The 407,500-nt window shown below is 39.8% G+C and overlaps 25 protein-coding genes across 48 annotated transcripts; 15 read left to right on the top strand and 10 right to left on the bottom strand.

The window, feature by feature from the left end:
* The first annotated feature begins 668 nt into the window (after positions 1 to 668).
* On the top strand, positions 669 to 11,914 carry rcl1 (RNA terminal phosphate cyclase-like 1). Of its 2 annotated transcripts, XM_058383222.1 has the most exons (9): positions 669 to 840; positions 1,892 to 1,963; positions 2,346 to 2,521; positions 2,610 to 2,684; positions 3,142 to 3,266; positions 3,549 to 3,674; positions 4,308 to 4,464; positions 9,887 to 9,990; positions 11,441 to 11,914. In XM_058383222.1, the coding sequence occupies exons 1-9, from the start codon at positions 717 to 719 to the stop codon at positions 11,592 to 11,594; spliced, it is 1,113 nt and encodes a 370-aa protein (XP_058239205.1). In that variant the 5' UTR covers positions 669 to 716; the 3' UTR covers positions 11,595 to 11,914. The 2 variants fall into 2 exon arrangements, 1 of the variants encoding a protein (XP_058239205.1); XR_009203933.1 differs by lacking the exons at positions 669 to 840; positions 1,892 to 1,963; positions 2,346 to 2,521; ... (2 more) ...; positions 3,549 to 3,674; positions 4,308 to 4,464 and adding an exon at positions 5,179 to 8,468 and having other exon boundaries at positions 11,441 to 11,477.
* Positions 11,915 to 12,061: 147 nt separating this feature from the next.
* On the top strand, positions 12,062 to 18,374 carry LOC131348369 (macrophage mannose receptor 1-like). The gene is made up of 6 exons (XM_058383224.1): positions 12,062 to 13,536; positions 13,975 to 14,031; positions 16,468 to 16,839; positions 16,987 to 17,322; positions 17,432 to 17,517; positions 17,643 to 18,374. The coding sequence occupies exons 2-6, from the start codon at positions 13,998 to 14,000 to the stop codon at positions 17,760 to 17,762; spliced, it is 948 nt and encodes a 315-aa protein (XP_058239207.1). The 5' UTR covers positions 12,062 to 13,536; positions 13,975 to 13,997; the 3' UTR covers positions 17,763 to 18,374.
* Positions 18,375 to 23,173: 4,799 nt separating this feature from the next.
* Positions 23,174 to 26,491, top strand: atp6v1g1 (ATPase H+ transporting V1 subunit G1). The gene is made up of 3 exons (XM_058383925.1): positions 23,174 to 23,362; positions 24,839 to 24,939; positions 25,485 to 26,491. Exons 1-3 carry the CDS (start codon positions 23,281 to 23,283, stop codon positions 25,656 to 25,658), a joined length of 357 nt encoding a protein of 118 aa, XP_058239908.1. The 5' UTR covers positions 23,174 to 23,280; the 3' UTR covers positions 25,659 to 26,491.
* Positions 26,492 to 28,764: 2,273 nt separating this feature from the next.
* On the top strand, positions 28,765 to 40,461 carry slc31a1 (solute carrier family 31 member 1). Its single transcript, XM_058383331.1, has 5 exons — positions 28,765 to 28,912; positions 35,616 to 35,733; positions 36,974 to 37,046; positions 38,889 to 39,057; positions 39,290 to 40,461. The coding sequence occupies exons 2-5, from the start codon at positions 35,620 to 35,622 to the stop codon at positions 39,489 to 39,491; spliced, it is 558 nt and encodes a 185-aa protein (XP_058239314.1). The 5' UTR covers positions 28,765 to 28,912; positions 35,616 to 35,619; the 3' UTR covers positions 39,492 to 40,461.
* Positions 40,462 to 40,778: 317 nt separating this feature from the next.
* cdc26 (cell division cycle 26 homolog) lies at positions 40,779 to 42,716 on the bottom strand. The gene is made up of 3 exons (XM_058383333.1): positions 42,563 to 42,716; positions 42,098 to 42,228; positions 40,779 to 41,526 (listed from the first exon to the last, which is right to left on the bottom strand). The coding sequence occupies exons 2-3, from the start codon at positions 42,176 to 42,178 to the stop codon at positions 41,347 to 41,349; spliced, it is 261 nt and encodes an 86-aa protein (XP_058239316.1). The 5' UTR covers positions 42,179 to 42,228; positions 42,563 to 42,716; the 3' UTR covers positions 40,779 to 41,346.
* Positions 42,717 to 42,971: 255 nt separating this feature from the next.
* prpf4 (PRP4 pre-mRNA processing factor 4 homolog (yeast)) lies at positions 42,972 to 49,004 on the top strand. Its single transcript, XM_058383330.1, has 14 exons — positions 42,972 to 43,160; positions 43,356 to 43,543; positions 44,066 to 44,252; positions 44,347 to 44,434; positions 44,516 to 44,595; positions 45,369 to 45,462; positions 45,569 to 45,663; positions 45,755 to 45,813; positions 45,898 to 46,021; positions 46,266 to 46,355; positions 46,607 to 46,729; positions 47,090 to 47,197; positions 47,430 to 47,548; positions 48,588 to 49,004. Exons 2-14 carry the CDS (start codon positions 43,381 to 43,383, stop codon positions 48,779 to 48,781), a joined length of 1,524 nt encoding a protein of 507 aa, XP_058239313.1. The 5' UTR covers positions 42,972 to 43,160; positions 43,356 to 43,380; the 3' UTR covers positions 48,782 to 49,004.
* On the bottom strand, positions 47,306 to 54,365 carry rnf224 (ring finger protein 224). Its single transcript, XM_058383332.1, has 3 exons — positions 53,726 to 54,365; positions 51,515 to 51,728; positions 47,306 to 49,644 (listed from the first exon to the last, which is right to left on the bottom strand). Exons 2-3 carry the CDS (start codon positions 51,722 to 51,724, stop codon positions 49,363 to 49,365), a joined length of 492 nt encoding a protein of 163 aa, XP_058239315.1. The 5' UTR covers positions 51,725 to 51,728; positions 53,726 to 54,365; the 3' UTR covers positions 47,306 to 49,362.
* A 7,652-nt stretch (positions 54,366 to 62,017) lies between these two features.
* On the top strand, positions 62,018 to 64,791 carry si:ch211-202f5.3 (uncharacterized). 2 transcript variants are annotated; one of them, XM_058382921.1, is made up of 2 exons: positions 62,018 to 62,187; positions 62,818 to 64,791. In XM_058382921.1, exon 2 carries the CDS (start codon positions 62,954 to 62,956, stop codon positions 63,254 to 63,256), a length of 303 nt encoding a protein of 100 aa, XP_058238904.1. In that variant the 5' UTR covers positions 62,018 to 62,187; positions 62,818 to 62,953; the 3' UTR covers positions 63,257 to 64,791. The 2 variants fall into 2 exon arrangements, with proteins under 2 accessions (XP_058238904.1, XP_058238903.1); XM_058382920.1 differs by having other exon boundaries at positions 62,018 to 62,281; positions 62,818 to 64,790.
* Positions 64,792 to 66,672: 1,881 nt separating this feature from the next.
* On the bottom strand, positions 66,673 to 90,619 carry pisd (phosphatidylserine decarboxylase). 6 transcript variants are annotated; one of them, XM_058382917.1, is made up of 9 exons: positions 90,501 to 90,612; positions 87,965 to 88,035; positions 86,526 to 86,680; positions 75,414 to 75,579; positions 73,066 to 73,302; positions 72,233 to 72,371; positions 71,990 to 72,139; positions 70,732 to 70,892; positions 66,673 to 69,518 (listed from the first exon to the last, which is right to left on the bottom strand). In XM_058382917.1, the coding sequence occupies exons 3-9, from the start codon at positions 86,597 to 86,599 to the stop codon at positions 69,288 to 69,290; spliced, it is 1,158 nt and encodes a 385-aa protein (XP_058238900.1). In that variant the 5' UTR covers positions 86,600 to 86,680; positions 87,965 to 88,035; positions 90,501 to 90,612; the 3' UTR covers positions 66,673 to 69,287. The 6 variants fall into 6 exon arrangements, with proteins under 6 accessions (XP_058238900.1, XP_058238899.1, XP_058238897.1 ...); XM_058382916.1 differs by lacking the exon at positions 75,414 to 75,579 and having other exon boundaries at positions 90,501 to 90,619; XM_058382914.1 differs by lacking the exons at positions 86,526 to 86,680; positions 87,965 to 88,035; positions 90,501 to 90,612 and adding exons at positions 79,498 to 79,940; positions 81,936 to 82,090.
* A 940-nt stretch (positions 90,620 to 91,559) lies between these two features.
* Positions 91,560 to 100,368, bottom strand: wu:fi75a02 (uncharacterized). 2 transcript variants are annotated; one of them, XM_058383786.1, is made up of 9 exons: positions 100,028 to 100,368; positions 98,565 to 98,864; positions 97,463 to 97,795; positions 94,565 to 96,200; positions 94,231 to 94,287; positions 93,800 to 93,998; positions 93,575 to 93,711; positions 92,403 to 92,474; positions 91,560 to 92,286 (listed from the first exon to the last, which is right to left on the bottom strand). In XM_058383786.1, exons 2-9 carry the CDS (start codon positions 98,833 to 98,835, stop codon positions 92,028 to 92,030), a joined length of 2,964 nt encoding a protein of 987 aa, XP_058239769.1. In that variant the 5' UTR covers positions 98,836 to 98,864; positions 100,028 to 100,368; the 3' UTR covers positions 91,560 to 92,027. The 2 variants fall into 2 exon arrangements, with proteins under 2 accessions (XP_058239769.1, XP_058239770.1); XM_058383787.1 differs by having other exon boundaries at positions 91,560 to 92,283.
* A 2,764-nt stretch (positions 100,369 to 103,132) lies between these two features.
* On the top strand, positions 103,133 to 106,735 carry LOC131348005 (uncharacterized). Its single transcript, XM_058382518.1, has 3 exons — positions 103,133 to 103,291; positions 104,315 to 104,446; positions 105,587 to 106,735. Exons 1-3 carry the CDS (start codon positions 103,289 to 103,291, stop codon positions 105,794 to 105,796), a joined length of 345 nt encoding a protein of 114 aa, XP_058238501.1. The 5' UTR covers positions 103,133 to 103,288; the 3' UTR covers positions 105,797 to 106,735.
* A 2,362-nt stretch (positions 106,736 to 109,097) lies between these two features.
* On the bottom strand, positions 109,098 to 119,516 carry tmem150ab (transmembrane protein 150Ab). Its single transcript, XM_058383970.1, has 8 exons — positions 119,102 to 119,516; positions 117,644 to 117,886; positions 116,301 to 116,348; positions 114,939 to 115,025; positions 114,765 to 114,832; positions 113,431 to 113,558; positions 113,170 to 113,347; positions 109,098 to 111,249 (listed from the first exon to the last, which is right to left on the bottom strand). The coding sequence occupies exons 2-8, from the start codon at positions 117,706 to 117,708 to the stop codon at positions 110,939 to 110,941; spliced, it is 885 nt and encodes a 294-aa protein (XP_058239953.1). The 5' UTR covers positions 117,709 to 117,886; positions 119,102 to 119,516; the 3' UTR covers positions 109,098 to 110,938.
* A 538-nt stretch (positions 119,517 to 120,054) lies between these two features.
* Positions 120,055 to 129,880, top strand: slc25a46 (solute carrier family 25 member 46). The gene is made up of 8 exons (XM_058383525.1): positions 120,055 to 120,519; positions 123,508 to 123,550; positions 123,647 to 123,704; positions 124,434 to 124,511; positions 125,333 to 125,433; positions 125,885 to 125,941; positions 127,446 to 127,503; positions 127,673 to 129,880. Exons 1-8 carry the CDS (start codon positions 120,264 to 120,266, stop codon positions 128,258 to 128,260), a joined length of 1,239 nt encoding a protein of 412 aa, XP_058239508.1. The 5' UTR covers positions 120,055 to 120,263; the 3' UTR covers positions 128,261 to 129,880.
* A 9,479-nt stretch (positions 129,881 to 139,359) lies between these two features.
* Positions 139,360 to 150,422, top strand: wdr36 (WD repeat domain 36). The gene is made up of 23 exons (XM_058383926.1): positions 139,360 to 139,663; positions 140,056 to 140,083; positions 140,361 to 140,461; positions 140,935 to 141,052; positions 141,606 to 141,738; positions 142,202 to 142,256; positions 142,349 to 142,481; positions 142,982 to 143,157; positions 143,409 to 143,529; positions 143,632 to 143,697; positions 144,122 to 144,205; positions 145,223 to 145,377; positions 145,469 to 145,583; positions 145,666 to 145,831; positions 145,917 to 146,025; positions 146,157 to 146,236; positions 146,595 to 146,702; positions 147,567 to 147,664; positions 147,760 to 147,902; positions 147,983 to 148,099; positions 148,787 to 148,868; positions 148,984 to 149,171; positions 150,175 to 150,422. Exons 1-23 carry the CDS (start codon positions 139,508 to 139,510, stop codon positions 150,322 to 150,324), a joined length of 2,682 nt encoding a protein of 893 aa, XP_058239909.1. The 5' UTR covers positions 139,360 to 139,507; the 3' UTR covers positions 150,325 to 150,422.
* A 3,971-nt stretch (positions 150,423 to 154,393) lies between these two features.
* On the top strand, positions 154,394 to 177,744 carry camk4 (calcium/calmodulin-dependent protein kinase IV). The gene is made up of 12 exons (XM_058383827.1): positions 154,394 to 154,525; positions 154,626 to 154,887; positions 161,596 to 161,674; positions 162,977 to 163,039; positions 163,769 to 163,851; positions 164,381 to 164,453; positions 172,357 to 172,447; positions 172,595 to 172,669; positions 173,175 to 173,250; positions 175,182 to 175,308; positions 175,489 to 175,641; positions 175,736 to 177,744. Exons 2-12 carry the CDS (start codon positions 154,772 to 154,774, stop codon positions 175,889 to 175,891), a joined length of 1,092 nt encoding a protein of 363 aa, XP_058239810.1. The 5' UTR covers positions 154,394 to 154,525; positions 154,626 to 154,771; the 3' UTR covers positions 175,892 to 177,744.
* Positions 177,745 to 179,680: 1,936 nt separating this feature from the next.
* Positions 179,681 to 193,222, top strand: kcmf1 (potassium channel modulatory factor 1). Of its 2 annotated transcripts, XR_009203965.1 has the most exons (8): positions 179,681 to 179,875; positions 188,512 to 188,679; positions 189,102 to 189,241; positions 189,461 to 189,562; positions 189,806 to 189,983; positions 190,102 to 190,387; positions 191,523 to 191,838; positions 193,076 to 193,218. XR_009203965.1 is itself a non-coding variant. In XM_058383841.1 (7 exons), the coding sequence occupies exons 1-7, from the start codon at positions 179,860 to 179,862 to the stop codon at positions 191,782 to 191,784; spliced, it is 1,152 nt and encodes a 383-aa protein (XP_058239824.1). In that variant the 5' UTR covers positions 179,681 to 179,859; the 3' UTR covers positions 191,785 to 193,222. The 2 variants fall into 2 exon arrangements, 1 of the variants encoding a protein (XP_058239824.1); XM_058383841.1 differs by having other exon boundaries at positions 191,523 to 193,222.
* Positions 193,223 to 196,276: 3,054 nt separating this feature from the next.
* ntrk2b (neurotrophic tyrosine kinase, receptor, type 2b) lies at positions 196,277 to 220,795 on the bottom strand. 2 transcript variants are annotated; one of them, XR_009203969.1, is made up of 19 exons: positions 219,816 to 220,795; positions 216,753 to 216,827; positions 214,143 to 214,214; positions 213,883 to 213,951; positions 213,638 to 213,783; positions 212,024 to 212,175; positions 210,166 to 210,298; positions 209,244 to 209,558; positions 209,133 to 209,144; positions 208,101 to 208,118; positions 207,968 to 207,999; positions 207,719 to 207,818; positions 206,736 to 206,924; positions 206,267 to 206,397; positions 204,975 to 205,147; positions 204,347 to 204,587; positions 201,558 to 201,716; positions 198,190 to 199,448; positions 196,277 to 196,404 (listed from the first exon to the last, which is right to left on the bottom strand). XR_009203969.1 is itself a non-coding variant. In XM_058383916.1 (18 exons), the coding sequence occupies exons 1-18, from the start codon at positions 219,986 to 219,988 to the stop codon at positions 199,263 to 199,265; spliced, it is 2,376 nt and encodes a 791-aa protein (XP_058239899.1). In that variant the 5' UTR covers positions 219,989 to 220,795; the 3' UTR covers positions 196,277 to 199,262. The 2 variants fall into 2 exon arrangements, 1 of the variants encoding a protein (XP_058239899.1); XM_058383916.1 differs by having other exon boundaries at positions 196,277 to 199,448.
* Positions 220,796 to 225,076: 4,281 nt separating this feature from the next.
* On the top strand, positions 225,077 to 237,757 carry hnrpkl (heterogeneous nuclear ribonucleoprotein K, like). Of its 5 annotated transcripts, none has more exons than XM_058383568.1 (16): positions 225,077 to 225,226; positions 226,755 to 226,868; positions 227,307 to 227,404; positions 227,598 to 227,654; positions 228,582 to 228,625; positions 229,782 to 229,854; positions 229,952 to 230,065; positions 231,123 to 231,251; positions 231,348 to 231,658; positions 231,863 to 231,907; positions 232,480 to 232,513; positions 233,007 to 233,022; positions 233,289 to 233,321; positions 233,419 to 233,486; positions 233,582 to 233,751; positions 236,902 to 237,757. In XM_058383568.1, the coding sequence occupies exons 2-16, from the start codon at positions 226,808 to 226,810 to the stop codon at positions 236,930 to 236,932; spliced, it is 1,284 nt and encodes a 427-aa protein (XP_058239551.1). In that variant the 5' UTR covers positions 225,077 to 225,226; positions 226,755 to 226,807; the 3' UTR covers positions 236,933 to 237,757. The 5 variants fall into 5 exon arrangements, with proteins under 5 accessions (XP_058239551.1, XP_058239553.1, XP_058239552.1 ...); XM_058383566.1 differs by having other exon boundaries at positions 225,078 to 225,226; positions 232,474 to 232,513; XM_058383567.1 differs by lacking the exon at positions 225,077 to 225,226 and adding an exon at positions 225,229 to 225,252 and having other exon boundaries at positions 232,474 to 232,513.
* Positions 237,758 to 242,536: 4,779 nt separating this feature from the next.
* LOC131348039 (guanine nucleotide-binding protein G(q) subunit alpha) lies at positions 242,537 to 253,219 on the top strand. 3 transcript variants are annotated; one of them, XM_058382591.1, is made up of 8 exons: positions 242,537 to 242,942; positions 245,345 to 245,525; positions 246,104 to 246,288; positions 247,215 to 247,369; positions 248,086 to 248,214; positions 248,307 to 248,436; positions 249,452 to 249,605; positions 251,731 to 253,219. In XM_058382591.1, exons 2-8 carry the CDS (start codon positions 245,390 to 245,392, stop codon positions 251,919 to 251,921), a joined length of 1,080 nt encoding a protein of 359 aa, XP_058238574.1. In that variant the 5' UTR covers positions 242,537 to 242,942; positions 245,345 to 245,389; the 3' UTR covers positions 251,922 to 253,219. The 3 variants fall into 3 exon arrangements, with proteins under 3 accessions (XP_058238574.1, XP_058238571.1, XP_058238573.1); XM_058382588.1 differs by having other exon boundaries at positions 242,537 to 243,074; XM_058382590.1 differs by lacking the exon at positions 242,537 to 242,942 and adding an exon at positions 244,183 to 244,335.
* Positions 253,220 to 253,346: 127 nt separating this feature from the next.
* LOC131348040 (guanine nucleotide-binding protein subunit alpha-14-like) lies at positions 253,347 to 264,175 on the top strand. Its single transcript, XM_058382592.1, has 7 exons — positions 253,347 to 254,753; positions 258,347 to 258,531; positions 258,895 to 259,052; positions 259,163 to 259,291; positions 260,482 to 260,611; positions 260,694 to 260,847; positions 263,147 to 264,175. Exons 1-7 carry the CDS (start codon positions 254,630 to 254,632, stop codon positions 263,335 to 263,337), a joined length of 1,071 nt encoding a protein of 356 aa, XP_058238575.1. The 5' UTR covers positions 253,347 to 254,629; the 3' UTR covers positions 263,338 to 264,175.
* Positions 264,176 to 266,807: 2,632 nt separating this feature from the next.
* On the top strand, positions 266,808 to 280,883 carry prune2 (prune homolog 2 with BCH domain). 6 transcript variants are annotated; one of them, XM_058382587.1, is made up of 12 exons: positions 266,808 to 267,000; positions 272,119 to 272,207; positions 272,570 to 272,776; positions 274,053 to 274,229; positions 275,368 to 275,470; positions 275,557 to 275,688; positions 275,767 to 275,853; positions 275,939 to 276,037; positions 277,149 to 277,235; positions 279,168 to 279,206; positions 279,350 to 279,391; positions 279,482 to 280,883. In XM_058382587.1, exons 2-12 carry the CDS (start codon positions 272,153 to 272,155, stop codon positions 279,507 to 279,509), a joined length of 1,056 nt encoding a protein of 351 aa, XP_058238570.1. In that variant the 5' UTR covers positions 266,808 to 267,000; positions 272,119 to 272,152; the 3' UTR covers positions 279,510 to 280,883. The 6 variants fall into 6 exon arrangements, with proteins under 6 accessions (XP_058238570.1, XP_058238569.1, XP_058238565.1 ...); XM_058382586.1 differs by lacking the exon at positions 266,808 to 267,000 and adding an exon at positions 268,895 to 269,222; XM_058382582.1 differs by lacking the exon at positions 266,808 to 267,000 and adding an exon at positions 269,249 to 269,579.
* Positions 280,884 to 281,564: 681 nt separating this feature from the next.
* pcsk5a (proprotein convertase subtilisin/kexin type 5a) lies at positions 281,565 to 304,865 on the bottom strand. Its single transcript, XM_058383838.1, has 37 exons — positions 304,521 to 304,865; positions 302,369 to 302,473; positions 301,994 to 302,107; positions 301,175 to 301,309; positions 301,016 to 301,092; positions 300,848 to 300,936; positions 300,597 to 300,769; positions 300,318 to 300,524; positions 299,103 to 299,203; positions 298,825 to 298,928; positions 297,850 to 297,967; positions 297,580 to 297,768; positions 296,843 to 296,979; positions 296,638 to 296,754; positions 296,422 to 296,524; positions 296,130 to 296,320; positions 294,914 to 294,998; positions 294,722 to 294,825; positions 293,976 to 294,117; positions 293,562 to 293,677; positions 293,376 to 293,478; positions 292,600 to 292,736; positions 292,219 to 292,419; positions 291,718 to 291,786; positions 291,568 to 291,610; positions 290,493 to 290,635; positions 290,122 to 290,322; positions 289,821 to 289,904; positions 288,249 to 288,447; positions 287,944 to 288,161; positions 287,043 to 287,282; positions 286,387 to 286,620; positions 285,579 to 285,753; positions 285,250 to 285,461; positions 284,061 to 284,161; positions 283,340 to 283,544; positions 281,565 to 282,684 (listed from the first exon to the last, which is right to left on the bottom strand). The coding sequence occupies exons 1-37, from the start codon at positions 304,710 to 304,712 to the stop codon at positions 282,194 to 282,196; spliced, it is 5,655 nt and encodes a 1,884-aa protein (XP_058239821.1). The 5' UTR covers positions 304,713 to 304,865; the 3' UTR covers positions 281,565 to 282,193.
* Positions 304,866 to 304,938: 73 nt separating this feature from the next.
* Positions 304,939 to 310,574, bottom strand: LOC131348704 (annexin A1-like). Its single transcript, XM_058383839.1, has 13 exons — positions 310,487 to 310,574; positions 310,173 to 310,245; positions 309,941 to 310,055; positions 309,145 to 309,239; positions 308,952 to 309,065; positions 308,771 to 308,861; positions 308,584 to 308,663; positions 307,228 to 307,284; positions 306,994 to 307,087; positions 306,348 to 306,443; positions 306,023 to 306,081; positions 305,196 to 305,318; positions 304,939 to 305,094 (listed from the first exon to the last, which is right to left on the bottom strand). The coding sequence occupies exons 2-13, from the start codon at positions 310,233 to 310,235 to the stop codon at positions 305,032 to 305,034; spliced, it is 1,050 nt and encodes a 349-aa protein (XP_058239822.1). The 5' UTR covers positions 310,236 to 310,245; positions 310,487 to 310,574; the 3' UTR covers positions 304,939 to 305,031.
* A 4,475-nt stretch (positions 310,575 to 315,049) lies between these two features.
* On the bottom strand, positions 315,050 to 334,777 carry tmc2a (transmembrane channel-like 2a). Its single transcript, XM_058383828.1, has 20 exons — positions 334,741 to 334,777; positions 334,624 to 334,659; positions 332,728 to 333,007; positions 324,962 to 325,117; positions 324,060 to 324,150; positions 323,884 to 323,965; positions 323,455 to 323,561; positions 323,092 to 323,190; positions 322,846 to 322,988; positions 321,665 to 321,812; positions 321,357 to 321,545; positions 320,318 to 320,497; positions 320,028 to 320,186; positions 319,299 to 319,427; positions 319,154 to 319,221; positions 318,329 to 318,568; positions 317,777 to 317,902; positions 317,597 to 317,675; positions 316,231 to 316,348; positions 315,050 to 316,123 (listed from the first exon to the last, which is right to left on the bottom strand). The coding sequence occupies exons 1-20, from the start codon at positions 334,775 to 334,777 to the stop codon at positions 315,921 to 315,923; spliced, it is 2,670 nt and encodes an 889-aa protein (XP_058239811.1). The 3' UTR covers positions 315,050 to 315,920.
* Positions 334,778 to 364,817: 30,040 nt separating this feature from the next.
* Positions 364,818 to 387,243, bottom strand: pik3r1 (phosphoinositide-3-kinase, regulatory subunit 1 (alpha)). 3 transcript variants are annotated; one of them, XM_058383498.1, is made up of 15 exons: positions 386,925 to 387,243; positions 384,694 to 385,323; positions 375,081 to 375,176; positions 374,566 to 374,640; positions 374,345 to 374,476; positions 372,941 to 373,142; positions 372,486 to 372,568; positions 368,455 to 368,561; positions 368,235 to 368,329; positions 367,956 to 368,136; positions 367,577 to 367,845; positions 367,314 to 367,490; positions 367,144 to 367,218; positions 366,880 to 367,050; positions 364,818 to 366,488 (listed from the first exon to the last, which is right to left on the bottom strand). In XM_058383498.1, the coding sequence occupies exons 2-15, from the start codon at positions 385,025 to 385,027 to the stop codon at positions 366,299 to 366,301; spliced, it is 2,187 nt and encodes a 728-aa protein (XP_058239481.1). In that variant the 5' UTR covers positions 385,028 to 385,323; positions 386,925 to 387,243; the 3' UTR covers positions 364,818 to 366,298. The 3 variants fall into 3 exon arrangements, with proteins under 3 accessions (XP_058239481.1, XP_058239482.1, XP_058239483.1); XM_058383499.1 differs by lacking the exons at positions 372,486 to 372,568; positions 372,941 to 373,142; positions 374,345 to 374,476; ... (2 more) ...; positions 384,694 to 385,323; positions 386,925 to 387,243 and adding an exon at positions 370,693 to 370,914; XM_058383500.1 differs by lacking the exons at positions 372,486 to 372,568; positions 372,941 to 373,142; positions 374,345 to 374,476; ... (2 more) ...; positions 384,694 to 385,323; positions 386,925 to 387,243 and adding an exon at positions 369,583 to 369,860.
* Between the last annotated feature and the right edge of the window lie 20,257 nt (positions 387,244 to 407,500).

The following is a 407,500-nucleotide window of genomic DNA, read 5'->3' as shown; positions in this document are numbered from 1 at the left end:
ACTTTGGCTTTATTTATTTATTTGTTTGTTTGTTTGTTTGTTTGTTTGAGGCGGAGGATATTTGATACCTTACAAAGTGCATCTGGACGTCTTGATAAAATAAAATAAATTTAAAAAAAAAATGCAACATTGGCGCCACCTTGTGGTAACACGTGGTAGTTACAGCACAAATTGGTTAATTCATCTATTTTGTCCCTCGCGTCGCTCTGTAGGAAATGATCTTTGACCCGCAACTGAGCAGTTTCCCCACCCGTATTCCGCCTTGTGTACTGTTGTTGAACAGTCATCTGTATTGAAGAATAAGAGATTTAAATTTTATTCTATAGACTGGAATATGAATATAGATATGCATTTAATATCAACTTTGTAAACTTTTTATATCCATAGCCATATAAATCAAAATAATTTATATATGACATAAAAGTTCGGGGAATTTAAAAAAAATAATGGAAATAAAACAAAAACATTAATGAATAAATAAATAAATAAACAATAGCATATTTGAAACAAATAAACAAACAAACAAACAAATAAAAAAAATACATTTTACAGTTGCTATGGCGACGTGAACGGTCTCCGCCAAGACCGTTAGTGGGTGTTAATTATCAGCCAATCCAAGCGCACGGGGGCGTGGTTTGTTTGGAATGCGGGTGGAGAAAAAAAAAGCAGCTCTCGTGAGACACACGTGGGTTTGGTGCCCGTGAAGCGACAGCAACATGGCCAGTCTCACCTACGAAGGCTGTAATTTCCTCAGGCAGAGGCTCGTGTTGTCCACGCTGAGTGGGAAAAGGGTGAAAATACGAAACATCCGATCCAGAGACGACAACCCCGGGCTTCGAGGTGAGTTTAACGCACGAGCCGAGCGCTGTTTGTGCTGTGACGTCGTAGAAAATGTGCAGCGTTTCTGCTAGCTTAGCCGTTAGCATTGCGTAAACATCAGGAGTGGAGTGCGCTTGTGTCACTGACCTCCGATAATGTGACAGATCTCAGAATTACACCGCGATTATGACTTCGTTTTCATCACGTTATTGATTATTCTTCACTATAAAGTATAGCTTTTATCTTATTGATGTCGTGAAAGTCTCAGTTTTTTAAAGAAAACTTCCCAAATTCCCCCCAAAAACGTGTTTAAAGCTTTCATATGAAATGCAAGAAAAGCCCAATTACGCAGAAACATAAAAAAAATATGCAAAAAAAACTGACCAGACAGCAGAGTTGTTTATTTGTTTATTTTGTTTGCATGCCAACAACATTCAAACGTTTTATTTTGCTTTTTTGTACAACTATTTTCGTCTACAGTTATTGACATATTGGTTCAAGCTTTTTCTTATTTATTTATTTATTTACTTATTTATTTATTTAATATAAATATCTTTGACGTCATTGCTGTGACGCAGTCGAGAGAAAATAATAAAAAATTAAGGTGAGAGTAAACAAAAACCAGTGCAGAAAATATAATTCAGAATGCCACCTCGGTTCAGAATATTTTCTTCAATCATTGTGATTTACTTATATTCTTGAACAAGCTGTGTGTCCCATGTCCTCCATTATAACTGTCATTTGTGCTTTTGGAGCTTCTCCCACTTTCTTGCAATTATTTATTAATTTTTTCGGGGGAGCAAAACCGGTCTGGAGACTGAGTGTCATCACACAACTTTTGTTTAAAGTGGTTGTGGTGTGAAAAACGGTGCACGGGACCATAATCAGGATTGACGCCAGCTTTCAAATAGTTCCTACTTTTTGGATTAATCATTGTATCGATTATAATGGAGTAGAGAAGGATTCATCATGCGAAGTGCACATTGACGTATCTACAGGATGCTTTAGAGTGATATTTAAAGGTGCAGTATATTATGTTTCATTGTTTTAATAACGTTTCCTCTCTTCTCAGATTTTGAAGCAAGCTTCATCAGGCTTCTGGACAAAGTGACCAATGGAACCAGAATCGAAATCAACCAAACGGGTAAGTCTGAACATCACCAGAGCTTCTCGCATACACGCTTGATTCTTGTGTGTTTTTGCGTGTGGCTGAGAAAAATAGAACCTGATATGGTCTTTTGCTGATGTAGCCCTTTAGGTTTGATGCTTTTCTTCTCACCACGGTTGTGGAGTGGTTAGTTGAGTTAACAAAGTCTTCCAGTCAGCTCAAAGCTGTTCATCTAGTACTAACGACCATGCATCGGTCAAAGTCAAAGCTCAGAAGTTCCTCATTTTGGAGTTGATGTAAAGCTCTTGAGCTGTGCCCTGTGTTGCTGCTGTTACATGATTGGCTGATGGACAATCATGCTTAATTCCTGCTTAATGAAAATGAAGATGCAAGATCTATGCTCGTGTCCTCCACACAGGAACAGTGTTGTTCTACCAGCCTGGTCTGCTGTACGGCGGCTCAGTGGAGCACGAGTGTAACATTCAACGCTCCATAGGTTACTACCTTGAGGCGCTCATCATGCTGGCACCGTTCATGAAGAATCCACTCAAAGCCGTCTTGAAGGGGGTGACGAACGACCCGACGGACCCTTCGGTGAGTAACCATGCCCACCATTACTTTTAAATAGACGATTACGTTTCTGTTCTGTTTAACAAGTCTGGGGGTTTTGTTTGTTTTGTAGGTGGACTTGCTGAAAGCTACTGCTGTTCCTCTGATGAAGACGTTTGGTATCGATGGTGAAGGTCTGGAAATAAAGGTAGTGAGAGTCTATAATGTTTTGCATTTCTGACTGTTTGTGTCGAGTATTTTAAGTAGATTACTTTGACCCTCACTAAATGTCGCGTTATGTCACATTTTCCCTCTACTTTTATCTAAGAGAGGTTTCTCTTAAATGGAGAACTTAAGCCAGAAGTTTAGACTAGTTTATAATCATTCTTTAGGGCAAGACTTATTTTTAACCTATAGTGTGTGAGATTACAAGATCAAGAAAAACACACACAGCTATTCAGCAAGCACTGGACCAAAACCGGAGTTTTTTCTGATGGTTATTAAATGAATTATTATTCATTTATTAGAAAAAAAATGTGCTCTCTGATTAGACAGATGCATAACCTTATGTCTACCCCGTCTGTACTAAATTTGTTTTGTTGTATGTTTTATTTTTTTGATTGTATTCTCTTGTTTTGTTTTGTTTGTTTTTCTCTCTCTCTCAGGTGGTCAGGAGAGGTATGGCACCCGGAGGAGGAGGTGAAGTGCATTTTTCTTGTCCTGTACGACGAACCATCAAACCTGTGCAGCTCACAGATCCGGGCAAAATCAAGAGGATCAGAGGAACAGCGTATCCTTCACAAGCAGATGTGCACAGCTGGGTCAGACTCAAGTGTTGCACAATATGAACCGAATACTGGCTTGCGGTTCTGTTGTTGCAAATCATGACTGGGCTTTGCTTTAGGGCTGAATGATAAAATAGAGTTTGTAAAGCTGTGGCTTCATTTGAATTGAAATTATTTGCATTTTTAGATCCGTATTTGCCTCTGCTATTTTTTTTTTTTTTTATTTAAATAACTGTTTTGTCCATAACCTTTTCTTTTTATCTAAATCCTTGACCCTCATATGCCAGATACTCGGTGCGTGTGTCTCCTCAGATGGCCAACAGGATCGTAGACTCGGCTCGGAGCATCTTAAACAAATTTATTCCAGACATTTACATTTACACAGACCACATGAAAGGAGCCAGTTCGGGGAAGTAAGCAATAAGCGCTTGTTTTTTCTCTCTCCTGCCACTAGATGGCGATGATGATGATGATGATGATTCGGTGACTGAAATATTCCAGAGCTGCTATGTGTTACTGGTTTAAATTATTAAATAAATACATTAAAATAACCGATACAAGATAATCACATTACGGGTTTTGTTAGTAAGTAAAATGGAATACGAGACCCGATATTTCTATTTGCGTACAGCACACAGGATTTACGTAAAAATCTGCTTTAACTCATTAGTAAGCAAGAGTGTATATTTGTGTAAGATCAATACTCGGATGAAATGAGATCCTTCTTGACTGCATGTGCTTAGTAAAAAGACTAAAATAAAAATAAACAAAAAAACATAATGCACAAAATACGCTATTAAAAATCAGCCATATTCATGTACATACATGGAATATCACTTTTATGTTTTTCTTGATAGTTTGTTTTTGTTTTTATTAATTAGGTAAATATTTAGCCTTTAAGCACTTGACAGACACAATTTTTAATCTTTTGTTTTTAGTTACTACAAGCTCGAAAATGTATTTGTTCACCGATTGCCTGATCGGATCTCTTTGTATTGGCCGTACGCCATGTTGAAACGCTTCTCTCTTTATTATTTAACGTCCAGGTCTCCGGGGTTTGGCTTGACTTTGGTAGCAGAGACCATAAACGGGACGTTCCTGAGCACAGAGATGGCATCGACCCCGCAGGGACAGGGAGATCCGGTGCTTCCTGAAGAACTGGGGAAGAACTGCGCCAGACTTCTGCTGGAGGAGGTCTACAGGGTGGGTTCTGACGCTGACTCTAAGGGACGGGTATCACATCGTATATGCTGTCTTTAGCCTTAAATTTGGTAAGGTCACTGTATGTCATGGATTTTTCTGCTTTGGCAAAACCATGGTGGCTGATTTAATAAGGAACAGAATATGATGCATCGAATATGACTGGTGGTGATCTTATGGGAGAATAATCATAAATCCCCCCCCAAATAATCTGTATATATGGTGAATCTGCCATAGAGCAAGAAACACACGTTCATGAGCTTCTGCTTTTTCATATTAGTCCACACAAACACAGGAAGTGTTCCTCTGTCTCTCTCTCTCACACACACACACACACACACACTCTCAGGACCATGTGAGTCGGGTTAGAGCCATAAATCTGGTGATGTCTTTTTGCTTTTTTTTCCAAAGCAGATTTTTGTTCAATTCAAACAGATTCTCATTGGTTGAACTCGAAGACACGAGGTTATGGGGCGAGCCGGCTGCTGGCAGAGATGGTTAATATTTGATACGATGGGATCTCGGACACACTACAGGACCACCGGTCGTGTGTGTGAGCGAGCGAGTGTGTGTGTTTGCTTTGTGGTTAATCAGTGCCCTACGGTCAGTCCTTGTAGTAAACAGCTTTTGGACACACACACACACACACACGCATAAAAACATGTGCTTGGCTTTTTAATGGAACAGCTAATATAAATCAGACGACTTTATGTAAGTTATTTTGTCATTTTTCTTTCTAGTCGTGATCTGAGCGTGCGAATGGGGGCATTTCTGTAAGAATTGGATTACACAAGATGTTTTTTTTTTTATTTGTGTATTTTGTCGAGTTCTCCATTATTTTGTGAGAATTTATTCGGAATTCGCAGCAATCGACCACAATTGGTTCTATCTCCTTTTTTGAATAATTTATGCAGTGTTTTTTTTTTAACGGAAATGCATGGCCTTTTAATGGAGTTTAACTGTAAATGTAATACTACGGCAAACAGGAAGAACCTCGGCTACTACGAGGATAGAGATGTACTTTTGCATTTAATTAAAGGTCTAATCCAGAGGGATTAAAATGACTGGCGTATCTCAGACTCTAGCGCATCGGATTATTCACTCCATCCGTGTTACGACGAGAATGATGGTTATAAACGGCGGGATTTCCTGATATCTTCCTAATGGCCTCCTTTCTAAACGCCTCATAAGGGTTTTTTCCTCCCCCAAGCACATTTAAAACCATTTCTGTGGTTTGTTGTGCTGGCAGAACCCGTAACGATTCAATGTAGGTTTTTATAACAGAGATTTTCACTTTTATGAAGCCATGTAAAGAATAATCCAGGAAGCCTTTTATTCTAACCGTGTATTTCATTTGGAAAAACAATGTTCTCTGTGTTCAGTTTGCTTCTGGAAAGTTGTCACTTATCAAGACTACACTGTATAGCGTCTTAATAATATGACTTTTTAAACCTTTATACATATCATACGTCTTGTGTTTAGAAAGTTATACACTATATTGCCAAAAGTATTCGCTCACCCATCCAAATAATCAGAATCAGGTGTTCCAATCACTTCCATGGCCACAGGTGTATAAAATCAAGCACCTAGGCATGCAGACTGTTTTTACAAACATTTGTGAAAGAATGGGTTGCTCTCAGGAGCTCAGTGAATTCCAGCGTGGAACTGTGATAGGATGCCACCTGTGCAACAAATCCAGTCGTGAAATTTCCTCGCTCCTAAATATTCCACAGTCAACTGTCAGCTGTATTATAAGAAAGTGGAAGTGTTTGGGAACGACAGCAACTCAGCCACGAAGTGGTAGGCCACGTAAACTGACGGAGCGGGGTCAGCGGATGCTGAGGCACATAGTGCGAAGAGGTCGCCAACTTTCTGCAGAGTCAGTCACTACAGACCTCCAAACTTCATGTGGCCTTCAGATTAGCTCAAGAACAGTGCGCAGAGAGCTTCATGGAATGGGTTTCCATGGCCGAGCAGCTGCATCCAAGCCATACATCACCAAGTGCAATGCAAAGCGTTGGATGCAGTGGTGTAAAGCACGCCGCCACTGGACTCTAGAGCAGTGGAGACGCGTTCTCTGGAGTGACGAATCGCGCTTCTCCATCTGGCAATCTGATGGACGAGTCTGGGTTCGCCGGTTGCCAGGAGAACGGTACTTGTCTGACTGCATTGTGCCAAGTGTAAAGTTTGGTGGAGGGGGGATTATGGTGTGGGGTTGTTTTTCAGGAGCTGGCCTTGGCCCCTTAGTTCCAGTGAAAGGAACTCTGAATGCTTCAGCATACCAAGACATTTTGGACAATTCCATGCTCCCAACTTTGTGGGAACAGTTTGGAGCTGGCCCCTTCCTCTTCCAACATGACTGTGCACCAGTGCACAAAGCAAGGTCCATAAAGACATGGATGACAGAGTCTGGTGTGGAGGAACTTGACTGGCCTGCACAGAGTCCTGACCTCAACCCGATAGAACACCTTTGGGATGAATTAGAGCGGAGACTGAGAGCCAGGCCTTCTCGTCCAACATCAGTGTGTGACCTCACAAATGTGCTTCTGGAAGAATGGTCAAAAATTCCCATAAACACACTCCTAAACCTTGTGGACAGCCTTCCCAGAAGAGTTGAAGCTGTTATAGCTGCAAAGGGTGGACCGACGTCATATTGAACCCTATGGATTAGGAATGGGATGTCACTTAAGTTCATATGCGAGTCAAGGCAGGTGAGCGAATACTTTTGGCAATATAGTGTATGTTTTTTCTCTGATTGTGAGGGAAACAGAGTCTTGCTAAGGGTTATTCTCTTGACTGTATGCTCTAGAGAAATCTAGGTCCAAATTCAACACAAAAGCTCCATCAGATGATAGTAAATGAATTTCCAAATTCTCCATATTTTTCCCTATTACTCTCTATTCTGGCCTTCTCTATTATTATTATTATTATTATTATTATTATTATTATTATTATTATTATTATTATTATTATTATTAAGGCTTGTGGGTGTGCTGTGATAGGAAAATGATCAACGATAGGTTTGTTTCATCTTATTAAAGGTTAAGTTTTATCTTCTAATTATTAATCTTGGGTTATGTGGATAGTTTGCGGTACTGTTATAGAAAATTCCGACCAATCAGATTTCAGGATTCATCAGCACCGTCGTTAAATATATCCTCCTCCTTTCCCAATGGTTTATAAACTCACTCTTTGCTTCTATGACTCCGCTTATACTCTCAAAGCAGTTTTTAGAGACTTTGTTGTGTTTGTAAATATTGGCACCCCGTACCTTTTTGCCGCTCATTCACTCACTCCAGCATTTATTTTTTCTGTTTTTGAGAGGGTGCCGAGTTATTTCGCCACTTTCTAAATGACGCAGGTTGATGTTTGTCCTCTCCGTGTGTTTGTGAACGTACTGGCAGTGTTGCCCTTTTTTTTCCCCCCTCCAGATCCATTTTGTGTGTTTTAACTGCACTTATCTGCATCCTGTTTGTCTTTCCATTCTTACCATTCAGGTTGTTTTCTGCTGTCTGGTTCTGGCCTGTTACTGTCAGAGAATTTTTATTATTATTATTATTATTATTATTATTATTATCTTTTAGACCGTCCCATGCCGTGATGCAGTCTCCACAACGGAGCTTGTTGTAAAAGGCGGCTAATTGAATTTAAGCCGAGGAATCTATTGAATTCTCGGAATCATGGCTAGGGTTTTTGTAACGGAGGTTAAGTATGTACTTACAGAACATCATATTATACTCAACGTATTTTATGTGCAGCTGTAGGGAGGAGGGATCTTGTAACTCAGGATCTTTTGGGACTTTTCCACCAGCTTGTTTGGACGTGCTATGCTCTGGTGTGCCTCATCAGCATAACGCTGTGGTGTTATCGGATATCGAGCCTCAGGTCTCGGATAATGTAGTACATTTGAGGAGTTGTCAGTTCCGCCAGTGTTGGCTGAAGAAGTGAGAAGCAGATAATAAGGAGGAGCACTGGAGGGGTGTGTAGATTTCCAGTCTTTGATTACTGTAAGTATTTAGTAGAGTTGAAGTAATCTTTGTTTGCTGGGGTAAGTTTCATTAAATTTATCAAGCTAGATTGTGTTTTGTAATTTGATCTCGGGAGCGTTTACACACATTCAAAAGCTTCTGAGTTTGGGTGAATAAACGGTTCATTTCAGCCCTGATTGTTCGGATTTAAAGCGCATAATTGGCGATAAATTATTAGAATTTTGTATAAAGGTTTCGAGTTTAAATCTATCGTTTATCGCCGTAGTCACGAATTCAGCAGGAAATTTTAATGTGGATTTTCACAGTCGATCCAGACCTAATCCATAAATGAAAGCAAGTAAATAGCCATTCAGGTAGAACAAAAGTAATGGCACCTTGTAAAAGGATGGGAAGTTAGTTCTTGAATTTGATGCTCTGCAGTGGCTGAGCGGCGTTAGTGGATGATAAAATGCATCTGATGCCCACTGATTAAACTGCTTAATGAACATAACACTCATGACTGATGTAAATACAGAGCAGTTAAAAACTCGGATAGACAAACCATCTACTTCGGTATATTTCCGGTAAAATGATGCAGATTATTATTATGTTTATCTGATCTCTTAAAGTCTTGGGTTTTTAATGTATAGTTACCTACTAAGGTATATAGTTATAAGGAATAAATAAATGTGCGCTTTGGTTTGTTTTTCAGTGTTGAACAATTTCAGGATTTTATTTTCCCCTCCATAAGGTTTTTTTTTTTCCCTGAGGCAGTCACTTTTCAGAATTCTGTTAGTGAGGAATAAGCTCATGTCAACAACGCAGCCTCAGTTCCTTGATAGAATTATGTGATTGAGTCAGTCATGTGCAGATGTCCATGCAGAAACCCGAAGCGGGACACGTGAGCAGTCACAGCTGGATGAGTCGCCGTGACCCAACACTAAACCGAATGTTTGTGGTAATGGGGAAAATGCTGTTGCTAAGGAGTCCAACATTATTCCACTAGTAGGGAGTATCATGACTCTCATACTGCTCTTTAAAATACCTAGACGGTTTCGCTTGCTAACAAGCGAGGCCACAGGTTGTGTACTTCGCTGTAATATGTATACAAATTGCCGTAAAGCCATGGACGTGTTTTGCATTTGTGAGTGCAGTTGAAAATGGATTAGTACAGGTGAGTTAGTAGAATTTATATTTTGCACTGGAGCCTAATGTATTTGTCGCTTTGTGGTAAGATACCTAGTAAAAAATCTTCGAAAAAATTCACTCCTGACAGAAGTGCTTCTTTGTGTTCGATTTGTACACAGAAAACGAAGTCATTTTCTAGCTTTGGCTAGATTTTAAAGCTTTACTATTTATTTAATTATTTTTACTGCCAAAATATAATGTGTATCTTGTTTTTTGGTTGAAATCTTATGATGCATGTCGTCTTAGTGACTTCTTGTCATTATTTCCAGGGTGGCTGTGTGGATTCGACCAACCAAAGCTTAGCTCTCTTGTACATGACGCTCGGTCAGCAAGATGTATCTAAAGTTCTTCTAGGTCCCCTTTCTCCATACACGTGAGTCTTTCTTTCTCTCCTTGTTTCTTCCCCTATAAATTGACATGAATGGCTCACTCAGTGCGTTAAATATCCTCTTACTAAGACTTCAGTTTCCCACCAAACTTTGTGTCCGTATCCATCCATATCTTTTCACAGATATCTTTTCACAAACCTTAATCTTGCACAGTAGATTTTTGATTTGATTATTGTTTAGCTTTAGTGTCAGTCCAGTCAGGAGTTTCCATGGACGTCGGATCGACTCCGGCCTCCTGCGGACTGTGAACTGTCCATTTTCAGTTATCATGGTACCGGTGCTGTGTCCTAATCAAGTACAGTACTATGATAACTGAAGATTGGCGGTGCCAACACAATGCTTCCTGTGTCGGCGAGTGAGATCCTCATGGATACCTTCAAGCTGTTCCAGCTGTATTTGCGTAGATCGCATGAAACGCATCCAAAGCCGTTAACATTGTGTTGTAGCTAACTGACTAGGCGAGTCTCGTCTGCAATGTTAGCAGTGTTTCTGGTATTCTGTGTTGGGTGGCGCCTGCTCCCTCTATTCCCTCTGTCAAATGTTTTGAGTTTTTTTCCCCCGTGCCGCCCTCTGCTCTGCACACAGAGTCTCGGGTCATGGCCATTCCTGACGCAGAGAACTCGGCCCGGCCAAACGATCCATCCCTAATTGACGACCGTATAGACGAGAGCCTGCAGGCCTGTGGTGTGGAACATGCAGATGAAAAACAAGCGATGCATTATGCTTTTTGTTTGAGCTGTAAAGAGCAATAACCTCACCGTGAGAATGATCAGTTCTCATAGTTATATTGATTAACTCTGCTTTAGTATTTTCAGCACGTGAAATGAATTCATTTAGCTCGATTTGGTTATCTTAAACTGAACTCAAATCTCAATTTATTAGCACATTTTATATATAATATTGTACATACAATGAGAGCTAGGTTTAGTGTACCAGGAATTCAGTAGAGTTGCTTTGCATTTCATATTTAGGCTGAAGTATAGGTTTATTTATATAAGTTTATTTTTTACCCTCGCTGAACGAGCCCACTTTACGGAGTCAGTTCATGTACCATCTACCTCGTAGTGCTGTACTCAAAGCCGCCATCGATGAATTCAAAATCAGGACTAGTCAAGATAGAGTCAAGACTAAGCCTTAACAGTGCCAAGATAACAAGTCAAGATCTTCAGTCAAGCCCTCAAATCTTTTCACCTAGTTGGCTTCATCAGTGAATTGTTCAGATTAAGCTGATGTTCTCCACTTCTTGTTAAACATCATGTATTAACATTATTTAAACTTTCCAAGAAGACCAAAGTCCTATTTAGTGAGATCTGTACTAAAGACAGAGACACGGCCAGTCTGAGATAAGTGTAAATGAAGATTGAACCATTTACAGATTCTGTTAGTCAGTCATTAGTCCATGTCTGTAAACGTAGCTACTCTGGTGTCTTGCAGGATCGAGTTCCTTCGGCACATCCGGGACTTCTTTCAGATCATGTTCAAGATCGAGCAGCAGAAAGGAGACGAAGACGAGAGGAAAGGAGGAGAGAAAGTACTGATGACCTGCGTAGGCGCCGGTTACACCAACATCAGCAAGACGCTCAAATAGAGACTCCAGTCGCATTCGCACCTATGTCTCAAACTGCGTACTTCACACGTTTTTAGTTCCAGAACACCGGGTTAATTCAAACAGATCTAGTGTACACGAGGTACAACGTGAGGGAACACATTAATACAAAACGTTTTTGTTTTGTTTGAGAACTTGCCGTTCTACAACAGTACATAGAGTACAAAGGTTATCGTGTATATGATGTGATTTGAGACATAGACCCAAGAGTTTTATACATGTTTTTTTTGGTTGTTTTTTATGATAAATGTACAGTTTGTGATGATACCTTTACCAAAAAAAGACTCATGAATGTGTGTCCATTTTGTTTGTGTGTGGTCTCACTTCAAATCTCTGAGTATAAGCTGGGATTACTGTCAAGTTAACATCATACATTTATGGCATTTGGCCCATAACCAGATCCAAAGCGACTTCTCATCTCATTTTTTTTATACTGAGTGGTGATACTTTGGTGATCCTGTGAGTTGAACTTTTCAAGCAGTAGTCCATCCCTCCTGTGCCAGCCTCTCTTTAATTATTTTCCTACATCATTATGCCCTGTTGCCCACAACGCAACATGCAGAAGAAACCTAAAAATGCTTGCGCAAAGGCTTCGAATCCCTTGGCAGATCTTATGTCGCTCCAAGACTGGCTCATGGGGTTGGGCATACTTCTGATCAAGAGCACCTTATGCAGAATAGATTTGTGGGTTTTCACACATTAGAAAACTATCAAAGAAAGCTAAGCTGGGTGATTTTTGTCTAATGTACATATATCATCACCACTGGACATGATCAGCCTAAAACCTTCAATCTCTCTTTTTCACGCAATTAGTTACATTTCTTTGCATAGAAATGGAAGATTAGCGACAACGACGTACAGGCTTAGTTTTGACTTACCTTACTTTACCTGTATCCAGTACAGTAGGTGTGTGTTCAGTCAGCGGCGAGGCTCAGCTTTCAGCAAAACGTCCAGCCCAGCTGCCTTAAAACAACACTCAAAAGGACACTCTGAAACTTGCCCAAAATAATGGGCATATATTGAAAATAGACACACATATAGACACACTGTCTGTACTTACACTTTCTTTGTGGAAATTTAGTAGCTTTGATTCTGGTTATTTGTTATAAAGTATGATTTTGGTAGAGGGATTTAACAATAATGCTGGTGAGAATCGTTTTGTAAGCAATTTGACTCTGTGCCAGTTCAGTTTGAATCATACAGATTTCCCGATTGAGGTGTTATGTAATTAACATCTGACAGTATTGGAAAAAAACTAAACTACTTGGAGGAACAATGATGTGTGTGCACAACAACAAATCAACGGATAGTAGAAGTGTGTATTGCAGTGTACAGTATGGCAATAAGATCATTATTGCAGTGAGGAGTGATTACTTTCATTTAATCATAAAATACGTTTGATTTAGTTCACTCTCACTTTTACATCCTTCTGTATGTCACTCTGTGCATGAACATGAATGTCCAAAAAAGGACCACGAGAGCTGTATTATTGTACATCACCAACAGGGGGAGACATTTGGCCAGGTAAAGATTCAAATATGTTATATTGAGTGTCTCAGTAAGATGTTGGTCCACCAGGTCTTAAGATCACTAAGGTTTTCAATATTCCACCTTTTATGCCATTTCTCTCGTCACTCATAAATATAAACAAATATATGTCCCTAAGAATAATGGTGCAATATTGAGTGTTGGGTCCTGAGGAAGCTCCAGAGCATCTTGACACTGAGGTGTCAGTACTTCTTGGAATAAATTACACAGTGACTTCAACCGTTTGGACTGGTCCTTTAAAAACAGTGGCAGAGTGTTTTGCATTAGACATTGTGACTTGCATTAGACAAAGTGACTAGCTTAGAGTTTCACATACTGGAAAAAGCGCTTTGAGTGATTGCAAGGTAAAGACATTCATTTGAGTGCCTGGGTCAAGGTAGGTTTTAAATCTCTGCTCCGTTGTTTTGGCTATTTCATGCCACTTAATTAGGAGGAATATTTCGCCTTGTGTATTATTTCTGTCATTTAGATCAAGTTACTACAATCTGATTATTTATCTATTTGTTTATTTGACAGGGACAATGCTCATTAATATACAGAGAGAAAAATTTAATTCAGCCACAATCTGGTCAATTTTTCCATGCAACCTTGGGTTATTAAGTTACGATTAAAAAAAAAAGATGCACATGAAAAAATAATATAAAAGTATAGAACAATTAATGTTTTAATGAGAATATGCACGTAAAAAATGATCTGCACTTCAGTTAAAATAAACTCCATAACTGGTGCAATAAATGAATCTTGGATTAAATGTAATGAAAATCTGTTGGTTTGTTTTAAATCTATAATCATATGTGATACGGTATACTTGCAGTCTTCTTCAAGAAGACTTCAGTGATGCAGAGTCTCTTCATACTCCTGCTTTTCACAGGTAAGAGAGAAAAACGATACATCCTTTGGTTTCATCCAGTCACCTGAGCAATCAAGCCCTGATTTACTAAGAACCTGAATACTGTGCCATTTTTTAGTTCCAGCTGGATCAATTCTAAGCACAGTTACTCTTACCTTTAACGTCTGCAAGAGTAGCTGGTTGTATAGCTGCAGATGAAAAGAAAGATTTTAAGCCGGACAACTTCTTCTTCTTCTGCAATAGTGCTCGAGAGCTTGACCCACGGCATATATTGAGGAAGGAGTTAATACAATAATATAAGAGTTAATCAACAAATATATAATTGATATAATATTTGGGTAGTGGATTGAATACAACATAGCTGGGTTGTAATTCAATTACTTTTACCTGTATAGATTAAAATTCAGTATTGTGATCAGAGGTGCATGAATTGGTATTGAAATACTGTTTTTAAAAAATTGTTCATAAATATGTCAGGTGAAAACACAGAAATGACGGATTCATTCATAGAATTCATAGAAATTGCAGAACTGCAGTCACTGAAAGCTGAAATATCCTCAGGATCCTAAAATTACAGGACTTTCAGATAAAAAACTTATTCTAAGGTCATGCTGTTTTTTAGTTAAGAAGTAAAATGTGGATCATGTAAGCCCTATTTGGTTCTCCTTCTGTTGTGTATGTCTGTAACAGGTTTCACTGATTCATTGATTTTAAGGTTTCATAAAATTTGTGAGTTATCTCTTACACTGCTGAAGTAATGCTGTGCAGAACTATTTCTCTTGTATTTACTGTTCTGCTTTACTCTTTATCCTGCACAATGGATCATAAAGGGTTTATTATTTTCAGATTATTTATCTTTGTAACCATCAGTTGGATGGTTTGTCTTTGACATAATTATCCAGTGAACCTTTAAAGATAAAAGTCTTTGATGAACCTTTTTTTCCCCAAAATTTAATCCCATCAGGGCAGCACAGTGGCTTAGTGGTTAGCACTATTGCCTCACAGCAAGAAGGAAACCTGGGTTCGAACAGGCAGGGGTCTTTCTGTGTGGAGTTTGAATGTTCTCCCCGTGCCTGTGTGGGTTTACTCTATATCTATAGAGTAAATGTCTATAATGTATAATGTGTATAATGTCTATAATCATTATACTCAGTGAAAAAGGAAGACAGACAGGGTGTGCATGCAGATATCTTTAAAAAAATAGGAAATCAGCCAGATCTCCTGACAAAGCCCATTCAGTTTTCCCTGTGATTTTATTATTCTAAATGTTTCGGTCAGAAAGTTTGCATATCAGTCAGAAGTTTGGAGGGGAGTATGAGCTCAAACCTGTGATCTCAGGAAGGAAATATCTCCTGATTGGAATAAATGTGTCCTGATTGGTTCTCAGGCTTTATGAAAAGTCAAACATTGACTAACAGTTATTCTGTCCTTTCATTTCGTTTCTTTATTTAAGTTTTTCTAAGGCAAATTGTATGTTATTATGGTTACATTTGCCCCATGTATTAGGGTAGGGTGTAACAGTGGAACTCATTGCATTTATTTTCAATTCATGAATACTCTGATATTATAACAGAGGTTGAAATGACTATATGAATATGAATATTGGCTACAGCACAAAAGCTTTTAGAATTACAGATACTCAGATAAATGTGTATTGCAATCCATCCTGGTCTCCCCTCCTGGAAAATGTATTGGAAAACCTTTACATTGGAAACATCAAATAAACTATTCAGATCTGAAGTGTTTGTGATAGGATGTCAGTTTATAACACTCTGATTACTATTATACTGACTTTAACCTATTTAGGTAGAATAATTTATACATTTATTTATTTATTTATTGCTTATGTCCACATTATGCTTATTTAAAAATCACCCATAATTATATGTACAAAAATATAATGTTGTTCTTCGTCCAACTTGGCTGTCTTTAAGACTCGTCGAGAGAAAAGGCGAGGCTCAGTCGAATGTATGCACCTGAACACACCCTAGGCCACCTATTTCATTACAAAATTCATGTCAAAATAAAAGTGTAGAAAAGACATTGGAAATACTAACTCACTGTGAATGTCAGTAATAATAGTTTGCTAAAATGAAGTCATCATATTTAGAAATATTTAAAAAAGCAAATGCAAAATTTTGCTAAACTTTCCTTATTGAGGCTTGATGCCTTTTTGGCTTCTGCAGATTTAATACCTGCCTTCATTTGTATTAAATTGCACATCAAATTACTATTCCTGAAGGCACCTGCCATAGATAATGTTATGCATTTTGCACCTTCAGGTAACAACACACAGAATTTAATAATAATCCACGTAAATGTGAAACACGATCAAATTATTTTGCTCATCTGGAACTGTATGACATGGGACACCTCTAGCATCAATCATTTTAATATTTATATATTCAAAGCATATAAAGCACACTTAATACTACATCTTCATATTCTCATCCACAGGCATTTTCTATCCACTACTGTCTGTCCCTCGTAAGTTCTATCTGATTAAGGAGCCAAAAACATGGAATGAAGCACGGGCCTATTGTCAAGCCAACAAAACCGACCTAGCTACCATCGAAAGTAATGATGATTTGCTCCAACTTCGAAGTGTTGCAATGAGCCAACTATTTACTTCCAGTGCTTGGATCGGACTGTATAATGACATTGGAAGTTGGCGCTGGTCGCTTGACAATATGCCACTAGGAACTTTGAGCTCTTGGGCTTCTAAGCAGCCTGATAACCATAATGGAGAGGAACAATGTGTCTCAATGAAGGACGGGATTTGGTCTGATAGGCCATGCATAGAAACATATACATTTCTATGCTTTGACGGTGAGGAACAATATATTTAAGAAATTCCATGGTGCTATAATTATTGTTTTACTAGGTGTTAATTTTACAAAATAACTGAGGGATCCTTTTAAAGTGGCTCTGTGCCTTTAAAAAACTTTGACACCCATTGTTTTTCAATTCTGACAGACAAGAAAATCGGCAGTGAGAAGTATATTTTTGTCTCATTAAAGAAGTCGTGGAGTGATGCCCAAAGTTACTGCAGACAACAGTACACAGATTTGGCCAGTGTGAGAGATAATGCAGAAAGGTTATCTATAAAGAGCAGAATCCCCTCTGAGGATTTATGGTTTGGCCTGTTCAGAGACTCCTGGAAGTGGATAGACCAGGCCAACGTGTCTAGCATTCCGTGGAAAAGTGGACAACCTGATAATAACAAGAATAATGAAGACTGTGGTTGTTTACTCAATAATCAGGCAGAGGATAAACTCTGTTCAGACAAAATGTCCTTCTTCTGCTATTCAGGTGCAGTAAAACAGTATTCAGTCCCATATCTAGTTTACTTTTAATTGTTTTTAGAATGTAAGTTCATTGTGTGTGTGTGTGTGTGTGTGTGTCTTTGTAATACATTCAGTAATCACCGGACAAAAGCAAATAATCAGAATGAAGGTCCAGTCTGAGCAGGATGCGAATGATTCTGAGGCAGTCATCTTGGAGAAGGTGGGTCTACAAATTATTATGTCCAACACAAGAAATGCTTTTTCTTTTCTTTTTTTGTTGTTGTAGTATTTAAGTTACACAAATATCCTTTATTATTTAATAAGAAATCAGTTTCTGTTCTCCAGATCAAGGACAAGTTGAAGGAGCATGGTGTGGATAAGAATGTCACGGTGATGTGGGTAAAGCAACCGGATGGAAAGGTGTTTAAAAAGAAGAAAGAAAAGAAGTTGACACCAGGTTGTTAACAGTTGAACACTAACAGGACCGAGAGATTGTCAACTGGGTTGAAAACTGTATGCAGTTTTGTGATGCAGTTTTCTGCACACTCATTTATGAGTTAGTTCACTATGTAGACTTAGAATTGGCCTTTAATACAATTGACTCTAGGCTGATAAGATTAATATTATAATATAATATAAAATATTTTTCAGCATCTCAGTGTCCCTTTAATAATGACTAGAAGACAAGAGATATGTGCTTGTGTCTTTCTGTTTTTCCAAATATTAGCTTATAATTGATAAAAAAAATGATTACTTATTACTATTACTTAATAAGGTTAGGCTTAGGATTTATTCATCTTCAGATTTGTTCAAATTTGTTCATGGGCAGTGGTGGCTCAAGTGGTTAGGGCTCTGGGTCATTGACTGGAAGATCAGGAGTTCAAGCCCCAGCACTGCCAAGTTGCCACTGTTGGGCCCTTGAGCAAGGCCCTTAACCCTCTCTGCTCCAGGGGCGCTGTATCATGGCTGACCCTGTGCTCTGACCCCAACCTCCAAGGATGGGATATGCGAAGAAAGAATTTCACTGTGCTGTAATGTATATGTGACAAATAAAGGCTTCTTCTATTTCATATTGACATGTAGCAATTGTACAAGATAAATAAACTATGCTTAAGTGAAATATTGAAATGCATCTTTTTTTTCTTGCTCAACAAAAATTCTATCAAAACCGTTAGCTAGATCATATCACCATGAGATTTCTTTGTACTGTAGTTCATTACAAAGTAGAAATTCTGTTAAAATTTCTGTGAAAATCAACCATTTCTCAAAAATCATGCTGAAAAATCCTAGCTATTTATTGAATAGTTCATTATATTCTAACCCATAGCCTAGGTCGAGCACAAAACTTAGTAAGCCTTAAAATTTTAGATCACGTGTTTTTGAGCACAGAAGTCCAAATAAGGATAAGGTTCATTTTCTGTTTTCACTCCTTCTAACTCTACTCTTTCTCACTTCCATTCATGTAAATGTATTAAAATGTACAATACTCGGAATGGGACCATAGACATGCACATGCACACTTACCCAACAAAATAAAAGAAAAAAAATCTGTCAATAGGTAAATGTGACATTCTAATGGGTATTACTACTGAACATAACGTAATATTCTTGGTTAAGTTTTTAAAATGTCAAACACATTGCCCTGCTAAACAAATCTTTTTCAGTTTTACTGCAGTGCATTAGAATCATCCATGCAAAGTGTTTAGGCAAAGTACACAAGCAAATGCCTCATTGGACGAAACTCAGGAATAATAAATACTGTTTTGCATTTAGTAGCTCAATTTAGCTTTCTGTGTTTACACTTGAGTAACTAAATACGGTCTCTCACTGGACCTGCTGCATGATGCCATGGCCTAGCTCATTGTTCAGAGGCAAATTCCTACCCTGGCACCAACCTCCATGCAAACTCAACCCCTTTGTTGCGTAATAGACAATATATAGGCTGATTATCTCCTCATCGTGGCACCTGTTAGTGGGTGGGATATATTATATTATGTATATATTATATATATATATATATATATATATATATATATATATATATATATATACATTCTAACACATCAACGTTGAGGACAAAATGTTCACTTGCTGCATAATATATCCCACCCACTAACAGGTGCCACGATGAGGAGATAATCAGCCTTATTCACTTCACCTGTCGCCGCTCATAATGTTATGGCTGATCAGTGTATATTTTTAGCATTGATATTGCATTAGTTGTATAAATTACCACAGGAGTTTATATAGAAACATGCTTTCATACTACCATCCTTGTTTAATAGCATACTTAAACACTTTTTAAGTGTTTATACTGTATGTGGAGTAAGTAAGTGAGGAATGTGCTATAATATATATATATATATATATATATATATATATATATATATATATATATATATATAGTTGAGTGCAAAAGTTTGCATCCCCTTACTTTGAAATGACAAAACAATTAAAACAAAGAAATATATTGTCATCAAAACAATATTTAATGCATGTTCAGTTTTCACAAATATTCCTTAATCATCAAAAGTAACAAAAATGGTCAAAGAGTGTATAAAAAGAAACTGACAGTGAAATAATGGAAATTATATCAGTCCAAAAGTTTTCATCCCCCTTGAAGAAATGTTTTCTAATACTTTGTATGTCCTCCCTTTGCCTTTATAACCTCCTCCAACCTCTTTGGGTAACCTCTGAGCAGCTTTTGTATCCTCTCAGGTGTAATTTTAGTCCATTCTTCATGGCATATTTGTTCCAAGTCTACCAGATTGCTTGTCTGTCTGTCATGCACGGCCTTCTTCAAATCTATCCACAGGTTTTCTGTTATATTCAAGTCTGGAGACTGGGAAGGCCATGGCAAAACATTCACCTTACTCTTTTTAAACCATTCCTGAGTTGACTTTGCTTTGTGTTTTGAATCATTGTGTTGTTGAAGGATCTTCATTTTTAGCTTTTTGACTGATGGTGGAAGGCTTTGCTTTTAAATCTGTTGATACTGGGCTGCATTCATTTTCCCTTCCACTTTATGCAAGCTCCAGTGCCTGGTGCAGATATACACCTCCAAAACATCAGCGAGCCTCCACCATGTTTGACTTTGGTCTCATCAGACCACATAATCTTATTCCAAAACTCATTTGGTTTGTTCACATGCTCTTTAGCATACTCTAAGCATGCTGCTTTGTGTCAAGAAGTAAGCAATGGCTTCCTGCATGCTTTTCTCCCAAACATTCCAGACCTGTGCAGACTGCGCTTGACGGTGAGATGTGCACTTTTATTCCACTTGCTTCTAAGAACTTTTTCAGGCCCCCTGCTTTGTTTTGGATTCTTATGTAGCTCTCGCAAAAGTTGCCTAGCAGCTCTTACAGTTATTTTTCTTGGTCTTCCACTCCTTAGTAGAGTCTTAGTGTGTCCATGTTTCTTCCATTTCTGGATTATGGTCTTCACAGTTGGCACTGGTATCCCTAAACGCTTTGAAAACTTTTTATAACCCTCTCCAGCTTAATGAAAGTTTACCAACTTAATGTTTAGGTCTTCTGACAGCTGTTTCCCTGATCCCATTGTTGCTCGAAACTGCTCCTGGAGATCTACCCACTTGCAAATATAATATTCATGCCTATTTTAACACACCTGGTGCCACTCATCAAGCATTAAGTCTTGATGATGTTTTTAAAAGAATCAGACACCCATCTTTACATATTAAAGATAAATACCTAGAGGGTTTATCAAAGGGGATGTAAACTTTTGAGCTTGCTATTAAAGATAAATTTGGACTTGGACACAGCTATTTTAGCATTGAGGCCATACCATAAAAGGTTTTCACATTTAAATGATTATGGAAGGCTATTTTGAAGATGAACTGTACAACAGAGGCAGATGTTTTGACTATTCACCCAAGGTGTAAGGGGGATGCAAACTTTTGCACTCAACTGTATATATATTTTTTAGTTTTTACCAGTTGTTACTGTCATTCCTGTGGTTACTGGAAGCAGTCCTTTTTGTGGTCAAATTAAAATTAAGTTTGGTGGCTTTCTGCTAAACATGTCAGTATGTAAGTTTGAAAATATCATATTATACAGTACACAATTGTGCTAGTATGCAGGTATGCTAGTGCTTGAGTAGCATGCAAGTATGGAAGTGTTTTCTTCTTTTGTAATTATTTGTTATAGGTAACTGAATCCAATAACCAAATTCTTAGAAAGGAACGACTAAAGAGGAAGAAGTGTGATGCTATAGCAGCACAATTATATAACAGCACTGACGTCTTGTGGTGATGATATGTCAAGCGTCATGGCAGCTGTATGTTATACTGAATACTAGCATATCCTCAGTTATACACCTCACATACAGTATAAACACTCAATAAGTGTTTAAATATGCTATTAAACAAGGAAGGTAGTACGAATGCATGTTTCTATATAAGCTCCTTTGGTAATTTATACAACTAATGGAATAAAAATGCTAAAAATATACACTGATCAGGCATAACATTATGAGCACTGAGAGGTGAAGTGAATAAGACTGATGATCTCCTCATCATGGCACCTGTTAGTGGGTGGGATATATTAGGCAGTTTTGTACAAGTGTAAGCGAGTTTGACGAAGGGCCAAAGTGTGATGGCTAGACCACTGGATCAGAGCATCTCCAAAACTGCAGCTCTTGTGGGGTGTTCCCGGTCTAAGTGGTCCAAGGAAGGAACAGTAGTGAACCGGTGACAGGGTCATGGGTGGTCAAGGCTCACTGATGCATTTAGGGAGTGAAGGCCGGCCCGTGTGTTCCGAATCCAACAGATGAGCTACTGTTTCTCAAATTGCTGAAGACGTTAATGCTGGTTCTGATAGAAAGGTATCAGAATACACAGTGCATAATGGATCAGGGCTGTTTTGGAAGCAAAAGGGGGACCAACACAATATTAGGCAGGTGGTCATTATGTTATGCCTGGTCAGTGTATAGTAGGGAATGTAAATAAGTAGTTAACCGATTATAATAGCTCAGTCTACAATATGTAACATACAATATACAAACAGAAAACAAGTGAGCAAGTATGTTTCAAGTGTAAAAATATGATAGTATGCTAAAAAAGTCCTTGCTTAACGGCCTTGCACTTTGCCTGTATCTGTATCAACTGACTTGAGATTCAGTTTGTTTCTGCTGCAAGTGTGTTAGCATGCAAGTGTATAATGTTTTGCAGACTGTATAACAATATGGGAGAAGAAAGACAAAGCCCTTAATTTAGAACTTTTTTTTTTTTACTTTGCCTAACAAACCCATATTTTTAACAAAAAAACAAAAACAAAATGACATCATTAATCTGTTAATTATCTTAGCAAAGTATTATATTCATAAGACTAAAAATTAATTCAAAAGAAACCATCATACATCACCTTTTATAACACTGATCTTAACATATATTTGGAAACCCTTTCTAATGTCAGATCAAAAAATAAGAAACTTATGAAAAAAATATAAATTCTATTCAAATTTATGTAACTGCCCTTATATATCACTTTTTTTGTCCTGGTATTAATTTATTTTAATTATTATTTATTTTAATTTTAATAATTATTTGTTTTATATTTATGCTTATGTTTTTTGTTGCCTGACTTTAAACTGTATGACATTGTTTTATATCTGCCCTACACTCCTTGTTTTGTACTTATATGTCATGGAAGTAAATAAATACATATATATATATATATATATATATATATATATATATATATATATATATATATATATATATATATATATATATATATAATTGAATGGGAGTACACAGTGTAGTACGCCATTTTGAAATTCAAGCTCCACTCTGACCGCAGAGACGCTGGACCGGTCACGTGGTTCTACCTGACGTTCCGTCACGTGACGTACAGTCAGCTGATTTCCACGGGTTCTAGCGTCTACTTGTCGACCTTCAGTACAGCGGCGTATATTTTGGCCATCTTTAGTCGCGCATCGGCTTTTTATTTTCCTCCCAAGAACCATGGCGAGCCAGTCTCAGGGCATCCAGCAGCTGTTACAGGCTGAAAAACGGGCCGCGGAGAAAGTCGCCGAAGCCCGGAAACGTGAGTTGTTTTCGCGGATGTTTGTTATACGAATGAATCGACTCGGAGCCGATTTAGCTAAAGCTAGCGGGCTAGTTATCAAAACATGAACGACTGCAATGGATGACGCGCTTAAATTAAACATTTGTACACGTGAATGCTCGATATTAGTCTCAAACGCAGAAAAAACGACGATCTTTTAAAAGCAAAAGCATAAGAAAGAGCTTTGTTTTTTTAAGTTGAGGAGCTAGATGTAGAGAAATGACATACGGCGGATTTAGCAGCCTGGAACAATTCTCATTCTCAAATATATATCAAGTCGTTAATATATATTTAATAAATAAACCCAAAGAAGACGATTATTTAGTTACATTTCTTGAAATAAAATATTATAAGTGAGAGGATGCAAATGCCCTGATTAAATGAAAGGCTGGACACACACACACACACACACACACACACACACACATTGAGATACATGATTAAAGGTTAATAACCAAAATTTGTGTCACGTAAAAGGGATATAACATGTGTCATGATCTAGGAGCATCTATGAATCCTGTTAAATGTTTCTGTGAATAAATATGTTTTGTCCTAAGGGTGCACTAACTTATTGGGTTTTGTCCTGTATAAATTCAAATAAAATAGAAGAGAATATCTACATTGTATTCATACAAGTGCATTGAAATTGGTTTGATCAAGTGGTTAAGGTTGTTGATTGAAAGGGTTCAGGGTTCAAGCCCAAGCACTGGCAGTCTGGCACCGTTGGGTCCTTGAGCAAGGCCCTTAACCCTCTCTGCTCCAGGGGTGCTGCATCATGGCTGACCCTGTGCTCTGACCCCAACCTCCAAGTATAGGATATGCGAAGAAAGAATTTCACTGTGTTGTAATGTATATGTGGCAAAGACTACTTATAAAAAAAATAATAACAGAACATTAGAGGTGTAGCTTAATAGAGGTGTTCATGGACAGTTGAAAGTGTAGTAAAGGAAATAAAGAATAGTAAGTGGCATAGAGAAGTTTCAAGTGTTGTAAAGAAAGAGCAAATGAGCAGACTGAAACCTTATTTCTCCGTCGAATGTTTCACTGTCCTGTGATTTTGTGATATAAACTCTTGAGATTCGAGTATCTAAGTGACTTTTATTCTTTCCTTTCCCCAAGATTGTTTGATCATGAATTGGTCCTTTCCATTCAGTCATTTACAATTTGATTGTCTTAACTGTCTTTTCTTATTTTCAAAGCAATGACCATATCAGTTCCATTGACTCAGTAAAGCTCGAGTTACTCACTTCCCTGTTTGATTCCCCCGATTTCTGCTTTTTTTCTGGTGGAATATTTGTGCAAGAAAGGATGTTCCAGAAAAAACCCCACACATTAATGCATGATATTGTTTCCCTTATTTTTTTTTTTTTAAATATATAGTTTAACGACTAAAGTCTTGAGTTGTTGTTATTGAATTGAGTTTCACTAAAGATTGCATGCATGTTTTATCCTCAGGGAAAAACCGGCGCTTGAAGCAGGCCAAGGAGGAAGCTCAGGCGGAGATCGAACAGTACCGTCTCCAGAGGGAAAAGGAGTTCAAGACCAAGGAGGCTGCGGTGAGCTGGAACACATTAAGAGATTTTTCCATCCTCTGAAAAAGTGTAGAAGTGCAGGCAACCTGGAGTGAAGTGACCAGGCCCATTAGATTAGAATATTTTTCTAATTTATCTTTAGATTTCTTTATTGTTATGATAAAATTTTAAATTAATACAGACAAATATCACACACCCTGTTATGTTCATATCTGTATGATTAGTAAAATATGATATTTTTTGTTTATTTATATTTGTCCATTGTTTGTTTATAGCTATCTATTGATTCCTCTTTATATATAGAAGTTAATACATTTATTTAGTTGTATTTGCCACAATTTATTTCTTTCATTGTTTATATTACTTGTTAATTGTTATATCATTTTTATATTATATTTAATAATTTTTTCAATATATTTTTGTTTATATTATTTATTAATTTTTATATTATTTCTTAGATTGTTTGTTTATATTTATGAATTTATTAACACACTTATGTTTCTTATTTGTTTCTTTTTTTCGACTTATTTATTACCTTTTGAAAAACAATTATTTTCCATAAATTAAAGGCGCTGGGTTCCCACGGCAACTCGGCCGTAGAGGTGGACAGGGAGACCGCTGACAAGATGAGCCGCATCCAGAGCAGTTACCAGCAAAACCGAGAAGCTGTCCTGAGCAACCTCCTGAAGATGGTGTGTGACATCAAGCCAGAGATCCACGCCAATTATCGCGTCGCCGGATAAACCTCGCACATCCGTCCACCGTTTTCAAGAAGAAACACTGAGGCATAGACTGCCATTGTACAACCCGTAAAAGATGTTCCAGGCCATACCTACATGTTTAGTTACAGGTATCACACGTAACTGTAAAGCTGTCAGTTATACAGCTATCATCTGTTTACTACATTTCCAAAATAAATTACACCAGGTTTCTCCAACTCTCTCAAATTACAAAGGTTTTATTGTTTCTACTCGCTGTAGCGTTAGATGAGTTATATCTTATTTATATTGTTCGATGGTTACGGTGGTCCTGCAGTGCTTCAGTGCATGTCTCTGCATCGTTACACCTCTAGGATCAGTTTGGATGTGACACCATTACACGTGTCTGTCTGTGCATCTAGCTATGTTGTGTTGATGTGTATATTAATTATTAGAAAAAGTGTTTTTATCTGAATGCAGAATAAACTGGAAAACTACAGAACCTTGGAGTGGCTACATAATGTGTGTGCGTGCACAAATATCCATCACAGATAGAAGTTCCTTAACTTTGGCATGGTATAAAAATAATTTTGTCAAGAACACAAAATGACCGCAAATGAAATCTAATCTTATCGTTTTCCTCGTGCCCTGCGTGAGTAAGGCGGGGGATCTTCGTAGCCACTACAGGGTTCTGTTTCAGGATGTTTGTCCTCTGTGGAACATTTGTGACATACCTGTCTAGCTGAGAAATATGAATTCAGCTCGTTTCTTTGTTTTCCCTCAATGGCTTCTTCCTCCAATGTGTACCTCTGACATTCCTCTGTTCAGCCTGGCTGTGAAAGTACAGTAAATGATAATAAATGGTTGTGTGTGTGTGTCAGGGTGGTCAAGCTGGTCTTAATTTCAATTCCAAGCTCCTAAAAAGCCCTTTATTTTTGCTATAAATATAAAACCAGTGTGGTATATTAAATCTGAGATTTAAATCTTTTCCCCTTAAGATTTATATAACCAGTGTGGTAGAGGAGAAGAAAAACTGTATGGATTCACAGTGAGGAAAAATTGCATCACCCTTTCCTTAACAGAAAAAGAATAGGAATTTATTTTTAAATTTCTTTAAAATTTGACATTAATTCCAGTCACTATAGCTCATTAATCTATTAAATATTTAAAAATAAACATAAGTTTTTTCTGTACAAGAATATCACACGTAACATGTACTAAAATGGTACGCATGCGCTCTACAGAAAAAAGTGTCGTAAAGCTGTACACATGTGCAACAATAGTGCGCACGCGCAGCTTAAATACGGCATGATGTAAGTAGTCTTTCAGAATAAAAGTCGTCTTTGAAGGGGACGTTTAACAGGCAGCGTGTGCTACGTGGATCCATACTCGGTTTCATTAAGTACAGAAGTCAAAAACTCTGTATAAAACACATATTACAGTTATATATCAAATTGCTTATACATATTTAAATTAGAAATGAGGATCAATACTGAAGCTAAATTAAATACTGCTGTGGTACTACCAAGCAAAACATATTTAAACTAAATGTGAAGAGTTTTGAAGTAGCCTTTATTTGTCACATATACATTACAGCACAGTGAAATTCTTTCTTTGCATATCCCATCCGCAGAGGTTGGGGTCAGAGCGCAGGGTCAGCCATGATACAGTGCCCATGGAGCAGAGAGGGTTAAGGGCCTTGCTCAAGGGCCCAACAGTGGCAACCTGGCGGTGCTGGGGTTTGAACCCCCAATTTTCCCGGTCAACGACCCAGAGCCTGAACCACTTAAGCCACCACTGCCCTAGAATTATTTCTATAAGTAATACCGATAAAATTATTTATTCCACATATAATTATAGATATCCATGTTTGGGCATTTTAAACCTATCAAATTTCTCTCTTCTATATGTGCATAAAGAATTTTTTTTTCATTGTCTGTACCACCAATCTGATCTATTCTTGGGTCACAGGGAGCCTGTGCCTATCTCAGGCATCAGGGCAGGATACACCCTGCCAATCACACACACTACAGGCAATTTAGAGACTCCAATCAGCCTAGAAGGACTGTGGGAGGAAACTCACCAAGCACAGGGAGAACATGCAAACTCTACACACGCTCGAACCCAGGATGCTGGAGGTGTGAAGTGAACATGCTAACCACTAAGCCATTATACCGCCTTGTGCATGAAGATAGGTTTTATTAGTAGGTTTTATTATTATTTTCATAATTGTCCTTAGCAGGGATAATTAGATTCAAGTCCTGGATTCATTCTTAGAGAGATAATGCCCAAACTAATTGTTACATACACTATGTTACCAAAAGTTTTGGGACACCCCTCCAAATAATTGAATTCAGGTATTGTTTTTCAGGGGTTGGGCTCGGCCCATTAGTCCAAGTGAAAGGAACTCTTAATGCTTCAGCATACCAAGACAATTTGGACAATTTCCTGTTCCAACATGACTGCACACCAGTGCACACAGCAAGGTCCATAAAGACATGGATGCAAGAGTTTGGTTGTGAAGGAACTTCACAGAGTCCTGACCTCAACCTGATAGAACACCTTTAGGATGAATTAGAGCAGAGACTGCGAGCTATTCCAAAACTGGGACATCTGCCTTTACATGCACATGAATGTAATATGGAGTTGGCCCGCCCTTTGCAGCTATAACAGCTTCAACTCTTCAGGGAAGGCTTTCCACAAGGTTTAGGAGTGTGTTTATGGGAATTTTTGACCGTTCCTCTAGAAGTACATTTGTGAGGTCAGGCACTGATGTTGGACAAGAAGGTCTGGCTCTCAGTCTCCACTCTAATTCATCTTAAAAGTGTTCTATCAGGTTGAGGTCAGGTCAAGTTCCTCCACACCAAACTCTTGCATCCATGGACCTTGCTTTGTGCACTGGTGCGAAGTCATGTTGGAACAGGAAGGGGTCATCCCCAAACTGTTTGTCCCACAAAGTTGGGAGCATGAAATTGTCCAAAATGTCTGGATATGCTAAAGTGTTAAGAGTTCCTTTCACTGGAACTACAGGGCTGAGCCCAACCCCTGAATTCAATGATTTGAAGTTGTCCCAAAACTTTTGCAATACGGTGTATATAATAAATTGCGTTACAAGCCTCCTTTGTAGTGTGAGGACTTTTATTATGAAAAGGGAAAGTAGCTAGAATGTAGCTTGCGGTGTCTGGTATTTACTGAGCGTTTTACACTTCACACTGGGGGAAGGGTGCATGAAAGGATTTGGTTGTTTGACACATTTTTATTTTTTATATTAAGATATAATAACCAGGGATTTTCGAAAGGTAAGTAACCGTTAATCCGACTCATACTATTATAGTTAGCGTGTGTATATGTGCTTTTCTTTTGCCAGACCTTGCATTTGTTTGACCTCTGAACGTTATTAAGTTTATCTTACTAATGGAATTTTTTTTGACAGTTTAGGTTAATATTAGGGGGAAAAGATTTAAATCTCAGATAATAATTAATAAATTATTGGATTAATAAAAGCATAAAAATTTACGAATCGGAGCTACCGTATGATTTTTTATATGATATATGATTTTTTTTTTGGCATGTTATCCAACTTCTGTCCAAACTTCTACTTTAAACTGTGTTCCTTTTGTACTATAATTTTCACCAACATTTTACCAAAATAAATTCAGGTACAGATAAATTGTTAGAATTTACTCATATTAATTGCAAGATATTTTATTCTCGTTCTTGATTCATTAGCAATAAGAAGCCTCTCTGAAAGTAGATCCGGCTGCAAATCACCGGTTTAAATTCATGCGCTTAAGGCGGTTTCTATGGTAACTGCTCCTTCACAGACATTTTTGATGGCGGATGCTCGGCGTCTAATAAGTCTAAAAATACGTGTTGTTATATAACGGTATATATAACTTTGCTCTGATAGGACAAGGTCGTTTAATGTTTATGGATGGAGTCTCACTTATTCTGTTATTTATAGTCTTATTAACTTTAAGAGAAAAGAAATAAAGGAGGTTTGTTTCTAGCTGCTATAGTTTCTAGTGAGAGTAGGAACTAACTTCTCATGCAAGCTCCATATTGTGGTTATAAGAGGAATAAAACACTTCAGGACGTGTTGTTATGACATAACCATATCTTTTTAAACCTTTTTGCTTTTTACAGTCTGTCTAATCACATATTTGGATCAAATAAAGGACAAAATGTTTAGGATAAATATAGGCCTAGTGCGATGATGATGATGATGATGATTATATTTTCCACATATAATTAATCTGGACCAACATACCAATAAAAACGTGTCTTTGAAATAAAAAACGATCCATAATATACTAACTAAAGCATTAACCTCTCTCATATCCTTTTTTGTGTTTGGGTCAAGTGTGAGTCAAATTGAAATAAATTAATAATATAAGTGTAGGGCTGGGAATGAGTTGACTTTTGTGTGCTCATGTTAAATCCTGTCCTAATAACGGTAATTACAGGCATCCAGTATATGATGTATGCGCTCATGTGTTTGTAAGATGTGAAACGAACAGTTATAACGCTCTAACTGGACTGTGTTTTGGCAGTCAGAGTACTGAGATGTATAATTTGTCTGTTTAAGCTTGTCATCCATTTTCAAGGGTTCACTACACTGTAAATAGTATGTCGTAATTTGGTTGTTTATTGAATTTTGAAAGTTGGTAGTGTTCTTAGGCAACTCTGTTCCAAGGATAATGAGATGATGAGAACATTTACTCCACTCCAGTCAGCCAAGAACAGTCACAGTCTCAAAAGTCAAGTCAAAAAGGCTTCATTGATATTTCAGCCATATATAGCTTACGCAGTACACAGTGAAATGAAGCTACACCGATCAGGCATAACATTATGAGCACTGAGAGGTGAAGTGAATGAGACTGATGATCTCCTCATCATGGCACCTGTTAGTGGGTGGGATATATTAGGCAGCAAGTGAACATTTTGTCCTCAAAGTTGACGTGTTGGAAGCAGGAAAAATGGGCAAGCGTAAGGATTTGAGCGAGTTTGACGAAGGGCCAAATTGTGATGGCTAGACCACTGGATCAGAGCATCTCCAAAACTGCAGCTTGTGTGGGGTGTTCCCGGTCTGCAGTGGTCAGTATCTATCAAAAGTGGTCCAAGGAAGGAACAGTGGTGAACCGGCGACAGGGTCATGGACGGCTAAGGCTCATTGATGCACGTGGGGAGGGAAGGCTGGCCCGTGTGATCCGATCCAACAGACGAGCTACTGTTGCTCAGATTGCTGAAGAAGTTAATGCTGGTTCTGATAGAAAGGTGTCAGAATACACAGTGCAGGACGGGTCAGAGCTGTTCTGGCAGCAATAAAACAGAAAGCATGACTTTCCTGCAGTAGAAAAACTCTGACACTGGATACTCCTTCCATGTGCACATTTTACACAAACATCTAAGTAACCATGTCATGATTTTTTTCTTTGTTAAGCCGTTTTAAATCAGTCCATGTGTACTTTAGGAACAACGACAGTGCGATTTACTGCAAGAGCTGCTGTTAAAAATTAATAAATAAAGGCACTCCTGCTGATTAGAGAATGCAGCCATGCTGTGATATAAGCGTACTTAAAATAATTTGAGGATTGTTCGGGTTGACCAATGCAAAGAACAGATTTCAAGCCTATTTTTCACCGATTTCTTTTCTATTAGATGGCAGACCATCTCCAACTATTTCCTTTCTGATTCACTGACATGATTATCTCCAAGTTCGTAAATAAAAAGAACAGACACAAAGTTGAAAACATTCGCTTTGTATATCTTGTACTTCGCGTTCATCACACTTAACATAAATAAAGTCCTTCAGGCTCTAGAACCTATGAAAACAGTAGTGTTTTTTTTAAGGCTGGTATCATATTGTTTAATCCTCCGAAGCCTTCACTGGAGGTCTCCTGAAATCCTATAAGCCATGGCCGCAGAGATTACGCTTTAGCCAAGCAGAAATCTGCGTGCCAAAAGTCTACATGCTTTGTTTGAGAAGTCAAAACTATTTATAATTCCTAGAAATAAATACTGTACAAAAATGAAGAGACTTTCAAAAGAAGCGTGTTGTAAATGTTGTTATTTTTATTTTTTGTTAAAATGCTTTCACAACTTGATCGAGGTTGTGAAATTCATGATTACCGACAGCGGACGGATTTGTTTGTTTGACTTCCTACTCATGTCCCAAAACAGTTTGCTCTTTGTACCTCGCTGTGAATCACAGTAGAATCAAATACAACATGTCTCGCACTATGGACATTCCCGTAAAAATAAAATAAAGGACGAAGACAGACGCGTTTCATTCTCTACAACAGACTGGGAAAGAGATACAGAATCATTTGGCTGATTAACGTGTTCACAATTTCCACTGTTCACAGATCAGCTAATGTTCACTTTTCTTTTTCTGCCTCCCTAGCAGCATCGAAAATGATGCTAGCCGATCGTTCTGCTGATAAACGTTGTTACTACGGCGACCACTAGTAGGAACGTCCACTGACGACTTCGTAAAGCAGCGACTTGAAGTGATAAAAGAAGAAGTAAGGGAAGGGTCTAGCCGCTAGTTTAGCATTACTAGTTTTCAGGTTTACCCTTCCTACTAGCGGTGGGAATTGATATCCAAGGAATCCAAGGAATAAAACATGACCTGGCTTAGCATTCTAGGAAAATAATCAACGACCATCGGGAGGCAGAGACGGATGAAGTAGCAGTTGAACACTTTATTCAGAAGGCAAGCGAGACGAACTCAAAATAGGGCCAGGCGAAAAAACCTGAACAGGAACAGGATCAAATACCAGGAAAACGTGCATACCAAAAACAAAAGCTCGATCTGTCTAGCAAATAAACACAGGACATATTGTGTGTGTGTGTGAACAAAGGTGTACGTGATCAGTAATCACATGACTGTGAACGTGAGAGTAGGTGGGTGTGAGCGAGCAGAGCTGTAGCATGTGTCTGCCGTGTTTGTAGGCCGTGGTGTTCTCTAGGAAATAAACAGATTTTTTTAGTTTATAGTTAATATTGTGTGGATGTTATGTATAACCTGCGAAGCGACCAATCAGAGTGAGGAATTCAGGCACGCTGTGGTGTAGGTGAAGTCATTCCAGTTCTGATGCTGAGAATTAAACCGTGTTGTAGCAGAGCAGGTGTAATTTATTCTCGGTTCTCTTTTATTAAACTGAACTGATACACTGATCAGGCATAACATTATGACCACTGGCAGGTGAAGTGAATAAGACTGATTTATCTCCTCATCATGGCACCTGTTAGTGGGTGGGATATATTAGGCAGCAAGTGAACTTTTTGTCCTCAATGTTGATGTGTTAGAAGCTGGGCTTTGAGTGAGTTTGATGAAGGGCCAAATTGTGATGGCTAGATGACTGTATCAGAGGATCTCAGAGCAGAACTGTAGCTCTTGTGGGGTGTTCCCGGTCTGCAGTGGTCAGTATCTATCAAAAGTTGTCCAAGGAAGGAACAGCGACAGGGTCATGGGAGGTCAAGGATCATTGATGCACGTGGGGAGCGAAGAATGGCCCGTGTGATCCGATCCAACAGATGATCTACTGTTGCTCAGATTGCTGAAGAAGTTAATGCTGGTTCTGATAGAAAGGTGTCAGAATAAACAGTGCAGGACGGGTCAGGGCTGTTTTGGCAGCAAAAGGGGGACCAACACAATATTAGATGGGTGGTCATAATGTTATGCCTGGTTGGCGGTATTTGTCGTATATTAAATGACTTAGTTCCACTCACACACTCCAGTTTACAAGGTATGTCTCGCTTTCTCTCTACAGGTAATGTAATGATAAACACTTTTGACCCCGGACTGCAGCTTATCAGGGTCGTGTTATCAAAAATAATCACTCTGTGCAGAACATTTCTCCTCAGAAGCAGTTCCTAGAAGTAGGTTTCTCTGACAGGGGTCAGGAGGAGCGTGACACGGACGCTGGTCTGAAATCATTCGTCAATGCTTATAAAAGCCCTTCTAGAGCAGTGCTAGTAATTAAACGTGTGATTTGTGAAATTCCTCTTCAGGGTCTGCATATGTAGTGTGATAATGATCTAGCCCCTGGTAGATGTGTCCTTCCATCTCTTCATCAAATGTTTCAAGAGAGAAAAAAAAAAGGAAATGAGAATACAGTTACATCTTCCGGCTTAATCTCTGCTGTTAGACGTCAGAGTCAGGAGAAAGAACACGTGACCAGTCTAGTCATAAGGGATGGTTTTTGAAAGGTCACCCACACGCAAGTCACTCTGCATCTGCACACACCCAAGAGCCAAGTTCCATTTCTCTGTCTAAAGTACCGCTTCACGTGTTCGCAGATAGCTGCCAGGACCTCGTCACGGTTCCTAGCGAAAGTCGTCCAGGAGAGACCGCGACCTCGGGGTGAGTCGAACCTGTGACTGGGGCAATGGCTCGGTTATTGTTTTATAGGGAAGATAAAATGAAGCTGCTGAAATGAAACCGAATCTAGTACGACTGCATACTAGACATCATTTAAGTAGTAGGAATGATATTTCCTGTCCAGTATTGTGCAAGATTATCCTGTTTTTGTCCTTTATTTCTTTTGCATTTTGAGCACTTGTACACGATATTAAAGCAGTTTTTTTGTTAGAGATCTACTTCTATAAGGCTACACATACAGGATATATTGTTATTAGTACAAAGAATAGTTGTCATGAACCTGTGAGAATATTAAATGTTGTTGAGAAAACTTTGTCAGAGCGGTTGAACTTTATCATTGCGATGAGATATCACTACAACATTATACAGAAATGTGCTGAGCCCGGTTGTGTCAGAAATACGAGAATAACTATGAAGCTGGTTAAGAAGAAAGTGGAGAATATTATTGACTTGTGGCAGATAATAGCCCTTCACTACGAGTGAAACGATACGAGTACAAAGTACAATAATACATAATGACACAGGGTGTATAGAGTTTACTGGATCTATTCAGAGTCTAGCATATAATGAAACGCCGTGCAAAGCTGTGCCTTAGTAAGGATAAAGCGTGTCTAATTAACCGTGAGACCTCCGGTCAAGCCATCACACCTGTGCAGGGTTGCCAGGTTTCAGCAAAATGTCCGTTTGCACCTACATCTCAAAAAAACTTGTGCATTAGAGAAAGAGTGGAGGAAAAAGAGAGAGAGAGAGATAGAGATGTGGTTTTCGACTTTTTTGAACATTTTTCTTGTGAACTACAAGCTCGCTAGGGTGGCTTTTAAAGACGGACGACGTCCATGCTGAAGCTGATGTGCAGTACGCATAAAAGAATTGTTGATATTTTTTAATCCCTGTAACGTTTTTCCTGATACAAGATAAAGAGGGAGCTACTTTTTCAGAGGACTGAATGTGAAATCTTCATTACACTTGTCTTAGCTCGTGTAATTTAAGCTGTACTTTATGACCAGCCCCCGTAGTCAACGATACAGTACACCTCTAATATACACACTGTAATACACTACTTATTACATTACTCCTAAGCTACAAGCCTAATTGCACACTTTGAAAATGTGCCTCAGTAAATACATACAGTGACGTTTCAGAAACTGAGATTGACAATGTGGTTTTCTCCAGAAAAAAGGAAGCCCGAGGTTAGGATCTGTATCTTTTCATTATCTGCTCTCTCTGTCAATGCAATGTCCCTTTATTTTACCCCCCAGGCTAGATCTGGCCTATAGAAAAGTGAATTATTCTTCCATTAGGGCTCAATTTGTTTTAAATGGCCACACATTAGATTAGAAAGAGAGAGCAGAGTGTTTTGAATGTGTGGCCTGGGGGATGACGAGCGGAGGATTCGGCCGGTAAAGGTCAAGTGGTTGTTTTTTCTCAATTTCAGTCGAGTGTGTTTGTTGGGATTAGAGTTTGGAAAGCTTGTCGCGCTGCACCTAGGGGCAGGTCGTACCGATTAGCCAGCGTCCCAGTGTGATCTCTTACGCTAAAGCCGCTACGGCAGCAGAATCGATTGGGACGTCGGCATTGGTTTCTAAACATTGTCTCTGTTTTTTCAAATGCAGGAAGATGCAACACGATCACCAAAACCATGACATGCACTCCATGCATTCCACATCCACGCACCATCCGCCAGATCACACCATGGATCATGGATCTGGAGACCAAGGACACATGATGATGGTCAGTGAAGTTTGTTTGTTTTTTTTACTCACAGTATTGGAATCAGTGCGATAAGAGCTGTGCAATTGTATTAATGGTACATTGAACGAATAAATAAATAGCTTATAGGACTGACACAAAATATTTTTTGATGGCTGTTTTGGGAGGATGTAAGGATTTACACTCACCAGCCACATTAATGTGCACACCTTATCTACCTCTGCTCTTTCATGCAACACTCATCCAACTGCATTTCCTGGGAATCTCATACACACGTGATCCAGTGTGCAGCAGTTCTGCTAAAATGTAAACTCTGCATGAAAGTACGAGGTTTAGCGACATGAAGACCTTAAAAGTGCGACTTAGTAATAAATAGTAATAAATTAGAATTGAAACAGATTTTCACTGGTAACTCAGTGGAGCTTTGTACGGAGAATGCATAGAGTGTAATAACTAATTAATAACATGTAATCTTATACAAAAATAAAGCAGACCCGGGGACGAAGGGTTACTGTGATGCCGCGAAATGAGCAAGATGTGCTGATGAGTGCAAATACACCCATGAACTGCATTATATTTGTATAACAGTGTGGTTTTGGAGTGTGTTATTTGTTATTCTGCTCATACTGCAGCACTTTACAGACGTATCATTAATACCTTAAGGCTAATTAAAGGTAAAATTGCGCCACTCTTCTGATATCTGTTTGCAATAAATAATGAGGCATCATTTCTATGCATGTTTAATATTGAGAAACGTCCTTGAAACAGCGATCACAGTTCCTATGTAAAGTAATCACTTACTTTATGGCGGCTATAAACAATTGTTCCCTCTCCACCAGCATATCACCCCCCCCCTCTCTCATGAAGTTTACAGGGCAAAAATTCAGCTTGACATTTTGGCGAACAATTTCAAAGCCTTCTGTCCTGAACTCTGTGTTAAGAATCTCAAAGGAGCAGACAAAGTGTTGACAAACACCCCGAGTCTCCTTCTAAACATCCTAAATACACACTTTACCTGGACATAATCATCTGCCATACAGGTCTTCTTGTCTCTGTAATTTGTTACCATAGCAACAATAGCGTGAAGTTGGAGAAAATAAATCGACTGCTTCTAACTAATCACGTTTTGGGTATTGCTGTGATATAAAGGATAATAAAATATAAGAAGCTCCAGGTATTCAAAAATCTTTGGTACTTTATCAACATGCATTGGAAAGTTATTAATATTATCACTTCTGTCATTTTTTTTCCCTCTGTGCAGCAAATGACCTTCTACTTGGGTTACAAAAATGTCGAGCTGCTGTTTGCTGGCCTGGTTATCAACACCCCTGGAGGTGAGTCTAAACTACTAACTGGTTTGATTGTTGGTTGATGAAAACATAGAAGTCTAGTTAAAGGGCAGTCTTAAAGTTGTAACATGCTTTATGAGAGCTGAACTAAAGCTCCATATGAGCCAAACTTCTATTCTACTAAAGCTTCACATGAGCCAAACTAAAACTTCTTCTGAGCCAAACTAAAGCTTCACAAGAGCCAAACTAAAACTTCTTCTGAGCCAAACTAAAGCTTCACAAGAGCCAAACTAAAACTTCTTCTGAGCCAAACTAAAGCTTCACAAGAGCCAAACTAAAACTTCTTCTGAGCCAAACTAAAGCTTCACAAGAGCCAAACTAAAACTTCTTCTGAGCCAAACTAAAGCTTCACATGAGCCAAATTTCTTTTCTAAATAAAGCTTCACCTGAGCCAAACTAAAGCTTCACCTGAACCAAACTAAAGCTTCACCTGAACCAAACTAAAGCTTCACCTGAACCAAACTAAAGCTTCACCTGAACCAAACTAAAGCTTCACCTGAACCAAACTAAAGCTTCACCTGAACCAAACTAAAGCTTCATATGAACCAAACTAAAGCTTCATATGAACCAAACTAAAGCTTCATATGAACCAAACTAAAGCTTCACCTGAACCAAACTAAAGCTTTGTCTGAACCAAACTAAGGCTTCGTCTGAACCAAACTAAAGCTTCGTCTGAACCAAACTAAGGCTTCGTCTGAACCAAACTAAAGCTTCACATGAGCCAAATTTCTTTTCTAAATAAAGCCTCACATGGGCCCAACTAAAGCTTCATCTGAGCCGAACTAAAGCTTCACATGAGCCAAACTTCCTTTCTAACTAAAGCTTCACATGATCCAAACTAAAGCTTTATATGCTTCAAACCTCCTTACTTAATAAAGCTTGACATGAGCCGAACTAAAGCTTCATACAAGCCAAACTTCCTTTCTAACTAAAGCTTCATGAGAGCCAAACTAATCTTCCAACTGCTTCTAAGAATCAGAGCGAATCACTCAGTTGCTGTCGTTATTAAGTTACTTAAGTTCCTTATGTTCTTTTATTAAGTTAAATGTAGTAATCAGTTGAAAAATGAAAGCATAAAGCAATTCTTATTTTTGTTGTATTGCACTGAATCAAGACACACTGTATTGTATCGGATGATATCAGATTTGTATTCTGTATACTTTTCCATGCACTCCTGCAAGTTATCATTTTTAACATCGCTCTGTTGGTGTGGACTCTATTCTTTACTCACTTACCAGGTCGTTACATCACCTACTTTATACCTCCCCTCATCGTCTCCTTTTATCAGGCACAGCTGCCATATAGGTCAGGTTATAAGTGTTTAATTATTGACCGTAGTCCATTTTTTTGCTAGGCAGAGTAAGCTTCGCTCTCGCTTATCGATCAGAGGGCCACAGCTCCTCAGATACAGCCAGCATGGCGGCGGTACTGGGGATGTAAACGTCTCTGGATCATTGCTGAGATGAGAATAGGCTGTTGGAAACACGGATGAAGGCATAGAAACCAATTAACACACAATCACTGTACTTCTGTATACGCTGTACACCCATGCGGTGCAGTCAGTGCACACAGTATGTATAAGAATACACAGTATTTAAATAAACCAGAGTGACACGTTACGACAAGGCTGATGGTTTATCAATAAAGTCAGTAGATAGAGTTGATTATATGCAAAAAGGAAAGCTCTATTTTGACCACAGAGTGTATTTACACAATGTTTCTCATGAGTAAACTGACGGGATGGATGAGTTTCTCAGGTTGCACATTGGAAAAAAAAAAAAAAAAAGAACTACAATTTCCTCAAATTCTGAAATTTCCTCATCTCAGAGATGGTAGGTGCCTGTATCGGAGTGTTTCTATTGGCTGCTTTCTACGAGGGACTGAAGATCGGACGTGAGGTCCTGCTGAGGAGGAACCAAATCAGCGTACGCTACAACTCCATGCCAGTTCCCGGCACTGACGGGACGGTGCTAATGGAGACACACAAAACAGTCGGGTGAGTTTTCACACTGCAGAACGTTAATCTTTAGTATGCACGCATTCTCTTAAGATAAAATCCGAAAGACGCTCCCATAACGACGAACTCCGCCTCCTCCTATAAAATGTATCCTGTCCGAATCGGGCTTTAATCTCATGGCAAACGAACGCCAAAAGACAATACAGCGATAAAGAACTCATCTTGTGTCCATGCTGTTATAATAAGACCTGTTTTGTTTGTTTACTTTTAGACAACGGATGCTGAGTCTGGCACACGTTTTCCAGACGATACTTCACGTCATCCAGGTGGTGATCAGCTACTTCCTCATGCTGGTGTTTATGACCTACAACGGCTACCTGTGCATAGCCGTGGCCTTGGGAGCCGGCGTGGGTTACTTCCTGTTCAGCTGGAAGAAGGCAGTAGTGGTGGACATTACAGAACACTGTCATTAAGCCTCTAATCGGCCATGTCCTCTCTCTTTCTCTCTCTCTCTCTCTCTCTCTCTCCCTCTCTCCCTCCACACAAATACACCTATGGGAAAAAATGTAAAAGAAGAAAATGCACCACAAACATACCATAGAAATACATGATATGTCTTTGATGCTGTATCACTTTGAAGGCACAAAAGTAGTGTCAGGCTGCTCCATCAGTGACATTTTAAAGTCTTTCCCCCTGAATTATACTGAATTTTAGCCAATTTTACCCCATCTAATTACCCCTTAATGATGTGGACTCATTCAGGACCATCTCATGATCCCTTACAATCATACACCATTCTTCGCAGGACCTGTGAAATGCACAGCCTTAAATTCTACCTCTTCATTCGGAAACTGATCACATCTCTGGGCACATTTTGCCTTAAAACTGAAATGATTACGAGGAGGAAATAGTACATGGTGAAATACTACAGGATTTACTGACTTTAAAAAATTTTACAGAGTAAATATAGTGGATCTGTCTGGTTGTGAGACTGAAAATACACCACAGAGTGTCTTTTTTTTTTTTTTTTTTGGTAATCATAATAGCTGAAATTGCAGACACGATAATCATCAAAATGTTAATCAGTGACCGGTTCAGACAGCGCTGAATTATCGAATGCTCACGTTAAGAGAGGGAGAGGAAAAACCAGATCATGTCATCTGCCAAGCTTTGGCACTTTGTTTAAGAAGCTGAAACTGAAATTTACTCCATATGAGGAGAACGGTCCATACAGTCGTAGACTATCTGATTCTGATGCCAGTGTCTCCGTGAAGATTCTTGTTTTTTATAATTTGTATTTGAACTATTCTATTACTGTCAAGTACATAAAGTCTATTGTTATTTTAGTTACTGACATCACTTGTTTTTATGTAACGTTTAAATGTATGCAGCAGATGCAGTTGTGCTCTTTAGAAGTAATCCTATTAAATTAAATCTAATTTACGTCGCCTCCTGTTTTCATTGCCGCAAGCAAGCGATCCTTGTCCCTTCCCCGATGAAGCGTACCAGTCACGCCGCACGTACCACCGAGATCTGTTTTGTCAATTGGTTAAAAGCCACAGTCATAAAACAGTTTACAGGCAGTAAATACCCGGGACATGAAAGCCAGTTTCATCAGGTCAGGGTTTCTCAACTGCCTACGCTGTACATCTTCACGTTTATCCCTAACCAACTTGCGTGTCACCTGCACCTACAAGGTCTAAAGGTTGCGTTTGCTTCTTCGGAGAGGAAGACCTGAGGAAGATAACAGAATTGCATCAGCTATCAGGAAATGTTCATTTCAAAGCAGTGAGCTTTGGTACTGAAAACTTTCCCACAGTGTAAAAATTAATATCAACAATTAAAAGGTTCCCTTGGTTATATAACCCATTTTTATTATTTTGTGTTAGGCTTAGGTTATGTAGATATCCACTGTTTGGTCATTGTGGATAATGGTTGCTATAGAAACGACTGTATGTAAGACTGAGCTCAATAATATGATTTGAATTACAGCTGTACCCGATGTATCTTGAGAATCTGATTTGAGAATACAAGAGTTGTGGTATAAATTATACTGATGCCCACAATCAGTGTGTGTGTGAGATAAGTTATGTGAGGCAAGCTTTTATGCGCATTCCTTTTATTTCCTAACTATTAGAACTGGTTACAAAACACACATTAAGAACAGTTTGCCATGTAAAAGCTTTGTTGTGGAGTGCCTCTGGGTTTCATCCTCTTCAGGTAGTAGAAAGAAAACTCAAAACACTTCCAATCAACATGACATCAGTGCAAAAAAAAAAAAAAAAACATGCCAAAGGTCACTGTCACTGTATTGGGTTTGTTCATCGCTCAAAACTGGAGGTTTCCAAAGAAAGACGGTAGTGTGTTTGATTTCGGGTGAGGTTTGTATCCAATTCGCTCGTGAATGGTTTGCTCTCTGGTTTTCCCATCGGATCCTCCGACAGAGCTGCTCATCTCGCTCGGCGTAACTCCGACCACGTCCACCTCGTCTCGCTGTTTCTTTCTGCTCTGTAAGAAGCAAAGTTATGAGTAAAACAGAGTGGACACAAGGGGTGAACCTCATCCGTGAGAGGTCGCAAATCATGAGTCATGTTTTTATTTATTCAGTATCCACTTTATACAGGTTAGGATTCCTGGAAATACTCTGTGTGAGGTGGAAAATACACTCTTGACACCACACAGGTCATTTTAAAGTCTACATACTGGGATGGTGGGACAAAGGACAAACTCCATATGTAGTTCATGTTATTTAGTAGGCATTCGCAACCATCATGGGTGAGGAGGTTGGAATTGTCGACAGCTACAAGTATTTGGGTGTACACTTAAACGACAGACTGGACTGGAGGACCCACACTGATGCTGTATACAAGAAGGGGATGAGCAGTCACTACTTCCTAAAGAAGCTCAGATCTTTCAATGTTTGTAACTAGATAGATAGATAGATAGATAGATAGATAGATAGATAGATAGATAGATAGATAGATAGATAGATAGATAGATAGATAGATAGATAGATAGATAGATAGATAGATAGATAGATAGATAGATAGATAGATAGATAGATAGATAGATAGATAACCTCCAGCTCCTTCTTCACACTCTCAAACTCCTCGATATCATCCAGCTTCAGCTCCAAACGAGTTGGTTTTCGGCGAAGCATCGTTCTGTTTCTTGAAAAATATTAAGATTACGACAGACAGCCCATAACTCCTGTAAATACAAATACCAGAAATTAACTTTACAGTAATCTGCAACACAAACGTAACTTTATCAGCGTGTAATTGTGTTATTTTGAGCAGAATTATATTAAAACTCATCATCTGCTCCAGCGTGCAGTGTGTTAGATGGAGGTTAAATAGCAAGTTAGCTAGCTTAGCTCTCTATATTTTAACAGTACATATAGTTCTATTGTGACCATTTAAAACCAGCAGTAGTAGAAATGTCAGTATTTTCGAACAAATTGAATATTTTTAGTTAATCGGTGTATTTAACAATAAGAGGAAAAATGGGTATATTATAAACATATATACATTTGCGCACTTACCCAGGGTTGGCGGTTGTGTCTCTCAACCGGAAGTTTACTTCGGAATTCTGGGAAATGTAGTTTCTTGTTGTTTTGTAGTTCTCGGTACAAAAACGACGAATGTTGAAATTATCTACTTTTGACGCTTCTTAATCAAAATATGGGTCTTTTTGCAAAAACAACAACAACAACAACAACACGTTTATTCAGAAGAATGAAAAAAAATCTAAACAAATTACAACAAGCACAACTAAATGAAGTTGTGGGGTATTTTACATTCAACAGTTTTAAACGCAGTTTTGTTCTTTACCAGCTCTGTTAGGAATGAATCAAATTTAGGTTTCGTTGTGGAAATTTATTTATTTATTTATTTAGTATTATATTTATGTTTTCACTGTTCGACGCCATCACTACGACAGAAATGCGCATGACGTGTTTCCTGTGCGACCCCAAAAAATGGCGGCGGTTTCGTCGTGCACTTAGTTAGCTCACGAAATGAATTAAACCGAAATACTCTCATTTTTTAAAAAAAATAAAGATTTATTTAGATAAATATACAGATACTTATTTTTTAGAGAAGGTAGTCTGTCTTCCAGGGTCGCACCTTTTTTGTTTAGTGGTAAGTGTTTGCACTTCTTATTACGTTTCTTCAAAAGAAACATTTTTTTGCTACGTGCGTTTTGTTTTGGATGCGCGAGCCTCAGGAGAATTTAGATAAAGAATCTATTTCTATATCTAATCTTCTCCACATTGCTTTAAAAACAATATTTTTTTTGGCATTTAGTATTTTCCCATTCAAACTTTCTGACTTTAGTAAAGCAGCTGTGACATTTTGGACCATGTCGGATGAGGACGAAGCCCCTTTGGTGAAAAAGGCTCGAATCTTCTATGGCAGTATTGAAGAAAAGGAAAAGGAGCGTCTTTCTCGTGATGGAGCCACTTCAATTGGGAAAGATGCGATCAAGGCTGGAATTGAAGCTGGGAATATTAACATCTCCAGTGGTAAGTATCCCACTGAATCACATGGGAAGCTTTATGAAAAGCTTTGAGATGAGACCTTTATCAGGATTTTCTGGATTATGCACAGAATAAATAAGGTCTTGTGTAAATGAAAGAGATTATAGACATCACCAAAAACGGTGCTGGTGGCTCAGTGGTAGGTTTCTCGCCTACCATATAGATGGCCCGGGTTCGAACCCCAGCCAGTGCCCATACCCCAGCCACTGGATGCAGTGCCGGTCCCAATCCCGGATAAAAAATGGGAGGGTTGCGTCAGGAAGGGCATCCAGCGTAAAACCCGTGCCAAGTTGTTGTGTGGACCAGTTGTGGCAACCCCTCACACACGTAGGGAGCAGCCGATAGATCAACAACATCACCAAAAAAAACAAACAAACCCCAGATCATAAATGATACAGAATGTAAATTTCACTTCCGACATGATGGTTTGAATCAGTATTAAATCAGTAATCTTTTTGAACATGCCAGTTGTAATTTGTTTCTTAACTACTCCATGAACATTTGCAGGTGAGTCCCTGGAGCTGGAGGAGCGTGTAAGCGATAGGCAGGCTGAGGTGCTGGCTGAATTCGAGCGCAGGAAAAGAGCTCGACAGATCACAGTGTCTACTGATGACACGGAGGTCAAAGCGTGCTTACGAGCCCTCGGAGAGCCGATCACGGTGTTCGGCGAGGGCCCTGCCGAAAGACGAGAGAGGTGAGGATACTTCTCTTGTCTTGGTTTTTGTGTCTGTCTATGCTGATATCCTTTCATCGGTTAATTAAAAATGTGTCTTTTTTTTAAAAAACAGGTTGAGGACTGTTTTGTCAGTTGTCGGTCCGGATGCTTTGAAAAAATCCAAAAAGGACGAAGAGAAAGCAAAACGTTCCCAAGAGGATGTATGTACCCTCGCTTCACTTTTTGGTTGTTGCTAATATTAATTCCCAGGTTGTTAAATATCTGCACTGTTTCTTGTTCAGGCTCAGCAGACATGGTACCACGAGGGTCCCGATACACTGAAGGAGGCACGTATCTGGCTGGCCAAATATTCCCTGCCCAAGTAAGAACAATTCTTTTCCCGTTAAAATACCAAGAATGCAAGCCGATCGTCATACACTTCAACTGAAATGTTATTTCTGCTCATTGTGTTCCATTTTTATAACATAAACAGTGTTATGATAACTAATAGGTGTATAAACAAAAAATAGTTACTTAACTTAAACGTTTTCTAAATTTTTCTGCAAAGCTGCTTTGAGAAAATGGCCATTGTTAAAAGCACTATACAAATAAACCGATTTAATTAAATTAAAAAATTAATATGCAGGTTATAATATAAAATATTTAAGATAAGTAAATAAAAAATTTAATCACAAGGATGATATAGCATCAATGACCGATATCTTTATCTTTTAAAAAAATCTGTATTATTAATGTCTGTTTTTTTTGGGGTATTTCTTTCAGGTTTTTGTTTATAATACCTAACATACTACTCTAATGTACTGCAATGCACTAATGAGTCTTTACATTTTGAACCAGTTTTGATGTCACTTATATTACATATGCACAAAATGTATGTAATATGCTGTTGTTATTGTATTAAAATTACAAGAACAACTAATGTTTTATTGTTAACATTTATTCATATAGAACCATACAGACACTACCGGAGTCTCTGGAACTGTGGAACCAGTTTCTATTAGTTATTTGTGTATTTTACTCAAAATAACAAGCAAAACATCATCTCAAAGACTTACATCTCAATATCTTAAACTACATCTAATTTTATATTGTGTTGTGTGTTTTTTTTTTTTTTTTTTTCCTTCTTTTCCCCAGAGCTGTGGAGAGGCTTGAAGCTGCCAAGGCTCAGAGAGAGATTCCCGAATCTACACGCACCGTACGACAGCAAGAGCTTCACAAGACTCTCAGGGTGAGCCGATAATCCCCGCTCTCGAGAAAAGCAGCGCCTTAACACCACAGTTCTTTTCTTTTTTTTTCTTTTTTTTTTGTAAACACGTCTATACGCTTCCCAACAGAACCTGAATAACTTCTGCAGTCAGATTGGAGACGATCGTCCGATATCCTACTGCCAGTTCAGCCCCAACTCCAAACTGTTAGTCACCGCGTCATGGTGAGTTTCTTTGCTGTCGGGTTTCTGTCACACTGTCACACTGTCGTTGACGTCGTTTAAGATTTCCTGAACTGTACCGTGTCTGAATTAGGAGCGGTTTGTGCAAACTCTGGAGCATTCCAGACTGTAGTCTCGTCCGCACGTTAAGAGGTACGTTAGTAGTTTTTAAATTGCACTAAGCGGGTTTTCAGTAATTAAATTTTGAGAAATCTTCTGTATTCATTTTACTTTCAGGTCACAATACCAACGTCGGAGCAGTCAGCTTCCATCCACAAGCCACGCTCACGCTCAACGAGTCAGACGTCAACATGGCCTCCTGTGCTGCGGATGGATCTGTTAAGCTTTGGAGTTTAGACAGGTGTGTGTTGTGTGTGTTTAGGGTAAAAACCCATCAGAACTCTCCATGGCTGATTTCATAGAGTCAAAATGACTGTTTTTCTCTTTCTGTATAACTTCCTTTAGCTCATCTGCCACAAAAACGTTGAATATTTCACCACAATGATGTTTGCAGTCTCTCTATGTCTCTCAGCTCTACACACACATCAATCCTAAACACTGTTACACTTCTTCAGTAAAGATGTTATTCACTCTTGTCTGTGCAGCGATGAGCCCGTCGCAGACATCGAGGGTCACTTCGTGAGGGTGGCTCGCGTTACGTGGCATCCTTCTGGTCGCTTTCTGGGCACAACATGGTGAGGAAATCCTGACTCCAATGCAAAAGACTAGCCATTCTAGATAAGCAGATATATTATGTAAAATGACTAAATCTTTCTTTCTTTCTTTTTCTTTCTTTCTTTCTTTCTTTCTCTCTCTCTCTCTCTCTCTCTCTCTCTCTCTCTCTCTCTCTCTCTCTCTCTCTCTCTCTCTCTCCCTCCCTCCCTCCCTCTCTCCCTCTCTCCCTCTCTCTCTCTCTCTCTCCTTTCCTTCCTTTCTTCACTTCCAGCTATGACAACTCGTGGCGTCTGTGGGATCTGGATGTCCAGGAGGAGATTCTTCACCAGGAAGGCCACAGTAAAGGAGTCCATGACTTGGATTTCCATCCTGATGGCTCCTTAGCAGGAACAGGGTGAGGTTTTTAATCTTATTTACCATCTATGTATTGATCCTCCTAAAAATTAGTATAGTATAAAAAAAAGAAAGAAACTACCATTGCTACTAATAAATAGGTTTAAATGAACCTCACAAAGAGGAATATTGCCTCTCAGATATTCAAGATATGTCCATTTGCTCATATGTATATATTTATAATTATTTAAATGCACAAATGACATCATATGGACAATATAGACAAATGTATGTAATATTTCTCAAGAAACTTTCACACACAGAGCAGTCTAGTTTATTCTGTTTAGGTGAAAATGGTCAGAATTGTGAGGAGAATAGCTGTGAAGATTCATTATCTTTCTCCAAACTCTGTCACTGTCAGAGGTCTGGACTCGTTCGGGCGCGTGTGGGACCTGAGGACCGGCCGCTGTGTCATGTTCCTGGAAGGTCATCTCAAAGAGGTCTACGCAATCAACTTTTCCCCAAATGGGTAAAAACAACACGAGCTTTCAGTTAGGTCCAGAAAATTCTCGCTTTGAATGATTTCAGAAAGAGTAACGTGTGTGTGTGTGTGTGTGTGTGTGTGTGTGTGTGTGTGTGTGTGTGTGTGTGTGTGTGTGTGTGTGTGTGTGTGTGTGTGTGTGTGTGTGTGTGTGTGTGTGTGTGTGTGTGTGTGTGTGTGTGTGTGTGTGTGTGTGTGTGTGTGTGTGTGTGGGGTGCAGCTTTCACGTAGCTACAGGGAGCGGCGACAACACGTGTAAAGTGTGGGACCTGCGGAAGAGGAGGTGCATTTACACCATCCCCGCTCACCAGAACCTTCTGTCCTCTGTCAAGTTCCAGCGTAAGTGTTTGTAAAGTTTCAAATCTGTCCCACATTTCCACTTCAGTTCTTTGTTTATTTATATTTATGTCTGACCGTGTAAGAGTGGAACGGTGGAATTACCTTCTAATATTAGCAGTCATAGGAAGAGCAAATAAACAATAAAGAGAGCAGTTAGAAATCTGAGCACATGGCTGTGTTCTCTGCAGGGCCAACTGCATATTAAGTTCATGTGCATATAAAAGCAGACCTCCCAGTTTTGGTCTGGCTCGCAGTCTCCGCTCTAATTCATCCCAAAGGTGTTCTGTCAGGTTGAGGTCAGGACTCTGTGCAGTCCAGTCAAGTTCCTCCACACCAAACTCGCTCATCTATGTCTTTATGGACCTTGCTTTGTGTACTGGTGTGCAGTCATGTTGGAACAGGAAGCGGTCATCCCAAAACTGTTCCCACAAAGTTGGGAGCATGAAATTTTGTTCAAAATGTCTTGGTATGCTGAAGCATTAAGAGTTCCTTTCACTGGAACAACAACGCACGAATTCAATGATTTGGAGGGGTGTTCCAAAACTGTTGGCAATATAAGTGTACATTGTGGGATTTCATGATAACAGGAGATTTTCTCTATTGATGCTGTCTGATATGATGTCTAATGACAGGCTGCCATGATGTGGACCAAAAGTGGTGTTTTTTCCTTTTTTGTTTATTTATTCCAAAAATCTGATACTGAAAAACCACAAAATTTGATGTCAACACTTGTGGTCTAACATAAAATAGGGCACTATGTAGTGAACAGGTTGTCATTTTGGACAAATCGGATCACACAATGAGATTTTTCAGGAGCATGATCTCTCGAGAACGAGTTATTGTGAATGACCAGCAAAAAGACCAGGTTAGAGTATGGATTTTGATCTAAACAGTGACCTATTCTTTTAATCAATAGCTCTCTTCATGTTTGAAGTACATTAATTATAGAAAGAATTTATTAAATATAGTAATAAGAAGAACTGGAAGTTGAGTCTGCATCGAGCTCTGCTTGTTTATATCTGCTTGTTTTACCCTGCAGCTACAGACGGTCATTACTTGCTAACTGGTGCTTATGACAACATGGCGAAAGTCTGGACTCACCCTGGATGGTCTCCTCTGAAGACCCTGGCGGGACACGAAGGCAAAGTGATGGGACTGGACCTGTCTCCTGATGGACAGTTCATTGCCACCTGCTCGTATGACCGCACCTTCAAACTCTGGGTGGCTGACTGAAGAAGATACGGTGCGGTATTGTTCGAAGATGCAGGAGTAAGGTGGATTTCATAACTCCTGGTTGGAGAAAAATTCAAGTTTCTGAATCATTTTAGTTTTTTGGTTCTTTTTCTTTTCGACCCAAAAACCCAGATGTTAGATCAGGCTTACAACTTATTTTTATTCAGCCTTTTCTTTTATGTCCTTCCATTGACCGTGTGTTTTTATTAAAAACATGAATACAGTTCCATGTCTTTGTCTCGTCTTTGCGGCGGTGTCGAGTTGCAGAGTTATTTGATGCCACGTGATGGAGCACATCTCACACAACAGCTTAAAAACTGCTAATTAGACTCTTCTACTACAAGGATTTCCAGAGCAGTTCTTTGGGATAGTTAAGAGTTTGCTAAAGGGTTTCTACACTAAACCTTATCTTATAAGGAAACACAAACACAAGCCAAAAATATATACCTTTAACTTTTTCTTCTTTTGGAAGATTAAATCCAGTCTGATTTCATTTAGCTTCCTTGCCCTCGTATATTTTCCCAACACCTAATTACCCCTCATATCAAGATGTAGTTGTGTGTGCACACGTCCTCGTGGTTCTAACACCACCAGCAGCAGAAGCGGCAGTGTCTACAGCAGGGGCTGGTGTGGAAGCGAGGCTCGCTCAGTGCCATGTTGGGCCACGCAGACGGAGGCTGATCCGTGATTGGCTGCTTAACAAACGACAACTTGGTCTCCAGAGGAGCTTTCTGTGGGCTGCTTCGCTGGTTCTCCACCTCAGCTTTGACACCCAAAAACGCAGCCAGGTCCAGGTCCAGCCCCACGGCGCCTCCTCGAGGTACAGGAGTGTTCTGACGGCACTGAGGACAAGGGATCCACAACTACATGGTGGAAAGACAAGACACACCAAACACTGGCTGAATTTATTGTCTCTAATTTTAAATAGTCATTAGTTTAAATGTCTATAATTTTTAGTTTTATTATTCTTTCTACCTTTGGGTTCTTTATCAGAATTAATTCTATTCATTAGATAGTTAGATTTAGTAATAACACTATCTACACTATTGTCTCTTATATGTAAATATAAAGGAAATGAAAATATGTTTTTAATTTTGAACAGCCTATAGAACATTTCTATAGATCTACTCGTTATTTTTAAACCATTTGAGAAAGAACTGTAGATAAGTGGTTTGTTATTGCTAATTCTTTCTTATTCAAGAACAGGATAAAAAACACTTTATTGATCCAGTGTGAAAATTAGAGCATTGCATATTAACTGATACCGGACAAGGCACAACATACACAAAGGAGGAATATAAAAATATAAAAAGAGAATAAGAGAAATACTGAAAATATTGGAGAGCAGTTTTAAAGTAAAAATATTAAAGTGAATTTACAGCATTGTTATAATATACCGTAAAAGGTCAATTTAAACGACGTGCCATTTTTATCCATTTATGGTTACATTTACTGTTGGGAAACATCCACAAAACAAAATTAGTTCTAACTTATGTTAGAGCTGATCTCTCTCTCTCTCTCTCTCTCTCTCTCTCTCTCTCTCTCTCTCTTTAAAGGTAATGACAAAAAACATGCCAGAGGATGCTATCTTTATTTTCTTACTTTCTTGTGACTTATTTTCTCTCCTTATTGCTGTGCCATAGCTCTCTCATTCACACTATCCTGTTTCCCCCCCCCCGTAACTTACTTAATTTTAACTTAAAACTAAGCTTTTATTTCATCACGTATCAGGCCCAAGATTCACCACATCTGTGCTCGACTGTCATTCACCATCTTTATACAGTAAATACAGTATTTTGGTGTTTTCCTTACTTGTTTTAGTTATTACCAGCCACTAGAACGGTTCTTTTTTTATACACAGCTTACAGTCCTACATAAGCTTCATATCTCTTCAGCTTCTCATCACTGTGTGATGTCGTCCTATACTGTGCTTCTGCATAATGTGTGTATAGTGTATATGAATATTACTTCTAATTTTATATCTGTTGTTTTGCACCCTCATATGAGTATTGTTGTCATATCTGTAGCCGCCTTCTCTCCCATGCTCAAGGAACACACAGCTCCATTTCTAGTTAACGAGGACATATACACAGGCCGCGCTGACCGACCTTTCTGACCTGCTTTCCTTTCTCGAACTTGCCAGAAACATGGACATTAGATGTGGTCATTATATATACTATTTTAAGCTACTTCTAATTATGTGGTTAACTTTTGCCATAGCTGATAACCGATAATTATATTGCTCAAGCACAGATAAAGATGAATATATGTATATGTATATGAATATAGACTAAAATTAAAATGAACTCTGGATTATGGATTAGATTTGATTGAGTAACTTGAAGAATTAAAAATGATCTTTGGATTTAATGACTAGAATTAGATTTATGAAAACGAGTACATTTTTCAGAAACGTTTCAACACAAAATCTTCAAACTTCTCAAACCCTCCTTCCAAAAATGTTAACTTCTCTTCACAGGAAACTACAATACTGTATTAGACCCAATGCGTAAATATAAAACTCTTCAGATCTGCATTTTTGCCACGGCATTATTCATTTTTGGGGGTTTTTTGCAAAAAATTGTATTTGTTCAAACTTTCACACACTGCCCACAAATTTCCTAGTAAAATTCCAATCTGTGTTTTTCTCCTGTTTTTTCCACAAAGCAGAAAAATGTGGTCTCTCTTGCAAAATGTAAAATGCAAAGCTCTGGCTACCCTCTGGCTGCCCACCTGCTCGTTGATGACCGTATCCAGTCGTCTCAGACAGTCCTGACAGAAGGTATGGCCACAGTAGAGCTTCCGCGGAAGTCTCTCTACCAGGTTATAGGCGCTGTAACAGATAATACAGTCCAGCTTGCGGCTGTCTCTAGAAGACTGGGCTGCCGCGACCTCATCTTCCTCGGCTGCAGCGTCTGATGCAGCGACTACGTCCTCCATCATCCTGCTGAAAGACTATCTGAGCTTGTACTAGGAATAAGATCTCTTCTGCTTTATAGGTTTAGGGTTAGTTTAACAATTTACACACCATCTACCCCATCTGGAGGACCACCAGTCCACCACACACACGTGTTTATAGTAGAAGATGAAGATAATTATTCCTACAAGTTGACCAATTTGTTAGATTTACATGATAGAAGAGTTAATCAGCGTAGATACAATACGTATAGATTCATATTCACATATATACATATTCATATATTTAAAAAACCTATACGTGTTCATTTTTGTATATACATTTATATACCCTAAATATCTAGAATATGTACACACATTTATATTTATACTGTATTATTTATATAAATTTTGATATATTTACACTGAACAGCCATAACATTTATGACCACTGACAGGTGACGTGAATAACACTAATGACCTCCTCATCATGGCACCTGTTAGTGGGTGGGATATATTAGGCAGCAAGTCAACATTTTGTCCTCAAAGTTGATGTTAGAAGCAGGAAAAATGGACAAGTGTAAGGATTTGAGCGAGTTTGATGAAGGGCCAAATTGTGATGGCTAGACCACTGGATCAGAGCATCTCCAAAACTGCAGCTCTTGTGGGGTGTTCCCGGTCTGCAGTGGTCAGTATCTATCAAAAGTGGACCAAGGAAGGAACAGTGGTGAACTGGCGACAGGGTCATGGGCGGCCAAGGCTCATTTATGCACGTAGGGAGTGAAGGCTGGTCCGTGTGATCCGATCCAACAGACGAGTTACTGTTGCTCAAACTGCTGAAGAAGTTAATGCTGGTTCTGATAGAAAGGTGTCAGAATACACAGTGCAGGAAGGGTCAGGGCTGTTTTGGCAGCAAAAGGGGGACCAACACAATATTAGGCCGGTGGTCATAATGTTATGCCTGATTGCTGTATATTTCTACCTTTATATACCCTGAATATACAGCTCTGGAAAAACATAAGAGACCACTAACCAAATAATCAGTTTCTTATGTTGTTTTCTTACAGGTTCATGTATTGGTCCCCTGATTTGCGTGTGTTTTGGCTCCATGCTCTCCACCAGTTTTTCACATTTCTGTTGGGGAACTTTATACCACTCTTTTTGCAAAAAAGCAAACAGCTCAGCTTTGCTTGATGGTTTGTGACCATCCATCTTCCTCTTGATGACATTCCAGAGGTTTTCAATAGGGTTCAGGTCTGGAGATTGGGCAGTGGTCTCTTATTTTTTTCCAGAGCTATATATATATATATATATATATATAATAATTTAAAAAAACAGTCACCATTTGTTGAACTAAACTAATCAGGTGCTATATATAATTAAATCCAAAATAATTCTGGACATAGTCTTATAAATATGAAACGTTATCGGGTTTACACTACATGTATTTTTATAACCCTGTACTATTAAATTCAGCTCTGTTTATTAGCATAAAGAGATACAAAAATACAATGCGTTTTGGGTCAAACCGTCATCAGTGAAAAAATGATTATTTGTGAATCTTTTTGTGTAAATGCTGTTATGCTGTTATTATTATTATTATTATTATTATTATTATTATTATTATTATTATTATTATTATTACAGTTTTCACAGCCCAAAAGTTTTGTTTTTCTAACAAATTTGACTGAATATACAACCCATAATTTTTAAAACCCTGAGCCTTTGAAATTCTCTTATTGGTTCTACATTTGGGTTCCTTAACAGAATTAATTCTATATAGTAGGTACAGTGTGATTTAAATTACTTGTCATTAATTTTCCCAAAGACAAGGACCATTCTTCTTCAAATATTTGACCGGGACCAAAAGTGTCTTTTGTCTCATTTCACCAAAACATAATTCCAGTTATAGTTTCAATAAAACTCTGGTAAAAGTTTTTAGCATTAGAATACAGTTAGTCTATTCAGCATTAGTGGATTATCGCATTAAAACCATCATACCATGAAGGTTAATATAAAACCCTGAAACAATAGTCATCATATTCTTACCTCTCAGGATGTACAGACTGCTTGTAGATCCAGTCCCGGTGTCACAGAGCCGTGCATGTCAGCATGGACGCAAGTTTAGTTTCCACCATCAACCATCTTATCATGTTTTCCTCATGAGTCCCCATCCTGTCGTTCACAGCTGGATTATGATCGTCTCCATTCACACGAAGGCTTACAAACACTCGCTGAGGTCACTATTATTTCATCTGGCTCGGTCGTTGTTGTCCTTTCGAACCACTTTAGAGTCTTTAGCACAGAGGACAAAACTGTGTGCTTCCTCGTTCTTTAATATTTAAAGCCCACCGGTCATTGTGCACCTACACCTTACACACATGAGCGCGTACACACTCACATACACACAAACACAGATTTCAGTCTCTTACATATTCATTCGGTTGGAAAGCAGAGTAACGTTTTTCTCTTTTGACTTGGTTTTGAGCCACACTATGGATACATCAATTTAATATGAAATTGGAACAAACCCAAACCCGCTACTCGGCTGGTAATCACCATGGTTAGGAAAAGACCCATAAAACCTGATCCAATATCAGCTGGCAGGAGAGTAACACATGTCTGCTGTCTTATGTATCAGCTTTCTAAAGTAGGTGAAAAGCCAGCTCGTGTTACAGCAATGAGGCTGCAAATGCTGCTGTCTCTGTTAGTTGCTCTGCTCCCAGATCAGGTCTGATTCTCACTTTATTGCCTTTAAGACTAAAGCGATGTGTGTGGGGGTAACTGACTGGGGACCAGTACTGTCAGGAAGGAGAATGGAAGACTGGAGGTCTATCAACTTACATCCAGCACAATAGCGGCCCAGAAATTTGACCTTCGTTGCCTATGGACATCCGGGCTGTGCTCCATTCTGAAGAAATTGTGACTGTAACGTCTATGACTCTTACAATGGGAGCAATATACTGTATTTTCTTCCAAATAAAAATTTAAGCCATGATACTGATTTATTAGATTGAAGCCATTGGAATTTTCCTTCTGCTTCAGATTGTTTTCCTGCTGCAGAATGTCAACCATTTTAAAGACTGAACCTACAAAATATACATTTAACTAATCAGCTAAATGAGTAACTGTCTATTTAAATGAGAACATGGATTGAATTTCTTTAGAATTAACTTATAAAATTCAGAAAACTGTAAGGATCGTTAGGGTAACTATCATGCATAATGGCTTCATGCATAAAGACTTTCTAATGGATTTACTTATGTATTATTAATTGAATCATTTACTTTTGGTTGCAATGTCAATGAAAATAAAGAAACAAGAATAACATCTTACTTTTCATCTTCCCCTGATCTTTAGGAAATACAGATGATGCGACTTCCTGTTGAACTTCTTAATTATTTCACTGAGTGAATGTGAAACTACTTTAGTTTCAATAATCTATAACGGAAAACACACTGATGTTTCAAGCACAAGATGTTAGATGGATTTACATATTATAATGTCTTTAATTACATCTAGGAAACTAGAAGGTCCTGGTTTCGAACAGGCAGGGAGCTTTCTGTGTGCAAGTTCTCCCCGTGCCTGCGTGGGTTTACTCCGGGTACTCCGGTTTCTTCCCACAGTCCAAAAAACATGTACATTAGGTTTGATTGGTAATTCTAAATTGCCCATAGGAGTGAGTGTGAGTGTGTGTGGTTGTCTGTCTATATGTGTGGCCCTGTGATGGACTGGTGACCTGTCCAGGGTGTACTCCTGCCTTTTGCCCAATGTGTGCTGGGATAGGCTCCAGCAGTTCAGTTAGTTCATCAGAGGGACAGCATGTTAGATGTTTGGGGGACAAAGTTAGGGAGGCCAGATTAAGATGGTTTGGACATTTTCAGAGGAGGGAGAGTGAGTATATTGGTAGGAGAATGTTGGACATGGAGCTGCCAGGCAGGAGGAAAAGATGAAGGCCAAAGAGGAGGTATATGGAGGTAATAAATGAGGATATGAAGTGTTGAGGATGCAGAAGATAGGGTTAGGTGGAGAGAGATGATTCGCTGTGGGCACCCCTGAATGGAAAAGCCGAAAGAAGAAGAAGATGTCTTTTGTATACAATATTGTGAATGTTATACCAGTGTTAACCCAAATTACTTTAACGTTCCGGCCATGTTAGATTGGACATCCCTGTCCAAAATGGCGGCCTAGACGGTGAGATATTCAAAAGGGGCGGGGCTTGTGTGATTTACGGCGCGAGCTGTAAAGTTGATTAGTCGTAGTAGTTTAATATAATAAGCGACGTGTAAGTTATACAATTAGCATTTGAGCACAATTGCTTTAAATATTGTTTTCCAACAATCCGTTTCACATAAAATGTTATGATTATTCAAGTAATTGCTACAATTATTAACAAAAGACGATTTTTAACCGCAAGTATGAGTATGTGTGTGCTAATACCGCTTTCAACCACTAGATGGAAGCAGAGAGGCGCCTTTTATTTAGATTTTCTCCTCTAAATGCTTTTTTATTTTCAGTCAGTTTTTCATCTATTTTTCATCCGTAACACGCCAAATTATTGTTTACATCAATATAATGATCTTAGAAACAAGTTTCTGATTTCTTGAATATGGATTTAATATCCCCAGATTTTAAATAATCCAATAAACAGTACAGAATTTGTATGTTTTATATAGTTAGTGAAGAATGTACTACATGTCCATCCTTTACTTACATTTAAGGACATAAAACTATTCAAAAAAGTTAAAAGAATTTGTATTTGTCATTTACGTTTATATAAAAATTATTATTAATGATGACGATTCATCTCAAACTTATTAAAAAGCATCACAGTCTCTGAATGCACTTTTCACCAAGATTTGCAATACTATTTAATTTCCTTCCCATTAACTCAAATCCAGACACTCCTGTATCCGGCCCCAGTAATGACTCTTTGACTTGTATATCCTTAATTGCCTTTACGATTACAAGACATTAATATTATGAACATAATTTAGATATTAGACAAGCATGTACTATAATAACAATAATATTATTTACCGGAGCCATTTCCTTTTCCTCTTCTCAGCATAAACTAGAATCTAGGTCAGATGAATAGATCATTTCTCAATTATTCGGTGCATCTTACATAATGCAGTTTCATTTCTTCTCTCACTTTAGTCATCATTCATTGTTTTCATGTCTGCAGATGCATAAGCAAATGGTGCAGCATGTTATGACTTCCAGACAACTTTCATTATTTTTATTGACAGGAAAACGAGAATGGACTTCCTGGAGCTTATGTAAGTTTCACTCAGGTAAGAGCAGCTCGAATATTTCTTAGATGCTTGGTAGAAATGTGCAAATACCTACCACAGCCAGGACAGGGCACCACCACATGATTTGAAATTATGATCCCTCCCTCAGCAAGAACACCATAACTCATGGTGACACCTGATTGTTTCCATGCATCTACACCAGGACACATTTTTACTGTTCATTACAGTTACTTTAATTGGGCTGCTTGGAAATAGCTAATCAGATTCTTTTCCCAGATGCTACTGGGTTTTTCTGGGGGGGTCTTATGAGAAATGTTTGTGTGTTAAATAATCACTTTATGTGAACAATTCATGCCTCAAGCACAGGCACACACACACAGTGACCGCAGGGCTGTAGCACTTAACCTTTCATTGTCCTTTACCTCTTGTGTTTGTTGGTTTGGCCGTTACCATGGCTACCTCTTTGCTTTAAAGAGCGCCTCCAGCTCTTTCAAGTCTTTCTATCAAAAACACACAGCATGCACATAGAAACCAACATCTGCCCCTGTACAATAGTGTAATGATCAGCGAGAGTCAGGTGAAGCCAGTTCTCCTTTGAATACAGCTTTTTATACCAGATTAGCTCATACTCCTAAACCACATGTGATATACAGCGAAGCGTGATGATATATTTGACGAAATGTCTCAGTTTAATCATTCAGGAAATGTACCACAGTAGTGCAAAATAATACACAACCAATTTCCCTACTTCAACCATCACTGCTTGTCTCTCGAGAGGACACCTTTAAAGTTTCTACACAAAAACTTACAACAGCATTACTTTCTATTTATTTATTCGTCTTCAGAAACTGCTTTAACCCAGTCAGGATGGATATAGAGCCATGGAGCCTGTCCCAGAGTGCTAAAAATGATATAAAATGATATATTGTAGTATATTTTTATGCTGTTGCCTTTCGAAAATTAGTTTTCAACTCAGAAAAGTATCGGGCCAAATAACTGACCGTGGAAATGATGATGAATGATTTTTACAGCTATGAGTGTATCAGGAGTGTTACTGTGTACAGTTACCGCCTTAGATACTCTCTCTCTCTCTCTCTCTCTCTCTCTCTCTCTCACACACACACTCACACACACTCACACACACACATATATATATATATATATATATATATATATATATATATATATATATATATATATATATATATATATATATATATATATATATATATATATGTGTGTGTGTGTGTGTGTGTGTGTGTGTGTGTAACTAAGTAACTAAGGCTGTAACTGTACACAGTATGTATGACAGGTGAAGTGAATAACACTGATTATCTCCTCATCATGGCACCTGTTAGTGGGTGGGATATATTAGGCAGCAAGTGAACATTTTGTTCTCAAAGTTGATGTGTTAGAAGCAGGAAAAATGGACAAGCGTAAGGATTTGAGCGAGTTTGATGAAGGACCAAATTGTGATGGCTAGAGGACTGGATCAGAGCATCTCCAAAACTGCAGCTCTTGTGGGGTGTTCCCGGTCTGCAGTGGTCAGTATCTATCAAAAGTATCCTTTAAGTCCTGTAAGTCTTTTAAGTCCTCTAAGTAACCTGTAAGTATCCCATGGAGGCCCCACCTCGCAACTTACAGGCCTTAAAGGATCTGTTGCTAACATTCAGCAACACCTTCAGGGATCTAGTGCAGTCCATGCCTCGATGGGTCAGGGCTGTTTTGGTAGCAAAAGGGGGACCAACACAATATTAGGCATAATGTTATGCCCAATTATTTTAGATAGATAGATAGATAGATAGATAGATAGATAGATAGATAGATAGATAGATAGATAGATAGATAGATAGATAGATAGATAGATAGATAGATAGATAGATAGATAGATAGATAGATAGATAGATAGATAGATAGATAGATACACTATATTGCCAAAAGTATTCGCTCACCCATCCAAATAATCAGAATCAGGTGTTCCAATCACTTCCATGGCCACAGGTGTATAAAATCGAGCACCTAGGCATGCAGACTGTTTTTACAAACATTTGTGAAAGAATGGGTCGCTCTCAGGAGCTCAGTGAATTCCAGCGTGGAACTGTGATAGGATGCCACCTGTGCAACAAATCCAGTCGTGAAATTTCCTCGCTCCTAAATATTCCACAGTCAACTGTCAGCTGTATTATAAGAACATGGAAGTGTTTGGGAACGACAGCAACTCAGCCACGAAGTGGTAGGCCACGTAAACTGATGGAGCGGGGTCAGCGGATGCTGAGGCGCATAGTGCGAAGAGGTCGCCAACTTTCTGCAGAGTCAATCGCTACAGACCTCCAAACTTCATGTGGCCTTCAGATTAGCTCAAGAACAGTGCGCAGAGAGCTTCATGGAATGGGTTTCCATGGCCGAGCAGCTGCATCCAAGCCATACATCATCAAGTGCAATGCAAAGCGTCGGATGCGGTGGTGTAAAGCACGCCGCCACTGGACTCTAGAGCAGTGGAGACGCGTTCTCTGGAGTGGCGAATCACGCTTCTCCATCTGGCAATCTGATGGACGAGTCTGGGTTTGGCGGTTGCCAGGAGAACGGTACTTGTCTGACTGCATTGTGCCAAGTGTAAAGTTTGGTGGAGGGGGGATTATGGTGTGGGGTTGTTTTTCAGGAGCTGGGCTTGGCCCCTTAGTTCCAGTGAAAGGAATTCTGAATGCTTCAGCATACCAAGACATTTTGGACAATTCCATGCTCCCAACTTTGTGGGAACAGTTTGGAGCTGGCCCCTTCCTCTTCCAACATGACTGTGCACCAGTGCACAAAGCAAGGTCCATAAAGACATGGATGACAGAGTCTGGTGTGGATGAACTTGACTGGCCTGCACAGAGTCCTGACCTCAACCCGATAGAACACCTTTGGGATGAATTAGAGTGGAGACTGAGAGCCAGGCCTTCTCGTCCAACATCAGTGTGTGACCTCACAAATGCGCTTCTGGAAGAATGGTCAAAAATTCCCATAAACACACTCCTAAACCTTGTGGACAGCCTTCCCAGAAGAGTTGAAGCTGTTATAGCTGCAAAGGGTGGACCGACGTCATATTGAACCCTATGGATTAGGAATGGGATGTCACTTAAGTTCATATGCGAGTCAAGGCAGGTGAGCGAATACTTTTGGCAATATAGTGTAGATAGATAGATCTTAGTGCAGACATTAGAGTACATATAGTCATGAACAATAGATATCTACAGTATATATATGTAGTTTCTGGATTAGAGTTAATAGCTGCTTCAGTTACACTTACTGTTATCTTTGTTTACAATAAGCACTGTGGAATTTCGGCACTCTACAGGAATGTGTTAGAACCAGTAGGTGTACATTGACAGCACGCCGTGTCAGTGGTGTTCTTTAAGGTGATGTTGCCTGCATCAACACAATGTCTCACTTCGCAGTTCAGCATGTTGGAAGTTACCACTAATGAAATGAAACTTTTAATGAGCAATTTTATTCTAGAATTATACTACTCTGTTATAATCTTTCACCATACACTTTAACCTTAACGTCAAACGAGGTCCTTCATGTCAAACCGGAACAAACTGCAAAGAAGATGTAGTGTCACGTTAAACACTGATGTTTTTATTGTAATCCATTATCTGTTTCAGAATATTCTGACTAAAAAGTTATTATCAGGTTTTTAACCCTTTTGTGCATTCGTTGTTTTAAAACATATCCAGATTCTTTAGATTTTTTAGATTTGCAGGTCATAGAGGAATTTCATAAATTAAAAAAAGGATAAAATATTATACCTATTATAAATAAATAAGTGAATAAATAAATGAATAAATGAATGAATAAATAAAAAAAAATAAAAATAATAATATTTATTTTATTATTAATATTCATTTTGTTTATAAACAAAAATGACTCTATAATGCATTATTTATAATGCATTATATGTATATACTGTATGTATATATGTATATGTAATTTAGTTATGTTACATACAACAAATATTTGATGTTTGAAACAAAGATTTGATGATATAAAAAATCTTAAAAAAGCCAAGTCATAACACAATTTCTTTTTAAATTAATTTTGTAATTTTGTGTAAAAATGTGTAAAGATATAGCATATAGTGTACAAGCTGCATTGAGAATTTGATAATATATTAATATAAATATATTAAAATATTCAACAGAAAGCAACAGAATTTGGAGTAAAACGTTTTTTTTTTTTGGTTTACTTTAAATTATTTTTCCTTAAAAGAGGTTTCAATTTATACACACTGGACCTAAGTGTGGACACTGTGCACAAAAGGGTTCAGACTCTCTGAAATGAGAATGAATGAATGAATGAATGAATGAATGAATGAATGAATGAATAAATAAATAAATAAAGGCAGTAAAAATAAAAAATAAATAAAACAAAGGCACTTTTCATCATGTAGTGTGTTTTACTGTCAACTATAAATGATTAAAAGGTATTTCATTAGAAGTAAAGTACCACTTATTTATCATTAAAAGTTAATTAAAGGTACACCGTGTGCTCCTTCGCAGGTAGACATGAATGCTACAGATGTCAAAGAGGTGCCTTTAGTTTGGTGGACTTCGTTTCTGCAAGCACATTACAGCATTTGTTTTACCTGCAAATAAACATTCCAAAGGTGTGACGTGAGAAAAGTCGGGTTTTGTAGGTGGGGTAGTTTCAGTGACACCACACACACACACACACACACACACACACACACACACACTAGCCTTTCATATGGAATTCCTTTTCCGTATACAGCTGCAAGGCAGGTAGTTAAACATAACCACTGTTCAAACAGAAATCTGAGATAAGTTCTCCAGCTCGTCTATTCAGATACAAATAAAACCCGTCTACATGCATTGCATAACTCTTCAGAATCAAATCAATTGTGTTTATACCGTGTTTGTGTATCTCTGATTGTTTCCAGAAACACCTGGTCCTACACTTTGCATTCATGTCATGAAAAATACACCTGTATCTGGGAAAGGCGGAAGAGACATTCCTGAGCTGACCCCACCCTTCGTCTCACACTCTCTCTCACACACACACACACACACACACACACAGAGAGAGAGAGAGCTCTGCGGCTCTGGACAACAAGGGGCGGGGCTTCCGTCCCATTTCTTCAAGCTGAAGCCGATATCCACTTAAACAGCGACCTCTACACATCTCTGGCTCTTCAGGTATGCTGCATTAAGCCTGAGGAACAGGAACAGCTCACATTCTGCTCAGTGGACGGTGAGAAAGTCTTCTCGGGCGATTTGGATTACACTTTTACCACCATTTACTCTTTTGCACGCTCTACATACAACACATCAGCAGGTCTACACAGGTATGAAGTTTTGCTCTGATTTGTGCTCTGCTTTAGAGGTCAGTTTGTTTTGCCAGGATGTGTGCAAATCTCCGTCGAGATGTGGTTAAAGTTTATTTTCATGGACTCGGTTAAAGGAAACGTCTTGACATTTAGAAGGAAAGACTATGTGGAGTAAAAGAGATCAATATTGAGCCATATACAGAAGACTGAGCAGAAGGTAAAGTCGCTATTGCTAAAGGGGTTGCACTACCCGTGGTTCTTTGAATAGGGAAAACAGTAAACAAAGTTTTATTTAAACCAAAAAAGAATCTAGACTTAGGAACAAGCACAAGAAGTTAAAATGCATTGTGGGTCCTTATGACAATCAATATAAAAATAAAGAGGAACAAAACCCAAAAAGGAACCTAAAGAACTGAGAAGTTAGACCTGAGATGGTGGAATTGATGCAAACTTTTAAGTGGATGTAATTATGATACTAAATTTCATCTTCATTTTGTACTCATTTTAAATTCTATAACACATTAAAATGTGCTTTTACTCTTTTCCTTCCACAGACCACTCAGATACATCAGATCTGACAGCACTAACGGAGAGATCTTCACTCTGACTATAAATCGCACGTACTAGAGCGTCCCTTCCTTCACGTGACATTTTTTTCAATCGTAACCCTTCCATTTGGAAAATCCCGATATGAATCTCTCATTGGACAACCCTTATGGTGACGTCAGCATTCCCAGAGCCAAGCTGCGCTCGTATGACGACTCCAGCACGGTCATCATCAACCCCATGGCGCTGGAGAGCTCGTACAATGGGAACGCTTCCCAAAACCCGTACGGCAGTTTTAAGGTCTCGGGAGGGGACGCTCCATCCGGCGTGCCCGTCTACGGTCAGTCTAAAGGCACCAATCTGAACAGTAACTACACCGTCAAGGAGGACGAGGAGCAGGTGAGCCGCTGCTACGCTTGCTGCTGCCGCTGTCGCAGGAGGAAGTGAGGACGTCTGGCGCGAACCATGGATTTGCATTGGAAAGAGTAATGGAGAAGGAATTGCTTTCTGAACTGGAGCTGCTGGTTGAATTATTGACCGCCGAGAACGTGCGTCTTCCCGAGAACTCGCTGAGAAGTGAAGACCACGATATTAAGAGTTGCGAACAGAACAGTGTTAACACTATACAATGTATATTTGAGCTAAAATTGGTCTTAGCGTTGAACCTGATGCTTTTCTGTACTGAACAAATGATATTACAGTAATTTATTTTCGTCCCCTCTTATTAATGTTTAGGGTTTTTTTTTGATCAGCTTCAACATGCTTGATAACAAGCAGTATTGGTTATGTTATTCAGGTTTTTTGCGCTCAGGGATCCCTCAAGGAACCCCTCTGAGACCAGTCTGCTTGATCTTCTGTGCTTCTTTGTCTGACGGTGGAGGAATAAGACGAGGTTTCAAGTTGCAAGTTCATTCATACTCAAAAATGGAGATGTCCGGTTAGGGATAGAGATTAGAAATACACCTACTTCCTGACAGATCAGGACAGAAATTGGTGCATAGTAGTGTCTGGGAGCAGCCACTTAAAAACGGATATAGTTTAAAAAAAACAAAAACAAGGAAACGTTCTAAATTTTCACAATTTTTCTAGGTGACTATTTAAATGTAAGCAAATTTGGGACACTACACATAAATCCTTTGTAGAAAAGGTCAGATTTTCCCTCAAGTCTCTTCTCTTTCCGCTGAAGCTCACGTTCAGGTGTTGCTGCGGTGAAAATTTCCGATTTCTAGAAACTGATGTAAATATTTACTGTACAAGGTTTTACTTTTCCACCCAAAGCTGCGTATCTGAAATGTATTCGAATAGGGAAAACAGATGCACTACCTATAAATCAAGAGCCCTGAACTTCCCTGTTTGTTAAGATGAAACTTCATTAAAGTCGCATGACAATGAAGAAAAAGAAAGAGTCAAATTTTGAGTCATGGTGCAACATCCATAGGAATGAACTAACCACAGCTCCTGCACAGACATCCTAGGAATTAATATATTTATATATCAAAGTGACAAAATGGTTTCTTTTTCATTTCTGTTGAACCACCATCACCACCACCGCCACCACCATCACCACCACCATCACGGGTTTTTCAGTTCCAGCCCTGTGTGCAGATCAGACAAGAAGTTGCTGTGGAAGTAGGGGAAGTTTTTAACATCAACACCTAGTTACAACTGCTGGTAAATCATGCATGCATAAACACACACACACACACACACACCCCTGCTTTCCATCTGCAGAAAAGGAAAAGCATCATTAAAATGAGCTATTTTTATCTTTTCTTTCTTTTTAACAGATTATATGAAGGATGAAGTTAATGTGTCTTACAGGAGGTGCCTTATATTTAATTCCTAGCCTATGATGTTAATAGGCTAGCTATATTTGAAGTGACTCTCCCTGTTCTGACCAGATAGCTATACGTATAATTTATGGAATGTCAAATATCTTGAATCGAAAATGTTACACATTTACAAATTTTGGTGAAAACTGTGGATCCACATTATTGGTATTAAAGGTACAAGTGCTGACCCAGGACCGATTTTCTTTCCTTTCGTTCTTTGATGAATGTGCTTGCTTGCTAGCTACCCGATAGTGTGAACAAGCACAGCAGAGATGTTTCCAAATGAAGTAGCTCAGCTTGTGGACATTGCTGACACGGAGATCAAACCTGAAGGGAAAACAAACCGGCAGCGGCGGAACCGGTTTAAAAACAGACGAGGGAGCGGCCGCACTTCCTGGAATGAAACTCTCGGTGTCGTGCACGAATACTAGACTGACTGGTTTTGATTCTAACCCAGGGAAGCCTGCGTTCACTGTCAGGAAGCGAGCATGAACATGAAAGCAATAAATCCACCCTACATGACTTGCACATTAATCTCCATAAACGGTGGAAAAGATTTATTTACAATCAGATTCTTTCACAGGTACACTGACTTGATTTTTCCTAGATTACCCACAGTGCTTTGTGGATACCGGTGCCAGAAGGATTTCGCTCCATCTGTATACCTAAAGAAAGCGATGCAGCAGAGCTTTAGTCCTTTATTCTGTCCAGCTGTTTGACTCCTACGTCTGTACGGTCTGATCAAACAGATCGACTTCCGAAGATTTCGTGCTAAGCAGCCCCAGGAGCGGATAAAAATATTTACATCACTACTACTAGGTTGGATTAAATAATAAGTAAGAAAAAACAGAGGTTTTCTTAGGGGTTATAATTAAAATCTGAGGATAATTATAAGGTTTGAGATCGTTTTATTTCTCTAATTAAACACCATTGTTACTGTGCTAGTGATTAGGCGAGTGGGACACAACTGCTAACGTCTAACCAGAATTCTACACTAAACTCTAATCAATTCATCAAAACATTTTTCATTTCTATCAGGTTGGACTTTTGTTTTGTTTTTTTGCGGGAAAAGCTTAAATTTGTGTCTAAACTGTAAATTGTGCGCATCAAGAACCTCTCAAGACACACATCTATTGTAAATGACTGCTAGTCTCTGGTTTTAAAAGGCGTTTTAGGACTTTTCACATACATTCCAGGTGATAATAGGAGACCATCACAGCACACACACACACACACATATATATTATATATACATATATATATACACACACACACGAACACATGCCTTTGCTATTTGCAAAACATTTTCCACAGTATCTCAGAATTATTCTTAGCCGCCTTTCTATTAAAATGGACAAGATTCTAGGTAGGATATTAAAACACGCATCCAACTTCCTGCCTCTGGTTTTCCCCGAAACCAGTGAAACTCTCTCTCTCTTTAAAATAAAAATAAAAATAACCCTAAAGTGAAACTTATTCATATTCATGTGTTCTGGCTGTTTGTTAGATAATAAACTTTCCACATGACTGGCATTTCTCCTACGCTGATAAGATTTTTTTTCTAGACACATGCATTAATTGAACATACACAAGCTCACTTGTTGGCAGATTAAATGTTTAAATCCTGATTATTTTCTTAGAAATAAACAATTTTTTTTTATTTTTATTTAAATGTACATTAACAAATAATCATTTTTTACAAATTAAATTAAAAATTGTTAACATTTAAAAAACCCTGTTTAGTTAACCCATTTTGCAATTAAAACTTAATTAATAAATAATAATTAATAATTTGTGAAATTATTATATTAATTAATTTATATTTATTATATTTAATCTATTTTTAAAATTGTTAACCTTTTAAAAACCCTAGTTAATTAAAGCCATTTTGCTATTAAAAATTAATAAATAATAATATATTTTTTAAATTGTTAACCTTTTAAAAACCATGGCTAGTTATGAAGCCATTTTACATTTTTTTTAAATAAAAGAAATCAGTCCAAACCAGAAATAAAATCCAGACTCCAGAACTCTCTTTTTACAAATTTGCCAAAATTCATTTTTTTACTAATGACGTTTCTTACAGTTCGTCTATACCGTAGTTAAAATCTATGCAGTGTTGGAGTTAAATTATTCAAGTATTTTACATACAAATTGGCATGCAGTACAGTAGTGCAATACTGTGTAAATCTGCCACTCTAACACTGTAATGAACAAGTATTAAACAGATATTAAACATGTAATAAACCCATCACCTTGGCAGAAGAGATGAGAACACATCTTGGACCAGGTTTTTCTGATTAATTCGGAATTAGCCGATATTATTGGATGATATTAGTGTAATAAAGGGGAATTGAAGTAAAGGCATTGCAGGTCTAACGCTGTGTTCACACCAGCAGTGACACGTGAAAGGAAGTCGGTCATTTTTGAGGTGTGCTGCTGATTTCCAGCACAAAAAAACATTTAAAATCAAGATTTTCTTCTATCCATCCACCCATCCATCCATCCATCGTCTATACCCACTTATTCCTAATTAGGGTCACAGGGATCTGCTGGAGCCTATCCCACCACACATTGGGCGAAAGGCAGGGGTACACCCTGGACAGGTCACCAGTACATCACGGGGCCACATATATAGACAGACAACCACACAAACATCTATGGGCAATTTAGAATTTTTGGACTGTGGGAGGAAACCAGGGAGAACATGCAAACTCCACAGAGAAAGGCCCTTGCCTGTTCGAACCCGGGATTCGAACCTTCTTGCTGTGAGGCAACAGTGCTAACCACTAAGCACCATGCCGCCCTTTTCTTAGTTCTATACAAGTGCTATAAACTGGTGAAAGTTTCTGCTTCTACAAACTTGAAGTGTTTCATTTACGTGCCAGCAGAGATTACGAGAACATTTTATACACGGACGTTATTTGCTTTAAAGCTCATTTCTAGTTAAAATGACTTGATTTTGTATACATTCCATAGCTAATGTTCATATTCGATCCTTTATATGGATACAGATTCGTATGACTATCAGTAAGAACCATGGCAACAGGCCCAGAAATCACTGCTAGTGTGAACAGAGTAAAATATGGGCTAAACGTGTGGCAGTGACGCTTGTGGACTTCTCCATATCACAAAATCATTAACAAGCGACAAGACCGTTCGTGTGAGAAAAGTTCAACAAGTTCTGTCTGAAACCTTTTAAAATCTTTTCTGTGTTATTCATAAGACCCAATGGACTTTCACTTAAGGAACGTTAAAGGAGATAAAACAGGAATTAATGTGGAGACCAAATCAATGCTATATTTGAGTGAGCAGGTTAGTGACCTGAAACGTCTCTCAAACAAGTGGACACCTTTTTTTGTGAAGAGCAAGTTAAGAGAAATATTTTCCAAGGTGAATTACCAAAGCAAGAATTTGTAACGTCCGAATTTCTACTCATCCAAGCAGCTTCTTCAGTCCGAGGGAAGTTGGTAGGGATCTATGAATCTGTATCCTCCAGGGTCAAGGATCCTCCCCCCTCCCTGGATGATTAAGGGAACAAGGGGAAGTGAGAATGGGAGGAGGTGTTAAGGAGTAAGGGAGTAGGTTAGGATGTAACAGCCCCAGAGAAGGAGAGTGTATTGTAGTTGGGGGGGGGGGGGTGGCTTTCCTCGTGGACGTGTGACAGTGTGCAGAAGATTGGGGTCTTTGTTTCTTCCCCTCGCTCTTAAAGTTGATGAAGGGGGGAAGGTATGTCATGTTAGAAAGAAACAAGAAAAAGTCTGCTCCTTGTAACTCATAACAAAAATGATAAAACTCAATCTCGGTCTCAAACCATTGCTACAGCTTGTCGAAAAATCGAAATAAAGTTAGATTTGTCGTCATGTTGCCGATGTGTTATTAAAAAAAACCCAACTGCATTTCTCTGCTCTATTCATCCACTTGCACCTTTCTCTGTTCCAAAAGGTGTTCATTTGTCTGAGAGGTTTTGTGCCGTTTCATCTTCAGAGCTCCGAGCACAGCAACGCTGACCGGACGAGAACGTCGAGCCAAACGTTTGGATCGTTTATATTAACTGCTGTTTTATCTCGGCAACGTCAAAACTAAAATCTAACAGCAGGTTATTGCTCAGTTTTAGTTTCATACATGGAATAAGAGCTTGTTTAAAAATAAAAAAAATCAAAAGAGCCAAAAGTGGACATAGTCCAGGTGTGTATCAATCTCTACCTGTGCTACAAACCCCTGAAAAATCCATCCACCCCAGAACAAACTGATGAAAGGCAATATGGCCAAAAAAAAAAAGAAAAGAAACGAAAAGAGAGCGACAAATTTCACAAATTACAAACAGAAAAAAAAAGCATAAAAAATATTCTAGTAAACCAAATCCTCACACCAACACTTGATGGTCTAAGCTTAGCATGTTAACAGAGAACTTTACTTAAAAAAAAATAAAAACAAAATAAACTTCATTAGAAACACCTCTGAAGTAAACGTGACTCTAAATCACAATAACGCATCAGCGGTGCTGTGACTCCGCCCACGTCTCCGAGTCCACGTCATCGAGTGCGAGTTGTTCCTTCTTGTGCGCTGTGTGTTAGTTTGTGGAAACCTCCTGAAAGTCTGCACATTTCGGATCAGAGTGTCCCCTGGGCGAGAGCCGCCCGCTCTCATGTCTGCATCGTCCCCAGAGGTTCTCCGAAACGGATCTTTTGGCCCGCTGTGAGGTTAAAAGTGAAGTCTTCCGGGGCTTCGAAAAGCAGAACGATGGTGGAGCCCAGGTTGAACTCACCCAGGTGCTCCCCTTTGCGCAGACTCACACCCTCCTGGTTGTTGTTAGACACGTAGCTAAAGTCATTGTAGGAGCCTTTACTGTAGCGAGGGTTGTTTGTACGGAGCTCCTGCACAGGGAAGATCGAGATTTGGTTAAAGCTCCACGTAGAACTTAGAAAAACCTGCGCTTTTTCCAACATTTGTTAAAGATTAAATATGCAGATTGTACATGTTTACTTACACACTTATTTACTTATCAACACCAAGTATTTACATATGTAAATATTTACGTACATTCATTTTACTTACCTTTTTACACAGACACCGATTCACTTTAGTAATCACAGCTGCTGATTCATTGAACTTATTTTTGTTATTATTCTAAAAATACTATTTTAAGAAATTAGATGCATTTAATGCTATTCATACTTATTTTGCCATTTTCTTCAAATCTGCAAATTTCTTTTCATTTGGAGCAATATTTCTGGAGAATTAAATAAAACTTTATTTACTATTTATTTATTTATTTATTTAAATTACTTCTTTTTTATTTCCTTTTATTTTACTTTTTATTTTATATTTATTACTATCATTATTATTTGTTAGTACCATTTTTTAATATACCATTTTTAACAAATTATATGATTAATTTTATTTGTACTCAGATTACCATTTTATTCAAATTTGTACATTTCTTTTCACTTGGAAATGGTATTCGATTTTTAATGCATTATTTGAAAAAAAAAAATGTTTTGCTTTATTTATTTATTTATTTATTTATTCATTCGTTTGTTTGTTTATTTATAGGTTAAAACTGGTCAAATATTTTTACGTGAAGCAGTAAGAAGAGATCTTGGGGTTGATCTCTTTCTAGCCCAGACTGTAGACAGATCATACAACCTATCAGAGGCAGTGGTGTCAGGTGATTACACGCCCCCCATGACACACCCCCTGACACGCCCATAGAAACACATCACCAGCAGTGATTGAAGAGGTGCATATGAAATACAGGTGTGCGTGTAATGAAGGTGAATGAGGCGATTATTTACTCCATTATCCTTAAATTCCCTTTGACTGAGCTTGGATGTGAAACTAAACACGCTGTCCAATCAATCAAAGTACAAATGACCAGTAGAGTGTTTCAGATGTAGATCATAAATGCAGCTGTCTATCTGCCTCTCATTATCAAATTACAGACAGATCAGATTTCACCCTTCACCATCTGATGATATCACCAGCCGCCACTGAGAAAACACCTGTCTGTTAAACAGCAGCATGTCAGCAATAGGGTTTACACAGAGCACAGAAACGACGAGACAGAAAAGAGAACCGAGCTCTAACCTTGTCAAAGTAGATCCGGATGGATCCGACATTGGTGGCTCCGACAGCTGTTAGTGAAAAGAAGCCGTGTCTCCACTCTCCGCTTAACACAACGCGCTCGTTATGACAGAAGAGCTCCTTAATCCAGCGTGCTATGCCCGGGTTCACCGACATCAGAGAGCCTGCAAAATACAACCCCACCATTATTTTCTTCTCAAGTTGGAGTGATTTATACTACTGTGGAGATGCATGGAAATAAGGTCCAGAGAGGAAGAAGACCCAAGCAGAGGGGCAAAAACAGATGGTATAAGACATGGTACAGATTAACCACTTTAAGTAATCTTGAAAATGCTCCATGAACAGAAATGAATTCTGGAAGAGAGAAAGAAAGCAGTCAAGAAATTTTTTATTATTTTTAAATTTAATAGAACGAAATGAGAGACGTATTTCAATTCAAAATATTATAAACTAATGAATCTACATCCATCTTTATTAAAACAGGGCTTTAAACTACACTTAAGCCGAAATCTACTATCTGGACATATTCTGATCAGCCCCGTCTATATCTTTCTGCTGAATTTTCTGTTCTGCTCCATCTATATCGTTCTATTGAATTTTCAGATATTGGAAACCCAATATTTTCCTTTATAAGCAACTGGAAAATGATAGATATAGGTTTTCCAAGACAATGTAAATGTTCAGCATTCCAGATAATCCAAATAGCCCATAATCCACCTAGTGAGGGTGAGAGGACACAGGTAAACCCTGAGGAGAACCCGAAAGAGAACCTGAAGGGCAACTTGGTAGAGAACCGGGAGGAGAACCAGGAGGAATCTCATACAGACAAGCAAAGTGTAAATCTAAGTCCAGCACAGATTCCACTGTTTAATGAAATCCCTCATTTTACTGAAAGTCTGCACTTCTTTGCCAAAACAGCTTTTATTCATCACAATGATAATTACACTAATTCTGATACACCAGCACCACCTACAGGTAGTTTGATCAACCAACAGCACTGTCTGTTATTGTTTGGGGTGTTTTTACATTTAAACTCTACCATACACTGGAACAGTGACTGTACTGGTTCGATAGGGTTTGGATGCATTATTGAGTTCCTAACTCGCAGGCCACATGATTATGTTACCCCCGTGACCCATAAACCATTATAATGTACTGTATGAAATTTATAAATCGATTCTATGTGGTCTGTTTTGAATTGACTTAAAAGCTCGGCCACTACCCGGAATCACGCCATTATAGAGGAAGGTTTGAGCCTCACCAGGAAAGTGGCGCCTGTTCACGACTCTCCAATCGGTGGGCGAGTGGAAGCAATGATAATCTCCTGGTGCCAGATACACCACGCAGTGGTACAGCTCGTTCCCCTCCTTCGTCACCAGCAGGTTCTGAAAGTTGCCGTGGTCATCCTCGTCTAAACAGTGAACACCCAAAAACACGGCTATTAGAACTGACCTAAACAGCTCAAACAATTTAAAAAAATAGATATACTTAAAAATGTTCTCACTTCTGTTGATAGCTAAGCTCTCAGTCCATGGACATGGACCCAGAAAGGTCTCCAGAGAGTAGGTGACCCCCTTCACCTGCTCCACCTCACAGTTCTTTACACGGCCAAAGTGGAGGATTTTCCCATCGGCAGGACTGATCTGAGGATGTAGAGCATAACTAATGATTATTGAGTAATATTATCATTATTAAGAAACAACAGATTTCTAATTTTAACGTTTGTTTTTTGGACCCGTCAATCTCTGATCTGATGTGATGTGGGGCAGTATAATTGACTGAGGTTCAAGCCCCAGCACCGCCAAGCTGCCACTGTTGGGCCCTTGACCAAGGCCCCAAACCCACCATGTGCCAGGGGCGCTGCATCATGGCTGACCCTGCACTCTGTCCCCAACCCTCATGGATGGGATATGCGAAGAAAGAATTTCACTGTGCAGTAATGTATATGTGACAAATAAAAACATCTTAATAGACTGCATCAGGCTCTGGCATACTGGCGATGCAGAGAGGACGTCTAAGATGCTTGTGCAAAGAAGAAACCATCTTCTCTGGTTTTGCATCAGTACAACATTACAGAAGGTGGTATAGTTTTTTTTTTTGACAGAGTGATCGAATATGAGGAAGAAAAGAGAAATAAAAGCAAGTTATACTTGGAAAAAAAATTAGATTAGGTCAATGATCTCATTTAGCTGCAACGTACATGATATCGTGAGTGACCTCCGTTTCTTCCAAGGCTATGTTATGCTGTTTGTAAAAGCCAGCACATGCCTTAAGACTCCTTTTCAAACCAATGTTCCAATACTGACCTTCACACTGTTTACACACACGTCCACTTACCACACAGTGCGAGTCGCACACTGGCCGGGCCTGTGGTTTGAGCTTGCGTCTGAAGAACTCGCCCAGGTTCTTGTAATGTTGCAGGTCCTCCACAGCCGCCTCCTTCATGTTCACCCCAAATGTCCATATGTACAAACTATAAATGGGTTTCCGTAACCAGACGGGAAGGTCGACCTGGTTAAGACGGCCCCAGGCCCTGGAGAGCAGCCGTGTGGGTATGGTCTTGTATATGGTAACCTAAGTCAAGAGGTGGGTGATTAAAATTCTGAAAGTTTTTGAATAGATTTAATGTCATGTAATAAATAACTCCAATGAAAAGCATGAGACTGTAATAACAATCTGTTCTCCACTCACACTGGTGCTACTGTACTTAAAATAAAACTTACTTTTGAAGGAAATGTGTTCTTACATTATAAAGTATTTATTAGTGTAGATCATCCAGATGACTTTTTGGTAGGGTTTAAAGGAAACACAAAAGATTTATAATTTTGATTTATGCACAAAATTTGTCTAAAGTAGTACATGAGCATGCAATATGGGACACAACCAGAGTCCGCAATAGAGGATGGTAGCTGGCCAAAGTGTTTAAGTGGATTACGATGGTCAGCTTCAGCTCTAGTGGGCATAAAGGACACTGGAATTTTATAGCATGCTTCTGGAGGTAAAAATGATGGATTTAAGGTTTTTTGGATGGATTTAAGTATGAATGTGGAAAAGGAAATTATATTGAACTAGTTAGTTGTAACAGGTTAATATATTTCTAAACAAAATCCTGTTTGAAAAAGGAAGTTGTCCATCTCTCAATGTGTCTTTCTATATATCGATTTGTCTGTCTTCTGTCTGTTTCTTTCACTGGCTGTCTCTCGAGCTCCATCTATCGCTATTGAGTTGAACAGAAGCAGACAGAAAGATGCAAACAGACAAAAACAGATAGAGAGACAGAAACAATTACAGATGAACAGACAGACAGATTGAAAGACAAAGACAGGTGACGGATTCATAGAAATGCAGACAGACAGGTAGTAATAGATAGTTATAGACAGACAGGCAGAGAGAGAAAGGGGGGGCATGGAATAGAGAGTGGTATAGAGTGCACACAAATTTAGAGAGAGAATGATAGATGGTGGAGAGAGAGAGAGAGAGAGAGAGAGAAAGAGAGAGATGGTGACAGACAGACAGACACAATAGGAGGGAGGGAGCGAGGGGGAGAGAGAGAGAGAGAGAGAATGAAAGATGGTGGAAGACAGATAGAGAGAGATGGTGACAGACAGACAGATACAATAGGAGGGAGGGAGCGAGGGGGAGAGAGAGAGAGAGAGAGAATGAAAGATGGTGGAAGACAGATAGAGAGAGATGGTGACAGACAGACAGACACAATAGGAGGGGGAGGGAGAGAGAGAGAATGAAAGATGGTGGAAGACAGAGAGAGAGAGAGAGAGAGAGAATGAAAGATGGTGGAAGACAGATAGAGAGAGAGATGGTGACAAACAGACACAATAGGATGGAGATTGAGAGAGAGAGAGAGAGAGAGAGAGAGAGACAAACAGACAGACACAATAGGAGGGGGAGAGAGAGAGAGAGAATGAAAGATGGTGGAAGACAGACAGAAAGAGAGAGAAATGGTGACAGACAGAATGAAGGGTGAGAGAGAGAGAGAAACAGACAATGATAGATGGTGACAGACAAACAGAATTTGTTAAATAAACAGATAGACATACAGACAGAGACAGGGGCAGATAAATGTACAGAACACTTAAATGCAGAAAAAAAAAAATCAAAGATGAAATGGCTCGAGTTCACGAGATCACGGCAGCTTCATTCCATCTAACAGCAGCTGCATTTCATCCAGCGCTCTGATACTACACTGACAGTGTGTGCTTCAAAATAAATGTCGCACTAAGTTAAAGCAACAGCCTCAAGTTTCCCGATTTAATATCAGTGAATAAATTATCACAGATGTGTGAAAGCGTATCAGAGGCTGGGCCTGACTGGGAATTCTTTCAGATTAGTGAACAATGCTGTAAAAGCTGCCATGGCACACTGGTGAGGAGCTGGACAAAGCTTTCCTCAGTTCAGTAAACCTCAGCAGGACAGAGAGCCTTTTCACTCCGGCCTGCAGGGAGTGAATACGCAAGCAGCCATCTGCACTACATGCTCTCACCCTCAATGCACCCTTTGAACTGTTTAAAAGATTTCTATTGGCGATAGCTGGAATGTTGAAACCCATATAAGAATTTTTTTGGATGTCTCTGGATACCGATTTGATATACAGTTCATCACACACACACACACACACCAACACACAAATATGGCTTGTTTTAGCCTCAACGCCCTTCCGCTAGACTTACTCTGCTGGTTGGCCGCCAGCCCACCTTGGCGAGGGGCTTGAGTACAGCGAATGGAAGTATGTAGTGGAGGAAGGAGAGTGGCCATGACCGGAGTCTGGCAGTGGGCCGGGACATACAGCTCAGCTGTCCAAGGCGCCGCCGCAAAGCCAACTGCGGGAACTGCAACCTGTGCGACATGCATGACGAAGCCGGTAAGGCTCAGAGCGCAAACAGTACAGTACTTCAATAACAAACTACAAGAAGGAAAAGACCTGAGCAAGTATAATGCAAATAACAAGTACTATTCATGCAGCAGCTATTTAATGAAGCTTACCAGAATATCTATACATCTATATGAATATCTATACCGCTAAATGGATAGCGATATAGATATCTAAACAGTATCACATACTATTCATAAAATTATTAAGCACTAGTACTTCATAAATCAAGTTTAAGGTCGGATGCAAAAATGAGAAACAAAAGAGGGCCTGAATCATAACCTTGAGGGACACCATGTCGTACATTTCATATATTAAAGCTTTTAAGCAAAGTCTAAACTTTTCGCGCCATTGAAATATCATGCTCCTATTCTAGAGGTATAGCGTCACCAAAAGTAACGACTAAAGCTAACCACAAACTGATTTGGGGGGGGGGGGGGGAAGAGTAGGTCATTAACCACTTCCTGAAAGCAGATAAAAATAAGTCGCTTTACTCCTGCTTGAAAAAAAGACGCCATGATGTGCAACAACCATCTCTAAAAGAGCATATAATATACATACTCGAGACGTGAATGGAGTGAGAACGTCGTTTTTTTTTTTTTAATGGTCAGTCAAGCACAAGCACTTATTCTAGCTGTTTCCCGCTTGTTCTTCATCTGAAACCACTAATGCATTTTTTCCATTTTCGATGGCGTTACGGTCTGTTCAACCTAGATACATGTTTACAAATGGATCATAGCATAATGTAAAAGTGTTTACTGTTCGTTTTGTTACTTTCTCCAACCCTCTACAATCTTTTACACTGACAATGTTATCAGCTATCAAATGATTAGTAGAGTCCACAAATGTTCAAGCGCAATTTTTATTGAGAAATATTTTCAAAATGTAGGTCAATTTTAGGAAACGGACCTCACTGATCTCTAAATATTGGCATTGCATAATTAACAAAAAAAAATATCCATTAACCACTTCTACACAGTGAATTTCAAAGTGTTGCCACAATCTCATTACATTATATTAATAAAAAAAATGACCACTAAGTGAACCAGTCCTATTCAGCTTTGGAAACAGTGTGACCTTGTAAAAGGTTAGCGCAGCTGTAGGTAACCTCAGCTTTAGCAGCAGATTGTGTGGTATGTTGACGCACACTGAACGATGACACAGTTTGCAGCACCAGAAAAGCTGGCGTCTGTGCCTATCTTGGCCAGGGATAAGGTATGAAACGTAGTTTGTTTGCGAGAACAGAGATTGAGGGCACGTTAGTGGACTAAAACAAGATTACCCTTCAGTATGTCAGTGAGCTGGGGATTTTTGGAACCGAAAGTGATGAGTGAGCAGTACCGGGGTCGTCTGGGAGTGCAGTGAGGAAGCTATCTATAGGTGCTAATACACTGTCTATTCTAATCAGGATGAGACCGTGAGTAATCTCTGAATAGATTGGGGGGGAGAGAGAGAGAGCAAGAGAGAGAGAGAGAGAGAGAGAGAGAGAGAGAGAGAGAGAGCCTTAGCAGCGAATTTATTTTATGACAATAAAAAAAAAATCTATATTTCTTAGAATGTACAAGAAAGAAGAGTCTATTAACTCTGGCATTGCATAGCTGAGCTCAGCATACAATTGACTGCTAGTATATTTAGACAGAGCAGTGTACAATTAAGGCACAGTATATAAAGATAAAAACAAAATATAGTGGGCCTAAAGCAGACCCTTGTGGGACGCCGTATCCTAGATATTCAGGCTTCGAGGCTATGAGGTGAAATCGGGAAATTTTCAAGACAAATAAAAACCATGTTACATTAAAGTGGAAGCATACTGGTAAGGGGTCAGTGAAGTTCAAATAACTTATTCTTTTATATTTTAAGGAAGTCCAGACAGAAAAATGCAGAACTTTCAGGCCATGTGACATGACATTATATAACCGGCGCAATTTTAAGGACGAATACAGGACTGACCGCATCAGTGCCACCATTTTGGTTGCTTGTTTTCATATTTATTGAAAATAAGCCTGCTATCATTTTCCTCAACAGATCCAGCACATCATGCTGAACCATAGGTATGTGGCTAGCTAGAAAAAAACAAAAAGATGCTTATCTCAGCATTAGTTTGCTAAAGAATATCAACTCTGGCTTTCTATAAGGGATGTTTTTCCGCCTCCTCATGAAACGTTGCCTTCAATAGGCTTCTGTGCTCTCTCTCCAGATGTTTTCCTTCAAGTTTAAATAAAGTCAGCATTTCAGGGTCATCGGTCTAATTTCATCAGATTTGTCGAATGGAGTCATTTTAGACATTGATTCAGCCTTTATATTGCGGTTATGAGAAGAGAAGCCAGAAACTCAAACCGGAATTTAGCGACCACAAGATTGTGCTACAGTTCATGTAACCGAAACATCAGGATGAGACTCGAGAGAATTCCATCGGAAGTGCGATCTAATAACAAATAAATAAACGTTGAAAAACCTTCACTGATGTCGATACGGAAAGACAATTGTAGACTTCCAGTATCCTTAAGTATCATGTCACACGAGCACCTGGCCTTCCCCACCTTGACCTTTTCCCCAAGCCTCTTGATACGCTTGTTCTCACATATACAACGTTTTATCTGGTATTCCTACAGAGCCGTTGAATGAGCTTGATTGATTTTTCCACGCAGTGTTGCCCTAACGTTTGTCAGCGCTGGGTGATCCTTCCTGAGGATATTGATCTGTGTCGTATTGTTGTGCTATCTGTGTAACGTGATCTCAATAGAGGTACAAAGAGACACATATTCCACCAATTTAATTACCACAACAGAAGTAAACATGATTAACAGCCAAGTGAGATCAGGTGGAACGCTAAAATGTAAATCCCACAAATGCTATAAAAAGCTATATTTTGTAGCCGGTGATAGGATTGTATCAGGGAGTGCGTGCTTATTTCTGCAAAGAGTGCACTGTAGCTTTAAAACTGCACTGCAGAGGTTATCAGTAGCCATTTTTAAACTGTACCGCTCTTGTTTTTCCCCAATATTACATAACCTCACTGACTTCTGGAGGTAAATAAATGCAGTCCCGACATCTTTACATTCCTGGGAATATCGTTTCCCGAACGGCTCTACACGAGTACGGTTCTAAAGGTTTAATTTGGTATGCCAAGTTAAAGGCTTTTGTGCGCTACCCCCCATCCAGCCTGTCTGGCACAGCTGAGCACACTGGTATGAAGAGCACTGCAGCTTACTTGCTATTCACGCCACAGGGAAAAAAAAAAAAAAAAAAAAAAGCAAGCCGGGAGAGTCGCAGGCTTGGGTTAGCGTGTCTGAAATCGACGGCAAACGGAACAAAGACAAACAAAGATACATGGTGTCTCTCGAGAGATCGTTTCTCTGACTGTGCGTCTGCATGACTGAGCAGCTCGTTATGAGGAACAGATCATGGCTAAGGCATGGATGAAGGCTGATAAATTGTGCTAGCTCACATGCATTGTTCACACAGGCTTCCTGGCAAGATCTTAATAGTATTAGTGCCCAATTAGGCCAAATGCAGGAAGGAGAGCTGAGAGGACTGTATTAGAGTCAAACAACACACACACACACACTTTCTCTATCTTTCTCTCCCTCTCTCTCACACACACACACTAATTCACTGTGTGCCATCAGGGACATTGTTTCATCCCATTAGATCCCACCTGCTTTTGTCTCTCTTTGTTGACAATTATCCATTATTCCAAATTCACCCATTCAACCTCTATACACAAAAACCTTCATCCATCGACACCAAAGCCGTATTTCAGTCACATGCACACACACACACACACACACACACACACACACACACACACACGCACGCAGGCAGGCAGGCAGGCCCGTGCTCTACTCCATCATCACACTCTCTCCATCTGCCTCCTGTGGTACCTGAAACGGCTCTGATGGCTGATCTGAACGACCCCCGGAGCACCGGGCCCTTTGGCATCAGCGTTTCTATTGCCGCCCGCGGACCCCCCTGCCGCTCCTGCTAAGGAGGAGGAGCCGAGCGGTCGGAGGCGCCGGGCATCAACCCTGACTCTGTGGAGATTGTAGCAAGAGGACGGCCTGTGCAAAGCCCTGCAACATCTCACCATTTCCCTACTGCGCTCCGCCGCTGCTGCTGCTTCAGGCTCGGCTGACACATGATCACGGTAGAGAGATGCGCACCGCACGATGCTCCAGCGATCCTTCTGCTTGCTTTGCTTCTGCCGGTGCTTTTCTCGAGCTCGAAGCCCAGCCCTCTGAGCCGGTCACCGATCAAGCTGTGTGGCTGTGATTGGTCGGTTGAGCGTTAGGGCCGCCTCCTGTGGTGTTAAGCTCCTGAACTGATGCTGCTGGGAGAATAGTGGTTTGGAAAATGGGGGTGGGGTGAGTGGTGTTTTTTTGTTTTGTTTTTTTTTCAAGACTAGGAAGACACAATACGGTCAAGCATGTGCTCTTACTGGCCCCTGAACTCGCTCACCCCTGCTTAAACTCTCAAGCTAAAAACCAGAAGTCTTTTTCTTTAGCTGTTACATAATTAAACACAAACTTCTAATTCACACACACATGCAATCATCTCTATAATCACATTAAAATGCTTATCTGTAGTGCTGCAGGATCTGTGCCGCTGAGTGCAAAAGTTTGCACACACTAAAATATGCCTTTATGTTATAATTTATCCCCACAGTAACATTTTTTAAATAATAATAATAAGAAGAAGAAGAAAGTTAATATGGGTGTATGTGGTTCATGTATAATGTGTTCATCCATTTTTGCTTCTAAAATAAATAAACAAACAAACAAACAAGGTGTTCAAAACAGTTTTTGAAATTTAAAATAATAAATATTTTAAGTAATATTAATAATAGTTGTTTTTTTATTAAATAATAATAAATAAAAATGCATATATTTCCCCTTTTCCCACAATTTCATTTTTATTTTTAGGGATAAATTTAATGAATGATTTTTGAGGACCCGGATGTGTACCAGCTATTACCTCCTGGCTATATTAAAATTTGCTGTTACAATCTGATGTACTGCTAATTCAGATCATTGTGGATATATTTATTTATTTATCTATCTATAGCAAAAATGTGACGAAAAGGAAATCAAAAAGTAACTGAAAACCAAACCAAAGAAAAATCAGCAGGATTTTTCAGGTGGCAGAATTTATTTCTGAATATACTTGTCCCATCTTATTACATCTTTTTATGCAAACTAATAAGAGTACAGCAGAAAACAGTCTTCTAGGTAAAAAAAAACCTTCTAGGTTTTTTTGTAGTATTTATTATTTATGAAAGCGTCTATAACTTTCTTATTTTAGTGCATTCTGAACAAAAAAAAGGATTAAATAAAAAGCCGTTTTCTTTTACTTCCATTTTGAGACAAAAATGAATGAACACACAATGAACCTAACACACACACACCCACACCCACACACACAATCACGCAACAACTATCTAGATTAACCCTTTCACTACAGCAGTGGGGTTTCGTAGGATGTCTGTAATGGTCTTTTGTACCGTTATCTTAGTGATTATATTAATTCCTGATAGTTTCTTATAGTTACTAGTCTGCTGAGTTTAACTGCATGGGGTATAAAGAGCTAAAAACTGTTTCTATAAGTTTTAAGGGTGTATAAATGTTTACACTGGACTTTATCCTTAATATATCTTGAAATACTATATATTAGTAAAAACATAACTGTAATTATGTACTATAAATAATATGTAATATAAATAATAGCTTCACTTCTATCGCTCACCTGGGATTTCTTTTAATATTTATATATATATATATATATATATATATATATATATATATATATATATATATATAATATTTATATATATATATATATAAAACGTTTTATGTATTAAAATATATATATTATATATTTTTAAAACAGTTCATAACATTAGAGAAACAAAAATCAATCTAGGAACATTCTAGATAACTACAACTAGTGTTTGAGATTATAATGAACCTGATTTTAACCCACAACAGTAAAAGATAAGAAATCGAGCTATCACCCTACGATAGAAAACGTGGCTACTCATTTCCTTCTATTCTAAAAACACAAGTAACACCGTCTTCAGCCTTCAGACTAGCCGAGTATCTCTTCTCTTATCAAATACGCAGTATACATCATTTATATCATTTCATTTAAGAGCACATGATGATCTCTAACTACAGTCCTAAAATGTTTTCTTCTAAACAGATATTAACACCACCTACACATATTGCATCACAAGACAAATATACAGGTAAAAAAAAAAAAGGTGTTTTTGTTAAAGATCTTCGTAATAATAATAATAATAAAGTCTAATAGTTTTTAAACTTACTTTTACCAGTGAACTTTTGACGTAGGGAGAAAAGTGAGTTTCGGGAAGTCTGTTCCTCTCTTCCTGTCTGTTCACGAGAGAAGGAGGAAACTCAACCCGAGACAACGCGAGTCATCTGGACTCTGAACAGCTGTGAAAGCCCTTTAAATAGATCTCACATGACGTCATCACCCTACATCACCACCCAGGCCAATGAGTGAAGGGTCTCACTTCCTGTTTAGCTGTGGTTAAGAAGAGAGATACCGGAGGATCAGTGGGGTTTTAGGATCTATGTTTATTTATTGCACTCAATCACAGGAGATATGTTCGAGAGACAGCGTTTGCAGCACCAGTGTTTGTGGGGGTGGAAGGGGGGGGGGGCAACAAATCATTTTATTCAGCAGTGGATATCCTCACGAGCTCTGCTGTACAAGATATCAGGAGCTGGACAATACTTTGTCAGTAATGTGATGAAAATAAAATCCTCAGATATTGTACATCTCTAGATAATCACAGTTTGAGAAGAAAAATAGATGCTCATAATGTCATAAGTCTATTTCTATATTTTCGTATCGCGTCAATCGGCTCAAACATTTCCAGGATCGATCAATCTGGTTACTACTTTTGTTTAAAGCCAACTAAGAATAAGACTGTAGGAGTTTCATTATATTGTAGATTAACTCTTGCAACTTGTGAGGCATTTGTTTGCCTGTTTTGTTTGTTTGTTTGCCTACAAGCAACAATAAAAAAAAAAGCACAGAAAATGTTACTGAATAATTAGCAATAATTATTTTTACAAATCAAAGTGAACACGGTCCCAAAGATAAAATCATTTTCTAAAATTTTTGATAAAATAATAATCAGCCATAAAAATAAAAATCAGCCATTTTTCCCGTGGGAGGAATGTTTACGTTTGGTTACACGATGACTTTAACTAAAGCATCGAATTCAGGTAGATGCTACGGCTAAACCATATAATTGATGATTTCTTTATATCCAACTGAAATCCAATTTACATTTACGCTGTATCCAGAGCGACTTACAATTCATCTCATTTTATACACCTGAGCAGTGAAGGACCTTGGTGGACCTGGGATTTGAACTCACAACCTTCTGATCAGTAGTCCAACACCTTAACCACTAAGCTTACCTTTTTACTGATTGCACTTTTACCTGACCAGAAATCTAAACTGTGAAAAATCACACTAAAAAACTTCCATGAATTCAATTTCCAAGTTAAAAACCAATCCTTCACAAAAACGGTGTTTAAATCGTGAAGTAGGATGCGTCATGTTGAGCCAGTCCCACACCTCCAACACAAGCACTCGACTGCTTAAGTCTTCTTATCTTATTTTATTAACCAACTGTCCGCCGTGACTCGGGTCAACGGCAGGTCAAAACGAGTGACAGTCAACAAATCCATGCTGGAGGTACGATGTCTATGTCATGTAATTAATGCAAAATGAAAGAGATAAGGCTGACGCACAGGTCTGATAAGAGATAAAACGCACCGAACGGCTTTCCGCAAACAAAACCATCCAATCAGCTCGGCACAGTATCACTCCACTCTCGGCTCATTTTGGCAACCGGCTTACAGATCAACGATTAAAAACCAGACCGTTAACCCTTTCATGACTCCTTTTAACCCATTCTTTTATATCTATTACATGTTCTTTTGTAATTTGTTTATTTCTTTTTGTATATGGTTTATTCCATTATTGCAAAACAAGTTGCCCACAAGGGGGACGGTTAAAATCAGACCACCATTTTTTATTTTTCTTAAGAAATATGTAGATGTGAATCAGCTCTGAACCACTCCAATGTTTTATACACCACTACTTAATTATTTTTATTTTATTAAGCGATCCTAAACTGACCTCCGGATCCAAAATGCAATAGCAGATGTAGCACGTCTTCGGTGTTCCTGTTTGAAATTTCCACACGTTTAATCGATTTAAAAATGTTTAAAAATTGTTGTGAAATATTTTCTTTAATAAAGCATCATATAAAATCTTAGAACCTTTTTTTTAATTTAATGTTATTAAATAACTTCACACACAGCAAGTATTTTTCAGCAGTCATTTTTTTAAAATCATTTATTTAACCTTTTTTTTTTACTTGCTAACTTCAGGCACTTTTTAATCTAATTAAATTTCAATTTGCACACATTTCCTAAAATCTATAAAACTAGCTAAAAATCCAGATATTTTTAGAATAATTTATCCACCCATAGGTTACGATATGCAAAAGCTGGGCAAGATGACACAAAGATGAATAACTCAAAAGATGTGTTTGCCAACATCACAATAAGTGGGCCAAAGGTGAACTTCCAGCTACGAGAACGCTATAATCAATGGGGTAGATTTTCATTTCATGTAGTAACTCCACCAGCCAGGATGAATCAGTATACAGTAACTCACGTTTTTATACCAATACCCCAAATCTGATATCTTAATTAAACATCACTGAGAAATGATAGTCTTGTATTACAGAGCGGCTGTTCTGAAGCGACATTCAAGGCCAACAATGAGGGATTAATTGCCACAATTCAGCTCTGAATTAATATTGTATGAGATTATTGAACAGACTGAATGCACACTGATTAGAGGTAACGTAGGACAGTAAGTGAAATCAGAAGCTGTAGCATTAGGAACAGCAGGCCACGTTGACCTTCCTGCAAGGTCGATAAGCCGCAAATAACTGTTTATTTACAGCGTGCCCTAGACAACAATATAACAGACCAAACAGACAGGGACAAGTGGTTGCATCAGAATTGGTTTTGAAAGAACAAACCCGTTCTCAACTAAAACAAAAAAAAATTCATAATAGTGAGCAGTATTTCATTTGTTTCCATACAATGTAATGTAATCCTAAGATTCAGCACATCATCCGCAAAATGTTCTTCAATACAATATCGATTCGGTGATGTCTCCACCTTTTCAGATCATGTGTGACATCAGGTGTCCCATGATTTTAGAAAACCATCATCAGTCATGAAAACACGCAACAGATTAGATAAAGTATTTCTGTACCATCTGTCTAAATCTGCAACCATTTTTTCCTTTTTGAATTTTCAGATTCCTTGTAAACGTTAAACGAAAATGACCAACATGGCGATCTTAAATTCTCAAATCTGACTGGTCGGAACGAGTGAATAAATTTTCTGACTGTTGTTTCAGCTCGAAAGCAAATCACACGTCTATATTAATGTGATCGATACGTTATTGTTTTCTATAGAAAACTACTTAACACAGAATGGCACATGATCCTGATAATCTAGTCTTCGTCTTCTTTCAGCTTTTCCCTTCAGGGGTCGCCACAGCGAATTGTCTCTCTCCACCTATCCCTATCTCACGCATCCTCAACACTTGCACCCACTAGCTTCATATCCTCATTTATTACATCCATATACCTCCTCTTTGGCCTTCCTCTTTTCCTCCTGCCTGGCAGCTCTATGTCCAACATTCTCCTACCAATATACTCACTCTCCCTCCTCTGAACATGTCCAAACCATCTTAACCTGGCCTCCCTAACTTTGTCCCCCAAACGTCCAACATGAGCTGTCCCTCTGATGTACTCGTTCCTAATCTCCTCCAACCGTGCCACTCCCAAAGAAAACCTCAACATCTTCAGCTCTGCTACCTCCAGCTCTGACTCCTGTCTCTGTCTCAGCGACACTGCCTCTAAACCATACAGCATGGCCGGTCTCACCACTGTCTTGTACACCTTCCCGTTGATTCTTACTGATATTTTTCTATCACACAGAACTCCTGACACCTTTCTCCACCCATTCCAACCTTCCTGCACTCGCTTCTTTACCTCTTTCTCACACTCTCCATTACTTTGGACTGTTGACCCCAAGTACATAAACTCCTATCCTGATAATCTAGTAATGAATTCAAAAATAGGCAACTTTGCACTTTCTCAGTAACAACATTTTTTGTTAACAACTGCAAGAACAGCTAAAAATACTGACCTAGCTTATTTTGCTGACATTCCTCACGAGTTAGCGTAACTATAATCGAATAGTACATGTTATTCTTTAATTTATTTAGAAACTGCCAACTTGGTGTCATTGGTAAATAATCACACCACCCCATTGCTGATGATTTTCTTATAACAGCACATCTCTCAGCACATACGAGTCAAATTTTCTGCCTTTCCATTCACTCCATTTTGCTTACTGGGTTCACTGAAAAAGATTTGCTAACAATATACAACAGATTTGAAATGTAAAATGACCAAAATATTATGATCAATAAGCCTATTTCACATACTAGTGGAATCCCAGGCCAAGACAACTTCCCACTCACAGAAAAATATTATATCGTAACATGGCATATTCACCAAAAACCTGAGAAGAAGAAGCGAAAACACTGCACACACTGACACTCATTCTCACACACACACACTGAGCATTGTATCCAGAGACACTGGTGTAAAATTGAATGTTTGATGGTCAAGCCACACCTTCAGCACTACACACACTGTCAGTGGAGAAATCAGACTGCTTCAGCCTGGATATAATGATCACTATCAGAGCACTGAGAGCAAGCCATGTTCCACACAACATGCCCAAAACCGCAGCTGAAAACTATACAAAAGCCTCACCTGTAGCTCATTGGCAAGACGGGGAGGAACCTCGATCCCGAGTTTCTCCAGCTCCTGGACTTTATAGCGTTCATATTGATTGTAGCCGAAGTAACCGCTTCCGGTGGCAATTAAGAGAGGAAGTGTTCTCACACGTGATTGAAGACCTGGTGAACCTGAATCAAACATAGCCCGTGTGTTAGGTCAGAGGTCTTAGATGTTCATTATTTACCACACTCCAACAATAGACCTGTTAATAAAGACAATAAATCCATTCAAAACAATCACCAAGGTCCGCACTCATGCAGAAAACATTCTTCAAAAATGCGTCTGAGGTAATAAGGAGAATTTCATTCAAATGTTTTGTTTAGGTTTCGCCGATACTATATCTGTAAAGTCTTACCCTTGTACTCATCCTATGCCATCCTCCTATTAGTGACTAGCTTCGTAACAGTGAGATTTTAATCAATCAATCAATCAATCAAATCTGACCAGAGCTTTGACATCTGGTTGCGAGGGCACTAATTCGACCGTCCGTGATTTTTGCCTGTGCTTTCACAGAAGAAATATTTGAATGTTTTACTCTTTCTCTCAATATCATTATCTATCAACATAAGAGAAATCTGTACTAAGATCATAAGAGACCAAACTTGACGCTAACAAAAATACATCTTATTATATTTGTCTAATCCAAGTGTATTGTATTTGTTATCAATTCTATTAGTACATTTGCCTGACCTCTTAAAAAAATGAATATATAAAAAGTAAAATGTTGGATTATTTTAAAAGCATTAAAAGTCACTTAGAAACCATTAGAAATGTGTTTTTAGTGGTGTGTAATTTATTGTTCCCAATTATTTTTATTTTGAAACATAGCTCCATTCTGTTCTGGTGATGTTTATTAAATAACGATCTAAATACGTGTATGTTTTTGCAGGGAATTAGCTAGCTAGCATATTCAAATGCTTGCTAACTAGCTTCGTAACAAACAGCTAGCAAACATGTCCAGCTAGCAAGCTAGGCTAGATGATTGAGGCATGTTTCCGTCTAATTTTTAATTCCTTCATGCCTTAGAGGCTATAAGCAGGGATGAGGTAGCATAAATATTGTTTTCTGAAGTAATAAATTTTTGTACACGTCTGCTATAGCTAGCAAAGAGTAGGCTAATTACTACTGTTCCTTCCTGGTAGACCTGCTTGCGGTTGTATAAAACTACTTTACTATCCAAAAGCTACAGTTTAACGTCTTGTGGACATCTGCTGAAAACTGAACTATGATTTATTTTACCTCAGAAAGTATTTGTATTTAGGAGTATAAAGCTAAAGCAGTAGTAGCCATGTGCATGAACCTGTTATAAGAAAGAATCCATCATTTCCCATTTGCACAGCATTCATTAGAGTAGAAAGAGCACCGTAAGTGCAGTCCAGTCATTGTACCATGAGAAAAACAGTAATGTCCACCTTTTGAATAGCCGCGCAGGTGTACTTGTTGACTCCATCGGATTCGGTGAGCGTTTAGGAGCGGCACAAAACTGCAAACAAGACAAAAGCGCTCGCTTATTTTTTACACAGAACACAATAAAACCTGTTTTGTCGGCTTCATGATACACAAACAATCAAATAAAATAAATCTTCAAGTACACAAACAGACGTAGTGCTATAATTAGGTTTGGTATTTATGCAGCAATTATCAGAAACGTTAGTCAAGGCTGGGCAATACTACAGGTTCAACTCTGTTTTGTTAGAAGGTGTTGATTCATTTTCTATAAGAATAGCAGTTTATATTATATTAACATGCTTTTTTAATACGTTACACTTCTATAGCAACAACTAACTCGGGGACTTGTATCACAGACACTCCATATAACAAAATAAACAGATTAATACAGTGAGGTTTTCTATATTTGACATTTTTCTGTCTTATTAACTTCATAGAGAGGAATAAAAAGACGCTCTTTGTGGAACAGCTGTTTATATCGGTTATAACGTGGACTCGTTTGCTTCACAGATATTCAGCAATGCTAAATGTAATCATAAAAAGTTACATAAATTTGTTGCGATTAATACAATTGCTGTGATTTAATGATAACACATACTGTTACTGGAAAATAATCAACAGGTTACTGGGTGCTAACAGTTTTTTTTTTTTATTCCTAATATAACATTTACATTGTGGTAAATATTGCCAAAAAATATTTACTGTACTTTGTACATATGATTTTTATATATTTTTATAATGTTAAATAATTGTATTGTAGTAGATAAATAACAGATACCTTAATTCTTCACAATATTTATTTTGCGATAGAGGGTATGTATTGGAGAAATACGCTATATTGACAAAAGTTTTGGGACGTCTGCTTTTACATGCACATGGACTTTAATGACCTCCCATTCTAAATCTGTAGGGTTTGATATGACGTCGGTCCACCCTTTACAGCTATAACAGCTTCAACTCTTCTGGAAAAGCTTTCCACAAGGTTTAGGAGTGTGTTAATGGGAATTTTTGAACATTCTTCTAGAAGCGCATTTGTGAGGTCAGGCACTGATGTTGGACGAGAAGGTCTGGCTCACAGTCTCCACTCTAATTCATCCCAAAGGTGCTTTATCAGGGTTGAGATCAGGACTCTGTGAAGTTCCTCCACACCAAACTCGCTTATCCATGTCTTTATGGACCTTGCTTTGTGCACTGGTGTGCAGTCATGTTGGAACAGGAAGCGGTCATCCCCAAACTGTTCCCACAAAGTTGGGAGCATGAAATTGTCCAAAATGTCTTGGTATGCTGAAGCATTAAGAGTTCCTTTCACTGGAACTTAGGGGCCAAGTACAACCCCTTGAAAACAACCCCACACCATAATCCCCCCTCCACCAAACTATACAATTGGCACAATGCAGTCAGGCAAGTACCGTTCTCCTGGCAACCGACAGAGAAGCGTGATTCGGAGTGCTTTACACCACTGCATCCGGCGCTTTGCACTGCTCTTGGTTATGAAAATCTTGAAAAGCTGCTCGTCCATGGAGACCCATTCCATGAAGCTGTCTACACACTGTTCTTGCGCCTGATCTGAAGGCCACATGAAGTTTGGAGGTCTGTAGCTATTGACTCAAAAAAAAGTTGGCCAGATTTCTGTGCACTGTGCACCTCAGCATGCGCTGACCCCACTCTGTGATTTTACATGGCCTACCACTTGGTGGCTGTTGTTCTCAATTGCTTCCACGTTGTTATAATACCACTAACAGTTGAACGTGGAATATTTAGTAGTGAGGAAATCACACAAATGGACTTATTGCACAGGTGGCGGTGCCACGCTTGAATAGAATGAGTTCCTGAGAGCAACCCATTCTTTTACAAATGTTTGTAGAAGCAGTCTGCATGCCTAGGTGCTTGATTTTATGCACATGTGGCCATGGAAGTGATTGGAACACCTGTATTCAGTGATTTGGAGGGGTGTCCAAAACATCTGGCAAAAGTGTATCTTTAAGTATTGCGATATTTAGGTCATATCGCTTGACCCCTAGCTACATTATATGGCCTTAAGCTTGTGTACATCTGAACCTCACACTCATATTGCTTTTTGAGTGTCAAATCGAGTCTTCTTTGTTTTTATAACAAGCTCCACTCTTCTGGGAAAGCTTTCTACTAGATGTTGGAGAGTAGTTGTGTGGATTTGTGTTCATTCAGCTACATGAGCCTCAGTGAGATGTTGGATGGGAGGACTGGGGTTCAGTCGGGGTTCCAGTTCATCATGATCAGACCTAATCTAAGTGACCCCTGGACTGTCTTATCATCTTACACTGATTTCATCATCATCATCATCATCATCATCATCATCATAATCCCAACACTCAATCACAAGCAACACGTATACTACTTCCTCTATTACTTTCCCTTTTAAAACACGCCTCTACGTGACAGGCTATCATCTTTTAGTCTACCACATGTCCTAAATAATAGATTCCTAATCAAAACGAAACCAAACACACACTAATCACTCACCCAGTTTTTCTTGCAATGCTCGGCACACTGGAGAAACACACCTTGCACAAGGACGCTGCCATTTTTTCTCGCATCCACGAGGACGTCTGCGCAGATTCACTGATCTACATTTAATAATTTCCAGAAAGTCCTACGCCACCGTGAGTTGTAGATCACTTAATGTGCTTCGGCGCGACTATAAACACAACACTAGCGCCACCTGCTGTATAGGAGTATAGCCATTTTCCTAATGCAACACCACCTAGAGTCGAAAAAGAGGTACGGCGGGGTACCTAGAGGTACTCTATTTGTTAAAAACATTATAGAGACACCTGATCTAACTGCTCATGGGCTTTATTAATATTTTATTTGAGTATGAGGACAAGAAGTCCACTGAAAACAACGTTGAATAACTATAATCTAAGTTCTAGAAACCTTAGAATGGGATCTACGGCTCAACATTTAAATGGATGGCATTAGTCAGTAATATCAGGGTGTAGAAACGCATGTGAAGGTATATTTTATCGCTGAGTTATACCCCAATATGTAAACATTATGTTATTCAGACGTATCAGACCACGGGAAAAACAACTGAGAAAAAACACTCCAAATTTGGAAGGAAGTGTGAAACATAATGTGTCTAAAAAGCAAATTGTAATAATTCATTCTTCGCACACAAACAAATCTAGTAAAAAGTCAGTGTGTGAGTTATCATCATCTTTTACATCACGATGAGTGAAGACTTGCTCAGGTGTGACTGTATAATTCAATCTAAGTTAAGCTGTCTTTATACGTCACATACATTACTGCATGGTGAAATTCTTTCTTCGCATGTCCGATCCTTGAGGTTTGGGGTCAGAGCACAGGGTCAGCCGTGATACAGCGCCCCTGGAGCAGGGGGAGGTTAGGGGCCTTGCTCAAGGGCCTAACTGTGGCAGCTTGACAGTGCTGGGGCTTGAATCCCAATCTTCCGGTCAACAACCCAGCGCCTTAACCACTTGAGCTACCACTACACCAATCTGTGCATGATCTCCCCAGTTTTATTTAATTCATTAAAAAAAAAACACTCTTTAAAATGTGTAATGGATGATATATATGTAGTAGATTTATTTGAATCTTAGCAGCTTGCACTTTATTTCACACCACAGATGAGGTCCGGCATTAAGCAAATAAAACGATTTTACAGTCATTCACGGCAGACTTATTATTTTTACTTTGTCATAAAACACAGAAGGCAGCAGAACAATTACCTAAAGCTGAGATTTGCTGTTGATTTTACTATTAGTGTTTATTTTCTTTTTCCCACTAGACACTGTAGGTCTGCTACGGGTTCCTCAAGGGTTCTTCTTCGGATTTTAAGCTTTCTTAGCTTCCTAAACGGTTTCTACTTCTACTCTAAGTCTCTCTAGATGAGAAACCTTCTGGTTTTAAATGAAACCCTAAAGGGTTTTCCCCCCAGAGAGACGTGCCAATGAACCCTTAAGGATTTAAGCGGAATAGGATAAGTGAAGAAGTTGTGATTTGTGTTGATAATAACATGAAGCTCGTCTAGTCCTCCAGTCCTTGGCGAGTGAAGTAGTCCTCCAGTTCGCTAAGCCTCTGGAGCAGCATGACGTTCAGGTCGGCGTCTTTCTTTTTGGCTCGACGGGATCCCTTCAATCGCAGAGAACTCAGGTTGGCCTTGGCTTTGCGTTTGCGTGGTAGGGTAAAATCTGGGAAATCTAAAACTCGCTTTCGTTTCTGATTGCCGATGCAAACCAGCGTACCGTTCTTCTCCTTCGGCTCCTCGAAGATCGTCTCCAAGCTTCTGGGAGAATGGGGAAGACGCGAGTCATAAAATTCCAACCGTGAAAATCAAAATTAAATACAACTGGATAAACATAAAACTGGATAAACATTGAGCAAGTAAGCAGGAGTCCAGACCTGTTTGGAGTTGGAGATTTGTAATTCTTGTTGGTGTAAATCTCCTCCAGACTAAACTCCTTCTTCTTTAATCTGATTGAGGACAGATTTCAGATAAGATACAACAAAGTGCAACAGGGACTCAAAGGAAAAAAAAAAATCCACCCTCATGGTTTGACACAAAAATCCTTGCTTTAAAAACATGTATAATTGCTTATGGACAGTTTCCAGAAGAGAGAGAGAGAGAGAAAGAGAGAGAGAGAGAGAGAGAGAGAGAGAGAGAGAGGCAAACTACTAGAAAGATATGTGGATGGATAGACATACAGACAGATAGAAAGATAGATGGATATATAAACATGCAGACAGATGGATGAATGGACGGACTGGCAGGCGGACAGTCAGACAGAGAACAGAGCGAGACTAATAGAAAGACAGTTGGATGGAAAGACATACATACAGATAGAAAGATGGATGAATGGATAAAAGGATGGACGGACAAACAGACAGACAGTGAGAGACCAACAGAAAGATAGATGGATGGATGGAAGGATAGACAGACAGACCGACAGGTAGACAGAGACAGACAGAGAGAGACTAACAGAAAAATAGATGGATGGATAGACATACACATAGTTAGATGGGTGGATAGACATGCAAACAAAGATAGATGAATGAATGGATGGATGGACGGACAGACAGACAGACTGACAGGTAGACACAGAGAGAGAGAGAGAGAGAGAGAGAGAGAGAGAGAGAGAGACTAATAGAAAGACAGATGGATATACAGATGAATGGATGGAAGGAAGGATAGATAGACAGACAGACTGACAGGTAGGTAGACAGAGAGAGAGAGAGAGAGAGAGAGAAATAGGTAGATGGATTTATTTCCTTAATGCCATTTTGGCCTACATGAAATGAAAGGGCTGAAAATATTTAATTGGTCTGTGTATTAAAATAAATAATCTGTATAGAAAAATGCAGCAATTCATCATCAAGTGAGAGATTCGTTCATAGTTTCTTATATGTAAATGTGAACACTCATTCAAGAGCTGAATACAGAAGGGTTTCTGAATTTCATGATCCTCTGTCATGAGCTTCAGAATCACTAATCACAAATTTTCCAATAGACACACATATAATGAGTCTCAGGGTGGAGTCTTCCTTTAAATGAAAAGAATCAGACCCTGGCTCACCTCTTTGGTTTAGGGAGCCCCATCGGGGTGAGGTTTTTGTCCGGCTTGGGCACTGTCTTGCGGATGCGAATCTGAGAAACCCGTTTAGACCTTTGGGCTGGTTGCAACGAGGTACTGGATTCATGAAGCTCCTCCACCTAGAGGAAATTCATACCGGAGATACTAGAAACCTACACAGTAACACTTATGTTGACTCAAATCCTGTTAGAAAAGTGATGAAGGTACCTGCTTGTCCTCGGCAGAGGCTTCTAGAGTCTTAAGATTGGTACCAGTAATGGACAAAGTGGTCAGAGGTTCATCAGGAGACACCTCCAACCGCACAACCTCGACACTTGGGCTATATGGTGGAGTAATATCCGAGCTCGCCTCTGGACCGAGGGGAATCTTTATGAAGCGACATGGGGAAGGAGACGAGCCAGATTTCCTGTATAGATTAAAAACAACCAACAAACTGAAACCTGGCTCTTCATTTCTAGCTCAACACCGACTTGATCAATTCAAACACACAACAACTGAAAGTGATGATTTAGAGCAATCTTCTATCATGCATTTTTTATTATGCCGACTCGAACGGTTAAAGTGAAATAAATCAAAGAAGAAAAGCACTATTCTATTCTATTATTATTTGCATTTGTATTTATTTGCATGAGACCCACCGCGTTGAAGTGGTTTTCTTCCTGGAAGGAGAATCTTGGGTGAATTGTTGAGCGTAGCTAAAGATCAGCGTAAAAGACAAACAAGAATCAGGACAGGTCAGATTTCTCCAAAAATTTCAAAGCGGCATGCAGGCATAAGTCTCAATCTATACAAGTACGTTCAGGATGTATTGGGTGACTGATTTAGAGCTTTTATAAGAAATCTGGTCAATGAGGCGGAAAGTTCAGATAAATGCAATGTAGAGAAGATGATTTCGTTTAACACCAAGAGACAAGAAGGCGTGTGGGGTAGATCTGAAAAAGAAAAACAACCCGTATTAACTTGATCACTCACCTGTGATCATTGTCCAGTCCTGGTGGGCCGGTGTAATCAGCCAGGGGCCGAAGAGGAGGACATTTGGTCTGAGCTATAATCTGGTTCTTCACAGTACTGACCAAAGACGACGATGAGGATGTGAAGGAAAAACGAGAATGGATGTGTTGTCCGAATGAGGCCGGAGAGGACATGGCTAACACTGTGCTCAGGCCTGCTCTAGAGAATCTACCTTTTCTCATAACAGGCATGGGGAGATACGTGGGAGTGTGAAAAGGCTCTGGCATACTTAGCAGATGAAGGAGTGGCGAGGAATGGAGGTGCAAGTGGACACGTTGCTTGGAATTGAGCGGGTAAACGCGGTTTTCGTGTCTCACAACAGGACCCCAGGCGTCCATTTTTAATTTTGGATGGGGCACGTGACTGTTGTGCAGTGAAGGCCATTTAGAGATGGAATGGTGGTGTTTGAGTTTAGATGCATTTCTGTGGTAACTCATCAGAGGTAGGACATTCTTGACGGAGGATCTATTGGGAATCAAGCGGCAGGCAATGCCATCCAGGTGATTTAGAAGATTGCTCATACTGAGATTAGACTGGGTTCCTACATGAAGCAGTTTGGTCAGCCCATACTTCGGACCGGACACTTCTGAGCCAGTCCAGGGCAAAGGAAATCCCATACCTGAAAGGCAAGCCTTGTAAAAGTCCAAAGGTCCAAACACCACCGGGGTGACTAATGTGCGACGGGAATATGGGTAAGATTTTATCCTCACACAGGCCAGTGTTCCATTCTTTGAGGAAAACTGGGAACCAATAAGCTTTGACAGCTTCCCTTTTCCCATACCATGCTGATTTGTCCTCTCATCATCATCAACTGGACTGAAAGCAGCACCTAAAGGTAAATCCTTACTTAAACCTGGCATGATCTCTGAAAAGGATGGGATCTTGAACAAGGTAGGAAAAGATACAACTTCAGAAAATGGCCACTCATCTGTTTTGGTTATCTTACGAAGACCTTTTGAGGACGGGATCAAGGGAGCAGGACAAGTTTCAGGTTGGTCAGCGGTACTAAACTGGCCGACTAATTGAGACCTAGTTGCTATCAAGTCAGGTGGGAGATCTCTCAACAGGACAGACTTTCCTTCTGACTTACAATCGTCTGAATTTAAACTACTAGGACCAAGATTCTTGCACGAGTCTCCCTCCCCTGAACTTTTAAGAACTTCACTACTGAAAGAAGGCACCTTAATTTGTGCTGATTCATGTAAACACTGACCAGGAGAGTGACACTGAATGCCTGCATCCAAGCTCTCAAAAGACTGGGGCTTTGGATAACAAGGTGTCTCATTTTGGTCGTCTTTTTGGTTGTCCGTTTTACCGAGCAGCGTGTCCTGTTGCATGTTCAAGTCTTCAAAAGGGGAAACCTGTACGCGATCGCCAGCTCCGAAAGCTGTTTCCACCTGTCCGGATGAGCCTCCGTCAAGACCCGGGCGGTTCAGGAGCTCGATGTTATGATTACAATCATTGTTATGTGCAGAGAAATCAGTCCCTGAATCGATCCATGGTTGGCACACAGCGTCCCTACTTCCAAGACTGACTGATCCCTGAGAGGACATCTTGGATAGGTCACCATCTTCCTTTTCTTCAACCGAGTGCTTTTCTGTAAGAATGCAACAATGAAATACATCAACTGTCGTGCATCATTTCAATATTTACAAAGATCTTATTTGAGCAGAACCGTTTCACTGTTCATTGATCGGTTATGTGACGAAACGTTTCTCCAGAGAATAGTTAATGTATACTGATCAGGCATAACATTATGACCAGTGGCAGGTGACTGATGATCTCCTCATCATGGCACCTGTTAGTGGGTGGGATACATTAGGCAGCAAGTCAACAGTTTGTCCTCAAAGTTGAAGTGTTAGAAGCAGGAAAAATGGGCAAGCGTAAGGATTTGAGCATAGGGCCAAATTGTGATGGCGGATAGACGACTGGATCAGAGCATCTCCAAAACTGCAGCTCTTGTGGGGTGTTCCCGCTCTGCTGGTCAGTATCTATCAGAAGTATCCTTAAAGTCCTGTAAGTCCTTTAAGTAAAGGATCTGCTGCTAGCATCTTGGTGCCAGATACCACAGCACACCTTCATAGATCTAGTCCAGTCCATGCCTCGATGGGTCAGGGCAGCAAAAAGGGGGACCAACACAATATTAGACATCTGGTCATAATGTTATGCCTAATCAGTGTATTTCATAAAGGGATGGACATTACCATATGAATATTGTGTATCTATCTATTCAGCTCTCTTAAACAATTTTGCATTTGGTCAGTGGTTTACTAAAATTATCAAAAAAAAAAAAAAAAGGCAAGACTTCTCAAGGCTCGTCCTTTCTTGATGTTTATTTTGTCTATTTACTATATTACAGACACAGATGTGTAGTATGCCTTTATTGGAGTATTAAAGGTGCACTACACATCCTGGTCAGTCTGAAACAACTTTTGTTTTTGATTGGCTGCCACAGAAAATTATTAAAATGTGCTGCAAGATGCTTTTTATTACAGTAATAGTTAAATTCAGTCTATACGCCAAACCCTTGGAGTACTGGGCTTGTTATTGGGAAACAGTCAGGGAAGTAAATGGTCCATAATCACAAACAAGCCACCGTAGCAAATGTATAAAGAGCATATGAGTAAAGTAAAATCAAACTTTTGGTCTATTCTATGTGATATTTGGACCAATCAAGGACAGGGGGGAGGTCTTAGAACCAATGATGCTTCAGTAGTGAAAATCCTATTATTATCATATGTTAATCCATACGAATTTTAAAGTATTATCGTCATATTTAAGCAAATTAAAAATTCAGATATTAGAATAGAAAATGCCCATCCATAATTTATCTAGTGAGCAACTAGCAAATATTTATACCACAAGTGCTGGAAGGGGGAATACTCTGAGCAGTCAGTGTGCTCGAGCAGCCAGCAGTGATGTTTCTTCCCAGTAGGTTGACTTCGCTGTGAAGCAGGGCTAGACTTTTCCCATGTGCGGTGCCCTGGACATGCAGCTGCTCCATCCTTCGCTCGACTGCCCCAAGCCGCTGACTCAGGACACCGAGCGTGCCGGTCAGCAAGCGCTTCATTTCGTTTTGATGGGCCAAGAGAAAGCGCTCCAGAGGTCCCAGCTGCTCTCCTTTTGGACACTCGGGAGGAGCAGTGGACAAGGACTGCGTCGGTTTCCATTCCGCGGTTCTGATCACGTCCTCTACGAGAATAAACGAGAAATAAACAACAGTTGATCTGCCTGAAAATGATAACTGCTGCTGATTTTCATCATGATCTTTAAAGGGCTTTCACACACCAGGAGACTGCAGGCCACTCCACTGGTAACCATAGCAACAGCAATGCTAAGCACGGGTAGTACTTATCTAACATGAACTGCGTGGTTATTTTAAACTCCTAGGCTAAGTATCAATTAGGGAATAAAACAGAACAATGTGTGCTGCTATATGAAGATATTCCAAAATGCTCTGGTGTGATGCTTCTTCCTCTCCACCCCAAAGTTCATTCGTTTCCAGTATCTACTATAACTGGAAGCCTATTCTTCTTCTTGATGTGTCCATCCCATTGTTCTCTTTATCCACGTATATAATTATGCAATCACCCATAAAACCGCTATCTCAGATTACAACAGATAGAGATAATTATTCCCTCACCGCCCATTAATTTCTCTTCAAATTAATAATAAAATGCATCTCCATCATAATGACCACAAACATATTAGACTGTACCAAACTTACAATGCCTAAACAAGGCATGTTGTGAGTACATTTAATTCACATATGAAGCAGTCATGTATTTGTCTTGAGCAATTCTGGCTTGTGTTTTCAGGCTTGCTGCCTTAGTCTGCTTTGATTGCCCCTTTGCCTCTCTTTCAAAATGAATATAGATGTTTGTCACCTTTAGTATACTAATGATGCGGATAGACATGGGTGTATATATACATCCTGCTAAAAAAGAAGTACATCCATTACCTTTATCTGTGCCAGCTTCGAAATTAGTATTGATCCCCAAATCACCATTCAGTTCTGAAGAAGTCTGTTTAGCAGCATCCAGGAAAACAAAACTTGATGTCTGAGGTTCCTGAACCGAATACATCATTTTATCTTCCTTCCCAATCTCTGCTCTGGCAGATCCTCTGTAGGCCATCACCAGCAAGTCTTGATAGAGTGCAGACTGTGGGCAGGGACCAGTTGAAGCAACCTGCCGTGTTTCGTTAGGGTCAGCCAGAGGGTTGGATAACATCTTCAACAAGGACTGATGGGCCGGGAACACTAGGGTGGGGGGAAAATATGATATCATACATCTTATCATTACACTGTGTGCCTCTTTGTCTGATGCAACTTATGCCTGAGAGAGGATACAATATAAAATTTCTGATCAATAGCCTTAAAGTCTTAACCAATATGCAAACACACCCCTCTACCAAACTGCACCAATCTCATTTTTCTTATCCATTTTAGACAGTAACCATGTTTGCTCTCTACAAGCCTGACTTGCAGAATGACTCAAAAGCCAGACATATTGTGCCATTTTTAATCGCATTCTGTTTTCTCAGTTGTTCAAGTTGGTCAGCAGTACCAGACTGGCCGAATAATTGAGACCTAGTTGCCATCAAGTCTGGTGGAGTATCTCTCAAAAGGACAGCCTTTCCTTCTGACTTACAACTATCATCATCTGAACTGGCAGCCAACATTATAAGAATTCATAAAAACCATAAAATCCATTAAACCACTGAATCACCCAGTGTGAAATCTGAATCATTGTTTATTATCGGCACAGAATGATACAGTGCTGCCTCCCAGCGCCGGGGTTCGATCATAAACTCGGGTTATCATCTGTTTGGAGCTTCCTCATGCCTACGTGGGTTTCCTTCCTTCTCCCACCTTCCCCAAAACATGGCTGTAAGTAGGTTGACGATGTCAAATCTGCCTTTAGGTATCAGTGTGTGTGTAATGAAATAGTCTGGCTTCCCATCCAGTCTGTTTCATACGTAGTGTTCACCCCATGATCTAACCATGATGAAGTGCTTACTGGAGATGAATGGATGAATGAATGGATGGATGGATGGATGGATGGATGGATGGATGAGTCAGTAACTGATTATATTATATATTATATTAAATGTCAAACGTTTTAGTTATTCACTGCAAATAAACCCAAAGGACATGCAGTGCTCTTGCCAAACAATGCATGCTTGGCCTTCCTGTGAATTCTATCAAGTCTGTAGACTATAAACGTCACCATTTTGATGCAGTCATGGTTCAGGATGTTATTTGTCCATATTTTGTCGACATACAGAAGCTTTTTCAGTAGCAGGCTGGACAAAACAAGAACTAAATACTACAAGATTGCACAGGATGACTTGGCTTCACATATGAAAGTCAGCAATCTAACATGCACGAGAGGTTTTATTTAGGAAATAATTACAGCATACCTTAAATGACAGCCAATCAACGAGTCTTAGTCCATCAGTGCAAACTCCAGGACCAAGATGTTTTCTTTAAATTCGCCGATTACTTCTTGGTCCATCTCTCCGTCCTGCTGGATGTAAATTGCAACAACTGTTTCCGGCGGCGTCATGCGACCAGGGCTTTGGTGGACTTAAAAACTGGCGATTAAAACGTCTTATTTGTCCGTGAAATCTCGTATCATTTCTCGGCCCGTGTCTAACACGCACTTTAAAAACACTTTTAAAAACATGCGACGTTATCAGGCTATCGCACGAATAAGAAACCAGAGTCCCCGTGTTGCGGACGTTACTTCCGGTCCTCTCGTAGCTCGCATCCGATTGGTTGGTTTCATACAGCTGTCGCTTCTCATTGGTTGTTCAGAGTTCGGGTTCAGGCGAATCCACTTTTCTACACCATTTGGCCAAAAGTTTTGGGACACCCCATCCAAAACCATTGGAATTCAGGGTGTCGTTTTTCAAAGGGGTTGAAAGGAACTCTTAACGCTTCAGCTTCATGCCAAGACAATTTCATGCTCCCAACTTTGTAGGGAACAGTTTGGGGATGACCGCTTCCTGTTCCAACATGACTGCACACCAGTGCACAAAGCAAGGTCCATAAAGACATGGATGAGTGAGTTTGGTGTGGTGAGTCCTGACCTCAATCTGATAGAACACCTTTGGGATGAATTAGAACAGAAATTGTGAGCCAGACCTTCTCGTCCAACATCAGTGCCTGACCTCACGAATGCACTTCTAGAGGAATGGTCCCACTCCTAAAACTTGTGGAAAGCCTTCCCAGAAGAGTTGAAGCTGCAAAGGGCGGGACAACTCCATATTACATTCATGTGCATGTAAAGGCAGACGTCCCAGCTTTGGAATAGCTCTATCTAATAGTTCTATCAGGTTGAGGTCAGGACTCTGTGAAGTTCCTCCACACCAAACTCGCTCATCCGTGTCTTTATGGTGTGCAGTCATGTTGGAACAGAAAGGGATCATCTGCAAACTGTTCCCACAGAGTTGGGAGCATGAAGTTGTCCAAAATGTTGAAGCATTAAGAGTTCCTTTTACTGGAACTAAGGGGCCGAGCCCGGCCCCTGAAAAACAACACCCTGAATTCAATGATTTGGAGGAGTGTCCCAAAACATTTGGCAAGATAGTGTATGTTCAGTGACCAGTTTGTCTTTAACGTCTGTCTGAAACGATTGAATGACGTTGTATAATTTCTTTTCTCATATCTTGGAATTATTTTGTTTACATAACATGTAAAACTGTATTAGGCTACACATAAAATCAATCAAAACATGTTCATAATTCAATTATCTACCTAAATACCAGATTTAAATATTGAAATCTTTTTTACAGGTAAAACATTACAGCTACAAACCTTCACAGGTTCTATAATATTATTATATTATTATTATAAGTGCAGCCTGCAAATTAGGAACAACCAAAGGACCTATAAGAACTCTAAAGGGTTCTGGATAATGTAATCCTTGTCATTTCAGAGGAAACATCCAGTATGTTGAAGCATTTTGAATTCCAATTCAGAAATTTATTTATTTATTTAATGAAAGGGAAACATTAAACTAGGCCTATATGAGTTGTGAAAAATTTTAACACTTTACATCAGGTGTCTGGAAACACTTGCCTGATTGCAAAAGGCTGAAAAGACAGTGGGTGGAGTGTTGCGTAGACTGGAGTTATTGATCTTGTTAATAATCCTTAATCATTTCAGCAGCTCTGCTACTTCATCATCTCTTGTAGAAGTCATACAGAAAGGCGAGAGCAGACCACTCTCTGCAGGCAATCCTGAGTTGTGCAGTTTCTGTATTACACTGAGATGCACTGGGCCAGTAAACTTTCTATAGCTCCAAACGTTCAGGATCACTGGGGCGACACCTCAACAGTCTCAGATGGTACAATAATTGTCTGGCTTTGTGCACCTGAGCACGGATGTGTTGAGTCCAGGTCATGTCCTGTGAGACGTGCAATCCAGTGTACCTGAAGTAGCTCATTTTTTTCTCCACAGGGGTCTTGTGCACAACCACTTCCTTAGTTTTGCTGACTTTCAGAGAGAGAGAGAGAGAGAGAGAGAGAGATTTCAATATTTTGTGAATACAGTCATAATATTTTGTGATCAATTTATAATAAGTTAAGAACAAAACCCTGATACAATGAGCGAAAAAATATCAAAAAGGTTTTGTAATATTTGTAATTTTTATTAGTAATATACATATATATATATACAAATAAAAATTACAAATATTACAAAACCTTTTTGACATTTTTTCGCTCATTGTATCAGGGTTTTGTTCTTCAATATATATATGTGTATATGACAAAAACATTGTAATATTTTGCAAAAACGGTCAAAATACACTATATTGGCAAAAGTTTTGGGACACCCCTCCAAATCATTGAATTCAGGTGTTGTTTTTCAGGGGTTAGGCCCCGAAATCCGTGGGCACAGTTTGGGGATGACCCCTTCCTGTTCCAACATGACTGAATTAGAGGTCAGGACTCTGTGCAGACCAGTCAAGTTCCTCCACACCAAACTCACTCATCCATGTCTTTATGGGCCTTGCTTTGTGCACTGGTTTACAGTCATGTTGGAACAGGAAGGGGTCATCCCCAAACTGTGCCCACAAAGATGGGAGCTTGAAATTTTCCAAAATGTCTTGGTATGAAGCTGAAGCATTAAGAGTTCCTTTCACTGGAGCTAAGGGGCCGAGCCCAACCCCTGAAAAACAACACCTGATTTGGAGGGGTGTCCCAAAACCTTTGGCATTAGAGTGTATATTAAAAAGTCATATCAATCAAAAAGTTGTAAGATACAAGAAATAAAATAGAAAAAGTAATATGTGGTGAAAACACCTTGTACTGTATTAAGTCAGAATGGTGCATCTAGTTTATTCATAATGTTATGATATTTATAACAGAAATATCTCTCTTGTTGTGTTTTATTTTCATGTTTTAAGCAGTAACCTCCCTCAAACTTCTTAGTAGTACAGAGAGATTAAGGAGGGTAAAAACAGTTCCCATGTAAAGGAGCAGGTCCTGTTTGTGGTGTAAACGCGGGGTATTTATCCTCCATCTCCCTCTGGCGGAGAAACAGCAACAAGGAAGCGCAAATCGGAGCAGTTTAAGGCACGGACTTTGTGTCTTTTCTTTCCTTTCACCTTCTTCTTCTTATTATTATTAATCACTGATCTATTCAATCGAGCCGACCAGCAATAAAGCTACACGATGGTAAGTGTCTTTCCGGCAGCTGTACAGATGTTACTATACATTATCGAGGTATATTTAGTGCATTTCGCTTTTGTCTTTGTTTTCATATGGGCACGTTGACCTAGAGGACGTGACCAGGTAGACAACAGGACATGACTCCAGCACTTATACCTGGCTTGTTGGAAACGTACTTTACTCCTAGTTTACTCCTAAAATGAACATGGAATAATCATTAAAAGTGCTAATGGTCATTTAACGCGTAATAATAAACGTAAAGTAGGTGCACGAGACCTCTCCCGCATCCTTTTAGTGCCCTCTGGGACGCAAATGGTCTGTGTTGTGACGTCATTAAAACCCTCTCAAAAGGGGGGTACAAAGTGGTTTGTTTTTAATCTGAAAATGTGGCTTGCTTTATTATTGTTGACACTTTATCACGGACCACGATTGTAAACTTGTTCAACTTTCGTTTCAGATACATTTGTCTATTTATGAATTGACGATTAAATGTTTTATTTATTTAACATCTATATTTATATGCATTGCTTCTTGTTTAATTTTTTGTGAAGCATGTTGAGATTTAGACCCTAAATGGAAAGTAAATTATTATTATTATTATTATTATTATTATTATTATTATTATTATTATTATTATTATTATTATTTATTTTATTTATTTTTTTAAATTATTTATTTTATTTTATTTTATTTTATTTTATTTAGTGTACTTATCCAAATACATTTTTCCTAAAAAGTACTCTAGATACATAATTGTACTGTAATCAGTGCTTTTTTTTTTTTACCTTAGCTTAAAGCTTTGTTACAAAAGGTGCACCCTTCAGAGTGCCACCCCGGCGACATGGAATGGTACAGTTTCGTACCGTTTTTTTTCTGAGACCGATCTGAGTTAACACATTATATTATGCTGATATAAAACTCACTTTCAGTTTCCAGTTGCAAAGTGAAATCATTTTGAAGCGCAATGACACTATCTGTAACTTTAAACAATAAACTCTTGTTTGCTCGTATGTGCCACGCTATGAGTAGAGCAAATTAGAAGACACTCAGAGGGAGGTGGAGGAGGTGAAGGACATCATGCTGGACAACCTGAATAAAGCCGAGGAGAGAAAAGAAAAGCTGGAGGATTTGAACCAGCGGGCTACTGTGTTACTGGATAAAGTGAGCATGCTGTCTTTTAGATTTTCAATGACTGAATAAAAGATTAAGAAAATGTGTTAAAATATTCTGTCATTTATTTTTTTTAATGGTTATTATTTACAGAAATACAGATTGTATAAATAGAGAATAAAAAATAATAAGTAAAAAATCAAACACTAGCTCGGAAGTGTTTTAATCATCTTATAAAGTATAGCAGCTTTTCAAGTGTATAAGATGAAACTTACACTGGAGATTCCTTCCATAAATGTTATGTTTAGATTGTGAGGACTGTGTCCATACAAGTCTCTTTGAGTAATCTGTTACTACAGGAACTATAACATGTGTGAACAAATCTGTGATTTGAATTTCAGTCAGAAATGTTGTTATACTATATTAATCAACATCTTCTGACCAATCAGATTACTCAAAAGTGCTTGCTATAGTGTAACAACATACACTGACCAGCCATAATATTATGACCACTGAGAGGTGAAGTGAATGAGACTGATGATCTCCTCATCATGGCACCTGTTAGTGGGTGGGATATATTAGGCAGCAAGTCAACATTTTGTCCTCAAAGTTGATGTGTTAGAAGCAGGAAAAATGGACAAGCGTAAGGATTTGAGCGAGTTTGATGAAGGGCCAAATTGTGATGGCTAGACCACTGGATGCAGCTCTTGTGGGGTGTTCCCAGTCTGCAGTGGTCAGTATCTATCAAAAGTGGTCCAAGGAAGGAACAGTGGTGAACTGGCAACAGGGTCATGGGTGGCCAAGGTTCACTGATGCACGTGGGGAACGAAGGCTGGCCCGTGTGATCCGATCCAACAGACGAGCTACTGTTGCTCAAATTGCTGTAGAAGTTAATGCTGGTTCTGATAGAAAGGGGTCAGAATACACAGTGCAGGACAGGTGAGGGCTGTTTTGGCAGCAAAAGGGGGACCAACACGATATAAGGCAGGTGGTCATAATGTTATGCCTGATTGGTGTATCTAAGTATAATAACATACATATAATGAAGAAAAATAAACTATAGGGTTCCGGTACATTTGGTGCTTGGTTCCCTAATACAGAAAATTCAACACACTTGTTTTTCATGATCATCAGAAATACATACATGGCCACACAAACAGGAATTGTGTCATGTGTATCATTTGATTTTAGTCGCAGTCCTTCCAGAAGCAGTCAAAGAAGGTGAAACAGAAGAAGAGGAGGGAGTATCTGAAGAGTAAAGCAGGACTAATAGCCTTGATGGTGGTGCTGGCGCTGGTCATCATCGTCATCATCGCCATCATGTTCAGCAGCAAACGCTCCCCTGACACAAGCGTGCAGAGAGCCGCCATTACCCCTAAACCAAACATAACAACACTGTAGTAAATCCCTGCCGAGGACGGAAAACAACAACTGTTGGCCTTTAAATGAAAGTAAAAGACAGTCTGTATGTAACGTGAATAGTTGGACATTATTTAAAATTCAATCCTAAACATTAGGCCATATGCCGGAAGGATATTTTGATTGCCCGGGATACATTTCCACACACGACTCATTTGTTGTTGCCACAATAAACAGAACAATCCTTTTCCACTACAAAGATCTTTCCACACAAAGGGAACATTTATGCCTGTGGATAATTTTTGAGTTCTTGGTCAAAGTCAGAGAACCAGAATGACCAGACAAAATGTTATATAGGAATTTGGTTTTTAACATTTTTGAGTGTATAATCACAGGACACATACCTGCAGCTAGTACAAGCATAGGATATGTGGTTATTTAAGGCATTTTTAGATTGTAAATAGTGCTAAGTGTCCTATTAGCATAACCTTCTCTTTGGACTTAAGTGCTTTCTGTGTCCTAAAAAGTTCTTTAAGTATTCAAAGCTCATTCAGGGCAGCACAGTGCTGGTGGTAGCATGGTGGTGGTAGCTTTGGCACCTTACAGCTCCAGGGTTTGAAGATGAGTCTCAAGTGTCCAAATGGGTTTTCCGGTTTCCTCGTACCGTCCAAAAAACATGAGTGAATTGGTGGCTCTAGGTACGACTAAGTGTGTGTGCACTGATGGTGTTTCATCTAGTGTGTTTTCTCACCTCATGCCTTCTGTTCCTGGGTGAGGCTCAGGTTCCACCATGACTCCACCATAACTGGAGAAATAGCTTACCAAAGATGAATAAATCATTTTATTAATAACAGCTAATTAATAACATTATTAATTATAACATAACATTACAATAACATTATTAATAACATGATTTTTTTTTTAAGCTGCTTTGTGACATTGTTAAAAACACTACACAAATAAAATGTAATGAATTTGTGACTTTTTGTTTTGGTTAATTCAAAAAAAGGAAACATTTTTTTAAAAAAAGTGGTAAGTGAAATGAGAAAAATATTATATAACGATACTGGAAGATTTTTGCGATACACATTATGTATCATGGCCGGCAGCTAAACTGTAGTGTTTTACATTTTAAAAAATGATGAAAAACTTTTAAATTACATTAAAAAAAGGTTAATTGTAAACAATTCTAGTTATATAAATAAATAAATAAATAAATGTAATGAATTTTTAAAAAATTACATAAACTGATGAGGCATAACATTATGAGCAACCAACACAATATTAGACAGGTGGTCATAATGTTATGCCTGATCGGTGTATTATATATAAGTATAAAAACATATAATAATGAGGAAAGGCGAAGGTCCAAATTGTGATGGCTAGACCACTGGATCAGAGCATCTCCAAAACTGCAGCTCTTGTGGGGTGTTCCCGGTCTGCCGTGGTCACTCTATCATAAGTATACTTTAAATAATGTAAGTCCTGTAAGTAGGTATCCTTTGGCACCTATGAAGGCCCCACCTTATAACTTACAGGATCTGCTGCTAACATCTTGGTGCCAGATGCCACTGTTTTGGCAGCAAAAAAGGGGGACCAACACAGTATTAGGCTTATGGTCATAATGTTATGCCTGATCGGTGTATATATTAATATAATAATTATTCAAAAATTGCACAAGTAACGGAAAGGTTTTTTGTAAATCTGATGTTTATTCAGTAAAGACTCTGAGTTTCTCAGTGTGGTGATCCATTTCCATCCCTCATGCTTCCATACAGTGAAAAGTAACATCATATAACAGGACAAAGTTATTATTCTATCAGCTTTTTACCCAGACTAGAAGTAACAAAAAATTTTTTTCATGATCTAAAACAAAATCTGACACCTTTCAAGATTAGCAAGATTCAGGATTAGTACATCTTTTCCCTTTGCATCATCATTTCACCAGAGTGTTCAAGTTACACAAGAGTAGATTTCGTTTCTGCCGTTTGTGGTTTGGCCTGTTATAGAAAAGGTTATTATTAGCTAGTATGATCAACTTTCAGCAGTTTAACACAGATTCTGACAGAGGTATGTTGGCACTAGGGGTGGGCGATATGGCAAATTGATCATATATACTGTACATATGGGCAATACCACAGTGCTGCTGAATTCTCAAATCTGATTGGTCAGAAGGTGTATGTGTCCAATCACAGATTTGCTGTATATTAATCCAGGGATTTGTATAGCAGAGAATCGTACATAATTTAAGCCCAATAATAAAAACACATTTATTTTAAATGTTTGAACAGGAATCTCCAGTACATAGGAGAGTTTTCAAGAACGGAAATAAACAGATGTTGAAGGAGGATTGACAGTGTATAGTCGTTAAACATGTTATCTTGTCTCACAGTCGCTCCACAACAATGGTTAAAAAGTTGTTGTTTTGGCTTCTCCCTGATTGCAGCAGATCGTATGGTCCACATGTTTCGGTTTAGCACAGGATTTATGCCGGATGCCTTTCCTGACACAACCCTCCCATTTAATCTGGGCTTGAGAATTAACTCTTCAGTGGCTGGGTTAGCTTCCTGCCCCGGGAATCGAACCTGGGTCCCGGCAACAAGCGCATGGGATCCTGCCTCTCTGGACCACCGGGAGGCAAATGGTTAACAAGTAAAATGTGACTGCTAATAAATTTCAAAACTGCAAACTGCCGTAGTATAAGCGGGAATAAAACACTTTGTGATGCACTGTTATAGGAAAATAATAACTTGTTTATTTTCCTCTAACAACACACATAAAGATTTGATTTATTCCATATATATTATACTTAATGGATATCTTTATGATACACCATAGTGTAGCTAACAAATGTGCCCAATAATTTCAGAGATATTTTTTCCAACATTAAGAGCAAATTAGTTTCAGAGAGTACACTTTGTATTGCAAGTATCGTATCGTATCGTCATATCGCCCAGCCCCAGTTTGGCACAGTTCAATATTGCATTATTGCAGTGTCAGAAATGGCGAATAAATGAATAATAAATACAACATACTACAATACATTGGCATCGTCCATGTCGTTATAATCATCATCATCATCATCACTCCCATTTCTGGCTAAATACTAAAATACTGTATAGACTCAGGACATGTTTGAGCTTCACATTAGCAGGTTCTGTTATTTCTGAAACTAGAAAATATTCTGGAGCCTGTAGTGTCTCACATGGAATCAATGCTATGTTCTTTGTAAAATAAGAAATCATGATCAAGATATGAAACCGAAACAACAAAAGCGTTCACAAGCGCTAAAGAGTTTTCCTACCGAGCGTACAGTAACAAACACGACGAGAAACCGTGAGTGGACCGTCACGAATGACCGCCTCTACCTCGTCTTAGCACCAGGTAGTAAAATATATTTATTGCTAACAAATTAAAAGAAATATAGTGTATCTTATGTGTAGAACATAAAAAATAGTCGTTTAGAAATGCTTTTTAAATTCCGCTTTGAGGTGAAAAAAGCGATCGGATTAGCAGCATGTAAACGGTACGCGTCAATGTTTGGCTCTGACAGAAAGCGTGGCACCGTGATGACTTTCTTTCTTTCGTTTTTCATTTAATTTCTCTCTTCCGTAGATCTTTTCTGTTTTCGTTCGCCGTAGGTGGAGTTTACGGTGTACGTAGCGTCTGTTTTTTTGCTTCTTGAACAAAGAATCTACTATATACAGCTTGCTGGAAAGTGGCACAGGAATGCATGCCGTACAATCGAGGAACTGGAAAATTTTAGAAAATATTCCCATTTGAAACATGGCTGAACGAGCATGTTGTACAGAACTTGCGTTTCGGCACAACGCTCCTGAGCGCAACGAAATGCACGTAGTAAAATAAAGCGGGAACTTTTGATAAATAAACAATAAGTATTTCTGTTTTTCATTGCCGCCCTTCCTCGTGATGATGAAAAGGTTGCTTGATGGCTTTTCTATCTGAGTCACCTTAAGTTTAACACGAACGTACTGACCACCGCATCGTCCACAGTGGTCGCTGAATCTGAATCGTGTTGTCTGTTGTTGAAAAACTTATCGCTGTGCCAAACGACTCGGTTGATTCGACAGATGAACTTTCCGAACGAGAATCTGTTGGGATCTGTTTGTCTTGTGGAAGAAAAAACAGCACATCTGTTCTTCAAAATCAGCTCTGGACTAAAGCCGGCTTCACATGGTGCGATTTCAGCCGTCTTGTTGTCTCATGAAACTACAAAATCCAAATAAAACCGAATTCTGTAACCATCTGTGTGAAAAAATTCTCCATAATAATCGCCACCAGGGGTAGGCAATTATCTTTCCAAAAGGGCCATATATATATGTATATATATATATATATACATATATATATATATATATATATATATATATATATATGATCTGCTTTAGATCTGATCCCAGATCTGCTTTAGATGATAAGGAGACGTCTTTTGTTTCCGCTTCATCACCACCACTAACATACCCGTAGCTGTCCCAGGAGTATGGTGTAACCTCGCACCATCTTCCTGTTGGTTGATATTCGATCAGCATGGTAGCTCGACTCACATCAAGATTTTAATTTGATAACATGACATAAATGGTACTAAATCTGCTGTCGAGCACGTTCTCAACTCACAACAAAAAAAACCTGGGTGGAAAACCGTACAGTGTAAATCCGCCTCGGAAGAGTTGACTCGGTAATGAATTTGCTGGTTTTTGACCATATATTACACAGTCACAGAAGGAAAATGATTTATAATCATAGATGGTGGGAGTTTTTCCGTGCCACAATACCCAGCACATACTCTAATGACAAAGTTTTTTGTTTATCACTGTAAAATCTGAGGGTTCTTTAAATTTCTAACACTCTATAAATCTTAAGGTTTTGGTCCAGGCGTTATGAATGTGAATGAATGTAAATTTGTTTAACTATTCTATACAGCTAATGTTAACTAGAAAGGACCGTAACTTTTCTCTGTCATTATTTAGGCGTTATTGCCAGCGTTAATATATATATATATATATATTAAGGGTCAGAAAGCTGCTTTCAAGGAAGTATATTACTCATACATAGCTTTAGAACTTTTAGAACTCTACACTTGATCTATTGCTCTCTTCCAGCACCTCACGGATCGGTAGGATTGAGATCCGTGATTTACCTGAGCCCTAACCTCCGCTCCGTTCACTATAACATGGCCACGCTCTCCGGGGTGCAGTTGAGGTGTGTGGAGGTGCTGCTTCCTCCGGGTGACTTTATGCTGCGGGCACCGCAGCCCATGGGCACGCTCTTCCCTATGCCACCCATGATGACTCCTGAGCCAGAGGTGTCGTGTGGCCTGCCGTTGACGAGGGCGGCCATCATGGTGTCGCTGCTGACGCTGCCAAACTCATAGGTGAAGGTTCCGTAATAGACCAGGACGAGGACGGTGAAGATCCACTCGCAGATGGCGGCAGCGTGCTGCAACACGAAGCTCTCATGTATGAAGAAGATGCCACCTGGTTTAGGACGGGGAGTTAAATAGGAATAACCGGAAATCCTGAAAAGTCTTTACTTGTAGCTTGAAGAGCTTTCCTGATCCTTAGGCACATTTTATAATTTTAGATTTATTTTTATCTTTGAGGCACAATAAATAATGGACTAGTTTAGCTACAAATAAATAAATAAATAAATAAATAAATAAATGAATGAATCAATTAATTTCAAAAAACCTTCAGAAAATTATTTTTTTTTATTTTTCTACAGTCATGTGCAAAAGTTTGTACACCCCCAAACAATGCAGATTAGGTTTTATCGTTTTAATCAACAAGGACAAATTGTCTCTGTTAAAATTTTAACCATAATTTTTTTTTAGCAGTTTAGTTTGGATTTCTTTTCATTGTATTTCATTCATTTTCTTCCTTTCTTTGGTTATGTCCTTGTACACATGTTTCTTCTCTTCCGATGGTTTTTAACTTTGCATGACATCAAAATATATACACTATATTGCCAAAAATATTCGCTCACCCATCCAAATAATCAGAATCAGGTGTTCCAATCACTTCCATGGCCACAGGTGTATAAAATCAAGCACCTAGGCATGCAGACTGTTTTTACAAACATTTGTGAAAGAATGGGTCGCTCTCAGGAGCTCAGTGAATTCCAGCGTGGAACTGTGATAGGATGCCACCTGTGCAACAAATCCAGTCGTGAAATTTCCTCGCTCCTAAATATTCCACAGTCAACTGTCAGCTGTATTATAAGAACGTGGAAGTGTTTGGGAACGACAGCAACTCAGCCACGAAGTGGTAGGCCACGTAAACTGACGGAGCGGGGTCAGCGGATGCTGAGGCACATCGTGCGAAGAGGTCGCCAACTTTCTGCAGAGTCAGTCGCTACAGACCTCCAAACTTCATGTGGCCTTCAGATTAGCTCAAGAACAGTGCGCAGAGAGCTTCAAGGAATGGGTTTCCATGGCCAAGCAGCTGCATCCAAGCCATACATCACCAAGTGCAATGCAAAGCGTCGCATGCAGTGGTGTAAAGCACGCCGCCACTGGACTCTAGAGCAGTGGAGACGCGTTCTCTGGAGTGACGAATCGCGCTTCTCCATCCGGCAATTTGATGGACGAGTCTGGGTTTGGCGTTTGCCAGGAGAACGGTACTTGTCTGACTGCATTGTGCCAAGTGAAAGGTTGGTGGAGGGGGGATTATGGTGTGGGGTTGTTTTTCAGGAGCTGGGTTTGGCCCCTTAGTTCCAGTGAAAGGAACTCTGAATGCTTCAGCATACCAAGACATTTTGGACAATTCCATGCTCCCAACTTTGTGGGAACAGTTTGGAGCTGGCCCCTTCCTCTTCCAACATGACTGTGCACCAGTGCACAAAGCAAGGTCCATAAAGACATGGATGACAGAGTCTGGTGTGGAGGAACTTGACTGGCCTGCACAGAGTCCTGACCTCAACCCGATAGAACACCTTTGGGATGAATTAGAGCGGAGACTGAGAGCCAGGCCTTCTCGTCCAACATCAGTGTGTGACCTCACAAATGCGCTTCTGGAAGAATGGTCAAAAATTCCCATAAACACACTCCTAAACCTTGTGGACAGCCTTCCCAGAAGAGTTGAAGCTGTTATAGCTGCAAAGGGTGGACCGACGTCATATTGAACCCTATGGATTAGGAATGGGATGTCACTTAAGTTCATATGTGAGTCAAGGCAGGTGAGCGAATACTTTTGGCAATATAGTGTATCTTTTTTTTTTTTTAGCTCTTGTTTCGTTTTGAGTAATCTGGATTCATTTACAGAAACACAAGGGTTCTTATAGAGTTCAAGCATTTCTTTTTAAACAAACTGGGTTTTCCTGCTTCTTGGGTAAATGCCCCTGTAAACAATTTAGCAATCAATTCTTAGGTATCCATCTTGATAAACGAGAAAGGATACTGAGAATGAGAGAAATCAGTGCTCCGGCTGACAGAGCCACGCGCACGTGGGCCATCCAGAAGTCCAGTGCTGTCTCTGCCATGCGGTAGGTGAGGACACACTGCAGACACACAAACAGCAGACCTGCAGGAAATGCAACACCCGCTCCTACATAGTGCAGAGTCTTCGCATGATCCACCTGAGAGAGGAAACAATCAGGAATTCGGTGATAAGGTCAGCTCAGGGGATGGATAATGTTATTTCATGTCTTTCTCAGCTCACCTGGAAGTTGCCCACCATGACGAGGCCCAGAGCATTAATGCACCCTGACACCAGGGCACTCGTGTTGACCCAGCAGTGATGGCTGTGTTCGATCACATGAGCGTAACGCAACATGCAAATCATCACCACTGCACAGAGAGAGAAAGAGAGAGAAAGAGAGAGAGAGAGAGAGAGAGAGAGAGATAGAGAGAGAGATGTATTAACAATGTAACATAGCTGAAAACAAATATAATAACAAATAAAGCTACCTAAGGTAAATATTAAATGTCTGGCCTAATGAGTGAATCTGAATCATAATGAAACCGACACTTTTGATTCACTTGCTATTTGGTTTGATTCACTTCTAGCAGTCGAGTCGAGTCAAATCATTTTCTCACTACAAGTGAACCTTAAAGCTCAGGTGATTTTTACCTTATTTACCCTTTCCTTATAAATTTAAAAAAATAAGGCTTTTTTTCCCCCAAACAAGCCAAAAGTATCAAAAGTATAGGTCTGATGCAATTTGGCAAAGAGACTAATAAGATAAGATAAGATAAGATAAGATAAGATAAGATAAGATAAGATAAGATAAGATAAGATAAGATAAAAGAACTTTTTTAAATTCTTTTGCCAGAGACTGCTCCAGATAACAAGAAAAATATATATAAACAAAAAGTATATGAAATAATCTATATATACAAACGTATTCAAAAGTACAAAACGTGTTCAAAAATATAAATATAAATGAAAAATAAATGAAATTAAATATTCTATATGTACAAAACGTATTCAAAGTACAAATAAGGTGCTATAGGTGTGAAATATCTCCCTGAGAGAGAGACGTAGCTCCAGCTTTATTCACACTGATAAAAACTATTCAACACCGAATCGACTCGACTGCTGGAAGTGAATCAGCCCTAACATACAACATTTTCGTGCCACTAAAGTGATTCAGAAGGCACAAAGTGAGCTAAACAAAAGCTGGCAAAGCTGCAGAAATGCCACAGTGAAGTTATTTATCCAAGTATTTAATCATTTACTTGATTTTTGTTATATATAGCCACAAAGTTATTTTTCCCCATTACATTTCGAGGATGTTTTAAGCCCTATATGTTCCTCAGCCAGAGGTTTTTTTTGGTTTTTAGCTTTATTTAATTACGTCCAATGTGAAGCCAAATCAAACCGAGCACCAGAATAACCAAAAGTGTGAATTTCACTTTGATTCAGACGTTTCATTTAGTGTAAAAGACTTTCACTAAAATCTCATGTGACGCACACATTCAACTGGAAAAACCATTATCAGCGTGTCCAGCTTGTCAAATTCACGCAGGAATAAACCTGAACTGATTATTTACCCATAAAGGCCCCGACGTTGCCTATCAGACTGAACAGACAGCTTTCAGGCGGGTAACAGCCGCATTTACTGAAATAGAACAGATCAGAAAGAACGCTATAGGAAACTGAAGATTTGATCAAGTGTCATGCAGAAAATCTGAGAACAATAATCCGACCGTAGGAAGAGAAAAAACCTGATGAGAGGGATGTCCTGTAGAGTACAGCAGGTCTTGGGGAAGCCCCTCTTGGCAGTTTCCTCATTACAAGTCACATTATAAGACCTGTGAATCATGTAACAGTGTGTTAGATAGGGAGATAGGACAGACAGGAGCTGATACCGTGGAAAAAACCTCTCGGGTGTCACTGTGGCTGAAGTCTGTCAAGCATCCAAGAATGATGAAATTATTTTTAACATTAGTTTATCTGCCTAAAACATATTCTGGCACTTTTTTGGGGGGAGGAAAATGTTTTTATTTAGTTTTGGGTCTTTCTTCAGCCATCATATTGCATGTTGAGTCATCATGTTAAGCAGTGATGGTTAAAGCTCTGGGTTGCTGATCAGATGGTCAGAGGTTCAAGCCCCATCATATCCAAAAGTCTACAGCTGGGCTCTTGTCCCTTTCTACTCCAAGGAGCTGTATCATAACTGACCCACTGCTTTGGCCCCAGCTTATTAACAAGCTGTGATATGAGAAGAAAAGAATTTTGCTTGTGTTGTAATGTGACAAATTAAAGGCGTCTTCTTTGTTTTTTAACAAACACAGTGGACTAGACAGATGTGCCACAGCGAACCAGACAAAAGCTTCTTCTATTCAAGTTGTTTGTTTTGACACCCGCTGTTAAAATCTGTCCCTGATGCTCCTGATTCCTGTCTCCGTTTTTCACATCTGGTTGATTTCAAAATGTTCAGAACTATATACACTGATCAGGCATAACATTATGACCACCTGCCTAATATTGTCTTGGTCCCTCTTTAGCTGCCAAAACAGCCCTGCCCCGTCCTGCACTGTGTATTCTGACCCCTTTCTATCAGAACCAGCATTAACTCCAATTTGAGCAACAGTAGCTCATCTGTTGGATCAGATCACACGGGCCAGCCTTCTCTCTCCACGTGCATCAGTGAGCCTTGGCTCCAGTCGTCTAGCCATCACAATTTGGCCCTGTTCACTTGCTGCCTAGTATATCCCACCCAATAACAGGTGCCATGATGAGGAGATCATCAGTCCTATTCACTTCACCTCTCAGTGGTCATAATGTTAAGCCTGATAGGTGTATATATAGCAAACAGTGTCCGAAAGGTCTCCATACTAAAGAGAACTCATAAGGGTTTTGTTTTTCCAGATAATCTTTAAAAATGCTTTTTTGATAAAAGAAAAGTCACATTGAACTTCATTCTCATGGTCGTGCTGGACTTGAACAGGAAATAAATCCATCGCCACAGTAGATTTATACAGTACAGGCCTAGATTTCACCATGTGAAAGGTTTTTCCAGGCTGCCACACATGTGATAATGACGACCTGTGCAATTTGAAGACTTGTGGGAATTGCTGACTTACCAGTTTTCGACTGGACACACATGATGGTTCATCACTGCCATGGCATACCTGAGAAACACAATCATTCGCTTAGATTTTATCTTCTCAATCTTAATAAAAGCACATTATATCAAGATACAATAACTGAGATGTCTGTCTTCGCAATACTGATAATACAGGAGGAAAAAAATATGCAGATGAGCAAATAATTTATTAATTTACTCATACCTCACTGAGATTTTTTTTTTTTTTTTTTGGATAATCATGACAGAGGAAAATGATTACTGTTGGCGAAATGAATATCGCAGTGCTGACTGGTTCACCCAGTTTCAATACCGTTCCGTGCAAAAGTTTGTGCCCCTAAGGCTTCTCAGTGGAGTCAAATCTATTTGTCTGTTTTGCAAATTTATTTATGGGAGAATTTAGAAGATGCTCAGATGTTGTAACACAGTTATTAGGGAAGATTTCTGAATCAAACCGAACTGATGTGTAACCATCAGATAATTTTATGCAACCAGATTGATGCATTAATTTAAAAAGCAATGATTGAAATGAGTCACAGGAAAGATATCTGTGCTGTATAAGTTCTTTTAGATTTCTTAAAGCGACTTGTAAATATTTGTCTGATCGTTAAAACAGTGCAGTTTTGACTACATTTGACTCTAGGGCTTAATCTGAATAAAAGTCATCGCATTGATGAAAGGCTATTAAATCAAACGGTATTGTTGCCTGGTTCTGTGTCATCATCAAATATCGAATCATTCGTTTATGATTCAATATCATATCAGATTCTGTGGTCTCATTAAACTGCTTAAATAATCGGAATATCTAAAAGCTTGTGGTTTGTAAAAAAAACAAACAAAAAACTGCTGCAGTAACCATCAAGATTAGATCATGATGCTCAAACTGTCGTCTGTGGCTTGCTCATTAAACATCAGGATTTCTGTAAAGTTGCTCTGTGTGCATTGTTAGAAGCGTTATCAACACTTTGTTTAATATTCCCATGCATCCAAGTCAGTTTTCAATTTGTCCTAAAGGGTGTGCTAACTTTTCAGTCCTGAGATTTATTTGTGATTGATTTTGCGGCTGAATTTTTTAGAGCTTCTAAAACACATGCTTCTTCCAGGACTTTCTATGATAGCTGTGCTTATGTTCGATGATGCCCTCACATGACACATCTTGGCCCAAACCTGTGAAAAATCTGTGGCAGTTTTGAAAATCGCAAGCTCCTGCAAATATTGCTTGATATTGCAGTCAAATACTTTTACACTCAACTGAACATCATCAAGATCCCATTTCGATCCGACTCAGCAAACCCCCAGACTTGGCGTTTATATTTCCCCACAATTTTTACACACACTCACACTATCCATATCCCTGTGATGGAGAACGCCGACAGGCTGACTGGCAGAACGATCCAGGCAGTCATGAGGCAGTCTGTGAGCTACCCTTGTCCAAAGCATGAGGGGCTGTCGGATCAGGGCTACGTGACGGGAGGAGAGATGCGGTCAGGTGAAGCCATGCAGGGCCTGGAATATGAGAGGAGGGTTGTGGGGGGACCATAGGACAGGTCCTTCAACTACATCCGGCAACCTTCAGATGGCAAGCTGTTAAAGAAAAAGAGATGTTCAGTAAACGTCTTGGTGATGGTTATCCTGAGCTTATTACAGGAACACTAGGCATGTGGGGGACATGTTCTGGATTAGACGAATTCACATGGGATTATGCACAGAAAATCCACACAGAAGAGCTCTGCATCAAACCACTGACCCTTGAGTTATGAAGCAAAATGTCTCACTGCACCACCATAATAATAAAAATTTTGAAATATCATTTCTCGGCATGTTCACCAGACCTCATGGTTCTGTCTTGCCTAAGCACTGCGGTCAGTTTTATAGCCCTGGTTTGGATTTATTTCACCCAGTATGCCTGATTAAGACCTAATACCTAATTAACATCTGGCCACTGGCGGTCACTATGCACTGGATAGGATAGAAGGGTGATGAAACATCTACATCATCTCCAGATGTGCTCCAGTCTGTCTTTCCAAAATACTGCTGTCAGTTTTATAGTTCTGGTTTGGTCCAGTATGCCTGACACACTCATATCTGCAAGACGCCTGTCTAACTGCTGTGTTAAGAAAAGACCATCACCCAATTAACATCTGGCCAGTGGCGGTCACTATGCACTGGATAGGATAGAAGGGTGATGAAACATCTACATCATCTCCAGATGTGCTCCAGTCTGTCTTTCCAAAATACTGCTGTCAGTTTTATAGTTCTGGTTTGGTCCAGTATGCCTGACACACTCATATCTGCAAGACGCCTGTCTAACTGCTGTGTTAAGAAAAGACCATCACCCAATTAACATCTGGCCAGTGGCGGTCACTATGCACTGGATAGGATAGAGGGGTGATGAAACATCTGCATCCTCTCCAGATGTGCTCCAGTCTATATGAATAACTATACAAACAAAGTGACCTATATGGTAGGTTAATCTAATAAATTGGACCCTGAGAGCATTCTGGTCATCAGTATAACACACCTAACCTCAGCTTTATACATAACTAAAAGATGACCAGCTCTTTAAATTATTTTTTAAAAAAGGACAGTATGTGTATTAGGCTTAAGCATCAGCTAGCTATCTTGAATGCTAATCTTCTTTCCGTTACCATTTCACACAGTCTGCAAGCCATCAATACAAATAACGAAACCACATTTACAATCAACGTACTTTTTACATATCACTTATATCATTTGTGTTATTATTGATAAAACAACAACAACAACAACAACAAAAATCATTGAAACGTTTATGCTTACCGCAGCCTTTCCAACTAATCAATGAATGAACGTTGTTGCGGGGTTAAAGCTGCCAGGGTTGCCAGATCTGTTTCAAACAGGCTACCAAGACGTAAATAAAAGGTGTTCAAGTCACACCTTTACGTAAACGTAAAACGTTCAGTTTTACACCTCTTCGTTATAAGAAACATAAACCTTTAACACAGATGTATGGTTAAAGATGACGTTAAGGAATAAATAAAATCAGAAAATTAGGACCCTAATGTCGATTTAAATTCCGAGCACTTGGCAACATAGACAGCAGCACTGGACAGCAATTAGAGGGCGGAGCTACGTGTGCAGCATAATATCTGTAAACCATTTATAAAATATTTTTGTATTTCCGTGATAGTTGCGCAAATTATATGATATTATAACATGCGTAAAGTGTATTAAATAAATAAGATCGGGATAGGTCAGATTCGCATTATTTGCGATGATTAAAAGTAGCTTTATGTGACAGGGTTGCCAAGTGTGCGCACAAAAAATAATCGCAAAATGTTCTGTTTTCATATTATGACCAAAGCTGGAATAATTAAATACTTATACTAGTATAAAAATCCCATATTTGAAACATTATTAAACCCAGACGACCCTAAACTGATTATATATATATATATATATATATATATATATATATATATATATATATATATATATATAATCAGTTTAGGGTCGTTAAAGTTAAAGATAAGTTTAGGGTATATATATATATATATATATATATATATATATATATATATATATATATATATATATATATAATCAGTTTAGGGTCGTTAAAGTTAAAGATAAGTTTAGGGTATATATATATATATACCAGCTATAGGACACCAATTGTTTTGCTATATGTGATTGTGTGATTGTGAATACTTTTCCATCATGTTATTGAGGGACAACCTGGCAACACTGAGGATGACATATCCCAGCAGGCCAGCGGGCACCCGGAAGTAACGTAAGGCAGTCAAAGGTTGCAATGCAGTGTTAGCTTGCTTGCTAAATCCCGTGCTCGAGTTGTTTTGGTAGCGTTAACGTTAACTGGGGTTACGGCACTGGGAAGTCTTGCACTTTTTCGAAATGTTTCGTTGTTAAATAGGACAAAATTTATTTAATACCAGGTCCCTCACTTGTTTCCCCATTAAACATGACTTCCCGACGCCCTGACAGCTTCGACGGGTTAGGTTACAGGGGCAGGGAGGAGCCGTCATACGGCGGAGGCTACTCGGGAAGGTCGTTTAACAGTTCATCCAGCATTGACCTGCAGCACTGGGTCACCACACCTCCGGACATCCCCGGCAGCAGAAACCTGCACTTCGGTGACAGCACGCCGCAGTTTGAAGCGGCCCCTGCAGCGGATCCCGGGGCTGGAGACGAGTTCCAGCCAGCTGCTCCACCCTCCGGTATGTCAGGATGAAGAGCGCGAGAGTTGAAATCCCCCTCATTCCGCTGGCTCGTGTGCCTGAAACACCACAGATCCTGTCTGAGATCAGAGGGTTAGAGACACCCACATCTTCCGCCTTTAGTGCTGTCAGCTCTTTTACACAGGAAAAGAAAGTTAACGCTCCGGATGAAAGAAGTCAGATGAGGTCACGCGCTAATCTGCATATTCATTGAGGGGGGGGGGTGTCACTTTTATTTGCATATCATAAAGGGAAGATAATATAATCATAATAATAATAAACAGATTGTAAACTTATAGATTATTATACAAATACAGAAAAGCGAACAACAATGTAGTGGTCAGCTGGGACAAAATAGTGGTCAGGGATTGTTCATTGGAAACAATAATAATAAGTGCTTGCTTATTGGGGACAGTGGTGATCATTAGGATCAATGGTGATTGATTGGTCATTAGGACCACTGGGCATCTGTGATTGGTCATTAGGATCAGTGGTGATTAGTGATTGGTCATTAGGATCAGTGGTGATTAGTGATTGGTCAATAGGATCAGTGGTGATCAGTGATTGATCATTGGGATCAGTGGTTGGTCATTAGGATCAGTGGTGATCAGTGATTGGTCATTGGGGTCAGTGGTGATCAGTGATTGATCATTGGGGTCAGTGGTGATCAGTGATTGATCATTGGGGTCAGTGGTGATCAGTGATTGGTCATTGGGGTCAGTGGTGATCAGTGATTGGTCATTGGGGTCAGTGGTGATCAGTGATTGATCATTGGGATCAGTGATTGGTCATTAGGATCAGTGGTGATCAGTGGTTGGTCATTGGGATCAGTGGTGATCAGTGATTGGTCATTGTTCATTGAGATCAGTGGTGATCAGTGATTGATCATTGGGATCAGTGGTGATCAGTGGTTGGTCATTAGGATCAGTGGTGATCAGTGATTGGTCATTAGGATCAGTGGTGATCGGTGATTGGTCATTAGGATCAGTGGTGATCAGTGATGATCAGTGGTGATCAGTGATTGGTCATTGGGGTCAGTGGTGATCAGTGATTGGTCATTGGGATCAGTGATTGATCATTGGGATCAGTGATTGGTCATTAGGATCAGTGCTGATCAGTGATTGGTCATTGGGATCAGTGGTGATCGGTGATTGGTCATTAGGATCAGTGGTGATCAGTGATTGGTCATTGGGATCAGTGGTGATCGGTGATTGGTCATTAGGATCAGTGGTGATCAGTGGTTGGTCATTGGGGTCAGTGGTGATCAGTGATTGGTCATTGGGGTCAGTGGTGATCAGTGATTGGTCATTGGGGTCAGTGGTGATCAGTGATTGGTCATTGGGATCAGTGATTGGACATTAGGATCAGTGGTGATCAGTGATTGATCATTGGGATCAGTGATTGGTCATTAGGATCAGTGGTGATCAGTGATTGATCATTGGGATCAGTGATTGGTCATTAGGATCAGTGCTGATCAGTGATTGGTCATTGGGATCAGTGGTGATCAGTGATTGGTCATTAGGAGCAATGGTGATCAGTGATTGATCATTGGGATCAGTGGTGATCAGTGATTGGTCATTGGGATCAGTGGTGATCGGTGATTGGTCATTGGGATCAGTGGTGATCGGTGATTGGTCATTGGGATCAGTGGTGATCGGTGATTGGTCATTGGGATCAGTGATTGGTCATTAGGATCAGTGGTGATCAGTGGTTGGTCATTAGGATCAGTGGTGATTGGTCATTGGGATCAGTGGTGATTGGTGATTGGTCATTGGGGTCAGTGGTGATTGGTCATTGGGGTCAGTGGTGATCGGTGATTGGTCATTGGGATCAGTGGTGATTGGTCATTGGGATCAGTGGTGATCGGTGATTGGTCATTGGGATCAGTGGTGATCGGTGATTGGTCATTAGGATCAGTGGTGATCAGTGGTGATCAGTGATGATCAGTGGTGATCAGTGATTGGTCATTGGGGTCAGTGGTGATCAGTGATTGGTCATTGGGATCAGTGATTGATCATTGGGATCAGTGATTGGTCATTAGGATCAGTGCTGATCAGTGATTGGTCATTGGGGTCAGTGGTGATCGGTGATTGGTCATTGGGATCAGTGGTGATTGGTCATTGGGATCAGTGGTGATCGGTGATTGGTCATTGGGATCAGTGGTGATCGGTGATTGGTCATTGGGATCAGTGGTGATCGGTGATTGGTCATTGGGATCAGTGGTGATCAGTGATTGGTCATTGGGATCAGTGATTGGTCATTAGGATCAGTGGTGATCAGTGATTGGTCATTGGGGTCAGTGGTGATCAGTGATTGGTCATTGGGATCAGTGATTGGACATTAGGATCAGTGGTGATCAGTGATTGATCATTAGGAGCAATGGTGATCAGTGATTGATCATTGGGATCAGTGGTGATCAGTGATTGATCATTGGGATCAGTGGTGATGAGTGATTGATCATTGGGATCAGTGGTGATCAGTGATTGGTCATTAGGATCAGTGGTGATCGGTGATGGGTCATTGGGATCAGTGGTGATCGGTGATGGGTCATTGGGATCAGTGGTGATCGGTGATGGGTCATTGGGATCAGTGGTGATCGGTGATGGGTCATTGGGATCAGTGGTGATCGGTGATGGGTACACAGGAACACATACACCTGTATATACACTGTTATTCTACATCATTAAATGTAACTATATATATATATATATATCTTGTAAGATCTTGTACATACATTGCAAATTGCAGCAATATAAGAGGAATAAAACTCATCAGGACATGTTTATTGGAAAATACTCAACTTCAGGTTGGAGACAGTACTCCAGTTTCATGTTGTGATGTATGTTGTGTATAATAATGTTGTCCATGAGAAAGTTACACGCTCCTTCACATTACAGAGACTGGAATTTGTCGAGTGAAACCGTTCCAACCGCTGACATTGTCTTTTAAACAGACACAAGTTGTGTGATACTTCTTGTCTATTTTCAGATCAATTGAACCGATTTGCTGGATTTGGGATTGGTCTTGCTAGGTAGCGTATACACCTCTCTCTCTCTCACACACACACACACACACACACGCAGCACAAACTTTGTCTAAAGTGTGTTTTTAACAAACTTTTCTTCAGCCTCTTTACAGAAAATGTTCTCGCCCACCCGTGTATCGTGTTTAGGCGGCAATGCCAGGTAAACCTGATATGACCTGAAAAGAAAGATAATACTATTCATTTGTCAAAAAAATGTCATCATAAATGGTACTTTTTTCTAAATGTGACATATCTACACTTATGCAATACTTACTTTTGGGATACTTTTGGCATTTCGGTGCTAAAGATTGCATGCCCCTTGTTTTTGTTCTACACCTTATCTACAAAGCAAGAACCATCAGTCATGGTGTTTTCCTGTTGAATATCTGCTTACTGACCTAAAGAACAAAACTTGGCACATGAACACGTATTTTAAGTCTTATTTTAATCCTTCGATCAGCTTGCTGAAAAAGTCACTGGGATTTAGAAAAGTATCAACAGAAAACTGACCTTTTACAGAGATAAAAAAAAGCCAGAGATAAAAAGATGAGTGTTTGGGGCTACCATTACCAACAGCAGAACAAAAAACGACCAGAAATGGAAGAAACACCTACACAAAAGACATGACATCAAGAAGGAAAGAAATATAACTGGGAAAATAAAAAACCCCCAGAAGGATTCACAGATAGAGGGAAAAAAGAAATAGCAAAAACCTGAAAAAACATCTGAATATATTCTTATTATTATTCATATATATATATATATATATATATATATATATATATATATATATATATATATATATATATATATATATATATATATAATTATAATATCTAAATGATTCATTTCTTTCATGTGAATTCTTGTTATTGATGGCCTGTTTCAGGTGAATTACCACGCTAGATGCTATCACCTTTCACCTTTAACAGCTCTTAATGTGATGTACAACGTCTCCAAAACTCAGGTAACAAAGGCTTTCATGGCTTTCCATATGTCCAGACCGAATATACACTATATTGCCAAAAGTTTTGGGACACCCCTCCAAATCATGAAAGGAACTCTTAATGCTTCAGACATTTTGGATAATTTAATGCTCCCAACTTTGTGGGAACAGTTTGGGGATGACCCCTTCCTGTTTCAACATGACTGTACACAAAGCATGGATGAGCGAGTTTGGTGTGAGAGTCCTGACCTTAACCTGATAGAACACCTTTGGGATGAATTAGAGTGGAGACTGCGAGCCAGACCTTCTCGTCCAGCATCAGCACCTCACCTCAAAAATACGCTTCTAGAGGAATGGTCAAAAATTCCTATAAGCACACTCCTAAACCTTGTGGAAAGCTTTCCCAGAAGATTTGAAGCTGTTATAGCTGTAAAGGGCGGGACAACTCCATATTACATTCATGTGCATGTAAAGACAGACGTCCCAGTTTTGGAATGGTTCTCCGCTCTAATTCATCCCAAAGGTGTTCTATCAGGTTGAGGTCAGGACTCTGTGCAGGCCAGTCAAGTTCCTCCACACCAAACTCGCCCCAAAATGTCTTGGTATGAAGCTGAAGCATTAAGAGGCCGAGCCCAACACCTGAAAAACAACACCTGAATTTAATGATTTGGAGGGAGGGGTGTCCCAAAACTTTTGGCAATATAGTGTACATATATAATGTTGTAATAAGAATGTGAAAATTATTATTATTATTTCTGATCAGTAATCGACAGCACTAGAGATCTGAGGGTCAGCCCACATCTCAATCCTTTTCTCTGTGTGTGTGTGTGTGTGTGTGTCAGGGTCCGAAGGCTTTATGGAAAGGGATGGGAAGCACATTCGTGGTCCAGGGAGTGACCCTCGGGACAGAGGGCATCATCAGCGAGTGCACCCCATTACCAAGGCAAGCGATATGACTGGTTTCACCTTGTAGTGATCTGTCGGTCACCTCAGAAATTCCCCCCTTGTTTTAAGGTAATAGTTATCTGATGCTGAGTTAATTCGAAGTGTGCAAGTCAAACAGAGAATGTCCTACATGTGGCTCGTTTCGTCATTAGGTATACTGGACCACAATTTCTGAGTTATTACATGAATGCAGTTAGGTTTGATTGGTGGGTAGAAACACAAGATGAACACATCCGTTCTGTTGTATTCTAGACTCGGGATGTAAACCACATCCACTGTTCTCAGTGAATGGATTCTTATTCTAGAGAAGAAAAGTAGTAAACTACATATACATACATAACAACATGTACTGCATTTTCTCTGCCGTGCCATGAATACAGAATGAATATGGCCGAAAGAAGATCAGCACAGTGTAGAGACACTGATGATTTTTTTTTTTTTCCCCACAGGGAGCTGCCTCACAGATGGAATCCCAAACAAATCGCGGGCCACTTTATTCTGAAAGGGTAAGCTATTTCAGATGCAAAACGTCATCACTTCTAGCATTTCGATCTGATAGAGAGCTGTAATAAATTAATGACTCTGTGCAGCGGGTTTTTACACCATCACAGTTAGTCATGGTTACGATCGAATCAGTTGTTTACCTCAGCGATGACTTACTTCCTGCCTGTTATGTGTTCGGGATGTCCATCTTTCTGACTGTCCACTGGGGATCTCGTCAGCCCGATACCTTGGCAACGCATGTGTGCCTGAACGTTTGTAGGATTTCTATGGGGTTATTATAGTAACCAGCAGATTAGCTGATAAGATCTTGAAGTTAGATTTGAACTTCCTTTCTTCGAGTATATTTTAAGAATATTTCTTTGCATACAAATTTCTGCTCGTCAGTAACGCAGGAGATTGAAGTTTGACACTGAGGTTGAGTTGTACTCGTTTGCTGTCGCCTCTGGGTCACTTTTCCTCACTCTCTCTATCAACAGCAGGACAGCATCCATATACTCACAGTATAAGAGATCTCAGATCTTTCTAATGCTCTATTTAAACTGGATTCGTTTTTTCATCGGAAAGGTGGGATAATGTATTTGTTACAGGAGATCATGTTGGTAAAGATTATACCAAATTTCACCTTCTATGAAGTGACCACAGCTGTACAGTATACAGTATAATACTAATATACAGCATATCCCATCTGAATGGTCATGATGATAAGAATGTCAAGATATCCTGGGGGGAAAAGTTTCTTTATAGTGAAGAAAAAGTACAAAGCAAGTGTTCACTTTTTTAAAAAAGCAAGTTTAGACACAGAACGGTAATTCACATGGACGATAGATGTTTTCGGCACGTGAATAAGTTCACAGAGACATCGACATGTCATGGTCATGTGACTTAATGTTCAAGCACAGACCCAACATCTGCATTTAATTAAGATTTTCTTCAAATGTAGTATGTGTGAAATCCATTTTTGTTCCAGTTCTTATACACCAGCATGCAAAGAATTGGATCGTATTTGTAGTCGCTCCTGTTATCCGTCAAACTTTTCCTTTATGACGGATTTGCCCTTAAACCTGGAGCATCCATGTGACTAAAGGAGCATCCATGTGACTAATGCATGCAGAGAGTTCCAGTTAGTGTGACAATGCATTCAAGCACCAGACACCAAAATTAGCTTAGGTTAGGTCACAAGAGTAATATTAAAAACTCCCCATGATAACAGATCGCATATCACATGTATTTAGCCATTTCATCAGCTCCTTGGTGTTAAGTGACTTCAAATTTCAAGCTTATCTGCTTCTCTTTTTTATGATTAATTTTTCTCATGCTTATCCACTGTCCTGACTCTTGTAGCTGTGAAATTCTAAAGAAAACCAGCTTGCTCAGACCTGTTTGGGATTTAGTCAAGTGTTGATTTTGTGGAGAGGGAATTTCTAGCACTTGACCTCTTATCTCACTCTCTTTAATGGTTTTGAGCAAGAGTGTTTTTTTTTTCTTTCTTTCTTTTCTTTTTTTCAGTTTAACACACGTGGTTGCATTGCCGTTTTACTCAGCAAGCCTCATTGAAACTGTCCAGGTCAGTGTCCTCCTTCAATCTATTTTTTGATGCATTAAGTGATATGCATGAACACACACAAAAAAATGATGCACCTGATATCTATTATTTGAAAAGTTAAAGAATCCTCGCTTTTTAGGTTGGAATGTGAAAATTGTAGGTTTTTTTTTTTTTCCCCATGTCCGTATAGAGCGAGATCATTCGGGACAACCCGGGAATCCTGGACTGCATCAAGGAGGGCATAGGGCGTGTCCTGGGTCTGGGTGTGCCTCACAGTAAACGCCTCCTTCCCCTCTGGACGCTGGTCTTCCCTACCGTCCTCCACGGCGTCCTGCATTACATCATAAGCTCCAGCGTGCAGAAGCTAGTGCTCTACGTGCTGCATCGCCGCAGCGGCACCCACACGCAACCCAAACGCACCAAAGTCGGCATGGAGACGGTCCAGAACATGCTGGACGCCTATTTCCCAGAGCTGATCGCTAGCTTCGTGGCCAACCTGTGTGCTGACGTTCTGCTGTTTCCTCTGGAGACGGTCCTGCACCGCCTGCACGTTCAGGGAACTCGCACCATCATCGATAACACCGACCTGGGCTTCGAGGTGCTTCCCATTAACTCTCAGTACGAGGGGATGAGGGACTGCATACACGCAATACGACGCGAGGAGGGTCCACTGGGATTCTACAAGGGCTTCGGGACCATCGTGATCCAGTACTCGCTGCACGCAACGGTGCTGCAGATCACCAAGATGATTTACTCAACCCTGCTGCAAAATGCCTAAAGGACAAACGCACTGCTGACGGGTCCGTTCTTCTCCCTCGATTTCCACAGCGTTATTACTTTCAGGAAGCACTTGCATGACGCATCATCCGTAGAAATGTTAGGCTGCTTTCACATTGAGTTGAGTTTTTTTTTTTTTTTATTTCTACAGAAACCACAATGCCTTTGTGCTGGTTATCTAAACCTTCTTACATTCTCTCACTCTAACCGTACCTTCACACTCGCAATGACTAAGTGACAGGGGCCTGTCGTTCGTGCGGTGATTTTTTTTTTCCCACAACTGTAAGAGAGACAGTCACATTTGAACTAGGATTCTCTCGCTTCTATGCAAATTGCAATCTATCGCAGTAAAGCAAACGATCCCTCAGACCTGAGACAATATAATGTAATATATATAATATAATTACAATAGGCATGGTTTCATCTTATGCAACCCACTCGCTAAATGAATACGGAGACGTCACGAGGGAAAAATAAACATCTCGCTTGGATAACGTTAGCGTGTTTTGCTTAACGAATATATTACGTCTAGCACCTAATATTTAACACTTTAACACTGATTATAGTGCTTAATTTATTTGTTTATTTATTTTCTTAGACGTTGCCTGTTTTCCCTCGCTCACCCCGTAAACTGCTGCGTTTTTTTTTTTTTTTTGCTTTTAATCCACCATGACGGAAAAAAAAAGAACCCTCGGAGGTGGCACCGTTTTGTTTTCCTTCTGTTTACGTCAAAATGACCCTGTTGTACAATTCGATGAGTAAACAGACCATTTTTCCACCCCAGAATTGCACGTCGATGCTATTTCCTTTAATGAGATAATAGTAAAAGGTTCAGTCTAATACACAAAGTTTCCAGGCTGTTTCTGGCACAAGGCCGAGAGCAGAGATTAGAGATTATGTTCAGGACATTTTCTCCTAGGGGGTTCAAGTTAAAAAATGAGTGGTAAATGTCGTCATTATGGTTGAGCTCATAACGTGTTCACCTGCAGTACCGCTGTTTCCATCAGACCGTCGATAAGATGCTGAAAATCTGATAACCTAAGATTTTTTTTGAGACAACTAAATAATAAAAAAATAAACAGCTAGTGTGAAAGCAGCTTAAAAATTGAGGATTAGCTTTTTCAATAAATGGCAAAGGGTCATTGGTTCCACTAGATCAGCACAGCTGTGTGTGTGTGTGTAGCTTTCTATTTTCACTTTCTCTTCTTTTACTGATGGAAACTGTACAGTTTCTGTCACTGGTGTGGTTGCAGCGTTTTCCGTACAAACTCCGATCCAGGATTTCCATAGCCTTGCACAGATCTGCTTTCTCTTCTTTCTTTCAAACCTTTGCTCGTGTTAAAAGCAGACTCGAATGCTAAACTCTTCAGGACCAGCGTCTAGCGATTTATTGTACATGAAGAATTATACATAAAGTGTTATTTAGTCGTTTGTAACCATGTGTAAATTCGTGCGAACGTTTTTCCGTCTGCTTTCCGCCACATCGCTATCACTAGGATACGGTCTATAACGCATTTTTGACAGCAGCACTTTGTTTGGAAGCAAATGGAATGTTTTAGCTGCACTTATCCGAGAAAATAACATACAATACTGTGATTAAAACTAAATGTTATGTAATCAATTTTTGTGTGGAGGTTTATTTTTTCCCCCCAATGTTTTTTTTATATATATATATATATATATATATATATATATATATATATATATATGTATATAATTATACACATGCTCATTCATGCTATAGCCAATCAGGTAGAAGCATCGTCATGGATCAAACCAAGAGCTTCGGTTAATGTTCACATCAGAATGTGTACACGTGTGCACTCTGACTCACTGGTCAATGGGCTGGTTTGAGTGTTTCAGAAACTGCTGTTCAGTTGGGATTTGCAGTTGGAAGAGGCATTTGTGTGGGTGGAAACTCCATGCTGATGAGAGAGGGTTCGAGCTGACAGGAAGGATAGAGGAACTTGTTAAATAATCACTCTTTACAGCCGAGGTGAGCAGAAAAGCAGCTCGGAATGCAGAACGCTTGACGTCTAACCTGGAGGTTGATGGGCTACAACACGTGCCAGGTTCTCATCCTGACAGACGTGAACCGAGCTTAGGGTTCATCAAAACAGGAGAGTTGAAGATCGGATCGAGTCGAGGTTTGTCTAATCTTTAGCAGATGAGCATGTTCCTTTGCTAGGATCAGATTCTTGTTCTTGGCTGATAGAATTGGGCTTCTGCTACCGTAGGGCATCTAACTTCGAGAGGTTCGAGATGCTTTTCTGCTCAGCACAGATAAAAAAGAGTGGATATTTTGGTTACTGCTGCCTTTGTGCCAGCTAAAACTGGTCTTAAAAAACTTTTCCCCCCATTCTGATCTTAGATATGTCGCTTATAATCTGTATCGGCGTGATGCAGTGTTTACATGAATGGGCAGGGGTTTCACAAGTTTGTATTTTATGAATCATTTAAAAAACTATGATAATGTAACCTGGGCTACTGTTAGGCACCGAGCCATAATTAGCAAATAAGTAGCAAAAGGGGAAAATAGACAAACTTTTAATGGCAATCGTTTTAATATTTGGAGGATTATTAAATTAACATTAAAACACAACACAGGTTTAACACAAAATATTTTATGGCATTCGTTGTGTTGTCTTTTTACTATTTGTACCCCAAACCTGGATGGATAGCATCGGTTTAACGCTTAATGAAAATTAAAAGTCAACACAATCACAAAATGTCACTGATGCTAGGCTTATCAGACCCGGAACCTTTTTAGTGTAACCTGCCATATCAACACCTCTCGTTAATGCAGAGGGAGCTGTAGAGTTTATTGTATTAAAAAATATGTCACAATATAGTGACAGGAAGTTCGGATCATTTTACTGACTCGGATCTTTGAATCTCGTTCAGCAAAATCTTGTTCGAGTCATTTCGTTCATTTCAGCAGAATATAATCACAATGTTACGTGTTAATAGCCAATTACCTCGACACAACTACTGACGAAAACGTCGATCACATTTAGAATAAAACAAAACAACCAAAACGAGACTGACAAGAACAAGATGTTCATTAAACATGTCTTTTGATAATTTTATGGTAATTCCTAAATATTATACAACATTACATGAGTATTATTGACTATAAGATTCCGATCCTGGAAGTGATCACGTGATGAACAAATGAACGACTCGGGCCCAAAGACTCGGGAGACGAACTAATCATTTCAGTTTCCGGGACAGACTGCATAGCCGAAGCCCATGAGGCTATCACGTGTTGACCGAAGGACTCAGGAGATGAACTAATCATGTTTCCCCACATAGAATCTATAGGATGATGCGCGTGAGTGGTCAATACTAAATAAACGAATCGTTCTCTGAGATGAGTCGTATCAAGGATTCGTTCAAAATGAACGAATCGTTCATGACTGCCGCATCACTAATCCAAACACAAACACTGATACCACTGATCGGTTGTATCGATAATTTTGGAAATAACTGATTTTTGAAGCATGTCCTTGTGTATTTTCCGGTTATTTGGGAGCTGATTTTGAACTTGAACATTAGGACTGACATTTCCTCCGAAAAGAAAGTAAATGAGTCATATGAAAAGTTGTTTGTTTGTCATTTTGCTCAATAACAATGAGGCTGAGAATCAGACATTGACAGGCCAAGCACTAATTAGTCATGAACAAACATACTAGACATGAATGACTGAAATAATGCTGTAATATACTCAGGTAAATAAAAACAGTATTGGACAGTGGCTGAGTAAAAGTGAAGTATGCTACTGAGTAGGAAGAATAGGTAGTAAGAAACAGGTAGAATAAATAGTAACTAGTCAACCTGAATAGTTAGTGGCGTTTGTCACCGAGATTAATAACGCAAATCGTAAGGCGTTTCTCTCTTTATAAAACACGTGCATTAAGATGGGACATGGATTATTCTGTTCTTTATTGTCCACCATCTCAACTAACTAGCATACCCGGGGTTTAATTTTACAGTCCTTCCAGACCGGGTAATGATCTGACCCAAGGTTTTTAAGGGAATGGGGAGGTTCAGCTGGAACGTCACTCTTTGCAATGCTAACGTCCTGCTCAGCTGTCCCACACTGTCCCTTTTGTTCCTTTGGTTGAGAAGAGTCAATGTTTGATAGTGTGGACGGCTCTCGATCCACCAGTCGGATGTGGCGCCGATTCCTCCTGGGTGTGTCACCTCGTTCTGTCTCCAGCATGAAGGAGCGTGGTGTAGCTTCCTGACACAAGACAGTTGCAGTGGTTGTCCATGCCCATCCATTTCCCCAATCGATCTTTGGTCACCGATAGTAAGGGGTGGAAGAGGTTTGGAGGAGTACCTGCAATTGTAGTATTTTTCATAGCACTGCTTTACTTTTGCATGGTTTGTTTTAATAGTTTGCAGGTTAAGCCACATTGGCCACAGGTTCTCTTTCAGTACCGGGAGTGTCGTGCTGATTTCTCGACCCATCAGCAGCCTGGCTGGACTCTCCCTAGTTGATTCTGCTGGTGTTGAACGGTAACTTAGAAGTGCCTGGTGGGGGTCATCCTGCTTCAAGATCCATTCAGCAGTCTTTATGCATGGCTTGCTCGGCCATGGGGAATTGAAGTGACAAGTTGGAAATCGTACTCTGTCACAAAACATCTAAACTGTTCGACTGAGAACTGAGGTCCGTTTTGAAGTCCTCTGGTTATCCAAAAAGTGTGAAGATGCTTTTCAGTTTCTGTGTGACTGTTTCTGAGTTTGTCTTTGGCAGTAGAAACAAGTCAGTCACGATTAAGTAATGACGACCTTTGTGCTCACACAGGTCAATGGCGAGCTTCTGTCAAGGTAAATCAGGTAATGGCGTATTGAGCAGCGGTTGTCCTATGAATATTGCAGTGTTTGCATGAGAACACAAGCTTTTTTTTCACGTTGCTGGTGATGCTAGGCCACCACACAGCACCTCTAAAACGTTGTACGCGCTTAGTAAGGCCTTGGTGGCCCTGGTAAATCTTCTGGAGCATATCTTCTTTTATACTTTCAGGGATCACGGTCTGTAGCAGTCTATTAGCTTTACTGAGTGAGCCACGCTCTCTAAAGTACACGCTCACTTGCACTGCTACACTCTTTAAATGTTCTGGCCAGCCATTGCAGATATACCCGAGGATGTACTGGAGTTCGCCATCCGTTTCAGTATTGTCTCTGATCTGTTCAGTGATCGGCTTTCTCACCCTCAGGTCATCCTCCACTGAATCCATGTATGCTTTAATCTTTGCATCTAGGTCACCTGGTGGAACGTCTGCCATAGGCTGGCTAGACAGGGCATCCGCGACTGCCGGGTGTTTTCCAGGGACGTATTCTGCAATTTCACTAACCTGATGAGCAAGCGCTGACAACGTATGAGTGTGGTGTCGAGGTCTTTTGAATTGATAAGGGTTACTAATGGCTTGTGGTCTGTAAGCAGCTTGTATTTCCCAAGGCCACACAGGTACTGGTAGAAACTGGGTGTATCTCTTTTCGGCGTCTGTCAGCATGCGCAAGCAGAATGCCACAGGTTTTATCCTTCTTCCATGGTTCTGCATAAGAACTCCTCCGAGCTCATAACTGCTGCCATCTACACTAATAACTGTTGGTTTCCCAGGGTCAAAATTAACTGCTTGACTTCTGTGAATCCTTGTCTTTGCGATGGCCCCCAACACCAGTCACGCTCAGACCTGAGTAGTTCATTGAAGGGCCGCAACACAGTGGAGAGGTTCGGTAAATAACACCCCAGCAGCCTTCTCAACTCACTGATGTTTTGGGGTGGATCCATAGCTGTCATAACTTTGACCCTCTCTGGGCTTGGAGCAGCGCCATCCTTGGTCACTACCTGTCCATGGACGTTCAGTTCTGGCTGACTAAATCCAAAAGTTATCCCTATTATACCTCAGACCAGAGGCCTACATGGTCTCCATAACCCTCCTAAGTCTTTCAAGTGTTTCCTGTGTTTCTCTGAAAACTAAAATATCTTCCATGCACACAACTGTCCCTTAATGTTCATGCAACAGCTCTGACATTTTCCATTGAAAAATTTCAGGTACTGATGTGATACCCAAAGGTAGCCATTTAAAACAGTATCTACATAGCGGCGTGATAAAGGTGGTCAGGTATGTGCTATTTTCCTCTAGAGAGATTTGCCAGAATCCACTTTCAGCATCTAAACTGGAGAACACTGTACTCTTGGCTAGCTTGGGGAGTATATATTCCAAGGTAGGTAAGTCTTTTCAAGTCCACACAGATTCTTATTATTCCATTTTTCTTTAGTACCGGAACCATTGGTGCGCACCATTCGGTTGGGTCAGTTACTTTCTCTATTATGCCCATTGGTTTCATCCTTTTCAGCTCCTCTTTTACTTTAGGGCGTAGGGGAATGGGAACCTGTGGAGTATGGTTGTGCACCGTCTTTCGAGGTGATCTTCATTAGATTTCCTTTTAGTGTGCCCACACCACTAAACATACTGAATCCATCACTGCACCTAATTAAGCCTAGTTTGGTTACCACAGTTTGGCTAAGGAGGTTTTCTCCATTGGTTTTGTCTACTGTGATACGAAAGCAGCAATTTCGTAGCTGGCTGTTGATATGGACTCCCCCGTTGTGGCTATGATGCCATCTGGACTTTGAAGAGTGTTTTACACTGCACTGAGTTTAGGCTTGTTCTGTTATGTTTCATAGGTAGCTTCGGACATCACTGAAGTGTCAGGGCGATTTTGAATGAGACTGGCGTATGTGCTAAGGTTAGAGTGTTGCGCCACAGTGGCTCATCCTCTGCTAACAATGCACCGGGGCTTTGTTTCCGCTCAAGTGATCCTAAGAACATGTATTCGTCCTCATCATCGTCAGTTATCTCCTGTACTGCTGGTTTTGAGTGAAACACTGCTGCAAAGTGTCCGACTTTATTACACTTCATGCATTTTTTTCACTTTTGTGTTCTTTCTTTCTAACCGATTTTACGTTATGCACGTGCTCTACGCTTTTTGCCCCTTCTGTGTTCTGAGATTTTATTCATTCACAATGTCTGGCCATTTCAATAGCCACGCGCAACATTAGGTCACTTTTCATCTACGGTTTTTGATAACTGCTTATCACGAATTCCAGTCACTATGTGGTCACACATCTGTTCTTCTTTCTGTGCACCAAAAATTACGATATTCAGCTAGCTCGTACAGCTGCCTGATGAATGCTTCCACACTTTTCGCCGGGATGTTGAACTATTGAATGGAACTTCAATGGAATGGAGCACGTTTATAAATAACGTTGCATATAGAGATGAAATGCTCATCAAATTTGGCCAATACCAATTTGGCCATTAGCCTCTGCTCCCTTAGGCATTTAGCTGCACTACTACATCCTCCTCTATAAGCAGTGATGCAGCTCGATACCCAGCAAATCCCTGCTTCCAGTCTGACTTGGAAAAGTGGAACTGCTCAGGCGGGGTGAGCTTTGCCATGGGAACAATTCGCATCCGAAATTCCGACGACTACTCAGACACCATGCGGCGTTTGTCGCCAAGATTAATAACGCAAATCGACAGACACTTCACTTAAAAACAACGATCAACTCTTTATTAAATACGTGCAGACCTCATCTCAAAGCCAAAAGTGGAAGTGTTGTAAGCAGCACAGTAAATGCAGTCCTTATTGACACCGTGGGCCTTTCTCAAGCAACAAGATTGAGAATTCTCCTGTAAGGCCAGGAGTTTCTTTCCAGTAAAGAGCTCGATCAAGTTAATCAGATAATGGAGGAGCCTCCAATACTCATACAAAGGAAATGTCAAGTGTTTAAATTTGGAACCGCAATAAACCTCAGAGAGGATATAGTCAGCATCATCGCAATATGATGGTGCGAGATTGCAGGTTTTTCACTGGGGAGATTCCACTGAAAATTTACAGAAAACAGAAACTTGTCGCTGTATGGAAGATGCTTTGTTCATTTGTTTCAATAAGGAACGGAACACCTGGAATATGATGCTATAGGAAAATAAACAATGGTGCGTTAATGTCTTGCACCATCCCCATGTTCATTATTTTCCTAGAACTCGATGTCCTGATATGTTTTATTTCTCTTGTGCCACAGCAATTTTCTGTTTCTTTCTTTTATTAATTAAATGACATCAGACTTTGTAATCCATTCTCAGTATCATGTACATGAAAAAATTAGGACATAATCAGTTCTAAATAACTGTCGTTCACTCCCCAAACTCTAAGAGTTTTAAGAATGCAGCTCGTCATTTGAGTATCAAAACCACAGTCCTCCATCCTCCATTGTTTAATGAAGAAAAATGTAAAAAATGCAGTTTGTCATGTTCGTATCAAATCACAAAGTCCTGTAAACCGATCATTCCACGTACACCGATCAACCATAACATTATGACCAGGTGAAGTGAATAACACTGATTATCTCCTCATCATGGCACCTGTTAGTGGGTGGGATATATTAGGCAGCAAGTCAACATCTTGTCCTCAAAGTTGATGTGTTAGAAGCAGGAAAAATGGACAAGCGTAAGGATTTGATGAGCAAGGGCCAAATTGTGATGGCTAGACCACTGGATCAGAGCATCACCAAAACTGCAGCTCTTGTCGGGTGTTCCCGGTCTGTAGTGGTCAGTTACTATCAAAAGTACCCTTTAAGTCCTGTAGGTAACCTGTAAGTCTCCCACCTTGCAACTTAACAGGAATTAAAGGATCATAATGGTGCCAGATGCCACAGGGATCTAGTGGAGTCCATGCTTTGAAGGGTCAGGGCTGTTTTGGCAGCAAAAGGGTGACCAACACATTATTAGGCAGGTGGTTACACTGTGATATGTATGTATTAGACCTAGTGAATATACTGGTATAAATTAAATGAACTGAATCAACATCCTCTGACCAATCAGAACTGAGCGCTATGGTGTTTTAATACATTTGGAAAAGCCTTTATACATACACACAAGTAGTGTATGTATTATTTTTTTATCTATAAATAACAGCGTCTTAACAGTAAAACCCAGGGCAAGATAAAAAGACGTGGTCAGTCCTCTGACATTTTTGTGCAAGAGTATATTGAGTAGAGATAAGACACAAGTCTCTTTCATGTGGTGAAACCTGTAGTGACTTAACCATTAGATAATTTTCTTTTCTTGACGCCTGCTGTTTTACTCCTACAATAAAATTTGGAGTCCATCTCTAATCGAATGGTTTTCTGAATTATGTAAAACACCTATAGGTTCCCGGGGTTTTTTTTTTTTTTAAGCTTTTGAGTCATCAATATAATACGCCTGTTATGTGTAGTCATTTCTCTGGTCCCACAAAAAAGGGAAAGAAGAAAAAAAAAAAACACACACACACATGATAAATCAACCTGATAATCTTGAAGCACTTAATACGAAGTGGGTTCGAAGTATAAAAGATCTTCCAGCGCTCATCTTGACTCAAGATGAAGAGATGCTCAAGATGCAGAAGAGCAGGCTTGCTGGTAAGAGATCCTCTGAAGCCTTGGTCAGATTTGTGTTTTGGTGCTTGGAGCTGAACTGAACTGAATTTTGCAAATGTGTTTTCTTCCCTCCACAGTGGTTTGCCTCATTGTCGTATTTCTGGCTGGAAAGTCAGTCGGGAGCAAGCAGGATAATACCTGTCTCAAGCAGGTGCAAGACATTGCACGCAATTTAATCAAACCTTATGTGAATGTGAGTTTTCAGAATATTTCGGGTTGCTATGAAATGAGATTGACGTGTGAATGCTTTCTACAACCGTTTTGGTCCAAGTTAGACTATTAAATTGATTTCTAAATAATTCCCTGAGAATGGATGATGATGATGATGATGATGATGATGATGATGATGATGATGATGATGATGATGATGATGATGATGATGATTTTTTACTTTTTCCTTTCCAGTTCATAATGGACAAACTGTAATAAAATGTTAACACTGTTGACCGCCTCTGTATGTACAGCTCTAATCATGTATCTATACTATCGATTAACCAGTATTATTGTTTTAATTTTCTTTTAGAATCTCTCGATGAATTGTTATAACCTGACTGAAAAAGAGGTAAGTCCATTAGGCGTTTTAACGTATTCTGTTCAGACCTTGAAGGTGAACTTATTTTTATTGTTTATTTTAACATTAATCGTAGCATTATATTGATGTCTGAAAGTCTATGCACTTATGAACTAAATTTCTTTTCCTTTTTTTGTGTTTCAGACCCAGTTTGTGTCTCCAAATCAGTCTATGTGCATTTTCAAATGGGGGAATGTGAATTACATGTATTCTCAGCAAACCGATGATCAAATGAAATTGATACAGATATCAAAATTCCTGAATACCACTATAGTAAGTCTAATCCATTTGTTCTTTTGTCTTGTGCGTAAGTTGGTGGTTTAATGACGAGTGCTAAAGTGTTTTATTTATTTATTTATTTATTTATTTTCATTTCACTCTGAAGGTTAATTACAAATGTACTACAAGGGGACAGAAACTATCGACTACCTGCAAAGGAAGTACGACCTGTTTGGTCAGGTTTCTGAAATGCTGGTGTGGATTTCTAGAATCATCACTCGATTGATGACACGCGATCTGCCCGGTTTTTACTGCAAATCATTTGGACCAGTCTTTTCACTCAGCTTGCTCTTATGACCTTGGCTTTATCAAGGCTTCATGAAATGGCTTTATGAGGCTTTGGTCAGTATCTGATGGCTGTGTTGATGCAGTGAAAACACTAATTAGGAAGTACTAATTGAGACATTATTTATTCATTTTTTTTTAAATATTTTATGCCATAAACATGTATGCCTTTTAGCTCTTCTGATTAAGAACTGTAAAGGTTTTTTGTTTGTTTGTTTGTTTTTCCTACAGATTTCTTTCATTGTTTATTTTTATTTGTAATTGATTTCAGTGATTCTGTGGAATTGTTATTTTATTTTTAAGAATAATAAACCTACATACATGTATAAAATACGTTTTAGCTCTTCTTTTTTCTGTATTTAATTCTTTATATAACGGGGGGGGTGGACTTTTTGGATAATTATCCTTTGATAATGCTCAGTAGGAACTGACTTTTAGTGGAACTGAAGCGCAACCCGGAACATTTTTAGTGCAACGCTTCATATGAACGCAGGCAGTAAAAGAAAGCGGTGGAGCTTTCGGGGGGTGTTTTGTTTTGTTTTTTTTAGACATGTTTTAATTAAAACGCTCTGTGGATACTGAAGAAAAGAAACCAGGGTTAGATATAGACATAGAAAATGTCCTCGGTTGGGAAAAAGGGGAGCGCGATATTCTCTGGATTTCGAGCACTCGGGCTTTATTCCAACCATCTTCCGCACGTGGTCCGTTTCCACAAGAAACACCGGGAGTTTTACGTGGTGACAGCAGTGGGTCAGTGTTTCCACACTTACAATGTAAGTCAACGAAATATCAGCATTGAAACGTTGTTTGTGTTTAAATAACAGTCAAAATAGCTAAGAATGTATGTAGCATTGCGGTGGGACGCAAGGTTAAATGATACTTGGTTTGTTTTCAATATTATCCACGCGCTCGCCAAAACCCACATGATACCGGGCACCGAATACGGGTGTGAAGTAAACAGACCGGGAGATTAGATGATGCTCAGAGCTGTGAGGAGATGATCAAGGGGGCTAATACTTTTGCAAGGCTCTAGTTTTCACTCAGCTGTTGTAATGAAGTAATTAACAAAGTTTAAAGTAGATGGAAATGCTTCTGGCGTCATGTAAACTGAAATCTGTTGTTGTTTTGTTTACGACTCTGATCCTGTTCTTTACCCTTTCTGCAGGTGAAGAAGCTTGGAATTGTGGCTGTCAGTAAGTAATAAACAAACATTTTTATTACCCATGTTGCGTTAAGTTGTTTGGGGATGTGGTAGCTAAGTGGTTAAGGTGCTACTGAATCAGAAGGTTGTGAGTTTCAGTCCCAGGTCCACCAAGCTGTCACTGCTGGGCCCTCTGAGCAAGGTCCTTAACCCTCAATCGCTCAGCTGTATAAAAAAAATGGATAAGGGCGTCTGCCAAATGCCGTGTTTTATGTTTGTTTGTCTGTAATTAATTAGAAAATTTTTTGTTCTCTGTTTTTGTTGTCCAGGTAATGCGCTTCCTGAAGACATCGCCTGTCTCGCTGCTGACCGAATGCTCGTCTACGCCGGACATGGCAAAGTCATTTCAGCTTTTGCAAAGAACACCGAGGTAATGTTCTTACTAAGTCACCAACCAATTAAAACGCAGCCAATCGCATGTCAGTGATACAGTTACATGACGAGTGCTTCGGTTACTGTTCTTATTAAGCATCAGAATGAGGCGGTCAGTTCTTTAGAGTTTTATACAGGATGGTATGAACAACAAAAAAACATCATTGAGCAGCAGTTCTGTGGGCAGGAGCACCTTATTGGTTACAATGATCAGAGGAGACAGGTCAGAGTTGACAGGAAGGGATAGAGTAACCACTCTTTACAGCTGTGGTGAGCAGAAAAGCATCTCACCATGCCCAACCTTCAGGTAAATGGGTCACTCCTGCCACTTGGGGGGAAAAACATGTCTTTATTTTCAGAAAGTTACTCGCAATGTTCTGTGTAAGAAATAATGCATTCAATGTGATTGTAAAGATTTTGACTGCATTCCTCATCACAACCCCAGTACCGGTCTGTTTAACTCTGTTCCAGGTTGTTCACACTTACGAAGGCCACCAAGCCGACGTCCACCTACTGCTTCCGTTCGGAGACCATTTGATATCCGTGGACAAGGACAATGCCGTCATTATCTGGGACGTGGAGTCAGAAGGTCTTTACGAAAACCTTTCACACTTGAAATACTTCCCCTGGGTGCTTAAATTCCCCAGATTAACAGAATCCTTGGTTAGCTTTTATGACATTTCACATCGCTCATACTTTACCCGAGGTTACCAGTGAATCCTGGCTCTTAATAATCTGACGTTTCACACTGTACATTCCTAAACCCTGACTTAACCTTCTTTGAACCATGACTGGATAAACACAGTGTGTAGCTCATTTCTTATCTCATGCTTTCATATCAGTGATGCAAAAATGCCACATAAATCCTCCTTGGTTGTTTTAAGCCTCCTGAGATGTACACAAGGCAAGAAAATTCAGGATTATTTTTCCCCCTTAAAGGAAGTGTTGCACATTTCCTCCTCACTACAGGTGCATTGTTTAGTGTTTAGTGATCTTAATCTGGGACTAAGCGCAGTGTAAAAAGCCGTATAGATTATTTGTGTCACTTTAATGAAATTTGAAAACGCGTGAATTTCACCGAGCCACAGATGTCACTGTGCCGATTTCTTTAAACACTCATCTATGATGTTTTCCCCCCCCAGATGTATACTTGCAGATTTCATTTGACAGATCCACTTTTGAGGTTGGGGCAGTTATGCACCCGAGCACCTACCTGAATAAAATCCTGTTCGGAAGCAGTCAGGGGAGCCTTCAGTTATGGAACGTCAAATCGAAGTATGTTGTTGTTTTAATTTTTATCCCCCTTCTTCTTATTCAACCCTTTAATCCTTTAACGTATTGGTCATCGTGAAGCAGATTCTGCTTAGAAGTGGCTGAGTATCAGGAATTAAACACACTGAGGTGGACCTTCAGAGGACATTTGTTTTAACGCCTCAGAATCGATTCTTTTCATTCATCTGATGTTCAGCTTTATTTTATTTCTGTTGAAATACGAACAGAATATTCAAATAGAGATAATTCTATCTCTATTTTTATCGTGGCTATTTTTATTCTAGCATTTTTAATACTTGTGACAGTTTGAGTCTAAATCATTCAGTAACTGCAGCTTCTTGGTGTTTAAGTGGTTAAAAGAAGCAACGTGGATGTATACAGAGTGTGAGATTATTCTATACAGATGTTGCGTGTGTCAATTTCAACACAGCTGTTTTATTTTGTGGGGGGTTTTTTTTCTCCTCAGCAAACTTTTGTTCACTTTTCCTGGCTGGGGCTCGGCAGTGACTGTCCTGCAGCAGGTCAGTGCCGGTTCTCTCATTTTTCAAATCTCTTCATTTCGACCTCTTTATGGATTATTATGTAATTCTTTATTATTATGTTTTCCTTCTAGACTCCAGCCGTGGATGTGGTTGGTGTGGGCTTGGCTTCGGGACAGATCGTCATCCACAACATCAAATTTAACGAGACTCTGATGAAGTTTCAGCAAGATTGGGGTCCAATCACCGCCTTATCCTTTCGAACAGGTCATTTTGCCATTTGCATTTTCTCCGAAGTAAAAGCAATCAAGAGATTTACAATGAATCCCGAGCCTGATGTTGAATATTTTCTTATAAGAGAGATCTATTAAAAAGTAATTTTATTCTGTTTGTAGTTACTGTTAATGTTAAGGAATGTCTGCAAAACTAGTTTGTTCCTGTTATCACTTCCTCTCTCTCTTGAAATTAATAAGATGAATATAATATAGTTAGTCAAATTACCCAGAAGCTGAAGACTTTCTCCTAATCAGAAGAGATATAGCATCACCTCTAGCACTGATACTGGAGACTCCTTCCTTAAATTTCCCCCCAAAAAAACCTTCAAAGATTACACACTGGAAATGTCCAGATGAATTACCTGTTGCTATAGAAACAAGAATATATTTAAACAAGCACATTTGCCTTGACCAATCAGAACTGAGAATTCGAGATGTGTCCGATGTGTTAGTGTTACGGTATTTTATTCCACATATCTTTCGTCCATGTAGATGGACATTCAGTGATGGCTGCAGGAAGCCCTGTTGGACACATCGGATTATGGGATTTGGAAGACAAGAAGCTGATCGGTCAGATGAGAGACACGCACACCACGGCGATAGCTGGTCTCACCTTCCTGCACGGTGAACCGCTTCTCCTGACGAACGGAGCTGATAACGCCATCCGGGTCAGTCTCTCTAGCACTTTTTCCTCATTCCTGATGACCAGATAGATAGATAGATAGATAGATAAGTAGATAGAAAGATAGATAGATAGATATTTTATTCATCCCAACGGGAAATTTACAATAGTAAATTGGTAATTACAATTAGTAATGACCGCCCCCACCCAATCATTTATACCACTCGATCTGATGTTAATAAAATCCTGATGCTTCCAGTTTATTCAGTCATCCCTGATGTTTCCGTTGCTCTGTAGGTTTGGATTTTTGACGTAGCAGGAGGCGAAGGACGTCTGTTGAGATTTCGGATGGGTCACAGCGCCCCGCCCACCATGATCAAACACTACGACCAGAGTGGGCAAAACATCCTCAGCGCCAGTATGATCTTTTTGACAGCTATTTGTTTGATTATTTACTCAGCAAAAAAAAAAAAAATGCTGATAGTAGCACGATCTTTGTTTGTGTTTGTTGTCTTTCCAGGCCAAGACCGCTCACTGCAGTCTTTTTCCACTGTTCATGAAAGGTTCAACAAGAGTCTGGGACATGGTAAGACTCTTGGTCCTCAGCTGTACTGCCATATTATTTCAATTATTTAATACTAAGAGAATTTTATAGAATTGTAGATTTTGACCAGAGTGCCCCTTTAAATACTACACCGACCAGGCATTAATATCATGAGAGGGAAAAAACAGAGGTTGGTGCAAGAACCTTTTCTAAGTGCTATGGATTGGACCAGAAATTCCTCAAAGTTAAACAGAACTATAAATGGCCTGTGATTAATAGAATTATAGAATTATTTATATATATATATAAATATAATATAATATAATTCTCTAGAGGCTATATTAATTATATATGTGTATGTATGTATGTATGTATGTATATATACAGATTTTATATCCGACCGAGGAATTTGAGAGCATTTACTACATTTAGAATTTACTGCATTTTTATTTTCTTTTAAATCCAGGCTCTTTTACCAAGAAGAAAGCCAAAAAGAAGGGGGTGACGTACGACACGGCGAAACTTCCACCCATCACCGCTTTCGCATCAGGTGTGTATATTAATACCGTGATCGTATCTAACTAATATTTCTTTAATTCTTTTTCCCTTGTATCTCACACAAGCGTAGCGTCATTTTATTTTTTTGTAGCTGAGAAGTGTAGCTGAGAAGTCGTCTGGCTTATCGTTGTGGTTAAGATTGTAGTAGATTACCATGTTACTGTAAATGCCTGATTCTCATCTCACAAGTTATTAGAAAGCACATTCATTAAAGCTCTGCGAACTTTTGGGAAGTGCGTAAACTTTCAGTAAGCAAGCAAGATGATGGAATTTTCTGGGACTTGACGTTGCTAAGAATGTACTTTGTGCAATTGTAGATGTTTGACTGATTTAATGTGGCTGTTACTTATTTGTACAGTTTTGTGTTTTAAAAACATCATTACAAAACATCCATTAGCTAGAATTTATAGCATCAGTGCTTGTCTAACCCGACATTAGCTAGAAAACAGGCTAATATAGCCAGCTAATGTTATTAAATCAGCTGTCAATGTTAGCGGCCAGTTAGCAAATGGGTTTTTGTCAATTCTATGGATTTGAAGCTTCATTTAATAAGAGTCAGTCATGGATAGCTATAGCACTAACTACATTGTCATGATGATGAATTTTTGAACTTTTTCCATTGATTTGTTTATGGCTTTGCTGAAACACGTTGCTGTGTGCCGTAAGCTGACCTGATCAGAGGCCAGTACTGGGTCATTTACCAGTGCTTTAGCAGTACTGTTAGGAGGCTTAATGAATCGAGATGGAAGTCAAATCCTGATAAACTAATAAACTGCAAGGAAAAAAATGTTAAATAGGAAGTCTTCAGTAGTCAGCCATTGAGGATGTGAAATTGTTTGTAAACAAAACGGGCATACTATGTGGTATTGACTCTAAAACTCTGCAGCGAGAAGGTTTTATGAAGGCTTACGAATGTGTTAGTAACATTCTTTTAAATCCTAAATGTACTATTTAGTTATGTCCAAGATATATTATCACATATTGTCTGTGTGTGTGTGCGTGTGTACAGAAACGGCACGTCAGGGTGACTGGGACGGCATCGTGGCTTGCCACCAGGGTTTTGTCCTGACCACAACTTGGAATTATCGGAAAGGCTCTATGGGGGCTCACAGGCTGGAACCGGAACGTTTCAACAAGAACCGCGCTCTCAACGTTCATGCCACGGTGTGTGTGTGTGTGTGTGTGTGTGTGTGTGTGTTGTGTTCAATTGTTCAGTGTAAAGTATGACTTGAATTTGAACATCTTGCCTCTACAGGCTGTAGACATCACTTCCTGTGGGAACTTTGCTGTGATTGCCCTGTCTTCGGGACACATAGATGTCTATAACATGCAGTCGGGTCTCCACAGAGGACAGTACGGACAAGACCGAGGTCAGCTGATTTGTGACGTCACGTCCTGACACACAGATTACCCCTACAGACAGCTCACGTGTTATGTATGATGTATTTGCAGCACATTCGGGGCCGGTTCGTGGCGTCTCGGTGGACGCACTGAACCAGCTGATGGTCAGCGCCGGTGCCGACGGTCTGCTGAAGGTGTGGAAGTTCAAATCGAAAGAGCTCTTGAACACACACAGCCTGCAAGCGTCACCTTCTTCCACACTCTTACACAGAGACAGGTGAGAGAGCGGCCGGTGTGCGAGGCTGTCAGAGAAGGATTTCTTTCATTAAAAAAATCTGTGTATTAATGACGATTGTTCTCAGTGGGATGCTGGCGGTTGCTGTCGACGACTTCACGATCAGTATCTTCGACATGGAGATGAAGCGGGTTGTACGTCACTTCTCTGGCCAGCGTGGGCAGATTAATGATATGGTGAGGGATTTTTTCTTCCGCAAAAGGTCATGGTATTTCTGCACTTGTCGAGTTGGTAAATGTTTTTTTGTTTTTTTTTTGTACAAATCGTAATCATTGTCCACTTTTTTTTTTCTCCGTTACCTGTACAGACTTTTAGCCCAGATGGAAGGTGGTTGATAACGGCCTCTATGGACTGTACCATCAGGACGTGGGACCTTCCATCTGGCAGGTAATCCAAGGCGATGGTGTTTTCACATGCTTCGTCCTGGCAGACCCTGATGACTCCAGAGCGTGCTCCTCTGAGGGAGGGGAAGACCAGGCTCTTACTCGGTTTCGCTTTCTAAATGATTTACTCTGCCTGATTTTGTACGATGACCTTTTTGTCAAGTCATCCAGCTCACTGCCTAATGAACAGAGCCCAGTGAAATCGCCTCTACAGACACGGTTTATCTCCTTCAGCTGCCTATAGTGATAGTTTATCATTTATGCCTGCGGCCTTGTGGTTAGCACATTTCCCCCTAGCTTTCTCTCTCGCTCGCTGTCGTCTCACGCTCACGCTCACTCTCACTCTCACTCTCTGTGTGCAGTTTGGTCGACTGTTTCCTGGTAGACACGGCGGCCGTGAGCATCAGTTTCTCTCCTACGGGGAACGTCCTCGCCTCTGCCCATGTAGACAGTCTGGGTATTTATCTGTGGTAAGAAATCTTAAGTGTATAGCTTCAACACTGATTTCCTTTTCAACGTTTTGTAATTTTTCCTGTTCTTCTTTTTTTTTTTTCCCTCCTTGTCTATATTTCCTTTATTAAATCAAGCATGTATTTCTTTGACATGGAAAATTTTGCAACCGAATTTTTCCTGTTTTTGAAAATCCCCTTTTTCTAGCCGATTTTTTTTTTTTTTTTTTTTTCCCTACGATTATCACAGTTTTAGTTTTAACATTTATCTGTACATCCCTGACATGAAACAAATCCTAAATTCTAAACCCAGTATGGCAGCAGCATCTGGTGTAATCTGTGTAGGCTGGGTTTGTCTGACTCAGCAGGATCAATCTTGTGTCATGGTTTGTCTGATTCTGACTCAGTAAGAATTCTGTGTACATAGATGAACTCACCAGGCACTGGTGAGAAAGTAATGAGAAACCCTGCCACAAGGAAAGGGTAGCTGAGTGGTTATAGCGTTGGACCTACTGATCAGAAGGTCGTGAGTTCGAATCCCACCGCTGGGCCCATGAGCTTGGTTCTTACGTTGTATAAATGAGAGAGGTGTAAGTTGCTCTGGGTAATAAAGTCTGCCAAATGCCAAGGGTTAGGAAAAAAGGATGAAAAGTGTGACTTACTTCACCGAGGCATATTCAATCTCTGCGTCTCCAACATGATCATAGTAGCTGCTGTTGTTTCTGTTCAGTAGCTAAACGAAACGAGCTATAAAATAAACATTCAAGGGCCCAGCATGGATACCTGAGGATCACCTTAACTCATTGCTACACATCGATCGTCTCTTACAACATTAAGATTTCTCTCTCTAAATGATATCTAAACCTTAGCAACTTTGCATCCCAGGTCCAACACCACCTTGTGTAGCTTGGTGTCATTGCGCCCTCTACCTGCAGACTATGAACCCACGGTGGTCATGCTGCCCGGCACCTGCCCAAGCAAAGGTGAGAGTTTCTTCTGTCTTCGCACATCAGCTGACAGAAAATCCCACATTATAATTACACATGCTGAGATCTAAACCCGTGGCTTACATGCACAGATGACGAAGAAGAGGTCTCGGAGCCCGAGAGCTCGGAAATGGACGAGTACGTGTCCCCTGCGCAGCTGGACGAACAGCTGGTCACTCTCTCTTTGTTGCCGGATTCACGCTGGAAGAATCTTCTCAATTTGGACATTATTAAGGTGTGTGTGCATGGTTGTGTAATGTGTGGAATTCTTTCTTTTTGTTGTTGTCCCGTTTAACACACGCTTGTTTCCGACAGAAAAGAAACAAGCCGAAAGAACCACCTAAAGTGCCCAAAGCAGCCCCTTTTTTCATCCCCACGGTTCCTGGACTCGTCCCTCAGTTCGCCCTTCCTGATAAATCATCGGAAGAACAGGTGAACACATGCACTCTTACTTTCCAAATCAGTTTTCGTGCCCCTAAATTGAAACATTCTGTAGGAAGATGTTGGTGTTTGTGTCTATTATATAAAAATTCACTACACCATATCATACGAGATGAAGGCACACCATTGTGTGCTCTTTCCCACGGATCACGTGACCTCTACTCCCACTGGTAGTCGTTGCACCGAGTCGCTCCATATTTGTGAGAAGTTCAACTTCCCTCTACCTTGTCACGCCATTAGACATCTAGTCACCAATGTTCGCGGTCATGTTTTGTCTCAGGAGACAACGATTTAACCTTTTAGAGAAGGAGACGCCAGTGTCAGCACTTTTAACAGTCGTCAGTGTAGGTTTTCCTCCATGGGAAAGTCTTCATAAGCGTTTTTCAGTTTCTTGATCGTTTCTTCTTTGGTCTTATCAATTTTAACAGAGGAAAAAGTAGAGGCTGATTAAGGAGAATTTATATACATGGTATAACATTAAATGTAACTGGATAAAATATCTGAAGTTTCATTCATTTATAATCATTCTGGTGTGATACACTTTGCTGTTATAGGAAAGTAATCAAATTCCCACCACATCCCACTGTTGATTATTTTCCTATAACAGTATACACTGAAGTGTTGTATTCCTTTCTCATCACTAATCACATGCTCACTGATCATCTTTCTCTTTTATAGTCCAAGGTGTTCAACTTTGGAGTTCTGGCCCAAAAGTCTAACTTCTACCTCCAGCTTGAAGAAGCGCTAGACAGCAATCTCTGTAAGGCCAATAAATTCTGTCATGATTCTGCCTGAATACTGCAGATATGCTTCCGAAGTCTCTGTAAGTCTTGCTAATGCCATATTTATTATTTTTTTTCCATTTATTGTTTCAGATGAGGCAGCGGTGAGGCACCTGAAGGAGTTGGGTCCTTCTGCTGTTGACACGGAGCTACGAAGCTTGGCACCGGATATGGGTGGAAATGTTTGTGTGATGCAGAGCTTCCTCAGGATGATCAGCAGCATGCTGAAGCAGAAGCAAGACTTTGACCTGGCGCAGGCCTATCTAGCCCTCTTCCTGAAGGTGTGTGGTTTTAGTTATTTGTCTACAAAACAATCCAGACCTGCTTAAATCTCCTGACTATGTAATAACACTTACTTACAGTGTAGTGATCCCTCTCCTTCAATCTTTAATACAAAACCAATATCAGATACAGGTGATTTTTTTTTTTTTACTTAGCCAGCAGATGGCAGCAGAGTTTAATTAAACGTAACACTTCTGATCTTCTAATACAGTATATTACCAAAAGTTTTGAGATGTCTTCCCTTACACGCACATGAATGTAATATGGAGTTGGCCTGACTTTTGCAGCTATAACAGCTTCAACTCTTCTGGGAAGGCTTTCTACAAGGTTTAGGAGTGTGTTTATGGGAATTTTTGACCATTCCTCTAGAAGCACATTTGTGAGGTCAGGCACTGATGTTGGACGAGAAGGCCTGGCTCACAGTCTCCACTCTAATTCATCCCGAAAATGTTTTATCAGGTTGAGGTCAGGAGTCTGTGAAGTTCCTCCACACCAAACTCACTCATCCATGTCTTTGTGGACCTTGCTTTGTGCACTGTTGCGCAGTCATGTTGGAACAGGAAGGGGTCATCCCCAAACCGTTCCCACAAAGTTGGGAGCATGAAATTGTCCAAAATGTAAATGGACTCCACTAGGTCCCTGAAGGTGTGCTGTGTATCTGGCACCAAGATGTTAGCAGCAGATCCTTACTTACAGGACTTAAAGGATACTTTTGATAGATACTGACCGCTGCAGTTTTGGAGATGCTCTGATCCAGTGGTCTAGCCATCACAATTTGGACCTTGCTTAAATCCTTACACTTGTCCATTTTTCCTGCTTCTAACACATCAACTTTGAGGACAAAATGTTGACTTGCTGCCTAATATATCCCACCCACTAACAGGTGCCATGATGAGGAGATCATCAGTCTTATTCACTTCTCAAAATGTTATGCCTGATCGGTGTATATAATCTCTGTATGTCGTCACTTACTTCCTGTTTTTACTTTATTTACTCTTTTAGCTTCACCTGAGGTTAATTGCAGAGCAGCCTGTCCTAATGCAGGAGACGGAGAACGTGCTCGAACTGTTAGAAAGGACGTGGACCTCCATACAGACTCTCCTCAACCAGAACATGTGTCTTCTGTCCTACATCAAGAGCGCGCTGCTGTAGACACCGGCTTCCTCCACTGCCTTCAAATAGAAAAATTATTATTTTTAATGTGATGATATAACTTGCAATTGTTGAATTGTATGAATACAAATGCTAAAATACATTGTGTAAAAAAAAAAAAAACCCGTGTTGGTGGTTTCTAAAGAAGTGTGTGAGGAAACGGAAGTAGAAAGCACTCATTAGCACCTCCATGTTTAGCGAGCTATTAGTTCGATTAGCTAATGCTACCTCTCCAGATGTAGCTCTCTGGCTTAAGTCATTTCTCTAGAAAGCTAGTTTATATTTTAACAAGGATACTAGAAAGCTAGCAAATGTTTGTTTAATTCATACTGTGGCTAATTAACATCAGGCTAGCTTGTGTAATCTAGCTATCATTCAACCGCTTTCAAGCTAGTTAAAAGAGGAGAGTCCCCAGGGTTCATGATGCATGATGATCACATCCCCAGCTCTATATAGCACATAATGGGAACCTGAAAACCATCGTTCCCAGCTCTGTATTCTCTTAATATGATGACGGTTATTGTGGAAACTCGTTAAAGAAGTTTTATTCCCTGCAGGTACTGCTGTATTGTGCTCAATATAATACACCTAGACTTACACCGAGGGAACTAAACAAATAGTTGGAAGTCATAGCTTCCTGTTTAGGCTACATTCTAGCATTTCAATTCTTTAGTATAGAAATTTATATTCCATTCTGGCTAAAGAATGGAATTGTAAGTTAAAAGGTAATCAAATAATATGGTTCTGGAAAAGTGAGTGATTACATAAAAACTTTGGGGAACATAGGACCCAGGGAATATACAGTATGTTGTCAAAAGTCTTGGGGCCTCTGCCTTTACATGCACGTGAATGTAATATGGTCTTGGCCCACCCCTTTGCTTCAATTCTTCTGGGAAGGTTTAGGAGTGTGTTTATGGGAATTTTTGACCATTCCTCTAGAATTTGTGAGGTCAGGCACTGATGCTGGACGAGAAGGTCTGGCTCACAGTCTCCACGCTAATTCATCCCAAAGGTGTTCTATCAGGTTGAGGTCGGGACTCTGTGAAGTTCGTCCACACCAAACTCTCTCATCCATGTCTTTATGGACCTTGCTTTGTGCACTGGTGCGCAGTCATGTTGGAACAGGAAGGGGTCATCCCCAAACTGTTCCCTACAAAGTTGGAAGCATGAAATTATCCAAAATGTCTTGGTATACTGAAGCATTAAGAGTTCCTTTCACTGGTACTAAGGGGCCGAGCCCAACCCCTGAAAAACAACACCTGAATTCAACGATTTGGAGGGGTGTCCCAAAACTTTTGGCAATATAGTGTAGGAATGACCCTCTATAGAGACTATATTTTATAAACCAGTAGCCAATTATAGTTGCAAGCTAATAGGCTAACTACTAGGCTATGTTGGGTTAGTAGCATGTTAGGCTAACATGCTGCATAAACTAGTATTAGCCAATAATGTCTGCGAGCTAACATTAAGCTAATTTCTATTGTGGAAAAACTGCAGCAAATGGCACAAGCAAGCTAGTGAGCTAATGTTTTAATTGTTCACATTAGTTATCAAGCAGGCTAACTAAGACTGGAATAGCTATTTGGATGTTTTGCATGAACAAGTAGCCAAGGTTGCCTGAAAGCTAGCAAATATTTGGCTGTATATTGTATTGTCTTATTTAAAAGCAGTGCAGGTTTGCTAACAACAGTTAGCCCTGACACTCTCAGGCCGATCTAGAGGTTGTGAATAGCAGAGAATCATTCAAAATGGGTGCAAATTGCTTCTTGCCTTTCTATTTTTTTCTTTTACTTGCGTTCCTCATGAAAATGAACATTTCGACAGATTAGCATCTTAAATAGCACACAGTTAATTTGCCCACATCCTTGATAATGACTGGAAAGTTTCTATTCCCCTCAAGCAGCTCAAACAATCCCAGTGGATTAAAAAAATGCCCTCTTTCCCAATATTTCCCTATCACTTTTCAATCTAATATCTCTCCATTATATCTGCTGCATGTGTGATTATTATAAACAAGTCTTTCAACACATTTACCACAACTGAGAAATAAACACAAACCCCATTTTAGTCCCAAATCCCTTCTAATGGACATCTAAGGGCAGTTGTTGAATTCTGTCATACATTTCATATGCACTAAATTCAAAACTGTGTATGCTGACAGTGAAAATGTTTCTCAGAGATAAGAAAAATTAAATATCTTCTTTCAGTTGTTTTTCCAACATTAGCAATTCTGATGATTTGCATATTCATGCGCCACCAGAGCCACGAAACTACATCAGTAAGGCATAACATAAACACGTCTATTTATAAAGGCTTAAACAGGTTAAAAGTGACGTGTTCATAAAGTGAGATTTTCACTTGTTTTCCCAGAAATGTTAACTCTTGTTTTGTCTTGTTAAAAACACTGAAGTATTCCTTGTAAGGAAACCTAATCAGGCACAACATTATGACCACCTGCCTAATATTGTGTTGGTCCTCCTTCTGCTGCCAAAATAGCCCTGACCCATCATGCATTGTGTATTCTGACACCTTTCTACCATTAACTTCTTCAGCAATTTGAGCAACAGTCTGTTGGATCGGATCACACGGGCCAGCCTTCGCTCCCCACATGCATCAATGATCCTTGGCCGCCCATGACCCTGTCTCCGGTTCACCACTGTTCCTTCCTTTTGATAGATACTGACCACTGCAGACCAGGAACACCCCATCAAACTCGCTCAAATCCTTACGCTTGTCCATTTTTCCTGCTTCTAACACATCAACTTTGAGGACAAAATGTTGACTTGCTGCCTAATATATCCCACCCACTAACAGGTGCCATGATGAGGAGATCATCAGTGTCATTCACTTCATCATAATGTTATACCTGATCGGTGTATCTTGTGTTCACTTTTCTGGCCACAAGCTTCAGAACTTTCTGCTTGTGTGGATATTTACACCTAGTTTTGCTTTATCTGCCTTTATCTTTATCTGCAGAATGGCTTGTGTCCTCACTCAGGAGGAGAAAATGCTTGTTGATCTGTTAGAGTGGACAGAACGTGTGTCTCTTCTTGTGCTTAAAGGACATTTGCAAGCAACTGCACATAAGATACAGAGAGATGAGATTAAAAAAAAAGAAAGAAAAAAAAATGCTGAAGTATTCCTTTAAGCCATCTAAAGCAAAGTGTATATTCATATTCCAAAAAAAGCACTTATATGTGGGTGTGTGGATGGATAAGCTTGGGGCATGGTGTGTGTGTGTGTTGTGAGGATGCATGCAGGTTGATATTTGGTAAGGATCAGGTCTAGAACAGATGGGCCACACTGTGTAGGGAAGCTCCAGAGCAGTCGTCCAAGCCAAGACAGACTAGAGTCCACAAAGGGAGGGAGGCTTCAAGCCTGTTAAATCAAACTGCTTGGTAAAGCCAAAGATTTTTTCCCCCCATTTGGTTTGATTCTTTAAAACTGTAAATCATTTAAAGCTTGCCCTGTAAAATATTTCAACTGGATGGATTACCTTTAATTACCTTGTAGTTCATTCTGCAGAAACCAGACATGAGGTCCAGAGGTACAGAAATAAAACATTAGTGTTCGATCTCAGATGGTACAAAGGGGTTAAATTAGGACTAGACCATTCGACTGCATTATTTAATTGTAATACAGTACGTGACTACACCTTTACAAATTGTCAATTTCATTTCTTTTTATGGTTCATGTTCATTTTTCCCCCCAAATTTAAAAAAAAAATTAATTTACATTTTCTAATGAATTTACATTTTTTGTTACATATTAATTGTTCAAATTATTGTTATTATTATTTTATTGTTTATTCACTATGTAATATATTTATATTTTGTATGAATCATATAATAAATTTAGAACAATCATATTTATTATTATTATTGTTATTATTATTATTTATACATTATGTAATATATTTATATTTTGTATCAATCATATAACAAAATGACAACAATAATATTTATTATTATTATTATTATTATTATTCTGCTCTGATTTAGGCTCCATGTCCGTGAGATTAGAGCAGTGGAGCTCAGCTCCCTGTGTTACATAACGCCGGTGTTGTGACGCGCGCGCTCAATCCCCGGTACATTAGCGACAGTAAGACCCAGTGGAAGCCCACCGGCCGCCCCCTCGCACTGGGAGAGAGAGAGAGAGAGAGAGAGAGATGCACTGCTGCGGGTGATGAGCTCCGGTTAAGGTGTGTAGCCTCACAGCTCACCTCAGACACGCTCATTTCTAGGCGCAGCGTGCGCTTTTACCCCGAACCCGCGCTCAGTGTTTCTGTCGATCCCGTTTAGGGCAGTCTTCCGAGCGCGTGTGTGTTTTGTGTGAACCGCACCTCAGGGAGCGGAAAGGCAACTCCGCGCTCCGCAGCGTGGCACCGAAGTGAAGCGGGGAAATCACACCGCGGCTGAAGAAGGATCGCAGGATCGCTGCGTCTGAGATGCTCAAAGTGAGTATGATCAGCTCCAGGCCAGGCGCAGCTCCGGAATACTGGATTGATGGCTCCAAGAAAGAGACGCTGGAGGACTTCTACGAGCTGGAGTCGGAACTGGGACGGTGAGTACCCCTCAGTACCCCTCAATAGATCTCGGTACCTTTCATTACCGCTCAGTAATCCCAGTACCCCTCATTACCTCTCAGTACCTTTAATTTCTTCTCAATACCTCTCATTACCCCTTAGAACCACTCAATAACCTAATTACCCCACAGTACCCCTCAGTACCTTTCATTTCCTCTAAATACCTCTTATTACCCCTCAGTACCCCACAGTACCTTTCATTTCCTCTCAATACCTCTCATTACCCCTCAGAACCACTCAATAACCTCAGTACCTCTTAATAACCTCATTACCCCTCAGTACCCCACAGTACCTTTAATTTCCTCTCAATACCTCTCATTACCCCCAGTACATCTCAATAACCTCAGTACTCCTTGGTACCCTTCATTACCTTTTAATACCCCTCAGTACCCGTCTATACCTTTCATTAGCCCTAAATATCCCTCAGTACCCATCGATACCTTTCAGTAACCCTAAATACCCCTCAATACCCATCAACACCTTTCAGTACCTCTAAATACCTCCTCAGTAGCCCTAAATACCCCTCAGTACCTCTCAACAACCTCAGTACCTGTCTTTCAATACCTCAGTAACACTCAGTACCCTTTGTTACTTTTTAATACCCCTCAGTACCCCTCACTTCCTTTCAGTACCTCTCAGTACCCAATACCTCCTCAATAGCCCTAAATACCCCTCAGCACCCCTCAATACCTTTCAGTACCTCTCAATACCTCCTCAATAGCCATAAATACCCCTCAGTACCCCACAGTACCTCTCATCAGTCAGCTCTCAGGCACTGCGGGAGAATAATAGGCTAGACATTTTGTTAAAATAATAATTAAAATTAAAATTAAAATAATTTAATAAAAATTTATTCTGAAAGATTTTATTTCTTTACATATATTTTTTAAATTATCTTACACCTTTGTCTCCCTTTTAAGTTAACTATTTTTGCAAAATTTGAAGTTGATTTCTGATGAAGTTCAGTGTGTTAAGCCTACATCACTCTTATTTAATTTAGTTTTAGTTTATTTTATGATTTAATTTTTATTTAATTAAATACAAATTTTTTAAATATTTTTTTGTCTCCTTTTTGAAAAGTTTGTTTCTAATTTTTTATGAAATTAGGTTGTTTGTTTATTTCTTTATTTTAGTTTATTTTTCATTTTTTCTAATTAAAATAGGTTTTTATATTTAGCATATATTTTTCTGTAAGGATCCAAAGCCAATTTTTAATTTCAGGCAAAATTATTTATTAATATGTCTTTAAGGTTGTTTATTTAATTTTATTTAAATTTAATTTTAATTGCTTTTTTTTAATTAAATATGGTTACATTTATTATGTCTCGTATTAAAAAAAATCAATCGTAAATTATTTTATATTTATTTTATATTTATATTTATTTTAAATAAATTATTTTTTACAATTATTTTATTATTTGATTTATTTTTATTTTTAAAAATAATATTATGATCATATTTATCATGTCTCTCTTTTTTTTTTTTTTTTTTTTTTTAGAAATTTAAGAATTAATTAAGAAATTTCTTTTTTTTTAACTGTAACATATTTGGGGTTTTCTTTTATGTTTCTTTTTTCATTTTAAAAATCTGAAGTGAATTTCTAAGATAATGGAGCTATTTCTTTTAAGGCGAGGCACTACAGGTGAACAGAGTATCAGAAATTTAATATTTAATATCACATTTAATATTGATTTCTGATTTAAAAATGAATTTTTTAATCAATTTTTTTTGTTTCGTTTTGTTTGCATACCAAACCAAAGCTCACACACTGACTACATAAAGTCATAACTTGTAATACACACAGTATGTGATGTTACACACACACTTTTTTTTGGTGTATAACCGGATTGTGGACTGGGTCACTGTGAGGACATCACAGTCACAGTATGAGGTGAAAAACGAAGGGAAAAAAAAGGATCGGGAGATTCCTTGTTGCTTGCTATTTCAGAACAGATGGTAAAGCAAGGTGAGATGTACACCATGAACACATAAATAAGGGAGGATTTCAATTCCAGTATGCCATAATGGCAAAATGGTGGAATCCCACAACACACATCAGATTGAATGGTTTAGTCGTTTATCTGAAGTAAGTACTTTATCTTGGTGAACATTGTGGTGGGTCTGGAGCTTATCCCAGGGGCCCTGGGTGTTAGACGGGAATATACTTTGGATGAGATTGCAGTCCATCTTAGGAAACCACACACACACACACACACACACACAAATACACACACATTCACACTTATTTAAAGTTGCAAATGTAAAGACACTTGCTAGTTGTGAAAAACATTTTCTTTGCGAATCTAATTTTTACATTTCAGACAAAATCAGGTTAGGACATGAATTAAAATTAGGTTATGAATATACCAACTAGCTTTTTGGCCAAGAAGTCAGAACCCAAAAGAAAACCCAAGTGGACACGTGCGGGAAAAAAATGAATTCAAGGTGAGCTCAGATTGAAACCAGTGACCTAAAATACCTACAATTAGGACAGGTTTTATCCAGATGGCTAGCTTAATCCTTAACACATTGTCAGATCAGTCTAAGAAGTCCGTAGTAGTGTGTGGTTTATCGAGATTTTCCTGGCTGGAGCCCAGTTTTCAGTGTTAGCTAAATTAAGACTACGCTTGGTGAATATGGTGAAGTGTGAATTTCCTATCTGTGTTTGCTTCCAGAGTGGCTTTGATGCATTTATTCCACTGAAGCTTTGTAGTGAACTGAAAAGGTTTGGCAGACTGGATTATAATTATAATCAGAGCTGTTTCATCTGAGAGAGAGAGAGAGAGAGAGAGAGCATGGAGTGCGTGGAATAATCAGAAATTTGATCGAAATGCTCCCATATGGCGGCAGGACGGCCAACAGAAATCTGCAGGAACGAGACGCTTGCCGAATGGGTGATTTGTGGAACTTTTATTAGTTTGAGACTTGCCATTAATCCACACGTTGGTCAAAATAAAATGTACGGTGAAGTTGTTATTTATTGTGTTTAACAGTGTTAGCCTATAGCATGGCAAGATCTTATGTATCCTGGAGCATGAGGTGATGAATCACTTCGAAAGAGTCGGGTGGAACGCTGAGCTCTCATCAGCTGTGCCAAATGGAAAGCCCTCGGGTCCTAGATACAGCAAAGCAAGGTGAATCTGTAATGAAACTAGGGAGAGTCTCTCTCTCTCACTCTCTCTCTCTCTTTTACTTGCTTGGGATTATATAATACTGGGCAAGCAGAAAACAGAAACAGAACGAGGAGCTTGAGTAACACACACACACACACACTCCGTCAACTGTGCATTAAGTGCATAGAAACAACAGAACTAGGAAATCCATTATCTCTAAGTGGCTACCATCGTCGACGTTTATTGAGTTAGCTACTCCTCGAAGCTTTTGCAAAATGTTGTGCGATCATCAAAAGTTGTATTAGGTTTAGGAATGATTGATGAAGGGGGGAAAAAAAATCCTACAAAGATGTTCAGATTTTGGCAGCTACAACCACGGAGCTATCTGTCTCTGAGAAAATGCTCCGATATGCCTTAAGGCAGTGGTTCTGTCGGGTTTGTGTAGTCGGTATAGCTGGGGAAAATAATCCATGATCTTTATTTATTTATTTATTTATTTAATATGTTGTTGCAGTTTTGTTGCAGTGGCGGAAAAGGAAAAAACATCCGACGGACAACCCACCATTATCGTGGTGGTTATGTTTATTTTCGAGTTCTTATAGTAATTAGCCTGTCCAAGTGTCCAACCGCTAACGTTAATTGAACTTGTTTAATAATAAAAATAAAAAGCCTATTAATTATCTCTTGGATCTACTGTGCTGAGATGATGTATTGTTTAGGAAGTATGTGCGTGCATGAAAAGCAAATATACCTTCAGGGTTAGGGGTTCGATTCCTGCCTTCGCCCTGAAATGTGTGTGTGTGTGGAGTTTGCATGTTCTTCAGGGGTTTCCTCTGGGTTCTCCAGTTTCCTCCACTAGTCCAAAGACATGCTTTGTCGGCAGTTCGGCATCTCTAAATTGTGTATAAAACGTGTTGTACTGTGAGTTAGCACCCCATCCAGGGTGTCCTCCTTGTCCACCTTTTTCCCCGAATCCCATGTAAGTGACTCCAGGTTCTCTGCAACCTTGTGTATGATAAACTCTCCAGATATGGATGGATGAATTTATAGCTGGACGATACTAAAAAAATTTTTAATCAGTTCCAGTCAAACCCAAATACTCTCCCTATTTCTCCCTATGTCTGATTGCTGTAGGCCACATTCCGCCTCACCATGATGAACTCATATTTAAGGTAATGATTCGAGCGGTTAGATCGATAATCCGACGCTGGTCAGATGGGAGGCTTCGTGAGTGCCATTAATGAGCAATATTGCCTCATTTTGCCTATTATTGTTGATCTGTCTTTGTAGGATTCAGACTTTCAGTGTGTGTGTGTGTGACTTCATTTCCGTAATGTAATATTATTGTAATGAATATTGATTGGATTTGGAACATTACTGGTGATGAGTAGTAGTAGTCTTGTGCTCTGGCTTTTTGGATGACGAACCCATCTGCCTCCTCTTTAGCTGATTGTCTTTATCCATTTTTTATATATATATATATTATTAGGCCACCAAGGCTCACTTCCTCTGCTTTTTTTTTTGATGAGAGCAAATATCAGCCGTTTCTGTTATAGCAGCTTTGGACCTGTGTTATACTTTTGACTCGTGTTCACAGATTTGGAATCGGGGTTGAATTGTTCCTCGAGTCCTGCTCCGCATGCGTGTTATGTAAGCGCCTTAAAAATAAAACGACTCCTCACAGTGCCTCAGAAGAGCTCAAACAATGTGCCAAATTGTTATCTGGTAAACAGAGCTAAAACAATGAATAAATCATTTGTGTCGGCGGAAAGGAATGGAAAATCTGTCTCAGATTTAATAAAGTGGTGGTGGGGGGGGGGAGTGATTGAGTACACGTGTGTCGGGGTGTAACAGAACCACACTTTCTGGATCCGGATCTGCTTAGAGCTACAAATGTCTGGATCTGTATACGGGTTTTGAGGGGGGCGTGGCCTAAACCGGAAGGAGTGCAAAATAGCAAGATAATGCATTCATATCTGCGTTTGTTTGTATTTAGAACGTCTATTCTTTGCGTGTCATGTATTTGCTTTCGTCACATAATGTTATGAGTATGAGACGATTATCGTCGTCATTATAAAAATATTCAGTGAGGGTTTGTGCATTACACAAAAGCATGCTGGATAGACAACGTACTACAATTTTACAATAGCGCAAACATGTCCCTCCCTTTTTCCTGTCACACTTCACCCAGTACGAAGCCTCCTCATTAATATAGACCCTCGTATTAACATTTAATGATGAAACGAAATGAGGCGTTCTAGCTGCAATCACAAGGCGTGGCTTGACGATGGAATGGTGGAGGAATCGTCTAAACGAGGTTTTCTAGGAAGGAATGGAGAGAGGGCTTCAGTTTTCTGGGATAGCGTAATTATGAGAAGCAGATTGTTGAGCTGGCACTCTCATGCTTGCCTGATGTCTGTTTTACACACATTTACTGTGTGTGTGTGTGTGTGTGTGTGTGTGTAGTAAAGTGTAGTTTACACCCAAAAAGACAGAAACGTCTCCATTCCCACTCAACCCCCAAACTCAAATCCACAGATGGTCCTTCTAGAGCAATAAAGCTAGCCGATCCACTTTTATCTCATTACTTACATTTCATTTATTTACACGTCACACAATCTCCGGCTGAGATGCCCGGCTCTGTTCCGGCACACATTTTGTGCTGGCCTGAGGCCTGGGGGTTGATTGCTGGCCTAAGCAGATTATGTGATGGACTGAAGGACCAAAACACCGATGCTACATAAGATGCTGACGTTTGAAAATAAGCCGAGTTTTTACAAAACCCAAATGTGGACCTGGACACTTAAAGCCAGCAGTGGGATTTAGGTCTAATAAGCCGTAAGCTCGCTAGGTTTAAGTGTAAATGAGGAAGATATCTACTGCGTCGCTGAATCTGGAACTACTGTAGATAAAAAACCAGCGAAGGAACACAACATGATGGAATATGCGGTTTAGGAACAATAATAGGGTCACACTCGAAGATGTATAGCAATAATTACAATCATTTACTGATTATTAATTATTAATCATTATTGTCCGTGTAGAAAAGAAATCGAGATGACGTCAAAAAAATAAATAAAAGAAAGTACTACAAATAGAATTTAAAATGAAAATAAAATAAACAGAATGATAAGGAACTAAATGCAATTTAAAGGGGAAGCTGTAGAGTGGAAAATAAATCGACAAAATATTGGAAGAAGAGAAAAATATAAAAGCATGTGAATACGATGACTGATATATTGATCTGAGTACAAATGCATATGAATAGATTAATGAAGGAAAAGGTGCAAATGGGCGTGACGTTCAGATCAGACAGCCCTTAGACTGCATTAATATAAACCTGCGGCACAGCCAGCATGATTCCCGTAGCTGCTGTTATAGAAAATTAATCAACACCTTCTGCCCGAGTGTTGACAATTCGACAGCGATGTGGTGTAAAGGTCTAATAGTCATAAGTATATCAGATTCTGATCTGCGGGTTAATCGTGTTATTCTTAATTGTTTACTTTTTCCCTGAACATGTTGAAACGTTCATAAGAGGTGTGATTTATTTATTTTTTGTACTGATTTCAGCGGAGCCACGTCGGTGGTGTTCCGATGTCGGCAAAAAGGCACCCAGAAACCGTATGCTGTGAAGAAGCTGAAGAAAACAGTAAGTCAATTTTTCCTTCTGTTCTTATTTTCTTCTTGGATCTTCTTGGAAGTCCAAGTCCCTGAGAACTTTAAGAACTTTTCTCTCTGACATCATGGTTAGTTAACTACATATACAAACGAAAGGAAAAACCAGACATAGGTTGTGTTAGCCAGGTCGTAACAAGCCAGTGTGCCGAGGCGTTGATTGTACACGTCTCTGGCACTGGACTCGGAGTGAAGAACAGCATTCTGCTTGGAGGTGTCACTCATGGAAGTAGGGAGCGCTGTCTCAAGCTACGTTCACACATACGGTGATTTTACTGCTGCAAGTCATCAGTAGGTAACGATCATACTACTGGTTGCCGTAGTAATAGCGATTATTAGCATTAGTGTTCTTGCCACTAAAATGAAACACTGCTGAATTTTTTATATATAAAATATATACAAAATTCAGCAGTGTTTATCTGAATCATATTATACAAGATGAGGGAGAAGCAGTGTATGCTTTTTACCACGGATCACGTGACCTCTCCTGTCTTCACTCACGTCGGTAGCCGCTGCCTGAGTCGCTCCATATTTGCAACTTTTCTCAAATTTGTTCCATCACTAGACACGCCCACATCAACATGTTATTCAAAATGAAGGAGAAGCAGTGTGTGCTCTTTACCACGGATCACGTGACCTCTCCTGTCTTCACTCACGTCGCTGCCTGAGTCGCTCCTTTTCTTAACTTTGTCACGTCACTAGACACGCCCACATCTGGTCACCAGTGGTCTCAGTCGCTCATGCCACCAGAAGTCGCCGGCTCTCGTTAAAAAACAAACGCTCTCTGGTCGGATTTGTCGCTACGAGACATTGCTCCAAAATCTTGAGGTTGAGGTTTGCTGAAAATGAAGGCCATGGTAAGGTTTACGTCACTGTCATCCTCATCACTTCGTTCACTGAGCCCTCGTTCCCTGTGGGAAAGGTGGTGGAGTCGCTCTGTAAAAGACCACGCCTATTAGGATAAAGACATTTCTTCATAGTGATCAGTGAGAAGAACTTTGTATTGATTTGCTGTGGTGCTTCTCTTTAAAGGGGCAAGTAGAGTCACACCAGCAGAAACAAACAAACAAACAAACACACAGACAAATAAATACACGCCCCCCTCCTCCCATCATAACAGAACCACCTCAGTTTCTTTACGTCAGAACCACATTCCAGCATTATTTAATATTACAGCCTTTTAACACAGTTAAGATGTTCTGTACTGAATTTCTAAGCATGATTCATGTTCTCTCGCTCATCTGGAACAATAACCCCTGCTTTTTTCCCCCGCCAGGTTGACAAGAAGATCGTACGGACGGAGATCGGAGTCCTGCTGCGCCTCTCTCATCCGAATATAGTAAGTCTGGATGTAAAAGACGTTGTAACTTTGAAATATTCAGGATGTAATATTCTGCTTCATGTTTCCGCTTACAGTAACCCTGCAGTGAAAGGAATAGATTAAATATCAACGGTTACACAAAGCAAACCCCGGTCTCTGCTATCCACGATCAGGATGATGGCGTAGAGCCATGATTGATTTATTTATTTATTTATTTATATTTTTGGAGTTAGAGTTAAAACTTGGCTGATTGCTTAAATTGAATGGGTTTAATCTCATTAGGCGATGAAATAATGTCGCCTTAAATCTAAGTCCACTTTGAAAATTCTTTGGTTTTATGCCTGGAAGATACAGGAATTTAAAAACATTATATTCTATGTATTGTGCCAAAATTTTTTAAACACACATGATTACGTTTATAAAAAAATAAAGAGAACTCTTATAATTATAAGGGCATCTGTGATTTATTTATTCTCAAATTGGTCCCTGGTTGTGGTCGAGGTAGAATTTTGGTTATGGTTCCTGTTGAATCTGTACGAAAAGGAGCTATCAATTAGATGTTGTTACTTTAAGAGTAAGAGTAAATGGCTGTGCCTTCAGAGCTTGGCATAAAAGTGCAGCACTTGTCTCCCAGCAGTCCTTATTTATTACAGTGTTTTAATTATGTCATAGTTAAACTGCTCTCTCTCTCTCTCTCTCTCTCTCTCTCTCTCTCTCTCTTTTACTCACATTTTATTTTTATGGCAGATCAAGCTGAAAGAGATCTTTGAGACGGCGTCAGAGATCAGTCTTGTCCTGGAACTTGTCACCGGTGGAGAGTTATTTGACAGGTCAGTGGATAGCACGTTTGTCTCACTCCTATGGGGGTTAAGGGTTCAATTCCTGGCTCCACCCTATGTTTGCATGTTCTGAGGTCTCTGCTTTCCTTCCCTAATCCAGAGACATGCATTAGTTTGATGGGCATCTCTAAATTGTCTGTAGTGTGTGTGTGATTGTGCCCTGTGATGGGTTGCCATTGGATAGGCTCTGGGTTCTCCGTTACCATGAAATGTCTGATCTTTGCTCCTCGCCCGAATCCACATAGCGTTTTTTTTTTCATTTTATAATCAGCGGCACAAATCATAAACATGGCATCCGTTTTATTCCAACAGGCTTTTCCCCATAAGCAATGACTAATCAGCGGAAGTGTCTCTGTTCACCTCTTTATGCACGCCAAGCTGCACTTGAGTCACCAAGCTTACACTAAAGCTGGGAAAAATCATAAAGTGAAAATTATAAAAAGCACTCAGCCAGCCCTTTTTTGTGCACGAGTCCCTGCTGCTCAACGTGGCATCATTCAACCAGTTTTCCTTCCTGCAGGGTGGTGGAGAAGGGCTACTACAGTGAGCGAGATGCAGCAGACGCTATCAAACAGGTGCTGGAGGCCGTCGCGGTGAGTGTTCCTTCGCTAAGCTTGATTTACTGCCTTGTGTTGTTCCGTGTGATCTGATTTGATCTGATTTGTGATCTGATTCCGTGTGATCTGATTCTGACATCCATCATTCAAACCTCAGGACTGGTCTGGAGTCAGAAATGATGACCATAAGCTGAGCTGGACCAGGTGTGAATCGTCCCTTTTCGTGAATCGGCCATTTCTCCTAAATCTCCATTTGGATTCCCGTCATCGTGCGATACAGCTAGCATTAATATCAATGTGGACATGTCAGGATTGTTCATGTCAAAGGATGGGTGTAAATCAATTAAAGCACACCTATAGAGAAGAAATATATATGTAGAATCACGGTTGCCAGATTGGATCAGCTGTAGAAAAAAAAAAATCATATTAACTGTACCAAAGTACATCTGACAAGGAACTGGCAACCCAAGTGGGAACCCTACTAGATCTGGCAACCTTCATTAATAAGTTGCATTAAAATGAAATATGAATGGCTAAAATGATGTCTGGGGTAAATTTTTTATTGAATTTGAATAATTTTAGTCACTCACATTTCATTTTAATGTAACTTTATGACTAAATAACTAGTTCCTAGATCAAATATTACACATTCACAAGGACGTGCACGGACGGCTAACGTCGCACATAACCGAAGCCTAATTAATGATAAATAAACAAAAAAAAACGTTTATATGCTTTCACTTTCTGTACGGAGACGTTTATATGTAGGCTTTGGAAGGACTCTCCAGTCTCAGTGCTGTGGAGCAGTCAAAATTCGGGAGTCTTCCACCAGTGAAGATCACAGGTTTTTGTGTTATTATTTTCAAGAGCTGAGTCCTGTAAGGGAAGCTACTCTTTAAAGCCACTATAATATGATATATTAGAACATGGGATGTAATTATACATGGCTAAAGAGTACAAGGTGTTTTTCGATCGTTATAAAATAGTAATAAATAATGAATAGCTGTGGTATTAGAAGAATCAAACACTTCAGGGATCATTATTTTTTCCTGTAGTGTTTTATAACTTACAAATTCTACAGGAATATTTGAAATTAACGGCTAACGTTAGCAGTTCGTTCTCGAACATTAGCTACGATCTGATACCGAATGCTAGTAATTACCATCTTATTGCTGGGGCAAATTTAATGAAAGATATAATCCACCCTGCTCTGGTTCCTGTATATTTTTTTTTTCCCTCCATGCATTTGACACGTGGTAACGGTTCAGGTCCGCAGTCATAAAGGGGCTTTGGTGTACTTTTGCATCCTGTTCCAGAGAGACTTGAAATGAGATTTAGTGCTTTGACTGTTCTGCTTTAATGCCAGCAGGAGAAGTGAGACCCCACAGAGAGGTCACAGATGGCTATTCTCTATTCTTTCTTTCCCACTCTCTCTCTGTCTCTCTCTTTCTCAGTTTCTTTCTCCCCCCTCCCCAACACGTGTTTACTATCAAAGCCGTTCCGTCACCTATCGCATCTTTTTCAGTCAACACAACACAAAGTCTGGCAACCGCTCCATCCACTGCATGCACCGGCTAAGTAACTGAGACAGCTATCACATCGCAGAAACAGGGTCTGTCCTCATGGGTGTACAGTAGCTTCTGTAGTTTTAGATGATTTCTTTTGTGTTTTTTGTTTTTTAAGTGTATTCTCGCCTCTTGGCCTTCATTTCACCAAGGATCGCTGTTGCCAAGGAGATGAGATAGCAGGACGGTGGGCACATTTCTCATGCATGGCTTTCAGCTCAGAGAGTTGGCAGGCTGCAATAAGTAAACACAGACTCTCCACATCGCACCGGGTGGAAGCTTGGAGCTTAATGCTGCCGCCCCCTTCAGAAGTGTCGCCTGTTTTTTTTTTAATATCACACCACACAATTTTGCCCTGTGTACTTCTGCTGGGAGTTCCCACACATTCTGTTTGTGTGTGTGTGTGTGTGTGTTTCTTTCCAGAGAAACACCTCTGTGTTGATTAGACTAGATGCCAAAGGAAGCCCACAATGCATCATTGCTGTTTTTGTTTTTTCTGATTCCACTTCCGGCTGGTCTTGAGAGATTTTTTTCACCAGTCCTGTTTGCTCACAGAGGAAGTTTGACCGATTCTGACAACTTCTGAAGGAATTCTGACCGATCGTACCCCCTGCCGGAGAATATCTAAACCATTTATGGAGAATGATTGACTGATCGCAACTACTCCTGGAGAAGGTTTGACTAAACCCAGCCATTTCCTGACAATGATTGACCAAACCCAGACTACTCCTAGTTAAGGTTTGAACTATCCCAACCGTTTCTGGAGAATGCTTGACCAGTCTCAATCACATCTGCAGAATGTTGGACCAATCCCAGTCACATATGGGGAATGCTTGACCAATCTCAGTCACATAGAGAATGTTTGACCAATCCCAACCACACCTGGAGAATGTTTGACTACTCTCACCATTTCTGGACAATGCTTGACCACTCTTAATCACATCTGAAGAATGTTTGACCAAATCCAACCACTTCTGGACAATGCTTTACCAATCTCAATCACATCTGGAAAACATTTGACCAATCCCAACCACTTCTAGACAATGCTTGACCAATCTCTGTCACATCTGGAAAATGCTTGACTAATCCCAACCACTACTGGAGAACGTTTTTACTTGTCCCAATCCTTTCTCGAGAATGCTTGACCAATCTCTGTCACATCTGAAGAATGTTTGACCAATCCCAACCCCTCCTAGAGAATGTTTGGCTAATCCCAACCCCTCCTAGAGAATGTTTGGCTAATCCCAACCCCTCCTGGAGAATGTTTGGCTAATCCCAACCCCTCCTGGAGAATGCTTGACCAATCCCAACCCCTCCTGGGGACTGTTTGACTAATCCCAACCCCTCCTTTGGGACCATTTGACTAATCCCAACCCCTCCTGGAAAATGTTTGCCCAATCCCAACCCCTCCTGGAGAATGTCTGAGTAATCCGGGCACTCCAGAAGGAACCCTGATCAATCTGACCCACTCTTGTAGCTATTATTTATGGCTGTACCTGCTTGTAATATTTTTATAGATTCTGGGTAGACCAGTCTCTCTCTCCAGTCTCTCTAGACTTTCATTGGCTTTTAAATTAAATCTGGATGGGTTGATGTATTGCATTATCTAGCAACAGGAGCTAATGTGGCATTTACAATTTTCTGTTTTCCTGTATCTGTGGCCCTGACAGAGTGTATAAGGGTTTGCATGCAGCATCTGTGGTGCTGATGAGCTGCACTGGTCCATTAGCCGAGATAAATAGACCTCAGACTGGAGAGAGAGAGAGAGGGAGAGAGAGAGAAAGAGAGAATATGAGATACAGTATGTATGTCAGCTCCACTGTGCATTGCACAGGAAGAATTCCCCTCGGATACTGCACAAAGATAACACTCCCACATGTCAACCTAATTGGTGAGGATAGAGAAAAACACTGCGCTGTTTTCTGTCAGATAAAGTCTGGCATAAGACTTATTTGTGTTTCCAGTTATTATGCTTTGACTCTTACATCATTCAGGCTGAAATGCGGCGCTTGTCTGTGAAAGTCAGAAATTGAAACCTATGTCAAGTACAGGGCTTTCATAATTCCAGGCTAATTAACATATCATTAGCATCTCATTAACATATCATTTGCATTATGCACTTGCTTAACTTTTTTTTTCTTTTCTGATGTTCCAACCATGACGAAGAAGATACTTCCGGCTGAGCGCCCCCGTGTGTGTGTGTGTGTGTATGTGTGTGTGTGTGTGAGTGGGCAGCCGCATGTGGTTCTACTGTAACCAGGCAGACTTCTCCTGGTCCAAGCTGCTGTGTTTAATGAGTTTCCGTGGTAACCTTTTTACCAGAGGCGTTGCCTATAAACCAGTATCTGTGTCACACTCCTATAGAACGCCACAGGGGTCTTCTCCCTTATTGCTCTTTTAATACGTTATATTTAATCTTATGTTACAAAGGCAGCAGTTTAATATTTGCTTAATTCAAAAACAGATTTTTTAAAATTTATTATTATTATTATTATTTGTTGTTGTTGTTGTTGTTATTATTATTATTATTATTATTATTATTCTTCACTTCAGACTGAACCCAATACTCTGGCCACTATAAGGTCCAGCTGAACCAGTTGGCCTGCTTTGTCCAAGAAATTTTCCATGAATGGTTTGATACACTACATCACAGTCAATATGCAGATAGAATAATTTTTAAATAATTAAATATTATTTTTTATAATAATTGTGTAATAGTTTTAAATTCAAACGGACAGATCTCTAAATTATTATATTTTGTTTTTTCATCAATAATTAATGAATTAATAGTTTAATAAGATAATGCAATTTTTAAAAAAAATGTTTTTACAAAATATTTTGTTCACTTGTTTGGAGCTTTTCATTTTCAGCCAGATGCATTTTAATTTTAATTTTTGATGAATCTTGGAAATCAGTTTGTACAGAAAAATGTATTAAAGAATTATAAAGGATGACAGGTTATAATAATAATATAGTTCAAATATAAGCAGCAAAGGATTAAATGAATGTTAATGCAAATGTAGAATTCTACAATAAAACAAAAATTAATTTTAAGTTGTTTTTTTTTAAAAATCAGTGATCTAAGAATCTAAGTCTCCTGGTGGTCCAGAGGCAGGATCCCATATGCTCATTACTATGGCCCGGGTTCGATTTCTGGGCAGGGAGCTAACCTAGCCATTGAAGAGTTGAACTCTTCATATGTGAAATGTAGAGATGGACAGAATTTCCTTTTTGAACAACAAAGCAACAAACAAAGCCTTTATTTTATCACATATACATTACTGCACAGTGAAATTTTTCTTTCACATATCCCATCCTTAGGGGTTGGGATCAGAGTGCAGGGTCAACCATGATACAGCACCTCTGGAGCAGGGTGGGTTGGGGGCCTTGCTCAGGGGCCCAACAGAAGTAGCTTGGAGCCTTAACCACTTGAGCTACCACCACTTAAAAACATTGCCAGGTATTGTTAGGCATTTAGGAAGGAACAAAGAAGCTGCACTGTGAATAGTTGTACAATACGTGCTAAAGGAAAGGTAAGAGCAAAGGTAATCTGAATCCTGTGTAACGGGATATGTGAAAGTCTTAGCTACTACAACCAAGCTGCCTGTTTGTTGTGGTTTTAGGTGCTGTGTATTACAGTAGTCTAGGTGAAGAAAAAACAAAAGAGTGGCTCATATTCTCAGTCTCTATTATTCTGTGGTGAGCTCTAACCTCCCTTTTCCTTGTAGTGGAAAGGATCGAGCGGCCACAAAACATTCATCAAGTCAAATTTTACTCTTAAAAAATTTAAAGTAATCATTAACGAGAGTGTGAACGAAATGAGAGTTTCAGAACAAGCAGTGATGACGGTCATAACCATTAAATATGAATAAATAGACTCTTATTTTGAGATTCTGAAGATTAATCTCGATTCATTTTCTCGTTATTGAAATATTGTGGATGTCTCATTTTGAGGTCTGATGGACACACAATGTTTCTAACGTAAACGTTTACATGCTCTCTGTATTAATTGCACGTAATCACTTTTCCCGAGGCGACTTCCCGGTTTAGTAAATCACATTACAGGAGCTAAATTGCATTGACGTTTCCCTGTAAATGCCTCAAGCTGCATATATTAATTAAGATAAGCACGCAACTTGGACAGCACATGCTGTTTCGTTCACGTGAAATAGAAGGAGCCAGCCCACAGTTCAGTGAAACAGTGTTAGGACATCAGCTTGTAGGTTTTGGCATGTTTTTTACAAAGACTTTGTTTTAGTAGACTTTCTGCACAGCACCAACTAACTCAATTAGATACTGCACAGCATATATTACATTAAAATTGCATAGAATTACACACATCTGCATTTTATTTAAAACAGTCATACTGGTCTGCTATCAATCTGGGTTCATATATTATTATTTTTTATTTTTCCTGTGTATTTTTTTTGGTCTGTAGCAGTAAATTCTATTTTAATTTTAATGTCATTTTTATTTTATTTTTAATTTTATTTAATTTTTTATTTTAGTATAATTAATTTTATCTTTTTATATTATTTTTATTCTATTTTTATTTTTATTTTTTATTTTTATTATATATTTTTTATTTTTTTATTTTTATTATATTTTTATTTTTATTTATTTATTTTTATTTTTATTTATTTATTTTTATTATTATTTATATATTTTTATTTCTATTTTCATTTTATTTATTTATTTATTTATTTTATGACACAGACAGTCAGGTATGAGGCCAATAAAATTTTAATTCAAAATTAAATGTGAATTTGAACTACTAGCCAGAGCCCAAAGCATCAAGATCGTCCCAAGAGCACTAGGATCGTCTCATCCGGTAGAAATAGAGCTGAGCGTGATGCTAGCTCTACTGCTTATACAGATGTTTTTTGGAAAGTTCGGCCTAATCTGTAATGGTATCTTCCATTTACACTTCCTGTTAAAATGAACATAGCGCACCCACTTTTTCCGTTTGTCATCTATTGTTTGACACTTACTCAGTCACTCCGAATAAGTCAGAAACCGAAGAATCGCTATGTGCCCACTTGAAATTGTGACTTGAAGGGATGTTCATGTGCAACGTTTCATTAGGAAACTAGAATTAATGATCATTCTGAAAGCACATGAAGGCAGCAGAAAGCCAGGAAGGCGGTTTCATCCAATTGGTTCTGCGTAAAAGCAGGAAATGAGGCTGTGATGAGGTTAAAGTGGCTGCCAGAAAAGAGATTTTAAAGGCCCGACAGACGAGAGGAGAGCAGGGGAAAAAAGGCTAAAAGGAGCAGATTGTGAAATTTTAAGTGCCACTTACAATATTTATGTTCATTGTCTGTAATCAGATTTCTGTCATATTCTCAGCTAATTAATCACAATGAAACATATAGCTTATGAACAGAACACACTCTAGGCTTGTATTGCATTTTGAAGAGATTTTGGACCATTATATCACCATTATAACTGATTTTTTACATCTAGGATCACAATGGCCTGTTAATAACCCCTTAATAATCGCCTAATAACAGTAAATAACACAGTAATAATCTGTTACTAACCCTTAATAACAGTAAATAACTTCTTAATAACTCATTAATAAATCCACTAATGGCAAATCACCTCTTATTAACCACTTAATACCCCTTAATAACAATAAATAACTCCTTAATAACGGCTAGTTACCCTGAATAACAGTCAATAACTATAAACAACCCAATAATAACAGTTAACAACCATGAATAACAGTAAGTAACCACTTAATAACCAGTCAATAACTCTTAATACTGGTGAATAACCTCTTATTAACCACTTATTAACCCTTAATAACAGTTAATAACCCTTAATGACAGTAAATAACCACTTTTTAACCAGTTAATAACCATTATTAATGGTACATAACCAGTTAATTACCCTTAATAATGGTGAATAACCCCTTAATAACAGCTAATAACCCTTAATGACAGTAAATAACCCCTTATTTACCTAGTTAATAACCTGTGCTTTGTGCATCATAGCTCTTATACCTTTTATTTATTCTTTGTAAATCTACCTCAGTTTTGTACGTCACACAAGATTCAGGGTAGATCTGCTAAAAAGAACCATGATCACAAAATGGCACATGGCAGCTAAAACACAACTGAAGGGGACACTAACTGCCCTCTTCTGTATACCCGAGCTCACAGACGTTCGTGATTGGCTGATCAGGAGTTCACTTCTCCTGACTGATATTAATTGACAGTGATGAATTGCCCTTTTAATGAATTTTACACTTTCCTTCAGGTTAAAGAGGACACTCGAGCTTGTAACTTAGCGTGACTCGGAGTCACAGAGGCAGGTGTAGAAACAGCTAAACGTGATGAATATTTACGCCCGGCTGTCTCTGTTTGCAGTACCTGCATGAAAACGGTGTCGTGCACCGCGACCTGAAACCTGAGAACCTCCTGTACGCTACTTCAGCACCAGATGCTCCTCTTAAAATAGGTATGAATATTGATCTCTGTTTCCTGCATCTCGATGGGATATTCCTTTGGAAGGGAATGCTTATGGATTTTACCCGGTCAGTTGTTTGTGTACCTGGGTTTGTAGGAAGGAGATTTCTTGACCTCTATGTGGTTTTGATCTTTTCAGCTGATTTCGGCTTGTCGAAAATCATAGACGACCAGGTGACCATGAAGACAGTGTGCGGGACTCCGGGATATTGTGGTGAGCTCGTCACCCATTGTCCAGTGGGTGTAGATCAAGCAAAATAAACAAACGAATTGTTTCCAATCCCTGACTGTAACTAGCGCACACTTTCGAATCCTTTCTCCTCAAGTAATCAGAATTATGTTTCTTTAGTGAGTCGACTCCCAAATGACTCTTTCCCAGTTCATTTGGAAACCAGAGAAGTTGCTGGTCCTTGCCTATCTATCATCTAAAAACATCTAATTAACATAATGACATTATCTATTTTTTTTTATTTATGAAACCTTCCTTTTGGTCTATATTAATTAACACACTTTAGAAACAACCCCTGTGAGCTGATATCTTATTGGATCCAAATGGATTCGTCTTCAGGAACAGCAGCATTAGTAATAGTTAGTTAATTAGGTTAATGGATGAAGAAGACAGACAAGGTCTGTGTGCACATACTGGAGCTTTCAGTTACAGGTCTAGCTTTAGGTTAACTTCTTTCTCTCACCCTGACCCCTGCTTCTGTCCGTTCCAGCTCCGGAGATCCTCCGAGGTTGTGCCTATGGGCCCGAAGTTGACATGTGGTCTGTAGGAGTCATCACATACATCTTGTAAGTGACCCGGTTTCATTCATCATTCTGTGAGCGATGCGATTTCTTTTAGCACCTTCAGCTAAGACTTTAGACGAGGATGAGGTTATGTAGCTTTGCCTCACGTTTATTTCTTTTACATGCCTTCATTGTGTTCATGTGCATGCTAACGGGGATGAGTCACAGCTGATGCCTACCTGAATGGAAGATGCTCCTCTCCGTGTCCAAAAATAGATTAAACGATACTCGTGCGTTGTACCCATGACATTTTCACTAATATGTGGGGAATATTCCAGCTGTGAGTTTCATATATTATAATGTATTGAAAGTAACGGGTGGTTAGCATGCAGGTTCTCATCAAGGGCTTCTGTGTCTTCGTCTGCGTCCCTGAAGGATTTCGAAAGAGGGAAAATGTCCCTCTGTTATTCTACTGTAATTTATCTACAGAAATGAAACATGGGGGTCTTCTGAAACAAGACAATGATCCAAAATATGAGGCAGGGGATCAGTGTTATGTTAGAGAGGATCTGGATGATGTTCAGAGGATGTAAAAGATTTTAATGAAGCTAACACCTGTCATGAAGGAATTTCTGAATGTTTATTACCCTAAATGTCTTACTGTATACTAGACGTCTAGTCGATGTAGTGAAATAAAATGATAAATAAGTCTAGCACAAAAATGTTCTGGAAAAAGTTCTATGATCTCAGACAGACTGGTCTACTGGGATTTTCATGTGTGGCTGTCTGACAGCAGAAAAAAAAAACCCTAATCTAGTGAAGGGCAGAAGGCGAAAGATCATAGGAGAATGGTCAGAGTGGTTTGAGCCGACGGGAAGGCTTCTTAAAGAATTACAGAAAAGCATCACATGACACGTGACACATTGAACCTTGAGCTTGATGAGATACAACAGCAGAAAACCACATCGGGATCCACTCCTGTCAGCCAAGAACGAGAAACTGAGGAGGTTTAAACTGGGTATAAGTTCACTGATATACTGGACAGATAGAAAAAATGAGAGAGAGAGAGAGAGAGAGAGAGAGGCTGTACTGAACAGGAGATAGAGGGAGAGAAAAAGAAAGGGGGAGAAAAACAGAGAGAGAGGCTGTAATGAAAAGGGGAGAGAGAGAAAGGAGGAGAAGAGAGAGAGAGAGAGAGAGAGAGAGAGAGAGAGAGAGGCCATAGTGAAAGGATGGAAGAGAGAGAGAGAGAAAGAGAGAGAGAGAGAGAGAGAGAGAGAGAGAGAGAGAGAGGGAGGCCGTAGTGAAAGGATGGAAGAAAGAGAGAGAGAGAGAGAGAGAGAGAGAGAGAGAGAGAGAGAGGCTGTACTGAACAGGAGATAGAGGGAGAGAAAAAGAAAGGGGGAGAAAACAGAGAGAGAGGCTGTAATGAAAAGGGGAGAGAGAGAAAGGATGGGAGAGAGAAAGAAAGAGAGAGAGAGAGAAAGGGGGAGAAGAGAGAGAGGCTGTAGTGAAAGGGGGAGAGGGGGTGAGAGAGAGACAGAGAGAGAGAGAGAGAGAGAGAGAGAGAGGCTGTAGTGAAAGGGGGAGAGGGGGGTGAGAGAGAGAGAGGAGGAGAAGAGAGAGAGAGAGAGAGAGAGAGAGAGAGAGAGAGAGAGAGAGAGGGGGGTGTGAGAGGGAGAGAGAGAGAGAAAGGCTGTAGTGAAAGGGGGAGAGAGGGGGGAGAAAGAGAGAGAAAGGGGGAGAAGAGAGAGAGAGAGAGAGAGAGAGAGGCGGAGAGAGAGAGAGAGAGAGAGAGAGAGAGAGAGAGAGAGAGAGAGAGGAGGAGTAGAGAGAGAGAGAGAGAGAGAGAGAGAGAGAGAGGCTGTAGTGAAAGGGGGAGGGAGGGGGAAGAGAGAGGGGGTGAGAGAGAGAGAGAGTCTAGAAGCTAGAACAGATATATGTGTGGTTCTCGTCATCATTTCTTTTGGCCTCATTTGTTTCTCTTTTCTCAGACTGTGCGGTTTTGAGCCGTTTTTTGATGACAGAGGAGATCAGTACATGTTCAAGCGCATCCTGAACTGTGAATATGAGTTTGTCTCCCCCTGGTGGGACAATGTGTCACTTAACGCTAAAGACCTGGTGAGTCGAAGCCTTTCAGCACACAGACACAGAAACTTCCACTTCCTGGAACTAATTTCTCTTCTCTACAGCAACATTACAGCTAGCAGTCTAACAATAAAACCTTTCTTTCACCACGCTGCTTACGTAATCGTTGTCTTTCGTGTGAAAATAATACTCGTTATCCTCTCCCGTTTTCAGGTGAAGAAGCTGATCGTCAAGGATTCTAAGAAGCGCCTGACCACGCAGCAGGCCCTGCAGCACCCGTGGGTGACCGGGAAAGCCGCTAACTTCACCCACATGGACACGGCTCAGAAGAAGCTCCAGGAGTTCAACGCCAGGAGAAAGCTCAAGGTTCACACTCAGGAGAATAAAAGCAGTAAAATATATATATATGTGTGTGTGTGTATCTTTGTATATATCGGTAGTGATGCTCCACTCTCCGCAGGCTGCCGTTAAAGCGGTGGTGGCTTCGACGCGGCTGGGAAGTGCCAGCGGCCACAGCAACTCGGACGCCGGCAAGGCCAACTCTCATCCCGCTAAGCAGCAGGACGTGGAAGACCGGCAGCCTGAAAAAGACGTCCGCGGACTGGAAGACTCGTAGACTCGTCGAAAGGAGCAAAAAGAATAAAAAATCTCTTTTTCTCTCTCACAGGTTTGAGCAGACCTGAAACCCTCGGGAGTCACGACAGGATTGATGATGAGATTTGGCTTTTTGGTGACATGCATGTGATTTTGTGATTGATTTAGGCTACAATAGCAGACAAAACAAAACAAAAACGTTATGCCGTGTAATACGAGGCATCTTGATATCTGTATCATGTATTTGAAAGCTGTATGTGAACCAAGCGCAGGTAAACTGACCGATTTCCCATTCGCAGATATCGGCTGATCATTATCATCGACCCTATATAGTCAAATTGAAGACTTCAACGTGAGACGCAACCCCCGAGCTGCTTTTAAATGCACCACAGTATCCTGTCCTGTTATCAACCAGGGTCTTTAATCTTTACTGTCTCCTGTCATAGGAACAAGCTTCAGCAGTGTCGCTTTACATCCTACCAGTCTTACCGTATCGAAAAGGGCTTAGATTAATGTTTGTGTTTGTCGAGGAAAGGAAAGCTTGTTTTCTACTTTTCTAAGAATCAGTACCAAGTACATGATGCATGGTTTTAAAAACAAAACTATAAATAAAATAATTTAAAAAAAAAAATAGTTATGCACAAATTAACGCTGATTAGCGGTGCCCAAAAATCCCTCCGCACCCCAGCACCGTCTGCTCCGAAATATATGTTGGCACCTCTTGGTAAAGAGGGTTAGGGAAAAAAAAAATCTCCGTCTCTCACACTGAAAATATGAGAGGAGAAGTTTCACCTTAACTGATGAAGTAAAGCATAATATAAGCGTCATAATTATTGGCACCCCTGCACTGACATACTCGGTTCTTTTCCATGTAAACCTCCTTCGCTTCGCATCAAATCTCACCTTCAGGGTCGCCAAAACTCCTTCCAGAGAAAGCTCCAGTAATCACCGAGCCCTTAGGTTTTTTGGTGATGAAAAGAAAAGTCGGTGTGTAATTATAGATTCGGAGACTTGGTGACCCTGAACTGCTACCATCTCCGCCTGTGGTCTTTGGTGGCTCTTTATAACATCCTCCTCGGTGTGCCTGAGGGTGAAATACACTCATAATGCTTCTTGATTATCGCCCTAAAATGATCTTTCAGGCTTTTATTTTATTACATGTGTCCCATTTCATGAGACGTCTTCTCACGCTTCACTTCTAAGAAACCACGGAGCTCCTAAATACTCAGGCTCAATTTCAATGCACTTTTTTTTCTTTCTCTTATTGAGTATTCGCAGTCTGAGAGAGTTTTTTTTTTTTTTTTTTTTTTTTAGTTTTTGTTTTCTTTTATTCTATCTTTACCAAGGGTGCCAATAATTCTGGATCTGGCTGTCTATTCAGGTTTTAAGGCTTTAAGGTTAAGTTTTCTTTTTATACTTGAGGCTAAAATTTGCCAGTCACGGTTCTTCAGCGTATTGAGCGATCAGCCTTTATTAAAAAAAAACATATATAAAAAAAGGGACTTTAAAGGTGTATTGATTGAATGTTACCTTAGTTATAGCATGCTTTTTATGTACAAAATATCAGCGAGCGGAATGATTTGCTAAAGACGTACGGAAAGGAATGTAGCATGGGTTTCATCTGCAAGGGTTGCATTGCATGTAGGAATGTTCTAAAGCTCCAAATGTCTTCTTACAGTGCACATATTTTACTAATACTAATGACTACGTGTTATATGACCTTACAGGCTGTTGGAGGGCCGCATTGTACGACACCCCAGAGGTCAAATTTGTATATCTGCCTGTTTCTATCTTAAAATTTCACTTTTAAATGATGATGAATTATACTGTGTATTAATTGCAGAAATAAAAGCTAATAAACGCAATAAAAGAGAAGTGTTGTGGCTGCCTGGGAACTCGGGGCGGGGGGGGGGGGTGGCTTATGTAATGAGACAGATTGTCTGAAATCTAGGCTTCTTATCAAAGTGATTCATCTCCATAAGCCGACGAAATCTCTGATTGGAATCAGAGACGATTAGATCGACCGGTTTTCTCGTACAGAAAAGGAGATATTATTGTGCACAGAATCTTCATTTGATTGCAAGTAGGTGTGTTCAGAGTTCACAGCATTCAGAAACATTTTTCTGAGTTTGTATTCAGCGGTATGTCCTTATATCTGCCTTGCAGATTACTCCAGGAAGCTTAGAGCAATTCAAACATCTGTAATGCAGGGATTTGGTATCTTAGTGGTTAAGGCATTGGACTACTGATCAGAAGTTTGTGAGATGTCACCGTCCACCACTACTGGGCCACTGAGCAAAGCCTCAGTTGTTTAAAATAAGATAAATGGAAGTTGCTCAGGATAAGGGCATCTGTCAAATGGAAATGTAATGTTAGTGTCCAGAAGTCTTTTATTATTTTCCATAAGCATTAGTATCAATATAACCTGTGTGCTGTGGCAGTATACTACAAACTCTATCAGTATATCCTGTATACATACTGTATTTGTGTAGAAATAAAGTCACAGAATTGTTTCTTCATCAAGTTTATTTTTTTGAATAAATGCAAAAGAAAGGTTCTTGACTTTTTATAGTATACAAGTATGCAACACAGAGCATTGTTCTCACGTTTTAATTTGATTGAACTGTTTAGAGTTACATATTTGGGGTTTAGGGCTTGGGGAAGGGCTAGGGTGGCTTGGTGGTTAGCACTGGTGCCTCGCAACAAGGAAGTCCTGAATCCCATGCCTGTGTGGATTTACTTTGGGTACTCTGGTTTCCTCCCACAGTCCAAAAACATGTACATTAGGATGATTGGTAATTCTAAATTACCCATAGGTGTGTGTGTGGTTGTCTGTCTATATATGTGGCCCTGTGATGGACTGGTGACCTTTCCAGGGTGTACCCCTGCCTTTCACCCAATGTGTACTGAAATAGGCTCCAGCAGATCCCTGTGACCCTATTTAGGAATAAAGTGGGTATAGAGGATGGATGGATATTTGAGGTCCATTAAGGGAACTACAAACAAAACATAAGCAGTCTAGTGTTTTTAAAATTTCCCTTCACTGAAACTAAGAGACTCCATGCTTGAATGAAAGATGTCAAGTGTCCTGTACAGAACCCCGACCTCAATCCCACTGAACACCTTTTGGATGAACTGGACCATCAACTGCTCCCCAGACCTTCTCGCACCACCATCAGTCCCTGACATCATTAATACTCTTGTGGCTGAATAAACACAAAGCCACAGTCACGCTCAGAAGCCTTCCCTGTAAAGTGTGGCGGTTATTAAAAGAGCAATATCTAGAATGGGATAATCTTAGACGCACACACAGGCATGATGGTCAATTGTTGGCCATTTAGAGCAATCTGTGCTCATGTGCATAAGCAGTCCAGTGTTTTTTAAAATTTCCCTTCAGTTGCACAGGACACTTAAAGGTGTGAAGTGTCCTGGACAGAGCTCTGACCTCAACCCCACCCACCGAACACCTTTTGAATGAACTGGACCATCAACCTCCTCGCACCACCATCAGTCCCTGACGTCATTAATACTCTTATGGCCGAACAAACACAAATCCCCAGGCACAGCCACGCTCAAATGCCTTCCCTGAAGATTGAGAAGGTCATTAAAAGAGCCATATCTAGAACGGGATATTATAAACACACACACACAGGTATGATGGTCAGTGGTCAACAAACTGCTAGTGTGATCTCTGTTCACTTGAAGTTTTCCGCCGTGTAATCACCGCTGAAGAAGAAGGAGAAGAAGAAGAAAGTTGCCCCATGTCTTTGGCGCCCCCTGTAGGCCTCCTGCTGTAAGGCGCTCCGTCAGCGGCGGCTCATGACAGGCGGGGAGGGGGAAGGAAGAAGTGGAAGCCGCGGATCCATCTTCAAGAGAAAATAGGAAAGAGACCGCGTTTCCACCAGTTTTATTTCGTTTTTTTTAGCGGCATCTTTCCTTGTAAATACGTGTCAGGGAGCCCGAGGTGGGGGCTGTGTCATTGTCTGTAGGATGTCCCGACATGAAGGTAGGTAGAAAGAAACAGTCGATTGCTGCGTAAAAAGAATTTTTTAGCTGCCGTGGGTTGCCATGTTTTGTATTGAAATGCATTGGGAAAGGCTCATGATGGCCGCCGCCATGAATTTTGTAACCTTTTTTGTTTTTTGGTGCTTCACTTCTTATCCTTCTTCATAACGCACTGGTCACTCAAATAAACCCGTGCTGAAGAATTTTGAGAATTCAGAGGAGAGCTCCGTGCCACTCGCTCGCTACGCCTTCTCGCCGTGTATTAGCTAGGACCTTATTTAGCATGCTAACGGCTAGCTTAGCTTAGCTTAGCGAGCGCCCCTGGCTTTGGCCTGGTGTAGAGGGCGAACCGGAGAGCGGAGAGAAATTTTCTAGCTCTTCCGATCCTTCAGAGGTGACTGCAGTGTCATCGAGGCCGTCTGCTTCAGAAGAAGTTCTTTTAAAAATACCCCTTTTCTTTCCCCTTGGTTGCTACAAAGGCAGGATGATCCAGCAAATCTTAGCCACGCTAGCTAAGTTAAGCCGGGCTAAGTCGCCGGTATGTGGCGGTTAGTCAGATGAACCTGGGCCGCCCTTGCTGCTCGTGTAGCCCAGGTTAGCTAGCTTTAGCCTTATCTGTATGTGCTGTAAAAGTGAATGACTTGCACGTCTGGAATTAGCATTAGGCTACACCTGGCGTGTTAGCAGGACGAGTCATTGACATTAGCTATACGTGCGTCGAGTAAAATTCACTTAAAACAGGTCATACTTCTTAACCAAAACGTCAACAAGCAATATATTGGGTAATATATCAGTTACTGCCAAGTTTCCGTAACCGTCAAGGTGTGTATCAGGTTTGGGAGACATGCTAGCTAACTTTACCTGACTGATTAGCTTACCTATAATTATTACCTATTTATTTATTTTTTTTTACCGTTCAGACTGCTTTCCGAACCGAGTTCACTAAAGAACCTGAAGTGCTGTCTGAAAGTTGGTCCAGTTTCTTCAGGTTATAAAGTCAGCACTATTTATTTATTTATTTTTTCACTCTTTCACATTGAAACATTTTACACACACGACTGTTAAATTCGGATTTACGCGTTCACACACGCACCAATAAACTGATTTGGGTAATTCGGAACACTCTCTAGGGTGGATATAAACAACATGGATCCATATAGTAAATTAGGTTAATGTTGCAATCAGATCTTGTTTCTGGAAATCCCCCATAGAGAGCGAGAGACCCGTTAAGCGTGTGTATACTCGGACTAATCGGATTAGGACGATTCAGATTATTCGGGAGGTCGTGTAAACAAGATACCGCGACATCTTATCTCGGATCGGTTACAGTCGGCTGCAGTTCAGTGAATCCAACAGACGCGTTAAGCGTGTATAGTTTTAATTTGGAACAAGATATTTATTTATTTTTAATACATTTATCGCTCTTCATTGGTCTTGGTTTTATCTTTTAAAATTAGCTCAGACTGAGTACGTTTATATACATGCCAATAATCTGAGTTAACAATTATTCAAGCTTTGTAGACACTCCTGTGCTTCCATAAGTCTGAGAATTGGACCGGAAAAAGACTCTTTTAAAATAAAGACAGCTTGAGGACGGATTGTATCGTATGTAAACGCGCAAAAATATCCTATATAACCGCGTGTATTGTGTATGTCAAGAACTTTGATTAAAAAAATAAGTTGTTTAAATATTTATCGTAGTGTAAATGCTCGACTCGGTGACACAGGTGATTTAAAGACATTTGATTATAGATTAAATGATTTAGAAAGACTTTTCCCTCATTATCAGGTTATTGAAGTGCATTTAAACGTGTAAAAAGTCAGATTATTTGTACGTTTTTCCCATGGTGCACCAACTAGTGTTTTTTCTTGTAATTCTCACCTTTCCTGTCTGTTTGTGTCGCCGTTAAACAATGAAAAATGAAGTTGATTTGCAGCCTTAGTATTTGGATTTGTTTCCACTAGGAATTTGTACTGAATTAGTTCTCATGCTGCATGTGGACAAACTGGACAGTGACGGAATTTGTTCAGATCTTTCCACGGCATTGACCAGACAACAGTCTCCGTCTTTAAGCGGATAAGAAAAAACGATGGCTCGGTGGCATAAAACCGGTCAGTTATCAACATGGCAGCTGCTGAGATGTACATGTGACAGAAAGTATGTGTCATGAACGCACACACAATGGAAACGTGGAAACGGGTTCGTAATATACTGTAGGAAGAAGAGTATATTTATCCAGATACGTTACTCCTCGGCTTACCAGAACTATTCATAATTATAGCGTGGAGGTGTGATTAAACTAACGGTTATTATATATTAATGGTCCAGCAGGCGGGGGTGAATATTTGCTTTTGTACTGTTGCATCCATTTCCCTGCTATAAAGCCTTTTAAAGATCATAATACAGAGACTTTATAGGATCTCGTGGACGAGTGAGACAGGACGATGTCCAGAGAAAGAGCCTAAGGAATTTCAGGAAGGTTTAAAGCGCTGATTGAGTAAAGACGGTGTTTAAAGGTCTCCCCGATGTTGACCATAAGTTTGCAGTTGATGGATTAAAGGAAAAGCTGACATCAAGTGTGTTAGTAAAGTGTTGAGACACCAGAACTGCCTCAATATGTTTTAGTGTAGCTTCTCCAGAACTGTGATTAGCTCAGTCAATTGAACGTGTCATGGTGAATCCTACAATTTGAGATCTGCTGACCGTGAAGGTCATACCATATCATTTTTTATCCACATCAAACCATTTAGTGAGCCTGTGGATGAGGGCGGAGCCATTTTGGAAGTGACCCCTCCCATCAGGGTAGAAATGAACTGAGTCAGAAGAACTTTGTACTGATTTGTAGTAATGCTTCCCTTTAATCAGACATGTCTAGAGATGGTCTTTAATGAAGAACCAAAACTCCTGGAGGTGGAGCTGATCCACCTACTCATAGAAGCCCTAACCCTGTCCTCTAACACTTGTACAAGATGGAACAATACGTCTAGCCTGAAACAAACTGAGATGTTTCCACCACAGGGCTTCAGGTTAGACTCTGCCGAGGTAGGAGGAACTGGATTCGGCATTAGGGATGATTCTTCTGATTCTACCAGAGGACTTTCCTTTCCACGTCTCCATAGACTCTCTGTGTAGTTGTGGGTTTTCTTGCTAACAGTCTCATCACATTCTTCACTGATGTTCTCGCTCACCTGAAGGACACAGGAAACACTTTACATATTTTCTGTACATATTACTCTAATGCACGAGCATCAAGCTCCATGATTGTTAGCATTCTCCAAAGATTTTGCGTCACTTATCCCTTACACATCACCAGGACTTGATTTTAGACCAGTGACGTTATTCCACGTTTTACTTTTTTACCCAGCTTCAAAGCGCTTTATTTAATTACGTTTTCATCCAGACTTCCATGACGCATCTTGGACCTCGATTAAAGCTGCAATTCATATTTGGATTGTTTCTCTGCTGTTTCATCCAAGCCTAGATTAGTTTCAAAGAATATTTATCCTGATTCCAGGATAAATCTAATCTAGTAGTAAAACCGTATAAAAGCCGAGTCTTTCAGTAGCCAGGGAAATAAATTGGTGGCCTGGTGTTTGTGGCTGGAGATAAAGTGTCATGCCAATTGTTTTGTAATGCAAAAATGTGTGTTGGTGTTTAGTTCAGTTCAGAAACCAGTAACGAGAAGTCGGGTAATGAATGCTGGGTATTTCCTGTACATTTAGCTGCTCATAGGGTTGCAATCTGATGGGCTGCGCTACAATTTAAGATGAAAAATTCTTGCTTTCACATGTTCTGAGAAACGGAGATTCTGTCAAATTCTGGAAAGGTCTGTGGTTGGTTCTGACAAGATCAACATTCTCTGATCGTGACTAAGAAACGAAACGCGGCAGAGTTTCTGTCTAGAGCTTGAACTCTGGGTCTGGGAGAGCAAGAGTGACGTGCTTCCTAGTAATTAGTGTGTCATTTCTGTAATAATCAGCTGGAAAGTGTCTAATGAGTCATTTTTTGATCTGTTAAGATTATGTATACATTGTACATCTGAGTGCAAACAAATCTTGAAGATGTACCCTGCATTGCCAAAAGTTTTGGGACGTCTGCCTTTACATGCACATGAATGTAATATGGAGTTGGTCTGTCCTTTGCAGCTATAACAGCTTCAACTCTTCTGGGAAGGCTTTCCACAAGGTTTAGGAGTGTGTTTATGGGAATTTTTGACCCTTCCTCTAGAAGGGCGTTTGTGAGGTCATGCACTGATGTTGGACGCGAAGGTCTGGCTCGCAGTCTCCGCTCTAATTCATCCCAAAGGTGTTCTATCAGGTTGAGGTCAGGACTCACCACACCAAACTCACTCATCCATGTCTTTATGGACTTTGCTTTGTGCACTGGTGTGCAGTCATGTTGGAACAGGAAGCGGTCATCCCCAAACTGTTGCCTACAAAGTTGGGAGCATGAAATTGTCCGAAATGTCTTGGTATGCTGAAGCATCAAGAGTTGCTTTCACTGGAACTAAGGGGCCGAGCCAAACCCCTGAATTCAATGATATTAACTTTTGCCAATATAACGTATTTAAACTTTTACTGTTTTCTTATCAATTAAAAATAGTAATTTCTGTAAAAATTGTGAATGATTGGACCGGGATACACTTTTCCTGCAACAAGATTCTTCAGGGTCTGGCTGTATTCGTGTATTCGTTTCTGTTCACAAAATGTCGCGGCGTCTTGTTTTTAGAAGCTGTTCGAAGCCGCTGCTTGTGCGTGTAGACAGGTCTCAGCCACGTTTATTGACAGCGCACCAATACAAATGCTTGTAGTCTGGCTCGAGTGTACAAAATTATTCTCTAGGCTGTGTTGAATTTTTTGGTTCTCTACTGAAGCTAACAGGACCGTGTGTAACTCCTGGGTAATCTCATAAGTGTTTGGACAGTAAATACCCCTCATTTTATGTGGCACAGTGATTGAATTGAAGGATTTGATGCTTTCAGGTCACAGAATAGCCTAAAGTCTTCTAGCTTAACTGTTCATGCTAGTACTTGTGCTAGGTCTGGGAGTGCTGACGGTATGAAGCCTTACATAATAACTCAGCGCTAGGAGTTTAAACCTAAAGCAGAAATGAACACAGACATGATGTCTGAGGGTCAGGCTTTAAGGACAACTCGGCTAACGAGTACAAAGACTTTTGTTCAGTGGATCCGTACGTCATTCGTGATTTCTGATGATAGAGATATCTATAAACTCGTCACGACAAAACTTTTAGTTAAAGCCATGTCACTTTTTCCAGCAGACACACCAAGACTCGATGTCAAAACAGACCAGAACTAATTTCTAAAAACTTCAGACACTGAATTGACTCCATTCATAGTTGGGTGCATTAAAGCGGCGGTCTGCATTTCTTGCTATTTCTAATATTTAGAAGAACTCAAACAAGCCTAATCTTCCAAGGTTTAGTCTTTTCTGTTTGTGTCCATGAGAGACCGTCAGCATGTGACCGAGTTCATAGACAACGCTGTTGTCAGAAATTGCCTTGGAGTCGAACGTTAGCTTCTGGCTCGCGCTCTGGCTCCGTCTGAGGCCGACATGGCAGCATATGTTTTGTGCAGGTTATATATAGGACATGTAACACATGCCTGAGCTGAAGAACACAGCAGAGAGAGAGAGAGAGACAGGTGTCTCTCACCTCCTCCTCCTCCTCCTCACACTTCCTCCGTCACGTGCCGTCTCCTTTTCCTTTACGACCACTGGTAGTTTTTCTCGGCTCATCGCAGACCTCATTCACAGACTAGGACATCGTGTGACCAACCCTGCCGCAAGGGTCAGGTAGTGATTCACCTTTCAGTGGTTCACAGTAGTCTGTGGTCATGCAGAGATGTTTGAAAACATGGTAAAGAGTTTGAGACGCCAGTGTTCGAATTCAGAAATCACTATTTGGGTATTTATATATGAACACTGATTTACAAAATCAGTTAAAGCCTTTATTAAATTTCTCTCTCTCTCTCTCTCTCTCTCTCTGTGTGTCTTTCTGTCTCTGTCCATCTCTGTTTGTCTCTCTCTCACACCCCTCTCTCTCTCTCTCTCTCTCTCTCTCTCTGTGTCTTTCTCTCTCTGTGTCTCTGTTTGTCTCTCACTCTGTCTGTCGCTCTCCTCTCTCACTCTCTCTCTCTTTCACACTCTGTCTCTCTCTCTCTGTCTCTCACTCTGTCTCTGTCTTTCACACTCTCTCTCTCTGACTCTCTGTCTTTCACTCTGTCTCTCACTCTCTCTCTGTGTCTTACACTCTGTGTTTCAGTCACTCTGTCTGTCTCTCTCTCTCTCTCTCTCTCTCTCTGTCTATGTAGTGACACTTCATTTTATACAAATGGAAAAAAAGCTTTGTTTTCCATTCATCATTTTAATAAATGTTTAGTCAATATTAAACTGAATATTAGGCACCGATCCGATACCTAGTATCAGTATTGAGCTGCCGTCAGCAAACGATTGATCAGATTTTGAAGGAAAACGTACGAATGTCAGATACTCAGACAGATGGGTTCGGAAAAACATTGTTCTGGAAATGTTTGCCTATAAAGAAACGATTGAAAAACTGGGAAATGGGGAAAAAACTCTATAACACTGGACAAAACTCATGGCTGGACAGGAAGCTGATTGTAAACGTGGCCTCTGCTCGGCGGCTGGGATTACGTTCCTTAATCCATAGAGTTCCGTAAACCAATGGAGTTCACTGATCCAGCGCAGTTTTAACAATTTTTTCATTTTTTTTGTAACACATCCGTGTGTTCTTGGCAGATGGCTGTGGTATAAGAGGAATAGAGCATGAAGGGGTATGCTGTGAGGAAACAGTAATCAACAACACGGTTCCTTTATACAGATACACAGATCAGGCATAACATTATGACCACTGCCAGGTGCTGTGAATAACCCTGATGATCTCCTCATCATGGCACCTGTTAGTGGGGGGGATATATTAGGCAGCAGGTGAACATTTAGTCCTCAAAGTTGATGTTCGAAGCAGTAAAAATGGACAAGTGTAATGATTTGAGCCAGTTTGACAAGCAAGGGCCAAATTGTGATGGCTAGACCACTGGATCAGAGCATCTCCAAAACTGCAGCTCTTGTGGGGTGTTCCCGGTCTGCAGTGGTCAGTATCTATCAAAAGTGGTCCAAGGAAGGAACAGTGGTGAACCGGCGACAGGGTCATGGGCGGCCAAGGCTCATTGACGCACGTGGGGAGCGAAGACTGACCCGTGTGATCCGACGAGCTACTGTTGCTCAAATTGCTGAAGAAGTTAATGCTGGTTCTGATAGAAAGGTGTCCGAATACACAGTGCATGACGGGTCAGGGCTGCAAAAAGGGGGACCAGCACAATATTAGACAGGTGATCATAATGTTATGCCTGGTGAGTGTATCAGGAAATCATGTTTAGCCAGACAGAGTGCTTTAATCATCTGATTTCATCCTAATTTAAGCAGCATGCTTTTACTGAACACCTGAGCAGAACCGAATCTCAGTGTTGGACGACACGCTTGGTCTTATACTGTGATACATACCCACACTAGTCTACTGTGCCTCGTTTGTTTTTGTTTGCTTTCCTTTGTGCCTGCGGTTGTTGCGTGGCTGTGTCTCTTGAACATCTTCACCTCCCCTCCTCCTTTCCGCTATCTCCATCTTTTGCATATGACCCAGGTTAAAATTTTGTTTGCAAATGGCAAGAAACAAGCCAAAAACTTTTATTATTGCCAAACGGGTTCTCAGTAGACGCAACACTGCATAAATAATGAGGTGACGGTTTGGATGAAAAACAGCTCTTTCGCTGTACTAGTGCATTCCACTAATAAATTGCCAAAAGTGCTTTTTGTGCTTTCTGTAATTAGAGGTAGAATGCGTCAACCCATTAAATTAAATTGTTAAATAACTCCCAAGAAATCAGTGGCCTCCATGCGACTCTATTCGCTTTAAAGTTATTTTTAAAAAATTCTCAATCTATGAATTAACATGAATATGCAAATTGGATACAGCTTCATTTGCATACACAGTTAAAAACCCAACCCCTTCCTGCACATCTGGTTATGTCAGGGTTTTGTAGTTTGATGTTTCCAGTAATTCTTCTACGTCAAAAGACACAGCGCGTGTTGTGATGTCACAGTCGGAGCTCCGCCCTTAACAATCTGTATAGAGGTGGATCCAGGAAGAATTTGACACGTTTAACGTTATCGAGTTCAGAGCGAGATATTTGAGTAATTATTCATCTGATCTTCCCGGGCAGCTAGACTTTGCAGACTGCACCTTTAAAAATTTTAAGGGCTGTTAAAAGTGCTTCCTTCATAAACGGCAGTAAATTCTGGTTGAGCTACAGGAATATTACCAGCCTTCTCGCGGTTAGAGAGCTGAATTATGATGAGAATAGGCGTCTGGCTCGATGTTGCGTAACATGAAGCTTGTAGCACGATCTTTATTCAGTAATAATTTCTCTTATCATTTCTGCTATTATTTCCTTTATCACATGCTGTCGCAATGTGTTCAGTATTAAAACGCGATTACGCGGCACAGATTCAGACTGTAAGGTGTTGGGTTTGATTGGCGAACGACGAGAGACCGAAACCCGAGGTCGAGAAGGCTGAACTGCTTGTGTTCTTGTCTTGCAGGTGTGAGCTGTGACGCGTGTTTAAAAGGGAACTTCAGGGGGCGCCGATACAAGTGTTTAATTTGCTACGACTACGACCTGTGTGCGTCGTGTTACGAAAGTGGAGCCACTACGACACGACACACCACGGAACACCCCATGCAGTGCATACTAACCAGGGTAGACTTTGGTAAGAGCTTTCTTCCGGTCAGTTCATAAGGATACAGATACAAGATGTCATGATGTCATGATGGTAATGACCTGTATCTCTCTCTCTCTCTCTCTCTGTCTCTCTGTGTGTCTCTTTCTTTCTCTCACTTTCCTCTCTGTCTGTCTGTCTGTCTCTGTCACCCTGTATCTGTCTGTCTCTTCACCCTCCCTGTCTTGCTCTCTCCCTCACTATCTCTCCCTCCCTCCCTCTGTCTGTCTCTCTCTCCTCCCTCTCTCTCCCTCTCTCTCTCTCTCACTCTCTCTCTCTCTGTCTCTCCTCTCTTTCTCTCTCTCCTCGCTCTCTCTCTTTCTCTCTCTCCTCCCTCTCTCTCTTTCTCTCTCTTTCTCTCTCTCTCTCTTTCTCTCCTCTCTCTCTCTCTCTCTCTCTCTCTCTCTCTGCAGATCTGTATTACGGCGGCGAGGCGTTTTCTGTAGAGCAGCCCCAGTCGTTTACTTGTCCCTACTGTGGCAAAATGGGTTACACAGAAACGTCTCTACAGGAACACGTCACCTCTGAGCATGCAGAGACTACCACAGAGGTGGTGAGTGTATTTACAGAGAGCGAGAGAGAGAAAGAGAGGGAGGTCAAATAAGTTTATTTGTAGCATCATTTGAAACAGCTATACATAACTTGTTCAACACTTTGCCCTTGTTCTTTGACTCGCAGATTTGTTTCTCCTCTCAACATGCTGTGAAGTTTAGTCAGGTTATAAAATTCTCTCTCTCTCTCTCTCTCTCTCTCTCACTCACTCCCCCTTCAGATCTGCCCCATATGTGCAGCTTTGCCCGGAGGCGACCCCAATCATGTGACGGACGACTTCGCTGCTCATCTCACACTTGAACACAGAGCACCAAGAGATATAATATCCTTTAAATTCTGTTTCATTCAGCTGGTCCTTTTCTATCTCATGATTTATGAAGCTCATGAGTGGGAGTGGGTTGGGGGTTTTGGGGTTGTGTGATGGGGGGGCAGTCTGCAGTTGAGTTCTTACCCTTCACAAACCCTCAGGTTAAGGTGATTTTAGGTGACCACCTCTCTGTGTGTATAAGCGACTGTGTGATTTTGTGTGATTTCACTCTTTGGTCCTTAATGGCGATGTGTGTACGATGAGAGCAGCGGGGTGCGGCACGTGCGCCGGATGTTTCACCCTGGGCGTGGGCTGGGCGGCCCTCGGGCACGGAGGACTAACATGCACTTTACCAGCAGCTCCACTGGGGGGCTCTCATCCTCACAAAGCTCCTCTTACTCCCCGAGCAATCGGGAAGCCATGGACCCTATAGCAGGTGTGTGTCTTGAAAATACGAGAATCTTCCTTTAAATGGCGCCATAATCTTTTAGCATCCTTCCTAATGATTTGTTTAGAAGCTCAATGCTTTGTGTCCACACATTTTCGTCTTTCAGAGCTGCTGTCTCAGTTGTCAGGCGTTCGACGCTCTGCGGGCGGTCAGCTGAACCCTTCAGGCCCTTCGGCCTCGCAACTACAGCAGTTGCAGATGCAGTTGCAACTGGAGCGGCAGCAGGCGCAGGCAGCGCGGCAGCAACTGGAAACGGCACGCAACGCCACGCGTCAGCGCAGCAACGCGAGCAACATCAGCGCCAGCGTGCCACCACCTAGCACCGCGACAAACACAGCCATAACCGAGAATAACCCCATGGCCTCCCACAGCTCCCAGTTCCTCCTCACACGGTAAGTGTGCTGAGACTTGCTCAGAACTGAGATGATTCTCACTCAGGACATATTTTGTAAGCAACAGCAAGTTTATTGAAATGCTCCACTTTACTAACTGACGCCTCGTCTACATTTCATACGAATGGTTTCCTGCCGGACAACAGGGAAAGATTGCGTAAAATGTTCCTTATGTTAAGATGCCCAGAGTGTGGTGTGCCCTGGTTAAAAAAATCTCTATGGATTAACATGTGGATTGTTTTTTTTGCTGGACAAGCTCCGTGTGTAAATCCTCACTTGAGCGAGATGCAGCCATGACTCACTCCATCCAGTCATTTATTTCATACATTTAATCATAGTTTGTTTAGTAATAGGGGATTTAATTAAATGTTTGCTGAGAACCGATTAGCTTCTTCTCATTACATGTGGGCTTTTGGGTCCTTTTAAAAATCCAACCTTCCAGCATCATTGCTCCCTTTCTTCTCTTGTAGACTTGCTGAAGTTTAGGTGTCTGTGTCTATACTTTATTTATTCAGATTTCTTTTTTGTGCAGTTTTCTTCTACCCCCTGATGCACTATATTGCCAAAGGTTTTGGGACACCCCTCCACATCATTGAATTCAGGGGTTGTTCTCGGCCCCTTAGTTCCAGTGAAATGAACTCTTAATGCTTCAGCTTCGTACCAAGACATTTTGGACAGTTTCATGCTTTGTGGGAACAGTTTGGAGATGACACTTCCTGTTCCAACATGACTGCACACCAGTGCACAAAGCAAGGTCCATAGGATGAGAGAGTTTGGTGTGGAGGAACTTCACAGAGTCCTGACCTCAACCTGATTGAACACCTTTGGGATGAATTAAAGTGGAGACTGTGAGCCAGGCCATCTCGTCCAACATCAGTGCCTGACCTCACAAATGTGCTTCTAAAATTCCCATAAACACACTCCTAAACCTTGTGGAAAGCCTTCCCAGAAGAGTTGAAGCTGTTATAGCTGTAAAGTGCGGGACAACTCCATATTACATTCATGTGCATGTAAAGGCTGGCGTCCCAAAACATTTGGCAATATCGTGTAGTTTCTAGGGAGCATGTCATCATGTCCATACACATGTAATGTGTTTCTAATACGCAGAAGTATAAACGCTTCCCCTCTCGTGCAGGTTGAATGAGCCGAAGATGTCGGAGGTGGAGCGTCAGGCTCTGGAGAGCGAGCGCGCCGACCGGAGCCTGTTTGTGCAGGAGCTGCTGCTGTCCACGCTGATGCGCGAGGAGAGCTCCTCCTCCGACGAGGACGAGCGGCGAGACTTCGCGGATTTCGGCGCCATGGGCTGCGTGGAGATCATGCCCTTGGACGTGGCACTGGAGAGCCTGAATCTGAAGGAAAGCTCTGCAGGCAAAGAGCCTCCACCTCCTCCTCTTTGATGATATCCCACCACCACGCAGACAATGTCCTCTGTGCTGTAACTGCCAATGACGGTGGGCAAACACACAGCTCTCACTTTGTTCTGTTTTTTTTGTTTGTTTTGTTTTTGTTTATTTTTTTTAAATAATTTTATTTTTACTTTTTTTTTTTCTTTTCTTTTTTTCTCTCGGTGATTTTCAGGTCTGTCACCTGTTACATTGTAAAAATCCATCAAGAGCGAGAATGAGAACGCGAGTGAAAGTGAGAGAGAGCGAAAGAGAGAGCGGATAGAGAAAGAGAAAAAGAACAAGTGTGTGAAAGATAGTAGCGAGCGCGCAAGAGACAATGAAAGTGTATGGTGTGTGGGTGTGTGTGTGTGTGTGTTGATAATCAGTTCCACATGACTAATTTTTTTTCCTTTAGCAGGTGAGCGTAGGTAGCTGTGGCAGACCTTCAGCTTCCTGTGTCTAACAAAAAAAAAAAAAAAGAGGCTCTCCTTATATAAATACTCCACATTCTAAAACTGAAGACAGAGTCCTTCTCTAATGAAGCTGCTGTGTGTATTTATGAATAGTAATTAATAAAAAGTGCTTGGATGGTTTACCATAACTACTGCATGAGGTTATTTGCAGTGTGCATGATTTTTAATGACATTGTCATTAAAATGGCAAAAAATCCCAAAGCGTTCTTTAATTTTTTTTTTTATTATTATTTTTTTTAATTTTTTTTTTTTTAATTTTATTATTATTAATATTATTTTTTAAAGAGTTACTTGAACTGAAAAAAAAAGTGTTTTGAATTTATGGAATATTATAGAATCAGAATTTATTTAACTATTTTATAAAAGCAAATGCGGGGGACAAAAAAATAAATAAATTGGAAATCTGCAGTAGCTTCATAATAAAACAAACGCATCTGCCCTCGCTTTCAGGCAAAAACCCATGATAACCTTGATAACCAGTGCTGCAAAAAAATTAAAAACACAATGAAAGAAGAAAAAAAAAAGAGGGAAAAATATACAAGTTAATCAATAGTCTTTATTTTTTTATTATTTTTTTTTTGCCAAGAACTAAACAAAAATCTATAACAGGCGAAAATATAACCTGCCTCCTGTTTCTGTTCTGGGTGTTTTTTAATTTAAGTTTATTTTAATTTTTTTGGTTTTGTTTTGCTCTGTTTTTTGTTTTTTAAAGACCATTGATGTTTTCGTGACAACTGTGTAATCACCAGATGTACTTTCTAACTTTTTTTTGCACCTGTACAGAACAGTTAGACTCTCCATGCTTCATCTTGCTCTGCTTCCTCCAATAGCGCCTGCTGCTCCCGAACGAATCCTCTGAGCCGGAGTGCTGATAGACCATCAGTTTTAATGGGGTTTTTTTTTTTTTGCTTCCCTTTTGGCCGATTAAAATCACTGTACACAGGAGGAATCTGCGTCTGCATCAGCGTTCCTACTCATAAAGCTTTTTTATATATATATATATATATATATATATATATATATATATATATATATATATATATATATATATATATATATATATATATATATATATATATATATATATAATATATATATAATATATATATATAATATATATATAATATATATATAATATATATAATATATATATATATATATATAATATATATATATAATATATAAATATAAATAAATTTTTGCCCTTACTTCAGTTGGTGAAGGAGAGCTGGAGACTTTGCCACATCATTTTTGTTTTACAAAAAAAATAATAAAAACAAATGAATCTCATTTTTTGCTTTGCTAAAATAAAATGGGGGAGGGGGAATATAGCACCTTCTATTTATTCAGGTTTTTTTGTTTTGTTTTGGATTCCTTTTTTTCTTCTTCTTTTTCTTCTTCTTCTTCTTCTTTTCTTTTAAAGCCTTGTGATTGAATCATGCCACCTCCATGCCTATACTTTTAGCCTCAATGTAAAATACAATGAGATGTATATTGAATTTGTGCGTTAACTTTCATAATGGTTCTAGGACATGGGCAGACTTTCTTTTTTTTTCTTTTTTTTTTTAAATGTAAATTTAGAATACTACAAATAAAAAAAAACGGCGCACAGCTTTTGATGAAAATAAACCCCGTCGTCCTCTCTCTCTCTCTCTCTCTCTTTCTCTGTCTCTCTATTTCTATCGCTCTCTCTCACGCTCTTTGTAGCTGTGGTCTTATGTGCGCAGTCGTGTTTAAAGAAAAAAGGAAAACGCTTTATTATTGGATTTTTTTTTTGCTGAATTTGATCAAATTTGATTGGTTTATGAAGTTGTGTATAGGAGGTAGAGAGACGATTTTTAAATTAAAATAATAAAAAAAATGAATTTTTGACCCAGAAATGAAATTCAGAATGGCGGCATGACGCATCGTCACTACTCGATCCATATCAGAAACACGATCGTCGTACTGCGCATGCGTGGAAATGCGTCTGCTTCTTGTCTGAAGCATGAGATTTTTTAACGCTGTTGTTATTTATAATAAAATCTATTTGGTGTTTATAATACTGTTGTTAGTGACATGGGGCTTTGTGACAGCAAGTCGCCGGCATGATGCCGTTGTCACTATTCGAGCCGTACCGGAAATTGTTCTGCGCATGCGTCCAACAACACATTATATTATCAGTAGTATTATAACAGTATTATAAATAAACCGCCTTAAATCATTTCGTTATACTTTATAGAAACTGTAGACGCATGTCCGCGCATGCGCAGTACAAATCGTGCTTTCGAGTACGCCGTTGTTATAATAATACTACTGCTAATATTATAATGTCGTGTTGGCAACAATCCCGTTCCCGGTACGGATCGAGAAGTGACCTGCATCATGCCGCCATTCTGAATTTCATTACATAAACTCGGCACATTAAAACACAGACTTGATGTCACAAGGCGCCCATCACATCTGAAATGTTGCCACTAAAATAAGAATTTTAATTTTAGATTTAAATGTCGGCGAAATCCCCTTAAAATAATAATTACTGAAGTCTTAGTGGCACGGTTATCACTTCCTACATTTCTACCCATGTGTCTTTTATGTCTCTAGTCGCTTTTTGAATAAAAATGATTAATTACGTTGTTATTATCTAGATGAATACATATTCATGTACATAAAGAAAGCCACGGAGTAATGGAGCGTCCGAATCAGACCGCTGTCCTCGGGAAGCGTCAACACCTTCATAAAGTCTTCAGAACAATTGAAAAACCTTTGGAAACGTTTAAAGCAGGTTGAAAAGGTTTAGCCAACAGTCTGTTGATTAGATTTTAGCTGTGTTATGACTCGATCCACACAGACATGTTGACCGGACTCATATGTAGTGCTGGAACCCTGGCTACTGAGTCCCTGTCTCTGGTTTCTTCTTAACAATGAGTGAATGAAATATAAATAAATACAGGGGACGCTAACGTGTGCGGTTTAGCCGCAGCGTTGATGAGTTTTTGACCCGTTGCTATGGTGATACAGGAAACAGCTACACCGGGGGGAAGTCGGGAATAAAAAATGAACTGAAAGGGCAGTTCAACAACAAGAGAAGGGAAAAGGACAGAGTATAAAAGACATTTGTCGAAAAATTAAATCAGTTCATAGTGGTGGCCATTGCCACTTCTCGCTATTGACTGGCTTCCGAGTAATTACGATGTTTCTGACCGGACTTCTAATAGCAGACCTGTGATTTCAGGAGCCGATAAACAAGTGGGCGGGACTGTAAACAAGTTGTTTGTTAGGTTAGCTCACTTCATTTACACCTCACTATTATTTTTCTTTTTTTCCTCACTGGACTGTCTTGTCATTAAACTGTCGTAACAGATCATGAACATGAGGGACGTATTGAGCTTGTTAAAACCTTTCACTGTTTGTTCACGAGACGCTTCAGGGAATATTCTGGAAATGTCGCGTCTGTTCAGTTGATTATAACTAGCCTACATCACGTCATTACTAATCACGTGACACAAACGGACAGTTTGTTTTGACGGATAGACAGAGAATATATATATATATATATATATAGAGAGAGAGAGAGAATATAAAGAAATAGAGAATATATTGTATATATTGTGTATATATATATATATATATATATATATATATATATATATATATATATATATATATATACTCTATCTCTATGTATATTCTCTATCTATCTATCTATCTATCTATATATATATATATAAAGAGAGAGAGATAGATAGAATAGATAGAGAATAGAGAGAGAGAGAGAGAGAGAGAGAGATCGATGAGAAATGACCATGACATGGACATAGTCACGCTGAAAATAAGGAGGGGAAAAGCAGCAGTGTGTTGGGATTAATCATTTATAAAAGTTTATAATGAAGGGTTTATTAACATTTCTCTTATGTAATGTGTTATTTGTTTATTCCAATATGATTACATACTACAGCGATAGACTTTATAGTGATTAAACCTAATGTTCCAGCGTAAATTGGACGACTCCGGGAGCACTCGGGTGTAGATCGTAGAAAGAGACTCGGCGCTGTAAGACATACCACTTTTATTAAATGCACAGTAGTACAAGGAACATTTCCACTGACTGCAGAGAAGCTGCTCTCAGGATGCACAAAGCGTAGAGAATACTGATCGAATCGAAGCAGTGAGATTGAGTCTGCCAGGAGCAAAAAGAAACGGAGGCAATTTAACACTCTCGTACATGCACATACTATGCAAACGTTTTACACACACACTCTCTCTCTCTCTCTCTCTCTCTCTCTCTCTCTCTCTCTCTCACACACACACACACACACACACACACACACCGTCACTCTTAAAAAGATTTCTCCAAATAAAAAATAGCAAAGTTCCGTAAATTTTCTCAAGTTTCTCAAGAATGAAACCAAAGAAGGAAATAAAATGGAACCCAGGAGGGGGGATACATTCAAAAAAAAGCGTCCCCTTTCAGTGTAAATACATTCAACGAAAAATTAATACAGTAGTGCCCAGTCACAGTTCTTCATTTGTAAAGATAAAACATATTCGCTGTAGGACATGACATAAACAAAGAAGGGGGGGGTGTAGAGGACGAAATCAACCTGGACGCGGATGCTGATCACCATGGCAACCTGGTGTCGCAGCATCACACGGCGAAGAGCGATGAACATCACACTTTTTCAGATTGAAAAACCAAAGAAATACGACACTTGTGAAGTTTTGTACAGTACGTTTTGTCAGACAAAATAATTTGTATTTACACACCTGTGGCCCCTTTAGAATCAGTGTCACACGTTTGACATGGTAGCTCTTTTTAAACAGAATATATATATATATATATATATATATATATATATATATATATATATATATATATATATATATATATATATATATATATATATATATATTTTTTTTTTTTTTATTTAGAACGTACTATTCATATACACAAAACATTTCATCTGTACAGCATGGGCTAATGAAATACAGGCTGGCTTTTTAGAGCAGACGGATACGGTTGGACCATAATAAATGGACAAAAAAATAAATAAAGATTCACTTTTCAGTCCCAAAAAAAAACCTTAGATGGACAAATTATAATTCTTGAATATTTTAATTTTCATTATTTTTTTTCTTCAAATTTATTCCCGAATTAAATAAATAAAAAAATTGCAGGAATGAAATTGAAATGAAGCACTCTATTATTATTATTATTATTAATATATCATATTAATAACATCTGCTTGATTATCAAATGAAACAAAAAAATCTTTCTGTGCGTTTTTCTCTCACATTTTTTTTTTTTGACTCTTGGGAGGGGAAAACAAAAATTTCCCGAGTTTTATCGAGTTCGACATCAGAGTACGAAGGACAGCGAATGTAGCCGATGAGCATTTACATTTTGATTGCACGGATCGCTAGCGGAGAGGTCGCCCACCCATTTGTAGAAGATTAGAGGAGGACTTTCTTCTTGTGAGGTCATGAAATATAACCAGGAGGAGGCGGGGTTTTATTCTGAACTAACCAATTACATCCTTTCCTTCTAATCAGAGCTAATTAGTCCGTTTGAGTGGGGTTAATACGTCTTCCTGGAAATATCCTCCTCTTTTCACAAAGCAGGTGGGACTCAACCACACACACACACACACACTGTATCCTGGCTCCCTTCATAGGGTCTTTGTCTCCTGGTGGTGACCTCAGGGAAGGCCAGCTCATGTCACATCACAGTGCCCACCAAAAATCAAATGCTTTCAAACTGCCTGCTTTCAGATCACACACACAAAAACAAACCAACAAAAACTTAGCAAAGGGCACATTTAAAGCATTTTTCTTTTCATCGTAAATAACAGAGCCTATAAAAACCGATAAAGAATTATTCATGATTTATGATTAGAATCATAAGTGCAAATGAAATCCATCTCCATGTATTAGTTCGACGTGTCTTTCAGTCATAAAAACTCACCTTGACCCGAACGCAACTCCATACACACGGTCTCTTTTTGGCACTGAGAACATCCCCTCATCATGTCATTGCTGTAACAGACCACGACCATCATTTTGCCGGATTACAAAAAATGCCCTCGTGTTTAGGGGCAGTCCGTTCACCATCCTCATGGAGTTCCACTGCTGCTGCTGCTGCTGGTGACTTTTTGCCACTGTGCTCTCACCAAAACCACAAAAAAGTTTGACAAAGAACCAGGTAAACCGATCGCCGTCCTGACGTCTGCACAACCGCTTTACAGTGACGGTGAACCGGAGTTAAGACTTAGCGACATTTTCCACTGTGCTTCGGTTACAAATACAAAACAAAAAAAAACTCCATCATTGTTTCTTAATCCAAACAACAAAAAAAGAATATATATATATATATATATGTTTTTATGGTCTTCCAGCTTGAGCAGTTGTATTGCAGTCCACGCTCACGCTCACCAGGACAGCGACTAGGAGTTGTGCTAATAAATGAGCCGTTTGTGACTCTAAATCGAGACGTCTCCATTTTGTTCGGAAGTGTAAATTAGGAGGAAAAAATAAACGAAAAAGAAAGAATGGCACCACGGTGGCAACAAAGGACCATATGAAGCTAAAATCCACAAAAAAATGGTTTCCCTTTTTCCAAACGGTCCAGGTTTCACAAACATCCGTCATCTCTGACAGGTAAGCATAAACCTTTTTTGTTTGTTTGTTTTTGTTTTTTTGTTTGTTTGTTTTTTTTGCTTGTAGTTTTGCTTGTACTTCGGCTAATCGTTCCTCCAGTCACTGCGATGAGAGAGACAAAAAAAATTCAAAGCCTCTTAATAAAAAGTCCAGGAGTATTTACAACCATCGGCCTGATTCTGTTTTGTTGGCCACACGCGACTAGAAAAGAAATTCTGAAGCAGGGAGGATACGGATGTCCGGAAAAAATTTGCAGAAATGTATGCAATCAACATTAAGGCCTTTAGTCTATATGGTAAAGAGGCAGAAGCACAAGCAAGAACATTTAAGCCCGATTTTTTATACACACACACTCACACACACACACACACACACACATGTTCAGCCCAGGATGTCCAGATAAACAGGTGAGGCCTTGGCCAGGCTCTGGAGCAGATTGTGAATCTCTTTAATGTTGAGTCTCATGTACGGTTCACGCTGCCAGCAGCCCAGCATCAGGTCATACACCTCTTTGGGGCAGGTACGAGGCCTCTGCAGAACTCGGCCCTGTGTAATACACTCGATCACCTGCAGGGGGAGCCAACAAACGCAGGTTATTCCACATTCAACAAGCGCACGTGGTGCTAATGCAAAGGATGTGCTAGCATGCCAGCTTCATCATGATAGATGAAGGATAGTCACACTTTATCTACATTCGTCTTTGCTTATTGTATGCTTAAGGGAAAATAAATTAAGAATTTAATATTCTAGTTTGTTATTTGATTGATTGCCAGGATCTCTGAAAATGGTGTTGGCTAAAATACTTTTGCTAGAGCAAATTCAGCTTAGTTTACTGTACAGTCTGTTCTTGGCCAAAACAATAATCTGAAAAATATTCCAGAATTCAGTATATAATGCCAAAAGCATTTAAACAAGGAACACAGGAAATGAGAAGATCTGGTAATCCGGTTGTAGTTTCCTGTTTACATTTCCACGCTCGATACAGTTCCCAGAATAAAGACGGAAATGAATTCATATAAATGTTACACACTCCTGATAAACAATTACGAGGATTGTAAAGGTTTCATCTTCATCTCCTGAAATATCATTACATCCATCCATCCATCCATTGTCTATACCCGCTTTATTCCTAATTAGGGGATCTGCTGGAGCCTATCCCAGCACACACTGGGCGAAAGGCAGGGGTACACCCTGGACAGGTCATATCATTACAATGGATTTAAAAACATTTAGAGCTTTTAATCACCCAAAGAACCCAGTAGTATTTATTTTATTTCCTCTGTGATTGTAGAATGATGTAGCTGTAAACTTGCACGTGAACTGCATCACACAATATACAGTATGTGTATTGTACGGTGGCTGAGAAGTGCAGAACAAAATAACAAATCAGAAAACACAACGACAAAGCGGAAAAGGTAGCTATTGTTTGCGAATGGAATTGCTGACTTGACGAGACATCGGTCACTCAGGATCTACAGGAAGTCCAGCAGTAGTTGCAGCAGTAGAAAGTGGATTATTGTGTGTATGAACGCAGCTCTGCTCTTATAACGCTCCTTAAATCCTTTAATCTGGAATAGTTTGGTCTTGGAAACATTCCTGCATTCTTTAGGTGTGTTTTTAGAGATCGCAAACTAATCTTCACGCCATGATACGCTATCAGTACATCCAACATCATATGAACATCATTCCTCAAACTAGCGCCGAATGAATTCCATTTTCTTATAAATATACTCTACACAGGTATAAGAAACAAAGTTAGATACACAATTACCTCTTTCTTGTTTATCTTGAGTGACAGATGTCTCGTCCAATCAGAGGTAAGAATTCCATTCACAAACTATACCTACCTTTTCCGCTTTGTCTGAATCATCCTTGTGTTTTCTTTTTTGTTATTTTGTTTATTTTTTTGTTATTAGGTTTCCTTTTTTGTTATTTTGTTTATTTTTTGTTTCCTTATTTGGTATTTTGTTTATTTTTTTGTTTTCTTATTTGTTATTTTGTTTATTTTTTTTGTTGTGTTTTCTGATTTGTTATTGTTTCCTTTTGTGGTTATTTTGTTTTCTTTTTTGTTATTTTGTTGTCTTATTTGTTATTGTGGTTCCTTTTTTGTTCCTTTCTTTTTTCTTTTGTTATGTTTTCTTTTATCGTTATTATGTTTCCTTTTTTGTTATTTTGTTTCTTTTTTCTTTTGTTTTTTTTGTTATTATGATTTCTTTTATTGTTATTTTGTTTTCTGCTTTGTTATTGTGTTTTCTCTTTTTTGTTATTTTGTTTATTTTTTGTTATGTTTCCTTTTTTGTTATTTTGTTTATTTTTTTGTTTTTGTTTTCTGATTTGTTATTTTGTTTTCTTTGTTTTTGTTTTCTTATTTGATATTTTGTTTTCTGATTTGTTAATGTGTTTTTGGATTTGTTAATTTGTATTCGGTGTTGTTATTTTGTTTTGCACATCTCGGCCACCGTGGTATTGTTTCAGACTCTGTTTCGGATTTTGTTGTAAAATAAATCCGTTATATAAAGCATATTAATTCATCAGAAATAAGAGAGAGGGCTCGAGTTGAGTAACTACAGCGCTACTCTAGAGCCTCTACACAGATTAACATATATATTTCAAGCCCTAGGATTGTTGGTATGAGCTTCACAGCATCATCAGTTAACCGCTGACCCTCAGACTGACCTCGTTATTGGAGAGCTGGTACCAGGGCTGCTTGCCGTAGGTGAAGATCTCCCACAGGACCACACCCAAACTCCACACGTCACTCTCTGTGGTGAACCTCCGGTACATGATGCTCTCGGGAGGCATCCAGCGGATGGGCAGCATGGTGTGCCCGCCCACCTGAGAGCACACACAGGACTGGATTATTAAACAGTGGCTTTAAATGCAGCATTGGGGTTATATGCTAGAGCTTGATACATGGAAAACTGGACAATGTGTCTCTCGTGGCTAAGTGTTGTTTTAGTGTCTGGTGTATTACAGGAACGTGAAGCTGGTAGTCTAGGAGCTCACACACACACACACGCGCACACACACAGTGTGCTCCTGGCAGTGTTAGCATGGGGCAGATTTGGGAGAGCCCTTCAGTGTCAGATGGTCCGAGCTTTTTTTGGAACAGATAACCACAGGAGGGGGATTGGTCTTTTTTTAATCGCACAATCCTCTTTTTTCATCTAAACTTCTCATCTTTCTTTGTGTCATATATTTTAATGTCTATCAACAACAATTTTCAGTTTAAAAAACAAAACAGAAAAGACAAAAAAAAACATAGCAGAAAATTCTAATAAAAAGTGTCTAATAAACTAAATATTTTTATTTATTTATTTTTTCATTCATTCATTTATTATTATTATTATTATTATTATTATTATTATTATTATTATTATTATTATTATTATTTGTTTTCTTATTAATTATTTATTTATTTATTTATTTATTATTTTTATTTCTTTCTCCTGCTTAAACTTGAAGTTGAAACTGAAATAACTTTAGTTTTAGTTCTGCTATTTTGGAACACATGGAGTGAATTTAAAAAAAAAAAAATGTTTTTGTGACAGTCTATCAACTTATTTCGCAATTCAACATGGAGGAAAAAAACTATTTCTTCACTGTATAGGTCTTGTAATGAGTGCTTTATTAAAGTGCACTCTTCTGATGAAGCAGTTCCTGTAAAATTGTAATTAACACGAAGTTAATAACTCAAGTGTCTAATCAGACTGATCTTCATCATCCTTCTGCAGTTAGAACTACATTTTTTTGCTCCAGTAAAATAAAGTCAGAAACACTTCTCGGTTCACAGACACATCTTTCTTACTTCATTTTTCCCCCCTTAATTCTAGAGTATTTCATTTAATCAGTACAAGGGGTGCAAAAACTTTTGAATAGCTGTGCATGTTATGATGAGAAAGCTGGACAGACTAAAAGGACTAAAGTGCCGCTGCATCGAGGATGAAGTAAGGATGGGGGTTGGTATTGTAGGAGGCTATTAAAACCAAGAACTTGACCGTTATAGATGAAACATCAAGCTTAGTCATTCAGGGTGGATTTTTTTCCTTCATATGGCTAAGAGCATTAATATAACCCCAGAGATCTGATTATGAATAAGGACTAAGACTTTCACTGAGACCATAAACATCATGGGTGAGGAGGTTGGAACTGTCGACAGCTACAAGTATTTGGGTGTACGCTTAAACGACAGACTGGACTGGAGGACCCACACTGACGCTGTATACAAGAAGGGAGCGAGCAGACTGAGGAAGCTCTTCAGATCTTTCAATGTTTGTAACAAGATGCTGGAGATCTTCTACCAGTCTGTAATGGCCAGTGATGTTTACTGTGTTGTGGTCTGCTTCAGCGCCAGGGATACCAGCACGATTAATGAGCTAATTCTCAAATCTGGATCTATCAGTGGACACTGGGGAGATTTGAGCCAGTGAGGAACAGGAGGTCACTAAACAAACTACTCTCCATCATGGACAATCCGTCTCACCCGCTCTACAACACACTACAGAGTCGGTGGAGCTCATTCTCCAAAAGACTCGTTCAGATTTGTGTCACAGAGAACGTTACAGGAGATCATTCACACCATTCACTATAACAGTGTAGAATTCACCAGTGTGTAACAGCTGATAACACTCTCACACTGCACCACTACAACTATTAACACTATTTTATATACTCACAAGGTTCTTCATGTTTATTATCTACTGCTAGTTTCACATGCAAATACATGTAAATACTGATGATGGTTAAATCTACAACTGTGTTTCACATCTTCAATTCTACCTTTAATTTAACTTATTGTATTCTATGTAAAGTCTTATATTTGTATGTATATATGTACACTATATTGTCAAAGGTTTTGGGACACCCCTCCAAATCATTGAGTTCAGGTGTTGTTTTTCAGGGGTTGGGCTCGGCCCCTTAGTTCCAGTGAAAGGAACTCTTAATGCTTCAGCTTCATACCAAGACATTTTGAATAATTTCATGCTCCCAACTTTGTAGGGAACAGTTTGGGGATGACCGCTTCCTGTTCCAACATGACTGTACACCAGTGCACAAAGCAAAGTCCATAAAGACATAGATGAGTGAGTTTGGTGTGGAGGAACTTCACAGAGTCCTGACCTCAACCTGATAGAACACCTTTGGGATGAATTAGAGCAGAGACTGCGAGTCAGTCCTTCTCATCCAGCATCAGTGCCTGACCTCACAAATGTGCTTCTAGAGGAATGGTCAAAAATTCCCACATAAACACACTCCTAATCCTTGTGGAAAGCCTTCCCAGAAGAGTTGAAGCTGTTTTAGCTGCAAAGGATGGGACAACTCCATGTTACATTCATGTGCACATGGGCAGACGTCCCAAAACTTTTGGCAATATATCTATCTATCTATCTATCTATCTATCTATCTATCTATCTATCTATCTATCTATCTATCTATCTATCAAATGCTTACTATTTCAGCCTCCTTACCCTGTAGTAATCTGTGCTGTACACATCTCTGGACATGCCGAAGTCTCCGATCTTCACGAGCAGGTTTTCTCCCACCAGGCAGTTGCGTGTGGCCAGATCTCTGTGAACGAAATGCTGTGAAGCCAAATACACCATGCCGGCTGCGATCTGCTGAGCGATGTGCAGCATCTGCGACTGGGTTAGCTCTACCAGCAAACTCTGCTGTCCATCCGCCATTAAAATCGCATCAGGACCGTGAGCCCTGAGCAGAGAGAGAGAGAGAGAGAGAGAGAAAGAGAGAAAGAGAGAGAGCAGGAGGGAGAGAGAGCAGGAGGGAGAGAGAGATGCATCCTTCATGTACCACTAAACATATTCACAAAAATCACACCTCTGTCACTGGTGCTGTTCAGAAAACCAGTGATTTTTCACTGACTTCACTGTAATGATTATTTATTTATTTATTTATGTTTGGTTTGAGAATATTTTTTAAACCCTTTTAATGTCTTAGCAACTACAAAACTCGAGATGCTTAAGTTGTCATGGCAACAAAATGACCCCCATCCCATCACCACCATCACCACCACCCACCTTTAGTTCTTGATTTCAGCGCAAACAGAGGAACAGCTCGAGAACCCGGGCTAACACGTACCTCAGGAACTTGTTGAGGTCTCCGTGCTTCATGTACTCGAACACCATGATGAGGGGATCGCTCTCCACACACACGCCGTAAAACTTGACGATGTGCTCATGCTGCAGGTTGGTCAGAAGCTCCGCCTCTCGGTGGAAGTCGGCCCGCCCACTTTCACTCGCCTCTTTTAGGGTCTATGACGTGTTTTTAGACAAATACTTTAGAAGAAGTACTCAGGTTCTACCCGAGATGTGTTCACTCTTAGAACACACACACACCTTCGTCTGTTTTATATTTATCTATTTATTTTACTTAGATTAATAGATCTTACTGCAAGTAACGAAGAGCTCATATACACTCAAGGTTTTTAAGCACTCTTTTTAATAGTTAAGTGTTCCTAGCTTCTTAAAGGAAACATGGCATTCTTTATTAAGCCTTTTTACGGTTCCACCAACTGAGAGGTGGAAGAACCCTTAATGGGCTCATGGTGTTACTTTTTTTGTATGGAAAACTAAACCCTAACTAAAGGGTTCTCTGAGATAAAAATGGATCACTGTTTCTTAGGAACACTATGTGAAAGTGAAACATAGATTTTGTGAAAGTGGAACCTTTAAGGGTCAACCAGAAAACCTATAGAGGTCTAGAAGTGCATGCTACAAGAAAGTTCCTCAAGGGATAAATATTAAAGGAGAAGTTCACTTCCAGAACAAAAATCGAATAATAATTTCCTCACCTCCTTGTCATCCAAGATGTTCATGTCTTTCTTTCTTCAGTCGTAAAGAAATGATGTTTTTTGAGGAAAACATTTCAGGATTTTTCTCCATATAGTGGACTTCTATGGTGCCTGCGAGTTTGAAGTTCCAAAATGCAGTTTAAATGCAGCGTCAATCCCAGCCCAGGAAGAAGAGTCTTATCTAGCCTTTATCTAGTAGGTGGAGCTACAGACCCGGTGTTTATTAGAGTAGATTTTTGTTCTGAAAGTGAACTTCTCCTTTAAGCACTACTTCCTGAAAGAATTGTACCTAGAACCCTATCTTGTGCTTCTATAAGGAACCTTTCAGTTTCTCTCGTTTTTTTTAATGCATATGAAACAAAACAGTACGTTGTCACCTTAGGGTTCCTTATGGGTTCTTTGGGATAGTTAAAATTCATTGCTATCAAGAAGGATCCTATGTAAAACCGCTCTGTAGTAGGGTTCCATGTGCTGTAGTAGTTGTCCTTTCAGAAGAATTACCCATTTAAGGTGCTAGAAGGTTCCATTTGTACTAAATGTTACTAGCGTCTGAAAAACTAAGCATGGCAGAGCCTCGTACCTTGACAGCTACCAAAATCTTCTCCTGGTCTGGTGACAAGTTGTAACACTCGGCTAAGAACACTTTCCCGAAAGCCCCCTCTCCTAGTTCTCTCCTCAGGACTATGTTGTGCCGTTTGATGTGTTGCACAACTGAAAAAACAACAACAACGAAACAACACCACAAATCAGCCATTAGGTCACTGTCGCTAATGAGTGCAAATACCAGGACAGACCTACAGCAGAACCGTGCAAATGAATCATGTAAAAGAAATCTCACATCTACATGTAGTGATTCACTTCAGTGTTGTTGCCATGGCAGTAGAAAAGGTGAGTTTAATGTGACGACAAGCGGAGACGAGTCTGGAATCAGTTTAAGATGGTTGGGATGGAGTGAAGTGAGGTGGTGTATCTGTGTGTGTGTGTGTGTGTGTGTGTGTGTGTGTTGTGGTAGGTAATTCGAGGTGGTCCTGTGTGCCATGGCAACTCACAAGTGTCCGATTTCAGCACGCTGCCAGGATTGCGGAAGTACTGTGGGTTCTCGATAACCGGGATTTTGGTCATGCCGATGATGACAGCGTCTGGGCCCATCTCAGAGGATGACGGTGTGTTGTTGCCATTGGAGACATGGTGGAGTGGGCTGGCTGAGTCGTCGTCATTACTGATTACCGAGGAGGACCCTGCAGTGGAGGAGGAAGAGCAGTGTGCCAGAAATACATGATTATAAATATACAGGCAGGTGATTATGCATGGAACAATCAGTTTTTAATGGCGGATATAGTAATATATACACTGACCAGGCATAACATTATGACCACCTGCCTAATATTGTGTTTTTGCTGCCAAAACAGCCCTGACCCGTCCTGCACTGTGTATTCTGACCCCTTTCTATCAGAACCAGCATTAACTTCTTCAGCAATTTGAGCAACAGTAACTCGTCTGTTGGATCGGATCACACGGACCAGCCTTCACTTCCTACGTGCATCAGAATTGAGAATTGGCCACCCATGACCCTGTCGCCGCTTCACCACTGTTCCTTCCTTGGACCACTTTTGATAGATACTGACCACTGCAGACCGGGAACACCCCACAAGATCCAGTGGTCTAGCCATCACAATTTGGCCCTTCATCAAACTTCATCAAAATCCTTACGCTTGTCCATTTTTCCTGCTTCTAACACATCAACTTTCAGGACAAAATGACACACATTTATTGCTGCCCAATAAAGCAGGATGTAAACAGCTATGGATCCTTTAGGGCTTTTACTTTGTTAAATCATCAATATGGAACAGACAATAAGGCCCTTAGAAATAAGGTGAAGACGGAAGAGGTGCACATACGACTACCACTTGTCTTCTGGCCACAAACCCTAAACCTAATCCAGCAACAGGCCACACTATCTTCTAGTTCTATCCTGTTAAAATCTAGGGCGACATTTACAATCGTCCCTGTAGTAGCCGGGACACATTCTTACCCTTCAGTCCAAACTTTGAGCTTCGACCATACTTCGCAAAGATCAGCATCCCGATGCACCCGGTGAGCACGACCGCAGCGATCGCCACCACAGCATAAACCTAGAATAAAAATACAAAAGAAATCATAATTGAGGGCTCATTCTCGAGGAAAACATCAAGTTCTACTCTAACGAGAGATCCGTTCCTATTTCCAGATGGACCTCTTGATCTGATAGAATGCATGCATTTAGCCCAAATTTGAAACTTACAGCCACTTTGCCTTCTTGGCTTCCGGGGATTTCTAAAGAAAAATAGAGACAAAACAACAATCTATGCTTTCTAAACCTACATCAAGATTTATTGAGAAGTAACCACGATGATTGAAAGTTAAAATGAACCTACCTGGAATGTCGGTTGTGTCTAAGCAGAGAATTCACACACCAATGCCGACAGAATACGTGAGAAATTGATTAGAATCGTAATTGGTATATTCTGCATCAATATTTCCAAAATAAAATGTGCTGCACATGAAGAAAGGCGTTCCAGTTAAACAGCAGTTTCCGAATCCAGTCCTGAGGCAAGACCTGAGCAGATAAATCACTGAGTAGAGAGTGTTTTGGTGCTTTAGAAAGCCTCCTGGTTGAGAACCACATCACTAGTGAGCCATGTGACTGGCATCTCACATATTAAGTAAATCTTTGGGTAACAAAGGTGTAGGATAGAGTAATCTTGGAGGAGGTATGAGGTAGGGGCCTGTTTTTAACTCTTTTCTGAAATGTAGAGTCCAAAAAATGTAATTTGCTCCTGTTTTGTTGGGCCCATGTTCAGCATTTTGTCATGTCCTGGTGGTTAATATGAAGCTCATCTTAAAGTAGACACTTGGAGCTTTAAGAATGTAAACTGTTTTTTCTTAGCTAGCTATGTTCAGGATAGTCACAGAAAAGCAGTTAAGTAAAAATAAACGGTGAGATCAAACCCATTTCTGCTCTCTGAAATGTCCCAAGTGCTTGTTTATAAAATTTGAAGGTGTTATATTCTACTGCTAAAATCATATGTAAGGTTATCCATCAGACGTCTCACACAGAAAGCCAGACTCATTTTATATCGGATCTGCAGCCATGAAATCATTCATTTGTTTATACTGGGTGAAAGTGTCAGATAAATCGATTTCCATTCCACTAGCAAACTGGAGCACCAGTGTACAAAGAGTTAAACACTTGAGCCCTTGCTCTCTGCTCCACAGCCATATTTCTTGGAAAACCAAGCAAATGGAAACCTACAATAAGGCTCAGGTTGGAAAACCAAGGACTGGGATGGAAAGACCTGAGATGGAGGTCAATTGTATGTTGATCCAATGTCCAAAAATGAAATGAAACTTGCACACATACTACAGATTACAATAAAACATGCATATTTTGAGAGTAAATGCCTCACCGTAGTAGAACCCTGTAAAGCAGACACAAACATGTTTACGATTAGTTTCACATGTATAAATATGTCCGATTGAAACGATCTTTATGTGTGCACGCGTGAAGGTGCACCTACCTGCCCCCGAGTGCTCCACGTCAGGGATTAACATGAAGTGAGCGGTGACGTTCCTCTGATCCTCACCGTACTCGTTGGTGGCCACCAGAGTGTAGACACCATTATGGATGTGTGTGGGGATATCAAGGTTCAGACAGCCATGGTACTCGCTCTCCGTCGACTCGTGGATCTGAGTCTTGATGTAGTCCCGCTCCTCCAGGTGTTGGCCCTGGTGGTACCACATCAGCTCAGGTTTTGGGTTCCCCGTCACGCTGAACGGGATGCACCAATCCTGGTTGCGCGTGGGCTTGTCCAGGTCCAGGATAATTGGGGGGACTGAGCCCGGGAATGGGGATGAGAAGCGAGGTGAGGAAGAGAAGGAAGGGAAATAAAAGGAGAGGAGAGGAAGTGTGACCACGGGTCATGGCAGGAGACAAACCAGAGGGGGTAAAGTCGGACTGTGGTGAGATTTAGAAGCAGTTCGGTTTGGAAAAGCGTGAAGAAAGGGAAAAGGACATAGGGGATACTAGGAGGAGGAATTGAACAGAACAATAAGAAATGAAAAGGTTTGCTGGAGCATAGGGGCCAATAAGACCAAAAATAAACCAGCAAATAAGCTGTAAATAAAATGCACTTTGGATAACATCGGGACGTACTGAGTAAAAATACTGGTAATAACACTGGTGGTGCATTACTTACATTTGCCTTTAGTTAATGCTAGAAAGAAGCCCATCAGTGGAGTCTCACAGGACTCATTTTCAACACAACTAATTATAGGCCTGGTGGTTTAGAAAAGAAACTGCATGCGAGCCCTCTAGTGTGCAACAAAATTGCTCGTTTTAACACACACGGTTAAAGACATACCCAGTGCAATAAATGGCAGCAAAGTAGTTCATCACATATTCACACACACACACACACATAAGCAGGAGTGAGTGCTTACAGAGGATATTGAGGATGACAGAAGCCTCAGTCTGACCCACGATATTCTCAGCGCTGCAAGTGATCTCTCGGCCATTGTCGCTGTGGGAGAGGTTCCTCAGTGTCAACCTGGACTGCAGGTCAATCGTTTTCACCTGGTTGAGGGAAAAAAATTGAATTTAAAAGCTTAAGATTCTGCACAGTTGTACTGTACTGTATTGTATCTCTGGAGTATGTGTGTATTCCCTTGGCTTTTAGGCAATCAAAGGTGGTACTGGGGTCTATTCTGTAGAATGTTTTACCTTGTATAATGAGCGATAGGACTTTAACCCGGTCTTATCTAAGAAAGAGCCGGTGTGGATGCAGGCAACCAAGCACATGCGTCTATTGAAAAGGTGGAATCGGGTGCAGTTTGCTTGTTTGGAAGGAAACCCTGCATCCACAAGACCCTCTGCGGATAAGATTAGACACTCCTGATCTAACTCTGTTATAAATGAAGGCATGGACTTTACAAGGTTGGTGTAATGCAAAGCAGAGTCACTGTCACCACCCCAAAGTGGATTTGGCCGGAATATAGGACAAAACATTCTTTCATCTGAGTGACATTTATGCATAACTGGAAATGTTAAACATGTATAGTTACTGTATACTGAATGTCTAAGAAAATATCCATGAGACATGAGGCAAGGAAGTTCTTGTATCATTTCCGTTATAGCAGCTATAAAACTCGTTACTCTCTTCCTTCACAGCCTCTTTCGACTTTCAGTTTAATAATATAGTGTATAATAGATTGCCGTACGAGTCAATTCATGGTTTATTGTCATAATGACCTTTAAAATTAGGACAAAAAGGTCAATGCTTAAGTGTTCGTCAGCTCTTTCCTCAGGAAGGGAATTTCTTTTATGAAGAACTTCCTTAAACCGAAGAACCCTCACGATTATATATAAAATAACAACTTTATTAAAGAAAGTAATTATGAAGTTGCCCAAAAGCTCTGACCCTAACTAACTAACAGCATTTCTACATAGCATTCTGTATCCCACAGGCTGCTGTTTCCAAGCAGGCACAAGAGACACTTTGTTGTAAATATTACATTAAATATTAATGGAAAACATGGGGCTTTCAGGAGTTAGGAGTTAGGTTTCCATGGTCCGAGCGTCTTACAGAAATTAACAGGTCCATTACTGGACGTAATGGCAATTAAGTGTTTAAGTGCTCGTTCTTAATGTACCAGTGGTGCTTTGTACAGAGCAGTTAGGACTCACGTGAGGGTTCTGTGGTTATACACCGGGCATTTCGGGTTTTATGAAGCTCATCACTACAATCCAATACATTTCGATGTGGCCGACATGCAGGGGACTTTGATTAGTCTTTAGAAACTCTACTACCATGAAAGTCAGCAAGAATGAAGGAAGATAAGGAGGAATACACTTAGGAGGAGCTACTGGTAGCACTGTGATGTTGATTATTTCCGAATAGCGGCACATTGAAATCGATCGATTTTAACAATTTAAAGTTAATGTTGTGGAACGTCAAGTTAGTTCCTGTTATCACTTATGTTATAGCAGCTAACATCTAATGGTGTTTCGCTCACTAGCCTCAGTCTCTTAAAGCTATTAAGACAAAAGCGTCACTTTTTGTCACCACAAGAATCTGAAGACTTTCCTTTTTAAACACATCCTGAAAGAAAACTTCATCGTTTATTAAATAACAAGGTCGTTTTAAAACCATTTATTATCTATCCTGGATTACGCTAAGCATCCGCCTCTGTGAACGAAAAAAGAAAAGAGAAATCATAATATCTCAGAACAATCTCAGGATTGAGAATTCAACAGCGCTGTGGTATAAAGTTAGTTAACAGCTTAGGTGGATGTTTTTACCTCATGGCTGGTTGTAAGTGGTGGATGTTCAGTGGTGTTCAAATTCCAGAAGAGCACAGGAGCAGGAGACCCGGAAGCGCTACACGTTACTGTTGCACCACTTCCTGCCATCTGGTTAACGACAGCAGGGACAACCTCTACCTGTGGAAATTCTGGAAAATGAGAAATATGGATGCATTTTTTTGATGACCTGCAGGAGTCTCTTCAGCTGCACCGAAGCAATGCATTACAGTTGAAGGTGTATTAGGTACGATTTTGTCAAAACGTTCTCATGATTAGGTCACTAAAGGTTAAATAGGTGGAGATGAATCAATTTTGAATGCATTTGATTCGCTCCTGAGAGCCAAGTTACAACTTTATAAAGATTCAATTTTACAGGAGAAGTTCACTTCCAGAACAAAAATCTACAAATAATTTCCTCACCCCCTGGTCATCCGAGATGTTCATGTCTTTCTTTCTTCAGTTGTCATGAAATGATGTTTTTTGAGGAAAACATTTCAGGATTTTTCTCCATATAGTGGACATCAATGGTGCCCCTGAGTTTGACCTTCTACAATACAGTTTAAATGCAGCTTCAAAAAGCTCTGAACGATTCCAGTCCAGGAAGAAGGCTCTTATCTAGCAAAACCATCGGTCACTTTCTTAGAAAAATTAAAAATTAAAAAACCACAAAAGCACTAGCTCTGGGATGCGTGTCCGCAATGCTACGCACTACGTAATCACTTTGAGTGATGTAGGCGGAGCTATAGACCCAGTGTTTACTAGTGTGGAGATGAAGGACCGCTCTGTTGTAGAATGACACAAAGGTATACATACTTTTTTGTTAGTAAAGAACGTTTGACTTATTTGCACTTCCTTGGTTTTTGCATGTCCGCTTTTGTAAACACTGGGTCTGTAGGTCCACCTACGTCACGCGTGACCTTTCGAAGTGATTACGTAGTACGTAGCGTCACAAACGCGCATCCCAGAGCTAGTGCTAGACAAGCTTTTGTGGCTAAAAAGTATACAATTTTTAATTTTTCTAAGAAAGTGGCCGATGGTTTGTCTAGATAAGAGCCTTCTTTCTGGGCTGGGATTGTTCAGAGCTCTTTGTAGCTGCATTTAAAATGTATTGTGGACTCGGGGGCACCATAGAAGTCCACTATATGGAGAAAAATCCTGAAATGTTTTTTCTTTACGACTGAAGAAGGAAAGACATGAAACATCTTGGATGATGACAAGGGGGTGAATCAATTATTTGTAGATTTTTGTTCTGGAAGTGAACTTCTCCTTTAAGAGTGCAGTTCCTGTGCTTTTTTTCCATTGTAATGGAAAATAAAACATATCTACTTTGATTCCTTACAGAATAAAAAACTGGACGTTATCTTTACATCAGTTGCTGAGCAGCGTCTGTCATTTGTGTGTCCAGCTTCATCCCTGCTACTAATATTACTAAATGAATCCATCTTGGAAATATACTCAGTGTTGGTTGTTTCTTTTTGTTCTTTTTGATACTTATGAAGACTGTTTATTCTAAGAAAGAAATAACTCGAGCTATTACACTTTTAATTGACTCTCAATAAGTCCAGAATCTGGTTTCATTCCATAAGCATGTGAACAGAGTGACCGGTTTACCGCATGAAGGGACAGTGATATTGGAGAGGGTCCTCAGGCTTCCGCCTTTCTGCCGACACTGGAGTTGATCCCGCTCGCTTAAATCCAACCACGACTTGATCCACATGTTCTCACACGTACACTCAAGCGGATTCCCGGCCAGCAGCCTGTACGGCACAGGAGCACCGGAAAGTTTTTCGGTAACGAGTTACACAGGGGGTGTTACGAGTGAAAGTCTCCATGTAAAAGTGCAATGTAACACTTACAGAGTTGACATGTTGGAATTGCGAATTGCTGTCCATGACAGTGTTAGCAGTCTGTTGTCTCGCAGATCCCTACGAGTCAGAAGGAACGCTTACAGCTTACAACACTTTTACTGCTGTGAAAAATCAGCCGTAGAGGAACGACAAAATACATCATTGTTTTCTACAGCATCGCTACGGATAAACGAAAACTACAACCCAGTAACTGCGTTGTTCGCCTAGACTAATGAAGGAAAGCGAACGCGCTAGAAAAATATACTTACAAATACTGAAGTTTGGAATTGTAGACGAAGGCTGTTGGGGATACAGACATCAGTTCAGTGTTGATTATTGTTCTGTATCAAAGACATTGATATAATATCGATATTAGTATCATGGTGGAAATGGACCAAAGTGTGCTAAATAAATAAATATTTTCTTCATACACCTTGAAGTGCAGATTCATAAATGAGGCATTTTGTTATTAATCTCATTCATTGGGTGAAAGAGTACTCCGACGATCATATTTTAACATTACTGCCACCTCCTGTCTTCCTCGCCATCATCTTCATCCTGTCACCATCTTATCTCATCCACTACTTCTGGTTATTTGTCATAAAATTGCCTACCACAGCATTTTTAGTAGCTCTTGTTCTTGTCTGTGTGGGCTGCTTCTCCGAACAGGGAAGTAACCCTCTGTACAATCAGTACTTTCCGCAAAACAATGCACAACTCACTGAAATCTATTTCATTTCCCTATTTATTTAAGAAAAAAAACAAATACATACTAAACAGTTACAAAACAGCAATCTCAAATATTCTCTCTATTTGCCCCTTGTTGAACATTTCAGTCTGTTAATAAATTAGAAAAATATAAAGAATGCATCCATATGGTTTATAATCTTACACAATAAATATCTATCAAGTAATCTATACACCGATCAGGCATAACATTATGACCACTGAGAGGTGAAGTGAATGAGACTGATGATCTCCTCATCATGGGACCTGTTAGTGGGGGGGATATATTAGGCAGCAAGTGAACATTTTGTCCTCAAAGTTGATGTTAGAAGCAGGAAAAATGGGCAAGTGTAAGGATTTGAGCGAGTTTGACGAGGGGCCAAATTGTGATGGCTAGACCACTGGATCAGAGCATCTCCAAAACTGCAGCTCTTGTGGGGTGTTCCCGGTCTGCAGTGGTCAGTATCTATCAAAAGTGGACCAAGGAAGGAACAGTGGTGAACCGGTGACAGGGTCATGGACGGCCAAGGCTCATTGATGCACGTGGGGAGTGAAGGCTGGCCCGTGTGATCCGATCCAACAGACGAGCTACTGTTGCTCAAATTGCTGAAGAAGTTAATGCTGGTTCTGATAGAAAGGGGTCAGAATACAGAGTGCAGGACGGGTCAGGGCTGTTTTGGCAGCAAAATTGGGACCAACACAATATTAGGCAGGTGGTCATAATGTTATGCCTGGTCGGTGTATGAAGATTGTATGTAGAAGGATATTTTTAGGTTTTCCCTCTGAAAGAAAGTTCTACATATAACTTTATTAGAACCCTGTTAGAAAGCCAAGAATCGTTACATTTCTCCAGAAATTTCTATAATGATCCCTCAATTAATTTGTTTTTCTAAAATTAATTATAAAAGATGAAATGTGCCTGGTTGCCATCCAAAAGCTGCTTAATTTACACAGATGTAACAAAAGCATACCATGTATAGGAAATACCCCCCCACACACATCAGGCATAACATTATGACCACCTGCCTAACATTGTTTTGGTCCCCCTTTTCTGCCAAAACAGCCCTGACCCATCAAGGCGTGGACTCCACTAGATCTCTGAAGGTGTGCTGTGGTATCTGTCACCAAGATGTTAGCACCAAGATCCTTTAAGTTGTGAGGTGGGGTCTCCATGCAGGACTTACAAGACTTAAAGGATACTTTTGATAGATACTGACCACTGCAGACCGGGAACACCCCACCAGTGGTCTAGCCATCACAATTTGGCCCTTCATCAAACTCACTCAAATCCTTACGCTTGCCCATTTTTCCTGCTTCTAACACATCAACTTTGAGGACAAAATGTTCACTTGCTGCCTAATATATCCCACAAACTAACAGGTGCCATGATGAGGAGATCATCAGTCTTATTCACTTCACCTATATAATGTTATGGCTGATCGGTGTATACTGTACATATTAAGATTTGTTTTTATAAAGCACAAAATTATGCTTCAGAATATTGTTTTTTATGCATTAAATGTTAATTAAACCATAAAATCACAAAAACTGTATAACTGAAACTCTGTGGGATGGTTTGGCCAATACTCAATTCTGATTGGTTAGAAAATGTTGACTGATTTTTTATTACAGCAGATGGACAGTTAGCGCAATACAAGCTCACAGGTTTATATGAATGGGCATTTGATGTTTTTCTGAGGATCAACACCAGATCAGGCTTTTTTAATCCATTCATAATTGCATTTATTGTTGTGAAATGTCCACAAAACAACTTCCTGTTATTGTTTACATTACAGCATCTGTAGGTTAGGTTAAGGGCCTTCCTCAAGGGCCCAGCTTGGTGGACCTGGGATTCAAACTCATAACCTTCAAATCAGTAATCCAAAACTTTATCCACTAATCTACCACATCCCCAATATTCTGAGTGGAGAAATTTATTTCATTAGAAATGTAGATATATTTATATATTTGTCCACAGTCTTTAGCGCCCACACTGTAACTTTGTTACCTGGAGTTTATGGTTACTCGCTAACATGACAAGCTGATTGTCTTGTCTTGTCTTGTCTTGTCTTGTCACGTCCCATAACACTATAAATGGATAAAAAACATGACCTGTCCTTGTTTAATCCAGAGAAAATTTTAGAAATACTCACAAATTCCTGAGATTTGTGTAAAACTTCATGTAGTCCTCGTTGAGTTTATACAGTCCATTCTGATTGGCGATATACCTGGAAACAAAAACAATCGGTCCCATGATCGCTGATCGCTGTTCCTAAACATTTTACAGACACTAGAAATAAATTCCACACATCCTCTGAGTACAGATCGCTGAATTCATGAACATTATTTACACTTGTATAGTCTTGTGTATTCATTCCATTCTTAGATCTTTCAATCTCTTGAACCATTCTTGACATAATGCTACCTTCACAAGCTATAGGATTTATCATGAATACGAGTTTCCCATTAGAAAGTTGCAAATGAATGACCCCTCATGTCATAATTACAACTGGGAAACTCTGAGATCTTTTTCATAGCTGAGTTTACAAGATGGGAGGAGTCCTAAACTTTCAGCATAGCTGAGGATAGAGTACAGCTTTAGACTGGATGGCAGGTTTTGTTCATTTTTTCTAAATATAGTTCTAAACTGTTAGCTCTTTTTGTTTTGGTCATATTCATTAATGTAGATAACCAGCCATTTGATGAATAGTTTTAAGCTAATAGTGTGTAAGCTAGCTGAGCTTACTGAGTAATATGTGATATAGTTTCAAAATAAAATAAAATTTGATTCAATTAATTAAAATGAAATAAATTTTTCTAAAATTAAAAAATAAATACAATTAAATAAAATACAAACAAACAAACAAACAAACAAATAAATAAATAAATCTGTATGAATGATGTCCATGTTTTAGGTTCTTTCCGACAGCAAAGCATGTGAACATGACCTACGCTCAATTACCACTTCAGATGTGGGAAGCAGGGTCATTTTGACAGCACATGAAGGCAGCATATATTCTTTCACTTCAAGTGACCAGTTAAACCGGATAATAACTAATAACCATAATAATGTTGGCTGTGATTTTTACAAATTTTAAATTTAGTGTAAAATATTTAAACACTAAGCAATCAAGGTACTATTTTTCATATAACATAGTTACTACTATCAAATATATATCCTTTCTAACTTTAGTATGCATCACTAGAAAGTACATTATATGGTCAAAAGTTTCTGGACACCTGAACATCGCAACCATATGTGATTCTTCCCCATGCTGTTGCCACAAGGTTTGAAGCATGCAATCCTCTGGAATGTCATTGTTTGCTATAGCAATACAATTTCGCTTCACTGAAACTAAGAGGTCCAAACCTGTTCCAGCACGACGATGCTCCTGTGCACAAAGCAAGCTCCATGAAAGCATGGTTTGACGAGGTTGGAGTGGAGTGAAACTTAAGATTCCTGCACAGAGCGCTGACTCCGACTCAACCCCAGTGAAGATCTTTGGGATAAACCCAGACCTACTCACCCAACATCAATGTCTGATCTCACTAATACTCTTGTGGCGGGATGAATACAAATTCCCAAAACTACGCTCCAACATCTATTGGAAAGCCTTCCCGGAAAAGTGGAGGTTAATATATCTGTAATTGGGAGGTATTAAGTATGGAATGACATGTCCAGCAAGCACATATGGGTGTGATGGCCAGGTGTCCACATACCTAAGGTCATATAATATATACCTCACTCATTCAGTCTCACTTATATCAAGGTCACAGAGTTTCTTGAACCAATGGGTGTGAGGTGGGAACATGCTATCTCAGGGCACCATGCATAGACACACACTCATATATTCATCTCAACCAATCCAATCCAACTACTGCCACGTTTTTGGTAGAACCCAGAGGAAAACCCCGACACGGACATGAGGGAGAACATTCAGAGAAACACCCAGACTTTCACGCAAGCTCAGGAACGAACCCTGGAGCTGTGAAGAAGCAACACAACCCGCTGCACCGCTCTAATAAAAAGCTAATTAAAGGTATGCACCTTTTCCAGGTGATAGTAAGACCTACATAGGAAAGGTACAACAGATGCAACCAGGAAAAGTATCACCAAGGACACAGTGCTTCCGTAGTTAAAACTCCACCATAAGAGCGTTTGGATAAAGAGACGTGATTGCTCCGCACGCGCCTAAAGTAGCTCCGCCGCGCCGTTGTCGTGGCAACCGAGTGACATATTTGTGTAGGCGCTGATGCCTATTGCTCTGCGGACTCTGAACTGAAGCACACACCATGAGTTTGGTGAAGAATTGTGCGTGTGTGTGTGTGTGAGAGAGAGAGAGAGAGAGAGAGAGAGAGAGAGATGTATTTATTTGCATTGCATAGCCTAGTCATGCATTTTTATTATGAATTCATGCGCGCGTGATGGGTCTTAAATCTCAGACAGGCCTGTTTTCAGCGCCTCATCATCACCACCACCACCAACACCATTATCATCATCATCATCATCTCTCCAGTCGACTCTCTACTCCCCTTATCTTTCTCAAGCCTGTAGCCTGTATAGCTTTATTATTAGATAATAGCTGCTCATCTCGCTCAATTAGCAATTTTATGCATTGATTTGTTAAACAAAAAGCACCACATAAGCCAGGGTAATCGAATTAGGGTAGATTTGTTTCCAGTGCAAATTTCATATACTTTTATTTACCATAACACCCACCCCTTGGTGATGCGCGTTCCCGCTGGCGCGCACACACTCCCGCGCAACACATACGCTTAAGCTCGCACTCGCGCGCGCGCACACACACTCACACACACACTCACACACACACACAAACGGCCTTTTATGTTGATATATTTATATTCTGCCAGTGTGTAGATTTTGTATATCTCTGTTAAATCATCGCCATTTGCTGCCAGTAAATATATCGAGTCACAGGCATCCTGGATGCCAAAAGAGAAAAGGGAAAAAAGAGAGAAGTGCATTGCATTAAGCATGAATATGAACCATAAGGCTATGGGAAGGTTATCGGATGTCATAGAATATCATCCACGATAATCTGAAAATCCAAGCAGCACAATTTACACAAAAAAAATCCATTTGTGTATTCGTTTCAGGTTGTCTTATTTTTTTCCTTGCAAGCAGCAGCACGACACGTCTTCTCACATCTCCCTCATCTCTCGTGGACTGAATCACAGCCCAAGCTGCTACTTACATGTCGGTGATGTTTTCCATGTCGGTCTCCGGCACCAAGATAGGAAAATCCTCGATTCCTGGTTCCTGAGAGACGCACGCGATCCTCGAGGTGTTACAAGAACAAGATGTAGGACAAGAAGAGCCGAGCTTCAGTAGCCCCATCAAAATCCCATAAAATCCCCAGCGAGCCATTCCGGTAAACCTTGCGACCAGTTCCAGTGTTAATGCCCCGGTGGTGGTGGTGGTGGTGTGTGTGTGTGTGTGTGCGTGTGTGTGTATATATATGTGTGGGGTGGGGGGGACGGGGGAAGGGACCGAAATATCTTCTTCTCCTCTTTCTTCTTTTTCAAGCGGCACTTTTAATAATTCCTTAAAGGATAAAGTAAGCTGATGCGCAAAGACGGCGAGGCGAGACTACTGTCATGGAGTGGCCTTCTGCTGTCTGCGCACAATGGTGGGATCACACCATCATGTGTCGATCCACGGTGCCAAGATAATATTGTGCTCGCTTGTCAGGCTCTCCGGATTCTAGGTGATGCTTTTGAAAAAATAAATAAATAAATAAACAACCCAAAACAACAAAAAAAAAACGTCTGCCACGATTTCAGTATGGAAGTGAGCAGAGCGGAGCGCAACGGGATTGGTTCCGACCAATAGTAAGGCTATCCAAAAGCGCTTGGCTGACGGCACTACAATCCCGCCTCCTGCCGTTTATCCCCCCTCAGCAAGACTAGGAGGTAAAACGTTTGACCCTTTGATTTGGCAAAATAGACAGTAGATAATAGCCTTTTGCTCATAATACACATGTAGCCTATACGGAGTCGATCATTATGAGCGGACAAAGCTCGTGCTCCTAAGGAGGAGGAGGAGGAGGGTGATGCCGGTGCGGTGATGCTGCGCGTCCACGCAGGCGATGCTCCACCATCCACCATCCGCCATCCACGTCTCCAGAAAAAAAAAATGCTGCGTGGGTATAACGTGGCACCGCAGGCACTGTCCGGAGGGCTATGGCGCCTGATCCAGCGCCGTGGCACAGAACGCGCGCGCACGTGTGTGTGTGTGTGTGTGTGTGGGAGGCAGAGTACCTGCGAAGCTATTGATTAGGACAAGACAAACGCATCACCCTATACATCCTATCAGTGGCATATTAAACATAGTCAAAATATATAAGTATGCACCGATTAATGAATATTTTTTTTATTATTTTTTTTGTAATTGATTTGTCCCTAAAGTTTTTTGACCGATTCGTGCTACAAGCGCGAGCGTGGCGTGTCGCGCGCCTTCAACAAAAGCCCAATCCACTGACAGCCATTACCGGGGGATGACGTGCACTTTGACGCACAAGATGGGTTGCATCTAAGAAAGAATAACTACAGAGCAGAAATGCCACTGCTGGAGTAAGCTTTGCGTTGGAACAGTGGGTGCAGGAGGGGAAAAAATAAGCAAGCAACAGAACCCACATCAGGCTTTTCCACAACAACTGATGTACAAATGAGCTGTTTTTTTCACTTAACGTTGTAATTTCACACAGAGGCTGGAAAAAGTTCTGACATGAAGGGGTGTGTGGAATCTTTTATATTATTGAATGTTATTTTATGTGCTTAATGTTTATGTCATGGGTTAGGTTAGGTGTTGAGGTGGAAATGTAGAACATATAGGCACTAAAAAAAAGACCTTTTTGGTTAGTAAAAACAACAACAACCACATCATCATCATCATCATCATCATGTTATAATAATAACAATAGATTCCTCAGATTCCTGTTCTTTGTCTGTTTTTGTGTGTGTTTTGAGATGCTTTTCTGTTCAACATGGTTGAAAAGAGTGATCATTTCTGCATAGCCTTCACATGCAGCATGTCTGGCCATTCTCATCAACAAGCCCATGGATTTTATCATTGATATTTTTGGTTTTTCGCACCATTCTGTGTGAAGACACTGTTTGGGATGAAAATCCATTTTAAAATAATCAATGAAAATCACTGTAATCTCTGAAGCATTTCCTTTCATGCTGATGTTTGATGTGAACAGTAACTGAAGCTCTCAACCTATAGTCCTGCACTGATCTGCAGTAAATAAATGAATAAAAAAAAAAAACACAGATCAGGCATAACATTATGACCACCTGCCTAATATTGTGTTGGTCCCCCTTTTGCTGCCAAAACAGCCCTGACCCGTCCTGCACTGTGTATTCGGACACCTTTCTATCAGAACCAGCATTAACTTCTTCAGCAATTTGAGCAACAGTAGCTCGTCTGTTGGATCGGATCACATAATGGTCATAATGTTAAGGCTGATCTGTGTATATATATGCATGTAACAAGTAATAGCCTACAACCTACTAAAATAGCTTAACATAAATGCATATGAATATTTTTTGTTATTGTTTTTTTATTTTTAAACCCTGCAAAATGCTGCATTCTTCTAACAATTTAAACAAATAATAAAAGTCAATAAAATATCTGTATAAAAAGACAAAAATTGTCACATATGTGTTTTAAAAGAAGGAGACATAAGTTGACTGAAAAGTGTTTTTATTTCTGTTTTATCTGTATGAGAATCTGTTTTGGCATTTTAAAGTTTCCTCATATAAAATATATGACACATTAAAGCAGGTTGTGTTGATCTATCAGTAAATTACATTAATTGAATTACATAGCGTTCACTTAATGCTGCTTAAATTGACGTAGATGGATGTAAATACACTAGATTGCCAAAAGTTTTGGGACACCTCTGCAAATCATTGAATTCAGGTCTTGTTTTTCAGGGGTTGGGCTCGGCCCCTTAGTTCCAGTGAAAGGAACTCTTAATGCTTCAGCTTCATACCAAGACATTTTGGACAATTTCATGCTCCCAACTTTGTGGGAACAGTTTGGGGATGACCCCTTCCTGTTCCAACATGACTGCACACCAGTGCACAAAGCAAGGTCCATAAAGACATGGATGAGTGAGTTTGGTGTGGAGGAACATCACAGAGTCCTGACCTCAACCTGATACAACACCTTCCAACATCAGTGCCTGACCTCACAAATGCGCTTCTAGAGGAATGGTCAAAAATTCCCACTCCTAAACCTTTTGGAAAGTCTTCCCTGAAGAGTTGAAGCATGTTATAGCTACAAAGCCACATATTACATTCATGTGCATGTAAAAGCAGACGTCCCAAAACTTTTGCCAATATAGGTGTAGTTGCTTCAAGTTTTTGTGTCAGGCCTTCAGTGGGTAACATTTTAATATTTTACTTAAAAGATCCTCATTATTTCATGTACAGAAATACACAGGCTTGACCAAATAAAATGAGGTGTTTTTAACGGGTTTTTACCACAAGAGGGCGGGGAAGTTTATAACAGTATAGTTTCCTTGGTTTATTTGACTGTAGACGGAATAAAACAGATAACAGAGTTCAGTTACTCATCAACAAAATGGCGGTGTTGTTGAATTAATACTTATATAAGGTAAAAGCAGTACAAATGAACTCTAAATCTATTAAGGATTGCTGAGAAGATGAAAAGCAGAGACATAATCAGACATACAACATGATCACAGTTGATGACAGGCAATGAAACAAGCACAAGGCAGTTTGTTACACTGATACTGCATGACTATGTGACTTTTTGTTGATATCTAGTCTTTTAAATAGCAGCTATGTGATACTGTTATGTAAGGGGTTAAAAATGGGCGTGCTCATATAGGAAAATAATCAACATCATGCTGGTGTGATGCAAATTTTTATTTTTTCACAAGGCAGAGATACAGTTACCACCTTGAACTTGATTACTTTCTTATAACAGCACATCTTATTGTTTTATTCCTGTCTTAACGCAACAATCAATATTTTTATCGCACTATTAAGCAACGTATCCATTTACGGCTCTGTTTAATTTTGTGGAACATCCACGAAAAAACAAATCAGTATTTGTTATCACTTACGTTATAGCAGCTATAAACAGCCGTCCTCTCACCGGCCTCTCTCGTACTTGTAATAAGTCTTTATTTATATAACAGGAGTGCTGATGTCCTCCGATGTGTATCTGATGAAGTGCAGATTGCTAGAAAGCAGATGCCCTTCTACAGTGCTGGAGGATAAACAACAACATTTATGAAATTATATTGGCGCTTGGATGGATCTGCACAGTCGCTCAGTCAGCTGATAAACAGTACAGATCCTCTCAACATGTAACCTAATCGGCAGCTTTCTGTCTTCTATTATATTACATATTGTGTAGTCTATGAATAATTTAGGAACTCTTGCTGTGTCGGGCAACGTTAAGACTCAGCGATGTCTATAAACTATAAATTAGATTAGATAAATGCTCAAGAAGATGCTCATACGAAAGGTCATATGGTACAGTATATCTGCTGGTAGCATGAGGAGATAAGAGCTAACTAAGACCATCCTGATTATCTGAGTAATATCTGCCAATTTATAGGAATGATAGGAATTATATACGTAGCATCCACACTTATTTAAGATAGCTTTTAAACTCGCATTCAGTGTTATTACAGAGCAACCCTTGTCCTGATGGGTTGGATGTTGGTGCTCCACATTATATGTACCACAGAACCACAGATATTTCAGTGGAGGACTTCAGGAAGTATTGCAAATAAATAATAGGTTCTGACTTAAAATCACAGACCACATCTTTAAGCATCCTGTATACTGCAGTACCTGGCTTTATTGTATATCTGACTAAGCTGCTGTAACACAAAAATTTCCTTTATGGGATCTATCTATATCTACCAGGATTATCAGTGATGACTGGGTTACCTTCTAACCTCATAGGGTCACAAGGTTAGAACCTTGGACAATGAACAATCACACCAAGTCAGGTGTGTTAGGGTCTAAATAAATACAAAAAAATAAAGGAAAGAAAAGTGAAAAGTGAATTCAGTGGATTCATTCATTCATTCATTCATTTTCAAAAACCACTTAACCCTGGTCAGTGTCTGGACCTAGTGAAGATTATTTTTTTTGTATATTCCTGACCACGATAAAGAGGTTATTAAAGGTAAAATGTGAATAATTTTTGCTCTTGTTTTGTTCAAAATAGCTTTGCATAACACACACACACACACACACCATATACACTGCATGCATGGAGAAATTCTTCGCGAAGACTGTAACACGCTATCGCTTTAAGTGGTTGCTTTGGCGACAAGGCTGTACAGTTAAAGCAAATCAAGGAGGCGGGGCGATTTGCGTTGACGGACGTTCACGTTAACGAATGGTTCGGCTTTGATAACGGTCTGGGCCGTCTATTTGACAGTTGACCTGTCCAATCAGAATTCGAGATAGATCTGCATGAGCGCCTACCTTGACCAATCACCGCTTAAGATAGACGCTCGTGTAAATATGCAATGAAATCAGGATAGAACGCGTAGCTCGATTTTTTTTGGCCAAAATATCGAAGTGACGAGTGGCGCGCCGTTAGCAGGTTTGTAACTGCCTTTTTACAGGCAGGTGTGTGTATCAGTATCTCTTTATTTATTTAACAATTTATAATAAATCAGATGAACGCAGTAGCTGTGCAGTATGGCGCAGGAGAAGCTAACGGTAGGCGAAGGGAAGGAGGTGTCTGTCGACATTAATTAGCTAGCGTTAAGGAAACGTGCAGCCTATCCGGTTAGCTAGCCTGTTAGCACGCTAAGCAAGCCACAAAATGGAGTGTTTGTGTTGTTGTTGTTGTTGTTTTGTTCAGCTAGCGTTAGCTAATTAACGACGTGACGTTTGGTTGTCAGGGCAACCGGACACCTGTTTCTCATTAAAGCCTCTCGCAGGGTAAATCGTTTTCATGTAGCGAGACGATGTTGCACATGTAGCTATCATGCTAACGCGAGTGGAGGCTTTTCCGCAAGCCATTTTGTGATTCCTGCCTCCGCAGCGAGCTACAAAGACACGTCTACAAAGGCTTTCATGGCATCATTTTTTTTTTACTCTGAAATAAATTCACAGGCAGCGGCGATGACATGAACCGCTTTATTTGATACGCTAATTGTAGTGTTGATGAAATATTTTGTTAGCATAATGCTAATGCTAACGCCGAGGTTAATACACACGCGCACCATTTTGAAGAAGTACAGTAGGCCTTGTTGCTCGGTTAATAGCCATTAACACTGTATGTACATATATATATACACATACACACCCACGCACTATATTGGCAAAAGTTTTGGGACACGCCTCCAAATTATTGAATTCAGGGGTTGGGTTTGGCCCCTTAGTTCCAGGGAAAGGAACCAGGCCAAAACTGGGAGCATTGCCTTTACATGCACATGAATTTAATATGGAGCTGACCCGCCCTTTACAGCTCTTCTGGGAAGGCTTTCCACAAGGTTTAGGAGTGTGTTTATGGGAAATGTTGACCATTCCTCTAGAAGCACATTTGTGAGGTCAGGCACTGATGTTGGATGAGAAGGCCTGGTTCACAGTCTCTGCTCTAATTCATCCCAAAGGTGTTCTATCAGGTTGAGGACAGGACTCTGTGCAGGCCAGTCCTCCAAGTTCCTCCACACCAAACTCGCGCATCCATGTCTTTATGGATTTTGCTTTGTGCACAGTCATGTTGGAACAGGAAGGGGTCATCTCCAAACTGTTCCCACAAAGCTTGTGCATGAAATTGTCCAAAATGTCTTGGTATGAAGCTGAAGCATTAAGACTTCCTTTCACTGGAACTAAGGGGCCGAGCCCAACACCTGAATTCAATGACTTGGAGGGGTGTCCCAAAACTTTGTGTACATCTCTTAATTCTACACTGACATCCCCTTAGTTACTAAACACCTGTTGCTACATTCTTTGTGTCCCGTTCCTTGTGTTATCTTCAGTCAACATGACGCCCACAAACCACATGCAATACATCACTGGGTCAAAACTCAGACCTGTACAGATTTTTCTCTGTTCTGATGCTGTACATCAGATCCTGTGAGTGTTCAAGTCGGCTGAACCGTCCTCTCTGTGTCCCACAGCGTTTTCGCACGGAGAGGAGAGCCCTTTCCTATTTTCTCCTTGATAGAAGACAATGGAGACAGAAATTGAGCAGCAGGACGAAGAGACCACATTCAGCAACACTGACACTAACGGTAAGATGTAGTTTTCACATTGCACTGCCCAAATGTGCGGGATAGTGTGGACAGCATGAATGTGCAATGTTAACAGTTGAACCTTTGGACTGTGTAGAGGCATGGTAAGGTACTTAAGCCAGAGTTACCACTGTATCTTAAGATGGTGTTGCATCAGATAAGAATGTTTTCTATTACCCTTGCCAATGGCTCGGCAGGGTTTCTTTATCAGGTTATTAATATTCTCGGGCTTTCCATTTAGACAGACAAAAGCCAACGCTTTGGCAACAGTAGGGAAAGCCTGTCCTGTACATATACTTAAATACTTAATTACTGAATATAGAATAGAAATATTTTCTATTTAATATGAGCTGAGTATAAGTATTTGATAAATATGAATAGTGTGGAAATAATACGTAGAGTTCTTGCATCATACAGCTAACATTTCGCTATTAACAGGTAAACGCCCTGCTGAGGACATGGATGAGGAACAGGCCTTCAAACGCTCCCGTAACACAGACGAGATGGTGGAGCTGAGAGTGCTGCTACAGAGCAAAGTGAGTCTTACTGTCACGTAGATTTTTATTTGGGTGTGGTTTTATTTTTGTTTCGACAACTTCTTATAAGAGCTGCATTAGCAATAGGACTGGAAATCATGCTGTTCAGTATGACTTGTATATCATGTAAATTATTTCTAAAATATAGGAAAAAATACAATTTCTAGATGCTCATTTATTTATTTATTTGCAGAATGCAGGTGCAGTGATCGGAAAAGGTGGCAAGAACATTAAAGCGCTCAGGACAGACGTGAGTATTCCTAGCTTTTAGAAAGGGCAGTCGCTAAATTTCTTTAAAAGCCTGGTGGGAGTCGCCTTCAGATCATCAGCGATCATGATTTCCGATTTTTTTTGTTGCCCAACATTTTTACTAATCATCTGGATTTAATCTCGAACGAGAAAACGCCATTTGATTCTACTTAAATCTCATAATTTAATCCTAATAATAATAATGTAGCTGGATGTGTAAGGATGCTAATCACTCTGCATGCTACTTCACCCTAAAAGGGAAATCTTGCTCTCCGTAGATGGCTCAGTGATGCAGACTACCTATAGGTTAGCTCATTTGGACAGACTCTCATGCTCCCTGAACGGAGCCCGATTGTGGGGTTTTGACATTTCAGTACTAATCTTAAGTCCTTCAGAGCATTCTGTCTTGCTCTCCCGGATAGGGATGTCATGGCTGGGCTATCCATTCTCTGCCAAAGCCCTAAAACAGATGTCTAGACTCTTGAGCTGACCCATAGTCTTAATCTCTTAATTAACTTCTGTATTTAGTTCTGTATCTAAACTGTCTTTCAGATCTGTCCAGAGCTGTTTCTTGTGCACTCGTTGCCAAGTCTCTTCAAAAAAAAAAAAAAAAAATTTTTTTTCTGAACAATATAGTGAATATAGCCTTGTATTCAATTAAAATGTATTCCTTCTCCCCCTCTTCCCTCTCCTTTACTTTTTTTGTTTTGTTTTGTTTTTGGCCACCTTCCTCTGTTGCCCATGTTCTGGATCGACATGTCCCTCCTGCGTTGCCCACCTTGATGTTGGCCCAACCTCCGCCCCTGAACGCCCGCCCACCTGACACCCCGGTTGGCCCCATAATCGTGCCCCTCCCTAAACGGGCACCTTACTTGACAACATGTGATTGAATGCCCTTGCCCAATGCCAACCTCCACGACCAATGCAGTACAATGCCAGTGTATCAGTCCCAGACAGCAGTGGCCCAGAGCGGTATGTCCCACCAGTTATTGCCTCACTGCCTGATTAGAACAGAGAACACATGTCTTTGATAACCTTCTGTTTCATATTAACATTTTTTATACACATAGTATCGCCCCTTTTTAAGAAACATGTATTGTACCATTTGGTTTTTTATGTCTTCTCCCCTTTCCCCCCAGCACCCCATTCAGTATTTATTTGGGACCTTTTTTCTTTGAGATGTTTATGAAGTTGGTGTTTTACGACACAAAAAATAAAAAAAAGAGGGAGAACTTCCCTACTCAGTTTGAGTGGAAGGAACACTGCTTGAAGTGTTAAGATATTTATCTTTGGTGTTGTTGCTGCTGTTGCTGTTCCTTGCTCTGGTATTGACTATTAATTGTTTAAAAACAGCCACATCTCATTCCTGTCTGTCTTTGTCGCCCACCATTGCACTGTTCTCAGCATCACTGTCTGACTACAGCCCTCTCACTTCCCTTCTCTGTCTTCATCACTGTTGTCTTGTTGTCTTTAATTTGTCCTGTACTGCATCTCCTCCCTGGTTTTCTCTCTTTTTTTTTTTTTTTTTTTTGTTCTTCTTCTCAGGCCAGACAGCAGGTTTCTCCTCTGTCGCCCTGCTCCAGCTCTACACATCACCTCATGGTCTCCACTCGCAGTTTCCCTTTTTTGTTTTTGCCTTCGCATTTCATTTTGGGCTGATATTGTTTTGTTTTTTTCCCCCTCTCTCTCAAATATTTTCTGTATAAAAAAAAAAAAATCTCTCGCTCATTTTTCCTGGTGTATCATAACCAAGAGGCTCGTTAGTTCCTTTTTTTTTTCTCTCTCTTTTTCCTGCTGCTCTCAATATCCTCTAAATGGTGAGGTTTATAAAACAAGTAGCTTTCTCTCTGTTGCCCATCTCCTCAGGATTTCTGTTTGCTGAATGTGTAAGGGTCAAATGCATGTCAGTGACTCGTATTTCAGTCCATTGTGGGAGACCTAAAACATGTGTTCAGGGTTTTTTTCTTTTTCTTTTTTCTTTTCATGGTCTTATTTTTTTTTTTTTTTTCTCAAACATTTTTATTCTCAGAGCTAATTTTTTGATTATGTGGAAGTGAACCTGAATGTAAATTTCAGCGTCTGCCTGTTTTTCCTCTTGTCTTTCTATGCTTTTGCTTGGCCGGAGCAGCATCCTGAGCGTGAGTGCAGATATAGAGACAATCGGAGAGATTCTTCTGAAGATCATCCCCACTCTTGAGGAGGTAAGGCTTTAGGAGACGATCCACGTGGAGACTTCAGATTGCGTATGTTACGCTCACTCTTTTTGAGAGTTAGACTTGTTCTCCTTTTGTTCGGCAGTACCAGCACTACAATGGGATAGACTTTGATTGTGAGCTTCGCTTGCTGATCCATCAGAGTTTGGCAGGTGGTATTATTGGTGTCAAAGGGGCCAAGATTAAGGAACTGAGAGAGGTAAGCTGTACAAGTTTCACTTATTTAGTTTTATTTATTTATATATATATATATATATATATATATATATATATATATATATATATATATATATATATATATATATATGTATAAATAAATAAATATATATATATATATATATATATATATATATATATATATATATATATATATATATATATATATATATATATATATAAATAAATAATATATGTATTATTAGTTCATTTTGCATGTTGTAGATCAGAGCTCTTTAATTAGTTTCAGTTGCATGGGAAGGTCCAGATAAACAGGTATCATGACTGAACAGTGAGGATATTACTGGCAATAGTAAGCATCACATAGTCAGATTAGAGGGTTTGTTCATACAGTGAACGCTCTTCTGTCTGGTAAAATACATTGCTTTTTCAAATGGTGTAGGAAGCATGCACGTTCTTTAAATTATTGATTACCAATTGTTAATGTGTTTGTCAGTGCTTAAAGGACAAACAGCAACCAATACTGAAACATATAGCACAGACCGCCAAATACTTAGAGTTAGAAATGCTGAATAAAATGGATTTTGTTTAGCATGTACATTTATGGCCTTATGCAGAGCGACGGAAAGCATTTTAGCAAACTGCAAATGATGTATAAAGTAACATCTCTTGCAAAATAACAAACCACAGATTGATTGAGGAGAATATCTTCAGGTCTACTGACGTTCGTGATGCTCTGTCCTTAACGTAGCTGTGAAAGTGATACATGCAGAAAATGGGCTAGGAATTGGAAACAACTCATTTGTATGTAAAGTTGAGTGGGGAAAAATAATGTGATTTTCTATCAAAAAGATTGTAATCTTGTTAGAAATACCTTGTATCATATGTTAACTTGGGGGAAAAAAACACTTGGTAACTGTAACAGGATAGCACAATGTAACTGTATTGCATTAATTTTGGTTTCTGCATCGCACTACACTTTCATACAGTATGACAATCGATGAAAATCAATGCAAGCTCTGATCTGATTTGATATTAATCCACTTTTTTTTCCTGCCGTCCACTATCTCGTGTCTCAGAATACCCAGACGACCATTAAACTCTTCCAGGAGTGCTGCCCGCATTCAACAGACCGTGTGGTTTTAGTGGGAGGAAAACCTCAGCGCGTGGTGGAGTGCATTAAGGTCATCCTAGAACTGACGTCAGAGGTAGAATTACATGTTCCCACTGATTTGATTTTGTAATCTGATGCAGGAGGCGAATTGGAAATCAGACCTTCACACTCTCGCTTCCTTCCTTCTCAGGCACCTATTAAAGGCCGCGCTCAGCCCTACGACCCGAATTTCTATGATGAGACCTACGACTACGGCGGCTTCACCATGATGTTCGAGGAGAGAGGGCGGCGGCCAATGGGAGGGTTCCCCATGCGTGGGCGAGGCAGTTTTGATCGTATGCCCCCCAGCCGTGGAGGACGCCCCATGCCCCCCTCTAGGCGTGACTATGATGATATGAGTCCCCGCCGTGGACCACCTCCACCTCCGTTAGGGAGAGGGGGCCGAGGTGGGAGCCGGGCACGAAATCTGCCTCTTCCTCCTCCACCTCCCCCCAGAGGAGGGTAAATAAATGAGCTTTTTATTTTTTTTTTTTTAAACTATAAGCAAAACATCGTCCTTATAATGAGTTTCATTTTCCTCCCCAGTTTAAATGTTATGTGGTTCTGTTTAGTTTAGCAGTCCTTAACTCAGGTCTAAGAGGCATTCGGTAGTCAGTAGTTTGTTTTTTGTTTTTGCCCTGCCTTGACAGTTTTCTTGTTTTGCAGAGACCGGTTTTCCCACCATCATGGCAATATAGATGACAGACCAAGGTAAGTTTTTTTGTGGATGACACATTAATGGCTATTTTACTCTGTCTAAACTAGTTCATAAAAACATACCTTGTTTAAGTTGAAAGAGTTCTTGGTAGGTATGTTAGTACTGTCAGTACCACTTGAACTACTTGCGCTTAATCCAAACGACTCCAAAACGAATCGCCAACTACCCTGACAATTCCAAAACGTCTGCTCAATTAGCGCTGCGGATCAGCTCGTGATATCTGGTTATACTGTATTCGCATCATATTCTGCACAGCTCCAGACTGCACAGGTTGTTTGGTTTATTTTAGATCCACCAACCTGTACTCCGAGATATGTTAACTTTTTTAAAAATAAACACTATCCTTTAACTAAATTGTGATGTGCTGACCATACAAGCTGCCCGTGATTTCATCATATTTCACAAATAACCCATCGTTCCTCATATTATTATTTTTTTTGCTGGTGGTTTTGATGCAGCTAATAAAGACCATGGCAGATACGTAAACACAAATAATTTCAGTAGGTTGTGTACCACCTTATATGCACCGGAATTCTAATTATGTCTCGTTTTCTCTAAGTGACAGAAGAGGACGGCCTGGAGATCGCTACGAAAGCATGGTAAGGTGGAAACCTGTGGCATGACCATGCTTCATGCTTTGTCATGCTCTATCTGTGTGAAAGATGTGCAGTTTGTGGGGGTGTCTAGGTCGGGAGAGGAAGGGCCGGTTTTGGAAATGGGTTTGGAAAACCCGAGTGGAACTGCTTGTTCTGTCTCTGTGAAATGACAGGGTAATGGATGCATATGCTGTGCACTGCTTTGGCCTGCTGTTGCTAGGCAATGGATTTTTTGAATCACTTGTTGCCTTGGCAACCAAGGAACAGATAGATATGTAGGTGAAAGCCATCACACTCACCAATGAACTCAGGGCAAAGCTGCAAGCACAGAGCTTTGTCAAGCGCTTTAATTAATTTTCTTTTTTCTTTATATTTATATATATATGTGCATGTGTATTTTTGATGCATATAGGTTGGACTAACACACTCTCTCTCTCTCTCTCTCTCTCTCTCTCTCTCTCCTTCTCTCTCTCTCTCTTTTTCTCTGATTAAATAGAGTGGAGGTGGATATGGTGAGTGTTGTTCAGCTTTACTCTCCCATAAGCACAATCTCTCTCTCTCTCTCTCTCTCTCCCTCTCTCTCGCCCTCACCATCACTCTTTCTCCCACACACACACTCAAGGTTACCCCTAATCAAACATGTCAGAACACTGCTCTCAGTAGCTGTAGTGTTTCCTCGCTTTCTGTTACTCACATCTTTCTCTTATACCTCTAAAATCTTGATAATCTTTTTTTTTTTTTCCCTCCCGTTTTCTTTGCCTTTGTCTGATATCTGAAGACAATAACTCTTCTTGGGAACCCTTCCAGTCTGGTAAGTGTCCATCATATCTTCATGCGCAGACTCCGTGAGAATAAAATGAGTAAAAATGCAGGCATGAAATTAACAAGTCGTTAATCTGTTTCCACAGGAGGACGAGGTTCGTACGGCGACATCGGCGGTCCTGTTATCACAACACAAGTGACTATACCCAAAGATGTGAGTTTGCTCCAACCCTGTCTTTTACACACACACACACACTCGTACAGCCTTACTCGTCTGCACATGGCCTAAACAACCTTGTCCTGCCATAGCTGGCTGGTTCCATCATCGGAAAAGGCGGACAGCGCATTAAGCAGATCCGTCACGAGTCCGGAGCCTCCATCAAAATCGATGAGCCTCTGGAGGGTTCGGAGGATCGTATCATCACCATCACAGGAACACAGGACCAGATTCAGAACGCCCAGTATCTACTGCAGAACAGGCAAGTTCACAGGCTGGGCCTTGTGGCAGGCTTTTCACACAAACTCGGCCACAATCTGCTTTTTATTTTCTCTATATAAAATGAAACTTTACTTCTTTCTTCTTTACTTCCTTTTCTTAGTAGCTTCATACTTCCAATGCTTTCCAATTTTCTGTCTTTTCCTTCTCTGCAGTCTTATTTTGATTAACCTGGTATGTAAATACATGAGCAGTGTTTTAAACAAGTAATGTCGCATAAGTGAGTCGAGTTTTCTCAGTGTTTTATAATTTTAGATGTAGTCTGCAACATGCAGGAGATTATTTTGCTTCACGGAGATAACAGCGTCATGTTAGAAGCAGGAAAAATGGACAAGTGTAAGGATTTGAGCGAGTTTGATGAGCAAGGGCCAAATTGTGATGGCTAGACCACTGGATAAGAGCATCTCCAAAACTGCAGCTCTTGTGGGGTGTTCCCGGTCTGCAGTGGTCAGTATCTGTCAAAGGTGGTCCAAGGAAGAAACAGTGGTGAACCGGAGACAGGGTCATGGGCGGCTCATTGATGCACTTGGGGAGCGAAGGCTGGCCCGCGTGATCCGATCCAACAGACGAGCTACTGTTGCTCAAATTGCTGAAGAAGTTAATGCTGGTTCTGATAGAAAGGGGTCAGAATACACAGTGCATGAAGGGTCAGGGCTGTTTTGGCAGCAAAAGGGGGACCAACACAATATTAGGCAGGTGGTCATAATGTTATGCCTGATATATAGTATATATGTATATACTACATGTATAGTATAGATGTATATAGTCAGTACACAGGGTATAACAGTGTGGATGACATTTCGTCAGACAATGCATATTAATGCTCAATAATTCCTCAGTTTTCGCAAATATCAACCTGACGTCGTGTCGAATAGATTGCTGCCATTACAACAAACTCAACAAGCTGCGTCTTGTGCGGAGTCGACGTGGGAGGCAAACTTCGCAACACAGATAGACAGATATGTTTTAACAGAATTTATGCTTTGTGTTTGTTCCGCTTATTATTTTTCAAGTTAAACAGACAAGATAAAGATTGATTCATGAATTTTGTAAACCACAATAAATCGTATACACAGAGAAGTCTTCAATTTAAACTTGACGAACGCTTATAAACATGTATACGTGAACTCGCTATAACAAACAAAGTTTATATCGCGATAAGAATATTTATAATTAATTCTCATTAGCTTTTCACGTTATCTGCAGCGAAATATAAACTGTGGTTGTGACCTGTAATGTGCTACTAATTTGTGTGCTCTAACCTGCTCCTACTTTTGATGACTGCTATGCTGTCTCTCTCTCTTTGTTCCTCGGGGAGGGAGAAATGCGGTGTCTGGATTATTCGATACAGAAATCCAAACTAAAAGCGAGCGAGAAGCACCATACCCGGAGCCCAGGAGAGTGCGAGAAAGCTGGCCTGCTTCTGTGTGGAAGACTTGTGATTTTGTTGTTGTTAGTTAGATGAAGTGACAACAAATCATGGTCTGCCCTACAGCACAGGCTCAGGCTCATCTGCCCTCCTCCTCCTCCCCACTTTTCCTGTTTCACTAACCATCTCCTAACTTTCACATGTCTGTTTCATTCTAAACAAACTTCTGTCATGTGTCTGTGTGAACTCTCTCTCTGTCTGTCTTGTATACGAGCTCTTGCTCCTACTTTGCAACAAGAAGCTGTTTTGTGATTTGTAATTATTGACATACAACACGGCATGCTACTACAGGGAAATCAGTGACTGATCTAGAGCTACTGTTACCACCCTGAAGATCTCCGATAACTTGTCTAAAGTGTTTTATTCCTCTTATACCACAGTGATTTGTCAACACTAACGATTTTGTATTTATTATAGAACATCACTTAATGCTAATTCTTCATTTATACACGCTGTTCCTTTGAGATTAATAGAGCGATCATAGAACTTACATATAAGATGCTTGTCATGTGCCTGGGGAACCGCAAAGCCAATATAAAGCGCTAACACTGGAGACTCCTTCCAGAAACGTGTGGAAAAACATCAATACCAAAGACACGTTTTCCGGTTATATTAAGCTTCTGCTATATCAGACCTTATGAATTGGCATTAAAATATTTTTAATTCTGGCAGTTCAAATTCTGTGGTATAAGATATTTCTAACACTGTCCTGATGAGTTGTAGCGCAATATTTAAGAGGTCTGGTTACAGTTGTCCCTGTTCTACACTATATTGCCAAAAGTTTTGGGACACCCCTCCAAATCATTGAATTCAGGGGTTGGGCTCGGCCTCTTGGTTCCAGTGAAAGGAACTCTTTATGCTTCGGCTTACCAAGACATTTTGGAAAATTTCATGCTCCCCACTGTGTGGGAACAGTTTGGGGATGACCCCTTCCTGTTCCAACATGACTGCACACCAGTGCACAAAGCAAGGTCCATAAAGACATGGATGAGTGAGTGTGGTGTGGAGGAACTTGACTGGCCTGACCCCAACCTGATAGAACACCTTTGGGATGAATTAGAGTGGAGACTTGTGAATTGTAGAGTTGACCCGCCCTTTACAGCTATAATCGCTTTAACTCTTCTGGGAAGGTTTTCCAAAAGGTTTAGGAGTGTGTTTATGGGAATTTTTGACCAATCCTCTAGAAGTACATTTGTGAGGTCAGGCACTGATGCTGGATGAGAAGGACTCGCAGTCTCCGCTCTAATTCATCCCAAAGGTGTTCTATCAGGTTGAGGTCAGAACTCTGTGAAGTTCCTCCACACCAAACTCAATCATCCATGTCTTTATGGACCTTGCTTTCTGCGCTGGTGCGAAGTCATGTTGGAACAGGAAGGGGTCATCCCCAAAACTGTTCCCATGAAGTTGGGAGCATGAAAATTGTCCAAAATGTCTTGGTATGAAGCTGAAGCATTAAGAGTTCCTTTCACTGGAACTAAGGGGCTGAGCCCAACCCCTGAACTCAATGATTTGGACGGGTGTCCCAAAACTTTTGGCAATATAGTGTATATCCAATAGGAAGGCCTTTCAGATGTTCACTATGACAATATAACAATATGAATAATCTGTGTAATTTAAAAAAAAAAAACAGGAGCAGAATAATCAGTTAGTACAGTTTAATAAAATTCTTGCTGTCTGTCTGATTTGTGTCTGGTTCTTTTGCAGTGTGAAGCAGTACTCTGGTCGGTTCTTCTAGAGGACAGCGAGTGAACACATACTGCCCTAGCCGTTTTCCTTCAGCTTCTTTTTTGAGTCTACATTCCTCTGCCTCTTCAGTAGATGTGTCCCTTGCCACTCTCCTAACACCTTCAAGAAAAGATCGCTGGGGGTGGAAGAACGATCTCAGAATTAGCCGAATGAGTGGATCTCGATTCTTTTCCTTCTCTTCCCCTGTGCTTTGGCTGCATTGATTTCTCCGTTTTTTTTTTTTTTTGGATTCTTGTAACGTTCTGCGATTAGCAGAGCTGCTGTGTAAAAATCCACATTTAGCCTGAGCAGAGCTGCATGCCTGGTTTGTCTAACAATTCAGAATGTAATCTTTGGTAATTCTTTCTGTCTTTTACTATTTTATTTCCCTTTTGCCAGTTTTGTCCCCCCCCCCCATGTTAAAATGTAAATGTCCAGCTTGGTTTTAAAATCTTATCTTTATTTAATAAACTGCAATGAATGTGTGGGTGCGGAGGGATGAAAAATGAAGTTGAAATGTGGATATGGATTATTATTTTTTCCCCGGTTTTGATTGGATGTGGACTGACCGTAATCTTGCTGATATCAGGATCCATTTAATCTCATCGATGCTTGTTTTGTACGTCTGTTTCTACGCTTTTTTAACATTTTAGACTGGGTCTCTTCAAGACACTGATCATCTAGAGGGGTTAAAAAAAAAAAACTTCAATAAAGGTTACCCAATGTCCCGTCCCCGTCCCCCCATCACTGTTTTCTGGTGTCTGTGTAGAATGTGCTGTGAGTCTGAGTAATAAAGTCTGTGCCACTTTTTATTAAAAAATGCACTTCTATCTTTTCTCTCGTGTCGATTCACTTCACTTTGAAATCGATGTGTTGGTGAAGGGATTACGATGGTCCTTTTTTTTTTTTTTGTGGTCATGCTCGCTTTTACGTCCTAGCTTGGACTATGCAGGTCTGAGTATTTCTATTCTTGTTCAAATGTGGAAGTGGTTCTGCTTTTAATACCACACGTGAAAGTGAAACAAAATAAAGGAATGAGTGAAAGACAGCGGTGTTAAAAATCTTTAGGGGAAACTCCTGACAGGCATGGGTTTTGTTAGAGTCTTATTAAATTCCTGTTGCCAAGGTGTATTATATTAACATGTAATGATCAAGAGAACATTTCTGATATCTGCCCTGAAATTATACTAAAGTGTAACATTTCAGCTTTGAAATGCAATATATGTACACTGATCAGGCATAACATTATGACCACTGAGAGGTGCCATGAATAACACTGATGATCTCCTCACCTGTTAGTGGGTGGGATATATTAGGCAGCAAGTGAACATTTTGTCCTCAAAGTTGATGTGTTAGAAGCAGGAAAAATGGACAAGAGTAAGGATTTGAGCGAGTTTGATGAAGGGCCAAATTGTGATGGCTAGACCACTGGATCAGAGCATCTGCAGTGGTCAGTAACTATCAAAAGTGGTCCAAGGAAGGAACGGTGGTGAATCGGTGACAGGGTCATGGGCGGCCAAGGCTCATTGCTGCACGTGGGGAGCGAAGGCTGGCCCGTGTGATCCGATCTAACAGACAAGCTACTGTTGCTCAAATTGCTGAAGAAGTTAATGCCGGTTCTGATAGAAAGGGGTCAGAATACACAGTGCAGGACGGGTCAGGGCTGTTTTGGCAGCAAAAGGAGGACAAACAATATTAGGCAGGTGGTCATAATGTTAATGCCTGATCGGTGTGTCTTGCCTGTAATGTGACATGAGAACACACTACACTCAAAAGCAAAACCCTTGTTACATCGCTCTATATCTTTCTTTTTAAATATTGAGATGCTGTGTCATGCATTTTTCATTCATCAGTATGTTGCAGTAGTGCCAGGTACAGTAAAGAAGGTACAAAAGCCTTGAAATCATGAAAGCCCTTAACAGGCCCCCCCCATTTTTCTTTATTCTGAATCCTTAATCACTAGCATGACTACAATACCTACAGCTCACAGCAAGAGCTAGGAGCTATTTTATCAAATTAATTAGATTTACCTGTTTACCTGTCAGGGGCCCCAGATTTTCCATTGGCACCCCTTCAGATCCTGCGAGTCTGGATTCATGCCCATTTCCTGCCTTTTTACCAGAAAAGCACACACAAGCTACTGACTAAGAGCACCCCTTAGTGGAGAATCTCCAGCACGATTAAGAACACAGCTATCATGTCTCATAGGAAAAATGGTTCTTCAATATGTCTTTGGATAGTTAAGGGTTTTTAGGTTCATGGTAAGGTACAGCAAATCTGTTTAACCTAAACAGATACATAAATGTTGCACCAAGGTACAAAACTGATTCTTTTTCTTCTGCTTTCTTTCTTTCTTTCTTTCTTTCTTTCTTTCTTTCTTTCTTTCTTTCTTTCTTTCTTTACTTATTCATTCATTCATTCATTCATTCATTCATGTCTATCTATTTAATTTAATTTAATTTAATTTAATTTAATTTAATTTAATTTAATTTAATTTAATTTAATTTAATTTAATTTAATTTAAAAAAATAATAAAATAAAATAATTTATTTATTCATGTTTTTTTTTAATAAAATATTTTCTGTAAGAGTTTATTGTTTTACGCTTGGATTTATTTAAACACTGAAAAAGATTTAAAGTACACTAAATACATCTTTTTAAAGTAAAAGATATGTTATTAAAAGTACGAAAGCTGTGAGGGTTTTGCCTCAGTGACAAGGAAAGGTACCGTTTCATTTTGACTTTTTTTCTGTATATAAACTCAAACATATCCTGTTTTGTTTGTTTATAGTGCCTAAAATACCATAAAAAAATGGTAACAAAATATCATGTCTTTGGTCTCATTGGTCTTAAGTAAATATGAATATAAGAATCTGGGTAAAATAAATAAAAAATTAAAAAAAAGTACTTTTTTCCTTGTCACTGGGATGGTGCACACTCAAACCTGAAATGTTCACGTAGTTATAGGCTAAAAAACAAGACCAGTCCTTAAACTCCAATTTTGCAACTTAAACTGTATTTAAAGGTACATTACATTCACAATAAGTCATTTTCTTGAAAGTACCACCAAGGCTGTGGGATGACCGGGTTTGACCTTTAAGTGAAGAAATATATTTTTAATTCCATACAGTTTGTCCATAGCATAGCTGACAAACTCATTATGTAAAAATAAAACATCCTTTTTTCTATCTAATATCGAAAATGGTGTTTAATAACTGATCTTTGCAACTAGCACATACTATGTTACACTAATAAAGTATAAAAACATACACTACCAGTCAAAAGTTTGGACACCTTTTAATTCAATGTTTTTTGTTTAGGGATTTATTTTCTACATTCTAGAACAATACTGGAGATTTCAAAACTATGAAATAACACACATGGACTTAAGTAATCCATATGTAATGACAACAAAAAACAGTCAGTTGTTATTTTAAGACACGAAGGTCAGGTGTTCTGGAATAGTTCTTGCAAGAACAGTATTGTCAAGTGCATTTGCAAAACCCATCAAGCACCATGATGAAACTGGCTCACATGAAGACCATCCCAGTAAAGCAAGACCAAAACTGACCTCTGCTGCAGAGGAGAAGTTCATTTAGAGTTACCAGCCTCAGAAATCAACAATTAACAGCACCTCAGATTAGAGGCATTATGAAGGCTTTACAGAGCATCAGTAGCAGACATATCTCAATATCAACTGTTCAAACGAGATTCTTGTGAATTTCGGCCGCCTTCAGCATTGTTTTACAATGTAGAAAGAAATAAACATCAGGAAAGACCATGGAATTAGAAGGTGTGTCCAAACTTTTGACTGATAGTGTATATTTATTTAACCAAACCTAAAAATATTTCACGTTTATCAGAACGTAAGTAACTAGCTAGGCATGAAAGTTCTGCAAATGAATGAATAGATAAATAGATCATTAACATTTTTTTTCACCTGAAATCTTTTCTGTAAATAATAATTTAATCAAAAAGTGAATTGAAGGTTCTTCAAGCGTTATTTAGATAAGATCCTCTAAGGTAGACAATCAGTTGTAGGTCCTACTTAAGACATTTAAATGTTCAATGTAGTGAAACACTGATGAGGTTTTGGGACACCCCTCCCTCCAAATCATTGAATTCAGGTGTTGGGTTCGGCCCCTTAGTTCCAGTGAAAGGAACTCTTAATGCTTCAGCTTCATACCAAGACATTTTGGACAATTTTCAACACATATAACACACAAAGCAAAGCTTTTTCTCAATGAACGTAAGACTATTGGGTTCAGGTTTGCATACACGGTGTTGCCGAACCTTTTGGGACACCCCTCCAAATCATTGAGTCCAGGTGTTGTTTTTCAGGGGTTGGGCTCAGCCCCTTAGTTCAAGTGAAAGCATACCAAGACATTTCATGCTCCCAACTTTGTAGGGAACAGTTTGGGGATGACCACTTCCTGTTCCAACATGACTGCGCACCAGTGCACAAAGCAAGGTCCATAAAGACATGGATGAGAGAGTTTGGTGTGGAGGAACTTGACTGCACAGAGTCCTGACCTCAACCTGATAGAACACCTTTGGAATGAATTAGAGTGGAGACCAAGCCAAACTGGGACGTCTGCCTTTATGTGTACATGAATGTAACATGGAGTTGGCCCGGCCGTTGCAGCTATAACAGCTTCAACTCTTCTGGGAAGGCTTTCCACAAGGTTTAGGAGTGTGTTTATGGGAATTTTTGACCATTCCTCTAGAAGCACATTTGTGAGGTCAGGCACTGATGCTGGATGAGAAGGTCTGTCTTACAGTCGCCGCTGTAATTCATCCCAAAGGTGTTCTATCAGGTTGAGGTCAGGACTCTGTGAAGTTCCTTCACACCAAACTCACTCATCCATGTCTTTATGGACCTTGCTTTGTGCACTGGTGTGCAGTCATGTTGGAACAGGAAGTGGTCATCCCCAAACTGTTCCCTACAAAGTTGGGAGCATGAAATGTCTTGGTATGCTTTCACTTGAACTAAGGGGCTGAGCCCAACCCCTGAAAAACAACACCTGGACTCAGTGATTTGGAGGGGTGTCCCAAAAGGTTCGGCAACACCGTGTATGCAAACCTGAACCCAGTAGTCTTACGTTCATTGAGAAAAAGCTTTGCTTTGTGTGCTATACGTGTAATGGTCAGGTGTCCACATTAGACCGAGCAGTATATAGCATACTGTATGTTCAGCTTCAGTCTTAAGATGGCAGCACTGTTCACTACTGTGAGTGACGGTAAAAGTCTGTAGAAAACACGAATAAAAGTATAATAACTAGACTATAAAGACAAGGTAATACAGATCTGAAAAATTGTCTTTTAATAATTATTCCGTGAAGAAAAAAAAAATAAATCATGCTAACTAGCCACTCTCTGTGGGAAGATTTTTGTTCCTTCCTCAGATGATTGGGAAAACACACTTGGCGCTAAATTAATGAAGTAGTTTAGGGATACTTTGTGGAATGGTGTAAAAGTAAAATAGTGTGTAAAATTGTTGTGTGTCCGTTTAGACAGCAGGTCTTTTACTGTGGCGTGTGTGTTTGTGTTTCCTCTCTTTCTCTCTCTCTGAGAGAGAGAGAGAGAGAGAGAGAGAGAGAGAGAGAGAGAGACGTCACATGGGCAGGCAGGGAGTGGATGTAGCGCCTGTAATGCAATTACATATGGAAGAGCCGAAAGCAAATGCACTTCGACTGGGATTTACCGGATTGTGGATTGCACAGAAACGTTTTAAGGAATTAATTCAGCGCGGACGGATTTGTTTTTTTTTGTTTTTTTTTTTGTTTTTTTTTAAGTTGTTGTTTTTGTTTTCTTCTCCGCCTAATGTGACCCACGGTACATGAGTGGAGATGTTTTTGCGGCGGATTTTCCTGTAACACAACTGTTCCAGTCTGGTGGTCGGAAGGGAATTGTGAATAGTGAAACTCCGCCATATTCAGCTTTTTACCACGCCCGGAGTCGAGCGACTGGAAAGAGAGAGAGAGAAAGAGAAGAGGAAAACCCGAACCCAAGATTTCAAGGCATTCGGATGATCCAAATATAAATATATAAACATATATATATTTCCGCTGAAGTGTATGCAAGCTCCGATTACAGAACTTACTGTATTATTACACACAAAGTTAAAAACAAATTGTTGCTTGTAAAGTGAGGTTTGTATATACATATATATATATATGTTTATGTGTGAATACACTGTATTGCCAAAAGTATTCGCTCACCCATCCAAATAATCAGAATCAGGTGTTCCAATCACTTCCATGGCCACAGGTGTATAAAATCAAGCACCTAGGCATGCAGACTGTTTTTACAAACATTTGTGAAAGAATGGGTCGCTCTCAGGAGCTCAGTGAATTCCAGCGTGGAACTGTGATAGGATGCCACCTGTGCAACAAATCCAGTCGTGAAATTTCCTCGGTCCTAAATATTCCACAGTCAACTGTCAGCTGTATTATAAGAAAGTGGAAGTGTTTGGGAACGACAGCAACTCAGCCACGAAGTGGTAGGCCACGTAAACTGACGGAGCGGGGTCAGCGGATGCTGAGGCACATCGTGCGAAGAGGTCGCCAACTTTCTGCAGAGTCAGTCACTACAGACCTCCAAACTTCATGTGGCCTTCAGATTAGCTCAAGAACAGTGCGCAGAGAGCTTCATGGAATGGGTTTCCATGGCCGAGCAGCTGCATCCAAGCCATACATCACCAAGTGCAATGCAAAGCGTCGCATGCAGTGGTGTAAAGCACGCCGCCACTGGACTCTAGAGCAGTGGAGACGCGTTCTCTGGAGTGACGAATCGCGCTTCTCCATCTGGCAATCTGATGGACGAGTCTGGGTTCGCCGGTTGCCAGGAGAACGGTACTTGTCTGACTGCATTGTGCCAAGTGTAAAGGTTGGTGGAGGGGGGATTATGGTGTGGGGTTGTTTTTCAGGAGCTGGGCTTGGCCCCTTAGTTCCAGTGAAAGGAACTCTGAATGCTTCAGCATACCAAGACATTTTGGACAATTCCATGCTCCCAACTTTGTGGGAACAGTTTGGAGCTGGCCCCTTCCTCTTCCAACATGACTGTGCACCAGTGCACAAAGCAAGGTCCATAAAGACATGGATGACAGAGTCTGGTGTGGATGAACTTGACTGGCCTGCACAGAGTCCTGACCTCAACCCGATAGAACACCTTTGGGATGAATTAGAGCGGAGACTGAGAGCCAGGCCTTCTCGTCCAACATCAGTGTGTGACCTCACAAATGTGCTTCTGGAAGAATGGTCAAAAATTCCCATAAACACACTCCTAAACCTTGTGGACAGCCTTCCCAGAAGAGTTGAAGCTGTTATAGCTGCAAAGGGTGGACCGACGTCATATTGAACCCTATGGATTAGGAATGGGATGTCACTTAAGTTCATATGCGAGTCAAGGCAGGTGAGCGAATACTTTTGGCAATATAGTGACCGCGGTGAAATTAGCTTGATATTCAGACATTAGACAGACATTCGGAAGCGGTAGTTTAGGGACCGTCGACAAATTTCTGTACGACTGGGAAGAAAAAAAAAAAAACACTATTTCTTCAATAGCTTCTAGGTCATGTGACCCTGTGACCCAAATCTAGTATCAAAATAATCTAATTGGATACCTTCACAGGGTACACCTCTTTGTATCCCAAAAAATCTCTTTTTATTTTTATTTTCATTTTTTATTAAAAAAACCCCTACTATTTCTTCAGTAGCTTCTAGGTCATGTGACCCCAAACTAGTAGATCATTATTTGGTAGATTATTTTGGTACTAGATTTGGGTCACATGACGCTATTGAAAGTGTTTTTTTTTTTGTTTGTTTTTTTGATAAAAATTTAATTAAAAATAAAGATTTTTTTGGGATACAAAGAGTTGTACTCTGTGGAGGTGTCCAAGTAGATTATTTTGGTACTACTTTGGGGTCACAGGGTCACATGACCTAGAAGCTATTGAAGAAAGTGTTTTTTTTTTTTTGTTTTTTTTTTCAGTCGTACAGAAATTTGTCGACGGTCCCTAAACTACCGCTTCTGAATGTCTGTCTAATGTCTGAATATCAAGCTAACTTCACCGCGGTAATATAGTGTGTGTATATATGTGCACGTGCGTAAATCTTGTCGCCTCGGGTTCGGGAGGGGGGTGGAGCTCGCGTTTGTTTGTTTGTTTGAAGAGCGATGATGCGTAAACCGTAAACTCTCTCTCAATATATACATATTTTTTTGTTTATGAAATTGCGTCGACATTTCATGAATCGTTCTCCTCTCCTGTTCTCCACGCTGGACCGACAAACTACAGGAAAACTAGCCTTTACTACTACTATCACCACAGCCTTCTTCACGTGCGCCTAATTGTCAACACCTAGATTTCCAGCGTAAATATATATATATATAATTATATATTTATTTATTTTCAATGGAATAGGTGAGAAACTTATAAACAGTTCATTTCGGGGAAGGAAGAAGAAACATGACTCTGGACTCTATAATGGCGTGTTGCCTCAGCGAAGAGGCAAAGGAAGCGAGGCGGATCAACGACGAGATAGAGAGGCAGCTCCGCCGGGACAAGAAGGACTCCCGCCGCGAGCTCAAGCTCCTGCTGCTGGGTATGAGCACCGACAACACCAGAAATTTAAGAAATCACGTCCAAGTTCTCTAACTGGGCTGTGGTTTGTTATGCAAATCTCTCTCTCTCTCTCTCTCTCTCTAGTGTGTGCATGTGGCTTTTAACGCAGGCGTATGCAAAGCATGTCATTAGCTCGGCTTGTTGTGTATTTGAGACGATCAAGTGTGCACCATAAATGTGCTTTCTTTCTTTATTTATTTATTTATTTATTTATTTATTTATTTATGCGCAAACGTGGATGTTTGGACCGCTTGGCTCCTGATGCAGAACATCCTCTTGAAATATTTTGACTATTCCCAGATATTTTTCTGTAGTGATTGAGGTTATACTTTTGTGCTGGAGGCAGCTAAAATGTCATGCTCCATTTAGAAAACACACACACTCTTGTGCAAGCTTCAGTAGGCCACATGTTCAGCAGGTGGCATGAGAAGGTGTCTTATTGTTTGTTTTTCCGTCTCCACATCACTCGTTCTTCCCTTCTTAAGACGATCTTTGCTGTGTGTGTTTGTGCAACACTTCCTGCGTCTGTTAAATCCCTTAAATCTCTGCCCGCTGCAGGGACAGGCGAGAGCGGCAAGAGCACCTTCATCAAGCAGATGAGGATCATTCACGGTTCGGGCTACTCGGAGGACGACAGGAAAAGTTTCACCAAGCTGGTTTACCAGAACATATTCACGTCCGTTCAAGCCATGATCCGAGCCATGGAGACACTGCAGATTCCCTACAAATATGAACACAACAAGGTAAAATTGTCCGTCTTCACCCAGATTGTGGGTGTGGATGTCTGGGTCTTTCTCGTGTGGTCTTGTTACACAATATGCATCACATGATAAACAAGTGCATCATGTAATTGCGAGTCTGAAGCGTCATCAGTGTCAAACACCGGGCCGGGTCTAATTCTGTCAAAATAAATCAAATGTCAAAATGTTATGAATTAAACGGCGTTCACAAAAAAATTTAGAAATAATATCTTGCTAATGATTTATATAATTCTTCATTAGAAAGCTAGAAATTTGACAACTAATTTAGGGGTTTTACAGCAACAGGGGTGAATATCCATTCCAGTACAATTTTCTTTTTGTACATAAATGAAGATATTTAAGAGGATTTGATGTTTCTGATCTACCACCCTGATTTCTGTGCTCCAGCTCACTTGGCACTGAAAGCAGATCTGGCACCCCCGATCAAAATGTTCATAAAGTTTGATGATTTGATCTCATCCATGGTCGAATTTCCCCAGAGATGCATCTTTGTTGTGAAGTAGGGCAAGTCATGAGACAAATAAGATGAGAGACAGTGACTTTGGTTAATCACACAGTACAGCCCTAATGAGATTATCCCTCCAGGCCGTAAAATTAATTATACAGATTCAAAGCCCTGCAGAAATGTCCTGGTGCTTTTTTCTATTTCTGGATGGTCCTAAAGGCAAGCCCTTTTTTTTTTTTCTTTCAATAACACATTACAGAACGGTTCGAGTTTATCAGCGGCGGCACAATAATGGGTCATGTCCTCGGTTGTAATCTATAAACTTAAATGGGATTTTAAGTCAACTCGATTGCAACCTGATTAAGTCATTAGAGCTTTATTATTATTAATTTATATATAAGATTATGTCCGTGACCTGTATAATCATTATTTTTTTCCCCCATTTCCCACTCCTTGTTTTTAGGCCAATGTAAATATTGTTCGAGAAGTGGACGTAGAAAAGGTTTCAGCGTTTCTAAATCCATATGTAGATGCTATTAAGAGTTTATGGAACGATCCGGGAATCCAGGAGTGCTACGATCGAAGGAGAGAATACCAGCTCTCCGATTCGACCAAATAGTGAGTACAGATTTAAAACACTAATCAATTTCTCCTTGATTCCTACGTCGCTTAGCACGTGACCCGGGAATTGGAACTCTAAAAGTTTTTAAAATGGAGGAGAGGAGGTTTAGAGTGATGAAAACATGCGTGTTTATTCTTGATGACCGATGTGTGATGTAACCACAGGCTCGGTAATAGTATAGTTAAGTCTAATTCAATATGCATTATCCTTGTTGACTTTCTAGCAAGAACGGCTTTCTCTTTCTTTCTCTCTCTCTCTCTCTCAGTTCCTCCTCTTCTAGTTTCCTTTTCTTGCACCCTTTCTTCACAAGGAAAGGAAACAAGGAAAGGAAACAAGGAGGTTCGAGCAAAGAAATAAGAAGCACCCCTGCAGCCAGTGTCGACTGTGACTCTAGAGGTTTGATGTAAAAATCCTCAGTAGCTCGGTTATGTGCCAGATCACACCTGATTATTCACTTCTCTAAATCCGTAATAGTGCGAGAGTTCTTCTGCTACAACTTCCTGTTTTGGCTGGACACATGCACTGCGTTTTCATTTCGAGCCAGTGTTAACTGAGGTTAGAACCAGAAAGTGACCAATAAATGGGCGGGTAAAACACAGTAAATGTAGGTCATGGTAAATAGGGGATTTTCAGCTTTCCATTTCTTTCCAGTGCAGAGATCTTCACCGCTGAGTTTTACTTTTCAGAGTGAAATCTCTCTCTACTTTTTCAGCTATCTGAATTCGGTGGATCGGATTGCTGAAACGTCCTACGTACCCACGCAGCAGGATGTGCTGAGGGTCAGAGTGCCCACCACGGGCATCATCGAGTACCCTTTTGACCTGCAGAGCGTCATATTCAGGTACACCTGAACATTTCACCTATTGTTTATTCTCTCTACTGTTCTTATGACGTCACTAGTGCTTGGTAACTGATTACTCTTGTCTGAACCAGAATGGTGGACGTGGGCGGCCAGCGGTCAGAGAGACGCAAGTGGATCCACTGCTTTGAAAACGTCACCTCCATCATGTTTCTGGTGGCACTGAGCGAATACGACCAAGTCCTGGTTGAATCTGATAACGAGGTTTGTGTCACATGTGAGCAGCAGAGAGCGCCAGAGTACAAATTTACAAATCGAGTCGGCCGGTTCGGAAAGAACATCTACATAAATGTCCAACGTTTGTTTCCAGGATTAGGAATAACAAACGTTTAACTAGTCAGGCACAGTAGAGCTGTGGTTTCTCTGTCCGGTTTGTTCCCTGAGATCGGGTTACTGCCACTCTGGGTTCCCTCCGGGTTCTCTGGTTTCCTCTGAATGACATGCCAGTAGGTGGATTGGTGACTCGAAATTACCCGAGGCAATAAATGTGTAGGTGTGCATGGTGTATTCCTGCCTCATGACCAATATTCCCGAGATCGATTCCAAATCAACAGCAACCCTGGTCAGGATTAAATGAGAGTAAGACTTACACCGATCAGCCATAACATTATGACTGCTGAGAGGTGACGTGAATAAGACTGATGATCTCCTCATCATGGCACCTGTTAGTGGGGGGGATATATTAGGCAGCAGGTGAACATTTTGTCCTCAAAGTTGATGTTAGAAGCAGGAAAAATGGGCAAGCGTGAGGATTTGAGCGAGTTTGATGAGCAAGGGCCAAATTGTGATGGCTAGACCACTGGATCAGAGCATCTCCAAAACTGCAGCTCTTGTGGGGTGTTCCCGGTCTGCAGTGGTCAGTACCTATCAAAAGTGGTCCAAGGAAGGAACAGTGGTGAACCGGTGACAGGGTCATGGGCTCACTGATGCATGAAGGCTGGCCCGTGTGATCCGATCCAACAGACGAGCTACTGTTGCTCAAATTGCTGAAGAAGTTAATGCTGGTTCTGATAGAAAGGGGTCAGAATACACAGTGCATGACGGGTCAGAACTGCAAAAGGGGGACCAATACAATATTAGGCAGGAGGTCATAATGTTTTGCCTGATCAGTGTATAAAACTGTGACGTTAATCAGATTAGCACTTCTACTTTGTGGATGTGAGCATTTCTTGCCTTGATGTGTCCTTTTTCTTTTTCTTTTCCCCCTCCTCTTTCGTAGAATCGAATGGAGGAAAGCAAAGCACTGTTTAGGACAATCATCACCTATCCCTGGTTTCAGAATTCTTCAGTCATTTTGTTTTTGAACAAGAAGGACCTGCTGGAGGAGAAAATCATGTATTCACATCTTGTAGATTACTTTCCTGAGTATGATGGTGAGTGGGTTTTTAAATCTTCGTGATAAAGGTGCTGGGTTTTTACATTGTGCTCTCGTTTGCTGGGAAAAAAGTCAAGATGATCCGAGTCAGCCCGGGACTCGGTGTACGTGGCTTATGAGTGAATTAGAACTGCGGTGGTCCTTTTATGATGTGCTAAATATATATGAAAACTCTACACACCTCTGTTAAAATGGCTCTGTTATAATTGTACATCTAAAAATGATCAAATGAAGTGAAAAGCAGTCAAACTTCTTTTAACGAAAAGGAAAAACGAACAAACTTAACCATGTTGCATAAGTTTGCACACCCCTAAGCTAGTAAGTGCTTTGCTGAAGCACTTTTAGATTTAAAGATGACTACTCAGCCCATCATCCTGACTCGGCAATATTTTCCCACTCATGCTAGATCCATCAGATTCGTTGGATTCAGGTCTAGGTTCGGTCATTCAAAAACGGTTAAGTCGTTCTTTTGTTGATCATGGACACTTCAGGTCATCGTCGTTTCCTAGCAGACACCTGAAGATTTTGAACTAAAATCGACTGGAATTCGTAGCTGTTCATGATTCCTTCCACCTTGATTAAAAGTCTGTGATAAAAGTGCTGGCTGATGAGATGCAGCCATGAAACATGATGCTGCCGCCACCAACCACTGCACCGTGGGTCCGTCTAGCCGTCCTTCCCCATATCCCAGATATATGAAGAGATTGGTGTCGCATGCAGAGAGTAACCAGTACTTTGTCAGATATTCCTGCAGCTCCTTTAATGTCACTAAGTGTCTTGGCAGCTTCCTGGTTTAGTTTTTGTCTTGTCCTTTTATAAATTTCTTGATGTCCTTGCTGTTCATGTCGCTACGGTGTTCCATTTTGTCTATTTGTTGATGGCTTTTATGGCGATGTTCCCTGGTACATCTAACGTTTGTAAATTCTTTAATACCGCTCTCCTGATCGATACCTTTCAACGTTGAGATGCGGTGCATGCTTTGCAAAGCTCTTTGCGGACCAGCAGTCTGACGAAACCAAGAAGAAACTACTGATCTTTATTTGGGGTTAATCAGAATCACTTCACTGACTGTATGATTGCTTTTAAACATAACATTGAATGGGACTGGAACATGTACCCAGTTATGGAAGGATGTGCTCACTGGTTATTTTAACATTTTTATCAGTCCCAAAAGTGTTTATCATTTTCTACGTTGTAATTTCACACTGAGGCTGGAAAAGGTTTACGCTTTGCAGTCGACACCATCAGATTATTGCGTGAATAAGCCGAAACCAAAATAACAAAACACAAGGGCAATTCAGACAAACCAGAAAAGGTAGGTATAGTTTGCCGAATGGAATTCTTACTGCTGATTAGATGAGACATCTGTCACTCAGGATATACAAGCAGTAGGAAATTGTGTATCTAACTTTATTTCTTGTACATGTGTGGAGTTCTGCCTTCACTTTAAATCGTTTTTTTTCCCCCCATAGTACAACTTTAAATCTTTTTAAGAAAATTACAAGTGTTTTATATTTATATGAAAATGGAATTCATTCAGCACTACTTGTTGGACTGGATGTTCATATTGTGTGATTTTGGATATTCTGACAGCGTATCATGGTATAAAGGTTAGTTTGCGATCTCTAAAAAAACGCAGGAAGACCAAACTATTCCAGATTGAAGGCTGTAAGGAGCGCTATAAGAGCAGAGCTGCGTTCATACACACAATAATCCACTTTCTACTGCTGCAGCTAGTGCTGGACTTCCTGTAGATCTTGAGTGACGGATGTCTCGTCCAATCAGCAGTAAGAATTCCATTCGCAGACTATACCTACCTTTTCCGGTTTGTCTCAGTTGTCCTTGTGTTTTTGGATTTATTTTGTTTTGCACTTCTGGGCCACCATAAATATTGAACACATTTAAATAACGAACCTGCGTATTTTTTTTAATTAATTATATATATATATATATGTGTGTGTGTGTATAATATATATAATGTGTGTATATGTGTGCAGAGAGAGAGAGATGTCTGGGATGTATTGTTTTGTCATTTCATAACTGTACCGGATTCTATAAACATGATAACATCTTTCATGTTATAATTTCCTCTGATTGCTATCATTTCTCATTCTCACTGTCAGGCCCCCAGAGAGACGCTCAGGCAGGGAGGGAGTTCATCCTGAAGATGTTTGTCGACCTGAATCCCGACAGCGACAAAATCATCTATTCTCACTTTACTTGCGCGACAGACACGGAAAACATCCGCTTCGTCTTCGCCGCCGTTAAGGACACCATCTTGCAGCTCAATCTGAAGGAGTACAATCTGGTGTAAACGGATGAGACGAAACGCCTCTGCAGCTTCAGCTTGACCTTAAAATGACACGCAGAAGCCGTCCTGGGCGACATCGACCCAACCCCCCCCCACACACACACATCACAGGCAAAATTGGAGACTGATTAACCGTTTTGCCTTTGGACGATAATATCACCGAATACAAAACTGCTCACTACTGCGTAATTTATTTGCACCATGGAGCTTGTTCACAGGGTCCATCTTGTGTTATTATTCCATTTGAAAGAGAAATGACGCTGACGGACATTTTACGATCGCCGTGTCGCACGTTCAGAGGAGCCACAGAGGAGTTTTCTGGTTTCATCCCGAAAACGTGAGCTTCGCTCTCCATGCGAGAGTCGAGGAACGTACACGCCTGGTTAATTCACCGTTAAGATGATTACTTTGGGCAGATCATCATCTGAGGATCTGGAGGTTTGCTAGAAAAGTCGTTAAATTGTCGTTTTCATCGTATTTAAGTACTTCAGCTGGTGACCATTTTCTGTTCTGAGGAGACGGGCTAGGTGCAGCAAGGGGCAGGATTTCACTCGAAAAGATGCCGTTTGTGGTCTTTATGATGATTAACAGTGAATGGTTAAGAGTTGTGCTAGTATGTAACAAGTGCCACACTTTTGCTTTTACATATGCTTCTTATATATTGCCAAAGGAATATACGCTCCATTAACGTTAGCCATCCCTCTGTTTTTGTTTCCTTTTTTAAACACACCCTCTGTTTGTACTGTTTTCCAACTCCACAGCTTTAGTGTTCACTCTAGAACTGTGACCCGTCAGTATTTCAGCCAGTTTAGCATCGGCCAGTTTCACTTGCTGCCTGGTGCCATTTTTTTTTTTAACCTCTCCCTGAAAGTTTTGGCACCCCTTTCACACTTTCAGTATATTCTTCTCAATCAGGATTCGCCAATCAGTGTTTAAAAGAAGGCCAGTGTAACGAACGATGGTGGATTTCTCCCGTCGCTTCCTTCCAAAACTACTTCAGACAGGACGAACGCAACTTGGGACAACGCAGTCTCAATGCCATCATTCAAAGCTCATTTCATCCTTAATGGTTCCTTTATAAGCTTTTGTCGATGAAGGGCTGCTGTTGTTAAAAAAAAAATAAATAATATAAAATAATGGAGGTATTGGTGATCTGTAATGTTTGACATTGGAATGTTCTGGAAAATGATCCATAATGAAGTTTTTGTTTTTGTTTCTCCCCTCATGGGCTGTTGGTGTTAATTTGCTGGTGTTTTAAACCATTCCTAAAATGACTCGAATTAAACTTCACTTGCTTGTTATCCTTGCAAAGGCTTCGCTTTTATGTCCTATTGGAGATATAATGATGTACAGTGACATGAGACTGTAAAGTAAGCATGCACACAATAGAAACAACTGTTTAAGTAGTAGGTTTTTATTATCCATATTGTTGTTATTTCTTGTATTTTTTTTTCCCTCCAAATGCACTATATTGTCAAGTTTTGGGACACCCTTCCAAATCACTAAATTCAGGGGTTGGGCTCGGCCCCTTAGTTCCAGTGAAAGGAACTCTTAAGACATTTTAGATGATTTCATGCTCCCAACTTTTTTATGGGAACAGTTTGGGGATGACCCCTTCCAGTTCCAACATGACTGCACACCAGTGCACAAAGCAAGGTCCATAAAGACATGGAGGAGAGTTTGGTGTGGAGGAACTGACCTCAACCCTGATGGGGATGAATTGGAGTGGAGACTGAGCCACACCTTCTCGTCCATCATCGGTGCCTGACCTCATGAATGCGCTTCTAGAGAAATGGTCAAAACACACTCCTAAACCTTGTGGAAAGAGTTGAAGCTGTTATAGCTGCAAAGGGCGGGCCAACTCCATGTTAAATTCACGAGCAGGTAAAGGCAGGCATCCTAAAACTTTTGGAAATATAGTGTATTTGTGGGAAATGAATTAATCTTTGCCCACAACTATTATGTGTAAACCGATCTCTTGATCCGTACAGAAGACAACGTCCTCTACTCACAAACCGAAGTAACTCGAAACCAACAAACTTCTGGAGCTTCTCAATATCTGAGTAGGAAAACATAAGTAGTTGGACTTGAATAGCGAGATCATACAGCACATTCCTTTCGTGTTCACTCAGCTTGATTCTGGGAAGCACAATGAGGTGTATTCGAAAACAAGTGTAACTCGATCACCTGGATGTTCTGAATGAACGGTACTCCTCCTTTTGGATCTTTCTGGAACCGAATTGAAATTCTTATGTCTTTTATTTTTCACTGCACCTGCGTTTCCATTCAAACATGAACCTGAGCTTCAGAGTGCTGTTCCTGAACTGTAACTTAGATTATACCTATATTATGTCAAACACTGTCACTAGAACCATTCACCTTTCTAATCTCCAGGAATAAATTATTCCTGTTTATAATCCATAATGCGTCGTGTTACTATTCTTTAACTGCTTAGGGTTAGGGAGAGCAAGAAAAAAAAAAAGGCATGAGAAAGGAATGAGGAAGAATTACATTTACTCCTGTCAGGTAGGTGTTGTCTTTTAACACGCCCGGTTCACACCATTAGGAGTGACACGTTTCGTCTTCTAGCCAGTTTGTGTTATAACCTTGCAAGATACGTCCTTCGTAATAGGTTTTGTTTATTTAATGAAGCGTTCCGAAGTCTTTTTCACCTGAAACGTTTTTTTCTGGAACCCGCATTTTCTTCTGTGATGGGTTGGTGGTGTTGTTTGACACGTGAAGAACAAGAAGCTCGTAGAATCCACCAAGACATCGAGAGACAGCTCAGAAAGTCCCAAAAAGAAGACGGGAAACAGGTGAAGCTGTTGCTTTTAGGTACGTTGATATCTTTACGTGTTTTATAGCTAGGGTTTTCCGTGAAATGTGATTTTCTTGGGTTGTCCCGATGCGAATAAATTCAAATCCACATCCATCTCCTGTCTGTGGCCCTGAAAACCTGCTGTTTGTGGCATATTTGCATCTTTCGAACCAATAAATCGTGCGTTATTAACTAACGAAAAGCTCAAAATGTTAGTGTGCTGGTGTAATGTCATAAGGAGTTTGTTCACTGATAGAGAATGCTCATGTGGGTGATGGAAGAGATAAACAATAAAATGTCTGATGTTCAGTTTGATAATGTTCCTGCAGTGCTGGGGAAGTAAAAAAAATGACAAATATTTTGTATGTGAAGGTCTGTTTTTAAAAGTCTGCTTTACTTTCTATATTTTATCTCGCCCAATTTACCTGTATCTGAATCTGCATTCGGATTTCAAATGGGCGGGGCCTGGCTCAGAAGGTTTATATTTTGAAAATGAACTACTTATAAGCTTTAGCACACTGACTGAAAAAACCCCATCTACATCACTCCAGTTCATAACTGCTGTTGTCTATCTCATTCAGAAACCTATAGATAAATCTATTTCACCAAATATAAACACATTAGTAGCCCAAATGAAACCACTGCACCATGACCAGGTCATTAGTAAGAAGGAACCTTATGAAATTGTTGTCTAGCAAATCAGGTTCATGTTAATCAATGCACTTTTTCATCATCATGACCTTCATGTATGACCACTTGCCTTTATTTGTCACATATACATTACAGCACAGTGAAATTCTTTCTTTGCATATCCCATCCTTGGAGGTTGGGGTCAGCCATGATACAGCACCCCTGGAGCAGAGAGGGTTAAGGGCCTTGCTCAAGGGCCCAACAGTGGCAACTTGGAGGTGCTGGGGCTTGAACCCCCAATCTTATGGTCAAGGAGCCAGAGCCTTAACCACTTGAGCCACCACTGCCCCCCATAGTACTCTACTATATTAGAATCAGATAGCTTCAAGCTGATTGATATATCCATTACTTGAACGCAGAGTGCACATGAACAACCCCAAAGGCACACTGATCACACGACATACTTTAAATTCTTAGCAGTGTAGCGAAAAGGGTGAACTTGCATTTCATTACTTTTCACAAAATCAGAAGGTTTTGAGAATGTTTGAAATGGTGCATCTCTTGCTTCTTATGCCTCCAGCTTCACACGATACATCGGGAATAATCCACGCTCGGGTTTTGTGAGCCGGCCGACGTGAAACAAGAGTAGTCCGGTATATACCTGAAACGTGACTATGCGTAGAGGCATGTGTGTATGGTTCACACGTTCGCCTTTCTATCTAATGTACATCTAGCGCATTGAATGTGACAGTCCAGATGACACTGCAGATCCAAAACATTCCTGTCGATCCAGATTCCAAGTCTATCTGTAAAATATTAAGCTATTTCATGCACCGTGAGGGTAAACAAACCAGCTCTGTTTCCCTTTCCACCGCCGTCGTGATAACGTAGACTTTGTATTTATCAAGGCAGTTTGTGTTAGCTATTACCCTTCAGTTAGCTTCCATCAGTTACTTTCAAGCTAGCTATTATAATAGAGATAAAGAATAAAGCTGAGCTATTAAGCTATTAGCTTCATTTAAAGCTGTTAGTTTAGTATAGTTAGCATACTGACAGCTAGATATTAGCACTTGGCTAGTTTGTGTTGTGTTGTTTTAGTCTAATCATTCTAAGGAACATGGGAAAATGTTAATGTTTACTTGATGAAAAAGAACTACTTTTAAGTATGTACAAGTAAATTTACTCGAGTTTTTCTTTTTTACACACAATTTTAAAATAATGATCTGCTCATTACATTCTCTAGATTTCTTTATAATCATGAATTTATAAATTCATAATTGGACATTTTAAGCACCAGGTAGCTTTAAGGACATGATTTAAATCACTAACATGTCTGAACTTTAACATGTTGCCATCAAAATAAGAGCTAATGTCCATTTCTGCGGTCAGTTTGCTGTTGTGTACACTGTGTATTTACTGAGGCACTTTGTATTGTTCATCTAGCTATTAGCATTCAGCTAGTTTGTATTGTCAGAGTGGATCTAGTCAGCTAGCTGTTTGAGAGATTAGGATTATAGCTGATGGTATAGTTAGTGTGGTAACAGATATGTATTAGTATTTAACTAGTATGTAGCATCATGCTAGCTGACAAGAATAAGGCTGTTTTTAATAATAGTAAAAAAAAAAAAAGAATATAGGGCATATAGGGAAAATATGGTGGAAAATTGCAAAAGAAAAATAAATATATGAAACATGGAGTAGGTAGTATTTGAAATCAGTGCCTGGATCTGAATATGGTACAGTGGTGTATATAAATAAGAAGATAGAATGTTATATATACACTGATCAGCCATAACATTATGGCCTAATATTGTGTTGGTCCCCCTTTGGCTACCAAAACAGCCTTGACCTGTCAAGGCATAAACTCCACTAGATCCCTGAAGGTGTGCTGTGATATCTGGCCGCAATATGTTAGCAGCAGGTCCTTTAAGTCCTGTAAGTTGCGAGGTGCGGCCTCCATGCATCGGACTTGTTGGTACTGCACGTTGTCCAGCTCAATTGGATTGAGATCTGGGAAATTTGGGAAAACCATTTTTGCTTTATGGCTTGGCGCATTATCCTACTGAAAGAGGCCACAGCCATCTAGGAATACCGTTTCCATGAAAGGGTGTACATGGTCTGCAACAAAGCTTAGGTAGGTGATACATGTCTGCAATGTACAATGTATTCCCGCACGTTTCTATCAGAACCAGCATTAACTTCTTTAGCAATTTGAGCAACAGTAGCTCGTCTGTTGGATCGGATCACACGGTCCAGCCTTCGCTCCTCACGTGCATCAATGAGCCTTGGCTGTCCATGACCCTGTCACTGTTCCTTCCTTGGACCCCTTTTGATAGATACTGACCACTGCAGACCGGGAACACCCTACAAGAGCTGCAGTTTTGGAGATGCTCTGATCCAGTGGTCTAGCCATCACAATTTGTTCCTTGCTCATTAAAATCGCTCAAATCCTTATGCTTGTCCATTTTTCCTGCTTCTAACATCAACTTTGAGGACAAAATGTTCACTTGGTGCCTAATATATCCCACCCACTAACAGGTGAGGAGCTCATCAGTCTTATTCACTTCAACTCTCACTGCTCACAATGTAAGGCTTGATCAGTTTATATGGGTTTTATGTAAATGGATATTATCTTCTGAATACATCTGCTGGAAAATTTTTACGTAGTAGATGAATGTTATAAAGTTGGTCATAATTTGACCAAAAACATGGCGCAAGATAAGAACATCAACCTCAGAATTACTGGCAACGTTATTTTTTATTTTTTAATTAATTTATGTGAGATCTAACCTCAGTCTAAGTAACGTAAGTAAATTTATTTGTAATGTCCTAGATAGATAGATAGATAGATAGATAGATAGATAGATAGATAGATAGATAGTACATCTTACCACAAACCTGTCCCTATTACACAGGGTCGCAGTCACATGTCTAGAAGCCAGATAGCTAAGTGTCTATAATAACTGGCGAATGTCTATAGGTACAGGCGAGAGTGGAAAAAGCACCTTCATCAAGCAGATGAGGATCATCCATGGAAAGGGCTACACGGAGGATGACAGGAGGACCTTCACCACACACATCTTCGAGAATATATTTTCTGCAGTGCAAGCCATGATCGAGGCCATGGACATGATGAAGATCCTGTTCACAAATGAGAAAAATACAGTAAGCGCTCGACCCGAGCCTGTACACACACAACCACTCTGAAGTCAATAAGACTAATACAAAGGATAATAGACTTCATATGTTTACATATCGCCTTATCACATAACACAAAGGTGCTCTGCAGACACAAATAATAATATACAATACAAGCAACTCCATATTTATTGGCACCCTTGATGAAAATAATGCATGTGCTGTCTTAACAACCTCACAGACTCTTGTAGAGGAAGAAACCTAGCTAGCTAATTTATGAATAATTAGGTTTATTTTCGATCATTTAGTGTCATTATTTTCAAAGCGAAAGAAAAATATTAGCTAAATAGTGAAAGGGGGATGGATTTTTAGGTTGTTTGTGTGTTTCAGGGTTATGCTGCGATGCTGCTTCAGGTGACGTCATATAATACGATGAGCTCTATGGATAAGGGACATGCCGAGGCTATAAGCAGCATGTGGGGAGATCCCGGGATGCAGCAGTGCTATGAGCGCAGGAGAGAATACCAGCTCCCTGATTCGACCAAATAGTGAGTCAGCTCTTTGTATAACTTACTATAATCCACTCATTTCTCAAATAGATTCCTTGTACCTCGTACATTCTGACCTATGGTTGTAATTATTTGTTCTGAATTTGCAGCTACCTGGATGATATCGAGCGAATATCATCTCCCCTTTACGTGCCATCTGAGCAGGACATTCTCCGAGTCCGAGTTCGCACTACTGGAATCATCGAGTACTTCTTTAACCTTAGCTCCGTTGTATTCAGGTGAGATGTTGAAGAAAACTAGGTTCAGGTTTATGAGATGTGTTCAATTTCAATTCAATTCAATTTTATTTGTACAGCGCTTTTAACAAAGAGCTTTGTCTCAAAACAGCTTTACATGAGAAACGACATAAGAAAACAACAAACATATAAACAGACAAACAGACAGACAGTCCTAGATGTTATCCCAAGTGAGCAAGCCTGAGGTGACTGAGGCGACTGTGGCAAGGAAAAACTCCCTTAGATGGTATGAGGAAGAAACCTTGAGAGGAACCAGATTCAAATGGGAACCCATCCTCATTTGGGTGACAATTGTGTGATGCAGATACAGCATGTGTATAATGTTATGTAAATCAATAAGGAGGTTGTTGTCCACAGCGCTGCTTGAATATCCCAATCCTCTCAAGCAGAACCCGGCTGGAGATGGTCCATCTCCGGATGCCCCTGGAGCCGGCACAGTCTCTGTATGCCTCGGGATGGGTAGAAGAAGGGAAACAATGGAACAGCATTAGTGTAGCTGCTGTTCATAATATTAGCAGTACTAGATGATAATGTGCATTTAATCAGATGTACTGGAGTACAAGGTTATGGGATGTGTTAAATGTATGCCAGGCTGAAGAGAGAAGTCTTTAGTCTACATTTAAACTGGGAGACTGTGTCTGAGCCCCGAACACTGTCAGGAAGACTATTCCAAAGTTTTGGAGCAAAATACGAAAACGCTCTACCCCCTTTTGTGGACTTTGATATTCTGGGAACTACTAGAAGTCCTGAATTTTGTGATCTTAAAGAGCGTGGTGGATTGTAACGTGTTAGGAGACTGGAGAGATAGGTGGGAGCTAAACCAATCAGAGCCTTGTACGTGAGTAGTGCTAATTTATAGTCACTTCTAAACTTCACAGGTAGCCAGTGCAGGGATGATAATATTGGGGTTATATGATCAAATTTTCTTGATCTGGTAAGAACTCTGGCGGCTGCATTCTGGACTAACTGTAGCTTGTTTATTGAAGATGCAGGACAACCACCTAGTAATGCATTACAGTAGTCCAGTCTGGAGGTCATGAATGCATGAACTAGTTTTTCTGCATCAGATACAGATAAATAAATGTTCCTAAGCTTGGCAATATTTCTAAGATGGAAGAAGGCTGTTTTTGTGATATTGGAAATATGTCTAAACAGCTGTGATGTTATAACAGGATGGTTGATGTAGGGGGTCAGCGCTCAGAGAGGAGGAAATGGATCCACTGTTTTGAAAACGTGACTTCTATCATCTTCCTGGTGGCACTGAACGAGTATGACCAGGTCCTGTACGAGAACTCTAAAGAGGTGAGATGCTCTTCAAGACGGACTCACTTTTACTTCAAAACTGAGAGACGCGTCTGAAACGATGCACTTTGTCTAATCATAGAATCGTATGGAAGAGAGTAAAGGAATCTTTAAGCAAATCGTCAACTACCCGTTGTTCCTGAGGTCCTCCATGATCATCTTTTTCAACAAGACTGACCTCCTTCGAGAAAAAATCTCCAAATCCCACCTCGCAGACTACTATCCTGAATACACCGGTGAGACACATTCTACACGGCAATGTAAAACTTTCCGCTGTGCTGAAATAAAAAACACAGTATCCGTCATTTTACAGTATTAAACTATATTATCTACAGCGGTACATGTATACAGAAATACCGTAATTACTGATTTACACAACTGTACCTACATTAATTTATTAAATAAATCACATTTTTGTTATTTTTCATAACAGTATTGGCAATAAAAAAAACCCCGGAAAACAACACTTTTGTATGAGGCTTAAAACATTTTTTAAAGCAAAGAGCAGACATTTGTCTGTAATTTTTATTAGTTTTCTTTTTTTTTTAAATGAGAAAACCTTTTAAGAAAATATAAATTAACAGATAATTAACAAAGCAGGAATTTTAACATTCTTTTAAATGTGAAATCGAACTGATTATGGACAAATTTTTTAGAAATATATTTTAAAATGACCCAGAAACTGAAAGAGCCTGAAAACAAATGTTAAATAAATAAATAAATAAATAAATAAATAAATAAAATAAAATAAAATAAAATAAAATAAAATAAAATAAAATAAAATAAAATAATTATGTTAAAAAATTATGTTATTAATTGTGGTCTTAGGTTAGTACTGGTTCTTCAGCATATTACTCAGCCTAAAATGACCAAATAAATAAATAATAAAAATAAAAATAAATAAATACCCCTACATTTGCTGTATTACGAGAAATACCAAAGGTAAGAAAAGCCTAAAAACTACATATAAAGTCACACACTACTGACTTATCATATTTTCATAGCACAAATAATCATAACACAAATAATCATATCTGGCTTTTGTTTATTAAAAATCCCACAGACAGGCACAAACGTCTGTCCCCATCATCACATTAAACACTGCGGAGAAGTTAAAACGTGTTTACTAGATTTAGAAACTTCTAGAACGTAAAAAAAAATGAGTGTGGAAAAATATCAATCCCAGGATGCAATGTCTCTCCAGAGTGATAGTACAGATAGAGCAGAGTGGGAAAACGCTGTACTGTATATTTACAGCGATTCTGTAAAAGACACATCATGTTACTGTTTAAATGGAAATACAGTGAAATACAGTTAGCTAATAAAGCTACTATTAATGCTTTCAGGCATTTTAGATGCTACTGAAAGACTCAAAGACTGATATTTCACATTTTATTTAATTGCTTTTATGAAAAGAGGCAGTGGATCTCTCACTAGTTGAAGAATAATAATAAGCAGTTAGATATCAGGACGGATCACAGGCCTGGATAACAGAAACAACGATAATCCTAGCTAGCTAGATCTAGATAGTTCGATAGTTGGCTAATCAGTTTGTTTTTTGCTAAGAATCATGGTGAAGCAGCTAAAAGAGTGTAGCAAAAACAGCTAGCTAAAGAACTAGCACCGGTAGCAGGAAGCTGTAGCCATGCTGTTAAACCGATTAGCTGCAGTCTCAAGCTACTGAAATATATTTCTAATTTGTCGTCTCGTTTATCCTCCCACACAAATTAGAATCCCTCCAGATTAGATTTCTCCCATCTCCCACACACAGCTTCAGGGTGTGGCAGTGGTTATTGTGGCTTCTTTCCTCAAATCATTTTTCCTTGCTGATGGGTGTAACGATGTTTAGTACGACTGAGAAAGAAAGCGGCGTCAAGTGCTCGGTCCTGCTAGTTATTCAGTAACAAGAATAAAACAGGAAGGTTGTAGTGAAGCTTTCGTTGGTGGTAGGGTTTAGCAGTTACTCCTGTAATGAGATGTGAAACACTTCAGTGGCTAAAAGCTGTTCATATGACTGGAGAGTGGTTTGAGGTACAGAGAATACTGTAGATTAGTGATATTTTAAGGAAACAAATGGTTAGTGGGTGGGATCTTGTCTTGAAGCCTGTGGTGACAGAAACGACTAGAGTGGATATAAAAATGGACACACCTCTGAGAAAATCTGCAGAGAGTCCAGTAAATATGATGTCATTTCCAGTCAGGAAACATAGTGAGGATTGATGCTTCCTGGTGTTTGCGGTGTGTTGTGGGATCTTTAACAGCCCTTACAATCTTTGTAAAGATTGTAAATTTCCCATTGGGATGAATAAAGTATCTATCTATCTATCTATCTATCTATCTATCTATCTATCTATCTATCTATCTATCTATCTATCTATCTATCTATCTATCTATCTATCTATCTATCTATCTATCTATCCATCTATCATGGCTGACTCCCAGATCAGTGCCCTGACTACTACTCCTTTTTGTTTATTGCTATATTTTGTAAGCAACACTACCCATAACACTGTAATCCTTTTTCTCCTCCACCAGGCCCCCAGAATGATGCAAACGCTGCCATGAAGTTCATTCTCAGAATGTATGAAGCTCTGAACTCTGACACATGCAAGCGCCTGTACTCTCATTTCACTTGTGCCACAGACACGGAAAATATCCGCTTAATTTTTTCAGCTGTGAAAGACACCATCATGAGGTCCTACTTTGACGAATACAGCCTGACTTAGAACAGCTATCGCTTTCATTTTGATATTTGATGTTAATTTATTCACTACTGTTGTTTTAGACGTCACATTCCCTTAAAGAAGAGTCCCGAGTGTTTTCTTTTATTTTTTTTCTTTCTTCCAGATGTGATTTCTTTCCAGATGCATCAAAGATTTTTTTTGTTTGTTTACAATGATGTACATATTCTATTTTTTATGTGTGATCATATTATTTCCAGGATATCACGTGATTACTTGAATTCAGATTAGCAGATTCAAGGCGATCGTGAGCGCATCTTCACATCAACATATGATCACAAATGAAATGTACTTGAACTTTCCTTAAGGGTTGTGAGTTTTTGTATAGATGATGGATATGATTAGTTTTATGTGTTTTAAATGTTTCTGTAATCCTACAGTGTAATATTTCCAATGCTGAGGTTAAAACACATTGTCCCATCAAGAAGCTGAAACTTTTCAACATTCAGGAACTGTTTTTATTTTCTCCAGAATAAGTGTAGATGTGGAGCAAAAAAAACCTACTGTTTATAGGGTATGCCAATTGATGTTTCCAAATAAGCCATATTTATATTTACCCATTCTTAAAACACATTTAAAACAAATTGCATAATAACATTTTTTGTAATTGAGCAGTTAGCAAAGAACATGTTATGTGTTGTAGTTCTGAATATGTCCATTAGGTGGCAGCACTGTATTTGGGTCGGTCTACTAGTAATCACTGTCACCCGGCTCAATTCAGTGAGTCATATCATCTGACTCAACTCAGCAATAAGAATCGACTCCTCCAGTGTACCAAGCGACTCACATTTTATAAAAACCTTTAAAACAATTGTTTGATAGCCAGTAAGGCACCAAAAGGATCAGTATATGCTTTAATGTTTTTAAAGCATTTTTAATTCAATTGCACAACAAGAGTAACAGAATTGCCTCCGTACAAAAAAAAAAAAAAAACACGACTCGGTTGTTTGAGTCGATTCTTTCAAATGAACGCTGACAGCTGGTTCAAACATTATTGAAATATATTTTATAAAATTCATTGTAAAGCAATGTTCTCCGGGTTAATTATGAGGGTAGGATTAAACAATATCAGACCTAGTTTGGCACAGATTTACCAATCATAAATAGCGCAAACTAGCAATGAGCCGTTTGGAACCCGACAGAGTCGACTCCTACTGGTGATCCATGGCTAGATGACCAGACTAACACAAACGAGCTTGAATTTCAAGCTGGGACATGAAAACGGAAATTTTAGACGCCTGGTGTTTCTATCTAATCACTGATCAATGTTGAACCTTCTCTTTAAAGAACCGAATCAAAGAGCCGACTCATTCTCACCATCAGTGGCACCTACAGTATGTTGATGCACAGTGCTGTTGGCTTAGCGTTTAAGCTGTTTATAGAACCTGAGAGCAGGACACAGATTTGTTCATAAGCACGGCTTAAATACCACTAAACTGATTTAGAGAATGTATTTGTTCATTATTAACTTTTCGTATAGGCCAGAAGTTTGGCTTAACAACTAACTAACTAGTGTTTGTTTCCTAGTAAGGTAGCTAGCTATTACTGACAACTAACTGATCGAGCCATGTATTTTACCACTGAATAAATGAGTACCAAAACTCCATCTAACATGCCACTGGATATTAAACAAATATTGTTTTTTAGACATACAAATATAAATCTTGGCTTTTTTTAAAATTTATTTGTTATAATGTAGAAAAAGGAACGCTGCTGTAGATTTTACACCAACTCTGTCTTATTAAATTGTAAATGCTGCACATTTTAAAATGTGCTGCACATTAATAAGCGTTTCAAGTATAAATATGGCTATGTATCGACACCTTGGACTTGTAGGATATAAATTGTTATTTTTTATTTTTTTGTAAATTATTCACATTATTTATTTACAGTTAAAAAATACAAATCAGAAAAGTTGTATCTGCTCTGCTCTAGAGATGGCAATGCCTCATGTATGATAAAAAGATAGACGAAGCGTAGCAGTGGGTCACATTAAAACACTTGAAGTTGCAGTGAAAAAAAAAAGCCATGTTATTCCATGTCTTAAAGTACGAAAGAATTTTTTTTGTCTACTTAAACAATTTAGTAAATAATTTATTGAGGTGTTCGAGGTGTGTAGAGTTAATATCGTGTTATTTACTGTGGTGCTGTTGGTGCTCTTATGGAGCGTCTTGTCTTGTTTCACTAAAAATATTTTTCTGTGATTAAATTCATTTAAATGAAATATCCTCATATTTCCAATATCTCTCGTGTTATTTTTTATCTTGAGAAAGGATGAAAATTCACACGATTCGTTTTTTTGTGTGTTGTTACAGTTTAAAACCACCCTTTATCCTAGACTATTGTGTTTATTCTTTTATTTCTAAGCTCTGCTTCTGATCCTCTGTTCAGTTGTCTTTACCGCCCGGCCATAGCGATGACCTTTGGACCAGTGGGAGAGATTAAGTGCAACCTGATCGTCCAAGAAGGACCTGGGACACGGAGGTGTGCTGAGATAACTACAGCAAATAACCATTTTATAAATGAACCATTTTCTTTTAAAGTTGATTTTGGTGGGCGGAAACTCGAGTGCTGCTTTGAAACTCAAAATACAAACAAATACGCTCACCACGCCTTGCAAAGCCACGCCCCCAAAAGTCATACTTGTGTGTGTGTGTATAGGCTATGAAGCCTGAATGATCCAGAGCTTTATGGATTTTCATGGGCATGACGTGTCCTGAAATGGTGTTGAAATCATGATGCTGCTCGAATGTAAGAATATTATAATATTTTTGAGGCTGTGGCTAGATACTGGTGCTTCAGTGATGATGATGATGTTCTATGGAAAACAGATGTTGATCAGAAGACAGGCGACGTACAGCAACACCGTAATCTCCTCTCAGCATGAAACATGGTGCTGGTAGCATCCTGGATTTCGTGGCTGCATTATGGAAAGCTTGCCATTTTTGAAGAAAGTATACATTCTTCAAGTTATTTTACAGGAACATTTCAGGGTAGCATTGTCATCTATAGCAGAAATATTGACAGACTTGAAGAATTCATCTCAAGGCTGATCAGCTGCTATAAGAAACATTTGCTTACGTGGAGGTTATTGCTGCTGAAGGAAGTTTTAACACAACGATTCACTTCATTTTTCCTGTGAATGATTAATCTGTATGCAAAATTCACTTCATAAAACTGGTAGAGTTTTGCCTGATTTCAAGATCAGACCTCATGGTAAACGTCTTCGTGCAGAAATCCAGGCAAGGTTAGAATTTCAGCTGGATTTTACAGGACGAAATTGAGAAGGAGTAAATAAAAAACGGATCAGTTTTATTTATTTACATTGCTGTGGTAAAGAGACGATTGTGACGCTTACAGTGAACGTTGTTGTGTTTGTCATTTATTAGGTCTGTTTCTGTTGTAACAAAAAGAGTTATTATTTATTCATTTATTTGAATTATGTATTCATTTATACCGTCAACTTTGATGGTAATTCTGCATGTTTGTGTTCCACATTTGATGTCTAGGAGTGTCACTGTCTGTTTATTGTCTTTCTGGTTAGCTGATGTAACTAGTTGTCACGGTGATGACCTTTGGATTTTAAGGGGGAGGTCAGCCAGGAACGTTTACTTCCTGATTGTTCAACACGATTCTGGATTTCAGAAGGTGAGAACCGAACATGACACAGAGCTGAACTTAACGCTTTCTTTCACTTTGCACACTTTGTACAGTACGACTGAGCAGGAGATAGTGCTGTAATGCTTATTGGTCAGTTATATATCAGATATCGTCTTACAGATTGCGTGAGACGCTGTGGAAATGACCGATGATAACAGATGGAGTGTGAGCGGATGGAATTTATTTCAATTGAAACCAAGTTTTCAGAGGTTGATCTGTTGTCTCCATAGTGCATAGAGTGTGTGATTTGTTGCTTTGTGAAGGGATTAATGCATTATATTGAACTTCTAAACCATGAAAAATGGTATTCTGTGGAATAATATTTGCGTGTTAGACTTATAGTTAAGGCTTCAAAGCTTTTCAGAATGGTTCTATGGGGAACTCTGTCTGTTGTGTGGACCTACATGCAACCGTTAAAGGCTCCATTAGATGGAGAACCAAATAACCCCTTAAACATATTCAAGGTTTATTATTATTAATATTATTGTAGAAAATGAGTTTCTTTGGATAGTTCTGTATTTTATAAAAAAGTTGTACTCAGAGCTCTGTTTCTCTCTTTAAAGTTTTACACAGAATCTTTTTAAACACAATGGTTTCCTCAGTTGCTTAAGTTAAGCTGTCTTTATTTGTCACATATACATTACAGCACAGTGAAGTTCTTTCTTCACATACTCCATCCTTGAGGGTTGGGGTCAGAGCACAGGGCCAGCCATGATGCAGCATCCCCTGGAGCAATGTGGGCTGGGGACCTTGCTCAAGGGCCAAACTGTGGCAGCTTGGTGGTGGTGGTGGTGCTTGAACCCCCGATCATCTGGTCAACGGCCCAGCGCCTTAACCACTTGAGCCGCCACCACCAGTGCTTAAGCCACAGACGCTTCTAGGTTTTCTTTATTAATCAGTAGATTAAAGTATGGATTTGCAGGTTGTAGGTTGTAGATTGTAGGTTTGGGGGGTTTTGAAGAAATTTGATTCTATAATAAACAATCAGATCTAAAATCTAAAATCTCAAATATTGTTTAGATTCAAATTTATGACAAAATTAAAATAGTAAAATTAAACTCAACGTTGACTGAGTTTATCAGTTTAGCCTTTCTGTGTGGAGTTTGTTCTCCCCGTGCCTGCGTGGGTTTCCTCCGGTTTCCTCCCACAGTCCAAAAACATGGTCATTAGGTTGATTGGTAATTCTAAATTGTCCATAGGAGTGAGTGTGAGTGTGTGTGGTTGTCTGTCTATACTGTATGTGTGGCCCTGTGATGGACTGTTGACCTGTCCAGGGTGTGCCCCTGCCTTTCGCCCAATGTGCGCTGGGATAGTCTCCAGCAGATCCCTGTGACCCTAATTAGGAATAAAGCGGGTATAGACAATGGACGGATGGATGAATATATTCATGAGCAAAATAAACACAAAACATCGTTTTATTTTTTCAAGCTAAACGTTTTAGATTGGCAATACAATTTGAAAATAAAGCACAAAATGTTGGAATTAAAAATTTCAATAAAAAAATCAAAATATAGCACAAAAAGGTTAGATTTACTTTGTTTTTAAACCCAAGCTTAAAATTTAAAGAGATAAAAATGTAAAATTATTTTTAAAAAAATGTAGATTTTTATTCTACAAAATATCTCACTGAAATGATTAAATACAATTTGAAGCAAAAAATAAAAAATGAAAAGGTTAGATTTACATAATGTAAATCATGAGGCACAAACATCCCACAGTTTAAACCCCATGTGGATTTTCAGCTCAGTGGTGCAGCACAAATGTGATCTCTTTATTCTTGGAATCAGCTGTGATCACACCCCCCCTCAACCTCTTTCTTCTTTATTCCGCCTGTTTTCTCTTCTCACCTGCGCAGTCGGATTCAGACTCCTCCCTTATTTACACAAATCGCTTCGTTCCCCTTCCTGCTGTCCTCCTTTGGCTGCACGCTGACGCTCGGTGCTGTTCGAGCTGCACTCATTCTTCTGTGCCTCAGCCTCACAGAGCAGCCTCAGGCTTTTATTTAGTGCTGGAGAGGTCACATGACTACAAAATGGTGGAGGCTGTTGGTGGGTGAGCTGAGCATCTCTGTAGCTGCACCGAGGAACCTCACACACACACACACACACACAAACACACACACACACACACACTCATGATCTCTGAAACCGGGAGCAGCAGCGAGAGAGATTGAAGGATTAAAAGGAAAGGAGAAGTGTGTATCAGCAGTGGTGAGTGACTGATGTGTGATGATGCACTGAATGAAGAGACAGATAGACAGAGAGAGAGAGAGAGAGGTTGTGTTTGCCTCTTTATAAGTGCTGAAAGAGAAACAGGAGACATGGGAGGGGCAGCTGCTTAGAGAGAACCGGTTCTGTGTGTGTGTGTGTGTGTGTGTAGGGTGGTTTAGTTTCAGCATCATGTATGGTGCATGTAATATGATGTGTGTCCCTGTGCATGTGTGTGTTTAATCAGTTGACGTTTTCGGTTGAACTGCCGAATCGTGGGTTTATTCGCTTTCTATTTATTCTATGGTTATGTAAATTTGAAGAATTTTGCATCCAGCTCAAGCATTTGCCTCTGACTGTGTGAGTACACAGTGTGTGTGTGTGTGTGTGTGTGTGTGCATGTGAAAGCTGAGTTGGACGAGAATCCTAGAGAGGGAGGAGGGGAGCGAGGGATGAAAATGAGCCGCTGACGTAACTTCCCTTTTGTGAGACTTAAAAAGGACTCTTTAGTCTTTTTCATTATTATTAATATGAAATTATGAATTCTTGACAGATGAAATGATCTCTTCAGATGATGGAGAATTTCTATTTTGGGATTCTAATTGATCCATTTTTTGGTCCCGTCTGTAAGCCTTCTGTTATCAGATGCATGTCTCACATCCTTCATAAACACGTTTCAGTCTGTAGAGTGTGACGTGATCTTCGGATACACTGTTTTTTTCGGAGAACCGGTTCTGCTGTGCTCCGGTTCTGTTCTGGATATTTATACACTTGCAGTAACACAGGAAATGGCCTATATACAGGAGGAGGAGGAGGTTTGATTTAACAGCATGCTCATAGTCAGACTTTAAACAGTATTCATTCACAACATTATCAGCATTCTTTATGCACAACAAATGACGTCATCCCTCTGAATTCAATAGACAACAAAACATGGAATGATAAAGACTGAAAATCTACAAAAACATCTTTGTGTATGGTGCCTTTTTATTCATTTCTTCATCCAGAAGGCGAACAGAGACAGATCCAGTCCATGTCATTTCATTAGAATTTAATGAGCTGGATATAAAATGTGTTGTGCTGCCAATTATTCATTTACTTACAAGCTTCATAGTCATCTTACATTAATTTACATTAAGACCGAGACAAGAGTAAATAAGCCTTTAAGGTCATAGATGAAAAATAGATAAAAGTATTGCATATACAACCAAGGAGTTTGAGTATTTTCACCCTAATGTGTGTTTTTACAGATGCACAAATTAACAGACAAAATAAACCATAATTAGATAAGATAAACAATAAACATGACAAAAAAACAATTAACACACAAAATAAATAATAAACAGGCAAAACAAACAATTAGCAGATAAAATCAACAATAAATAGGAACAAATAAACAATCAACAGGGAAATAATAAACAGGAAAAACAAACATTTAGCAGATAAAATCAACAATAAACAGGAAAAAAATAAACAATCAACAGACAAATAATAAACAGGTAAAACAAACAATTATCAGATAAAATCAATAATAAACAGGAAAAAATAAACAATCAACAGACAAATAATAAACAGGAAAAACAAACAATTAGCAGAAAAAAAACAATAAATAGGAAAAAATAAACAATCAACAGGCAAATAATAAACAGGAAAATCAAACATTTAGCAGATAAAACCAACAATAAACAGGAAAAATAAACAATCAACAGACAAATAATAAACAGGTAAAACAAACAATTAGCAGATAAAACCAACAACAAACAGACAAATAATAAACAGGCAAAATAAGCAATTAACAGATTAAATCATTAAGTACTTCACCTAAGGGAAAATAATACCTTGTAAGAAAAGTGTAATTATATATGTGTGTGCATTATGTACATTGTATGTACAACAATGATATACAGTGTACATACAGATAGTTGTTGTTGTGGTTGTTCTTTCGGCTGTTCCTTGTTTTCAGGGTCGCCACAGCGGGCCATTTGGTATGCATGTTTCGATTTGGCACAGGTTTTACACCGGATGCCCTTCCTGACGCAACCCTCCCATTTAATCCGGGTCCTGGCACTGAGAGTTAACTGTTCAGTGGCTGGGTTAGCGCTCTGCCCGGGAATCTAACCCGGGCTGAGGCAATGAGAGCAAGGGATCCTGCCGCTAGACCACCAGGAGGCCTAGTGTATCTATGAATTAACGATTATGTACATTATAATTATATTATACAGAGAAAATGTAGCAGATCTAGCAGTGTAGTGTAGTGAAAAAAACTGGTTCTGAACCTGCTGCTTCTGGTGCAGATGGTCCTGTATAACTTCCTGGATGGAAGGAGTTGAATAGTTTGGGACTAGGGTGGGAGGATTCCTTGATTATTTTGTGTGCAGACATGTACTGTGGAGAAGACACTCAGGGGCAGGTAGTTGGGTGCCAATGACGATACGCTTTAGTGTGTCTGAAATATCAGGTCTTTAGAATTAGTTTCTGGTTTAATGAACTGCAGGATAAAAGCAATATCACACTCGCAATCGTGTTTCTGTGGTGAAAATAAGCACAGCTGTGATCAGCTGCAGGACACGACCTGCCTCAGGCCTCATTATTACGGCTGAATCAAACCCCTGCTGCTGTTTAGTATAGCAGAATTCTTACTTGTGGAAAGTTGCTTAATTATCACTTATCTTATGGCATCTATGAGTAGTCATTTCCTCACCTTTTTTCCACCCGGTTTTGAAGTAAATAGATAAAACCGCAAGCTTGTCATGCAAACTGCTCTGTTTCTCATGTCTGAAAAGGTGGACACTGGAGACTACTTATAAAATGCTGTGAGATGGTAAAGATGCTGTGGTTCAACAAATCATTACATGTTAAAGATTTAACTATACAGCAGTGTTTGTGTATAATCCTGCAGATCCTCCTTCTCCCTGACCCCCGGTAATGAGGGGATGGAGCAGCCTCCTGAACACAAGATGAACTCTGAGGGGGCAGAAGGCAGACCAGGTCAGTCTTTGACCATGGCACTTACCTACAACACATTTCATTCTTTATGTCATTCATTTAATTGATTTTTGCATTGTGTTTCAAATTTCAAATCTCTTTGACATATATATATATATATATATTTTCAAAATTTGTTAGAAATAAAATATGTTAATAAAATAACATAATTATTATTATTATTATTATTATTATTATTATTATTATTATTATTCCATGAACTCTGATTAGGCCAGGTTGAAAACCCGCCACAACCCTCATATTATAGCTGGACTAAAAACAGTATGATTATTTTAATTATATATTATATAATAAATATATTAATTATATATTTAATGCAGTCAAATTCCCCTCTGACCTCGTAGCTCCTCCCACTACTCTGCCACTGAAGGGTGATGAAGGCGGCTCTCAGAGGAAAAAGCTCTCAGCCCCTCGCATCAGCCTCTCGCTAGATCAAAGCGAAGACGACCTGTTCGACACGCCTGATGACCTGGACATTAACGTGGACGATTTGGACACACCGGACGAGGCGGACATCCTGGACTACACTGATCATGAGTTGGACTGGGAAGGTGAGACCCAAATGACATTATTAAGTTATTTCTAGACCAAGTGGAAAAATATTGGCTCCCAATGACTTGTCATCCTTTCTATAACTTTACTGTTGTCCTTGACTAAATATAAGGCTGCACTCATACAGTGCAAACATCAATTTATCATCCATTATAATGGATAGAAATCTGTGGAATAAATAAAAATGCGTCAGCAATCGGAGTCAGGATCATTAATGCTGTTTGGCTGTTTCGTATCTACATATCCAGGACCTTAGGTTTAGCTTCTGCTAAAAGTGGGATAATATTTTAATATCTTCAAACCTCACTACACCAATCCCATGGATTGGTCATATATCCAAATCAACACAATTGGACTAGATAAAAAAAACAGACCAGTCTGTGGATCTGGATCTTATTAATAACCTTGTGTGGATTTTAAGAAAAAACTAAGAAAAGAAACCTTTAATCTTAAAACCAGTTAAAATGTCCTTTATTGGTAATAAATGGAGTGTCGCAAGAAAGCTGTACAAGTTTCTGCAAATCAGCATCGTGTGTGTTTTTGTATACAGTATACATGGCCGAGAAGCACAAAAAAAAAATCAGAAAACCATAATAGCAACTCAAAAAACATGAGGGCAATTCAGACAAACCGGAAAAGGTAGGTGTAGTAGACCAAACTATTCCAGATTAAAGGATGTAAGGAGTGTTATAAGAGCAGAGCTGCGTTCATACACACACTAATCCACTTTCTACTGCTGCAGCCTGCAGGACTTCCTGTATATATGTAATTGACAGATGTCTCGTCCAATCAGCAGTAAGAATTCCATTTGCAAACTATACCTACCTTTTTCCAGTTTGTCTAAATTGTTGTTGTGTTTTCTGATTTGTTATTTTGTTTTGCACTTCTTGGCCACCGTAAGTATCTACTGTAGGTATAGTACATGAATAGTATAGATCACTGTCATCACTAGAGCTGAAAATTTTGAGGCCATTCTCAAATTCCATCTCTGGACGTTTTCTATATTGACTTGCACGTGATGTTTGCGCTCTTCAACCTGTCTTGATCTTGATTAAAAGTAATTCCTTCACCTTAATATACATAGACACAAGGCATGAATAAAGCCAAATAGTTGAATTCAAGGTTTAAATAATGGAATTGATGATTTTTAGTCTCGATCTTGACTTGTCCTCGACCCTGGTAATTACGCCTTGGTCTTCACTTGTTGGTATCCAGCCTTGACTCTTGATCCTTTGACCTTCTTCTTGTCTAAACATCTAAATCTATTTTGTTCAGAGCCTCAGGAATCTCAGAGAGCGCCAGTGAAGGAGGAGAGTGAACCCATCCCTACATACAGCTCAGAGGAGGAGCGACAGGACTCCAAACTCTGGAGGACTGTCATCATCGGGGAACAGGAGCACCGCATCAATATGAAGTGCATTGAACCTTACCAAAAAGTCATCTCCCATGGAGGTATACACTCTGACAGCACACACACACACACACACTATTGTAGCCAACATGGTCACCTTCTGGAAAACTGGATGGGGTTGTAGTTTGAAAGTCGTGATCTGAACGATCGGACCGAAACAATGAATCTGTTCTACGAGAGACTTCATGACTGTATTTAAGTACCATTTTAAAAAGATTTCTTCCATACTTAAGTATGACTGAAATATCAACACTCAAGAAAGAACACACCTTTTACTCGTTACATTACTCGTTAACATTTAACGTGCTCCGTATCAATTACAGACACCTTGAGATTTTGTGTCGCTTTTGTGGTTTTGGAAAATTGTTCTGTTAAATTAGCTAGCTAGTTGCTTTGAAAATAAGCCTGTTAAACTAGCTAGCTTGTTGTTTTAAAAAATTAGCTTGTTAAATTAGCTAGCTAGTGGTTTTGAAAACTAGCCTGTTAAATTAGCTAGCTAGTTGTTTTGAGAACTAGTCTGATAAATTAGCTAGTTGTTTTGAAAATTATTCTGTTAAATTAGCTAGCTAGTTGCTTTGAAAATAAGCCTGTTAAGCTAGCTAGTTGTTTTGAAAATGATCTTGTTACATTAGCTTGGGTGTTACATTATGTGAATTAATCTATTAAATTAGCCAGCTAGTTGTTTTGAAAATGAGCCTGTCAAATTAGCTAGCTAGTTAAATTTTGTAAATTAGCTTGGTAAATTAGCTAGATAGTAAAGCTTTGTGAACTGTGATCTGCTTAAGTGAAACCGTTAGTTCGGTTTATAGCTAGCTAGATTAATTTACTAAATGACCTTAGATCTTCTGGCTTGTTTTGTTTTGAACCGCTAAGGTAAAGTTTCAACTTGTCTGAGTTAGCAGAATATTTCTCTTATTGATGATTGCACATGATGTAGGACATGTGGTCAGCTTTTCATCAGTTAGAAAAACCTTGTCACTCTTGAATAATTGAGTATGTTTAAAATGTAGACCTAGAAAATTTTTTCCTCATCCTTACTTTTAACTGAGTACGATTCTGAAATTCTTTTACTTCATTACGTTTTCCATCCCTGCAGAAACCTTTCACCAGGAGACTGCAGACATAATTCATTCCTGTATGACGGCATCTTTTGTAACAGCGCTTTCTCTTCTTTAAAAGGCTACTATGGGAACGGTGCGAATGCCATCATTGTATTTGCTGCTTGCTTCCTTCCGGATAGCGATAGCGAGGACTATCATGAAATAATGGAGAACCTCTTTCTGTGAGTTGTATCACCAATCCGTATTCATTTACTTTCACTGTTTTTCTTTTCTGTAGCTGTAATATTAACAGTAATCCAATGCTCAGGTATGTGATCAGCACTCTGGAGCTGATGGTAGCGGAGGACTACATGATCGTCTACCTGAACGGGGCCACGCCTCACAGGAGGACGCCTGGTCTCGGCTGGCTGAAGAGGTGCTACCAGATGATCGACAGGAGGTAGCTGACAATAATACATTTCTTTTTGTTTAAACAAATAAAAATCTTCCAAATCTGACTCTGAAATCTGCTTTTCAGGCTCCGAAAGAACCTGAAATCTTTTATTATTGTTCATCCTTCCTGGTTTATCAGGACTATCCTAGCCATCACCAGACCCTTTATCAGGTAAAAGAACAAGAGATTAAGGTATAATATGTCATTTGTATACTATTTTTTGTGCTTTACATTTGCTTGTTTCTAATCCCTACAGTTCAAAGTTCAGCAGTAAGATTAAGTATGTGAACAGTTTAGCAGAGCTGGAAGAGCTAATCCCTATGGAATACGTCCATATTCCCGAATGCATCATCAAGTAAGTCAGAATTTATCCCGAACTCATTGTGCACTTAGTAAAAAATATAATAACACATGACGGGCCATGCAGCAGGAGGAAAATAATCCACGCCAGGGTGTTGTGATAGTGGATTATTTTCCTCTAACAGCATTACTGTTTCTGTATTTTATTCCTCTTATACCACAGCAAAATTGCCGACGATTACATTTGTATTACTTCCTGAATGGCATAGTTTATAGAACGTTCACAAAACAAGTTGCCTTTTAATCACGTTTAGCTTTTCGTGTTAAAACCTTGCAATCAGCTTTAAATTGAATTAGCTAGCTGTGAGTTTGTCAACTGCTTTGTTCAATTAGATCAATAGTTCATTTCCGTAACTTATCTGTATAAATTAGCTAGCTTGATAAATGTGTTAAATTAGCTAGCTAGTCAAGATTTGTAAACTTAATTAGCAATTGTTAATTAGCATGCTAATTTTGTTTTTCACACATTTACTCCAAAATGGCTATAAAAGCATACATTTTGCATACATTACGTAACGTATATTGCGTTACTGAGAAACCAGACAGCACTGACACTGGAGACTCCTTCCTGAAATTCCAGCTCTCAGTTGCTTAATTTTTATCAACGATTATATGCTTTTCTGTGTAACATCATGTTTGTAAATCTTTATTTTTACTCACATGTATAGATTATATGAAGCGTGTGCCTTAACTACAAGACCATGTGTACAAGAGCGGTTACTATAGAAACGCTGACGTATCCGAATGAGCGATTTATTACAGAAGTTAGAGACGCTGTTACAGATCTTCTGATCTGAGAAACGATCCACGCTGTGGTATAACCGGTCTAAAAGCAGACTGTTCAGTAAATTCAGCTGAAGTGATTAATATCAGCATGTATTCATTCTATTTTATCTTACTTTCTATGAGACTGTTTTGTCTGTTGCACTTACAGTCGAGTGCAAAGGTTTGCGTCCGTCATGGGTTTTTGAACGGAAACATCAGCAAGGTGGTGGTGGGTGTAAAGTGGTGGTGGTTGTTACATACAATAAGATATAAATCCTAAACCTAATGTAAAATCAAGGTGTCATCTAAACAAGTTTTATCTGCACCTTCTCTATCTTCAGAACATGTCGAGATGGGAGGGTGGGCTGTAGGGAAGAGGAGCGAAAAGCTGCACAGAGGATACAAAAAAAGAGGTTGGAGGTTAAAGGGTGGGCATACGAACGATCTCAAAATACACTCCTTGCACATGATGATGAAGTAAGGTCTATGATCTATGTCTCTGTCTTCTTCCTTTTTGACTTAAGGGTGTGCAAACTTTTGCACTCGACAATATGGCACTCGGTGTGAGTTCTTTTGGTTTGGCGGATGATCTACATAAACAGTCTTGAGGTGTCAGTGTGTTCCTGAGAATCATCCACGAGCCCTGACAATCTGGTTTCCATGGTAGCGGGTGCTAATGTGCCGAAACGAGTGCTAACGAATGCTGTTTTTTTTCCTTCTTCTCACATCTCTCACGTTCTTGTCTCTGACCTTGTCTTCCAAACACAAGAGTTGTGGGAAGAAAAGGTTTTTGCATGACTTAGATATGTTCCTATGTTTTCAAGAATTATAAAGCTTGCGTCATTTGTTTGTGTTTGTTGGAGTTTTCGCTGATTTGTGCTCTACAGTATTATTATTTGGGGATATATCAGATATACTTCATTACAGGTCTTTACAATGCATTAAACCTCAAAACGTTTCGTTTAACCAAGATTAATTAAAGGATCAGTAATAAACTCTTTATGAACATATACAACAGATGAAGATTACTGCTATATATTTGTTAATATATTAAATAGGAAATAATTAAACACTGTGGGGTTTGCTGCTGCAGTAATATAGTAATAAAAATCATTCCCATGGTTAATAACATGCTGATTTTTATGCAGTGTGTTTGTGGGCCTGTTTCCATGCTATCAAAATAATCTATTAAAAGTGGTCCAAGGAAGGAACAGTGGTGAACCGGTGACAGGGTCATGGACGGCCAAGGCTCACTGATGAACGTGGGGAGCGAAGGCTGGCCCGTGTGATCTGATCCAACAGACGAGCTACTGTTGCTCAGATTGCTGAAGAAGTTAATGCTGGTTCTGATAGAAAGGTGTCAGAATATACAGTGCAGGATGGGTCAGGGCTGTTCTGGACAACACAATATTAGGCAGGTGGTCATAATGTTATGCCTGGTCTAAATATATATATATATATATATATATATATATATATAGTTGCCCTGGCTTTTATTTCTGCAGCAAAACCCAGCAGCCTTCATTATGTCTGAAAAGTGCTCTGTAATGTATTGTGATGCTTTCTTTACAAACAACTTATTTTACTTTTTTATTAGAAAATAATGGTTGTAAATATAAATAGTAATGCAGAAAATATAAAAGAAGCATTTTTTGCACAATTTGTACCGAATAGAAATAGGATGCTTAAGACTTTTTACACTAGTGTATGATTTTCCTTCATGAGGCATAAAACTTTGTGTGTAAATGTACTTGAAAACACCTGAATGTGACAGAAAGAAGTAGCACAAGTAAGTAGAAGTAAGAAAAGAAACGCTCAGTGATGTATTTTATGCGTGTTATTTCTTCTTCTTCTTCTGGCTTTTCCCTTGAGGGGTGGCCACAGTGAATCATCTCCCTCCACCTATCCCTATCTTCTGCATCCCCAACACTTGCACCCACTAGCTTCATATCCTCATTTATTCCATCCATATACCTCCTCTTTGGCCTTCCTCTTTTCCTCCTGCCTGGCAGCTCCATGTCCAACATTCTCCTACCAATATACTCACTCTCCCTCCTCTGAACATGTCCGAACCATCTTAACCTGGCCTCCCTAACTTTGTCCCCCAAACGTCCAACATGAGCCGTCCCTCTGATGTACTCGTTCCTAATCCTGTCCAATGCGTGTTATTTAATATTCGTATTTTATTATTATTGTGGATGTGGCTGAAGATTTCCTTTTATATTCTCAAATGGGCTGCTATTCATCTGCCTCAAATTGTCGGAGGAGGTGCTTTTGGGTTCATGTAAAGAGTAAATGTAGCTCCTGAAGCAAGTCCTGAGATTTTCCAACCAATTTCTTTTCTTCTTTGACCTCTACAGACTCGATGAGGAGTTACAGGAAGCAGGAGAGAACTCGAAGTGAGTATCAACGTCGCTATGATTTTAATTTTAATCTGATTTACTGTCTGATTTCTAAACATGGCTTTGGATTCAGGTGAAATTTTTTATCTGGATTATCGACGTCATTCGGAAATCAATCATAATAAATTCCTCCTTTGTAGAATCAACAGCTTCCTCCAGGGACCTGATGTGCCACAGCCTGAGTGAGTGTTTTATTCAAGAGCATCATTGTCTATTTCCTCTGTTGCATGTTTCTCTAACCATAATCCACTTTTTCTTTTTCTTTTTTTTAGATCTCAACCCAGTACAAGCAGCTTCTAAGCCAAGGGCGCAATGAAGGAATGCATGGCTGTGTGTGTGTGTGTGTGTGTGTGTGTGTGTGTGTGTGTAATAAGAGATAATGCGAAAGCTGGATTTTACCCCCTAAATATATCTACTGCCCAAAACACACTTCCTCACACACACACATCATCTCACGAACTGGTTTCCAGCACTGACCAGTCACAGCCGTGCATCGTTTCTCTCAGACGGACATCTTTTTACATCTTCTCGTGATACGCCTTCCTTTTCCTTTACTTTTTAAATATGCATGGACAGCAATAATATCATGTATGATATCATGCTCACACTCATACACACACACACACATACACGACATTATCATGTAGTGGAATAAGAACAACACCTCGGTATCTTCACACGCGTGTTCTTGCTCGGAAATCCTGGACGACGGAATCATTTTTCTAGCATCGACGCTTAAATAGTCTTTTAAATCTTTGTAGAAATTGATGTTACTGCAAAAAAAAAAGAAAGAAAAGATGATTAGGAATAAGATGAGGTTATACATCAGCACTTGTTAAGCCTCACCAGCAGACTTTTATTTCTCTGATATCAGGGGTGGACAAATCATACACTTAGATAGATAGACTGATAGACAGACAGACAGATACATAGATAGACAGATAGATAGATAGACCTGGTTAGAAGCACTGAAGCTTCAGCTAGACTGAATGAAGTCTGATATTCAGGTGGGATTCAGGTTAAGTAAAGTTAATAAGGAAAGGTTTTTGTTGTTGTTTGTTAAACCGACTCAACTGATGATCTGGATATATCTTTTTACTGATTTGTCCGCCTCTGTAACCTGGTCCTATAGCCTATAGTGTTTAAAAAAAAAAACCTCAGTGTATGTGTGTGTGTGCGTGTGTTTTCATTCACAGTGTTTGCCACGTGAAATATATATAAATATATATATATATATATACAACATCGGAATTAGCCGAGTAAATCCCCCCAGCATGCAGAGTCAGACTCCTAACATGTCTCTCGATGTAGCTCCTGTGTCTACATTCTGTACCAACACCTTGTTGAGTGTGAACGTGTGCGAGTTGTTTGTACGTGTGTTCGTGTTTCGGTTGTGCGTTTGTGTGCCATTCGGTCTCTCAGGTTGCCGTAAACAGGAAATGACCTCACAGGCGGACGAAGGACAATACAGCTGCAAAGCACAATATCCACATCTCTGTGGTGTGTGTATGTGTGTGTGTGCGGGCGAAGGCATGTCACTGCATGTCTCCTAGTTGTTAATATATTAAAAAATGTGGTCATTTGGAATAAAGCTAAAATATATATATATTGGAACAGACCCAGAGGCCTTGTAAAATAATGCAGATCATATCAATAAATTTACCTCTAATCTGATTATGAAGAGTGATTTTTTTTTGTTGTTGGTTTTATATCTTTTAGTTTTATTTTATTTTGTTTTTTAAAATATGTTTTCATTTAGAGTTTGCACTCCTTAAGGTTTTTAAAAAAATTTATATATATTAATTTATAATATTAAAAATAATTCTCTGAAATTCCATATTAAATTATATATGACTTATTAAATTAAGATTTTAATTAAACTTATAATTAAGTCCTTCATCCAAAACATTAAGCGAATAAATACTACTCCTAATACTATTACTAATAAAAAAGAAATACATATATTTATTTAATTAAAATAATAATAATAAAAGTTATCACCATCACCAAGTTTTAAACAAGCTAACAAACAAACAAATTAAAAATATTTAATAAGTAAGAGTTATGCCAAAAACCTAAACATTTTTCATCAAATTCACATTTTTTTTGTTCGTTTCCCTTCGTCGTCTTATTTTTTTTCTATTAAGAAACAGAAAAAGATGATACATCAAGATGAATAAATTAGGATGCGGTCTATCCAAATAGTATAAGAAAGAGGATTGATAAGCTGTTAAGGAAATATAAAAGAGGTCATTAAAAAAGCAGTGACAAATAACTTTCTGAGGCAGTTTAACAAGGTGGTGGTGGTGGGGGGGGCAAACTTTTAAACCAATATAATACTCACGATAATGAAGAATATTTAGTTCACTCTTACACAATATTTTGTTGGTATAAATGATATTTATTAGTCTTTGGGCAGATTTTTGCCCTTGTCTGTAGAATGTATGTCTTATTTGTTTCTTTCTTGGTCTGTTTTTATGTTTTATTTCAACAAATCATTACATTTTAATTCAACTGAGGATATGACCACAACAACACGTCCACAACAAAAACCATGACAGCAAAACCAAGCCAAAGGACCTACCAAAGAAATGGCAACTTAATCACCATGTACATGCACAAAATAACGCAATTAAAAGGTTTATGGTTCTGTTTACATGGTTGCCAGAAAACAAAAAAAGTGGAAAAGTTGGATATTTTTCAGTAAAGCTGGATATTTTTCAGTCAAATGTAAACTGAAGGCATTACAGATTAATGAGAGTTAATTCAATGGTACCTTTTGCCAAATTGCTAGTAAACTATACCAAGTCACCGTTACCTGATTTATGTGTTGAGACATAATTAAATACGTTTTCCCATTCAATCATGTTAAGCTACACAGCCATCCACTACTCCACGCTAACTTGCTTTATTGTCTCTGTTAAACAGCTTGGACATCCGTCCATCACTCGCAGCACTTTATTTCACGTCTCATGTTCTGCTGGTTATTTGAAATTGTAGCTCTCATCGTCGTACTCCAGCTGATCATCCTGGTCCTCGCCCAGCTGCCCGTAGCGGAACTTGCGGTACACCGTACCATCCTGCCCCATGTACACGATATCTTCGTCCTCGTCGTCCTCATCGTCCTCGTCATTTTGACCCATCCGCCCGTCACGCAGGTCCACCAGTTGCTGCTCGTGTAAATACCCGTATCCAGACCCGGAGCCTCCTGCTTGCTTGGATGAAGTCGATGAGGAGGATGTTGTACCACCACGGAAAATGTCCCGTCCTCCATTGTTGCCTAATTTTTCATAACCACGCGCAACAGCGGTTTCAGGGGTCGGACGTTTGGAGAAGGAGCGTGCGATGAACACGACTACAGTGCCGAGACCCAGGAGCAGCAGGATGGAGGTGGTGATGAAGATGAACATGTTGCCTGTGTGCTCCGGTTCTTCATGGTTGCGGAAGGCGAAGTTTGTGCTGAGGACACACTCACCTTGAAGGACAGAAAACAGTCTGACTCAGGGATTAAACAGGTTACTGTAGAGACTATAAAGATCTCACTAAAAATTTTAGCGTACTTTCACATCGCTATTTTCACTCGCATACTTTCTGATTCCCACTTTAACTGTCGCTTAAGCAGTCCCTCATTTCTTGATTTTCTGTCTCCGGGTCCTACAGATCTTCAGTTCTTACGGATTTCTGCGTCCTACAGTGATTTCGTCAATGCTACAGTTAAGCCATGAAATCTTTTAAAATGTGTTATTATTAATAATACATAGCAAGCTAAGAAAAAATGCTCACTTCCAGAATTTTCCAGCTTATATTTACACTGTATTTTGCAATATTTACTGTTTTTTTTGTGGCCAAGCTGGCAAAGATTACTTAGTATAATGTTCCTAATATAAGCTCCTCCCACTGGTTGTTTGAACAGATAAATTTGCTCCTGCTACCATGTTAGAAATATTTCGATTTGAAAATCTGTACACGTTCTCTCCCAAGGCTACACTCAGGAAACTGTAAAATATAAATTCATGCTATAATAATACAACTTATAACAGCACCTTAAAGCAGCTCCTATTAAAATGGTGTCTAGGATCTTCCACAGGTCACGATTTAATACCGATTAGATTAGAGCAGCAATAATATACCCCTGGTTTGTGTACAGTTACAGCACTCCTCTTGCTCTGCCTTGGTGTCTTTATCTCCTGCATCCTGGTTCCTACAGCAAGGCAGACAGTGACCCCCGGCAGCTAGGATAAACTGTGTGTGGCAGACGGTGCAGTTGTGAGGACCAGGTCCCTGACACGCCAGACATGACTGGTCACAGGGTTTACAATTGTAATACTCGTCCAGCTGGAAAAGAATAAATCAGCAAAAAAAACTGCGTCACCAAAATAGAACAAAGCCCCTGAAAGTACATAGTGCATATAGACAGATGACAATTTAAAGGAAAACCAGTGGCTCTGCTATTCTGTAGGGGGCATTTATTTTTGCTCACATGGGTTAGATTCATTTGGCATAAATCAGTACAGTGAATCGGACGTCTACTTTATCCCAGGATGAAACCTTTCTATGCTTTGTGGGTGTGGTCTTTTCCAGACAACTTCGCCCCCATCCACAAGGCAGAAATGGATTGATGTGGAAAAAAAACACTATAATGAAAACACCAAATGAGGGCATACCTTTTCTCCAGCAGAGACCTGCTGAATCTGCTGAATTTGCTGAATCTGTGATTAGGTGCTCTGGTAAGTTGTTCTGGCACCTTGTCAGAACACTTTGTTTTTCCTTTAATTTGTCAAATGTGAGCAATATAGCAGGAAGGTGGAGCTGGTATTGAAAGTATTAACTATTATATATCTGAATTGGTACCTCAGATACGTAGTACTCCCCCATGGCACAGAGCGAATCACAGGTACCTTCAGAGAGTGTGTTTCCTGGATGACATGAACTGCAGTCTTTCACTCCTTTACCTACCAAATATTAGATACAAGGTGCAACAAGTAGAAATTATCAAAACATTCATTAAATAAAATAATTACAGAAAACCTTTGGGTATATCCTAAGGATTTGTACTTAGCCCAGTTTTGCTGATGATACCAAGATCTACCTATCCTTTCCTCCAGAGAACGTCTCAACACTCTGGGCTTCCCTTGTTTTTGGGAAGGACCACCACCTCCAAGCAAACCTTCCTATCATGGAGCTTCTTGACATCTTGGCCACTTCCTGCTCCCAAAACATCACCACCATCAAATTTGTCTTATTGTTGTTGGTACCATCAAGTTGTGGCTGGAAATTTGAGGTAACCATTTTGGTATAACCATTGGACTGGGGAGGAAACTAGAGTACCTGAGGGAAGCCCCTAAAGCAAAGCAAACCCCCCAACTCTGGAAATACCAACATCTACCTATCCTTTCTTCCAGAGAATGCCTCAAAACTTTGGGCTTGCCTTGTTTTTGGGAAGCACCACTACCTCCAAGCAAACCTTCCCATGATGGAGCTTCTGACATCTTGGCAACTTCCTTGTCCCAAAACATCATCACCATCATATTTGTCTTATTGTTGCTGGTACCATCAGGCTGTTTCGGGAATTTTGAGGTAACCATTTCGGTGTTGGAATATGAGACTCATCTCGCAAGTGGCCTAGTTGTTGGTGGCCAGGACAACTATTGATTGAGCAACAATTGCTATGCACTGTTTGTGGGAGGGACGGCATATTTTCTCTCCCCTGTCAATCAGACTGGAACTAACCAATCGTGGGCTACTTTGAGCTCATGTACAGTATGCAGAAGAGGGCAGCTTGCACCCTACAATTGTGCTGATCAGCAGCTTGAAAAAATGCAATTGGCTGAATTCACATATCTCAGAGGAAGCATGTGTATGTCTTGTAACAGCTAGTAGGTGGGAACAGATGAATTACCAACTAAAGAGAAAAAGTAAAAAAAAAAAAAAAAAAAAAATTTGCTACTAACATAATTGGGCCAAACACAAATCCTTGAGGTAGACCAGTTATCACTCACGACATTAACTCTTCCTCAACCTTTAAGATGCATCTCTGTACCTGTGCATGTCCTGCAGATGGTGTGGCACGGCTCACAGGTCTTGTGGATTGTGTCATGGTAGTGTTGAGATGGACAGGAGGACACACACTGGCCCAGTTTCTTTACAAGCAGCAGACCTTCTCTACATCTCACACACCCTTCGGCTTGCGTACACTCTGCACAGGACGGCTCACACTGCTCACACACCCTCGAGTCTTTGTCTGCGTAGTGACTTCAACAGACAGTGAGATGTGTTAGTGTATGTGGGTCTACATGTTATAGAATTCATAAAACATGTCATAAAATACAAGTGATGTGATCTGTGTGTGGTGTGTGTAAGACTGTTTACCCAAGCCTGCAGGTCTCCACACACTCCTTGCCCTCTCGATACAGATGTGCTCTGCAGCTCAGGCACTCGTGGCTGTGGCGTCCTGTGCAGCTCACACAGTTTGGATGGCATTGCTCACATCTCTGAGTCTCTCCACTAAAGAAACCTGTGGGGCACTTGTTCACACAGGAACCATCTGTAGGTACACAACATGAGCTGTCTGTTAGCAGTGTGGGCGGAATGTTAGTTCTGATCAATGTGTCCATGTTAAAGAAAGAATTATCCGTTCGTTCGTCCATCCATCCAAACAACCATCCGTCTGTCCATCCATTCATCTATCCATCCACCCACCCATCCAACCATCCATCCATCCATCCATCTGTACATCCATCCAACCACCCATTCGTCCGTCCATCCATCCATCCATCTATCCATCCATCCATCCATCCATCCATCCATCTATCCATCCATTTTCTGTAGCGGTTATCCTACACAGGGTCACAGGGAATCTGGAGTGTATGCCAGGGAACTCAGGGCACAAGGCAAGGGACACCCTGGATAGGGTACTAATCCATTGCCCACACATCCATTTGCAAACTATGGACGATTTGAAGATGCCAATCAACACATATTTTTGGACTGGGGAGGAAACTGGAGTACCCGAGGGAAACCATAGATTAGGTTCCTGCTCCAAAAATACTACTCTTTTAAAGATCTTTTAGGGTGGGGTTTGTCATACAGAATTTTTACCTATCAGTGATCAAACACAAGGTTAACCATTACGTAAAGCTGTGGTATTTTTTTTTTTTACACTCGTTTACAGACTCACTCAGCAGGTAGTGGTTCGGGTAACAGCTGAGACACTGGCTATGGTCCGGGCCTGAGCACTGATGGCAGTGTTTGTGACACAGGTGACACGCTCCATCACGATCGCTGTAGTGGTGTGTGGGGCAGCTGGTGGGCGTGGCACAGCGTCCATGCATGTCCGTTCTCAGGCCTTCTGGACAGCTGGTGCAGTCTGTATCCAGTGGACCTGAGCAGGTCCAGCAGGTGCTGTGACACACTGGACAACACCAGCGACGATAAAGAGTAGGTTTTACATAAAAGTATTTTATGCTGCGCTGTTGAACACTTTATTCTGATTGGTCAGAAGATGTTGTAGAAGTGTCCAAAGTTATAAACCTGCTCCATGTGGATGTTTCATTAACATTAAATATAACTATAACTGGATAAAAATTTTGTTATGCAGTAATTTAATGAATAAAGACATTTACATTTACATATACTACTGACTTTACTGGCTGGGGTAACTTTATTTTGTGTCAGGTCACGTTAAATATCCTGTCGTTGATTAATTTCCTACACTCCTCTTTACATTAATATTTTATTCCTAATTTACTTTATAGAATTTTACGTCATCCTGTCAGAAATCCAGACACACACAAATCCACGTGTGTGTGTGTGTGTGTGTGTGTTTATACTCACCCATACATTCCCCAGACCTGCTATCTCTGTATGTTTGTGAGGGACATGCTAACACACATGTCCCGCTGCTCAGGGTGCTGTCAGGATCGGTGCAGGAGTCACACTGGTTAGATTCCGGCCCATGACAGAGCTCACAGTCTGAGTGACAACGCTGACACACTTTATCCTCCATATCCTCATAAAACCCTCCAGGACATGAAGACACACAAGCTGCCTCATGCAGAAAGTTCTTATCACACTCTGGAGGTGGTGAAAAGAGAGAAGCATTGAGTGTGTGTTTGGTGTGAAGATATAGAACTTTTTAAAGTCATTGTTATCAGGTTCCTTGTTTCTATTCAAAGCAGATCCTGAAGTGTTTTATTCCTCTTATACTACAACATTTCCATCTGTGGGAAAACCTTACTTTTATTTTGGTGTACTTTTCTGTGAATATATTGCTGCTAGTTTTGCCCCTATATTTATAAAACACTACAAGCCCTTTCTGCTTTTATATGAGTTTCATATTAAGCAGCACTGCGGAGTGAGACATGACAAAGACATTCAATGCTGAACATGGACATGACATGGCTTCTGGGGAAAAGAGTAAAAACACCAATATTAGGTTTCATTTTTGTCATCGACACCAGACTGTTAACAAATAGCTAAAAACAGATTATTTTGGACTTTTTGTTTTTTTTTTAGATTGCATTTATTTCTGCATGGGAGCATCATCAGAGCAGTTGGAATGATATTTAAGCCTGGTAACCCTGTACAGTCGTTCAAACTAAGATACACATGCCGGCTTTACTCTTTAGAGATGTTCAATGTGTCTGTATGTCCTTCCTTATGAGCTAAAACTATTTACCATAGAAACCATAGTGTGTATCCAGAGAACAACTCACAACTTGCTTGTGCAACTTACTTGTACACTGTCCTTCCTCAGGGCACTGCAGACACCCCTCTGGACAGGGCATACACTCACTTCCCCGGAGTGTGTGTGCACGAGGACACTCTTTCACACACTGGTGATTGTAAAGCACTAACGGCTGCTGACAGCTCAGACAGTTTGTGGCACTTTGCTCACACGATGCACAACCTGGTGTACAGCTCTTACACACCGCTGCTGCAGGGTAGTAGCCTCTGGAAAAAGACATTTATCAGAGTATATATGTAGGCCAGAGGAACTTAAATTCCATATTACGTGTATTAATGTTAATTTCTTTGAACCTGGAGCACTGGCGCACACACTGTCCGTTCTGCAGGTAGAGGGCGCTCTTGCGAGTAGACAAGCAGCGAGTGCAGCGTTGCTCATCCTGACACTGGGCACAACCCTGAGGACACGCCTCACACTGCCAACTCTCCTTACTGCCAAAGCTTCCAGCTGGACACCGAGTCACACACTGCTGATCCGTCGTCATATAACGTCCTGAAACCCACACACACACACACACACACACACACACCTGAGCACAAAATACTGCTGAAATACTGCATTCTGAGCTCTATAGCCTTTGAATCTCAGCTGACAGAGCCTTGACAATCCTTCCACTGACCCATTGAAGTGTGCTAGCTTAAAGCTAGCTAACTGACTAACTAGCTATGACTAAATTGAAATCAAACACAATTCCATTTAAGGAATACGCCAAGATTCATCTGGCATCAGGGTCTATCTATTTTGCCTAATCACCACAGCCAACAATTTTAATATCTTTCTATAAGTTTCTGGAGTTACCTCTGTACACTCAGGTTTCAGAGAAAACTACTTATATGTATTCTAAGCACAGTTGTGTGAGTTTCATAGATCGTATATATACTGTACCGTGAATCATTTGGTAAAGCAGAAATAACTGGAACTACATTTTTTACTGTATTGCTTCAGTGTTGGAACGTCAGACTTATTCCACAGCAGTGCTGAATTCTTGAATCTGATTGGTCAGTGAGTGTTGATTTATTTCTCCCGGAAAGTAGCTCCGGTTATGGGGCAAATCACTGGTTTATATTAATGCTCATGTCCTTATATGTTATTGTTCCTATAGTAAAAACTTATCCAGCAGAAGAAATTCTAGCTGTTGATATAGAGAAGCTCTTTCAAAGGAAAAACATTTGTGACAGTAGAGAAAGGAGTCTCCAGTGTCAGTGCTTTTGTAATCATCAGTAATACTGCTTTAACATTTAGTTCAAAAAAGAGAACCAGAGACTGTTATAATATACACTGATCAGGCATAACATTATGAGCACTGAGAGGTGAAGTGAATAACACTGATGATCTCCTCATCATGGCACCTGTTAGTGGGTGGGATATATTAGGCAGCAAGTGAACATTTTGTCCTCAAAGTTGATGTGTTAGAAGCAGGAAAAATGGACAAGTGTAAGGACTTGATGAAGGGTCAAATTGTGATGGCTAGACCACTGGATCAGAGCATCTCCAAAACTGCAGCTCTTGTGGGGTGTTCCCGGTCTGCAGTGGTCAGTATCTATCAAAAGTGGTCCAAGGAAGGAACAGTGGTGAACCGGCGACAGGGTCATGGACGGTCAAGGCTCATTGATGCACGTGGGGAGCGAAGAGTGGCCCGTGTGATCCGATCCAACAGACGAGCTACTGTTGCTCAAATTGCTGAAGAAGTTAATGCTGGTTCTGATAGAAAGGGGTCAGAATACACAGTGCATGACGGGTCAGGGCTGTTTTGGCAGCAGAAGGGGGACCAACACAATATTGGTCATGCCTGGTCTGTGTATTTAGTAGAAAAACAGCATAGAGAGAGATGAGATGTTAAAATGATTGAAACGTAAACATCAGACCTGTGATGCAGGAAGTGCACTGATTCCCCAATGGACCCCAGCACACCTCACATGAGGGATGGCACGCTTCACATTCTCCTTCATCTGAACAGAAAAAATTTCACACAAATTTTGTAGAGCTCTTAGTTCAACTGTAGTGTTCTAGTGTAGAAAATCTGAGATCTGGAAAATTATTCTGGCATCCTGGACAGTCGTTTCTGGACGAAAGATCTCCTGGAGTTTTGATCATTTTTATTACGAGTTACTATCTGTGGCCTTTTTAAAGATCACGTGTATAAGATAACAAGTGTATGAGGCTCACCAGTGAGGTAAGTTTTATCCGGACACTTCTCCTGTTCTGCTTCACACACTCCGTTCACTATTTCCAGGCCTTCATTGCATCTAACACACTCATCCTCCTCTGGTCCAGTGCAGGTCTTGCAGCCTGTCTCACACTCCTCACACTCCTGAGTGTCCTCATCAGCATAAAAGCCATCAGAACACTCACGCACACACTTTCCATCTGCAAGAAGCGACACAGTAAGTGTATTAATATACGCACCCACTTTATTAGGCACACCTAATAAACTACATCTGCACATTCATCTAATCAATTATAGGCTCAGCCAATCGTGTGCAATACAGATACAAGTCAAGAGCTTCAGTTAATGTTCACATATCAGGAGAATTTACCGGACAGGAAGAAGTCCGCCTCGCACCAGTGGCACTCGTCTTCCTCACAGCTGACGCAGTCACGGTCACATGCCACGCACGTCATGGTGTCTACCACGGCGTAGGTTTTAGCAGGACAGTTCTTATAGCAACCCTCCTCATACCTACACCATACACACACACCACACACACACACACACACAATTAACATTTGGGTGCTACTTAACAGGAACTATTTAAGAAATAAAAACACAACAAATCCTGCTATTATGAGAAGACAACCAAGAAGAAGCAGAACTACTGGTTCCACCCTGATGTTGATTATGATTATGTGTTTTATGCCTCTCATGCTACAACAGTTTAGTGATTTATGGATTTATTAAAGAGAAAAGCCATAATTTCTATCTATTTACATCAATCAGGCATAACATTATGAGCACTGCCAGATGAAGTGAATAACACTGATTATCTCCTCATCATGGCACCTGTTAGTGGGTGGGATATATTAGGCAGCAAGTGAACATTTTGTCCTCAAAGTTGATGTTAGAAGCAGGAAAAATGGACAAGCGTAAGGATTTGAGCGAGTTTGACGAGCAAGGGCCAAATTGTGATGGCTAGACCACTGGATCAGAGCACCAAAACTGCAGCTCTTGTGGGGTGTTCCCAGTCTGCAGTGGTCAGTATCTATCAAAAGTGGTCCAAGGAAGGAACAGTGGTGAACTGGCGACAGGGTCATGGGCGGTCAAGGGGGACCAACACCAATATTAGTCAGGTGGTCATAATGTTATGGCTGATTGGTGTATAGTTACATTTAATGCTGTGGAACATCCATGAGTCCTGTTATGAACTTGTTAGAACATTGTTCCATCACTGGACTCTCTTAATCAATAAAAACAAAAACCTGATGCCATGTTACTGATAAACTGTGAATTGTTCTCTCCTGAAGATGCAAAAACTAATGAACTGATACTGGAGACTCCTTCCAAGAAGGGTAAATAAAAGTCTCCTTATAGAAGATTTTACATGATCAAAAATTACTAACATTTTTAAAAATCTAAGCTCTATCTCACTGTGAACCCCAGCAAATTGCTCTTACTTGAAATAGCCATCAGAGCAGGATAGACAGTGTTTGGGATTATCTGTAACACAAAAGAAGAGTCAGTCACAGAGAAATAGATGGCAATAATAATAATAATAATAATAATAATAATAATAATAATAATAATAAGTGAAGTTCAGAACATACAGAGCACACACTTCTTGCATCCTTCTTCACAGGCCATACAGTCATCATACTCCGGGTCCTCCACCTCGCCTACACACGCACACGCACACACGCACACACACACACACACACACACAGAGACAGACAGACATACACACACACACACACAAACAAACAGACAGACAGACAGACACACACACACACACAGACATAGACACACACACACAAACAGACACACACAAACAGACACACACACACAAACAGAGACACACACACACATTTACACACAGAGACATAGACACACACACAAACAGACACACACACACACACAAGCAGTAACTATAATGTCCTGTTTAAAAATAATCTGCTTGTAAAATATAGTTTACTGACTCAATGAGGTAAATTAGCAATAACTTTTTTACTAACTTAATGAGGAGTGTTATTGAAGGAAAATAATTCATCACCATAAATCACATGCTAATAAACTTAATAGTTATAAATCTATAAAGTACACAGACTGACCCTCTCCACACTCGAGAGCCGTGCATGTTCCTTGGCTGAGGTAGTAGGAACTGTTGCACTTGAGGCAGTGTGTGGCAGACGAGCAAAGACTGCAGTGCTGTGGACACGCTTCACATGTATTCACAGAAGTGTGGAAATGAGCCACAGGACACGCGGTCACACACTCCCCATCGTGTAGGTACCGGTCCTGCCCAAACCTGTCTATGAGTTTAAACAACACGGATGTGGGCATTAAGCAGCAGTTCAGGACCGGAACATTTGCAGAGATACAGACACAGACAGAGCAGTGTACGAGGAGTGTGTGTAGCTGTGATATGAAAATGAGCCAGAAATGAGCAAAGCAAAAACACACAGAAAAATATTTCGCCCCTATTTTCTCACCTTTGTCACAGCTGGTGCAGTCGGACGGGCCAGCATCAATACACTCAGTACAGGTGTGGTCACATGCGTGGCACTGTCCACTGGACGGGTATTTACCCTCAGAGCAGTGCAACACACACTGACTCTCATCCAACAAGCTGAGACAAAACAAGAGCAGAAACATCCAGAGTAACACTTAGATACTTCACAATGAATTAGAGAATGCTATAATTAAGTATATTTATATATACATCGATCAGGCATAACATTATGACACTTCAGTGATAACACTGAAAAATTGTCAAGTGTAAGGATTTGAGAGAGTTTGATGATGGCTGGATCAGAGTATCTCCAAAACTGCAGCTCTTGTGGGGTGTTCCCGGTCTGCAGTGGTCAGTATCTATCAAAAGTGGTCCAAGAAAGGAACAGTGGTGAACCGGCGACAGGGTCATGGGCGGGCAAGGTTCATTGATGCACGTGGGGAGCAAAGGCTGACCCGTGTGATCTGATCCAACAGACGAGCTACTGTTGCTCAAATTGGTGAAGAAGTTAATGCTGGTTCTGACAGAAAGGGGTCAGAATACACAGTGCAGGACGGGTCAGGGCTGTTTTGGCAGAAAAAGGGGGGACCGACACAACATTAAGCAGGTGGTCATAATGTTATGCATGATCGGTGTATATTGTATGTGCATATGATAAAAACAGCACCACAGACTGTAGCTTCAGAATGGTCTCAGTGACAAAAAACAACGTTTATGATCCACCTAAAGTAAGAATCCTGAAAACAAACCCCTCACCGTGAGGACGCGCACGAGACGCAGTCATCATGTTTTGGTCCTTTGCACTTAAGACAAGTGCTGTCACATGCGTGGCAGTTCCCACTGTCATCCTGGTACTCTCCTGGAACAAGGACACGCCTCTTCTTAATTAATCATTTGGTAAAATAACATCATTTTTTTATTTATTTGAAATGATCGACTCACCATCAGCACAGTTATGAGTCAGCACACACACTCCATCCTGCAGCGTGAGCCCTTCCACACACTCACTGCAGTTCCTTTTACCTGCACCGATACAAGCTAGACAGCTGACATCACACCTGTGTAGAGCAACACACATCAACACATGAAGCAGATCACAGTTTAGTAGTGCGGTTAACACAGACACACTCAAAACAGATGGCTGGGAAAATAAACAAATTAATAGAAGAAGTGTTAACACAGTAGTGTTAATAACCATGACTATTAATAATAATACTTGTAACTATTAATAACCATAAAATAATTTTGGTCCCAGCTGAGACAGACCCAGGAGAGTAGAGAGGGATTAAACATCATATAGACAGAATCACACACACACACACAAACACACACACACACACACACACGCACACGTACCTCCGGCAATAACCCTGAGATTGTCCCGTGAGGTCAGAAAGGGCTTGTGTGGGATAGAAGCCCTGACTGCAGGAAGACACACACTTCCATTCCTCCATCACATAACCATCAGCACAGCGAGTACACGACTCTAAACCTGCAGCTGAACATAATCACACACACACACACAACATGGATGCAAAGTCTTTTCATGCAAACGTAAAAATCTCACACATACACTGACCAGGCATAACATTATGACTACCTGTCTAATATTGTGTTGGTCCCCTTTTGCTGCCAAAACAGCCCTGACCCGTCATGCACTGTGTATTCTACACCTTTCTATCAGAACCAGCATTAACTTCTTCAGCAATCTGATCACACGGGCCAGCCTTCGCTCCCCACGTGCATCGATGAGTCTTGCCCGCCCATGACCCTGTCGCCGGATTACCACTGTTCCTTCCTTGGACCACTTTTGATAGATACTGACCACTGCAGACCGGGAACACCCCACAAGAGCTGCAGTTTTGGAGATGCTCTGATCCAGTGGTCTAGCCATCACAATTCCGCCCTTCATCAAATTCTTACACTTGCCCATTTTTCCTGCTTCTAACACATCAACTTTGAGGACAAAATGTTCACTTGCTACCTAATATATCCCACCCACTAACAGGTGCCATGATGAGGAGATCATCAGTCTTATTCACTTCACCTCTCACTGCTCATAATGTTATGCCCGTTTGGTGTACGTGTCTATTAGTCAGTACCTGAGCAGGTGGAGCAGGCTGAGTGACACGGCTCACAGGAACCGCTCTGTTCGTTAAAGAAGGTTCCGGTCTCGCAGCTCTTCTGGCATCTGTTTCCCATCAAACTAAAAGACAGAGACATTTAACACTGAATCTAGAGATTCTAAAGATTTCTCACCTTGAATTAAAGTATGATGAAATGGATTTCTTTACCTTGCGCCTTCTGGACATTCGGTGCAGATATTGACTGACGTACATTTCTTACAATTGTCGCTGCATTTCCAACACACGTTCTCCTCTGTGACAGGAATACACACAAAGCCCAGGGATTATTATTATTATTATTATTATTATTATTATTATTATTATTATTATTATTATTAAATGCTGAAAGTTTCAGTCGGGAAAAAAGTCTAAGGCAAATAAAATTTATTTTATCAAAGCTTACTTTACTTTAATAAAAAAAAAGGAATAATTATGGGAATTTGCATTATTGTCCAATAGCATAAAAGTTTTTCTCTAAGGGGCAAGATTCAGCATGGAGGAATTGTAGATTGAGGTTTTAATGCCTCCTGACTAGAAAATGATCCATAAAAACAGGAAGCAATAAGACGTGCACAGTCAGTATTAATGTTGTACTGGATAACATAACTAGTAATATCATTAACTCTCTCAGTTTAGACAGCATGCTAGCCACTGACACAGACAGACATGATGATCAGAGTGGACTGCTAACAAACTCGCGACATAGAAAATGTGCTTTGTCAGAAATTATCTTCTGCTAATCACTTTATCAGAAATTGGATTGCATTTTTAAAATTCTAATCCAATATTCCAGCTCTGGTCAGACCTGTATGTATTTCCATTGAGAAAAAAAGTGCCCACTTGACAATAAAAAAATGTAACTTAAAATACACACGCAAAAAAAAAGAAAAGAAAAATAATAAGTTAATAAATTTATAGAAAATAGAAAAAAGAAATAGATTAAAAAAAACAGGAAAAGGGAAGAAAATAAAATAAAAAGAATAAAATAAAAAGAAAACAAGATCAAAGTCAAAAATATAAAGGAAAGAAAAAAACAACATATTTACTCCTCTCCAATGTAGAAAAATTTTTTGTGTATTTATTGGATTTTTTCATGTCCACTACAGTGGACACTGCGATGCTGAACGTAAATTTCTTTCATATTTTAACCATAGTTGTGGTTAAATTATAGGTCACGTCTTCATTGTGATTGGTTGATCAGGGACAAATCGGTGAAAAGGCATTATTCTTATTATAAAATTTTTTATTGGAGTAAACCTAAAAACACGATGTCTATTCTAATGGGGTCTGAAGAAATCATTGCACCATTATTCACAGTGGAATGTAGGTATAACGTCAAAACATCAACTCTTTCTAGCCTCCCTTCATTCTGCTGCCTACTTGCCGTGATCGAGGTAATATCCATCTCCGCAGCTGGTCACACAGCTCTTCGTCTCCTGGTCCAGATGGTATCCAGGCTTACAGGAGGAACACTGATCTCCACGGCTTCCTGTACACGTCGTGCAGGTAGAGTAGCACTTCTTACACCGCTTCCTGTCCCCCCAGAAGCCCTGTGGACACTGGGACACACACGTCCTGCACAGGGATTCAGATTCAGATTCAGATCAGTCTCACAGTCCGGATTCGAAAGTGTAACTTATCATGCATCTGTGATAGGAATAAAAAGAGTGTTGTACCTGGTGCCATTCTTGAATTTTAAGTAATAGTGCAAGCAGGAAACACACTGATGTGGACCCGGGCCTTCACAGCCGTCTTTACTGCATTCTGGATCGCAGGAACCTTTTACAGTTAGAGTAGAGGAGAGAGAAGACAAGAATAAAGTAGCTGGGAGAATACTTACAGCTCTATTTCATTACAATTAATGATTCATTTAAGCAAAGAACAGAACACACTGTTATATTCTTCACTGTCATCATCGCTGGACATCTCAGCTGACCGGGGCTGTTCATGCCGTTTGTACGGATGCTCAGAGGTTCCATAAAGCACTAGACCGCATTCTACAAGTTTACCTAGACATCATAAAAAAAATAATTTGATTTTGAGACATAAACTAACAGTTTTTCTACTAGTGGAAGATTACAAACTGATGTTGGGTACCGTGTACTTGGGCGTTCCTCCTCATGGATGGAGAGTCTTTGATTTCTAAGATCCAGTCTCCAGCTGCTTTCTCACCCCAGCAGTGTGTGGTCATGAACTCCCACTTCGTAAAGGCATCAGTGGAGTGATCATTAGGTCTGAAACATCAAAAACATCAACACATATTTTACCAACACATACACTGACCAGGCATAACTTTATGACCACCTGCCTAATATTGTGTTGGTTCGTGTTTTGCTACCAAAACAGCCCTGACCTGTCATGCACTATGTATTCTGACATTTACGCTCCCCATGTTTATCAATGAGCCTTGACCGCCCATGACCCTGTCGCCGGTTCACCACTGTTCCTTCCTTGGACCACTTTTGATAGATACTGACCACTACAGACCGGGAACACCCCACAAGAGCTGCAGTTTTGGAGATGCTCTGATCCAGTGGTCTAGCCATCACAATTTGGTCCTTCGTCAAACTCGCTCAAATCCTTACACTTGCCCATTTTTCCTTATTCTAACACATCAACTTTGAGGACAAAATGTCCACTTGCTGCCTAATATATCCCACCCACTAACAGGTGCCATGATGAGGAGATCATCAGTGTTATTCACTTCACCTGTCAGTGCTCATAATGTTATGCCTGATTGGTATATTTGTTTATGTCAAGCATCCTCCGTGTAAGTTGTTACGATAACACATTATTGATAATAAATGCATTTTTATCTTACAATCATATCTTACCGGATGGCAAGGAGCTGAGATTTGGTCCCTGAGGGAGAGGTTAAGAATATGGACAGGTCTCCACGGTGTGGGTGTGTGATCGTGATGCGTAGGATTACATGTTCCAGATACGTCACCTGCCTGCCAGGCTGGCCAGAGCAACCTAAAGACTGGTACACCAAACGCAACACCTGGTCCAGACTAATCACTCTGGTAGGTGAGAGAGAAACAGAATCACAAACAGTTTATTATATCAGTGGTGAATATTTAAAAAAAATGACATGACATTACCTTGGTTTGTGAAAGATGCTCTCGTCACACACATGCTGTGCGGGAACCTGTCTCCACGTCTCGGCTTCTTTCACCATGGCCCCAGCATCCATTAACCCGAATCCATACAGGTGGCTCACTGTTATAGATCCATTCAATAATGAGCACTTATTTAATGCTTTACTTTTACAATCCCTAAATTTTTGTAATCCAATTACAAAACTGCTTAGGGTTGGTGTCCAATGTCCAAATGATGGGTGCATCTTCACCTCACCTCAATCGGAATGTCCCTCTAGTGCACTTGAGCGCCCTAAAAATTCCCCAAAAAACGAGGGAGCATTGATGCTCACTATGTTCCCTTACTGGAAATGACAACATATTTTCTGAAGCCTCTCAGCTCAAATGACGATGTATAACTTTATTTGACTCTCCATACACATTTCACTTCATTTCACGTTCTATTTGTCTAATATGGGTTTAATATAAGTGTTTAATAGATAGCCTATGATCATGCTTGAAGAACCATGCTTGAAGAACCATGACAAGAAGCATATGTGATTAAACAAAACTAATTTCTACGACATATAACACTTAAATATTTGATATGTTTGAGTTTTTACAGTGCCTCATGACGGACACCATCATTGTAGTGAGCCAGATGTCTAACCAGCTCCTGAACTTACATACATCTTATACTTTACACCATATACTGAATCATTACATAGTGAGGTACGGAGGTAACTGACACACACCCAATGTGACCTGTGCCTAAAACGTGCAGAATACCCATAATGCACTTTCTCTTTAATGGTGGAGAAAAGCTTAGGACATCATTTTGGACACAGAGTCTTTTAAGCTTTTTTGTCTTGTGCATAAATGTACACGTTAAACTGGTCCAGCTCCATCTTCAAGGTTTCCCTGTGTCCATCACATCGGTCCTAATTTATAAAGAGCGTAGCATCTGGATTATATTTGAAGAGACCTTGCTAACGTTACCATCATTTCCTGCTCCATTGGTGTGCCAGTCAGGGGCAGTAAGGTGGCCCCGGCGTGCCGTCTTCACGATGATGTGCTGCACATCCCTCCAGGTCAGCAGAGGACTAATACCAAATTCCAAAAAATAAAAGTAACAACAAACCATTTAGGCATAAATGTTATTCTTGCATAAAACATATGTATATATGCGGATAGTAGGAAATAAAACAAGATATAAGCACAAGCTCAAACTATATAAGATGCGCTTTATGAGGTAGTAGATGTAGTTGTAGTATTACTTTGCCTCCAAAGTCAGAGCGATGATTCCAGCAGCCATGGGGGCTGAGGCCGAGGTGCCGGAGTGCTCATCAGTGCATCGCTGTTTCAGGTCTGTTGTCACCTGCAATTAAAAAACAACCCATGAGTAAAAGTTTACAAAAAATTTTCTCTTCAGAATATTTAACTCTTTAGAGATTAGTAAAATGATTCTTACTCTAACCCTCGCTTTTAGAAAGAAAAAAGTCTTTTCTTTGCTAAGCCTTGCTTAATTGCATTAAAATTATGTTTAGATTGTGAATAAGATTCTGGAGATGAGCAGAGGACAGTTGTAATAATTACAGCATCCAGTTTCCATGTGAGAATATCCGCTGAAGCAAGGGTAAATCTTGGGCATAATCTGTCTTTGGGAAATGTCTGTGAAGATTGATATGATTGATCATAATAACTGAACTTCTTTCCAGTTAGATCAAAACGTTCCACTACTCATCCAAGCAGCTTCTTCAGTCTGTAGGAAGTTGGCAGGATTCCACGAATTTGTATCCTACAGGGTCAAGGATCCTTACCTCCCTGGGTAGACTCATTAACATGTGAAGAGGTCTTGATCTTCTTGTGTATGGATGAAAGAGAAGCATGAAAAATAGGAGACAGGTTGTGCCTAAGACCTCCACATCTGTTGAGAGAAGAATCTTCCACCTGAACATAGATGGCCTCCTTCACTCCTCTCCCAAACCATCTGTCTTCTCAGATGAAAATATGTACCTTTTTGATGTTTCTGGAAAGTGCTAATTTTAGGATATTCATGTAGGGCCTAGCAGACCATTAGCCATCAGGTTACCAGAGCTTTGAGCACCTGCCCTGTAAAGATCTCTGCATGCTTGGGAGTTCTAAAAGTTATAAAAGCTTCAGCAATCCCTGTACATTCATCCATCCATTTTCTGTACTGCTTATCCTACACAAGGTTGCGAGGAGTCTGGAGTCTATCCTAGGGGACCTGGGGCACAAGTTGGGGGACACCCTGAATGTCACACACCCTAGACAATTGAGAGAGCCCAATCAGCCTGTCTTTAGACCTGTCTTTGAGGGAGAAAACCTGGAGTACCTGGAGGAAACCTCTGTCCAAATGGGTGGGAATTGACCCCCAATGCCAGAGGCACAAGACAAATGTACCATCGTGCTGCCAATCTATAAATAAGGGAAAAAGCTGGCACATGAACCTAAAACAGTTTGTCACTCACAATCCCGAGGCTCTCGCCGCTGCTGTATGTGGAGGCCAGAGTGGAAGAACACTCCTCCAGATACCAGGGCTTGCGTCCGCTACGGGTGGTGCTTCCCACAGAGATGGTATAGATGCTGTTTGTGTAACCATCGCATGAGCAGTGATCCTGATTTCTTCCCCCATTTCCTGATGCCCAGACGAAGATGGAACCTCGACCTTTCCTGCCCTGCAAGCCAAGCTGTTAGTAATCATTCTGGGAAAAGAATCAGTATATGAATTTCCAACAAATGACACACACTTTACGTATGCCATTTTCTAAAGCAAGACCAGCGAGGCGTCCGGGACCATCCACAGTTCCACCATCATCCTCCGGCCCCCAGCTCGAGCTGTAAATGTCAATGTACTGCTGTCTCAGGCTCAGGGATTTGGCTTCGATCATATCCGTCATGTCACCATCCAACATACGGACACCTAAACATACAAATCGAGGCTGAAGTTATGAACAGGATGGATATTTCGAGGTAGCGGTACTCTGATTTGAAGACATACCACCAATCCTGGCATTGTAAGCGATTCCAACGGTGCACAGTGAATTGTTAGCAGTAGCAGCCACCACTCCAGCACATCTTGTTCCATGTCTAAAAGAAAAAATTAATGGCTATTTTTATTGGATGTTATTGAATATCTTGAATGTCATTTTTAGGTCATTTTTCAAACCTGTTTTCATTTGTCGCATCGTATCGTGGTGTCGGGTCAGCGTCATTCCCATTAACATCATGGCTAGCTCGTGGATCCTAGCAGTGACACAATATATAACATAAGTAACCATGTATAGTTAATAGACAATATGATTTCAGTAGAATATGGGGTACGTACATAGTTCTGCTTCAGGTCTGGATGTTGCTTCTCCACACCATCATCCAAAATAGAGACCACAACTCCTTTCCCGGTGTAGCCTCGACTCCATGCAGCTTTAATGTTCATGTCAGTCAGGCAATTCTGATCACAGCGCTACAGTGGAATACAGGGCTAATAACATCAGGATTCTTAAAATGGATAATATAGTATACAGTACAGTAGCTGTGCTTGACATTAGCCAGCTCTTTCATTCAAACCAAGGAAGACAAAATGTATATCTCTGCTGTTGACCAGATAACCTACATTCAGTTTTCCAGTTTCTCCCCAAAGTAGTCCACATTCTGTTCATATTTATTACACTGGCTACAGTATTTCATAAGCACATTCTCAATGAATGTATCAGTCAGTGAAGCAGACCCAATGGATGCTAATCTAGATGGAATTTCAGCAAGAATATTCATCTGACATGGCTGTCACTGATAAACTACATGAATCTACAGTCTGGGGTGGAAAGAAATCAGCCCCAGCCTCTACTTCATATCTAAAAGATATCTAATTGTTTTTTCTTTTGTAATTGTAATAGATTAAGGAGATATCTCTAACCAAATAATTATTTCTTATGCTAAACAGCTAATATTTAATAGCTCTTTAGCCAGCCAGTCAATTTTTCCATGCTTGGGCATTGACACCAAATTGGACTCGCTTTACAACAAGGCTGAGTTTGGAAAAAGCAAGTCGGTGTGTGGTGATTTTTTGGGGCTTAACTGACTGACTTCTTTTTGAAGCAAATATTTTGGCCGGCTATAATCTTAAAATAGTGGTGTGAGCAATACTAACAATGTACCACATGCTGTCCCATTTGGGGTCATTAAAGCTGCTGAACTGGGACTCGATGGTTTTGCTGATTCGTTTCACCCTCCTGTGAAGCTTCTGCTGCTGGATCCATTGCACCTTTAATGGCAGAAACATAGTGAAATTATATCTGAGGTACGTTATTACATATGCTGACACAGCAACAGAAATTACAGAAAAGAATTTTGGAAATTAATAATTGAAAGTCTTTTTGTTAAGGCTGGCAATTTTGAGGCTATAATCGTGGGCTGGTTTGTGTGTGTGTGTGTGTGTGTGAGCAAGCACATGTCTGTAAAGGTGTAGTCTGACCATAAACTATTCATTGACGTCTCACTAACAGCAGACACATGATCCATGTACCTTGCTCTCCGTGGCAATGAGGCTATGCTTCCCTCTGCTTGCTATAGTGGAACGTTTGATGGTTCTCGGATGCAGGAAGTGGTAGTGGTCCTTCAGATCCCCAATCTGTAGTAGCACATGGAAAAGAGGATCAGCCTGTGAATGTAAGACCTGCTGGTGCATATCTGCAGCTACATCGTGACTGGCACAAGGTATAAATTATGCACTCATCCTTGATGTATTCCATTGAGTCAATCAGCAGCTCACCTTACACTGCTGATAAACTTACCAGCAAGGTGCAACCTGACCCAGAGGAAAATAGTCAGAGCTTAAACCATTGGTTGATGCTTACTCTTTGATACCATGTGGTCATAGAGCTATTATGTTAACAACTTAACCTAGATTAAAACACAGCTGGCACGTCATGTAACTTTTACACACAGTGGGCCTTGAAGCTTTATGAAGCTGGATCCAAGCCAATGTGCTAATAAACCATCACTAGTAGCATTTACTCAAGAAATATAGTTTGTGCACATTCATGTATAAGGAGGCTCACTAATGTTAACCTGGCATAAGGTAGTGCCATTATATGATAAAAATTTATATGTACATCTCATTCCAGTGGATTCTCCCTTTGCTGTTATAATAAGCTCCACTCTTTTGGGAAGGCTGTTGGTGTTGGAGGATAGCTGTGGGGATTTGTGTTCATTCAGCTATGAGAGCATTAGTGAAACCAGACACTGAGGTCAGATGAGGAGGTCTGGGGTTCCAGTTCATCCCAAAAGTGTTCAGTGGGGTTGGGTCAGAGTCAGGGCTCTGTGCAGGACACTCGAGTTCTTCCACTTCAACCTTAACACACCATCGTGCTCTGTGCTTTGTGCACAAGGGTATCGTCATGCTGAAACAGGTTTGGGCCTCTTGTAGTTCCAGTGAAGGAAAAGTGTAAAGCTACAGCATACAAAGTGTGTGCTTCAAAATTTTTGTGAACATATGGATCTGCTGGTCAAGTGTACACAAACAAAAGTGTATGTATAAATTACAATTATGGTTATTTCAATGATACACAAATATATTTAAAACTATAAAACGTACTCATTTCATATGAAAGATCCATATCCAAAAGACATATGACTAGCCATATACAAAAAGTAATGGAGCCCTATAAAAGGAGGAAGACTTATTGTGCTACTGTGGCAGTTAACATCCTGCAGTGTCTGAAACATTATTGGAAGATTTATTTTACCATTTAGTAGTCATTTTATCGTTTTCAGCTTTGTGAGCTTTGCCTTTTATGTAATTTTGTGAACTTCAAGGGAAATTAATGTCATGAATGCACTAAAAAAAAAAAAAAAAAAAAAAAATCAGTCCTACTTACACTTTTGTAAATCTGATGGGAATTGTTTGTTCGGTTTGGCCTATGAAAGCATTCATTTCATCAACTTTACTGATACATAAGACCCAGGGTGTGAAACGTATTAGTTCTACATGAATACAAACGTTTGATGGAAACACTGCAACCCAGGTCCAAAACTAGAACCAAATTAACCAGATTGTGACGCTTAGCTTACTAAGGCAGGTATTGTGGATTAAGGGTTTGTCTTGTATGGCTGCACACATAAATTATAGAAGAGTTAGTGACCTACTGAAGCAGTCTTGAGTCAAAAGAACGGTCAAATCAACAGGTCAAAATCAAGACAAATCTGTTAAATAAAAATTTAGTCCTTTGAACACTTCAAATAAGTCAAATCTTATCTACAGTAGATGAAGTATTATTGGCTAACCATCTACCTCAGGAGGCCTGGGGCATCCTGTCTGGCCAGAATTGAAATCATAAGCATTGAACTGGTTTTATACACATTGAAGTATTATTCCAAGTATAAAAAGTACAACAAAGGTGTATCAGTTCTCTAATATCAGCAGCACCACGATCACCAATCATCTTCACAGCTCTAGTCTATTTCTATAAGAATAAGGGTTTGTTTGGGGTTATTTTATTTCACTGGAGACTACACAGCACTTCTGTAAGTCACATTGGAAAAGGGCGTCTGCTAAAATGCTTACTATGTAAATGCCAATGCAAAACCAAAAGAAGCTGGTGATGATCATTTAAAGCCACAGCAGGCAAAAAGCATGTTTTTTCCGGGAATACGAACGCAGGATTGAAGTTACATACCTGTCCCATATTCAGGAATCCATATTTTTCAGCAATCTGATCTGCATTTTCTTGTCCTCCAGTAACTCTGACCACCCAGTGGTTTGTAAATAATCGTGCCTCACAAACCAGGCATATAAGCACAAAAAACATGAGCTGGAAAAGCGCTGCAGGTGGTCTCATACCTGACGGCATCTTCCGTTCATTTCCCATCAAACCTCACCACTTTATGTTGACATCATAGTCATAAACTAAGGCTTAAAGAGGCTCAGCAAACACGCAGTAGCTCCCTACGGACGCAGTTTAAAAGTGTGTGTGGATGTGAACGTGGACCAGTCGTTAGCGTCTGTCTCAAATTACACCTACAGCACATCGTAGGGGAGAGACGGTCATCTGAGATCAACAGGTAGAAGACAGGACACACTGACGTCAACCGGGAAAGTTTCAGGGAAGTAGCTTTATTAATTATTTTTATAACAGATTTGTTTTTATATATGCAACATTTCACACTTAAAGATCTGAAAATTCATGTTCATGCTGTTTGTTCTCCACAGAGCACCAGAAGAATTCTCTCATGATCCCCCTTGGTTTCAGCCTGTAAAGACCAAATATGTTAATCATTAAATAACTGATTTCAGTGAACACACGTTTCAATCAATCGCAGTTATTTTAAATGAAAATTTCAGTGTGACTTACAAGAATATCCTGCTGAAGCGGTTTCCCGTACATCCTTTTGTACTCCTGCAAAATTTTCTGCAGGTCCACTTCAGAGCGACTCACTATGATCCGAGTCAGCGTGCCATAGTTGGCACCCAGGCCCTGAGGATGGAGCAGATATCAGAACTCCAGTGGGTACAGTCAAATCCAAAATTGGCACCCCTCAAATACAAAATGTACACCTTAAATAAAAAGCCTTTATTGGAACCCCCTTTTTTAAAATTAATATTTTACATTAATTTTTATTAAAATATCTTTTAAATACAAAATTATGTATGTAGACAGAATATTGGAGGAATATAAAAAACTAATCAGGCATATATTCTGCTGTAGAGAAATGCAAAAATGATCTAAATTGAGCAGAGGTGGGGTGTTCCAATAATTGAGACACCAACGAATAAATGTACTGCTTAAAATAAATACAGAAATTCTGTGTTAAAATGAAACTCTTCAGCGCCCCCTTCTGTCCACACTTAACATTTTACTCATGTGTGTGCACGTGTGTATTTTCGGCTTATTTTCTCGAAGGGTGCCAATAATTCTGGATTGTCCCTTTTCAAAAAATTCCACTACAACATAAGTGTAATATTTAATATGACCAATTGTCTTTATAACTACAATTAAAGTAATAAAACAGAACAGATTTTCACCCACATGTTTCCAGATACAGTGTATTAAAACATTGTAATCAAGATCAGCAGTTGAATGTTTAGAAATATTCTCCAAAATACTCCACTTCTTTTCACAATTTTTTCCCCCCTAGTTTGTGCAGTAGTTTGTGTTTCTAGCTAAACAAACCTCTTTACCTTCATGGCCAGATGCAGACTTTCTGCAAAGTAGGCAGGTTTGTTCCAGGCTGCTTTCACTGTGTGAACAACAATCACATTCCTCCATCACACTCAGGGCTTCAATACAATGCAGATTTAAACAAGTGCGTAGGTGTGGTGTTTAATCATGCTTGACTGGTAGCGTGAACTTAACATGCTAAACTGGAATGCCGCCACCTTTTATACCCCCAGTATTTGCATTTAAATATACAGCATTTACTGACACCCAGATCCAGAGAGACTTATACACCTTCATGCTTTCCAACAAACTAAATATCTTGCCTATTGAGATGTTTAGACTTACCCAAGGTCATTAGGCAGTCCTCAGTGTCTCCACTTAGTTCATTCTTCAGAACCTGGGCAAACCCCTTTGGGCTTAACTTTTCATACTGCTTGAAAACTAACACACAATCATATCAAATACAGAGGTGCCAAAATTTATGGTTCACTTACAAACATGGACTTGCTACATCAACATGGGAGCGGAAAGCGTTTACTATTTTGCTTTTCGTTTGCTAAAAGTCAATTCAATGTGTGTGTATAGGGCTTTTAACAATGGACATTGTCTCAAAGCAGCTTTACAGAAGTATAGAAAGAGGAAAAAAAAAAAAGTTTAAACAAAAATATAAAAGTTAAAGATACTATTTTATCCACATTTTATCCCTAATGAGCAAGCCTGAGGCGACATGGCAAGGAAAAACTCCCCGAGATGAGGAAGAAACCTTGAGAGGATCCAAGCTGAGATGAGCTGATTCACTGAAGGGGAAAGGACGCTGGACATGAAATACTTTCTCGTAGCAGGAAAATTTTGACCTTGTGCCAGTTTTATACAGGTGAACTTTAACAGTGTGAATTCATTAGCCATGATTTTGTGAGGCAGTAGAAACCCAGTAGGCTTGGAAAAAAGCCAATTTTGGTTTATTTAATTCATTGTTAATCATGTGACTTACTTTTGCACAACTGGGCATCACCTCTGGAGGTCAGGATGTCGATGAAAACCGAAGAAACTGTCCCAAGCCTTTTTTCTCCAGCTTCAAACAGAGACTGAGAATAATTTATACCCAACATTAGATGTACAGTTTGTAGGCTGCGATATTCAAAACCTGCTAATTGCAGTCATTTTAAAAAAATAAAATAAAATCTGTTTTATAATACCGAGTCTTTAGGAAGATAAGGGACCTCACCTTGGCTGCACTTTTTGCGAGTCCATCATCAATGTCACGATCCTCATTTCTGGTCGCCTGTGTTATAAAAGCAGATCCTTCAAAGTAGTGTTCATAAGGTGTCATGACAACTGACGAATCTACATACACATTTACGAAGCCATTTCCAGCAGGCGTCATGTGATGTAAAGGCTATTTGCATTCATTTTTAATGTCACAATTTGAACATAAAACTTAATTGATTTTTGTTCACATAAAGCTGTTATAACCCTTTACAGACTGACTTCCACTTAAACATGCATTTAAAAAGCAGGTGCCAGCTGACATGAAGGCTGATTTCTCATTCTTGTCAACATCTTGACATAAACCTGATCAATTATTGCTGACAAAGCTGTTATAACCCTGACTTATGGTTGAACAAACCTATACACATGTATAAAGCTGTATTCTAGCAGGTATCAGCTGACGAACACTGAGCATGTTCATCTTCATGTCAGTTAAAATCTCAAGTCAAATGACAGCTTTGTTGACATACAGCAGTTATAACACTTTCCAGGCCAACATACATGTGAGTGCCATGAGCCTACACTGCAGGTTTATATTTTAGCAGGTGCAAGCTGACATGAAGGCTGATTACATTCATTTTAGCTTTAATGCCAGCATCTTGATAAACACAACACTGTTAACACCTCATAGGCTGACTTCTGTTCGAGTTTCATGACCGTTGACATAGTAGTTCAGTGAACATTTGGTATGTCGATCACACATGAAAAAACTTCTAAATGATGCACTACAGTGTCTTCTTGGAACTTGGACATGTGAACATGAATACCTGCTTCATAACAGTGACCATGAAACCTGAACAGTGACGATTATGACTAGAGTTATGCATGTTTGTATATGCATATTGGTCTTTGAGTAGAATAAGTTTCATTTTACTATATACTTACATGACTATCGATGTAATGTTTTAATTTAAGTCAAAGTCAACAAACATCTGTGACTTCACATAAGTGGTAACTCAAGTGGTTAAGGCTCTGGGTTGTTGGCCTGGAAGATCAGGGTTCAAGCCCCAGCACCGCCAAGCTGCCACTTTTGGTCCCTTGAGCAAGGCCCCTAACCACCACAATGCCCCTCCAGGGGTGCTGCATCATGTCTGACCCTGTGCACTGCCCCCAACCTCCAAGGATGGGCTACGCGAAGGAGGAATTTCACTGTACAGGCTACATACTCCCAAATATACAAAAGACAACTTCGTGACAGCTAATAGAATGAGCCTTTAATTTGAGTAGTTTATGTCAGTCAAGTTTTATACTCATACTTGTCATGCAGCCCTATGATACATTATATATTTCTTAACAGGTTATAGATTTGTACCTTGCACAAGGCGAGCAGAGATGTCTGGAAATTTCCATGTGTGTCACACTGAATATCGTGTTCCACTTCCTCTCCATATGCTGTGAACCATAGGAATATCACAGTAAATACAATTTATATGAAGACTTGTAAATATCTATCCTAAGAAACATGACTAGACACGACATGTAAAGATCTCAGTATTTACCATCTTTAAAGGCAGTTTTTAACAAACTAATTTCCTGGTTTGATCTCGTCCCCAGAATTTCATTCAGCACATTTTCCTTGGTTCCCAAACCCTAAATTTGAAGAAATATTTACATTTCTGTAGACCCTATTAAAGAAATTTATATAGGTGATGAGCTTTAAACTGGATTCCTCTGCTTTACCTTCAAGGCATGTCTGATTTCATGAGCATCGTACTGCGCCGGAGTCATGAGCAGGGCCAGGGCCGCATTCTTGTAGTGGGATTTTAAAACAGAATCCAAAGTCTTCACTAGATCCTAAAGAAAATTACAAGCGGATATCAGCAAGCTAAATCTCTAGCATGTGTTACAGATAGTGTGCAGTTTTTACACTCACTTTCCCAGTTTCTTGTTGGAAAGCCGTTTTGATTTCCTGCCTCTGTGCGTTAGTGCGTCGAGCTAGTATCTCTGTAATGGTGTTTTCATCCACACCTGTGCGCGCACACACACACACACACAATACAAACACCTTGATATGCTACACAACCTGAAACACCACAAACTTCTTTACACTATACTATTACTTTAATTATTATACAGTATAAAAAACTGTTTAGGTCAACCAGATTGTGAAATGTTCAATGTCAAACTGTTAACTACTGCATAATTTAGACACATGGAGTTTGTGTTCAAGTTTCCACAGGAAAAAAATGTTAATTAACCAAAAATTGGCCGAGAAATGTTTCCCCCCCCCAAGCGTGAGCAAAGTAGCATATAGCTGTTTTTAGCAAACTAGCTACCTAACAAAGCTAGCTAGCACTTAACATGAGCTAGGTCTGATTTAAAGAAAACTTCAGGCACTGGCTTGCTAACCTGGCTACTGTAGCTAATAGCCATAGCTTGCAGCTAAACATGCTGTAAAGAAATAAATCAGTACTGTATGGTAAAAGAAAATCCCCAAATTTACAAACGTTGCTCCCAGAAGAGCTTAAGTGTGCTAACATAGTATTTTACATACAATTTTTGGGGGAGAATAGCCTTTAACCAGCAGCTCAATCTCGATCTCTCTCTCGCACAAACATTTAAAGGCAGTTTCTCACAGTGACCCGGAGAACGGAAACGAACGCATGTATTTTTAGGAAGTGCAGAATGTTTGTGTTTTGTTTGCTATATGCTAGCTTCAGAAACCTTACCTTTAGTGTCAATGGCTTTTTGTAAAGCAGCAGCATCTCTGCTGGCATTGAAGTTGGGATCGGGCCGGACGGTGCCGTAGTAAGGCGTGACGCTTCCTTTAGAAGAATCTTTTCCCTGTTGTTTACAGACAAGAGATTTAACATATTTAGAAAACATGTGTGCATTGTGATGTCTTGAAAACTAAGCACAGACAACATATCACAAATACACAAACAAATGTTTCAAACAAACCGAGTTGTCTTTTGGCTTGTCGTCATCAACTAATCCCTTAAATAATTTCTGGAAAAATGACATCTTGAGGCCTCTAAAAGACACAAGCAAGCAAATCATTCATAAATGTAATGTCTCTGTGAAAGTTAATAAATAGCTCCTGAACATTTAGCTCAGCAGAATGCAACAGGAAATAAATGACAATTTGATAAAGATTTGTTTATATATATTTTTTCCCCAAAATGTCATAAGGAATTTTCAATCAACATCCTGTACTCCAAATCACAATCACAACTTTTACAGCATGTCAGAAAAAGTAAATCCTTTAGTCTCACCGGAGTTGTGAAGGTTGCAGGAATCAGACAAATGATTGGTAGGAGAGGAAGAGAACTCACACCAGCTCAGTGTCTTGGTACAAACTGGGTGGAGATGGTGGAATCAGGTCCTACTGGTTGTACCTGACTGGATGCCACTCACTTAACTTATTGCATAAGAAGCTGACTAATCATACGGGTTCTCTCTTTTCAGTCAAAACAAACTACAAAATGGGTTCCATAGAGGGCTTTGGGTTAGTTAGGTGTTACTTGGTTCCCAAAGGTGTTCTACTTAGAGTCTTATTTAAAATCCAATGCTTTAGGGGTGCAAGCTGAAGACCCCAGTGCTTTAGCTGCAACGTCGCGCGTGCCTGCTTGGGCAAATCCGTGATTATTGGCATGGCTCTTTTATAGTGATCAGCCCAGTGCAGGCAGTTAGTGGTGATGCGCGGCACCTGTGCGTGTCGCTAATTAAACTCTAGGAGGTCGGCAGTGGGCGGATGGAGTCTGTGCCAGGTATCAGAGACCAAGGGGAAGTTCTCTGAAAGGCTTTATTGCTAAAAGCGATTTAGAAAGTTGTGATCTCGAGATTGAAGGCTGGGAATCAGCCTCCTTCACCAGTTGTCTTATCGCAGTTGAAGGCTGAGAGTCAGCTTCCTCCGTGGTTTTTTTTTGATCAAGTTAGACTGACCCCGACTCAGCGAGAGAGTCGCTCATGGTGCCTTAATTAAGCCACAACAAGCGAGGTTCTCTCCCTCGCCCTTGCCGTGTATGTGTGTGTGTACACGCGCGCGCTCCGACCGGCGCTCACCGTAAAGGGCGCTCACCGGCCCGTTTTCCGAGGGCGCGATCTGGCGCGCCTCAGCGAATTTCTAACCCACTTCCGTGCGCTCCTAATGCTTTACAGGAACAAGTTGGAAAACCTAGTGCTTTAGATAAGCAAGCTAAAGAATGCTTTAGAATAGCAAGCTAAAGAACCCAATGCTTTAAAGGAACAAGATAAATAACCCAATACTTTAGGTCTACAAGCTGAAGAACCCAGTGCTTTAGAGGAACAAGCTGAAGAACCTAATACTTTAGGGGTACAAACTGAAGAACCCAATGCTTTAAGGGTACAAGCTGAAGAACCCAATGGTTTAGAGGAACAAAATGAAGAACCCAATATTTTAGGGGTACAAGCTGAAGAACCCAGTGCTTTAGCGGAACAAGCTGAAGAACCCAGTGCTTTAGCGGAACAAGCTGAAGAACCCAGTGCTTTAGCGGAACAAGCTGAAGAACCCAGTGCTTTAGCGGAACAAGCTGAAGAACCCAGTGCTTTAGCGGAACAAAATGAAGAACCCAATACTTTAGAGCAGGGATGTCCAATCTTATCCAGAAAGGGCCGGTGTGGGTGCAGGTTTTCATTCCAACCAAGCAGAAGCTACACCTGATTCCAACTGGCTAATCAACTGATCTTGGCTTTCAAGTAGACTCAGATGTGGCTTCTGCTCAGTTGGAATGAAAACCTGCAGAGGTGGATGAAGTACACAACTTCCTTACTTGAGTGAAAGTACAAATACTACTGGTCAAACATTACTCCATTACAAGTAAAAGTTGTAAAGACAGATTTTTACTTAAGTAAAAGTACAGAAGTACTTGTTTTTAAAAGTACTTAAGTATCAAAAGTAAATGTCAACGCATTGTTTTATTATTGTTGCATTGTTGTATGCAATACTTACTAGCAACCATATTTCTTGAAATTGTGATGATTATGGCTTACAGATAAGGAAAACCCAAAATTCTGTGTGCATCAGTGTGGCATGGCATGGAGGCAATCAGACTGTGGCACTGCTCAGGTGTAATGGAAGCCCAGGTTACTTTGATAGCAGCCTTCAGGTCATCTGCATTGTTGGGTCTGGTGTCTCTCATCTTCCTCTTGACAATACCCCATAGATTCTCTATGGGGTTCAGGTCAGGCGAGTTTGCTGGCCAATCAAACACAGTAACACCATGGTCATTGAACCAGCTTATGGTACCTTTAGCAGTGTGGGCAGGTGCCAAGTGCTGCTGGAAAATGAAATCAGCATCTCCATAAAGCTTGTCAGCAGAAAGAAGCATGAAGTGTTCTAAGATTTCCTGGTAGATGGCTGCGTTGACTGTGGTCTTCAGAAAACACAGTGGACCAACACCAGCAGATGACATGGCAGCCCAAATCATCACTGACTGTGGAAACTTCACACTGGACTTCAAGCAACATGGATTCTGTGCCTCTCCCCTCTTACTCCAGATTCTGGGACCTTGATTTCTAAATGAAATGCAAAACTTACTTTCATCTGAAAAGAGGACTTTGGACCACTGAGCAACAGTCCAGTTCTTTTTCTCCAAAGCCCAGGTAACATGCTTCTGACGTTGTCTCTGGTTCAGGAGTGGCCTGACACGAGGAATGCGACATTTGTAGGCCATGTCTAGGATTCGTCTGAAGCTCCCCCAAATTCTTGAATGGATTTTGCCTGACAATCCTCTCAAGACTGCAGTTATCCCTTTTGCTGGTGCGCCTTCTCCTACCACACTTTTTCCTTCCACTCAACTTTCTATGAATATGCTTGGATACAGCACTCTGTGAACAACCAGCTTCTTTAGCAATTACCTTTTGTGGCTTCCCCTCCTTGTGGAGGGTGTCATTGACTGTCTTCTGGACAACTGTCAAGTCTTGAGGTTGTTTTGAGGTAATTAGATGATTAGGGTGTGACACCATGACTTTCCAATATTGAACTTTTTCACAATATTCTAATTCTCTGAGACACAGAATTTTGGGTTTTCCTTATCTGTAAGCCATAATCATCACAATTTCAAGAAATAAAGGCTTGAAATATTTCACTCTATGTGTAATGAATCTATATAATATATGGGTTTCACTTTCTGAACTGAGCGACAAAAAATATTGACCTTTTTCATGATATTCTAAATTTTGAGATGTACCTGTACACATCTATGTGTATCCACTCATGCACATTTCAATCAAATGGTCTGTAAATGAAGCCTGGTCAGGAAAAAAAAATCTAACCTGCTTTAAAACCCAGCTACACAACTGTAGCTGTACAACCAGCCAACAGCAACACTGCTTTAACAAAGAGTTATATATATTTCCACAATTCATTTACATCGTTTTAATATGCATTTACACCATTGTCCAGGCTCCTCCCTCCTGTGTACAATGCGTTGTGGGCAATATTACCCGTTAGAGTGTGCATTGTTCTGCACTTTGAATTTCTACCGGAAGTAGTCGACCATCCAGGAATTTTTGGAATACTCTTTTCAGTATACTGCGATTTGGGGCATACTAATTCTATTTTTGAATACTTTTTAGGACACATAGTATGAGAATTTGGACACAGCGTACGTTTTTGTGTGTTAACTAACATCATTACCAATGCGTTGGTGGTGTATAATATACAAAGCATATATTCATCCATTTTGTCAGAAATTGATCAATTGAGTTAAAAAAATTTTGGAAAACCACTGAACTTTACAACACGTGACGCTACAAGAGTGAAAAAAACTCATCCTATGATTAATGTAAATAATTTCTACTCAGTGACCTTGACAGAAATGTAGTGGAGTAAAAAGTAGAGTATTTGTCTTTCAAATGTAGTGAAGTTAAAGTAAAAAGTATCCAGAAAAAATAATACTCAAGTAAAGTACAGATACTCAAAAAGTGTACTTAATTACAGTACTCAAGTAAATGTACTTCTTTACTGTCCACCTCTGAAAACCTGCACCCACACCGGCCCTTTGTGGATAAGATTGGACACCCCTGCTTTAGAGGAACAAAGTGAAGAACCCAGTGTTTTAGAGGAACAAGCTGAAGAACCCAATTCTTTAGATGATCAAGAACAGGGGGCTTTAGAGGAACAAAATGAAGAACCTTTAGATTCTTCTAGAATTATTTAGATGAGTAAGCTGACGAACTCTGTCTGGAAGTATTTTTTAAGGATAACTATCTGGTTAAAAATCCGGGCTTTAAGATGTTGGATGAATGAAGGTCGTGAGTTCAAATCCCAGCACCATCAAGCTGCACTCATGGGCTCGAGAGCAAGGCCCTTAACCCTCAACCTGCTCAGATGTATAAAGGCAATAAATGAGTTGCTCCGGATGAGTCTGTCTGCTAAATACCGTAAATGCAGTAATATTAAAACACACGTATTTAAATATTTTAATAACCATTCTTTCTCTGAAGTGTAGGAAAATAAACACACATACCAGTGTTTTTAAATCTATTATAAAAGGCACAATAAAACGAATACGTTTGTGTTCTATTAATGAGTAAGTAACACACCAGACAAGCTTATTATTCGACTTAAATATTTAAAACTCGGAGAATTAAAGAAAAGGGTAATATTGTTGAGTTTGGAGACCCCCAGCGGAGAAATAGTGTATTGCAAGCTGAGTATGATTCCAGCTCATATTTGATCAAATCTACACAAAAATAATGAAATCAACATTGAAATCTTTGCTGTTTTTTCATCATGATGTTCTAGCATTTTATTTTCAGTTGACCGCCAATGTTAGGGTTGCCAAGTCTGTGTTACGAAAGAATTCTCAGTAGCCATGTACAACAACAACAACATCAACAACTCAATAGTCAGTCTAAATATAAAGTCTAGAGGTTTACATTATATAAAGTTTAAGGGTTTTAATACAGGTTTAGACCTTGTAGTAGGTTACAAAACATTTAGCAATATCCGCTAAATATGCTGCAATATTTACAACGTAGCGTAGGACAGTAAAATTACAACTTATTTTTCTTAACAATACTTTAAAAGCCTAAAATGGTGTCATATTATAACACATAGTGCAGTTTTATAATTAAAGAATGCTTATGGATGAAAGAAAAGCAAATCATATATAATAACAATCATGTCAGCTTACATGCACTCATTATAGATTATAAATATATTCACAATTAAAAATATACAGCTTATGTATACAGCTGGGCAAAACACTAAAGCTCAATTTCCTAGGAAGACATGGAGGCCAGATATGGCAAGCTCTAGCCATTTGAACACTGTCATTTATATCAGCCAGTTCATTTGTGCCAAAAACTGTGGAATTGTGATGTACGACTTATCTGTAACGAGTTGTATGAACAAAACCTGACAAAAATCTCCACTGCCTCAGCAATACAAGTTATTTCATGTAATAGCAAAAAGTTGCATATTGCCGCTTTAAATTCAGCTTAAAATTTCAAGATTTAAAATGAATGATCCATCTATTTGTGTTAGATATAAATATTCACAGTGTCATATGCAGCGTTTAAAGCGTGTTCATGTTTAAAACATAGCAGTCTCTATTCCTTCGGAAGAAGTCTTTGGAATAATTCAACAGGTTCAGGAAGAAAGGTATAGTAGATAGTTTGCTGCATCATTTAGGAGGTAGTCTGATACGGTCTAGTGCTAGTGGCTAGTGGTGTTTAACGCTATTGTCCCCGGCGATGTCCTGCCCCTGGAGTCGGCCCCGGGTGACCAGGCAGAGGTCCAGCTGTCCTGGGTCCTGGTGCTCGGTTCACAGGCCCTCGGGCGTTAGGATTAGCTGAAGCCAGCGAGACGTCTTTCTGCAGGTTCACTCCATTCGCAGCTGATCCTGGCTTCACTTTTGACGCTTTTCCCCCACCAGGCTTGTCTTTAGTATTGGAAGAAAATATGATTGAGTTTAGGACTGACGTGTTTTAAAGACATTGCTGTAAGTCGAATGTTGTCAAGTGAGATGGACGCTGTAAGGTTTCTGACCTGCTGCTTCGTCTGAATCGGGGACATTCGAGCGATTGGGTAGTAAATCCTCTAAATCCTTCATCACTTGATTGGTGCTGTCTTTGTTATTCCTCCGGTTCTTTTCCTCATCTCTTGCCTAAGAACAATGTTAATAATAATATTATAATAAGAATATATTTTTTTGTTTACATAGCACTTGTTTGAGAGATAAAAAAGATGAAGGTAAATACTTTATAAAAAATATATGATTTAAAATAAGTAGAGACTTATTACAGCTCCTGTCCAATAACCATGGGTGGTATCAGGTAGATATAAAAACAAACAAACAAACAAACAAACAAAAAAAATATAATAATAATAGTGGATTGGATAACAAAGAAGAACAAAATTAAAAATCTCTTCCTGTAAAAGTAGTGTTCATAAAAACAACTGGAACCACCGAGTTCTTTAACACTAACACTCTGTGAGTTTCGGCTCTGTGGAGATTTATTTAGTTATTTTTTTTGGAAAATATATTTTTTAAATTGATCATGTTTACATCTAAAAAGACTTGCATTGTAATTTTTTGGTTTGGATTGATTTTGTTATTTTTAAACGTTATACATAAATATATATATTTTTTTTGGTAAAAATGTTAAATAAATAAATAAATAAGCAAACAAAAACAAACAGATAAATAAATGACTTTGTTTAATTTTTTTTTTCCAATTTTTTCCCATTTATTTAGTCTCTATTCTTATTTATATTTTCTGATTTTTTTTTAATAGTGACTTGCTTTAGTAAAACACACAAAAATAATAATAATAAAAAACCCATATCAGATAGCTATAGATATCTGCTGACCCTCAAGGTTTTAGTGTCGATATTTATATTAAACAAATAATGAGAAGGAATAAAACAACAAATAAATAAATAAATAAAATAAAAGTTTGAGAATTAGAAAAAAATGTTTACATTTTTTTGTCCTAAAATCAAGAAATAAAAGAATTAGATGTAAAAAAAAAAAATATATATATATATATATATATATATATGGTACAAGAATACAAAAAACAACAAAAAAATGAATTTTAAATAAATTAATTTGTAAAAACTGGTGTTAAATAAAAGATTTCTTGCAGGCAGGGTAGGAGTATGGCAGTGTAAACAGGGAGGTATATAGAGCTTGTCCTGATATCCTCTGGAGTTCTAGAGCAAAGTTTAGAGCTGATCAGAAAAACACTGACCTCTGACTGACCTGTGATTCATCAATAACTAAAAAATAATAATGAACCTGAAAAAGTGCTTGAGATGGGTTAGAATGTTCCAGAAGATCAGTAAGGATCACTGAATCATTCAGAGCTTCATACTTTAAACTTTACACTGTTTCATTCTCCACACTCACCATCTGCATTTTCTTTTTTAGCTCGTTGTTGGCGTTCTTATAGGCTTCAGACACTGAGTTGAGATAATAAATGGCCAGACTGCACAAACAAACACATTCGTTCATTACTGAGAGTCAAAACAGTGTACCGAAGGCTACAGGAGGGAAAGTGAGCGTGAACAGAATGAACGATTGACTCACACCATCAGCAAAACGGCCGGGATGATGAGGCCGGGGTTGGCGGCGTAACTGAACAGCTTCCCCATAAACGAAGGAAGATCCATTTGTATCGTCTCAATAATCACGTCGAACATCCGGTCTTTGCCACTGCGAGAAGAGACAAACGTCTGCTCAGAAATTAAAGCTGAGGTTTAAGCGAAAAAGAAAAAGACGTGGATGTTGCGATTTGTAATGAAAAATGAATAAATAAATATATAAATAAATTTTAAAAAATAAATAAATATTGAAATGAAGCTTCAGGAGACGAGCGTGGGGGTCTTGAGAGTTATGAATAATCCAGATTAACTTTTTTTAAAGGATTTAATATTATTTCACAGTTTTGCTGCGAGTTTTTAAAAACAAATCATTTTGGAAATATATTTTTTTCCCTTTAGTTGAGCAGTAAAATCAATAATTCAGCAACAGAACTGATATTAATATAAAAGATTTACAGTTCAAGTGTAATGTTAAAGATCATAGAGTAATGATATACATGTGTGTGTGTGTGTGTGTGTGTGTGTGTGTTTGTGTGACCTAAAGGGTCCGCAGTCAAAGGACGGTGGCAGGGACATGATGGTGTAGACGACAGGCAGCAGGCTGAGGAAGAGGATGAGGAGAAGAAGTCCCATGTAGAAGTTGTTGGATTTCGAAGCCTTGAAGACTCGCTCATGAGGCACGTTGGAGGCCATGACGGCCCAGCACTGGTAGTACATAGAGGTTAGGAGACGGAGGACGTTGATGCCAACCAGACCTGGAGCGTAGAACGCTCCCATCCTAAACACACACACACACAAATACAAGTTAGTGTATGAAGTTAGTCTTAGCCTCAGACATCATGGCCACAGACTGTTGTAACATGTGGCACAAAAAATTGGAAACACTTTACAGCGTCATCTGACTGGCTGGATTGTACAGGATTTCCAGGAGACGTGTGTGTCATGATTACCTATGAGTCTGTCACGTGATAAATGAAAGACTCAGGAAATGAACTAATCATGTTTCCTGTACAGAACCTATAGGATGTTGCACATGCACAGTCAAAACAAAATGGACAGATCGTTTATGAACGTAACATGACTAGTCCAGACCTTCTGCTGTCAGTCTGAAGCTCTAGCTACGTGAGACTACCTTGTAGTCACCATTTATATCACCTGTGTAAATGCAGAGAGCAGTATACACACTAGAGTGTGTGTGTTAATCTCAGGGGTGTCAATCATACAGCCCAATAAAAGTTCTAACCTGGTCCACTAAATGAAATGAAAATCCTTCTTCCACAATAAAATCATCTGCATTTTAGAGTTGTCGTAGTGTTGCGACTCTAAACGACACTGTATTAGGTCTCACTCATTTGTGTCTTACCAAATCATCCCTTGGTTGAAGACCAATCCAAGGACGTTGCCGCTGATGTCAAACTCAGCGTAGGAGGGCTGAAGACAGAAGTTAAAGATCGGAGTCAGTTACCAAAATGGTGTGAAATTAAAAGCTGAAGCGCGAGATCACTTACCCATCCTGCCTCCAGATCCCAGCACCAGCAGTAGTTAAGGAAGCGCACGATCAGAGCCCTCGCAAAGTCCCCAATGAGGATCGTCAGATACGTCACTTGGATATCTGAGACAGTCAGTTTTACAAATTCCTACAGAGGACAGTGTGTTAAACAATTTGCACATTGCTACACTTAAAAAAATATTCAAGGGCAGCAGTATATATGAGGCAACCTGGGAAGACCCCTTCACTTTGTCCAGTTTCGGCTATATATATATGTTTATAAAATCTATATCTTTTCCTTTCTCATCTGTTCATGCTAACACAAGTGGGAAATAATCACTGATTCACTCGGTCAGCTCAGATCGACTGGGGAAATTTCTTCTTATTATTAAAAGTCTTTTTACAAGGTAATTGAAACATTTTTTAAGATTATCTGTGTCACTGTAGCACTTACGTATCTAGCAAGTTATCTAGAATAAATCTTGACTATCATAGTTAGCTAGGTTGTAGACTGACTGCATTTATCTTTAGCTTGTTAGACAGGAGACTAAATAAACAACACGTCCAAAGCAGTTTCAATGTCAGCTGATTATTACTTGCAGAAAAAAATAAATTTTGGTCATATTTGTGTCTGACTGAAATTTCTGTAATATATCGTCCTATAAAAGCATCAAATACAATCCATCTCCACTGAAATGTTTCGACGTTAACACTGAGGGCGGTGAGAGATAACAGGGAGCCTCATTACTATCCCCACTGTTGTCTCCCAGCACGGGCCCCGGATCACATCGGCAGGGTCGAGAGGCGGCGGCGTGCCGGTCTCGTTCGGGTTACTGGCACTGTAGTTCGCGTAATATTCCTTCATGAACCACATGCTGGCGTTCTTTATGGATTGTTCCTCCACCAGCTTAGAGAAAAACAAGCACAATCCAGTACATTAGTCCCATATACATTCTCTAGACTGATATAATCACAGCAGTCATCGTACATGTCAGTGATTTCATATCAAGAGCAACATCAACATCGTCGTGATTCTACCTTTTCGTTGACCTCATCGAACAGAGCCAGCAGGAAGGTGTACAGGTTACCCAGGAAAAGGGCGAAGATGCGCCCCAGTTGCCACTTGAGGGCGATGCGGGGGTGGTAGTCCTCCAGCTCAGCGATTGTTTCAAACAGCATTGGGCCCACCAGTCCGAGGAGAGACATTATGATCTCCAACTGAATAAAGTCCAACAACATTTTACCTTATTTTAACACATTTTTGGCTCAAAATCCATAAATGGATAAAAATGTCTTCCAATTTTTAATCAAATGTATTTTAATTAGTTTTTCGGTTTTGTTTTACATCTACATCCAGAATAAAGCTTATAGACAACTATAATAAAGAAAAAATGTACACGTATATTTATAATTTTCATATTAGTAACATTTGTTTGTATTTAGTATTCGCTTCAAGTTGCCTGTTTATTAATGCGAGCCGAGATAAACAGCTTTAGCCAAATTGTGATGGCTAGATGACTGGATCAGCTCTTGTGGGGTGTTCCTGGTCTGCAGTGGTCAGTATCTGTCAAAAGTCCTGTAAGTAAGGATATGCTGCTAACATCTTGGTGCCAGATACCACAGCACACCTTCAGGGATCTAGTAGAGTCCATGCTTCGATGCTTGGTCAGGGCTGTTTTGGCAGCAAATGGGGGACCCACTTTTGGTAGACACTGACCACTGCAGACCGGGAACACCCCAGAAAAGCTGCAGTTTTGGAGATGCTCTGATCCAGTGGTCTAGCCATCACAATTTGGCCCTTGTCAAACTCGCTCAAATCCTTACGCTTGCCCATTTTTCCTGCTTCTAACACAAAGTTGGACAAAGTTGAGGACAGGCAGCACTTGCTGCCTAATATATCCCATCCACTAACAGGTGCCATGATGAGGAGATCATCAGTCTTATTCACTTCACCTCTCAGTGCTCATAATGTTATGGTGTATATCTGTGTAAATCTGTGTAAAGACAGTTGGAGTATTGTATGTAATATAATTGTAAATGTATTAATGTAATATATAATGTAAAGTAAATGCATTACCTCATTTTTCTCATACCAGCTCAGGTCATCTCTCCCTGCAAACTCTTGCGAGCGCTTGACCACAAAGTAGATGAGATATCCGCTGCCTCCCAGGATGCAGGTAATGAGGAAGTTGGCCAGTACACGCAGGAATCTCCTGAGATGGATGTTCTCGTCCTTCTGGTTCTCCTGTTCATCCACGATGGACTCCTACAACACACAGGATAAGTTTTCAAAACTCAAACACGAAGAAGAAACGATGCCTTCGGCATCCCAGAAACAAGCACTCACACACCTAAACATCCTCTGATTCGAAGAGATAAACACACCTTAAAGCTCGTGGTGATGGAGGCGAACTTGTTGTCAGCCGTCTCTGCGTTGCCGATGAGGTAGTCCCAGCTGGTGAACATCTTCCAGGCGAAGGTGAACTCATTGTCCTCGCCGTCCCCACCCCCTACATCTGCGTTTTTAGCCATCCTAACGGCGAGAGTGGACTGCGTTCATAAAAGTGGGAATCCACTCTAGCTGGCAGGATAACAGAAGCGCATTCTTCTGTTTTGACACATGGGGCAAGCAACCGGTTCGAGCCGCGGCAAGTTAACATGAAGTCTTTTTTTACTAAACTAAAGGCTCTATTTTCATGCAGACGCAAGCGGAATTTGTAGACGTAATGCTGCTACTTTAGTTGGATGGGAGTTGATTTTTGACTGGTCGATATTTTCATGGTGTTGGCACTGATATTGGTAGAGAGGGTGTAACAAACAGCATTTTCCTGTAGGTTTTAGGCTAAAATCCTCACACAGTACACATATCTTTCATTTTAAGGATACAGGATCCCATTAACCCATTTGGATTGGATTGGTCAACTCACTCCAACATAAACTGCCCCTTTACCACTTTAACTGAAAACTAAAAACAAACAATTAATGTTCTAAATGTGTGATGAGCTGGGAAACCCATTTGCCTGGGGAAGTTTTGACTACTACTATTCACTGTGCTGCATAAATAGTTTCTACATTTTGTGACATTAAAGTTGAACCCAAATGAGGATGAGGTCCCCCCTTATGAGCCTGGTTCCTCTCAAGGTTTCTTCTTCATATCATCTCAGGGAGTTTTTCCTCACCACTATTGCCTCAGGCTTGCTCATTAGGGATAAATGTTAGGGATAAATAGTAGCTTAACTTTAAACCTGCTGCTTTGAGGCAATGTCCATTGCTATACAAATGAACTGAACTGAAATTAAATTTTGCGCCTGCACCATGATCATGAAAATAGTAGCCTTAGAAATCCAAAGTCTATATACCGTACACACAACTTATCTTTTCATTCATACATTCTGATGTACTTCACATCTACATCTTCAAGATGTAAAAGTGTACAAACATGAGAGCTTAAACGTCTTACACTGATACACATCACAAACAGACTGAATTATCGACATCAAATTAGACCTGTACTAATATTTCATGCCATTTCTAGCAGCTCTAGTAATGGATGAAATGAGACTCACGTTCGGATCACAACTATCAGGCTATACCCGAAGTTCCCAATGCCCACCATGAGGTAGGACAGAGGGAGTCGAAACTTCAGGAAGCCAATGGTTCTCTGGTCATTATAGTAGCCATAGAATAACACAGAGTACTTGCAGTAACCCTGTTAGAAATAAAACGTGAGTTATTATAAACAGGGAAAAATCAGAAGAATTAAAAATCGAAATGAAAACACGGACTCGTGTAGTGTAGTTCGTAGGTCTTACGCTAAAATCTGTGAGAACTGCGTAGTCCATCGCACTGTCCTGTTCCTCTCGTGGCACTGTTTTCCGAGGAATAGAACCATAAGGGAGGCCCATGAGAAGCTGGAAGATATCCATCCAATTAAAACTCCATGGAAAATCTATTATCAGCAATGTCAAGTATTCTTCTGGGTTCATGCAGCTTTTAAAATACTAAAGAGACCAAGCTTAAAACGAACACGTAAGTATTTAAAATACATGCACAGCTAAGATCAGATTAAAGATGCTAGCATTAGACTCGATCCCACTGAGAGAGTGAATTTAACACAGGATACGTCTGTATGAACCCTGATTGTTGGGTGTAAATAATAAATGACCCACTCTGACCTCAGGGATCACAATCAGGCCAAAGGTCAAACTGAAGAGGACAAGGTTCATGCCATACATCCAGCGGAGGAAGATGAAGTAGGAGGCGACTGAAGAACCGAAGTGACCTAAGAATCCAATACACAGAGGTTAACGTATTCACATATAGGCAGTTCTTTGTTATAATTGTTATTAAAAAAAAAAAAAGGTCATAATTTGGTAATTGATAATTAATCAAGTTGATAATTAAATAAATTAAATAAAGTTGGGAACATGAAATTGTCTAAAATATCTTGGTATGCTGAAGCATTAAGAGTTCCTTGCACTGGAACTAAAGGGCCGAGCCAAACCCTTGAATTCAATGATTTGGAGGGGTGTCCCAAAACATTTGGCAATATAGTATATAGCATTTTAGATGTGCAGTATGTTAATCCTGTAACTGTAACTCACTTTCAACCTCTTTGATTTTTCTTTCCCAGGGTATGCAGGCTGTCTTGAAGTTCTCAAAATCTCTCTGGAACTTGATCCATTTCTGTCAGAATAGCACAAAAAACCCAACATCGGACAACCTGGATATGAAGCATAACGTCAGCATAAACGTCTAAGATATTTTCGGCCATTCTTACCTTCGTCATCATGACTTTGAAGGCATACAGTTTCTTGCCTTTGCCTTTACCCAAAGCGCCTTCAAACTTATCCACAAACATCTGAGCTTCTCTAAAAACAGAAGATCAGCAAGTGAGCAAACAAATGCCGTTTTGTACAAAATGCTGGATGGATTTTAACACCTTAAACTCTCCATCTTATGAAGATAAAATGTTATTTAGTGACTAGTGTGAACCAGGGGATGCAAAGACCAGTCGACTAGTTAACTCGTACTGCTGTGGGAAGAAGTCGGCTAGTCGGTTGGTGGGGAAAAAATACATGAGGCAGACATGGTAAGGAGATGAAGCCTACATGTAGGTTGAAAATTTTCCAGCTAATTCTGCATTCAACTGCTCAAGACTACGCTTGGAACTTCTCTATTTTAATTTGACTTTGCAGGAAGTGGAGAGGTGTGAACGAGACTCCTCCACAATACATCTAGCAGCACATGTCAACACTGATCCACACCCATCCTTATCCTAAAAAAAGAAGTAAAGCTAAATACTGTATTCATAGACCACAAAATAAATAAAATAGAAAAAGCAATATCCTGAAAGTAGATATTTTTTTTAAAACTATGGAATAGATGACTAGTTGAATATTGTTTAAAATTACTGTAAAAACTAGTAGCTGTGCAAAGTACAGAGAAACTGATATGATAGTCAAAGTTTAGTGAGGAATGTAAGAGAGTTTAAGGGGTTAAAGGTAAAATAAGGAAATCAAGCTAAAAGCCATCTTTTTATGATTAAAAGCATTTACAAAAAGGTAAACCTTTCTCTTGTTCACACACGTGCTACAACTACAGCGACTTAACCAGCGATTGACGGTCAATCGGAGGCTGTGCTAAAGCTAAAGAGCACACTTCCACACTCATCCACAGTACTTGAGGTGCTTGAGTCTCCTCTTCATCCGCCACGGTTTGCTCCTAATGTTAGCGATCAGCTTCTTCTTTTCCTCCACCTCTTCCATTAGCCGAGCCCTCTCCCCCTCTGACATGGACTCCTCCTCCTCCTCCCCCCCCTCTGACTTAGAGTCCTCACTGGAATAGTGGGGACGCGCAGGGGTGGGAGGGAAGAAGAAAGAAGGAGTAATGAGCAAAACTACTACAGGATATGAACAGATTTATGCTGATCTGGGACCGGGTTTTGCAGCTTCGGCCGCCTCAGGTTCCTAGACCACCATAAAAAGGGGAAAAGCAGAGCCTGATGGTCAAAGGGGTTTCATCTTTTAGTGCCAACTGGGAATAATGGGGTAAATCCGGCTGTACATGCATGACCAATGACGCATGTAGAGCCACAAGGTTTACAAAAAGAGTCACACCAACTTCCTATGTAAATAATCAGACGATTCACATGTGAAGTTACACTTCGATTGTTCACGCGTTCATAACATGTAGCTGACTTTAAAAAGATTCCACCATGTCTTTTTGCAGTTTCGTAAACAACGTTTCACACTTCATTCATTTTCACATGTGATTTCTTTTTCCCAAATGATTTGTGTTTCACATGGGATTATTTTTTTTCCCCCACATGATTTCTTTTTCACATGTGATTTCATTTCCATGTGATTTCTTTTTCCCACATAATTTTTCCCCCACATCATTTATCCCCCCCACATGATTTCTTTTTCACATGTGATTTCATTTCCATGTGATTTCTTTTTCCCCCACATGATTTTCCCCACATCATTAATCCCCCCCCCACATGATTTCTTTCCCACATAATTAAATTTTCACATGTGATTTTCCCAAATGACGCCCCCACACATAATTTCTGTTTCACATGTGATTTCTTTTCCCACATGATTTCTTTTCCACATGTGATTTCTTTATCCCACACAATTAAATTTTTACAAGTGATTTTTCCCCACATGATTTCTTTTTCCCCCAGTGATTTAATTTTCACGTGATTTCTTTTCCCACATAATTTCCTTTTCCCACATGCTTTATTTCCCCCATGATTTCTTTATCCCACATGATTTAATTTTCACATGTGATTTTCCCACATGATTTCATTTTCATGTGATCCCCCCCCCCACAAATGATTTCTTTTTCCCCCCCAAATGATTTCTTTTTCCCACATAATTTCTTTTCCAGATGTGATCCCCCACCCCCCACATGCTTTTTCCCCCACATGTGATTTACCACAAGATTCATACATTTTTGTATGTGGGTTTTTTCTCAAACAGGTTTGACTCATTTCTGACAATTAATTTATTTTTCTCACGTGATCTTTAAAAACAGTCCGTCTCAGTTTCCCATGTGATACACAAGGTAAACTAATGTGACTTTCCATAATTTTATTATATTCACATGTGATTTTTTTTACTCTCATGTTACAGGTTCACTGATGTTGTTCATATGTGATTTTAACAATGACTGAATTTCACATGTGATTTTCTTGTGACATTTTAATCAAACGTGTTTTATTTTTTACACACGGTTACTTCAACATGTGCTTTTGCCACATGTATATTATTTTTTATTCACATGTGATTATAACCGTTTACTATTTATTTGTGTTCACATGTGATTTTACGCTGGATTATTTTCATGCTTATGTTATTTTCACATCGGATTTTACACGGGATGAATTTATTGTTAGATGTGATTTGTTTTCACATGATGAAAACATGTTTGTTTATTTTCGAAATGTGACTTTTTTAAACACGATTAATTCATTTTTATCGGCGTTTTATCGGTTACTTTTTTTACGCTCCACTTTAGATTCACATGTGAATTCTGATCTCACACAAATACCCGTTTCTCACGTTGTCATCACATGATATCGTTCACATGATGTCAATGATCTGTTTATCGGAGTTCACATCTGCAATTCCAGGTTATAACATGCACCTCTACGTCTATCACATGCGATCCCATATTGTGAAAAACAGATGCACAACATGAAATATATGTGATTTTACTGGACAGTTTAAAAAAAAAAAAAAAAAAAAAAAAAAAAAAGATCTGCTTATCAAGTCAATAATTCTTAAAACATTCTTAAAACGTTTCTAGGAATTAAAGTTGATCAGGAACACAGAATTTAAATCAACACATTAAAATCTTTGAATCCAATCACCAGCACACCCACTCACCACTTAGAGTCCTCACTGGGATAGTGGGGACACGCAGGGGTGGGAGGGAAGAAGAAAGAAGGAGTGATGAGCAACGATACTACAGGATATTAACAGATTTATGCTGATCTGGGACCGGTTTTATAGCTTCAGCCAATGTCATGTTCCTAGACCAGCATAAAAAAGGGGAAAGCAGAGCCTGAGGGTCAAAGGGTTTCATCTTTTAAATCAGTTTTGGAATAATGCAATACTTTACATACAGTGATCAGGCATAACATTATGACCACCTGCCTAATATTGTGTTGGTCCCCCTTTTTGCTGCCAAAACAGCCCTGACCCATCGAGGCATGGACTCCACTAAAAGTGTGCTGTGGTATCTGGCACCAAGATGTTAGCAGCAGATCCTTTAAGTTGCGAGGTGGGGCCTCCATGGGAGGATACTTAAGGATCTACAGGATACTTTTGATAGATATTGACCACTGCAGACCGGGAACACCCCACAAGAGCTGCAGTTTTGGAGATCCAGTCGTCTAGCCATCACAATTTGGACCTTGTTAAGCTTAAATCCTTACGCTTACTGCTTCAACTTTGAGGAGAAAATGTTCACTTGCTGCCTAATATATCCCACCCACTAACAGGTGCCATGATGAGGAGATCATCAGTGCTCATAACGTTATGCCTGATCGGTGTATAACTAATAACGCGCGTCAAGCCGCAACGTTCAAAAGAAGCAAATGTTTAGGTTCAGCCCCTTACAGAAGAGTCACATGAACATCACATGTGAATAATGCAGATGATTCTAATGTACATGTTTAATATTTAGTCCAGGCGTTTTTATATTCTCATATCATTTTACACGATTCGTTTATCTTCTTTCATGTCGTTTTTATGATTCTTTTATCTTCACATGTGATTTCATATGATTCCTTTATATTCTGACGTGATATTTACACACGATGTATTTATTTTCACACGCAATTTAACGATTTTTTCAGTATGCCCCCCCCCACGTGAACGTTTGATATTAATACGATTTAATTTATTGTATTTTTTTTAATGTGGTTTTATTCCACGATTAATCCAATCCCATTTAATCTGATTTATCCTCATGATTAATTTATTTGCACCTGACTCTTTAACTCTTGCAGAATTTCTTGTAAATGATTTCATTTGCGAATTTTCTCACAAAATACATGTTTTTTCATCACATTTACTCGAGCTCCAGGTCATAATCTGTCAAATTGCACCTTTTAAGTTTTTATGTAACGATAAATTACACACACGATCACATGTGGAATAAATCTGATGATCACATGCGAAATGTATGCGGATTATTTGCTTAATACACTTGAAACATGAGTGCTGATAAGAAATTTAGACATATTCAAATGACACCAAAACTAAATCAACACATTACTCACTTACTAATACTAATCACCAGCACACCCACTCACCACTTAGAGTCCTCACTGGGATAGTGGGGACACGCAGGGGTGGGAGGGAAGAAGAAAAAATGAGCGATGAGCAATGATACTACAGGAAATGAACAGATCTATGCTGACTTGGGACCAGTTTTATAGCTTCAGCTGCTGTAATCACATGACAAACCACATGACACGCATGTGAAATTACACACATGTTTTTCCACATGCGGTGCATGGGTTTTTATTTTTATCTGTGATTTTTTTCTTTCCCATATTATTCATTATTTGCACACACACACACACACACACAAAATCAATTAATAAATCACATGTGATTGTTAGACATTCGTTCACACCTGGGATTGTTTATTTATTTATTTATTTATTTATTTATTTATTTATTTATTGCGCATTATTGTTTTTAATGTGATTTTTTTTTTTTACACAAAATTCCACTTCTGCTATGTGTTTTAAATGTAAAAATAAATAATTACATTTATTTATTTTTCTCCAGCATGATTATTTTTTTCACATGTGATTTTTTTTACACGATTTCTGTAATAATTTTTTTTATCCCCCCCCCATCATTTAAATTTGTTCATTAAATCTGATTTATTTTTAAGTGATATTTTATGTAATTAAATTATTTTTTTCCGACGTATTTTAGATACGATTAATTTATTTTCACATGTGATTTTTATGCATAATTCATTTATTTTCACATGACGTGTATGCATAATTCAACTGTTTTAAAATGTTTTTTATATTTAATTATTTATTTTTACACATGTAATGTTTATGCATAATTCAAAAAAAATTTTTTACGTGATGTTTATGCATAATTCAATCATTTTCCAAGTGATGTTTATGCATAATTCAATCTTTTTTTTTTTTTACGTGATGTTTATGCATAATTATTTTTTCACATGTGATTTTTATTTCTCATTCGTTTTTTTTTTTTAACTCCTCCTTTATTTTTTTACATGTGATTTTTCCGGTCATTTTCACATGTAAAATTCCGTCCACATGATTACTTTCACGTGTGATTTTTTTAAATCCTTTGTCATCTTTTCATTTTTAGACGTGACTTTATCATGTGGATCGTTGGTTTTTGTTTGTTTTCCTCACATGTGCTCACATTGTTCAGGTGATGCCACATGACCTCCCTTGCATGCAATTACTGATCCTAACACTTAGAAAAATGCCCTTTGTTTATGTTCATTTTTAAATATGTGATCACATGTTATTCACACAATCACATGAAAAAACACTAATCACATGTGAAACGTATGTGATTGTCACACAAGGGCACGGAAAAATGATCTGCTTGTCATTTAGATACTCTTAGATTTCTCCTCACTCGCCCGATTCAGTCCTCAAATCACCAGCACACCCACTCACCGCTTAGAGTCCTCACTGGGATAGTGGGGACGCATAGGGGTGGGAGGGAGGAAGAAAGAAGGAGCAATGAGCAACACTAGTACAGCGGATTAACAGATTCATGCTGATCTGGGACCAGTTTTGCAGCTTCAGTCGCATCAGGTTCCTAGACCACCATTAAAAGGAGAGAGCAGACCCTGATGGTCAAAGGGTTTCATCTTTTAAATCAATCCGGGATTAATGCAGTTTAGGATTAAAGAATATTTTGGGAACAAATGCATATTTACATGCAGAAAGATGAAATGGTTAAAAACATGTCTTGGTTCTTCTTACAGAAAAATCACAGTTTTAATCGGACTTTTCACTTGCAGTGCGTGTTAATTTATTTTTACATGATTCATGATTTTTTAATACAGAATTCCTTTCATTTTTCTACCTGATCAGATTATTTTACTGATTTTTAAACTCGACACACAAGTGAAACGATGGTGATTTTTCTGTAAGCACCAGACAACTATGAACCTTCTTTTTGCTGTCACTTAGATACTCTTAAAACACGAACCTCGCTAAGTCACTTCTAAATCAAATCACCACCACACCCACTCACCAGAAAGAAGAAGAATGAAGGAAAGAAAGATGAAGTAATGAGCAAAGCTATTACAGGATATTAACAGATTTATGCTGATCTGGGACCGGTTTTACAGAATCAGTCGAACCAGCATAAAAAGGAGAAAGCAGAGCTTCAGGGTCAAACGGTTTCATCTTTTACTGCGATGGAATAATGCAGTATGTCCAGTTCATGGGCACAAGGGCATGTCTACATGCATAACCAATAATGCACAAGATTAAAAACAAGAAGCGAGTATTTAGGCTGAACCCCTTACAGAAGGGTCACATGAACTTATGAAATTATTCATGAACTGAATAATTACACGAATCACATGTGAAATATGTCAACATATTTTTCCTATGTTTACATGTGATTTTTTGGGGGGTTGCGATTTAATTTACATGTGATTTTTTTTTTTTTTGTAAATTAATTTTTCACATGTGATTGTTTTTGCTTGTGAATTATTTTCCCGTGTGATTTTTAGAATTTATCTTTCACATATGAGTTTTTTTTTCCTTGTGATTTATTTTCACATGTGATTTTTTTCTCGTGATTTATTTTCACATGTGATTTTTAAAATTCTTTTTTTTCAAATGTGATTTGTTTTCTTATTTATTTTCACATGTGAATTTTTTTCTTGTGATTTATTTTTTCTTGTGATTTATTTTCACGTGATTTTTTTTTTTGTGATTTTTCAAATGCTAAAAATTTGGTCTCATCATTGCGACTCATGTGATCACATGCAAAAAAAATGTGATTTTTTTGTAAGGGTTTTTTTTTGTTAGATGCTCATAAAATCATGAGTGTTGCTAGGAACGAAAGTTTATATACGAAAACAGACAAAATGACGCATAAATTAAAAACAACGCCTTAAAAATTTCTGAATCACTCCTGAAAAAAAAAAAAAAGCAAATCACCAGCACACCCACTCACCACTTAGAGTCCTCACTGGGATAGTGGGGACACGCAGGGGTGGGAGGGAAGAAGAAAGAAGGAGTGATGAGCAACGATACTGCAGGATATTAACAGATTTATGCTGATCTGGGACCGGTTTTATAGCTTCAGCCAAAGTCATGTTCCTAGACCAGCATAAAAAAGGGGAAAGCAGAGCCTGAGGGTCAAAGGGTTTCATCTTTTAAATCAGTTTTGGAATAAAATAATAAAATAATTAATCAATACTTCGGGCATAAATATATATTTACATGCATGATCAATAATGCATGTCAAGCCACAGTGTTAAATAAGAAGCGATTGTTTAGGTTGAGCCCCTTATAGAAGAGTCACATGAATGGTTTAAATATATTTATAAAAGTTTTTCACACTTTTCAATTGCAGTTCAAGGATTTTAACGGCACATGTGATATTTATTTGCACGTAATTCATTTACTTTTACATGTAACGTTTTACAGGCGATAGACCAATTATAATCTTGTGATTATTTATATATTTTTATATATATATATATATATCTTTTATTATATTTATTATTTCATTTGTTTGTTTTCAAAAATGATTTTATACATAATTACATTTTTTATATGTGATTTATTTAGTTTCATGTGCTATTTTTTAAACAGGACTTTTATTTTCTAATTTTTTTTATTTATTTTTTTTTTTACACATTTTTCACATTATCAAGGTTTCCATGATGATTTTCTCCGAATCTCATTATTCACATAATTCCACATGATGAAACTGATGAATAATAACACGGGAAATGTACGTGAATTCTCCATAAGGGGGTCAAAACAAAGCATTATTTATTAGCTAGTCACCGAAAATACTCCTAAAAAAATACAAACGTTGCTATGAATTCAAGTCGCAACAGTTACTTAACTTAAAGAAACTAAACTAAATTAACTTTTCATCAAATCACTCCTTAAAAACAAATCAACTCAGCAGCACACCCACTCACCACTTTGAGTCCTCACTGGGATAAGTGGGGACACGCAGGGGTGGGAGGGAAGAAGCAATCATGGAGTAATGCAATCAAAGCACAGTGTGATTATACAAGGACAGTTCAGTTAAAGACTACTTTTTGCATATTTACATGCATCTAAAATGCATGTAAAGCCAAAAAAAAAACCACAATGGGGAAAAATGTTTTGAAATAATATCATTAAACAGAATGTGCTTTCTGTTGTTTCTAAACCACCATACCTACTGCTCTTCTTCTTGGAACTTTTGCCTCGCTTGTTTTTGGATGCCGCTGGCTTTCCTCTCTTCCGATTCCCTGCGCATCTCTTCGGAGGAATGTCGTAATCGCTCTCTTCCTCCGACGCCACCCTCGGAACGGCTTTCTTTCTGTTGGCCGCCTTGCGACCTCTACGGGGCTCGGCTTCTTCGTCCTCGTCCCCACCGTCCTCGCTGGCGGCTGCTTTGCTCTGTTTGCCTACGGCTGCTTTATTGTTTTTGCCTTTGTTTTTGCCCTTTTTGTCGTCTGAACGCATAAACGCAGGTAATATTTGAAGGCAAGTAAAAACAAAGCAGCACATCTTTCACTTCATAGCACTGGCTTATGGGAAGGCTCTTAGACATGTATCATGACCTTATCAAGAATAAGACCAGCAGCAGCCACACAGACCAAAAACTCTAACACTCAGAGTGGATGGAAGAAGCCTGGAGATGCCTAAAACCCTTGAAGGGCCAGAGCTTTACTTTATTTAAAATTTAAAAGCTTGGACATTAACATTTGGTCACGAAAGTCGATGTTTTTATTTTTCCAAAACAGGCCGTATCTACTCAGCTAAGAACTTCTCTAAACTGCCACACAGTTTGTTTCAACTTGATGTTAATGATATCTACCTCAATACAGTGGAACCTCGGCATACGAATGCTCTCCCTTAAGAATTTTCGCCTTGAGAATTGAAATTTGCATCGGAATCCGAAGCATTTTCGCCATACGAACAAACCGAACACCGGCTAAGTTGTGCGTGAGTCCAGGAGCCATTCAAAACTCGTTAGCGTCAGTGGAAAGCCAACCAAAGCGAGTTTACGAATTTTACATCAACCTGCGATACCAACGTCGCCTTGGTCGGTGGTGCGGGTGATCTGTTCTATTTTTAGAACGAGCTTGGTGGCACGAGTTCCTGTGAGGACCCTTGACATGGAACGCTTGGCTTGGGTCAGTTCTTTGTAAGCAGCCGTACAGTTTCCATACGCTTCGTATCGGTCATATTGGTCATATTTTTGGGCAGCTGGAACGGATTATCTGCATTTACATTATTTATTCTGGGAAAATTCATTTCGCAATACAAATTTTCGCCTTAAGAACCGAACTGAATTCTGAGGTTCCGCTGTAATGCACTCTAACATGCCGGCTTACATGACCTAACTACAGGTTAGCAATTTTGCTAATTGATACTAGTTAGCTAGCTAACAATATCCAATTTAGATAGAGGCTACGACACACTCAAATCATGCAGGAGAATTTGTGAGGATAAAGAATCATTTCATAATTTTTACTAGATAATAAGAACAGATTTAGTTTTTATCCCGAATTAGTCAGCGCTGAAATATAGCAATATTCAGCTTAAGCATTAGCATATATCCCTTACTGAGCTTTATTCCACAGCACTTTTCATTCACATTTCTGACTACAAATTTTCCACACAGTTTGAAGAGGACAGTTTTATCCAAGGCGGTAATTAATATTATTCCTGTATGTAACATCATAGTTAGTTATCTACCTGATGCTAGCTAAGTTATCTAGCTCTAACTTCTCACTATTGTTGGTTCGCTAACACGTATTACCCAAAATAACACCAGCTTGTATTTTTGCAGTTAGTTCACTATTCCGACTTAAAATGTAAGACTTTACTTTACTAAGAAGCTAAAGCTGATGTTTTTAAAACAATCCATTTGAAATGGACTTCTTTCCTTCTTCATTCAGGTTGAATTTACATTTGGAACACATTCCTGTCCACACAGGGGTTTTATTTTCCTGCTGAAGGCTTCATCTGCGTGTCTGCAGCCGTATCCCACTCACAGTATAAAGCCTCAATAACAAACAATCCATCCACAAATGTACAAATATATAAATGTGTTCGTACTCACCCTCAGCACTCTCCATCCCATCAATCTCTATACCCACTAAATGCAAAAGAATTTCAATGATTAAGCATGAAATAATATTTTTTATACGAAAGTAGAAATCAGATCTGATCAGATCACCTTCTGCTAATTTTGCTGTATCGCTTTTCTTTGGCATTTTGAAAAGCTTTTTTCCGTGTCGGTCAGGATGGTGTAGATGTTCTCCTGTGTCTGCAGACAGTCTGGCACATTCCCCTCAGTATGAGGTGTGCAACTACTATCCCGTAACTGACTCCTTATATCCATGGCAACGTCACATGATCTCAACGTCCCATCAAATATGTCAAATTTCAGCGGGCACCGGTGTCACCGTGTGCACGCTCACCCTACAGAACCCTACACGCTTTAATAATCAGCCGTCTGACCCGAGAGATGGGAGTTTGCATGTGAGATGGGTATATAGTAAAGCTGGGAAAATTGCATTGACCGAACGGATCGACGGCGAAGAAAGGAAAGGGGTCCGTGACACTTTCGGGACCTTTTATTAAACGTCGAGGGACGGATAAGATCACGACACATTCTTTTGAGCAACAAAACAACATATTACGCCTGATTAAACTGTCAGATACACTCTCACTCATAGGGACACATGACACCATGACACTTAGCACTTGTCGCGAGGCGAGCACCCTTAAACATTTAATGAAGGTTTAGGTTTCCATTCAAGAGGCAATTAACCACATTTTCACAGAGTATTAAGCTTTACATGTTCATATCGTTAGTCGTAATCAAGTAATGTTCTGGATGCGGTCATGTGTGCATGTGTGTTTTTTTAAAAACGAGCCAATAAACCGGGCTTTTTACTTTACTGGGACGGTTTAGCAAGTGTGACGCGTGAGCTGCAATATTCCAGATAAAAAAATAGTTGGGTAATCTATACACACACACACACACACACACACACACACACACACACACAGACACACCTGCATGCCCATGTGATATTACACACCTAGACACCTGGTGGATGATACAGAGGGTCTCACTTTTCACACATGAACCACAAGTAATAATCAGTCCGAGTCCATTAACTGATACACGCACGTCTGTAGATACAGAGAACAGCGAACACATCATGACCATGAACAAAATTACACACTGATCAGACTCATAGTTCACTTAAAGGTAATGAAAATGTGTTTTTTTCTCTCGACCCGAACAATGGTGAGTTTAATAATTTATACGTTAGCTCATGTAAAGTGTATGAGCAGCACTTAAATGTTAATGTATCTTGTCTGGCAGAGACGGAGAGCTCAACATGGAGAACATGGCTTATTTTATAGTCTGGACTGTAGATAGTGACCAGTAATGGGGCTGTCCATAATCCATCTTGTCCTGTCTTTATTCTCCGTGGTCTCTGAAGCGAAGACTGTCTTACCTGCCCTGTGATGTGTTTCTTTTTTTTTCCTGTCATTGTATCCCACCGGTGTTGTAACATGCTCTGGAGTTTTGTGCCAAGGGCATTTAAATAATAAATCAACATTCACAACCAAAATGTATCTTAGAAAAATTGTAGTAGATGACTCAGCACCCAGCACTAAACCACTCACAGCCTGGTGCCAAACGACTCATTATTCAGAATCAAATGACTCAGTACTGAAATACTTAAAACTCAGTACCAAACTACTTATAACTCGGGACCAAACGACTTACACCCAAGTATCAAACTACTCAAAGTGTAGGACCAAACAACTCATACAGCTGTATCAAACTACTTATAGCTCCTTACCAAACGATTCATTACTCAACATCAAACAACTCCTAGGCCAGTACCAAATTACTCAAAGCTCAGAATCAAACAACTCATACAGCTGGATCAAACGACTCACATCTCAGTACCAAACAACACATACTTCAGTACCAAACGACTCAGAGGTCAGTACCAAATGACTCATAGAGCTCTATCAAACGACTCAATGCAGAGTACCAAACGATTCATGGCTCACTACCACACGACTCATAGCTGAGTACCAAACGATTCATGGCTCACTATTCAACGACTCATAGCTCACTACCAAACGATTCATGGCTCACTATCAAACGATTCATAGCTCACTACCAAACGACTCATAGCTGAGTACCAACCAGTTCATAGCTCACTACCAAACGACTCATAGCTCACTATCAAACGACTCATAGCTGAGTACTAAACGATTCATAGCTCACAACCAAACGAGTCATAACTGAGTACAAAACGATTCATAGCTCACTACCAAACGACTGTAGTACTAAACGATTCATAGCTCACTACCAAACGACTGTAGTACTAAACGATTCATAGCTCACTACCAAACGACTCATAACTTTAGTAGTAAACGATTCATAGCTCACTAACAAACGACTCATACCTGAGTACAAAACGATTCGAAGCTCACAACCAAACGACTCATAACTACCAAACGATTCATAGCTCGCCACAAAACGACTAATAACTGAGTACTAAACGATTCATAGCTCGCTACCAAACGACTCATAACTGAGTTTACCATTTTTTCCATCATTAAACATTTTGCTGATATAAAGCCATAGGAATGTCCAGTAATAACACGAAACAAATAAAAAAAAAAATAGTTGGGTAACTCCAATTCGTGTAAAGTTTTCTCAGACCACAAGAGGGCGCCATGGGACTTCCAAACACAGAAGAAGCACGCTGTTTAAACCTGAATCCCTGAGTTTATAAATTGCTCTGGGTTTTATTTAAATGAACACAATTTATAGCATTAAATCTAGATCAGACTCGCTCTTGATATCTCTGTTTTTGTGCTTATATCTCACATTAAATATTTAGTCCAATTTAGTCCATTTTAAAGAGCGGTTCTTGAGCTAGTTTACAGGAGGGAGATCATAAACCCCTAAAATCTAGGGAAGTGAAACTCTATTCCTCACTTCTATAAAGTTTCACAAAATTAACTGTAACTATAAATGGACAAAAAGTATAATGTATTATTCTTTAGTTAAAGAATAAATAAGACAGTTTGCAAATTGCCATGTTATAAGAGGAATAAAACATCACTGAAAAAGGATCAGCTTCAGGGTGGCATCGATGATTATTTTCCTATAAAACTATGAGCCCAAGGTAATTCTAAATTGTCCATAGGAATGAGTGTGAGTGTGTGAGGTTGTCTGTCTATATGTGTGGCCCTGTGATGGACTGTCGACCTGTCCAGGGTGTACCCCTGCCTTTCGATGGATATAGGCTCCAGCAGATCCCCGTGACCCTAATTAGAAATAAAGCAGGTATAAAAAATGGATGGATGGATGGACTATGACTCCAAGGGTTTTTTTCTGCCATAAACTGTACAAATGAATTTCACTGTAAGATCTTACAGTCTACTAAGAAGGCATCTCATCTTCTGCCTTTATTCTTCTGTTGTGAAAAGTTGCAGCAGGAAGCAATGTAATAACCAAGATAGCAACACACACACACACACACACACACCCTCTGTTTCAGTACTGTTTTTAGCACGGCCTTGTCAACTAGTCCCCTTGAGAGAATCCCTAGTGAAGTTTGTTAGATGAGCCCATGAGAGGAAAAGGGCTGAAGGGCTGACCCTTACTAGGTCAAAGGGTGAAGTCCCATATTTCTTGCCAAGGAATAATTAAGATTTTGAAAAAAAAATGTTGGACTGAGTTGTTTACAGATATAGGCCTCTATATGAATATTTACATAATTCATACATAAATATTTATATAGACTGTGAGCCAGGCCAAAACTGGGACTACTGTCTTTACATGCACATGAATGTAATATGGAGTTGTCCTGCCCGTTGCAGCTCTAACAGCTTCAACTCTTCTGGGAAGGCTTTCCACAAGGTTTAGGAGTGTGTTTATGGGAATTTTTGACCATTCCTCTAGAAGCACATTTGTGAGGTCAGTCACTGATGTTGGACGAGAAGGTCTGGCTCTCAGTCTCCACTCTAATTCATCCCAAAGGTGTTCAATCAGGTTGAGGTCAGGACTCTGTGAAGTTCCTCCACATCAAACTCTCTCATCCATGTCTTTATGGACCTTGCTTTGTGCACTGGTGCGCAGTCATGTTGGAACAGGAAGGGGTCATCCCCAAAAAGTTGGGAGCATGAAATTGTCCAAAATGTCTTGGTATGCTGAAGCATTAAGAGTTCCTTTCACTGGAACTAAGGGACCAAAGTTGAGCAACACCTGAACTCAATGATTTGGTGGGGTGTCCCAAAACTTTTGGCAATAAAATGTAGATAGATAGCTGAGAAATTGTACAGTTTGATTGCCACAGGGATGAAAGAGCTCCTAAAGTACAACCCATGGCAGTGATCCGTCTCTGGCTGAATGTTCCCTCCTGATCAACCAGCGCACTGTGCAGTGGATGAAAAGGGTTGTCCAGGATGGAATGGAGTATATTCAATTCTTCTCTGTCCTGTTTGTTCGTATCATCTTGTATTTCTATTTCTGATCTCTGCTGTGCAACAACACCAAAAAAAAGAGAGAGAAAAAAAAATCACACGTTGGTCTTAAGTGCGTCACTGAATCTGCTTTCACATGGCAGGAATGTGGAGTCGATATAAAGCATGTGAAGGTCACCAGGAGGCGGCGCTGTCTCCCAACACTGACGGGTTTATATCACGCTGCCTGGAGTGAGCAGATGAAACATCATATGATGCTGAGACGTAAACATAAACCCGAGCCATTTGACCAGTCACGTCCTGGGAACCTTCACACGTTACTTTCTCACCTGAAGCATCGCTCCTCTCAACCCAACTGAAGCAGAGCGGATTTTTCTGGACCACACCTGGGTTCAAAAAGAGCTTTCATTCCTCACTAGGGCTGTGCTGCTATCTGTATCTCCATCTAAATCTACGTATTGCTCCATATAGCTGCCTCTGTATTCAGAAGTGTGTTAGGTGTGGCCTAAAATGGAGAAATTTCTTTCTTTTTGTATTTAATATGAAGCGTATCACTAAGCCGCTGGAGACACTGTGGAGAAAGTCGTCTGTCCTGCCAGTGAGGTGTGTGTGATCGTTCCTCAAACTCACTTACGTCATGCATCACTTACATCAGCAATGTTCTCAATTGCTGATAACTTCCTGAGTAGGTTTTCTGCTTTGTTGTTGTTTTGTTTTCCACCCTGCTTGCACACTTATTATTATTTTTACACCTTATTTTTTTTTTTATCATTTTCTCCCCAGTTTGTTGACCTGCCATCTTCTACCCATCATCCATCTCTCTGCAGCACACTCTGAGGACCTCTATTCACTATTATTACACATCCAGGAAGTTCACCATGCTAAATGAGTTGCTGCTAATACTGATACACTTCTTTTCAAAGCATGGAACAAGACTGTTATAGGAAAATAACAAGTGATACAGCTAGCTTTTTTAATCCCACCCAGTGTTAACATCTTTTATTTATGAACAAACAACACATCATACACTTCAGCTAATTATAGTCTGTTGTGGAAACTAACGACTTCCTGTCATCACTTGCGTTATCACAGTTACAAGCAGACACCAGTCTCATCTTTTTTTTTCCCCCTCCTCTCTCTTGAACTGTGACCTTTGTTCTCCTATCAGTTTTTGAAAGCTAACATGCTATCTCATCAAGCTAACCTCATGGCATCGTTTTGAACTGTTGCTCATATTGCTGCATCATAAAGCAGCAACAAGACACTCTGAGGAAAAACTCTATTTAAAGTCTGTCACATACCTGAGCTCACAGAAGCCCTGTGATTGGCTAGTCTTACTGGGAAGATGGATACAAGAGATGGCTGTTTCAATAAGTACACTGGAGCTCAGACTCATCACACTCACACTCATCACACTCATACTCACTACACTCACACCACTCACACTCATTACACTCATCACACTCATTACACTCATACTCACACTCATCACTCACTCATCACACTCATCACACTCACTACACTCATTACTCTCACACTCATCACACTCACACTCACTACACTCATCACACTCACTCACACTCATCACACTCACACTCATTACGCTCATCACACACTCATCACACTCACACTCATTACGCTCATGGCACTCGCACTCAACACACTCACACTCACTACACTCATCACACTCATCACACTCATACTCACTACACTCACACCACTCACACTCATTACACTCATCACACTCATACTCACACTCATCACTCACTCATCACACTCATCACACTCACTACACTCACTACACTCATTACTCTCACACTCATCACACTCACTACACTCATCACTTTCACACTCATCACACTCACACTCACTACACTCATCACACTCACTCACACTCATCACACTCACACTCATTACGCTCATCACACACTCATCACACTCACACTCATTACGCTCATGGCACTCGCACTCAACACACTCACACTCACCACACTCACACCACTCACACTCATCACACTCATCACACTCATACTCATCACTCACTCATCACACTCACTCATCACTCTCACTACACTCATCACACTCACACCACTCACACTCATCACACTCACACTCATTACGCTCATCACACTCACACCACTCACACTCATCACACTCACACCCATTACGCTCATCACACTCACACTCATCACACTCACACTCATCACACTCACACCACTCACACTCACACCACTCACACTCATTACACTCATCACACTCACCACACTCATCACACTCACTACACTCATCACACTCACTACACTCATCACTTTCACACTCATCACACTCACTACACTCATCACTTTCACACTCATCACACTCACACTCACTACACTCATCACACTCACTCACACTCATCACTCTCACACTCATTCATCACACTCACTACACTCATCACACTCACACTCATCACACTCACACCACTCACACTCATCACACTCACTACACTCATCACACTCATTCATCACACTCACTACACTCATCACACTCACACTCATCACACTCACACCACTCACACTCATCACACTCACTACACTCATCACACTCATCACTCTCACACTCATTCATCACACTCACTACACTCATCACACTCACACCACTCACACTCACTACACTCATCACACTCACCACACTCATCACTCTCACACTCATTCATCACACTCACACCACTCACACTCATTACACTCATCACACTCACACCACTCACACTCATCACACTCACACCACTCATCACACTCATTACACTCACACTCATTATGCTCATCACTCATCACACTCACTGCGCTCATCACACTCATCACACTCACACTCATTACGCTCATCACACTCATCACACTCACACTCATTACACTCATCACACTCACACTCATTACACTCACACTCATCACACTCACATTCATCATAGTCACACTCATTACACTCACACTCATCATACTCATCACACTCACACCACTCACACTCATTACACTCACACTCATCACACTCACACTCATTACACTCACACTCATCATACTCATCACACTCACACCACTCACACTCATTACACTCACACTCATTACACTCACCATACTCATCACACTCACACTCATTACACTCACACTCATCATACTCATCACACTCACACTCATTACACTCACACTCATCATACTCATCACACTCACACTCATTACACTCACACTCATCATACTCATCACACTCACACCACTCACACTCATCATACTCATCACACTCACACCACTCACACTCATCACACTCACACCACTCACACTCATTACACTCACACTCATCACACTCACACCACTCACACTCATTACACTCACACTCATCATACTCCTCACACTCACACCACTCACACTCATCATACTCATCACACTCACACTCATTACACTCACACTCATCACACTCACACTCATTACACTCACACATCATACTCATCACACTCACACCACTCACACTCATCACACTCACACCACTCACACTCATTACACTCATTACACTCACATTCATCACACTCACACTCATTACACTCACACTCATCATACTCATCACACTCACACCACTCACACTCATCACACTCACACCACTCACACTCATCACACTCACACCACTCACACTCATTACACTCATTACACTCACATTCATCACACTCACACTCATTACACTCACACTCATCATACTCATCACACTCACACCACTCACACTCATCACACTCACACCACTCATCACACTCACACTCATTACACTCACATTCATCACACTCACACTCATTACACTCACACCACTCACACTCACACCACTCACACTCATCACACTCACCACACTCACATTCATCACACTCACACTCATTACACTCACACTCCTCATAGTCACACTCATTACACTCACACTCATTACACTCACACTCATTACACTCATCACACTCACACTCATTACACTCACCATACTCATCACACTCACACTCATTACACTCACCATACTCATCACACTCACACTCACACCACTCACACTCACTACACTCATCACACTCACACCACTCACACTCATTCATCACACTCACACCACTCACACTCATTACACTCATCACACTCACACCACTCACACTCACCACTCACACTCATCACACTCACACCACTCATCACACTCATTACACTCACACTCATTATGCTCATCACTCATCACACTCACACTCATTACACTCATCACATTCACACTCATTACGCTCATCACACTCATCACACTCACACTCATTACACTCATTACGCTCATCACACTCACACTCATTACACTCATTACGCTCATCACACTCACCATACTCATCACACTCACACTCACACTCATCACACTCACACCACTCACACTCACCACTCACACTCATCACACTCACACCACTCATCACACTCATTACACTCACACTCATTATGCTCATCACTCATCACACTCACACTCATTACACTCATCACATTCACACTCATTACGCTCATCACACTCATCACACTCACACTCATTACACTCATTACGCTCATCACACTCACACTCATTACACTCATTACGCTCATCACACTCACCATACTCATCACACTCACACTCACACTCATCACACTCACACCACTCACACTCACACCACTCACACTCATCACACTTACACTCATTACACTCACATTCATCATAGTCACACTCATTACACTCACACTCATCATACTCATCACACTCACACCGCTCACACTCATTACACTCACACTCATCACACTCACACTCATCACACTCACACTCATCACACTCACACTCATCATACTCATCACACTCACACCGCTCACACTCATTACACTCACACTCATTACACTCATACTCATCATACCCATCACACTCACACTCATTACACTCACACTCATCATACTCATCACACTCACACCACTCACACTCATCATACTCATCACACTCACACTCATTACACTCACACTCATCATACTCATCACACTCACAATCATTACACTCACACCACTCACACTCATCACACTCACCACACTCACACTCACACTCATTACACTCACATTCATCACACTCACACTCATTACACTCACACTCATTACACTCACACTCATTACACTCACACCACTCACACTCATCACACTCACACTCATCACACTCACACTCATCACACTCACACTCATCACAGTCACACTCATCATAGTCACACTCATCACACTCACACTCATCACACTCACACTCATCATAGTCACACTCATCACACTCACACTCATCACACTCACACTCATCACACTCACCTGTTCAACACTAATCATATTCCTGTACATCCCTACACCTGACTGAACGTTTGCTGCAAATAACTTGACTAAACCTGAGCGTAACTTTCTTCCTCTTCATCACTCCTCATCACTCCTCATCACTCTTCATCACTCCTCATCACTCCTCATCACTCTTCATCACTCCTCATCACTCCTCATCACTCCTCATCACTCCTCATCACTCTACCTGCGCTGATACCCTCCACTCCTCCCTGCTTTTCCTGTGTTTTTTCCTGTATATGGGGTTGCTATGGAAACCACTTATGTTTTTTTTTCCCACAACATCTCTTTCATTTACTTTCCATCCAACGTCTACAGGAAGAACTAAGAAACTGTACCGCTGCTCCTCTCTCTCTCTCTGTGTCAGTCTTTCTCACTCTTTCTTTCTTTCTTTCTTTCGTTCTCTCTCTCTTTCTCTCTCTCTGTCTGTCTCACACTGTTTCTTACTTTTTCTTTCTTTTTCTCATTGTCTCTTTCTCACCCTCTCTCTCTCTCTCTCTCTCTCTCTCTCTCTCTGTATCTTCTCTTGCATGTTCCTGCAAATACTCTTTCTTCATCCTCTCCATCAGCACCGATTAATATCAACCTCCATCCCTGCACCTTCTTTTTCTACTCAATCGCGACTTTAACGGCCTAGTTAACATTGCTCTTTCTTTTTTTTTCCCTTACAGGTTGTTAAACATCAGCAGAACTCCGACCAACCAGCCGACTTTAATCAGTCATCTTTAAAACCGGGGGAAAAGAACAGAACAGGTTGCACCGGGAGGGTCTGATTTCACCTCCTATGCAGTAACCAGACCGGTTTGCTTACAGCAGATGCAGTGAGATAAGATGAATATCTTCCACCGCATGCACAAATGAACAACCTGAACAACGCTGCAGCGCTGTCACTTGACCTTGTGGCATTATGTAATGCGGTAGTTAACACGAGCACAGGCTTTTAATAAACTATGAGTAATATTTAAAAACAGTATAGTATTCGTCGACTAGATAGATCGAAATGCTGATAATCAGAACCTGGAACACTTATTTCCATCGAGAACTAAAATGAGCAGGAAGGTTTAATGAAGTAAACTGTTGCTGAAAGGGAAGTTACGATATATATATATACAGGAAGTGCTAAATGAACTGATGAGCTTCTTCCAAATCATGCAGATAGCAAGAAAAAAAGGTCGAAAAAAAAATTATCCAAGCTTTCATTCCTCACTGGGGCTGTGCTGCTGTCTGTATCTCCATCTAAATCTACGTATCGCTCCATATAGCTGCCTCTGTATTCAGAAGTGTGTTAAAATGGAGAGCTTTCTTTCTTTTTGTATTTAATATGAAGCGTATCACTATGCCGCTGGAGACACTGTGGAGAAAATCGTCTGTCCTGCCAGTGAGGTGTGTGTGATCGTTCCTCAAACTCACTTACATCACAGTTCAGAATGTTCTCAGCTACTGATAACTTCCTGAGTAGGTTTTCTGTTTTGTTTTCCACCCTGCTTGCACAGTTCTTATTATTTTTTGCCTCACACCTCATTTTCTCCCCAGTTTGTTGACCTGCCATCTTCTACCCATCATCCATCTCTCTGCAGCACACTCTGAGGACCTCTATTCACTATTATTACACATCCAGGAAGTTCACCATGCTAAATGAGTTGCTGCTAATACTGATACACTTCTTTTCAAAGCATGGAACAAGACTGTTATAGGAAAATAACAAGTGATACAGCTAGCTTTTTTAATCCCACCCAGTGTTAACATCTTTTATTTATGAACAAACAACACATCATACACTTCAGCTAATTATAGTCACATGCGCTCTTGTGGAAACTAATGACTTCTTGTCATCACTTGCGTTATCACAGTTACAAAGCCAATGTCCTTTTTTACCCTCCTTCTTGAACTAAACCATACCCAAAAACAAGCAGATTTGAGAATTTCACAGTGCTGTGATGTAAATAAACGTTAATATGTTACTACTAAACATGTAGAACTTGTTTATAGTTTGTTGATGTATTTTAATGATGTAAATTTGACCTTAAGCCTGGGTTTAGAATTAATTCTGGCTGGGTTTGTGGCTGATTTGCATGCTTAAAAAAAGGTTAACATGAGATAAAGAGTTAATGATATGAATCACAGAGGGGGCGAGTTCCCCCTAGAGCTCTATTAGTAGCGATGAACTTTCCATATCTGTGACAAAAATGTCCAGCTAATTTAATAACACACTTTTAGTTATTCAGTGAAAGACACGTTCGCCGTCTGCTCCGGGGTTATGAATCAACGTCGTGATAATCAGGTGATAGATTTGAAAATTGATGCTCATTAGTGGTGCATTCATGTAAACGTGCCACGGAGGAGATGTGATACGGTGCGAAAAGGCTGCTAGCGCACTACGTGGAGTGTATTAGGAGCGTACTTGTAATCTTTTAGGGAAAGAGTCTTAACAACATACGATACTGAGCATTTTGGGGATATTATAAGGGGAGTTTGTTCTGGGGCTATTGAGATATACTTGAGTGCAAAAGTTTGTACACCCCCATAGTTTTTCAATGGAAAACATGACAATTTACATACTAATATAATGTTTTTAAAATGAGAAAAGAAAGTAAAATATATACTTGTTATCTTTAAACTGACAGTAGATCTAACACACTTCTCGGCCACCGTAGTTTGGCCTCTGGGTGTACAAATTTTTGCACCTGATTATAAACCTATAGGTCAAATCATATCAGTGACATAATATTCAATATTGATTTGACTTGTTAATGTTATACATGGATTTAAGCGGAAAGGTTTACTTCTTCGCATCCGGTCACCTGAACAGAAGTGGGTGACCCCGATGACCTGTTTATTATCCTGGATTGGAACGAATCAAGGTTTTTCAGGTAAAACCCGCCTCTGAGTTTGCAGTAAGGACCATGTGATGTTTAACTTGGCTGTTCTTTTAACGTCCCTCAAACACACACACACACACACACACACACAGGCATGCTGTCAGTTACATAAAGCAATAGCAGGTGATTATTAACACTGGTTTGCTGTAAGGTGAAGTTGACATACTTTTCATTTCTGCTGTTACGAACAGATAGAGACGTTTGTGTGCTGCGTGATTCTCGTTAATGCACCAATGCAGAGAAGAGATAGACGAGTGTCTGTCATTGGTGTACTGATTTTATCTCAGTGTTCTGGCATTCTGAGTTTCAGTAAAGCTGGCGGGCGAATCTGCTGAGAATATTTTTGATTTACAGACTCATTTAACTCCTGAAAAAGGGCAAAGCTGGTATGTGGGTCAAATGTTAAACCCTGAATATCTTTATTTGAATCAGTTGCACAGTTGGTAGGATTAAAAACCACACCAAAGAGCCTTGATCTAACAGACAAGACTTGTGAAGGCAGTTCTGGTGATGCTCCCATGCAGAAATAAAATAAAATAAAATAAAATAAAAATAAAATTAAATTAATTTTTATTTTATTTTATTAAATACCATACCAAAGAGCCTTGATTTAACAGACAAGACTTAAAAATAAAATTTTATTTTAATAAAATAAAATTTTTATTTTATTTTATTAAATACCATACCAAAGAGCCTTGATTTAACAGACAAGACTTTTGAAGGCAGTTCTGGTGATATTCCCATGCAGGAATAAATAAAATAAAATAAAATAAAATAAAATAAAATAATAAAAAATAAAATAAATTTTTATTTTATTTTATTAAATACCATACCAAAGAGCCTTGATCTAACAGACAAGACTTGTGAAGATAGTTCTGGTGATATTCCCATGCAGGAATAAATAAAATAAAATAAAATAAAAATAATAAAATAAAATTAAATTTTATTAAATACCATACCAAAGAGCCTTGATCTAACAGACAAGACTTGTGAAGACAGTTCTGGTGATATTCCCATGCAGGAATAAATAAAACAAAAAATAAAATAAATTTTTATTTTATTTTATTAAATACCATACCAAAGAGCCTTGATTTAACAGACAAGACTTTTGAAGGCAGTTCTGGTGATATTCCCATGCAGGAAGAAATAAAATAAAATAAAATAAAATAAAATAAAATAAAATAAAATAAAAATTAATAAAAATCCATACTAATCTGTTTTAGGCATTTGTTAACAGTCTGGTGTGGATGACAATAATGAAACCTATTCATATACATATGTAACCTATACGTAGTGTTTGTTATACTCTTTTTTTCCACTGAGAGGCCCAAAAATGGAAGTTGCTCGTTTTTTGTTATGTCCATGTTCAGCATTGAATGTCTTCGTCATGTCCCACTCCACACTGGTGCTTAATATGAAGCGCATTTAAAAGTAGACACTCAGGACCTGTAGTGTGTTATTTTTTAATATTTAAGTATTTTTTTATAATATTTATTTATTATTTATATTTATTTATTTATTTTATAATATAATATTTATTATAATAATATTTAATATTTAAGTATATTTTTTTTTATATTTAAGTATTTCCATATTTTCCCAAGCCTACTAGGGATAATATATTCATAGAAAAGTTCCAAATAAACAAAAACGGTTATTTCTTATTCACATAAATGTTGATCTCAAACCTATTTCTGCTCTCTGAGATGCTCCCAGTGCTTGTTCATCTAAAAATCAAGCTCAAATCTGATCTGAAGGTTATCCAACAGAGGGGAAAACACACTGAAAGATCACATTGTAGATCAGACTCACAACCAGAATATCATACATTTGTTAATGATTGAAAATGTCCGCTAAGTCGATTTCCACAGTAAAAAGCGTTCATCTCTGGAAGTTCACGCATGGTCTTAAGCCATCATAAGCTTCAGACAGTTTAAACAGACAATTTTCCTTTGGTTGTGAATTTACGTCTCTGCTCAGTTTGTTAATTGGACAGTGTTGGCGAAATTTATAGATCAGGCCTTTAATGTTTCACAAATTCAAGCAGTTAAAGAGCCTGATGCCTCCAAAGGGTGGGTACACTGAGTGATCTGTAAATCACCCTGACATTATGAAGGCGCAGATGTATAGAGAAGGTCTTTTGTTTCCTTTGTTCTCACAGTAATTTGATTTTTCTTCCACCAAGCCTTCTATGCAAATGAGGCAGGCGGGAGTGTGGTGTCGTGTAACTGTGCCTCATTCTGCCTCATATCTTATAGAGTAAATCACTTTTATATTCTCTTGAAAGCACCTCTTCACCATGCAGATTACGACCTGCTTTGCTTTTCCAACAATGTCACTGGTGTAAAGAAATTCGATCAGGTTCTAAATCATTTGTTATTTATTGGTTCTTATCTAATGAGAAAAAAAATACATAAGAACAAAAGTGAAAATACACTATATTGCCAAAAGTTTTGGGACACCCCTCCAAATCATTGAATTCAGGTGTTGTTTTTCAGGGGTTGGGCTCGGCCCCTTAGTTCCAGTGAAAGGAACTCTTAATGCTTCAGCTTCATACCAAGACATTTTAGACATTTTCATGCTCCTAACTTTGTGGGAACAGTTTGGGGATGACCCCTTCCTGTTCCAACATGACTGCACACCAGTGACCAAAGCAAGGTCCATAAAGACATGGATGAGTGAGTTTGGTGTGGAGGAGTCCTGACCTCAACCTGATAGAACACCTTCGGGATGAATCAGAGCAGAAACTGTGAGCCAGACCTTCTCGTCCAACATCAGTGCCTGACCTCACAACTGCACTTCTAGCGGAATGGTCAAAAATTCCCATAAACACACTCCTAATCCTTGTGGAAAGCCTTCCCAGAAGAGTTGAAGCTGTTATAGCTGCAAAGGGTGGGACAACTCCATATTACATTCATGTCTCTGCCTTGTCCTGGCTCTCAGTCTCCACTGTAATTCATCCCAAAGGGGTGATCTATCAGGTTGAGGTCAGGACTCTGTGCAGGACAGTGAAGATCCTCCACACCAAACTCGCTCATCCATGTCTTTATGGACCTTGCTTTGTGCACTGGTGTGCAGTCATGTTGGAACAGGAAGGGGTCATCCCCAAACTGTTCCCACAAAGTTGGGAGCATGAAATTGTCCAAAATGTCTTGGTATGCTGAGGAGAGCTACCTTTTGGGTGAGAATAGCCAAAGGTATTATTTGTGGAGAAAATGTTTAGTTATTTATTTCTTTTTAAACATTGTTGACCATCTCAGTCTCTGGATTCGAATCCTGAATATATATAAAAAAACATGGTGTGATATGAAGAGACCAGGATCTAGAGAGACTAGCAACATGTTGTAAAGATCAAGCTAAAAACTAGGGGGAGAAAACAAGTAGTCTGAGAGCGAATCTTTCCATGTGTCGTCGTTGCTCTAGAGGCTGTGTCTCTACATGTGTTCTGGGATCTGGGGTTGGATGATGTAACAGCTCGACAGTGTGAGCCACACGGAGAGAGATTAAAGCTCATTCAGAACTACAGGGTTTATTTTAAATCCAAAAGGGATTAATGGTACAACAAATCCTTCACTCTATATTCCTGCCTCACATCCAAGACTCTGGACAATGTGGTACAGAAAATGAGTGTGAGTGAGTGAGTGAGTGAGTGAATGAATTATTGAATGAATAAGTGAGTATGTGAGTGAGTGAATGAATGAATGAGTGAGTGAGTGAGTGAATGAATGAGTGAGTGAGTGAGTGAATGAATGAGTGAGTGAGTGAATGAGTGAGTGAATTATTGAATGAATAAGTGAGTATGTGAGTGACCGAATGAATGAATGAGTGAGTGAATGAATGAGTGGATGAATAAGTAAGGTAGTGACTGAGTGAGAGTGAGTGATTGAATGAAGGAATTGGTGAGTGAGTGAATGTGAGTGAGTGAGTGGGTAAGTGAATGAGTGAATGAGTGAATGAAGGAATGAGTGAGTGCATTAGTGAAGGAGTGAGTGTGTGAGTGAATGAGTGAATGTGAGTGAATGAATGAATAAATGAATAAGTAAGAGAGTGAGTGATTGAATAAGTGAGTGAGTGAATGAATGAAGGAATTAGTGAGTGAGTGAGTAGGTAAATAATTGAGTGAGTGAATGAAAGAATGAGTGAGTGAGTAAATGAATAAAGGATTGAGTGAGTGAGTGAGTGAGTGAATCAATGAATAGGTGAATAAGTGAGTGAGTAAATGAACAAAGGAGTGATTGAATAAATGAAGGAATGAGTGAGTGAGTGAGTGAATTAATGAATAGGTGAATGAGTGAATAAGTGAGTGAGTGAGTAAGTGATTGAGTAAATGAACAAAGGAGTGATTGAATAAATGAAGGAATGAGTGAGTGAGTGAATAAGTGAGTGAGTAAGTGAATGAATGAGTGAATAAGTGAGTGAGTAAGTGAATGAATGAGTGAGTGAGTGAGTGAGTGAGTGAGTAAATGAATGAGTGAGTGAGTGAGTGAGTGAGTAAATGAATGAGTGAGTGAGTGAGTGAGTGAGTGAGTGAGGGAATGAATGAATGAATGAGTGAGTAAGTGAATGAACAAAGGAGTGATTGAATAAATGAAGGAATGAGTGAGTGAGTAAGTGAATGAATGAGTGAGTGAGTGAGTGAGTAAATGAATGACTGAGTGAGTAAGGGAATGAATGAATGAATGAGTAAATGAATAAATAAGTGAGTGAGTAAGTGAATGAATGAATGAGTGAGTGAGTAAGTGAGTAAATGAATAAATGAGTGAGTAAGTGAATGAATGAATGAGTGAGTAAGTGAGTAAATGAATGAGTGAGTGAGTAAATGAATGAGTGAGTGAGTGAGTGAGTGAGTGAGTGAGTGAGTGAGTAAGGGAATGAATGAGTGAGTGAGTGAGTGAGTAAATGAATGAGTGAGTGAGTAAATGAATGAGTGAGTGAGTGAGTGAGTAAGGGAATGAATGAATGAATGAGTGAGTGAGTAAGTGAGTAAATGAATGAATAAGTGAGTGAGTGAGTGAGTGAGTGAGTAAATGAATGAGTGAGTGAGTGAGTGAGTGAGTGAGTGAGTAAATGAATGAGTGAGTGAGTGAGTGAGTGAGTGAGTGAGAGTAAATGAGTGAGTGAGTAAGGGAATGAATGAGTGAGTGAGTGAGTGAGTAAATGAATGAGTGAGTGAGTAAATGAATGAGTGAGTGAGTAAGTGAGTAAATGAATAAATAAGTGAGTGAGTAAGTGAATGAATGAATGAGTGAGTGAGTGAGTAAATGAATGAGTGAGTGAGTGAGTGAGTGAGTGAGTAAATGAATGAGTGAGTGAGTGAGTGAGTGAGAGTAAATGAGTGAGTGAGTAAGGGAATGAATGAGTGAGTGAGTGAGTGAGTAAATGAATGAGTGAGTGAGTAAATGAATGAGTGAGTGAGTGAGTGAGTAAGGGAATGAATGAGTGAGTGAGTGAGTGAGTGAGTAAATGAATGAGTGAGTGAGTAAATGAATGAGTGAGTGAGTGAGTGAGTAAGGGAATGAATGAATGAATGAGTGAGTGAGTAAGTGAGTAAATGAATGAATAAGTGAGAAAGTGAATGAATGAATGAATGAGTAAATGAATGAGTGAGTGAGTGAGTAAATGAATGAGTGAGTGAGTAAGTGAGTAAATGAATGAATGAGTGAGTGAGTAAGTGAGTAAATGAATGAATAAGTGAGTGAGTAAGTGAGTAAATGAATAAATGAGTGAGTAAGTGAATGAATGAATGAATGAATGAATGAGTGAGTAAGTGAGTAAATGAATAAATGAGTGAGTAAGTGAATGAATGAATGAGTGAGTAAGTGAGTAAATGAATAAATAAGTGAGTGAGTAAGTGAATGAATGAATGAATGAATGAATGAGTGAGTAAGTGAGTAAATGAATAAATAAGTGAGTGAGTAAGGGAATGAATGAATGAGTGAGTGAGTGAGTGAGTGAGTAAGTGAGTGAGTGAGAGTAAATGAGTGAGTGAGTAAGGGAATGAATGAATGAGTGAGTGAGTGAGTGAGTGAGTGAGTAAATGAATGAGTGAGTAAGGGAATGAATGAATGAATGAGTGAGTGAGTGAATGAATGAATGAGTAAATGAATGAGTGAGTGAGTGAGTAAATGAATGAATGAATGAATGAGTGAGTGAGTGAATGAATGAGTGAGTGAGTGAGTGAGTAAGTGAGTAAATGAATGAATGAATGAATGAGTGAGTGAGTAAGTGAGTAAATGAATGAATAAGTGAGTGAGTAAGTGAATGAATGAATGGAGTGAGTGAGTAAGTGAGTAAATGAATGAATAAGTGAGTGAGTAAGTGAATGAATGAATGAATGAATGAATGGAGTGAGTGAGTAAGTGAGTAAATGAATGAATAAGTGAGTGAGTAAATGAATGAGTGAGTGAGTGAGTGAGTGAGTAAGTGAATGAATGAATGAATGAGTGAGTGAGTGAGTAAATGAATGAGTGAGTGAGTGAGTAAGTGAGTAAATGAATGAATAAGTGAGTGAGTAAGTGAGTAAATGAATGAATGAATGAATGAGTGAGTGAGTAAGTGAGTAAATGAATGAATGAATGAATGAGTGAGTGAGTGAGTGAGTAAGGGAATGAATGAATGAATGAATGAATGAATGAATGAGTGAGGGAATGAATGAATGAATGAATGAATGAATGAATGAATGAATGAATGAATGAATGAGTGAGTGAGTGAGTAAGTGAGTAAATGAATGAGTGAGTGAGTAAGGGAATGAATGAATGAATGAATGAATGAATGAATGAGTGAGTGAGTAAGGGAATGAATGAATGAATGAATGAGTGAGTGAGTGAGTGAGTGAGTGAGGGAATGAATGAATGAATGAATGAATGAATGGTGAATCCACAGACTCCACAATATCACATGCTGACACCGTAGATGGTGTAACTGTCTCTGTAACTTGAATAATTTGTGAAACTCATAATGATCCTGTTGTAATTATTTATCCCTCCTGCCATATGGAGTCATTTCCCTGGTTAAATCGATTAAGAGCACTAAAAGCTCATCTCCCGGGATATAAAGCTCTTAATCTCTAGAGAGCATGAGATTAGATTTACTTCTTTTCTTTTTTTTTGTCTTAGCTCCGATAAAACACGCTCAACGCACAATAAAACATGGATTGATCTTTGATCAAAAGTAAGAAAGAGATTTGACCTACAACACTTTGGATATAGACTGTAACGTGTGTACAGATCTACTCATCTCTGTGCTGCAAAATCAAGCACTGGGCCAAATGCTATGACGTGACAGATGTTACTGGCATCTTCACGCTTTAATGGATACATTAGCTTGTATGAAAATAGCTTGTAGCTTGTATGAAAATATAACGGTGTGAGTGAAGTTTCCGAATTGGTGAGAAACCACAAGCTACACTCGTGATCAGGCATTACGATGTCGTAAGGGTGAAATAGGTTAAGAAAGTAGTAAGCGTTCAACCCCACCCCCACCCACGCACACACATTTAGTAACTCACTGTATGATAAGACTGTACAGAGAAAGTCCCTAGCTCCCCATGCCTTGGCTCTGAGCGCAGGGGAGTTGCTCTGAGTTTGCATCAGCTTCTAAATTCAAATTAGGAAGTGCCGAACCCGACAGGTTAGCAGATTAGCTTAGTTCAACCCAAGGAATGCAGGGATAGACGGGACAAATCCTGTTTGACTCCTATGAGAAATATCTGTGAGTGAGTGGGCTAAGCAGCCAGTTAGCAAAGCGATATCCTGCTAGGTGTGTTTATAAATAAAAATGAGTGAGATTTGAGTAAAATATATAGCAAGCAAACACAAGATTACACAGGATTATATGATTATAAAAAATTACAGGATTATACCACTGAATATTTTCATTTTTATACACGTGATTAGCAGCAAATGAATATATTTAACAGAACATATTTAACAGTTCCAAACCATTCTTTTTTAATTGGGAGTAAGTGAGTGAGTGAATAAATGTGTGTGTGTGTGTGTGTGTGTGTGTGTGTGTGTGTGTGTGTGTGTGTGTGTGTGTGTGAATAAATGAATGAGTAAGGGAAGGAATGAGTGAGTGAGTGAGTGAAGGAATAAATGAATGAATTAGTGAATAAGTGAGTGTGTGTGAGTGAGTGAAGGAATAAATGACTGAGTGAGTGAATAAGTGAGTGAGTGAAGGAAAAAATGAGTGAGTGAGTGAGTGAGTGAGTGAGTAGGAATAAATGAGTGAATGAGTGAAGGAATAAATGACTGAGTGAATAAGTGAGTGAGTGAAGGAATAAATGGGAGTAGTGATTGAGTGAGTGAGTGAGTGAGTGAAGGAATAAATGAAGGAGTGAGTGAAGGAATAAATGAAGGAGTGAGTGAATAAATGAGTGAGTGAGTGAGTGAGTGAAGGAATAAATGAAGGAGTGAGTGAAGGAATAAATGAAGGAGTGAGTGAATAAATGAGTGAGTGAGTGAGTGAGTGAGTGAAGGAATAAATGACTGAGTGAGTGAATAAGTGAGTGAGTGAAGGAATAAATGACTGAGTGAGTGAATAAGTGAGTGAATGAGTGAAGGAATAAATGAATGAGTGAGTGAATAAATGAGTGAGTGAAGGAATAAATGGGAGTAGTGATTGAGAAAATGAGTGAGTGAGTGAGTGAGTGAGTGAGTGAGTGAGTGAATAAAGGAATAAGTGAATGAATAAATGAGAGATTGAGTGAGTGAGTGATTGAGTGAATGAATGAATGAATGGACAGAGAATCCACAGACTCCACAATATCACATGCTGCTAATCACATGTAGTAACACAACCATGGTTTCATTTTATCCTGATATACAGAATTACTCGTTGTATAGAAACATTATGAAGAGAAATAAAGCATGGAAAGTTTGCTAGAAAGTATACTGAAAAAGAGTAAAAGTAAAACATATTTATAGTACACTCTGCTACTCTGCTAATACAGCTAGCATGAATCTGTGTGTTTAATTAGCATCCGAAGCTCTACCATGCGCTGTCCTCTTTACACTGATCTTTTTCACTGGACACAGGATGGTGCACAGGTCCGAGCGACATGCATGCGCTCGTTACACACTTAGCGCTGGTGTGAACCTGTGCTAAGATTCCTACAGATATCCCTGCTTTAGCGCCTGGACTTGGATACATTTCAGATGTTTCTCCTCTTGTTTAGTTCTCTATCAAACCCTGGAGGAGCCATGCTGGGTGTCCACAGTAGACGATTCACACTGTGACATTGTGCCAGTGTCTGAAGGTGTGAATTGGCCTGGAATCTGCCATTTAACACACACTCACACACACACACACACACACACACACACACACCCTTTGTTCCAGTTTGACACAGATACTAAATATAACCTTTGTTCTGCAGCACAGCATTTCCTGATCAGATCTCTGAGCTGGATGTTAATGATCAGCTAAGCAGCTAATCAATACCATTTAAATGTATTTACTGACGATATACACTGAGGTGTTGATAAGGTTGTGAGTTTGAATCCCAGCTCCAACAAGCTGCCACTGCTAGGCCAAAGCCCTTAACATTCAATATCTCATTATTTTATAAAATAAGATAAAAAATGTCAGTAGATGTCAGTCAGTGGAAATGATTACTAACAGCTTCCTCCTAGACTGATGACACAGAGAGAGAGAGAGAGAGAGAGAGAGAGAGAGAGAGAGAGAGAGAGAAAACGAAACAGAGATAGAGACAGACAGAAAAAGAGAGGGGGAAGAAAGAAAGGGGGAGGCAGGCAGACAGAGAGAGGCAGGCAAAAAGAGAGAGGCAGGCAGAAAGAGAAAGGCAGGCAGAAAGAGAAAGGCAGGCAGAAAGAGAAAGGCAGGCAGAAAGAGAAAGGCAGACAGAAAGAGAAAGGCAGACAGAAAGAGAGAAAGACACAGTGATAGTGAAGCAGAGAGAGAGAGACAGAGGGAGAGAGTAAAACGGAACAGACAGACAGACAAAGACAGAAAGACAGAGAGAGACATACAGACAGACAGGGAGAGTGACAGAGTCAGAGAGATAGTGAAACAGAGATAGAGACAGACACAGAAAGGGGGGGGGTGGAGAGAGAGAGAGAGACTTTTGATGGTTGTTTATTTTATCCAATTATTTGTTCACTTCAGCAGAAATTTTACACATTCACACGGGCAAGTGAATAAATAAAGAGATAAATTTATAAATAAACAGAAAAATAAATGTGTAAATGAATAAAGTAGTTAATTTATAAAGATAAATAATTAAATAAATACATAAACGGCACATCAAAAACTAGTTAATAAAAAACTATTTAAAATAGGCAGGAAGTTAAAATTGTTCAGGTGCAAACAGCAGTTCATCATTTAAAACAGTGAGAAAGAGAGAGAGAGAGAGAGAGAGAGAGAGGGGGGGGCAGGCAGGTGGACACACATGCAAATGAAGAAAGCCAGACACAGGAATAGTGTAGATATAGACAGAAAGGCAGACAGAGAGATGGAGAGAGTAAAACAGAAACAAGAGTGAGACAGACAGAAAGAGAGAGAGAGAGAGAGAGAGAGACATAGAGATAGTGAAACAGGGATACAAAGTGAGAGAGAGTTAGAGAGAGAGAGAGAGAGAGATAGACAGAGATAGTGAAACAGGGATACAAAGTGAGAGAGAGTTAGAGAGAGAGAGAGAGAGAGAGAGAGAGAGAGAGAGAACAGAGAGATAGACATAGAGATAGTGAAACAGGGATACAAAGTGAGAGAGAGTTAGAGAGAGAGAGAGAGAGAGAGAACAGAGAGAGATAGACAGAGATAGTGAAACAGGGATACAAAGTGAGAGAGAGTTAGAGAGAGAGAGAGAGAGAGAACAGAGAGATAGACAGAGATAGTGAAACAGGGATACAAAGTGAGAGAGAGTTAGAGAGAGAGAGAGAGAGAGAGAGAACAGAGAGATAGACAGAGATAGTGAAACAGGGATACAAAGTGAGAGAGAGTTAGAGAGAGAGAGAGAGAGAGAACAGAGAGATAGACAGAGATAGTGAAACAGGGATACAAAGTGAGAGAGAGTTAGAGAGAGAGAGAGAGAGAGAGAGAGAGAGAGAGAGAGAGAGAGAGAGAGAGAACAGAGAGATAGACAGAGATAGTGAAACAGGGATACAAAGTGAGAGAGTTAGAGAGAGAGAGAGAGAGAGAGAGAGAACAGAGAGATAGACAGAGATAATGAAACAGGGATACAATGTGAGAGAGAGTTAGAGAGAGAGAGAGAGAGAAAGAGGGAAAGAGTAAGACAGTAATGAGAGAGAGAGAGAGAGCGAGAGAGAGAGACAGATAGAAAGAGGGAAAGAGTAAAACTAATGAGAGTGAGAGAGACAGCCAGAGATAGAGAGAGGGAGAGAAAACAGAAATGAGAGAGGGAGAGAGAGGGAGAGGGAGAGAGAGAGAGAGAGACAGACAGATAGATAATCAGACAGAAAAAGAGAGAGGGAGAGAATATATTAGGTATGATTATTGTCACGTTATACTTGAGTACAATGTTCATTGTGTCAGAGAGAATGCAGGGTCTCCAGCATGACTGACTTTAACATCATAACTAACGCAGGAGAGTCAGAAACTAACACAGATAACCACTTCACCCTGGACATAAAGCGGTCAGTCCACCGTCTCCACTGACCATAAACCAGCCACATGGAGACAGCTACCAAAAAAACCCCAGACTGATATGAAGAAAAAGCTGGACACGGTTCCAGCCTGTCCACCACCGGCCTATATTCCTTCACATTAACAACCATCGTGACTTAGCGGTTTTTTCCCATAATGTAAGAGCTGATGGAAACTTCTGGCATTACGGCCTGCAATAAAATGATTCTGTCATATGACCTGGAAGCATCGAAGTTTGCTTTCAGTATCAGGCAGAAGTCCAAATCGCATTGGAGTCCGATTCTAGGAGCTGTGCTGCAATCCCACAGACACCCTCCGGTCAACCATTAACAGAGCGTTGTGTAACCGCTCGCTAACCGTCTGCACTGTATCAGGTGTGCACTTTGAGCTTTTATCTTATCTGCTACGCTCATTGCATGTGCCTGAACACCCCCGGCGCTTCGACACACTAGATATCGAGTGTGTTCACTGATCACTGGTCAGAGTTATTAACTCAGACGTATTCACGTTCTCGAGCTAATTTTACAAAAGTCGTAGCAGTACTGAGGTGAGGCGTGAATAAACACTTAAAATATTCACTTATTATTAATATCTCTAATTAAAAATATACTGCAAGGAATTAAAGAATTAAAGAATTAAAGAATTAAAGAAATGCCAAGGAAGTTAGCAAGCGTTTTTTTTTGTTCTGTAATTAAAACCATTTATATATTCGAGCCTCAAAAAGTCATTTTACACATGTGGCACGTAACCTGAATTGGGAAACCTAAACCCTTCATTTCACAAGAACAGTGGGCCTCAATACCACAGCTATGTGTGAAAGATTAGCTATCACTCTAGAAAACTAACTACTATATATAATTATTATTATAAATAAAGTTTATATATTTTTTTTTTAATGTTTACAACAACAATAAAATGTTTTTGCTCTATTTTAAGTCTGGTTTTAAATCTAAGCAAATACGTGAACTGCTTTAGACAAATTGTCCGATTTTCTTCACGTCTAATCTCCTCTATCGAAACGTGTGTTCAGACGAGACTCCGATTCTGATCTTAAATGGATCGGAAGGTTTTATTTGGAGCTCATGCCAGCTCGAGTGTCATTAAAACACAGAAAGGGACTTCTGACATTTGTGTAAATATTTCCCAACTCCCTCAGAAACGTTTTCCGAATAGAAGGCTTGGACGTCTGATCTCACTGTGTGTAAAGACAATCATCCGGTAAGTATTTTGCTAATCGTAGGATCCCAGAAGCTACACTTACATTATATACGTACATCCGACATGACGACCTGATCTATCTCAGACACGAACCCGAGATAAAGAGTACTTTTGTCAGTTTTTGTCGAGTTTGCGCAACACCACAAGCTGAACATATTTAAAGCAGAAGCAAGATTATGACATTTTCTTGCTCCATTGACAACACAAATGGTCAGCGGGTTACGTAATGATCTTACACCCGCTGTCCACTTTATTAGGAACACCATGCAGATACACTATATTGCCAAAAGTATTTGCTCACCTGCCTTGACTCGCATATGAACTTAAGTGACATCCCATTCCTAATCCATAGGGTTCAATATGACGTCGGTCCACCCTTTGCAGCTATAACAGCTTCAACTCTTCTGGGAAGGCTGTCCACAAGGTTTAGGAGTGTGTTTATGGGAATTTTTGACCATTCTTCCAGAAGCACATTTGTGAGGTCACACACTGATGTTGGACGAGAAGGCCTGGCTCTCAGTCTCCGCTCTAATTCATCCCAAAGGTGTTCTATCGGGTTGAGGTCAGGACTCTGTGCAGGCCAGTCAAGTTCCTCCACACCAGACTCTGTCATCCATGTCTTTATGGACCTTGCTTTGTGCACTGGTGCACAGTCATGTTGGAAGAGGAAGGGGCCAGCTCCAAACTGTTCCCACAAAGTTGGGAGCATGGAATTGTCCAAAATGTCTTGGTATGCTGAAGCATTCAGAGTTCCTTTCACTGGAACTAAGGGGCCAAGCCCAGCTCCTGAAAAACAACCACACACCATAATCCCCCCTCCACCAACCTTTACACTTGGCACAATGCAGTCAGACAAGTACCGTTCTCCTGGCAACCGGCGAACCCAGACTCGTCCATCAGATTGCCAGATGGAGAAGCGCGATTCGTCACTCCAGAGAACGCGTCTCCACTGCTCTAGAGTCCAGTGGCGGCGTGCTTTACACCACTGCATGCGACGCTTTGCATTGCACTTGGTGATGTATGGCTTGGATGCAGCTGCTCGGCCATGGAAACCCATTCCATGAAGCTCTCTGCGCACTGTTCTTGAGCTAATCTGAAGGCCACATGAAGTTTGGAGGTCTGTAGTGACTGACTCTGCAGAAAGTTGGCGACCTCTTCGCACTATGCGCCTCAGCATCCGCTGACCCCGCTCCGTCAGTTTACGTGGCCTACCACTTCGTGGCTGAGTTGCTGTCGTTCCCAAACACTTCCACTTTCTTATAATACAGCTGACAGTTGACTGTGGAATATTTAGGAGCGAGGAAATTTCACGACTGGATTTGTTGCACAGGTGGCATCCTATCACAGTTCCACGCTGGAATTCACTGAGCTCCTGAGAGCGACCCATTCTTTCACAAATGTTTGTAAAAACAGTCTGCATGCCTAGGTGCTTGATTTTATACACCTGTGGCCATGGAAGTGATTGGAACACCTGATTCTGATTATTTGGATGGGTGAGCGAATACTTTTGGCAATATAGTGTATGTGGAGTATCTAATCAGCCAATCAGGTTGCAGCAGCACGATGCATGAAATGATTAATCTCATGTTCACATCGAACATCAGATGGAAGAAAAAAAGTAGTTTGATCTTGGTGACTAAGTGTCAGTGTTGTGGCTTGGGTGGTGATGGGCTGATGGGCTGCTTTGTGTGTTTCAGACACTGCTGATCTTCACCCATCCTGTGAGAAAAAGATGAAACACCTTGTTACTGAGAGAGATCTGGTCTAGAGTAGCTCGAATATAATCACTCTGCACAACCGTGATGAACAGAAAAGAAAAGATCCCAGTGCTGTTGAAGGTCATCTGAATTGCCTGTTTTTTAGAAGAAGAAGTGGGCAAGAAGTCTTTATTATCGCCACACATACACCGATCAGGCCTAACATTATGAAGGTGAGGTGAATAAGACTGATGATCTCCTATATATTAGGCAGCAAGTGAACATTTTGTCCTCAAAGTTGATGTGTTAGAAGCAGGAAAAATGGACAAGCGTAAGGATTTGAGTGAGTTTGATGAGCCGAATTGTTATGGCTAGACCACTGGATCTGCAGCTCTTGTGGGGGATTCCTGGTCTGCAGTGGTCAGTATCTATCAAAAGTGGTCCAAGGAAGGAACAGTGGTGAACCGGCGACAGGGTCATGAGCGGCCAAGGCTCATTGATGCATGTGGGGAGAGAAGGCTCGCCCGTGTGATCCGATCCAACAGACGAGCTACTGTTGCTCAAATTGCTGAAGAAGTTAATGACAGAAAGGTGTCAGAATACACAGTGCATGACGGGCTGTTTTGGCAGCAAAGGTGGGACCAACACAATATTAGGCAGGTGGTCATAATGTTATGCCTGGTAGGTGTACATTAACAGCACAGTGGAATTCTTTTCTTCACATATCCCAGCTGAGGAAGTTGGGGTACAGGGGCACAGGGGCAGCTATGATACAAGCACTTGAGCCTCCACTGCACAATATATATTGAGGTCATGCTGCCTGCAACATTTTCTATCATATTGATTTGGTTCACATTTAGTTCAATTCAATCAGGTTTAATCATATGGGATGGGAGGAATGAACGCTGTAACTGTCCTTTTTTCGTCCTTGCCTATTGTGCATGTCCTGTGCTGTTTGTTTACACTTTATATAGCTAAGACAACTTACTTCCTGTCCTTAGCTGTGTTGTTTTATTTTGTAGCTTATATATTGGGTGGTGGTAGCTCAAGTGGTTACGGCTCTGGCAGATCATGGTTCGAGCCCTAGCAGCGCCAAGCTGCCACCTTGAGCAACCATGTATGTGACCAACAAAGACAACTTAACTATATGTAGCACCAGGGTGCTGGAGAAATGTCGTTGAGATGACAATAAAAGCTTCTTGGCTCGACCTACGTCTCACCCCGAAAATCTTCCTGCTTGCTTGGGAGCAAAAACGCTGTAGAGTTTATTCCTAGTGTAATATGGCGTGTATGGTGCATCGAATAACCTTTTATTATTCACATTTGTCCTGATGCAGCTCCATTGTGTCAGTATCATCAGTTGCCATTTCTGACATTCACACCATGTTACACAGACCAGTGCAGAAACGCATAACGGTGCGTAAATGTGTGTGTGTGTGTGTGTGTGTGTGTGTGTGTGTGTGTAGAGTGAAGATCGAGATCTGTCTTCTTGAGAAAAAAGCAGAAGTGCACAATTGAACATCTGTGGCTTTTTACCATTTCCGTACCTCGCTGTCAAGTACACGGGGTGGCTGAGTAACTGAACGTTCAGACAAAACCATAAGACATGCTGGCAAAAAAAGGCACTCATTTTAAAACGTGTTGCACGACATCTTGGATCAGCGAGGCTCTAAACGCTCCGGGGTTGAAGAGTTAGTGAGCAACACGGATCCGTTAATGTTTACCGCAAATCATTCGCTTTTTGTTTTATTCGTACTGAGACTTATGCAAAATCTTATCTTAAAATAACATTAGACTGGGGGGGGCACATCTAGCGACGTGCCAAAATGGAGAAAGACTGCACTCGAGCGAGAGAACAAAAAGTACTCTAACCTCGTGTCCCCGATCGAGACTAATGACATCAATGGCGTGCCATCATGCCACACCGCTGAATTTGCATAACCTCAGACTTTTCTCCATCGGTACAGAGTACAATATGCTGCCAAATGCAATGCTGCAGCACAGCAAGAAAGCACCCCCCCCCATGTAATCAAACCAAAGTCATTTGTTCATCTTAAAACGCCGGGTGTTGGGGTTCCATGTGGAGATAAAAACGTGAAAAGTCAAAGACCGTTTTAATACAGGAGCTGTAGAGCTCGACTGGAATTTTTTGGTATATTTTTACCATTTTGAACCCAAGGGACAATTTTTTTTTTTTTTTTTACAATTTTCGATATGAAAGTTATGATCTTGGAGTTCCCCGAAAAATACCGACTGCTGGACGATGTCGCGAGTCTCGCTCTGAACTTCCTGTCTAATGCTCTGTGAGGAAAACCCGGTCTCTCTCTCTCTCTCTCTCTCTCTCTCTCTGTGTGCAATATTTCTTTTTAAAAAGGAGTTTCTTCTCAAATATACTGCACAGATGATTTTTATCAAACATGCATAATAATAATAATAATAATAATAATAATAATAAATAATGATGATGAGTGCAGCACAAGAAAGCACTTTCTGCAGTGCAATGCGTTTTATACAGGAAGTGATTTGAGATCAACATCAGGAAATAAACGCTTTGCATTTCTTATACATAATCCAACGTGTGTTAGACGGAACTGTGTTGATTGAGGAGTTTGGAAGCCGGTTATTGGTTCACAATGATGTTTTTATTTATGCAAAATATCATCGGATGCATAACTGCAAAATAGACACTGAGTCGAGCCGGAGGCAAAGCTCTATGCCGAGGACTTCACCAGTCATAAAGCTTAGGATACTGTAATCTCTGATGGGGAAATTCTAAGACGGCGAAATGACAAAAACCCAAGCCTTTCGGGCTGACCGATTAGAGGAAAGGGGGGGGGGGGCAAAAACGCAAAAGCTGATTTCCTGTGAATGGAAGAACTACCGTCGATCAGCAAAAAGTAGTACACAGAAGGGGGTGCGAGCCAAAATGGAGATTCTGACTCGGGTCATGTAAACACTAGTGAGTTTTTCTGATACAGAAAAACGACATGGATCAGGAATAAACAGCTGTTCTTATTTCATCAAAAAAAAAAAAAAAAAATTAAAAATAAAATCGTATTTCCATTTGCCTCGTTCATACCCTTGCTGGAAAATCGATCTGAAAATAAAAACTCTTCTCGAACGAACAGCTTTCGAAACGTCTAGCAGTGAGTAAATAAAAATGATGATTTTTTTTAAATGGTACTACTGACGGACAAGCAGCACTAAAAATCCTCCAAGGCTCTGCCTAGGGAAAAAAATAATAATAATAATAATAATAATAATAATAATAATAATAGCTCGAAAGTGAAAAAGACTAATAAAATACTCATCTGTTTATTCTAATCAGCTGAATCTGTAATAAAGTACTTGATCATTTATCTGTTGTAAAACTGAAGCCATCTGTCTTGGCAGGTTTGACACTTAAAATATTCTCTTATATATACTACCATTTAATAAAATAAAAAAAAAAAATAACGACATCAAGCTGTAAAAACAAAAAAATAAGGGGGAAAAATATATATATATATATATATATATTATGGTAGCAACATGTAAAATAAAATCACAACTCTGCTGAGAAGAAAGGGTGAAACAGAATTTGCATAGCACATTTGAATACAACCGTGAAGGAACGGAGCGCTGTTTTTGGTACAACATGGTTTCAATCACGTTTTCTTTTTTTTTTTCCCCCCTCTCTCTCTCTCTTGATCTTCAAGTCCATATGTACAAAATGAATTTATTTTAGGTTCTTATGCATGCCTTGTTAGTCCATCAAAGGCAGAAGCAGTCACTGTAATGCTTGCAGAGTAAAATGCCACGCATCCTGTCCCCCCCCGTCCTCCGGTTTTTGCTCATTTAAAATGAGATGTTCAAATCGTCCGCTTGTTCACAGTCCTTTATGTGGGAAAGAAAAAACGAGACAAAAAAAAAAAGAAAACACAAAATATACTGTTTTGAAAGTGCCATCTTGCTACATTGATCAGCTGATTCCATGGTCTGTTCACATCGTCACTTTGAACACGCCAATGACGAATAGCTTTTAGATACTGTAAATTTGGTCACATCACATCCCCACACACACACACACACACACACACACACACACACACACACACACACACACACAGGTATAACTCTCTGGGTAGCATTTCAAATTAAAACTCCAGAGGTCATCATCATGAGCATTCCACATTCCAGCAGTGGGTAAAGCTTTGAAATGAACAAGCACCATTTTGAAAAAGGCCTCCATCGTCCTCCATTTTGGGAGAGAGAGAGAAAAAGATCAAAGTTCAGCAGTTTTCTGCTTCGACATGAGGGGAAACGTTACGACTCCTCTGGGTCTCGGCTGAAAACGTCTGCTTTTGGGGTTTAGCTGCGAAAACCGGCCCTCCGTCCTGAATCCAAAGTGGAGGCATCGCTGCAGGAGCCGAGGCCTTTCCCCCCCCCCCTTTCTTGTCCTCATCCTCCTTCTAAGCCCCGATCGTGCATCACAAAGTCCGGACAAATTGGACGTTCACGAGTTCTCATCGCCGCTGGTGTGCGTAAACCGGGTATGCTAACGTGACATTCAGAGAGTCATTGTGCTGGACGAGAGACGTGTGCTGGTAGTGCAAGACCAGTTCCTTCAGGGAGCCGTACAGGTTGTAAGGTTCCGCGAAACCGAAGCCTGTGGGTGTTTTGTTGATGACGCAATGCTTGACCTCGCCGTCCACACTGCAGGAACGAAAGAAAGAAAAAAAAAAAAGACGTTATTAATCTACTGAGACACTTATCTGACAATCTGACTCAGGAGCATCTCCCCCCCCCGCCCCCTTATTAAAAATGGATGCATTTAGTAATATTCATAAATATGCAAACCTCCATGTCTTTAATATCATCACTGGCTCGTTAGTCTCATCTAGCTCATGTTACAATGCTAGTCATATCTACTGGACAAACTGAAGAATCTAATGTTACCATAACAACCACAATCTGATCTTCTCCAACATGAGCTAAGGTCAGGGTTTGATATCTTCACATATTGTACAGAAGTTTTTGTTTAGATTTTTCCACATTAAATCATAAGGAGGAGACTTTCACTAAGAAGCAGATAAAATCCACGTACACAACACTGCAGGCGTAGCAGCCTGACTTGCTGCTGTCTCGGACCAGGAATGTTCCGTCTCTCTTGCCACGTAGCAGAGCTTCCGCTTGGAGGCGATTAATGTTCCCGAGCTTCCAGGAACGTTCGTCATGGTGCGGCAAGTCCTCGTCGTCGTCCACCATGGAGTATTGACTAAAGTCACGAAACCACCAGTGTTAGAGACAGGATTTCGTACAGAATATGAAAGTATTTGATATCACATCACACGTCTCAAAGGATACTCACTCTTCCTGGTTCTCGTTTTTGATTCCCAGCCACTCGTTGAGCTTCTTCTGCCTGACGCCCTTCTGTGTCAACCACCTGAAGTTCAGAAAGAGGGAGCGTGTGAATATCTTCAACGGGAACATTTTAAAAGGTAGCCACAGAGGACGTGAGGGTGGACGTGGGGCACTTACATGAGGTACTGATCCCTGGTCTTCCTGAGCTGGATGAGATCAGGCTTTATGCTGTTCATCCTCTTGTCGATCTCCCTGTAGTCGGCAGCCTGCTTCTTGAGGTCTTCCTCCAACCGACGCTTGCTGTCCACGATCTCGCTGATGCGAGACTTCAGCTTCTCGTAGTTCACCATTATCCTGGAAAAAGCACGCGTGTGCAAATTAGAAACGCACAAAGACCGGTAATACAGTTCATTTAATTTAGTCTGGGCTTCAAGACGCACCTCTGGATCTCTTTCTCGTTGCCTTCTCTCCTAAACTTCTCGATGTACTCTTTGCTGTAGCGCTCTTGCGTCTGGCACTGCTCCTCAAAGATCTTGATGGTCTCGTTGAAAGCTTCAATAGCAGTTCTTTTCATTTGGATCTCCTGTGAGGTCCTGGTGTACTCCTCATACAGTCGGTCGTACTCCCTGTTTTTCTCTTGGTACTGCAGGTGGTATTCATGCAATTTCTTGCCCACAGCTTCAATGTTGTCCTCTTTCACCACTTGATCCTATAAAAAAAAAAAAAAAAAAGACAATAGTTTAGAGCAAAAATAAAAATAACCACACACCGAGTTCCTCTTCGATGCGTCTTCACTTCCGTGTGATTGAAAAGAATTACCTGTTGGTGCTTGGACACAGGATACAGCAGTTTCACATCTAGTTTGGGGTTGTATTGGGCGAGGGATTCATGCCGATAGTGATTGATCAGCTCAACCACAGAGTTGAACGTCAAAGGATCTGAGAAACCGTACTTCCCATCGCGATGGAAAATTTTGATCAGCTTGTTGTTGCCTCCTTTCCTGTAAACCAAATTAACAAACAAATTATAGTGATGCACATTTATAATCGTACGATACGAGTTAAATAAAGCTGCCACGCGAACGTGTGTAGAAATTACCTCAGTGTGAGGGTGTAGTCTCCGTGCATTTTGGTGGAGGCGTCACGAACCAAAAATGTTCCATCAGCTGTGTCTCTCAGCTTCTCGTTGACCTCCTCCCTACAAGAGGAGAAGAAGAAAAGAAAAACCCTACACATTTAAAATGCTAAAAGGAAACACATTATTATTTTCGCTTCCTGTGCGCTGAACGTAAAAGTAGGGCGAACGACTGAAAAAGAACTTGCCTCGAAATGTCCCCCCAGTACCATTCGGCATCCTGTAGAGCCATGTTGTTGTTCATACCGTTGTTAGTGACAGGCGTTGGTTTGGGTGGTTTCGGAGGTAGTGCTGTGAAGAGAAGAGAAGGTTTATATAGGCGGCGTCGATTTACATGCAAATGACCAAGCTCCATTCAAGGTCATTTACATACGAAATGCACTCGGACAAGTCTCAGCCCACAAGCCTGGACATGTCCAGGAGCGTCTGAATGGATCTTGGTTCCTATAGCATCAGGCAGAATACGGTTTACTGCCTCCATATGTAAACAGGGGATGAGTACGAGCGTGTGAGCACGGAGCATGATGGCTTCTAATAAGGGTGAGTAAGGGAAAATATGGAATAAAGTAAAAGGAGGCGCAGCAATCGAATCGAGGCCAAAGACGACACAGCTGCCTGATTAAACCTTATTTTTTTAATGCAAGATTATCACTCCATTAAAAAGAAACACGCCACAGTCTTGGGCAAAAATGCTGCATATAGAGACTGCAGCGTGCATGGTCTGCTGAGACACTGCTCTCTTTCACCAGCCATTGAGAACATGTTACATCATTGGTAACAGGAAAAGGCTGCAGCTCATTGGCTGCTCGGCTGAGTGACTGAGAGCTGTGGGGGCTGTGTGGTCTCTGTGGAGCATGAGGCAGAGCTCCTGCGAAGGGCTATTTTTATCCCCCCCCATCATCTACCCACTCTCTCCTTTGTTCACTTAAGCACAAGTTGTCCAGCCAGCTCTAAGCCTGACGCATCAAGAGCACCTACACAGTAAAAAATAAATAAAAAAAATTCTGCACAAGATCTCTGCTGCAAAGTATTTGAGTGCAAAAGAGACTATTCACACAGAAACTGAAAATTAGGTTACATCCACGCAGAAGCAGTGCAGAATTAGCTGTCAAGTGACAAGGGAACAGCATGTTCCAACATGAACGAGCAAGTACCAAGTTTTAGTTATAGTGCAGATATCCAGATCAACGAATATAAACTTAACACACCCCCCAGTGCTGCATTTACATTTATACGGTCAAGACCAGAATTATTCTGTCATATTTTTTTTTTGTAATAGCCCGAATGAGCCCGAAGCCTTCACATCACTTACCCTAGCCAATGGCGTTGCAAGACTGTTTCTAGCCACTCCTGCATCATCGTCCGCACCGATCTCGCTAATTCCCTTAACAAAATGACGACATTGAGTACGTGCACTTTGTTTCCATTACGAAGAAGAAAATCAAAAACAATAGGTCACTCAGTAATGTCCACTTATGGTCGTGTGTTAGACTGGCTTCTCCACGCCGTGGATATCGAACCGGGTTAAAAAAAAAGAGAAAGAGTCAGATGTGAAGTGCACGGTAGCGCAGCATCTCTCGAATGAAAGGAGGATGTGGTACATCGCTCTCTTCGTATGCTCCCCACCCTCCCTCTGTGCGTTACAGGTTTCCTTAGCTCCTCCTCCCAGCGAATGGGGTGGCTGAGACAAGCTCCTGTGCTGGCAGGCAGACAAAGGCCATGCGCTTCTGATTGCTGCTGCAGAGGCACGTAGGCAGCTGCTACGTCAAGCACATGGCCGGGTCACGGGCAGGCAAGAGCTCGCAAATGCCGCTTGTAATCCCCAGAAACGTATTGCACAGTGGGGAAAATCCAGCTGGCTGGAGAGTGGGGAGGCGCCTCAAATAGCCACACTTCTTAGAAGGGCTAAAAGAAGCCACAGGAACGTGGCCTATTGTCTACATTATATTCTCCAACAGGTCAAGGGAAATGTGAACTCCTGAGAGCTGGATTAAAGATAATTTTTCAATCAACTAGATTTAAACACATACAAATCAAACAGCATGCAAATTTTTTTTGCTAAAAAAATAAATAAAAAAGCGACTGCTGAGTCGACAAATAAAGCGTCATGTTCTTCACATATGCTCAGACGTGTTGAGGCAAGACTAGGACAAAATACTGGTTAACCCACTTTTTTTGACACATGCTCTGAACTTGCACTCAGCAAACATCTCTGAAAGACACTTAAAAGGCACAAAATGGTGACTTATTCTCTGCTGGATCGAGACTGGGGTGCTAGAGGTAAGAACCTGCTCTGGCTGCCATGCCAAAACCAGTCTAACTCCTTAAACACGGAGCGGTAATTTACACGCCAGCGATTTACAATCGTGACCAAAAGCTTTACGTTCAACACGCCATCAACATTTTCAAACAACGCACTTACTTTGTAAATTGTGCATGTTCCTGAGATGTTCGAGAAAATCTGCGTGTCCTGACTGATCGGCAGCGTTTAAGTGCTGGAAATCCAAACCCGAAGGACTTATGTCAAGTCTCATTCCTTGGATTTTAATCAAACAGAATCCATTACGTTCGGACTTTAAAAAAAAAAAAAAAGAAAAGAAAAAAAAAAAGGAGGCAAGTGCGGCGGTTCCAGAAAAATCCAGGCAAATCCTCAGAGGCAAGGTGCAACAGTCCTCGAGCTCTAGCGCTTAACCATGGCACCAAAAAAAAAAAAAGAAAAAAGAAAAGACGAGAGAAGGCTGAGTAATGAAGACTGGTCTGAGGTGGACGGTTAATGATTGCTAGAACGGCCGGCCCTGTACCTCTCAGAAAGCCTTCTCTCACCACTGTGCTGGCTCGCAGGCTCCTGGTCTTATGATTAACTCGCTCAGGATCAAATATTTGCTGAGCTGGGCACTTTGTGTTTTGGAAGGGCCGCTCGGCTAAAGAAAGGAGGGGGTGTCGGAGGGTGGACTGAAGCCCTAGAAAGCGTGTATATTTTTGAGACTGTATGTACGTGTAGGAAAGAGTCGCTCCTTGAAAGTTAAGGAGTCTATCACAGAGCAGACGGTGCTTTCAGCCAACCAAATCTAAGTGGGACTGTGGCAACCAGCTTAAAATAGCCCGTCTGTAACTGGGAGCAGACAGACAGACACACACACACACAAGCACACACATGACCAGACAAACAAGCATACAAAAATGCGTGCGCCCTCATGCCCGTGAACATACATAACTATAGCCACCGCAAGTGTGTGCGCAGAAAACAAGTATGGGCAAGTAAATGGAGACAAAGTGAATGTGATGCCTAGGCAGACACACAGGAAAGAAACTGAATAAAAAAATAAAAAAAAATTAAAAAAAAAAAAAAAAAGTGTTAACCCTTTTTCCATTAAGGTGTCAGAACAAGTTCCTGCTCAGGCCACCCAATCAGAGGTGCTTGAAGTGTTAATTCAAATCTTTCCACAAGATGTACAAAACATCCTACACTGATTCAATAGTGGTAAGGAAAATAACTTTTGTCAGTGACGACATGACACCGAATCTTGGTTTCAGACCAGCGGCATATCGTGAGCCGAGACCGGGATCTTTGTGGAAAATTGCAGAATGGTTCCAGATTCCAGCTGGCAGTGTTCTAAAAGTTCTAACTGGTGTGGCTCAGTCCAGGATCCAGCATGTGCAAATTACCCACAGCAGAGAAGTTGAGAATGTATAAATAGACCCTAACTGGTAGTAAAACTGTTAAGCATTCAGGGCACAAAGTAGTACACACACCCCTCAGAGGCCTCTCTCTACAGTCTCATACTCGGGGTAAAAAGAGGAAGGGGCACAGGAGAAAAAAAAACAAAGTCTGATTGCAGTAGCAGAATCACAAGCTAGTCTCTTTATAGAGTGGGTAAAGGAAGCATGAATACAAAGATGACACATCAGGATATGGACTTGGAACTAAAGCAAGCCTGTATGCCAAAAGCTGTTCTGCGTTGTGCTGCAGAGGCTCCTGCTGTGGTATGGCCTGTACATTCAACCCAGTAGACATGCTAATAATAGCAGTCACTAGCCTCTGGTCTGTTGCACCCATCCACAGTCTCCATACCGCTCAGTTAATGATAGCCCACAAAACTGCTGCTTCGTTCTCTTCCACGCACGCCTTCATTTAACGTGGTATTAAACCCACTGCAGTCAGCAGCCGTTGCAGTTAAAATGGTTTCAACATGCAGACAGAAAAGCACACTGTACCTGGAGCTGCCTGGCTGCTGCTCCATTCACTGGTCACCAGGATTTCGACGATCCTAATGTGCGACTCAGGGCTGGGCTCACAGCTGAGGAGAGACGTGAGAGAAGATTAGTGAAATTCCACATCACGTTAACCCTGGAGTAACAACCAAATGTACAACTTCACTGCTCTCTGAACGGTCACTCCCTCCTGCTGAACAGCCAAAATGGAAATATTGCAAGCATTTTATACAAAGCCTAAAAACATGGTCCAAAGTCGGTCGTGAGACCTTAGGTGGTATTTTTATTTGTGTGTAGATAACACGTGACTGATGGAAGGTACATTTCTAATACTACTAATACAGCTACAATGCATCAAAATGGAGGACTTTCTTTTGGCAACCATTTTTTCCACACGTATGTAAATGCATGTAAACTGCAGAATTATAGTGTGACTGCAGGTGTGTGTGTGTGTGTACCTGGTTGCCTGCTGGCGGAATAGTGCAGGGCTGAAGATTTCGGCGAGGGCGCGGGCGTTCAGCAGGTTGGCGGCCGAGGCCTGGCAGACACGGGCGAGGTGTCTCAGCAGGCACTGCAGCGTTAGCCAGTATTGAGGCGGCAAAACAGAGGAAGCAGTAACCCTCCGCAAATGCTCTGCACATTCCTCCATGCCCTGGACCTCTGCAAAGTTAAACACGAGTTACACTTTAGGGTAACAGCTAAAATTACTTTAGTGGTCATGTCAGCAGTCCTAAAACCTACAGCATAATGACCCCAAAAAAAGTTAAATATGACTTTGACTCACTTTAAGACAATTGAATAGAAATGAAAAAATGTAATTAAAACAAAAAATTATTTTATTAAATGACAAATTTATTTGTCCAAAGAGTAAGACTTGTGTAGACACTGTGCAAGGTGAAAAATAGAAGTGACTTTAAACATTTAAATGTGATTTTCTTTGCCTTTGTGTATGTAAATATTATGAAAATCACACCACACTTGGGCAATGAAATTCACTCTGACAACCTTAATGGAAATTACAACTAAATCTTTTCATGCTGGATGAAAAGATACTTTAAAAAGCAAGGGAACTAGTAGAAAGGGATTCCAGTAGGAATCCAGATCCAAAGCTGAGGTAGAAAAAAATCTGCGTCGTTGCACATGAAATGCATTCAAAAGGCTGAAGGATTCTCGCTCTTAAGCCTGAGCTCAAAGTACAAAAATAGAAGACTGAGGGGCTGGTATTAAAAGGGGAGAAAGAAAAATCAGTCAGGTGGAAAGTTTTGCTCAGACAGCTCCAAAACCGCACAGTGATAATGTGTGACAATGACAGAGCAGAGAAATTGTACACTGCCTGCTGATTGGCTGCTGAAACTGATGCAGAAGATAAGCCGTCAGCCTTCTTTTAGGTCTGATTAACCACAGATATCCTGTTCTGTGCAACGTGACTATGATAACCGGCTCTAATCATAATCATAGAGTAGAACACGAGTAATAAGGTAGTTCATGCTGCTTTCATTTTAAGTTTAAGCACACACACACACACACACAGCCTCTCTTTACTAGTTTCCGAGAACAACCTGCTGTTTAATAATAGAGTCGAGGCAAATTTTGATCAAGCAGAAAGAGAGTTTTGTTTAAAATCAGACATTTTTTAAACAGATACTGAAGACTTGGAGTCAGAAATAGTCTGTCTTTTGGCTTGGAGAGGGTTGTGCACTGGTGAAGGAAAAAAAAAGAAAGACTCCTCAGAGCAAACAAAAGCAAAGGCAGCACTGGTGCAACAAGAGAACAATTGTGGTCACAATTCAGAACAATAGCACCACCATGTGGCACCATCATTACATCATCAGTATGGGACGGCGGACGGTTTGGATTCTTACCTTGAGCGATGCGTACCATCTCAGTGTAGATTGCAGAGTGAATCACCGGCTGGGGCAAATCCAGCAGGTATCGTCTCAGACCGTCACACAACATCTGCAGATCGAGCTGCTCCAAGTCCACGGGAGGGCCGTCTGATCCAACACACACGAACACGCGATTACAGATGTGCTACCAAAGCAAGACGCTGCGTTTGGCAATGAGAGAGAAAAACGTAACTCACCAGTGTCAAAACACTGCCGTACATCCAGACCACCTCCAGCAGTGAAGTTTCTGTACAGGGTGGGGTTGTCCAGACCTGCCGGGAGAAGAGCTTACGGTTATGGGAATCGAAGCCAGGGTGATGGGAAAAGCAGATCCACCTTGATTATATTGACAAGTCCTGGACTAAGAAACTTATGTGGTCATGCCACACGAAATTGGGTGGGAAATGGAGTTTAAAAAAAACCCCACACAACTAGTTAAATAAGTATGCACACACTTATAATTGTGTTCAGAATGAACCATCCATATTTACTCTCATGATCAAAAAGTAATAATGTCAGACTGCTGTAATCAATTCAATTATTTTGATTAAACACAAGCTGTTTTAGTGGGATTTGCTTCACAACCTGGTATTATACTAGCGCTGAAGCCATGGTCCGCAAAGAGCTTACAAAACAAGCATGCCATCTCGCTTGTTGAACAGTTTTGATCAAGACAGGGGTGATGAAAGAATTTCCAAAATGATGAGCTCACCTTTCCTCTCGATGGCCTCCAGCAGTTTGAGAAGCATGGGTGGTGCCATGTCTGGAAGTGCAAACTGCTCGGTCAGATCTGGCAAAGTGCTGGAACCTGTAGGGGGGAGGGAAAAAAAGAGCACAGAAAAACGATTAAAAACAGACCTCCATGTTCTTTTTTAAAAGACAGAAAGAAAGTTAAAAAAAAAAAAAAAAAACTCTTCTACCTTTTTATTAAACACCGAAGTCAGCTCTAAACAAAAGAGTGAGTATTTTCACCAGAATCGGGAAACATTTTGTACCAGTTAGCTTTATAGGGTTTATATAAAGAAAATAAATACAAGCAGGTTGCAGCTTTTTCGTATCGCACACAGGCGTACTGCTGTGACGTGGCAACAAAAGCGCCTGATGTGAAAGTGAGGGGCAAGCGGAAGGGTGTGATTAAGTGAAGACTGGAGGTGGCTGGGAAGGCTAAACATAACCGCTAACAGGCAGACTGGTGGAGGGACGAGAGCTTCAGATCCTGCTGCACAGGTGCACACTTAAAAGGGCTGTGGGGCCAGTGGGCTGCTTTATTTGGATTTGCAGGCCACTGTTTCAGAAGGCCAACGTTTCTAAAAGGCTTGACTGTTTGCTGTGTTAAAGGCGGCGTAATAAAATGCAGGTGCTTATGAATGGACCCCCTTTACAGTTCATTCCAAATTTGGACCTTTTTTTTTTTTTTTTATTTTTTCAGGGAGTGGGCAGTAACTCATCTTTCTTGAGTAACCGCCTATTACTAAAACACAGCTTAGAATCGGCACATTGGATATATGCCGAAGTTTTTGTGTTAGTTTTTAGTATTTTTATGTTAAAAAGAGGGCTGCACTCATTTGAGTGTCGAACGCTTAGGGCTCTTATTGAGCACAAGACACAAGCAGGTCTGTTGTTCTGCAATAAGTCTGGGGGTAACCACAGCCAACGCACCCATGGGTGCCAATACTTTAATCAGAGAGAGTAGTGAACGTAAGCTATGTCAGACTTGAAGCAGCCGAGTTTTTTCCTTCATTGTATCGAGTGTAGTAGTGGAGAAGAATTTTGGAAGGATTTGTAAATGCCTGAGGACCAAAGAGTACGAATAAAATCACGCTAAAACAAGATGACAATGTCACAAATTGCATCAACTTATATTTTTTTAAGAAAGCATCAATTCCATGGCTTATAAGATACGAAAGCATAGTGCATAGTTTGCTCCGTCTCGAAATGTGTGTTTTTATATTTTATTTTAATAGTATAATACACTTCATTTGGTCACAAAATTCATTCAGACAACATCCTGTTTTTTGCCCCCCAGAGTCGGCCCAGAAACCAACAAAAACTTTGCCTCTTGTTAAGAAAAACAAATATTACGCCACTCCACGCCAGCGGTTCGGATCAATTCCAGCTCAAATTTGGGGGTACAGGTTGTTCGTTTTCTGAGAAGCTCAGCAGTGATGTTCTTGCGCTCCGTCCGAGGTGTAACCTTTAGCCCAGGTGACACTTTATCCACCGTTACAGAGCAGCCAGCTGGTTCTCAGAAGTGGGATTCACACACACACCCGGGCTAATTTTACCCCTCTGCTCGGATGAAAATGCCCCATCTGTGTGTTAATCTTTACAAAGCCACACTTTTCATTACCATGGAGTGCCTTAGGAGACCAAAGTCCAAACACAAATGTGCCTTGTGTACGGTTTATAAAAGGTGATGTTTATACTGGATATATTTCCAGTTATATAATACCCCGAAACGTTGCCCGTCTGAGGCGTGGCTCTAAAGGACCGGGCTTGGGATGGGAGCTGGATTGTGTTGCTTCCTAGAAACTAGAGGTGACCTGATAGTGCAGTCCCTCATGCCGCTCAGATTAAATGACACCTATTAAAAAAAAGGTGAAATGTTTCAGCTCATCCTTTCTCTGAAGCGCCACTTCCTAGACCAGCTATCACCACGACTAAAATGATGGATAAAAGCAAAAGAATAAAAAAAAGTTCACTGACTGGAAACATTAAAAAACATACACAAGCCTCTCCTGATAGATACACGGCTTTCTAAGTTTCACTACAAACATGACATCGTGGCGCTCGACCCATTTCAAGTCCATTCAAAAAGACCACGACTCTACCACTGAAATTGTTCACGAAAACATGCGTCCATATCCGCTGGATCGGCAATGCCTTTGTCTGAGCTGAACAATTCTGCTAATTCCTTATTACGACTTCCTGTCAGCAGTTTTATAAAACAGGATTTAACTTTTAACACCGATCCTAAGCATAACATACATTTGTTTTGCCACCTGGTTTCAAAATCCGCCCCTGTAGAAAAAAATGGAGCGCTTGTCTTCTTAAGAAAAAAAAAAATGCTCAGGCAACCAACACGTGAGCTCCGTTTCATCCCGCCAATAAGGGAAGCTGCTCCGATACTGGTTACCAGGGTAACAGGGATTCGGAATAAGGGGGCCCTCGTGAGCGAGTTGAGACAAGCCTGAGGCGGCTCTCTCGTTTCAGATCCACAAGGTTCGAGGAGAGGAGAGGAGAGGAGGGCCGAATTTTGGGAAGTCACGGCTTTAAGCTGCCACGGCGTGTCGTCTGGATCTGACCGTCTGGGTGGACTAAAGATAGCTGGCTGGGGAGTAAAATTAGAGGGTCTAATCGTGTTACAAGCTTTGCCATAAAGACAAATATAAATGAGTTATAACACAGTTACAGTAACACCAAGCTTTATCACCTTATAAATAAAAGCTTCTTGAGCCGAGTCGTGCTTGAATCAAACTGGAGGATGATGAGATGTGAAAACTGAGTCGGTTTTGATTGTGACGGATTACAAACAGACGAGATGAGGAACAGGAGGCCACACCGTATTTATTGCCCTTTTTTTTTTTTGAGGGGGGTCACAGGGCATCTGGTTTAGACTAAACTGGGACAGGGATTCTGTGGAACCCACAAAGTAAACAGGATTTTTTTATTTTCCTGCCTGGTATGAACCAGCATTCAGATATAGAGGATATGAAACAAGCGATGATGACACTGCATGAAGCGTTTGACATTTTTCGCAGTGTAGGAATTTCTACCTCTGGGTTTTTTAGGCTGGTGTGTCATTTACTGACACCAAACCACCAACCATCTGACTGACTAGGCATAACATTATGACCACCTGCCGAATATAGTGTTGGTCCCCCTTTTGCTGCCGAAACAGCGCTGACTAGTCTTTCTATCAGAACCAGCATTAACTTCTCCAGCAATTTGAGCAGCAGTAGATTGCCTGTTGGATCAGATCACACGGGTCAGCCTTCGCTCCCCACGTGCATCAATGAGCCTTTACCGCCCATGATCCTGTCATCGGTTGACCACTGTTCCTTCCTTGGAGCACTTTTGATAGATACTGACCACTGACCACTCCACAAGAAGTGCAGTTTTGGAGATGATCCAGTGGTCATCAAACTCGCTCAAATCCTTAAGCTTGTCCATTTTTCGATCAACTTTGAGGACAAAATGTTCACCTGCTGCCTAACAATTTATCTCGTGATCATATGAAGCTTGCATAGAAACGACGAGGGCTAGTAAAAACACGATTGCCAAGTTAAAAAAAAACAAAACAACTTTGCTATCTTAGTACAGTCCTTCTTTTACCAGCCTCTCTCTCTCTCTCCTCTTGCAATGTGTTGCTAATCTGTCCATCAGACATGCTCAGCCTCCAGTAAGAAGATTTGCCAATTCAGCCCTACATCTCTGGAGGCGGTCGGTAATGAAAGGCACATGTGTGCGCTCTCACGCACATGACCGCTTAAACCCGAGCGTTTTACTGCAGCTCTCCGAATCACGCCTGTTACGAAATTTTAAAACAAAAATAAAAAAACCCTGAAAACCTGCCATTAGACCTTTTTTTTTTGGTTTTACTGCTGTTAGCAGAAACTGCTGCCATTTTTACACCTTCAGCAAAAAAAAAAAAAAAGAAAGAAAGAAAGAAAGAAATTAAGCGGCAGCCAAATAAAAATAAAAATTATCCAATGCTACATGAAAGTTCAAACTCATCTCAGCCTAAAGTAGACGGCTTTGTTTCTTCTTCCTCACACAAGTGCAACTTAGCACAAAGCTAAATCTGTCTAGTGGGGAACAAGCTGTCCAGTCTCACCAACATCATTACCACCACAACTGCTGCTCCAACCACCGGCGCTTATAACAGGGTGAGGGCCGTCTTCTCGGACAGCCTGAGCATGTGTCAGGGGTCCGACCCCAACCCCACCCCCACCCCTCCCTTCCTCCAGGGTGGAGGCTGTATTGAGTGTTGTTAAATGTGTAGATCTATTTTGCCATGCTCTGGGAAAGCGGGAGGAACGTCAAACCCCCAGCTGCTCACTCCTGGGCTCAGGGGAAAGTGCACATTCTTTGTGAAGCCCAGTAACAATTCTCCCTCAGTGAGCGGTTACACACAGCAGATGTTCAGCCGAGTGCTAAAGAGGCCCCTGAAAAGGAGAGTGCTACATTATCTCAAACTCCAGCTATGCAATTCTGCTGTTCCTTCGCTTGCTTGCTCACTCACTCTCGTCCCTTCTTCCTCTTTTTTTTTTTTTTTTTTTTTAAAGTAATGACCATTCCTCATTTCAGCCGTGACTCAGAAAGAGTTGCAGTTTGTCCAATGGCATGCATGAAAGAAAAAAAAAAAATTCTTCCTTTTTTCCCCTTCCTCTAAATTTATAACATGCTTTCAGTGCAAGAAATACATTTCCCATGAAGTGGAATTAGGAAAGCCACATATACGCATTTACCACCGAAATAAAGGAAGCATTGATGAAACAACAGTAAACTAGAAGGGAAGAACCTTGGATCAAGCACCTTCATGTATTCTGCCTCGAAGCAGCCGATCTGCAATCTACTTAAAGCTGGGAGATAAAAGCTCATGTTGGTTTCTATTTTAAGAGAAAAAAAAAAAGGGGGCTTAATTTCCCTGTGTGATACCGAGCACGTAGTACCTGCACGGACTTGCTTCTCCGGCAAAGAAGATTTCTAGTGCTGCTCAGCTTCGACTTTCTTCAAATTGTTTATTGCCGAGTCATTTAATGCAGTGCGTTTCTGATTTCACTCCAAAGAAATTCCCCTTAAGGTTTTAAGACAGAACGGGAAACATTTCTAAAAGGTCTACAGAATAGGGAAGGAGGTCGCAGCCCTTATTTGCCTTCCAGTTAAACGCACATTCAGCCCCTGACTGCAAAATCCCATAAAGCAGCAGATTAGATTTCACAACTCAACTTTTTCCCCCCACTTGCCCTTAAGTTCAGCTCAACCGTGTCCAACTGGACTTGATTCGTCATCGTTTTTTCTACGTGCAAAATGACATCAACTAGGATTTACAAGACTTAACGTGCATGCAGTGTTTAATTTCTCCCCTTGTTTAACAAAACGATATTTATAGGTTGGTGGTATATTTTATATATTTTTCATGTTACCTTGTTAGCTCCTGAAAACTTCTCCTCTTAGTTAGTTTTCAAAAAACTGGTGAGAAATCCTGCCTAGAATTAAGCCAAATTGTTACGACATGAAAGCTGAAGCTATGGACACTGATCTGTCTGAGCAAAGTGTAAAGATAAACCGCGACAGTCCAAACGACTAAAGGACGGCCACACCATTCTCTTAAAGGGATAAATAAAGGGGAGTAAATGGCACCGCTGTCAGTAGGGCAATATCGAAACGCAATTAACCCACAGCGTAATTTTGTAAAAAATTCCAAGCGTTTCACAAGCAAGTCAAAAGGTATCTTGGATTACTGCCACATCTGTGTGGAGAGCGTGAGCCATGAGATTCAGAAAGTAGGTCGGCGAAGGAGCTTAGTGTCTACCCATTAATACAGAAATGTAATATAGCGAAGTGCTTCCACGAGAGGATTGAGAGGATCCAATCAGATTTGGTGTTGATAGAGGCGAGGGGGGGAAAAAAAAAAAAAAATCAGGAATAATCGTCACCGACTCGTGTCTGCTGCTGTATATCTATTTGGATATTACAGATTTTCTTCCTCAATGGTGGTCATGTCAGTGTGTTCTGATAAACGTTAGAGTGACAGGTATGGTGTTGGTTAAAAGCACCTTCCTGTTTTGCAATGTGGCATCCATTTTAAAACAACATAACCTGTTTCAGACTCGGACCTGGACAAATAAATATCTTTTAATGAGATAAAAACCAGTTATTGGGCAACAGAATTAATCACCGCCGTGAAATAAAGCTGCACTGGAACAAAGAACACACTTCTACAGTGACGTGTGTATTTAAACAAATAGAACTGTTTGTCTATCAAACACAAGGCATGTGCTCGATTTCATTTCTTATGGTACGAATCATGTAGAATTTTTTTGTTAGGGCACTGTTTTAGAACAAGCAAGTATTACATAACAGTTTGGCTTACAGTCCAGAAATCTCTGTATTTGGATTGGTCTCGTCAATCGTTTTATAGACACGCCCCCAACGGCCGTTCACATGCCCATAAAGCATTAAGAGGAGACATTATATGTTTATAGAGCTATAACTTGAAAGCTGTTATCTTGACAGTCCCCGCTCTAGGAGTAGCTCTAGTTAGCATGCCAACTCTAGCAGACCCAAGAAAGGTTTCAGAGAACGAGCTTTGTTTAACATATATGAAAATGAGGGAGGCTAAAAGAATCAAATAAGATCTCATTTAACTCTACTAATAAAGTAGTTTTTAATAAATATGACCTAATGCTCATTAAGACCCGGCTCAAACTAGGCATTAAAGTCAAGGTTTTTTGACGAATTTCCTGAACGTACGGTTAGGAGTTGACCGTGTTATTCCATTTCATTAGGTGTCCTATCTTTAAATAAAGTGAATGGAGTTGTTGAGACTTGTGAACTGTTGCTGGTATGAAGGAAGCTTTTAAAAAAAAAAAAAAAAAAAAAAAAAAAAAAAAAAAAAAAATTGCGCTAAAATGGTGGCTGCTGATTATATTAAAGAAAAGTAAAAAGAGAGAGGAGTGGCTGGAGGGAAGAAAAAAAAAATAAAAAGCTAATCCAAGGCAGGGCACAAACTGATCCTCTCACTCCAGAGGCCACAAAAAGGAGCACATTTGTGTTTTTAAAAGCTCGGGAGCCGGAACGGACTGGAATTCCACATCTGCTGCTCTCTGAAGAAAGCCCATGTGGCTTGGAGAAGGAGAGAGGGAGAGAAATGGGGGATGTACAGAGGGATAGAGACAGAGGGAGGGGGCAGGGGGCAAAGAACTCACTAAGGCAGCAAAGGCTCCTGCTTTCAACCCTTCCCCTGCTCAAACTTTTCCCTGGCTCCCTCCCCCAGCTGGGCCGAGTCCCAGCTACATGATCAGAGCGTTAAAAGGAGGGAAGGGAGAAAGAGGAGAGGAGGGAAAAAAAAGGAGGGGACAAAAAGGGGAAAGAGAGCCAAAAGGATCTGCCAGATCCTTCAGTGTCAGGTAATAAATCACAAGTGCTGTGAAGCAACAAGAATCCAGACCCCGGGCCCCAGAGCCTGTGCTCGTCCCACTCTCTCCGCCTCCTGCCCGGGCGGACACAGAGACTTTTCTTCTCCCAGGGCCACAATCACCCTCGTGCCAAGCTCCGAGGCTGTCACTCAACACTGCCTGGATTCATACAGACAACCCTGGCAGACCTCGCAAGAATTTCACAATCACATCCCAAAAAGACTTTGGGACCCCTGAAGAACCTGCAGCTGCGTGGAGGGCCAGGTTTACTCGGGCTCTAGTCAACAGAGTGCGAATAAATTCAAAGTAAACCTATCTAATAAATATTTCACGGAACAACAATCTACAAAAACGGTAGCCGTCATCTGCGTGTCTTCCGGCTTTTTCAACACCGAGGAGGCTGAGACAGGGCCTCGGGTGTGAAGAAGGGGTCTAATGTACTACAGCATAAAAGATAAGTTGTTCAAGATGGCGGCTACGGTGAAGTTTTGCTGAAGTATACAGATTCAACTTTATACAGATGTCTCCTAAACCACACACTGCGGAAGACAGTATGACATTACTCAACAACAGCGATTCAAAGAAGATATGACACAAAATGCTCTGGGTGAGAGAAACTTCCATTACTTGGTATTGGCGTGAAAGAAACGCTCACTAAGTCTTGGCTGAAGTGTGGAGATTTTTTTTTTTTATATATATATATAAACCTCTTCTTTCTAAATGAGGCTTGTGGTACTACTTGTGACTGCCTCAAAAATGGCTCATTTAACCCAAACATTTCCACCGACAAAACAGACCACACTGCATCAATGAAGTAGACGAGGACTAGCGGCATACCAGTTACCACGCGTGAAGACTGCTGCGATATTTCACATCTAATCTAATGTTCTAGACGCTAATCTGAGCGCATTCAGTCACTTCAGCACCATGGCAACGATGTTTGTCTCTAATCAGAACCTAATGCATCAAACGGAGGGAGCAAATCGGTGACGCACCGCGCACAGCACCGGCCCGGCGCTTTGATTTGTTCGATATGTGGAAGCTGCGGTCGTTAACAGGAACACTTTGAGAAACAGTAACCATCGCATCAAGTGCATGCACGAGCCTCATGTCTGGTGTATGAATACACACTACCTTGTTAATCAGTGATCAGCCTCAAGGAAGTAAACCTTTGCGCTCATAAGAATCGAGGTGGGATAAAACAGGGACTGATTTAGTAGCAAAGTATTCACGGACCTAAAAGTACCAAAGATATTCAGGGGGTGGGGTTTAGCAGTACTGCTGGGTACCTCGCGTACCTGTACTGACTTATTACACCGAGCGGCAGCATCTATGGAGTTTTATCAACAGCTTCTCTGTGTGAATCTGTCTTGTTGACAACACTTCTCACTTTGTTGGATGCCACTGATTTTGTGGTTGTCAAGGTGACTGTTCTGGTTGTCTCTCAAGCCGACTGAAAAACTGAACCCCCCCCGTAAGTTTCTTTAGCACACATTTGTGCCGTCATTTGTTCTTGAATGTGCAACCGGTGTCATGCTGCTGGAGGGGGAGGTGTGCATCGAGCTCTAAACAGAGAGATCAGTAACCGCTCTGCACGACCACCTACGACTTCAGAAATAAATTGCACAAACGCACGGTGCATACTGCGTACAGATCTTCATTTGAATCTGGGCCAAAACCAAGCTTTCTAAAATAATCTAAGAATAGGTACATAATCTTGTGATTTAAAAAAACTGCTCAAGTGGAATAACACACAAAAAAAAAAAAGAGAGAGGGGCTGTTTTGTCCACTTTGGACGTGAATGGATTATGCAAATGATGCACTTCTGATGCCGACTCATCCCACTCCTAAAAAGCAGGTCATAACAATTATGTAAAGAAGAAAACACTTGGGGGTGCGCTGTTATAAATAATCGGTGATGGGCTGGTGTGATGCAGCCTGACAAGTGGAGTTACTGTCACTGGTCTGAAGATGATTCCCCCCCCCCTCTCCATCGTAGGAGTGTTTTATTCCTCTTATACCGCAATGATTTTAGCAGTTTTAAATCCCCAGCCTGTCTGCATCTCACTTGAAGAAACAAGCTTACCTTGTTATCAGCACTGGTGCTGACACTCCTGCCAAACAGAATAAATAAACATAGAAATATAACTTCAAATCTATTAAAGGAACTGAGTCACTCACCTCCTTGCTCAGAGTCAGAGTCATTCCTGACCGGTCCTGGCGCCACGGGAAGAGGCCTGGGAGGCCGCGGCTTTGGGGTCGGAGGCGAAATCCTCTTCTTCCCAATGAACTCCACATAGGTACCAGGGAAGTCCCCCTTTTCCTGAGTCATCTCATTATACCCAGGCAGCCAGCCTATATCCTCCGGCCTCTCGGCTAACCCTTCGGTGTAACCGAGTGCTATCAGGGCGCCTTTACTCACTATGAGTATGTCCCCAACGTGCAGATCAATGTCCTCCTCTCTCTCCTTCTTATAATCGTATAGTGCTCTGTACTGATATCCTTCGGCGCTCATCTTGTTATCTTTCGGCAAACAGATATCCTTAAACTATCTACCTTCACCTTACAATTACCTTTATATTCCTTCTTTTACAAACCGCTCGTAGCAGCACCAAGATGTTTATCTGTGGTGCAAACTATTTCTCGGAATCCTATAGATTCAACAAGATATCATGCTGCAGTCTTCCTCCTGCAATCGTCCGATCGTTTATGTGAAACTGATTCTCCAGTGATCTAGAGGAGCCTCATGATGCTTTAGACATACTGTTTCCATCAGGTCTGCTCCAGAGCTGTGGCCAACGCAAACACCACCTGCAACACACATGAGAACATCTTTTCTTAATACAACATGATCCCGGACATACAGATGGGTGACGAATGAAAAGAAAAACCAGAATGTGTGCCATAATAAGACGTCAGGCCACTATGAAGCCACCAGACCAGCTTTGTTGCACCCTGGGATTAATTCTTCACGTCTCTGGAAATGTTGAAAAGATACTCTCTCAATTAGTTAGTTTTTTTTTTATGATTGTGGCGCTCAATTAGACCGAGCTGTGGTGAGTAGGAAGGCCACAGGGTAAGATTTACACCGTGTTCATCCTCATCAAACCATTTACGTTAATGAGCCCTTCTGCCCTGTGGATGGGGACGGGGTCAACATGAAAGAGACCATGTCCATGATGGTTGGACAGGATAGCATTATGGAATAAAAGTGATCAGTGGATAAGTAGAGGCAAACTGTGCCAGGAAAAATAAATACGACAGTGCACTGTGGTGCATTTTTCTTACTAACAGTCCTGTAAACACAACCTCTATCTTTTAGAAAATCTTGAAATGTGAGAAGATAATGAAATGTCAGCAGGAGGGGGTAGACTGCATGGAAAGGCAGATTACTGAAAAAATATTTTAAAAAATTAGATGCAATTTTTTTCCAATTAATCTTTTAACACGTGATCGTTTATGTCTAATGAAATATAAGGGATTCATCTTTTTTGTCCTAACAGACATTTTGAACCAAATTCAGATAAACTATTTATCTCCTGAATGCATTAATCTCGCAGTTTATTTCCTCACGTGCATTAACACACTGCCTTATTAATCTTTACAGTTGCATGAATCTTGTCTCGCGCAGTGAACTTATCAACACATTTTAGGTGTATCTTTAGTGCTTTTTTTTTTTTTTAGCAGAAGTACAAATTTTGAGCAGTGAGTTAATGGAGCAGGATCTGAAATGGCTCCCTGCTGTCCATATTGTCCATTAGATGTGGTCAGAAATAGTTTATACAGTGCCTTATACACCGAATAGAGTGAGAAATATCGCGTAACCTGAAACTAGAGTTGAACAAAAGACGCAGGAGGAATAAAGCCATGAAGTTTTATTTAAAAAAGAAAAGAAAAGAGCTTTATACACAAATATGCGTTGCATTTCAAATCATTTACAGTTCCTGTACTTTATAAACAAGAATGTAAACAGATCTATAAACGACGGGGAATAAACTTGCCGACAGTGTGGTGCTAGCTAGTTGCACGCGCTCACACACCACTTGCAACATGAAACCATTAGTGTGTGTGTGTGTATAGAGTTTATTAACGCTAACTAGCTCTGTGTGTGTGTGTGTGATCTGCCTGTGCATGGTGAGAGTTTTGACAGATTAGCAACGTTACACACATGTAAAAATAACACTCCGATCAGTTAGCCATTCACGAAAGCTAGTGCCACCGTGCACGAGCCAATCCCGAGCAACGGAACAAACTGTCCCGGACCATTCCAACAAACTTTGTTGGATATTTCAATTAAAATGACTTAAAAACGATGGGATAATAACATCCAAATGTTAAAGAACCCCCCGACAAGGGATATATGACCAAACAAATTTGTGGGGAATAAAAGTAAAAGTTTAAAAAAAACTTACTTTGGCAACTTGTATGGAGTCCAGTCGACGCTGGGCCGAGAAAATCCTTCTTCCCTCACGCGAGCGTAGAAAAAGTGCAGCAGCTAACGATAGCCTAGCCGCGTTAGCTCGTCGGGATAGCGCTCTCTCGCAACGTAATTTGTTTAACAAAGAAGAAATCCACTCCAAACGACGCTTCTTGTCGAAATAACGAGCAAACGTCGAATTAATCCCACTCCGAAATCGCGTTTCACACTAAAATCGTCTAACTCCGAGACGTGGCTCGTGCACTCTCTAATCACGACGACTCCGCCCGAGTGGCTTTAGCACGAAAGCGAACCGATTCCCAGGCACGTCGAAACTCCACACGTCAATCAATGACGCCTCCATCCGAGCCCCGCCTCCCGCAAGCAATACTCCCCGCCCGTTTTGCCGTTTTACACGCAACCGACGCATAGGAGATGTTGTAACTGCGCATGCGCGTTTCTCCCGCCGTGTAGCGCAGCGATGGCGCCGCTTCGTTTTTTTATCACGCATGCGCTCCTGTTTGTTTGTGTGTGTGTGTGTGTGAGCTTTTAATAAAGTGAACAAATACGGCATTGTTCAGAATTCTAATAAAATGCTCTGTAGAGATGACACGTGCCCACAATCCTCCATGATGCACTTCTTCTTTTTTTTTTTTCCAGTTGATCCTAATTTCTGGAAAGGTTCAATTCAAGGCCATATTAAAACTGGTCAATTAAAAAGAAGCACAGCTATACAAAGTTCAGCAAAGATGATCCACCTGGTTTATTTACTTAGACAAGTAGATAAGATAGGCAGATAGAACGGACTTTATGAGTGACGGGTCAAACTGCGGATAAGCAACAGCACTCAGATGCACACTTGTCCCAGACATGCATGCAAAGGCTTTAGAATGACCTTTTTTTTAAGTGCATGGGAATAATTAAGTTGTTTAAACGGTGATAGGACTCTTGTCAAGTCAGCTAAAAATCTCACCGAAAGAAACCTGCCTGCCCTCAAAAACCTGTTCTCTGGAGCCAGAAAACAGATCGCCGACCCCTCACACCCAGGCCGCCACATATTTGAACTTCTTCCCTCCAGCAGGTGCTTTAGGTACGTGCGTCAAAACCAGCAGGCATGGATCCAGAAAAGCGTCTTTCCACATGCACTCAAGACTCACGAACTCTTCACTGACAGCATTATGTTTTTGGGGTTGCTGTAACTTTCCTGTGCAACATTTCTGTGCAACAATCTCCTCTGTGCAATAGTTATATCCACTTCTGTTCTTAGTAAAAAACGGTGTTTTATATCACCAGTGTTGTCGAAGTGCTTGTCTTTGTTTTCTTGTTGTATTTTATCATGTCTATGAGCACTATCATGTCTATACCACTGCACCTTCGATTTCAATCTCGAACGTCAAAACAATCAAGCAAAAAACTGTGTACATCAGTGCGAGCATACTAAGACGTTACCGTTTCTATAGTAACAACTCATTCACAGGGATGTATAGGATGGACAATCTAAAGCTAATAAATAGTGTATTTGAATAAAATACAAAAAAACAGTTGATATAGTGAAATTTTCTGTTTTAATTAACAGTAATGGAAGGAGTCTCCAGTTTTAGGGCTTATCTTTTAAAAGGCTTTCCAGCATGGAATAGGTCTTCAGGTCTTCATATATGCTTTTTGTTTTTTGTCAGAGGGAAACAGAGAGGCTGGTGAGAGACCAACTGCTTATTTCCTGAACAAACTTGTCTCGTGGACATTGCAAACTTAAACGTAACTCTAAATGGTTAAAAGGCGTGATGTGTTAGTTAAAAATTGTAAAAAAAAAAATTGGCAAATCACTCTGATATAAGAAAATACATATGAGGACATGAGGAAAATAATCCACCTTGAGGTCATTATATCATAACAGCATGGCATGTCATGGTTTATTCTTTACATTAAAAAACAGCATATAGTAATTCCAAGCTTTCGTTTCTTTGTATGAATATATTATTAAGTTGATGTGGCTTTGGAACTGAATTAAAAGAGTTTATTTATTTATTTATTTTGGTTTATCCACCCGGTCATTTTCTGTACTGTTTATGTTCCTCGGGGTTGCAGGAAGTCTGGAGTCTATATACCAGGTGACCAGGAGGACTCAGGGCACAAGGCATGGACACTCTGTGTCCTTACACACACTACAGACAATTTAGATATTCCAATCAGTCTACAGCATATGCCTCCTGGTGATCCAGCAGCAGGATCCCGTGCTCTCATTGCCACGGCCCGGGTTCCCAGGCAGGGCGCTAACCCAGCCACTGAAGAGTTAAATCTCAGTGCCAGTCCCAAGCCTGGATTAAATGGGAGGGTTGCGTCAGGAAGGGGATCTGGCGTAAAACCTGTGCCAAATCGAAACTTGTGGACCAAATGATCCGCTGTGGTGACCCCAAAACTGGGAGAACAACAATCACCCAACAGCATGTCCTTGGGTTTGGGGAGGAAACCCTGAAGCACAGGGAGAACATGCAAACTACACACACACACACACAGACATGTGCACACATGCGCACACACAAGGCGGAGTCTGGAATTCAACAGGGTTAATTAATGTAATAAGTGTGTTGCTGAACATATGAGAACTAGCAGTAAACATTTAACAATGCACTTGCATCCCATACAGGCAGTATTCCTGCCTCACACCCAGTGTTCCCATAATACATTCCGGAACCACCGTGACCCTGACCAGGATAAATCCCTACCTGAAAAACAACAAACCGAACGATTAGCACCGCCCCAAAACCATACCTTATCGACTTCATTACTGTGTTATGATATCTCTGCATCACATGTTATGTCACATTCAAGCTTCTAATGTACTTCCCAGAAAGAACAAAAAAAAAACTAACAAGCTTGCTCATGTAACACAGGACGCATTGTAACGACCTCTGGAGTCTCCCACACGCCCTCGCCGTTTGCTCTGATTAGATGAAGCTGAATGAGTTTAGTGACTCCTTCGCAGAAATGCAACACTGAGCTTTCTCAGAAAGGAGCATGTGAAGTCACGGCCAATTCGCTGCACGATGCCTTCAAGCAGTTTACTGAGCGAAAGACTCGAGCTGGAATGAAAGACGGGAATGAGAAAACTTTTCATCGGAGTATGAAGGCGGTTGTTGATTCGATTCGGGTCCATTTTACTCTGTGTGGCATTCTGGAGGTTTACTGGACTGATACAAGGGGAAATTAATGAAGGAAGTATAATACAGGCCATTTACAGAGCATGCATTAGTTCTCTCTCGGAAGAAAAGCAAAGTTTCTGACGTGACGCAGTTCTTTATTTAACAAACACCTGAAAAAATGTATGTAAAACAATCGAACCAATAAATAAGACAATGAGCAGAAAGGTGTGGAGTCGGCCGACCGTTTAATTTTGTATATTTTAACCCTGCTTAATGTCCAAAAAAACAACAAAAAGTTTATTATACTCAAGAACGAAGGCTTTATTTGCCGTCAGTCAACTTCACCATGGAGTAAAAACAGTGAGTTGTTACTATAGCAACACTATAATATAAATGAGCTGTAATTATAGCTATTACTATAGAAACGTACATTAATAGAACCCTATTGTTTGAATTCCAGCTGAAACTAAACGGCATCTGACGAATCAGATCGAAGATTTCCGCTCAAAATCCCAATCTGAAATTTTAAAATGCACAAAAATCGAAACTTTTTTCACCCATTTTTTTGTTTTGAGACAAAAAACATCGACTTTGAGGTGCATTAAGGATAAATTTATACTTTATAATGATATGTCTTGAATTTATATATTTCTGTAACGCTGCTTTGTGCCAACATCCAATGTTAAAAGTTACCTTTAATCGTTAAGACTAAATTAAAAGTTAAGTTTGAAGTTACCTTATTAAATTAACCCGTCTTTCATAATATTTGCTGCAAATTGAATGAATTTGTCCGTATTTTTCTGCTTGCTCACATCGCCATCTGTGCTCTCAATCTGTTGATATTTTTTTAAGCCTTCGTTCTAACCCTTGAACCTTCAGATCATAATAACACTACAGAAAGATAAACATGTTCTAAAATACTTCTCAGTAAATATGTGAAATCAGTTTCTGTACCCGTTTGTCTTAGTCTGGAAGCCTGGAGTCTATATTCCAGTGGACCAGGGCACGAGGCAGTGGACACTGTGGACGTGGTGACAACTCATGGGAGGACACACACACACACACACACACACTATGGACAATTCAGACATGCCAATCAGCCTACAGAATGACCTTGGGCTCAAGGAGGAAACTGGTATACCTGGATGAAACCCTGAAGCACAGGGAGAACATGCAAACTCCACACACACTCAGACATGTGCACACACACACGCACACACACAACAGACAATTCAGACATGCCGATCAGCCTCCGGCATGTTCTTGGGCTTGGGGAGGAAACCAGAGTACCTGGAGGAAACCTCGAAGTACAGGGAGAACATGCAAACTCCACACACACACACACACACACACTCAGACGTGTGCACACATGCACACACACACTACAGACAATTTAGACATGCCAATCAGCCTACAGCATGTTCTTGGGCTTGGGGAGGAAACCGGAGTACCTGGATGAAACCTCGAAGCACAGAGAGAACATGCAAATTCCACACACACAAACACGCACTCAGACATGTGCACACATGCACACACACACTACGGACAATTCAGACATGCCAATCAGCCTCCAGCATGTCCTTGAGCTCAGGGAGGAAACCAGAGTACCTGGAGGAAACCCCAAAGTACAGGGCGACTCCATAAACACACACATCTCAGACCTGTGCACACATTGACACACACACAGGGCGGAATCTGGAATTCAACAGGGTTAATTAATGAAATGAGTGTGTTGCTGAACATCTCATGAGTACTAGCTGTAAACATTTTTAACAGTACAGAAAGACAAACATGATCGCCTCCTGCTCCTCCATCCCGATCGCCTCGCCATCCTCCCAAACACAGCAGGAGGCTGAACGACTTCCACACATATCCCATGGCTAGAAATTAGCCAATTTGTTGTGCACTATGAATATTCTGAAAAGGCAGACAAAGGCAGCCTGCTTCTTTTTCCCGCTTTCTGCAGAGTTGACACTGGCTGCCGTCCAACCCAACAGCTGCAGGGAATCAATCTACTGTTGCATAACAGAACGGCTCACATGAACCGAATTAGATGAAGGCGTGATGGTTTATTATGGTTTATTACACGGATTTAAAACTCGTGTCACAATTTGTCTTGTGTCAGTTGTGCTTTCACCTTCTCCAGCCACACTAATAAAGTTACACAACGACAGCCAGAGACATGTTGACTGTAGCTCACCAGCGTTGTTGACAGAACATCCTGTACAACGTAACCATACACTCGGCTCGAGCGAAGCTCAACTGCAGACACGCCCCGCAGGTACAACAGCGAAAAGGAGATTATTTCTCTACCGTTTCCTTTGCAGTGTATGAAACATGATCAGATTTCTTTTCTTTGCTGTTTTGTAACTGAGTCTTTTTTACATAACACAGTCCTTCGTCATAGGCTGGTTTACTTTTTGCATCAAATTTTTTTATTTCTATTTTTTTTTTCCCCTGGTTGCACAAACAGAACCAGAAGCGAACATTTTGTAGAAAAATCTTGTCCAAAAAAATCCCGGATAGCTTTAGATTTCTTAGGTGTTTTGCTTCCTATGGTGATAAAAAAGAGACAGAGACAATTTAACCTGGAGTTAAAAAATTTATTATTTTTTTCCCCCTAATCCTTAATTTTTAATTTTTTTGTCCAATAGAGCAATCAGCATGCAATTATTCGAATAAATCCGAATTTAAAATCTACAAATGTGATTTTTTTTAATGACTTTATTGGAATTTGTAAACACTGTTTTGTTCCATGTTTGTTTCCATGTAAATTTAAAAATAAATTAAAAAATAAATTTAAAAATAAATTTTTGGGTGGCGTAATTTATTTCAGATTTCAAAAGAAAAAAATCTTTAAAACATCACATCCTAACACTTAGATGCAAAAAAGAAAAGCAAAAAAGCAGAGACTCGCTGGCCACCATTTCATCCAACAGAGACGTTTTGCAAATTTTAATCTGAATTATTGAATTCATAAATTCATGCCAATGGAAAAGAATTTCAGCTGGATCTTCTTTATCTAAAAAAAAAAAATCACTTTATTATAAAAAACTTTGTAAAAATTATAATATAGAATTTCCACATTTTTCAGTTTTGTACATATACAAGCTATTTCATATGAGAACAATAATTCAATAAATCTTTCTGTAATTAATTGTCATTAAATTATGAATTAATTCAAATTTCAGCTTCATTTGACAGAATTATAAAATATTTTTTGCTTTTTAATGCTAGAGTTTATATTTGCATTATTGTGTATTTTCTTTATATCTATTATATATATATATATATATATATATATATATATATATATATATATTTATATATATATATATATATATATATATTTCTTTCTTTCTTTCTTTCTTTCTTTCTAGCTAGCTAAACCTTTCTCTCTCTGGATTTACATCATTGAAGGGAAATGAAATTTTACTTCAAGTACTAAACTCTATACAATAGAGTTACTATTATCAGCTAAATATGAATCATTTTGTGACACAGCTTTATGAACATCAGCTATATATCTCTAGTGGAAGATTTCAATGGCATAAAGCGGCCAAGAAAAAGCGGACAATAATCCAACCTCACCTAGAGAAAACAAGCAGATTCTGGACATTTCTGTATATTTCTACATACAGATGCTGTGTACTCTCTCTCTCTCTCTCTCTCTCTCTCTCTCTCTCTCACACACACACACACACACACACACACAGTGGGAGTAATCCTGACCTTGACCAAGCCTGAGAAACGAAACAAAATGATGGTATCTGTGATTCCAGCTCTGCCTGGTTTACACAAAGAAATCAGTTAAGGCTCTGATTTGCTTTGCAGCTTTGCATGTGTAAAAATGTGATGCCGGTGTGGAGGGTTGTGTGTAGAATTTGCCAACTTAGTGTTTTTCTTGCTGGTTTAGTTTCGTCTTTTTAGACCCTTAGAGCAACTTAAAAAAAAAAGCCTAGTCTCAAATGTAGCCACAAATTAAATAGATATTAACAACAATCACTGATTACACTTGTTTTCAAACGACCAATCACTAATCACCATTGTTCCCCACAACCAATCATCAATCACCATCGTTTCCAATAACCAATCACCATTTTCCCCAATAACCAATCACCAATCACCATTTTCCCCGTCACCATTTTCCCCAATAACCAATCACCAATTTTCCCAAATAACCATTCTTCCCAATAACCAATCACCAATTCCCCCCAAATCAATCACCAATCATCATTGTTCCCAATCACCAATCACTATTTTTCACAATCACCAATCACCATTTTCCCCAATCACCATAATTTTTCCCAATAACCAATCACCACTGTTCCCAACAACCGATCACCATTTTCCCCAATAACCAATGATCACTGTCCTCAACAACCGATCACCATTTCCCCCAATAATCAATCACAATTTTCCCTAATCACCAATCACATTTCCCCAATTACCAATCACATTTCCCCCAGTAACCAATTACCAATTTTCCCAATCAACAATCACCATTTTCCCCAATCACAGATCACCATTTTTCCTAATAACCAATTGTCATTTCCCCCAGTAACCAATCATCATTTTTCCCAATCACCAATTTGCCTAATCACCATTCATCCCAATCACCAATCACTATTTTCCCCAATAACCAAACAGTAATCACTATTATGACCCGTACTATATGCCCTTATCTCACTGATCACTGATTACTGAGTCTTTTCTATCAGTAAAGTAACTTTATTATTAGCAGGAAAGAGAATAAGCTGCTGTCAACTAATGACGTATCCACACCTTAAAACCAGTGATTCCAGTATGGCTTCATTCATCATTCTGAGATTGAAGTACCAGGTAATATTATTAATCGTCTCATCATCTAGCATCAATAGCTTTAATTACGTCATTATATAATATACATAAGCAGTCTAATGTGTGGCTAAAAAATACTTAGAGTTCTCGAGAAGTTTGAGTCATGGCCACATCTTATTAAAAAAATCACAAGCTCTGTACCTGTTCTCTTTAATGAATATGCAAATTAAAGGGGATCTACCTAAATGTGCTGAAATTAATTGAAGTGTGATTTATGAAGCCTTAAATTCACCGGAATTAGCTATAAATTATAACTTTATTACATTTAATATTGCGGTTTCTCCAGATTTATTTGAAGCACACTGAATACTCTTAACAAAAGTCAAGAGTTATTTCAGAAAATTATCATTTTTTGCCTGAATTCTTGACAAGTGCTCTTATTTATTGGCACTAAAAGGTATCAAAAGGGCAAAAGTAGGTGTCGCCCCCTGAGGGTTAAAGCATAATTTGGAATTTTCTACCCACAGACATTGTACAAGTGGAAATGTTTGATCTGTTGTGAGTGTGTGGGTCTGAAGCCCACATTTTCATGTCTGTGTTTATGACTTGGCCCTTTGTTCTGGTTAAACACTTGGCCTAGTTTAGTCATGCAGACATTGTACATGTGTCTGACCAAACACTCTGACTAAACCTCTTTCAAATCAAACCCTGCTGAAGATTTCCATCATTAAATATGGATAAAAAACATTTGGTTCCTCGCAAAAAACGCAACATACAGATTACCATCCAGTCTGAATAACTGAATACGTTCTCTCCATACAACACACCTTTGTGTCTTTCAAGCTAATGTTTACTCCATGCTTCTCTTCCCTGAGGTTCTGCCCCTGAGTCCATAGCATGTCATTACTGTAATAAATACACACACTCATCCCTCATGCCTGGCAGCATGTTCTGTCAAAATTCTCGTTCCAACATGTTCAAAACTTTCTAGTAACTTTTTAAAAATAAATAAATAAATAAAAATCCAACTATCTAATTTTGTATTGTTCACAGTAGGACATTTCACATTTATTTATTTATTTATTTATTTGTTTGTTTGTTTGTTTGTTTATTTTTTAATCCAGTTATCTAATTTTGTATTGCTCATAGTAGGACATTTATTTATTTATTTATTTATTTATTTTTAATCCAATTATCTAAATTTGTATTGCTCACAGTAGGACATTTATTTATTTATTTTATTTATTTAGTTATTTTTTTAATCCAGTTATCTAATTTTGTATTGCTCACAGTAGTACATTTATTTAGTTAGTTAATTAGTTATTTAATTAATTAATTAATTAAATAACTAATTAATTAATTAATTTAGTTAGTTTTTTTTTTAATCCAGTTATCTAAATTTGTATTGCTCACAGTAGGACATTTATTTATTTATTTTATTTATTTAGTTATTTTTTTTAATCCAGTTATCTAATTTTGTATTGCTTACAGTAGTACATTTATTTATTTATTTATTTATTTATTTATTTATTTATTTATCTATTTATTTATTTATTTATTTAATTAATTAATTAATTAATTAATTTAGTTATTTAGTTATTTTTTTTAATCCAGTTATCTAATTTTGTATTGCTCACAGTAGGACATTTATTTATTTATTTTATTTATTTAGTTATTTTTTTAATCCAGTTATCTAATTTTGTATTGCTCACAGTAGGACATTTATTTATTTATTTATTTATTTATTTATTTATTTATTTATTTATTTATTTATTTATCCAATTATCTAAATTTGTATTGCTCACAGCAGGATATTTATTTATTTATTTATTTATTTAATGTTTTATTTTTTTATTTTTTTGTAAAGCCAACAATCTAAAATTGTATTGCTTACAGAAAGACATTTATTTATTTATTTATTTATTTATTTATTTATTTATTTTTCTATCTATCTATCTATCTATCTATCTATCTATCTATCTATCTATCTATCTATCTATCTATCTATCTATCTAGTTTTTTTTTTGTTTAAAAATCATTAAGCAGTTTACGTATAGTGTAAATCATAAAGAATAGACCTGCTATTCTACGAAGATGGAAGTGATCTGAAAGAATGCTGTTGTTGTGTGACTCGAAAGACAGTCTACTATCAAAGATGACCTCCAAATTTCTAACCTGGGTAGAGGGAGAAACTGAGGAACCATCAATATAAAGTGAGAGACTGTTGGACGGAGTAGATTTAGAGAATAACCTATAAGGAGAACCTTACCAGAAGTCTTATTACTGTTAAGTTTGAGAAAGTTAACAGTCAGGTTTTGTGGACATTTAAAGTTGTGTGTCATCTGCTTGACAATGGAAATGTATACCAAATTTCCTAGAGATATGACTTTGGTTGAGAACATAGATTAGGAACAGAAGGGGACCCAGAACAGAACCTTGGGGGACACCACTATAAACAAGAAATGACAGAGAATGGAAATTTTTTTAATTTTTTTTTTGAACAAACTGAGTAGGGTCAGAAAGGTATGAGGTGAACCAGAGGTGACTTTAGACTAGCAGTGGAAACCAGAGTACCCAGACCAAACCCCCCCAGCACAGGAAGAACATAAAACCTATGTGGGGCCGAGCCAGGAATCTGACCTACAATTGTTCAAATCTAGGTCTGTTTTGCTGCAGATCGCAGCTGCTTGCATAACATCTGATATTTATACACTTTTCTAGCTACAAGCTTCAGAATCGTAAATGCTGTAATCTGATTGGCTGTCCACACTTCCACATACATGCATACATAAATACAAATTTGGGAACTTTGTGGTTTTCCGGGCAAAGTTTAAAAAAACGTTCACAGCATCATGTTTTAAAATATATTTCGGAGTTAATGACTAGCAGATCAGAAACTTTCACAAGTTTGCTGCAGGAAAGATCTGTCAAAGAATAAGACCTGAGGGCATTACAGCAGAATTCTTTACTTCGCATATCCCAGCTGAGGTCAGAGCACAAGGGCAGCTATGATACAGGACCCCTGGAGCAGGGAGGGTTAAGGAACCTTGCTCAGCTGCCAAACAGTGGAGCTTGGAGGTTCTGGGGCTTGAACCCTGAACCTCTGATCAACAACCCAGAGCATTAACCACTTGAACCACCACTGTCCACTTGCTGGTAATGTAAAGCAAATGAGAATTAGGAACTGAACTTAATTGAATTGTAGTTTTATAATAAATGGATTTGTCACTAATTAAAATATGGATAAATGCATAAACGTTGCTCTGGTGTCGTGATCTTATCTGTGAAGAAATGCTTGTTTGATATTTCTGAAATGCAGCTCCTGTCAGTGTCAGAACTCCAGGGCTAAAGCTGTAATTAAAGTTTTTTAGCCATGGGGTAAATCTTCAGGACAGAGGGCTTTGTGATTTGTGGTTTCTCAGTTATGTGACAAGCAGTTTATTTCTCTTATTAACTTCAAGAGAACGAGGAAAAATTAGACTTTCGAGGAAACGACTGCCTCGGCTGCGATAAAGCTCGGTGAGAAATGTTAGAACAGGAGCCGACTTGCCTCATGGACATTCCACATCATTAAATATTATTATTATAAATGAGTAAAAAATGAAGAAAACTCACATAAACATTTGGGATGTGCTGTTATAAGCACATTTCAGTTTTCTCTGAAATTTTGTTTTAATTACAGAACAAATGATTAGATAATCCTTTATTCTTATTATGTTTCTCTAGCATTTTATTTTAATTAAGAAAAAAATAGATTTATTAGTATACAAAATACGATAAAATAATCCTTTATTTTTATTATTTTTCTCTAAATGTTTTTTTAATTAAAGAAAAAATTTTGATAAAATAACAAAAAAAATCCTTAATTCTTATTATTTTTCTCTGAAATTTTGTTTTAATTAAAGAAAAAAAAAAAGAAAAGATAATCCTTTATTCTGTATTATTTTTTTTCCTCTGAAATTATTTTCAATTAAAGAAAGAAAATGACAAGATAAGATAATCCTTTATTCTTATTATTTTTCACTGATATTTTTCACTGATGTTTTAATTAATGAAAAAATGATAAGATAAAAAATAATTTATTCTTCTTATTTTCCTCTGAAATGTTGTTTTAATTAAAGAATAAATTATAAGATAAAGAATCATTTATTCTTATTATTTGTCTCTGAAATTTTGTTTTAATTAAAGAAAAAAATATATAAGATAAAACAAATCCTTTATTTTTATTATTTTTCTTTGACATTTTAATTTTAATAAAAACAACAAATGATAAGATAAAAAATCATTTATTTTTTATAATTTTCCTCTGAAATATTGTTTTAATTCAATAAAAATCCGAAGATAATTCTTCATTCTTATTATCCAATCTGTTGGAAAAATCCCGTGTGGTTAGAGCATTTGTCTTGGACCCCCAGGGTTCCCTGTATTGTTTGTGTGTGTGTATGTGTGTGTGTGTGTGTGTGTTTGTGATTTTCATGTTCTCCCTGTGCTTCAGGGTTTTTCTCGAGGTACTCCTGTTTCTTCCCTTACTTCAAAGAGGCTGATTTGCAAAATGTCTGTAGTGTGTAAATATGTGTGTGTGTCCGGTGATGGGAAGTTACCATCTTGAGCTTTGAGACCCCTAAGATCTCCATGTGACCATGTGTAGGATAAAGCAGTACAGAAAATAGATTCATATCTTACAGGACGAGAAAGGGGGAGAGAGAGAAAGAGAGAGAGGGAGTGAGGGGGAGAGAAGGAGAGAGAGAGAGAGAGAGAGAGAGAGAGAGAGAGAGAGGGAGAGGGAGAGTGACAGAGAGAGAGACAGAGAGAGAGGGAGAGTGACAGGGAGAGAGAGAGAAGGAGAGGGAGAAAGAAGATAGAGAGAGAGAGAGAGAGAGAGAGGGAAAGTGACCAGGAGAGAGAGAAGTAGAGAGAGTGACAGGGAGAAAGATAGAGGTGAGAGAGGGAGAAAGAAGAGAGAGAGAGAGCATTAAAAGAAGTTTTTTTAATAATCCCAAGTATCCTAATATCACTATAAGTTTAAAGAATAGAGTCAACATTGTTCCTCCTCTGGTTTCTGAGGAATATGTGATTTGCATACTCTGTGGATTAAACAGTCATTTGACTCAAATAGGAGTTAACTACCTGATCCTTTATTTCCACCACCACCGAACACTGCAGAGGATTTGATTAAACGTTTTGGCCTGAAGCTTTTGTACAATACGTCTTTTTAGAAAATGAGCACATAGAATATCTTCATTTATTTTCCATAACCTCTTTGTCCATCTCAGGGTCACGATGCCATACAGCAGAGATTTGAAAGAAATTGTGCGGGTCTATTCACATCGAGCCGACTTTTCAGTGACCGGTGATCTATCAAAAGCTATAAATTTTAAGTCTGAGTCAAAAAAAGTAATGCTACATTCACACATGCAGCAAAAAAATCCACCAGAGATCATTTATTTCCAGAGAGAGCTGCCGACTTCCACCGACCTGAGCGACAGCGAGATTAAATGTGGGCGTGTTCATGAAGACAGTAGAGGTCACGTGATCAGTGATAAAGATCTCACACTGCTTCTCCAGCAACGAACCTGATACCGTATTCAAACCAGCGCATTAATCTGCTGTTATCGCTTACACTATAACAGTCGTTCCTTTATTGCCGTTTATCATTCAACTTTATTATTATGACTATAAATGAATAAAAAACGAAGAAAAATAAAATCTTTGGGACGTGCTGTCATAAGAACAGTCAATGATTAGCTTCCTGTATTGTTTTATAATTTTTCTCTGAAATCTTTTGTTTTAATTAAAGGAAAATATATAAAATAATCATTTATTTTTTATTATTTTTCTCTGAAATTTTGTTTTAATTAAAGAAAAATAAATTGTAAGATAAAATAATTTATTCTTATTATTTTTCTGTAACATTTTGTTTTAATTAACTAAAGAAATGATAAGATAGTCCTTTATTCTTATTATTTTTCTGTGACATTTTGTTTTAATTAAAGAAATAAAATGATAAGATAATCCTTTATTCTTATCATTTTTCCTCAGAAATTTTGTTTCAATTAAAGAAAAAAAAAGCTAAGATAAAAATAATTTATTCTTATTATTTTTCTTTGAAATTTTTGTTTTAATTAACTAAAAAAATAATAAGATAATCCTTTTAATTTTTTAATTTTTATTTAATTAAAGAAAAAAAATGAAAAAAAATGATAACAAAAATTATTATTATTTTTCTCTGAAATTTTATTTTAAATAAATAAAAAGTGATAAAATAATCCTTTGTTCTTATTATTTTTCTCTGAAATTTTGTTTTTGAAATTTTGAAAGATACCCAGTTCCATCTTCCAAACAATTTCCTGTTCCTGTTATCGCTTACACTATAGCAGTTGTTCCCTTATAGCCATTTACCCTTCAACTTTATTACCATGTCTTCCGTCTGTTGTAAAGTTTCCCTGTGAATTAAGCCGTTACTATAGAAACGATACCGTATTCGAACGAGCGCATGATACAGAAAATACAGCTTCACCTTCCGACCAATCAGAATTGACAGTTCAATAATGATGTGGTATAAGAGTGTAAATATTATAGAAACAGTTTTGCAGTTTTAATCACCTACTAAATACTTCAGCTATAAACATGCTGGAGGACCTCGAACGGAATATCTTACCTGAGAGAAGATGCTGAGAAAGGAACTGTTACTTTCCCGTTTGTCCGAGTCAGTCATCGGAATGGAAGACCATCGCTGTTGTTGAAAAAATAAAGCTAATTAGCCACCAATTAAATGACTGACCTCAGGTTGATTGCAGACTTCGCTCTCCTTTCACCCTGAATTCAGACTGGAAATATGTTCCATAGGAGAGAAATGAACCACAGCCTTACAGAGACAGATGGATGGATGGATGGGTGGATGGATGGTAGAACCGGATGAGTGAAAACAAAGGATGAGTGGAGAGGTCAAAGCCATCTGGGTCCTCAGAGGATGTGGCTTTTGTGAGTGTACAGCGAGGAGACAAGGGCTGACCTAGTTTTTTTTTTTTTTTCTATCGCTGATGGGCACAGACCAGTGATTTCTCCAGCAAACATCACAGACTGGCTCCAGGCCTCGCTTTCACATGGCTTCACGAAGAGGCACCTGAGACGACACAATGCCTCGATGTGTAGCCAATCAGCAGCCTCGGATTCTGCTGTGTTATTGTCTGTAACGTCTTCTGTCTGTAAGAGACAAAGCAAACTGAGTGCGGCTGCAAGGACGCACCGAGGGGACGGACAGGAGCATTAGCTTCTGGGAGTGGTTTAAAAGCTTTCTGGTGACTTGCATTTCTAAATTCAATTCAATTCATCCATCCATCCATTTTCTATATCTGCTTTATTCCTAATTAGGGTCACAGGGATCTCCTGGAGCCTATCCCAGCACACATTAGGCGAAAGGCAGGGGTACACCCTGGACAGGTTGCCAGTTCAATTCATTTCAATTCAAAGAACTTAATTAATCAAACTTTATTAGTACATAATATGTTTGAAGAGGACAAAAGTAGACGTCCTACATGCTTGCATCTTAAGTACACTTAAAGAGAAGTACACTCGGTGCCCAGTTATCTTTAATAAACAGATGGTCATATGGTTAGTGAAATATTCAGCTCGACATATTTAACACACTTTTGTTCCCATCACTTTTCAGTACAAATAGACAACATAGTGATTCAGGATGCAGGAAAATACAGGATATAGGAATAATACTCATTGTTTTCACATTTCCACTGAAACCTTGGCATACGAATGCCCTCCCTTACGTATTTTCAGCTTAACAATTGAAATTTGCGTCGGGATACGTAGCATTTTCGGCATACGAACAAGCTGAACTGAATGCTAGTTGCACATACGTCCAAGAGCCGTCTAAAACTTGTTTGCGTCAGTGGAAAGCCAAGCGAAGGATTTTTACGGATTGGTGGCATGGGTGGTCTGTTCTATTTTTAGCCCAAGCTTGGTGGCACGACTTCCTGTCAGGAGCCTTGCCATGGAATGCTTGGCTTGGGTCAGTTCTTTGTAAGCAGTTTACATATTTCTAAAGCTATTTATACAGTTGACATTTATATGAAGCTTTAATTTCACAGTAAAGTCTAACTGATAGCGAGGGAGTTCAGCGTCTTTGTCCTGCTTATGCTGTTGAGAGATGTATCCCACATACCAGATGAGTCAAGTCTGTGAAGGAATAGGTAACCAATGACGGAAAAAATGGATTCGGTTAGTAAAAGGTTAAAGCACCGTTAAAGAGGGAACGCTGCGGGATGTGTTAGCTTAGTGGTTAAGGTGTTGGATTACTGATAAGAAGGTTGTGAGTTTGACTCCCAGGTCCCCCTTCAGTTGTATAAAAACAGCTTTTTAAAAACCACTAGGATGTTTAAAATCATCTGCAAAATGGATGTAAGAAGCACGCTATGATAACTTATCATTAATAACATTAAATAAAACATGATCGCGCATTAGCCTTCTGAATTATTCGGCTGTATCTCGTGGTCTTTGGGAAGCTTGCAAGATAGAGAAGAATACTGGCTTGGCCTCTGATGCAGCATTAAGCCCGGGGCTGAAACTGTCTGCTTCGGACGACTCGCTGTAAACACCGCTGCTAGATTTTTCTGCGAAGAAAAGGCTCTGGTTCAGAGATCATATGAGATACACACCATGTGCTGACTATGACTATGGATTGAGCACTTCGTTTATATATTCCCAGCATTCTGTAGCGTTATATCTGAGAGGGTCATTCTCAACATGATGCTACCATCACCATGCTTCAGTCTGGGCAATGAGTTTCTGAGAGAGTGATTTTGTGTCAGAGTTGGACGTTTGCTGAATCTCCAGCAGGATTTCCGGTGACCAGATCTGTGAGACTCAAACTCACAACCTTCCCAACACCCTAACCACTAAGCTACCACGTCCTCCATGGTTCCATGTGTGTGTGTGTGTGTGTGTGTGTGTGAGCTGATCATATATCAAACGAACGACTGCGAAAGAAGCGGAGTGAAGCTAATCTGCTGTGGGTAAATAAGCAACGTAATCCTTTTTAGGTTCTCCGTCACATCCTTCCGTACGCAGAGTCGGTATTTCTTCACCATCAAATAAAACAACTATTCTAAAATTACAGTCTGTATAACAGAGGGGGACTTTTTTTTTTTTCCAGGTTCTTTTCCGAGGGACTCCACATGCATGTGATGTATAAGTGCTGAGTCTAGGACAGATTGTTGCCAGAGCACTGGGGATGATCTAAGCAACCCTTTGATTAAAGCCTAGAAGATAAATCATTTTGTAATTACAGGCAACTCCTGCTCTGCTCTCCCTGTTCATTATGTAACCAAGGCAACCACCGATCAAACGTGTCTCAGACGTGGAGGGAACGGTAAACGATGCTCGTGTGTTTAGCGAAAGACTTCATATGTGTGTGTGTGTTTATCAAGAAAACAATATCCCCCAGAGAGCAGAGCACCACCTTGACAGGATTTGCATTGATCAGAAGTCTTCTCAACAAACTCACACGCTGTTTCTCAGACCTACCAAAAGTTCACGCTGTTTCAATTGCGCTCGATTGTACTACGAAGTTTACTAGCATGTGAACGCAGAGATGCCGAGTTCACTTTCCACACACGTGTACATAATCTTCAACTACGTTTGAAGAAAAGTCCACTGGAGGACAAAAGCAGACGTTCTGCAATTTTAAGTACACTTCAGTTGAAGTACACGAGGTGTCCAGTATTCTTTAATAAACAGATGGTCATATGGTTAGTGAAATATTCAGCGCTACATATTTAACACACTTTTGTTCCCATCGCTTTTCAGTACAAATAGAGAACATAGTGATTTAGGATGAACATACAGGCTGTAGCTGTAGGAACCTCGGCACACGAATGACCTCCCTTACCAATTTTCACCTTAAGAACTGAAATTTTGGAAATTTGCATTGGCATATGCGACATTTGCGGCATACGAACGATCCGAACCCAACCGAACGCCGGCTAAGTTGTGTGTACTGTATGTCCAGGAGCTGTTCAAAACTTGTTTGCATCAGTGGAAAGCCAAGCAAAGCTAACCAATGCAAGCTTACAATTTTGTTTCAGTCAGTGAAATCTGTTTGGAAAGAGTCAACCCACGATACCAATGTTACCTTTAGCATGCGTTCAAAAGCTAGGTGATTTTTCAGGCGTTTTTTTGTTGACAGATCCGTGGCGTGGGTGGTCTGTTCCATTTTTAGCCCAAGCTTGGTGGCACAACTTCCTGTGAGGACCCTTGACATGGAATGCTTGGCTTGGGTCAGTTCTTTGTAAGCAGTCATACATTATACATACATATTTTTAGGTGGCTGGAACGGATTATCTGCATTTACATTATTTCTTCTGGGAAAATCCGTTTCGCTATACAAATTTTCACCTTAAGAACTCGTCTCCAGAACGAATTAAATCAGTATGCCGAGGTTCTGCTGTATATATTTCTTTTTGAACATCGTACCACAGTCCATCCTCTGGAAGAGACCGAGCTGCAGATATCTCCTCAGCTCTTTTGTTGTTCGACTCATAGACTCACAGAGGCTCGTTCCTGGATATTTTTAGCGCTGATGAGATCTCTGACCACTTGTTGTTCACGGCACAGCTCTTTACCGCAGCGTAATAGCTGTGTAGCGCTGAAATACAGATAATGTCCTTCCAAGTGGCTGCTTTACATAATTCAGTAATCATTTGGCTGCAGATGAAGAAAAGAAGAAGCAACAAACGTTTAAGATATGGAACAATATAAACCAGCTCATGCTTCATGCTTCAAGGGTTTATGTTGAGCGAATACTGTAGAAAAAAAAAATGCACGAGTAAAACACATGTACACTATATTGCCAAAAGTTTTGGGACACGCTTCCAAATCATTGAATTCAGGTGTTCCAATTAGACAGCTTCTGTGGAATGGGTTTTCATGGCCGAACAGCACAAAACAAGCCATAAAGACATGGATGAGTGAGTTTGGTGTGGAGTCCTGACCTCAACCTGATAGAACATCTTGTCCAACATCAGTGGCTGACCGCACAAATGCACTTCTAGAGGAATGGTCAAAAATTCCCATAAACCTTGTGGAAAGCCTTCCCTGAAGAGTTGAAGCTGTTATAGCTGCAAAGGGCAGGCCAACTCCATATTAAAGCCTACAGATTAAGAAGGTCATTAAATTTCATGTGCATGTAAAGGCAGATGTCCCAAAACTTTTGCCAATATAGTGCATATACAGTATATTACACAATTATCTTAATTATAATATTCACCAACCCTGGTTCTATTGTTGGACCTGGGTTTAGCGGTTAACATGCTTGTCTCTCACCTCCAACGTTGAGGGCTTCATCCCCAGTCCAGAGATCTGCACTGCAGGCTGATCGGCATCTCTAAATTGTTAGTAGTGCGAATGTGTGTGTGTGTAGTTGTGGTCTGTGATGGGTTGGCACCATGTGATGGTGTCACCTGCCGTGTGCCCCGAGTCCCCTGGGACAGACAATTGACGTCTTGTCATTGACACATGAATAAAATTTACTGCTGCTATTCTGCATAAACTCTACAGCACTTTTTTCACTTAGGTGACAGAAAGCTGTACGCACATCCCAAACAAAAAAAAAAAGTGCAGCATGCGGAAACTTTATTTTCATGACTGCACAAAACCAAGTGACCCTGAATGCTGAGTCAGGGATCTGAGTGTGAAAACGTCTGAAGGAACATTTCAACACAAACAAAAACCCGGATAGTTTTAACCTTAAGACGTTAATAGCAGGCTTGGGGGCACAAACTTTTGCAGACTGCTTTCTTACGGTAATTTACGGATTTATAAATCCTGATCACTTTTGATGTATGAACACAGATGAGGCTTCTGGGTCACGTATGGGACTCTCCGCTGCTTCTCATACCAGTGTGAGACTTGCCTCTGCCAATTCGCAAAGAATGATTTAGAGTTTAGCAAATTTACTACCTGGAGAGTATAATTAACTTTTTCCACAAGCTGAGCCAAGGGAAAGATCTAAAAATGATCTGACCTCTCGCTGTTGGTAAAGCCAGCCAATGACCCACTTCGAGACCGGGCTCGGCTCATGATGTCACTTGTACTTAAACTTAAAGCAGCTGCATCTAAACAACCGGGATGGAAAAATACTGCAATAAATGACTACACTGCTTCACTAAAGGGCAGATAAAACATGCTGAACATTCCTCATCCCAGCTCAAGCCATCAAGAAGGGTTAGTGAAAGCTTAAAGCTTGTAGTTAAGGTGTTGGAATCCTGAAGATTATGAGTTCAAATCCCAGATCCACAATTTTCTCTGGATTAAAGAAGGACAGGTCATGCTTTTTATCCATTTATAGTTACATTTAGTGTTATGGGACGTGACAAGACAAGACAATCAGCTTGTCGTGTTAGCGAGTAACCGGAAATCGTAAACTCCAGGTAACATAAAGTTACAGTGTGGACGCTAAAGACTGCGGACAAATATATAAATATATCTACATTACTAATGAAATTGTATTGAATTGGTTTTGGATTACTGTTTAGTAGGTTGCGAATCCCATGTCCACCAAGCTGGGCCCTTGAGCAAGGCCCTTAACCCTCAATCGCATATAAAGGGGGATAAAATGATA

Source organism: Hemibagrus wyckioides, linkage group LG28 (assembly GCF_019097595.1).
Source record: "Hemibagrus wyckioides isolate EC202008001 linkage group LG28, SWU_Hwy_1.0, whole genome shotgun sequence".
NCBI lineage: Eukaryota > Metazoa > Chordata > Actinopteri > Siluriformes > Bagridae > Hemibagrus > Hemibagrus wyckioides.
Note: the sequence above shows the minus strand (reverse complement) of the source record. Positions and strands in the feature narration are given on the sequence as shown.

Excerpts from the sequence above, each read along its gene's own strand:
- rcl1 (XM_058383222.1), top strand. The coding sequence starts at position 717 with ATGGCCAGTCTCACCTACGAAGGCTGTAATTTCCTCAGGCAGAGGCTC. Across the intron at positions 2,522-2,609 it reads ACGACCCGACGGACCCTTCG|GTGGACTTGCTGAAAGCTAC; the intron begins GTGAGTAACCAT and ends TTTGTTTTGTAG. Across the intron at positions 3,675-4,307 it reads AAAGGAGCCAGTTCGGGGAA|GTCTCCGGGGTTTGGCTTGA; the intron begins GTAAGCAATAAG and ends TTTAACGTCCAG.
- LOC131348369 (XM_058383224.1), top strand. The coding sequence starts at position 13,998 with ATGCAGAGTCTCTTCATACTCCTGCTTTTCACAG. Across the intron at positions 14,032-16,467 it reads CATACTCCTGCTTTTCACAG|GCATTTTCTATCCACTACTG; the intron begins GTAAGAGAGAAA and ends TCTCATCCACAG. Across the intron at positions 17,518-17,642 it reads AGGCAGTCATCTTGGAGAAG|ATCAAGGACAAGTTGAAGGA; the intron begins GTGGGTCTACAA and ends TCTGTTCTCCAG.
- atp6v1g1 (XM_058383925.1), top strand. The coding sequence starts at position 23,281 with ATGGCGAGCCAGTCTCAGGGCATCCAGCAGCTGTTACAGGCTGAAAAA. Across the intron at positions 23,363-24,838 it reads AGTCGCCGAAGCCCGGAAAC|GGAAAAACCGGCGCTTGAAG; the intron begins GTGAGTTGTTTT and ends TTTTATCCTCAG. Across the intron at positions 24,940-25,484 it reads TCAAGACCAAGGAGGCTGCG|GCGCTGGGTTCCCACGGCAA; the intron begins GTGAGCTGGAAC and ends CATAAATTAAAG.
- slc31a1 (XM_058383331.1), top strand. The coding sequence starts at position 35,620 with ATGCAACACGATCACCAAAACCATGACATGCACTCCATGCATTCCACA. Across the intron at positions 35,734-36,973 it reads ACCAAGGACACATGATGATG|CAAATGACCTTCTACTTGGG; the intron begins GTCAGTGAAGTT and ends CCCTCTGTGCAG. Across the intron at positions 39,058-39,289 it reads GAGACACACAAAACAGTCGG|ACAACGGATGCTGAGTCTGG; the intron begins GTGAGTTTTCAC and ends GTTTACTTTTAG.
- cdc26 (XM_058383333.1), bottom strand. The coding sequence starts at position 42,178 with ATGCTTCGCCGAAAACCAACTCGTTTGGAGCTGAAGCTGGATGATATC. Across the intron at positions 41,527-42,097 it reads GTGTGAAGAAGGAGCTGGAG|AGCAGAAAGAAACAGCGAGA; the intron begins GTTATCTATCTA and ends TGCTTCTTACAG.
- prpf4 (XM_058383330.1), top strand. The coding sequence starts at position 43,381 with ATGTCGGATGAGGACGAAGCCCCTTTGGTGAAAAAGGCTCGAATCTTC. Across the intron at positions 44,596-45,368 it reads GCCAAATATTCCCTGCCCAA|AGCTGTGGAGAGGCTTGAAG; the intron begins GTAAGAACAATT and ends TCTTTTCCCCAG. Across the intron at positions 45,463-45,568 it reads AGCTTCACAAGACTCTCAGG|AACCTGAATAACTTCTGCAG; the intron begins GTGAGCCGATAA and ends GCTTCCCAACAG.
- rnf224 (XM_058383332.1), bottom strand. The coding sequence starts at position 51,724 with ATGATGGAGGACGTAGTCGCTGCATCAGACGCTGCAGCCGAGGAAGAT. Across the intron at positions 49,645-51,514 it reads ATACGGTCATCAACGAGCAG|TTGTGGATCCCTTGTCCTCA; the intron begins GTGGGCAGCCAG and ends TCCACCATGTAG.
- si:ch211-202f5.3 (XM_058382921.1), top strand. The coding sequence starts at position 62,954 with ATGAATCTCTCATTGGACAACCCTTATGGTGACGTCAGCATTCCCAGA.
- pisd (XM_058382914.1), bottom strand. The coding sequence starts at position 79,703 with ATGGTGAGATGTTGCAGGGCTTTGCACAGGCCGTCCTCTTGCTACAAT. Across the intron at positions 70,893-71,989 it reads GAACAGGCGCCACTTTCCTG|GCTCTCTGATGTCGGTGAAC; the intron begins GTGAGGCTCAAA and ends TGTATTTTGCAG. Across the intron at positions 69,519-70,731 it reads TCCGGATCTACTTTGACAAG|GAGCTCCGTACAAACAACCC; the intron begins GTTAGAGCTCGG and ends TTCCCTGTGCAG.
- wu:fi75a02 (XM_058383786.1), bottom strand. The coding sequence starts at position 98,835 with ATGTTATCCAACCCTCTGGCTGACCCTAACGAAACACGGCAGGTTGCT. Across the intron at positions 93,999-94,230 it reads AAGAAAACCACTTCAACGCG|GAAATCTGGCTCGTCTCCTT; the intron begins GTGGGTCTCATG and ends TAATCTATACAG. Across the intron at positions 92,287-92,402 it reads AAATCTCCAACTCCAAACAG|AAGCTTGGAGACGATCTTCG; the intron begins GTCTGGACTCCT and ends CCATTCTCCCAG.
- LOC131348005 (XM_058382518.1), top strand. Across the intron at positions 104,447-105,586 it reads CTACTGTGTTACTGGATAAA|TCGCAGTCCTTCCAGAAGCA; the intron begins GTGAGCATGCTG and ends ATTTGATTTTAG.
- tmem150ab (XM_058383970.1), bottom strand. The coding sequence starts at position 117,708 with ATGACTGCCTGGATCGTTCTGCCAGTCAGCCTGTCGGCGTTCTCCATC. Across the intron at positions 113,348-113,430 it reads TCATGGTGGGCAACTTCCAG|GTGGATCATGCGAAGACTCT; the intron begins GTGAGCTGAGAA and ends TTCCTCTCTCAG. Across the intron at positions 111,250-113,169 it reads ACTGATTTCTCTCATTCTCA|GTGGCATCTTCTTCATACAT; the intron begins GTATCCTTTCTC and ends GTCCTAAACCAG.
- slc25a46 (XM_058383525.1), top strand. The coding sequence starts at position 120,264 with ATGACTTCCCGACGCCCTGACAGCTTCGACGGGTTAGGTTACAGGGGC. Across the intron at positions 123,551-123,646 it reads TTTGGGATTGGTCTTGCTAG|CCTCTTTACAGAAAATGTTC; the intron begins GTAGCGTATACA and ends ACTTTTCTTCAG. Across the intron at positions 127,504-127,672 it reads GCCTCATTGAAACTGTCCAG|AGCGAGATCATTCGGGACAA; the intron begins GTCAGTGTCCTC and ends ATGTCCGTATAG.
- wdr36 (XM_058383926.1), top strand. The coding sequence starts at position 139,508 with ATGTCCTCGGTTGGGAAAAAGGGGAGCGCGATATTCTCTGGATTTCGA. Across the intron at positions 140,084-140,360 it reads GCTTGGAATTGTGGCTGTCA|GTAATGCGCTTCCTGAAGAC; the intron begins GTAAGTAATAAA and ends TTTGTTGTCCAG. Across the intron at positions 143,698-144,121 it reads CAACAAGAGTCTGGGACATG|GCTCTTTTACCAAGAAGAAA; the intron begins GTAAGACTCTTG and ends TTTTAAATCCAG.
- camk4 (XM_058383827.1), top strand. The coding sequence starts at position 154,772 with ATGCTCAAAGTGAGTATGATCAGCTCCAGGCCAGGCGCAGCTCCGGAA. Across the intron at positions 172,670-173,174 it reads CGGGACTCCGGGATATTGTG|CTCCGGAGATCCTCCGAGGT; the intron begins GTGAGCTCGTCA and ends TGTCCGTTCCAG. Across the intron at positions 175,642-175,735 it reads ACGCCAGGAGAAAGCTCAAG|GCTGCCGTTAAAGCGGTGGT; the intron begins GTTCACACTCAG and ends CACTCTCCGCAG.
- kcmf1 (XM_058383841.1), top strand. Across the intron at positions 188,680-189,101 it reads ACTAACCAGGGTAGACTTTG|ATCTGTATTACGGCGGCGAG; the intron begins GTAAGAGCTTTC and ends CTCTCTCTGCAG. Across the intron at positions 190,388-191,522 it reads TCCCAGTTCCTCCTCACACG|GTTGAATGAGCCGAAGATGT; the intron begins GTAAGTGTGCTG and ends CCTCTCGTGCAG.
- ntrk2b (XM_058383916.1), bottom strand. The coding sequence starts at position 219,988 with ATGGCTCGCTGGGGATTTTATGGGATTTTGATGGGGCTACTGAAGCTC. Across the intron at positions 210,299-212,023 it reads CACTTACAACCAGCCATGAG|GTGAAAACGATTGACCTGCA; the intron begins GTAAAAACATCC and ends TCCCTCAACCAG. Across the intron at positions 201,717-204,346 it reads ACAGCACAGATTACTACAGG|GTGGGCGGGCACACCATGCT; the intron begins GTAAGGAGGCTG and ends GTGTGCTCTCAG.
- hnrpkl (XM_058383566.1), top strand. The coding sequence starts at position 226,808 with ATGGAGACAGAAATTGAGCAGCAGGACGAAGAGACCACATTCAGCAAC. Across the intron at positions 226,869-227,306 it reads CAGCAACACTGACACTAACG|GTAAACGCCCTGCTGAGGAC; the intron begins GTAAGATGTAGT and ends CGCTATTAACAG. Across the intron at positions 227,405-227,597 it reads GAGTGCTGCTACAGAGCAAA|AATGCAGGTGCAGTGATCGG; the intron begins GTGAGTCTTACT and ends ATTTATTTGCAG.
- LOC131348039 (XM_058382591.1), top strand. The coding sequence starts at position 245,390 with ATGACTCTGGACTCTATAATGGCGTGTTGCCTCAGCGAAGAGGCAAAG. Across the intron at positions 248,437-249,451 it reads TGGTTGAATCTGATAACGAG|AATCGAATGGAGGAAAGCAA; the intron begins GTTTGTGTCACA and ends CCTCTTTCGTAG. Across the intron at positions 249,606-251,730 it reads TTACTTTCCTGAGTATGATG|GCCCCCAGAGAGACGCTCAG; the intron begins GTGAGTGGGTTT and ends TCTCACTGTCAG.
- LOC131348040 (XM_058382592.1), top strand. The coding sequence starts at position 254,630 with ATGGGTTGGTGGTGTTGTTTGACACGTGAAGAACAAGAAGCTCGTAGA. Across the intron at positions 254,754-258,346 it reads GGTGAAGCTGTTGCTTTTAG|GTACAGGCGAGAGTGGAAAA; the intron begins GTACGTTGATAT and ends GAATGTCTATAG. Across the intron at positions 259,292-260,481 it reads CTTAGCTCCGTTGTATTCAG|GATGGTTGATGTAGGGGGTC; the intron begins GTGAGATGTTGA and ends ATGTTATAACAG.
- prune2 (XM_058382582.1), top strand. The coding sequence starts at position 269,449 with ATGTGTGTGTTTAATCAGTTGACGTTTTCGGTTGAACTGCCGAATCGT. Across the intron at positions 275,471-275,556 it reads ATAATGGAGAACCTCTTTCT|GTATGTGATCAGCACTCTGG; the intron begins GTGAGTTGTATC and ends TCCAATGCTCAG. Across the intron at positions 279,392-279,481 it reads CCTGATGTGCCACAGCCTGA|ATCTCAACCCAGTACAAGCA; the intron begins GTGAGTGTTTTA and ends TCTTTTTTTTAG.
- pcsk5a (XM_058383838.1), bottom strand. The coding sequence starts at position 304,712 with ATGGGAAATGAACGGAAGATGCCGTCAGGTATGAGACCACCTGCAGCG. Across the intron at positions 301,093-301,174 it reads CAGACCTGAAGCAGAACTAT|GATCCACGAGCTAGCCATGA; the intron begins GTACGTACCCCA and ends TGTCACTGCTAG. Across the intron at positions 285,754-286,386 it reads CCCGAACCACTACCTGCTGA|ATGGTTCCTGTGTGAACAAG; the intron begins GTGAGTCTGTAA and ends GTGTACCTACAG.
- LOC131348704 (XM_058383839.1), bottom strand. The coding sequence starts at position 310,235 with ATGTCATTTTTCCAGAAATTATTTAAGGGATTAGTTGATGACGACAAG. Across the intron at positions 310,056-310,172 it reads ACAAGCCAAAAGACAACTCG|GGAAAAGATTCTTCTAAAGG; the intron begins GTTTGTTTGAAA and ends TGTAAACAACAG. Across the intron at positions 307,285-308,583 it reads CTCTGCTCGCCTTGTGCAAG|GCGACCAGAAATGAGGATCG; the intron begins GTACAAATCTAT and ends TTTATAACACAG.
- tmc2a (XM_058383828.1), bottom strand. The coding sequence starts at position 334,777 with ATGCCAAAGAAAAGCGATACAGCAAAATTAGCAGAAG. Across the intron at positions 322,989-323,091 it reads CAGTTCTCACAGATTTTAGC|GGTTACTGCAAGTACTCTGT; the intron begins GTAAGACCTACG and ends TATTTCTAACAG. Across the intron at positions 318,569-319,153 it reads TTCAACCAAGGGATGATTTG|GATGGGAGCGTTCTACGCTC; the intron begins GTAAGACACAAA and ends GTGTGTGTTTAG.
- pik3r1 (XM_058383498.1), bottom strand. The coding sequence starts at position 385,027 with ATGAGCGCCGAAGGATATCAGTACAGAGCACTATACGATTATAAGAAG. Across the intron at positions 367,846-367,955 it reads CTGTGTCCAAGCACCAACAG|GATCAAGTGGTGAAAGAGGA; the intron begins GTAATTCTTTTC and ends TTTTTTTTATAG. Across the intron at positions 366,489-366,879 it reads TGCTACGCCTGCAGTGTTGT|TGTGGACGGCGAGGTCAAGC; the intron begins GTACGTGGATTT and ends TCGTTCCTGCAG.